The sequence below is a fragment of the Crinia signifera genome, chromosome 8 (genome assembly GCF_055691185.1).
Source record: "Crinia signifera chromosome 8, ASM5569118v1, whole genome shotgun sequence".
In the NCBI taxonomy this organism is placed as follows: Eukaryota; Metazoa; Chordata; class Amphibia; order Anura; family Myobatrachidae; genus Crinia; species Crinia signifera.
This window is the reverse complement of record NC_139224.1, coordinates 106487106-107063821: the sequence shown is the minus strand read 5'-3', so window position 1 is coordinate 107063821 and position 576716 is coordinate 106487106. Positions and strand designations below refer to the sequence as shown.

Below are 576716 nucleotides of genomic sequence, written 5' to 3'. Positions count from 1 at the left end.
TGAATCCGCCAATGCTTACATTCACAATCTACCACTCTTAGGAACGTTTTGAGACCTGTGCTGGTACTACTGGGATCAAAGATACTCGTTTTTTTTAAAGGGTCTTTGTAAAGTATTGGGAGTGGCCCCACTTTTCACAGTAGAGTGTGTAAATCGATTATCAAAGTGCTCCCTAAGCCTCAGCTTTCTCCCCATTTTGTAATGGTCAATTGACCATTGAAATGAATTATACTTATTTGTGGGGATAAAATGTAAACCTTTAGACAATAGGGAGCATTCTGCATTGGTTAACTGGTGGGAGGTGGGTGGGTGATTGAATATTAGTTCCGATAAGTTATTCTTCCCCTGGGACGTCCTCCTGCCTGGTTTCCTCCCGCACCGCGGGTGCGGTCTTTTGCGCGTCGTCCTAGGTATCCCTTGGAACCTGGACCCTTTCCCTGATCTAAAAAAAAATGCCCATCTGAGGGTTAAGGGATCCACTAGATGGTGGTAACCCTTCACTATTATCAGTTTCAGATGAATTAGATGTCAATTTATCCAAATCCCTGTTATAGTTCTAGTACCTGTTATAATGGCCTCTTCTGTAGCCAAGATTTTTTTGGGGCCCACTATCTCCTAGGAAGGGAAAAAAAGTGTGCTCTGCGCTCAGATATAGCAGCTTTTTTTTTGTAAAGGATTGAAATTTGGTTCACTGGAAGGGAAAAAGCGCTTATGTGTCTTGATTATGTAGCATAAATAACAATAACAGTAAATGTGCTTAGCCGCTAAAAGAAAGAAAAAGGTTAGTGGTAAAATGTTTACAGCCCATATCGGATTTTTTGGGGAGAAGTTTGAGGGTCCCGGCTGTGGATGAATATGTAGTACTAGTTGTGAAGATCCCCGGCAGCTCTAACTGTCCCTAAGCTTACCTAGGTCTTCTGGCTTTCCATTCTTCCTCCACGCCGTCTGTGTTCCAGACCTCCGCGAAAATGCCACGATTACCAGAAGTTCGGGTATGATGACTTCCGGAATCGGTGGTGTGCGGACTTGTGCGTTCTCCAGCCCCAACGCGTTTCGAGAGGCTCGCTTTCTTTGTCAAGGATGCCTGATGCTGGTGTGTTCTTAGCTTTTATACGTTGTTTGCTTCTTTCTTTATTTCAAAACTTTGTTTAAAAAACGGAAATGGACAATCTTTTTGGCGGCAAGCACATGTGTAGGGTGTTACTATAGAAAAGATGCAGGTTTTCAGTAATAAGTATATGTTTTTGTAAAGGTGAATATCTGAATATTGCAAAAAGGCAGCTAGCTCGAAGTCAATATTTAATCCTTTCGGTTGCAGAGTATTTAGTTCGTATATCCATTTGGTTTCTTTTTGTTTTAGGATTCTGACATGCTCCCCTCCTCTCCAGTTTATATTGATTTGTTCTATTGCATTTATTTTGAGTTCTTCAGGGTTCTTTCCATGTTTCTCAGAGAAATGTTTTGACAGGCTGTGTGTTGATAGTCCTTTCTTTATATTGTAAATGTGTTCAGCTGTACGTTTCTTTAATTCTCTTTTCGTTTGACCTACGTACTGTAGTCCACATGGACATTCCAGCAGATAAATGATGATCTTCTAGTTGCAGCTTATATGTTGTTTTTGTTTGTATTCCTTTGATGTTTGATTTGTAGTGAAGGAGGTCATTGGTTTTGTGGAATTTTTTGTGTAGTTATGCAGCTTATACAATTTAGGCATGGAAAGTGGATATGTTTTCTTGTCTCGATTCATTGATGGGAATGAAGCTCTTTGACAGTTCTTGTTTTATGTTTGTAAATGATTCTTGGTTTTTCTGGAATGAGTGATTTGAGTTTGTTATGCAATTGAATGACACGCTAGTGTTTGTTTATTATTTTTTCAATTGCTTTATGGTTAGAATTGTATTCGGTGATGAAGGATATGGGTGTTTCAGAGTTTTCTTTGTCTCTCTGTTTGTACTGTATCAAATCGGTTCTGTTCAGGGTTTTTTCTATTTCTTTTTTTAGTAGGTGATCTGGGTATCCCTTTCTTTTGAATTTGTTGATCATCAGGGTGCTCTGTTCCACAAAAGTTGAGTTTTCTGAGCAGTTTCTTCGGATTCGGCGTAGTTGGCCTCCTGGAATGTTTCTTCGCCAGTTGTTGTGATGGTTACTGTCATAAGGGAGGATGTTATTGCCATCTACTTCTTTTGTGAAGGTTTTTGTTGTCAGTTGATCATCACAGATGTATATTTCTAGGTCGAGGAAGACTACTTTTTGTTTGTCCATGGTGGTGGTGAATTCTAGGCCCGCTTCATTGTGGTTCATGTGTAGAATGAATTCTTCAAGCTGATTTTGTGGCCCCTTCCAAATGAAGAAGAGATCGTCTATGTAGCGGCCTACTATCTCCTGTTAACCACTTATAAACCAGATGTTTTTGGTAATCACCCTCAACTGTCTCCAATTTTTTTCTCTTGAAGGCTATCAAATCAGTACGATATTTATCAATCTGGGTCTGGATACGCTCCAACCAATTTTCTGTTTTGTCAGCCTTCAGAATGCTAATTGATTCATTCTCACACTCTTTGATTTCAGCCGTTATTTTTTTCAATTCCTGGTCAACTTCCTCAACCACCAATGCAATTAAATCCAATGAGCATTTATTCAACACTCCACACCATCGGACACAAAAAGCCGGGTTACGGCGGCCGATGGTGGGAGTGTTGTGAATGCAATATCCTCTAGGGATTATTTTCTTACGGTAATATTCTGATAAGAATTGACCATGCAACATAAAATCTATTTCCCTCCTTTTCAAACGATGTAATTTGTGAAATCAATCGGCTGCTGATAGAGAAGGCAACTGAGCAAAATCTAATTCAGAAAATAGTACTTTATCAATTTCATCGTCTGTTAGGCTGATCTGAACATTCTCAGCATCACTTAGTTCAATTTCATCAAAGGTCATAAAGCCTGTTGCCATCACCACAGCCCGATGTTTCACATACACAACAAAATTAATAAGATGTTGCGTATACGCAAATAGTTATATACACAGAAAAACCACAAAAAATCAAACTAACGGGTACAACCAGGACTCAAACAGTGCAGCATTAACAATACAAGACCATTTAAAATAATCTAAAATCACACAACAAAATTTAAGTGTGTAAATAGGTATTTTAGCTGTTAATTATCCATTCAGATTTTTTTCAGGCAATCAGCATATTGTTTCTTGAATCCACAATATATGGTATAAATATTTTATATATAAAGATTCTTACATGTATCCAATGGGTGCACATTCAGATGTTTTGACACAAGGATGTCCAATCTTCAATATATATATATGGGTAGAATATGGCACTCACAATCCACTGTGTAACAACTGCTGGGGTGCAGATCCCAGGTTACAAGTCCAAGATATTCCATCCAGGGCCAGACCAATAACATATGTAGATTTAAGGGAGCACTCACCAGGATTTCTTTCAGCGTGCGTTCCAGCTCAGTGGAACGCATAGTGAGCGCTGTCTAAGCGCTTCTGCTTTCATCATACAGTACTACCCACTTCCGGGTTCGGTGTGTGTGTTCCAAACCAGTGGAACGCATCGCCATTCTCACCCTGTCACTGACACATGCACATTGATACACTGGGAACGCACAGTACTATTTCAAAATATTCTTAGTTATCAATCCAATAGTTTAGAAAATGTTACTTGAGGTGATTCAATTGAGTATTGACTAGAGGGATTTACGTTAAATAATTTCATATGTATTTTTTTAGGGGGGGGGGGGGGGTTTCTAAGGTAAATATGTTACATCCAAACAACAATGGAAATTCTTTAAACCAATCATATTGTATTATCCCTCAGAGTGAAAAAGGATTGGGCATGATTAACTTTGCAAGTTAATGCTTTTCAGTTTTAATCAATTTTGCAGAAGTGAAGGAAGAATCGATGTATGTAATTTCATGGGTCTACAGTACTGTACTAAAACTTTCTATAATGACACATAGTTTCTTGATTGGAAATGCTGCATATGTATTAAGGCTATTTTCTTGAACGTTTTGGGAAAAATGTGCCTTATACTAAGTTATTTTTCAGGAAATGTGTGAAAACATCTGATATCTTAATAAATCTATATAATAAGTTGAATAGTGTGTGTGTGTGTGTGTGCTTGTATGTCGCATTGCAGACACACCATGGCACTCAGAGCCACCAAATTCAGCAACAAGGTACCTCTGGACCCGGTGGTGTGCACCTCAGAGCCGTTTTGGGAAATTTCACTTAGAAATTTAAAAAACAACAAGGTTTAATTTGCCTAGATCAGGGGTCCTCAAACTATTTTGCTCCGGGACCCCATCAGACAATAAAAATAATTACAGGACCCCAGCAACTTACTGCAGAAGATCATCATATCATATGTGTAGTCAGCAGACAGCACATACATGGCAGCACTGTAGAGGCACACAATGATGGGAGGATTCTATAATAACAGAAAATTCAACAGATTTTTCAGACTCCTTGAATTACTAACTGAGATTAGAAAACTCATCAACCTGATGGTCAGCAACATGAAGTCGTGACCCCATGCTGAGAAGGTTGGGACCCACTTTGAGGTCAGGACCCACAGTTTGAGAACTGCTGGCCTAGATTGATGATCTGGAAAAAAGATTGACGATCTAGGAAAAAGATGGCGGAGGAACAACTCTACACCTGATTACATTGCTGTCACTGGGTAGAATGACACATTCTAACATTATGGTGAAGGAAATAATTGAGGATATACATATACCACACATCACACACACATGTACACATTGTACACACACAGTGCACCACATACGCACACATAGCAACCAACACACACATATACTGTATACGTAGCACACCTCACACACTTACACATTGGACAGATACAGACAACAGTACACACACACACATAACACACAACATGCAATACAACACAAACCCACATACACTACAACATACACCCAAAAACAGTACAACCAACACACAGAACACACACACTTAAACATTGCGCAGATATTGAATCACACAGAACACAAACACTTAAACATTGCTAGGATACACACAGCACCATAGGTGCCGATTTATGTTTTTGCTGGAGGGTGCTCAAGCCAAAAATATAGGGGAGTGGCTTCATGGGAAAGGGGCGTGGCCACAAAATAGTACTGATTTATATTACACAGCACAGTTGTCTCCAATATTCAAATTATGGCAACAGTGCCAAATACATAAATGCCCACACAGTGCCAAATACATAAATGCTCCCACAGTGCAGGTACAGAAATGCCCATGCATTACCTGTGCCAGCGACGAGGGAGGGGGAGTGCAGTGGGACACGGGCGAGTGGGCCGATGCTGAGCGGGTTGGTGCTCATCATTTTCAGTGGTGCTCGGGCCCTCAAACACCCACAGAATCGGCACCTATGCACAGCACACTCAGGGCCGGGGCAAGGCTCCGGAGCGCCCCAGGCGAGTCGGGGTGGGGGAGCCCCAGTGCTGGAGTACCTGTTGCACCATCTGGGGAGCGGGCAGGGGGGTCAAGGCTGGCGTCTGACAGGAGCCAGCCCTGCAGTGGTGTCCTTGCCGAGCGGTTACCTCCTGCGGCGCTGAGTATAAAGCTGGCGGCGGTAGGGGGTTCCTTCAGTGAATAAGAAATCACTAGCGCTATGCTGCGGCGCGGGAAGCGCTTCTGTTTTGAAAACACTGGCCGCACGGCGCACGCTGATTGGCTGAATCTCAACACACTACACACATATATACATAACGCACCTCACACACTCACACATTGGACAGATACACACGACACACACGACACACACCACTCACAGTAGAACACACACCCACATTCACTACAAAACAAACCCAAAAACAGTACAACACACAGAACACACACACTTAAACATCAGAGGCGTAGGGAGGGCGGAGCCACCGGAGCTCATGCTCCGGGCGCAGATTGGTGGAATGGCGCCACGGCCCGCCCCCCCCCCCCCTCCGCAAATGATCCCTTACAAGTATAACTTACTACACTAATGGCGGGCAGTGTGTGCCGGCAGCTGCCCTACCCGGCGCCTAGCTGCTGGTCCTACTCAGCGTACCTACAGCCTGATGTCTGTTGCTGGACGCTGCTTGAGATCAGACAGGGCTGCAGGTCCGAGCACAGCATACAGACACAGGCATGACGCTGGTGGTGCAGGCTGCTTGTGTTCTCCGGGGCTGCAGACAGAGGATCAGAGGCTCACAGTCCCGGGGAAGCAGCTCGTGTCTGACACTTCTCACCTGCCAGCTCCGACAGCCAGCGTCTCCCTCCCGTAATGTAAAGTATTAACTTTAACCTTTGACTTGTGCACACACATCAGCTGACCCCCGGTATGCCGCTGATGAGTGCACACAGATGGGAGGGAGGAGGGGGAGTGAGGGGAGGAAGCTACAAATCTCTGTCCCTTAATTAAATTAAGCATTCCCCCAAATACAGAAGTAAGAGACACAGGATAGTGTGGTGGTGTTATCATCACTAGGCTGCCTAGACATTACAGTGTCTTATATAGCGCAGTAGATTGCGTTACAGTGTCTTATATTGTGCAGCAGATTCTGTTACAGTGTCTTATATAGCGCAGCAGATTCCGTTACAGCGTCTTATATAGCGCAGCAGATTCCGTTACAGCGTCTTATATAGCGCAGCAGATTCCGTTTCAGTGTCTTATATAGCGCAGCAGATTCCGTTACAGCGTCTTATATAGCGCAGCAGATTCCGTTACAGTGTCTTATATAGCTCAGCAGATTCCGTTACAGTGTCTTATATAGCGCAGCAGATTGCGTTACAGTGTCTTATATAGAGCAGCAGATTCCGTTACAGTGTCTTATATAGCGCAGCAGATTCCGTTACAGCGTCTTATATAGCGCAGCAGATTCCGTTACAGTGTCTTATATAGCGCAGCAGATTCCGTTACAGCGTCTTATATAGCGCCGCAGATTCCGTTACAGTGTCTTATATAGAGCAGCAGATTCCGTTATAGTGTCTTATATAGCGCAGCAGATTCCGTTACAGTGTCTTATATAGCTCAGCAGATTCCGTTACAGTGTCTTATATAGCGCAGCAGATTGCGTTACAGTGTCTTATATAGAGCAGCAGATTCCGTTACAGTGTCTTATATAGCGCAGCAGATTCCGTTACAGCGTCTTATATAGCGCAGCAGATTCCGTTATAGTGTCTTATATAGCGCAGCAGATTCCGTTACAGCGTCTTATATAGCGCCGCAGATTCCGTTACAGTGTCTTATATAGAGCAGCAGATTCCGTTATAGTGTCTTATATAGCGCAGCAGATTCTGTTACAGCGTCTTATATAGCGCAGCAGATTCCGTTACAGTGTCTTATATAGAGCAGCAGATTCCGTTATAGTGTCTTATATAGCGCAGCAGATTCCGTTACAGCGTCTTATATAGCGCAGCAGATTCCGTTACAGCGTCTTATATAGCGCAGCAGATTCCATTACAGCGTCTTATATATTTCAAATGTAACATGTCAACACATGTAAGCTACGCCCCCAATTCATTACCGGGAGGAGTGGGGGGGGGGGGGGGGGGGCACGAAATATGCCCTTGCTCCGGGCACCATGGCACCTAGCTACACCGCTGTTAAACATTGCACAGATACACACAGCACACTGCACACACATATATACGTAGCACACCTTACACATTGGACATATACACACAACAGACACACATAACATACCACTAACAGTATAACACACACTCAGATTCACTACACACACCCAAAAACAGTAAAACACACACAAAACACACACACTTAATCATTGCACAGATACACAAAGACGCAACACACATACTGTATATATGTAGAGCACCTCACACACTTACGCATCAGACAGATACACACAACACAACACACACACCCACATTACACACTACAACACACACTAAAACAGTACAACACATAGAAACACACTGAACACGTAAAAAATAATTACATCATAGCATACCCTCCAACTGTACCGAACTTAAAGTTTTTTTACAGTCTGTATCGGCAAATAAAAACTGTACCAAATGTACCAACTTTTCTTTTTTTTCCCATATCCATCTCTCCAGTCCTCCGGCCTGTCACTGTGCTCCCCGGCCAGCGGCACTAAGAAATATTTGTCCGGGCCAAAGCACCCATTGATAAATACAAAGTGGGTACACTGCATTCACCGTGTTAGTCAGTTGGATGTTAGGCTCTGCTCTGCCTTAAGGGTGTCCCAGACCCTTTTGGATCATATATAATGTTTGGTCAATGGGCAGGAGATGCCTGTATTTTTTTGAATGTTATGAGTGTCAAGGTGCCCATACACGCTACAATTATTGTATACAATATTGTATACAATATTGCATCTTGGTTTTGCGATGAGATGAGATCTAGTACAAAAAATACATGCAGCACATACTTTTTGTGCTAGATCTCATCTCATCGCAAAACCGGGAATGCGATGAGAGGCGATATTGTATACAATAATTTTAACATGTATGGGCACCCTTAGAAGTAGAATAATAAGACTGAGATGAAGATTTGTCACGTTAATGTGTACAATTTAATCAATAAATCTCGAAAAAAATATAGGTGTACATAGAAATACAATCAAGAAATGAAAGTAGTATTAAAAAATAACTTCTGATTTAAATTGATAATTGTTTGGATGTGGGTGGGTTTCGAAACAAATCTATAGGTAGGGGCTTTGTATATTGCGGGCTTAATTGGTGTTTTGTACACCTATAGGGGGTCCCAAATTGATGGAAATGTTTCACTACAGTGTCACCGTAGGGGGATTTCAAATTGGAGTTCAGGTGGTCTTTTAGGGTTCCCTTTACAATCCAATAGGTCTCTTTTCCTGGAGCCTATGGTCTCCCTCAGTAATTGACTATCACTGAAATAGACTGTAGGCTCCAGGAGAAGAGACCTATGGCATTGTAAAGGGGTCCCTAAAAGACCACTTGTACCCCAATTGGGAATCCCCCTACAGTGACACTCTGATGGTGACACTATAGTGAAAATTTCCCAACAATTGGGGACCCCATGTAGGTGTACCAAACACCAATTAAGCCCACAGAATCCACCCCCTCCTATAGATTTGTTTCGCAACTCAAAAATGATCAATTTTAACTTATTTTTTTAGTCCTACTTTCAGTTCTTGATTGTATTTCTATGTACACCTTTTTTTTACGATTTATTGAGTAAATTGTATACTTTAACGTGGCAAATATTCATCTCAGCCTTATATTTCAACTTACACTCATAACATTCAAACAAATACAGACAGCGCTCATGCCCATCGACCAAACATTATCAATGCACCCGTTGATGCTTGCGATGGCTGGATCGGTGTATTGGCCCCGCTGGTGTAGTGAAGAATTTGGCCCATTATACCTGTTCCCAGTGGTGCATTGCGGTCCGGGTAGCATGCGTCGAGTTATGCTGTCACATGACCTACTCCTGCACTCAGGGGCTGCCCCACTGTTTGGTAGAGATGCCCGGTGCATGCGCTTTACAGATATCCAGATATCCAGATGTCAGAGACTACTGAAGCAACTCTGTGGTGGGAGCGGTGAGGGGAGTGACAGTGGCAGGGAGCGGTGAATGTTTTATTAATTATGGCGCGGTTAGTAACACCCATCATGTTCTCCATGCACTCAGCGCCTGTAATTATAATTACATACCCTAGAAACTTTACCATTCAAAGTATAGAAATGGAGGTGTTGCCATGCCCCCTTTCCCTTGGCCACACCCCTTTCTGATTTTGTACCGATTTCTGACCCTGTTGGAGGGTATGTCATAGGTGCTAAATATCAGGAGAGAATGTGGAATTCATCAACACACACAAGCTATGAAGTCAGGAGTGGTGTGTTTCAAACAACCCCCATACATTAGGCCGACTTGTCCTAGGGACAAGTCGGACCCAATTTACCTGCGAGACGCCCGGCAGCTCCCCGGGAGGCTCACATACAATTTGGCACTTGATGTGCCATTTTTTACATGGGATAAATCGCATGCGATTAATCCCATGTAAAAAAAAAACCCGGGGAGCTGCAGGGCGGTGAGGAGTAGTGGGGGCGGGCAGCGGCGGCGGGTGCGGTGAGCGCTGCTGACCTGGCCGGGCAGTGTACTTACACATAGCAGCAGCAGGGACGGAACGCGTAGTGGCGGCTATTAGATTTTTAAAATATTTGTCAAATGACCGGTCGCTCTCTGATTGGCCGGAGAGCTCTCAGCCAATCAGAGAGCGGCCGGTCATTTGACAAGTATTTTAAAAATATAATAGCCGCCACTGCGCTGGCCGTCCCCGCTGCTGCTATGTATGAATGGGCAGCCTGTGATTGGCTGAGCGCTCTCTCAGCCAATTGCTGACTGGCTGAGAGAGCGCTCAGCCAATCACAGGCCGCCCATTCATTGTATGGGCTTTTTTTTTTAATTCCGTACTGACAGCTCCCTTCGGCTCCCCCTGCCCGGCTCTATGCCGCCTGTGTCCCCCGCAGCGTCCCCAGCCCCCCCTGCTCCCTCTACCGCCGCGCCGCCCCACTAGGTCCCAAGTCGGGTGGTCGGACGTGCAGCAGGTCCGACCACCCGACGCAGATCCGATGCGCACGGGACCGCGCATCGGATCTGAGGGGACATCAAAACTAGCCGATTTTGGTACGATTTCGGCCAGATCCGACTGATCTGGCTGAAATCTAACCAAAATCGGCTAGTGTATGGGGGCCTTGACATTATGGTGGAGGCTTTAACAAATTACAATCTTAGGTCTTTGGCACAGTATAAGATAACATTTTACAGCAATTTTGGAAATAAAAAACGTTAAAAAAAGTTTTTTCCCGGGCAACGCCGGGTGGGTCAGCTAGTAATTAATAATAAACATAGTGATCATGTTATAATGGCTAGTGAGAACAGTGTTATGTTTAGCTAAAATGAGAGTAGATGAGAGTATAGGTACATATACTCTCAGCTACTCTAATTTTAGTTAAATGTAACACTCTCCTTACTACTTACTTACCAATAACCATTTTAACATGATGACTACATATTTTTAATTAATAATTACCCATTCTACATCCTACGTCAGTTAATTTTTCTGTTATTGTCTAAATTTTGCACTGTCAAATAATTTAGTACCATTGCAATAATTTGTTTAACAATATAATAGTTTTAAAATAATGTAAGAAATCATTATGTTAATTCAATAATAATCAACTTTGACATAGATGATTTTCCTGGTCTCATGCTGATGCCATTTTCAACTTTTTTACTTATCACAGTAATGTACACTTTTGTAGAATTACTCTGAGATAAGATACCATATACTGACAAGATATTTGGCTAGCCCTCCCAAAAGTACAATATTATACTAAATATACAGGTAATTTACCTATTGTAGATGAAAATATTATTATTGTTTCCAATTTTTTTCTACAATATTTTAAATTTATTATTTGAAGCTTAATCATATAATTAAAAGGAAGGCATCTGATGATTTGTATTTGCTATTCTATAGACACGGCGAAGAAGAAAGTTAATTAGATTTCATAGATGTATTAAAGGGGTACTAGAATGACTCATCTTCTTTATCTTCAGACTCATTGGAAATAAGAGAGTTTGATTTTACCATTGTGCGTGGCTTTTTTGTGTGATGTTCTTCATTGTTTGCCTCCCTTTTTGTTCCATGTCCTTCACTTTTTCTGGCATAAGCATCTTTTGTTTTCTCTTGTTTTTATGTGCGATCTTGTTTCATTCTCTATCATTTGGAATTTCCCAGTAATTGGCTGTCTTTTGGACTTCAATGGAGGGTTTTCAGTTTGACAAATTTCTAAAGCTTTTGGAAGACTTGGTAAAATATTCATTGTTATACATTCTTCATTATATTGTTAAGAAACTGTGACCATGAAACTTGGGGAATTCTCAATTTTCCAAACATTTTGTCTGCTTTCTACTAACAAACAGATCTAAAACACACAATGTATACTGTACACCTAGATACCATAATTTTGTAGCTTTAGATTGCCTATGTGTACGTAACAAAATGGACAGCTAAGAAAGGGGAGTGGCCTCCATTAGCATAATGTAACTATTGTCGCTGATCACAAGCTAGTTTGGATGTAAAAGCTGGGTACACCACTGTTCAATACTTTAGAGATGGTTATGATGGCCACCAGGTGGTACTAGGTGGTGTTATTACACTTGCACAGTGGTCTTCTGGTCTCCTGCTAACTAAACCTTCACCATAACAGTCACCTTTCCTCTGTGGATTAGGTCCACCAATTACTGTGATGCCGCCTGGTCTTGCCACGCGTGTGCAAGGTAAGTCCGGAACTGGAGTCAGACAGGGATGCAGGAGGAAGAACCAGACACACCAGACAAACAAGAAACAAGGATACACTACAATGTGCTTCTGGCCACGGACCACTGCAACAGATGGTACACATTGGTGACACTGTACTGTATATATTGATAAGTAAAGACTAGTGAACTGCCATGGCTAGTCGCTAAAGTATCTAAGTGTAATACTGAGGGACAACACACTGGCAGACAAACAGACTGGCCATGCAATCCGCAAAAGTGGAAGAGATGCTCAGAATGACACAGAAGGATATACAGCGGAACCAGACTGTGGGGCAGTATTGGATACAAACATGACACGGGACTAATCCCAGGATACAAACAGAAGCTCCAGTGATAATATAAAATAACAGAAAACAGAGGTTGCTGGTATGGAAGTATGTATGTATATATATATATATATATATATATATATATATATATATATATATATATATCTCAAACCTTAGATATGGAAAATACTGTCACTATGACAGCTCTTATAGATTAGAGAATCAAATTCCCATGTAAAAAATAGTTCTGTACTACAGAATTATTTAAAGGTAAAACCTTTTATAAAAATACTTGACAATAAAATCCACAATCCTTACAAAGAAGGATAATAGGAATTTGAGAATGTATGCTCTTATGATTAAACCTGCATAAATAATGCAGTCCTTCCTGCTGGATGTGGTGAAGTAGCTCTTTTAACTCCTAATTTTCAAGCTTCTACCTGGAATTGAGATAAAATGTTGATAGATAAAGAGCAATTCTAAAAAGTATAATAAATGGCAAGTTCGACCTTTTATTTCCCAATTTATTACAGAGATAATTCCATTAAGAAAGTACATTCCATTTTGCATCCTGAACGCCGATTCGCTATGCAATAAGTGCCAAATGGGAATTAATTAAGTAGCGATTTAGACATAAATCACATTAAGCAGTTGGCAAACTTCATTTTTAAATAAATTGGACTAGTGTTGTAGGCACAAAAGGATGTATAAATACCGGCTCATGGAAGGATCAAATGGGAATTTGCATAATCTTTTATGTACTGTAAGATTTTGCTAACATGGATGCTCCACCATAGGATATTATGATTTTATTACATTATAGGTTTTTATGCTGGTTATTTTTTGTAACTAATATTTGGATAATATGAATTGTATCTGTATTTGCTATATAGATAATATGATCTATTGTAAAATCAGTGTCCTTTGTAAAACTTTAAGATTATTGTCCATTTCAAAATCACCTTTACTTTATGATTTAGGTACTTGTGAGTTATCTGGGCGCCCGATTTTTTGATTGTATGCCTTAAGTTAAGGCATACAATCAGATGCGATGCGATGCGATATCGCATCGCATCGCATCGCATGCGACCATCGGATGCGATGACCCGATTTTTCCATAGGAATCAATGTTAAAATGATTCCTATGGAAAAAGGGGTCCTTTTCATACCCCTACTATCCAAGTGGGCATGGAGTTGGATATAAACCTGTGGCGAGCGTAGCGAGCCACCGAGCCCGAAGCGTGGCGAGCATAGCGAGCCCCGCGAGGGGACGGTATTCTGTGTCCCCTCGCGGGGCTCGCTACGCTCGCCACGCTTCGGGCTCGGTGGCTCGCTACGCTCGCCACAGGTTTATATCCAACTCCATGCCCACTTGGATAGTAGGGGTATGAAAAGAACCCCTTTTTCCCATTGAATTCCATGTTAAAATGGACTCAGTCCATTTTAACATTGATTCCTATGGAAAAATCGGGTTATCGCATCGCATCGCATCGCATCCGATGGTCGCATGCGATGCGATGCGATGTGCCCGATCCGACCCGATTTCGAAATCGGGCGCCCAGATAACTCACAAGTACCATGATTTATCATATATATTATTTCTAGAAGGTGATTTTTGGCGACAATCCCTTTTTCTCCCTTTATACTTAACCAAAATTGATAAGTGAGGTACCATTTGAAAGATTGTTCTATGCTTCTGATGAATTGTTTATTTAAAATTTCACATTGTACTGTTTGTTTAGAAATTGAAGTTAAACATTTACTTATGGACCTACAGTTCTTTCCCTGGATGCAACGACTAATGGTGTGTACACACGGTAGATATGCCGTGCTATGTGAGTCCCGATACGATCAGATCGTATCGGGACTCACATAGCACGGCATGCATGCAGTGGCACAATTTTGACTATATAGTGCAAATCTGCACTATATAGTCAATGCAGCCTACCTTGGCATACCTAGGTTGAACTAGATGGATGCAAGTCTTTTTTCAGCCTTACCTACTATGTAATTATCTGTCTTGCAATACAGGAACGTGTATTGGGCTCGCAAGCAGATCGTAAGGGTTAAAAACCCTTGCAATCTGCTTGCGATCTGAATGCCGACATGATGTTGACTATATCGTCAACATCGGAAGGCATATCTTACCGTGTGTACACACTATAAGATGTTCAGTTTTGCTTGGCTACCCAAATGGCTACAAATGAACCTGTTCTTCTTTCATGCTACTACAAACCACCAACCTCGCTATAAAATGAATCATACTTTCTTTGCATGCAACATTTTTGCATGGGCCACCTAGTAGTAATGAATAGGTCACCACTTTGAGACATGCTACCAGGGCTGCCATCAGGAATTTTGGGGCCCAGGACTAATTTCTAATCTGGACCCCAGGCCCCCCCTCCTCGCTTGACTTACCGTAAACAGGCTCCTGCTCCCCATCTCCTCTTTCGCTGAGCTGCAGCCCGGAGGTCCCAGAGTGCAGCCTTCTTCAACTCTGGATGCCGGAGGCTGGGTTGAATAAGCCTGCGCTCCGAGACCTGCTTTGTTCAGCACACTGAGCGCAGCGCAGTGGAGGTAGATGGGGGGGAGTTTGCAGTGGGCAAAATGAGCTGCACAGGCCCTTTCAGAGTCTGGAGCCTGGGACAGTTGTACCCACAGCACCCACCTATTGGCGGCCCTGCATGCTACTGTATCTTAATAAGTATGTTTAGCACAATTTTTATGAGGATAAAGGACACCTTTATATGGAGGATAGTTAAGTTATGCCTCTGAAGTACCAAGTGTATATGATTGTACAACCGTGTATCTAATTTATTTAATTTTATATTGGAATTAGGTAAAATGTTGGATTTAAATCCTAATTATCTTAATTGGTACTGTAAGTATAAATGAGAGAGGTCTGTTATTCATCTATGTCCACCTGTTCTTTTACTTATTTTGTGTACAATGTATTTACATTTTTGTAGATTTTACTCTGTACAAACTTGCTGACATTACACAGACTTTTGGTTCACCTATCGTATGTATTCATGTAAATTCAAACTAAATTAGTATATTAGGATATTATAAAAAACAATGAGTTGTTATTTTATCACTAAGATGAAACCTCTGATGAAGTCCTGAGGACGAAATGCGTAACAGAAAGGTTACAGGTGCTACTTCAACACATCCAATTCCAATTATGGTTCTTTGCCGGATTGTGAACTCGCATATTTCATTGTCAAATATTTTTACAAAAGGTTTTAAATAGAATAGTATTTTTAAATAGAAATTTGAGTCATTGGGGGAAATTTACCAAGATGGGGGTTGACATTTAATAGGATGCGTTTTTTTCGACTTTTTTATAAAAAAAAAGGCAGAATTTGCACATTTTTCGAATATTGCACTTTTAATAGGATGCTAATTGTGGTAAAAATCACACTTTTTTTGCCATGAAAATATCTCATTCTGACCTGTCAATTTTTCTCAATCTCAATTCGCATCCAGATGTTTTCCCATTATAAAATATACAACTCGCAAATTTAATAGGATGTGATTAATGTGTGTTCCCTTTAGTGGCCCAAGAGTAATTCGAGGTCTATTTCTACCCACTCCCTGTGTATATAAAAAGACCCTGGATTACTCTTGGGCCTCAAGACAGGGAACCCACTCACTGCACATTTTCTTTATTAAAAAACTATTGTTTGGAATGGTCTCCAATCTTAATCGGACATGTGCTACTTGAGACAAAATAAACCTCCCGAAGAGCTACTAAAATTTATTTGAAGAAAAAAAAATATCTGCCTAATAACCAAAAAATTCCCCTTACAAATTATGCCACACACTGCTATGCCAATAATACTATGACACGCACCATAATGCCCCTGCACAATAACATGCACACTAATGTCCCTGACACATTATGCCACACATCGCAATGCCGCTGACATATAATGCATACCTCCCAACTTTTGCCGGCGGACAAAGAGAAATGCCTGAAATTTTTGGGGCACCGTTTTTGCTGCTGTTGAACCATGACCATAGAAACATAGAAACATAGAATTTGACGGCAGATAAGAACCACTTGGCCCATCTAGTCTGCCCCTTTTTTAAACATGTTACCTCAAACCATATTTGATCCTTATTTTTTTGTAAGGATATCAATATGCCTATCCCAAGCATGTTTAAATTGTACTACTGTATTTGCCTCTACCACCTCTGATGGGAGGCTATTCCACTTATCTACTACTCTTTCTGTGAAGTAATTCTTCCTCAAATTTCCCCTGAATCTTCCTCCCTCTAGTTTCAGTGCATGTCCTCGTGTTCTGCTGCTCCTCTTCCTGTGAAGAATGTCTCCCACCTGCACCTTGTTAAAACCCTTGATATATTTGAAAGTTTCTATCATGTCCCCCCTTTCCCTTCTCTGCTCTAAAGTATACATATTAAGATCTTTTAGTCTTTCCTGGTACGTTTTGTGATGTAGGCCATGCACCATTTTAGTTGCCCTTCTTTGTACAGTCTCTAATGTATTTATATCCTTCTGGAGATATGGCCTCCAGAACTGAACACAATACTCTAGATGAGGTCGTACCAATGACCTATACAGTGGCATTATTACTTCTTTCTTTCTACTGCTGATACCTCTCCCTATGCAACCAAGCATCTGACTTGCCTTCTTCATTGCTTTGTTACATTGCCTACCTGCCTTTAAGTCCCCTGAAATAGTGACACCTAGATCCCTCTCTTCCTCAGTAGTTTCCATTATAGTGCCATTTATACTATATTTAGTCTTTGGATTTTTGCAACCCAAGTGCATGATTTTGCATTTTTTGGCATTAAACTGTAGTTGCCATGCTCTTGACCATTCCTCTAATCTACCTAGATCATCAATCATTTGTTTTACCCCTCCTGGTGTGTCTACCCTGTTGCATACCTTTGTGTCATCTGCAAAAAGGCACATTTTTCCCTCAATTCCATTTGCAATATCACCAATAAAGATATTAAAAAGCACTGGTCCAAGTACAGATCCCTGGGGTACTCCACTTGTAACCTTTCCCTCCTTTGACTGTACTCCGTTTACTACAACTCTCTGTTTTCTGTCCTGCAACCATGCTCTTATCCATTCAACTAACTTAGAATCCAATCCCAAGCTTTCAAGTTTATTTAACAGTCTGCGATGTGGGACAGTGTCAAAAGCCTTACTAAAGTCTAGATAAGCTACATCTACAGCCCCACCTTGATCTATTACTTTAGTCATCCAGTCAAAAAAGTCAATAAGATTTGTTTGACATGATCTTACCCCAGTAAACCCATGCTGTTTTGGATCCTGTAAATTGCTGGTTTTGAGATATTCTACAACTCTTTCTTTTAAGAGTGTTTCCATCAATTTCCCTACTACTGATGTAAGGCTCACTGGTCGATAGTTGCTTACCAGCGCTGTGTGAGCTTATGTACCAACAAGTGAAACCTAAATTGCTCCTCAACAGAGGCCAGAACCTGAATAGACGCGGTGGAACCTGGAATGCTGCCAATGTAGTAGCTCTAACACTTGGAAAAGGCCCCACTGCAGCCACTTCCACACTAGGATTGTTTGGCCCAATGTTATTCTGGTCTCCCAAAAGAGGTCTGGTGCAGACATGGGAAGAAATGGGTGTATGTTGCTCCTGCACAGTATGCATGGAAAGATAGTATATGTATATATGTATATAACTAGTGGTATGCAGAGATGTACACAACCTTTGTGTATTGTGAAAAGGGTCACATACACAGGGATTCAAATGAAGACTTTGATCTTTATTTTATAAAATAGGTAACAGCATACCAGATTAATTCCATAGGCAAGCGTAGTTACAGGCAGCAGCGTACAGGTAATCCAGCATAGAACAGACTCTTGCTAATTCTCCAGTCATCCCTACCATACCCCACACCCTGGCCTATCGCTTGGGCAGCTAATCTACCATCAATCAGCATTTACCCTTTGCCCTGGAAACCCTTATATCAGGAGATCACAGGTGCTGCTGATTATCCAACCTTGCTTCTGCTACTGCTCCAAAACCAGGTCTGGATCCTCCACATTACTCTGTGGAGATATGCTTCTCTGCCATAACTGTCTCAGCCCACAATGCATGCATGACCCAGCAGCCCAGCAGCCAGCAGCCCAGCTCATCAAGTGCTGACTGCCCTTTGAGGTGATAAATAACTCAATCTGCTCCAGGACAGTTTGGCAGGAACAGTCCAGAATCGCTGAGTTTCTCCGTTGATAAAATATGAATAAATTGTGGTGAAAAGCAGTTTTATTGTAGGAAGTGTTGTACTGTGTTTCCCTTTCCCATTAATATATTTGTAGCGTTGTAACAGCACATTCCTCTTCATCTCTCCGTGCATATTTCTATGTAGAACACTTATCTGTGTCATCTATTTTCCTGTGCTGAGAGACTGTCCTGTTTTTATTATTATGGTTTGCAGCAGATTTCCATTGTTTATTTTATTATTTCTGCATAGCAGTCTATTTGTATGATTTTGCATACACACAGTATTCAGCTAAGTGCTTATGCAGTATTGAAGCCAGGGGCTGTAAAGAAGGGCCTTCTTCAACTCTGGGCCCCATAGCAAGGGCCGGCGCCACCACTAGGCAGCTTTAGGCATTTGCCTAGGGCGCCGGCCACTGGAGGGCGGTAGTTAGCAGCAGAAGCAGCCGGCGCCGAGGAGAGCAGGAAGAAAGCAGCTGGGACTGGAACAGGTGAGTGAACCACACCCCCGCCCCTGGATAGTGCCCGCACTCCACTGACCCCCCCTAGAGCCTGCCCGGAGCTGCGGCTATCGCCGCATTTCGAAACCCCCCCCCCCCCTGGACGCTGCTCCCTCACTTTCTCTCCTCCCCACCCCACGGGAAGTGATGCTTCCCCCACCTGGGAAGTGATGCTCCCCCCCCCCCGGTGGAGCGGGACGCTGCTCCCTCACTTTCTCTCCCCCCCCCCATGGAGCGAAGTGGCGGCGGCCGTATCAACACCCCCTCCCCCTGCCTAGGGCGCTCCAGTGCCCCGCACTGGCCCTGCCCATAGCAGCTGCACCCCTTGCACCTATGGTAGCTACGCCCTTGATTGAAGCTCTCAGTGTAGTCATTTGACATATGTACTCCTACCCTTATTATAGCAAGAGGACCCTTTAAGGGGTTGGCAGTGGCGAGTTTGCCCTGCCCTTTGCGAGTAGGGACCTGTCTGAGACGTGCCACCATTTCCCTGCCATTTTATCTGGACTTGCACTTTGTTCCTATCAATTGGGACAACTACTATTCCAAGCACAAACACACTTTAGAGAGGATCCCCACACCACTGAAGTCCTCACGGACTGGGACACCTCCAGAGAACCCTATGGAGATTACAAATTGGAGTACCATTTCCTAAAAAGCACAGCCGCACTTTAGAGAGGATCCCCAAAAGCCACTTTAGTCCTCCAATAAGGACCGAGACACCTCAAGCAGCAAATTGGGATTATACCAATTGGACTCCACACTTCATATTTCTCCAATCGTGCCGGGACTTTGAGTGACCAGAGCAGGTTATATTTTATATTCTCATTGGCAGGTCCACAGGTTATACCATTTGTTTTATATCAATATTGCTATACGATGTTTCATTATATTTTATTATTAATAAATATGTTTTGTATAATATTTTGACTATATCATTAAACGAGCGCTGCATACCCCCCTCTTGTTTTGCATTTCTTGACTAAACCCTTCTGCAGCTGCTCATATTGAGTTAAACAGCCCTGACCAGCGCTCTACACAGTTTACTGTATTTTTGTGAGTTTGCAGTGAATCTGACTGGTGGTTTAAATAAAGCAATAATTTAAAAGGCAAGACCAACTTGATTTTGCTATTAAAATGATTGAAACCATCTAGCAGATTCTCCAGAAAAATGCCAAATACTGCAAGTCGCTGGCTGTTACATACAGTATGTCCCTCAATGTAAAGAGAAAGGGTATAAACTTTTGAATCCACGATTATTAGTAAAACAACCTGTGAGTATATCAATCTGACACTACCAGCAAGGCTACGGATGGACATGGACCATTGGATGATTTTCTCCTGATAATTTTATCATCAGTGAAGGATATCCGAATCCTATCACTTTTCAGCTGTGTGCATTCACAGCCGCAGGGCCCCTTCATTACTTGGAGTTCTGAACCACTGATGTTTAGCCAGTGATGGTTCCTACAGTGTATAAAGAGCAGTGATGGTTAATAAACTCTACTCCCGCTGTCCCAATTTGATAGTTCTTTAACTATTTGAAAGTTCTGTCCCTCCCAGTGGCATAACTAGAATTTTGAGTACCCCCCCTGCCCGAAAAATATTATTTCACTCCCCTCCCCCCTAATACTGTACATTTATTATCAGTTTTATTGCCAGTAGGTTTTTTGCTTGTTACAAGTGGGTTACATGCTCATTGCCAGGGAGTTACATACACACATTGTTACTGGGTTAAATGCGCCTTGCCAGGAATTTACATGCTCACTGCCAGGTGCAATATATAATATATATCCACTGGCCCCTCCTACAGCTTTGTCCAGATTGCATCTGCAGCCATGGTGGTCTAGCACACTAGAGCTGATGCAAAGCCTTGCCCCCATGATGCTCTATGGAGTTCTTGTCAAACAGTTTTTAATTAAGCCTGCTGCTCGTGACATGGTTGCAATTTAGAGTCACTTGATCTGTGATGATTACCAAATCACACAAGCATAGCTTTCTCTATCCCAGATGCCTGATGATAATGCTGTTGCTGTTCAGTTTCTTATCCATACAGATGAAGAACAGATAATGCAATTGAATAAAGGCCCCCATACACTAGTCCGACTTGTACTAAGGACAAATCGGACCCAATTTCCCTTAGCTCCCCTTGCAGCCCCCCGAGAGAGCTCACACGATTTGGCACCTTGATGTGTCATTTTTACACGCAATATATCAGACTGAACCCGCTGCAGGTTCAATCTATCGGATCGTACCAATCAGTGGCACATCGTGGGTGTTTTTTATCCAATTCCATATGTGTGTGCCAGCGGTTTAGCAATGCTGACACACACCTATGTGCAGGTACAGGTGGAGTGGGCAGTGGTGGGTGCAGGGGCGTAACTAGAACTCTCTGGGCCCCATAGCAACATTTTAAGAGGGGCCCCCTTGTACAGGGTGACAGACACATGGTTAGTGGGCTACAGGGGGGGTCAGGCACAGGGATAGAGGGTACAGTAGGACAAACATATGTGGGTAGTGTGGGGATAACAGGTATCACAAAAACATTCACACAGGGTTAGGAGGGTACACACAGTGTAATACATGGGAGGAGGATGTTTGGCAGGTATAAGGTGTCATAATGCACACACACAGGTAGTGGGCTACAGGGGGTGCACATACAGGGATAGGGGGTACAGAGGGTCACACACACTGTGGATTAGGGGGTAGGGGTGAAAATGTTTTCCACAGGGATAGGACTACAGGGGGTCTGACACTGGGAGAGCAAAGAAGTGGGGCGACAAGGTTTCACACACACACACACACACACACACACACATATATAGGGGTTGTTGGCTCACATACCAGAGATTAGGGTGGTAGGGGGAAGAAGTTGTAACATGCATGGGGATAGGGGGTACAGCAGCGATGATTGAGGTTTGAGAGGGTCACACAAACACACGGGTTGTGGGGACACACCAGAGTTTAGGGTGGTAGGGTGGACAAGGTGTCACACACATGGGGGCATACACCAGAGATGTGATATACACATGGGGTCACGCACACTGGGGGGGTAGGTGGATATAGCGCTCACAGGCACTTACCAATCTGTTGATTAATGAGCTGCAGGGTGTTAGTAAGGTCAGCGGAGCCAGGCATATGGTGAAGGGGAAATCCTGAATTGGAATCCAGCATGAGCTGCTACAAAACAGAGCTCAGGCCCCATAGCAACTGCACCCCCTGCACCTTCGGTAGTTATGCCACTGGGTGGGTTCCAGGCTGCGCTGAGTGCTTGGGGCTGGGGGTGACCATGCAGCGGCAGATTCCGGGCAGTGTTGGGAAGTGCTGAGCAGCAGGTGCCGGGCAGGAATCGTCAGCATCATTTAAAAAGAAAATTCAAAATAAAGGCTGGCTGTTGATTGGCTGAGAGTTCTGCCCAGAACACTCTGCTGCACGGTCATGGTCGCTGCATGGTCACCCTCACCCCTGGGCGCTCAGCACAGCCCGACACTTGCCCCATCGTCCATACTTGCAAATAGGTGTGTGCCAGTGGTGCTTCTGCAAACCCTCCTGAACCTGCCCTGCAATAACCTTAAACAAGAGGTTGCGCAGTGGAGACTGATTTCCATTTTGTGCAAGGTTCTCCAACCGCTTGAACTTGCCACACTTGAAGTCAGTTCAGACACTGCCAGCTTGAGTCAGGTCATTCCACTGACTAGGCTGTTGCAGAAGCAGCTGGAGAAAGTGAAGGAGGAGCTAAAGCATCGCAATTCCACAAAACATGTACGTCTTGTGGATGAAGCCCTTCATTCGCTTTGCCAGGATACAAGGGTGGTCAGTCTATTAAAGTCAGAGCACTACATCTTGGCCACCGTGCTCGATCCTTAGTTTAAACCTATGTTGTGTCTCTTTTTCCAGCAGACACAAGTCTACAGTGGTGCTAAAACCTGCTGGTCTGGAGATTGCCATCTGAAGCAGAACAGGAAATGGCAACAGCTCCTCCTTCATGTTCTCCCACAACTGTGGCTGTGAGGAAACAAAATGTGAAGATGACGTTCATCAAAATGAATGATCAGTTCTTCAATGAAGACCAGCAATTGCATGCAGAGACTACAGAGGGACCTGTAATGGTAGATTCCAGTGGGGACGAATTCATAATATATGAGAATTGATAATCTGTGAGGATAAGGATGTACGTACTAAAGGGGGTGAGGAATCGGAGGATGAGGACGACATCTTGCCTCTGTAGAGCCAGTTTGCACACGGAGAGATTAATTGCTTCTTTTTTTTGTGGGAGCACAAACAAACCAATCATTTCAGCCACAGTCATGAGGCAGACCCTTGTGTGGCTCTGAAACAATGCCATTTGTTGGCAGAAAGTAAAACTACATATCTTTCTCTCATTCACAAACATTAGCTACCTTACTAACTAGCATTCAAAGCATTTGCTTCAATCAGGCTTACTGGTTTATATATATATATATATATATATATATATATATATATATACACATAAATATATATGTAATAATTCAGGGCATACTGTATGTGTTACGGTTGCCGCCTGGGCGCTAGATGTAACTACCGGAGGCTGGAAGCTGGAGATCAGGCGTGAGCCAGTAGCCGGGACCACTGGTTGGGACGGCCACAGCGAAACCTACACTGACTCTATTGTGCCCCCCGGGTAGATGTCAAACCCCTGCAGGAACTAGGCTTCACCTTTGGCCGCCCTGTTCGAAGGAGAGAGTTAGGCCCGATCCAGCCCCGATGCAGCCAGGTCTTAGGGACGGACAAAGGGTGAGTGATCGTCAGGGGGTTACTCAAGAGGATGATCTGACTAACGGCCCTAACTAAGTAAGAGCCCCTATCTGCCGCCACCTGGCCAATGACGGGAGTGTTACTCAGTCGCAGGCACAAGAGACAGACTCGGGGAATCTCCAAACAACGGGTATAATACAGCACAGCGAATCCCCAAAGCAACCAAATACAGAATGGGGAGCCCTGCCTAACAAGGAACTGGAATGACGGGCAGAGGGTAACAGAGAAATGTACACTGGAAACCACCAGAGAAATAGGCAGGCTAAGCCCACGGTGGGACGAAGTCCTGAACTCCCAACTTAAACTACGGGCTGAGCAGTCCCGAAAACGAAAGAAATCGGCAAGCCGCCACGTAAAAAGCGAGATAACACCAGGCTCCACTGGAGCACTTACGTGACCCACGGAAAGGAGGTAACAGTGGATCAGGGCCAGGCACGGAAGCAGAGCCGCAGACGTAATGGGACCCAGAAGGAGACGAAGGAACTGGGAGCTGAGCTGCAGATGATATATCCTGAGATCCAAACAGGAGACCGGAACAAGGGACCAGCTGAGAGCTGACAGAGAGTTCCCTGCACAGGAAGTAGGAAATAAACACTGATAACAGGAAGCTATCACTGGCAGGATTCCACAGGTCAGCATGCCTTATCAAGACCTCAGGTGATTGATAACACCTGGTGGATATCCAGGCAGCTCCCAAGCAAGTGCTAAACTAGCTAATTACCTCACAGCCTTGTGAAGTAATTAGCTCACAGAATATTGAGCTGATGTGGCACAGACCTGCCACTGGAGGACACCAGTGAGTCAAATGCCAAACATAAACTGAACAGAAAACCAAAGCAGACTGAACCATAAATCCTGATTCCCAACAATATGGCGGTGGTTCCAAAACTTTCTGGCATGGCACTTTAGAGTATCTGCCTTTTTTTCATGGCACCCCTAGAATGAAAGTTTTTTTATTGATAAATTTGGAAATAATATATTTAATTAAGTACAGTAACTTGTGACTATCTGAAACACTCAGTTTCAACATTTGATTTTTAATGGTATACCCACCCTGATGGTTAATTATTATGTCAAATGCCCCCCCATTGTTAACGTAACGCCATGGTCAACATCAACCCGAAGTGTGGCGAGCACAGCGAGCCTGCAAGGGGTGACGGTGCATGCCCTCCGACCTTTTTATACCCCCACTATCCACGTCGGCGTGGAGTTGAGTTTATATAGTGTGGCGAGCGCAGCCACCGAGCCCGAAGCGTGGCGAGCGCAGCAAGCCCCACGAGGGGACACGTAATACGTGTGAAGTAATGCTATATAAAAACTATATAAAATCCACTCCACGCCGATGTGGATAGTGGGGGTATGAAAAGGTCGGAGGACGCGTGCCGCCGCCACTCGCGGGCGCGCTGTGCACGCCACGCTTTGGGTTGGCGTTGATCATGGCGTTAACAATGGGGGGGCATTTCACATAGTAATTACCCATCAGGGTGGGTATACAATTAAAAATTGGGTCTGTGGGGGCATTTAACATTGTAATCAGGCATGAGGGTGGCTGTACAATTAAAAATCGCATGTGATTTGGTCGCATGCGATGTGATCGACCCGATTTTTTCAACCCGATTTCATACAATTGAAATCGGTGGCGCCGTGCTAGGAAACAAGTACCAAAATCATTTATAAAACAGTGTGGGGTTCCCCCCATGGCTATAACCAGCCCCAGGCTCAAAGAACCGGTCCGGGTTTTAGAAATTGAGGGTCCAAAAAGAATGGGATTCCTCCTTATTTCTTAAACAAGCACCAGGCTCAAGGGCCAGTCCTGGTTTCCAAATACCCCAATGAAGAGGTCCCCCCCCCTCAGGATACCCCCTACCTGGGTAGAAGCCCGGAACTGTCCCCTGGTGCCCCAGGGGGGGTGATACTAAAGTGTAAAAAATGTATAAAATACTATTGTGTTCTATGTTAGAACGGGTGCCGGACGGCTCCCCGACAGTCGGGATTCCAACAGTCATTCCTCCAACGTCGGAATCCCGACTGCTCCCTCGTGGGAGTCCACGACCCCCATAGAGGGAGAATAAAATAGGTGGCGAGCACAGCTCGCCACCGTGCCCGCAGCGTGGCGAGCACAGCGAGCCCGCAAGGGGCTTCATTGCGCTCCCCACGCTGTGCAGTCGGGATTCCGACGTCTGACTAATGACTGTCGGAATCCCGACTGTTGGGCTACTATACCACACCCGTTAGAACTACAAGTCCCTACATGCGGGGCATTAAAGGTACTTGTAGTTCTACCACAGAACAAATAGTTAAATAAAACACAGACACATAGAAAAATAAAAGTTTAATTCATACTACAATAAATCAGTCTATAGTTACCTATGGTTTCCAACTATGGCCCGAACTCTTGTCCAGTAGAAATCCAAGTGTGGATACCTTACTGAGGTGGGGGGCGAAGAGTGTGTCCTCTTCATTCCATAGTAGCATCCACGACAGGAAAAACAACAAACCAAGACATCCATAGCCATTACAGGACAGAAACCGAGAATGTTTTGTTCACATTCTCGGCTCTTCCCCGAACCAGGGGTTAGTCCCACCACCAGCCAATCAGGAGCGGCCTCCGGAAAAACTCTTATAGCTTATAAAATATCCTGATTCTAATAGTGGTGTTTTTTGCATAAAGTGGACATTTATGTGTCTTTCTCCAACAGAAGAATGACAATAAGATATTACAAAATAGAGAGGCGCAGGCTCGTATCTCTGATATCCAAGCACACCCGAATTCACATGAACCGAGTGAATTAGTGGATCCTATATAAGACCCTGTGGCTGTGATTCGGGTACCATTTCTAACTGTCCATGTTGCTGGGCTGGCTGTTCTGTCTTCTTTGTACTGTGTCCATACACTCCAGTCAGTAGCTGCTAAAGATTGTGATGTATCCACTGTCGATCTACTCCAGTCAGTGGCTGCTGGGCTGTACTTTCTCCACTGTGCTGTGTCCAGGGCAGGTTTAAGGCTTTCTTGGCAACCTAGGCAAAACTTCAATCCACTGCCCCCCCCCCACTCCCACCTCCAACCCCATACTGCCACCCATATCCACTTTCCAGACCCTCATGTAAAAGTGTGAAGGTAACATCTTAGAAGTTCCACCTGCATTAAGTACAACAAGGATGCACTTCCCTTTGTGATAGGCAGACTACGTGCCCCCCCCCCAAAAAAAAAACAACCCAGCACCCTAAGCAGTTCCCTATAGCGCCCTGATGGTGGAGCAGCACTGACTGTATCCAATACATATCCATTGTAGTTAGTGGTTGTAGCTGTGTTGTGCTGTGTCCAGGGGCGCCGACAGTTCTGCCGGGCCCCGTTACAATGAAGCTGACGTGGCTGATGGGAGGGTCACGGCTGATGGTAGGGATGTGGCCACGCCCTGTAAAGAAATACTTTGTTTGTGCGGGGTAAGCCGGCTGATGGCAGGGTGTGAGAGGACAGGTTGCCGCTGCATCTGCCAAGTGAATTGGTGGCTTCTATAGATGACCCTGGGTGAAATGTAATCGGATGAGAGATTCAGAAAGTGAGAGATTTGGTAAGAAATATCCAGTTTTTTTAAAGCGGCAATCACTTACACTGCAAAACCAGTTTGATTTTGCAGTGTAAATGATTGCCGCTTAAAAAAAAATGGAGATTTCTTACCAAATCTCTCACTTTCTGAATATCTCATCCTATTACATTTCACCCTCAGTGTCTGTGATTTGGATACCATTTCTAACTGTCCATGTTATTTTGCTGACTTCTGAGCTGTTCCCTCCTTTGGACTGTGTCCATACACTCCAGTCAGTGGATGCTGCTGTGTTGTGCTGTGTCCACTGTCCATCCATCGCAGTTAGTAGCTGCTGGGCTGTTTCCATCGTGCTGTGTCCACTGTCCATCTACACCCGTCAGTGGCTGCTGTTCAGTGCTGTTTCCATTGTACTGTGTCCAAACACTCCAGTCATTGGCTGCTACTGTGTTGTGTCCACTGTCCATTCACTCCTGTCAGTGGCTGCTGGGCTGTACTGTCTCCATTGTGCTGTGTCCAATGCATATCCACCCCAGTTTGTGGTTGCTGCTGTTTTGTGCTGTGTCCACAGTCCATTTACTCTAGTTAGTGTCTGTTGTTGTGCTGTGTCTATTCACTCCAAATGTAAGTGGTGTGAATCCACAGTGTCATTTGTGAAAATGTTTTTTAAAAAGTTAATAAAAGTAAAGAAAAAAAATTGTATACATTTTTGTGTGTGCTGTACCCCACTGCATGTTTTCTCATACTTATGTGCAGTAATACCCATATTGTGGACTATCATTATACAGGGATTGCAAATACACGCTATAGCATGTACTGTATTTTACTCTGAATTTAGTTTTGGGGACTCACTTTTAGAAAATTAGTGCGTCCCCAGGGATGCGTTCTGCTGTAGCCTAGCTGGGGACCAGTATAAACGTGGCAGCTGAAGTAGATCCTTTGAGTCGCACTCTGCTAAAGCAGGTTAGCCAGAGAGCAGTTGACTTTGGCAGCTGGCGCCAATGAGCAGTGAAGCTCGGTGGCCGCCGCCCGGGGACCAGGAGCGGCCAGAGTGGGTGACAAAGGACATTGCAGGCTAGTCAGAGAGCAGTACAGCTCAACTGTCAGTGCTGGGAAGACGAGAGCAGTAGAGCCTGGTGGCTGGTGCGGAGGAGCAGTAAATTTGGCGGCTGACGCGGTGGAGAAGTAAATCTTGGCGTCTGGCCACCCATCGCATCTCTTTTTCTCCCCCCATCCCATCTTTTTCCTCTCTTTTTCTCTCTCATGCGCTCTCCCCCACTCCTGTCTCTGCCATCCTGTCTCTCCCCTGCTGTATTTTTACTTGCTCCCCCTACCTCTTTCCTCTGCTCTCTTCCGCCGCTCCCTCTCTTTTGTCTCTCTACCCTTTCTCATTCCCCCTCTTTATCTCTCTCTCTGCCCATAGTCTTTATCCTCTCTCTTCTCTCCACCTTTTCCCCTATGCTTTCCCTTTCTCTCTCTCTCGTTCCGCCCTCTCCCTGACAGTATCACCCTCTCAGTCTCACTCTCACTCACGCCATCTTTCTCCATGAACATCCATCTCTCCCTCTTTCTTACTCCCCTCTCATGTCACTCTCTTTATCTCTCACTCCAATCTTTCTGCCACTCTAAAGAGGCATTGTAGTGACAGTAGTGGTGGTGGTGGTGGTGAGGGGGATAGCTAAAAGGTGTAATATGTGAAGGGACTCAGAAACAGCGAAGTATGACCCGAACTTTATAAAGTGAGGGGTCCCAGGGACACACACATTTTTTCACTGAGCGTGATCACTGTTATATTGTTCTATTGTTTGGACTGCTTCTGTGTTCAAGTTATTGCCAGTTGGTGACTTGTGAGCTAATAACCCGGGCATAGTTGCCTACCCTCCTGCATTCTGCAGGAGACTCCCTGAAATAGCAGCACTCTCCCTCTCTCCCTCATTAGTTTAGCAATCTCCCTCATTTCACCTAGCCCACATTACACTGTTACATTTTTTAGGGAAAAAAGGAATGAGAGATAGATACATTTACAGTGAATCATCAGCACAGTGAATCATCAGCACCATTTCCTAGCACTTTACTAAGTAACTGCTTTGGGGCTCATCTACATTTGGATAGAAGTCAATTTAAAAGATTCCTCTCAGATGTAGCAGTTCACAATCTCTTTTCACAATCTCTCCATATATGGCACTAGACACGCCCTTTGGCTGGAGCATGACACGCCCCCTCATTGGGGTGCTGTGCAAAATTGTACTACCAACTGTAATCTCCCTGAAACTAGTCGGCAAGTATGCAACCCGGATCTACCAACCTGGCAATTTGACCCAATTATAAGAAGGGTTAAAGACGGGTTTAATGTTAAAGCATCTGACCTGGCTTTCTGATGTGAAAGGGGTATAAAATGAAACAAGCAATACACAAAACAAATTTTGTATGCCCTATACACAAAACTCTTTATTATCTGATACTGTACTTACTTTCTCTCCGTTTCCCTCCCTCTATCCTTTTAATAAATAATCACATTGCTTGTGCATTGCAACAAGAGCTCTTTGAAAAATAATGGATGATTAGAAATAAATCACATGAATGTTATGGATCAGAAAGTAGCATGTGACATGTAACTTCCCTTACAATACTTTCACCATTTCCTGTCTTTTTTTTTTTTTTTTAAAGTTCTTGGCTTCTTTATACTTTTATTTTATATAATGTTACCATAACTCCCAACTGTCCCGATTTTCACAGGACTTTCCTTTTTGGGACGTTCCCATGTCCTGCCTGGGGCCGGCATTGTACCGTAGTGGGCGGGAAGGGGGCAGATATGAGCTAAGCAGCAGTGAATAGATGCTCTTGTGAGCATGCGCACGCCCAGCCTTCCCATGGGTGCATCCACCGCTTTTGTAGGCATTCCCATAAAAAGCTTGGTGGACCCCTGCGTCCGCCCCATTTCTGCCACCTTCCTGCCCATCCCATTGCAAACTCCCTGGCGAGTATGAAACTCGCCAAAGGCGTTCACCCAGGGGGTTTGCATATGCGCATATTCAGGCATGTGTATGCACAGACCCACACCATCGGACAAGATAGTGAATTTTTACCTGAGCGATCAGGTCTGAATCGCCACCTTTGTTTTATATGTTTGCCATTCAGCAAACTGGCAAGTCACAAGCCTATGCTTTTATAGTATTTGTAGATTCTTTACAGCATAACCAACGTTTTATTACAGGTCAAGAGGCCACAGAACAGTGGTTCTTATTTGTCTAGGGTTCGTAGGAGTATAAATACCCAGCAATGACCTGAGATATGTAGGGAGTTTTTTAAACAGTGACGTCTTAAACTTGCTAAAGGCAGCACATGATTATTCACACAGGAGACTTCTCTATTTAGACCAGGTTGATTTCCCAATTTCAGCACCTATCTCTGGGTTCCTTATTTTTTAGAGAACACAAGAGCTTTAAATATTCAAAAACAGCCTCACTTTCACTGATTAGTGATAACATTGTTGTTATCCTTAATTAAACTATTAGTTACTTTAACAGCGGCTGGCTGGCAACTTCGTTTCTGGGTGGCAAGTCCAGAGCACTGGCCCATAAGTAATGGCCAATCATTAAATTGGGTAAAGACAAAATGCCAGGAACGCTACTGCTGCATAGAACGCATATCTGCAGATACCGTAAGCCTGCTGATATGTGAACAATGAAAAGCCACTAAAGTGCACTTATTTTATTTATTTTTTTAGCAACATCTGTATGATTCCAATCCCCATGCAATGGTATGGTGATGGCAAATCAGAAGATCAGAGAGACTGTGGAGAAAGCTGTCTGCTTTCATACATGCCAATGTTCAGTGCTAGTGTGAAATAGTGCTGGATATAGCACATCTGATACTGTATCTGACACCTTGCACATACCCCCCAAAGGCCTTGTGTGTATGTACAGAGATTTACGTGAATCGATATCTTACACAAATCTCTGATGTTTTGTGATCTGTTTCTGCAACAGTGTTTGCAGTGCTCCAATAGCCAAAGCATGATGGTGAAGCTGTTGGCATATAGGGGCAACGATGGAGAGAATTTTAGCAAATGGGGCCATGTCAGCCCCCATTTCTGGGTGTGCCAAAACCAGTGCTGTACTGGCCCCAGCAGCAGATTTTATGGGACATCCAGAGAAAACTGATGGCCCATACACACTGGGCGACTTTGAGCTGAAAGTCGCTCAAAACAGCAGCTCCTCCCCCTCCCTTCCTATACCTATCCTGACCCCTCGCCTCTGCTCCCCCACCCTTCCAAGGACCCCCCTCGCTTCTGCAATCCCAAAAACCTTATCCAAATAAATACACAACCCATCCCCCTCTTTCCTGTGCCCTATGGAACGCCAGATCCATCTGCAACAAACTCCCTGCCATCCATGACCTATTCATCTCTAGCGCATTCCACGTCCTTGCTATCACTGAGACCTGGCTCTCCACCTCTAATTCTGTCTCTCAAGGTGGCGGCGTGGGCTTTCACCTCTCAGCCTCCTGCTGCTACTGTGCCATACACCCTGAACCCTCTCTCCTCTTCTCCTCCTTTGAGTCTCACTCCTTCTGTCTGTACTACCCCTACCACCAGTCGCTGCAATCTACCTCCCCCCTGGCCCTATCTCCCAATTTCTTGACAACTTTGCCGCCTGGCTTCCACACTTCCTCTCCTCTGACCTACCTTCTGTCATTCTTGGTGACTTTAATATCCCCTTGGATAACCCCGCTGATCCTGGCACCTCCAAACTTCCCTCTCTCTCTTGGCCTATTTCAGTGGACTACCTCTCCCACCCACATCCAAGGACACTCCCTCGATCTTGTCTTCTCACGCTTTTGTTACGTTACCGACTACACTATCTCGGCTTTTCCTCTTTCTGACCATCACCTCATCTCCTTCTCCATCACTGCTACCCCCTCTCCCACCACCCCCCCTCCCAAGCGCATTGTCTCACGGCATAACGTCAACACACTTGATATTGCTGCCTTCTCTGACACGCTGTGTCCTCTTCTCGCCCCAATCGCCGCCATGCCCTGCCCGAACCTCGACGACTCCCTCTATAACGACACCCTATCTTCAGCATTTGACTCTGTTGCCCTCCCTCCTTTATCCCCCTTCGATGCTCCAACCCCCAACCGTGGCACTCGCCTATCACCCAATTCCTTAAAAAGTGTTCTCGCACTGCTGAGAAATCACGCTCCCTCGCAGATTATCTCCATTTCAAATTCATTCTTTCCTTCTTCAGCTCTGCCCTTGCTCTGGCCAAGGAATCCTACTTTAAATCCCTCATCCTTTCCCAATCATCCAACCCCCGCAGGCTCTTCGCCACCTTCAACACCTTGCTCTCCCCCCCTCCTCCAGCTCTTCCGTCCTCCATCGTAGCTGCTGATTTTGCTACCTACTTTTCAACCAAAATCTCCTCTCTCAGGACTGTCATCACTGCTGCCCTGACCTCACCCTCTCCCGTCTTCCCTCCAAGATCTCAATTCCCCTCCTTCCCACCCCTGTCCTTATTTTACCCCACCACTGCCACTGAAGTCTATTCTATCCTTCAATACGCTTTTCCCTCCACCTGCTCACTCGATCCTATCCCCTCCAATATTATCCATCGTCTCAGACCGTTGGTCTGCTCTCACCTGGCTCACCTCTTTAATCTTTCCCTATCCTCTGGGATCTTCCCCTCCTCCTTCAAACACGCTCTTGTCTCCCCAATTCTCAAAAAAAAACAAATCTAGACCCCAACTCTCCGTCCAACTACAGGCCCATCTCCCTCCTCCCTTTTGCCTCCAAGCTCCTGGAACATCTGGCCTATAATCATCTCCTAAGCCACCTAACCGCTAACTCCATTCTAGACCCCCTCCAATCCGGGTTCTGCCCTTTACATTCCACTGAAACTGCCCTGACCAAAGTCACTAACGATCTACTATCGGCTAAATCCAAAGGCCTCTTCTCTATCCTCATCCAGCTTGATCTGTTGGCTGCCTTTGACACTGTTGACCACCCTCTCCTGCTCAAAACCCTCTGCTTCTTTGGCATCACTTGCACGGTCTTCTCCAGGTTCACCTCATAACTCTCCAATCGCTCCTTTTCCGTCTCCACTCCAAGCTCCTCCTCTCCTACTACCCCTCAGCCAGTCGGTGTTCCCCAAGGGTCAGTCCTTGGCCCTCTCCTCTTCTCCCTCTACACCACCTCTCTGGGCACCCTCATCAGCTCCTACGGCTTCCATTACCACCTTTATGCTGATGATACCCTAATCTATCTCTCCTCCCCCGATCTATCCCCATCACTCCTGTCCAAGGTCTCCGAATGACTCACGGCCATCTCAGCCTGGATGACCCAACGCTTCCTGAAATTTAACATGGGTAAAACTGTAGTTCTAATCTTCCATCCCCCGAATTTCCCTCTTCTCCCACTATCTCCATCAGCATTGGTGCCTCAACGTGCTGCCTCGGTGTCATCATTGACTCCTCCCTCTCTTTCACCCTCCACATTCGTGCTCTCTCACAGTCCTGCCGCTTTCACCTCTGCAACATCTCACGCATCAGACCATTCCTCTCCACTGACGCAACCAAAATTCTCATTCACTCTCTTATCATCTCCCGCCTTGACTATTGCAACATCCTTCTCTCCGGGCTACCTTTCGCCTGCCTCGCCCCTCTCCAATCTATTCTTAATACCGCTGCTAGGCTCATCTTCTTCTCTCGCCGCTCTACCTCCGCCTCCACTCTCTCTCTATCTCTTCACTGGCTCCCCATTCCTTTCCAAGTTCTCTTTAAACTCCTCACCTCCACCTACAAGGCTCTTTCCTCCTCCATCCCTCCTTACCACTCTTCACTGATCTCTATCCACACTCCCTCCCGTCTTCTTCACTCTGCCACCGACCGCCGCTTGACCTCTCACCTTATAACCTCCTCCCACTCCCGTGTCCAAGACTTCTCTCGCGCTGCCCCCCTGCACTGGAACAACCTCCCGCTACCCATCAGGCTTTCTGATTACCTTACCACCTTCAAGCGCTCCCTCAAAACCCACTTCTTCCGACTATCCTATCACTCCTCCTCCTAACCTCTTTCGCTCCTCCTATCCTGCCTACACTACTTAACCTATTGTTTTTCGTTCGTCCACCCACCTCCTTTTAGTCTGTTAACTCTTATGAGTAGGGTCCTCCTTACTCATGTACTCACCCTACCTCTTTACCTCACCAGTTGCCCTGTTCTTCCTTTCCTCTACCTCATCTTCAATCTCCGCAACAATTTCGACACCTACTTCAGAATTGATGCTGATTTTAGTCATACCAGCTATACCCCTGTTTATGCTGTATTTTATTATCACACTCTGTACATTAACTTGTAATTTGTTTTTATGTTTGCTATGTACGGCGCTCCGGACACTTTATGGCGCCTTATAAATAAACAAACTACTACTACTAAAGCCGCCCAGTGTGTATGGCCCGCTGCTGCAACATCGCCGGGAAAGCCGTTCATCTGCTGGTTATACCAGCAGATGAGTGGCTTTCAGGCCGACTTTGCATAGCGCTCCGCTATGCAACGCCGTCCTCCCCCCTCTGTAGGCGCCGGGCCGGGGGAAAGCCGCTCAGTGTGTATGCACTGAGCGGCTCTCCCCGCAGCAATGAATGCGATCATCGCTGCCCATACACACTGGGCATAGTCGCCCAGTGTGTATGGACCTTAAGGGTTACTCAGACATCTGGGGTGACATTTAATAGGATGCGATTTTTAGTAAGGTTCTGAAAATGCACCATATCGCATGTTTTAAAATTGTGTAGGTTTTTTTTTTGGAAGAAATTGACAATTTAATGCAATGCAAACTGAGGCATGAAAAATGTGATGTGGTGCGATAAAGTGCGAATTTCAGTCATGAAAATGTACCAATTTTAGTCATTAAAATTGCAAATGAATACACATATGCGATTTGTTAGACATGGTAATGTGAGTTTAAAAAAAAAATGGCGGGGCTTGATTGTCGGCCACGAACTACAGCTTCACGGCACAGCAGAGCCCGCAATCACCGAGCTCCCAACTCCATTGATCCCTCCCCTGCCCAAACCCCAGCACATTGAAAGCTGGGTAAAGTAGTAGTCCCTGGTATTCAAGACATTGGTCCATGACCTTTCCTTTCTCGGGCACCTGGGGAAACCTCCGGTGTTTACAGTACTAGCCACATTACTCTACATCTACATTGCTTCAAGGGAAATGTGAACTTTGTTCATGACAAATTACACAAAGTACTCAAGTCCTGGACACCCTTTCTGTCTGGGCCCAGGACTTGGGTCCCAGCAGTTCTCCCCGAGGGCTGCCCTGTTTTCAAAGTCAGGTACTCTTCTCTGTGAACTGGCAAAGGTTGCTTGGGTGGGTAACAGGAGGGTGGCAGAGCCACATCTTCTAGGGCCAATCCGCACCTCTCAAGGAGGTAGAGAGAAGTTTTAGTCAAGTTTACATTTTGGGTAATATCTTTTATTTATGACGATACTTCAAAGTGCAGGTTTTCATTATCTACTCATACTTATAATTCATTACTTAATTTATTCACAGTAGTAGTAATCATCATCATAATAATAATAATAATAATAATAACATGTTTTTTTTTGCACCATATTATGTTGTATTAGTTGCTATGTTCATGTAGGAAAAAAAAAAGTTATATATGATAAAGAAGAAAGTCCCACGGTGCAGAAACATTCCTGTTTCCTTGCCAGCAGGTGGCAGTAGTATGACTCGTTCTTGTATCATATAAGGAAAGCATGTGGTTTCCCAGCCTGGGAATCCCGCTGCTCCAGAGTCCTGTATATAACACTGCAGGAGCGCCTGCTGGAGGGGTCACATCACTGGTAACGCTGATCGTGTAGCACAGGAGACAGCAGGATAAGCGAGAGTTCTGTCTCATCCGCAGCATTTATCATCCTCAGAGAACACTTGGAACGCACAGATTTCCATACAGATCCTGAGATTTTAATAAACTAATCAAGTCACAGATTTATATAAAGATACCGTGATTTTAATAAACTAAGGACCTAACATTTTAGAACCGTCACAGAAACTTGGATACAAAGAGCTCATAGAGAGAACATAAGTTACTGCTGGACTCCACCATGTCTCGGCTGAGATTGCTCCCCATCACCCCACTGATCTCCCTCCTGCAGATCATCCTTACGCCTGGTAAGACATTTCATGGCTGGCAAATTGTCTTCTCTTCATAATTGACTAAACATGTTTATTAAGAATTAATGGATAATTGATTAAATATGGAGCCAAGAAAGTGTATATACTGCTTTGTATTATTTTGGTTCATTGATGCTTATTCCTCTTATTGTTTATTGGTAGACCCATAGTATGATTATATGTATTCTGAATATTGGCAATTGTAATCTAGAAGCTTCTGCTACAACTGAAATCAGAATTAAAACTGAGGGGGAGGCGAATCAACACTTGGAGAGAGATAAAGTAGAGAGTGAGAGAGAGAGTAAGTATCAACTAATCAGCAGTGTCTGACACAGCCAGTAAAGCGACATGAGTTGACTGGTTGGTATTTTATCTCTCTCCAATCGTTGAGAAATCTCCATCTGTCTCACAGGGTTCTTTGCTGATCTGATCTGTAATAGTGAATGGTATATTTTGTGTATTATTACTGTATCTGCTATTATATAAGCACCTTGAGTCCTGTTGGCCATATAAATTAAACTTACTTCCTATATGTCCTTTCCGCAGCCTCTGCCTCGGACATCACTCTTTCCCTTCCTTATACCGCCATCAGTGCTCAGATTGGTGAAGAGCTTCATATCACGTGCGAAGCCAGCACATGTGAGAACCCTGCCTTCATCTGGGCTAGTGTTATGGACTATACATTAAGTGGCACAGTCAGCACTGTAGGACAGAAGTCCATCCTCACCATGAAGGTCAGCAGTGAGAGCGATGGATCCTATCGTTGTACTGTGTCCTGCAATAAGCCACCAGCAGAGAAAAGGTTCAAAATCTCCGTGTACTGTAAGTGTTTCATGTACGTAACAAGTAAAGGAAAATATTTAAAAGATTTTTTTGGGAACTAATGGCAGCTGCTGCTGAACCTCTTGCACAATTTCACTGTCAGTTGAAGGGGATGGTTCCGGTTAGGCTGCAGAAGGCATGGGTTAGGATTAGAGTCTGGATTAGGGTTAGAATACATCACAATATTGTTCATCGTTTTGGATTTATTGTTGCTGTTGGCATTGGGATACCGTACACAATCTCTACTTGTATCTCGCGTATTTGTCAGGGATGTGCATGTGTCATAAGTATATGCTTTATATTATTCTGATCATTTTTACCCAATCATTTTTTTTTATTGGTTTTGCAGCTACTGAGAGCAGTGCCTCTGATTGTCAATGTAAAAGGTCCAGAAACAGGGGGGCGGGGCCAAGCAGCAGACTGTAAAAGCCTATTAAAAAAGCTGTATAAGAGTCACCTATAGAAGTGCCTCAGTGACAAGGATGTGCTTTCTTCCCAATTGAAACCAAGATCCTCTCACCTTGGGGAAGGGGATAGTGCTGATCTGCAGGATCAGCTGCATGGTCCTCTGCAGATCCGCTGCCGCCGCCCAGGTCCCAGCTCTCCTCAGTCACACCAGCACAAGCCCGGTCTGGAAATCCCCCGGCCCCGCAGCCTAGGCTTGCAGCTCCCTGGCAGTGCCTTACCAATTACTGTCCTCCTCGCACACCACTGCTATATGTAGTTGCTGAATCATAGTGGGAGAAAGGACCATTCATGCCCAGGGGAAGGAGTAAGGGCGGGATGTATTAAAATACATCGCCGCCCCCCCCGCCACGATGCCGCCGCATATGTACTAACATATGCGGCTGGCATCGCGATGCGGTGACGGAGGCCCCCCGCGATACCTGGAATGTGGTGCGCGGGGGGTCTCCGTCACCTCCCAGCCGGCTCCTGCATCCCTCACGCCGGGGACAGCTAAGCAAGCTGTCCCCGGCGCCTCCTCCTCCCCCCTGCAGCCGGAAGGACTGCAGCCGGCGTCACTAGGGGGAGGAAGGTGTTACCTTCCGGGTCCAGGAGGACCTGGACCAGGTAACAGAGGGAGGGGGAGAGGGGGGTCGGCGGGTATTACTGCGGAGGCGTCGGGCGTCGAAAAGAAGCCCATAGGCTTCTATAGGGTATCGCCACCCAAAGGTGGCGATACCCTACACTGCGGTGACGTGGCGGTCGGGTAATAGTACATAGGAAAATGCGGTAAAACGGGGGTTTTACCGCATTTTCCCTTTAGTACATCTCGCCCTAAGGCCGGTGGCCCAGCACTGTCACTATCCACGCCTATTGCCTTTGTTAAACAAGAGCATGGCAAGCGAAGCTCCTCCCCCTGTCACATGGTGGTCCTTTCTCCAAAAAGAGATACACGACCTCTCTGCACTTTGCCTATGGGAGAAAGGCCCTTCACATCCCCCATTCCATCGCTCCGGCCATAAGCGTAGATGTGATGAAAAAGCACATGGATCCACATAGCTGCATTTGCGTGTGATCATTCCCAGCGCACGTACAGTACAATTCCTCAAGATAATGCTGTTATTATACTACCTTATAAGTAATTAGTGCTAATCATCTAACTTGCTTACTGTACAAAGTGCATCTAGACCTTATTATCCTGTAACTATAACATACGTATTCTATCTATCTATCTATCTATCTATCTATCTATCTATCTATCTATCTATCTATCCTAAAGAAATAATATACAGAAAAGCAATATAAGTACATATGTACAGGCCATGTTATAGAGTACTACATTACTATATGCCATGGACTTTTTTCTTTTGCAAAATGCTTATGGTTCTTCAACAATGTATTATTCATATGTAACACATTTCTATATTATTTTACAGCTTTTCCCAATGATCCCATTCTCCAGCTCTCATCTGCTGTGGTGGGAGAACACTCCCGAATCACCTGTACACTCACCGACATCTATCGCTCTGAGATGATGACTGCTAAGATAATACTGGATACGGAAGTATTGGAAGAGTATAATGGTGCAGAGATGTATGAATATGATCACAAGATAAAAAATATCAGCTTTTTCCATGACTTTATACTGGAGGAGAGTTATGAGGCAAAGACCATTGAATGTATGGCTGAAATGGAATTCCAGGAGGATGAGGAGGATGATAAACTTGATCCTATAACAAGGCACACATCAATACCCCTTTACTTACAGTGTGAGTAATAGTGAATCTTTCTTTTCATGGTAACTCATTAGGTGCTCTAGAAAGACATGTCTGCCTCATTTAAAAAATACTTTTTCACCCCTAAAGAGCCATGACAGTAAAATGATTTGTGAACCTGACATGCTATCGCACTCCTGGCTTGGCAGAAGCAGTGTCCCAGTGTTCTCTTATACCTGGCGAAAAGCAGCAGAGAATCAACCCATTCCCGCTAGTGGGATCTGTCTCTGGCACTCAGCTTATTCACTGGGTATCTTCAATGCCGCTGGTGATGGGGTTTGTATGGCGAGGATGGCTTATTTTGGCAAGGATCGCCGTCTAGCCCCGCCGGCTGTTAGCTGTATTCAGTGTTCCAGGGAATGGCGAGGTTTGTCACAAATGCAGCAAGCCCACTGCATATAATGGTGAGCCTCGCCGTTTTGACGTCGGCACTCGCCATTTCCACCTTGCTGAAAAGAACCAGCGAGGTGGAAACAGCGAGTGAAGGGGGGTCCGTTGAATACTGACCGCGAGCTATAACAATGAGCTATCGGCACTGCTCACCATCATAGCTCGCCTAAACGGCATTGAGTATACCCCATACAGTCAAATTGGTTCTAAGCACATCTGCCAAACTGTCAGGTACCACTTACTACAGAAGCACCAAACTTCTGTTGTGGCAGTGTACTGCGGATGGGTGAAAGACAGAACAATGGAAATTCTAGTAGACTGACTGACATGTTAATGATATACACTCCAATGGTTTTATGTCATATACAGTAGGGACTCTATTTCCACTATAAAACTATAAATAGGAAAAAAAATAAAATTTGTTGGGAGTCTACTGATGTCTCATATTTTCTCATAGGTCTATCTGTTCCTTCTCTAGTTGCGTACATGACCATTACCAGTGTTATATGTATGCCTTATAATTAAAATATAATAAGAAAATTATGTAGCCAATTTAATGAACTTAACCAGGGGTCCGGGGGAGAGTTAATTAAATTGACCCCTTAATGTTACTATCTCACCCTAGACTCATGATGTGTGTAGAACTGCATACACAAATTAACGACTCCACAACGAGATTTGGGCCACAAGGGGGAAAGTCTGGCAGAAATTGCTGGCGTTTCTGCACCATTGCTGTTGCTCTGCTTGTATGTAATTGAATTGTCCGCTAGGTACTGTATATGTAACTGTGTAACATTTTATTATAACAAATACAACAAAAATCCTATAAAAATCTGTACATCAAAGAATTTAGAAATCTTAGCTTAGAAAATTAAATCTCATTCCATCTCCTAAATTCTTTCTCCTCATTTTCAGACCCTCCTATAAAACCCCAAATCAGAGCTGATCCTTCCACAACTGTGAGAGCTGGTGAGGCTGTACATCTGGTGTGCAGCACAGACAGCGCACCCCAAGCTCACCTCCAGTGGTTGAAGCTTGTAGATGGCAGGAAGCTGGAGATGCCAACTGATGACCAAGGGATGCTGACTCTTTCCAGCACAGAACCACAAGACAGTGGCGTTTATATCTGTTGTGCAAAAAATAATGCAGGAGAAACCTCTTCACAGATAGAGATCATTGTGCAAGGTGAGGTGTCCTTTTAATAAATATATTCATGTAATGCCTTCTGTTTGCTCTGCATTGTAGGATCATGTAAAGTCTTCCTTTTTCATCTTATCTATACTAAAAGGGACATGTAAATGTGATTCTTAATACTCATCCGTTATCAATGCTCCCATCTACCTTTATGAGCATGTAGAAAGTCAAGGCACAGAACAAGTGGCGTCACTAGGAGAGTAAAGACAGCTCCCGATGTCTCCTGTAGAGAGGTTCCCCTGCACAGAACAATATAAATGCAGCACCACTTTATCTCTCTCCAAGCTGTGATAAATCTATACCATTTATTCGATCACACTTAGGTCTTCTGGAAATTCCCAGGATTACCATCCAGCCAGGAACCACAGTGACGGCCGGACAGGCTGTCACAATTTCATGCTTTGCGGATGGCAACACAAACACAAATGTTACATTATGGAAGGTGTCGGAGGACCAGGATATTCTTCTTCTTGACAAAGAAAGGGAATTCTTCATCAAACAAGCAGCTCCTGCTGACACTGCGGAATACAGGTGCACAGCTGAAAATCAGTATGGACTGGCTGAGACATCGGAATCACTCACAGTGACATGTAAGTGTTCTCCTATACACAGGGGTGATGTGATCAGTGAGGTACAGGAATCTGGCAGCTCACATTCTTTCTGGGTGAGATCTGGCAAACCTTGCAGAGGGATACATTAGAGAGAGATACAGTACCAATCAGCCTCTAACTGACATTATGCAGGCTGTGCTTTAACCAAAAAAATCACATGTAAAGTCAATTGGTTATACCTTTATCTCTCTTTCCAAGGTTTGATACATATCCCCTACATATCCCCTACTGTAGCAATAGTAATACATAGTATGGCATAATGCATCCTTTTATAAGTGTTTATAACTATGAAGAAAAATAATTTAACGCCCTACATTTATGTAGTTAAAGCATTTGAACCACTAAAACCTGATCACTTTTCTGAAAAAGATTATCTTTAATGCAAGGCCTGCTGCAAGAGTAATGTCATGTGACCACCGCCCGTCCAATCCCATGCCACATGTTATGACCGGGTATTTTCAACAGTTTCCAAGTTGTGTCACAACTGATGGGGTTACTTACAGTGTAGACTGTATGTAACCTACGTAGGGGAGCTGCTGGTCTCTAAAAGAGGAGGCTACCTCTACATATGGCAGGGCCGCCATCAGGGGGGTGCTGAGGGTACAACTGTCCAGGCCCCGCCACTCTGGAAGAGAAGGGAGGGCCTGGGCTATTCTGTTGCACCCTCTCCTTGGCCGATGGTCCCCCATGGCCCGCTTCCTGACAGCTTCCATTTACAGTGGCAGGCCACGGGTCGTCCGCTGTTGCCACCCGCCAGCCTTCTGTCTATTTTATGTATGATATAATTTCGTCTGCAGAGAGGGAGTCTCTCCTCTGTTGATGACAATAAACTTGACTTGACTTGACTTGACATGCAGCCTGCAGAGGAGCCCCCTTCCGGAAAGCAGGGAACTGCGTCACTGGCTACAAGAAGATAAAGGTGATTTTTAAACAGCACGGGGGTTAGGGGGAGTTCGGGGGGCCCGGGGCCCTGCCTATCTTGACAGTCCCGGCCCTGTAATTTCTGATGGCAGCCCTGACAAATGGCAATATGGAAAGGTGGGTAAGAGACCTGCACTAGGTCTCTTACCCACCTTTCTATACAGTGATGATTGTTGGGTGAAGAGGGTGACATAACTTTATTTTGATTGGCATCCAGTATTTTCTCCTAACACCACACTAATAAAAGTGTTTGTTGGCGACACTTAAATTTCATTTTGTGAGTTTCTGTTTTGTTTTATTTTATATATATATATATATATATATATATATATATCTGCAACAGTTTACATAACAATTTATATGACTGTTTTTAGTGTGAGTAAGAGGCATGAAAATGATTCAGCAGGAAACAAAGCAGAAAGCAGTACACACACACACCAGAAAAATATTGAATTAAAGTGAAATTAAGAATACAAATAAATAAAAGGGGACAGAAACTAAAATGCTCTTTACAAAACAAGGTCCAAAATATGGCCAATATTGCACAACATTTTAATTAACCATAATTACCATAGTAATATACTTTTATTTATATACTTTTATTTTCAACTGTTCATTGAATATGTATTTACCGTAGCTCTTTTCTCTAATGACTGTTCAAAACATCTGTGAAGCTAAAGGCTCTTTGTCTGTGCAGATCCTCCCATGGAAACTATCCTTTCATCTTCTGCTGTGGATGTGAATGAGGGGGATACAGTCACTCTGTCCTGTGCTTCTAAGGGAGATCCCAAACCCAGCATCTCCCTGTATAGACGTTTATTGTCGGGTGAAAATCTTCTCCTTTCTGAAGGTCCAGTCATAATAGTAACACTATTGACCAGTGGGATTTACCAGTGCCAAGCCCTTAATGTACTGGGGAGACAAGAGGACACACTGGAACTCAGAGTACGTGGTGAGTATCTATTCTTCAACGTGTGGTTAAAGTGGACATTTTTAAGGAAATATCAAGGGGGCTCAGGCTTGGGCCTGCCTAAGTGATGACAAAGTAACCTGGGCCTAATGCTCAGGGTCACCTTCCGGGGAATGGGTCCTTTGCCTGCCTTTCATGCATCATAGGCCTGACTGCACCCAAGTGCCTAGTGCCCAATATTCTGATGGTCTGAGGAGGGTTACCTAAGCTGCCCAGCATGGTGCTGGAAGAGGCTGCAGTGGGCTTCTATGTTTAGCTCATTCCCTTTCCACCAATGCAGCACTCTTTTGGTTCTCACCTTCGGCAAATGTCCTGCCCTGGCAAGCAGCATCTCCTCTTCTTTCTTCCTTAAGGGCTTCTTGCATAGTGGGTTATTCTGTCTCCTTTATTTGAGAGTTCATCTTTCCTCCTCTGCAGTTGGACGCTCTTCTTTTGCACCTATGCATTATTTTGAACTTGGTACTGGCTGCAACAGTGGACCAACAGCCAAGCAGGGGGTGGCTGGTGGCATTTTGAATTTGGTGCTGGCTGCCAGCCAATTACAGCTAGTTGACTGACAATCAATTATGCTGCACCTAATTGGCTGCCAATCTGCATGTTTTGATTGGCTTGTAGCCAATGCCAAATTCACAATACTGCATGGCTGCCCCCGATGGTGAACAGTGATTGACTGGCTCCTGACTTGTGCCAACTTCAATAGTCTTCTGATTAATGGCCAGCAGTCCACAAGCTGCTACTCATTGTGAATGGTGCCAAATTTAAACAGAGGCTACAGTCACTCCTTGCCCAGCGCTGGGAGCAGACACATTGTCACTGTCATAGATGTGGACATATGCCTCATGCCTTCACATTTCCTGTGCTGAGCATCGGAACTTGGTCCATTTCATACTATCTTTAGCGCTGTCTACAACTGCATCTAGATCTAGAACTAAAGTGTTGTTACACAAGAGGCTTAACCTGTTTTTTTTCTAGCAAGAGTATTAAATAATGGTTTCCTGATAAGTCCGCAGGCAAAATTATCTGATATACTGAAAAGCTTTTTCCTGGTTTTCTTCCCTGCTGAGTGAAAACAGCTTGTGGAACCAAACTTTTTAGGCATCAAAGTCATTGTTTGATCTAACTTCCCGCCAGAATAACGAATAGGAAAAATATTGTATATCAGTTGGCGACAATAACTAGTGCCTATAAGTACAGTAAATGTGAAAGATTTTTGTTTCTTTTTGTTTTTAATTTTGTTTTAAATATAATTCAATTGGCAGTGCCACCCAAGAACACACATATAACCATCACACCATCTTCAGTGGTGAGAGAGGGAGACTCCGTACAGATAACCTGCACCTCAGAGGCTTCTCCTGCCCCCAGCCTGGTGCTGCACAGCAGGACAGAAAATGGCCTTGCTGAGGTAAAGTCAGAGAGTGGGCAGTACAACATATCACATGCTGGAGCTGGTGACATGGGGACATACATCTGCGAATCCAAAAATGTGGTTGGACAGCAGATTGCAGAGACCTCTCTGACTGTACAAGGTAAGGACACCATAAGAAATACTAGACTAGATCAGTTTATTATACAGTATTACTTATCTGGAGTTATCTCACTGTGGGCGAGATATACTAAGCTTGAAAAGTGATAAAACTGAGAGTGAAAACGCACCAGCCAATCAGCTCCTACCTGTCATTTTTCAAACACAGCTTGTGACATCGCAGATAGGATCTGATTGGCTAAAAAAGAGGGGTATGCAGCGCTCATTTAATGATAACACAAATATATTGTACAATACACATTTATTGATAATAAAATATATAAAATAGAGGGAAAAATATTCGTTTAAAAAACACTTAATGTTAATTGTGAGAAAATAAAAACCAATGATTGGACCTGCCAAGAAAGGGGTAATGGATATAACCTGCTCTGGTCTCTCAGATTAGTCCCAGCATGATTGGAGAGAGATGAGATGTAGGAGTCCAATTGAATTAATCCTTAAGCGCTGCTGGAGGTGTCCCGGTCCTGGGTAGGAATTGTGCAAATTGGTAGGGATCCTCTCTAAAGTGCGGCTGTGCTTGTTTAAGGTGGTACACTCCAATCTACGATCTCCAAAATGTGGCAGAGGTATCTCAGTCTGTGAGGACTGGATGAATGTGTGGATCCTCTCTAAAGTGCATGCGTGCTTGGGAAGGAAGTAAGTCCCAATTAGGGGATGGATGAGAAGTGAGTCCAGATGATTTAGCAGGATAATAAATTAGGCAGATCTCAGTCAGGTCCCTGGATTAGAAACACCAACGCGTTTCACTGTACTAGGACAGCTTTATCAAGGTGACTACCATGCATTCAAGTCCAGGTATAAATACCCTCCCCAATTAATGTTGGTTCACCTCATTGGTGGAGGAGGGAATCCCTTAGATAAGCAATATACAATAAAAAAATAAGATAAAAGACTCGGAGACAGACTCTAGCATATACAGTTCATGACACAATCAAATTTCATTTAGATAAATAGTTGTGGAAGACAGTATTATTAGCAGTTAAAAGAACATAAACATGACCCCCATAACCTGACATAGGGATCACTTCCGGGTTAGAATAATTAAAAAAAATTAAAAAAACGTGAATACTTAGTATATATTAATATATAGGTACACAGAAGGTAGTAATGAGCCAAAACAAAATAAAGAATAATCAAAACAATCTAATGATAGTGCAACTCAATATTTAATGAAAAGATAATTAGAGCGAGCGCCCAGTCCGGAAATGTGACTGTGGAACGCATATTGTAGACTGGACCAATCGGATTGTGTCACTTCCGTCCGGTGACCCGCAAAATGCGGAAGTGTCTTATACATAGTAAATACATGATCACCCATTCAGACGACTTCGTGCAATGTGAAAACGCCCGTGGAAACTTGTTATAGGCGTCACTACCCCTCCCGCTGGAACGCGGGTCGGGGCTGAGTCTGATCGCCCATAAAATCCACGGCGTTTGTCCCGTAAGTGTCAGAGGACTGGCGGATGTGATGTCATGAGGCCTCAGTGTGGGACAAAATATCTGGTCTGTGGTTCACACACTGGGTCCGTCGGTATCATCACTCCCCCAGTGATATACCCTAAGATCTAAGTTCCCAGTCACTTAGGGTCCATATGTATATTAAGCTTATTGCTGAACAGTATCTAGTAGATGCTTGGAGAAATATAAAATAGAGTTAGTTATCAGAATTCATTATAGCAATGATATTTAATGAAGTGAGATGAATAAAAAAATATATGAAAGTAAAGATAAAAATAGACTAAATGGAATAAATATAAGAATAAATATATGGAAATGTAGATGAATATAAAAAATGTAGATGAATTTAAAAATAGAAAAATAATAATAATGATAAAAAATAATAATAATTATAATTATAAAAATAAAAATAATAGTAAAAATAAAAATAAATATAAAAAAATAAATAAAAATAAATATAAAAATAAAAATAATAAGAATAATAAGAATAAATAAAAATAAAAATAAATAAAAATAAAAATAATAAAAATAAAGTATATAAAAAAAAATATTAATATATATATTTTTTTTTTATTTATTTATTTTTAAATTAAAAAATTAAAAAAAGAGTGTATATGACTGACTTGGATTGAAAGAAAAGAGAGGAGAGGAAGAGGAAACTATTCCTCCAGAGGCAAGGGGTGGAGCTAGTCAAAAATCACAGTACTGCATTCAATTCAAGAGATTCATTGAGACCCCTGGGGAAGAGGCAGTCAAATTTAAAGATCCAATAGATCTCTTGTCGACATAACAGTCTGAACCTGTCGCCTCCCCGTTTGGTGACCCCAATATGTTCTAAGCCTACTACTGTTAGGTCCCTAGGGTTACTAGAGTGACATTCGTTATGATGGCGTGATACACTGTGAAGGGGATTTTTCTTGATGATATTCCTTCTGTGTTCAAGGAATCGAACACGTAGGGGCCTGGTGGTTCTCCCCACGTATTTGAGACCACAGCCGCAGACCAATAGGTAAATAACATAGTTAGTGTCACAATTAATAAAGCCTTTTATTGGTTTAGGTATACCTTCTATTTGGATTTCCAAGGTTCTATTTTTAATATAACCACAAGTAATACAAGAACCCTGGCCACATCTGAAACACCCTTGAGTTTTCTGGGGGAGCCAGGTCAGAGTGGTACTAGAAGTATTCTCATGTGTTGCTTCCCTAAGGGTACTTGGAGCTAGTAAGGTTTTGAGTGATTTGTTCTTCTTAAAGATAAATGATGGTCTGGGGGGCAAGATGTTACTCAGAATAGGGTCTTGTCTTAGGATGTTAAAATTCTTTTGGACAATTTTTCTGATCTCATTAGATTGGTTATTATAAGTTGAGATGAAAGGTAATTTATCAGAGACTTCTTTTTTGTCATTTTTCTTTCTCGTTTTACATCTGAGGAGGTCTTCCCTATTTGCGGATCGTGCATGCTGTACTGCCTCAGTCACTAATTTCTCAGGGTAACCACGTTCTTGGAATGCCACAGACAGTTCTGTGGCTTGTTCATTAAAGGTGGATAAGTCAGAGCAGTTACGTCGGATTCGTAGCATCTGACCTTTGGGTATATTTTTGACCCATGCAGGGTGATGGGCACTGTCGAATCTCAAGTAAGAATTTGTGTTAACCTCTTTGCGGAACGTACTAGTGTGGATCTGATTATCTTGTATAGATAGGCTAATATCCAGAAAATCTATATGTGTTTTATGATAGGTGTGAGTAAATTTTAAATTAAACGTATTGGTGTTAAGGTGAGAGACAAAGGAAAGTGCAGAAGTGAGGTCCCCATTCCAAATAATAAAAAGATCATCGATGTAACAGCCATAGAGGACCAGGTTCGCGTCCCAGGATCTGATTGGCTTGTGGTTTATCATTCTCCATTTTATCACTTTTCAAACTTAGTACATCTGGCCCTGTCTCTTTTAGTGCTCATTTTCTGCCTGATTAACTTTCAATTAACACAAAATTAAGAAAATAATATAATCACAAGTATTTGGTTAAAATGGCAAAATAATGTAATTATAGATTTATGAGCTGTTCTACACCTGTAGTAAGGCTGAAGTGTACATATCTGGAGTATATAATGCAAAGTCTATCCTTGGCAACAGTGTTAAAGTTTTTATATTATTTTCTCATTACATAGTTCCACCCAAGAACACATATATATCCATCGCACCATCTCCAGTGGTGAGAGAGGGAGACTCCGTACAGATAACCTGCACCTCAGAGGCTTCTCCTGCCCCCAGCCTGGTGCTGTACAGCAGGACAGAAAATGGCCTTGCTGAAGTAAAGTCAGAGAGCGGGCAGTACAACATATCGCATGCTGGAGCTGGTGACATGGGGACATACATCTGTGAATCCAAAAATGTGGTTGGACAGCAGATAGCCGAGACCTCTCTGACTGTACAAGGTAAGGACACCATAAGAAACACTAGACATAGATCAGCTGGAGCTTTCTTACTATCTGTTTAGGGGCTTATTTAACATCTCTTATGGACCCATTAAACATGTGGAAATGTTAATTTCTGCATGTTTAAGTAACAAGCCCATTTATTATTAGGAATCAGTGGGGCTACCTAGTATTCAGCAAACTCAAAAGAATTAACGTTTTCGTAGTTTGCATGTGGAAACCAATACAATCTTTAGATGACATTGATTCCCAAAGGCCCATTTCTTCCTACTGGAAGGAGGTCTGGGCATGTGAAGAGGGTTCTGTGTGGATTCTTGCGGTACCTCTGCACTGTGTCCTGCGGCTGTGTGCATGTGTGACATAAGGTTATGCATGCACACTCCTGTAGCAGGCCATATTCTCTTTTCAGAGCGGCTGTCACCCCACCAGAGCAATATTTAATTGTTCCTGTACTGAGTATCCACCACCGCAATCTACACCTGTAGGAATTCTCTACTCTACATGCCTGGAGAATATGTAATGCAGAGCTTATCTTGGGCACCAGTGTTAACAACATTTTTATATTATTTTCTCATTACATACTGTAGTTCCACCCAAGAACACATATATATCCATCGCACCATCTCCAGTGGTGAGAGAGGGAGACTCCGTACAGATAACCTGCACCTCAGAGGCTTCTCCTGCCCCCAGCCTGGTGCTGTACAGCAGGACAGAAAATGGCCTTGCTGAGTTGAAATCAGAGAGTGGGCAGTACAACATATCACATGCTGGAGCTGGTGACATGGGGACATACATCTGTGAATCCAAAAATGTGGTTGGACAGCAGATTGCAGAGACCTCTCTGACTGTGCAAGGTAAGGACATCATAAGAAATGCCAGACGTAGATCAGTTTATTATACAGTATTACTCATCTGGAGTTATCTCACTGTGGGCGAGATGTACTAAGCTTGAAAAGTGATAAAATTGAGAGTGAAAACGCACCAGCCAATCAGCTCCTACCTGTCATTTTTTAAACACAGCTTGTGACATCGCAGATAGGATTTGATTGGCTGGTGGGTTATCATTCTCCATTTTATCACTTTTCAAACTTAGTACATCTGGCCCTGTCTCTTTTAGTGCTCATTTTCTGCCTGATTATCTTTTAATTAACACAAAATTAAGAAAATAATATAATCACAAGTATTTGGTTAAAATGGCAAAATAATGTAATTATAGATTTATGAGCTGTTCTACACCTGTAGTAAGGCTGAAGTGTACATATCTGGAGTATATAATGCAAAGTCTATCCTTGGCAACAGTGTTAAAGTTTTTATATTCTTTTCTCATTACATAGTTCCACCCAAGAACACATATATATCCATCACACCATCTCCAGTGGTGAGAGAGGGAGACTCCGTACAGATAACCTGCACCTCAGAGGCTTCTCCTGCCCCCAGCCTGGTGCTGCACAGCAGGACAGAAAATGGCCTTGCTGAGGTAAAGTCAGAGAGCGGGCAGTACAACATATCGCATGCTGGAGCTGGTGACATGGGGACATACATCTGTGAATCCAAAAATGTGGTTGGACAGCAGATAGCCGAGACCTCTCTGACTGTACAAGGTAAGGACACCATAAGAAACACTAGACATAGATCAGCTGGAGCTTTCTTACTATCTGTTTAGGGGCTTATTTAACATCTCTTATGGACCCATTAAACATGTGGAAATGTTAATTTCTGCATGTTTAAGTAACAAGCCCATTTATTATTAGGCATCAGTGGGGCTACCTAGTATTCAGCAAACTCAAAAGAATTAAAGTTTTCATAGTTTGCATGTGGAAACCAACTGGGGCGGATCCAGGATAAAATGACAGGGGGGGCACCATGATAAAAGAGGGTTTAGGTGGAGGAGGGCCGGTGTTAGTGGTGCCAGTGTACATGCTAAGAGAGTGGCAGAGAGAGGGTGGCAATGGGATTAAAAATAGGCCCTGGCATTTAAAGTACGCAGGCCCACCATGGCAACAAAAGTGAAGGATGTAGTTGTGCGCGCGCCGAAGGCGCGCTCTGGAAAAGGGGGTGTGGCCACTCAACAGGGGGCATGTCCTTGAGTGTAGTGTACAACACCATATACAACTTCTACACATTATGCAACAAAATACTAGACCCCATTATACAGTATTTGCCCCTTACACATGATGCCAAATGGAATGAGCCAAAATTCACATAATGCCACATGGATTGAGCCAAAATTCACATAATGCCACACGGATTGAGCCAAAATTCACATAATGCCACAAGGATTGAGCCAAAATTCACATAATAACACACGGATTGAGCCAAAATTCACATAATAACACACGGATTGAGCCAAAATTCACATAATAACACACGGATTGAGCCAAAATTCACATAATAACACAAGGATTGAGCCAAAATTCATATAATGCCACATGGATTGAGCCAAAATTCACATAATGCCACACGGTTTGAGCCAAAATTCACATAATGCCACACGGTTTGAGCCAGAATTCACATAATGCCACACAGATTAAGACAAAATTCACAATACGCTTCATAAACAGGGACATTGTCCATCAAAGGCGCGCATTAAACATTTACACCAGGCATGTCCAACGTTGGCCCTCCAGATGTTGTGAAACTACACATCCCAGCATGCTTTGCAATAGTTTTAGCATTCTCTAATAGCAAAACTGTGGCAAAGCATGCTGGGATGTGTAGTTTCACAACATCTGGAGGGCCAACGTTGGACATGCCTGATTTACACCATAATGTCCATTGCACGTTAAGTTACACGGCATGATGTCCATTATGTATTATGCCAAACACCATAATGACTATTAAAAATTATGCTACATACAGTAAGTGCTGCTTATCTACATGCTCATTGCCAAGGGTTCCATGCTCATTGCCAGAGGTTCCATGTTTGTTGCCATGTGGGATTACAAGCTCATTGCCAATGGGGAATACATGCTCGTGGTAAATGGGGGACAGCCGCCGCCAGGCAGAAGTGATAGCCACTGACAGTGGCAGAGCCTGGCTGTATTCCGAGCACTGCAGGTCCCAGCTATTTGAAATAATACCCATTTCACTATATATATATATATATATATATATATATATATATATATATATATATCTTCGGAACTAACTGACCCATTTACATGAGACAAGTATCATATTGAAAAACTTTTGAGTGGGCTTTGACTGATTTTGGTCCAGTGAAACTGGAACATTTGGTTCCAGAGTAATCTGCCCTCAAAGAACATGAACAGCCATGAAATTACATTTCAAAAAGAAAAAAAAATTGATTTTCACGCTATATCTCTGGAACCGATTGACTGATATGGACCATCCTGGTATCATATTGAAGGTCCAGCGATTTGGAATTGAATGACATCAACCACAAGCTCCTGTGATGCCAGGGGGGGAACTGGCAGCCATCGGAACTGGGTGGGGGTCTGAATTGACGGGGAGAAAAAATGTTACAGCTTTGCCAGGCGATATCTCCGGTTCCCGGGGGGCTAGAGACACAGGGCTGGGCTCGTTGGAAAGCTCTGGTCCTCATCTACAAATTGAATGACAGGGGGGGCACGTGCCCAGGTGCCCCCCCCCTGAATCCGCCACTGGAAACCAATACAATCTTTAGATGACATTGATTCCCAAAGGCCCATTTCTTCCTACTGGAAGGAGGTCTGGGCATGTGAAGAGGGTTCTGTGTGGATTCTTGCGGTACCTCTGCGATGTGTCCTGCGGCTGTGTGCATGTGTGACATAAGGTTATGCATGCACACTCCTGTAGCAGGCCATATTCTCTTTTCAGAGTGGCTGTCACCCCACCAGAGCAATATTTAATTGTTCCTGTACTGAGTATCCACCACCGCAATCTACACCTGTAGGAATTTTCTACTCTACATGCCTGGAGAATATGTAATGCAGAGCTTATCTTGGGCACCAGTGTTAACAACGTTTTTATATTCTTTTCTCATTACATAGTTCCACCCAAGAACACATATATATCCATCGCACCATCTCCAGTGGTGAGAGAGGGAGACTCCGTACAGATAACGTGCACCTCAGAGGCTTCTCCTGCCCCCAGCCTGGTGCTGTACAGCAGGACAGAAAATGGCCTTGCTGAGGTAAAGTCAGAGAGTGGGCAGTACAACATATCGCATGCTGGAGCTGGTGACATGGGGACATACATCTGTGAATCCAAAAATGTGGTTGGACAGCAGATAGCCGAGACCTCTATGACTGTACAAGGTAAGGACACCATAAGAAATACTAGACATAGATCAATATACTTCTCATCTGGAATTTTCTTACTGTTTCTTCTAAGGATAAATTTGCCAAAGCTCGGACACAGATAATATTGTGAGATGTACTAGCCACTCAGCTTCTACCTCACATTTTACATTCTATGTTTGAAAGATCGGAGAAAGAAGGGGGTTTGAGAGCCGCACAAGGTTCTCCCCGCCGAGTGTGAATTGGGTCAAGGGGGACCCCTTTCACCGCTCTGGTGGGGTTCGGCCTGAGTTGCCTTTGACCAACTTTATAGACGTGATATACTTTACAGAGTAAGTGGTCTTTATGTGTTGGTGGTGCTCCCCTGAGTCCAAAATGTACATACAAAATGAGGGAGAGGGGAAAGTGGACTCTCTTTGTGGGGCACTCTTGTTTTTAATGATGAATTAATTTGTTAAAAATTAACTTTTATTATTATTATTCTAATATAGGGCGGACATACTTTGTCCAACAGAAAACACAGTACAGACAGAGACAAACGACATAAATTTTGCAGTGAGCTTTAAAGTAATACGCTGTGCAAATCACGTTCTGTATCGGAACGAAAGGTTCAACAACTAAGAAAATTGCAGTGAGCTTATAATTGATATGCTATGCAATAGTTGCGTTCTGTTTCAGAACAGAATTCTGGATGTGCCTAGCTGAGCTATTTGCTATGCCCGCTAGGTATCGTCTGAAGGGTATTTGATAGGGAAATTCAAGGGAGTGATTCCCTACTTAGACTGATATCTGCTCACTTAGATAATGGTATTATGTTGATGATTTGTGGTTTTTAGACAGTTTGTCCGTCACAATTGTGAACCCAAATTTCATCACCATAAGTTCTTGTTTGTGATAGCCTTTTTCACGTGATTGAGGTGACAAACACTGTCAGTGGTACTTAGATAGATATTTATGCAGTTTATAGTTCACCGTTCATACAGTATGTATAATCGAACACCAGTGTTAACAGATTATTCTATATATAATTTATAGACCTCTCACCTAATCACCTCCTCCCACTCCCGTGTCCAAGATTTCTCTCGCGCTGCCCCCCTGCACTGGAACAACCTCCCGCCACCCATCAGGCTATCTGATTCCCTTACCTCCTTCAAGCGCTCCCTCAAAACCCACTTTTTTCGACTAGCCTATCCCTCCTCCTAACCTCTTTTGATCCTCCTATCCTGCCTCCGTTCCCCTCCGTTCCTACTTATCCTATTGTATTTCGTTCGTCCACCCACCTATTTTTAGTATGTTAACTCTTATGAGCAGGGCCCTCCTTCCTCACGTACTCACCCTACCTCATTACCTCACCTGTGCTCCTGTCCTGTTCTTCCCTTCCTCTACTTCATCTTCGGTCTCCTTGACTATTTTGACACCTACTTCTGAACTGATGCTGATTTTAGTTCTACCAGCTATACCCCTATTTATACTGTATCTTTCTACACACCCTGTACGTTACCTTGTAATTTGTTTTTTTTGTTTGCTATGTACGGCGCTGCGGACACTTTGTGGCGCCTTATAAATAAACGTACTACTACTACTACTACATTGGGCGAGAGAAATTTCAAGAAAACGGTTATAAATATAATCTGAACTCTCGGTTCAAACTGTTTCGGATTTAGCCGAGACACAAATACATGGTGTATCCAAACAGGTTTGTGAGGTACACAATCTATAAATTGCTGTTAGTATCCTTGATGGGAGAGTCCCAAAAGAATGTCAACATTTACACCGGTCGACTGGAAATGGTCAGCAGACCCCAACAGTTTGTCAGTTAGAATTGCTAACCGCCAGGCATTGGCGTTCTCTCCTGGCCGATAACATCGATTTTATCAAGGATGACAATAAAGATGGGAGAGTCCCACAAGGATGTCGACACTTATGCCGGTCGACTGGAAAAATGGTCACCAGACCAAAAACAATTTGTCAGTTAGAATTGCTGACAACCAGGTATTGGCAGGTCTCTCCTGGCTAGATAACGCAACTCTAGTCAGGACTGATAATAGAGCAATAGATTGTAAACGAAAAGGTTTGTGCAGCAATTTAAATCTCACAGTATTGACCCCTCAGCAAGTCAGATCGGACCCACTGCTTTCTCTGAGTCTTGCAGACGTGCATTGGACTCAGGATGAGAGAGTCTTTCTCTGTGCTGCAGGGCCAGAGGGAGATGTAGAATAGTTGCACTTCTGCTGTTGGGTAAACTGCGGATAAGGTTGCCTTGTTGTCAAACTGACATTGCAATGCAAAAATGCCACGCAGTATTCCCAATGAGAGAGTGTCAGAAAATAGAGGGTATAGATACTCATAGACAGTGTTGGTGTTTAGAAAGGGTAAAGGATATCACAAAGTAGTTCACATGGAAAAAGTGCCACCTTCTGCTTTTAAATAAGTCTTGCTCCAGCAGCGGACTTCAGTAATGAGAGAGGACAGGCACTGGTTCTCAGTGTGATAGAAATAAGTAAAGGAACACCATTCTTACTCATGCTGTTAGGTGTTTTTGGGGAAGGGGGATCTGGGAGAAGGTCCGCGCACAAGTTGCACCCTTTAATCAGAGTATTATGTGAGCAAGTAAGTATTAGTATATGGTCCACAATCTCAAAAGGTTATTTTAGAATAAAGGATAACTCATGTGGAGGTGCTCCCCTGAGAGTTAGGTACCTTCTACCATGTTGTTTGATGCAACAGAGCATGGCAGACTGTGTAAATCAGCAGTTTCAGAGGTGGTGGGATACCTGTTTAACGGAGGAGGGTGCCCTGTGTGTAGTAGTAAGAGAGTGGAGGGTTCGCTAGAGTCCAGTCTCTATCACTCGTTTGCAGGCAGGCTCCATGCAATGTTGCTCCGTATTGTAGGTTCCCCAATGTGTGCAGCTGACTTGTGGCTGAGTTGCCCGGCAGTCTAAGTGACACTGTCCCGCCGGCGCCAACGGGCAGTGTGATGACGCGCGTTTCGCCTTCCTACGGCTTGTTCACATCAAGTGAATTGTCACTTAGTTGTTGAACCTTTCGTTCCGATACAGAACGTGATTTGCACAGCGTATTACTTTAAAGCTCACTGCAAAATTTATGTCGTTTGTCTCTGTCTGTACTGTGTTTTCTGTTGGACAAAGTATGTCCGCCCTATATTAGAATAATAATAATAAAAGTTAATTTTTAACAAATTAATTCATCATTAAAAACAAGAGTGCCCCACAAAGAGAGTCCACTTTCCCCTCTCCCTCATTTTGTATGTTTGAAAGATGACAGATAGGAGGTGATTGGTTCCTACTTAACTTAACTAAGATTTCTTACCTTTTTAACTGAAACTTACACAAACAGTTTTAAATAATCTAATTGTAAGTATTTGGGCGAAATGGTAGCTAAATTCACGCCCAGGAAATTCTTGGAATGCACCCCATTCCTAGATTCCTGGTCCTGGCCCATTCTTTTGTGCACATGGGTGGAGGAGCCGTCCTAGGGCACATATATCTCTGCTGTGGCCCTGATAACCGTTATGCCATCTCTGGTGATGAGACAGACTTTGTATATAATGTGCATCTCAAAGACTTTTCCTGCCCTCAAACTGGTCCTGAAGATAAATACAGAAGTACATGGCCAAATTGTATAATATTACATATGTAAGAATGGAGCATGCAGGAACATACCTTAGTGAATGTACAAATACTGTATATGGAACAAGAAATAGCAGAGAACAAATGCACTGTGCAAAAGGAGAGCTGCATAATCTTCTTATAATATATTGGGTGCTACGTATTTTACCCATATATTCTTTAAATACAGGTTTTACTAATGGAAAGCAGTGTAGCAAAAAATATGTATAAATGTAACATTGCACAGTGAAATACAATAGCTCTTAAATCTACTTTTTGTTATATTAAATAGCCTCACATATTGTCTTCCAGTTCCACATAGAAACACCACAGTGGTTGTGACTCCATCGCAGAACATCACAGAAGGAGATACAGTCATTATCAATTGTGAGACTCACAGCATCCCATCTCCTACCATCATCCTGCAGAAGGTGTGCGCCAATAATAGCGCAGTGCTCTATGCCAGCAATGGCACCTTTACACTGCACAATGTCACCCGCAATGACACCGGAATATACACCATCAGTGTATATAGCAACACCGGAAATGAGACAGAGTTCATCCGTATCGATGTTGAAGGTAAGAAATACATAACATAGTTTATTTGATAGTGTAGTTCCCTTTGCAAGGACTAGGCTAATGCAATCATTCCCTGACTCCTCGTTGACAGTAAGGGATATACAGATGTAGCTGTGCTCATCTATCCCTGATCACCACCGCTCGCTTCTGCCTGATCACCACCGCTCGCTTCCGCTTGTCGTGCATAATTCGCACCCGTGGCTCGGAATCACCATACAGCATTGTTACTGCTCAATGTGTATCTATGAGCTGCAGGGGTGGATTAGACGCACGAGCGTGGCCATAAGATCGTTCAAATCGCCACGGGAGTTGCATGTTGTGATAGGCACGGGATAGATGAGCACAGCTATATCTGTATTTACAGTGCGGGTTTTAGAAGTGGCGATGCTGCTTGTAGCAACTATAGCATAGCTGGAAATAAATTCTCCTAAATATACAATTTATTATTTATAACAGTGGTTCCCAACCTGGGGTACTAGTACCCCTGCAGGTACTCTGCAGACCAGTTGGGGGTACTTGAAAATAATATTGGTAATGGTGGAAGAAGAAGTCTCCCATTGCTATGGAGACGAACCACGTTGCGTCACTTCCAGTTCTGTCTGCAGCATCATCAGCGTCTCCTCATGCTTTTTCCTGGCCAGCAATCCACTGGGAGCTACCCACGCTGCCCTTACACAGTACATCAGCGATCATCTGACCCGCGCTGACACTGGTAGTGGAAGCAGCAACATTAATCCTACAGGCGTTAGCAGGAACCCCGGAAACAGAACACAGCCAGCGGGCAGACACAGAGGGACCGATTCCTGACCACACACTGCTCCTCCGCTACTACTTGTTATAAGGACACACATACCACTCACTTCCAATCCACTCATAAGTACTATGGATACATAAAATTGAGAGGAGTGGTACTTCTAAATGAAAAGCATAATCAAGGGGTACGGGAGAAAAAAAAGTTGGGAACCGCTGACTTATAGACTTCTATTTCTTTAAATTATCACTTTATTTTCTATTGTAAAAGTGCAGATTTCCTATCCTGGGTGTGTGTATTGCCACCTGCACATATTCTCATAACATATACAACTGCTGAAGATGTCCTGCCATTCTCTCTATAGAACCAGCATCTGTTGGGTTGCATAAATGCCATTCCTCTCTCTCTCTCTCTCTCTCTTTCTCTGTTAGTCCCACTCTAACCATCCCCCTCCTTGTCTCCTTTACAGAACGGCGGCAGGACCCAACATTTAACACCACACCAGTGATCATTGGATCCGCTGCTTTTGTGTCAGCTGGCATCATTGGGGCAGCCATTTATCTTCTCAAGCAGACAAAGATGCAAGGATCCTACAGTTTGGTGAAAGCCTTGAAAAGCAAAGTGTGACATTACACGTGTACTGTAGGTTGGAATGTATATCTTCATGCGCTGCTATGGTACTGTGTATATTACATGGGAACACCAGCCTAGCATCAGACAGGCCAGTTCCATCAAGCCAGATGCTATAGGAGTTCTTCTGTGAATGAATCCAAAATGGGCCTGTGCTGCCCACAGCTTTGCCTTTCGGTACAAACAGCGAATCTGGGTGCTAAACCACAGAAATCCAGATTTTCTGCCTGTGAGTGGGACTGAAGCAAAAAAGACAAAAGACAGTTATCAAGGACAAAAATATCTTGACTGAAACTGGATGGAGCTCAGTCTGTGAAACACTGTTTGCACTTAGTTTTCTATGTCATGTATACTGTGTGTGTGTGTGTGTGTGTGAGATTGTCATTATTTTAGTGTCTGAAAGCTGCTCATATTTATATAGTGTTTTGGCCACACTCTTCCTGGTCGTTCTGTCACCATATTTCTGTGCTTGTTTTATATGTGGTAGAGTTGTGTTACGTGTGATACATTTTAATTTGCCCATTCTCCCCCAGCAAAGCTGCAGCTCTTGTGATCTTTTGTTGGGCAATGAAAAGAGTGAACTGAGTAATTGGAAGGATCAAGCCCAAGAGAAAGGGGATTTTGTGAAAGTGAGAGGAACACTACATAATTACACTTGTAGATTTCTGGAGGGAGCTTAAACTGAACTGATGCAGCCATTATACCCAAATGGTGCATACTGTATAGGAATATCCTATGAATCTCAGTGTCCATCTGGCTAGAAGCTATGTGCCTTCGCATATTTCATGAAATAAATCAAGAACATGTCGTTCTAGTAAACAAACAAATTCTGACAAGAACGTCATAGACGTAAGGAACTTGTCAGGGTCACTCACCTGCGCACACTTAGGGCGGGATGTATCAACATACATCCGCGCCCTTCGCACGGCAGCCGCCGCGATGCTACCGCATATGTACTAACATATGCGGCCAGCATCGGGCTGCGGTAACGGAGACCCCCGCGATACCTGTGATGTTGGCTGCGGGGGTCTCCGTCACCTCCCGGCGGCTGCCAGCGTCCCCCTGTGTCTCCTCCTCCCCCCTGAAGCCGGATGTCCTGCCGGCTGTCACACCAGGGGGAGGAGATGATCACAGGAGGACAGGAGGGGGTGGGCGCGCGGACGGCGTACGTCGGGCGGCGAAAGAAGCCCATAGGCTTCTATAGGGTATCGCCACCCTCTGGGTGGCGATACCCTGGCCTGCGAAAACGGGGCGAACCGGTGATGATACATAGGAAAATGCGGTAAAACGGGGGTTTTACCGCATTTTCCCGTTAGTACATCCCGCCGACACTGTACTGTACTTACCCTTCTGCTGCTGCAGAAATCACCTGCAGTACAGTGTAGGCATGGTTTTCCCTGTCATATGCACAGCAGAGAAATCACTGGGAACACCATTTTCCATGGGAATGTTGTTCTTATTGAACTGTATTGTGGGAAACAGGATAAAAGTAACTCAGTAGGAGCCTCGAAGCCTGGCTCCAAAGCTTCTCACATCAGAAAGAAAAATATAGGGATACATAGGGATGACTGGTAGTCAGGATGCCAGTGGTTAGAATACCGATGGCAGCATCCTCATAGAAGGAATCCCAACAGGGGTCAGGTAAGTATACTTTCCCTCCACCTGCCCCTCCTACCGCTAAACCTCCATTGCAGCAGCCTAACCCTCCCACAGCCAGACACTAACCTCCTGGAATGTGTCCAACCCCCACATCCTGCTGCCTACACCTAACTCCCCCACCCACAGTCTAACCCCTCCTTTCATGTGCCTAACCCTCCCTCCATTCCCCTGAGCCAAACCCAACCCCCCCCCCCCCCCCCCCCCGGTGCCTAAACCTAACCCCCCTTCCCCAGCTGCATGCTAGCACTCCATGCAGACTTAACAATGCACATCCTCCTGATAATTTGGCCCGCTGCATTATCCCTTTGTATGGTTACAGCAATTCATTTTGTGACTTATAATAGCATTATACTGTAATTTACAGTAAACGTTACATTATACCATATATTTTTCATCGTTAAGTTACTGTGCTACATCTTACATAGTAAATACTTACTTCATTGTTATTTATATAGCCTGTATACAGTATTCATCCTGTTCTGTAAAAACACAACTCTCTCATTCAGGGGGTATCCAATTAGTTCTGCTTCTTTTTCTGCTAAAATAAAGAGCGGGCTATTAACGTGACTTTACCCTGATGGTCTTTTCCCATTTTATGGCTTTCTTCCTCCTGAAATAAGGACCCATTTTGGGTGATAACACATTGGATTCAAGATAAGTTTGCCTGAAGCATGCAAAGCATAATCCCCGTAAATAAAGGCTATTAAGGCTAATTGGATAGCCCCCGGGGGATCCATCAGCCGCAGTCATTAACCACAGCTAATTGGTTATCCCCCACAGCCATACACTGGATAATAGTGGCAGGCCCGTCCTCTGTGCATGTCAGCTTGCAGTTGTACATCATATGACCTGTACATTTTTTAGACCATCTTTCTATGATCTGTTGTAAGATATTACATATTGTATATATCCTATACTGTGTGGGAGCATTTGCCAGCAGCTGTGCCTTATGTGTAGCCTAGCATCACATTTACTGTTTGCACTGCTATGAATAAAATCACCCTCAATTCTAAATGCCACATTCACATGTCTATAACCGACAGCTATGCCGCTAGACCCAATCAGCCTTTTTAAACCAACAGAAATTAGAATAAATCTGAATAATAATGTTTAATATGCAATTGGTAATCTGCCCTCATAAACACTGACAACAATAAACCAGTAGTACCACAGATTTGCACAGAGATTATACTAGCACTTTTCGAGCAGTTCACTTGGATGCTAAACAGCATGATTTCATTCTATATTACCTGTACCTGTTTTCTGCAGAACACCCTTCACCAGCTAAATACAGTAGCCTAGTGGACACTGCTCTTTATAGACGTCTCCTGTTTCAACATTAAAAATGACTAATATGGTTTTCCTGTAGTCTGGGATTTTATAAGATTTTTTTGTGTGTAAAACCTATGATTAGTTTTTCTGAAAGAAAATATTTGAATTAAACATTTGATGCTTTTTAAAAGTGGTTTGCTGAAACATTTCTTCCTTGGTTTCTTCTGCTTCGATTGTCTTGCAGAATAAAACACTAGTCTGCAAACTTTATTTGTTCAAGGGAAAAGGATGGCCTCCTAGCAACAGCTTGTGGGCTTAAAGTTGCAATCCTCCATCTGTTGTCTGGAAGCAGGGAGCCTCGGAGAGTGATACTTTTAACTTAACTACGTGATGATTTAGCAATGAAGCCGCGCTTGCACAGTCCATGCGGCTCCAGCACAGTGGTCACATGCATGCTCCCCAGTAGCTGGTCACATGCTCGTCTGCCAGCAGATGGTCACATGTATGCCCGCCAGCAGCTGGTCACATGCACAAATTTTAGCTTACAAATAGTAATTCTATACCTGAATAGGAATCAATGTATAAAATAGGATTTTCCCTATAAAAGAAAGACTGAATTGTCAGAAACTAAACTTTTATTAGAACAATAAAACAGACCAGGGGTTCTATAACATGTGTCACAGTTGAAATTGCTTTAATCTAGCAAGAATTATACCTTAAAGCTGGGTACACAAACACAATAGGCAATTATCGATAGACTGTGCATGCGTATGCATCGTGGCGCGCATGCGCAAGGCCATCCTGTGATAACATACTGCTACCATTTTAATCGATGGTCGTATGCAAGTGTCAGAAAAGTGTCAGAAAATGAAGGCGTGCCAAGGCATTTCAAGGGAAGGGCATGTGATGTCCGCTCCATCCCCGATCCGACTGCAAGTCCGGGGCTACTCAAACTGCCAAAATCATTTCATGATGGGCAGCTTGCAAATAGATTTGCAGCTGTTTGCCGATCCAGCTAATTTTGTGCTAAGCAATTCCCAGTCTTGCACATGGTGGGATTTCACTCTGGCTGGGCGGCCACAGTACAGCTCCTTATACACAGATAGCTAGTGACCATCAAGCACCAGGGAGATCATTTATCAATTAACGATCACTGGTGACTGCAAATGCCCGGCTTGCCTTCCCCTAGAAACACCACTGCTTGTGAGCTGGCCATAGGCGGGCTTGCAATACATTGCCCCAAGGCATTCAAGGCCAGAGGTTCCCAATCTTTTTTTAATCACGGCACTCTAGAGTATCAGAATTTTTTCACAGCATCCCTAGACCAAAAATGTAAACATTATATAAAAATATATAACATTAATTAGATTGTGTTTATATACGATTATTAGGTTCAGTTACGTGGTAACATGCAGGATTTACTTCTGTTTGTACACATTTTATGAATGGCAGCCACCAGCACTGGTTTTTGCATTTTTTTGCATGGCATTGGCAAATAATTAACCATAAATAATTTAAAATGGCCCTGGCCCACCAACCCGGGCACCCCTGCAAGTGTCCTGAGGCACCCCAGGGAGCCATGGCACACAGTTTGGGAACCACTGCTCTGGGCATTTGCGAGAGGGCGGCCTGCTAATTTTGCAGCTTTGCGTGTGGACCAGAATAAGGTCCATTGTCCCTTTTTCTGGTTCACTCGCAAAGGCAAATTCCTTCTCAAATGGACAAACCATGTGCACTGCAGGTGGGGCAGATGTAACGTGTAGCGAGAATTAGATTTGGGTAGAGTGTTTACATTAAAGTGAGATCTATATTGCAGTGTAAAAATAAAGCAGCCAGTATTTTCCCTGCACAGAAACAAAATAACTCACCCAAATCTAATTCCCTCTGCACATGTTACATCTGCCCCACCTGCAGTGCACATGGTATTGTCCATTTGGAGAATTTGCCTTTGCGAGTGAACCCGAATAAGGGCCATAATGTGGTCATCACAGGGAGAGATTGTGTTTGTGATTATCTCCATGGGTGATATTCGGATTTGACCCCATTTTGGATGTACAGTAAAACACAACCAACTTCTCAGCCGCAAACTGTGTTTATGTTGTATGTTTTACATTTAAGTAAACTACAAGGAAAAGATACCTTGATAAATGTGGTCAAATGCTATTTACCATGAGTACGGGTACGCCACCCAGATGTTTTTATAAAGATACCTTGATGTGCTTATCTAAACATTTATTTGTGTGAGTTTGGTACGCCACCATCCTCCATTGTTTTTGATCCATCATTTTGCCTTGTGACATTACTACACATTGCCATTTTATTTATTTATTTTTCTATGGGAGAAATATCAAAAAAGAAAAGATTAAGAAAATAACATAGAAGTAGAAAGGATACACAGAGAGGAGCAATATGGGACTAAAGGGAAGTATCACTCCTATATATTCATGTTCTCATATGTCTAAAAAAGGGGGAGCGCAAAGTTTTTTGCACCACCTGTTTGGGGTTTTTGGGATATACCCTAATGCGCAGAACAGGCAGACCCCTCTTTGAAGCGCTACGTTGCTCTTTAACAAAAAAAACTTGTTTTAAGGGAGTTTTATTGATGCCAGCTCCAGCCTGGATATGCCTTTTTACATTGCACAGCAGAGTATGTCAGTTGTGGCCCTTGTAAAAATCATTACATGTGGGCCTGTTACGATTGGTTGTGGACATATTCACTCAGGCGCGAACGGATTTGCAGCTGTACACATGCATTTGTGCAAATTCGCGGCCATGAGTTCCGGTATGAATCGGGCTCTGAGTTCAGAATCCCTTACACACCCCCTTTAATTTATTTATTACCAGTTTCTTATATAGCACACACATATTCCGCAGCACTTTACAGAGAATTCTTTCAACATTCACATCAGTCCCTGCCCCAGTGGAGCTTACAATCTATATTCCCTACCACATGTACACGCACTCACATTCATTCTAGGGTTCATTTTGTTAGGAGCCAAATAACCTACCAGTATATTTTTGGATTGTGGGAGGAAACCGGAGTACCCGGAGGAAACCCACGCAAGTACAGTAGGTGGAGAATATACAAACTCACACAGTTAGGGCCATGGTGGGAATCTAACCCATGACCCCAGTGCTGTGAGGCAGTAATGCTAACCATTACACCATCCGTACTGCCTTTAATGATTAATTAGGCACTTTGAAGTTTTCAATTAATTTTATTTAGTCAATAATGAGATGTCAGTTTTTGGGGTTGAAAATGCAAATAACTGGATGCCACCTTAGCTGCCACCCTAGCCTGTCAGTATGTGTCACTTTAATATATATATATATATATATATATATATATAGCAGGGTGGGGGGAGCGGCGGCACTCGGTAAATAAAAGACTCCAGAACTCTGGTTATGGTCACCAACGTTTCTGAGCCGGTGCGGCTCCTTTATCAAGGTGCAGAAGACAAATACATGTGATACATGAAAAGTTTAAATACCTTTCCAACTCCCGCGCTGTCCACGCCAGCCGCCGGACCTGCAGGCTCTGTCTGATGACGTCACTGCTGCTCTAGCAGCCGGGTAGAGGCGGGGGAGGAGGGCGGGCATACACGTGACTGTAAACAAATTTATGAATGAAAAGTGCGTAAGTTCTTATGCTGTAAAACATTATGCATTAGAATACAAAAACATAAAAAAACATATGTCACTTTTAAGTACTTTGTGAAAGAACCATAATAAGAGCATATTGCTATGCATATAAAACCGTGCAATAACATTAAAACCACTCTAAAAACCATGTGCAAAAAAGTGACTATGTGCTAGATAGACAGTGTCAGCAGAAGTTCACTATCTAGCACATAGTTACTTTTTTGCACATGGTTTTTAGAGTGGTTTTAATGTTATTGCACGGTTATAGGGCTTTCCATTGCTGGGATCCACAAAGGAGTCTCCTGAACATATGTGTTGGCAATTTAAGCATCCATGACATCTGGTAGCACCCGGTTTCGCCGTTAGCCACGACTGGATTTTGTTAGGACCAATGTCCGATTTTGCCAAGATGTCTCTAGATTTGTTGCTCCTCTTGTAGCAAAAGAGGGGAGAGTTTTTACACATTGTCACTCTGCACTATATGCCAGTGTTTTAAGATCGTTTTTCGTATATGTTTCGAGGCAATGGAGTAGGTGGATGAAAAGATGAGTCACCATCCATTGTTCTATCCTTTTTTATGAGTGAGTCTTCCCTGGACAGATTCTCACAGTGCTTTATCGCCTCTTCGATCTCTCTGGGATTATAGCCTCTTGTAACAAAGCGTTGTCCCATCTCAACGCCCTGTTGGGAGCAGCGGTGTTTGTTATTGTTTTCTTCTCTCATAGTAGGTTGCTATGGTTACGCTTCCGGAGCCCTGCGTCTGTTGACGCATATGGGACGTTTGCCGGAAGTAGGAATCTGCAACTTTGGGCGGAATTCGCGGCACTTCCGGTTTCCGGTTCTTGCCGTTCTCGCTTCTGCCCGCACTTTCCGGCCAATCAGCGCCTCCCCCCTTTGGCTTTAATATCCGCACAGATCAGCTTGGTCTCTTGCACCTGACTAAGGTGCTGTTTTAGCACCGAAACAGCTGTCGTGCGATGACCGTTGGTGGAGGAGGCCTGGTTTCTGTTCTACATGTCTTACAATGACTGCTAAGTGTATTATCCTTACACTGGACTCCTCTTTATGAATTTTGTCACTCTGCACTTTAAAAATGAAAAAAATGTTTTGATATTTTTTCAAAATCTGAAGTTGCTGGCTATCAGTTTTGTCTTGCTATATATATATATATATATATATATATATATATATATATATATATATATATATATATATATATATATATATAGATACAGAAGTACCAACACACTCACCATTCCTAAGAATGAGGTGCAAACAGCACCCACTTCCCAGGATGGGGTGTATTGGTCTGTGACCACACACTCTAGTAAATACAAACACAGCACTCACTACAACAAACTAACTCACTATCTCCCTTGGCGATGGGCTGCAAGCTTAAATGCATTGATCAATTCATGAACTAAAACCCCATTATTTAATTGATTATTTGAATGTTAAGGTGAGTTAGTTTGTTGTAGTGAGTGCTGGGCGCCCTGTGTTTGTATATATATATATATATATATATATATATATATATATATATATCTATATATATATATATATATATATATATATATATATATAGATAGATAGATAGATATAAATAAAGAATAGTGTTTCTACAGTGCATTGCTTGGCAGTGACATGTTATTATTACTCCCAGCAGGTGGCTGTAGTGTGACTCATTAAGAGGAACGGTTTCTTCTTTTCTTTTTTTTTAAACTGTGGTTTTCCCCAATAGAATTCATCTGTATTGGCGATATGGGGCTATATAAACCAGCTGCAGTGACGTCTGCACACACATAACGGATAACGCCGACTGTGAATCAGAAGGGCATCGCTCCCTCTCCTCCGCGGAATTTATTATCCCTAGAGGAACCTGGAACGCACACATTTCCAACATTCTCCTGGGAACGGAATGTATCAGTGAGGACCTGACAATCCAGCAGTGATCGCAGAGTTTCGGATACAGACAGTTGGAGACTCTTGTACTGTAGAGGAAAGCGGGACGTACAGTATCGCAGGATCCCCACCATGTGTCCTGGCAGCTTATGCTCCATCACTGCGCTGATACTCTGCTGCTTACAGACCTCCTTTGCTCATAGTAAGTGGGCGCATAAATATATTTATATTATTATTTATTTATGCATCAGAAGGGTAAAGCGTTTTATTACTATTGCAACAAAAATGCATATTGAGAATGAATAGATTTATCAGTAATTATATATTTATATATTGTACATACTAAGTTATACTTAATAATGAAATATGTAGCTATCACTGTGCCTCATTCTAGTCATTTGACACATTGATGCTTTGGGTAATAAATTACTGTTTTTTACTAGAACAATAACACAAACCTATTATATGTACTCTGAATAGTCTGCTTCTATTCAGAGTACATATAATAGGTTATTATCAGAATTAAACTAAAGGCATTCAGCTGGTCATATCAGAGTAGTTGGTACAATGTCTGCCACACTGTCCCAGTGAAGTGCTTGCTGTACTGTACTGTACTGTACTGTACATCCATGTAACATGTGTCCTTTCCGCAGCCTCTGCCTCAGACATCACTCTTTCCCTTCCTCATACCACCATTCATGCTCAGATTGGTGAAGAGCTTCATATCACCTGCACAGCCTTGAAATGTGAGAACCCTGCCTTCATCTGGGCTAGTCTGATGGACCATACATTAAGTGGCACAGTCAGCACTGCGGTGCAGACCTCGACCCTCACCATGAAGGTCAGCAGTGAGAGCAATGGACCCTATCGTTGTACTGTGTCCTGCAAAAATCCACCAGCAGAGAGGAGCTTCAAAATTGTTGTCTACTGTAAGTATATTATTTATTGGATTAAGTGAACTATTCTTAGGTTTATATTTTGTAACCATTCGTTCTGTTGTAGAACCTCTTGGCAAATTTTGTTTTCAATCGGAAATCTGTCTGTCAATGTCATACATGATACAGAGAAGTAAGGAAGAGAGGGAAATACAGTAGACATAGGGGAGAAGAAAATACGCAGGGTTGGTAGTTGTATAACATAAGGTGGGGGAGAAAAAAGTCATGAAAAAAATGGGAAGTTAATCCATTAAGCAACCGCTGACTTTACTAACGTGCCGCGTTTATCTGCCACATTGTAAGGTTATCTGCGCCCACTGTTGAAATGTTTTAAATAAACCGCCTGTAACGGCATTGGTTGTGGTTAATACACCCAGTACATTGTGTAACTTCTCTTTTATGTGAAATCAAGAATTAGATGGAGACATATAAATCGGAGAGAGATAAAGAGGAGAGAGATAAAAGTGCCAACCAATCAGCTCCTAATTGCCATTTTAGTATCTGTGTTTGAAACATGACAGGAGCTGATTGGTTACTTTATAGTTCTCTACTTTATCTCTACCCTGCATAGTCTTTGTAATATTATTGAGTGACGCTTGGTTTACAGTAATTTGGGTGTCTAGACCATGTTGGCTTGTATAGATTTTATTGAGTAGCAATGGCATCAATTTTTTTTCAATTATTTTAATTGGATCTGTGAATAGAGTTTTACTTATGGGTATTTACATTAATGTCATCTGCTTTATGCAATAAATATCACCTATATACTGAATTATCTACAATGGTGCAAGTCTACATTTTTTGTTAGTGGTACCAATAGTACGGGCCAAAAAAGGGCATGGTCACATTGCGTGAAGTGTGTGGTCAAATGTAGCACTGGGAGTGGCTATATGACAAAATAGGCATGGCCACACCATGGCCACACCATATTGCCCCTTACACATTATGCCACACACCACAATGCCCTTTACACATTATGCCATACACCGAAACGTCTATTACATATTATGCCACACACTGTAATGCCCATTATACATTGACACACACCATAATGCCCATTACATATAATGCCCCCCACCAGTGCCCCTATACATAACGGCCCTAGTGCCACTTATGCATAATGCCCCAGTAGACTCACCGCTCCGGCTCACGCAGGCCTACCTCTGCAGCTGTTGGCCGTCCATGATGCAACGGCTAGCAGAGTGGCTAGCAGGCCGCAAGCTCTGGTGCCGCATTTATACAAAGGCCACCAGAGCTGCAGTAGTTCATGTGCAGAGACTGCAGGGATACCCCAGCATATGAAAAAGTACATATACTGAACCACCTGGGTGGAAAAGTATATTTCAGGAGCTTCTGGGTGAGTTGTTAAAGCTTAGCTGCTCACACCATGGGGAGGTCAGCCCCCAGAAAACAAGGTTACAAATACACAGAAAAGGGGGTGGTGGAGCGCGGGATAATAAAATTAAACAGGTTATGACCGTTAGGGTAATACAATTAGTTTATTTTATATGATAAAAAGATATAATATTAATTAAAAAGCAATTGCACATATAATAACAACAATATCATGGGTGTACAGCCTGATTGGGTCTCATACAATATGGAAACAGATATAGTACAATTTCTCACTTGTTCCTATGGTAACTCTCACGGGTGGGTATTTTGCAATCTCCCAGATGGTATTGGGGAATACTGGAATGGCGGGTGTCCATAAACCTGACCGGATAACCGGGACCTGATCCTGATGTAATAGGAATACTTGGTCTCAGTCCTTGATAGGCAGTCCGGTGAATAGCAGGTGGTGGTGTCCCTGAAACTGGACATCTTCAGGGACACCACCACCTGCTATTCACCGGACTGCTTATCAAGGACTGAGACCAAGTATTCCTATTACATCAGGATCAGGTCCCGGTTATCCGGTCAGGTTTATGGACACCCGCCATTCCAGTATTCCCCAATACCATCTGGGAGATTGCAAAATACCCACCCGTGAGAGTTACCATAGGAACAAGTGAGAAATTGTACTATATCTGTTTCCATATTGTATGAGACCCAATCAGGCTGTACACCCATGATATTGTTGTTATTATATGTGCAATTGCTTTTTAATTAATATTATATCTTTTTATCATATAAAATAAACTAATTGTATTACCCTAATGGTCATAACCTGTTTAATTGTATTATCCAGCGCTCCACCACCCCCTTTTCTGTGTATTTATACCCCAGCATATATATTATCTATAAATATAGGAGATTTATGAACATGAATTTGGTTTCTTTTATAGTCTTTGGCTATTTTAAAGAAGCAGTGGCATTTGCTAGATGCCAATTCTTGGTAGGTGGAGCTGAAATTTTAAAGCGCCACTGGCTTTCGGTGCAAAACCTGAAGAGCGTCACACTGAATGCAAGTGCCACTTTAAATTGTTATCACCATCACTAAATATAGTCCTTACTTTTATAGCATAACAATCCATATACATCATACTGCTATTCTAACCTTTACAAGGATACTTATAAAGTATGAATGTTTCGTTCACATGGGATGCGGTCAGGATACTGGCGGCTGAGATCCCAACTGTCAGAATGCTGACAGCAGCTACCCTAACCCCAGTATTTATAGTCAGAATCTCAACAGATCCTGATGGTAAGTACTGGGGTTTTAGTACTGGGGTTAGGGTTAAGCACTAGGGGAGGGTTAGGCTGAGGTGGGCGGCTAAAGTTAGGCTGTGGGCGGGACAATTATGTTGCAGGAGGGGAAGCTTAGGGGAAGCTTATGGGAAGCTTAGGGTAAGGCTGTGGTAGGGGTGTGGTAGGGGTGGGTTAAGAATAGCGTTAAATACTCACCAGGAACTATACGATTTCTGAACTTCAGGATGCCACTGTCAGCGTTCTGACAGTCTCATTCTCAACCACCGGGATTACCATCCCATCCCATTCACATTAATGTACTGGGAATTTGTGGCTGTGTTAGTACTTCATACCCTCCAACATGACCCATTCCATTAGGTACAAAATGCTCTGTTTCTGGACTTCCCTGCCAGTGGCAGTTACAGATGTGAGCCTGCAGCACAGTCCAATATTCAAAAAGGGGAGCCACACCAGCTGCCATACCAAACATCACTGAGAGCTGATGTGACCCCCCCTCTTTGAATATTGGACTGTGCTGTAGGCTCACATCTGTAACTGTCACTGGCAGGGAAGTCCAGGAACAGAGCATTTTGTACCTAATGGGATGGGTCATGTTGGAGTGAAAAGAAAACAATAAAATGCATCGGTACTGCTTTCCTTAAAATACTTAAAATACTTGAAATAGAAAATAATTATAGAAACAGAGAATTCATAGAATCATATCTGCTGTTTTGCTAAGAACTGAAATACTGCACGTTTCCATAGCAAAACCTTTACATTTACACGGTTCATTGGCAATGCACTAATCATATGTGACATGAATGTTCTGCTTCAGCTTTTCCAAGTGAGCCCATTCTGCAGCTCTCATCTGCTGTGGTGGGAGAACAGTCCCGGATCACCTGTACACTCACCAACATCTATCGCTCTGAGATGATGACTGCTAAGATAATGCTGGATACGGAAATACTGGCCGAATATAATGGCGCAGAGATGGATGAATATGACCACAAGATCAAAAACATCAGCTTTTTCCATGACTTTATACTGGAGGAGCGTTATGAGGCAAAGACCATTGAGTGTGTGGCTGAAATGGCATTTGATGGTAATGACATTATCCCGATAATAAGGAACACCTCGATGGACCTCAAGCTAATGTGTGAGTAATAGACCAACTCAGTAGTTGCAATAGCGTGTGCACAAGTCCACAAAGGTTTAATGCACTCACCTCTTACCCCGGAGTAAAATGAAAGACGAGACTCACATTCAGTTTCCAAAAATACTTTATTCCAAAAGCATGGCACACATACCGACTGGTGTTATACGGCTGTTGGGCATTCACTGTCACGCCAGTCTGTATGTGTGCCATGCTTTTGAAATCAAGCCTTTTTGGAAACTGAATGTGAGTGCCGGCCTTTCACTTTAAGATTAGGTGAGAGGTGAGTGTTGTGAGGCATAATTCTGACTTAATTGCAGGACAAGTTTGTTCTCAAAATGGGCAAATCCATGTGCACTGCAGGTGGGGCTGATGTAATGTAAGGAGAAAGTTAGATTTAGGTGAGTTATTTTGTTTCTGTGCAGGTTAAATACTGGCAGCATTATTTTTACACTGCAATTTGGATTTCAGTTTGAACCCACCCCACCTAAATCTAACTCACTATGTACATGTTACATCAGCTACCTGCAGTGCACATGGTTCATCCATTTTGAGAACAAATTTGTCCTGGGGTCACATCTGAATTAGGCCCTTTATACAGATGTTGACAATGGGGCTGGTAAGTAGTACATATTGCCATACTATGTGCAACTGGGAAGTTACAAATAAATGACGGGTTTTCATGCTTCACCATAGATGCAATGGCAGCAGCGAGTTAGAGGGCCATACCCTCTAATTACTCCATGATGAGCCTTTTAGTACATTCTAGAGAAGTGGTGATAACTCATTTACAGCCGAGGCCTGCGGTTATGTGGGACAAAAGCTCACCTTTACAACAAGCACATAGTATTTATTGTTGATCTTTTTCCAAGGGAGTTTGGCCAAGCCCGATATGGCCATATCCAGGGACATTCCTTTCTGAATATATGCAAACATTTCTCTGCTGCTCAAAATCAACCACATTGGCATTGTGCAAATTGATATTTTCACTCCTGGTCCTTTGGGTAAAAATGACTTTATAGCCTCTGGATCTAGATCAATTTCCCAGTGCTCAGTGGCACACATAGGTGGTCGGGGGAAGGGGGGGGGGGATTCTGAGTACCCAGAAACCCCCCAGGAGTCTAAGGGTCCTAGGCTAAAAACTGAGGTTCCCCTCTTTCCATTGGTACAAGAATTTAAAAAATCGAGAACCTGAGATATTTGACTTCAAAGCAGTGGACCCCATCCAAGCCTGCTAATTGCTCTTCCCAGTCAGATATTTCAGGTTCTGTCTGACTTTGACTTTCTGAGGGTAAAAGTCCCCAAAAGCTGGGACTCTTCCCCTTTGATGAACACTAGTAGCTTGTCTCTACTGTTCCCAGAACCAGAGATATCAGCCTTCCAGCAGCTGGTTACTGCTCCTGCTCCACACACCTGGTATGTAGTTTTATATACTCGTTGGCAGATTACTCTGCCTCCTGAAATCTGATCCCCTAGTCCCCAATACCATTTGGTAGGTGGGATTCTCTAGTTTTTAATTCCATTAAAATCTAAGAAATCTATTACCGGGAACTGGAGATATCTGCAGTCAAGCAAGCTGTCCTCTCACCAGAAAATTATGAATAATAAGCCCACTCCACTATACACCCCTCCTCTGCGTATTAAACTTCCTCTACCACCCTGGAAGTTATGTATCAGGGCCCCTTATTTCAGCCCAATGCCCCTTTCTCCCATCCCATCTCCCACCATCTGTGCAGTAAAGGGGTAATTAGTGGAAATTACTGATCCAGGTCCTACATGCTGAGCGGATGATATAATACCCCCTTCCACCCGCAGGACATCAAAGCTTCCCCCACCCCTACCGCTGGAGGATCGGTAGGGGCCACAATACATTGCTATGCCCAGGGGTCTACACTGCTCTTGACGCCCCTGTATGTATATATATATATACAGTATATATATATATATTTTTTTTTTTATTATTAATATTATTTATATACATTTGGTCTATCTATAATACTTTAACTGACCTGGCATATACTGGGTCACCTAAGCGTCCATCTCCATGCTTTGCTCCGCCCCTCTGGAAACCCCCTTCTGAAAATCCTGCGTTTGCCCCTGGTGCTGTAACTGTTGTGCCCTACTGCTGAGCCATATCCCACACCAATGATGTAGCCCTCTATATCATATCATGAGGAGCCTCTCTTGGCAATGTCATAACCAGCTGATAAAGGGAATTTGTGCACAGTACTATTCTGTAGAAGCACCTTCCAGCTCACATGGACATGCTGCAGATGAGTGGAAGGCAGAATAAATAATTTTCGGCAGGTTGTGAATTTGTTTAAAATATCTTGTAATTTTCAGACCCTCCAGCAAAACCCCAGATCAGACCTCATCCATCCACAACTGTGAGAGCTGGTGAGGAAATATCTCTGGCCTGCAGCTGTGACAGTGCTTCGCAAGCTCACCTCCAGTGGTTGAAGCTTGTAGATGGCAGGAAGCTGGAGATGCCAACTGATGACCAAGGGATGCTGACTCTTTCCAACGCAGAACCACAAGACAGTGGCGTTTATATCTGTTGTGCAATAAACAATGTAGGAGAAACCTCTTCACGGGTGGAGATTACTGTACAAGGTGAGATGTCCCTCTACAACTGTGTTTCAAAGGAGTTATTTTTCTAGAGCACTGTTTCACTTGAACACAGATGGCTTAATAAGTACCTCAGGCATATTGATTTAACCATTTGTTATCAAGCATAGATATCCTTAAAACCTGCACTGTCATTGGGGTGGAGTATCGGGTTTGGGAAACAGTGCTCTAGAAAATATATTTATGCATCCACTCCTAGTGTTATCACTTCTTTCTTTTATTCTTCATTCTTCATCCTAATACTTGATATAATGTCAGTTTAAATATTTTAAGTTTTAATCATATAATATAAAATGTATTGGCCTAATAGGGACAGTATACTGTAGGTCATTGTGTTGACATTCACAGTGTAGGCATGGACATAGGGGGTTATTTAGGTTGATTCGCAAGGCTGCGAATTCGCAGCCTCGCGAGTCCACCAAACCCCGCCCGGCGAACGCACGCCCCCCCGCCGCCCCAGCAAAGTGCGGCTTCGCCCGCACAGCAGCGAATGGATGTTTTGCATAAACATCCATTCGCTTTGCTGGGGTGTCCGCCCACATCATTCGATGGTCGGTGACCATCGAATGATGTTTAGCGTGCACGCATATATAAGTGACTTTCGAGTTACTTACATTTGCGTGCATGCTGGCACCCGGCTACCCGGCCCACACACCCGCGTCACTGCCTCATTACCATGAGAACACCCAGCGTTCTCATGGAAACGCCCATGGAACGCTGGGCGTTCCCATATGGTAATGGGGGCAGCCCGGGGCTCCCCGCCCATCTCCACCCCCCCTCGCTGCCATGGGTGCGTGCACCCGGCGACCCGAAAGGTCGCCGTGGGTGCACGCACCATGCGCAGACGCACAACATCGGTACAGCGTGCGAATGCGTGCAGTACCAATGAAATCTGAATAAGGCCCATAATATGGTCATTATATTGATATGGTTAACATATAAAGTCATAATCAGGACAGTAAATTTTACAGAGGGTTAGGGTCTAGGACATACTGTATATTTATGTTTAATATATGTAGGGTCACCTATAAGTACAGCAGCTCGCCTCAGTGTGCAGATACAAAACCACCAGTTCACTTATATTACTTTTACACCAGAACTGCCGGGCTGCACCCGGGTTTTTGGACTTGGCTCCAACCCAGATGCGACCTGGCAGTTGTTCCCTTTTACACTGGTATCCCCCAGCATTATGCCGGGTGGGCGACGCCAGCAAAGTTGGACCCTGAGCCGACGCTTGGAGATTACATCATCTCCAAGCACCAGGAACCCACCCGGGACCCCGTGACGCTGACCGACATGCTGGGGGCAAGCCCAGCACCCGGGAAAGCTGCTAAGCTGCCCCCAACCTCCATGCACCCGCAGCTTCGTTCTGTGAGGTGAATGGATGCCGCACACAGGCATCCATTCACCTCCTCCCAGCATCTGCTGCTGTCTGCATAGTACCGCAGACGCAGCCCCTGTACGCAGCCCCTGCCCAACCTCCGGACTGACTGCAGGATGCTGCTGTCTGGAGGTATGGGTTCCCCTCTTGGTGGAAATGGGTCCCCGGGTCATTTACACGGCCCCTGACTCCTGGGATGCCCTGTGTCCGGCCCTGAGCATTTGCAGGAACAAGACACAGGTTATTTTGTTTTACCCCATTTACACCAAGCCCCGGCCCGGAATGGAGCGTCAATAACCCGGGTCAAGGCTCTGGTGTAAAAGGGAAAAGGTCAGGCTGTGGACTGGGCCCTAACACTAGGAAAAGCTGTGTTAGCATGCACAATGTTGAAATAAGGAGTACATTTACTAAAGCTTCTGAAAGTGATGATGTTACCCATAGCAACCAATCAGAAGATTGTTTTTGTTTTGTATATCGATAATTTACAGCAAACTGATTTGATCATACTTAGGTCTTCCAGAAATCCCTAGGATTACCATCCAGCCAGGAAGCACAGTGACGGCAGGACAGGCTGTCTCAATCGCATGCTTTGCAGAGGGTGACTCAAACACAAATGTTACATTGTGGAAGGTGTCAGAAGAACGGGATATTCTTCTCCTTGGAGCTGAGGGGGAATTCTTCATCAAAGAAGCAGCTCCTGCTGACACTGCGGAATACAGGTGCACAGCTGAAAATCAGCATGGACTGGCTGAGACACTGGAATCACTCACAGTGGCATGTAAGTGTTCTCTTACATACAGGGGTGATGTGATCAGTGAGAACTGGCAGCAAACCCTTACAGCAGGCATTCCCAACCACGGTCCTCAAGACACACCAACAGTGCACGTTTAAGTGATATCCATGCTTTAGCACAGATGGTGTAATCAGAATCCCTCAGATACTAATTAAGTCACCTGTGCTCAAGCCTGGATATCTACAAAACCTGCACTGTTGGTGTGCCTTGAGGACCGTGGTTGGGAATGCCTGCCTTACAGTATACATCTATGAGTTAAAAGGTTAAACATTTTGTTTCTAGTAATACACAATAAAGGGCATATTGTTTTCTTATATTCAGCTATAAAATTGGGAATAACTATGAAACCTGCACCTTAAATCCTAAAAGTTGTTATTGAAGTTAAACCTCAGCATGACAAAAAAAATATATTATTGCTGAACACCAGGGGTTCTCAAACTGTGCACCTAGTACTCTGGTATGCCTTCGGACACCAGCAGCGGTGCCTTCAGTTGGAGGTCCATGACCAACTCAAATTAATGGGGTGCCGGACAGGGTCCCGACAGTAGGGATCCCGACAGGCATTTACCCGACGTCGGGATCCCTACTGTCAAAACTCCGACAGCCGGGTTCCCGACGGTCACCGGCTATTTTCCCTCGTGGAGGTCCACGACCCCCATAGAGGGAGAATAGAATAGGTCGCTCGCATAGCGTGGCGAGCGCAGCGAGCCCGCAAGGGGCTTAGTTGCTCTCACTATGCTGTCTGGGTCCGGCCAGTTGGGATCCCGACGTCGGGCTAATGACTGTCGGGATCCCAACTATCGGACCCCTGTACCACATCCAAATTAATGTAATAGGCAATACTAGTGCTAGGGGCTTTTAATCATAAAATATGTGGACAACCAGAAGCAAATCCTGTCCCTCACCTCATAAGGATGACTTAATTTAATATATGTTTCGGGATTTCTCAATAAGAAATGCAGTGTCTCAACAAAGTTTGTGAACCACTGCTGTACATAGTGAAGTGACTGAATACACCTCGGGGTGGCATCTTCCATACAATCACAGGCCACCCTCTTCAGCCTGGCATTCCCCAGTTCCCAACAGTGTTAAATACCCTATACGCTGTACATCTTTTAATTTACTGTCTCTCTGTAGTGTCCTTCTCTTTTGTTATTTATGAAATGATAATATTCATAAACAGTTCTCTATTAAACTCTCTTCCAGATTTTTACATTTTTACCAAATGGTTTAATTTAACCAGTTACCAGTTGAATGTCCTAAGCATGTACCATAACACATTTCTCAATTGCATGTACAAAAAAATCCATGCAGCTAAAGGCTCTTTATCTGTGCAGATCCTCCCATGGAAACTGTCCTTTCATCTTCTGCTGTGGATGTGAATGAGGGGGATACAGTCACTCTGTCCTGTGCTTCTAAGGGAGACCCCAAACCCAGCATCTCCCTGTATAGACGTTTATTGTCGGGTGAGAGTCTTCTCCTTTCTGAAGGTCCAGTGGTAACAGTAACACATCATGTGACCAGTGGGATTTACCAGTGCCAAGCCCGTAATGTACTGGGGAGACAAGAGGACACACTGGAACTCAGAGTACGTGGTGAGTGTTCTAGGCCACAGTAATTTTGGAAAACAATGGGGGAAATTGTTTTCCCCCACTAAACAGTTCCACGCTCCACACATTAAACACACATAGAAGGAGATGCACTAAAGGGAAAATGCATTAAAAACCCTGTTACCCATGCACTAAAACCAGATCGCTGGGTTTTCGCAAAATATAGAGTAATGTCAGAAAAAGCTGGCATTATACTATAGAAGCCTCTGAGGTGCAGTGTTTGAGGGATCCATGACATCATTTCTCCAGAGAGCTACATATGCCCTGTAGACTTTAGTACAGTGCCAGAGTCTACTTACACATATGCTGCCGGCTAGAGAGGAGGGGGTCCAAAGAGAGACTGCACGCTGGCTCCCTCCTCTGTTAAAAGGCCCTTGATTGGACAGCAAATTACAGAAATTACTCCGTTCAAGATAACAGATTTACCAAAACACAAGCATAGACTAGTCATATTGGGGAAAATTTACTAAAGGAAATTTGTAAAAAAATAGGTGTATTTGTATCCAGAAATACACTCATTTTTGACATTTACTATCCCGAAAATACGGCAATTCGTATTCGTATTGATGTGCTATCAATACGAATACGAATTGCCGTATTTTCGGGATAGTAAATGTCAAAAATAAGTGTATTTCTGGATACAAATACACCTATTTTTTTTACAAATTTCCTTTAGTAAATTTCCCCCTTTATGTATTGGTGGCATATAGGGGCGTTGTAACTTCTTACTGACTTTTAGTGCTTATCTATTCTTTTTATCTGTGACTTACATTCGGGTAACAGTGTTTGTTATCAAGTTTTTCCTACTGTTATTTTTCTTTGAGCAGTTCCACCCAAGAACACACATATATCCATCACACCATCTCCAGTGGTGAGAGAGGGAGACTCCGTACAGTTAACCTGCACCTCAGAGGCTTCTCCTGCCCCCAGCCTGGTGCTGAAGATAGAAACAGAACATGGCCTTGAAGAGCTGGAATCCAGGGATGGTTTATACAATATTACATATGCAGGGATGGAGCACGTTGGAAAATATCTCTGTGAATCCACAAATCTGTGGGGACAGCAAGTGGCAGAGACAACATTGACTGTACAGAGTGAGTTTCTTATCCATAATTATTATTTATATACATTTGGTCTATCTATAATACTTTAACTGACCTGGCATATACTGGGTCACCTAAGCGTCCATCTCCATGCTTTGCTCCGCCCCTCTGGAAACCACCTTCTGAAAGTCCTGCGTTTGCCCCTGGTGCTGTAACTGTTGTGCCCTACTGCTGAGCCATATCCCACACCAATGATGTAGCCGTCTATATCATATCATGAGGAGCCTCTCTTGGCAATGGCATAACCAGCTGATAAAGGGAATTTGTGCACAGTACTATTCTATAGAAGCACCTTCCAGCTCACATGGACATGCTGCACATGAGTGGAAGGCAGAATAAATAATTGTCGGCAGGTTGTGGATTTGTTTAAAATATCTTGTCATTTTCAGACCCTCCAGCAAAACCCCAGATCAGACCTCATCCATCCACAACTGTGAGAGCTGGTGAGGAAATATCTCTGGCCTGCAGCTGTGACAGTGCTTCGCAAGCTCACCTCCAGTGGTTGAAGCTTGTAGATGGCAGGAAGCTGGAGATGCCAACTGATGACCAAGGGATGCTGACTCTTTCCAACGCAGAACCACAAGACAGTGGCGTTTATATCTGTTGTGCAATAAACAATGTAGGAGAAACCTCTTCACGGGTGGAGATTACTGTACAAGGTGAGATGTCCCTCTACAACAGTGTTTCACAAAGGAGTTATTTTTCTAGAGCACTGTTTCACTTGAACACAGATGGCTTAATAAGTACCTCAGGCATTTTGATTTAACCATTTGTTATCAAGCATAGATATCCTTAAAACCTGCACTGTCATTGGGGTGGAGTATCGGGTTTGGGAAACAGTGCTCTAGAAAATATATTTATGGATCCACTACTAGTGTAATCACTTCTTTCTTTTATTCTTCATTCTTCATCCTAATACTTGATATAATGTCAGTTTAAATATTTTAAGTTTTAATCATATAATATAAAATGTATTGGCCTAATAGGGACAGTATACTGTAGGTCATTGTGTTGACATTCACAGTGTAGGCATGGACATAATGTGGACATGGTCATTATATTGATATGGTTAACATATAAAGTCATATTTAGGACAGTACATATAACAGAGGGTTAGGGTCTAGGACATACTGTAGATTTATGTTTAATATATGTAGGGTCACCTATAAGTACAGCAGCTCGCCTCAGTGTGCAGATACAAAACCACCAGTTCACTTATATTACTTTTACACCAGAACTGCTGGGCTGCACCCAGGTTTTTGGACTTGGCTCCAACCCAGATGCGACCTGGCAGTTGTTCCCTTTTACACTGGCATCCCCCAGCATTATGCCAGGTGGGCGACCCCAGCGAAGGTGGACCCTGAGCCGGCGCTTGGAGATTACATCATCTACAAGCACCAGGAACCCATCCGGGACCCCGTGACGCCAACCGACATGCTGGGGGCAAGCCCAGCAACCGGGAAAGCTGCCCCCAACCTCCATGCACCCGCAGCTTCGTTCTGTGAGGTGAATGGATGCCGCACACAGGCATCAATTCACTTCCTCCCAGCATCCACTGCTGTCTGCATAGTACCGCAGACAGCAGCAGAGGCTGTACGCAGCCCCTGCCCAACCTCCGGACTGACCGCAGGATGCTGCTGTCTGGAGGTATGGGTTCCCCTCTCGGTGGAAATGGGTCCCCGGGTCGGATGACCCGGGTTACCCATTTACACGACCCCTGACTATGGGGATGCCCTGTGTCTGACCCTGAGCATTTGCAGGAACAAGACACAGGTTATTTTGTTTTACCCCATTTACACCAAGCCCCGGCCCGGAATTGAGCATCAATAACCCGGGTCGAGGCCCGGGTCTGGTGTAAAAGGGAAAAGGACAGGCTGTGGACTGGGCCCTAACACTAGGAAAAGCTGTGTTAGCATGCAAAATGTTGAAATAAGGGGTACATTTACTAAAGCTTCTAAAAATAATGATGTTACCCATAGCAACCAATCAGAAGATTTTTTTTTGTTTTGTATAACAATAATTTACAGCAAACTGATTTGATCATACTTAGGTCTCCCAGATATCCCTAGGATTACCATCCAGCCAGGAAGCACAGTGACGGCAGGACAGGCTGTCTCAATCGCATGCTTTGCAGAGGGTGACTCAAACACAAATGTTACATTGTGGAAGGTGTCAGAAGAACGGGATATTCTTCTCCTTGGAGCTGAGGGGGAATTCTTCATCAAAGAAGCAGCTCCTGCTGACACTGCGGAATACAGGTGCACAGCTGAAAATCAGCATGGACTGGCTGAGACATCGGAATCACTCACAGTGGCATGTAAGTGTTCTCTTACATACAGGGGTGATGTGATCAGTGAGAACTGGCAGCAAACCCTTACAGCAGGCATTCCCAACCACGGTCCTCAAGACACACCAACAGTGCAGGTTTTAGTGATATCCATGCTTTAGCACATATGGATTAATCAGAATCCCTCAGATACTAATTAAGTCACCTGTGTTTAAGCCTGGATATCTACAAAACCTGCACTGTTGGTGTGCCTTGAGGACCGTGGTTGGGAATGCCTGCCTTACAGTATACATCTATGAGTTAAAAGGTTAAACATTTTGTTTCTAGTAATACACAATAAAGGGCATATTGTTTTCTTATATTCAGCTATAAAATTGGGAATAACTATGAAACCTGCACCTTAAATCCTAAAAGTTGTTATTGAAGTTAAACCTCAGCAAGACAAAAAAAAATATTTTATTGCTGAACACCAGGGGTTCTCAAACTGTGCACCTAGTACTCTGGTATGCCTTCGGACACCAGCAGCGGTGCCTTCAGTTGGAGGTCCATGACCAACTCAAATTAATGGGGTGCCGGACAGGGTCCCGACAGTAGGGATCCCGACAGGCATTTACCCGACGTCGGGATCCCTACTGTCAAAACTCCGACAGCCGGGTTCCCGACGGTCACCGGCTATTTTCCCTCGTGGGGGTCCACGACCCACATAGAGGGAGAATAGAATAGGTCGCTCGCATAGCGTGGCGAGCGCAGCGAGCCCGCAAGGGGCTTAGTTGCTCTCACTATGCTGTCTGGGTCCGGCCAGTTGGGATCCCGACGTCGGGCTAATGACTTTCCGGATCCCAACTATCGGACCCCTGTACCACACCCAAATTAATGTAATAGGCAATACTAGTGCTAGGGGCTTTTAATCATAAAATATGTGGACAACCAGAAGCAAATCCTGTCCCTCACCTCATAAGGATGAATTAATTTAATATATGTTTCGGAATTTCTCAATAAGAAATGCAGTGTCTCAACAAAGTTTGTGAACCACTGCTGTACATAGTGAAGTGACTGAATACACCTCGGGGTGGCATCTTCCATACAATCACAGGCCACCCTCTTCAGCCTGGCATTCCCCAGTTCCCAACAGTGTTAAATACCCTATACGCTGTACATCTTTTAATTTACTGTCTCTCTGTAGTGTCCTTCTCTTTTGTTATTTATGAAATGATAATATTCATAAACAGTTCTCTATTAAACTCTCTTCCAGATTTTTACATTTTTACCAAATGGTTTAATTTAACCAGTTACCAGTTGAATGTCCTAAGCATGTACCATAACACATTTCTCAATTGCATGTACAAAAAAATCCATGCAGCTAAAGGCTCTTTGTCTGTGCAGATCCTCCCATGGAAACAGTCCTTTCATCTTCTGCTGTGGATGTGAATGAGGGGGATACAGTCACTCTGTCCTGTGCTTCTAAGGGAGACCCCAAACCCAGCATCTCCCTGTATAGACGTTTATTGTCGGGTGAGAGTCTTCTCCTTTCTGAAGGTCCAGTGGTAACAGTAACACACGTGACCAGTGGGATTTACCAGTGCCAAGCCCGTAATGTACTGGGGAGACAAGAGGACACACTGGAACTCAGAGTACGTGGTGAGTGTTCTAGGCCACAGTAATTTTGGAAAACAATGGGGGAAATTGTTTTCCCCCACTAAACAGTTCCACGCTCCACACATTAAACACACATAGAAGGAGATGCACTAAAGGGAAAATGCATTAAAAACCCTGTTATCTGGGTTTTTAACTGCAATTACCCATGCACTAAAACCAGATCGCTGGGTTTTCGCAAAATATATGTCAGAAAAAGCTGGCATTATACTATAGAAGCCTCTGAGGTGCAGTGTTTGAGGGATCCATGACATCATTTCTCCAGAGAGCTACATATGCCCTGTAGACTTAAGTACAGTGCCAGAGTCTACTTACACATATGCTGCCGGCTAGAGAGGAGGGGGTCCAAAGAGAGACTGCACGCTGGCTCCCTCCTCTGTTAAAAGGCCCTTGATTGGACAGCAAATTACAGAAATTACTCTGTTCAAGATAACAGATTTACCAAAACACAAGCATAGACTAGTCATTTTATGTATTGGTGGCATATGGGGGGGGGGGGGGTTGTACCTTCTTACTGACTTTTAGTGCTTATCTATTCTCTTTATCTGTGACTTACATTCGGGTAACAGTGTTTGTTATCAAGTTTTTCCTACTGTTTTTTGAGCAGTTCCACCCAAGAACACATATATATCCATCACACCATCTCCTGTGGTGAGAGAGGGAGACTCTGCACAGATAACCTGCACCTCAGAGGCTTCTCCTGCCCCCAGCCTGGTGCTGTACAGCAGGACAGAACATGGCCTTGAAGAGCTTGAATCCAGGGATGGTTTATACAATATTACATATGCAGGGATGGAGCACGTTGGAAAATATCTCTGTGAATCCACAAATCTGTGGGGACAGCAAGTGGCAGAGACAACATTGACTGTACAGAGTGAGTTTCTTATCCATAAATGAATTAAATTAATGATAGAATGAAAGCCAAAGAATGTGTCAAATCTATGAATATAGGACCTTATTCAGGTTCACACTCGCCGCCCCCCAGTTGTACGCAGAGTTCATCCGCGAGTGTACGAATGGATGTTTAGCATAAACATCCATTTGCAGCTTGTGTACAGGGAGGAAATCATTTGATGGTTTGCTAAGGTGATTTCTAAGGTGCATGCAAATTTCAGACACTTTCTGGCGTTTAGATCTGCGGCTACCTTGTAAGGGAAGAGGGCGGGCAGCTGAGATCCGGTGATGTCAGCTGCCAGCCTACGGCATCCGCATCATCGCCGAATTACTATGGGAACACCCAACGTTTTCATGGAAACTGTGGGCTTTCCCATGGGCTCAGCCCATCACCACAGCCCCCGCCCCCCGCCCACACTGCCAGCTGTGAACGGGATTGGGAATAAGCAATTCACCGTGCCTGCTTGCACCAAGCTGCTGCACATGCGCATAAATGCTTAACCAAACTGTCACTAAACATCGCTCCCCCCGTGCGAAGGAGCTGGGGAGCCAATGGACCTGAATAAGGTCCATTATGTCATAGGGCAAAATAAAATAGCCCTCAAATAATCAACTGTTGTATAATCCTTAAATATTGTCTTCCAGTTCCACACAGAAACACCACAGTGGTTGTGACTCCGTCGCAGAACATCAAAGAGGGAGATACAGTCATTATCAATTGTGAGACTCACCGCATCCCATCTCCTACCATCATTCTGCAGAAGGTGTGCGCTAATAATAGCGCAGTGCTATATGCCAGCAATGGCACCTTTACACTGCACAATGTCACCCGCAATGACACTGGAACGTACGCCCTGAAGGTAATCAGCAGTGTCGGGAATGAGACAGAGGTTATCAGTCTCTATGTTGCAGGTGAGAAATACATACTAGGTTACTGTCATAATTGTTAATTTTCCAGGGACTAGACAGAGCGCTATTTATATACTTGTATTGCTTCTTGCTTGATCACTTAACAGCAAAACTCACACAGGAAACCATAAGCAATGTTCTAGACTGTTTAGGAAGCAGCTGTATAACGTCTCTCCAACTGCCAACTTAATAAAAAAACTACTTGGCACACCCATAGATGCACAGGTGGGCACAGGTTCGGGACAAGAGCTGTTCAAGGACACCCTCCTGGAAAGCCACTGTCTTTTTTTTCTTCAGAGATATTGCGCCTCTCTTGGGTCTGTGTGTCGAGACTTGCATAGATTCTCATAACTCCTATATATACTGAACGTGACCTGTCATTCTGTCTATAGAACCAGCACTTGTTGTAGCCCATACATGTTATAAATCACACTGCTGCCCCTAGCCTTGCTTCTATAACTATCCTCTGTCCTTCTCTTCTTTACAGAAAGACAACAGAGTTCTGGATTTAAGTTTAACCCCATCTTTTTGATTATTCCATCTATTGCGTTTCTGTCCGCTGGCATCATTGGGATTCTCATTTATCATCACAAGCAAGCAAGGGCGCAAGGATCATACAGCTTGGTAAAGGCATTCAGGAGCAAAGTCTGACATTACACATGTAGGTTTTAATGGACAGCTTCACCTTCTGCTATGGAGCAAGGCATTTCTATTACCATGGACAAGGACTTCCAGCTATAGCACAGGAATGGACAGTTCTAGCAAGCCATTTGCTGTAAGAGTTCTCATGTGAGTGAAGCCAACATGAGCTTGTGCTGCCCTCAGCTTTGCCTTCTGATACCCACAGAGAACCTGGGTGCTAAACCATATGTGACCCCATATTGTCAGGGTCCCAACTAGGGATATTGAATAATACATAAAAATATGTGTATGGTGTATTTTGGAGGTGTATAAATATTGAAAAAAAATAACTGTTTACAGTTTTATAATATCTACCAAACATTGGACAAGATACATGACCTCTGTGTTAGGATTTTGTACACTCTGTTACTGTACATGGTTATGCTGTTAATATGAACTTCTTTCATGGCTTGATTATTAATTATCCCTCATGAGGGAGCAACCTATAACCAGAACTTTTCACAGAAAATGATGTGACATAGTTAGTACTTGTTGGAAAATGCATGTGGAACAAACCCCCCTCCATTATAATGAGGTGGTATTGCCCTTCCAGTATATGCATAGCAGTTGGTAAAAGGACTGTTCTATTCTTCCTGGCAGTTGGGGGAGAGACGTTGGATTGAACTTATTGTACCCCAGGTAAACAGTTAAATAAAGTTGTTGTAGATGAAAACTGAATGTATAAAAAGGGGGAGCAGGAGAGAGTGAGGAAGAAATTCTCCTGAGGAGATTGAGGAGGGCAGAAGTGTGCAGCCCTGGCAGATAGGAGAACTGACCTGTGAGGGAGAAAAGACTACTACCAGAGGCTCCGTGTGATGGCAGCTTCTACAGCTGACCAGATGCTGACAGGTGGCCTAAATCTCTGGCTGGGCAGATAGTGTACATTCCGGTGAGAGGTACCAGAGGTGCTGCACATCATCACTGGAGGTGGCATCTGGGAGGAGATTGGGCGGAGGCCTAAAGAGTGAGATTGGTGAGTGCTGTCCAAACCCCTGCATCACTCATAGCTACACAGGGAAAGATTCCTAAGTGCAGACTGACAGGTGATATATGACACCTCACTGCAGCTGCCTTACAGCACGGGAAAGATGGCTACTACTCTAAGTTAGAGTATCATAAACATTGCACAGGTTTTCAGCAAATCTTTATATCAGCAACCCCTGAATAAAGAACTATTAACCCCTTCAGTGCTCACAGTGAAGTAATAATAAAGGCATCCTGACAGTCAATAGTTTACAAGATCATTACAGCTCCAATGGCACAAAAGTGAGAGAAGGAGAGTGAGAGGGAAAAGGAGTTTAAGTACAATACCGAGACATTGTATTTGGGTATAAAGAGAGCAGCTACTTATACTTCAGCAGCAGAGAAATTGTGAATGACAGACTAAGGTTTAAGCTGTATACAGGGAACATTTGAGAAAGTACAGAAGTCCTATTTGTAAGGAGCACAAGGTGCTAAGATATAGATATAAAGGATACCACTGTGGGCTTTTATACAGAAAGACTACACTACAGATGATCTTGGGGAAAACCTTTCCAGAGACTGCAGATAAATTACATCCGGAATAAAAATGGTGTATTTAATAATAGAGAGCTGCATACAGTAGATCTTTGGGAACGTAACAGTGCAGTGTTACTAGCAGGATACAAAAGTTTCTTCTTAGAGCATTATTAAAGTTTTCACTCCAAACAGCTATGAAACTGACACTTTGCGGGCTGGAAAAGTGTCTGACATTGTTATTACACTAGTATCAGCTGATATTGTTTCATTAACAGAACATAATTCTATCTAGCATCTAAGAGAATATACTCCTTTTTGCATACAGCAGCAACAGTTCATTCAAACCAATATAGTAGAACTATATAACATTGAATACAAGTGTGGATTGTTAATAACACAAATTCCATTCAGGAAAGTACAGCCGGTTAGGAGAGAACGGATCCTTCATAGCGGGAACTCATTTCTTGAATCCTTCAGTAAATATCTTGCAGTCTATTCCTATATTGGATTACAAATACTTCATATAAGTTCAACTCCTATTACTTACAAACTCACCTTACAGGACTCAGGTGGGAACTTTAGTTTGCTCAGGAACTGCAGTATATGGTTAACAAAGGAACCTGGCATAAAATACAACAGCGCTTATAGTAACACCAAGACTAGTGTACACTAACTAAAATACATATTATTGCGCAATAATAGTTTAAGGTTTATTACTATATGTTTTTTTTTATTGTTGATTGAAATTGTTGTTTAAACGGTGAAGATATTAATTCACTTGCATGTGACGTATAATATGTTTATTTGTTTCAGCCGACTAAGGTAGGCTTGTATAATCTTTTTTACTTGAAGAAGGCATTCCAGAAATATTACTGAACACGACTACACGTCTTAAGTTCCAGTCAAATAAAATTGGTTGTGATGATTAATGCCATTATTTCACCTATTTTTGTTGTCTGAAATTACCTATGTAAATAATATTATTGTTATGTAAATTAACTTGTTAACTTTATTGGTTGCTGGATAGTTCAAAGGGTGTTTCCCCAAGCTCGCCCTCATAGAAATATATACATATTGATATAACCTATCTTTATACCATCAAAGCTTGGGGTGGAGGCACATAAACTCGCTTATACATACTCAGTGCTGAAGACAGCGTTACATTTCTGGAGGCACTGCTGAGATCCAGCTGCGACAATGGAAAGCGCCAGCAAACACGATATACAGAGGTGGAGTCAAGATCATGGACTAGATATGGAATGCAGCTTTGGGATTGAGGGTTCTTTTGATGACATGTCTGATGAAGAAATATTGACGGGAGTGGATAAAATATATGGGTTAAAGAGACCCAAGTTAATTGATAAACAGACCGGAGATACGGGGGAAGTGATTACAGTATTGATCACCAATTTAAATAAGTTGGACCGAAACTTGATCCCTGCCCATATTATCATATCGCAACTACCTGAAAGGCGGTGGAAGCTACTATGGCCCGATGTTCCCGTTGAATATCAGCGAGAGATAACTGTAGACCGTGTAGGAAGTGCCACTGGAGATGGATTAAGGAATAAGGAACCTAACTCTGAGACCAATAGTACCAGGGAGCAGGTGCTGGAGCCCCCGGTAGATGCTATGATGGATAGAGTTGTTAGTCAGATGGAAAGATGGCACTATGAGGGTGGATATCGAAGATTACGAATTTTTTCTGGGATATTTCCTATACCTACTGGAGAGGAGGGATATGAGGCTTGGAGAGAGGCTGCTACTCAACATTCGGAGGAATGGAGATGCCCAGAACATGTAAAAAAACAACGTATTGTGGAAAGCCTTCGGGGTCCCGCCATGGGCATCATTCAAGCTACCCGAAGGAGCAACAGTCAAGCAACCCTGAAAGACTATTTTGAAGCACTTGACTATTCTTTTGGCACCCTAGAGGATGTAGGAGACATCCTATCCAGATTGAACCACACATACCAAGAGCCAAACGAAACTCTCACTACATATATTTACAGAATTGATAAAATCCTGTATAAATTACTAGAAAAAGGAGGCATTAAGGAAGAGGAGATCGATGGGAGGAGAATGAAATATGTGTTGAGGGGAGCACTGACCTCTAACCCAGTAGCCCAGAGGCTTCGATGTAGTCTGTCCAAAGTTCCAGTTCCTACCCTCAGTGAATTAATTAAAGAGGTGAAACTCGAGGAAGTACAAATTGAAAATAGAGATAAAAGTCTCAAGAGGGTCAAAGTCGTACTGCCAACCCCGGAAGAACCCCCAATGAATGATAGACTATATAAACTCATGGAAGAACAAAATAAAAAGCTAGATCAACTCATTGCAATACATGCGCAAACCCCTCCTATGACGTCAGGGTTATCTATGAATCGTGGACGAGGGTACCATAGGAGATCTGATAACCAAGGACAGTTCACTTGCTACAGTTGTGGACAGTTAGGCCATCGTAGTTTTGAATGCCCTCAAAGGGGAGGATACAATAGAAGGATGAATCCTACTGAACCCAGGACATCTACTCATTCGGAAAACTTGCAAGGGACGTCGGTGAACCCCGCACGGACTCCCAATTAACTGAGATGGTAGCAATGGGGAGTATTCAATGGACTAAGCTGTGTCAAGGAGGTATTGTTGGAGAAGCCCCCATGGTCCCAGCATTAGTTAATGGACATTATTGTAACGTCTTATTGGATAGTGGGTCACAAGTATCGATCATCTTTGAGAGTTGGTATTATAAACACCTGACTAAAATACCAATAAATCCTATCGATGGCCTAGTGATTTGGGGGCTAAGTAATCAAAAATACCCATATTTGGGGTATGTGACCACTCATATTCAATTCCTGGACAACACCACAGAACCCCAACCTCCAGTACCTTTTTTGGCATTAGTGTGTCCTGACTCTCCATCTGGGCAAGACGTAGTTTCTGTGATTGTGGGCACAAATTCTCACCTATACAAAACCTTGTCTAATTGGTGTCTAAATCAAGATAAAGTGACTTCCCTTTCCTCAGAAAGAGATGCCAACTCCTTTAACTCTACGGCCTATCAAGAAAACATCAGTCAGTCTGAAGATCGCAGAGTTACCTTCCAAGAAAGAATAGTCGAATGCTTTGATGGAAGCGACATCTCTTATCAAGACAGAGAGCAGCTTATCAACAAATTGAAAGCACTGGAGTCGGTTTTCTCATTAAGTGAGTGGGATCTAGGAGCAGTTACGGGAGTAGAGCACCGGATCCGATTGAATGATGATACACCGTTTAGAGAGAGGTCCAGAAGGCTGGCCCCAGCCGATTTTGAAGATGTACGTCTCCATCTAAAATATCTCCTTGAGAACCATGTCATCGCAGAATCACAGAGTCCTTATGCGTCTCCTATTGTAGTGGCTAGGAAAAAGAATGGAGATATACGACTATGCATAGACTACCGGACTCTTAATAATCGCACAATTGAAGACCAGTATACAGTGCCAAAAGTTGAAGAAGCCCTTGATTGCCTTCAAGGGAGCCAATGGTTCTCGGTGCTCGATTTGAGATCTGGATATTATCAAATTCCCATGCATCCTGAAGACTGCGCGAAGACCGCATTTATATGTCCAATTGGGTTTTTTGAGTTCCTCAAGATGCCCCAAGGCATCAAAGGCGCTCCAGCCACTTTCCAACGAACTATGGAGAAAGTTATTGGTGACATGTGCTATAGGGAAGTGCTGGTGTACCTTGATGACGTTATTGTATTTGGAAAAACATTGGAAGAGCACAACTTCCGGCTACTGAAAGTATTAGAGCGACTACAACGAAAGGGATTGAAACTTTCCATCGACAAGTGCCGGCTATGCCAGACCACCGTCAAGTATTTGGGGCATGTAGTCAGCAGAGAAGGCGTCGCCACGGACCCTGATAAAATAGTGGCAGTGCAAGAGTGGCCTAGACCAGTGAAATTGAAGGATCTACGTTCCTTTCTGGGATTTAGTGGATATTACCGGCGTTTTGTTCCACAGTATTCCAAGATTGCCCGTCCCCTCACGGAGCTAACAAAGGGATACCCTCCAGTGGGAAAACAACGAAAGCACCAGGAAAATTATTATAAGCCCCGAGAAGAATTTGGGGAACGCTGGACGGCTTCATGTGAAGAGGCTTTTAACAACTTGAAACATCTTCTGACTCACTCCCCAGTATTAGCCTATGCAAATCCAGAGTTACCATACGAAGTCCACATAGATGCGTCCATGGAGGGTATTGGAGGAGTTCTTTACCAGTGGCAAGACCAGCTCCTACGACCAGTAGCCTATGTTAGTCGAAGTCTGTCGTCTAGTGAGAAGAACTATGCAGTGCATAAACTTGAATTTCTTGCTCTTAAGTGGGCAGTGGTGGAAAAGTTCCATGACTATTTATATGGAGTTACCTTCACAGTGCATACGGACAATAACCCGTTAACGTACATAAACTCCACTGCTAAACTTGATGCTACTGGACATAGGTGGCTTGCTGCTTTATCCAATTACAATTTTAGTCTGAAATACAAACCTGGTATCAATAACGTTGATGCCGATGCGTTATCTCGGTTACCTCAACGAGGCACTATCAGCGAAAATGATGACTGGATAGAATTACCAGCTCCTGCCTTACAAGGATTATGTCATCAAGTGTCCTACATGCAACAGCACTCACCAGAACAGGTTAGTGCACTTGGAGCTTCTGGAAAGGCCCTACCCCTGATGTATTGTTGGATCACCAAGGACGAGATGAGAGACTTACCCAAGTGGTCCAAAGAACAGATGCGTCAATTACAGAATGCTGACACTGAGATAGGGGCAATGTTGAGACTATATCAAAAGCCGAACTTGTCGTCAGGCCCATTTCCAGTGACCTTGAAGTACAAAGTGTTGTGTAGACAAAGGAAAAACTTAGTAGTCAAACAGGGAATACTGTACCGAAGAATTTTAAAACCCACTGGTATGTTTAAAGACCAATTAGTGTTGCCTTCTGAACTGGTATCTATAGTGTTGAAAGCACTTCATGACCAACATGGACACCTGGGTTATGATAAAACTCAACATTTGATTGCTGAAAGGGTATATTGGCCGTTAATGAACAAGGACATTGAAAATTATTGCCAAAATTGCAGAAATTGTATCCTGAGAAAAACCTTGCCCCAACATGCTGCTGGTATGGTCAGTCTACAGAGTTCCGGCCCAATGGATCTAGTATGCATTGACTTCTTATCCTTAGAAAGTCCTACGGGACAAGATAGCAACATACTTGTCATCACTGACCATTTCACTAGATATGCACAAGCCTTTGTAACCACCGACCAGAAATCTCTTACAGTGGCCAATACATTATGGGAGAAGTTTTTTGTGCATTATGGCCTACCTGCTCGCATCCACACTGATAGAGGACCTGATTTTGAGAGCCATCTAATTAAGGAGTTGTGCCAGCTTTGTGGGATAAAGAAATCGAGAACTACACCATATCATCCCCAAGGAGACCCACAACCTGAGCGATTCAATCGAACCCTATTGAATATGCTAGGAACCCTTGACCACACTCAGAAATTTAAATGGAAAAAGTACATCTGTCATTTAGTCCATGCCTACAATTGTACCCGAAATGAAGCTACTGGGTATTCACCCTACTTGTTGATGTTTGGACGAGAGGCCAGACTTCCTATTGACATTAGCCTTGGCACCTCTCCCACCACTGTCAAAGCACCATCCCATTCAAAGTATGTCGCCAATTTGAGAAAAGCACTCAATAACGCGTATAATCTAGCAAAAGACTCCACCCGAAAACAAAATGAAAAGAATAAAGCCCTGTATGACAGAAAAGTAAAGGAACAAGTATTAAAGCCGGGGGATCGAGTCCTTCTCAAGAGACTGGGCAGTCCTCGCAAACAAAAATTGGCCAACAGATGGAGAGAAACTCCTTATAGAGTATTAAAGAAATTGCCTGATATCCCAGTTTATCAAATTGCCCCTGAAAATGCAGATGGACCTATACTCACCTACCATCGTCAACATCTATTACCTATTACCCAGGATATTGTGTTTCCTTCCAGTGTGGATAAAGAGAGTCTTGAATCAGCACCAATTCCTGCTAAAGAAAATAAAATTACCTCTTCTGTTGGTCCGGTAACTGAAGAGGCCAGAGAGGATGAGACTGACACAGAAATGGGATATTTCTACCAAGATGGAAATACAAATCCAGCATCCACGTGGGAATTGAACTTTAACCAAAAAACAGATACAGGAACTCCGCAGGCCATAAACAGAGAGCCAGAATTAATTGAGAACTACGTATTTCCGGATGAGAGTTGGGGGAGTGACATTTCTGTAACTGATTGTCTAAGTGAACTTCCTCTACCAGCCCGAGTACGTAGACCGCCACGAATACTAACATATGACCAATTGGGATGTCCTACTGTTGTTAATAGGGTGGTACACCCGAATATTGTATATTCTTGGCCATATTTTGGGAGTCTGCCAGTAAACATTTGATGTACAGTATTTACAATGTTATGAATCTGTTATATGTCATGACTGTATTCATGTATCGGTAAGTGGAGATCTGATTTGCAAGTTTTAAAAGGAATTGCAAACTTGACCTCCAGGGGGAGTAGTGTGACCCCATATTGTCAGGGTCCCAACTAGGGATATTGAATAATACATAAAAATATGTGTATGGTGTATTTTGGAGGTGTATAAATATTGAAAAAAAATAACTGTTTACAGTTTTATAATATCTACCAAACATTGGACAAGATACATGACCTCTGTGTTAGGATTTTGTACACTCTGTTACTGTACATGGTTATGCTGTTAATATGAACTTCTTTCATGGCTTGATTATTAATTATCCCTCATGAGGGAGCAACCTATAACCAGAACTTTTCACAGAAAATGATGTGAAATAGTTAGTACTTGTTGGAAAATGCATGTGGAACAAACCCCCCTCCATTATAATGAGGTGGTATTGCCCTTCCAGTATATGCATAGCAGTTGGTAAAAGGACTGTTCTATTCTTCCTGGCAGTTGGGGGAGAGACGTTGGATTGAACTTATTGTACCCCAGGTAAACAGTTAAATAAAGTTGTTGTAGATGAAAACTGAATGTATAAAAAGGGGGAGCAGGAGAGAGTGAGGAAGAAATTCTCCTGAGGAGATTGAGGAGGGCAGAAGTGTGCAGCCCTGGCAGATAGGAGAACTGACCTGTGAGGGAGAAAAGACTACTACCAGAGGCTCCGTGTGATGGCAGCTTCTACAGCTGACCAGATGCTGACAGGTGGCCTAAATCTCTGGCTGGGCAGATAGTGTACATTCCGGTGAGAGGTACCAGAGGTGCTGCACATCATCACTGGAGGTGGCATCTGGGAGGAGATTGGGCGGAGGCCTAAAGAGTGAGATTGGTGAGTGCTGTCCAAACCCCTGCATCACTCATAGCTACACAGGGAAAGATTCCTAAGTGCAGACTGACAGGTGATATATGACACCTCACTGCAGCTGCCTTACAGCACGGGAAAGATGGCTACTACTCTAAGTTAGAGTATCATAAACATTGCACAGGTTTTCAGCAAATCTTTATATCAGCAACCCCTGAATAAAGAACTATTAACCCCTTCAGTGCTCACAGTGAAGTAATAATAAAGGCATCCTGACAGTCAATAGTTTACAAGATCATTACAGCTCCAATGGCACAAAAGTGAGAGAAGGAGAGTGAGAGGGAAAAGGAGTTTAAGTACAATACCGAGACATTGTATTTGGGTATAAAGAGAGCAGCTACTTATACTTCAGCAGCAGAGAAATTGTGAATGACAGACTAAGGTTTAAGCTGTATACAGGGAACATTTGAGAAAGTACAGAAGTCCTATTTGTAAGGAGCACAAGGTGCTAAGATATAGATATAAAGGATACCACTGTGGGCTTTTATACAGAAAGACTACACTACAGATGATCTTGGGGAAAACCTTTCCAGAGACTGCAGATAAATTACATCCGGAATAAAAATGGTGTATTTAATAATAGAGAGCTGCATACAGTAGATCTTTGGGAACGTAACAGTGCAGTGTTACTAGCAGGATACAAAAGTTTCTTCTTAGAGCATTATTAAAGTTTTCACTCCAAACAGCTATGAAACTGACACTTTGCGGGCTGGAAAAGTGTCTGACATTGTTATTACACTAGTATCAGCTGATATTGTTTCATTAACAGAACATAATTCTATCTAGCATCTAAGAGAATATACTCCTTTTTGCATACAGCAGCAACAGTTCATTCAAACCAATATAGTAGAACTATATAACATTGAATACAAGTGTGGATTGTTAATAACACAAATTCCATTCAGGAAAGTACAGCCGGTTAGGAGAGAACGGATCCTTCATAGCGGGAACTCATTTCTTGAATCCTTCAGTAAATATCTTGCAGTCTATTCCTATATTGGATTACAAATACTTCATATAAGTTCAACTCCTATTACTTACAAACTCACCTTACAGGACTCAGGTGGGAACTTTAGTTTGCTCAGGAACTGCAGTATATGGTTAACAAAGGAACCTGGCATAAAATACAACAGCGCTTATAGTAACACCAAGACTAGTGTACACTAACTAAAATACATATTATTGCGCAATAATAGTTTAAGGTTTATTACTATATGTTTTTTTTTATTGTTGATTGAAATTGTTGTTTAAACGGTGAAGATATTAATTCACTTGCATGTGACGTATAATATGTTTATTTGTTTCAGCCGACTAAGGTAGGCTTGTATAATCTTTTTTACTTGAAGAAGGCATTCCAGAAATATTACTGAACACGACTACACGTCTTAAGTTCCAGTCAAATAAAATTGGTTGTGATGATTAATGCCATTATTTCACCTATTTTTGTTGTCTGAAATTACCTATGTAAATAATATTATTGTTATGTAAATTAACTTGTTAACTTTATTGGTTGCTGGATAGTTCAAAGGGTGTTTCCCCAAGCTCGCCCTCATAGAAATATATACATATTGATATAACCTATCTTTATACCATCAAAGCTTGGGGTGGAGGCACATAAACTCGCTTATACATACTCAGTGCTGAAGACAGCGTTACACATAGTTATCCAGATATTCTGCCAGTGAATGAGAAAAGACAGTTATCAAAGAGAAAAAAAATATTTCAACAGTAAGGAGCTTAGTGTGTGAAAAACCACTAGATTTTCTGTGTTGTGTATACAGTGTGTGTGACTGGGATTATTGTAGTGTGCCAAAGCTGCTGTTATTTATGTTACTATTCTGTGGGCACAGGGTATCTTATTGTTCTGTCACCTTGTTTGTGTTTGTTTTCTATGCACTATAAATGTGTTATGTGTGGTGCGTTTTAATTTGGCTGTTATCCTCTTTGAAACTCTTTATAATATTTTGTTGGTTATTGAAAACTGTAAAGTATCAGTTCTGTCAGTTCTGCACAAAAAAAAACAACAACAACAAATTGGTCATTTGTACCAACTACATCATCTTAAAGACCTGATTGCAGGACACATTTGTTCTCGAAATGGGCAAAATCATGCTGTACTGCAGGTGGGGCAGATGTAACATGTGCAGAGAGTTAGATTTTGGTGAGTAAATCTGTTTCTGTGCAGAGTAAATACTGGCTGCTTCATTTTTAAACTGCAATTTATATTTCTGTTTGATTACACCCCACCCAAATCTGATACCCCTTTCACATTGCAGCTAATTAACGGGTACAAGCCGGTTTCTTACCGGTTGGACCCGGTAATTAGTGCGATGTGAAAGGGGTTACCGGTTACAGCTAATCAGTAGCAACATGGAAATCCAAACCAGGTTTAAAGCAGAGTTCTTACTGGTTTGTGCCTTGTTGCTGTGCAGTGTGAACGGGTCGAGCAACTCGTTTACCGTTCACACTATGGAGGAGGCAGCACTTGAAGCAGCGCCAGCATTAAGCGCTGCCTCATCCCCCCACCACCCGATGATGCGCCAACGCTCCCCCACATGACATCAGCAAACCGGCAATATTGCCAGTTCGCAGAGGCGATGTGAACAGACCGCCCATGCAGAGTCACACCGAGACGGACCTGTTTAAAAGTCCCGGTACGTGCCTGCATTTGCAGTCTGAATGCGGTATAACTCTCTATGCACACACATGTTACATCTGCCCCACCTGCCTGAATTAGGCCCATATTATAATTATATGTGCCATATGCAGAAGGTATAATGGGCCTAGTTCATGTTTGTATAAAAATACATTTGCAATTGTGAATTTTTAGGCTATGGAATTGCTAATCATCGGCCAGAAAACTAGTCAGACAACTAAAACACAGACAACATCAACAACCCGACACACAAAACACTAGTAAACAGTGAAAGTACCGACAATACTTGCATTAGACACAGCAAGCAGACCGACACTAAAAAGACTGACAGTGCAGACAGAGGCAGGTAACACCAGGGTTCAAGTACATGACACAGTTTAAAGCCCGACTGCATTTGTCAGACATCAATTCGACCTACACAGTAAATCCCGCCAGAGCATTTGCCAGACATCAAGTACACCAACACCCGCCCATAGCAACCAATCAGATGTTGTCTGTCATTTTCTAGAATGTGATAGAGAAATAATAGTCAAAATCTTTTCGAAGCTTTAGTAAATGTACCCTTACATATCTTAAATGGTGCTCAAACCAATCAGCTTCTAACTGGAATTTTTCAAAGAAATGACAGGAGCTGATTTTCTGAAGCACCATTTAAAATTTGTTACAAATGATAACTAGGCTATCACTTATTGTTAAATCAGCTCCTTAATTAATAAATATATTCTCTCCATAAATAGCATCAATACGTAAACAGCTGATTTTTGAGTAGTATGAAGTAATATTGCTTACAGCAACACAAAAGTCAATTATTGAACATTTTTGTAATTATTTTAACTCCTAGGGTGGTACAGGTATAAAGATTGTATAAAGAATAGGATACAAATGATCAGTAATAGGACCTGCAGACGTGTGGAATTCGCTATTTGACAATTTTTGCACTTCTGCGAATGTGTGCACGCGTGAGCGTGGTGAGCAAGCGGGGCGGCCCTTCCCTGTGCCGGGCGGCCCTTCCAAGCCTACCACCGAGAGTTGTAGTTCAGCAATTCCTCACGTAACTACAACTGACCCATAACCCTTGTCCACATCTTTACACAACAGTAGGTTTACACAACAGTAGGGCTAATTGTTTACTATGCATAATACTGTGTATGAAATAAAATACATGAGTAATTCCAATAGATGTATAAACTCCTGAGTTGAATGCCTTAATTTGGTGACTTATAGCTTTATAATTCACAGCAGAAGGTACATTATCCCATACATTATTCATGGCTTAGTTTATTATAGTATGTTGCATACACTTTGTTATCATTCATTATAACAGTGTATATTATATACATTGACAGAGCCACACCTCTTCTGACCATGCGCTAAAATGTCTAGTTGCTGCCTGTATGTTACAGCCATAGCTCAATGCTGTACTGCATACTTGCCTAACCTCCCGGAATGGTCGGGAGTCTCACAAAAATTGGGTCCCCCAGATCTCAACCCACGCCACCCCGCATTGCCCTTCATCAGACAGTTTAATGCAGGTATTCGCAGTAGCTCTGGGAGTGGGTAGAGCTAAAATGTCATGAATCTTGTAATTTCCCCATAATTTTAGCCCCCTTTATGAGGTCAGCATCTGCCCCCCACCCCACCCCCACCCCCTCAGTGTCTCTTCTCTGGGCTTCTTCCGGGAGGATCACTGAATGTAGGTAAGTATGTTGTGCTGTAAATAGTAACACTCATTCAGGTGGACAGTGTATACTGTATAGTAACTAGTGTTAGGTAGTGCTGCCTGTTTACACGGGATTCGTGGCTGACTGGCCACTGGTAAGGCTCCTACAGATAGCATATTGGCCCTCATTCTGGTTTACGCGCTCCCCTGCGCGTTTGCACAGGAAAGCAATGTTTAGAGACTGTGCCAGTGCATAAGCATTTATGCGCATGTGCAGCTTCTTTGTGCGAGCGGGCACGGCAAATTGATTATTCGCCACCCCGTTCACATGCAGCAGTTTCTGTTCCCATGGATATTCGCCAGTGATGCGGGTTCCAGGAGCGGGCAGCTGACGCCACTCTTCCTGTACAAGGGTGCCACAGATATAAGACACCAGAGAGTGTCTTAGATCTGTGAGCACTAGAGAAATCATTTGATTTCTCTAGTGTTGAATGATTGATTTTGTGAATGATTTCTGTCCTGAGCGCAATCTGCAAATGGATGTTTACACAAAACCTTAATTCACATGTGTGCAGGAAGATTCGTGGTGCGTGCGGCGGGCGGACCTTCGTGCAGGGGGCGGGCAGCATTTAGATGACTAGCTTTGCGGGTCAATCAGAATGAGGGCCATTATGTACTATATATTACAGAGCAAGGCAGCCCTCTACTTTATTAAAATGTGTGGAAGAGGGTGGCAACATCCTAGGTGTCCCACAAGCCCATACCTCCCAACATGACCCATTTCAGGAGGGTCACAATGCTCTGTTTCTGGACTTCCCTCTTAATGTATGATTGCTATCACCTGTTTAAACGGGTTCATTGATAAAGAAAGGTGTATCAATACAGGTGATGGTAATCATACATTAAGAGGGAAGACCAGGAATAGAGCATCCTGTCCCTCCTGGAGAGGGTCAGGTTGCGAGGTACGCAACCTTAGTATCCAAGGCAACTAGGTTCACTTAGTGGTAGTATCTGACAGTGGCGGAGTGTGAGCTTTCGCTAGCAGATATGTTCCTTGGTAGAAGCATGCCAACTGTTTGTATTGACTATCATGTCATCTTAGCATATCAAAGGAATAGCATATCATATGATCACAAGTATGAGTAGAGCCTTCGTATGTGCAAAACATGTGTGCTCAGTGCTGTCCACAACCACCTACAATTAGTTAAAGCCAAAGAAATAAAAATCCATTTTAAAGTGTTTGTCTGCGGCCCCTAGAATACAGATAATATGGCATTTACTATACTAGTGCTGTTATCATAGTATCATAGTACAGTTCCCGGATGCTACATTGTGTTTTGCTACAAACTTTCTGGTACAGTTAAAGTCTTCAGAGCCATCTGTGCTACTTGTTAGGAAATAAGCTGGTGTTTGACAGATGCCAGGTACCTGATACAACTATCCTAAAAGGTTTTTATAAGCTACTTTGTTTGATTCACAGAATCATTGCTTTGTAAGAATGAAAATATATCAATTAAATATTGCAATGTTTATTTTATTTATTTTGTTCTTCCTCTGTAAATGTTTTGTGCTTAGATTGCCTGTCAGTGCAATGTCAGTATATTAAGTTGAGTTGACAGCAATCCCTGTTTAGTTTGCTGTGGCTCCGAGCTATTATTGCAGCTGCTCTAATGAAATTGGATTATCTTTTGTAAAATGTGTTCATATGAATGATCCGGAATTCCTGTAAAGGCCCCCATACTCTAGTCCGACTTGTCCAAGGACAAGTCGGACCAATTTCCCTTTGAGCTGCTCCGGCAGCTCTCCGGGAGGCTAAGTTAAGATTTGGCACTTGATGTGCCATTTTTTACATGCAATAAAAATCTCGGGGAGCTGCAGCAGCGGCAAGCATCAGGAGAGCCGGGCTGAGGGAGCGGGCAGAAATCACCGACTGGACAGTCTTTTGAAAGTCACTGGTTAATTTAAATGTGAATGCCCAGTTCACTGGTGGGTGCTTATAGGACGGCGAACTGCATCCCCGCTCGCACCCGGCAAATATCACTCCCCCGATTAGAATCGGGCCCATTTTTTATAGTAACCAGATTGCATTTGCCACGCTTGTAATGGGAAATGTGATCTGACCAAATTTACTAAAGTAAATGTGGGAGAAAAAAATACAGTGAGCACTGTGATAATAACGCTAGCTTCACAGGGCTCAGGTGCAAATTGGGGTATTCTGCACAGCTTTATCTGCCCGTAGGCAGAGAAAGCAGTGCAGGAACGAGGCCAGTATGATTTTTAAAAAAATAGAAAAAAATAAAACAATGCACCCCAGGGTCTGGTGATCGGTGCTCTAGTGAGGGTTGACGGTACTGGGGGCTTCCTGCTGCTCTGTGACCAATGCAGTAAAGTCACACTACAGAGCTTCAGCTCACTTTACTGCTCTGGAGGTCAGAGAAGGAGGAAGCCCTGATGACCGGCAGCACTGCAGGAGTCAAACCCGTGTGGGGAGAATGAATCAGCGGTGATAGGGGTTGCAATGGGGAATACATCTGTGCGATATAGTCAGCTCAGCCATTCAGCAGCCGCTCAGTCTTTTGAATAGGATTTTTTTTCTATTCTCCCGCCGCTCGCCACGGGGACCGAACTCTGCTCTGCGGCTCCGCCTGCCGCTACCTCTCCTGCCACTAGCCCACTACCTTTCCTGCAGCTCCCCCGGACCAGACCCTGCTCTCCGGTCTATGGTCTCCGCTCCCCTGGACCTGCTCTCTGCCAGCTGCACATAAGATTTATTTAATGTGCAGACTGTCGGACCTCCGGATCTGATCAGATGTGCACGGGACCGCACATCGGATCAGATCGGATGTCATACTCTACGCGATATGGGCAATTTCACCCGATTTCTCGGCCCGATGCTCCAGAATCAGGTGAAATTGGGCCCAAATCGTGTAGTGTATGGGGGCCTTTAGTGGCCGGTTTTGGACTTTGGGCATGTAACGTGTGTATATGACAGCAGTGGGTGCAGCTGTTTGCAGAGGCAGAACTCTGGGAGGCAATGGAGTCATCTGCCGCCGGGCTCCTGCTCTCAAGGGGGCACCTCTCCTCCCCGGCTAGATTAAATCCATTAATTGAAAGCCATCAAAATAGTTCTGTGGCTGAGTTCTGACATAAATAAATATATATATATATATATATATATATATATACAGTATGTGTTCTCGCTTTCTCTATATAGATATATATTTCACACACATAAGGCTATGTGTGTGGGGGCATTAATATACATCTTGCCTCCGGGCAACTAGGGCGAATTTACGCCACTGGCTGTTTGCCAGTTGCAGCACAGCACGAAAGAGTGGTGGTCCTACATTCTAGAGATTCTGGAAATTTGTAGCAATTATATCAAGCAAGCAGCAGAGCCAGGGGTGTAATTAGATGTTTGTAGGCACCATAGCAAATGTTTGTAAGGGCCCCCTATTTAGCAACTGCTGGAAATAAATGTATGTAAAATATGTTACTTAGACAGTAAAGATGGGCCCCCTTCAGCTCTGGGCCCCATAGCAGCTGCACCCCTAGCACCTATGCTAGTTAGCCTTTTAGCAGAGGAGATTTCCCCAGAGGTAGCTGTGGAGGAATTACAAAAGAGGAACAGAGGTACAAACAATGGCAGGTATGCAAAGATAAAATACAATATATAGAGGATGATTTTTCATGTAAGAATCGGCCATATATTGTACTTAGTATGTTTGAGTATATAAAAATATAAAACCACAGAAACAGAGAAACAAAATTTGACGACATATCAAAGACGACAGACGAAAGAACCACTCGGCCCATCTAGTCTGCCCTTAAAAAATTATTGTTACGATGCTTGGTAGTTTATTTATTTATTTATTTACCGTTTCTGATACCGCTTTCACACTGCCTAAACATTTTAAAAACCGTTATTTTGAAACGGTATTTAAAACGGGTCTGAGCCTTCACATTGCAGTAGATTATCGTTTTAAAAACCGTTTAAATACCATTCACATCAGTCAACCCGTTTAATCCCCTGAACATTTTTCAAGGCAAAATGCAGGGGACAGCCTATCACAGGTCTGTAATCTGTTGTTTTTACTAAATACCATTTCAGAGCCATTCTCACTGCATAAAAACGGCTCTGAAACATGTAGGACTCTGCTTTTTAAACATTTTTAAATACCGGTTAAAGATCTTTAACCGGTAAATAAACTCTGGCACTTTTCCACTGCAGCCTTAAACGTTTTAAAATGGATAAAAACGTCAATATACCGTTTAACAAGTGCGGTGTGAAAGGGGTATTAAATAGCGCAGCAGATTCCGTTGCGCTTTACAATAGTAGACAGTGATAAAACAAACTGGGTAACAACAGACAGACTTGGAGGTAGGAGGGCCCTGCTGCAAGCTTACAATCTATAGGAAATTATTCTTGTATCATCATGGGTAAGGAATTCTGATTGGGCCAGCACAATATGGTGAATAAATGGAGCTATAACAAATAACTTTGGCAATATGTGCGCTGATAAAAGTTGCTAATGGGAATGAGAGATAAAACGTGAAGTGTAGACAGTGTATGGAAGCTAAACAGTTCTGTTCTAAACATACTGTAGGCTAGGAGTGTGGTGTAGTTACCAGCACTGAAGCAGAATTTGGAATATATATGAGAGATCAGAGGTCAGTTTGAGAATAGGTAGAAGGGAGATCGCCTGGAAAAGAAAAATGGGATTGGACTGCAGTTATTTACTTAGTGGAGCAAGGAGGGCAGACACCAGATGTGGAGTGGTCAGGAAGGATTGTGTATGGTATGTGTTTCTTTTATTGCCCAAGAAGTTTAGAAGTAACATGTGCAAAGGAATGTAAATATCCTTCGCTGGTGAGTGATAGTGTTTCTGTAGCTACATATCTGACATGAGAGGAAGTTGAGCGGAAGGGATGCATCTCATCATATTAGGGTGATATCCCCTGAGAAATGTTAGTAAAAAAACAGATTGGTGCAATGGAAGTACTGTATGTCAGCTATACCTTTCACACAGACTGCTCACAGACACAATTATAGTTATTATCTCCAGTGGCAAGCATTTGTAGAGGGGGGTTTCCAAATATAATCCAAAATCTCTTGCGCAAGCTCCTGCAACCAGCGATTAGAAGGGTGCTGAAAACAGGAGCGCGCACCTGGCGATTTATCGCCGGGGCACACTCCCATCACTGGCAATATGGTCGCCAGCGACCATATTCCCAGCGATATCAGCCCCTATCGCAGCCGTGTGTACACAGCTTCAGGGGGTTATTCTAATTTACTCGCAAAGGCACAATCACTCTCTAATGGACAAAACCATGTGCACTGCAGGTGGGACTGATGTAACATGTGCAGAGGAGTTAGATTTGGGTGGGGGGTGTACTTTAAGCTGATATCTATATTGCAGTTTACAAATAAAGCAGCCAGTATTTACCCTGCACAGAAACAATAAAACACCCAAAACGAACTCTCTCTGCACATGTTACATCAGCCCCACCTGCAGTGCATATGGTTTTGTCCATTAGAGAGTGATTGTGCCTTTCCGAGTAAATTAGAATAACCCGCTAAGTATGGGAGTATGGGGGAGTGGTAACAGCTCTGAAAATTAGACTTTTTATACACTGGATACAGTATGGAATACATTAATAATATATAACAGGAAGTCTATAGTATACGCTGTTTCAAACATTTAAATAACATAAGTGGTCAGGAAAAGGTTAAACATGTCATAATAAATAAATACACAGATATAATAGAACCAGTACTGCACCTTCTAAGCTCACATTCTCCCACCTCATGTTACGGCTCCTGTCTCTTCATTTTGGCAGTTACTCTCTGGTATATTGCAATGTTTGAGGGCTCAGATACACACACACAGCAAACTTGGTAGAAGAAGCTGCTCCCACAGGGCATGTGCAGCAGCTCTGCCCCTTACACTGATGGGGTGGCAGCTCTATTGATCATATTATACACCAGTGCTATTGTTGTCATAATTTAAGGCACTTGACAAGAGGAGGGGGGTTTCTGTGCAACCGGAAACCCACCTTGCATTTGCCTATGATCCCATTGCACATAATACAAAGTCCTAGGGACAACCATGTCCAGTGACCTAAGATGGGGATTAAACATAACCACAAACATCAAAAAGGCCCAACAGCGCCTGTTCTTCCTGAGGCAACTCAGGAAATTCAACATCCCACAGGAGGTGCTGTGCGTATTCTACACCGCCACCGTGGAGTCTGTCTTATGTTCCTCGATCACAATCTGGTACGGTGGCGCAAGCGAGAACGACAAACAAAAACTGCAGAGGGTAGTGAAGACTGCGGAAAGGATCATAGGGACCAACCTCCCCCCGATAAGGGATCTGTTCTCATCCAGGGTAAGGAAACGTGCTGAGAAGATCGCAAACGACAAGCTGCATCCTGGTCACAACCTGTTCGACATCCTACCATCCAGAAGACGGTTCAGGTCCATCCCCGTCAAAACGTCCAGATCTGCAAGAAGCTTCTTTCCGTTAGCCGTCCATCACCTGAACAATCCAATCAAAGCGAATGCAATCCCAATATCAACAGCCAAACAACGTGTCCCTACTTGGCGACCTGACCACCATAGTCGTAGCTAGAAATTAAATTCATGTAATGTCTTTATGTAATATATGTAATGTCTCCCTCCCCCCTTTTCATCCCTGCTTGATGCTGCACTGTAATCCACAAAAAAATCCTAGTGTGCGCAAGCATACATGGCCAATAAAGTTGATTCTATTCTATTCTATGTTAGCCCCATGCAATCAAGTATATTCAGCCATTTCAGTCCTTGAATCAGAGGAGCTTACAATCTATTGTCATTACATGCACCACAAAGAGACACAGAATTCAGCACAGGGTCAAACTGCTAGCAATACAGTATGGCCAGTTTGGCCTTCTGGCACCTCTGGAAAATCCTGTGTCCAGGTAGTCTGCTCAGCTGGCATAATGATAGGGAATGCCATGATGAGGCCATGCTCCCAGTGACTCACACATGTGCCCTATAATGCATGGCCACTCCCTGAGATGCGTGCTCACAAACAAGTATTGCCAAGCTGGTCTCTTGCCTCCTGTCCATCCTTGGCTTGATGCATGCTCAAGGGTAACCTGGTGGGCAACATATTTATATTTGCACATGTATTCTCAAACAGTGCGGAGATAGAGAAGTTATTGATATAACTGTTTATTTACAGTATATTGCACCAATTCTTTTATACAGCACTGAATATACAGTAGCAAAGCATATACATAGTTCCAGTACTTCCTCTCACTCACACCTTCTGCACTTTTCCTGCATTGTTCTCATTATCTGGAATAGAAAAAACAAAAATATCAGCGCTAAAACCAACCACCACACTATGTTCTAATTATCATCCAATTATTGGGTATGGACCCTATACACTGCTGCACACAGATACTAGTATAATATATGTACAGGTTTGCAACAGGTTCCTGCAGCGTTTATATATGGAAATGCATATTTCCAAGGATACAGAAAAACAAAGAAAGAAGTCACATAGAACGCGCTGGAAACATTGTATATAAAAAAGGAAACATATTTATTACACTAATATTCACTGGCCAGTGATATGGTACAAAATTAAAAGTGAAATTGAATTAGATTTACAATATAAAAAAACATGTATTTATAAAGCAGATAATCTGACACAGCATATGATTTTTAAGCATCCCAGCGGGGATAGATGGTGTTTATAACAAGCACTGTTGCTGTTCCCAGCTTTATGGTGTCCCCCTGGGGAGTGGATAAATGATGATAATATGTCCAGTCCACTATACGGAAGACAGAGGCCAGACGCAAAAAAATGAGATTTAAAAAGAAAGGGAGGTACCTCCCTGTACCTGCACTTATGCACTGGATGGCTGTATTCAGCAGTAGTCCAGTTCTGGAAGCCCGGGCTCCTACTTTACAGCAGAGATACTGATCCTTTATGGGCTTAGAGTTTGGCAGGTGACAGAGGGACAGTACTCCAATATTCCGGAGATGAAAAGGATTGCTCAATGTAACAATAAATAGTTTCCAGCGCGTTCTATGTGATTTCTTTCTTCATTATCTGGAATGAATCACCTGATAACACTAATAATAATTACTATGTTATTCTCTCACTGTTAACATATAGCAATGACATACCTCCCAAATTTACATCTGTAGAAAGAGGGACATCTGCGCACGCTAAAGGTGTGCGCCCAAAATATGGGGGCATGGCCTACAAATTGCATCACTCCCACAAGGCCAGGCCCCCATTTTGCTACTGTGGGGGCATGGCCAGCGGCTCTGTAAGCTGCTGGCCAGCCTCTCTGCTTGCGAGAATAGATGCTGTTCGCAAAAACTGGGACAGTTGGGAGGTATGCAATTATACAGTTATATCTCCCCTGTTGTTTTGTCTGTATGGTCCTGAAACATAGCATCCCTGGGTTTACATGGTGAGTCTTGGCTATATTAGCCTGTATCCTCACAGTGAGCCAGATGTGCTAAGCTTGAAAAGTGATAAAGTGGAGAGTGAAAAACCATCAGCCAGTCAGCAAGTTAGGAGCTGAATGGTTTGTGGTTTATCACTCTCCATTTTATGACTTTTCAATGCTTAGGGGCCCATTTATCATTTAATATTTGCATCTAATTAGCCGCAAATATCAATCACCTGAATGTATCAGAAGGGACTGCAGGAGTAATCTCCAATCCCTGCTGTTATCCCTTCTGCACCTCCACTGGCCTCCACTGGCTGCATCCCCCATAGGTTACTATCCCTGTGTGTGCTGGATAATACATCCACGCAACAGGATCGCATATTACAATGCGATTCTGGGCGGTAATATGTAAGAAATGGTGAGGTGGGGGTGGAGCCATAGATTTGCTTATGACTCCTCACAATAAGATGATGATTTCTGTGGACTGTGATGGTTACGCATTTTGGGCGTGGGTGCCCAGACCCTTTCAAAATGCAGTTATGGTGCCAACAAATGTCAAAGCCCCTGCCTTAAAGACTGATTTTGTATTGAAATCCTCTCTGTTGCCACAATGCTGTCTGAAAAGATCCAGATGTGACAGGTACAATCAGAGCACATTACCTACGTCCGGAGCAGGTGTGTCTGTGCAGAATCCATGTCAAGACTAATTAACCTTTGGGGTGGAAAATGGTTTACAGAGCAGACTTGCAACAATGTAAGATCAATAAAACATAAAGTAAAACTGCAAACAGTAAACACCTGACATGAATATGAATAGGGTGCACATACACAATTCTCTATTTATATCTAGTGGCAACAGAAGTCCAAATATTTGTAGCAAAAGGTGTTTGGAGACTTGATAAATAACCGACAATCTGATTGAGGTCATTTTAGTTAGTGAGGGAACGTCTGTCTGGCAGACAGCAAATCAAAGTTATCCCAGATGTTTCATGTAAGGAAAAGAAATAATGGATTTCATCAGGGATTTACAAAACCATTACCCATTAAAAAAAATGGGTACTTCCTCATCTTTGCAGCCAACGGTTATGCTACGCAATTTACGTGGTACTGCTAAGCATCATCGTCCCCTCACTGGCTCGGTGGCTCACTCCACTCCACTTTGCTCGCCACAACTTTACTAAAAGGTAATAGATACTGGCGTGGACACAGGAGGGTGGAGTGGGCCGAGGACGGTGGTGCATACTGTACTAGACAAAAAATGCCTCTAGAGCAAATTTGTAATGGTTCCCTCACTGAAAATCCTTACAATGTGGCTAAGTAGCGGCTAACGTAACAGTGGCCGCAAAGATGAGGAAGTACCAAAAAAAAAGTTATGGTCTCCTTTCCCTATGCCTCCTGTGCTCACTGTACAATGGTAGAAATAGTGAATGAATGGCAAAGGTGTAAAAATATGCATTTGCCTCCCCAAAACATGAACAAACAAGGGTGGAGGGGTTCGGCGGATGGGAGAGAGGAAGGGTGCGGAGGATGAGAAGAGTTGGGCGGATGGGAGAGAGAGAGAGATAGTGTGTGGAGGGAATGAGAAGAGTTGTATGGATGCAGTGAATGGTAGAGAGGATGTGTGGAGGGGGATCAGAAGAGTTGGGTGCATGCAGTGGATGGTAGAGAGGATGTGTGGAGATGAAAATAAGAGTTGTATGGATGCAGTGAATGGCAGAGAGGAAGTGAGGAGAGGATGAGAATAGTTGGGCTAATGGAGGAGATGGGAGAGAGGAAGTGTGTAGGGCATGAGAAGAGTTGGGTGGATGCAGTGGATGGGAGAGAGGAAGTGTGTAGTGGATGAGAAGAGTTGGGTGGATGCAGTGGATGGGAGAGAGGAAGTGTGTAGGGCATGAGAAGAGTTGGGTGGATGCAGTGGATGGAAGAGAGGAAGTGTGTAGTGGATGAGAAGAGTTGGGTGGATGCAGTGGATGGGAGAGAGGAAGTGTGTAGGGCATGAGAAGAGTTGGGTGGATGCAGTGGATGGGAGAGAGGAAGTGTGTAGGGCATGAGAAGAGTTGGGTGGATGCAGTGGATGGGAGAGAGGAAGTGTGTAGTGGATGAGAAGAGTTGGGTGGATGCAGTGGATGGGAGAGAGGAAGTGTGTAGGGCATGAGAAGAGTTGGGTGGATGCAGTGGATGGGAGAGAGGAAGTGTGTAGTGGATGAGAAGAGTTGGATGGATGCAGTGGATGGGAGAGAGAAAGTGTGTAGGGCATGAGAAGAGTTGGGTGGATGCAGTGGATGGGAGAGAGGAAGTGTGTAGTGGATGAGAAGAGTTGGATGGATGCAGTGGATGGGAGAGAGAAAGTGTGTAGGGCATGAGAAGAGTTGGGTGGATGCAGTGGATGGGAGAGAGGAAGTGTGTAGGGCATGAGAAGAGTTGGGTGGATGCAGTGGATGGGAGAGAGGAAGTGTGTAGGGCATGAGAAGAGTTGGGTGGATGCAGTGGATGGGAGAGAGGAAGTGTGTAGGGCATGAGAAGAGTTGGGTGGATGCAGTGGATGGGAGAGAGGAAGTGTGTAGTGGATGAGAAGAGTTGGGTGGATGCAGTGGATGGGAGAGAGGAAGTGTGTAGGGCATGAGAAGAGTTGGGTGGATGCAGTGGATGGGAGAGAGGAAGTGTGTAGTGGATGAGAAGAGTTGGATGGATGCAGTGGATGGGAGAGAGAAAGTGTGTAGGGCATGAGAAGAGTTGGGTGGATGCAGTGGATGGGAGAGAGGAAGTGTGTAGGGCATGAGAAGAGTTGGGTGGATGCAGTGGATGGGAGAGAGGAAGTGTGTAGTGGATGAGAAGAGTTGGGTGGATGCAGTGGATGGGAGAGAGGAAGTGTGTAGGGCATGAGAAGAGTTGGGTGGATGCAGTGGATGGGAGAGAGGAAGTGTGTAGTGGATGAGAAGAATTGGGTGGATGCAGTAGGAGTGGATGAGATGATGATGGATGGGTGAGAAGTAGTTAGGAGTGGATGAGATGATGAACTAGGGTTGATGCGATGGGAGAAGTAGGGTGGAGTGTATTGAAGAGTGGGGAAGGGAAAGGACTGATGAAGGGTGAAGAGGATGAGAAGAGAAAGGAGGGGACATGTGAGAGGGTATGGTGAATGTACAGAATCAGAGGAAATTAAAGAGGCAGTGCCTCATTTCACTAACTTCCTCTAGAGACCCATAATTGTGCCTCCAAGTAGTGACGTCATTAGGGGGGTCAGGTGCTGTGGGCCAAAGTTCCGGCTCCTTCTCAGTGCCAGGAGGTGGGAGCTACACTGCTACATTACACGCTGCACTTGGCTCCTGTCACAGTGTAGGATCTGGCAGGACAGCCCAAAAAAAGATGACAGGGGTCACAGCAGGAGCACAACATCAGAGATGACAGATCACGGGATGTGGGTGCAGGTAAATGTAAGCGTAATAGAGAATTGCCAGCAGGGGGAGGAGGAGTGGGTCGGTAGCCCTGCAGTACATGGGCAAGCAAAAATAAAACTAACCAGAGAACAACGGGGAGAGGATTGGATGTCTCTGCATGCTGTATTTGACACATGCTTGTGAAGTATTCAGATATCATATGAAAATTTGGTTATCACATCCCAGCCACACCTGATGCAAATTGTAATAAATAGGCCCCTTGATGCATTAAAAGCTTTAAACTTTTCTACCAATAATAATTAGTGTCTCATCTATTGTTAAAGCAAGTTTTTCAAATACAAATTATACAAATATTTTCTATTATGCTTTAAAACATAATGGCGCTGGGCTTCTTTGTCTCTTTTTCTTAGACACTTTTGAAAAATGCAAAGCAATGCAAACAATGAATGATATGATTTTGTTGGATTGAGAAGGGAATTGGGAAAGGAGGGAGACATTTTTTAGGGTATGGTATATTTTGTCACCATTAATCGACATGACTGTAATGTCATCATTGGCCATATTGACATTCATCAACTCAACACCGATGACATTAGCATGATTACAATGACAAAACTTCCCTGGTGGTCTAGTGGCGGCTTACCTGGTACAACAGGGCTGGCAGCTACAGCGGTCCTGTGTGATGCCAGGATAACTTCCAGCGGAACCTGCATGGCTTCTAGCTGTATTACCCTCCCCCTAATGTCTTACTGTAACTCTCACCTGCCACAGATTCATCTAACTAGCCTTCAGGGTAGCAATACAGAACCTCAACGTTTCAGATGCTGACATTGTAAACATGGCCCCATGGCACTAATCTAATTACAGTATATACATAAAGGCATAGAAATAATACACGGTTTCCATGTACCAGGGATTGGATACAGTCATTGGGTCTACAGCATGTTGGTCGATAAGAATTGGGTCGACACCATTAGGTCGAAATGGGGGATAGGTCGACATAGTTCTAGGTTGACATGGGTCAAGGTCAACATGGGTTTAGGTCAACAGGTCATTAGCTCGACACAAGCATTAGGTCAACAGTGTCTAGATCGACAGTCAAAAGGTCGACATGGGGTTTTTCACTGTTTTTTTTGAGCCGACATGTGCCGACAGGCGGTATTTCATGCCCTACGAGAGATGCAAGGGGATGCAGTGCACTTCAAGCTGTGTCCATGTCGACTGTGTCGACATCGGGGTAAAAAAAACCCAGTGAAAACACGATGTCGACCTGTTGACATAGACACTGTCGACCTAATGATTGTGTCGACCTATATACATGTCGACTTAAACCCATGTCGACCTAGAACCATGTCGACCTAGAACCATGTCGACCTAATGCTTGTCGACCAAGTTTCTGTAGACCAAATGATTCCAACCCCCAGGGAATTGTAAATTGTAAACGGAATCTGCTGCGCTATATAAGAAACTGTAAATAAATAAATAAATATAGGCAGTTTAATAAAACACACAGAAATGAAGTGTATAGATGGAAACTGTGACCGAATAACCACACGACAAACTAATTTTTGAAAACTTTTTTTATCACGTATTAGACCAGCAATACTGGATATAATAACAATAAAGGATTAATAACAATACGGAAATAACGGCAAACGGAGACAATTTTAATCTTTAATTTTAAAACTACGTTTTCTTACACCAATTTACTTTATTCTTTTTTCTCACCTTTACTAAAAGAAATGTAATACTAAATGTAATACTATACCTACAGTATATCCCCTATACAGGGTAACTGGATATATTTACCACAAGGTTAGACATATTGTTGTAGAGGAACTATAAATGTATCTGGCAAGACAAATTGTTTTTAATAATATTACGATAGCACCTTGGACTATTGGGGTGACTAATATAGGACACCTCCACCCGGCCAGTACAGACCCATCCATTATTATAAAGGTATAAAACATTTTGGTGCAGGTTTTCTCTATTTCTTAGCGACATTGTGAACATGTCAACATTCTGCACATGCTCAATGCGGACTATTCAACGGGATTGACGTCATAACTGTCAACATTGTTATAACGACATCCCATTGTTTTGATTGACCACTGTATATTACATTCATAGAAGCACAGCGAGCGTGTAGAGTTGTGGGCATAAGTTGGCTACGATTACTATACACAGCTACATGTACAGACTGACTGGCTGATTTGATACATTATTAACTCTTGTTAGGAGGTGGGGAATTGGTACCAGACATGCTCTACAAACTGTATGTAAAAAAAAGGTACTTGTTTCCTAGCACGGCCACAATCGCGGGCATCGTGTACCTTAAAGTTAAGGTACACGATGCCCGCGATGGACCCGATTTCCTTTGAAATCAGGTCCATTTTGCCGGCAAAGGCAAAATCGGGGGCATCGCGTCGGTCACGGCCATTAACATGGCCCCTGACGCGACCGACGCGATGCCCGCGATTTTGCCATAGGCTTCAATGTTAAAATATTTTTTAACATTGAAATCGGGAGCATCGCGTCGGTCTTGTGCCAATATAATGGCACAAGATGAGATGGACTTGATTAAGTCCATCTCACATAGGAAACAATGTGAAATGGGCCAATATGACCCATTTCACATTGTATATGGCCCCGTCGTCACCCCACGATTGACGCGAACCGGAAGCGTGGTGAGCGCAGCGAGCCCGCGAGGGGCGGCGGTGCGCGTCCTCCGACCTTTTCATACCCCTACTATCCATGTCGGCGTGGAGTTGAGAATATAAAGTGTGGCGAGCGCAGCGAGCCCCGCAGGGGGACGCGTATACCTGTGAAGTTATACGCTGCGCTCGCCAAACTTCGGGCTCGGTGGCTCGCTACACTTTATATTCTCAACTCCACGCCGACGTGGATAGTAGGGGTATGAAAAGGTCGGAGGACGTGCACCGCCGCCCCTCGCGGGCTTGCTGCGCTCGCCACGCTTCCGGTTCGCGTCAATCGTGGGGTGCCGTTGAGGGTGTAAAATTGGGGGTCTGGGGAATATTTTACATTGAATCCAATGTAAAATAGGGTCCCAGGGACCCTATTCACATTTGATTCAATTAAAAAATCGGGTCGATCGCGTCGGTCGCATCGCATGCGATTTGGATTTTTCCGACACGACCAAATGATGCAAATCGGTGTGGCCGTGCTAGGAAACAAGTACCAAAAAAAAACTAATTTCTTAATAATCTTTATTAAGCATTTGGGTGAAATGGCAAAATACCTGCAACAGCTTTGTGGTAACATCTAATATAGGAAATGAGAGGCTAATGAATATAAAAGAGGCAAATTTTATTTCCAACTGTCCCGATTACAGCAGGTCAGTTCCGCTAATTGGACACTGTCCTGCTGTCCCACCCACGGGCACCGGCGTCCTGCATGTGCGGGGAGGGGGGGGGGGGGGGGGGGCTGGTGTCAATTGGGAGAGGCAGTGATGCACTGGGCATGCCCACAAAAATGATGAAAACGGAAGTTGTAGCTATAGGTCACCAGAGGCCATGCCCATCCCTAGAGTAGATCCGCCCCCTTTTCAGGCCAGCTAAGAAATGTACATTGAGGAGGTACGGGTAAATTAGTGTGGGCTGATTCAGAGGTAGATACAGATAAAGCTGCAACTACAGTATGTTTATTGCCAAAGTGTGACATGAGACATTATGGTAATTATGTAGCCAATAGGCATCCTACCGAGATGCCCACTGGCTGCAGCTCTAATCTGTTGCTCTGTGTACAAAGTGTGGGGTTATTGGCAGTAAAGTCTGTGTAATGGTTAGCATCAGGTGGGACTGACAGGTGGGATTGGATAGTGATCCAATAGGATATGAGATGTAGGCAGTGGGTGTCTTTACACAAAACATGTGGTATTACCATATTTTTGCACAGCCGCAGCATCCAAAGACTAAGCTGCGGTGCCTTTTGGGTGCACCCCTGAATCAGGCCCGATTTGGGCACAAAAATGAATCTGCTCTTCCATCAGAGGAATAGCTGAGAATGATGTGCTCCTTTTCCGTAGTCATTCATACTTCTGTGTTTGATGAAGTTTCACATAAAAATAATACATTTAGATGTTCTTAGGGGGGATGCACTAACATCAGCTGCCCACATCACTGGCATTCACGGGTACCGCATAGTTAATAATCACATATGCACTAACATCCGCCGCCCCCCATTTCGCTGGCATTCACGGGTACCGCATAGTTAATAATAGAGATGTGCACCGGACACTTTTTCGCGTTTTGGGTTTTGGGTTTTGGGTTCTGATTACCTTCAGGTTTTGGGTTCTAATGGGTTTTGCCAAAAACCCCCTAAAGGTTTTGGGTTTTGGGTTTTGGGTTTTGGGTTCTGATTTTTTTGAAAAAAGCATAAAAATGGTTAACATTGCATAATTTAGGTGTTTTTTTGCTCCTATGCTATTATTAACCCCATCAGCTTTCTTCTCCACTCATTTACAGTCTATTCTGAAGACCTCACACCTCACAATATTGTTTTTAGGCCAAAATGTTGCACCGAGGTAGCTGGATGACTATGATAAGCAAGACAAATGGGCGGCACAAACACGTGGCCCATCTAGGAGTGGCACTGCAGTGGCAGATAGAAAAACTAGGCCCCAAAGAGCACATTATTCAAAAGAAAAAAAGAGGTGCAAGATGGAATTGTCCAAGGGCCCTCCCACCCAAACTAGGCCCCAAAGAGCACATCATTCAAAAGACAAAAAAGAGGTGCAAGATGGAATTGTCCTACGGCACTCCCACCCAAACTAGGCCCCAAAGAGCACATTATTCAAAAGACAAAAAAGAGGTGCAAGATGGAAGTGTCCAAGGGCACTCCCACCCAAACTAGGCCCCAAAGAGCACATTATTCAAAAGACAAAAAAGAGGTGCAAGATGGAAGTGTCCAAGGGCACTCCCACCCAAACTAGGCCCCAAAGAGCACATTATTCAAAAGACAAAAAAGAGGTGCAAGATGGAATTGTCCTACGGCACTCCCACCCAAACTAGGCCCCAAAGAGCACATTATTCAAAAGATAAAAAAGAGGTGCAAGATGGAAGTGTCCAAGGGCACTCCCACCCAAACTAGGCCCCAAAGAGCACATTATTCAAAAGACAAAAAAGAGGTGCAAGATGGAATTGTCCTACGGCACTCCCACCCAAACTAGGCCCCAAAGAGCACATTATTCAAAAGACAAAAAAGAGGTGCAAGATGGAATTGTCCTACGGCACTCCCACCCAAACTAGGCCCCAAAGAGCACATTATTCAAAAGACAAAAAAGAGGTGCAAGATGGAAGTGTCCAAGGGCACTCCCACCCAAACTAGGCCCCAAAGAGCACATTATTCAAAAGACAAAAAAGAGGTGCAAGATGGAATTGTCCTACGGCACTCCCACCCAAACTAGGCCCCAAAGAGCACATTATTCAAAAGACAAAAAAGAGATGCAAGATGGAATTGTCCTTGGGCCCTCCCACCCACCCTTATGTTGTATAAACAGGACACGCACACTTTAACAAACCAATCATTTCAGCCACAGGGTCTGCCACACGACTGTGGCTGAAATGATTGGTTCGTTTGGGCCCCCACATCACAAGCTGCCATTTAATATGTCCCTGCACAAACTGGCTCTACAGAGGCAAAAGGTCGTCCTCATCCTCATCCAGCGATTCCTCACCACCATCAGTATCTTGTTCTTCCTCACCCTCACAGAGTATTAATTCGTCCCCGCTGGAATCCACCACCACAGGTTCCTGTGTACTTTGTGGACGCTGGTCTTTCTCGTAGAATTGATAATTCATTTTTATGAACATCATCTTCTCCACATTTTTTGGAAGCAACCTCCTACGCTTATTGCTGACAAGGTTCCCAGCTGCACTAAAAACTCTTTCGGAGTACACACTGGAGGAAGGGCAACTGAGGTAATATAGAGCCAGTTTGTACAGGGGCTTCCAAATTTCCTTTTTTTTCTGCCAGTACTGGTAAGGACTCTCTGACATGCCTACTTGGGTGCTGTCACCCATATAATCCTCCACCATTCTGTCAATGGTGATAGCATCATAGGCAGTGGAAGTAGACATGTCAGAAATTATTGGAAGGTCCTTCAGCCCAGACCAAATGTCCAAACTTGGTCCTTTATCACCACCAGCGGGGGGTTTAGGAAATCGCAGTTGTTTCCTTGCAGAACCAGTTGCTGGAGAAAATGAAGGAGAAGGTGCTGCTGAGTCACTTTCCACTTCAGAAGATGACAGTTTTCTAACCAGCAGTTCTTTGCACTTCTGCAGGCTTGTGTCCGCCGGAAAGAGTGACACCACGTAGGCTTTAAACCGAGGATCGAGCACGGTGGCCAAAATGTACTCCTCTGATTTCAAAATTTGTACCACCCTCGAATCCTGGCAAAGCGTATGAAGGACTTCATCCACAAGTCCCACATGCTTAGAGGACTCGCTCCGTCTCAGCTCCTCCTTCACTTTCTCCAACTGTTTCTGCAAAAGCCTGATGAGGGGAATGACCTGACTCAAGCTGGCAGTGTCTGAACTGACTTCACGTGTGGCAAGTTCGAAGGGTTGGAGAATCTTGCACAACACTGAAATCATTCTCCACTGTGCTTGAGTCAGGTGCATACCCCCTCCTTTGCCTATGTCATAGGTGGATGTATAGGCTTGAATGGCCCTTTGCTGCTCCTCCATCCTCTGAAGCATATAGAGGGTTGAGTTCCACCGCGTTACGACCTCTTGCTTCAGCTGATGGAGGGGCAGGTTCAACAGTGTTTGCTGCCGCTCCAGTCTTTGGCATGCAGCCGCCGAATGACGAAAGTGGCCACAAATTTTTCGGGCCACCGAAAGAGTCCCCTGCACAGCTCTGTTGTCTCTTAGAAAACTCTGGACCACCAAATTTATCGTGTGAGCAAAACAGGGCACATGCTGGAATTTGCCCTGCTTTAATGCCCGCACGATATTGCAGGCATTGTCTGACACCACAAATCCCCAGGAGAGTCTAAGAGGGGTAAGCCATTGCCCAATGATTACCCTCAGTTTCTGTAAGAGGTTATCGGCGGTGTGCCTCTTACGGAAAGCGGTTACACACAACGTAGCCTGCCTAGGAAGGAGCTGGCATTTCCCAGGTCCTACTACTGGTGCTGCTGCTGTTGTTGCTGCTGGACAAGGTGATTCATCTACCCAGTGGGCTGTCACGGTCATGTAATCCCTAGTCTGCCCTTTTCCACTTGTCCACATGTCCGTTGTTAAGTGGACAGTGGGTATGACCGCATTTTTCAGGGCACTGAGAACACTTTTATGCACTTTACTGTACAGCTTCGGTATCGCCTGTCTAGCGAAGTGGAATCTTGACGGTATTTTGTAACGGGGACACACTAAGTCCATCAATCGTCTAAATCCTACTCCAGCAGTTATGGACACCGGAAGCACATCTAATACAATCAGATCTGCTAAGGCCTCAGTTACCCGCTTTGCCATTGGATGACTGCTGTCATACTTCATCTTCATGGCAAAGGACTGTTGGACAGTCAATTGCTTAGTGAAATAAGTGTTCCGACTTCCCCTCCGGGATGATGAATGACTCCCAGCAGCAACAGCAGCAGCGGCAGCAGTAGGAGGCGTAGCAATGCAGGATCCTCCAGAAGAATCCCGGATAGGAGAGGAGTCAGTCAGGCAAGTAACATGGCCTATAGGACTACTCCCAATCCTCATTAAGGAAGAAATTGACGAGGAGGGACTTTGCGGTGTAGTTGGGCACGTGGACACAACAGGACAAAGGGATTTAGTTGTCCCTGGACTGTGTACATTCTTAGCCACAGTTTCTGAACTAAACAGCAACTTATGAACGCTCTTCAAGTGACGTAGAAGGGAGGATGTCCCTAGGTGGGAAACGTCCTTACCCCTGCTTATTTGAGCTTTGCATAAGCTACATATGGCAAAACAATTGTTGGACGGTTTGGGATAAAAATAATTCCAGACCGAAGAGGTGGATTTATTGGTCTTCTGTCCAGGCATGGTGATGCCCTTTGGGATCTCACGGACAACAACTGTCTTGCCCGGTGCCTCATTTAAGCAAACCGCATCAGCATCGTCCTCCTCGTCAATTTCTCCCTCAGCACCAGCTTCATCAATATCCTCCTCCTGGTGTACAACACTGACACCTTCATTATCGACATCTGCAACTGCACTGTCTGTGATCCTTCCAGCACATGCAGAGGGTGTGCTGCGAATGCTGAAAGGAGCATCCTCTTCCCGTACAGTGATGGGAAGGTCAGGCATCGCAACCACCAACACCCTTGGACTCTCCACTGGGATTTGTGATACCATGTCTTCTTTGGAAGGCAGAGTTGTTTGCTGGATTTTTGTTGGTGACACCTTAAATCTCTTAAATTTTAAAGTGGGAGAAGGAGGAGGAGGAGGAGGAGGAGGAGGAGGACTTTGATCATCTTGTGAAGCTGAGCCACTAGTCATGAACATAGGCCATGGCCGTAGCCGTTCCTTGCCACTCCGCGTTGTAAATGGCACACTGGCAACTTTAAGTTTCTCCTCCAATGATTTGCTTTTTCTTTTTAAGGGCCTTTTACTCAACTTTGGCTTTTTGGATTTTACATGCCCTCTACTTTGACACTGGGCATCGGCCTTGGCAGACGACGTCGATGGCATTTCATCGCCTATGTCATGATGACTAGTGGCATCAGCTTCAGAAGCACGACGAAGTGGCTCCTCATCTTTTCCTTTTTTTTTATCCTCCATATTTTGGATATCTAACGGTAGGCAGCGGTGTCAGCAAACTGGATACCGAGATATCAGCTGGTTGTTGTCACTATCCAGTGACAACAGCAGCAAGATACAAAAGTGGATATATATCAGTAACACAACAAGTGGCGTCAGCAAACCAGAGTTATGTACTGCGATATCTAACGGTAGGCAGCGGTGGCAGCAAACTGGATACCGAGATATCAGCTGGTTGTTGTCACTAGCCAGTGACAACAGCAGCAAGATACAATATTTATTTTGTGGATAGTTACACTGGTAGGTAACACAACAAGTGGCGTCAGCAAACCGGAGTTATTTACTGCGATATATGTAACGGCAGCGGTGGCAGCAAACTGGATACCCAGATATCAGCTGGTTGTCACTAGCCAGTGACAACAGCAGCAAGATACAATATTTATTTTGTGGATACACTGGTAGGTAACACAACAAGTGGCGTCAGCAAACCGGAGTTATTTACTGCGATATATGTAACGGCAGCGGTGGCAGCAAACTGGATACCCAGATATCAGCTGGTTGTTGTCACTAGCCAGTGACAACAGCAGCAAGATACAAAAGTGGATACACTGGTAGGTAACACAACAAGTGGCGTCAGCAAACCACAGTTAAAAATTTAATTACTGAGTCTGCGATATCTAACGGCAGCCAGTGGTGTCAGCAACAACAACAACTTAATTATTTTTTTTTATATTTTTATATATTTTTAATTTTTTTTTTAATTTTTTTTATATACTCTGAGAGGTAGGTACAAGGTAGTGGCACTGGCAACAACAGAGGTGACTGCCTGGTAGGTGTTTACAACCATATAACAGGTAGCCAGGCAGCACAAAAACCCTCTCTGGCAGCACAATAAAAATTATTAAACCCCCCTCTGTCTGTAGTATTCTGTAGCAGGCTAGCAGCAGCAGTGACACAATTAGAGATGAGCAGGCTATAGCAATATAGAAAGAAAACCCCCTCTGCGGCAGTACAATAAACCCCCCTCTGTCTGTAGTATTCTGTAGCAGCAGCAGTGACACAAATTACAGATGAGCAGGCTACAGCAATATAGAAAAAAAAATCACTCTCCAGCAGCACAATAAAAATGATTAAACCCCCTCTGTACTTGCAGCTCTTTAGCAGCAAGCAGCACAGTGACACACACAACGCTCCAGCAAACCCCCCTCACGGAGCAATAAATAAAACCCCCCTCTCTGGCAGCACTGCTGCCTGCTCTGCGTCGCCCCACAGAATGAAGATGACGGCGGCGGGTCCCGGCTTTTATGTAATCCGGATCTCGCGAGAATCCGACGTCACCAATGTGACGTCGGGCCTCGATTTCGGCTCCGGGCCTGCGCGGGAGTCCGCGGACGTCCTGGATCCGGATTCGGATTCAGGACGTCCGTGCGGATCCGGATCTCGGAGATCCGGACCCGCTCATCACTAGTTAATAATCGCATATGCACTAACATCAGTCGCCCACCATTTCGCTGGCATTCACGGGTACCGCATAGTTAATAATCGCATATGCACTAACATATGCTATTTTAACGCAAAGGACAGCTCTTCCGATAAGAGCTGTCTGTTTATTTATTTATTAACAGTTTCTTATATAGCGCAGCAGATTTCATTGCACTTTACTATTGTAAACAGAGATAAAGCAAACTGGGTAACAACCGAGGCTGGGAGGAAGAGGGCCCTTTCTCTTTAGTGCATCTCTCCCTTAATTTGCTAAATAAACATCAGTATTATTTATTTATTTATTCGTGTTCCGGAGGGGGATTTACAAAGCAGTCATATATGACTAAACTGTAACCCTCCGATGTCGTATTAATTCGTATTAGCTGGCCGTATATACGGCCGCTAATACGAATTCCTACAGGCAGTCTGCACGGATCAGTCAGATCCGTGCAGGCTGCAAGGTGTAAAAAAAATAGAAATAAAAATAAATAAATGTAAAAAACGGCGTGGGGTCCCCCCCACAGCCATAACCAGCACCAGGCTGAAAGAGCCGGGCCGGTAATTAAAAAATCAGGGAACTCAACAAATAGTGGTTCCCCGATTTTTAACAACCAGCCCCAGGCTCCAGGTCCGGGGCTGGTTCCCAAAATACGGGGCACAAAATGACTAGGGGTCCCCCGTATTTTAAGAACCAGCCCCAGGCCAAACCAGCCAGCAGGGTAATGCCACAGCCGGGGGGAGACTTTTTACACAAGTCCCCCCGGCCAAAGCATTAACCCTCTGACCAGTCAGCCTGGCCAGGGGCCCTGGGGGAGTGGGGACCCCCCCAATAAAGAGGTCCCCCCCTCCAGGACTTACCTGACCAGGCTGAAGCCTGGTGCTGTCCTCGATGCCCCTGGGCGGTGGGCATCGAGCTGATACTGGTGTAAAAAAATAGATGAAAAAACTATTGTTTTAAACTGTGGAACTATGAGTCCCAGCAAGCCTCCCCGCAAGCTGGGACTTGGAGAACCACAAGTCCCAGCCTGCGGGGCATTAAAGGGCCCGCTGGGTCTTGTAGTTCCACAGTAAAAGAAATAGTTAAATAAATACACACTGACACATATGAAAAATAAAAGTTTAATACATACATTACACACACATACTGATACTTACCTATCTTGATCCTGTAGGTAGGTCCCAGGGTCCGGTCCGGTGGCTTGGTTTCGGGGCCTTGGTTCCGGGGCTGGTCCGGGTCCGGGGCTCCTGGTCTGAAGAGTCCGGGGTCCAGGATCCGTAGTAATCCAAAGGGGTGCCTGGGGAAGGAAATCCTACTCACCTGCTCCTCTGGCGACCACCCCGGCATCTTCTGTTGAAGTCGCGCTGCTCCCGGCTGCTGGCACCCGCTCCGCTGGACACTGGAGAGACGCAGAGATCCTTCTTCCTCTGTGTCTCTACTCAGAATGAATTCTGACCAATCAGGAGCCGACTTTCTCGACTCCTGATTGGCCACTAGGCGGCTCCTTATTGGCCAGAATTGATTCTGAGTAGAGACGCAGAGGAAGAAGTATCTCTGCATCTCTCCAGTGTCCAGCGGAGTGGGTGCCAGCAGCCGGGAGCAGCGTGACTTCAACAGAAGATGCCGGGGTGGTCGCCAGAGGAGCAGGTGAGTAGGATTTCCTTCCCTAGGTACCCCTTTGGATTACTACGGATCCTGGACCCCGGACTCTTCAGCCCAGGAGCCCCGGACCAGCCCTGGAACCAAGGCCCCGGAACCAAGCCACCGGACCGGACCCTGGGACCTACCTACGGGATCAAGATAGGTAAGTATCAGTATGTGTATGTATTAAACTTTTATTTTTCATATGTGTCAGTGTGTATTTATTTAACAATTTTTTTTACTGTGGAACTACAAGACCCAGCGGGCCCTTCAATGCCCCGCAGGTTTGGACTTGTGGTTCTCCAAGTCCCAGCTTACGGGGGAGGCTTGCTGGGACTCATAGTTCCACAGTTTAAAACAATAGTTTTTTCATCTATTTTTTTACACCAGTATCAGCTCGATGCCCACCGCCCAGGGGCATCGAGCACAGCACCAGGCTTCAGCCTGGTCAGGTACGTCCTGGAGGGGGGGGACCCCTTTATTGGGGGGGTCCCCACTCCCCCAGGGCCCCTGGCCAGGCTGACTGGTCAGAGGGTTAATGCTTTGGCCGGGGGGACTTGTGTAAAAAGTCTCCCCCCAGCTGTGGCATTACCCTGCTGGCTGGTTTGGCCTGGGGCTGGTTCTTAAAATATGGGGGACCCCTAGTCATTTTGTGCCCCGTATTTTGGGAACCAGCCCAGGACCTGGAGCCTGGGGCTGGTTGTTAAAAATCAGGGAACCCCTATTTGTCGGGTTCCCTGATTTTTAATTACCGGCCCTGGCTCTTTCAGCCTGGTGCTGGTTACAGCCGTTGGGGGGACCCCACGCTGATTTTTTTTTTTATTTATTTATTTTACAATTTTTTTAACACTAAAGCCTGCACGGATCTGACTGATACATGCAGGCTTAAGCCAAATACGACAGGAAAATAAGTTCTACTTTCCTGCTGTATATTCATGGCTGTTTTACATCAATTAGCAGCCGTATTATCAATACGGCTGCTTAGTAAATCAGGAACCACCATTCTTTTGAATGGTGATTCCTGTCGTATTCTATCGATGGTGTAGACATTCGTATTTGTAAATACAAATATGAATGTCCCATCAATATGAATACGAATATTTGTATTTTTGGCATAGTAAATGCCAAAAATACGAATACACCAAAAAAAAAATTGTATTTTCATAGGAAAATACAATTTTTTTTCTACAAATTCATCTTAGTAAATTTCCCCCTATATGTTTGGATTGTCGGAGGAAACCCACGCAAGCATGGGGAGAATATACAAACTCCGCACAACTCTGTACATCGAACCCATGACCTCAGCATATTATTGCATGCACAACATCTACTGGGCAGGGGAGGAGGCTATTCATAAATATTTCTACAACATACTGAGGCTAGCTTTACAAATGATTATTAAATCACATTGCATGTGTGATGTATTTATATGCTTGGTTGCCGGGCAGTGAGTGCTCTTGTGATCTTGTTAGATCTTATCATGGTCCTCTCCCTGTCACGGAGTGAATGAGATGCAGATGTTACACAGAGCAAATTCCAGTCCGCTCTCTACATATCTGGAGGCTTTGTTCAGTGCTGACAGACTGGAGAGTTTCCCAACTGCTGCATCTTTCCATTGTGATCTCCCCGGCTGGCAGGTCGCTGTGACCCAAGTGTAGCTCTAGCTAAAATAAATAATAAGACAAGTTAGGTGCCCAAGTCAAGAGCGTTCCCTTGCCAGGGTCAGGGTCGTTTCTAGACAATTTAGCTCCCAGGGCAAAGAAATAAAAATGCGCCCCCCCCCAAATATATAATATGGTAGCCGAAATAGGGTGTGTGGTTTATTTGTCGAAAGGGGCATGGCTTAACCCCTTCCCGACATTTGACGTATATATACGTCATGGCCGGGATGTACTTCCCGACACATGACGTATATATACGCCATGACTTTAAACTGTCCCCGCGTCCCTGACAGCAGACATGTCCCTGCATGCCCAGGGGGGGCTGCGATGCCGCCCCCCCCGTCGGCGATCGCTGTGATTGGCTGTTCAGTGTGAACAGCCATTCACAGCGTTTTCCTGTGTTACCGGCGAATCAGACGCTCGGTAACACAGGTGTCAATCACCGCCGGGCGTCAGGGGGCATGAGGGGGTCATCGGTGACGACGACACCTCACCCCACCTGCCCCCAAGGCTGTGATTGGTCCGTGGGACCCACGGACCAATCACAGCCAAGGCGCGTGATTTAAACTAACGGTAAATGCACTGCAGACGCCATTCCGGTCTGGAATTGCGTGCAGAGCGGTCACCGTGCCAATCTGTCGTGATACATACCTGATCCTTGCTTGAAACTTACCTGATCACCGCTGATCACCGCTGGTAGCGTGCTGCCAGCAGCTGGATACTTCCTGGATCTTGTGACTTCTGTGTGTGCTGCTGCTGCAGTGTCATAGAGTCACAGATCGTGAGAGATAGGGACAGATAGTGACAGAGAGTGATAGAGAGTGATAGAGAGTGCTATATTTTGTGTCTGCTGCACCCCCTTTTGTGCTGATCACTATATCTGAGGTGATCAGCAACTTTTTGGGGGTGCAGAGGTTTTTTTTTAATATATATATCTGTCAGTTGCAGCAAAGGTTGTGCTGCCTGTGCAACTGACTGCTGTCCCCCCCCTGCTGCCCCCCCTTTTGTGCTGATTGTGCTGATTAATTAACTGATCAGCAACTTTTTGGGGGTCCAGGTTTTTTTTTTTTTATATATATACCTGTCAGTTGCACCAAAGGTTGTGCTGCGTGTGCAACTGACTGCTGCCCCCCCTGCTGCCCCCCCTTTTGTGCTGGTCAGTTTAAATTAATTAATCAGCAACTTTTTGGGGGTCCAGGGTTTTTTTTTTATATATATACCCTGTCAGGTTGTGTGTCTGCTTCCCCTCACTGCTAATCAGTTTTGCATCACTGCATCACTGATCTGCGTTTTTTTTTTTTTTTGGAGGGTTTTGTTTTTACACCCACGTTGCTTGTGTGGGTGTCCTGTGGCCGCTGAGCGCTGATCAGTGACGTACAATCACTGAACAGCATTTTTGGCACAGGGTTGATATCATTTTTTTTTCTGCAGTTTTTTTAAATTGTTTTTTTTTTTGGAGAGTGCTGTGGAAATTTTTTTTAAATTGTTTTTACACCCACGTTGCTTTTGTGGGTGTCCTGTGGCCGCTGATCAGTGACGTACAATCACTGAACAGCATTTTTGGCACAGGTTGATATCATTTTTTGGTACTTGTTTCCTATCTGGGCGCCCGCTAAGTTAATTGCGCACCATGCTATTCTCCGTAGAGAAATCTGATCGCATCGCATCGTACACATACACGATATTGAACGATGCGATGCGATGCGATCCGATTCGATTTCCCATAGGAAACAATGTTAAATGGATCAATTTACCCAAATCAGCATAGGGAAGAATGGTAAATGGGCCAGAAACCCCCAAAAAACCCACAGAGCAGTGGAATGTCCCCCCAAAAGTAGTTGACGCCACCCCGCCATCAACGTGAACCCGAAGTGTGGCGAGCGCAGCGAGCCCGCGAGGGGCGGTGGTACGCGTCCTCCGACCTTTTCATGCCCTACTATCCACTAGGGCGTGGAGCAAGAATAGAATAGTGTGGCGAGCGCAGCGAGCCACCGAGCCCGAAGCGTGGCGAGCGCAGCGAGCCCCGCGAGGGGACGCGGATACCTTCACAGGTAAACGCGTCCCTTCGCGGGCTTCCCAGGTGTCCGCGTCGCCATGGACACCTGGGAAGCCCGCGAGGGGACGCGTATAACTGTGAAGGTATCCGCGTCCGCTCGCCACGCTTCGGGCTCGGTGGCTCGCTGCGCTCGCCACACTATTCTATTCTCACTCCACGCCATAGTGGATAGTAGGGCATGAAAAGGTCGGAGGACGCGTACCGCCGCCCCTCGCGGGCTCGCTGCGCTCGCCACGCTTCGGGTTCACGTTGATGGCGGGGTGGCGTCAACTACTTTTGGGGGGACATTTCAATGTTCAGGGGTGTTTTTGGCCCATTTACTATTGTTCCTATGATAATTTGGCTAAATTTAGCCATTTCACATTGTTTCCTATGGGAAATCGAATCGGATCGCATCGCATCGCATCGTTCAATATCGTGTATGTGTACGATGCGATGCGATCCGATTTCATTACGGTGCCGTACGTAGAAAACCTGGGCGCCCAGATAGGAAACAAGTACCCATTTTTTTTCTGCAGTTTTTTTTTAATTGTTTTTTTTTGTTTTTACACCCACGTTGTTTTTGTGGGTGTCCTGTTGCCTTTGAGCGCTGTTCAGTGACGGACGTTACTGACCAACATCTGTGCTCAATTTTTGGCGCAGGACCTTTTTTTTTTTTTTTTTAACCCCTTCAATTTTTTTTTTTTTTTATTGGGATCAAATTCCTGTATAAAGTATTTTTTTTTCTGCACTACATACACACTACACACTACATACCCCCCGTGTTGAAATAAAGTTTGTACCCCCCCTACACTATACACGTGTTGAAACATTACACTTACAGAAACACAAAAATAAAAATGGCATCCCGAATGTCATCCCAAATGTCATCCCAGTCATCCAGAAGAATGTATTCAGCGGAGGAGGCATATGCCATGCTTGCCTCTGACTCTGACTCTGACACAGCCAGTGATGCAAGCGGGGAATTTGAAGGTTTCGCCTTAAGCTCCTCTTCCTCCTCTGCTGATGAGGGACCCCCTCAAAGACGCCCCCGTAGAGCAGCTGAGACCCCCCCCCAAATGATTAATCCCGTATGGACCCCACCACCAGACAATTTTGAGCCCCAGGTTCCTGAGTTTTTGGCCATCCGAGGAATCCAATTTGATTCCACAGGTCTCAGAGAAATTGACTTTTTCAAATTATTTTTCTCTGATGATTTTATAAATTTAATGGTGGACCAAACTAATTTATATGCCCAGCAGTTTATTGCTCAAAACCCCACGTCATCATTTGCTAGGTGGACCCCTGTAGATGCAGTAGAGATGATGACGTTTTGGGGTCTGGTGTTACATATGGGCTGTTAATGTCGATTAAATATGACCAGCGATACAATAAGTGAAAAAGCGCAGGTTACGTAATGTGTCCGCAACCTGCTTACCCTTTATACCTAACTACGTGCGAACAAAATGTAGCGCAGCGTACCTTTATTGTATATTAAACACCAAGAACCAATACCTTAATAAGAGATTCCTTCGCAGTAATTTGTCTCTAATCTGCGAATATACCTTTATGGACAGTGTCCGTAATATACCTTTATCGCAAAATGCGAATAACAGACACAAACCACAGTATAGAAGTAAGGAGATAAGAACTCCATAAAAAGGTTGTATTTAAGTCCCTAATGGACAACAGGGGGTTACAGGAATAGAAGATGCAGGTATAACAAGTAATACAAGATGCTAACAATGAATACTAAACAGGTTCTGCTAAGGGGAAAGAATACAGATACAAGACACAACCAGCCAACTATACAATAAGAATAAATACCGTTAATGCAACCGTTACCCGTCTCATCAAATATGCGAAGTGCAGTCCGGTCAGAGCTCACTATCGTTCAGGGCTGAACTATAGTCCGGTAGAAAAGTCATGGGAAGGTAGATGTGCCGAAGAGACCCTGGCTGCTCTGGGTCGCCTATCTTATAGGGTCAGAAAGGGGAGGTCAAAGGCCGTTCTCATTGGTCGGAGGTCGTATGTCAGTTCAGCTGTGATTGGGGGGTTAGATGCTGCACCTGGTCTGAATAGGTGCAGGGGAGTGAACTTTAAGAGTCCTTTGTTTGATGGTTTCGGCGTCAGCAGGGATAAGAACTGGTTTCATCTAGTTTCCTTTGTTACCTACTTTCAACAGAAACTGTCTCTGGAATATGGATTATGTCCATAACTATCGGGCAGTGTATATTGCGAAATATTCGCAATGACCGGAATACTTCGCATAATGAACTGAACGGAACGGTACTAAACACGATACAGACAGATGGGTGCAGGGCTAACTAAGCTATGTGTGGCGTTCTAAACCTTTAACTATATTTCATTTCGTGTAAGTGTGTTATTATGAATTTATGTGTGATAGTATGGCTACTCTTCTGGTCCACTTTGTCACACATACTCGGGTATGGAAACTTTATTTGCGCAACTCTGCGAACCAAAATGGCGGCCATACTATCACAAAATGGCGTGTGTGCACCTAGACTTCCACAGTCCACCCTTTAACAGTAAATATAAAACTGTTACAACACAAAACATTTCACACGACAATACAGAAATTCATAATCCTAACAGAGAAATTGGGATACATGAATTAAACATATAAGGGGAGTAAACCATCTGCTCTCGGCCGATCCAGGATCATGGATAAACGATGGGCCGCATTTATCGAACAATCTACTCAGGGTCACGAAGGATAATGTACAGTTTTGGGATCAAAATAAAAACAGGGGTGGTTACAACATATACACGTTTTTCAGATATGGCATCCTTTGGTAGGTATTGTTTGTGACAACAGACCCTTGAACTCTTTGTTGTCTCTCTTTTTGGTATGCTTTTAAGTATGATGGTATTATCACTATCAAACATCCGGTCCTGGGTAATGTGTCAAGTTTATAGATTTTACCTTGACCTAAACTGGGATGGGTAACACACTCTCAGAACTCTGTATCGTCCGTCCAATGCCTGGCAGCAGTGCGGCGGCGGTATCCTTGATTTTGAAGATAACGGATAGTGGGGGGGAGACAAGAATAGGGCCCACAACAATAGAGAAAACTGAGAAAGGAAAAATTTTGTTAGTGATCCTTCCAACCTGTTACCAGTGGGGTGTGCCACAGTCCCTTTTGTAGCTTGTACAGGTTGCTTGACCTTAGCTGCTCTCCAGTCCCCCCGAAATGGTGCCTCTTAGCGATTTCTTTCTTTCGCCCTCGAGTGTAAGGACTTTTTGGTTTTCTGTTCCTTTGGCAGTAGGACGAACGTACCCGAATCTCTCTCTCTGCGACTTTGTTATTGAGGTAGTGCTGGTCAACAAGATCTGGGGTGGTCCTTTCCAAAGGTCTATCAAGCAACCTGTATATGTCAAAGCAGGGGAAACAACAACAACATCTCCTGGTTCATGGTAATGACAGTTCACAACAGGTGTCAACAAAGTCCTTTTGCTGCAGTTTTCCAGGTGTGGATACATCACTTGCATTTGTGGTCTAGGATCTCCTTGTGGGATTACCATAACCTGTGGCTGCCCGCCAAGCAATGTTTCGATGGGGACAAATGAGGTGGAGTTCTGAGAGTGATTCTACTACTACAAAAAGAGATTATGGGGTGTACCATCAGTCCCTAAAGGTTCACACATGACTTAAACCTTTCATATATATAAATATACTTGCATACTCAAGGGTGCTTCTGGGCTGCTATATCTATACACACAAACGTCAACACATATATATATATATATATATATATAAAATAAATAAATAAATAAATAAATGCTTCTAGAGTGGACTGTACGAAGCCAATTTTGTATTACCTGCAGAGGATCCTGCTGGAGGAGGGATGTGGAGATGGCTCTGTGGGAACAACCGTTGCAGTTTCTTTCCCCCCAGACAAGTAAGGCATGATCCTGTCGTCTTACCTGTCTGTGGGCACGCCAGAAATTTCGGACTAATTTTTTCACCTACCTCCCCTGTCAAGACAAGTCAGGCCATGGGCTATCTCTGTCCTGACAGTTTGGCATGTTCTCAGAGTCACTGGTTTTCCTTGTCCATCTTTCTATTCCTGTCCACATCCCTTCGGCTTCCAGACTGCTTCTCCTGCAGGGGACACTAATCTTGTATTTCTATGTGAATATACTTACATTTACAGGGGGGGACACAAACATTATCCGCAGAGCGCATGGCTCACCCAGCTGCCTTGCCAGCATGTTCATTATCAAGTGACACTGAATCCTCATCGAAGATGTGGCCTTTACACTTGATAACAGCCACTCTGTCCGGCAGCTGTGTGACTGTCAGAAATCTTTTAAACTTACAACGCTTGCGCCACTGGAGTGCCAGCTACTGAAACAAAACATCTGAGGCGCCATAGGGCCTAAGATCTTCTGTATTACCCCAACAAACATACTTGGAGTCGGCATGAATATTGGCTGTTTTTCTCTCAGTTCGCAGTACTATTAATGAGACTGCTGTTGCTGAGTGAGACGTCCAATGGGTTCAGCCTCTACTATGCCTTTTCCATCTATTACGGTATAGCCAGTGTACAATTTTCCCTCTCGGTGTTGTGGAAAGAACGAAAAAAAATGAATTACCTCTTCCAATGGGTTGTTACTACCCTTTGGGGGCCTGCTGCAAAAGGTCTGACTCAAACATGTCATGCAATCATATTCGTCTCGGCTCCCACTAAATTCCACCATTCCAGCAACCTCAGCACCAATCCACCCTTTGTGCCTTTGGCGGGCACACCTGGTAAGAGTGTTGCTGGGTTTACAATATTACCCATTTTACATGGTAACATCAATGCAAGTTCCCATTTAGTGAACTTGGCTGATGAATATTTTTCACATGTTTAGGCAGAATTTTAGGAGTGTCCAGACTATATGAGGAGCATAAACAGTTAAAACACACCCCAACACCACATTCTCAGTTTTGTTTACCAGTAGTGCTATGGCAACTACACTGTGTAGACAAGTAGGAAGTGCTCAAATAATAGGGTTTAATTGCACACTGCAGTACGACATTGGTCAGGCTGGCATCACCCGGTTTCTTACGTCACTATATCTGTCGCCCCCTCAGCAGGTCTAATATTCTAAATCACATGGTCCCTTGTGTCAGTCATACCCATGTCAAAGGCTGTAATCAGGCCTGTTTCTCCTTCTTTATTATCCACATCTGTCTGTGAAGACATGGGTATTGTGATTGCATCTATTTGTATGTAAATGCGTTTTACAACCCTTTTCATTCTTTGTAGGAGGGGAATGCTTTGTGCATTACTTGGACTGCTTTTCACAAGATGGTGGCTGTGGTTGCCCTGGGTAACATTAGGAGTAATGCTTAAAGTTATTGGGACTTTGTTCAAGATTTACTGAAAAATATCTATATTGTGACTACTCGCTTTACAGGGTACCGCATATTCACAATGGTATTTCTCTGCTGGGAGTGCGACAGATTCTTCGAACTATTTTTCTATGATTTGTGGGTTTCTGGAACAGAAGAGTAGGGGAAGGAGAAAAAATTGGAAAAAGAGAAAAAAAAGAAAGAGAGAGAAACTCAAAAAGGGTAGAAAATATTAATGACAGTAATGTGTACGTTTATTTTCAACCGAAAATTTTTCTTTTATTTTGATGACACCAGGATTTAGCACTATGGGGGAATTGGCTCTCAACTATTTGGTTCTTACCCTTTTCAACTCCTGTTCTGATTTGTAAGCCCTCCCTTTCTTTCTGTTTCCCAGTGTGGTTGTGACTATGGGCTGTGTCTAGGGGTATTTAGCTAAAAGTTCTCTTTTGGGAACCTTGTTATTTCACTGGGTATTTTTCCAGCTCAACCTCAGATTTCGAATGGTGAGGCTGTACTTTGGGGCGCTATACTTTCTGTTTTTAACAGGGTTTCTATTGAAGCTATGGTTGAACTTGCCATTGATCCTGTGTCCTTCCCATCTTTAGTTCAAAGGGAACTCGGTATTTGTGCTGTAGTTTTTAGCTACCTTAGATGGATTTGACTCTATAACAGTGGAATACAACATTAGCCTCTGAGGACTGTCCAGCATATCTTGCACTTCTTGTGTAAGATTTCTAGGAGTGTCCAGAAATACCCCATCAGGGGTGTAATAGATGACACATCTCATTTTACATAGTAAATCTCTACCCAGGAGGTTAGTCGGGCCGCTGCAGCCAACAGAAAAGAGTGTTTGGTATGCAGAGGCCCGCTTGTAACATCTGCTGGTTTCGTCAGTGGGTAATGCTGTATTTTTCCTGTTACCCCAATTGCTGCTATTAATTTGCTTGACACAACCTAGACCAGGAGGGAATGTTGTTAACGGGTTAGGTACAAAAAAAAACTTTATGTTTAAACTATTCCACTTACCCATATCTGAGGCTCCTCCCTCAGATATTGTCTTATGTTACCTGGATGTGGGGTGTATGTGTGTCCTACTCCCTGTTTGCATATATGTGTCATGCTTAGGGCGGCGTTGGCTACTAGGTGGGGCTATGGCTATGTGTTGAGACCTACCTGTCTTCTCCCATTGTGTCTCTCAGTTACTTACATATGTGTTATGTTTTCTATGGTTATTTACCCTGCAATGTCTGGCTATGTGTCCATTGTTTCCACATTTGAAACATACTATTTGGTTTTGTCTTTCTGTCATAAATCGTTTGTCCAGATCAACAGCAGATTTCTTTAAAGTGTGTATTGACATCTGTCTGCAGTTGGGGTGAATGGTTTCTATGTTGGTTCTCAGATTTTCCCTAAGACCTTGTATCAGCACAGAGACAATCCCTCCCTTAAGATGTATGTTGTCCCTGGGGCTGGGGATACCAGAGTGTTTTGGCAACACCTGTAAAGCACGGTTGAAATATCCGCTGGTGGACTCACCATCTTTCTGTGTGATGGTGAACCCTAGGGTATTTTCAACAGTCGCTGGGAAATATACACCCAATTGTATATTTATTAGGCGTATATTTTCCTGGTTGCCCTGTTCAGTTAAAATCTTATCGCCCTCCACACCACTGTCTCGAATGAACTTCTGGACATTTATGTGTGAAGGGAGGCAAGCTCTCAACATGTATCGCCAATCCTTATTGGTGGGCTCATCTGAATTTCCTCGCTCCCTTACAAATTTCTGACACTTTGCCAGATCTTTGCTGGGATCAGGGAAATTTTTGATGATTGAATGACGTTCCAATCGTGTCCATGTATTGTGCATGTCACTATCCTTTACAGGCATTACCTCATCCCCGTCTCCCTGTCCACAAGGAGGTTCCACTGTGTGCAGAGGGTGGATCTGTGTCCCCCCTGCACCATTGGACAACATCCCAGGAGCAACTATCTCTGTGCTGTGTTGTGTGTACTTACCTGTGTCTCCAATCGTGTTCCTGGCATCAGCCATCTCCTCGACCAGAACAGCAGCAGCAGCTTGGGCTGTCTCAGCCTCTCTCTCCTTTCCGCTAGCTTCGCAAGGGATGGCTGATGTCAGGAATCTCCCTTGTGGATCTGTATCTTGCTTATAGGGGGTAAAAACAGGGTACAAGTTAGCAATGGATACATTATTACTCATGTCTTTCTTATGAGTCATTAACCCCTTCGGCACATATGGGGGTGGGGGAGCTGATTCTATTGTGGCAGCGGTTGTAACGGTTGCATTTTTATTGTGGCTGATTGCGTCAAGTATTGCCAGACCTCTGGTTCCCCATTGTTCCTGTCCTTCCTTCTGCCACAATTTAAGAATATCTATATGCTTCACTCTCTCCTTACGACTGGAGAGTAGGCATATTTCATCTTTTACTGCCGATAAGATTTCCGGATCGAAGCTACCAACACTGGGAAATTCTAACTTGCTGCCTTGTGTCATTTTTCTCCATTTATTTTGGTAAACAACTGCGAGTTCACCGTGCTTCCTGCACATAATAAAAGCCGCCGATCCTTTTGGCCGGCTTGCTTCCTCCCTAACATGCACGTTATCACAGCGTGACCCGTTATTACCCATAATTACAGGAATAAACGTTCACAGCTTAATAGATATCGGTGGGTTATTAATTATCTGAGAGCTCCCCAAACACTCACTTCTACAGCTTCCTAGAACATCCCACAGTCAAGCAGGTGCGAAGGATACGAGGTACGATACTCAATCACCAAGTCTTTCAACTAGCAGCGAACTTCTAGCCAACTTGCTTGGTGCGGCACCATTTTTCCAGGGTATAACAAACTTGTTTTCCTATACCCCCAAAAATTGGATTTCTAAAGTAGCTAATCGGAAACAAGTGCGTTCCGATGTATCTTCTTGTACCCTTCTAGCGGAATCAATTCCACTGAAGGGGCAGTTCCTATGGGCACGTCGTCACGTGAACCCGGTCCTAACTGGACTGTCCTACACTGGACTACACTGCGCTTGAGTCGTGTCGTCACACACCTGTTCGCCTCAGTTATTTTTCACACTGGGCGCTGGTTACACCTTGGTCTTATGCATATATTTGAAATATTTCTGTACAGAAAATCTTCCCAGGCCGGTAGCTTTTCACTAGATACTTATGCAGGTATAAATCCCTTATAATAAACTATAGGAATCTATTAAAATAATGCTTGAGTTGCTTGCTTATGAGAAAATGAACAAAAAGAAAAAAACTTATTTTCTTTTATTAATCACCGCCTCATTCGCAGTATATTACTATACTGTTTAAATAAAGCTAGTGGTTTAATACTGTTCACCTTTTAGTTCCTATGTGTGCTGCGTGTGCAGTACCAATGAACAGCCACGTGTGTAGGTGCGTTGTTCACAGGCCGCCGATGAATCGGCCACCCACGTGTTCTATAGTGTATTTGCAAGGTTACGCTCGGGTCTCGCTATACGCAGTAATTGCGCCTAAATGTGGAATAAATCCCTTAACTCTGTCCGAGAGTTACATATCAAGATGCGAAATAAATCCCGCACTTAATCCGTAAACCACGTACAAAGATGCGAAACTTTCCTGATGTGGGCACGTGCGCGCGCACCTTGCGTAATACACAATAGACGCTTTACGTTACTGCAAAAGGCCCAGGACTTGTCGCCACGTGGCGGAGTCCCTGGTTTTGCAGTAACTAACAATAAAAGTTATAGTTTTGCACAGAGGGGATCCTCTATGTACTATAATAAACACAGACTCCACGTGTGCGAACCTTATCGCACGTGGTACTTATACTGTAATAAACAAGCAACTCAAGACACTATACCCCGTTAAACTACTTGTGGCAGGCAGAAGTACAGTTTACTAAACACTTAATATATGCTTTAAACACGTGGCTTTCACTTATTGTGCTCCGGGTTCAACGCTAGCACTTCCCGAACCCCGCACCGCCGCGGACCCGGCCTATCCAGCAATGGATAATACTTCCACCCTTTTGCTGGTATAGGTCGGTTCGCACGCCTGGTACTGAGTTCTGGAATGTGGAGCGGACGGACGCGCCCCCAATTGTTAATGTCGATTAAATATGACCAGCGATACAATAAGTGAAAAAGCGCAGGTTACGTAATGTGTCCGCAACCTGCTTACCCTTTATACCTAACTACGTGCGAACAAAACGTAGCGCAGCGTAGCGTACCTTTATTGTATATTAAACACCAAGAACCAATACCTTAATAAGAGATTCCTTCGCAGTAATTTGTCTCTAATCTGCGAATATACCTTTATGGACAGTGTCCGTAATATACCTTTATCGCAAAATGCGAATAACAGACACAAACCACAGTATAGAAGTAAGGAGATAAGAACTCCATAAAAAGGTTGTATTTAAGTCCCTAATGGACAACAGGGGGTTACAGGAATAGAAGATGCAGGTATAACAAGTAATACAAGATGCTAACAATGAATACTAAACAGGTTCTGCTAAGGGGAAAGAATACAGATACAAGACACAACCAGCCAACTATACAATAAGTATAAATACCGTTAATGCAACCGTTACCCGTCTCATCAAATATGCGAAGTGCAGTCCGGTCAGAGCTCACTATCGTTCAGGGCTGAACTATAGTCCGGTAGAAAAGTCATGGGAAGGTAGATGTGCCGAAGAGACCCTGGCTGCTCTGGGTCGCCTATCTTATAGGGTCAGAAAGGGTCAAAGGCCGTTCTCATTGGTCGGAGGTCGTATGTCAGTTCAGCTGTGATTGGGGGGTTAGATGCTGCACCTGGTCTGAATAGGTGCAGGGGAGTGAACTTTAAGAGTCCTTTGTTTGATGGTTTCGGCGTCAGCAGGGATAAGAACTGGTTTCATCTAGTTTCCTTTGTTACCTACTTTCAACAGAAACTGTCTCTGGAATATGGATTATGTCCATAACTATCGGGCAGTGTATATTGCGAAATATTCGCAATGACCGGAATACTTCGCATAATGAACTGAACGGAATGGTACTAAACACGATACAGACAGATGGGTGCAGGGCTAACTAAGCTATGTGTGGCGTTCTAAACCTTTAACTATATTTCATTTCGTGTAAGTGTGTTATTATGAATTTATGTGTGATAGTATGTCTACTCTTCTGGTCCACTTTGTCACACATACTCGGGTATGGAAACTTTATTTGCGCAACTCTGCGAACCAAAATGGCGGCCATACTATCACAAAATGGCGTGTGTGCACCTAGACTTCCACAGGGCATAGTAAAAAAGCCAGAAATTAGGCAATATTGGAGTACAGATGTTCTGTACAGCACCCCACTTTACCGTATGGCCATGGCCCGGACTCGTTTTGAGATAATCCTTAAATTTTTACATTACACCGATAATACACTGTGCCCACCCAGAGATGATCCCACCTTTGACCGGCTATTCAAAGTCAGGCCGGTCATTGATCATTTCAGTGCCAAATTTGCAGAGATGTACATCCCTGAAAAATTTATTTGTATTGACGAGTCCCTTATACATTTTAAAGGAAGGGTTAAATTCCGCCAGTACCTTCCCAGTAAGAGGGCAAGGTATGGCATAAAAATTTATAAGCTGTGTGAAAGCACCTCAGGGTACACCCACAGGTTTAGGGTATATGAAGGGAAGGATTCAAGAATTGAACCGCCAGAATGCCCCCCCTCCCTCGTAGGTGTTAGTGGAAAAATTGTCTGGGATTTAGTGCACCCCTTCCTGGATAAAGGTTATCACCTCTATGTGGATAACTTTTACACTAGCATCCCCCTGTTTAAGGCCCTTGGTTCAAGAGGTACAGCAGCTTGCGGTACTGTGCGTAAGAACCAAAGAGGCCTCCCAAAAACGCACATTGCCCAAGTAATGAGAAGGGGTGAAAGCAGGGGAATATGCACCGAAAATATGTTGTTGGTCAAATATAAGGACAAGAGGGATGTCCTTATACTGACAACAATTCATGGAGACAGTACCACCTCCATCCCTGTACGAGGTACCAGTACCCACACCTCAAAACCTAATTGTATCCTAGATTACAATAGGTACATGGGCGGAGTGGATCTTTCAGATCAGGTACTGAAGCCGTACAGTGCCCTGCGGAAAACAAAAATCTGGTACAAGAAGCTGGCCGTGTATATCATCCAGATGGCACTGTATAACGCTGTATTCCGTTCTACCAGCCAGAGGGGGACATTTATGCACTTTCAAGAGGAAGTCATAAAGGGCATAATATTTGGGAACCAGCAGGCAGAGGGCCCCAGTACTTCTAGTACTGGCCCCCGTATTGTACCAGGGCAGCATTTTCCTAACGAAATCCCCTCCACTGCAAGAAAGGGCAGGACACAAAAAAGGTGCAAAGTTTGCTATAAAAAGGGAATAAGAAAGGAAACTATTTTCCAATGTGAAACTTGCCCCGACAAACCCGGCCTATGTATAAAGGAGTGTTTTAAAATATACCACACATCTATGGATTATTAGGTTCATCATTTCACCGTGCTTCGGGGGTCTTGCTAATGCCACATAGCACCCACCATTCATTCCACCAGAATCTGAGCTGCAAAATCCAAAAATCACTCCTTCCCTTCTGAGTCCTGCCATGCACCCAACTGGTATTTTTTGGTCACATATGAGGCATTGCCATACTCGGGAGAAATTGGGGCACAGATTTTGGGGTGCTTTTTCTCCTTCATACCTTCTGAAAATGAAAAATTTTGAGCAAGAACTGCATTTTTGTGTAAAAAAATTTAATTTTTAATTTTCACTGCCCAGTTGTATCAAAATTGGTGAAACCCCTGGGGGTTTGAAATGTACACTATACCCCTAGATGAATTCCCTGAGGGGTGTAGTTTGCAAAATGGGGTCACTTGTGGGGGGGTTCCACTGTATTGGTGCTTTGGGGGGGGTCTTGCTAATGCGACATAGCACCCACCAACATTCCACCAGAATCTGTGCTGCAAAATCCAAATATCACTCCTTCCCTTCTGAGTCCTGCCACTTTTTGGTCACACATGAGGCATTGCCGTACTCGGGAGAAATTGGGGCACAGATTTTGGGGTGCTTTGTCTCCTTCCTTCCTTGGGAAAATGAAAAATTTTGAGCCAGAACTGCATTTTTTGTGTAAAAAATTTAATTTTTCATTTTCACTGCCCAGTTGTACCACAATTGGTGAAACCCCTGGGGGTTTGAAATGTACACTATACCCCTAGATGAATTCCCTGAGGGGTGTAGTTTGCAAAATGGGGTCACTTGTGGGGGGGTTCCACTGTATTGGTGCTTTGGGGGTCTTGCTAATGCGACATAGCACCCACCAACATTCCACCAGAATCTGTGCTGCAAAATCCAAATATCACTCCTTCCCTTCTGAGTCCTGCCACTTTTTGGTCACACATGAGGCATTGCCGTACTCGGGAGAAATTGGGGCACAGATTTTGGGGTGCTTTGTCTCCTTCCTTCCATGGGAAAATGAAAAATTTTGAGCCAGAACTGCATTTTTGTGTAAAAAATTTAATTTTTCATTTTCACTGCCCAGTTGTACCACAATTGGTGAAACCCGTGGGGGTTTGAAATGTACACTAAACCCCTAGATGAATTCCCTGAAGGGTGTAGTTTGCAAAATGGGGTCACTTGTGGGGGGGTTCCACTGTATTGGTGCTTGGGGGGTCTTGGTAATGCGACATAGCACCCACCAAAATTCCACCAGAATCTGAGCTGCAAAATCCAAAAATCACTCCTTCCCTTCTGAGTCCTGCCATGCACCCAAATGGTATTTTTTGGTCACATGTGAGGCATTGCCGTACTCGGGAGAAATTGGGGCACAGATTTTGGGGTGCTTTGTCTCCTTCATTCCTTGTGAAAATGAAAAATTTTGAGCCAGAACTGCATTTTTGTGTAAAATATTTAATTTTTCATTTTCACTGCCCAGTTGTACCACAATTGGTGAAACCCGTGGGGGTTTGAAATGTACACTATACCCCTAGATGAATTCCCTGAGGGGTGTAGTTTGCAAAATGGGGTCACTTGTGGGGGGGTTCCACTGTATTGGTGCTTGGGGGGTCTTGCTAATGCGACATAGCACCCACCAACATTCCACCAGAATCTGAGCTGCAAAATCAAAAAATCACTCCTTCCCTTCTGAGTCCTGCCATGCACCCAAATGGTATTTTTTGGTCACATGTGAGGCATTGCCGTACTCGGGAGAAATTGGGGCACAGATTTTGGGGTGCTTTGTCTCCTTCATTCCTTGTGAAATTGAAAAATTTTGAGCCAGAACTGCATTTTTGTGTAAAAAATTTAATTTTTCATTTTCACTGCCCAGTTGTACCACAATTGGTGAAACCCGTGGGGGTTTGAAATGTACACTATACCCCTAGATGAATTCCCTGAGGGGTGTAGTTTGCAAAATGGGGTCACTTGTGGGGGGGTTCCACTGTATTGGTGCTTGGGGGGTCTTGCTAATGCGACATAGCACCCACCAACATTCCACCAGAATCTGAGCTGCAAAATCCAAAAATCACTCCTTCCCTTCTGAGTCCTGCCATGCACCCAAATGATATTTTTTGGTCACATGTGAGGCATTGCCGTACTCGGGAGAAATTGGGGCACAGATTTTGGGGTGCTTTGTCTCCTTCATTCCTTGTGAAAATGAAAAATTTTGAGCCAGAACTGCATTTTTGTGTAAAAAATGTAATTTTTCATTTGCACAGCCCAGTTGTATCAAAATTGGTGAAACCCCTGGGGGTTTTAAATGTACACTATACCCCTAGATGAATTCCCTGAGGGGTGTAGTTTGCAAAATGGGGTCACTTGTGGGGGGGTTCCACTGTATTGGTGCTTGGGGGGTCTTGCTAATGCGACATAGCACCCACCAACATTCCACCAGAATCTGAGCTGCAAAATCCAAAAATCACTCCTTCCCTTCTGAGTCCAGCCATGCACCCAAATGGTATTTTTTGGTCACATGTGAGGCATTGCCGTACTCGGGAGAAATTGGGGCACAGATTTTGGGGTGCTTTGTCTCCTTCATTCCTTGTGAAAATGAAAAATTTTGAGCCAGAACTGCATTTTTGTGTAAAAAATTAAATTTTTCATTTTCACTGCCCAGTTGTACCACAATTGGTGAAACCCCTGGGGGTTTGAAATGTACACTATACCCCTAGATGAATTCCCTGAGGGGTGTAGTTTGCAAAATGGGGTCACTTGTGGGGGGGTTCCACTGTATTGGTGCTTGGGGGGTCTTGCTAATGCGACATAGCACCCACCAACATTCCACCAGAATCTGAGCTGCAAAATCCAAAAATCACTCCTTTCCTTCTGAGTCCTGCCATGCACCCAAATGGTATTTTTTGGTCACATGTGAGGCATTGCCGTACTCGGGAGAAATTGGGGCACAGATTTTGGGGTGCTTTGTCTCCTTCCTTCCTTGGGAAAATGAAAAATTTTGAGCCAGAACTGCATTTTTTGTGTAAAAAATTTAATTTTTCATTTTCACTGCCCAGTTGTACCACAATTGGTGAAACCCCTGGGGGTTTGAAATGTACACTATACCCCTAGATGAATTCCCTGAGGGGTGTAGTTTGCAAAATGGGGTCACTTGTGGGGGGGTTCCACTGTATTGGTGCTTTGGGGGTCTTGCTAATTCGACATAGCACCCACCAACATTCCACCAGAATCTGTGCTGCAAAATCCAAATATCACTCCTTCCCTTCTGAGTCCTGCCACTTTTTGGTCACACATGAGGCATTGCCGTACTCGGGAGAAATTGGGGCACAGATTTTGGGGTGCTTTGTCTCCTTCCTTCCATGGGAAAATGAAAAATTTTGAGCCAGAACTGCATTTTTGTGTAAAAAATTTAATTTTTCATTTTCACTGCCCAGTTGTACCACAATTGGTGAAACCCGTGGGGGTTTGAAATGTACACTATACCCCTAGATGAATTCCCTGAAGGGTGTAGTTTGCAAAATGGGGTCACTTGTGGGGGGGTTCCACTGTATTGGTGCTTGGGGGGTCTTGGTAATGCGACATAGCACCCACCAAAATTCCACCAGAATCTGAGCTGCAAAATCCAAAAATCACTCCTTCCCTTCTGAGTCCTGCCATGCACCCAAATGGTATTTTTTGGTCACATGTGAGGCATTGCCGTACTCGGGAGAAATTGGGGCACAGATTTTGGGGTGCTTTGTCTCCTTCATTCCTTGTGAAAATGAAAAATTTTGAGCCAGAACTGCATTTTTGTGTAAAAAATTTAATTTTTCATTTTCACTGCCCAGTTGTACCACAATTGGTGAAACCCGTGGGGGTTTGAAATGTACACTATACCCCTAGATGAATTCCCTGAGGGGTGTAGTTTGCAAAATGGGGTCACTTGTGGGGGGGTTCCACTGTATTGGTGCTTGGGGGGTCTTGCTAATGCGACATATCACCCACCAACATTCCACCAGAATCTGAGCTGCAAAATCCAAAAATCACTCCTTCCCTTCTGAGTCCTGCCATGCACCCAAATGATATTTTTTGGTCACATGTGAGGCATTGCCGTACTCGGGAGAAATTGGGGCACAGATTTTGGGGTGCTTTGTCTCCTTCATTCCTTGTGAAAATGAAAAATTTTGAGCCAGAACTGCATTTTTGTGTAAAAAATGTAATTTTTCATTTGCACAGCCCAGTTGTATCAAAATTGGTGAAACCCCTGGGGGTTTTAAATGTACACTATACCCCTAGATGAATTCCCTGAGGGGTGTAGTTTGCAAAATGGGGTCACTTGTGGGGGGGTTCCACTGTATTGGTGCTTGGGGGGTCTTGCTAATGCGACATAGCACCCACCAACATTCCACCAGAATCTGAGCTGCAAAATCCAAAAATCACTCCTTCCCTTCTGAGTCCTGCCATGCACCCAAATGGTATTTTTTGGTCACATGTGAGGCATTGCCATACTCGGGAGAAATTGGGGCACAGATTTTGGGGTGCTTTGTCTCCTTCATTTCTTGTGAAAATGAAAAATTTTGAGCCAGAACTGCATTTTTGTGTAAAAAATTTAATTTTTCATTTGCACAGCCCAGTTGTATCAAAATTGGTGAAACCCCTGGGGGTTTGAAATGTACACTATACCCCTAGATGAATTCCCTGAGGGGTGTAGTTTGCAAAATGGGGTCACTTGTGGGGGGGGGTTCCACTGTATTGGTGCTTGGGGGGTCTTGCTAATGCGACATAGCACCCACCAACATTCCACCAGAATCTGAGCTGCAAAATCCAAAAATCACTCCTTCCCTTCTGAGTCCTGCCATGCACCCAAATGGTATTTTTTGGTCACATGTGAGGCATTGCCGTACTCGGGAGAAATTGGGGCACAGATTTTGGGGTGCTTTGTCTCCTTCATTCCTTGTGAAAATGAAAAATTTTGAGCCAGAACTGCATTTTTGTGTAAAAAATGTAATTTTTCATTTGCACAGCCCAGTTGTATCAAAATTGGTGAAACCCCTGGGGGTTTGAAATGTACACTATACCCCTAGATGAATTCCCTGAGGGGTGTAGTTTGCAAAATGGGGTCACTTGTGGGGGGGTTCCACTGTATTGGTGCTTGGGGGGTCTTGCTAATGCGACATAGCACCCACCAACATTCCACCAGAATCTGAGCTGCAAAATCCAAAAATCACTCCTTCCCTTCTGAGTCCTGCCATGCACCCAAATGGTATTTTTTGGTCACATGTGAGGCATTGCCGTACTCGGGAGAAATTGGGGCACAGATTTTGGGGTGCTTTGTCTCCTTCATTCCTTGTGAAAATGAAAAATTTTGAGCCAGAACTGCATTTTTGTGTCAAAAATTTAATTTTTCATTTTCACTGCCCAGTTGTACCACAATTGGTGAAACCCCTGGGGGTTTGAAATGTACACTATACCCCTAGATGAATTCCCTGAGGGGTGTAGTTTGCAAAATGGGGTCACTTGTGGGGGGGGGGTTCCACTGTATTGGTGCTTGGGGGGTCTTGCTAATGCGACATAGCACCCACCAACATTCCACCAGAATCTGAGCTGCAAAATCCAAAAATCACTCCTTCCCTTCTGAGTCCTGCCATGCACCCAAATGGTATTTTTTGGTCACATGTGAGGCATTGCCGTACTCGGGAGAAATTGGGGCACAGATTTTGGGGTGCTTTGTCTCCTTCATTCCTTGTGAAAATGAAAAATTTTGAGCCAGAACTGCATTTTTGTGTAAAAAATTTAATTTTTCATTTGCACAGCCCAGTTGTATCAAAATTGGTGAAACCCCTGGGGGTTTGAAATGTACACTATACCCCTAGATGAATTCCCTGAGGGGTGTAGTTTGCAAAATGGGGTCACTTGTGGGGGGGTTCCACTGTATTGGTGCTTGGGGGGTCTTGCTAATGCGACATAGCACCCACCAACATTCCACCAGAATCTGAGCTGCAAAATCCAAAAATCACTCCTTCCCTTCTGAGTCCTGCCATGCACCCAAATGGTATTTTTTGGTCACATGTGAGGCATTGCCGAACTCGGGAGAAATTGGGGCACAGATTTTGGGGTGCTTTGTCTCCTTCATTCCTTGTGAAAATGAAAAATTTTGAGCCAGAACTGCATTTTTGTGTCAAAAATTTAATTTTTCATTTTCACTGCCCAGTTGTACCACAATTGGTGAAACCCCTGGGGGTTTGAAATGTACACTATACCCCTAGATGAATTCCCTGAGGGGTGTAGTTTGCAAAATGGGGTCACTTGTGGGGGGGGGGTTCCACTGTATTGGTGCTTGGGGGGTCTTGCTAATGCGACATAGCACCCACCAACATTCCACCAGAATCTGAGCTGCAAAATCCAAAAATCACTCCTTCCCTTCTGAGTCCTGCCATGCACCCAAATGGTATTTTTTGGTCACATGTGAGGCATTGCCGTACTCGGGAGAAATTGGGGCACAGATTTTGGGGTGCTTTGTCTCCTTCATTCCTTGTGAAAATGAAAAATTTTGAGCCAGAACTGCATTTTTGTGTAAAAAATGTAATTTTTCATTTGCACAGCCCAGTTGTATCAAAATTGGTGAAACCCCTGGGGGTTTTAAATGTACACTATACCCCTAGATGAATTCCCTGAGGGGTGTAGTTTGCAAAATGGGGTCACTTGTGGGGGGGTTCCACTGTATTGGTGCTTGGGGGGTCTTGCTAATGCGACATAGCACCCACCAACATTCCACCAGAATCTGAGCTGCAAAATCCAAAAATCACTCCTTCCCTTCTGAGTCCTGCCATGCACCCAAATGGTATTTTTTGGTCACATGTGAGGCATTGCCGTACTCGGGAGAAATTGGGGCACAGATTTTGGGGTGCTTTGTCTCCTTCATTTCTTGTGAAAATGAAAAATTTTGAGCCAGAACTGCATTTTTGTGTAAAAAATTTAATTTTTCATTTGCACAGCCCAGTTGTATCAAAATTGGTGAAACCCCTGGGGGTTTGAAATGTACACTATACCCCTAGATGAATTCCCTGAGGGGTGTAGTTTGCAAAATGGGGTCACTTGTGGGGGGGTTCCACTGTATTGGTGCTTGGGGGGTCTTGCTAATGCGACATAGCACCCACCAACATTCCACCAGAATCTGAGCTGCAAAATCCAAAAATCACTCCTTCCCTTCTGAGTCCTGCCATGCACCCAAATGGTATTTTTTGGTCACATGTGAGGCATTGCCGTACTCGGGAGAAATTGGGGCACAGATTTTGGGGTGCTTTGTCTCCTTCATTCCTTGTGAAAATGAAAAATTTTGAGCCAGAACTGCATTTTTGTGTCAAAAATTTAATTTTTCATTTTCACTGCCCAGTTGTACCACAATTGGTGAAACCCCTGGGGGTTTGAAATGTACACTATACCCCTAGATGAATTCCCTGAGGGGTGTAGTTTGCAAAATGGGGTCACTTGTGGGGGGGGGGGGTTCCACTGTATTGGTGCTTGGGGGGTCTTGCTAATGCGACATAGCACCCACCAACATTCCACCAGAATCTGAGCTGCAAAATCCAAAAATCACTCCTTCCCTTCTGAGTCCTGCCATGCACCCAAATGGTATTTTTTGGTCACATGTGAGGCATTGCCGTACTCGGGAGAAATTGGGGCACAGATTTTGGGGTGCTTTGTCTCCTTCATTCCTTGTGAAAATGAAAAATGTTGAGCCAGAACTGCATTTTTGTGTAAAAAATGTAATTTTTCATTTGCACAGCCCAGTTGTATCAAAATTGGTGAAACCCCTGGGGGTTTGAAATGTACACTATACCCCTAGATGAATTCCCTGAGGGGTGTAGTTTGCAAAATGGGGTCACTTGTGGGGGGGTTCCACTGTATTGGTGCTTGGGGGGTCTTGCTAATGCGACATAGCACCCACCAACATTCCACCAGAATCTGAGCTGCAAAATCCAAAAATCACTCCTTCCCTTCTGAGTCCTGCCATGCACCCAAATGGTATTTTTTGGTCACATGTGAGGCATTGCCGTACTCGGGAGAAATTGGGGCACAGATTTTGGGGTGCTTTGTCTCCTTCATTCCTTGTGAAAATGAAAAATTTTGAGCCAGAACTGCATTTTTGTGTCAAAAATTTAATTTTTCATTTTCACTGCCCAGTTGTACCACAATTGGTGAAACCCCTGGGGGTTTGAAATGTACACTATACCCCTAGATGAATTCCCTGAGGGGTGTAGTTTGCAAAATGGGGTCACTTGTGGGGGGGGGGTTCCACTGTATTGGTGCTTGGGGGGTCTTGCTAATGCGACATAGCACCCACCAACATTCCACCAGAATCTGAGCTGCAAAATCCAAAAATCACTCCTTCCCTTCTGAGTCCTGCCATGCACCCAAATGGTATTTTTTGGTCACATGTGAGGCATTGCCGTACTCGGGAGAAATTGGGGCACAGATTTTGGGGTGCTTTGTCTCCTTCATTCCTTGTGAAAATGAAAAATTTTGAGCCAGAACTGCATTTTTGTGTAAAAAATTTAATTTTTCATTTTCACTGCCCAGTTGTACCACAATTGGTGAAACCCGTGGGGGTTTGAAATGTACACTATACCCCTAGATGAATTCCCTGAGGGGTGTAGTTTGCAAAATGGGGTCACTTGTGGGGGGGTTCCACTGTATTGGTGCTTGGGGGGTCTTGCTAATGCGACATAGCACCCACCAACATTCCACCAGAATCTGAGCTGCAAAATCAAAAAATCACTCCTTCCCTTCTGAGTCCTGCCATGCACCCAAATGGTATTTTTTGGTCACATGTGAGGCATTGCCGTACTCGGGAGAAATTGGGGCACAGATTTTGGGGTGCTTTGTCTCCTTCATTCCTTGTGAAAATGAAAAATTTTGAGCCAGAACTGCATTTTTGTGTAAAAAATTAAATTTTTCATTTTCACTGCCCAGTTGTACCACAATTGGTGAAACCCCTGGGGGTTTGAAATGTACACTATACCCCTAGATGAATTCCCTGAGGGGTGTAGTTTGCAAAATGGGGTCACTTGTGGGGGGGTTCCTAAATTTTAGCATCTTATGGTGCCTAGAAACCTACATGGTGCCTAAAAAATAATCTCATAAAAAGGAGGCTCCAAAATCAAGTAGGTGCTCCTTCTATTATGAAGCCTGTGGTTTGGTCAACGTGCACACTAGGGCCACATATAGGATATTTATGAAAACAAAAGAATTGGGGGAATCAATTTTTAGTCACATTTCTCTAGTAAAATCTACTGTGTTCCTTAGAAAAATGTATTAAAATTGCAAATCTGCAAAAAAAATGAAATTTTGAAATTTCACCTACACTTTGTTTTAATTCCTGTGAAACACCTAAAGGGTTAACAAACTTCCAAAATGCTGTTTTGAATACTGTGAGGGGTGCAGTTTTTGAAATGGCATCATTTATGGGGGTGTCTCACATACAAGTCCCTCAAAGTCACATCAGAACTGAACTGGTCCCTAAAAAAATCAGTGTTTGAAATTTTCTTGAAAATTTGAGAATTTGCTATTCATATTGTAAGCCTCCTAGTGTCCAAAAAAATTAAAAGGAAGTTGAAATAATGATGGAAACATAAAGTAGACATATGGTCTATGTTAGTTATTAACTATTTTGAGTGGTATGATTATTTGTCTCACAAGCAGAAAATTTAACATTTTGCAAATTGCTAAATTTTCCATTTTTTTTTTACGACATTTTGGTATTTTTCACAAAAAAACACAGACTGTATCGACCCAAATTTACCACTAATTTGAAGTACAATGTGTCACGAGAAAACAATCTCAAAATCACTGGGATAAGTAAAAGCAAAAAAAAGTTATCCCCACTTAAGTGATACATGTCAGATTTGAAAAAAAGGGCTCTGTCAGGAAGGCAAAAACTGGCTGTGTCAGGAAGGGGTTAATATAAGGGGCTTGGTCTAGCAGGACAACAATTACCTTACATCTCACTTTTGCGACCTGCATGACCAGACATTGGTTACCGCAGGAATTGTCATTGTCCTCCCGCACTTAAGTTGGCCAGCTGAAGACCACACAGTGACCTAGTACACCTCACAGATCAAGGCCAATGACAGCCTACTTAAATCATTATACACTATTTATCCGTGATTCCAATAACACATTACGCAGCACACTGTGATGACAATTACACCTTATGTCGCACACCATGACGACAATTACACATTATGTCGCACACCGTGATGACAATTACACATTATGTCGCACATCATGATGCCCATTAGACCCCACACTGTGATGCCCGTTACACTCCACACTGTGATGGCAATTACGCAATACTCCCCACACCGTAACGTCCATTACACATTCGGTACTTGTGTAATATCTGGGCGCCCGATTTTTTCATTGTATTGCATCGCATCGCATGCAATATAGTGGCATACAATTCATGCGATGCGATTTTTCATTGTAAAGACCCAATTTTTAATTGGGTGATTTCATACCCCCACTATCCAACTACGCATGGAGTTGATCTTATATAGTGTGGCGAGCGCAGCGAGCCACCGAGCCGGAAGCGTGGCGAGTGCAGCGAGCCCCGCGAGGGGACGCAGAATACATGTAAAGTAATCTGCGTGTGCTCGCCACACTACAGTATATAAAATCAACTCCATGCTTAGTTGGATAGTGGGGGTATGAAATCACCCATGGGTGACTATACAATGAAAAATCGGGTCTTTACAATGAAAAATCGCATCGCATGCCTTAAGTAGTGGCATGCAATGAAAAAAATTGGGCGCCCAGATAATACACAAGTACCACACATTCTGCCCCACGCACCGCTGCCGCCGTTTACTAATATGCCCCCACAGTGCCAGATATGCCCCCACAGTGCCATATATATATGCCCCCACAGTGGCAGATACGCACCCACATTGCCACACATATGCCCCCACAGTGACAGCTATGCACCCACAGTGCCACACATATGCCCCCACAGTGCCAAATATGCCCCCACAGTGCCAAATATGCCCCCACAGTGCCACAGATATGCCCTTACAGTACCACACATATATGCCCCCACAGTGACAAATATTCCCCCAGTGCCACAGATATGCCCCCACAGTGGCAGATTTGCCCTCACAGTGCCACACATATGCCCCCACAGTGACAGCTATGCACCCACAGTGCCAAATTTGCCCCCACAGTGCCACAGATATGCCCCCACAGTGCCATACATATATGCCCCCACAGTGCCAAATATGCCCCCACAGTGCCACAGATATGCCCCCACAGTGCCATACATATATGCCCCCACAGTGCCACACATATATGCCCCCACAGTGCCACACATATGCCCCCACAGTGCCATACATATATGCCCCCACAGTGCCATACATATATGCCCCCACAGTGGCAGATATACCCCCACAGTGCCACACATATATGCCCTCACAGTGCCACAGATATGCCCCTACAGTGCCACACATATGCCCGCACAACTCACTGTCTGTGCCTCAGCCGCTGCTGCGCTGCTGCTGCTGCTGATGATTTCCTGGGGACTCGGAGGGGAGGGGAGCGGAGCGCACATCACGCGCCTCGTCTTCACAGTGTGTGCCTGAGCCGTCAGCCATTCATAGCTCGCGGGCTGGCTCCTGATTGGCTGCCGCCCGCGAGCTCTGATTGGCTGACAGCCAAGTGAGCGAGGGGAAGGAGAGACACGATGCGCTCCCCTCCCCTCCCCTGGGAAATGAAACAACTGTGGCGACGCGGACGGGGAGAGGGGGCAAAGGCGGCGCTGGGGGGAGCTGCCAGGCGCCCCGGCTGTTTAACAGAGGCTGACAGGCCGTGCGGCGCCCCGGGCTGCTGCATGGCTTGTCCGCCTCTAAAAACGGCCCTGGCCAGGGTCTATATGGCACCTGGTGCACTGCAATACGGGAAATTCTTTATTTCTCCCCATTACACAGCCTAATGCATCTATATCAGGGTTGCCGACCCTCCCGAAATTTCCGGGAGTCTCCCGAAAATCGGGGCTCCCTCCCGGCCCCCCAGAAGGGCGGGCAACCCTCCCGGATTCAGGGGGGACCCCCGCTGTCCCCCGGATCGCGGCATTAAAATGCCGCGATCCTCGGGTCTCAGAGGAGGGGGCGGAGCTAAAATGACACAATCGCGTCATTTTAGCCCCGCCCCCTCCACGGAGATCACTGAATTTGCTAGTTTACCAACATGGGGGCGGGGCTTAGTGATGTCACGCTTAAGCCCCGCCCCCTGAGTGGCTACTGAATCTCTCCTCTCCGGGCTTCTCCCGGAGAGGAGAATGAGAAAGTCGGCAACCCTGATCTATATAGAATGTGAAATATATATATAAATATATATATATATATATATAATCACACACACACACATAGAAGTACCAACACACTCGCCTTTCCTAAGAAGGGAGTGCAAACAGCACCCACACTTCCCAAGCTGGGGTGCAGTGGCCTGTGACCACACACTCTAGTAAATACAAACACAGGGGGCCCAGCACTCACTACAACAAACTAACTCACCTTAACATTCAAATAATCAATGAAATAAATAATGGGGTTTTAGTTCATGAATTGATCAATGCATTTAAGCTTGCAGCCCATCGCCAAGGGACCCCATTTCACTGCAAGTCCTACACTAACAACTGGTTTTCTTAGGAAACTGGCAACTGCTTACACATCATAGCTAAAATGAGTTTGTTGTAGTGAGTTCTGGGCCCCCTGTATTTGTATATAGATACATATAGATAGAGAAAGAGATCAGAGTGAGAGATATTGATGCCAGTGGTTTTGTTCTGAAGAGTGATCACCACATCATTTCCATTGGTCCCATTTGGGATAGAAATAATTATTTATTGGTATCGAATCGACATATGATCGAATGCACATCGACTACTACACAAAATAATTCACTACACACGATATTGGATCACCTCCTAATAATTAATAGGAGACATCAACCCTTTGTCCAGAAGCATCTGGCATACACAATTTACCCATTGAAGACTTATACATTGTTTCCCCTGATGAAGTCTTGATTGACGAAACGCGTTGGAATGTATAACACATGTTTCCAGTGACAACTTGAAGATTAATAAACAAGTTCTGGATGAATATACGTTGTTGGCTTCACTTGACATTGGATCTACATATTTATGGACTGTTTCCCATTTTTAATAGGCGCCATACCATAAGTGGGTGTTATTATTGTTGTAATTGTCTCCTAATCCTCTGGGGACATTGTGGTAAAGCAGCCAACCTTAAAAGGTCCTTTAGTTTGTATAGCGCAAGTGGATTATTGGCTTTTGTATATATATATATATATATATATATATATATATATATGGCCGCATCGCAAGGTACAGCTGATATCGCAAGAACTGTCCTTTGCGTTAATGATCGCATATGTTAGAGCATATGTCATTAACAAACGGAGCCCGGCGGAGGGGGATGATAAATGGTAGCGCATCCCGCCCATAATGAGAGAAAGAGAGAGACAGTGGTAGTGAGATAGAAAGAGACAAGCAAGAGAGAGAGAGTGGGAGAGAGGGGGAAGGAGCAAGCAGGAAGACACTACTTGACTATAGCCAAGTGCCAAGGATGGGTGTGGAGGTATAGACAGGAGGGAGGGGGGATGCATGGACAATGGCAATCCCACTCCACCCTCTAAATTGTATTACTATTTATTATTTATTTTTTCTTATTTTTTTTATCTTAAATTACTGCTCCTTCTCTAGGTCTAAGATCTGGTGGTGTACTTAATGGGAGGGAGGAGGGACACAAAGCTGCTTGTTCTGGAGTGGTGGAGGAGGAGGGTGGAGGAGGAGGGGGGAGGTGAGAGCCGGGTAGAGGAGGAGAGAGCCGGGTAGAGGAGGAGAGGGGAGGGAGAAGGGAGAGCAGTGATTTCAAAGGTCTTCAATTTTGTCTCCTCCTGCTCACCGCATCAGGTCTCCCTCTCGTCGGCGCTGCTGTCACTTTAAATGCGCCACTGCCTGCTTGACAGAATGAAAAAAAAATACATCAAAAGGGTGCAGGGTATTGCCTGTAGGAACTTGGGGCCCCCAAGCTGCCAGGCCCCATAGCGTTTTATCGCTCTGCACCCTCCATAGTTATGCCACTTGGTGCAGCAGCTTCAGGACCTGAGCTGTTTCCTGTGCCCGCAGCTCCCCCTGCACCCAGGTGCTGACTGTCCCCAAGGCCAGTCCCATTATAGCCCCAGCCAGGCCGATGCAATAATCGAATTCCTGTGCTGCCAGCCCACAGCCGAGCTTCTGCTATTTATGTTCCGCTGATGTCCACAGCTGCGGCTAGTGGGCACTCCCTGGTATTGCTAGCCTTATGAGCAGGAGCAGCAACAGTGCAGCATGGCTCCGGTGGGGGGTCCAGGCTAAACCAGCCATGCTCCCCATGACAGCACAGCAACGGTGCACCCAATCTTAATGCACCCATACACTTTTGCAACTTCTCTGTAAAAGTCGCATACGATCTACCTTGAACTCCTCGGCAGCTTCCCAGACAGCCGGATCACATATGATATACCTTATGCAGTCCTCTTGCTTATGATGTATCGTATGCGATCCCAGCAAAGGCTGTGGGTTTGGTACATCTTTTTGGCAGCCCTTGAGATCTCAATCTCCGATCCAATGTTCACGAGACCGAGCATAGTATTGGAATCAGAAGTTAAACACATGTGATTTAACAAAGCAGTGGCATTGCACCACAGTGTCACCCGGTGTAAGCTGACACATTACAGGAGCCAGCTGGAGCAGAGGTGAGTGATTTACAGTATGCACAGTATGGCCAGAAAACACAGTGGGCCAGATAGCACAGCAGCAGTGCTGATAACAGCTTCCTTTTTAAATAAATCCATTACTAACTTCTCCCTGCAGTTAGCTGGGGAGAATGGATTGAACATACATAGTGACATGCAGGACAGCCTCCCCGTTCACTGTCAAGTCACAATAAAATACTGCATGATAGGGTATGTAATCCATTCATCTACATGACTGTGGAGGACCATTTATTATGGATCGCATATACAATGCTATCTAGGGAGACTTTACAATTACTTTGCAATTCTACCGGCAGGATGTATGGGTGCCGGACGGGGTCCCGACAGTCGGGATCCCGACTTTCAAAACACAGCCGGGTTCCCGACGGCCACCGGCTATTTTCCCTCCTGGGGGTCCACGACCCCCATAGAGGGAGAATAGAATAGGTGGCTCACATAGCAAGCCACCGTGCCCGCAAGGGGCTTAGTTGCGCTCACCATGCTGTCTGGGTCCGGCCAGTCGGGATCCCGACGTCGGGCTAATGACTGTTGAGATCCCGACTGTCGGACCTCTGTACCACACCCGGATTTATGTCTGTGAAGAGTTCCAACGGAACCTGTCCCTGCGATCTGCTCTGCCAGGTGCTGACCCCTGGCTTACCACTGCAACTCTGCACAGCGGTGTGTGGAAAGTAGCCCATAGGGTGTAATGGGTTACCGCCATTCTGAGATGGTGGTAGTTGCGCTGGACAATATCCAGAATGCTTCACATTCCAGATATTAATAAATCTGACAGTATCCCCCATAGAAAACTATGGGGTATGCGGCTGTGCGTGGGACAGGAGAGATCGCAGCAGGTAGCGGAGATTCCTACTGCTGACCCTTCTACTTACATTAGAAGGGTACTTAAAATTTGTGGCTAACCCCCAAAAATAGTTTTCAGGGCATAATCCACAAATATTGAATGATAAATGGGCCCGTGTAACTGTCTGCATAAGTGCTTCAACATCAGTGGGCGCTGGCGACATGGCCGATATCGGAACGGCCGATATATCGGTCAGTGTGTTCACACCTTTGGCTTTTACTCACTCACTGCTCTACCTGCTGCATTATTGGTTTAGTTAGTAGACTAGTTTTACTATATAATCAAGGACATAACTACAGGTACCGTAGTAATATGTACATCAGCTGTAGAAGCGAGGCTAACTGCCTGCTCCATGTTTCTGGTGATTTTGTATGCCATTGGGTGATACATGTGGCCCTTACAATTCTTGCTATAGGGACTAAATCACTAGTTACCTCCTGCATACCATTGCCATATACTATACTGACTACACTGTAGATAGTATTGTGTTCCCTAATCATTTGTTTTCCTACTACTTTTACATTTACACCAGATGTTGCTCCCTAATTCACCTCACATTAGCGAGATAGAAACATACTTTAGTGTGATGACTGTCACTACATCTCAGACTGTGACTTAGAGTATCACCAGACATAAAGCTGCCTTTGTTTCAGAGTATTTTGTAACCAGGACACACAGGACAGGACGTCTGGAAGGATCAAAGCAAGTTATGTAAAATTCTGAACATATTCATAATTATTAGTCATGTGGAGAATCAGACCTGATTGAGAACCCTGATAGGTGTCAGTGCATGAAGAATCACTTTCAAGAAATAATAATCAGATGGTAACTCAAGTGTTGCCAGTGGAGAATAATTGTTTTTAAAAGAGAAATTGTATGTTGATGTGTTCTACATTAATATAGAGCTGGCCATTGACCAACGATGATTTCAAATCATTAATGGTTTATGTAGAATAGTTTTGTTTGCCATCGATGAGGGAGAACCAGATGTCAAGCTTAAACAAATAGTTTTGTTTTTCTTTTTTCCCCAAGAGGCCCGGATATGGAGAATAGCTCCGCCCCCAACACCTGTGAAGCCCGCTCACAGGTCAATCAGTCAAAGAAAATGAAGTAGCGTCTATTCCCGCAAGCATGGGGGCTGGGGGGGGGGGGGGGGGCTTACAGAGCTGCTAGCCATGCGCCCACAGTGAAAGAAAATGGGGGCGTGGCCTTGTGCAATTACTCTATTTATAGACCATGCCCCCTTGCCATGAGGCCACGCCTCCTAATTTTGGCAGCGCACGAGGATGACCCTCCCTAGCTACAACAAAAGTTGGGAGGTATGTGACAGTACTGCGCAGAAAAGCCCATAGGCTTCTATAGGGTATTGCCAGCTTTGCTGGTGATACCCTATGCAACGGAGTTCCAGCAGACAAGCTTAAAGTGTATTCGTAAATGTGGTGAAAACTTTTTCTTACCCCATTTTCGCTTTAATGCATCCCACCCTCTGTCTGGGTGGTGGCTATATACTCACAGTGATCTCTAACTATGCAGATCAGCTGTCAGGACTGAATCAAGCCCATGGTTCAATGCTGCAGGTGTTTAGCACGTAAATATCACTATTTCTGAAAATTAGGAAATGGTGCTTAGTTGGAATGGGACACATGGCACCGATGTCACTCTTTACAGAAGGAACTACAGTATACTGCATTGGGTGGCAACAGTTTGTATATTCTCCCTGTGATTGCATGGGTTTACTCTGGGCACTCTGGTTTCCTCCCACAATCCATAAATTGTAACAGCTACATAATGTGGGTTAGGTGAAATGAGGAAGATTGCTAGACTAATGAGGAAGAGAGGGAGATTGCAGCTATATCAGGGAGTATACTGCAGAATGGAGGAGGGTGGGCAACTTTGTCTGCTGTGATGCAGAATGTTGCATGAGGTGCTGGACTGCAACTATTTACATTTAATTTACTCCTAACGGAATTAATGGAGTGACCACCAGCTGTGAATAGTCACAGCCTAGCACACCATGCAGCATCCCGCAATGCAGAATATTACATCGCATCAAAGATGAGCATGGCTATATCTGCAGGTGCTAAGGCAGTAAAAGTACTGACAGAATTGTTGTGCAGTTACTACATGGAACCATCACTGATGAAAGTACTGCCTACTAGATAGAAGGGGGCCAGGGGTACTGACCCTCTGAGTCCCCCCTTATGCAGCCCTGAGTGTAGCACTGTGGAGTCTGAGCACCAGAGTGCTCATACTCTACTACGCATGCGCAGATCTCCATAAAAATGAAGCATGAGCCATTTTTCCAATGATATCTGCAGCGCTGCTGCCATGGAACTCTGGAGGGTAAGTATTAAAAAGTGGTGCAGTGTGGGCCCCCTGAGACTTAGGAGTCCATGTCCCTGATAGTCTATGTTCTAATGCACCCAAGACACGCAGTACCCACGGAGCACAAGCCCATGTTATTCCACTGGATGCTGGTCTCCAAAAACCACAATATCAAATTATTTCAATCCATACATAAATCTCTTGAACCAGAAGTGAATGCTGTCGGAAACAACTCTAATTCTGCCACTCCCCTTCAACAAAATCTGCACTGGCTCCCATTTCCCTACAGAATCCTCTTCAAACACCTCACACTCACATACAGGGCCATCTCTATCTCCATTGCTCCATATATCTCTAACCTCATCTCCATTCATACCCCCTCCCGCCCTCTACGGTCGGCTGACGACTGTCGTCTCTCCTCCACCCTGATCACTGCTTCCCATGCTAGAGTACAGGACTTTGCCCGTGCTGCACCCCTTCAGTGGAATGCACTCCCTCGCTCCATTAGACTCTCCCCGACCTTGCAAAGCTTCAAACGGGCACTGAAAACTCATCTATTCATCAAAGCGTACCCTTCCACTGCATAAACCAGCTGGTTCTCCGACCCCTTGCCTGTTTACATCCTGCTATCTAACCACCACCCCCTCACTTGCACCTCTTGTAATCTGTCTGTCTCCCCTTCCTACTAGATTGTAAGCTCCTCCGAGTAGGGCCCTCTTCCCTCCTGTTGTCAAAGCCCACTTCTCTTCACATGTCACTCACAGCTCTCCTTTACTCCAACACTCAGTGACCATCTTCATACTCATCTCCATCATTGGCCTCAAGCCTCTAGTTGTATGTTGATTGAGTCCTCACTACTTACATTTAAGCTGTAATGTGTATTGAACTGTGGCGCTCTTTATTTGTACTCTACTTTTGTTATTTATTCAATGTTATGCCAAGTTTTGTCTCCCTGTATTGTTCCTTTGTACGGCGCTGCGAAACACTTGTGGCGCCTTATAAATAAAATGATAATAATAATAATATTGTGCAAATTCTAATGTTCGCCTTTCCCTTGTGCATACCTCCCAACTCCCTAATTTCATGGGACATTTATGATTTTTTGCCTCTGAGTCAGCCTTCTACATCGCATTCATATTGAAGACATTTAGGGTCAGATATGGCCTTCTTTTTGAGAAATGAAGGAACAAAAGCCAAGCTCTTCACCTAAGGAAGGAGAATGCTCCTTACTCAGACCTATGGCGCAGTGGCGTAAGTTGTCCAAGTTGCCCGGAGGCAAGATTAATATTGGTGCCCCCCCCCCACACACACACATTTTTTTAAAATATATATAGTCTGTTAGGAAATATATATTATATACTGTATGTATATATAGAGAGAGCGAGAGAACACATATATATTTACACATATATATTTCAGAACTCAGCCACAGAAGCTCTTTTGATGGCTTTCATTTAATGATTTTAAACAGGCAGTGGTGGAGAGGTGCCCCCTTGAGAGCAGGAGCCCGGCGGCAGATGACTCCATTGCCTCCCAGAGTTCTGCCTCTGCTATGGCGGCTGACATCTCTGACACTATGGGACGATGGTGTCACAGTTGATTTGATGCAGCATCCTAGGAAGTAGCTTGGATCATTAATGCATACAGAAATCGATTGCACCTCCGTCCACATCTGAATCAGAACCCTGCTTCTTTGTGTGCATTACCTTTTACATCGGGATCAGGCACACTGGGGTAAATCTACTATACCCACATGGTATGTGTGGGTATAACATTTCCTGCTTCGCCTCTTTACCGCACCAACAATGACGGGGATGCATAGTGACCCCACAATCATAAATACCGTGTTCTGATACCACTTCTCCCCCATAATGGAGGTTTATACATTTACCCCTATGTTTGCTCTCATGCTCTTTCATACATAGATCCTAACTCAGCATGGATTGCTAATCAGAAAATTTGAAAATTGAGCGATTATGGAAGAAGTGTGAGTGTTCTGAGTGTATTTTAAAAAAGCAGGTGTGCCCAGGCATTTTTGGGGGAGGGTCTGTAACATCAGCCATGACCTCTTCCAGCTGCCTAAGCCTCAGGTCTACTCATATTTGCACAGATGTCAAAGTTTATTTGATATTTTGGGAATTGCAAATGGATTTGCAAATAGATTGCGGTTAGCGTCTATTTGTAATTCATTCACTAATATGCACGGGGTGTTTTCTCTTTCTGTCTGGGCGGCGGCCTTCTGCTGGCAGTCCACTGCACATTCGCTGATTAGTAATCCATGCTGATTAGGCCTACAGTTCTTTACTTTTTATATGGGTTTTTTTCTGTTTTACGCGGATCTCAAAACGGGATCTCATTGGCTATCTAAAACACTTGACAACCTATAGCCGATCGGAAGAATCCGAAAATGCGATAATTTGGCGAAAAGATCCGAGCAAATGTGAGTAAAACCAAATGCGCTCACCCCTGCCTTTCTGTAGTTCTCGGGAAAGAGGGGGGGACTGGACTGCACACCATATTTTTAAACATAATGAGAGGTGCTACCAAGTTAAGGCTTCTAGTACCATACAGGAAAAAAGAACAATACTGATGCACACTCAAGGTGCTAAGAACACTGATAGTAAAAATAATTTTGATAACTCTTACAATTAACATGGAGTATAATTGAAGTTCTTAGCACACATTTGCGCAAATATGTGGGCCCATCCACCGCGTCCAGGTGAACTTCATTAGATGGGTCCCTAACATTTCTAATACTAACACATTATATAAATGTATCTAGGTCTAACCTTCAAATAGAGCCCATATTAACATGCAGTCAGCAATGTAGGAACCTGTGCTAATTAAAACACCTGAGGGTAGATGGGAGGGGTGCCAGTGCGAGAATGAAGGAGCCTTACCTTCAGTGTACAATATATACACAAATATTTGGGAAAGAGGGGGGGACTGGACTGCACACCATATTTTTAAACATAATGAGAGGTGCTACCAAGTTAAGGCTTCTAGTACCATACAGGAAAAAAGAACAATACTGATGCACACTCAAGGTGCTAAGAACACTATTATTAAAAATAATTTTGATAACTCAATGTACAGTATATACACAAAATACTTTGAGTAGACCTAAATTTTTGATCTTCAATTATTAGAAATGTCTAATTTATAATTGAGGTCATGCACCCCTTTTTAATAGAGTTGAAAAATGGATGTAAGGTTTGAATATAGTTAAATAAGAATTATATATGTAATAGACCGGATTACGCGCCTGGGATCCATGTTTAATTTAAGTCCCTTTTTTATTGGCTCTCAAGTACGTTGACGACTTGAGAACCCATGAGGCTAACCCCCAACCGGACATTAGGTCCGGAATTGGACGAATTTGGCTATTTAGCCACTTTTACCCTTGGGTCCGATATGCGGAACAGACTTAAATTCTGCTCCGACCCTCCCCTCCCTTTCCCTTCTTTTAGAATTTTTTATGTTTTTTGTTTACGTATGCATGTGATTAAAAATTACCAGCAAAAATACTCCATGCCCGGGAGTAAAATCCAAACCATTACTAATTTGTTTATGATGCAGCTGTATAATAACAATATATATCCATGGTACTCAAAATAGTGTCCCTAAATGTAAGAGGACTTAATAACCTGCATAAGAGATCATTGTTATTTTTAAGTCTTAAACAATTGAGAGGTGACATTATATTTTTACAGGAGACTCATTTCTCGGGGACTCACCATCCAGAGCTAAGGAGTAGGCGTTACCCAAATGTTTATCATGCATGTGATCCACAGCGTAAAAAGAAAGGAGTGGCTATTCTGATTGCAGCTCATATAAAATTCGCTCTATCCAATATCATTCGAGATTCAGAGGGGAGATTTATAATTATTCAAGGTTTAATCCAGAATACTCCATATACACTAATCAACATTTATGCACCTAACCAAAACCAATCTCACTTCTTTAAAACTTTAGATGGGCATATATCTTTGCATCGTAAGGGAAATGTAATTCTAGCAGGAGACTTTAATACTATTATAGATGAACACCTAGACAGATCTAATCCATTACCCAAATCGGTTCAGAAAGTCTCTTCAGGGGCCACATCGGCATTAATTAATTTTCTTTCCCACCAACTAATATTTGATACATGGAGAATTAAAGAACCCACTGCAAGAGATTATACGTTCTTTTCGCCATTGCACAGGGTCTACACTAGATTAGACATGATATTTTTCAGCTCTGATTTGACTCAGTCCATTGTTGATGTGTCCATAATGCCACGAACCTGGTCAGACCATGGTCCAGTGAGTGTGATTATACAAAATACAGAGATGAGTAAAGGTCCTGGGCAGTGGCGACTTAATGATCGGATCCTCCTTAATCCGCAAAACAAAATCCTCATATTTGACAAATTACGAGATTATTTCAGTCTCAATGCCACACCAGAGACAAGACCATTGCTGTTATGGGAAGCACATAAAGCGGTGATTAGGGGTCATTTGATAAGTATATCTGCACATGCTAAAAAAATAAGATTAGAGAGAATTCGTACACTATCAGAAGAGCTAAAAATCCTGGATAAAAAACATAAATCGTCTGGTTTGGCAGAGGATTTATCTCGTTTACAGGTGGTGAGGGGAGAACTTAACCTCCTTCTGACTCATCAAGCGGAAAATTCACTAAAATGGCTAAATCAATCTTACTACGAGAAAGGTGATAAAGCAGACCGTCTCCTAGCTTCTAAGCTAAGATCAAAGATATCACATAATAACATTCTCTCTATTAAAACTTCATCAGGCAAACAGATTTATAATCCAAAACACATTACCGAGGAATTTCTGTCATTTTACTCCAATTTATATAATTCTACACAAAAACATTCCACATCGCTATCATCATCGATACAATTTTTAAAGAAATGCAAACTCCCACACCTATCTCAAGAAACTACTAAATCCTTAGGCCTAGCTATCACTGAAGAAGAATTACTACAAGCGATTAAACTCTCAAAATCTAATAAGGCACCAGGCCCAGACGGGTTTACTGCGTCTTATTATAAAGTTTTTGCAGAGGCTCTAGTTCCACACTTAATCACTTTATTTAATAGTATTACGAATGGTGCTCCATTTTCTCCACAAGTTTTAGAGGCACGTATAATTGTCATTCACAAGGAAGGTAAAGACCCAACAAATTGTGCCCATTATAGGCCAATATCTCTACTGAACAACGACTTAAAACTATACTCAAAAATTTTAGCTTCTCGTTTGAATACTATTTTACCGTATCTAGTAGATAAGGATCAGGTAGGGTTTATACCAGGTCGTCAGGCCCGTGATAATACAAGAAAGGTTATAAACCTTATACACATTATTAATTCAAGGAAATGCCCGGCAATAATGCTTTCTCTAGATGCCGAGAAGGCATTCGATAGAATTAGATGGCCTTTTATGATTGAGACACTTCGTCATTTTGGTTTGGAGGGTCCATTTTTGCAGGGTATATTAGCATTATATTCAGCCCCATGTGCAAAAATTATGGTTAATGGTTTAGTGTCAAACTCCTTTCCGATAACAAATGGCACAAGACAGGGGTGTCCATTGTCTCCCCTGATTTTTGCTTTAACTATTGAACCGCTCGCAGCTTACATTCGTCAGTCCAGGTCTGTAAAAGGAATTTTGATTGGCAAAAAGGATTATAAAATTTCGTTATTCGCAGATGACGTATTACTTACCTTATCTTCACCGCAAACTTCGCTCCCTAATTTGTTTCATATTCTTAATTCATATGGTAATTTATCTGGCTACAAGATCAATCATACGAAAACTGAAGCTCTACCTTTACACATGCCTCATAAACATCTAAACTCTCTTAAAAGAAAATATAATTTTGCTTGGAAGACAGATAAAATAAAATATCTTGGCGTCTATATTACTAGGGATTATAATTCATTATATAGTGCTAATTTTCCAAAAATTCTAAATTCTATAAAAAGGGATTTAAACACATGGCAATCATATTATATATCCTGGTTTGGTAGAATAGTCGCTCTCAAAATGAACATTATACCATGCCTTCTCTACTTATTTCAAACACTGCCAATTAGTGTTCCTAATCAGATACTCTTGCAGCTCCATAAATGGTTTGCAAAGTTTGTCTGGAAAGGTAAAAATTCTAGAATTAGTTTTTTGACTTTAGGTAAGGAACCGTCCAGTGGGGGATGCGGATTTCCTGATATTAAATTATATTATTTGGCAACACATATTAGTCAGGCAGTGGTCTGGTTTGCGTCTAGTTTAGGACCATGGTGGGTCGACCTTGAGATGAGTTCCAGTGGAATAGAATCGCTTCCTCTTATATTAACGCTTTCATCAATATGTCGACCTCTTGAGGTTACTAGTAACCCTGTAATTAATTTTACCTGTTCAATTTGGAAACAAGGGATCAGAAAATATAAACTACTGTCTAAACCATCTCCCCTTACTCCACTATGGAATAATAAATCTTTCAAACAGGGACGAACAACAGCGGATATAACAAAATGGATTACTAAAGGAATTGTTTTTGCAGCAGATGTTCTTCAAGAGGGAAAATGTATGAGTTTAGGAGATCTAAGAGAAAAATATTCTTTCCCAGAAAATAATGCTTTCATGTTCCTAAAAATAAAGAATTTTGTAGATACCCTTTGCTTCCCCATCAAAATTCTAAAGTCTCCATTAGAACGTATATGTTTAGATGAACCCCTTAAGAAGGGAATGATCTCGTCAATATATAATCTGTTATTGCATTCATCCGAATCTCCCGCCTCCAAATTTGAACGACAATGGGAGGAAGATTTGGGAGATCCCCCAGATGAAGAGTCTTGGTCACTAATCCGTGAGAGATTATCCAAAAATTCTATCTCTACTCTGGTTAAGGAGAATGCATATGATATTTATTATCGCTGGTACTTGGTTCCAGTTAGACTAAATAGGATGTATAGCTCTGCTTCACCTTTATACTGGAGAGGCTGTGACGAGTTGGGCTCTTTCTTGCACATATGGTGGACTTGTCCTAAAATTAAGTATTTTTGGAACAAAGTAGTAAATCTATTAAGCAAGGTTTTGCTAACTACTGTAATTAGGGATCCATGGTCTTTCCTGCTAGGACATCCAATAAACTACCTAGATCCTCTATCAGAAAAATTAGCAAACCAGATATTAAGTGCAGCAAGATGTCTTATTGCATCACATTGGAAATGCGTAGAACCCCCCTTCATCTCAGATCTTATAAAATAGAATTTGGTTTATTGCTTCAATGGAAAAGATTTCAGCATTTTTACAAAATAGATCCGTAAAATTTTATTCAGATTTGGAACCCTTGGTTTGTTTATGCACAATCACTACATGGTGGGGAAAAACGTGCCAAACTTGATCAATATGTATTCTGAATATTATATATGTCCTCTGTAAATAAGAATAGATGGGATAAGGGAAACACTTAACTGTGTTTTGTTTTGTTTTTCTTCTTTATATGATATGTATATAAATATATATATATAAAACCTTCCGGGCAATTTTTTTTTTTTTGTTTGTCTTGTTTTAATGTCATTTCATAATTTTAAGATTTGTAACTAATTTTGAGTTGAAAATAGAAATTCCAATGTTCTGAAAAATGTCAAATGTTCTATGCAAATTATAAAACTGTAAAGCTGAATATTTCGAACTATGTATATGTATATGTGTCTATTGATACGCTTGAACATTGTAAACTGTATATTAAATGTTAAATTGAATAAAATATATCAGTTAAAAAAAAAATGGGCTCTATTTGAAGGTAAGACCTAGATAAATTTATATAATGTGTTAGTATTAGAAATGTTAGGGACCCATCTAATGAAGTTCACCTGGACGCGGTGGATGGGCCCACATATTTGCGCAAATGTGTGCTAAGAACTTCAATTATACTCCATGTTAATTGTAAGAGTTATCAAAATTATTTTTACTATCAGTGTTCTTAGCACCTTGAGTGTGCATCAGTATTGTTCTTTTTCCTGTATGGTACCAGAAGCCTTAACTTGGTAGCACCTCTCATTATGTTTAAAAATATGGTGTGCAGTCCAGTCCCCCCCTCTTTCCCAAACATTTGTGTATATATTGTACACTGAAGGTAAGGCTCCTTCATTCTGGCACTGGCACCCCTCCCATCTACCCTCAGGTGTTTTAATTAGCACAGGTTCCTACATTGCTGACTGCATGTTAATATGGGCTCTATTTGAAGGTAAGACCTAGATACATTTATATAATGTGTTAGTATTAGAAATGTTAGGGACCCATCTAATGAAGTTCACCTGGACGCGGTGGATGGGCCCACATATTTGCGCAAATGTGTGCTAAGAACTTCAATTATACTCCATGTTAATTGTAAGAGTTATCAAAATTATTTTTACTATCAGTGTTCTTAGCAACTTGAGTGTGCATCAGTATTGTTCTTTTTTCCTGTATAGTACTAGAAGCCTTAACTTGGTAGCACCTCTCATTATGTTTAAAAATATGGTGTGCAGTCCAGTCCCCCCCTCTTTCCCAAATATTTGTGTATATATTGTACACTGAAGGTAATGCTCCTTCATTCTGGCACTGGCACCCCTCCCATCTACCCTCAGGTGTTTTAATTAGCACAGGTTCCTACATTGCTGACTGCATGTTAATATGGGCTCTATTTGAAGGTAAGACCTAGATAAATTTATATAATGTGTTAGAATTAGAAATGTTAGGGACCCATCTAATGAAGTTCACCTGGACGCGGTGGATGGGCCCACATATTTGCGCAAATGTGTGCTAAGAACTTCAATTATACTCCATGTTAATTGTAAGAGTTATCAAAATTATTTTTACTATCAGTGTTCTTAGCACCTTGAGTGTGCATCAGTATTGTTCTTTTTTCCTGTATGGTAATAGAAGCCTTAACTTGGTAGCACCTCTCATTATGTTTAAAATATGGTGTGCAGTCCAGTCCCCCCCTCTTTCCCAAATATTTGTGTATATATTGTACACTGAAGGTAAGGCTCCTTCATTCTGGCACTGGCACCCCTCCCATCTACCCTCAGGTGTTTTAATTAGCACAGGTTTCTACATTGCTGACTGCATGTTAATATGGGCTCTATTTGAAGGTAAGACCTAGATAAATTTATATAATGTGTTAGTATTAGAAATGTTAGGGACCCATCTAATGAAGTTCACCTGGACGCGGTGGATGGGCCCACATATTTGCGCAAATGTGTGCTAAGAACTTCAATTATACTCCATGTTAATTGTAAGAGTTATCAAAATTATTTTTACTATCAGTGTTCTTAGCACCTTGAGTGTGCATCAGTATTGTTCTTTTTTCCTGTATGGTACTAGAAGCCTTAACTTGGTAGCACCTCTCATTATGTTTAAAAATATGGTGTGCAGTCCAGTCCCCCCCCCCTCTTTCCCAAATATTTGTGTATATATTGTACACTGAAGGTAAGGCTCCTTCATTCTGGCACTGGCACCCCTCCCATCTACCCTCAGGTGTTTTAATTAGCACAGGTTCCTACATTGCTGACTGCATGTTAATATGGGCTCTATTTGAAGGTAAGACCTAGATAAATTTATATAATGTGTTAGTATTAGAAATGTTAGGGACCCATCTAATGAATTTCACCTGGACGCGGTGGATGGGCCCACATATTTGCGCAAATGTGTGCTAAGAACTTCAATTATACTCCATGTTAATTGTAAGAGTAATCAAAATTATTTTTACTATCAGTGATCTTAGCACCTTGATTGTGCATCAGTATTGTTTTTTTTTCCTGTATGGTACTAGAAGCCTTAACTTGGTAGCACTTCTCATTATGTTTAAAAATATGGTGTGTAGTCCAGTCCCCCCCTCTTTCCCAAATATTTGTGTATATATTGTACACTGAAGGTAAGGCTCCTTCATTCTGGCACTGGCACCCCTCCCATCTACCCTCAGGTGTTTTAATTAGCACAGGTTCCTACATTGCTGACTGCATGTTAATATGGGCTCTATTTGAAGGTAAGACCTAGATAAATTTATATAATGTGTTAGTATTAGAAATGTTAGGGACCCATCTAATGAAGTTCACCTGGACGCGGTGGATGGGCCCACATATTTGCGCAAATGTGTGCTAAGAACTTCAATTATACTCCATGTTAATTGTAAGAGTTATCAAAATTATTTTTACTATCAGTGTTCTTAGTACCTTGAGTGTGCATCAGTATTGTTATTTTTTCCTGTATGGTACCAGAAGTCTTAACTAGGTAGCACCTCTCAATATGTTTAAAAATATGGTGTGCAGTCTAGTCCCCCCCTCTTTCCCAAATATTTGTGTATATATTGTGCACTGAAGGTAAGGCTCCTTCATTCTGGCACTGGCACCCCTCCCATCTACCCTCAGGTGTTTTAATTAGCACAGGTTTCTACATTGCTGACTGCATGTTAATATGGGCTCTATTTGAAGGTAAGACCTAGATAAATTTATATAATGTGTTAGTATTAGAAATGTTAGGGACCCATCTATGAAGTTCACCTGGACGCGGTGGATGGGCCCACATATTTGCGCAAAAGTGTGCTAAGAACTTCAATTATACTCCATGTTAATTGTAAGAGTTATCAAAATTATTTTTACTATCAGTGTTCTTAGCACCTTGAGTGTGCATCAGTATTGTTCTTTTTTTCTGTAGTTCTCATCTGGGTAGTTGTGTGTAATATACCTGTTATATATGTCTACTATAATATATGCAGCATTATGTGCATTTCACAGGATTCATTTAATAATAGAGAGCACCACAATCAGACGGATAGCATATTGCATTATGTGTGTATGTACATTTTTTTATCTTTCTCACCACGGACCAACACAGGAAATTGTAACTGTTACTGTAGTGTAATAAACAACAGGTTCCATATCCCAATTTCACTGCTGAGATATTTCAGTACACAGCAACTCATGTGCAATGCAAAATCAGCTTTGGTGCCATTGTAGACCTGAATTTCTATCACAGTGCGAAAGGTTTCCAATATGGAGATCAGGGCCGCAACTAGGGGGGTCTAGTGCATGCGCCGACCGCTGGATGTGATACCCATACTAAAGCCCAGTACACATGGGGCGACGGAGCCTCCATGCTAAAAGTGAGGTGCCTAAGCACAGATCATGGCACACATGCGGTGCACCTGTGATGTGTGCTGAGCGATCTGAGCAGGGTTTTGCCTATGCTTTTTGTATAAAAACCCTGCAATCTAAGCTAGATAAACACTTTTATACAGCTCCCACACTGTGGCATTAACCCCCTGGCGAAATCTGCTTAGCAATAAAGGATTTAAAACTTATCAAATCTCCGGGACCAGATGGTTTCAGCGGAGAATATTATAAAATTCCACAAGAAGATCTGCTCCCTGATTTGTCGGCACTCTTCCAGCTCCTCTTAACTGATAATCCTAATTATCCAGACTTTATGATGATGCACATACCATTTTACTCCCTAAACCTAATAAAGATGTAGAGAAAGTTGACTTATATCGCCCTATAACCTTGCTAAACCAAGATTTTAAATTATTAGCCAAAATAATGGCTACTCGCCTCCAAACACTAATGCCATCACTATTGACACATCACCAACTTGGATTCACACAGGATAGACACTCCGTACAGGGAGTGAGATCTGCAATAGCGGCTATAGCCTCCTCTATTTCAACTAAACAAACTCAAAATATCCTCCTAAGCCTAGATGCAGAAAAGGCGTTTGATAAGATTACGTGGGAGCATTTATATGGAGTACTAGAACATAGACAATTTGGAACGCGGTTCATTAATATTATACGCTTTTTCTACACCAATCCATCTACGAGACTTTTAGTCAACAATTTAATTGGAGAGACAGTTAACCTTCACAGAGGCACGCGCCAGGGTTGCCCCATATCCCCCCTTTTATTCAATCTATCCTTAGACCCATTAATACGCATACTTGAAAACCTTACTAGCTTTCAGGGAATTAATATCGGAAGAAAGTCACTTAAGTTTGTAGCCTTTGCGGATGACCTTCTGCTCTTTTTTGCAAACCCTGAGGTCAGCTTACAGGCAGTGTTGTCAAAAATAGAACAATTCGGTACCCTTTCAGGATTCATTATAAATGTTCAAAAATCTACAGCTTTATCCCTTTCCTCCCAAACGTGCCCACCCTGGGCACAATCCCTTAATCTAACCAGGGCAACCACCAGTATTCCTTACCTTGGAATTGAATTGCCCAAAAACTTATCGTTATTATACAAGCTCAATATTTCTAAGATTATAAACAAGGTAATTTTAGACTTGCGGGATTGACATGATTTACAGCTTTCCTTTCTAGGTCGCGCTCACATCATCAAATTGATCTCATTCCCAAAGTTACTATATCCCCTCCAACTCTTACCTGTCTTGCTAACTACAAAACATGAGGCTCAACTTAATTGTGCATTTCGTAGGTTTTTATGGTCAGGCAAAAAAACTAAAATGAGCCTGAAAATCCTCCAGAAAAGCAAGCAGGAAGGAGGTATTCATTTCCCACACTTAACACTTTACAATCAAGCTGCAATTTGCAGATATATTAAAGATTGGGTGACCTCCTCTAACTGCTATGCAAATTCTGAGCTGGAACAACAACGTGTTCCAAATATACATCTTATAGCCCTATTACATATGGATAAAAACGACTTACCTCCCTTAGTACAAGATAAACCGTTGTTAACTTCTACCAGATCAGTCTGGTTTAAAATCCAGAAAACTTGGAATTTGAACCCCCTGAATTCATTATTTCTTCCACTTTGGTTAAATCCTTTGTTTCAAGATGGGAAATCACATTTCCCTGATCATCTATGGTCGCAATTGGGCTTATCTTCAATTAGACATATCACAGATATTAATTCTCACAAACCCCTCACCATTACTCAAATCAACAACAAATATGCCTTTTCTAATTCCCAATTACTAGCTGCACATCAGGCACAACACTACACAAGCGCAGTCCTTAAAACTCTCTCAGGTAATGATCTCTCTAATCCACTAGATGCGATCTTTCTCCTACCTAATCCGACGCCAAAGCTTATTTCCCTTTTCTACGCTGTCATCCCTAAACCATTATTCTCGAAAAACTTCACTACAGGCATACACACATCTTTAAAGATTTTTTTGCACTTAAATCAAACAGATATGCTACATTCATTGTCTTACTCGTTACGCACTATGCCAGCCACCTCTAACAGGGAAATTACATATAAATTATACTACTGAAGATACATTTCTCCCTCTAGAGCCTCCCAGATTGGCATCACTACATCAGCCTCCTGTCTTAAATGCAACCATACCCCTGCCACTTTGGTTCATTGCCTTTGGGAGTGCCCCAAAATACAAAATTTTTGGAACCAAATCACTGACTATATTAACACCACTATTAAAATAACATATCTTGCATCCCCGGAATGAGCGATCCTGGGGGTTGTAAATTCTTTCTCGCACCTTACTCCAGAAGAGAAACAATTCCTCTCCATGGCTACCGGAGTTGCTAGAAAATCAATATTCCAACAGTGGATTTCTCCAATTCCGCCATCCTTACAAATCTTTGAAGACAAACTCTTTTTCATTTTTAAAATGTCGTGGATTGAGACCTCCTTACTAAGACATACACAACACCAACATTTATCGCATATGGGATAACTACATTAGCTCCCAACCCCCAGACACAATACGCCAAATACGAATCTGTCTCCCTCGTCCAAACATTTCTGATACAAACATGTAATGCCCTCCTGAGCACAGTATAGCTCCCTACAAATATTGTCACCAACTATTCCTCTACTCCAATACGCTGATGGTTGGAGCCCTCCAGGGGCTCAGCGCAAGCTCTTCTCCTCTTTCTTCCCTCTTTCTTCCCTCCTTTTTCTTCAACCCTATCATCTAAGCTCCTCGTCCCTTTCCCTAGTGCCTAATACTTCCACCCTTTCTCAGCCACTTCATGTTTAGCCCCGTTCTAGTTTTTGTTTACATTTCTATACTCTGATTTACTAGATCACTTGCCATTAACACATGACACAACTTGTCATGCAGACTCATTATTAAAGTATATATATGCTTACAAATCCCAAATGTTGAGTTCTACCTTTAATAACATAAATTAAAAAATTGTTAACTCTTCTTCGGTTGGAAAGAAGACGCTTATTTTTCTATTATTCCCATGATGTGGTAGTTGATCTATTCATAAATGTGGATACGTACAACGTAGCTGCTCAAATACCCAAGTACTCATTTATCCACTGGGACTCTTTAAAATGCCGATACTACATCCTCGGAAACTGTTTGATAGGTAAAAAAATGCCAATGATATTCTTGTGTTCACTGTTTCTACAAAGCTTATTGCATGCAACGTGTCTTTATAATCCATGTTATATTTCACTATGTAAACGTTATGACACCGAATAAAAATTTACGATTATAAAAAAAAAAAATGCGATTTGTATACTTTACAATGGGAAAACTTCTGAATGAGCGTTACTAAGAATCGCGCTATTTTTGCCGCATTTCACATCTCATTAATTATGCAATTTCAGAAAAAGTGCGAAAATGTCCCCCCAAAAAATCGCATCCCATTAAATGCCACCTAGGGTGTGCAAGGCTCTGGATATAGTCACCCTTCATATACAGTGGATGGTGATTAGTGTCCATTCCAATTGTGTTCCTCTTGTGTATTATGGAAAGGTGGATCCTGTAGTATTAAGGGATACCTTTGGTATTGTCTGGCTTCTTGGGAGGTGGCGTTTCTCTCAGGTTAGATGAGCCTGTAGAATTTTATGTTCCCAGATTAATGGGTCAGGATGGATGTCCTGCACCAATCCAGTTTAGGAGATGCTGGTTCGGTCACTGGTTTCCAGAAAAAAGTTCCTCATGTGGGTGATCCAGGGCGCAGTGGCGGCACGTGTGAGGCACAGGTGCATTTAGCTGTTAGCACAGCTTTATCAGGGTAATCCATGTTTTAATAAATATATTAAATTATATTATTTAACATTCACTGCACACCTTTATTTGTAGTGCAGTAACACCCCCCTCCCCCCCCCCCTTTGCGGCGGAGGGTTGCGATAGAAGCCCATTGGCTTCTATGGGGCATCGCCAGATTTTTCTGGCGATGCCCCCCGCCTCGATAACCCGGCGGGGGATGCTTACAGCATCCCAAAATGTGGGGTTTTTACCGCATTTTTAGCTTAGAGAATCTCCCCCAGAAATTGTTGTTATTACTGTGATGCATTATGTGTATAAGGTGCACTAATGTGTGTGTGTGTGTGTGTGTGTGTGTAACATTTAGAAGAGGCTTTACTGTGTGGTGTAGTCTGAATAAGGAGCAATACAGTGTAGTGTAACGTGAATAAGGAGCAATACGGGGTGGTGTAATGGTGTAGGGGGCACCAACCAAAATCTTGCCTAGGGCATCAAATTAGCTAAGGGCAGATCTGATTAACAGCTATATCATATTCTCAAGTTCACGCTTCAAGGACCTACTTTCTTCACTGAGTATAAATGTAGGAAAAGTATGGGCCCCCTGTGATATTTGTAAGCAAATTTGAATACTGTAATGATTTTTAATATAGAGTACCTAAGGCTTTGGTGGTATTCAGAGTTACACGCATCTACTGTGACCTCTCTGTACCTATCCATACATTTGGATTCATAGATGTTGTTATTATCTGTATATACTTTCACCAGCCATCCTCGGTGTAAAATATGCTTCTGATACCAAACATTCAACTCAGTAATGTCTGCTTAAAATGCCCCCATGACATGCCCTCTTTTAGCCTACACCAGTGGTTCCCACCCTAGAGTATCAGAATGTTTTTCATGGCACCCCTAGGCCAAAAGTTAGATCCCTAGAACTTCAGAAAAAAATATATAATTAAAAAGGTTCCGCTTATATGTCATCCTTAGGTCCAGTTATGTGGTGAGGAACATGATTCACGTCTGTTTATCCACATATTTTATAATTGGAAGCCACAAGCACTGATTTTCCTTATTACATTGACCATATATAAATAGAATTTGTCCTGGACCACCAACCCAGGGTACCCCTGCAAGTGCTCCGAGGCACCCCTGGGTGCCTAGGCGCACAGTTTGGGAACCACTGGCCTACACCATACTTACACCAACATTAACAATTTTCTCTACAGGAGACACACAGAGAGGAGAAAAAGGTGGGTGACAGTGATGGCAGGTCCAGGCTAATTGTATCATCAGTCCCCAATCCCTTAAGGAGAAACCACCTCTATTGGAGCAGACTTGCATAGAGGTGCCGTTAAATGTGATTACCATACAATCTTATTATGCCGTGTCCCCTCAACGGGGACTGCTGATTTACTGTATTTATCCCTCATTCTGCACACTGCACCAGGACATGTGTGGAATGTGGAAGGGTTGCCCACTCTCAGGCGTGAGGGGCACTACCTGAAAAATTGGGTGTCTTCTGCAGGAACTGGGAGGATAGGCAAGTATGGCCTATGCCCTTTCAAGAGAGGGCCCTTACAGTCAGCTGTCTTTTATAGTGCCAGCTTCCTCATGACATGCAATGTGTACTGCTGTCACCACCAAAGGCTATCTCTCCTCGGTGGGGCTATTGTAGTACAAATTGCATAACAGGGGAAGTAGTAACAGTTTTTTCGGTACTTATATGTTAGTTGGGCGCCCACTAAGCTATTTGCTTAGTTTTCCACATCCCCTCGTGTGGCTCGCTTCGGGCTCGGTGGCTCGCTGTGCTCCCCACACTATATTACATCAACTCCATGCAGACTTGGATAGTGGGGGTATGAGCGTACTAACTATAGTGGGCGCCCAACTAACATATAAGTACCGTTTTTTCTTCACTAAAAGTAGAGTGACTCTGCATTGCCTGTCTATGCATATGCTTGACTATGGATAATGCGCAAAGTGAAAAGATGCAAAATATGTCAGTAAACTCTGCTTAAGTCCCCATCAGAGCAATCTATAGTTTTGATATCAGACATTCAAAAGCAAGTGGTTATTATTTATTACCAAAATTTAATTTGAGCAACTTTAATTATTATTTATAATTATTTTTTATTTTATTTTATTTTGTGTTCTCTTTAACCAGTAGTGGGTAAGTTCATAAGAGAGTGTCACCATCATTAAGTGCAAATATTGTCCTGTATGTCTCTGTACACAATTATTTCATCACTGCACACTCTACCAGAAAACACACCCTCCAACTGTACAGTGTCAGCTGGTACAGCACTGGTTTTTTATTATCTGTTCTTGGCTGGTACCGGACCTATGTACAGTGTCTCCAGACTTTTGTGATTACTTTTATTACACTTGTGAGATTTTGTCAGATTTGACCCAATTCAGATGGATTGGGCCAATTTATCTGACAAAATCTGATGTGCCTGTCTGACAAAATCTGAGTGCAAGTGTAAGGGGGCCTTTATTTTTAGCTCAGAGATGTTGGAGGGTGTTTACTTTTTTGACTCTTTTAAAAGTAGTAAACTGAAAAAAATGAAGACACAATTTAATCTCTTGGTTAATCAAGTGTAACGCCAACAAAGGGTTCACCAACCTAAGCACACCCATGGTGCTTGTGGTTACAATCTGACGTCTGTAGTAGTGTTTACAAACATCCCTGCCTGTTGTATGATAGAACATGGTGTGCTATTCTCAGGATGCTAAACAGCAAGTGTACATGGAGAAAGTAAAATATCGCTAGAACATTTGTACTTTATGGTTATTACTGTGAAACTAAAAAATTATATTTACAATATTTGTGTTAACTTAAGAGAACTTAGGAGGTTATTCTGGTTGGTGTGTAAATTTCCGAATTCTTTCGGAGCGGACCGCACGCCACGCTGTGCGGACATTGTAAGAAGAAACGCCCACAGGTCCTCCGCATTCAGACGGACTCGCTCTCTAAGAAGAGGGTGTGTTTACTGACAACATCCAAACCGTGCGTGTGCAGTGGCCACACAAAGATTCTGCACGGTCTCAAGACAAAACTCACGACTATTCTCTGAACTCATAACTCTGTCACATGACACACTTATGCAATTAGGCTACCTCATTAAAAATTGTTTGTAATTGGAATCAATTAAATCCTAATTGATACTTAAACACATTACTACCACTTTACATTAACCCTCACATCATGTGAAGTGCTATTCATTCATTGTTACCCCTTTACCTCGGTTTTATGTATGCATATTATATAATAATTGCACGTCAAATGCAATATTCTACAATGTGCTAATTATTACTAACACATACTAAAGCAAACTTACCAACAGTTATAAACACAGTGTGTGTGTATTTTGTTGTTTGGATAATGTTATTTGCTCTACAATTATAGTACATTTGTGTATTGCAAGGATGTGCACACTACAATAACATACATCTATATACAGTATTTACCTTTTGCAAGTGACAAATATTGTTATTAAATTTACACATATACTGTTTAATGTCCAAAAAAAAACACACAACTTCTAACTGTCAACAACAAATATTCACTAAAAGGGGGATAAAAATATAAACAAAAATTACAGGAGCAGGTCTGTCAAGTCCTGTAGGTCCGCCGACAATAGCTGCAGGTGGTGCCTCATGCGAAGGAGGGCCCCACGGACACCCTCATCTACTTGGCTAGGGTAATCTGTGGGCATGTTAAAGGGGGTACAAAATTACTATGGTTATTCATTAATACATTTAACATAGTCATACATAAATCCACAACATTCAAGTTTACATAAATATATATATATATATATTATATATATTTATATATATATATATATATATATCTATGTAGATATTTATATATGTATATAAAGATATAGATAGATATGACACACACATACATACATACCACATGAAAAGCCTGTTTTTGTCCCTCTACCCTTTACTCTGTAGGAAACCTCACAGTCATAGTGCTCCCTCTGAATCCCAACCCACCCATGACTAAGCTGCTGCTGCTGTTGTCCTTGGACATGAGAAGCATGTAATGAGCTCCACCAATCACAACTCATAAAAAACCTCTCAGTCTCTGTTCTCTGATGCAACGTGGCATGGGACTTAGTAAACTCTCAGGAATGCACAGTGCACTTGTGCAATCACGGATGGCTTGGCTGCTGATGTTCTGCTCCATAAATCATTGTCATATTGCCAGTTAGGTGAAGCTGCAGCACTAACCCACTCCCATGCACAAAATCATTATTAAGTCAAAATCAACCAACAATTATGTTGGCAAAAATACATGCCAACCACAGGGGGTGCCTAGCTAGAGGAGGGCACTGACCACTTGTGACTCCATTATAAGCCACGCCTGTCCATACTCCATTAATGCCATACTTAATCTAGTTTAGAAATATAAATCAACTATAAACTCTATTCACCTATATGAGGCTACAGATTGTATGCTTGCAGCAGGGGCCTGTAACCCTAAAGTGACCAAGTCATCCCTTTAATCCAGGATACAGATTAACTACACAGGTTCTGTGGCAGTTAAAATCGAGCTGAAAGCCATCCCCAGAACCTGTGTCATTAAGATGTGTCCCAGATGAAAAGGATGACTTGGTCACCCTATCTAACCCCTAAGTGTGTCTGTTGTTACCCACTTTGGTTTTTTACTTAATACTATAGTAAAACACAATTGATTCTGCAGTGCTACATAACAAATAGTAGGCCCAAAAATTATTAGTGATGCATTATGTATACCTACCACTTTCTGCCACCTGCACCTCACAGGCCTCCTCCTCCTCTGCCACTTCCTCTGCCACCTCCTCCTCCGCAAACCTCCTCTGCCACCTCCTCCGCAACCTCCTCTGGCACCTCCACCTCTGTAACCTCCTCCACCGCAACCTCCTCTGGCACCTCCACCTCTGCCACCTCCTCCTCCGCAACCTCCTCTGCCACCTCCTCCACCGCAACCTCCTCCCGGCCCTGCTCCTCATCGGCCTCCTCCCGGGCCTGTCTTGCGCGTTCACGTGCTGTTAAAAAAATAAAAATGCAGAGTGTCAATTAAGGCACATCATTCACCAAAAACAATGACATATTATACCCACATTACAGCATGTCAAAGAGGAAGTAACACATATATAGTGAAGGCATTTTCAAATCATTAACAGCCATTTACCCACATTTACATAAATAATCTACTTAAAACATTCAATGGTAAATATGTAATATTTGCATAAAAAACTCACATCTTGAGATCTGCAGCCTTAGGCGCTGCAGAAGCTCAGGCTGCCGTCGCCGCAGATCGGACCACCTGCGCTCCAATTGGGCCACGGACCTCCGCACCTGTGTGCGTGCGAAAATTCGTCAGCGGGCAGCAAGATACGTCCGCTGCTTTTGGGCGTTTGTAATAAAGGGCCCCGCACGCCCTAGCCTGGTCTCCATTACAGAGACCAGGGCCCTCAGCTCTGCTGTGGTGAAAGGCGCAGCACGCTGGGAGGTCGCCATTTTACCAATGGGGCATCACAAACAATCATGTACTGTAATTGGTTGGTAAGAATGTTATTTGGTATTAACTTTATTGTTCATTTTTACATGCACAGTGTGTATGCACTACAACAATCGGCTAAAACATTGCACCGCCAAACGCTTGCTATACCTTGGCATCGCTGAGCTGCCCTTCGCAGTACTTACTGTATGCAACTAATATTGCCACCAATAACCACATCACCAACACATACAAAACAGACAGGGTGAAAGAAGTTGGGGAAAAAATATACTCAGCAAACATGGCAGAAAACACCATGTAAAATAGTGTTCAACAATATACTAAATTAGACAGCCTTAATGGTGTGAACCCAATACACCACAAACATACAAAATAGTGCAATAGCTTTTCCCATTATAAGGCCATGGTGCCATTTAAACACTAACCTTATAACGGCCCACACTATAGATGTGGATTAAAATGTACCTAGCATCAAGGCAGTATTTATAGGGCTATCACATGTGATTTGGATGCAAGCAGTGATTACTATTGCATGAGTTGTGGACTGGATTAACATATGGAATGGGTTAGTGTCATTTGTTGTACATACCAAACAAGTGCACAGTACAAAAGAACATTCACAAATATAATTTATGTCTGGCTAAAGGTGCAGTTGTTCATTGTGATTAAAATCTGGCAATGAGTACAAAATCAGACTTAGAATGGACGCCTGGTTTTGTACATTTGATTTTCCGCTGGTATGGGCGTGGCCTAAGCGCCGCACAAACACCACGGTGTACATCGCCGTATGGTACACTGCCGCACAGAATGCAGGATGGGGCTGATGTACGCCTATTACATCAATGTGTATATATAGGTGTGCATGAAATACAACTTTGTGCTGTAAACATGTCTGGTTCACAATCAGAGGGAGAACAGGAGCATCAGCGCCTCCTAGCTTGGCTGTACTCCGTGCAATGAGCACCTCACCAGAGACCAGCCATTGGGAGGTGAGCAGGCAGCTGGGCCATCTACAGCTGCCCAATCTACAGCTGGGCCATCTTCTGCCTCAGCAGAATCATTGGGAACACAGCAGGTGGCTTCACAAGAGAATAGCCTGGCCAGCACTTCTAGTACAGCGACTGGTAGCCGTGGCCGAAAGAGGCCAACAGAGGAACCAAGCACCAGGAACATGGCATTTGAAGCGCAGGAGCTTGCCATACTGGATACTGCATACCCCATGCACGGGATTGGATAGAGTTGACACAGGAGAGGTTGACACACACAAGGAGATGGAAGATTTGGGAGGACATACCTGTGGAGATTAATGCGGTAGCTCCACAAGTTCGTGAGACGGAGCACGTGAAAAAGAGGCAAGTTCAAGTGTGTTACATTTGAGCAGAACAAGACCAGTGATGTTTTTATTAGATGTTAGATGGATTTGGTAAATGGTCGGTCACGTAGCTAGGAGCAACAGACATGATTGCCATGTCACTTATTCTATATTTATTGTAGGGTGAGTGTGAATGTTTCTTCAAAGTGTTGGTTTTATAGTTTAACATAATGTAAGTTATGTTGCATGAAGCACACGTTGAAATCTGTAGCAGATTTAAATGCATGCTAAATCAAATGTCAGGGGTAACATGTAATAATATTTAAACTTTGTTTGCAGGTGGCATGACTTCAAAACCAACCTCAAGAGGAAAATGACCGCATGTTGGAACCACAGCCACATCTCTGGGGCTGGCCCCATGCCAGGCCGACTGCAGCTCACCCCGCTGGAGGAGTTGGCTCTGCCGTGTATTGCAATTGAGGAGGTCCGGGGGGTGAGCAACATGGACAGTGAGGCCCCAGTGGAAGTTTTTGCTACTGACTTAGAAGGTAATTTGTTTGCATGCCATAAGTAGTTTGTACTAATTTTATAGGAATGTGTTGTAATTGTACGTTTCTCTTTCAGCAGCATCTCCAACGTGCGGGAGTGATACTTTTGAGGAGGCGGAGGAGACAGTGCCACCTGCCACACGTGCCAGCCATGTGCAGCAGCCAACGGCCACACAGGATTTGGACAGGTGGGTGCAGATGCTTGGGCAGATTCGCCAGCAGGGAGACTTAGCATCAGAGCGGCTGCGTAGGACCGAGGAGGTCATGCAGGGTATTGTCAGCACCCAGCAGACAATCGCTGCCACCCAGCAGGCCATGGCTGCCACGAAGCAGTCCATAGCTGGCAGCCTGCAGGTGTTGGCAGAGCAAGCCCTGCGCCAAAATGACCTCCTCCGCCATAATGAGCTTGTGGCGGAGCTACTTAACACCAATAGGGCCCTATTGTCAGTAATTTCTGGTGCATTCCCTACACCAGCACTCCCTGCTGGCAGAAGGGGAATACCATCCCCCCCTTCCACATCATTTGCTCCACCTGCCCCACCATCCCAACGTGGCCGAGGAGCTGCTGCACGTGGCAAGGACCCTACCAGGGCCAAACGGTCCCGAAAGTGAACTTGGCTCCGCATTAATCTCCACCCTTATGTCTTCCCAAAATCTTTCATTTTGATGTGTGTGTCAGCTTCATGTGTGCAACCCAATCCCGTGCACAGGGTACCCACATTTGCCCTCATTTCAAATGTTTTGTTTGGTTCCCCTGTTGCCCTCTTTCTGCTACCATTACTGTCTGCTGTACTTGAAGTGTTGGTGCTATAGTTTTCTTGTGAAGCCACCTGATGTGTTCCTAATGATTCTGCTGAGGCTATGTATGAAAATAATACATTTTTTTACATTCCTGTTATGGTACCTTTATTTTTTGGCATATGCCAAATAACATGCTATTAAAATGTTATGCTTTTCCTAACTGTAATACATTTTTAATTTGTTCCCCAAATGTGTGCTGTTATTGCTGAATGTAAAAGTGACATGTATATTTATATTAGTGATACCAAGTTCTGTCCATTGCTTGCAGTGTAAATGTGTGTAAAAATGCAGCCGTGCTTTCAGCATATATTTGTGTGTTTTGTAATGGTCCATTTAGGCTGCAATGGTTCCAATTGAAGCAATGAAAAGAGTGTAATTAATGAGTAGTGAGTAGAGGAGTGGAGTGGATTGTATTGTGTTCAGCTGACAGTGGTTCAGGTGTGGCCATACTAATTGGGCGATCCGAATGCCTAGCGCATGACCGAGTGGTGTCCGCAAAGTGAAACTTGCTTATGAAGACCGCATATTTCCTGCCTGTTGGTTTGTTTGCAGTCGGTGTTCTTTCCGAATGCACGCCTACCATAATGAGTGCACTCCCTCGTGTACGCCCATGTTTACGCCCAGTTTAGCCCAATTTGAAACTACGCACCTGTGTACTTCCGAATGACGCCCATATTACCCGAGTGAATGCGGTGCACATTTCTGTACGGTATTAGTGAGAACGAGTACGGAGACCGTGCATGGCACATGCGCATAGCGTTGCCTACGCATGCGCAGACGGCTAAAAAACGCCATCCGAAAGAATTCGAAAATTTACGCATCGACCAGAATAAGGCCCTTAATACTTACCCATAGTGGAGTCAACCATTTTGCAAACCAAGATTCAACCCAACAATTATTTTATATTATTTTTATGTTTGCATGAATAGAAAATACTTTTCAACATTCTAGCTGGATTTAATAATGACTCCGTAAGATCCTCATCTACTCATGCTTATTACCACCAATAACCAACCCTTGTTTGCTGGATCTCATATCACTGAATACACCAATGTTGTGTACAGTATATGATTCTGGTTTTGTTATAATAGACATATCAGTTTATAAACAATAAATATATTGAGGTGTACAGCAAAAACTAAAGGTGCCCATACACATTGAGATTTTTCTGTGCTGTGCGTTTTGTACTTCAAAGTGCCGTGCGATTTTGGCAATTGTAGGGGATGCGATGCGATGTACTGTGCTGTGCGGGTGCGATACGATTTTAGCCTCTTTTTTTTTAAAGTTAATAGTCACCTAATGGACATCGCAAAGCACCGCATGTACTAAAAAAGTGATGTGATGCGATGTGATGTAGCACAAAAAGTACTGCCTGCACATACTTTTTGTGCTATAAAATATTGTACCCACGGGGACACACATAGCATCCCCGCAGCTACACTGTGCGATTTTAACCAATGCAATGCGTTTTGAACTTTAAAAGTTCAAAACGCATGCTAAAAGCACAACGTGTATGGTCACCTTAAGTCACGTCTAAGTAAATAAATAAACCAGACCTGTTCGAAAACAAGAAAGTATAAAGGTTGCTGCAGAATTGCCATGAAGTTGACTATGTAAATCAGTAACCAAAATTAAACCATAAAACTGCGCTTATAACGTAGGTGCATGAATGTCTGAAACAATGCTAGACACAACTAAATTTTATTTCATAAACTTTTAATAAAAATATATATGAATTAGTTTCACATTAGTTTCCTCCGACCTTTTAATACCCCCACTATCCACGTCGGCGTGGAGTTGAGAATAGAATAGTGTGGCGAGCGCAGCGAGCCACCGAGCCCAAAGCGTGGTGAGCGCAGCGAGCCCCGCGAGGGGACGCGGATACCTGTGAAGCCCGCGAAGGGATGCGTTTACCTGTGAAGGTATCCGCATCCCCTCGCGGGGCTCGCTGCGCTCGCCACGCTTCGGCCTCGGTGGCTCGCTGCGTTTGCCACACTATTCTATTCTAAACTCCACGCCGACGTGGATAGTGGGGGTATGAAAAGGTCGGAGGACGCGTACCGCCGCCCCTCGCGGGCTCGCTGCGCTCGCCACGCTTCGGGTTCACGTTGATCGTGGGGTGGCGTTAAAAATTGTGGGGGCCATTTAAGACTTCAGGGGGACTATTAGGGCTCTGTGGCCCATTTAACATTGTTTCCTATGTATAAATCGCGGGCATTGAGGCATTTAACACTAAAATCGCGTCCAATCTGACTTTTAACATTGATCCCTATGGGAAAATCGCGGCCATCGCGGGCATCGCATCGCACCCGTTTTTTAGTGCATACGATGGTCGCGATGGGCGCCGTTCTAGGTAAAGAGTACCGAAAAAATATATAAAATGAGACCCAAGGATTTGTGTGCAGTAATATGTATGAGTGTCCAGACTATTAATCAAGCCAGCTCAGAGTATCCGTTTGTAGCAAATGTATAGATACTAGTATCCACTGTAAATGTATATTACTCACAAGTTTCCAATGGTAACTACCAGATGCTGATGACCTCAGTGCTGTAGAGCTGCGTCTCTCACCCGCCGCTCAGAAAACGATCAGCACCCGAGGTCCTGTGTCAGTGGCTTGTGAGCGCTGATTGTGTCTGCTGGTGTACTTTGCAGATGGATGAAGTTAAGCTCAGCGGTGGATATTTCTGTATATGGCTGGCAACGTGCCTCTTCCTTTTTAGGGGTACCGGGATCCACTAACGCGTTTCGCTCAGTTTGGACCTTTTTCAGAGTATTACTCCCTCTGTGCCTGTCCCCTGCCCGCCCCCTGCCTGCCCTGATGATTGGGAACAGCTCAGCAAAGCCATTCACACAGGGGGGCTACATATGCGCATAACAGTGCATGCACAGTTCCAAAAACTTCAGAACGGGGCCGAACTCGCAACATTGCGAGTCAAGCTGAATTGGGCCCATGGTGTGCTATTCTTAGGCTGTAGAACATACAGTCAGATTTTCATGTATATGATAAATAAATTATACAGTTCCAAAATGTAGTTCATGTTCTCATTTTCTTGGAGGAGCTAATCTAACTTTCCCGTGTAGGTTTATTGGATATTCAGGAACTTATTAGACCAAGAATTCTGTTTAGTTCATAACGTTAACCCTTTGATTGCCAACGTTGCTGTAAGAGATGTGTAAAATATCCGCTAAAAATACCGGGGCGTTTGTTATTGCCAGCTAATGATTTTAATTAAATCAATTTAATTAACTGAAGTTTAGTTAAGTAGAGCACCCCTCACATTTTAGCAGATATTTTACACATGTCTCACAGCAACGTTGTCAATCAAAGTGTTAAAACACTGAGCGGGAAATTTGCTAACAGAAATACGCAGAAAAGAGGCATATTCGTATTAAAAAATACGCCTGCCAGCCATGTGCAGCAGCCAACGGCCACACAGGATTTGGACAGGTGGGTGCAGATGCTTGGGCAGATTCGCCAGCAGGGAGACTTAGCATCAGAGCGGCTGCGTAGGACCGAGGAGGTCATGCAGGGTATTGTCAGCACCCAGCAGACAATCGCTGCCACCCAGCAGGCCATGGCTGCCACGAAGCAGTCCATAGCTGGCAGCCTGCAGGTGTTGGCAGAGCAAGCCCTGCGCCAAAATGACCTCCTCCGCCATAATGAGCTTGTGGCGGAGCTACTTAACACCAATAGGGCCCTATTGTCAGTAATTTCTGGTGCATTCCCTACACCAGCACTCCCTGCTGGCAGAAGGGGAATACCATCCCCCCCTTCCACATCATTTGCTCCACCTGCCCCACCATCCCAACGTGGCCGAGGAGCTGCTGCACGTGGCAAGGACCCTACCAGGGCCAAACGGTCCCGAAAGTGAACTTGGCTCCGCATTAATCTCCACCCTTATGTCTTCCCAAAATCTTTCATTTTGATGTGTGTGTCAGCTTCATGTGTGCAACCCAATCCCGTGCACAGGGTACCCACATTTGCCCTCATTTCAAATGTTTTGTTTGGTTCCCCTGTTGCCCTCTTTCTGCTACCATTACTGTCTGCTGTACTTGAAGTGTTGGTGCTATAGTTTTCTTGTGAAGCCACCTGATGTGTTCCTAATGATTCTGCTGAGGCTATGTATGAAAATAATACATTTTTTTACATTCCTGTTATGGTACCTTTATTTTTTGGCATATGCCAAATAACATGCTATTAAAATGTTATGCTTTTCCTAACTGTAATACATTTTTAATTTGTTCCCCAAATGTGTGCTGTTATTGCTGAATGTAAAAGTGACATGTATATTTATATTAGTGATACCAAGTTCTGTCCATTGCTTGCAGTGTAAATGTGTGTAAAAATGCAGCCGTGCTTTCAGCATATATTTGTGTGTTTTGTAATGGTCCATTTAGGCTGCAATGGTTCCAATTGAAGCAGAAATACGCAGAAAAGAGGCATATTCGTATTAAAAAATACGCCTGTTTTTATGCCTTTTCAAAAGAATGGTGATTCCTAGTGGGCAATCAGGAGCCAAATTCTTATTTTTACACCATTGCCATCAGCCCGGTGCCAACATCCCAGAGGCACCAGGGCAGTCCCGCCCTTCATTGGGGGGGTCCCCACTTCCCCAGGGTCCCTGCCCGTGCTGACTGGCCCGGGGGTAAAGCAGCAGACGAGACCCTTGCGCAACGAAAAGGGGCGTGGTCTCATGGAAAGGAGGCATGGCATCAGAAAAAGGAGGCATTACACATTATGGAACACATCGTAATGCCCATTACACATTATATAACACACCATAATGCCCATTTCAGAATATGCCCTTGCAAACATTCTGAGGCACCCCAGGGTGCCTAGGCACACAGTTTGGGAACCACTGATTTAGCCTATGCGCAACCTTGTTACTACATTTGTCAAATGTTTACATGTTGTGTCCATCTACGCAACATGTAAACATAATAGCAAAACTGTGGTGGTGTATGCTGGGACTTGCAATGGGCCATAGGTTGGCCATGCCTGTTCTACAATATAACAAGCTCTTTACCCTTACACTTTGGCTATGGCTGACACACTGCACATCCTCTGTGGCTGACACACTGCACATCCACTGTGGCTGACACACTGCACATCCTCTGTGGCTGACCCACTGCACGTCCTTTGTGGCTGACACACTGCTAATCCACTGTGGCTGACACACTGCATATACTCTGTGGCTGACTCATTGCACATCCTCTGTGGCTGACACACTGCATATACTCTGTGGATGGCAACTATGAGCAGGGATGGGTGAATTATATGCAACTCAGATTGATCTCTACTAGTTGCCTTCTTTGTGGCTGCCATTTCCAGGAGAGGGCAACCAGCTCCGTGAAGTGGGTGGAGGGGGCTTCCAGCATGACGCGAAAGGGGTGGGGTGGAGCTGCAAGGGAAATTCTGTGTTTGAGGGCGTGGCCAGCATGACTACCACCCAGCTGTGCAATGCCGCTTCATTGCCGGATTTCCCTGGGAACGCCCAGCATTTTCATGGGAACACCCATGAAATGCTGGGCATTCCAATGGCTGTGCCTACCACCGCCGCCCCCCCCACCCAAACCCCCCCCCCCTGCCCCCGTGTGTGTTTGCCGTGCCCGCTCACACGCTGCGTCTGCACATGCGAACGCACGGGGGACCGAACAATTTATAATAACCACCTACAGTATGTCTGTATCTCTGTTTATAATATTACATTCACTCCAGGCAGCGGTCACCCAGGGAATTCGGAGCACTAACATACAGCTGAACTGTGATATCACTACACTGCTAGACGGCTTAGGAGAGTACTTATCTATAAATTAAAGCCACACACCAGACCAATGGTTCTCCATTTCGTTAACTAATTATATCATTCTGACAGGGATTGTAATAATATATTGACCATATTGTCTAGAACAGAGGTTCCCGAACTTTTTGGAATCACAGCGCTCTTGAACATCCAATTTTTTTCAAAAGTTTCTTATGGAGAAATTTAGAAAACAATATTAATTAAGTAAAATGTGTGTATGTCAGTAGTCTCATTTTGGCGTGGCCACGGCAGGACGTGAGTGAGGGTGTACGTCCGGGCTCTCCCCGTGCCGTTTGCTGCTAATGCTGCTAATGGAGCTCTAACTCCCCGTGCAACTGACTCCCCCAGAGGCTGAAATAACGCGCTAATCCCGGGGAAGAGGTACCTGTGACTCCCGGGGTATCGAGTGCTGCAGCTGAAAACTCTGTGCGCGCTGGAAGAGATCCCTGGCTTCCGTGTGAGAGGCGGCGCCAGGCAACGCGGCGGGGTCCTTGGCTGGCTGTCCCTGTTTTTTGCCCGTTCAGAAGCGAGAAGGGAGACGCAGCACCGGGTGAGACGGTGCATAGCGTCCCTGCTGCTGGTGTGTGCGCCCGGGCGCGGGTGTGAGTCGCAGAGCCAGGTGCACCCCAGGACAGTCGTCAGGCAACAGAAGGGAGCAGGGTCTGTTAGAGCAGCCAGACCAGCGTGCAGCCTCAAGGTACCTGCTGGACACACAAGCCTCAGGGGGTGAGTAGACATCGATTGAAGTGAAGTGCCTCCCTCCCCCCCAGGAATATTGGCTGGACTTGTTGGGTAAATTAAAGGGTGAATAAGCAGGTGAAGTGGACCATATAAAGGCTCCTAGCGGCTCCAACTCTGCTGGCATGGTTGCTCTGAGTATGAAATACTGACAGTGGGTAGCTATACCCGTCCGAGTCACAGCTCCAAATAAAGCATACTGTATCTAGTCTGGGAGGTGTGTGTAAATGACTGTGCCTGCGGGCTAAAGGCATACATTATAATTGTGTCTCGCCTACCAGCTACTCCTAACTAATTATCTGCTGGATCACAATCTGTGAAGCAAGACTGTATATAATTCTCCTTGGTCCCACGGATTTTTTTTCGTGGGTAGGAACATGGGTAAAACTGGCCAAAATACGGCCGCAGCCCGGCTGGAGAAATTTGCGCGTCCCCAAACGGGAAGTAGCTCACAGGCCAGCACCCCTCACTCGACTCCTACTAAGGACAGTAAAAATCCACAGCCTCCAGAAGTGACTCTTCAACAAGTTTTAGAGGCAATTAACACCTGTGAGTCTTGCTTGCTGGAGCAAATAAATATAGTGCAAGTCGATATTACATTGCTAAGAAGTGACGCGCAAAAAACCCGTGAAAGAGTCACGGAGGCAGAAAATCGTATTTCCGCCATTGAAGATGTTGTGCTTCCTTTACAAACGCATGTTAAATCACTTCAGGGTCAAGTGATAGATATGCGTCAGAAACTCTCAGATATGGAAGGGAGGCTTAGGCGAAACAATGTTCGTTTTATTGGATTCGAGGAGCGTGTTGAGGGGGATACCCCCGAAAAATTCTTGGAGGCTTGGCTAACCCAGTTGTTTGGAAAAAAGTCCTTCTCAGCGCAGTTCTCAATTGAGAGAGCACACCGTATTCCGGGGCGAGCCCCCCCCCCAGGGGGTCCGTCACGAACCCTAATTGCGAAATTTTTACATTTCAAAGATAGGGATGCTGTATTGAGGTTGGCCAGGGACAAGCCAGATATGGCCTATAATGGAAAAAAAATCGCTACTTTCCCTGACTTTCCAATAGACGTACAGAAAGATCGTGCTAAATTCAAGGATGTAAAAGCACGCCTAAGGGAACTGGAACTGAGATACTCAATGCTTTACCCTGCTAAGCTTAGAATTGTGGTGGATGGTACCACAAAGTTTTTTGTCTCCCCAGGGGAAGCCGCCAGTTGGTTGGATGGTGAATATCCTGGAAGAAAACAAGTAGCGTCCAACTAGTCTAGCTAAATAGAAATGCCTTAAATTTTTTTTTTTTTTTTCTCCTCTTCCCCGCGCGCTTCTTCCCTCATGCAGTCATCTTGATGGGAGGTGGTAATGAGGCAGGAGGAGGCGAGGGGGCTAGAGGGAGGAATTTGATACACTGTCGGTGCTATGTGATTGGATTTGCTGTTGATAATATCCCGAAGCAGCCGGTGGGATGGCGGTTATCCTCAGAGAAAACAAACTGTATTATATAAGGGCTGCCAATTACTAGTACTGTTATTATGAATGTGGGATTTAAATGTGTTTTTTTTTTTATTATTATTGTTCTCGCTGCAGGTTTCGAGATATGTGGTGTTAACACGCCAGGGGGTTTTGAGGTGGGCACAGGGGGTAATTTTGCTACGTTAAGAAATTTGTAAATTTGTGTGGATAAGCAGCATGGGCACGGGGGGGGCTGGGGTAGACCTCGTTGGTGGCCATTAGTCTATTGCCCTGAGTGTTGGACCAATTCGGCAGAAACTGTAGGGGTGGGATTGGTCAGGGAGGGGGCTGGGTAATAGGTATGCCTAGGGGTTCAGGTTATACAGGGAGGGGGAGGAGGGGGGGTGTTTGTCGGTTTGTTTGGATGCATGTGTATGTTTTGAATACGTATAAACTAGGATTCCTGGTAACAGAAGAGTTGGTTAGGCTCCTTGCCAAGACGCTGTAGTGATTTGGTCGAAATGTAAAAGGTGTGTTAATATGAGAAGTAGACCTCCATGGTTAGGTTGATGACTTGGAATGTCCGTGGCCTGAACTGCAGGGTCAAAAGAGCTTTGGTTTTAAAACAGTGCAAATCTTTAGATTCTGAGGTAATTTGTCTGCAAGAGACCCACCTGTGTGGGGAAAGATTAGCATCTCTGAAACGCCCATGGATTGGGCATACTTTTCATGCTCCATTCTCATCTACCTCAAGGGGAGTCTCTCTGCTGATTAAGAAATCTCTGGTTTTTGAGATGGAAACAGTAAAGATAGACGTGGCGGGTAGATATATTTTTCTAGAATGTGCAATAGAAAATACTCGTTTTTGTCTACTCACAGTATACATACCCCCCCCCCCCCCCCCCCGTTTTCCTATGATGTTTTAAAAACAGCGGTTGAGTTTGTGGCCTCGTATCCCGAAAATATGGTAATTTGTTTGGGAGACTTCAACAAAGTTCTTAGCCCACGACTAGATAGATGGAGGGGGTCCGATGGGGAGATTGCTATGGAGGGCAGTAGATTTGCAGAATTTATTGAGGAAATTGGGTGGAAAGACCCGTGGCGTTTAAGGCATCCCGACCATCAGCAATTCTCCTGTTACTCATCTTCCCATAGGACCTTTTCTAGAATCGATCTGATCCTGGTCTCTGAAAGACTCCTCAATAAGATTACACAAGTGGAATACAGGGCCCGCGGGATCTCTGATCATTCTCCAATGATCATACAGTTGGATCTAGAGGCGCAGACTGGCTTTCGGTATTGGAAATTGCAGCCGTTCTGGCTTGCCCAAATGGGGGAACAGGAGGAAATAGAGAGTATTATTGAGGAGTTTTTCGAGAGGAATGTGGGCTCAACTCTAAACATGTTTGTGTGGGATGCTTTTAAAGCATATCTACGCGGGGTCTTTATTAAAAGAATTGCTTTTTTGAAGAAAACCAATCGCCAGCGTGCAAATGAGCTAGAGGCCAAGATGACCAATCTAGAAAATAGATATCTATCTAACAAATCAGACCTTGCTAGAGCAGAGTGGCAGGGGGCCCAAAAAGAGTGGGTTGAGCACCTACAGGATACAACTTGCCGTAGGATGGTTATTGGGTCCCATAAATGGTACGCTAATTCAGATCGGGCTGGGAAACTTCTGGCTTATCTTATGAAACAAGAAAGCCCCTCCAATACAATCCCTATGATCAGACGGGAGTCTGGTGAAAAAGTGTCCAAAACTAGTGAGATAGTGGAGGTATTTTCTGCACACTTTGAGGGTGTTTATAAAACTAAAGTGAATCTGGGCAAGAAAGAAATTAGGGAATATCTTGGGGGGATAGATATAAAAAAATTGTCTGACAGCTCACGGGAGATGTTGGAGGACCCTATAAGGTTGGAAGAAGTGCTTTTGGTTATACAGTCCCTTCCAGGGGGAAAAGCTCCTGGTTTGGATGGGCTACCTGGGGAAGTCTATCAGAAATACGCTAAGAAATTGGGACCACGGTTGTTGAGTGTCTTTCAGGACATGGAGGAGGAAGAGTGTTCACCGCCCTCAATGTCCGAGGCCTCAATAATAGTGCTTCCGAAGAGCGGTAAAGACGTGACCCAGGTGGACTCATTCCGCCCTATATCTTTAATTGCAACCGACGCTAAAATATACGCGAAGATCCTGGCAAATAGAGTGAAGAGAGTTATAGATCAAATCATCCATCCTGACCAAACAGGCTTCATGGAGGATAAAGCCACTCTGATTAATATACGTAGGGCCTTTACATACCTTCAAAGTGTAGAGCGGGAGGGATCGAGTGCGGTGCTCGCGTCTTTTGACGCGAACAAAGCATTCGATTCCGTGGAATGGAATTTTCTGTGGGGTGTATTACAGGCCTGTGGTTTCGGAAGCCAGTTTATCAAGCGGGTTTCATTACTATATCAGAATCCGAAGGCCAGGATGACCATTAATGGGTACACCTCTCCCTCTTTCTCTCTCTCCAGAGGTACTCGCCAGGGATGTCCTCTGTCTCCCCTGCTGTTTGCAGTGGTGATGGAGCCCCTGGCGTGTTTATTGAGATCGGCGCTGGGGGGAGAGAGACAGGGACCGGGTAGGAACTTGGTTTCTCTTTACGCTGATGATTTGATGGTGGGACTGGCAGAACCAAGGTTAGACTTGCCCAAGGTGATTAAGCTCATACAGGTCTATGGCGAACACTCTGGGTTGACAATGAATTGGACTAAGTCTAACTTTATTCAATTAGGTTCTAATGATAAACTCTGACGATTTTGGCCAATTGAAAAGGGTAGAAAAATTTCGATATTTGGGAATTTGGTTTTCTAAAATAACAGTGGAGTTCATTTCCGAGAATGTTACCCCATTTATAAAAGATCTTAGGTCTAAATTTCGGTGTTGGAACAGGCTCCCTATTACTCAAATAGGACGGGTAAACCTGGTTAAGATGGCAATTTTACCAAGATTTGTATATATGATTCAACAATCCCCGGTGTATATTAAGGATGAGTACTTTAGGAAAATAAACAGTATGGTCTCATCATTTGTGTGGAGGGACAGGCGGCCTAGAATAAAACTGGACACTCTATGTAGGGATAGGGAGAAGGGGGGTTTAGCTCTCCCAGACTTTAAAGTCTATTACATGGCTGCCCAAATGGTCCATATCTGTCCCTGGGTAAAGCGGGGGGAGGAGACAGTGGAGCTGCGGAATCTCATGGAGAATGCGGATCCAGAGGTTACCCCACTCCAGAGATTGACATTGAGGAGGCTCCCTAGGGATTTGCCCCCAATTATCATCCAAGCTGTCAAGGTCTGGAGATGGGTATGCAAGATAACAAAATACGAATCTCTGGATCCGGATACGCCAATCTTCTCCTTGCTTGCATTAAAGGATATAAAAGAACAACAGGGGGCGAAGATATGGAATGCATATGGACTTAGTTGTATAGGTCAATGGTATCATGAGGGGGTCTTAAAGGCTTACTCCCAATTACAATTGGAGTATAATCTACCAAGGGAAATGTTCTTCAGATACCTGCAAATCAGAAGTGCCCTGGGCCACGGTGGGGAGGGTGAGCTAGGGAACATGATAGAATCCCCCGTTAAGAAATTCATTAAACAACAAGGCCCGCGCAAACGTCTTTCTAAACTATATAGGTATCTCCATGCGTATGTGCATGAGGAAGAGCTGGTGGCCCTACGGTGTAAGTGGCTTCAAGATATACCCGATATAGATGAGCCGGGGTGGGAATTGGCAGTGGCTGGCCCAAAACATGCCACCAACTCCCTGCGGATACAGCAGGTCCAATTCAATATCCTACATAGGAGTTATTTAACTCCTGTAAGGTTAAGAAAAATAGCAGGTTCCCAGTCAGATAGGTGCCCGAAATGTGGTGAAGGAGAGGGTACCTTTTGGCATCTTCTGTGGTCATGCAGAAAGATAAGTTGGTTTTGGGAGGGGTCTGCGATATTATGGCGCAAATTCGTATCGGGCGGTTGCTTCTGAACGAAGGCAATCTAATTTTGGGGCTAGGGGAGGAAGGGGGTACAGGACAAGAAGTTAAGCAGTTGTTTAGGAACCTAGCAGCAGTAGCGAAAGTGATTATTGCCCGTCAATGGATGTCCTCAAAAGGCCCGGAGATAGCAGAATGGGTTAACGTTGTTAACTCGATCTATGAACATGAGAAATATACGTACGCCTCACGTGGCACGATTAAGAAATTCTATGCGGTGTGGGGTTATTGGAACCATTCACGTTATTATAAAATTGTAAAAAACTAAATAGTTGGGTGTCAGTAAGTAAGCACAATTTAGCCATAAGTAGCTACCAGAATTTTCATTATAAAAACACTAATATAGATATAAATAAGTAAAGAAACAAGTAAATAGTTAACACGAACTATGAATATGAGAAATATACGTACGCCTTATCAGGCACGATTAAGAAATTCTATGCGGGGAGGGATTATTGGAACCAATCACGTCATTATAAAAGTGTTAAAATTAAATCGACGGGTGTTACTAAGTAAGCACAATTTAGCCATAAGTAGCCACTAGAATTTTCATTATAAAAACACAAATATAGATATAAATAAGTAAATAAAAAAATAAATTACCCATCACTGTATAGGATCAGGTGGTAGTGTAATATAGTATTGTCTTTTTGAGTTCATTTTTTTTTTATCATCTCCATATATTATAAAATTGATATGTGCACTGTGGAGGATATAGAATAGGGTTCGAGCCCGTGGAAGGGGTTAAAGTAACTCCCTAAGGGAGATGGGTTCTAGACGTGGTCAGCACAAGGGCAGCAGGTAGCGTAAGAGGGCAGGGGCAGGAGTAAGCGGTAGGAAAAGATAAAGTATGGATAAAAAGGGGGGAACCAGAATAACTGTAGGAGAACAGGAAGTCGAGAGCCGTAACAAGGGATAGTATGGTTTATATTAGGACCCTCAGGATAAAGAGGGTGATAATATGCGTATTTTGTATGTGTGGAGGTGCGTATGGATTGGGAGTCTGGGGGTTCGTGTGTCTTTGTCTTTTTTTTTTTTTTTTTTTCATTATATATGTATATGTGAATTGTAAATTCTGATTGTTTTTCGGATGAAAATTTTTTATATGTGATGTTTTGTTATATGGAAATACAAATAAAAACTCAATTAAAAAAAAAAAAAAAAAATGTGTGTATGTCATCATTCAATTATGTGATGTGTTTGATCGAAAACCACAAGCACTTGTTTGCCTCTCACAATAAACATAAATAATTTTATTTGGTCCTAGACTACCAACACAAGGTACCCCAAGGCACCCCAGGGTGCCACAACACACAGTTTAGGAACCACTGGTCTAACACGTAAGCCTGATCTGCATGTAGTGATGTCTTCTGGTCGGCCCTGAAGCAGACCCTGGAACTAAGTCATAAAATGGAGAGTGAAAAACAACCAGCCAATCTCCTACCTGTCATTTTCAAACACATCCTGTGACATGGCAGGTAGGAGCTGATTGGCTGATTGTTTATCACTCCATTTTATCACACTTAGTACATCTGGCCCTCAATAAGAAGACAATCACTAGCAATGCCATGCTGCATAGAATCCCAATTTTTACCCCTGCATTGGCAAGTATGTATGCACTTGGTGATTCAGGGTCCCATCATCATATCTCACAACTTTCAAATAGACGGAGGTGGGATAGATGGATGCGCGACGGGGGTGTTGTGAGCCTCTAGCCATGCCCCCAGCCCCCTGGCTGCAAAAATAGACGCTGTGCGCATGTGCACAGCATTTATTTCCCGCTGCTCGGCAGCCGACAGGGGGACTCCCAACAGCCCACCCTCGCCACGGGACACTGCCGGCCGGAACCAGCAAATTATATGTTCCTTGGGTGTACACCGGAACCGGTGAATGATATGTTCCGGCCGCAGCATAGTGCTTGGGGGATATAATCCAGAACTGTCGAATAAGATGTTTCGACCATGGTGCAGTGCTTGGGACCATGTAAGCCGGAACCGGTGAATGAGATGTTCTGGCCACAGCGCAGTGCTTGGAGGGTGTAAGCTGGAGCCTACAAATGAGATGTCCAATAGCAGCTACACCCACTGCACCCTCTATAGTTACTCCACTGAGTGTGTGCCTTATAACAGGTCATTAAGCATATACAGTTAAACAATGACTGAAAACTGCAAATAAAAATGACAAAGACTCAAAATAAGACACACTTATAAAGATACTATACCAACAAGATTTAGAGGACAATTTGCACAACAAAAATCCTCTCAGAAAACCTGAACTACAACCAGCAAAACTCCAAACAATCTCCACCTACTCACCACACTCTCCTCTCCACGCCTAGCTAAACCCACAAGGAGCTTGGTGTAGGGGGCTTATATATGGCTGGGAGAACACTCCCAAGTTTGTAACTTGCAGCCAATCACTAAGTGGGTTTAGGTTTGAGAAAAAATGCGTAAATATTGGAAATATGTACTTAAAAGTAAGAACACTCATAAAACAGGCTAAAATACGTATGGTAACAGAAATACGAATACGCATGGAAAATACGACACCATACGCCATCAGAAAATATGAATTGCAAAAATATGACAGCTTTGTAAATTTGTAAAAAAGAATATGCAAACATGTAACAAATACACACCCAATGCCAGTCGTAGACAGGCGTACCCAGAATACGAATATGAATGGAACCTAGTCATATTCTTTGTAAATTCCCCCAATGCCTGCAATAGCAGCAACTCATAAGGTGACCATACACTGTGCGATGATCGCACCTGTTATGGGCTGGATTGTATCGTATGCGTTTTGCATGCGATTTGCGTGCGATGTGATGCAAGGGCAGTACAAAAAGTATGTGCAGCACATACTTTTTGTACTGTGCGATGAGATGCCCGCGGGAGCGCACATCGCATTGCACGGTGCAAACGTGGTTTCCCCTGCCTTCGCAAATATAAGTTAGTGGAGACTGACCTATATTTGCTGGCTGCAAGGTGAAGACAGGGCGGTTGGCTGACATCATGTGACGTCATCTGTCCTCGGCACACCGCAATCCCATGGGAATGCCTGGCGTTTTCATGGGGAAGCCCATGAAACGCTGGAAGTTCCCATGTATGTGCACCAACTCCAACCCCCCCTTCCCGCACTCGCCCCCCTCCGCGATGCGAATGGCCCAGCGACATTGTAAATTGCTGAGGCCCTTCACAGTCAGGGTTTTCCTCTGCGCATAAATGCGCAGTCGCAAACCCCAACCATAGGGGCAGGGCCGAATTCGGCTCACTCCAATTGAACCGGAATTGGCCCATAATTTCCATAGTAGCAGTTCCGCTTATACACATAATTCCTGTAGCAGTGGTGCTTATACATAATGCCCACAGCATTATGTCCACTACTATCCGCCCCCTGGCCTGCCCCATCTCTGCAAACTAAATTAAGTAAATTGTGTTTCTATGTCTTCCTTTTAGGTTTAGTTATGTGGTGAGTGACAGGATTCGCTTCTATTTGTTCACATATTCTATGGTTGGAGGACACCCGCACTGGATTTGCCTATTGCATTGACCATAAATCATTTGAATTGGTCTTCTACTACAACTCAGTGCACCCCTGCAAGTGCTCCAAGGCACCCCAGGGTGCCATGGCATACAGTTTGGGAACCACTGCTCTAATGGTTAGGCAAACTAAACATGGACCCCTACCACGGCTTTCCCCCTGGTGGGCCCTCCATGTCCCAGTCCTACACTGCAAAGTAGTCAAATTAATAACAGAATCCATCAAAGGGACACGTGAATGGGCTGTTTACATCTGTCTTGCCATCCCAGTTTCTTTGCTTAGTGACCATGTGGAATTGGTAGATAGACGACTATTGCATGCTTAATCTTATATTTTGAATTTGTAGCATAACAACGGTCACAACAACGAGGGGAGGAGGAACCCCAGCGTAAGCAGATGTCTTGACCTGATATGTTGCTATAAATATATATTTTCAGCACTTTTCCAGCATTCAAAAGTAAATATGCCTGGATTATGAGGAGTGAATATAACACACACAGACAACTAGTGTAATCTAGAAAGGATGATGTGAACTGCTGTGGACAAAACATGCTGCAAGGGGATGGTTATTTATATATATATATATATATATATATATATATATGTATATATATTGGCAGGGCCATTGCAAGGCAACGGAGCGCCCCAGGCGAGTCGGGGTGGGGGCGCCCCGGTGCCGGGGGGGTGGTACCTGTGTAAAAAACTTGCGTCCCTGCTGAGTGCTGGTGCGTGCAGGGGTGTCCGTGCCACCGGGGGAACCTGCGGCGCTGTTATTATGTACAAGCTGGCTGCGGCCGGCGGGGTCCCTACAGTGAATAGAAAATAACTAGCGCTTCCCCCGCCGCCGTGCGCATAGCCCTAGTTATTTTCTATTCACTGTAGGGACCCCGCCGGCCGCGGCCAGCTTATACACAATAACAGCCCCCGCAGGTTCCCCCGGCGGCACGGACACCCCTGCACGCACCAGCACTGCAGGGACGCCAGGGATGCAAGTTTTTTACACAGGTACCACAGTTTGCAAACCCTCCATGCTGGGGGTGAGGGGCGAACTGCCGCCCTCCAGGTGCCGGCGCCCTAGGCAAATGCCTAGAGCTGCCTAGTGGTGGCGCCGGCCCTGTATATTGGAGGAAAAGGGCACTCACCACTTTGGTAAAAAAAATTAAAACGGTATTTATTCCATAAAGGTATATGGAATAAAAACCGTTTTAAAAATTTTACCAAAGTGGTGAGTGCCCTTTTCCTCCAATATATGCTTTGATGTTCAGTCATCTGTAGGAGCACCCCCCATTCAAACCGGATATTTACTAGAGTGCGGACTTTACATAAAAATTATATATATATAAAGGCAATTGTGAGATGGCACCTTTAAAGAATATCATATTTGCAATTAATCCTCAACCTTTTTACAGGGTAAAGTTCCATAATATGAATAGTTCAATAATATGAATATGAATGCAAGAAATCCAAAAGCAGATTTTTTTTATTGAAAAGTCAATTTCAATAAATTGGTTTCAGTGATGGTTTGGTTTTATCAGATCACAATGGTATAAAAATGCTGAAAAACCAACGCATTTCGCCCTTAACAAGGCTTCATCGGGGGTTCACAATTCAAATTAGTGTATCATTAACACAGGTATACTCAATAATACAAGTTCACATGGGAAAAAACTTTGAAAAAACATAAATGGACTAAACCAGATGATGGAAATATCTGATGTAGAAAAAATCACCCCAATGGTTCCTTCGATTCATTGACGGATCCCTTTCCCAGGTGCAAAGAATCGCATTTCTGCAATGCGATCGCAATTACATTGCTCACATAGGGGGTTATTTTGGTTCACTCTTTCTGACAAGTTCCTTCTTAGATGGACAAAACCATGTGCACTGCAGGTGCAGAGAGAAATAGATTTAGGTGGGGTTTTACTTCAAAGTGAGATCTATATTGCAGCACAGAAACAAAATAACTCACCCAAATCTAACTATCTCTGCACAAGTTACATCTGCCCCCCTGCAGTGCACATGGTTTTGTCCATCTAAGAAGGAATATGTCAGAAAGAGTGAACCAAAATAACCCCATTGTGGGGAGGTACTTAACATGCTGGGGGGTTTCCCTGTGCTGCAGTTTTGCTTTTTTATTAAAACTGCAAGTGATGCTAGATCAGGCCCATTCTCTGTGAAGTGCTACAGAAATTGTGTGCATTCAGACCTGACCACTAATTAGAGAATTTGCAAATTAAGCAATTAACGACTGCGCATGTGCACCGTCTGCATCGCACATGGATCATAAACGCAATGTAGCTGGACTTTGACTGACAGGTGATTGGTGGTGGAAACCTGCCGTTTTCTCAGTGTGGGGCAGATTTGTTAAGCTCGGTGATGTGATAAAGTGTCTGGTTTTTATCACCAGCCAGTCAGCTCCTAACTGTGAAGTTACAGGCTTGGTTTGAAAAATAACAGGTAGGAGCTGATTGGCCGGTGATAAAAACCAGACACTTTATCACTTCACCGAGCTTAATAAATATACCCCTGTGTCTGAAAAAATGCCCAGAATTTTTTGAGAAGGGTCTATGACATAAGCAATGACCACTTCAAGCCTGTTTCAGTCATAAATTAGTGGAAGCCTCAGAGTTACTAACATTTTGCACAGTCTGCAAAAACTCTTAGATGGTTTGGGAATTGCGTAAAGATTTGTGAGTGGATTGCGATTAGTGATCCATTCACAATTCTCTCGCAATTTAGCAAGGGACATTTTCGCTTTCTGTCTGGGCAGCGGCTTTGTCTTTGCAGTGAACTGTGAGTTCTCACATTAGCGGCGAAGTCTGTTAAGCCCCTTTATAAATGACTGACAATAAATAATCTCCCCCAGACTATGCCATCTCTTCTTAGCCGCATCTTATGAATGTGCTCACACCAGGGTTGCCTACCCTCCCAGAATGGCCGGGAGGGTCCCCGAAATCGGGTCCCCCCGGAGAGGGGGGCAACTTTCCCGCATTGCTCTCCCACGAACCACCCCTTGGCAGGGGTGGTCCGTCGGTCAAATGACGCAATCACGCCATTATAGCCCCGCCCCCTGCAGTGCAATGCCTGAAATACCGGCATTTCATTTGAGGGGCGGGGCTAAAATAATGTGATCACTCTAGACACGCCCCTAATAGGGCAGCCCATCCGTGACTCCATCCCCAAACTGCCCTTTTTTCCTCCCGGCGATGGCCCTGCCCCCCTGCTTCACTAAGCTGGCTGCCAAAAAGTCTGCAACTATGGCTCAAACTCAGAGTCCCCCTCCCGGACAGGACGGCAACCCTCCCGCATTTTCCTGCATCTCCAGCGGAGGGTTGGGGTCCGCGGGGGGGTTCCGTGGGTCAAATACTGGCATTGGAAGGTCGGGGCGGGGCTAAAATTACGTGATCGATCTAGCCACGCCCCTAAATGGCTCATCACAGCCGTGGCTCTGCCCCTTTTTTCTCCCGGCTTTGGCCCCGCCCCCCCTGCCATACTGAGCTGGCTGCTCTCTCCCGGAGAGAGCAGCCAGAAAGTCGGCAACCATGCTCAAACTGCGCTTCTGCTAAGAGTAATGTAACATTTTCATCATATTCCCATATTTACTTGTGTAAAATAAGTTTTATTTTCACAGTCTGTTACAATAACATAACTTGCATTAGATGTGTGTCTAAAATATAGAGCATGTAGCCTGACTTACACGGTTTCATTATCATATTAGACAAAGCGCATAAGCGTGGGGAAGTTGAGAGTTTCCTCTGGCCATAGTAATACTACTGTATGTGGTAACCCTTTATGTGTAGTGTGACACATTAAAAAGTTGCTTGTCCTATGAGAAATTGGCAGCTGTATCATTCAGGAAGAGTTTACATTGAAAGAGAATGCAGCAGCAGCAGCAGTGTGTCCAATAGATAGCTGTGCACATATACATGACTGGGCTCCCATGTGAGCTGAATGCAGAGTACATAATGAGGAACCATGTATTGTATTTTTCACGTCTACATTTATTTATATGCATATCAGGTCCGCCATCTCCCACTAATCCTTTCTCTGCAGTTCCCTACCCCAGGAATTGTAAGAAAAGGGCTGTTGTTCTACACAGTGCAGATTCATTACAATTTCAGCCCAAAATTGCAAATTGTGGTATCTGAATATTTCTCACTGAAGGGCCAGATGCACTAAGCTTCAAAAGTGATAAAATGGGGAGTGATAAATAATCAACTCCTGCCTGACATTTTTCAAAAACAGGCCCTTATTCAGATCTGATCGCAGTACAAATCTGTTCTCAAAATGGCCAAAACCATGTGCACTGCAGATGGGGCAGAGGTAACATGTGCAGAGAGAGTTAAATTTGGATGGGGTGTGTTGAAACTGAAATTTAAATTGCAGTGTAAAAATAATGCAGCCAGTATTTACCCTGCACAGAAATTTTATAACTCACACAAATCTAACTCTCTCTGCACATGTTACATCTTCCCCACCTGCAGTGCACATGGTTTTGTCCATTTTGAGAACAAATTTGTACTGCGATCAGATCTGAATAAGGGCCACAGCCTGTGACATGGCAGGTAGGAGCTGATTGGCTGGCTGTTTATCACTCTCCATTTTATCACTTTTGAAGCTTAGTGCAACTGGCCCAGAGTCTTAGATCTAAGGTGCTATCACTGTCTCTTATTCATTACATTCCCACTGACACTGCACATGCTTGCATGATCCCCTAAATCTGCCGGGAGGCTCCTGAAAAACAAGTAACCCTCCTGGGCCTGCGGAAGGGTAGGCAAGTAGCTCGACATCCCAGAACACCCAGACCTGGCCACCTACTTTGCAAGATTATTGCTGGATCTTGTCACCCGAGCCATGTCTCCGGCTCTATGATGCCCCCACCACCACCACAGCTGAGGAAGTCGCAAGTATGCCACCTCACTGATTAATGAGATATGTAGCTTTTCTTTTTTTTCCATTAGTATATTTTATTGAATTTTCAACAAACAAAAGTAATAGGATACAGAAAAATAGAGATTGGGAGGGGACACACACACACAAAAAAAAAGAAAACACGGGTGTGGGATGCACACAGTATCAGTACAAGGAGGCAATATACAACAATAAAGAGCTCAATACAGTGTTCAGTCAAAGAATAAGACATTTTGATAAAACATAGGAAATAGGAAGTATACCCCCGACAACCTCAGGTGGCAGGTGGTTCGTTCAGACTGAACTGCAGAGGGGATGACCCAGAGGGTTGGGATACCAAAGCCGCTCCCTCACCATCTGTAACATAGTTATGCCAGGCCATCCATTTCACAATTGGGGAGGATGGTGTGGAGGAATATGGGACGAATTCGGTTTCCATCGTAAAGTGGAATTGGATTTTATGAAAAACTTTTATCACCAGGGGGGGGCAAAGGATTTTTCCATGCTTGGGCTAGTGTGGCCCTTGCCGCTATACACATTTGTCCCAGCAAATATCTACAATGGGGTGGGACTTCCGGAGGGTAGAGGTGCAGTAATGCTATTGTTGGGGCTGGGTTGAGGGCGAGGCCCATGACCTTATTGATCAACTGGAAGACCTCCATCCAGTAATTACGCAATAGGGGGCAGGACCAAAAGACATGATAGAGGTGGCCTACCTCGCCGCATCCCCTCCAGCACTGTTTGGAGCAGGACGGCCAGTAGGTGTGTAGCCTATCAGGTGTGAGATATAATCTGTTAAGCAGTTTAACATGCATCTCTGCGTGGTTCAAGCACTTGGACATTTGAAAGGACGAGCTAAAGATACGTTCCCACTGGGAATCCGATATTGTGATGTCCAGATCTTTCTCCCAGCGAAGTTGAGCATTGGATTTTTTAGATTTGGGCAAGTTGACTATTATGTCATACCAGAAAGAGATTTCCCCACCCGCCCTGGTTGAAGTTAAACGGGATAGGACAGAGTTAGCTACAGCACTAGGGGGATGTGTGGGGCGTGGCAGGCTCTGGAACCAGTGTCTGATCTGAATATAATGAAACATTTCCCTGGATGGGATGGCAAAGCGGTCCTGAAGCTAAGGGAATGTGAGCAAATTAGTTCCGTCTAACATGTCACCTAGTACCCGTATATTACACTGGAGCCATGGGGATAAGTTCAAATTGGGAACCAGTCTGGCAATGGCTGTCAATGACAATGCTGCAATAGGGGGGCTAAAGTCAGGCAGTTTGGCAACCAACTTGTCCCATGTGCGTATAGCAGAGGAGGTAGAGGGGAGTAAGGGTAAGTTTGGTGGCCGTAACTGCTTTGGAGTCCACAGGATATCTGTGAGGGGGTATCTGGAACATTTAGTTTGTTCAATTGAAACCCAGGGAGAAGTGAGGGGAGTTATCCAGTATTTCAATTGCGCCAAGATGCAGGCATCTTGGTATGCAGGCAGGTCAGGAAGATCCAGACCTCCACGGTGTCTGGGTAGGACCATACGGGAGTAAGCTAACTTGGGTGGGTGCGATTTCCACAAATATTTTGTGAGTATAACCCTACATTTGTCCAGGTATATCTTGGGGAAACTAAAAGGGATCGTTCTAAATAAATACATAAGCTTTGGTAGTACAGACATTTTAAAGGCAGCTAAACGACCTAGCCATGAGATCTCATAAGAAATCCAGGACGAGGTCAAATCTTGAAGGGCAGCAATGAGGGGAGGTAAATTCACATCAAAGACCGCTGAAGTAGAGGGAGGGATGTGGACGCCTAAATATATAATAGATTTGGTATTCCAGTTATAGGGGTAGAGGGATCGCAAGGTTGCCACCTCCGTCTCAGGTAGATTTATCGGCAAGGCATCTGACTTATTCGTGTTTAACCTATAATAGGAAACCGCACTGAATCTAGACAAAAGGTCATGTAAGTGTGGGAGAGAGGAGGTGGGGTTGGTGACAAAAAGAAGAACATCGTCCGCAAAGAGACACAGTTTATGAGAGATCTGGCCACACATTAATCCTGGGAACTCGCTGTCTGCTCTAATTTTAGCCGCAAGGGGTTCCATCACTAACACAAAAATCAGGGGTGAGAGAGGGCATCCCTGACGGGTGCCATTGGATATAGGAAATGTGTCCGACAGAAAGCCATTGCTAAACACTCTAGCTGTGGGGGAACCATATAAGGCCATAATGGCTGACATTATAGAACCGCTAAGGCCAAATTTGGACAGGACCGCTTTCATGTACAGCCAATTTAACCTATCAAAGGCCTTCTCCGCATCTAAGGAGAGCAACAGAAAGCCTTCAGTGTCTTGGAGAGAGTCAATCAGGTTAAAGACCCTTCGGGTATTATCCGAGGCCTGTCTGCCGGGCACAAACCCAACCTGGTCTGAGTGTATCAGGGAGGGTAAATAAGCATTCAGTCGGGTTGCTATTAATTTGGCATATAATTTAACGTCTCCGTTGAGTAAAGCAATAGGCCGGTAATTCTGACAATAGGTAGGGTCTTTCCCTGGTTTGGGGATCGTAATTACACGGGCTTCCAACATTTCTGCGGGGAAGCTGCCCACTTGGGCTACTTCATTATAAAGCCTAGACAACATCGGGGAGAGCGAGTCTCGAAACTCCCTATAGAACTCGTTAGTAAAACCGTCTGGTCCAGGGGCCTTATTAGTCGGCAAGGATTTAATGACAATATCAATTTGGGCTGGGGACCAAGGGGCATTTAACTCCTCTAGCTTATCTAGTGGCAGGGAAGGCAAGTCTATAGATGAAAGGAAATCCTGAATAAGTGTAGGAGTGGGCTGGGGGGTGGAGGTATCTGTATTTAAATTATAAAGCTGTGTGTAATATTGAGCAAATTGATTAGCGATATCCAATGGGTTTGCTAATTTAGAACCCGATGGGGAAACAATACATTTTATCCGGTTGCGAGCTTGTTGGGCTCGAAGTTTCCGGGCTAACATCCTTCCAGGTCTATTACCCACTAGGTAGAACTTCTGTCTAAGTCTATTTAGGGCAGTTTGGGTTCTGGCAACCAGAAGTTTTTGCAGTTGACTACGGATTTCGGACACTTCTTTGCGAAGCTCTCTAGTGGGGAACCGTTTATTTTTATCCTCGGCCACTTTGAGTTTAGATTCTAACGTATTTTGGAGCTGTGAGGCTTGTTTTTTAAGCATGGCTCCAGCTTGAATAGCGGAACCTCGGATAACTGCTTTAAAGGCACACCAGTAAATTGGGTTAGAGGTGTCAGAGGGTGAATTTGTAGCCATAAATGTAGAGATACTATCAGTTATAATTTTCTTTGCAGCACTATTTGAGAGCAATTGAGGGGAGAAACGCCAATGTCTAGGGGGTAGGAAAGGCTTTTAAAGTTCCCAGCGCCACACTACAGGGGCGTGGTCCGACCAGGAAATGGGCAAAATATCCACCTCGCCAGCAGATTGTAGCGACCATTTATCGCATACAATAAGATCAATACGGGAATATGAATTGTGAACTGGGGAAAAGAATGTATAGTCCCTACCTGATGGGTTTTGTATACGCCAAATATCATAAAGGTCAAATTCTGTTAAGAGATTACGTAAGGCTAAGGAGGGGGCAGTGCGAGGTCTATTGGTGTCAGGGTTAATTGGGGGGGATTTATCCAGCTTCGGATCAACAACTAAATTAAAGTCCCCTAACAAAACTAATGAGCCCTTTTTCACCTTCTGAATAAGTGTGCACAATTTCCTAAGGAATGGGACTTGGTTTGAATTAGGGGCGTATAAGGAAACAATAGTAGTTGGTTTATCATCCAGAAGGCCTGTGAGGATTAGGTACCGGCCAGATTTATCTGCAGTTTGGGAGTGTAGGACAAAGGATACCTTATTACTAAGGAGAATAGCTACCCCATTCCTTTTGAAAGGGCCATTAGCAAAGTAGCCTGTGGGGTAATGGTGATCTTTCATGGTGGGTGGATGGATAGATGAAAAATGGGTCTCCTGAAGGGCCACTATGTCTGCCTTATGTTTATAAAAAAAGGACAGGGCTAGTCTGCGTTTGTTGGGGGAATTCAAGCCTTTGACATTTAAAGAGATCAATTTAACCATGGGGGCATAGATACTGGACGATAAGTTGAGAGCATCCCGAGGGTTGGGGGGAGACATTACAGAGGGAAGGGGAGAGGACAAAAAGAAAAAGGAAAATAGACATACAAAACACAAATAGGGGTGGGAAGAAAAACCAAAACGACCCAGTATATCGGGCCTGTGTAGCTACTGCAGGGGTAACAGAATGCAGTAGGGTAAACATGGGGGAAAGTGGCATCGGCTGCCCACCCAGGGCCGATCTAACATGGACAGAAATTGCACATGACTGTATAGTGTCATCATAACATAAACGTGTAAGACAAATATAATGGGCTAATATTAAGGGGGAGAAAAACAACATTAGGAACCAACAGAACAACTCACGGCTTCTTGTAAAGGAAATCTAACCGGAGTACAGTAGGGGTTCAACGTGGTAAGGAATGTTCATGGCCAAAAGATACAAATAGGAACACCTGCTGAGAAAGTTCAAGTAGTGGACCAATCGGAGCTTGGCGGAGGTCGTCTTCTGGTCGCGTCCGGGATTTTAACTGAGATGTCCCAATCGGCCAGCAGTTTGGCCCCTGCATCGAGGTCAGAAACAACATAAGAGGAATTGTCGTGAGTGATTATTAATTTAACCGGGAAGCCCCATCTGTATCTTATTTCCTGGGACCGAAGTGCTGAAGTGATAGGGGCTAATTCCCTACGTTTATGAATTGTAAATGCAGAGAAGTCCGGAAACAGCTGGATTCCTCCTAAATTGCCAGATATTTCTGCTTCACGGGCCGCCTGGAGGATACGCTCTTTTGTGGTAAAAAAGTGGACCCTCAGCAGTGTATCGCTGGAAAGTGATGCCGGAAGGGACCTGGGCTTGGGGAGGCGGTGGACTCTGTCAATTAGCAGCTCGTTTTCGGTTGCTGAAGGTAGTAGCTTTCGAAACAGAGACATCACATAACCTAACAGCTCGGCGTTGGAGACCGAATCTGGGATTCCCCTAATCTTGATATTGTTCCTCCTGGAACGGTCCTCAACATCTGCTATCTTGGTTTTGAGGGATTCCAGTTCAGATTGTTGGTGTTCATGGGCCGCAATTAGGTCGTTGTGTGAGGTCAGCAGTTCTTGCATTTTATGCTCTAGATGATCTGTCCGGTCCCCAATAGCTGTAAGTTCAACCTTGACCTCCCGTATGGCAGCTGTGAGATCTTGAGATAGGTCTGACTTGAAGGCCGCTAGTACTTGGCAGAGGGTTTTGACTGTAAGGGGCTCAGAGGAGTCAGGATCTATACCCGATAGTGATAGTGCTGGTTGGGTAATATTGCTCAGTCCAGACCCTCTAGGTGAAGCAGGGGGCTGACCATCTTTCGCAGCGAGGGAGGTGCGGCGTATTCTCTGATTCGGGAAGGACACAGGGGGCGGCAAAGTGACTTTGGTCTTCTTAGTAGGCATATTTGCGTGTGGATAATTGCCAGCACGGAAGTAATGTATATTCTATGGATAGACGGTAGATTTGAGTTACATATGCAGTGTTGGTTCCTCAGTCAGCTATATAGCAACCATAGTGACCCTGGGTGGTAATAAGGAGAGCATCACATCACGATTGGCCAAGCAGACATAGGCCGCATGAACTGGTAGCACTTCAGTGTCATGTCACAGGGACAAATGTGAACGGCAGCAGCAAACAGAGTAATTATTTGTACTCAGACAGTACTTGGTATGGGGGACCCCAAATAAGGGTGCTCGCCTCTGCAAAGGGACGTGGCCAATGCCAGTGAAGGTGGGCAGCCGTATGGGAGCTGCCACCTGCAGGCAGAGGATGCAGGGAGGATGAAAGACAGTGGGCAGCACAGCAGTGACTAGATCAGGCCGGGCCAGCCTCCTGTATCTATTTATATATGGAGCAGAGTACCTGTTGCTGGGGCTTTCCCAGGGAGCCTGGCAGCTGGTAGGAGGCACTGAAGGTGGCTGAGAGGTGCAGGGCTGTAGGAGAGAGGGCTGTGTGCCAGGGGCTGCGGGCTGCAATCTCCGTGGTGTGGAGGAGAAATCCAAGATGGCCGCCGGGATCTGATGTATGTGGCTTCCCCAGGCTTCCACAGTCTCCCCGCAGGTAACAGGGGTTTTTCCTTCGCCCTCGGCGGGCTGCGCCAGCACAGGGGGTCTCAGGAGGGTAGGCAGCAGCGAGTGGGGGGTCTCAGAACGTCCGGCGGGTCCCGATCGCGCATGCGGCAGGCTCTGGAACTCGGCGGCGGCCGCGGGAATCACGCGAGTCCCCGGCTTGGAGGCAGTTGATAGGCCGCAATCCGCAGGACCCTGTAAATAGGGTCCCCGACTCCGCGGCTCCTACCTTGCACTCCGGAGGGTACCAGGGACGTGTTGGCACACCAATGGAGGCTGTCCGGCCGTCGGGGCACTGAGGGAGCTGGATGCTGTAGGAAAAGGCCTAGAGCAGTGAAGAAACGTGGCTGCTCTCCATTAACGCCAAGCCACGCCCCCGATATGTAGCTTTTCTTGAAGGTTACCCAGGGCCGGTGTAAGGCTTTTCAGCACCCCAGGCAAAACTTCAACCTAGTGCACCCCATACTGCCACCAATATCCCTTAAGGCATACCTGCCTAACATTCTGGAATGGCAGGGAGGCTCCCAAACAATTGTGTGGTCCTCCCAGCCCCCCTGGAACGTGGGCAAGTCCCCTGCTCTCCCTGGAAGCCCCCTTTGCCACCCACAACAGAGTGCAGGAAGAGGTAGCAGCAAAGTAGGGAAGTATGCCTCAAGGGAAAGTATGGAGGTGAGGTCTTAGAAGTTCCACAGCAACCACCTGCATTAAGTACAACAAGGATCCTCATAGACATCCTTGAGGTTTTGCTTTGCAGACTTGCTGGCGCCCCCCTAGATTCCGGCGCCCTAGGCAGATGCCTAAAGCTGCCTAATGGTAGAACCGGCCCTGAGGTTACCCCTATAACATTAACCCAGAAACAACAGAAGAGTATATAGTTCTTGATTCTGAATTGCAGTCGATTCTGAATGTGGCCAGATTAAATGACTTTAAGCAAATTGTATAAATTTCATAGAATGTATCAAAAGGTACTTGTGAGTGATTTAACGGGTTTATTTACTAATATGGGAGTTCTCTTGAAGATGAGATGATGCCCATAGCAACCAATCAGAATATACTTATTTAGCACCTTCTAGAACAGTGGTTCTCAACCTCGGTCCTCAGGACCCCCCAACAGTGCACGTTTCCCAGGTCACCCTGCAGGTGCACAGGTGCACTCATGATTCACTGACACATTTTAAGAGATCCACAGGTGGGACTAATTACTTCACTTGTACTTATGTGAGGAGACCTGGAAAACGTGTTCTGTTGGGGGGTCCTGAGGACCGAGCTTATCTGTTCTAAAAGATTATAGATATAATCTGATTGGTTACTATGGCCAACATCCCCTCTTCAATAGAACCCCCATCTTAGTAGATTTGCACCCTTGTGTCTCTATCTATGTAAGTGAACCATACAGAAATGTGGCGCTAAAGTGGACGCATGCTTTCAGAGAAAAACAGGTTTAAAGAAATCTTCTAAGGCTATACATCTGTAACCGCAGAGTGATAGCTGACCTGGCATTCAGTACTTTTAACCACTTTCTGCTGTTTAGAGATAAAACATTTCTTTTTAACCAAGGAAGATATCTCTTTTGGCTGCTTTGATGGTGGGTATTCTTAAGCATGTGCACCTTATGAATACAGTACACCCATGCATGGGCGGATTCGGGGGGGCACCCAGGCACGTGCACCCCATGTAATTTCAAATCGCTGTGCCTTCAGTCTGATACCAGGCTGGTCTATATGGGTCAGTTGGTTCCGGAGCAATTGTGGGTAAATTGATTTTTTTATTTCTGAAATGTAATTTCATGGATTTGAGGGGAGATTACTCTGGAACCAAACCAGCGATTTATGTGAATTTTGGCTGCATCTGCTCTATCCGTGTAGCATTATGTGAATTTTGGCACAATCCGTGTGGCATTATGTGAATTTTGGCAAAATCCGTGTGGCATTATGTGAATTTTGGCTCATTCCATTTGGCATCATGTGTAAGGGGCAAGTATAATGGGCTCTAGTATTTTGTTGCATAATGTGTATAAGTTGTATATGGTGTGGTACACTACACTCAAGGACACACACCCTTTTGAGAGGCCACACACCCTTTTCCGGAGCGTGCCTTCGGCGCACGCACAACTGCATCCTTCACTTTTGTCGCCAAGGTGGGCCTGTCTACTTCAAACACTAGGGCCTATTTTTAACCCCATTCCCACCCTCTCTTTGCTCTCCTCTCTCTCTTGCCGCTCTCTTAGCATGTACACTAGCACCACTAACACCCCCTCTCCCATCCCCTCTCCTATCATGGTGCCCCCCCTGTCATTTTTTTCTGGATCCGCCCCTGCACCCATGGAATGCTTTATCCACATGGCAGTACTTGAACAATTGCTATTGGTACTAGGTATGTGCTTTTGGGTTCTAATTTAGACCTGATTGCAAAGCATATTTTTTCTTGAATGGACTGCAGGTGGGGGCAGATATAACGTGCAGAGAGAGTTAGATTTTTTTGTCGGAACCCAGGAGACATTGATATCATCTTCTTAATTTAGACTGAGCCCCAAATTTGTTAACAAATGTGTTTGTGCCTTATAAGATTATCATGGTCTGAGTGTACTAAACCATAAGTGTTGTGGTGAAAGTGTCGTCTAGGTAAATGATACTTTGTATGGTCTGCTTATGCACATGTGACACTACAGCTATCACGGCCCATGTAGTGGTGTAGGCTGCAGAAGAGAGGCCAAACACAATAACTATATACCGAAATAAGCAGTCTTTAAAAAAAAAAATCTGAGAAGACGCCTGTAATTAAGGTAAACTGATATAGAATGGAAAGCTACTTTTAGGTCTTTCTTTATACAGAAACAGTCCTGTGTGAGAAGGTACAAGATGTCTTGGATACCTTCCATGTGAAACATTTTTGGATACGGGTATCAGTGGCAAACGCAGGATTTTTAGAGGGGGGTTTCCAAATGTAATCCAAAGTCTCCCACTCTACAGCACATTGGAGTAAATATGGGAGTCTGGGGGAGTGGTAACAGCCCTGAAAATTAAACTTTTTATACACTGGATACAGTATAGAATACATTATTAATATTTAACAGTACAGAAGGTTTATAGTATAGGCTGTTTCAAACATTTAAATAAGATAAGTGGTCATGCCTAAATAAATAAATACACAGATATAATAGAACCAGTACTGCACCTTCTAAGCTCAAATTCTCCCACCTCATGTTAATGCTCCTGTCTCTTCATCCTGGCAGGTACTCTCTTGTCTATTGCGATGTTTGAGGGCTCAGATCCACACACAGCAAACTTGGCAGAAGAAGCTGCTCCCACAGGGTATGTGCAGCAGCTCTGTTCTGTCCATTGCACTGATGGGGTGGCAGCTCTATTAATCATATTATATACTAGTTCCATTGTTGTCAGATTTAAGGCACTTGCCAAGCGTAGGGGGGTTTCTGTGCAACCAGAACCCACCGCCACCCCTGCATTTGCCTATCGGTATCCCTTCACAGCCTTGACATTTAAGGTTCAAACACACCAGGAGTTTTTGGCCAGTGTTTTTGGATAACGATGATGGGGAAAATCACTGAGCTGAAAAACGCTCTGTGCATACACACTGAGTTTTTTTTTTTTGCTCGTTTTAGCAATTTTCCAAATAATTTGCCAAATAATTGAGGGGAGGTACTTGGTGCACAAACCTGATGTTGGTATAAATTCAATAGGACTCTGTCACAGTCGGCAGAGGATAGCAGTGTCTGGGTGACTGTTAGTTCAGACTGTAGCTCCCTAAATCCACACCATGGACTGCACTGTTCCAGTTGTACTGCCTTCCTACTCTAGTCATCTAGACCTGCGTTTATTTGTACTATGGCCATTATACAGATCTGATCGCAGTACACATTTGTTCTCAAAATGGGCAAAACCATGCTGCACTGCAGGTGGGGCAGATGTAATATGTATAGAGAGAGTTGTTCTCAATGGCAGTTAATGGGGCGGGGAAGCCCCATTAACTGCCATATTTTCTATAGAGGATAGAGGTCTAGCACTAAGTTGAGATTTAACTGATGAATAAAAGTGTCTAATTTGTAAGTATTGGTAGAAAAAATGTGTGTGTAATTTAATATTTGTTAGGAAGATCTGCGAAAGTCGGAAAGGAGGAATCTTGTGTGATATCATTAAGCAGAGAGATTCCACTGTCCCGCCAACTACCAAAGTTAGTGGCAGAGCACCCAGAAAGCATGAATTATCAAAGAGCGGAATTACAGGGCTCGGTGCAGGGCTAGGTTATTCTGCCGATTGGCCATATGCCACACATCCTTTGATGTGAGATACTATCGGATGACTGGCAACAATTCTAGGATGAGCTGACCTAGGTAACCATAACAAGGAGGATACAGATGACCACTTGAGAGCCTGAGATTCTATAGTGACCCAAGTTGACGCATTTTAAAGACACACTGAGGCACAGGCCATGATTGAAACAAGTAATGTATTCTGGGCAACAGGTTCATTTTGATAGCATTGATGCGACCTATCCAAGATATGTAGTAACCTCCCCAGTCTCCAAGATCTTTCTGGAATTGAGCTAGCAGTCTGGGATAGTTAATATTATAGAGTTGCCCATAGGTTTTAGTGATAGAAACCCCAAAATAGGAAAGGTGTTGTCTGTTCCAGCATAGATTAAAAGATTGCCCCAGAGCAGGGGTTCTCAATCTTTTTTGAGTCACGGCACCCTAGAATACAAGAGCTTTTTTTCGCGGCCCTAGGCCAAAATGTAGAAAAAATTATATAATGAAATTCATTTAAAATGAATTGTGTTTATATGTGATCCTTAGGTTCAGTTATATGGTAAAGGGATCTGTTTGTACACAAATTGTATGATGGTAGTCACCAGAACTGGTTTTGTCCATAAATAATTGACCATAAATAATGTGACTTGGTCTTGGTTCACCAACCTGAGGCACCCCTGCAATTGTCTTGAGGCATCCCAGGGAGCCTAGGCGCACAGTTTGGGAACCACTGCCCCAGAGAATCTTTTATATTTAGCTGGATGTAAAAAATCAAGGACCTCAGTTTTTTGTGTATCAATTTTATAACCTGAAACACATCAAAACTCCAATTTCTCTAAATAAATGGGGAAGAGCATGAGCTGGATCAGATATAGTGAAGAGGACATCATCTGCATGGAAAGCTATCTTATGTTCCATAGATCCTATTTTAATGCCTTTTATGTTGGGATTCACTCAAATACAAGCGGTTCAATGGATAGAGCGAAGATAAAAGGGGATAAAAGGCAACCGTGTCAGGTTAGGATAGAATAGAATCAACTTTATTGGCCATGTATGCTTGCGCACACTAGGAATTTTTTGTGGATTTACAGTGCAGCATCAAGCAGGGATGAAGGGGGGGGGGGGGGGGGAGAAGGCATTACATACATTACATTAAGACATTACATGTGGGGAACACATGCCCACCGAGTTGCACAGCGCCTAGGCAGCCATCAGCAGCTCCACTGGTCACTGCTACAGCCAGGTAGGTAACATTAAGCAGAGACATTACAGTTATCACACAGGGAACACATACCCACCGAGCTGAACAGTGCCTAGACAGCCATCAGCGGCGCCATCTTGATCATGCTGCTCAGAGGCAGCAGTAACAATATTTGTATTTATGTAGCACTTTTCATCCAAAGCTGGCACACCCTGCCAGTTTGTTGCTGGCGGGGTGTGCAACCAGCGAATGTACAGCATACAGGCTTTGCATACAGTGGGGGTAGAGGTATATGATGATGATCATGGTAAAGAAACAGTAAAACAAAGAGTAATACATAGCTTTCCTCAGAGGCTGAGATAGATGGTATCTTGGGAAAAGCAAAAATAAAACATGGCAGTGTTTCGGTTTATGTCCAAATCCAGTCCAAACTCCAGTTCTAACTCATTGCTTGCTTTAGATGACTTGCTTCAGATGATGCCAGGCAAGCCTTGGCCAGGCTTCTCCAATGTCCCATTTTAAAGGAAAGTTTGGGTCAGCTGGTACAGGGGGAGGGGTTGGTGTTTGCACACATTGCTCAGCTTATCTGATTAAAGGTGGGGGATGTTGTAGGCTCCCAGTAACAAAACACATTCCCATTGCAGACTGTTCTTTTAAATGAAAAGCATCAGGTTTTGGAAAATGGCATTCATGTACCTGTACAGAGGAGATGCGAGATGGTTTTAAAACTTCATTCCAGTTCTAACTCATTGCTTGCTTTAGATGACTTGCTTCAGATGATGCCAGGCAAGCTTGGGTTCGATATTAAAATGATAGGAGAAGCAACCCCATTGGCCAACATAGTTTCTCTGGGTTTATCATTTAAAGCAGAGATGCCCTTAAAATATCGTCAACTCATACCTACCGATTGCAGGGTATAAAACATAAAAGGCCACAGGATTCTGTAGAATGCCTTTTCAGCATCTAGCCATATGACCATCGTTGGGAGTTTCTGCTTGTGGATTGCATGAATGTAGATCATTGTGCATCGTGTGTCAAATGCTTGGCGGCCAGCTATAAAACCAACTTGGTCTGGATGGACCAAGAGAAGGAGTAGAGGACTCAGTCTATTTGCCAGGAGTTTGTCATATACTTTAATGTCCACATTTAACAGTGAAATGGGTCTATAATTAGTTACTGTTTCTGTGTCTTTTCCCGGTTTTGGGATTATGACTAAATTGGCCAAGTAAGTTAAAGGTCAAAAGCTACGTCGTTTTAAGAGACTGTTAAAGAATATTTTAAAAAAAGGACCGAGGCAATTTTTTTTATAATATTGGGGGGTTAACCCATCGGGGCATGGAGTGGAAGAAAAGTCCCTTAATGGCTGCCAAAATCTCTTCTTCCGAAATATCTGAATTCAATTCCAGGAGCTGTTGTTCATTAAGTGTGGGGAGCATGCCATTAGTGAAAAAGTCTGAAAGAAAAGGTGTTACAAGGTAAGGATTGTTGAGAAGGGGGATTATAGAAATTATAGAATTTCTTGTAATAAATTTGGAATTCTGTCACTATTTGTTGAGGGTCATAGGTAATTTCCCCAGAGTCATGTCTCTTGACTTTAGCTATCATTCCAGACATATGTTTTTGTCTGAGTTTGTGTGCCAAGACTGAGTCTGCCTTGTCTGCTTTATCGTAATATTTCTGCTGGAGTTTTTTAATGAAGATTAGCAGATTTACGAGACAAGATAGTATTGAGTCTGGCTCTGAGGGAACTTGTCCGACCCCATAGTGTAGATGTGGGTTGTTGTTTATGTTGATCAAGGATTATAGAAATTTCACTTTCCTCTACCTCCCCATGGCAGCCAAACACATGGGTTTCCTCCCTTATAGGTAGACATCTGGAAAGGAAAAGAAAAGAGGTCCGCCCCCCAAGGCTCTGTGTCTTTTTTTTCCTTTCCAGGTGGACAGGAGGCTTACCCTGTGAAAAGGCTGCTGGTCTTCCCCACTGCCTAGTGCAGCAGGGGTTTAGACTCATGGTGAGGTAGAGGCGTCCCGCTACCTAGAGTAGTTGGGAGCCTGTCTGCTGAGGCGTCCCGCTGCCTAGTGCAGTTAGGGGCGCCCTGTAAAGTTACATTCTGGTACTGACCGCGCTGAATGACGTCCTTGGAAGCCGGGCGGCCGGTATACAGGGCGTCCCCCCCCTGGGAGCCAGGCGGCTGGCGTACGAGGCGTCCCCCCCTGGAAGCCGGGCGGCTGGCTGCGGTGTCCGTCAGCCGCGTGTGTGTTCCTGTAGTGCCGGGGCGCGCGCGCGAGCCGACGCTGGGATTATACGCGGACGGACGCTGCGGCGTCTGACGTCAGCGGGGGGGAGGATGCTGGAGAGGGCTGCGGCGGTGACTGCGGGCGGCGTCTGGTGTCATAAGAAGGTGCCAGGACGGCTCAGCCCGGGGGACTCGTGGTACATACTGTGGATGTGTACAAACTGTGGATGTGTACAAACGCTGCACTACAGAATAAAGAATAGATTCGGCAGACTGGTAAGGTCCCAACGCAGCTGTGCTGCAGGGATTCTCTCTCCTATTTTACTTTGGCTGATTAAGAACTGACTCTTGCAGTACTGATAGAATGGAGGAGGAGAGAAGGCAGCCATCTAAGTCAGGGTAAGCCTAGGAATGAGGATGTATTTTTTCAGTTTTTCTCTGGTTGTTGGTTTAAAAAAAAAAAAAGAAGTTGTTTTCTATTAGCTACTGATAGTGCATTACTGTATGTTTAGGTCTGAGACTGGCAAGGAGAAGGCTGAGGCCAAGGCAAGACACAAGAAGCGGCCCGCCAAATGCGTCCTTTGTGATAAAGACCTGTCAGATAAATGCACAGGGTCTGTGTGTGATAAATGCAAAAGGCCACCTATGTTGGGGCCGGATCAAATGAAGGACCTGGTGTCTATGTTAAGAACTTCCCTGGCCGATACCTTTGTCACAAAGGATGACCTAGCGAAGATGTCCCTTAAAAAGCCCAGGGAGGTGTTGTCAGAAGATTCGGATGGTTCAGGAGAGGGCCCTGCAGTAGGGGCTGACGACGACGTAGAGGAAGGAGAAGTCGTCCAGGAGAAGCCAGATCTAGGCTTTAATCCAGACCTGCTGGAAAACTTGCTGGGCTTGATTAATAAGTCACTTAACATAGAAGACCCTCCGGAGGAGGGCAAGTTGCAGGATTTATTATTCAAGGACAAGAAAAAAAGGCCCAAAACCTTTCCCTTTTATGAAGCACTGAATGAGGTAGTAGAAGAGGAATGGGCCAATCCTGACAAAAAAGTAGCAGCCCCGGTCAGGGTGGCAAAGATGTACCCCTTTGAGGATAAGCTTATTAAGCATTGGGAGGTTGCGCCCAAGGTGGACTCCGCAATTGCGAGAATATCTAGAAAAACTACTCTCCCGTTGGAAGACGCCAACATCTTTAAGGATAGTATGGAGAGAAAGATGGAGATTACCCTGAGGAAACAACATGTGACATCAGGGGCGGCGATTAAGGCTTCCTCGGCAATCGCAGTGACCTCTAGGGTTCTGAGATCATGGTGTCAGGATCTCGAATCCGATTTACTGGATGGTATCAAAAGGGCTGAATTGCTTAAAGTGGTGCAGAACATGCAGGTGGCTATTGAATTTGTCTGCGACGCATCTTTAGATGCAGTGAGGTTATCAGCAAGAGCTAACGCAAGTACAGCGGTAGCAAGGAGGGCCCTGTGGCTGAAGCCCTGGGCGGCTGATGCCCAATCCAAGAATAAATTGGTTTCTTTGCCTTTTCATGGAGAATATCTCTTTGGTGCCAAACTCGATGATATTATCTCCAAACTCTCTGGCGGGAAATCAGTATGGCTCCCGCAGGACAAAACAACAAGGAAACCCTTCAATCGGTTCCAGCGTTTTCAAACCCCTGACCTCAAAGAGGCCAGAACCTATAGGCCAGGTAGAGGGTATAGAAGGCCTTGGTTCGGGAACAGAGGTTCCTTTCGAGGTCAGCGAGGTAAAGAGGGCAGATTTGGATTTCGTAACCTGTCCCAATGATGCCAGGCACAGGGTCGGAGGCAGGCTATTGAAATACCAGCAAGCTTGGCTCCGATCTACGCAGGACAGGTGGGTCCAGGAGATAGTTTCCAGCGGATACCGAATAGAGTTTGTCAAACCGCCGGGAAACTGGCAAGTAGTTTCTCCAATGCCAAAGTGCCCGCAAGAAAGAAAAGCCTTACTAGACAGCTTAAAGACAATGATGGCTCAAGGAGTAGTGGTGAGGGCCCCGGAGGATCAAGAAGGCCGGGGGTGGCAATCCCGGTTCTTCGTAGTGAAAAAAGCCTCGGGTCTTCAGGACCATTCTGGACCTGAGGAGGCTGAACTCATTCGTACATGCAAAAAAATTCAAAATGGAGTCGATCCGGTCCATCCTACCGGACATAAGACAAGGCTCGTTCCTCACCACCATAGACTTAAAGGACGCTTACCTGCATATACCCATATATGCAGATCACCAGAAGTTCCTAAGATTTCGTCTCGGGGGAGTCACATATCAGTTTACAGCGCTCCCATTCGGACTCTCCACGTCCCCAAGAACTTTCACGAAGGTACTAATAGTTCTTATTGCCAATCTCAGGCAAGAAGGGATAGCGATCTGGGCATACCTAGACGACCTTCTGATAATGGCCAGTACGGAAGAGCTAGCCCTGAGACATACACAGAGAGTGATACAGTACCTAGAAAGGCACGGCTGGATCATAAACGTGGAGAAAAGTCAATTGAGACCGACAAGGTCAGTAAAATACCTAGGGGTCATGATAGACACCGGGTTAATGAGAATAACCTTGACGGAGGAGAGAATAGAGAAATTAAGAAAGGAGGTCAGAAGTCTTCTGGCAAGACAAGCAGTGAAGTCGGCAAACTGCATGAGGATTCTAGGCCTTATGGCGGCGGCTCAGGACACGGTCAGTTGGTCAAGGTTCCATACAAGGTCCCTGCAAAACTGCTTCCTGTCCCAATGGGACAGGGACGGGAGAAACCAGAATCAAAGAATCGTCCTATCGAGGGGCGCATTGGCAGACCTCAGATGGTTGGCCAGACACAAGCAAATTCCGTCGAGGAAGGTCTTTCTTAGAGGAAAATCAGGTGGTTCTCACAACCGATGCCAGCCGTACAGGCTGGGGAGCGGTCTACGCAGGAGAAGCAGCTCAGGGAGTATGGAAAGGTGCAACCAAGAGGTTACACTCCAACCTAAAGAAAATGAGGGCAGTCACCTTGGCCTGCTTACATTTTCAACATCGGCTATATCAAAAAAATGTGCTAGTCAGGTCAGACAACCAAGTTGTCGTGGCTTATGTCAACAAACAGGGAGGCACAAGAAGCAGAAGCCTCATGAAAGAAGTAGCAGAACTACTGCAATGGGCCGAGAGGTGGACAAAGAGTCTGAAGGCAGTGTTTATAGCTGGAGAGAGGAATCAACAAGCAGACTCTCTAAGCAGGGTGCTGCTAAGGCCAGGGGAATGGGAGCTGTCTCAGGAGGTCTTTGACAGGATAGTCTACAGATGGGGACTACCGTCAGTGGATCTGATGGCTACCAGCAGGAACGCAAAGGTGCCAAAGTTTATGTCGAGGCATTGGGAGCCACGGGCGTGGCAAGTAGACGCTCTATCAGCATCGTGGGGGAGAGGTCTACTGTACGCCTTTCCACCATTCCCTGTGATTCCTCGGATTCTCAGCAAACTACAGAGAGAACAGGCCACCGTGATAATGATCCTACCGTTCTGGCCGAGGAGGTCCTGGTTCCCCAGGGTAACAAGGATGGCGGTGGAAGCCCCATGGTTTCTGCCTCAGGAACAGGACCTGCTGAGGCAAGGAAAGTTTGGCGTGGCTACTGAGACCAGAACCTTGAGAGGTGAGGGGTTCTCAGCTAGAGTAGTAAATACACTGCTTAAGGCCAGAAAAAAACTCAACATCGAAGACCTACTATAGGATCTGGAAGGCCTATGTGAGGTTTTGTAGAGGTAAAAATAGAAACCATACGGACATTTCTACTATTTTAGAATTTCTTCAAGGGGGGTTGGACAAGGGACTATCTGTAAGCTCGCTAAAGGTACAGATCTCAGCAATTAGTGCTATGCTGGATTCCAAGATAGCGGAAAACCGTTATATACAGAGATTTGTGCAGGCCATAAAGAAGATAAGACCTGTCTTTCACAATCCTATTGCACCCTGGGATCTCAATATGGTACTGAATGTCCTGACAGATGAGCCTTTTGAACCGTTGGACAAGGTACCCATGAAATTCCTGACGGCGAAAGTGGCTTTCCTGGTGGCCATCACATCGGCCAGGAGGGTGTCAGAACTTCAAGCACTCTGGGCCGAGGAGCTGTTCCTAAATTTCTTCGAGGGGAAAGGTAGTTTTGAGGACCAACCCTCATTTTCTGCCTAAGGTGGTGTCCCAATTCCACATGAATCAAGAAATCGTTCTACCCTCTTTTTGTAATAAACCAGCTAATGCCAAAGAAGCCAAGCTTCATAAACTAGATGTCTGCAGGGCCTTGAAAATTTACCTTCAAAGAGTGGAACCTATGAGGAAAACCAAGAGGCTATTTTTGATATCAGAGGGTAGGAACAAAGGACTGGGAGCCTCCAAAGCCACCATTGCGAGGTGGATCAAGAACTGTATTTCGGAGGCATATAAAGTAATAGGGGTGGAACTTCCGAAAGGATTAAAAGCGCATTCCACCAGAGCTGTGGCTTCATCTTGGGCCCAAAAAGAGGCGGTCTCACTAGACGAATTATGTAAGACAGCTTGTTGGGCTTCGGCTCATACGTTTACCAAACATTATAGGGTAGATGTAGGATCTTCTAGTGATAAGAAGGTGGGGAGAAGGATCCTAAGCGCAGTAATTAAAAAAAAAAAAAGAGAGGAGGCAGAAGCTCAGCAAGAAAACTGAGTGGAAGGCCTGGATACGGAGTGAAGTTAACTATGTGGAGTATCCTTTTTCTGTTTTTTCCTTTTTTTTCTCTTCTCTGCTTATTGATTAGTGTATCACTGCTTTGTTGTAGATTCTAATTTAATTGGATATTTTGTTGCCCACCCAGTGATTAAACTGCTAGGGTATTACCCATGTGTTTGGCTGCCATGGGCAGGTAGAGGAAAGTACGGATTCTTACCGGTTAATACGCTTTCCTCTACTCCTCCATGGCAGCGTATTTCCCGCCACTTGTGGGACAGTATATATTGACATTCAGTTACTGTATGATATTTTTTAGTTTATTGCTGCTATGAGGTAATAGTATGTAAGCTTGATAATTGAAAGACCCAGAGCCTTGGGGGGCGGACCTTATATAGGGGCAGTGTCTTTTCTTTTCCTTTCCAGATGTCTACCTATAAGGGAGGAAACCCATGTGTTTGGCTGCCATGGAGGAGTAGAGGAAAGCGTATTAACCGGTAAGAATCCATACTTTCTCATTGAGAGATTTCTCTTTTGGGCTGTTTCCGACGGAACAATGCTATGCTAATAAGCTTCCCCTAATTGTAGCTTTATGAGCTTCCCAAATGTTCCCCTTGGTAGTCTCATCAGACATGTTAAATGTAAAATATTCTGAGATAGCTGATTTAATGTCTCGAAGGATCTAATAGCATATTGCCATCCAGACGCCACGATCCATTTTTGCGTTGAACCGAGAATTGAGAAATATATATATGCCAGCATGATCCGTCCAGGAGACTGGGGTGATACCCGCCACGGAAACCTGAGGGGCCATAGAGCGAGAGATGAAGATCATGTCGATTCGAGAATATATTTGGTGGAGTCCAGAAAAATTAGTATAATCTCTAGCGGTCGAGTTTTTAAGACGCCAAGAATCTAGAACTGATCATTTATCCAGAGCCATTCGAAGATTATGTGATGTATGCAATACTTTGGAGTGTTTTAAGCGGTGAGTAGATGTTTTGTCAATATTGGGGTCTAGCACAAAGTTGAAATCTCTGCCTATTTTCAGGTGATCTTGGAGAGATTTATCAATGTGTTAAAACAATTTAGTGAAGAATGCACTTTGTCCAGTGTTTGGTAGGTATAGGTTAAATAAGGTAATAATCTCTGACCCAATGGAGCCCACTAGCATAGGCGTGCGCACGGGGGGTACCAGGGGTGCACATGCACCTCCTAATTACCCCCTCACGATTGCACGCAAAATGCATTAAACTAATGTAATTTCCCGCAGACAGGGCTCCATACAGACACACACCAGGCGCCAGCCAGGCTTAAAGAGCGCATAAAGCTCCAGCAAAAGGCAAACTGTGAAGTCACAGTGGTGATGCTCCCAGGCCCATACCCCTGCCCTGTGGAACTTCACCCTATCCAGTGGCTCCTACTCTCCTCCTGATGCCTCACCTCTCTCCCATCAGCCCCCTCCGACGATTGCCGCAGAGCCGGGGGATCATTTACACGGTTGTGGCCTACCTTGTTAATGGAGCCGGGGCCTCAATTTCTCCGCCTGGCTGGCCACTGAGCTCAGTAGCTGCATTACATCGCTCCCGTGGCCGCGGAGGTCCCCACCTGCTGTGCCATCACTATGGGGAAGCCTGCGGCCGCCTGCACCCGCTGCCTGCTCCTGCGCTCCACTCCTGCAGGGGTGAGCCCATGCAAAGGTCCCTCCTCCTGACAGATGACGGCTATCTTGGTGCTCCCTCCCTATCTATTTCATTCCTGCACTTTAGCAGCCATTGGAAAGTCCCCTGCTTTAAAGCGCCAACCTCCAGAGTCCCCAGCTAGTCATCCACGCACTGGCAGTGCCAGTCGAGAGCACACAGCAAGCAGCAGTAGTGAACACAGTGCTGGTGCTGCGTTGCTGGTGGCTGTCACCGCGAACCTGTAATCCTCCATAGAAACGAGCATGAAACCTCCTTGGCAGAGCATGTTATCCCCTGTATCAACAAGCATGTAATCCCCTGTGGCAATTAGCATGAAACCCTCTTGGCATTGAACACTAAGCCCCTGGCATCAAGCATGAAGCCCCTGGCAATGAGAAAGAATCTCCTAGCAATGAGCATGTGGATAAGTGGTACTTATATGGCATAATATGTATCTGGCATCACCGGTGTATGGCGTCATGTGTAATGGGCATTACGGTGTGTGGCGACATGTGTAATGGGCATTACGGTGTGGGGCCACACGTGTAATGGGCAATACAGTGCCAATATTTGCAGCGTGCACTGTCCCTATTTCTGGGGTATGGTAGGAACGATTAATTTTGAAGATCATACACATAAATAAGTCACCTATTTTGTTTGCATTGATGCCAAGTAGGCGGTGATAGACACGCCCAGTAGAAGGTGATAGACACGCCCCCACAAACTCTTATCCAGACACTCACTCTTTGACCACCCAGAGGGCCTTACACCATCCATTGGACCAAGCGAGTATTTCCCAGATCCCAGGTTTCCAACCAGGCACCTAACAGCACTTTGGAGGAAAGCCACCTCTTTAATTCTGCCTCTCTGGGATTGTGGACCCCACCACTTGCTTCAGATATTCCAGCTTCTTGGAGGAACGCCACCCCCAATTAAATTGGTGGAAGCATCTAACAGGACGCCACTACACCATTTACTACTCGGACCAACTCTTTTGGGCCCAAAAACAGGGACACTGCACTCATTGAGGTGATGTTATCCAACAACTTTTTATTATTCTGGATACAACTTTTTTTTTCGCAAAATCCTTACACTCAGTTCTGAGCTTTTTATTGATCATTATTGTGTAACTTTTTTATTCTGTATTAATAAATGCACACCTTCACTTTTTATTAAATTTGCTGTATTACAGTTTTCTATGCTGTCATTGACCTAGCGCAACCACCACCTTGTTTTTAACAAAACAAAATTAACCTTATTTGAGAATAAGACTGCTACTCCTCTTGCACGGAGCTGAAGCGAAATAGGTTTGTTGAAAACGCCTACCTTTTAATTGCGTGTAATCCTCAGATAGATGTGTCTCCCACAGTAATATTATACCTGCTTTTTTACGTCTGCAAGCTCCCAAGACCAGAGTGTGGAGCCTAGAGTAGTTGAGGCCGTTGACATTTATTGAGAATATTTTTAATCACATGGTAAAACCGTTAAGGGAAATTATAAGAGATCTAAAAAGAGATCGAGTGTAGGGTAGACTAACCAGCTGGGCTAAGAAGGGGCAGATAAGAAAAGAGAGATGGAAAGCGAAAGAGTAGTAAGGTTGTCGAGTTGAGAAAAGAAATGTGTCCAAAAAAGGCCAAAACCCTGAGAAGAATAGACCCTTTAAAGAGGGACTAAACATGATATACATACAAAAGATACACACATCAGAAGGGATTGGAAGAGGTTATTGGGGGGGAGGGGGGGCAAGTGGCGTAGGTGGGTTATCTATCAACGGAGTTTGGGACTATTCAAAAGCCCTTGAATAACTATATTATAAAGCGAGACTATCACGCCTCGACTCCACTACTGAAGGGTAGGCTTGCCTGATCCCCTAAATCTGTCAGGAGGCTCCTGAAAATCAAGTGACCCTCCTGGGCCCCTGGAAGGGTAGACAAGTAGATTGACATCCCAGAAACCCCAGACCCACCCGGACACCTACTTTGCAAGATTATTGCTGGATCTTGTCATCCTAACCATTTCCCCAGCTCCATGATGCCCTTCTTGCCCTCACCTCCACCCCCCCCCCCCCCCACCACAACTGAGGAAGCCACCTCCCTGATTAATGAGATATGTAGCTTTTCTTGAAGGTTACCCCAATAAAATTAACCCAGAAACAACAGAAGAGTATCTACTTATTTAGCACCTTCTAGAACAGTGGTTCTCAACCTCGGTCCTCAGGACCCCCCAACAGTGCATGTTTCCCAGGTCACCCTGCAGGTGCACAGGTGCACTCATGATTCATCGACACATTTTAAGAGATCCACAGGTGGGACTAATTAATTCGCTTGTGATTCTGTGTGGAGATTGTTAAAGTTGAGTTGCACACATGCCATTTTAGGATAGTATGGCCGCCATTTTGGTTTGCAGAGTTGCGCAAATAAAGTATACATACCCGAGTCTGTGTGACAAAGTGGACCAGAAGCGCAGCCATACTATTACACATAAATTCATAATACCATACTTACACCAAATAAAATATAGTTAATTAAAGGTTTAGAGCACTACACATAGTTTAATCAGCATTACACACTTCTGTCTGTATAATGTTTGGTACCGTTACGTTCCGTTTCTTATGCGCAGTACTCCGGTCGTTGCGAAGTTTTCGCAACTCATATGGTCCGATAATTACGGACAAAATCCATATTTCAAGGACTATTTCTCTTATACTGTGTGAGACAAAGGAATACAGTTAAAAACCGGTTATTGTGGCTGTTTACGACCCCCGACGACGATGCCAACACACAAAGGACACTGAAGTACACCCCCCCTGCACCAATCCTTATTGGGTGCAGTATTTTGCTACTTGATATTTGAACCTGTGACCAATGGAAATGGCCTTTGACCACCCTTTGTTTGTAAACTATAAAGATAGCTATCCCTGAGCTGGCTGGGGCTCTCTCTCTTTTTGGCACTGCATCTCTCCCCTCATCCTGACCGGGCTAAGTTCAATTTGAACATAGCGAGCTCCGACCGGACTGCGCTGCAATATTTCTACAAGTCAATGACGGTAAAATTTGTATTCCTGTTCTGTGTAATGTGGCTGGTTATAGTTGTATCTGTTTCTGTTCCTCTGTTAGTGTTTTAAAGTATACTTATTATTGTTAGATAATTGTATCACGTGTTATCCTGTATTTTCTTCTTTCTGTAATCCCCTTTTGTCCGCTAGGGACTAAATACACTATTTTGGAGAATCTATCTCCTCACTTGTTATATCGTGGTCTCGTCTATTATTCGCATCTGGCGACAACGTATATTACGGACATTGTCCTACAAAGGTATTCGCAGATTAGAGACTAAGTACTGCGAAGGGATTTCCAATTACTGTTATTGATTCAGCATGTACAATACACGGAAAAGGTACGCTACGCTGCGCTACGTTTTGTTCGCACGTAGCTAGGAATAAAGGGTACGCAAGTTACGGAATAAGTACGTAAACTGCACATTTCACTTATTGTTCTTTGGCTATATAAATATCGGTATTGATAAGACCTGGAAAACGTGTTCTGTTGGGGGGTCCTGAGGCCGGAGGTTATCTGTTCTATTAGATTATAGATATAATCTGATTGGTTACTATGGGCAACATCCCCTCTTCAATAGAACCCCATCTTAGTAGATTTGCACCCTTGTGTCTCTATCTATGTAAGTGAACAATACAGAAATGTGGCGCTAAAGTGGACGCATGCTTTCTCAGAAAAACAGGTTTAAAGAAAACTTCTAAGGCTATACATCTGTAACCGCAGAGTGATAGCTGACCTGGCATTCAGTACATTTAACCACTTTCTGCTGTTTAGAGATAAAACATTTCTTTTTAACCAAGGAAGATATCTCTTTTGGCTGCTTTGATGGGTATTCTTAAGCATGTGCACCTTATGAATACAGTACACCATGGTATGCTTTATCCACATGGCAGAGCTTGAACAATTGCTATTGGTACTAGGCATGTGCTTTTTGGGGCCTAATTCAGATCTGATCGCAAAGCATATTTTTTTCTTGAATGGACAAAACCATGTTGCACTGCAGGTGGGGCAGATATAACGTGCAGAGAGAGTTAGATTTTCTCTCGGAACCCAGGAGACATATATCATCTTCTTAATAACCCATTGCCAAGGAGCAGAGGGAAATCCGCATTTCTGGGTTATTTCTTGTATGCATTTATTTTTGTCTTGCCATTTTTCTATTGGAACTGCTAGGGAGAAAGAAAGGGTATACAGGTTAAACCCAAGAAACGTTATGGTTTTGGTTGGGGTTTAATCTGACTTCTATTTAGACTGAGACCCAAATTCGTTAACAGAGGTTATGTGCCTCATAAGATTATCAGGGTCTGAGTGTACTAAACCATAAGTGTTGTGGTGAAAGTGTAGTCTAGGTAACTGATACTTTGTATGGTCTGCTTATGCACTTGCGGCACTACAGCTATCAAGGCCCATGTAATGGTGTAGGGTGCAGAAGAGAGGCCAAACACAATAACTATATACCGAAAAAGGCAGTCTTTCCCAATTAAATCTTAGAAGATGCCTGTGATTAAGGTAAACTGATATAGAATGGAAAGCTACTTTTAGGTCTTTCTTTATACATAAACAGTCCTGTGTGAGAAGGTACAAGATGTCTTGGATACCTTTCATGTGAATCTTTTTTGGCTACGGGTATCAGTTTACAGCCTTGACATTTAAGACTGGTCTAAAGGTTCAAACACACCGGGAGTTTTTCACCAGTGTGTTTGGATAAAAATGATGGGGAAAATCGCTGGTCTGAAAAACATTTAGTGCATACACACTGGGTCCGATTCTGGTTCACTCGCAAAAGCAAATTCTCTCTCTAATGGAAAAAATCATGTGCACTGCAGGTGGGGCTGATGTAACATGTGCAGAGAGTTAGATTTGAGTGGGGTTTGTACTTCAAACTGATATCTATATTGCAGTGTAAGAAGCAGACAGTATTTACTTTGCACAGAAACAAAATAACACCCAATTCTAATTCTCTCTGCACATGTTACATTTGCCCCACCTACAGGGCACATGGTTTTGTCCATTAGAGAGAGAATTAGCTTTTGCAAGTGAACCAGAATCAGGCCCACTAAGTGTTTTGCGCTCGTTTTAGCAATTTTCCCAGGGGTGGATGGCTTTCCATAGACGGACGCTATGGAAAGCCATCCACTCCGCCGCTCATCTGCTGATAATACCAGCAGAGAAGCGGCTGGGCCAGCGATGATGCAGGAGCACGCATCATCACTCACTGCTCATCGCTGCTCCGTACACACTGGGCGGCTCTCAAGCTGAAAGAAGTTTAAAAGAGTAAACCGAGTTGCTTTCAACTCAAAGTCGCCCAGTATAAATCGGCGTTTACAGAGCTGTCTTGATTGGCTATGGGGAATCCAGCCTATAACAGTTGGGTCTCCTAGTTCTATTTTCCCTGATGTAGGGCTGTTTTCAGAACCACATATAATAGAGGGGGCAGTTCCTTGTACACGGACCATGAAATGCTTGGTGAGGAAAACAAATGAAAACATGGGTTAACCCAGACTGGCTCATTTTCAGCAACCGCCTGTACGTGGTAATTGTTTGTACCTCTGAGTAAGTTTCTTTGAGTGTATTGTGGGGATGAGGAGGAGTGGGTTAGCTTACCATAGTTTCGGCCTCTTTGGATCTATGCCCCCCTCTCTGGAGTCTTTTTGTGCTCTGGAAGTCTCGGGTTGGACCTGTGACTCTAGAAGTCTGACCCCTTAAGGAAAGGGTCTATTAAAATGCTTGTTACCTTTTTATGTGGTCTGACTTTCGACCTTCTCAATAAACTTCGGGACAAAGAGGTCGGCATCAGGCAGGATAGGGAATTCAAGAGGTTTTGGCGCTAGGTCAGCTATTCCTACTCTACATAGTCATCTAGACCTGCGTGTATTTGTACCATAATTAATAGTCTGACCTATTATAAGTGTTGCTCTGCTAATAGCCTTTAGGAGAGCTATTTTGGATGCTACTATGTCATGTCTTTATTGAATGTAATGTAACTGTGTTAATTTAATTCTAAAATATTATCATATATACTATAGGGGGTACTAAATCTTACAGAATGATAAAGTGGAGAGTGATAAACTACCCAGAAATCAGTCTTTTTTTTTTGTAACATTATGGTTAGGCGCTAGTTGGCTGGTACTTTATCTCTGTCAACATTACCACTCTAAAAGGCTTAGTACATCTCCCTACGAGAGGCTTATCATAAAATGCCTTTAAACTGGGACACTAATGAATTACACAGGTTATGTGGATAGATGACATCAAATACAATATGCCTTTCAGCTGGTTTTAATCAGCCACAGAACTTGTTATGTTAGGCCTGGGTGGCCTAAGCCTAACATATCAAGTTCTGTGGCTGATTAGAACCAGCTGAAATGCATATTGTATTTGAAGTCATCCAAGTTGGGTCACACATTGTGTTTTTGCAGAATCTGTTGTGTCTGTCCAGTGCCACAGTCACTAAGTATCAGGGTTGGCGGCACAGCCGCACTGTGTATACACATATATTTAAATGTATGTGTTCTACTTGTAATCCGGTCGTCCTGTCATTCTGTTGAACAGCAGCATGTAGTGTTTGCGTCCAGTGGGTGCTGTATCGCAGCATATGCGTAGATGACCCCATGAAATGTCATGTGAACACTCCTTCCTGCCAAACGTTGAACGGGTCCCACTATAATGCAGAGTGTGTCCCAAGCCTTACAGGCTTTGTTTTCTTTACCTGAACCACAACAACAAAGATTTTCCAATTGTGCCATTTAAAAAAAGCAATATAAATGATCTGCTATTTCATTATTGTATAATTTTTAATCAACAGGTACCATACTGATACCACAAATAAGCAGAGACCCTCCATGCGTTACTTTGTTAGCAGTTTCAGGATGATTGTGTTAGAATTTCCCCTTTTGTCAAAAAGTATTCTTAAACTTTTCAAATTGTCACTATACCGTAGTACCACTTCCCTAACCACGGTCTGTGTGGCCTACAGGAGTACAGGGGAAGTCCCACCGCCTCCTCTAGGGATAGGTTCTAGATTACACTCAAATTATTCATTGTTACTCTACGAAAGCGTCAGGTGTCTGGTGGTGCAGGAACACAGATAAACATAGTCATATGTGTTTCTATAATGGGTGCTGTGTGTGTGGGGCATACCCTGCCACCATATATTATACTTACCCCTCCAGTTTCTTGGAGCACTGCATACACAAATTACTTGTAAAATGGTTGCTACGGCCATTTCCTGGTGATTTGTGCATGTGCACTGAGAATGCCCCCGAAACAAGGGGCCTTATTCTAGTTCACTTTTTCTGACAAAATCCTTCTTAGATGGGCAAAACCATGTGCACTGCAGGGGGGAAGATGTAAAATGTGCAGAGAGAACTAGATTTAGGTGAGTTGTTTTGTTTCTGTGCAGGGTAAATACTGGCTGCTTTATTTTTACACTGCAATATAGATCTCACTTTGAAGTAAAACCCCACCCAAATCTAATTCTCTCTGCACAAGTTACATCTGCCCCCTGCATTGCACATGGCTTTGTCCATCTAAGAAGGATTTTGTCAGAAAGAGTGAACTAGAATAAGGCTCAATGTGTGGGCACCATGTTCCTGGACTGAAGGAAAGTCAGATAAAGCGCACCCACTTGGGATATCCAGTCCACAATTTAGTCGACGTGCTCAGTGATGATTTACAGAAGAATATACCTCAAAAAGAAAACAAAAAAATCGCACATCTCATAGTGCAGTGCTTCTCTGCCCATCTCTGCTTCAGAGACATAGGCAGGGAGCGGGCAGCGAGTGAGGGAGATGTGCAGCGGCGGGACACGGCTGCAGGGCTTCCGACAGAATGGGTGCACGGCGATAGAATCTAATGAGAGCCGCTCCATCTGTATAGTGTGTGCAGCAAGCATGCTGCAAATGGAGCGCTGTTTGATACTGTATGTGTAAAATCAAGAAGAAAAAAAATACACACTGGGTGACTTTGAGCTGGAAGCAGCTCAGTTTACTTGTCTGAGCTGCTTTCAGCCAGTGTGTACAGGGCAGCGGTGAGTGGTGAACACTGATGTGCGCTCCCGCATGATTGTTGGCCCAGCATTCATCTGCTGGTATTACCAGCAGAGTAGCTGAGGAGTGGATGCTTTCCATAGCGTCCTTCTTATAACCCGGGTTGAATTGCTGGGTCAACCTGGGATATAAGCTTTGGTGCTTTGACAGCGTACCTCAACCCGGGTCCACATGTCACCAACCCGCAATAACCCAAGTCTGAGGTGCGGTGTTAAAAGGGTTTATATCTTTGCCCAAACCTACCAAGCTGCTTCATTCCACAGCGTAGTATAAATATATATATCGCTTTTAGCTATTAATTTGGTATATAGGGGGTAATTCATATCTGATCGCTGAGCCCTGCGATCTGATAATCCCGCCCTGTACAAGCCTGTAAATCAATGTGCACAACTTGCGTAAATTACGCCGTTCAGCAGCAAATCTGTATGAAAGCCACTCACAATTGAATTATATGCAGGCTTGCCTACACTCCCGGAATGGCCGGGAGCCCCCCGAAAATCGGGTCCTTCTCCCGCCCCCCCGGGAAGGTGGGCAAGTCTCCCACTTTCTAGTGATAGACCCCGCTCCCCCCTTGCCCGCTGGTTTAATTACCATAAATCGCGGGTCCGCGGTGAGAGGGCGGGGCTTAAATGACGTGATCGCGGCATTTCCTGGCATTTAAGCCCTGCCCCCTCTCCGTGGCCAGTGAATCACTGCGTTTTCCGGGGGCGGGCCAAGTGATGTCAGCCTTGCCCCGCCCCCCTGACGTGTTGCCTCTCCGGGCTTCTCCCGGAGAGGTGAAATCAAAAGTAGGCAAGTATGATGATATGTCCTGTGTGCGGTCTGTGCGTAGCCCAGGACTTACTCAGTGGCTGCAATAGAAACAGGCAGATCTGGGCCGGAGCTGAGGTCACATGACTTCCCTTCAAACACCTGGTGCAAGCCTACCTTTTACTGACACTCAAAAAACAGCTGGTTACAACCCCCAAACGGCATATTTCTGTCAATCAACTTGCATACGGCCAGCGATTAAAAAATTAGCTGGATTTCATTGCAGGATGGCCTCGCGCATGCATACTACAAGCCGTTCGCATGCACAGATATTTGATTATCGTCTGGCCTGCGAATTCGCATCAGGTCTGTATAACCCCACAGAACTGGAACTAATAGTAGATTTGGCAGCTGTTCAGTATTAAGAAAAGGAGCACATCAAATATGGAATCATAAAAAAAAGTCCCTAGTAAATAAGGGTTAATAAGGGATTAATGGTATGCAAGGGTTACTGAGGTAAGAGGAATATATGCTAATGCGTATTTAATAACAAAGAACACACTAATACATATGCACGAATATTTAAAGAGGAAGCATCTCTTTTGTGCTGTGGAATTTCCTGAAGGCTGTTGGACTATAACATTTCTCCTTGCACAGATCAGGGGGGGTTTGCCTAGAAGTGCTGGAAGAGATAATGTTTCCGGACACCTTGTTTTATGCATAGTAATGCAGCTAGCGATAGTGGTGTGGGTTAACGGCAAAAAAACGTTCATCTGACTGGATAAAATAATTTTGTATAATAGGAGAAGCCCAATTAGACCAGAGCAATTTAAAAAACCACCAAACATTGCTGGCCTACATAGATAACATACAGTGGTTTCCCAATATTGCCATCTAGTGGCAGATACCTAGTATGTCAGCAGTGCTTATACTGTATTTATACTGCAGTTTGTGCTCTGGAAAATGAAGAAGGTAAAACAGAGCAGTGATGTATTTTGCCACTCAAGTCAGGCAGAAACATTTGTACTTTCAGCAAAATTTACGTAGAAAATTTACGTAGAAAAAAAACTAATTTATGTGTAACACATCAGTTCCATATAATTTAAGTGAAGTTTTGTAGCATTCAGAAATATAAAGTCAAGTACAGTATTTCTACACTGCTCCTTAAGAAAAATAAATATCCACATTATAAGAAAGCCTCAAATATACAGTAAGTTCTAAATAGTGAGTCATGCATCCAATATCCTTTAAATGAAGATGTATTACAACCACTTTAAGGTATTAAAGTCATAGTTTTGGGGACTATTTTGCAAACCCAGAGGCCAAAATCATTTGTCCAAAGTACCGGAAATATGTTCTAACAGTGAATAGGTGACAACAGTGATAATGATGTGTATACTGTGCATATGCCAAAACTTGCATTTGTATTTAAAGAAAATATGGTACTTGTTTCCTAGCACGGCGCCCACGATATTCAGTCGTAAGGCATTGTATTCAATTTAAAATTGTATACCATTGTATATAGCATACAATGGCATGCAATGCAATGCGATGCGGTTTTAAATTGTATATACAATTTTTAATTGTATAAGCACCTTAATAGGTGCTTACAATGTTAAATGCACCCCCACGCCACTGCCACTATCAACGCCAACCTGAAGCATGGCGAGCGCAGCGAGCCCGCAAGGGGCGGCGGTACGGGTCCTCCGACCTTTTTATACCCCCACTATCCATGTCGGCGTGGAGTTGATTTTATATAGTGTGGCGAGCGCAGCAACCCACCAAGCCCAAAGTGTGGCGAGCGGACGCGCATTACTTCACATGTATTCCGCGTCCGCTTGCCACGCTTCGGGCTCGGTGGCTTGCTGCGCTCGCCACACTATATAAAATAAAACTCCACGCCGACATGGATAGTGGGGGTATGAAAAGGTCGGAGGAAGCGTACCGCCGCCCCTCGCGGGCTCGCTGTGCTCGCCACGCTTCGGGTTTGCGTTTATAGTACGGGTGGCGTAGGGGTGCTTTTAACATTGTAAGCACGGTGCTTATACAATTATTTATCTTGTAGGGGGCACATTTAACATTGAAATACATACAATAGCATACAATTCGATGGTATACAATTTAAAATTGTATAACATCGGCTAACATCGTATTGCATCGCATACCATCGTATGCCTTATGGTATGCGATGCGATGGGCGCCGTGCTAGGAAACAAGTACCGAAAATATTTATATTGCGGTTGTGAAGAGTTGGATCAAAGATTTGGGTATAGCAAGAGTAACCTCTTCAAGCAGAAGCCACTTTAGAGTTGGACTTGTGTGCTCTCCTCCAATTCTCTCGCAAGCAACACCGGAGTACATTTAGGGCCTGATTCTGGTTGGTTTGCAAAAGCAAACTCCTTATTTAATGGACAAAACCATGTGCACTGCAGGTGGGGCAGATGTAACATGTGCAGAGAGAGTTACATTGGTGTGGGGTGTGTTCAAACTGAAATCTAAATTGCAGTGTAAAAGTAAAGCAGCCAGTATTTACCCTGCACAGAAACAAAATATCTCACCCAAATGTAACTCTCTCTGCACGTTACATCTGCCCCACCTGCAGTGCATATGGTTTTGTCCATTTGAGAAGGAATTTGCATTTGCAAACCAACCAGACTCACCCCCTTATGCGGGGTACACACCAGGACGACCCGCTCATGATGCACATCGTGAGCGGGTCGTCAGTGTCTCGTCCAACCCGCTCACGATGACGCGGAGGGGCACGACCCGCTCACGATGTGCACCGTGAGCGGGTCCGATCCGATGGCGACCCGCACCTGGCTGTATGGTCGTCATTGAGATCCTACCTGCAGCAGGTAGGATCTCAATAACGACCGACCGACCCGCGGGACCGCGCATCGGATCGGTATCGGTCCACACCAGGTCAGAAAAGGGCCCAATCAGCACACAATCTACATCCAATTGATCGGAATTGGATCTAGATTGTGCGGATCGGGCCCTAGTCGTCCTGGTGTGTACCCAGCATTATCTATAGCCCACGGTGCCTGTGTGTTTTTTTATACTGTGGATGTGGAAAGCCACACCATTGTCGCCACTGATTTGTGCAGCATCAAACATGGGGCTATGGAGAGAAGAGCATAATACATGGGTGTGAGATGTGTGCTCTCCTGCATTGTGCACCCAATATAACTATGCCACTTCATGCATTACTCTACTGGTCTCAAGGTATTGTACCTACATTTTTTATCTCCCTCACAATTCAGTCTCCCCTAAACACCCTCCCCCAATTATGTCTTTCTCTCACTTATATCGGACCTCCCTCCTAGTCTGTCTCCCTCTCTCTCTGTACCACTGCCCATTGGTCACTCTACCTAATGTTTCCCCACTACCACCTCTCCGCTAATATCTCTTGTCTGTCCCCATTCCTAGGTCCCAGCTGTTGCACTAAATATTGCAGGTTTTCTCCTTTCTGTTTCCGCTGCTCACTATCCTGCCTCTCACTCTCCCCTTCCCTTCTAATCTCCATGTTTGCCTCCACCTCTCTATCTCTCACCCTTTCCTTGTGTATCAGCCAGGGCCAGTGCTAGGGTGTTCAGCGCCTCCCTGCAAACTCTAAATTTGCACCCTCATTATGCATAATGCCCACAGTAAAGCCGCTTACGCATAATGCCCAGCGTAGTCCTGCTTATGTATAATGCCCAGGGTAGTGACAATTATGTATAATGCTCAAAGTAGCACCCATAAGCCAGAATGCCAACCATACTGTTGCTTACAGATAATGCCGTGTTGTACCCACACAATGTCCCCTTCATCTCTATAATATGCCACTTCCCCTAGTTACCTGATTCTTGATAAATATATCTGTCCCAAATTGAAACACTGGGATAGAACAGCGTCTGTGAGTGATTATTCATACTCTTAATTCTGTGAGTACCTCATGTAGAGGGAAGGCTGCAGTGTCTATTATAGTGGCCCACCGTTCTAGCTCTGGGTAATTGCCCCTTTATTAAGAGTGGCACGTACCTTTGTTAGCTGCACTGTCACACTGACAGTCCCAGCCAGCGTGGCCTCCCTGACTGGGTGTGTGTTCCAGCTCCCGCAGTGAGTCCTGCACCGCGCCTCTCCGAGACAACCTCCTGCTCAATCCAAAACCTCTCACTGGCTCTTCAACCTTCATGCCTGTGTGCGCGGCGACATCATCACCTGAATAGCCGGACAGGAAAAAGGGAATCGCAGGTCCCCCCCCCCGGCAATGTCCGCCGTACAGGAGTCGGGCTAGCAAACATCACTACGCAGCGCGGGACACAGTGTTGCGGCACTGCTGTGGGCTTGGGAAGCTTCTGCCCAGCTGCCTGTCCTGTGCGCTAACTCTGCTCCCGGAGCCGCTGTCGGTCATATATTTTGACAGGCGCAGGATGCGGCAGCCCACAACCACAGTGTTGGACAGAGGGGAGGAAGCGCCTCTATGGGCCGGCGCCTACCTGCTTTGCAGGCTGTGCTGAGCGGGTAGTGCCGGCCCTGGTATAAGCCTGATTCTGGCTTGATCGGACATGGCTGAATTCAGCCTCGTTTCCAATCATTTTGAATAATCATTTGTGAATAAGCGCATGTGCAGCCCCCTGTGCAAACGTCTTCAGCGAGTTGACAGGGGGAACACCCAGGATTCTATTGGTGTCCCCATAAAAATGCTGGGTGTTCCCCTGGGAACACAGGCGTGGCATTTCCTGCTCGGGGCTGGCAGCGGATGTCACAAAGTCAGCACCCACCCCGTATTGGGCGATTTGCCGCAGAATTAAAAGAGAGTTTATACTGACTCATTTTTGAAGAGGAGAGAAATCAATTTGATTGGCGACCTTCTAATGATTTCTCTCCCCTTTGGCTGCATATACGGCTATTGAGGCGGGAAATGGGAGTCACCTATTTACTGGTAGTATAAATAGAGGTCCATTGGGGTTGAGAATTATAAGCTTTTGAGGAAGGGTCTTATGACCCTAAAATGCGTTTGGACCACTTCGATCCCTGAAAGCTGCAGAGTGGATAGTGGAAAGTTTCCGGGACTGAATAGTTCCGCTGCGTATTCTAACAAAGATGGCTTCTGAGAGAGAGTGGTATCCAAGTGACTTTACATTATAGTGATATGTAATTTTAATGATTTTTATATGAGTGCATTCTGTTAGTAAATTGTCTGTCTATATGTGAAACGGCATTGCACTATATACTTGTGTTTGGAGTTATCCCCTAGTAAACCATCTGAGGAAGAAGATTGCAACCTGGCTACATAAGATTATTTATTACTACATGTGAGTGCAACAGATGAAATTAAAGGAAAGGTGCTTTTCATTTACTGTGTTGCACTATGGTCGGTTTTTTCTTTTTGAGTCTTTTGTAGAGAAAAAGAACACAAAATAAATTCTGGGACGACTCATTAAAGGAAAGTATTGTCCCATTGGGGATAGAGGTGGTTGGATTTCGTTTGCCATCGCCAATGTAGTACACAATTATACCTGGAAACAAACCTCCACTGCTTTCTCGGCTCCCAATGCTCCAGTGCACGTGAGTGTGGGGCCTCTCTCTCTTGTTATAGTGGTCAGTGGGAGATAATCTTATAATGATTTAGTGGTTCAGACATTCTAAAAAAGTTCTGGAGCATGAAATTAGATTTGGAATATTGACATAATGATATGTTCTGTCTCCACCACTTTTAGCTTTGTTTTATTTGGCACAGTAAAAAGAGCAAGATTACTTGAAGCTTGCACAGAAAGATAAAAACACGCCTCTAACAGATGCATTTTCATTGGACTGTGCAATCGAGCAAAATGTCTGAAGGAGAGGTGCCCTTAAAGTCCTAAAAATATAGAGCTTGAACTATAGGACATCTATAGGTCTACTCTCAAAGTCAAAAATGCCTTTTTGTTCATGTTTATACAAATGTATGGATGAAGCTTCTTAACACCTTCGCTGCTGAGGGTTTTCTCACCAATGTGCTAACGCCAAGAGCAAAAAAATCTGCACTTGAAATGAAAATGCATTTCTAAGAATAAAATTACAGTCTTGATTTCAACTCTTTATGTGTAGGAGAAATGTGCATGCCCAACAAGGTCAACCGTTTTTGTAAAGTCTATATCCTAGTGTGAGAAAGGACTCCTGATGTCACAATTATATGTCACATGGCACAACAGGAGGAGAAGCAAGTTCCGAACTTGGGAGCCAAAACGTACACTTGTCGACTCGCTTCACTCACCAGCTGGTCACTTCGCTCGTCACCTGGTTACTAAAGGCAATAAATGTCAGTACGGACGGTGTAATGCTTAGCATTACTGACTCACAGCACTGAGGTAATGGGTTCGATTCCCACCATGGCCCTAACTGTGCAGAGTTTGTATATTCTCCCTGTGCTTTTGTGGGATTCCTCGTTATTCCGGTTTCCTCTTACAATCCAAAAATATACCAATAATTTAATTGGCTTCCAACAAATATACCCTATAATGAGAGTGTGTGTGTGTGTGTGCGTGTATATGTGGTAGGGAATATAAATTGTAAGCTCCACTGGGGCAGGGACTGATGTAAATGTTCAAATATTTTCTTTCCTTTAATGCGCTGCAAAATGTGTTCTGTGTGCTATATAAAGAAATGGTAATAATAAATAGACGGTGTTGTGGATAGTGATAGTGCAAGTCCATTGACATTGCTCCTCCCCCTGGAGTCATGTGACATGTGGTTTGTCATCATAGGTCCTTTCTCATACTAGGATTTAGCAACTTCCTTACCATTTTATAAACTAGATAACCTATCACGTTAAAGTAGCGACCATTCTTTTTATTTTACACAATATTTGGAAGATAAGGGCTTCACATCCCCCATTTTGTGAAAAAAAAGAAGTCTGTTGTGTACCGTTTCAGTTATTGATTACCAGACAGACATAGCTGCCTCAGGGGGAGAGCTGTGTCAGGGTCAGAGCTATCTCAGGGGGAGAGCTGCAATCAGGGAAAGCTGTGTCATGTATGGCATCAGGGGGAGAGCTGCATCAGGGGTGAGATCTGCATCAGGGGGGGAGAGCTGTGTTGGGTATGGCATTGGGGAGAGCTGCATCAGGGAAAAGCTGCGTCAGGAGCATGTCATTAAGGGTAGCATTTTTATATAATTTCCCTGTTCTAGCACACTTGACTCAAATATGCAGTACTTGCCCGTTACCTTCAATAAAAGAAAGCCTTCAGCTATTCCGGCAATATGCAAATGGCTGCACTCAGGTAATGTAAATAAATTATAGATTCAATGCAGTGTCTTTATCATCAATGTTTTGGCGCTAAAAAGTGCTTATACAAACAAAATGAAATAGAACATATAGACCAAATTGAACCGCATGTACGTGGCATTAATTCTCCATTCCAGGTTTTCAGAGTTCTGGGTCCAGGTATTATATTTTAGGTGGGTGTCCAGAATCCCAGTAGTGGTTTCCAGCCCTGTTAGCCCTAAGGAGTTCACCACAAACAGTAGTAGTTTACCATATACATATTCATGTGTTCCAGTGCCACAGCTCCAGTGTTTCCTGGTCACTTGTACTTACTTTAGGTGTAAAAATGATCTTTATTATAACTCAAGGGCCTGGAGATTGAACTACAGAAAATCCAAACCGTGACACAAAAGAATCCATTCTAAATGTTGATTTGAGTTAAAAAAAAAAAAAAAAAAAAAGATAATTTGAATACATAAAAAGATCATACTTCATAACAATAAGTTAAAAAATATATAATTCACTTATGTGGTTAATATGTACTTCTAGTTATAAACAAAATACCTTTACATCTCTTATATGAAAATATGGCCAGAATTCACTACTTAATCCTTTGAGTGCTAACATCTGTGAGAGATGCGTAAAATATCAACTAAAAATGCCAGCGTCGCTCAGATTTGTTATATAAAATCAAATAAAAAAAATGTATTAAAAAAAGATATATCCTATAAAAGATAAACATAACAGGTCTTTATGATGAATAAAAAAAGTTTTCACATTTTCACATCAATTTTGACAAAGTCACTTGGCACTTAAAGTGTTAATATCTATACCTTAGATTTGTGGTTGGCATAGTTTGGAAAACCAAACTGTGAGATCATCATACTTGAATATACAAGAGGCATCTTTCCATAGATCTCAGTCAGCTTGTTTAGACAATACGACCTCTGCAGTAGGTGCTCTGCCCGATGCCACATCCCTGTGTACCCACTTCCAGCATCCTTCTCTAAATTCCTCATATCTACAGGTTTTACCAGCACACCAGATGCTCTTCCTGTATAATTTGCCACTAAGAAGTTCATTGTGATATCATCACAATTCTGTGTCTTGTCTATCATGTTATGAATTGAAGCAGGTAGTTCCTGAAAGAGCCGCAGGTATTGTTGGTGAAAAAATGCAGCCCCAATGAGTATCATTGAGTACTGGTCGCCATTCCCAGTGTCAGGAGCCTGTAATTCAAAGCTGCCATAACTGAATATTCCCGAGGGTGACACCACATGTTTCCTGGGTACAAAACCCACAATTTGACTTGGAAATTGCTGTGAACAAATAACGGGAGGGGGGGGGGGGGGGGGGGGAGAGAGAGTGAGAAATTATTTGCACTTGTTTCTTACAGAAATGTTCAATAATTTAATCAGACAAACAGGACTTGAAATAGTGTCTGACATGCGTACAAACTATTCTCATTTGTTATATAGCTTTTTATTAATAAAATGGAGTTACACCAACATAACCTCCACTAGTGAAAAGCCTGTCCAATCTCCGACCAAATCCAGGAAGCTTAATCATATAATTTTAGCTTCACTTTCTGCTAAGGAATAATTTGGTCCGTTGAGTGGCCTATAGTGGTCACTGGTGGTACTTCACCACAAAAAGGCAAGGAGAATTTAGCCTTTTGTATATAACTAGTAAGCCTGCTCGAAGCAAAAGCTTTGAAAGCTAGTCTGCTACCTTCTGTGTTTGTGCATGTGTGAGAAAGAGATGTAGTTTCTCTCTCTGCCAACAGATTGCAGAGTTTCCGAGACTCATAGACACTAGAATATATATATATATATATATATATATATATATATATATATATATATATATATATATATATATATATATATATATCACTTGGCTCTCTGCCTGGTCAATGAGGCTACAAACACCCAGATGCTGAAACTGGTGGTGTAGCAAATATGTACAACCATTGAGTGTATGGCATTGCTATGCGCAATTAGATGAGAATACACTAACAAGTTAAAATCTCCTTTGTTTTTGTTAATTGATTGCCTCCATAAATTAATTAAGATTAATATGATGTGTTAACAAGTTAAAAACCATCCAGATCACATCTAACTAATGCCCCGTACACACGGAACGATTTGAAGGACAATGTGGGCATTCCCAATCGATGGGAACGACCAATCGTTCTGTGCATCGTTATCAATATGTAGTGTTCATTCTAGAACCCCCCAACTTTGAAAACCCATGAAGTTCCTCTTCCCTGCCTGGGGTGTCGCTGTTTGCTGTAGTTCTTCTAGCACAGTGTGGTCTGTATATCAGCACTGATATGCAAACCAGACCTGTGCTAAAAACACCACAGCAGACAGCGACACCCCAGGCAGGGAAGAGGAACTGCATGGGTTTTCAAAGTTGGCGGGTGCTAGAATGAACACTAGTTGTGTGTACCCGTCGATCGTTAACAATGGCCTATGATCTTTCCTGCATGCGGGAAGATCATAGACCAATCTTTTTTGAAGTGTATCAAATCGTTCCAAGTGTGCACATCATGAATTATTTCAGACACTCGTGAACAATGTTGGAATGCTTCCAGCATCATTCCGTGTCTATGCACCTTTACACAGTACTATACAAACTATAATCCCACATACAAGCCGAAAGGGGTCATTTTTCAACAGCACTTTCCAGTATGCCCCACAATAATCCAATCCATTTCATTTATAATATTAATCAAGAATTGTGCTCATTTTCTTTTGCCACAGACTACAGTATTGTACACTGACCAATATCAACGGCAACCTGCTCAGTATCACTGGCAACATGCTCATTATCAATAACAACGTGCTCAGTATCAATGACAATATACTCAAGCAGTCACTATGCATTATGGTTTGAATAAAATTTGTACATCCTCCTATTTGCTTTCTCCTAAAGAACACGGAGATGTTACTAGACTCCAGGGAAGTTACATGTGTAAATGCTGGCACACTTGCAGAATATTTCCTATGCAGAATTAATGATCCATGCTGAAGAATTACGGCTTCAGCAGAATTACCTGCCAGATGGAGAAGGCAAAGGAGATGTCATATGCGCTAACGAGGGTGTCATCATCCATCATTAGAACAGCTGTAATGAACCAGATATGTCATGCCTTTAATTCAGTTGGGCTGGTTATTAGTAAGACAAGAAAAATTTAGAAATTCTAAATATAAACACCGTAATGTTGATGATCAACATGTAAAGCAATCAAAATGTCAACAGGGACATAGGGCCAAACGTATAAAGCATCAAAAAGTGATCAAGTGGTGAGTGATAAACAACCAGCCAATCAGCTACTACCTGTCATTTTCCAAACCCAGCCTGTAACATGGCAGGATGGAGCTGATTGGTTGGCTGTTTATCACTCTCCATTTTATCACTTTTCAAAAATGGTTACATTTGGCCCTATGTGTAGACATGGACATAATATAGATAATTAATATATTTAAAAGTTTGAATATCAACAGGGTCAAAATGTCGAGTAATAACATGTACACACAGTCAAAATATCGACCTCTAGGATATAGATAAAGCGTACGGTCAGCACAAATAAGTTGTCAGGGTCACAAATGTTGACAGTCATAATAAAATAACACAGCCACTGCTAATGGCCAGCCAGTGGGTACAATACTGCTGGAAACTGGTGGCTCAGACAACTGTGAGAGCCACCAGGGATGCCATAGCAGTGGGCCGGTGTAAGGCTTCTCAGCACCCTACGAAAAACCTCAAATTACTGCTCCGCCCTCCCAACCCCTCACTGTCACCAATACCCACTTCCCAGCCCCTCAAGTGAAAATGTAGAGGTCGCTTTTTAGAAGTGCCACAGCCACCACCTTCATTAAGTATAACAAATACAGTAAGTATTCCACAAAGATATCCTTAGTTTTGTGATGGGCAGACTCAGTTGTGCATCCTAAATATGAAAATAGATCCCTTCCAGAGGAACAGCACAATTGCGTGCAGAAAATATATATGGTTGATATAATTATACTATGATATCATTCTAAAGAAATGCTGAATTTGAAAGAAGTGTTTATTGCCCAATAAATATCTGATCTCCCCCTCCCTCCCTTCAGCATCTTTAAAGCTGTCTTAAATTCAGTGTAAGTATTGAAGAAAAAAAAAATGTACGACCATTACCACAGTATTGAAATGACAGTTCAATCTGTACTGTATAGTGCAGGGATTGTATATCTACAATGTGCAGTATATGTGACATGTATTGGAGAGGTCTCTCCTGCCATATATTTGACTGTGTTTCATACTGACATTAGTAATGGTTTGTGACAAGGGTGCCACTAATGCTGGTGACACCCGATCTGCTGGACTTAATACCTTCGGTGTGCGTCATTAAGATACGCGGTGTGGCTATGCGGATGATGGGTACAACTTTGCAGACAAGGGTGCGTTTCATCACTCTGGGGGTCCAGCAGATGCGGGCGGCCCACAGAGACTGTCAGATCTGTAGTGCCGGCTCTTACACAATGACAGGAACTGGGTGCTGCGCGTAATGTCACAGTGCGGCACCCAGCTCCGCGGGTTACACCCGGGTGTGTACCGATTCCGAACCCCCATTGTGATGCCACTGGTCTGTGGTTTTCTCCAATAAAAATGACACAGCTTCCCGAGGAGTAGGATTGGGGAATACACAGTATTAAACATAATACTCACCCTGGGTTTCTATCTCTGGAAAGTTCTGCAGCCGGTTCCTCATTAGATTACCACTCTGTTTCTTGAAATAGACAGGCACAGGATGGGGCCCCAGGCTCTCCCATAACTCCTGCGGAGTGTCCTGTCCCACATTATTCCACACTACAATCACGCTGTGAAGCTGTGTCATGGCCTGGTAATGGTTCAACATTTTGAGCAACAAGTCAGTCCTGTTATAGGTTTGCATTATGAGAGTGAAGGAGCTTAGGGCAGGGGAAATGGGGAGAGACATTCCACGTCGGACACCCAATATAGGACTGTCATGTGCAGTAGGGAGCAGAGCAGCCATGGCACCCAGGAGGAAGAGGAGAAGAAGAAGGAAAGCACAGGACGCACGGAGCATCTTCATCCGGAACAACTTTCCAAAAAATCTGCTTACAATAAGACACTAGGGTTAGATTAAGAAAACAGCAGCTCTAGTCAGGTGCACATTGCTTTATTTTGTGGGTGAAGAAAATCTATAAATTCCATAATGCATGAAATGTCTTACTGTAGTTTTAGGGATATGGTTGTTCTCATAGGGTGAGTCAATCCTCAGCAGAGTGCACTGGACATTGCACAATGGGGCTGATTCAGGATCACTTGTAGCAATCCTAATTTGGCCCCAGCCCCGATGGACAGAGTTTGCCCATGCACATTTGTGTGGATTTGCAAACGCCAGCACCGAACGGCATCTGCAAGTTACACATTCGCCATGCCAATCGTTGCTGGGGAGGGAGGGTGCAGGGGTCGGAAACTGTCTGGATCAGGGGAGCGCCCAACGTGTTATGTCCATCCTCATGAAAATGCTGTATGTTCCCCTGGGAATGAAGCCAGGGGTCGCCCCCTCGTCGGTGGACACCGAGTGATCTTTTTTTTTTCCGAAGGGGAGAGAAATCATTCTATGGTCAGTGATTTCTCTCCCCTTTGGCTGCATGTGAGGGGATGTGTTCGCATCCATCCCCTTGCATGGTACCGAGGGGATTTGGCAGGGGGGGGGGGCATTCGGCCAGGTGACGTTTCAGGGCTCACTAAGCAGCGTACAACCACTGCATAGCGAGCCTTGTTGAATCAGGCCCTATGTCACTTTGCTGTTTGTTACAGCAGGAAACTTGGCTCATTTTACTGCAAACATCCATGTGATGTCAGGAAAAATAAGTGAAGGTACAATTCCTTAAAGTCCTTTCATGATCATTCCGAAGGTGATCCACGCGTGTTGGGATCATTTGGTCTACAGCATGTTGGTTGACAAGCATTAGGTCGACATGGTTCTAGGTCGACATTAAATCAACAGGTCATTAGGTTTGACACAAGCATTAGGTTGACTGTGTCTAGGTCAACAGTCAAAAGGTCGACATGGGTTTTTTTCCACAGTTTTTTTACCCGAATGTCGACATGGACACAGTTTAAAGTGCACCGCATCCCCTCGCCATGCTTCTGGCACACTATTTTGTTCTCCCACCACGCCCTAGTGGATGGTATGGCATGAAATACCGCCTGTCTGCACATGTCGGCTCAAAATACAGTGAGAAACCCCATGTTGACCTAATGACCTGTCGACCTAGACCCATGTCGACCATCATGCTGTAGAGCAAATGACCGTATCCCATCCACGGCACATCGCTGAGAGTTAAATCACCCCTTAGTGCTATTCTTCCTTGGCCCTAATTGATATAAAGATGGTAACATAAGGCAGTCGTATATAAATCATTTATAAAATTAGAGTATCCTTAAAAGGTGTAGCAATAGGCCCGGTATGCATATTACTGCACCTTTTAAGGATACTCTCGTTTTATAAATTATTTACACTGAAGGCGCAGTTGTCTACCATTGCTGTATACTTGAACTGGCACCTTGAGATTTCTGCTGCCACGTGTATTATCTAGGAGAGTTTTTTTTACATTATATCACTTTATGAAGCACCATATTACGACACATTAATCAGTACATAGATACCATACCTCATATCCGTGAGACCGTTCCTCTTCCAGCAGAAGATCACAATGAGATATCACTAGAATAGAAGATGTATAGCTCTTAGAATCTAGGTTTAGCACTGCCTTCATTCTGCAGCATGGCTTTCACTTATGTCCTGTGGATGTTGCATATTTTGTGTGTAAATGCTAGACGATAAGCACAAAAATGTCATTATCACTGGTTGTGATCATGCTTATTGTTTCGAATATCGTCTAGTGTGTACGCAACTTGAACTTTTGATGTTTATTTATGAATACCCAAGTATTTTGTTTGTTTTAATTTCAACAATTTGCAGCAACGGTTTCTACTTGTAGTTTGTTACAGAATGTTGTCCTAAAACTTGTTCCAACAAAAGTTATTAACAAAACTAAAACAGAAATAGCAAATAAGATTGCCAGCAGTGGCTCCCTAGCTGTACATTTTAGATGCAATATAAAAGTTTAATATGAACATTAAATATAATGTGAAAATGTAAACCAATATTTTTATTGAACCTTGCAGATAACAGAGGTTTTTTTGCGATGTTATTTTGAACAAATAAAATCCATCTTCCTGATTATATTGTGAAATTATACATTCACTTATAGCTCACAGGTGTCCATATTGCTACAGGTATTTCTTTCTATGCAGATGTTTAGGCAATTACTAAGATTTGGTGTAAATTTAGTTGGGAGACCTTTTAAAGCCGCTGCATCTTTGATGATTTTAGAACCTGGAACTAATTGTGTCGCTTAGTAAATGTCGCCTAGGGCTACAGGGGGAGTTTTAGTAGAAAGAAGTGTGGCAAGTTCATATTCTTTCCCATAACGGTATCCAACTTAGTTTTCAAAAGTAAACAGATTTATGGTGTGAATACAAGAAGTATATAAAATAACAAAATATGATATGAGCTTTCAATCAAATGTTTAATGAAACTATTAAACTCTGCAGAGGCGATTATTCACATGTAATTAACACAACTAATTCACTCTAACTTCTACAGTAAATAATATTTAAAAAAAATACAAAACAAGCAGTCTCCAATATGAGATTAATCTCTTGAGTTTGAGGGGGTTATTCAGACCTGATCGCAAAGCTCATTTTTAAACAAATGAACAAAATCATGCTGTGCTGCAGGTGGCGCAGATGTAACATATGCAAAGAGAGTTAGATTTAGTTGGATTATATTGTCTCTTTGCAGGGTAAATACTGCTCTGCCTAATTATTACACTGCAATTAGATTTCAGATGTGCAGAGAGAGTTAGATTTGGGTGGGGTGTTCAAACCCCACCCAAATCTAACTCTCTCTGCACATCTGCCCCACCTGCAGCGCAGCATGGGTTTTTGCAAAGTTTTTAGCACATTGACATCAAGTCTGAACAACCCACTGAGTCCAATTTTTGTGCAGACATTAACAGACCATTAGCAAGAACGTTAACAGAGGACCATGGTAAAATTATTTTAGAAATACCTGTACATGCATTTCTGCATTTTGATTATAAAAAAAAAAAAAAAGGAGTGCCCTATTACCAGGTAGCCCTGGAGGGTGCGTTGTCAGGTAAATACACCTCTAATGTCATTCCTGACTGACCATCCTATATAAACAATTTGCAGGGTAGCAGTGGATTCTTAGTGAAAATCAAAACCACAGTGCCCCCTTGTGTTTTATTTTAGACATCATCGTTACAGTTCTACCTTGAACTGCCTGAAACTTGTTAACGTTACAGTTATGGAGCATGCTGTTGTTGACGAGATGCATGTACAGATGATAGAGGGAGTCGCATAGTTAACGGCATAGTGCGTACACACTAAACAATATGCACAAAAATATCATTAGCGATATCATTAGCATGCATATTGTTTAGTAAAAAAAAAAACAGAATATGAGTAGCGCTAATATTCAATGATGCACTTAGGATCAATTAATCAAGAAATGTTGATTAATTTATACATCTAATAAAATAATTTAAAAGACTATAGTATATAAAACAATATGAAGTGTAATGGCGCAATGAGGAACGGATAATGAGTGCTCCAATAAACATATAAATGTCCTGCTTGTTCCTATGAACGCTCAGTCCTCTCTAGGGACTTAGGTTTGGTATGCAACCCCACATGGGTATCCACTGAAAAGAAACGTATACGTCATCAGTGTAGATAGCCCGATAGAAAAGCCGCCACCGCTGGAGGAATATGTTGTATAGTAAAACTGCCTAATGTGTACCCAAGCTTACACGCTGTGGAATACACTCCCCAACTGATAGCGTCATCGATTTCCCTTAAACTTCTGGGTGAACAGTATAGTGCATACACACTGAATATCGTTAACAATGTCAATCAGTAAAGTTATCGAGTCCCCAATCTATACATGCAGTCATTATCGATACAGTCAAATTTAGCTGGCGAAGGGGGGTGATAATTGCCCGTGGGAGCACTAGTTCATTGTTTGCAGCGTACACACTGGGTGATAGTTTAAACAATAACATGCAGAAGTAAATCTGCAGGGGGGTGGGGGGGGGGGGGGGGCAGTTGTTTGTTTCTGAAGTCTGTTTATTATTTATATTTTTTCCCCAGTACATTATTTATCACAGCTATTTTCTTGTCGTATCAGCGCTTCTGAAAAGAAACTTTTTCTCCATTGATCAGTGAAGTCTCGCAGATAAAATACTACACATTCAGATGCATACATGAAAAAGAGGTGGAAATTAATGTCTACAGCAGGGGTTCCCAAACTATTTAGCTCTGGGACCACATCAGACAATAAAAATGATTACAGGACCCCAGCAAGTTACCGCAGAATGGCTGCCACACAGGTATGGTCTAAAGTCCGCACATGCACGGCAGCATTGTGGAGGCAGCAGAGGCTGGACAGAAGAGACAGGGGTGGTGGAGGAGCTACCTGATGACTCCTCAGATCTCATAGTCAGTGATGCCAGGAATCTGACAATTCAACTGATTTATCAGACGCCTTTGATCAATGGCTGAGAGATCAGAGAATTCATCTGCCTGACAGAAAGCAACATGGAATTTGTGACACCATGCTAAGATGGTCCAGATCCACTTTTGGGGTCTGCTTAGCAGAGCAGCAGGGAATAAATGCTGTGAGCATGCGCTCAGCATCTATTCACGGCAGACAGAGGGACTAGGGCTGGCATGTCCAAACTGTGGCCCTCCAGTTGTTGTGAAACTACAAGTCCCATCAAGCCTTGACACAGTTTTGTAATTAGGGAATGTTAAAACTATGGCAAGGCATGCTGGGATGTGTAGTTTCAAAACAGCTGGAGGGCCACAGTTTTGACATGCCTGGACTAGGGGTATGCTAGCAGCTTACAGAGCCCCAATAGTGACAAAAACTGGAGGGTTGTTTTGTGGGAGCAGCACTCCTGCTCAGTCCCACCCCCTTTAAGTGAGGTCAAATCATACTTGCCTGCCCTCCCAGAAATTGGGTTCCCCTCCCAGGCCCCCGGGAAAGTGGGCAAGTCTCTCGCATGCCTGCCAAAGCTCCGCACCCACCCCTGAGAAATGCCAGAATTTGCGGGACTGCAGGAGGGGGATGAGCTAACATGACGCGAATTGCACCATTTCGCTTCATTTTAGCCCCGGCCCCTCTTAGCGGACCCGAAGTTTGTGTGGATTGGGGGCGGGGCTTTAAGAGTCAGCCTTGTCCCCACCCCCCCCAACGTGCAGATTTGGTTTGCCCTCTCCAGGCTTCTCCTGGACAGGCAACCTTAAAGGTAGGCAAATGTAATGATTAGCATTACTGCCTCACAGCGCTGAGGTCATGGGTTCGATGTTAATAAATAATAATAATAAGTATGGTTCAAATCCTATTTCCAGCAGCACTGACCAGAAGTCCTGACCTTGGAGGCCAAAATGTTGGGAGGTATGTATATACGGTACATGTTGGTTTTTGACTCCACAGAATATCTACGTTCAGTCAGAAAATATAGGTGTATGTCTCATGGGTAGATTTATTAACCTCGGTGAAGCAGGGCCGTCTTAACATTAGGAAGGGCCCCTGGGCAACCTAGTTCACTGGACCCCCCCCCCCAAATTAGTTTGCCCAGGAGCCCACAGTCACCTCCCCAACCCTCGCCTTTCTGGCTCCGTGCGGCAGCCAGTCAGCTTCCGGCGGCCGGGGATCCGATCATCTTCGATGGGGGATCCGGGCAGCGGGATCAGGGCAGCGGCGGTAGCTAGGAGCCTGCCCTGAAGTGGCAAAGCGCTATTAACTGGCGGGGCGGGAAGCGCTGTTGCATTTGAAAAGACTGGCCAGACGCTGATTGGCTGAATTCAGCCAATCAGCGTTCGGCCAGTCTTTTCAAATGCAGCAGCGCTTCCCGCCCCACCGGCAAATAGCGCTAATGGGAAAGATGGTGGCCGGGTGGCGGGGATCCGACCATCCTCGCTGGGGAAGGGGATCAGGGCGGCGGTAGCTAGGAGCCCGAAGCGGCGAAGCACTATTTGTCGGTGGGGGCGGGAAGCGTTGTTGAATTTGAAAAGACTGGCCGGATGCTGATTGGCTGAATTCAGCCAATCAGCATTCAGCCAGTCATTTTAAATGCAGCAGCGCTTCTCGCCCCCCCTGCCGGCAAATAGCGCTTCGCCGCTTCGGGCTCCTAGCTACCGCCGCCGATGCCCTGATCCCCCTGCCGGATCACCCAGTGAGGGTGATCAGAACCCCGGCACACGGACCCCCGAAATTAAATTCACTGCTAGCTAGGAGGTGAAGCGCTATTTGCCGGCGGGGTGGGAAGCGCTGTTGCCTTTTCAAAGACTGGCCGGATGCTGATTTTCTGAATTCAGCCAATCAGCGTCCGGCCAGTCTATTCAAATGCAACAGCGCTTCCCGCCCGCCGGCAAATAGAGCTTCGCCGAATCAGGCTTCTAGCTACCGCCACCGCCCTGATCCCCCTGCCCGGATCCCCCAGCGAGGGTGAGCGGATTCCCGGACCGCGGCCACCATCTTTCCCATTGGGCTGGGCCGGGGGCCCCTAGGTCCTAGGGCCCCCGGGCAACTGCCCATCGTGCCCAATGGGAAAGACGGCACTGCGGTGAAGTGATAATGTGGCTGTTACTTTATCACCAGCCAATCAGCTCCTAACTGTGCAGTTACAAGCTTGGTTTGAAAAATGATAGTTTAGAGCTGATTGGCCGGTGCTGAAAACCAGACACTTTATCACTTCACCAAGCTTAATAAATCTACCCCTGAATCTGTAATACATGTGTAAAGCAGGATATGCATACAAAATGCTTGTCAAACCAACTTCAGGGCCGAAACTAGGGTTTCTGGTGCCCGGGGCAAGACATTTATTTAGTGCCCCCCCCCCCCCAATAAATATATATATATATATATATATATATATATATATATATATATATATATATATATATATGCTTACAGACAGCAGAAGGGTGATATTAAACCAAGAAACAAGTCAATATATCATATATTACTATAAATAGGGATAGTGCGCGCCGAAGGCGCGCGTTAAAAATTTAGGGCATTTTTTTTGGGGGGGGGGGGGGGGGAGGAGAAGTGGTGTGGTCACATAGTAGTATCAATTCACATTATAGCACACACCGTAATGCCCAGTACACACCGTTATGCCCAGTACACATACCAGCACACACACTGTAATGCCCTGAGCACATTACACCACAAACCGTAATGCCCAGTACACATTATAGCACACACCGTTATGCCCCCCAGTACACATTATAAGCAATGGTTAATTGCTGCTGCCACTGGATAGAACACTGTCCCTGAATGATACACAATATGCCACACTGCAATGTCCAATATGTCACAAACATACCTCCCAACACGAGGCAGCGGAGAGGGTTCACCTACTACCGTGGTACTCCTGCGAGGCTACATCTCCCATTTTTTCCGCTATGAGGGCATTGTCAGCTCTCTAAGAGCTGTAGCCACATGGGGTGCGGCCATGGAAAATGGAGGTGTGATACACATATGCCCCCAATAGTGCAGTGCCAGATACACATGACCCCAAAAGTGCAGTCCATGATGCCCATTATACCTATGCCGCACACTGTGATGCCCATTATAAATATGATCCGCACCGTGATGCTCCATTATACATATGCTCCACACCTGGATGCTCATTATACATATGCCACACATGATGTCCATTATACATATGCCCCACAACGTGATGCCCATTATACATATGACGCACACTGTGATGCCCATTATACATATGACACACACCGTGATGCTCCATTAAACTTATGCCACACACATGATGCCCATTATACATATGCCCCACAGCGTAATGCTCCATTAAACATATGTCACACACATGATGCCCATTATACATATGCTCCACAGCGTAATGCTCCATTAAACATATGTCACACACATGATGCCCATTATACATATGCCCCACAACGTGATGCCCATTATACATATGATGCACACTGTGATGCCCATTATACATATGACACACACCGTGATGCTCCATTAAACTTATGCCACACATGATGCCCATTATACATATGCCCCACAGCGTGATGCTCCATTAAACATATGTCACACACATGATGCCCATTATACATATGCCCCACAGCGTGATGCTCCATTAAACATATGTCACACACATGATGCCCATTATACATATGCCCCACACCTTGATGCTCCTTATTAATGAGCATCAAGGTGTGGGGCATATGTATAATGGGCATCATGTGTGTGGCATATGTTTAATGACTCATTAAACTTTAATGAGTCATTAAACATATGCCACACACATGATGCCCATTATACTTCAGTAGGTACTATGCAGGCTGGAGTCAGACACAGTTTTAAAATTAAACATTGATTATCAGATGCAGGGAGAAGATTTGGAGGAGCAGTGGCGTTGACGGCATGTCATGAGGGAAGGAGGGAGGAATAAAGCGCGATTTCTAGCGCTGGCGATAGTAGGAAGGCAAGTGCTGTTGTGCACTGTTCCTCACTTGGCGGCAGGAGGTCACAGATAGTGACCTCCTGCCGCTCCGCTGTCGGGAAGCGCTTCATTGCTTGGCGGCAGGAGGTCACAGATAGTGACCTCCTGCCGCTCCGCCGTCGGGAAGCGCTTCATCGATTGGCGGCAGGAGGTCATTATTTGACCTCCTGCTACAATACCGTACGTCAGCCCAGCAGCGGGACACGGGCTACATCAGTCCCCAGAACCCCGCAGGCTGTCTCCTGGACCTGACAGCGCGCCCCACCTCCAGCGCCCGGTGTGCGTGACCCCCTAGCCCCCTCCCTAGTTACGGCCCTGCCAACTTGTATGTTATCTGGCAACTTGTAACCTAGCACATATTATGGCCATATCAGTGATCTTCCACTGGGAAGAAACATTTCTCCATTCCTTCCCATGCTAAGGACAGATGAAATGCCTGCTGCAGAAGGTCATACACTGCCAATTCGGGCGACTTTCAACTTACAAAACATGGATTTGGACAGATGTGTCTGAACAATCAATATTTTTGGATCGATCGCGTACATACACTATACAATTATCTTGGCAATCTGCCGCTATTGGTTCGATTGGCCGGATAATTGTAGTCTGTATGCCCAGCTTAAGTGATGTACATTAAAGAAGAGAGGTAAATAGTCCTTGACCATATAAATTGTGAACGGTCAGTAAACATTAGTACAGCAGAGAAAGGGTTACATTCTGGAACACTCGTTATTATGTGCTGCACCACGTCTAGGTCCAGTCTGGACAAAGCTGAAATTTCACATTGTCACTAAAAAGGTTTTAAGCTGCCCATACACGCTGCTAAGCATGCTGTCCCGATGTGTGCTTTGAGGTGCGCGCTCCCACGCACCTCATCGCACAGTACAAAAAGTATGTGCTTGCACATACTTTTTGTACATAAGTTTCATCACATTGCATGCACAACAGATGCACATGCAATGCAATGCAATGTGATCCGTGCTAGTACAGCACGGAAAGCACGCCCTCATAGCAGCGTGTATGGGCTGCTTTATTCTCAAAATCTCAAATAAAACATGTATTTTATATATTGCTCAGCAGTATATTGCCCCCGTGTGTACACAGCTTAACAGAAAAAGTTGCTTCTTTGTACCCTGTAATACTGTGTATATCAACTCTCACATGCATGCATATAGAGACTATTATTGCTCAATATTACCTTACCCTGTTTCCAAGTTTTTCTGGCGCATGTGGTCAATATGCATATCCAAAATATTCCTTTGTGGTGGAACACAACCTAAAGACTCAAAAACCTGTGAGCTTAGCTACTGCACTGATTTCCTGTAGCAGCAGCTTTCCCAGAATGCCTTGCTTTGCTGTGTGCTCCTGCATGCTAGGGCTGTGCTCGGATTACAGTCGTCTCAGTAGGTCGCCTGTTACTCTGGTGTAAAACAGGCATTCAGTGTAGTTGCAATTAGTAATATATTTTATTTATAAGGCACTACAAGTGGTACATATGGCACACATCACAGGGACCAGGAACATAGCATTACAGTATTTAAAAATAAAACAGAGAACAGTTCACAATTTGCAGAACAATTCTCAGTGCACAATACAGCTGAGATGTAGGAAAGAAAAGTTGTCTGCATACTACAAGGGTCAGGTTGTCATGAATGATTACATGTGAGAAGAGCTGCAGTATTAAATGGTAGCTGAGTAGGAGAGAGCTGTAATAGAGGGGGTAATTCTGATTTACTCAGAAAGGCACATTCACTCTCTAATGGACAAAACCATATGCACTGCAGGTGGGGCTGATGTAACATGTGCAGAGAGTTAGATTTAAGTGGGGTTTGTACTTCAAACTGATATCTATATTGCAGAGTAAAAATAAAGCACCCATTATTTACCCTGCACAGAAACAATAAAACACTCAAATCTAACTCTCTCTGCACATGTTACATCAGCCCCACCTGCAGTGCATATGGTTTTGTCCATTATAGAGTGAATCAGAATAACCCCCAGAGTGCAAAGGTGTGGATCACTAGGTCGACAGTGTTTAGGTCAACAGTCAGAAGGTTGAGATATGAAAAGGCCGACAGGTGCATTAGGTTGACATAGCCAAAATGTTGACACAAGAAAATGAAAATATGGGAAAATGTCGACATGAGGTTTCCCATTTTTGGGGTGTTTATGTCAACAGACACTGTATTAGGGTACCACGTCACCTCGCTTGGCTCACCATGCATCAGGCAAGATGCCTCGCTACACTCACGGCACGCTATTATACCCAATGGGCAGGTAATGTATGAATACAGTACTACAGCTCACACTTCTGCATCAGTGATGAGTGTACCATTCCATGCTGCATCACAGTCTGAGTGGTACAAGGTTGGAACTGCCCTGTCCATACCTCCCAATCTTCCCATTTTTCGCAGGACTGTCCTGTTTTTTTGGGATGGTCCTGCCCCCACCTGTGGCCGGCAGTGTCGAGTGTGGGGGGGGGGGGGGGGGGCAGTTGGGAGTCTCCCCCAATCTGACAGAATAAATGCTGTGTGGGGACGCGGTCCTCATTTGCATATGCCGTGCCTAATTGGTCCATCTTCTCAACATGGAAAAGTTGTGAGGTATGTCTGTCCTCTATTGTAGGACTCCTGTGCTTCAGCCAATTAACTATGCAGCAGCAGCGGGCAAACCACAAAGTTTGTTGGAAGAGCAGCAGTCACGTTTGGATCCCACTCTGTGAATCACACAGAATGGGCACTCGGAGTCCGGAGGCAGGAAACTCCATTGCCTCTGGAATTTACACCCCTGTCAGGAGCAGATTCATCAAAAAAAAATAGGTGCAATCAGTGGTGTAGCTAGGTGCCACGGCGCCCGGAGCAAGGGCATGTTTCGCGCCCCCCCCCCCCCAATTTGTAGTAGGTGAGGCTCCTGCGCAGTGAAAAGTGGACACAGACCAACATTATACCACACACCGTAAGGCCCATTGCACATTTTAGTGAACTTTGTAATTCCAATTACACATAAGCCCACACATGATGCCCATTGCATACTATACAACACTCCGCAATGCCCATGACATGCTATATAACACTCCGCAATGCCCATGACATAGTATATAACACTCCGCAATGCCCATTACATACTATATAACACTCCGCAATGCCCATGACATACTATATAACACTCTGCAATGCCCATGACATACTATATAACACTCCGCAATGCCCACGACATACTATATAACACTCCGCAATGCCCACGACATACTATATAACACTCCGCAATGCCCACTATATAACACTCCACAATGCCCACGACATACTATATAACACTACGCAATGCCCATGACATATTAGATAACACTCCGCAATGCCCATGACATACTATATAACACTCCGCAATGCCCACGACATACTATATAACACTCCGCAATGCCCATGACATACTATATAACACTCCGCAATGCCCATGACATACTATATAACACTCCGCAATGCCCATGACATACTATATAACACTCCGCAATGCCCATTACATACTATATAACACACCGTAATGCCCATGACATACTATATAACACTCCGCAATGCCCACGACATACTATATAACACACCGCAATGCCCATAACATACTATATAACACTCCGCAATGCCCATGACATACTATATAACACACCGCAATGCCCATGACATACTATATAACACTCCGCAATGCCCATGACATACTATATAATACTCCGCAATGCCCATGACATACTATATAACACACCATAATGCCCATTACACATTTGACACAAAAATGACACTTACCTACATGCTCAATGCCAAGGGGCCTCATGCTCGATGCCATGGGGCTTCATGCTCGATGCCAAGGGGGACTGAATTTGCTCATTGCCAAGGGGGACAGAACTGTGCAGCGGGCCACTCCCCGCCGCTATTTTCAATTCAATGCACTGCCAGTAGTGTGCAGCAGGGAGGGAGGGAGCGGTAATGTGCAGCAGGGAGGGAGGGTGGGAGCGGTAGTGTGCAGCAGGGTGGGTGGGTGCAGCAGGGTGGGGGCAGTAGGGTGCAGCAGGGTGGGGGGGTGATGGCAGTAGGGTGTGGGAGGGTGGTGCAGCAGGGTGGGAGGGTGGTGCAGCAGGGTGGGAGGGTGGGTGCAGTAGTGTGCAGCAGGGTGGGCTGCAGTAGTGTGCAGCAGGGTGGGTGGGTGCAGTAGGGTGGGTGGGTGCGTGGGTGCAGTATTGCAGTAGGGTGGGTGCAGTAGGGAGGGTGGGTGCAGTTGCAGTAGGGAGGGTGGGTCACTGCAGGAGGGTGGGTGACTGCAGTAGGGTGGTAGGGTGGGTGACTGCAGTTTGACTGCAGGAGGGTGGGTGGCTGGGTGACTGCAGGAGGGTGGGTGGCTGGGTGACTGCAGGAGGGTGGGTGACTGCAGGAGGGTGGGATTGACTGCAGGTGGGTGGGTGACTGCGGGTGGGTGGGTGACTGCAGGTGGGTTTGACTGCAGGAGGGTGGGTGACTGCAGGAGGGTGGGTTTGACTGCAGGTGGGTGACTGTGGGTGGGTGACTGCGGGTGGGTGACTGCAGGTGGGTGGGTGACTGCAGGAGGGTGGGTGACTGCAGGAGGGAGGGAGGGTGGGTGGGTGGATGACGGCAGGAGGGTGGGTGCAGTTGCAGTTGCAGTAGGGAGGGAGGGAGTACACCTACATAGCCAGCCGCTCACCTCCCCCCTGCCAGTGTGCGTCCTGTCCTGTCCCCCGCTCTCCGCTCTCCGCTGTGTCCGGGAGACGGAGAGAGACGTGCACTGCTGCTATGTAAAATTCATATCTTCCACGCTGGACCGCTAGCCAATAGGCGCTCGCGGTCCAGCAGCCACCAGTTGATTGGCTGCTGGACCACAAGCGCCCATTGGCTAGCGGTCCAGCGTGAGAAGTGAATATTACATATCAGCAGTGGACGTCTCTCTCCGTCTCCCGGACCCGGACACAGCGGGCATGGGAGCGAGCGAGCTGGCGGTACCGGTGCCAGCACAGCTCCGGCGCCATGCTATCTTCCGGCGCCTGGAGCGTGTGCTCCACCGGCTCCGCCATCGCTACGCCTCTGGGTGCAATGTTCTATCGCAAGTGTTCAAATATTGGTTTGTCTCTGAAAATATCTGTATTAATAAAACTATGAAGTGCATTCCAATGGAACCAAGGTTTCATCAGACATTTGATTTGATTATTTTCAAGCAATTGAATTCAAAGCAGGTTACTCAGCATGGACTGCTAATTAGAGAATTTGCAAATCGAGCGATTATCGAACGATTGTGCTTGTATACCGTTTGTACTGCACGTGCATAAGGGGAAAGAGCGACTGAAAATGTGAACAGATTGTAATCGCAATGTAGCCACAATTTGACTGACAGGAAGCTGGCGTTTGGGTGCAATATGAGAGGATTTCTGGGGTTTTAAGGATGGGCCTGGACCAGTTTTGTCGTTTGAGCTGCTTTCAGTTTGAAAGTTGCCCAGTGTGTACGGGCCAATGATGAGCAGTGAGTGGTGATGTGCACTCCCACATCATTGCCGGCAGCCACTGCTCATCTGCTGTTAATACCAGCAGATGAGCAACGAGGTGGAAGGCTTTCCATAGCGTCCTGCTATGGAAAATCGCTCAGAAGGAAAATTGTTCATTTACAGTATGCTGGGCAAAATCGCTCAATGTGTATGGACCTTTACTTGCACAGACATCAAAGACTCTTCTATTTTCTGGGAATTGTGAATGGATTTGTGAATGGATAGCGGTTAGTGATGCATTCACAAATATTCTTTCAGTCTGGGCAGTGGCTTTCTGCTCGCTATCCACTGTGAATTCTCTGATTAGCGATCCATACTGAATTAGGCCCATACTTACCTACTCCTGCTATTGGGTAACCCCCCCCATACATGGTACTCCCTCCACATATTACGAAAGTGGGCAGGATAGGCAGATAATACTGGCAGTTGAGGGTCCATGCGGATGGGGTTGGATTAAAATGATGTGAATCACTGTCATTTCAGCTCTATCCACTCAACTCTGCGATTCACAGGAATTACCATCATGGGAGCAGGGCCTAATGAAGTGGAACCTGGCTCTGCCCCCAGAAGACTCCTGCTGCTTCACCTCTCCGGCTCCTCAGAGAGAGGTGTTTTAAAAGGTAGTCAATTATGATTCAATTAGCTGCAAAGTGTATCACATGGCTAAAGTTCTGCCGAGAGCTATTCAAATAACTGCATTACCACAGAGGGTGCAAGTAATGCTGATTTTGCCTTGCACCCTAAAACTGTGGGGTTTATTCTAGTTCATTCTTTCTGACAAAATCCTTCTTAGATGGACAAAACCATGTGCACTGCAGGGGGGCAGATGTAACATGTGCAGAGAGAATTAGATTTGGGTGAGTTATTTTGTTTCTGTGCAGGGAAAATACTGACTGCATGATTTTACACTTCAATATAGATCTCACTTTGAAGAAAAACCCCACCCAAATCTAATTCTCTCTGCACAAGTTACATCTGCCCCACCCGCAGTGCACATGGTTTTGTCCATCTAAGAAGGATTTTGTCAGAAAGAATGGACTAGAATAACCCCCTATGTGTTAACACACACAAAAAATGGCTAACAGTTGAATAGCTACACAATAAAATACTATTTTCCTTTATATTTTGATACCTATTTTGTATTATTTTCGGGACTATGTAAAAAACGGACCCGGACAATACCCCGGGCCGCCAGTCTGGGGGGTGTCCCATTCAGGGGGGTGTCTTGTCCGGAAAAGAATGTCTGTGATAGCTTTCAACACAGACATGGGGACTGGAGTGCAGAGTTTAATGTCTGGTCCGGGGTCTTGTCCAGGTCCGGTTTATACCCATCATATTCTCTAGTTATAAAAAATAAATAAATTTTCACTGTATTCCCTGAAAAGAAAATGGGGGTGTCTCAAAGCCTGCAAAATACAGTTATGGTATTTTAGATCTACAATGTCTAGGTCTACAGTCATAAGGTCGACCACTATAGGTCAACAGTGTCAAAAGGTCGACATCCAAAAGGTCGACGTGAGTTTTTCATGTTTTTTTGTTGTCTACATAGGTCGATATGAACACCGTCTAAGTGTACCAGGTCCCCTCTTATTCGTGTTCGGCACACTATTATATTCTACCTCTACACCGTAGTGGACAGTATGGCATGAAATACCACCTGTCGGCACATGTCGGCTACAATAAAAAACCTCATGTCAGCATTTACTGTCAACCTAGAGTCAATCTATCATGATACCCAAACTACTCAATGACGACGGTGGTGACTTCCTCATTCAATGGGAATTTATTCTCACTGAGCCAGATTTTCAAATGTGGAATCATCAAGATCTGTCTCGGGGCCATATCCAGAGAATAGGGAATTTTGCTATTGTAATGGTCGACTTGTGGGACAGCACGTTATCTTGGTGGAGGAGCACTTTTTTTGAACACCAATCTTGTCCATTTATTTTTCAGCTCTTCTTTTAAATGGTTCAATAATAGTGCATTGTGCTCTCCTGTTACCGTCTTACCTTTTGAAAGTATTCAATTAGGATTATTCCTTGGGAATCCCAAAAATCAGTGGCCATCACCTTTTCAGCCATGAAAACATCTTCACCTTCTTCAGCACACTTTTACCAGGCATTTTAAACTGTTTTGACTGCTTCTTCCGGTCAGGAGCGTAGTGCTGGATCCAAGTTTCATCCACAGTCACAAATCGACACAAATCCTATGGATTGTCCTTAAACATTGTAAAACACAGCGTTAACCGTCCTTTTATAAATAGGGGTAAGATGGGACGTATGTTGGATTGCCATCACCTGTTTAAGGGGCCTGATCCAGACATGGGCCCTTATTCAGATCGGTGCGGATATTCCCGCATTCTTACGGAGCGGTCCGCACGCCACGGTGTTTTGCCGCATGCGGCCATCGTCCGTAGAAACGCCCACGTGTCCTCCGTATTCGGACAGACTCACTCTTTAAGAACAGGGCGTGTTTACGGACGACATACAAACCATGCGTGTGCGGGAGAAACACTCCGATTCTGCACGGTATTACAGAGTATTACAGAGTATGCTCGGAAATACCGCATCCGACCGGGAGCCAAGCGGTGCTACCGCCCGTAAGCGGAGTATTTACGCCAAACAACCCACTATGAAGTATCTTCTGCAATACATCACATGACCCACTTATTCAATTACCTATCCTCATAAAAAACAGCTTATTTGGAATTGGAATCAATTAGATGCCAATATATCCTTACAAGCATGCCTAACACATGCATTGCACACATTAACCCTTACAGCAATGTAAGTGCAATGGTTTGTATTACACCCTGTGTAAAAGATTATAAACAATCTACACATATACTGTTTCAAGTGCAAATAAAACCAACAACTGTGAACTTGCATAAAGAATTTATTAAAAAATAGCATTAACATTGAAAAAAAAAAATATAAAATAATAAATTAAAGCAGCAGATCGCGGATGTCCTGCAGGTCTGCTAGAAGGAGCCGCAAGTGGTGCTCCGCTCGCAGGACGGCCCCACGCACCCCCTCATCTGCTGGTGTGGTGTCATCTGTGGGCATGTCAAAGGGGCAAAAATTAGTCATGTTATTCATGCATACATTTCACATACTGCGACATAAATGGCACAAATGCTAGGTGACATGTGTATATATATATATATATATATATATATATCTATGTAGAGAGATAGAGACACACATAGATAAATAGATATGACACATACATATATACATACATGCAAACTTATTTACTACATACTGTCTTTTTTGGCCTCTACCCTTTACTCTGCAGAAGACATAACAGTCATAGTGTTTCTTCTCAGTCACAACCCACCCATGACTAACCAATGACAAGCATGTCATGGCCTCCGTCAATAAGAACTTGTCACAATCTGCTCAGTCTAAGTTCAGTGATGGTTCGTGGCATGGGAGTTATGCAAATGTCAGGAATGCACAGTACACATCCTCAAAATCTTAATTCTGTCTAAACCAACCTACAATTCTGTGAGGTCAAAAAAACAATCTGAACTACAGGGGGTGTTTAGGTAGAGGAGGCTCCTGGGACACTGGCAACTTGTGACTCCATTCCAAGGTAGGCCGGCCCCTACTCCATTTATAGCATACATCCTAGAGTTTATAAATAACATTCAGCAACCATATAGATTCCACTATTTGATGGGTCATAATCTACGCTTCCAGCAGGTGATTTTAATCCACAAATGATCCACTCATCCCTTTACTCCTGGATCCTGTTTAACTACAACGGTTATGTGGCAGTCAAAATGGACCTCCAACCCATCCCACAAACCTGTGTAATTGAGAGGTGTCCTGGATGAAAGGGATGCCTTGGACACCCCATCTAACCCGTACCTGTATCTGTAGCTACCCACTTTGGGGTCTATATGAATAGGATGGGCCCAAAATTTATTATCACCAGTGCTACATAAGAAATACCAGTACAACTACTTCATGAATGATGCATTATGTTAACATACCGATCTGCTGGTACTCCGGGGCCTGGCACGCCTCCTCCCCCTCGTCATCAGAATTCTCCGGGGCAACCGTGGCCTCCTCAGCCCCCTCCTCCGCCAGCTCCTCTGCCACAAGAACCTCCTCCTCCAACTCCTCCTCCACCTCCTCCTCCACCTCCTCCTCCACCTCCTCCTCCTCCTCCTCCTCCTCCACCACCACCACCACCTCCTCCTCCACCTCCTCCTCCGCCACCAACACCTCCTCCTCCGCCACCAACTCCGCTTCCACATCCTCCTCCACCACCTCCTCACGCACCTCCTCCTCCTCCTCCACCACCTCCTCCACCATTTGCTCCTCCTCCACTTCCTCCTCCTCCACCCTTGCCGCCACCTCCTCCTCCGGGTCTTGGGCCTCCTCCTGGCCCAGGGCTGCCTCCGCGTCTTCACGGGCCTGTCGGGCTCGGGCTCGTGCTGTGTGGTAGAAAAAAACATCATGGTCAATGTCGGGTCATTGGGGCACATGTATTAATCCATAACAAGACATACATGGAAGGGTGATAATGATGGCAAACGATGCAGGAAAGTAGCTCCTTACTGTTAATGGATTCCAAATTGTGACATTTAAATTATTATGTGATTGTTAGTAATTTGTTCACACATTACAACCCAGGCATTTATCAATGTGTAACACATATTAGATCTGGCACATTGTATGCATCAGAATCCTCAATGCTATGGCATTACATATAAAAGCCACATGACTGCATGTTAACCAGGAAGAAGCACACATAACAGTCTATGGACTTTTAAACCCATGGACACCCACTTATCATGAGACACATTTTATTGTTTCTAGATGCTATGTTGTAAGTGCGAAATTTCATAGCTAAAATACTCACACTCAGCAATTTCGCCCCTGATTTGATGGAGCAGCTGGGGCTGGCGCCTGCGGAGGTCCGACCACCGCCTCTCCAGCTGGCCGAGGGACCTACGCACCCGAGTGCGGGCGTAAATACGGCGCCCTGCCGCAGCATACGCCCTCCGCTTATGGCGGTTTGTGATGAAGGGCCCCGCACGGCCCAGCCTTGTCTCCATGACGGAGACAAGAACCCTCAGCTCCGCATGTGTGAAGGGTTCTGCCCTTCGTGTCTCCGCCATGTTGACAATGGCATCTATCAACCAATCAGGTGGTGGCATTGGTTGATCACAGTTATTTGTGTTAATAACTTTATTGTTCATCTTTACATGAACAGCGTCTCTGCGCCAACACAAATGGTGACAAATTCGCATGCCTTCAAAACAGTAGTGTTGATGTATGGCAATGAACAAATCTGATATATATAAAACACAGTGTGTATGCACTTAGCAAATCCAATGACGCCTCGCTCCGCCAAGCAATGCGTGCTATAGCTTAGCAACGCATAGCTGTAGTTAGCATTACTTACTCTATGCATCTATGTGTATGCGTACATTTATGTGTAAAAGACACATACACACACTTGCAGGTATCCTGAGACCAGCATTATACACCAGCCCTGCCTGCCTGCCTGCCTGCCTGGCTGCCTGCTCCTTGAAATGTTGAAACATGTGAATAAATTCAAATATCATATATATATATATATATATATATATATATATAGATATATATATATATATATATCTGCAAACAAATCAGACATCAACACATGAAAAAATCCCCAACACATTACAGAATAAATCAATGTACTCACCAGTCATCAGGGATAGTATCAACTACAATAATGAAGATATAACAAACACATAAGATCCCTTGAACAAGGTATAATAATTAGCACCTATATTTAACTTCCCCCAAAACTAAGCACATATGATAAATATCTACTATTTCTTTGCCATTAGGAGGGCAGGCTGGCGAATTTTCGTGTTGTAACACTGACAACTAACACACTGTACTTATTTGAAGGGGTGATTTTTACAATAATTGGTGTGTTCTGTCAACTCGATAACATGTACCTGAAGTATCTTTGCGCCACAGAGTCCCGCAGCTGGTATCCCCTCCGGCATTCAGGGGCGCGGGATGGGCGCATGGGCGGATCTTGCGGCTCAGATGGTACCTCCCACTCATCAAAGGGTATCTCATGCCGCACAGCAATGTTGTGGAAAAATATACACAGGCCCACGATCCTCGACACCATTTCAGGCGCATATTGTAAGTCACCACCAGTGCGGTGGAGCACTCTAAATCGACCTTTTAAAAGGCCAATTGAGCGCTCCACCACTTGCCTGGTGGCAACATGCGCCCGATTGAATGCCTCCTGTGGGCCCGGTGCTGGGTAGCTGTACGGCGTAAGTAGCCAGGGCGTACATGGGTAACCGGAGTCACCCAGAACCCACGCATCACGGCCTTCCAGCTCTTGTAGTCTTTGCCATATCCCGGTTTGTCGGATGACATGAGAGTCATGGGCACTTCCGGGAAACTTCGAGTTGAAGGCGAGAATCTCCATGGATGGGCCACATACCACCATCACGTTCAGTGAGTGGAACAATTTGCGGTTCCTATATATCTTCTCACTTCGAGATGGAGGCACAAATGGTACATGGGTGCCATCCACAGCCCCTATCACATTAGGGAAGCCAGCAATTTGATGGAAGGCCTGCTGGCTTCTGCGCAGGGTCTCGGTGGCAAATGTCATGGCCATGAAGTGCCCCTTGCGCCTGAACATGGCCGACGTCACACGCCTCAGGATTCGGCAGAAGGCCGGCTGAGATATTCCAGCAAGTACTGCCACTACTTGTTGGAATGATCCTGAGGCGCAGAAATGCAACACCGCCAGCAGCTGTGTGTGAGGCGGAATTGCTGTCGTGATCCCGTGTAGAGGTTCCAGATCGCTCTGAATTAAGGTGAGCAGATCCAGAATGACATGTGGCGGTAACCGGTACCTAGTAAGTACCTCATCATCGGGCATAGCAAACAGAGTCACCCGTGTGCGATAGATTCTAGCACGTCCTGGCCTCCTTGGGCGACGAGTGGGGAGAGCCGCAAGTGCCCTTAGCCTCCTCTCCATGTAGCGCATCATTGCTTCAGCAACCTATAAAGAAATGAACATAAATACTGATGCACCTATGCACATAATGGCCATATCCCACTACAAATAGATTTGTAGCCTTCAATACGTACAATAGATGGCCGCCCCGTGAAATCCCGCAGATCCATTTGACTCTCTAATGATGACACAATAATATGAACTCAATACACACCGTCAAAAACACACAGATAAAGGTGTCAGCATTTTTTGCCGACATCATGTACTATGAGACATTTCATCTATTGCTGGGACATGTTGTCCTGCAATAGATGAACCCACACAGGTTTAAGACCTGTGAGTGAAATAGTGAACATGTGACATGTTGCAATAATGATACACGCACTTTGCTGGCCCAACAATCTGTAGTCAGTGAGGCAATGGTGCATACATTCATACACTTACATTGTTCATGGATATCATATCTACAAGGAGCATGGAAGAGCTTACCTTAGACCCTGACAAGTCCAGATCTGGAGACAAATGATTCTAGCAGCAAGTCACTATTTATAGGGCTCTCACATGTGTGGTCTATAACAGTAGAGATGAGTATTGCATGACTTGTGGCCTGGATTATCTAAGGGATTGGGCTACTTTTAGCTTGCAATTAAACGCCACAATACCACAGTAGTCATGAATCAAATGTCATGTCATGCTAGAAAATAGCATGTGTATTGTGCAATAGTCACAGGTGTATCAGAAGATTCTATGCAATGTTAGCATTGGTGACCAGTATTTCATGTCGAACTTTCGCCAGGTTTTACACAATGGAATTTCAGCCACCGTATGTGGCGCGAAAAAACAGCGACGTACGCTCACGCACGGAACGCAGCTGCCGCTGATGTCCGCCAAACAGGATACACAAACAGTATATAAAGGTGTATTAGAAGGTGACAATGTTGTTGCAAACATGTCTGGATCCCAACCAGAGCTGGACCCAGAGCTGCAGCAACTTTTTCACCAGCTGGACTCCAGCACCACCTATGTGCCACTGCACATGCAGGCAGTGGGTAATGAGGAGGCTGCTGGCCCTTCGACAGCAGGGCAAGCTGCACCTGACCATTCTACAGCAGGGCAACCTACACCTGGCCCTTCTGCAGCAGGCCAACCTGCAGCTGGCTCATATGCACCATCAGCAGAATTGGTTGGAACACAACAGGGGACTTCACAAGGTAGTACCATGGCCAGCACTTCAAGTGCAGCGACTGGTGCCAGGGGGCGTGGCCAGGGACGTGGCAAGGGGCGAGCCAGTGCAACAGCGGAACCACCCAAAAAAAATAAGGCATATGAAGCACAGGAGCTGGCCATCCTGGTTCCCCGAGCACGTGATTGGATAGAGTGTCCATCCGAGAAGCTGACACACACACGCAGATGGAAGATTTGGGAACAGATAACGGCAGAGATTAATGAAGTAGCGCCACAAGTTCGTGAGACGGACCATGTGAAGAAGAGGCAAGTTGTTTTGTGATACATGTGGCCAGTAATAGCCAAGTAATGATTGAATTGATGCTTAGATGCATTTTGCAAATGGCCCGTGAGGTTGTTACGATACACATACATTATTGCCATGTTATTTCGTTGAGAGTTATAGTAGGGTGATTGTGAATGTGTATTGTAACGGTTGATATCATAGTTGCATGTAATATTATATATGGGACATTAATCACATGTTGTAATATGTAGCACAGAGCAATGGCTGCAACAGCTAACATTGGGAGTGACATGTATTAATATGTCAACTTACATTGCAGGTGGCAGGACTTCAAAACCAACCTGAAGAGGAAGATGACCAAGCGGTGGGAACACAGCCAGACATCTGGGGCCGGGCCCATGCCATCAGGGCTAGAGCTCACCCCCCTGGAGGTGATGGCCGAGAGCTGTATATCAGTTGAGGAGATCAGGGGGGTGAGCACGATGGATAGCGAGGCCCCAGCTGAAGTGTTTGCGTCTTTTCTGGAAGGTAAATATTGGTCATGCCATAAACTTGTGCAAGTAATTATCGTAGAATGTCTCCTAATTGTGTATATCTTTTCCCACAGACACCCCACCGCTTGGTGACGACTCTGCTCAGGAGGTGGAGGAGTCCGTGCCACCTGGCCCCAGAGGTAGGCCTGTGCAGCAGCAGGCATCGGCCCAAGCCGATTTGGCCGCCTTGGCCCAGATGCTTGGGGACATCAACCAGCAGGGAGACTTGGCATCAGAACGGGTGCGTAGGACCGAGGAGATCCTGGCGAGCTTGGTCAGCACCCAGCAGTCCATGGCTGCGAGCATGCAGGCCATGGCTGAGTCACATCAGGCCATGGCTGCAAGTGCTCAGGTGCTGGCCGAGCAAGCCACCCGCCAAAATGATCTCCTCCTCCACCATAATGAGCTTATGGTGGAGCTGGTTACCAGCAACAGGGTCCTAATGTCATCCGTTTCTGGTGCATTACCACCCGCAACACTCCCTGCTGGCAGGAGGGGTAGACCAGCCAACCCCTCCACATCATCTGCTCCACATGCCCCAGCATCTGGCCGTCCCCGAAGAGCTGCTGCACAGGCCAAGGAGCCTACCAAGGCCAAACGTGGTCGGAAATGAACTTGTGGCTGCATTAATCTCCACCGTTATGTGTTCCCAAATCTTCCATTGTGCTGTGTGTGTCAGCTTCTTGTGTCCAATCACGTGCTGAGGGTAACCAGATGAGCCCTTGCTTCATATGTCCTTTGTGGTTCCCCTGTTGCCCTCTTTTGCCTGCCATTACTGTCAGCTGTACTTGAAGTGATGGCCATGGTACTATCTTGTGAAGTCCCCGGTTGTGTTCCAAATGATTCTGCTGATGGTGCATATGAGCCAGCTGCAGGTTGGCCTGCTGCAGAAGGGCCAGGTGTAGGGTGCCCTGCTGTTGAATGGTCAGGTGCAGCTTGCCCTGCTGTCGAAGGGCCAGCAGCCTCCTCATTTCCCACTGGCTGCATGTGCAGTGGCACATAGGAGGTGCTGGAGTCCATCTGTGTGCAATTATATTTGTTTTGTATTATTATTAATTTTGCTGCATTCCTGCCATCTTGTTTATTGTTTGGATGTATTATTTTATGGTCATTGCATCACAGTGGCATTGACTGTGACATGAATATAAATAAATGTGTTTACTTTACCCAAAATGTGTGGTTTCATGAGTACATGTCGAATACACATGTGTATTGATAGTATTAAGATTCAGTCATGTCCATTGTTAGCAGTTTTTAAGTGTGGGACAAGTACAGCATATGTGGGGGATTACTAAGGTTTCCTTGAAGCAGCAATGGTTTCAATTAAAGCACTGACAAGCGGCCTATTAGTGAGTAATGAGTAAAGGCGTAGATTCTATTGGGTTCAGGTGTTAATGGTTGTAGTCATTAGGCGTACGTTCGCCTACCGCATGAACGAGTGGTGTCCGCAAAGCAATAGTACACTTGTGGACACCGCACATTTCTGCCCTTTTTGATCGCGTGCATTCGGAGTGGTTTCCGAATGTACGCCCCCCAACATAAGTGTACTCCCCCGTGTCCGCCCATGTTTCCGCCCCGTTTTGCCCACTTTGAAACTACGCCCATGTGTCATTCCGCATGACGCCCATAATACGCCCCTATTTCCCGACTGATAGCGGTGAACAGTTTTGGACGGGATTTGGCCGAACTGGTACCGAGTCAAGGCGTGGCACATGCGCGTTGCGTTCTCCACGCATGCGCAGACGCCGTAAAGACGCGATCCGAAAGTATGCGGTAAAGTCCGCGTCAATCAGAATAAGGGCCATGGCCTCTAGGCTGCGTATATTTGCAGCCTAGCAAGCAGGTAAACGCCTCAGCCAGCCTTATAACCTCACTACCATGTGTGCTGATGCGTACGCTTACATATCTGCTCACATGCCATGGTCACTCACCATCTAATTTTTCCAGCCTTCAGTCTGAAAAGTAAGTCTATACTTACTTTTCAGATGGCCGCTTTCTGCAGAATTTGGGGAGGGCACTGACGTCATGTGACACCAAACACGTACCCTGGGGATGCATGGGTTTAGTAGGGTTATGCCCAGCATTTCTTTGGGTGTTTTTGTGGGTAAATAAAATGCTAAAATGCTGGGTGTCCACCTGCGTCCACCCCCATACCCTCCAACATGACCCATTCCATTAGGTACAAAATGCTCTGTTTATGGGCTTCCTTACCAGTGGCAGTTGCAGAAGTGAGGCTGCAGCACAGTCCAATATTCAAAAAGGTCAGCCACACCTAATGCCACTCCAAACATCACTGTCCTGGACTCACTGGAAGTTGATGTGCAGAGGCATAGGGAGGGCGGAGCCAGTGGAGCACACGCTACGGGCGCCGAAGGGGCGCAGGGCACTGCCCCCCCTCCGCAAATGAGCAGGGAGTCAGGGACTTGCTTAGTCTCAGGCTCTCAGCCCAGCCGCTGAATAATGGACTCCGCCGCTAGCCATCCGGGTGTGGTATTGGCCGATGTCGAATACTTTTGCCATCGATGGGGGAGATCCAGATGGTTTCCCTCCATCGATGGAACAGCAAAACAATGTTTTTCCTTTTTTTTTTCAACGTGCCAGGACACGGAGCATAGCTGCGCCCCCCGACACCTGCGAAGCCCCGTCCCCGTGTTTTGATTGTCCCACAGGCCAATCAATCAAACACAATGGATAACCATCGATATGTAAAAATATTGATGGTCATCCATTGCTTAGTTTAGCACTATCGATGGCCAGTTGCAGAATTGCCATTGATGGCAACTATCGATGGCAATGGCAACGATGGCCATCCCTATTCCAAGCTCTGTATATGCCACTGTCAGGGAAGTCCAGGAACAGAGCATTTTGTACCTAATGGAATGGGTCATGTTGGAGGGTATGCACACCCTGCCTGCCCATCACGTTGCAAACACCGTGGCGAGTGTATAACTCGCCAAAGGCGATCACTCTGGGGCAGGTATTAAATGCGGCCGGTGAGGGGGTTAAACAGCGAGAATTGCAGAAAACCAGCTATCCTCGCTGTTTAACCCCCTTGCCAGCCGCTCGCCCTATTCAACGTTTTGGGGAAATCCTCGCCGTCGCAGGACGGCGAGAATTCCCCAAAACAGCGAGACCCGCGGCTAATGCATACCCTCCAACTGTACCAATTTAGCCGGTACAGTACCGTTTTTTAACAGTCTGTACTGGCTAAATAAAAGTGTACCGAATGTACCGTTTTTTTTGCAATTGAGGGCCCTTCTCGGAGGTACACAGGCAATCCTGGAGACGGCGCCGGAAAGGGTCTGGCTGCAGAGCGAGGCTTGCATCCAATCACAGCGCAGCACTTCGGGCCACTCCTCTCAATGCCAGAGACAGAAGGGAGACTAGCAGTAACCACAGCCCACTGCTCAGCCTCCACTACTGAGTGACAGCTCTGATGGCCAATCATCGCTCCACCCAACCCCCTGCCACTCAGCACCGAACCAAGACGACAGAAACCTGTGACCCCATACCCTCCAACATGACCCATTCCATTAGGTACACAATTCTCTGTTCCTGGACTTCCCTGCCAGTGGCAGTTAAAGAGGTTGGACTCCAGCACAGTCCAAAATTCAAAGAGGGAAGGTCACATCGACTGCCAGTGAGTCCAGGACAGTGATGTTTGGAGTGGCATTAGGTGTGGCTCCCCTTTTTGAATATTGGACTGTGCTGCAGCCCCACAGCTGCAACTGCCACTGGTAAGTAGGCCAGAAACAGAGCAATTTGTACCTAATGGAATGGGTCATGTTGGAGGGTATGTGACCCTATGGCGGCAGCGGTGACCTCCACTGCTCATGTGGTAGCCGCCACGTTAGGGGTAGATATATACCCTTGTTGTAGATATGTATATGTTATGAATGTACAGTTAATGTCATACTACAAGTCTCATAGAGAATACTTTATGTTTTGTGTAATAATTAAACCCTATAGGGGACATTAAATGTATGTCTATGGGCATGCCTCCACAGAAGGCAAGAGACTGTTCTTTTAATGGTTTTACACTGTGCTCCCCGCCAGAGAGACATTAGACAGGGAGCAAGGAACTGCTGGCAGAAAACCCCTATGTCGATAAAGTTATTCAGCCCGTGCACATGACGGGCACCGTGAGCCACGAGAGCCTGGGTAAAAAACTGACAGCCGTTAACGGCTGTTGAGCAGTTCCCCAGAGATTGTAAAAGCAAGCAGAGCTACGCAGCTGGAGAGGAAGCAGAGAGCGGTGCTGAGACACGGAGCACACTCACCAGGGGCTCCAGAGACGACGGCAGAGCTTCTTCCCTTCAGCGGTGACAGGCAGCAGAGATCCGGCGGCTTCTCCCCTGCAAACCCAGACGTGGTGTTCCTGGGCGGGCCGCAGCGTCATAGGAAGGCGGTGTCTGCGTCATTCCGGGCGGTGACTAGGCGGTGGAGGCGGCACCGGAGGGAGTGTCCAGTCGATCCTGCAGCAGATAAGGAACAATAAAGGGGCGCGGTGAGTGACTATCCAGCCCAAAAGGGCCGTCCACTATGCCCTCAGCCCTGCCTCCCGCATCATACACTCAGCTGTTCTAGCAAGTCCCAGGGACTTGTATCACACGCATCAATCAGACTGCTTTGCTCAGTAAGAGCTGTATAAAACTGCATACAGAGCTGTAAGAGCTGCATAAAGTACAGAGACGACGCTACATCATCTCCCAGTGTAGTCTGCACCCCCGAGTCTGGCTATAAGGTTATCTCAGCACATTAGGAGTAGTCATAGACTTCAGGACGTACGCTCCTTGGCAGCAATCCTTACTGAAGCTGTCGATGTTACAGAGAGAGAGGGACCTTATAACTAATCCAGGCTTGCTTCAGAAATAGCTAATAGACTATCATACTTGGGAGGTTTAGACTACAACTGCCAGTTAAACTAAGATTTTTCTAGGACATTGTATTTGGAGACTGATTTACTAGCAGCGGTGCTTCATCGTAATAAGAAGCCTATCCCAGCAATAGCAGGGACAGTTCACATAGCAAGGGGCTCAGGATAACAACAAAACCAATTTTGCAGTATAATCTCAGCACAGAGGAGCAATAATTTGGAAGTGCCAGACAGCTGGGGACTATTGTAATTTATAGACCATTCTTCGGTTTAACGCCCATTAGCCTATTCTTCCCTTTAATGCATAGACTACATCAGGACCCCGCCAAGCAACACTTACCTACTTCTTCCCAAATTTTGGATTACAAATATTCTGTTCAGGGAATAGACATTGCGACGTGGGACCTGAAAGCCTGCAACAAAGGAATAGACAGTTATTAAAAAGCGCTTGTATAACAGTTGACTATAGTCATAAAAAGAGTTAACTCTAGGTTATTATAAGAAGGAAGGATTATTGCGCAATAATAACCCATTTGTGTAATTAAAGGCCTTATAGGAAACAAAGGGTACTGTGGAAATGTTTAACATTTTAATGTAATTGATATTTAGGAAATGTTTTACCAGCAATTATTTTGCCTGTCTATCAAAGTAATAACAATCTAGTGTAACGGTTTAGACAGCGATCTCTAGAGGTCAGTGTAGTATTTATTCGCATTATTTGGCATTGTAACGTGTCACCATAGTTTGTAAAGTGAAGTGTTAAATCTTTATTTATTCTGCTGTCAAACAGTTGTTAGATAGTAACAGCTCACTAATGTTATGTGAGTAAATGTTTGTATTGACATGTTGATATTTCATGCCCAATAATAACCTTGATTTGAAACAGGCTTTCATCGAAAGCAGAGTTCCAGTTTAATAAAAGCAACCTTATTGTTTTATTTGTGTGTTTTATTGTAATGAACTGTCCATAAGTGTATAACTGAAAACCTGTAAAAACAAAGCAATACTTATCTGTAAAGTAGAAGATACTTACCTGTGAGGATCACAGAATTGGCGTCGCACGAACAGGATTCGTACAAGAAAAACAGCAAAATGTCCAGCGGAGATTCAGCTGAAGGAACCCCGCAACCAGCCATGGCCACCCCTAACCCAATTACCTTGCCATATCATTTTGGAGCGCCATGGATTCCATGCTATTCTGGCGAAGAAACAGGAAAGGATGGCGTTTCATTGAAAGCATTTAAAAAGAAACTGAACTCTATATTTATACTTCATCCATTAAGTCCACAGCAACAAGTGGAAATAGTTATACGGCAGCTGAAAGGACCAGCGCTAAGGGAAGTTTGGTCCTGGCCAGCAAGAGAAAAGCAGACGGCAGATCAGATTTTTCAGAGACTAGCAACAACCTTCCATATTGCCACTCTATCAGAGTTAAAGTCACGGTTTTATGCAAGAAAGCAAAGGTTGGATGAGACTTTGAGAGATTTCGCCCTGAGTCTTCAGGAAATGCTGAAGGATATACAAGAATTCGATGCAGAAGATGCCCAGATTCCAGACGAAAATGAGGCTCTTATCAACAGATTAATCGAAGGAGTACACCAAGACAGTGTCCGGACCCAATTGAAACTCTTGCGTCTGCAAAAAGACGAAGCCTCATTCCTAGATTTCAAAGATGCGGCCATTAAACTAATTGGGGTTAAGCGTAACACTGGAGCTGGATTCCCGGAACTCCCAGGGTATCAGGAACATTCATTTTCAAGTCCAGATGAACTTTTGGGGGCAGCAAAGGAGGTTAAGACACAACAAGTGAATGCTCAGAATGCACAGTCGGCTGCTGGAGATCTAAACTACATCCTAAAAGGACAGATAGAGGATCTAGTTACAGGAATGGCTGACATGAAGAAAGAGATTCAGAGGTTAGCAAACAGTCGACCCAACGAAAGACCAAATTCTGATTGGCATACTAGTGACCGTTCTTCACGAGGCGGGTGGTGGGGCCCTAGTCAAGGAAGAGGCCGAAGGCCAACGGATCAATTCGACGCTCAAGGTCGTCCCATCTGCAGGAGATGTGGCCGCGGTGTTCATATTGAGCGAATGTGTCGTCAGGAGAGACCTTTAAACGTGAATGCCCCGGGGACAGAGACCGATCCCCGGGGAGATTACCCTCAATAGGTCCGTTCCCAGAAGAGTGGTGCTCTCGATATACGGGGCGATGCCCTGTAATACCTGTATATATCGATGATGTCCAAGTCCTCGCCACTCTAGATACTGGGTCACAAGTCACCACCATAGACTATAAACTTTTTTGCCAGCTCTGGGATAGAAAGGAGACACTCCCACCGCCCCCCACATGGCTTAGACTCCTAGCCAGTAATGGCCTGGCCATCCCCTGTGAAGGATATTGTGAGGTCAATGTAAAAATAGGACAGACACTGTTAACTCGGCAAGGGTGTCTTATCACGCATACTGAAGATTCGTCTATCCCTGCAATAATCATCGGGATGAACATCCTGCAAAGTTGCCCCAATGAACTGATTAACGCCTTACAGTCAGAATTACCCCACGTGCCTTCCTGTCACCAAAAAGCCTTATGTCAAGTGATAAAAGTGTTGCGTAGCCAAGAACAGTTTGTGAAAGAAACTGGAGAAATCGGAAGAGTTAAGTTCACGGATCAGAGAGCCTTTGTGGTTAAACCAAATACGGAAGTTATCCTATGGTGCAAAGCCCGGTGTGGCCCAATGGGAAGATCCTATCAGGCATTGGTGGAACCGAGCAGAACACAATCCCGACTCGACCTAGTCATTGCTCGAACCCTTGTCACTGTAAGCAATGGAAGGATACCTGTCAGAGTGCTCAATCCGCATGACTATCCCATCCGAGTAGCACATCACCAGACATTGGCGAAATTGAGCTGGATAGCTTTCCAAGATGTCCATGACGTAGTGAGCTTCAATCAATCCTCCACCGCTACAGCTGAAAGTACAGAAGATAAGCCCTGGTGGAAAGAGATACACATCGGGGAGGAAAACACCCCGGAGGAACTCATAGAAGGCGTTCTGAGAGTGGTGCAGGAAAACGCCCAAACGTTCAGTAAATACCCCTCCGACTTCGGAAAAGTTGAGACCATAAGACATTTCATTCCAACTGGGAACGCACCACCCATAAAAGAAAGATACAGAACGCTGGCTCCTGCCTTATATCAGCCGGTGAAAAAGATGTTAGAGGACATGAAGGCGAGTGGGGTGATTCATGAAGGCTATAGCCCATGGGCGGCACCCATTGTCATCGTGAAAAAGAAAGACGGAAGTTTGAGATTCTGCGTCGACTATAGAAAACTGAATCAGGTTACTCATAAGGACGCTTATCCTTTGCCCAGAATTGAGGAATCCCTGACCGCCCTAAAGTCTGCATCGTACTTCTCCACCCTAGATCTCACCAGTGGCTACTGGCAGATCCAGGTAGCCACTGGGGATCGTGAGAAAACCGCCTTCACCACCCCCATGGGACTTTACGAGTTTGATAGGATGCCCTTTGGGCTTTGTAATGCTCCGGGAACATTTCAACGACTAATGGAGCACTGCCTGGGGCATCGAAATTTTGAAATCGTCTTACTATACCTCGATGATGTGATAGTGTACTCCAGCACGTACCATGATCACCTCCAACATCTACATGAGGTGTTTCAAAGACTGGCAGAATTCGGCTTGAAGGTCAAGCCCTCCAAGTGTTTCCTTCTTCAGAGCAGTGTCAAATATCTGGGGCATGTTGTAAGCGCCCAAGGAATTGTCCCTGATCCAGATAAGATTTCAGCTATCCGAGACTGGCCCGTGCCAAAGACCATTAAAGACGTTCGCAGCTTTCTGGGGTTTATAGGCTACTATCGTAGATTCATAAAGAACTTTTCCCGTGTGGCTGCCCCATTACACAAATTACTACGAGGGATCAATAGACAACAGCAGAACAAACAGACTCCCATTAATTGGACTGAGACCCAGCAGGAAGCTTTCGATACCCTTAAGGAGTTAATGACCACTACGCCCATCCTCGCCTACCCTGATTATAGTCAGCCCTTTCATCTATATACTGACGCCAGCTTTCAAGGGCTTGGGGCCGTGATGTCTCAAAAGCAACATGATCAAGAGCGTATCATTGCCTTTGCTAGTCGAAACCTAAAAAAAAGTGAAAGGAATGATAGTAATTACAGTGCCTTTAAACTTGAACTGTTAGCCCTCGTTTGGGCAGTCACGGAAAAGTTCAGAAATTATTTGCTTGCAACCCCGTTTGTCGCATTCACGGATAACAACCCGTTAGCTCACTTAGCAACGGCTCAGTTGGGAGCCCTTGAACAGCGGTGGTATTCCCGGTTAGCCAACTTCCAATTTGTCATCAGATATCGATCTGGGAAAAGCAATGGCAACGCCGATGCTCTCTCTCGTGACTCTCAAGAGCAGTTTATTCAAGAAGATGCGGACAAGTGGGAAGAGATAGAAATGCCAGCTTTCCAAGACATCTTCCTTGGTAAAACCACCGTTTCTAAGGAGAAGAAACAGCTAGCCACTCAAGCTGAAACCGATACTTCGAGCCCTGAAAACAGAGATTATTGGGAGCAGATTCAGGGGGAAAGTCCACTGTTGACCAAATTGAAGACATTGATAACCGCTAAGAAAAGGTGGAAGTATGAATGCGAACCAGAAGCGGATCCTGAGCTCATCCGATTATACAAATAGAGGAGCAAATTCCGTTTCCAAGGGAACCTACTGGTGCGTGCGATCATCAACCCCAAAACACACGCTTTAATCCGTCAGATAGTGATACCCAGATGTCAGAAGGACAGAGTGCTCCAAGCTTATCACAATGACTCCGGGCATTATGGAGCTGAGAAGTTAGAATCCACTGTGTGGCAACGTTTCTTTTGGGTAGAGATGCGGAAAGATATGGAAGAATGGTGCAAGAATTAAACGAGATGTATACTTAAAAAGAAACCGGCAACGTCACAAAGAGCTCCACTACATCCTATTGTTAGTCATCATCCCTAGGAGCTGGTTCTCATAGACCATGTGAAATTAGAACCGAGTCGCCAAGGTTACCAATACGCCATCACGATCATAGATCACTTCTCCAAATTTGCTGTCATCATGCCTGTGAAGGATCTTACGGCCCGAACCACTGCTGAAATAATTTGGAGAGCCTTTGTAAAACAGTACGGTTATCCCGAAAGAATCCTCACAGACCAAGGGGCTGCATTCGAATCAACCTTGTTCCAAGAACTGTGCAAATGGTATGGCTGTAAAAAGACACACACTACGGCCTATTATCCCCAGTGTAACGGTGCCTGCGAAAGACTCAATCAGTCTCTAATTAACATTCTAAGAGCCCTACCCAAGTCAGAAAGGCAAGATTGGCCTGAATTGCTACCTGAGATTTCTTTTGTCTACAATAACACGGAGCATGGAGCTACCGGATTCACTCCATACTATCTGTTGTTCGGGAGGAATGGCAGGTTGCCTGCAGATCTAAAGTTGGAAGTGCCCCAGGAAATGTCCTCAGTGGAGAATCCAAAAACAGAATGGGTACAAACTCATCAAAAAAGAATCCGTGATGCCTACAAACTTGTTGACCAAAGAAGGGATAAATTACATCAACAACAGACTGAGTATTATAATGAAACCGCACTGGCAGAGCCCTTGGCAGTGGGAGATGTTGTCTGGAAGAAAAAGAACCAACGACAGAGCAAACTGGATTCGTTTTGGGAGGAACAGCTGTTCATCATCAAAGAAATACCAAACCCTGGAATGGACATTTACCAAATCTCAAAATTGGGCGAAGAAAACTCAGTAGTAATACACCGAAACCAACTCAAGAAATGTCATGATTCAGTGTCAATTCCTAAGCTTCCTGTCTCGGAGCCTACAGATACGGACAGCAGCGGCTCATTCCCTGAAATGTTAAAGCTATTCTGGCCAGGGTTAGCCAATGGCATGCCTTACTGCTTTATGAATGTTTCTGAAAATCCAAATGTTGTTAACCTTGGTAATGAAATTCCTGTATTCCCTGAAAGTAATGTTTCTGTCAATCCACATGATGAAGTGGCCCAGGATACCTCAGAGTTAAGACGTTCGAACAGAAGTACACAAGGCGTCTTACCTCTCAGGTATAGAGAGTAGAAAGAGAAAGTTTTTAATGTGTTACTGACATGGTCAAATGTAATGCAGTATTGTTTATTTTTTCCTTTTGAATCTTATTCTAAGTAGGAAAGATTCCATTTATTTTTAAAATTTGTTGCATGGGGACATGCAAGGTTCTACGGGGAAGTGTGTGGTAGCCACCACGTTAGGGGTAGATATATACCCTTGTTGTAGATATGTATATGTTATGAATGTACAGTTAATGTCATACTACAAGTCTCATAGAGAATACTTTATGTTTTGTGTAATAATTAAACCCTATAGGGGACATTAAATGTATGTCTATGGGCATGCCTCCACAGAAGGCAAGAGACTGTTCTTTTAATGGTTTTACACTGTGCTCCCCGCCAGAGAGACATTAGACAGGGAGCAACGAACTGCTGGCAGAAAACCCCTATGTCGATAAAGTTATTCAGCCCGTGCACATGACGGGCACCGTGAGCCACGAGAGCCTGGGTAAAAAACTGACAGCCGTTAACGGCTGTTGAGCAGTTCCCCAGAGATTGTAAAAGCAAGCAGAGCTACGCAGCTGGAGAGGAAGCAGAGAGCGGTGCTGAGACACGGAGCACACTCACCAGGGGCTCCAGAGACGACGGCAGAGCTTCTTCCCTTCAGCGGTGACAGGCAGCAGAGATCCGGCGGCTTCTCCCCTGCAAACCCATACGTGGTGTTCCTGGGCGGGCCGCAGCGTCATAGGAAGACGGTGTCTGCGTCATTCCGGGCGGTGACTAGGCGGTGGAGGCGGAACCGGAGGGAGTGTCCAGTCGATCCTGCAGCAGATAAGGAACAATAAAGGGGCGCGGTGAGTGACTATCCAGCCCAAAAGGGCCGCCCACTATGCCCTCAGCCCTGCCTCCCGCATCATACACTCAGCTGTTCTAGCAAGTCCCAGGGACTTGTATCACACGCATCAATCAGACTGCTTTGCTCAGTAAGAGCTGTATAAAACTGCATACAGAGCTGTAAGAGCTGCATAAAGTACAGAGACGACGCTACATCATCTCCCAGTGTAGTCTGCACCCCCGAGTCTGGCTATAAGGTTATCTCAGCACATTAGGAGTAGTCATAGACTTCAGGACGTACGCTCCTTGGCAGCAATCCTTACTGAAGCTGTCGATGTTACAGAGAGAGAGGGACCTTATAACTAATCCAGGCTTGCTTCAGAAATAGCTAATAGACTATCATACTTGGGAGGTTTAGACTACAACTGCCAGTTAAACTAAGATTTTTCTAGGACATTGTATTTGGAGACTGATTTACTAGCAGCGGTGCTTCATCGTAATAAGAAGGCTATCCCAGCAATAGCAGGGACAGTTCACATAGCAAGGGGCTCAGGATAACAACAAAACCAATTTTGCAGTATAATCTCAGCACAGAGGAGCAATAATTTGGAAGTGCCAGACAGCTGGGGACTGTTGTAATTTATAGACCATTCTTCGGTTTAACGCCCATTAGCCTATTCTTCCCTTTAATGCATAGACTACATCAGGACCCCGCCAAGCGACACTTACCTACTTCTTCCCAAATTTTGGATTACAAATATTCTGTTCAGGGAATAGACATTGCGACGTGGGACCTGAAAGCCTGCAACAAAGGAATAGACAGTTATTAAAAAGCGCTTGTATAACAGTTGACTATAGTCATAAAAAGAGTTAACTCTAGGTTATTATAAGAAGGAAGGATTATTGCGCAATAATAACCCATTTGTGTAATTAAAGGCCTTATAGGAAACAAAGGGTACTGTGGAAATGTTTAACATTTTAATGTAATTGATATTTAGGAAATGTTTTACCAGCAATTATTTTGCCTGTCTATCAAAGTAATAACAATCTAGTGTAACGGTTTAGACAGCGATCTCTAGAGGTCAGTGTAGTATTTATTCACATTATTTGGCATTGTAACGTGTCACCATAGTTTGTAAGTGAAGTGTTGAATCTTTATTTATTCTGCTGCCAACCAGTTGTTAGATAGTAACAGCTCACTAATATTATGTGAGTAAATGTTTGTATGGACATGTTGATATTTCATGCCCAATAATAACCTTGATTTGAAACAGGCTTTCATCGAAAGCAGAGTTCCAGTTTAATAAAAGCAACCTTATTGTTTTATTTGTGTGTTTTATTGTAATGAACTGTCCATAAGTGTATAGCTGAATAACCTGTAAAAACAAAGCAATACTTACCTGTAAAGTAGAAGATACTTACCTGTGAGGATCACACTCATCTGGGTTTCAGTGGCAGCTGGAGCGAGCGGGTGAGCAGCTGGTCCGGAATGCATTTAACAGCTCTCTGGTCAGTGTTTTCCTAGTCGCTCACCGAGAGTTATATGCAGAGACGCACTGCCGGTAACCAGGGCATAAAGTGGTCATGCAGAGGTGGGGGAACTCATTTCTCTATGCCACCTAATTACACTCCCTCACCTCGCCCCATTAGGCAGAGACAGAGCCAGTGGTAGGGTATTTGGCATCCCCCTGCAAACTAGAATGCTTTTCTGTGAGAATTACTGTGCAGGGCCATTGTGGAGGTTAAAATGTTCCACCTCCCCATTAGATGTGGTGGAACTCAGTTCCACCCCGTTCCCCCTCACTTTAACCCCTGCCGGTAACATAGACTTTAACAAAAGTGCGCAGATAACCCTTCAGATGACTGACAGCACCAATAGCCAATCAGCCGCCACCACATCCATATCTCTCATTTTCTCCTGACTGACAACGGCGCCATTATTTTAGGTGTAGTATTATTATTCCTGTCACTGGAAGAAACGCCATTTTAACCATGGCCACTCCCTTTTGCCAGTGACCACGCCCCTTCCGAATGTGAACTGATTTCTGGTCATCAGATGTTGGAGGGTATGCTAACATACCTCCCAACTTCCGAAGCCCTGGAAGCGGGGCGATGCTCCTGCGCGCCGGAGGCGCGTCAAAATTTTCGGGGGCGTGGCCTATACTCGCGGCTCTTCCGCGAGGCCACGCCCCCATTTTGACGCTATGGGGGCATGACCCAGAGGCTCTGTGAGCCTCTAGCCATGCCCCCAGTCTCCTGGCTGCGGGAATAGACGCTGTGCGCATACGCACAGCGTTTATTCCCCGCTGCTTAGCAGCTGACAGGGGGGACTCCCAACAGCCCCCCCTCACCGCGGGACACTGACGCCCGCGGGTGGGACATCGGGACAGGCCCTGACAATCAGGACTGTCCCGATAAAATCGGGACTGTTGGGAGGTATGTGCTAATGCAGAAAACTCGCTGTATTTAGCCACGAGTCTCGCTGCTTCTGGAGCCGCATACGCCAATTCCCCCTCGCTCAAAAAACGGAGCGAGGGGGAATTGGCGTATGAGGGGGTGCGTTGAATACTGACAGGGTGAGTGGTGACAGCGAGCAGGAAGCCTTGCTCGCTGTCACCGCTCGCCCACAGCATTGAATACCTGCCCGGGTGTTTGCACATGCGCATATTCCCGCATGCCTAAACCTACACCATCAGCCAGGAGAGAGACTTCAGACCTGACCCAACGGGTCTGAATCACCCCCCAGGTTAAGTTATAAGAAAAGTATTTCAACAGAGGTGATGGCAATAACTATTAAGAGGGAAGTCCAGTAAAAGAGCATTTTGTCTCTCCTGAAGAGGGTCAGTACTACTAGGGGATATGTTATAATCCTCGACATTAACTCATACGCGACGTCATCTCCAATCAATGTCTCATAGTCGCCATTGTTGATCTTGGCAAATGCCATCTCCCTAAGTCCCCGCCCCCAATGTAAGGCTCCGTCAGCGCTGCTGTATAGGGTGTCCGGGCTGCGGAAGTCAGAACAGCGCTCGGTAATGTGATTGGCTGCCAAGTGCCTGTGTGTCAGCCGGCTACAACTCCCCCCGGAAATAGGAAGCGGCCCGGAGCCGGAGCTCAGCACGGTGGTACGGGGGAGAGGCTGTCAGGCTGCTGGGCACATAAACACTACACAGTCCCTGTCTTGGTTGCGGCAGCTCCTGGGATACGTAAGAGGTGTCTGGGTGTCTGTTCACCGGGTGTCGCGCTGCTCGGGTGTTCCCAGCACCGGGTGTCAGGATGTTGCCGCTGTCTATAAAGGACGATGAGTATAAACCTCCGAAATTCAACCTGTTGCGGAAAGTGTCCGGCTGGGTGAGGTGAGTGCGCCCTGTACACGTGGCACTGCGTATGTGCGGATCATCACCTGTATATACCTGTACCCTCCACACATCCCTATACCTGTATCCTCCACACATCCCTTCACCTGCTGTATCCTCCACACATCCCTTCACCTGCTGTATCCTCCACACAACCCTTCACCTGCTGTATCCTCCACACATCCCTTCACCTGCTGTATCCTCCACACATCCCTTCACCTGCTGTATCCTCCACACAACCCTTCACCTGCTGTATCCTCCACACAACCCTTCACCTGCTGTATCCTCCACACAACCCTTCACCTGCTGTATCCTCCACACAACCCTTCACCTGCTGTATCCTCCACACAACCCTTCACCTGCTGTATCCTCCACACAACCCTTCACCTGCTGTATCCTCCACACAACCCTTCACCTGCTGTATCCTCCACACAACCCTTCACCTGCTGTATCCTCCACACAACCCTTCACACACTCTCCACTGTATGTCACATATTGTGCCTGTCGGCTCCATGCACAAACATCTCTACATCTATGTTGGTACAGATCACTGAGGAGTTGGCACCTCTTGTTGCTGCTATTACAGCCTCCACTCCTCTAGGAGGACTTTCGGTTGGATTTTTGTAAGATAGCTGCATGGATTTGCATACATTTATGTAAAAAAACAATTAGTCTGGCACTGTTTTGGACACAAAGCCCTGGCTTGGAGTTGGTATTCTAATTTATCCCAAAAGTGATGGTGTTGAGGTGATGGCTCTGTGCAGACCAGTCTTTCACACCAAACTCTTAAAACTATCTTTTTGATTGACTTCGATTTGTTCATAGGGCACTGTCTCGATGCTAGAACAGGAGTAGCTTTTTACTATATGTTTTCACAAAGGTTGGAAGCTACAATTCACCATACTATCATTGCATGCTGGAATATTAACGTTATTCTATACATACCAAATCTTTCCGTATACTAACTAAGGCTTGTGGGACTGATTACATGTCACGTGCAAATGTGTTTTGAGTGCCACAAACCATTTAGTGACGGCCATGAGGATGTTAAAGATGATTAATGTCCCTGAAGGCCTTGCACATGAAAAACAAATAAAAATGTGTAAAAAATTGAGAATTATTTTAATTGACTCAGAATCCGATTATTTGCAGGAATGTAAGCATTAACAAATATGCTTAGGCCAAATTTTGCATAAAGATCTTAACATGACAAAAAGAAAAGAAAGTTGAAAGTAAATTTGGTACTGCTTTCCTAGCACGGCGCCCGTCTCATTGATTGTATGCCTTAAGTTTAAGGTACTTAAGGCATACAATCAACGCGATGGACCCAATTTTTTTTTTTATCTTATGCATCCATAAGATCCATGAGATAAAAAATCGTGAGCCCCCAATAACCACCCCCAATAACCATTGTTAACGCCACCAGCACTATCAACGCCAACCCGAAGCGTGGCGAGCGGCGGCGGTACGCGTCCTCCGACCTTTTCATACCCCCACTATCCACGTCGATGTGGAGTTGATTTTATATAGTCTGGCGAGCGCAGCGAAGGGACGCGGACTACTTTACATGTATTCCGCATCCCCTCGCGGGGCTTGCTGCGCTCGCCACACTATATGAAATCAACTCCACGCCGACATGGATAGTGGGGGTATGAAAAGGTCGGAGGACGTGTACTGCCGCCCCAATAGTGGGGTGGCGTTAACAATGGGGGGCCATTTCACCCATTGATTCCAATGTAAAAATCTCATCGATTGCATCATCTCATGCCGCACAAACACATAAGATGCATGAGATGCTTGAGATATCAGCCCCACACATACAATCTAGATCGTGGGTGCCGTGCTAGAAAAGCAGTACCGTAAATTTTGTAAAAACAAATTTCAAGCGGGTTTATTTTATGAAATTATTGCCCTTGGTGATATATGGGTCCCTAAGTAGAATCCTGAGACAGAACACCAGGGCATTTACTGGAAAACACATTAATCACTAAATATTAGGAATGCATGTCAAAAGCAATACAACTCAAAGCCATGTTAATTGTTTTATTTAATACTAAGGGCATTATTTTATCAGACTGGGTACCGGAAGGTGCAACGGTAAATCAACATTAATACAAAAATGTTCTAGAAACTTTGTTGAAAAGAATCAGAAGACAGAGGCCTAAGTTGCAGGAAAAAAAATGGTTTCATCCTTCATGAGGACAAAGCACCAGCCCACAAAGCTTTTTAGCTGCGAAACAGATTGCAGTAGAACACCCTCCATATACAAAGACCTAAGAACTGTATGGCTTGTTTATTTTCCTTTTTAAAGTCAAATCTGTACTCAAGGGAACCAGTTATGCATCTGTTACTGAGGTAAAGAACAACACAACACAGCAGAGCTGTTGACAGCGGACAGTAACAAATCTACAGTGAGACTTTGATCAATAGAAAATAAGAATGCAGCTCTCTGTGTGTGTAGAATGGGAGGACATAGAAGGGGAACAAAGTTAAATGTACTTATATAATATAATATAATTATAGCATCAGTCTGGCTATTGTATGTCTGCCATGGTGTAGGTCAGTGGTGTACAGGTACATCCTTTATGTCCATCTCTCTTCCATGCACAAAGGTACTTCAGACATGGTTAAGCCAGCTGCTTTCTTTTCCCCACACACACACTTGTCATGTTACAGGATGGAAGTGTATGCTCTACCTACACCACACACGTAGGAACATCAGTCATGGTGCCACATACACACACCTGTATGTCTGTCAATGTGACTCTACTATATTAGAGGTATGAAAGTTATATTGTTCTATCTTAAAGTGCCTTGAATACACAGGAGTAGCTGTATTCTACAGAGAGGATTGAAATGTTTTATATACATTTTTTTCTAAGCCCTATAAATCTAGAAACCTACATGACTGGCCCATGAAAAAGGGTGAGACATTCCTTCAAGACCACAGTGACAGGAAATGATCCTGTAGTTATAGTAACTCATCCTGTGCATGTTAGCTACGCCACAGTGTTACACATAGACATGATGGTGTTTGCTATTATTATGGCTTAGTCATCACATATGGCACGGCAGCCACACGATGGTGGGTGGTTTTTTTTTTTTAAGGTGTCACTTTGTGTCATCATTCGCCACTTCATCAGCATGTGACTTTTTCTCTTTCTTCCTCAGGTCAATCTTCTCCGATTCTACATCCAGGAATCTATTCTGCTTCCTCTGTTTGAATCTGTCCTTTGCATTTGTAGAACTTTTTTATGGGATATGGAGCAACAGGTAATGGTATATATGCTATCAACCATATCTTGTAAATATATATAGATGTGGGCTAGTTTATTCCCCAGCCATTTCATGCAATATACAGTAGGGATCTAGTGGGCATCTCGATGGTGAAGAGGCCAGTACCAGAATCCCTACACCTCTGAATCTTGATGCTAGAATTCCTACTGTCAACATTCCAAATGGAAGTATGCTAGGGAGGGTTAGTTAGGCGGCAGAAGGGAAGGGTTTCCATACTTTCCTAAACATGTCGGAATTTGGTCTGTTGGGATGCTGCTTTTGGTTTACTTACCTCTGGCATGTTTATTGTCTGGATCCTTTACCCCGCCTGTGTATTTCATATATGGCCATTATTCACTAAGATTCGAACACTGTTCTTGCAATGTGCAGATAGTTTGCATTCTCTTTTACTTTTGGTTAAGGTATTAACACTTATGCCTTGGTGCAGAAGTGCATTGCATGAACAGATGTACAGTGTGCCTGTGTGTTGGTATGTCAGTAGATGCAGTCAGGAGATTTCTGCTATTGTTTGGCAGTGGAAAATGAACAAATAGGTCCCAGTAGAGATGGAACAGAACTCCTGTGGTCCAGTGTGGAAATTGGCTGGATTGTCTCCATCTTGGCCACAGATCCATAACGATAAATGCTTAATATGGGGTGTAACAGATACTTTACTATTGATCTGTACAAAACCTTGGGCTAAATAATTGGTTTCTTAGCAGTCCCCAATTATCTGTGCATATTTGCACCGTACTTTGCTTACATTACGACCCAGTTTTGTCCCATCATCTGCAAATGGAGACACAACTTGAGTTGCCTTCACATCGTCAATTACGTGCATTCATCTCTCAATCATTGTCGGGGTAAAATCGTGCAAGATCTGTCTGCAAAACCGATGTTTTAAAGTCTCATCAGCCCGATTCTGTGTTATTTGTCCTGTTACATTACAGGACAAAAACTGTATTGTGCTTACTACCTGTCTAACATGCTGGCATTTACATTTTTATCTGTGACCTTGATAAAAAGATAATTATACACATTATTTGTGTGACGTATCTAATTTACAGCAGGCGTTTCCAGGCACCGGCTTATGTTCTTTTATTCTATAGGCTGGTTTGGAAACCTACACCTCTGTACACCTTTGTTTTCCTCTGCATGTTAGGCTCCCAAAGCTTATAACAAATAACAATCGCTTATATCTAACCAATGTATTCCACGTTTTATATTCAGTCTAGACAGGAAAAATTTTAAATGCAAGCATCTAAGACTGGAACAAGCATATTTATTAAGTACTAGGTGTAATACATAACCAAGGTACAGGAGTTCATAACAATCACATCTACAAAGTGACCAAATGGACATGCTGTATTGGCTGAGCTTGCCATGACAATTCACTGGCCAGACAGCCAACAAGGATTTAAGAGGAGGGAGAGACATGGGGCGATTTTCAGTGCATTTTCTAAACGATGTGACTTAATTTAACTAGGTCACATAGAAAATGGCACTACATCGTTCTGTGTAGGGGCCATAGCGATGACGACACATGTCGCTATTTCCTGCCGATTAATATGCAGCATGCTGGATAAATCTAGTTAGATCACTGGTCTCGGACAATTTTCTCACCAGAGAACACTGGCCCTGATTGATTGCTCAGCACAGGAACATCGCCGAGCAATCTGGCATCGCTCGGCAAAATTTCCCTATGCATAGGACTCAATAAATTGATGCATATGTTCAGTGTGTGTCCACAACTAGACTAGTCGGCCACTGTGACTGAGGTCTTCTTTGCTCAGCTGTACCATTAAAGATTTATCTCCTGGAGAGGAGACAGACATTAACTCCCAAAGACAGACTTCTAGGGGCAGATTTATTAAGCTCGGTGAAGTGATAATGTGGCTGGTACTTTATCACCGGCCAATCAGCTTCTAACTGTGAAGTTAGGGCCCATACACACACAAAGATGTGTCAGTAACGACCCATCGTTAACTACCATCTTTCATTTTCACCCTTGAAGTGAAAATTAACGACCTCAGCATTGCAGGTGCACGACGGATGACAAACGACCACAAACGATGCAGGACCTTTTCTATTGAAAAAACCAACAATGTTAACGACCATAGCCAAATTGACCTGCATGCATTGACGATGGCTATGGTCTTTAACGACCCACGGGTACGCGCATCGTTGGTAGTCGTCCGTCATTCACAGCATAAACAGTAGACGATGTTAAAAGATTCACCTCCTAAACGACCCTGAACAAAGTCGTTCTGGGTTGTTTAGGAGGTGATTTATAATGGGGTCGTTCATCATCATTAAGAAGACATCGTAGTGTGTGTATGGGCCTTTAGACTTGGTTTGAAAAATTACAGGTAGGAGCTGATTGGCCGGTGATAGACCAGACACTTTATCACTTCACCAAGCTTAATAAATCTATCCCTAAATTACAATACATTAAAGATCAGATAGTGCCCATGTTCTTGTAAATTAAAAATAAAATCTCATATTTTTTAGGTTGTATATACTTTTTTTGCATTGGCCTCCGGTTCAGAAGTTTAGAGACTGTTGTAAAAGTACCCAGGTTCTCCCTCTCCCCCCTCCATTATAGTGTGCTCTGTATGATCACACAGCATATCTGTGGTGTCGTCATAAGAACTCTGGAAAGCACAAAGGTAATGTATTCTCTAGATTAGACAGATGATTAATCTGTGTAGTGCTGATCTGAGCCTTATAGGCTGTGCATAAAGGCACATTGTAGTAAAAAATAATAATAATGATGTGTGTGTCGGTAATAGAACAAAGCAGTGGTACTCCGTGGATTTTAGCAATGGTGTTTTAATCAAGTGACCAACGTTTCGGGGGATGGATACCCCTTTATGAAGGTGTACAGACCTTGATAAAGGGGTATCCATCCCCCGTAATGCGGAGTGCCACTGCTTTGTTCTGTTACCGACCTGTATCTGCATACCGGGAGGCACCAGTGTGTGGATGAACTGGGAAGTGGAGTGACAGGCTGAATCGCTTAGACGTGTGCGTAATTGGTGCTGGACAGTTTCCCGACAGTCATTTCCCCGACGTGGGCACCCCGACAGTCAAAACCATGAAACTTGGGGTCCCGACGGCCACCGGCTATTTTCCCTCATGGGGGTACATGGCCCCCATAGAGGGAGAATATAATAGGTGATGAGCCATCGTGCCTGCAGCGTGGCGAGTGCTCGAGCCCGCAAGTGGCTTCGTTGCGTTTGCCCCGCTGTCTAAGTTTGGCCAGTTGGGATCCCGACGTTGGGCTAATGACTGTCGGGACCATATACCACACCCGTGCGTAATAAAGGAGCGTAGCCTTGAGGGCAGATGTGACCTCTCAACACACTACAGGAGGGAATGTAAATATATTGACCAGACCCCTGTCTGGATTCCTCCTTTGGGATGCCAGCATTGCTATTCTCCACACTGACACTGCCGATCATCCATATACAGTATATATCCCTTCTAAGTGAGTGATCCTCTGAAATGTGCCTTGCGTACTTTTTGGAGACTTTTTAAACTTGTATGATTCTTATTTGAATGTGAAGCTTGACTGCTGCTGCTTGTTAGAGTAGCCAAGGCCCACGCTGCAGCTGTTGTGTCTCAGCTGGCTGTGATAAGGGCACAGTACTTCCATACTCTTGATATGGATTGACAGTGCCATTTCGGGGGTTAGTGTGTCTTTAGCGTGAAGTGGTTGTTGAAACGCAGCTTACTTGAACAGTCTATTTCCCGTTATTGTGTATAGGCTGCGACGGTGGGCGTCTATTAATTTGTGGGTGGTGGCTTCACTTGCTGATATCAGCAGTTGTATTTGAAAGAAAACCGCACTTGCAGCAAATTAACATTCATCTCTGAATCAGGCCCAGTGTTCACAAAATGTTGGTACACAAGTCTGTACACAGAAAAAGCATTCCTACAAAGATGTGTTCTTAACCTTTTCATAATATAGCTTGAGTCTAGTAATTCTTTAGATAGTATGAGATATTGACTTGTTTCTTATGTGTCCTTCTCAGTTTAGGTTTAATCTCCGATTCTTTCCATATGTTCTTTGACTGTACTGCATTACTAGCTGGCCTGGCAGCCTCCGTAATTTCCCGGTGGAAAACTAATGAAGCTTTCTCATACGGGTAAGGGTTTTTTCTATAATCATATATAAATTAATATGTAGTCGGTATGTAATATTTTTTTTTTTTTTTTTTATATAGAACACTTGGGGGTATCCATTTAGTAGGATCATTGTAGGGTGATTGTCACGTTATCCAATTATAGACTTTTTTTTTTCAGGAAAAAAAAATCGCCAATAACACATGGAAATAAAGATAAATTCCCAGACCCCTGTGTTATCGCAGAAAAATGGCTCCCGATAAGGGCTAATTGTATAACCTTGTTAGCCACTGTTATTAAGTCGATATCCCCCATAAGGTGCGTACACACGGCAGCGATATATTGCTCAGTATCCCGTTTGCATCAGCGACCAGAGATGGTCGCTGATGAAAAAGAAACTGCCGGGGGAGCCTGGCAGTGGAAATCAGCTGGTCGCAGGAGCATGTTCCTGCGACCAGTGATCACTACGGGGAAAAAACGGGAGCGCACATCCGGCGATATATCGCCGGTGCACACTCCCATCGCAGGCAATATGGTCACTCAGCGACCATATTGGCTGCGATATTAGCAATAATCAACCCCGTGTGTACGCACCTATACTCTGCACCCAAGAGGCTGCAATTTCTGCCAGTGGAGAAATAGAAAACTGCCATGGGGTTAGTTTCACCCTTCAGGGCAAGCACGTCCAAACTATGGCCCTCCAGCTGTTGTGAAACTAAAAGTCCCACGATGCCTTGTCACATTGCTGTTAAGGAATGCTCAAACTATTGCAAGGTATGCTGGGATGTGTAGTTTCACAACAGCTGGAAGGCCATAGTTTGGACCTGCTTGCCCTAGATGGTAATCTGCAGGCCAATCCACAGATTTTTGCCCAAACCTGGAATCTATGGAATAATGTGCAATATTCCCTTAATATTCCCAGGTTATTTGCTTAATAATTGTCTTCAGGGGTTAAAGCCAGAGCTTTAGGCTGGGTACACATTAATAGATCTATCTGCAGATCAATACAGTGCATCTGGAAAGTGTTTATTTTTGTTGCATATTTGTTATGTTACAGCCTTATTCCAAAATGGTATAAATTATTTTTTTTCCTCAGAATTTTACACACATTGGGGCAGATGTTTTAAGCCCGGAGAAGAGATAAAGCACCAGCCAATCAACTCCCAACTGTCATTTTCAAACCATTGATTGGCTGATGGTTTATCTCCATTCACTTGATCTCCAGTTTATCTCTTCTCCAGGCTTTAAACATGTGCCCCATTACCCCTTAATGACAATGTGAAGAAATGTGTATTTTTGTTTTGCAAATGTATTAAAAACAAAACAAAAAAGTAAGCAATCGCATGTACATAAGTATTCACAGCCTTTGCCATGAAGCTCAAACTTGATCTGAGGTGCATCCTGTTTTCACTGATCACTCTTAAGATGTTACTACAGTCAAATAGGAGTCCATCTGTGGTAATTTCAGGTGATCGGTCTGAGCCTTGACAGTGTATGTCAGAGCACAAACCAAGCATGAAGTGAAAGGAATTGTCTGTAGACCTCCAAGATAGGATTGTCTCGAGGCACAAATCTGGGGAAGGGTACAAAAAAAATCTGCTTTTTTGAAGGTCCAGATGAGCACAGTGGCCTCCATCATCCGTAAATGGAAGAAGTTCAGAACCACGAGGGCTCTTCCTAGAGCTGGCTGGCTGTTTAAACTGTGCGATGGGGAAGAACGGCTCTAGTCATTGAGGTGACCAAGAGCATGATGGTCATTCTGTTAGTTACAGCATTCCTCTGTGGAGAGAGGTGAATCTTCCAGAAGGACAACCATCTCTGCGGCAATCCCCCAATCAGGCCTGTATGGTAGAGTGGCCAGACGGAATCCACTCCTAGTAAAAAGCACATGGCAGCCTGCCTGGAGTTTGCCAAAATGTACCTGAAGGACTCTCAGACAATGAGAAACAAATTTCTCTGGTCTGATGAGACAGATAAAATGCTATGATTTGAATGATGGGCACCGTGTTTGGAGGAAACCAGGTACCGCTCATCGCCAATACCATCCCTACCGTGAAGCATAATGGTGGCTGCATCATGCTGTGGGGATGTTTTTAAATGGCAGGAAATGGGAAGACTAGTCAGGATAGAGAGAGAGCTATATGCAGCTACAGAGACCTCCTGTATGAAAACCTGCTCCAGAGTGCTCTTGACCTCAGACTGGGGCGATTACGACCCTAAGCATACAGCCAAGATATCAAAGGAGTGGCTTCAGGACAACTCTGAATGTCCTTGAGTGGCCCAGCCAGAGCCCAGACTTTTTAATCCGATTTGAAAATATCTAGAGCATTCTGAAAATGGCTGTGCACTGATGCTTCCCATCCAACCTGATGGAGCTTGAGAGGTGCTGCAAAGAGGAATGGACGAAACTGCCCAAAGATAGATGTGCCAAGCTTGTGTCATCCTATTCAAAAAGACTTGAGGCGTATTGAGAAAAGGCTGTGAATACTTCTGTAAATGTGATTTCTTAGAAATTTGAGGGGAAAAAATAATTTATTCCATTTTTGATTAAGGCTCTGACCTAACAAAATGTGAGGAAAGTGAAGCGCTGTGAATACTTTACGGATGCACTGTAGCTGCAGGAGTGATGATTTGAAGCAGAAGGCAGACATATGCTACGGCATATGCCAGGTACTTTTACTAGTATGAATGTACAGCTATTTATATAGCACATACGTATTCTGCAGAGCTGTACAGAGAAATTTGGTAGTTCATATCAGTCTTACAATATCTGGGGCAGATGTTATAGTGTGTGCAGTAGCTTTCAGTGTTTTTGCCAGGATACAATGTTCTGATAGATGTAACCAAAAGAACCACTTGCTGGAATTATGTAGTTGCCCTGTGATGCTATGGCTAGTCCTCCTTAATACGGCAGTAACTGGGCAGGTTCAGGAGGTATGTGGCTTTCTCTGTTCTACCACACTTACAGTGTTTGCACAATTACTTCAGGATCCTAGAAATGGAAACCGGATCTTTCTTTATGATTAAGTTACAACTTTGAGTATCAGTGTTTGACTAAAATACATAATGTTTACTTTTCTCTGATGTGTACATAAAAAGTATATTTTATTTATTTTGTTAATGTTATATCTGCTTTTGTTCTTTCTCCCAGTTATGTTCGTGCAGAGGTCCTGGCAGGTTTTGTGAATGGTCTCTTCTTAATCTTTACAGCCTTTTTCATCTTCTCTGAAGGAATAGAGGTATGTATTGTGTAGGCTCACTCATTTACTCACATGTTCCCTTAGCTTGTTACAATGAATCCTCTGGATATCCATAAGCACTGGACAGGTGGATGCATTCAGCTATTTGTTGCAGGCAGTTGTAGCATTTTGATGACCTTATTACATTCTTTTTTTTATTTTTATAATTGAGGCATTTTTTGAACAGTTTGTTTTTCATCAATATATTTTACTTTTTAAAATACTGCTGCGTGATTTAAAACCCTTGCATGAATAAGAGGCAATGGGGCAGATGTATTAAGCCTTAACAAGAGATAAATGCAAGGGTGATAAAGAGAGATATTCTCCCCCCACATACATTCTAGGGCAGGCAGTGAGACTTCCATCTCCCTGCCTGCCGCTGTCCCCCGGCTCCCTGCGGCATACGTCGCAGTGGTTAAGAATCGCCGTCAGGGGCAGCCAGCCCCTGCGGCATTGAATAGTGTGACAGCGAGGGCTGGCAGCAAAGGCTCCAGCCCTCTGGAACACGGCGACAGTGCAGCGAATCCTAAACAGGATTTGCTGCACATGCCGATAAATGTCATTGAATACTGCCCATAGACAATGAGATGCAGGGTTGCACTTCCCTTCAATGCACTGAGCCATATATAAGTGTTCTTTTCTTTTTGTCTTCAGCGAGCCTTGGACACTCCTGAGGTCCATCATGAGCGCTTACTTCCAGTGTCTGTTCTAGGATTCTTTGTAAACCTTATTGGAATATTTGTGTTCCAGCATGGAGGAGGTCATGGACACTCACATGATGGAGGTATGACAAAATTATAAATTAAAACTCAGGATTAATGAAAACCGCCTTATGAGCTTCCTAAATCGCTTGCATGATGTGCTACCCTCTACATTGACATATGTTCTCCATGTATTCTTGTGCTTTTTCAAATTTTAAAGTAGGTGAGTGGAATGGGAACAACGTATAAAGCAGGACAGGTCAACCTGTGGCTCTCCAGATGTTGTGAAACTACAAATCCCAGCATGCCTTGCAAAAGTTTTAACACTCCCTTGAGCAAAACTGTTGCAAGGCCTGATGGGATTTGTAGTTTCACAAGATCTTGAGAGCCACAGGTTGGCCAGGCCTGGTATAAAGGGCCAATGGGAAGAATACAGTGTAGATGCTGTGATTGGTTAGAAACGTTTAATATTAGGTATAAGAACAGCAGGACTTTCTGCAGTCTATATTCCTCTACCTTTCCTGAATTCTCATTCACTTTTTTATGTGTTTTTATAGAATATTCTAATATGTCTGTCCATTGTTTCTTTTTTTTCCAGGCCATGGGCACAGCCATTCTTTGTTTAATGGTTCCTTGAACCACGGGCACAGCCCTAGTGGCGGGCACGGACACAGTCATGGAAAAAGTCAGGGTCACAGTCATGGTGGGGACCATGGGCATAGCCATGGAGGGGATCATGGACATTCCCACGGAGATGATCACAGCCATAAACATAGCCATGGGTTTGGCTCCTCTTGCCCTGGTACGTGAATGTATTATTTATCATTGCTTGTACAACTGAAAGACGCCACCAGCTGATTTAGTGCTACATTATTATTATTATTATTAATCCATCTGCTAAAATCAGTCTGTGCACAAATACAGGTAAGTGCTGAACCATGAGGCAACAAGTGTGTATGAAACGGGAGGGAAGAAAAGCCACCTCCTTGCTAGTTATTACAGACTGCCTATATAATGCTGCATCTGCATTGCCAAAATAATGTGTATTTCAAATAGCTTAGAACTTTTGTGGGTGTTTTGAATATTTATAATGCAATCTGCTTCAGCCATTTGATACATAGTCTTAAGGTGCAGCCCTCCAAGTCTACATGTGCTGCCTTCCATTCCTTCCTGCTTTAATGGCATATTTGTGTATTATCACTTTCAATGCTTGTTTTAAAGGCTTCTTGGCATTTTATTACAGATTTGTGTATTTCGTTTATTAAATGTGTTTTTCACTTATTGAAATTAGTAATGTGCAGCCCTTTTGAAGTTTAGTGGTCTTCCCAATGTGGCCACCATAATGTCTGGTAATCTGTCACTAAACTGTCCCCAGAAGGACCACAGAGGATGTATTGTCCATATAAACTTGATCAATTGCACAGATTTCATCATTTTAGCTCTGTACACCATGCCACTGATAAGCAGGTGTCTCCTGCGCCCCCTCGGCACACAGTTTGGGAACCACTGGTCTATATATTAAAGTTAGGGTTCCTAAACTTTTTGCCCCAGTTGGAAGTGAATATCCTCAAATTAAATCCGATAGTCTGCACTTTAAAATCATGTTAAACTGACTTGTATATGTTTTTTTTTTTTTTTTTTTTTTTGTTAAATGTTACTATAACAGGAATTGTCAGTGTACAAAAAAACACTTCTCTCTCTGTATGTGAACCAGGACCCCTGATAACACCTGGGGATTTGCACATCAAACAACTCAAGCATATACTGTTTTATATACAAGTATTTGTACTAGTGGTTTTCTCTACACTGTGATATTTAGCATTATCAGTTAAAGGCACAGTGCCATTAATATTGCTTAAACAGATTTACTGGGCACAGGGCCGGATTCAGAGATACATGCAGTTTTGTTCACTGTGCAGTTGCAAAAATATGCTAGTATCAGATGCCGTGTTCTGTACAGAGACGCACACTGGCAGCATATTACATCTGCCACTGATGTACGAAAGTGGAAACATCGGACGCACATAAACCCGCCATCGGAATTATCAATAAGTCTAGGCAATGTCAGACAGAGCGTCTTTCCTAGGACAGTGACTGACTTTGGCACACACTGAAAATAGTCCTGACAACCCTGTCTTCCCCCCCCCCCCCCCCCCAGACACTCGCCGTTTATCCCTCTCCTCCATTGCTGGATTCCTGTCACTCACAAAATAGCAATGGTAATTCTGTGCTGGTTTGGTTCTTGTGGAAAAAATCAGCCACCTGCGTCTCTGAATCCGGCCCAAACTAAATTTGCCTACAAAAAAAAAGCAAGCAAGATTTAATTATTCTCTTATTACAGATGAGCCTCCTGAGGAACATAGAGGGCCCAGCAAGCAGATTTTAGAGGGTATGTATTGGCTATTTATGTAAAGTATGTCTCTTCATATTGCATCCTATATAATAAAAGGCTAACGCTGCTCCTCGCCTTTATGGGGGAATGAAAGTGCTGTGCATGCTGGCAGCCACTAGATGGTGCCGATGGAGCAATTCTAGTGTTTCTCCACATGCATTGGCTCCATGAGTTGGTGCATTGTAAATTTGAGGGGGGAGATTGCCTATGACAAGTTGGGGAGAGTGGACACAGCACCCCAAAAAACGGTGTATGTGAAAGGCCCCCATCTCTCTCTGCACACACTGTCCTGTTAGGACGGTCCGGACATGTCGGTGGATATTTCCAGCTGTAACCCGGCAGCCGGGCCTTGTCAGTGCAGTGTGAAAGGACACACTAGCTTCCATATGTACACCCGACAAAAAATTTTTTTGCTAACCCGTCAAAACCGGTGTGTGTTAAATGGCCATAGCAGAATTAGTAGATAGATGTTCCTATAACTGATCTTCCGCTACTTGTAAAACCTCATCCATTGAGTGACTCTGGCATTTTTTTTTAGCAGATATTTTGATGATTTCGCCGTAACTTTAGCACTCAAAGGGTTAAGGTCTGTTTTTTCAGGTACATGGTTCATTAGTATTAAAGTGGCCATACATCAGAAAGCCATTGCACCCAATCATACACCCAATCATACAATCTCAATGGATTGTAAAATGGATTGTGTGCACACAATCATACAATGCCGGCCGGATCGTACTGCACGTCAGATCAGTTGAGATTGGGAGCAGATTGCATGTGTTTTTAAGCACATGCAATCTGTCATTAGATGGCTCATACAACCGGGGTCATTTGCATTCCCTCCCTGACTAGCAGAGAAGAGAGATGCAGCTTCCGGGCAGCCCGCAGCAGTGAAGACGCTGGGAAACGCTGGTTTCCAAGTGGAAGATGAGCAGGCGGCTGACGAGCGGTTTATGTCCTTTTGCTCATTTCTGTCACCACTATGAAAACAGTTTTCAGAGGATTGCTTCATTAGGACTATTTAATAATGGCATAACACCGCAGATGTGAGCAACCTGCAAATTAAAAAAAAAAAAAATGGATTGTTGGAGAAGGTGCAATATATAAATAAAACTTACTCCTATACTTTTGATCCTAGTAGGCCAGCCCCCTATTTAAATGAAACTTCAAACATGCAGAGGATGGATTGTATGACAGATTGTGAGTACATTGTGTGTCAAAAAACCACCAAGGACTGCAGAGGAAGGGAAATTGGACACAATTATGATTGTAATCTTCCTGATGTATGGCCATCTTAAGTGTAATTCCACTGAGTTAGATCCTTTACCTGCAAGAATCCAGCAGAGGGCAGCACAAGCATGCAGTCCCCAGTTTGAACTTTACGAACGTCACCATGAAGGCATTTGTATGTTCTCTTCTATGAAAATAGCATGTATGTGATTTAACCACACAGCCAGTGAAACCATGACCTAACTATAGCAATGAGCGGGACCATGCATGGCCATCGTTTGGGGGCATACGCACGTAGCAATCTGTAATTACTTTCTAAGCAATCTAGTCCGATCACTTTGAAAAGAGCACAATATCGCCCCGTGTGTATGCCACTTTAGATAAATGTGAACATTGATCCTTGTGAATTCCTGAGCTATAAATTCAGCAAATCTATGGAAGTGAAGCTAGCCATAGAACATTTACGGTTGATAGGGCTACAGTGTCTATGTACACAGTCAAAAGGTCCCTATTGCCTAAAGATCGACACATGAAAAGGTTGACATGAGTTTTTACTCAGGTTTTTTTTAAAACTTTTTTGTACTTTATCATTTTCTATTGGAGTCGACATGTGCTGTGTGCAGCAGTAGTAGTGTAGCAAAGCGCCATGCCCGAAAGCATGTCAAAATAAACACAGAAATGTTTTAACACGTGTTCACCTTTTTTATGTGACTTTTTTTGTCAATGTTGACTTTTGGCATATTGAAATGTTGTTAATGCTTGCGCGTTGTTTGTTGACATTTTGGTGTCAACCTAGACCAGAGATGGGGAACTTTTTGTCCCTCCAGCTGTTGTTGAACTACACAACCTAGCATGCCCTGCTACAGTTTTGCTATATGGCCATGCTAAAACTGTTGCAGGGCATACTGGAGAGCCTCCAACAGTTAACGTTTTCCAGATTTGCTCAGAGGGCTCTGATGTACTAAGCCTTGAAAAGCTATAACATGGAGCATGGTTTATTAATCTGCTCCTAACTGACATTTTTCAAACACCAGCCTGTGATATGGCAGTTAGGAACTGATTGGCTGGCATGTTATCATTCTCCATTTTATTACTTTTCAAGTGTGGTACATGTGACCCTCAGGGACAGATTTATTAAGGTTGGTGAAGTGATAAATCAGCTCGTAACTGTGAAGTTACATGCTTGGTTTGAAAAATGACAGGTAGGAGCTGATTGGCTGGTGATAAAAACCAGCCACTTTATCACTTCACCAAGCTTAATAAATCTACCCCTCAATCACAAGTGAATTAAAATGTTTCAGTGAGTAATGAATGCACCTATGCACCAACTAGGTGGTCTGGAAAATGTGAACTGTTAGTGGCTTTCGAGGACTGGAGTCTGCTACTCCAGCTATAGACTTTTCTATCCACATCAAACAGGGATTCCTAAGCTTCTTCAGGCTGCTGTCCCCTTGTATTCCAGTGCCTCTCACTCATTGATAGCATTACTTAAAGCAAATTACTGAAACTTTTTACTAAAGGGTTTATTTAATTTGTAACAAATCTCTATCAAGTATGATAATTGACTTTTTTTTATTTATTTTAATACTTGATTTAGAAGACAACAATCAGTAATGACTGACATATGAGCAGTTACCTCCCTCACTGACAGATTGCAGACATAATGTATTTATTTATGAACAGTTTCTTATATAGAGCACACATATTCAGTAGCACTTTACAGAGAATATTTGCATCAATCCCTGCCCCAGTGGAGCTTACAATCTATATTCTTTACCACATGTACATGCTGAAATATTCTAGGGTTAATTTTGTTAGAAGCCAAATAACCTACCAGTATATTTTTGGATTGTGGGAGGAAACCGGAGTACCCGGAGGAAACACACACAAACCAGGGGATAATATACAAACACTGCACAGTTAGGGCCATGGTGGGTATGGAACCCATGACCTCAGTGCTCTGAGGCAGTAATGCTAACCATTAAACCATCCGTACTGGCCAAATATACATATTTGGATTTCTCCTGGATATACAGACACAACTGCTATTCCGAACATCTGTCCTAGGATACCTGCTGAGACTTGAAGTTCCACAAGAGCTGAAAGTATCAACAATACGATTAACAGCTGAGTGAGACTATCCCTATACACTCCCTGGCACCAACTACTATTAGCCCTCCCTCATATTCCTCAGACCCTACTTCATTCTCAGTCACTTCTCTGCTCTGCTACAGTGATGGCACACCTCTGCGCATGTAGGGGAAAAAATCATCTGTACTTCTTTTTAGAGGTCCCCAAAACTATCAAGCAGGCAACCTGCTAAATAGGGAATTATTTATTTACCAAATGGTTAACACCTATGCATATACTCATGTTTATCCTCTTTCGTTTTCACTGCTGCCCTCACCACACATATATATAAAAGGACCCAAACACTCTGCAGATTTGTAAAAGAGAGGATACAACTCTGTGCACTTCTGTGTTGCGTCCAATTCCTTTAACTTGTAGTGCAGAATAGGGGATTGTACAAATGATTAGTGTGTGGTGAAAATGTATTTGTGGTAGTACGCAATCCCGAAACTATAAATTCTAATTGTGTAGAGTAAATGGAGACTGGGTATAAGCGCTTCCGTCTGACTCCATTTGTAATCCATCTTTATGTAGCATACCTGCTGGAAGCTTATGTAGCTTCTGTCTGCTACAGACAAGTAGATGGGATCTCTTATCTTGGTACTTGTGTCGTTTCACAGCGGCACTGCCTGCGGATCGCATCGTATGCAAATCACATTCCATTTGCATGCGATCTAGCACACCCCCACTATCCATGTCCGCCTGAAGCGTGGCGAGTGGACACTGTAAGTGTCCTCCCGACCTGTTCATACCCCCACTATCCACGTCGCGTGTGGTGAGTGCAGCGGAATACACATCAAGTAACACATGTAAGACACGTCAAGTAATCCGCATCCCCTCCTGCGCTCACCACGCTTTATAAAATCAATTACACGCCGACGTGGATAGTGGGGGTATGAACTGGTCGGGAAGACGCGTACTGCATCCCCTCTCTGCGCTCGCCACACTTCAGGCTGACGTGGATAGTGGGGATGCACTAAAACGCATCATATGAAAATTGCATGTGATTTGCATACGATGTGATCCACGGGCAGTGCCACCGTGAAACTACACAAGTACCCTTCTCTCCTAGTTTCTCAAACTCTGTCCTTCGGGCCCCAGACAGTTCATGTTTTTTCCTTGTCTCTACACAGAAAGACAAGTGAAATAATTAGCCCCACCTGTAAATGTTTTAAAATGTGTCAGTAAACATGTATAGGTGTTAACCATTTGGGAAATAAAGTAAATGCACCTGCTAGGTCACCTGGAAATTAAGATCGGTGAGGGGACCGAGTTTGAGAAGCAGTCTCATCTGATGCCAGAAAGAACAGTTAATAATTGCATCTAACTGTCATACATATAAACCTGATCATACAGTATTTGGATCTCTTACAGTTATTTTTTGTTGGATTGATTTTCTTTTTTTGAGTATTGAAACAAGAGTATTATGGGGGTTATTTTATATAACCTGGTGCTCCAAATTTTGAAAGTATTCATATCTTAATTCCCTCCCTTGTGTTTTTTTTTTTTTTTTTGGTACTAATATGTTAGTTGGGCGCCCACTATAGTTAGTACGCTCATACCCCCACTAACCATGTCGGCATGGAGTTGATTTTATATAGTGTGGCGAGCCACCGAGCCTGAAGCGTGGCGAGCGGATGCGGAAAACTAGCTTAGTGGGCACCCAACTAACATATAAGTACCTTAGACCATTCCTTCAGGCCAAAAGTTTCTGATCAGATTATTTGTGTTTACCTATCCTCCTTACGTTCAGTTAGGTGCTAGTGGACAGGGTTTTACTTTTATCTACATTTTATTATTGGAAGCCGCCAGAGCTGGTTTTGCCTATTACATTAACTACCAACCTGTGGCACCCCTGGAAGTGCTCTGTTCCATCCCAGGATGCCAAGGCCTCCAATTTGGGGACCCATGTGGTAGGCTAACATTTTTTAAATCGCAACGCAACATCCCCCTGGTTTTATGGATTCCAGAAGTTCTACAGTCTCATTTTTCCTAATATTATGTAATGTTCTTTCATCTCACTCAGACTAGAAATGCTAATACATTGTTCTTTTTTAGGGGTGTTTTTGCACATTGTTGCTGATGCTCTCGGAAGTGTTGGGGTGATCATTTCTACAATCCTGATGCAGCAATACGGTTGGATGATTGCAGATCCTATTTGTTCTATGCTCATTGCTTTGCTTATCTTTGTCAGGTGAGTAGAAGTAGATTGATTTCTAAACAGGCTTTTATTTGAAGGTACCTAAATTCAAATACAAGCTGGGCATCCGCTATTCTACCCTTTTCAGAATATTTGGGGGGGGGGGGGGGGGGTTGTCTATAGACGTAAATAGCAATTTATGTTGAATAAATTGGAAGTTATATCTACATCTACTAGATGGATTATAGGCCTAGAGAACCGGCTTTCAGTTTGGCACACAAGGACTTGACATGTTCTAGTATGCTGTTATAGATTCTGTTCTTGTTTTTGCTTTGCTCCTAGAAAGGTAATCCCTTACTAGAGAGAACGAACAGACAAGACCGCTCTAGGTCTCTGTTGTATCTATGCCTATGAGACAGATATTTCCTCTGATCATAAGGATAACTTCACTACTGAGGTACAGTAGACCTCCTATTCCAGAGGGTTGGCAATTGTAGTTAAATCCATACTCTTAAAGACAGGGGCACCTGACTTAAGAGGTCTGCTAAGAACTCTTAGGTGTCAGAAAAAAGCAGCAGCTGCGTTTCCTTCCTCTTCTCAGCTAGGGGACCTCCTTGCAGATATGTGGGCTCACCCCAACAGTCATGTCTAAGTGCATTTCCACTTGTTCTCCACTCCCAGGTTTGGATAGGGCTAAATGGGAGTCCCCTCCTCCGTTGGATGCACACATTGCCAGGTTAGTTAAGTCTGCTACCCCGCCTATTCCAAACATGGTCTCCCTTAAAGATCTTTGAAAAGCTGGAAAACTTCTTTAAGGCAATTTATTGTAATGAGGGTGTAATGGGTAATTATCGGACGCTGGACAGATTCCCTAAAAGATGTTCTCTGATTGAACTTCTCAGGGAAGCAGGCACTTATCTTTAATAAGCTGTCATTACCCAAGTCTCCTGCCTTCTAAGGTGGCTTCTGATTTTGTGACAATGAAAGCCTTCTGGCTTTTTAGTGCTTATGTAGCATCTAAGAAGGCCCACATAGCTCTTCCCTTCTCGGGCAAAGTTCTGTGTGGGCCAGAGCTAGACAAAATTGTGGTTAAAGTAGCGGCATCCTAAACAGCTCTTTCCTTCTGCAGCAGTACCCAGGTCCCGAACTTCTAATTTTTGCTCCTTTTGTCCTGCAGTCAAGGATGGCTTCTTAGCCAAATCTCGGCATTTCCGCTCTGTCCAGAGGCAGGTAGGCCTGTTAAACCCAGCGTCCAGCACGTATGCTGACAGACAAGCCTGCTGTATGAACCCCCAGCATAGGAGGCGGTATTCTACATCAGATGCCTGGGTCAAAGGTGTAGTTACTCAGGGCTGCTCCGTAACCTTCCAACCCAATTGTTTTCCCTCATGACTTCTTCTAGTGGATCCAGGAAAAGCAGAACCTCTGTAGGGAGTCTATATGCTCCCTTGTAGCTTCCTGGAATTGTCCTAGTCCCCTATCTCTCAGAGGTATGTATTTCTATGCTATTCTCTTTTCTAGTTTAGAAGATGCATGAATCATTCCACCCTATCCTTAACCTGAAGTCGCGCAGTAGGGACATCAGAGTTTTAAGGTTCTGTATGAATTATCTTCACTCCATAATTCTGATTCTGGAAACGGGAGACTTATTGGCCTCCTTACATATCCAGGATGACTAATTGCATATTGTTCTGCAAAGTCACCAGTTCTTCAGGTTTGCGGTAAGGGAGCACCACAATTTCTGTTTATAGACATTTGGTCTTTCTTTGACTCTTGTTTTCACGGAAGTCATGCATCTCCAATGCAAGGGGATCTGAACTATGCCTTATCTGGATAACTTATTTGCACCTTATTTGCAAGACCATCTCTGTCTCATGCTGGACCTTCTCCAGTTTCACAGGATGGATCATTAATTGGTGGAAATCCACTTTGATGCCATCTGAGGAGATGCTGCATCTGTTAGCCTTAGTAGGTTACAGAGTTCAGCAGGTATTCTTTCCCATAGCTAAGCAAGAATGAATGGCATAAAAAACTGTATATACATGGGCAGACTAGATGGGCAATGTGGTTCTTATCTGCCATAAAATTGATGGTCCTTTCAGGAAAATATATGCGCCGGTTGGGGTCAAAATCAATTCGTTTACTCTTGCATTCAAGCCCAGTTTCCTGATTCAGGTGGACAACTCAACCATGTTGCCTTCATAATCATGAAGGCGTCAGTTGATATGCCATGAGGGAGATGAGTCACATTCTATGGTGGGCAGAGAGCTCTTTCCTGGTATTGTTGGTGGTCTTCATTCCCTGAGTCCAAAACTGGGAGACAGTCTTCCTAAATCACTAGGATGTTCACCCAGGCAAGTGGGTCCTACGTCCAGAGGTCTTTCAGCTCCGGTTTCCGTATTTGGGCCAACCAAACATCCGTCTCAAAATAGCCAAAGCTGCTGAGATACTGCTCACGCACCTAAATTCTGGGAGCACTTTTGGCTCATTTAGAGATTGCCTCTTGCCACCTTAACCCTCATAGCTCCGGATTGGCTGTGAAGGACTTTGTACAATAATCTTCGGTGTCTATACATCTGGATTATATGGTGTCTCCCTCTTGTCCCGGATTTGACTTGTCTTGCCATTTTAGACATCCATCCTAGATGTCAAAAGGCTCTCCACTTTTGTTTTTCCTAGCCTGCTTACACCAGCTAGTCGTCATCGGCTAGGATTTACCATAATCTGGAAGGCATACTTTTTAGTGATGTTGGGCTTGAGAGTTCAATACCCCCGATCCTTTAGTCTGTCGGGATGCCGGACAGGGTCCCGACAGTTGGGATCCTGACTATTAAAACACCGACAGACGGGTTCCGGATGGCGACCGGCTATTCTCCCTCGTGGGGGTCAATATAGGTGTCGAGCGTAGCGAGCCAGCGTGCCGGCAGAGTGGCGAGTACAGTGAGCCCTCAAGGGCTTTGTTGCGCTCGCCATGCTGTCTGAGTCCGGCCAGTCTGGATCCTGATGTCAGGCTAATGAATGTCGGAACCCTATACCACACCCATCTGTCTCGGGTCCTATTCTTACAGACTGATCTAGATCTGGGCCTCAGTCTTTTCTCTCATAATGTATAGTTTTCCACTCTTGCTGTCTTTTTCCAGCATCAGGTTGCATAGTTGACAGGCAATCAGACAATTTTCTACAGGGCATCCTCCATGAACAGCCACCATTTAGTCCCCCAGTAGCTCCATGGAACCTGTCTTTTGTGATTCAGGCCATTTGGTCTCCCCCTTTTGAGCCCATGAACACAGTGGACCATCAGTGGTTTACTTAAAGGATGATGTTCCTCCTCTCAACTGTTATTGAGCCACATTGTGTTGGACTTGAGTGCCTTGTCTTGACCTGGTTTAATATAAAAAAGGAACCAGGTACCAGATTCTTCTCAGAGCAGGCCTCCTTAAACATAATCAGGGCTGCCTGTATTTATTTGGACAAGATGCATAACTTCCATGAATCTGGTTTTCTCTTTGTCCTGTATGACTTTAACGGATGGTGTGGGCAGGCTTCTAAGCAGACTGATGGCTCCGCTTGACTAATTACTACACCTAATTTGAGGAGGACTTGCCCGTCCCTTTTTTGTGTGGGCTCATTCTATCTGGTCAGTGGGCACTTATTTGGCACCTGGTTTGGTGCCTCTGCAGAGCAGCTTTTAGAAGCTGCCCTGTGGTGCTCTATCCATAATTTCAGCAAATGCTTTTAGTTTGTTTCCCTGTGTCCCCATGTATGTAATAGAAACGGGGATTTTTGTTATTACCTGTTAAATAATTTTTATCTAAGCCTGTAGGGAATACGGGCCTCCCATGCTGGTGCACCCGGCTTGCAAGGATTTTGTACTGCTACCGGTTTTCCTTCCCCACACTGTTTGTGGTCCAGTCTTCTCCTTCCTCTTGCTCCTTGCCTTGGTCTATTAAGGAGAGATCCCCGGTTTGCGGGGAAAGATAATAGTTTTGTACCAAGCCTCCAGCTAGGGCATGGATCATGTCAATAGGTTGACCACTATTGGTTGACGCATGAGAAAGGTCAACAAGGTTTTTCATGTTCTTTTTGAGTGTCTGTTGACAGGTCATGGGCACCTTATCAGTGTGCCTTATACCTTCACATGGCGTGCTGCACTGTACATGCTTAATTCAAGGTTACAGTCTAAAGGTGCCCATACACTAGTAAGATTTATCTTCAGATCTGGCTGGTTGGAACGAAAACATGGTTATGGATGAGTGACAGTTTGTCAGTTTTCCAGCATTTCCAAGCAAATGGTCAACTGTCATTTACTCTCACCCATAACCAGGTTTTTGTTCCAACCAGACAGATCTGCAGATAAATTTGCATGTGTATGGCCACCTTAACTCTTGGACGGAAAAGTCTGAAAGTCTGTTTAAAAAAAACTAAAAAAAAACTTGTGTGAACCTAATGACCTCATCCCTCCAGCTCACCATTATACCCAGCATGATTCCATGTCCCCAATGGACTTGAATACCCCATTTACACCACACTTATAACCCGGGTCGAAGTGCAGTGTGGAAATACCCCAGTGAATAGCCCGGGTTATAAGAAGGCCTGAGTCGCTCTGTGTTCAGTGTGAAAGGGTCGGACTCTGGATCAAACTCCCAGGTCTGACCCGCCATTTCAATGTGAAAGAAACGAATTTTACAGGAAGTAAAAAAAAACTACCCGTACGATGTTGAGTAGGTTCTATTTATTACTGTTCAAAAAAGAAAAAGAGTTAAGTTAAGCTTGATGAGGCCTCGGTGTGCCACATAATGACTATATACCTGGTGTTTCAAAAGTCGCTGTACATCCTTTTATTTTGAAAACTGTAGGAAATGGGAAAACTGACTTTGATTCAAGATGGAGCCCATGTTTGGTACATACCCTAAAAGATAGCTCACCCCACCCATACCTTACTGGATTATTCACTTTTTTTTCCCATTTCCTCCAGTATTTTTGAAACAAAAGGGAGGGTGTACTGCGACTTTTAAATCACCCTGTAGTATTTTCTTGATCAGGGTTAGAAAGTATTCAGGGTTAGAAAGTATTCATCAGAACAGCTGTGTGCAGAGCAAGAAAAAGGAAACTGAAGAAAATGAAGAAGTGGCACCCGACCTTAATATAGGGTTATCTTCATCTACTAACTATAGCTTTTCCTCCGAAGTAAACCTCTCTGCTGCAACGTCCTGCTCATTATTATTTGACATTTTATGGACCTTAATGGGTTTTAATTTCTATTTATTTTTTTGTTCTTGCTTTTTTATTTTAGTAGACTCTCCTGGATCTGCCGTGTAAACCTGTGTTTAGCTGTTTCTCTGTGTGTATGGTCTGCGGTAATTCTGTGGTTACTACACTTATAGTAGCAAAACCACTTTTGGCTTTACCTCAGATCTTTTGTTTCGTGTTTGATGTGAAAGTTCTGCTGCGGTCTACATTAGACTACACCCATAAAATGTATTTTGTTTTATATGTAATTTTGTCACCATCCAAGCTGTAAATGCTCACACCCTCACACTGTAGTATTGTACTTGCAGTGGCCAGTGACACTTTTAAATTAGGTTTGGTAACTGACAGTAAATTAAAGCTCTAGATGCCAGCACTTTCCAAATGCCAGAACTGGAGACGAGCCTGTGTTTAAGGTCACAATGTCTTTACATGTGTATGGGTGAGACTTACAAGCCTTTATATAAGGAAACCATTCTGTAGAGGAAGAGAGGTAGCAGACATGAAGTAAAACAGGTGTAGAGGAAATCTGAGGGATACTGTGAGGCTAATATAGTGAAGGGATTTAGAAATGCTTGCCAGAGACCTAAAGTTTTCCTAAATCCAGAACACAAGCTAAACTCGATGGTTTTACAGCTAAAGGAAACGTGAATGTTTTTCCTTGACCACTTAATGACAGAATACCGTAAGCTTTGCCATTCATGTGCTACTATGGTATCTCATAATGAAGCCTTTCTTTCTTTCTTCCAGTGTTATCCCTTTGCTCAAGCAGTCGATCGGTATTTTGATGCAGAGGACTCCACCTTCTCTGGATAACTTGCTTCCTCAGTGTTACCAGAGGGTACGTAATCATATTGGAAGAATTCAAACACTTTTTTTGTGGACTTGCTATATACATATATATATTTTACTGACCTGCTCCATGGTGGTTTCCTTTTGGTTCTGGTATGATACACATGATGTTTGGATTTCTACAGGTGCAGCAATTGCAGGGTGTCTACCACCTTCATGACCCGCACTTCTGGACACTCTGTACGGATGTTTACATTGGGACCCTGAAGCTGGTGATAGGACCTGAGGCAGATGCTCGCTGGATTCTGAGTCAAACACATAATATATTTACACAGGTATGGTATTCCAGGCATCTGCCTTTTTCCACATCCTGACCTATAGCACACAGCAGAGACCTAGCAAAAGGGCCTTTTGAGGAAGTATCGTAATACATGTGTATATATGAAGCAACTCTCATCTGAACGGTTCCCGGCGCACCAAATCGGGAAAGAGCTGCGTGTGTGTGGGAGATGCTCGTGCATGCCATTTACTGCAATGGACACGCAAGCGTGTGAGACGGGGACGAGTGGCTCCGTCTTTACAATGCACAATTTTGTGGCCCATATTTTGCATACTTTCAGGATGCAGGAAGTTTATTAACTGTAAATGAGACCACATAAGAACTGCAGGCCAGAATTGGCTCCTATCACAAACCGAACTTCTGTCTACACCCAATATGTATAACCTTTAGCAAAAAGCGATCTGGCCTCAGTACAACAGAATAATCAGCTATATAGGTTACTAAAAAACAAATTAGTCAACACAATTTTTTTTCTTCAAATTCAAGACCGATCTTTCAGGTTGTAATTTATTCAGGGATCCGCCCCTCTCTTCCACAGAGGTGGCCAGTACTTTATTGTTGCTGCTGAGAGTATTTAATAAACACAGATTTGTGTCTTCAGTCTTAAAGTGTAGAGAAGGGACTTCTGCCCCTCTCTGAGATTAGCAAATAGTAGAATGTGAGTGAGCGAGACTTCCCCCTCATACCCCTTTTACACTGCATTAAATATCCCGGTTTATTGCCTGTGAACAGGATATTGTGCAGTGTAAAAGCACCATATCAGAATCTGATTTATTGGTATACTAGGAATTAGTTTTCGGTTTGCTGTTGAAATTATCTGGGTTGAGCGACCCAGCATTTCAATGTGCATAGTTGAACACTGGTTCAACCAGGCTCTCATGATGCAGTGTATAGGGTTAGCTGGGTCAATGCAACCTGGGACCTGTTCACATCAATGGAACAGGTGCTTGTAGATCTCCTCTCCTAGCACTGGCTCAGGCCCTGTCTCTGGTGACATCCCCAACCCAGTAATAAGCCAAATAGAGCCACCAGTCTGCAAGGGGCTCAAGCTGGGTTGGAGCCAGTTAGTGCGATCTGGCAAAGCCGGTTCAGCCCGTTCGCCTGCTCATTGATCATAAGTTTGGCACCACTGCTCTATATCCTTGCCAAAGGTTTTCATGCCTGCTATAGCATTGTAGGTGTGAGAGAGCCTATTCACTAACTTCCATCTCCAGATGAGAACCATAACGTAGGCTGAGGACCACTACTGGCAATATGTTGATTGAAGCATGTCCATTTTTATTTTGGTTGTGGCTTATTTCTTATCACACTAAGGGGTCTGTTTACTAAGCCTGTGGATGGAGATAAAATACCAGCCAATCAGCTCTATCATTTTTTCAAACACAACCTATGACATGGCAGTTGTAGGCTGATTGGCTGCACTTTCTGTCATTCAAGGGCTTGGTAATTAGACCCCTCAGATTTAAATGTCTTTCAATAACTAAATATTTTTTGTTTTTCCTTCTTCCATGCTGCATTTCTTAGGCTGGCGTACGGCAGCTGTATGTACAGATAGACACTGCAGCCATGTAAACCTTCACCTGACCTCACATCTTGGACCAAAGCGCAGAAATGAACACTAGGACCCGAGATTCTTCTCTTATATAAAGCCACTGCAGTGATGCACCCGTTGGGACCACGTACATCCAACATGATCATTACTGTGCACGGACTGGCTCTCCACCTTGTGCTACATTACCATCAATTACAAATCTCCTTTTTATACAGTATATGGACTAAATATAGGATGCTGACTCCTTGTAGCATCTTGTTATGTGATCGTCCAGGATACCAGAACCCTCCTTTGGTTGCAATGTTGAGCTGTACTCTGTGCCAGTCCTGCCATCTAGTGTATAAGCACCTTAGGAATATTGACTCTGAAGATAAACATGTACAGTAAACCAAACTCATCCAGCATATCGAAAAAGTGTTTACTTTAACTGGACATTGACGGCAACATCAGTGTTTATTTTAGATGCAATAACTTGGTACAAAAAGGTTTTATTCTGCCCTTACTTATGCTAGAGAAGGCTGCCGTGCATTGCTCTTTCCCCATATACTTAAACGCTTTGCATAGCCTTGCAGCCCTCTGTCATTAAAGACCTAAACCCACTTCCTCCTTTCTGCAAAGGTACAAGGGCATGCATTTTATTTTTCTGGATTCTTGTACATCTGTGAACAGTGTTAAAATGTGCTTAATTAGCAACACTGCCAATGAGGAGAGTGAACGTTATGCCATTTACAGCCCCATCTGGAACTGGATAGTAATGTTAACCCAAGTGCCTTCCTGTACCATTTGGATGGGTGATTGGTAACACTCACAGCACAAGGAACGTAGCCTCCTGCGCCCTTATCTTGGACCTGCTCTGCTTTTAACATACCTATCATCGCCCAGTTTGAGGGCCTTCCTCCAAGGATTAGGATTTATTGCTGCATTTTGTACATGATTTAATGACTCCGCAGGAATCTTCATGTGTAGTAAATGGCATCCTCCTTTCTCCTACGCAATGTGGCTCTTGAACATGCCTTTTTTTTTTTTGTGATCTATTTTTAATCCCCTGATATTGAAGTTTCTCCCATAGTGTACAGGACTGTAGCAGTGTGCAAAGCGTGGGATGCCTTTATTCTCCTTTTACTTCAGACCGGCTGTCCTCTGCAAGGAGGATGTATCTTACAGTTCAGTAAAAGGGCTACTGAAAATGTACCAGGAACATTAAATTATAGGTGCAAATTGATTCTCTGAGCCTTCGCCGCCTTCTTTTTAACTGTTCTTAATTGAAGGATTTTAAAGCTTTATGAATGAATATTTAGTGATGACAAATGGGTGGCTAAGTAAAGACATTAGAGTCGATGTAAGGTGGAGCAACGGATTTGTGGGCTGAAACCATTTTCAGGCCATCTTTGTTGTTAACATGTGACATTTCTGATCATGCTAATTTCCACTGTTTCCCAAAATTTGTCCTTCTGTGCCTCCTAGTAGTTCAGGTTTTAAGGCAATCCATGTATAAACAAGGTGACTAATAATTGCATCAGTCATTTTGATGTAACTATCTGTGCTCAAGCATGGCTATTAAGATTTCAACCTTTGTTTTAGTATGCGGCACACTGTAGAAGATGATAAAATGTCAGGGCATACCATGCTTTTTGAAGAAAAGATGTTTTTTTTTTTTGTTTTTTTTTACCAGTGCCCTGAGTTCACATTATGTCACTTTTTTATAATGTTCCCCTTAACGTTATGCCACATTGTAGTTCCCTTCAGATCATATTGTACACTGATCCGCCAGGTCAATCCGGCTGTCTTCTAATACAGTAGTCACGGCACTGTCTTTAAAACCTGGACTGTTAGGGGTCACTGGAACTGACTTTGTGAAACGTGGCACTACATGTTCATGATTCGGAACAGCCAACAAAGTGTTTGTAACTTCTGTATAGGAATCAGGCCCACATCATGCACAATGTGAAAAGAAAATCCTTCTATCAAACTGTGCCATTTGTCGTGTTTTTCCAATGTTAATTCACGAACTGTAAACATACCATGTGTTAACATGATCAATTTTAAAAAGATACCTGGCTAACATCTCATAAGTTGATAGATGTGTAGCAACGAAATCAGTCAATATTGTGGGTACAGGGGAATCCACACAAGTTCTATCTTGCTTATCTTGGGTCAAATGTTGTAGCCTTTGAGTTGCAGCAAATGCAGAGATTTGAGTTACAAGGTTTAAAGTGGCAAGTCCAAACCGACCTGGTCGTTACATTTAGCCCCTTGTGTCTATATCATCTTTGACTTGGTTGCTACTTATGTGGCCACACAAACTCAATCAGTCCAATACAGAGACCTACTCTTAACCATTGGGTATGGAGCAGGATAGATTGTATCTTTTTGACTTCATAATGAAATAAAAAGGTCTAGAACTGTTTTACATCCCAATGCCTAAGCTTTTTATTCACTTGTATGTCATGCAATACATTTTTAGAAGGCCACTGTGTATTAGCGCAATATAAACACAGGGGCTAGCAGCTGCCGTCATGAATTTTATTCCCATTCAGGGCACTATCATTAAGTGTATTTCCTCCAATTGCCAAGCAGAACGGTCTCATTCACCAGTTATACAATGGTAGTGGCAGAGGCTTGTGAGTGGAGACCAATCGGAAGCTGCAATCTGATTCTGGGGCACCTGCGCATGCACAGAACCTGTTCTGGATTTGTAGAGAACAAGTCCTTGCATTGTTGCAGCATGTCACCGTTTGGGGGTGAAGAGGCCAAATATGCCACATAAGTAAATGGGCAGTGAATACTGTGCTATCCACTGGTCTTGGGATTCGCTGCTCCTGAGGGTGAAAGGGATCCATCCGGGTTTGTAGCAATAGTGCTGTCTCTACCGCTCACGGTAAGGGGTCAATTTACAAAGGCTTCTAAAAATTAAGGTGATGTTCCCCATGGTAACCAATCGGATGCGGTGTATCATTTCCCTGCAGCATCCTATAACATGATGGACATAATCTGATTGGTTGCTATATGCAACATCACCTATTTTTATTTTGAGAAACTTTAGTAAATTTACCTATTAAGTCTTAAGGCCCCCATCCACTAGTGTGATATGGGCACTTTTTCATGTGATTCCGACGCATTGTTGTGATGGAATGCATAATGTCATATCGCAGGTCCTTTTCCTGCGAGTGCGAGGAGCATTACCGTGTACCTCGCAATCACAGATCTTAGTGGCTGCCGCAATGATTGATCAGATCCCGCATGCCATAAATGGGATCACATACAGTAAGCCATATGCAAAGTTACTGCATACGGGGCTGTCTCAGTAATAATAATCTGCATAAATTTGTTCTGCAGGAGCCCCTGTGCCTCATTTTGAGGGTCCCCATACACTAGGGCAATATAACATACAATCCTTCAATTTTGACTGCATCGGTGCGATATCATATTCTCCTGACCTTTTGGCCAAGGGGTGCGGATTAGCTGGTTACCAGTTGTTAGACTGGTTAGTCATTAGATCGACGGCATGCATTTATGTTGACATGTGTCTAGGTCGACAGGGTCATTAGGTTAGGTCGACAGTCACATGGCTCGCCACGCTTCGGGCTCCGTGCCTTGCAATGCTGGGCACACTATTTTATTCTCCCACCACGCCCTAGTGGATGGTATGGCATGAAATACCAGCTGTCGGCACATCGTCTCAAAAAAAAAAAAAAAAAAAAGACAAATCCCATGTCAAACTTTTGACTGTTGACCTAATGACCCTGTCGACCTTTCTGCATGTCAACCTAGACACAGGTTGACCTAAATGCATGTCGACCTTATGACTGTCTAACAACTTGCTGGTGACCGAATGACGGTATCCGTGGCCAACATTGCTTTGTGACCATATTGTACCGCCTATCAACCTGACTGGACCAGTGTGCAATAGGTAGCACCTATTCCTGTGTAGCAATGCCTATTTTCCTCTAGATTGTAAGCTTGCGAGCAAGGCCTTCCTACCTCTGTCAGTTACTGTCAAGTGCAATGGATTATGGTGCACCATATTAGAAGTTATTAATAAATTATTATAGCGTATGCACCTGTAAGTATCCATGTGTCCATCTGCACCTGGACTTGTATCAGGCCTCCTAAGTAATAATGCTTCAGCAGCAAACCCAGCAATACAGTGTATAGGTTTAGCAGAAGCTGTGAAAGACACGTCAGACAAACCCAATATGGTAGTAATATAGCATTAAATGGTTCCTGGAGCCAATCCTACTTTGTTGCTAAGGTTTATCTACATTTCATATCAACCAGGAGTTTGAATTATACCTTCCTTTTACTCAAAACTGGTGGATTAAATGGAGAGGAAAGCTTGGCAAGAGCAATCATTATATTTACCCAGGAAGAATGGTCTTGGACTCACAAATACTTGTTCTAGATTTATAAAAGGACCAAAAAAAAAAAAAAATACCTTCGCTAGTCATCATATATATTATCCTGCACTAACTCACAGCTTAGTAGACATGTCCGACTCACAGCCATTTAAATACATGTTTGATTATTCAGCATACAGTATCATTTACTTGTTTTAGGAATGTAGATCCATGATCACACTGAGGGTAGTAAGTTACGTAGGTCAGTTGGTGGTGTTTGCTGCCTTAAAAGGAAATGAGAGCCCAAAACCTCTTCCACCAATTGAAGGTTCAGAAACAATTCTTCAAAACCAGCATTTATTGGATAATCGTCACAGGTCAGTAGTTCAGTTTCATGATAGTGATTAGATGCTGGATCACTGAGAGACGCACGGTTGCTTTAGGACACGGGAAGAGGAGGTGCTGCATTATTTATGGTCTGGAGTATCTGTCTACTTCCATCACTGCATAGCCTGAAGTTGAATTCTATCAAACTCACTGAAGTTATGTGGGAGGAATCGGTACATCTGTCAGAATGAACTTAGGTCTACAGTCATTAGGTCGACCGGCTGGAAGGTTGACCTGATTTAAGGTCGACATGGGCCAAGGTCGACATGACTTAAGGTCGAATTTGCATAAAGGTCGACATGAGGAAGGTCGACTGGTCATAAGGTCGACATGGGTTTTTCACTTTTTTTATCCGAATGTCGACACCGTCGACATGGACACAGTTGGCAATCAGAATCGGACCCTCGCATCGCTCGCAATGCATCAGGCACGGTGGCTCGCTTCGCTCGCCACAGCTTTAATAACCTCCTCCACGCCCTAGTGGATGGTAGGGCATGAAATACCGCCTGTCGGCTCAAAAAACAGTGAAAAACCCCATGTCGACCTTATGACCAGTCGACCTTCCTCGTGTCGACCTTTATGCAAATTCGACCTTAAGTCATGTCGACCTTGGCCCATGTCGACCTTCCTGCCAGTCGACCTAGTGGGGTCGACCTAATGACTGTAGACCTAAGTTCATTCTAATAGATGACCGCTTCCCATGTGGGAAGGCCCCACCAGAACCCAATTACATTCATCAGTGTAGACAGTAAAACTGCATACAACTCTTCAGTGCCCATACTGATATATGCTTGCTTGGGGTATGTGCAGTATGAAAGTACACTGGTACTCTTATCACAAAGCTCATTACAGACAGCTCTGTATCAACCCTAGAGTGTTAATGGAATATCAGAAGATTAACAGCGTAGGAAACTTGCACAGTACAGTTACCTTTGACAACCAGTCAGCTAGTTGCTTTCCAAAGTGTCTATTAAAGGGATAGGGTAATTTGGTCCACAGCATGATGGTCGACACCATTAGGTTGATATTGGGATAGGTCAACAAATCATTAGGTCGACACAAGCATTAGGTTGACAGCTAAAAGTTTGACAGGGTTTTACACTGTTTTTTAAGCCATGTGCTGACAGGCGGTATTTCATGCCCTACCATCCACTAGGGCATGGTGGGAGAATAAAATAGTGTGCCGAGTGCAGCGAGGCACCGTGCCCGAAGCATGGTGAGCGATGAGAGGGGATGCGGTGCACTTCAAACTGTGTCCATGTCGACTGTCGATCATTCGGGTAAAAAAAAAAGGAAAAAAACCCCAAGTCGACCTTTTGACTGTTGACCTAGACACTGTTGACTTAATGCGTCTGTCGACCTAAATACATGTCGACATTGCCCCATGTCCACCTTTCCCCATGTCAACCTAATTGTGTCGACCGAATGCTTGTCAACCAACATGCTGTAGACAAAACAAGCTCAACCCCTATTAAATTAGCAGAAATTCTTACCTTTTGCTTGTATCAACCTTTTTTTCAAGTTGACCTTGTATATTACATACAGGAGTGATCTACAAAAGAGCGCAAATAATCAGACATGCAGCTATCAGACCTCAATTAGTGTTTGTCAAACCACTAAGAAATAAATATGTGCAAATAAGGGTTTTGTGACTATCTGAAAGGGATAATATGCAGTAGATGACACCTTTGTCTTAAATATCCAAGGAGAGTCTGAAATGACATCAAAAGTGATGCACCCTTTACCCAATGAAGGGTATCAACAGGGGTGAAACACAAGGAAACATCATAGTGTAGTATTTATGGTAAAACTCACAATAAATTGACGGTATAGGGATCCACCTCATCCGAACAGCAGGAAGCCAGACCAGTTGGCAGGGAAATCTAAAGCAGGTAAGTGTACCAACCCTATACCGGTATTGTGTATCCCCCTCTTTCCTCTGATGCCGTCAAAGAGGACCGGATCCAGAAAAAATCATCTTGTTCCAGTTTTGCCAGTGGAAATGTGATACATGCGATTTTAAAACATCAATTTATTGTGAGTTTTCTGTGTATATTAAAATGTCCTTTTTACCATAAATACTACACTTTGATGTTTCCTTGTGTTTTACCCCTGTTGTGACACCCTTCATTGGGTAAGGGGTGCCTCACTTTTTATGTCATTTCACTCTCCTTGCATATTCAGCATATGGAGATATGACGTAACATTTGAGTTATGTCTATTTTGCATTTGTTCACCTAAAGGTGTCATTTACTGCATGTTGTCACTTTCAGATAGCGCTAAATCAGTCACAAAACCCTTATTTGGCACATGTTGACCTTGTGCATGGCGACCTTTTGGGGTTGACCTTGTGCATGGCGACCTTTTGGGGTTGACCTTGTGCATGGTGACCTTTTGGGGTTGACCTTGTGCATGGCGACCTTTTTACCTAATGAACCAACCCCCTCAAAAAGCATCTACATTTATTTCACAATTTCAAAGTCACTAAGGGGCCATTTTATCACCGTCCGCATCCTCAAATGCTAATGTGATTGGATAATATCTGCCCAATTCGCAATGCGATAATTGACTACATCCCATGGATGTATCAATCATCGCTTGCAGGGACAGTTCTTGAAATACAGCTCTGTCTGCAGCATTATTGGGGTATTTTTTAATTAAAACAAATACCACTATCATGTGCTGCACATGCTCCGCCACCATACAGTGTATCGAAGCTCCTACAGCGCTGCCGAGCATCAGGGCTCCCTGCTTCCGAGACCTCCAGTGCTGTAAAGTGAGCTGCTGCTGCTGCAGAGAAAGCAATGCAGTGGTGGGGGATTCGCAGTGCCTTTTTATTCTTTATTTTATGTCTTAGCAAATGCAACCAGATTACATTTCCCATTATAAGTATGACTACTAGAAAAAAATGCAAATTAAAGGGATTGGAGCAGTTGTTTTTTTATGAATACTGCTCTAAAAGCCCTTTAATGCATTCAAGTGATACTAAATTAATGCAATGAGGATGTGAAAACTCTTTTTCACTTTATTTTATTAAAAATAAATTGGTCCCTTTTATCTTCTAGGGCAGTGGTTCCCAAACTGTGTGCCGCGGCTCCCTGGGGTGCCGCGAAGCATGTCCCTAACACATAGTCTGACAGCCGCATGTCTTCCCCTGCAGTGTGAGTAGGCTGGGCAGTGAGCGGAGACAGCAGGCATGGGGGGGGGGCAAGATGTGCTCAGTGTTAGCAAACAGTCTCAGGGGCGGCGTAACCTGTGGGAGGAGTCAGCCAGTGGGAGGAGTTGGTGCAAGCGTGCAGGAGTTCTGTGCTGATGCCATATACAGCAGGCAAGGGTCCTGATGGCTAATTGTGGTCCTGCCCTCTGTGACAGTAGCTGGTGAGTAATATTTGAGGTGCTGCATAAATCTATAGAAGGGGTGTGTATGATATACTTAATATGGCAACTTAAATATTGGGGCCCTGTACACTATTATTTCTGTGGCCCCCCACCCCTCAATTCTGTAAGTACCCTACCTCCCCTCTAGGGGGTATATTCAATGAGGGCAGCCAGCCCCTGACATCATCACCGTATTCAACGCCGTCCCCCTCACTCGCAGTTTTCACCTCACTAGTTCTGTTCAGCAAGGTGGAAATAGCGAGTGCTGCCATCAAAATGGCGGGGCTCGTCACAAAATGTAGCGGACTTGCAGCATTTGCGGCGAACCTTGACGTTAATGGCGGTGAGGTTTTTGCCGGAACATTGAATACGGCGAGGGGGGTTGGATGGCGAGGATGGCTTTTCCTCACCACAAAAAAAGCCATCCTCTCTGTACAAACCCCCCTCACCGCCGCCAGCGTGTCTCGGCATTAAATACACCACTTCCTCTCTGTCCTCTACAGACGCTGCAAGCGGAGAGCAAAAAGGAAAGAAGGGGAGAGACAGGCAGTGTTGCACCACCTCACCCATCCTACATGTAGCTCCCAGACTTCAACCTGAGCGCAGAAGAGATGGGCAAGCTGACAGCCAGGGCACATGTGCAGTATAGGTGGCGGACGGTGGGCACACAAGACAGTACAGGTGGGCAGTGGGGCACAGATGGCACACATACATCACTGCCGCCACGGGGGCAGCTTGCCTCTGGGGCCCCTCTGAATCATTGGGGCCCCGTGACTGGTATCCCTTTAGACCTCCTTGTTGCCTGGCTATAAGACGTAAAATGAATTGATAATTATCACTATATATCACATTGAATTTTTCCTGGTCTAAATACTAATCTTATTATTTTATTATTTTGACCCAACTACTTAAAAAAAAAAGGAACAGTTTGGTTATTATTTTGGCTTAAGGGTGCCTTGAAAAAATCTTGGAGACCTAAATGGTGTCTTGAACCGAAAAAGTTTGGGAACCACTGATATAACTAGTAAGCCCACTCTAAGCAAATGTTTTGAAAGATATTCTGTGTTTGTGCATGTGTGTGTGAGAGAGAGAGAGGGGGGGGGGGTGTAGGTTCACTTGCCGACAACAGATGGCAGTGTTTCAGAGACACACAAACGGACAATAGACATATATATATATATATATATACACATGCGGGTGGGTGCGGCACTCTGAAAAAAGACCAGTAACACGGAGTGCTTTACAACGTTTCAGTAATAAACTGTTTTCAGTTTATTACTTTATATATATATATATATATATATATATATATAGATGACAAGTGAACAAGTTTGGAAATGATGACTCATGGTGATAGGCAGACTTTTAGATAGGTGGGACTTTTAGCAGAGCAAGTGCACTGGGCTTCTACAGAAGAACTTCAAAGCGACGAGCGGTTGTTTTGGAGAAGTAGAAAACGTTGTGTAATATGTTTATTAAATGTAAAAAGCTTATGTGACATAAAACTGCAATAATAACAATATCTCATGCTGGGTCAGGTCATCTGTTTACAGCAGGGGTTCCCAATCTATTTTGAATCACGGCACCCTAGAGTATCAAAATTTTTCCATGGCACCCCTAGGTGAAAAAAAATTATATAAAATGAAGTAGATTTTGTTTATATGTGATTCTTGGGTTCATGGACAGGATATGCTTCTGTTTGTACACATATTTTATGACTGAAAGCCACTAGCACTGGTTTTGTCCATAAATAATTGCTCATAAATAATTTGAATTGGTCCTGGACCACCAACCAATGTTCCCTCTAATTTTACGAAGGCTGTGTGCGGCAAAAGATTTTGGCTGTGCAACTTTGGAAGGAAATTTAAATTTTTGTGCGTCACTTATATATAACTGGAAAATTACGTCCAGCATTTGTGTTAACTTTACTTCAAAATGATATTAAACATTTAAACATTCAAAACACAGCACACAATGTAGTTAATGGGTGAAACACACAGTAATTGAGTCCACAACTGCAAAAAGGGACCACTGCTGCTGTCTGTGCGCACGCTCGTCGAGTTGTGTGCGTGCGCACAGCTTAGAGGGAACACTGCCACCAACCCATGGCACCCCTGCAAGTATTCCGAGGCACCCCAGGGAGCCATGGCACACAGTTTGGGAATCACTGGTTTACAGTGTAAAGTATATTGCACCGTATAAAGGATTTCCAAATGTTTGACTATATAGCGATTGTTGCCAGTAGAGGGTGGCCAATCCTGGGATCGGGATAGGCGGGATCCTGGTATTTGGCCTAAAAAACACTGGAGTTTCCAATCCCATGATTTTGGGATTAGACTGCACATATGCAGTCTAATGCCAGGCAGTGTCTCTTTCATTCCCCTAATAGGCAGCGATTTTCACAAATGGAGGATGTTGCCACCCCAAATGACATCAGTACTGAACATTAGTACTTTGCACATCAGGGCCCACATCCAACCAGACCTGAAAGAGGTCCTATTGCCTGCCCTAAACAAAGTGCAGTTGATGTAATTCAGTACTTCATACATATGCACGCCCGCACATAGTAGATTTGGTAATAAAATCTGCTGCTACTGGGCATGTGCAGCAGCTCCATTCTGACCATTATACTGCAAGTAGTGGCCACTGACAAGACTGTGTGGAAGTGGAGTTTCTAGGCAACTGGACACCCCCCCCCCCCCCCCCCCCATTTTACCAACATATATTTGAGATATTGGTAAAATCTGATAAACATTTGTCTAGTCATCTTTGCATGGAACAGGCAGCTTGGCGATCTTACCTCCTGCTTATGCACACGGGCCCCTGAGTCACAGAAGGGCCCACATCGCACCTATATCTTAATAATTACCCCTCCAGAGTCTGGTGATTAATGCACGGAATTACTGAAAAAAATCAGCGCATGCGCGGTAGAGTCTGAGAGCTATAACTCTATGTGCCGTGCGGCAGGACACAGCGGCTGGCGAGAGGTGGGGGCCTGCATGGAGAAGGCTGCATGTAGGGCTCCTCCTCTCTTACAGCGTACCTGCTTATGCTCCAGCACAGTTCTCTGGGATTCATATAGAAACAACAATATTGTATTTTCTAGGGTAGTCCCTAGAATACAGACATTCAGAATGTTCATTTAAGTATGTATGTGCACACAATGAACACAATGGGGTCAATATGCCGGTGGTCAAAATACCGACGCTGGAATTCTGACCGCCACAATGCCAGCACCTTGTCCCTTTATGGGTGTCCACAACACCCATAGATGGAGAATAAAATAGTGTGTAGTGCGTAGCGAGGCACCGGGCCCGCTGGGTGGCGTGTGCAGCAAGCCCGCAAGGGGGCCCCCCTTGTCGGCATTGCGGCGGTCGGGATACCGGCGTCAGTATTTCGACCGGACCCTTGAGAGGTATGGTTAAGGTAAACTAATAAGATAGTCCGTTTAGTAGAGTGCACTTTTATTTTCTAAATTGAAATGATATATCACCATAAAAATGTAGTGATATGTATACTGATACAAGTTATATTTTATATGCTTCTTCTGCAAGACAAATGTAATCTCTACTTAAAGGGCTATATAAAATTATTATTACCATTTTAAAATACATGTCTCACTAGGGTGTGGTATATTAGGTAGACAATATCTAGGTCAACCTGCACAAGGTCAACATGCACAAGCTCGACGCTGGAAAAAGGTCCAAACAAACAAAAAGTTGATATGGAAAAAATAGGCATGAGTTTTTCATCTTTCTTGGTGCCAATGTTGACACTGAAGCATGTGGACCGCCAGTACAGCTTCACTCACTATGGTTCGGGTGCTTGGCACACTTTACTTTTCCAATCGTAGTCTACGTGGATGGTCAAGTATGAAAAAGGTAAAAAAAATTCCCCATGTTGACCATAGCCAAGACCTATTGACTGTCAACCAAGACATTGTTTATCAAGCATCCGGATACACTGCATGTTCAATGTATTAGATAAGATATATTACACACATCTTCCACAAAGTCATATATGTCCATGGTAGGTTGTGCCCCTGTCCTACCTAGTTCTTCCAATATACAGATTGCAGTGCAAATATGGGGAGAGTGTACTCACTGGGTTTGTGAATATTTCAGGGGTGGGCAGGCGGACATACATAACTAAGCTTATATATGGGGGGAAATGTAATAGGATAAGAGATTTAGAAAGTGAGAGATTTGGTAAGAAATCTCCATTGTTTTTAAAGCGGCAATCATTTACAATGCAAAACTAGTTTGATTTAGAAGTGTAAATGATTGCCGCTTTAAAAAACAGGAGATTTCTTACCAAATCTCTCACTGTCTGAATCTCTTATCCAATTAAATCTCACCCATGGTGTTTAATACTGTGCTGATGAAAAACAAATATTAGTGTCATTACTTCCTAATGAACAAATGGTGTGGGTCGCAGTAGATGCATATAAAAGGAAAATGCATAGGTCAAGTCAGCAATTGCAAGGTCATAGCGTCTCTCAGCAATGGAATAACCTGTATCATATAAATCATATAGAAAGAAATGTTAGGTTAGAGACAAGGCTGCTCACGCAAGATCTCTGCAACCAAAAAATGTATTTGCAATCTTTGAACCTAGTAGATATGCAACATACTGTATGCCGCAAAACAGAACTCCAAAAATAAATATAGTGGATGGTGCTGGTGACAAAACACACACCGCAGCCCCGAACATGTGTGCAGTAAATTGTGGTTTAATAATGCCAAGATCTAGGGGGAATGTAATAGGTTACAAGCTTGTAAAAGTGGTCGGGGGGTTCCCTCTGATTTGCACCAGATGTAATAGTATGCTCATCAATGCACTATTGACAGAAAGGTGTCATCACAAGGCACCGTAACAATCTAACAATGTTAAAGGCCCCTGTCCCCAGAGTTATTCCTATGATGTGCAGATACTATGTCACACACCATTGGTTAACAGGATGTTGGCTTTGCCTTTTTAAAATAAATTGGCAAGCAAACATGTTTATTCATCAAGATGACCTGTAATATGATTACCTTGGCCAAGATGAAACTTTCTGACAATTTGGCCAACATCAGATACCCCTACTTTTTACCAAGCCCATCTATACCGGTATCGTTGGCTATTTAATACTTTTACCAACTGTATTACAGGAAGGTTTTAATGAATAATTTAGATGATAAAATATTCATAAGAAAGCGTAGAGATAAAGCCAAAACAAAAACAATTCAAATCACACTGCGTGAGGATGTCACAAGTCACAGCAACCACATCACTAACCACAGCTGTGGACGGGCAGATGTATTTCAGGAACAGCTCATACATAGTGCATTCCACAGAGATATTGCAATAGCAGCACTGGAGGCACAGGTGTCTATGTATTATGATAAACACGGAGGGAAAAGTTGTAGATTTCCACTTTTGGTACTTGTTTCCTAGTACGGCGCCCACGATTTTCAATTGTATGGCATCTTATGCACTGTATCGCATGCCATATAGCCGCATGCAATGCGATTTTGGCCCCCCTATACGATTTTTAATTGTATAAGCACCCTAATGGGTGCTTACAATGTTAAATGCACCCACACTATGAACGCCAACCCGAAGTGTGGCGAGCGCACGGAGACCACGAGGGGCGGCGGTACGCGTCCTCCGACCTTTTCATACCCCCACTATCCACGTCGGCGTGGAGTTGATTTTATATAGTGTGGCGAGCGCAGTGGTACACGATTTTAAATTGTATAACATCGGGTGCCATCGCGCAACATCGCATACCATTGTAAGGCTTATGGTATGAGATGCGGTGGGCGCCGTGCTAGGAAACAAGTACCCCACTTTTAACTTTGTATGTAAGTTTACCAAGAGGCAGCTACAAAAGCCTCCGATAGTAGGAGATGGACACAGTTATGGGGTGAAAATCAAGGTCTGCAATTAGTCGCAGTAGTAGAAAACCAAAAATAGCATTTGGTTACTGGGTTATGGTATTTTAGATCTACAACAGCGGTGGCCAAATCTGTCCTCAAGATCTACCAACGGTGCATGTTTTCCAGGCAACCTGTGGATCTATAGTAGGAATGAATGCAGCAGGTTTGAAAATGTGACAGTTAGTAGTGACTACAGCTGTGCACCAGCAAGGTGATCTGGAAAACATGGACCGTTGGTAGATCTCGAGGACCGGTTTGGCCAGCCTTGATCTACAATGTCTAGGTCTAAAGTCAAACGGTAAGGTCGACATGAGTTTTTCCATTTTTTTTTATGTCTATGTTGACATAGACGTGAGTGGACACGTCTAAGTGTACCACGTCCCCATGCATGGCTCGCCATGCTTCGGGCATGGTGCCTTTCTGCGCTCAGCATACTATTATATACTCCCTCCATGCCGTAGTGGATGGTAGGGCATGTCGGATTAATTTTTTTTTTTTAAACCTCATGTCGACCTTTACCAATTCGACCTTTTGACCCGGTCGACCTTTTGACTGTTGACCCATAGTGGTCGACCTAGAGTCAATATTTCATTGTGCACACAGTGTAAATAGTCTGCTGTTCCTCTAGCTGGCAGCAAGTATTGCTCAGGCCTGTTACTTTTGGAAAGTGCTTATTTGCAACTGCAGACAATACCAATAACTACAAGATTGCAACCTCAAACAAAAACCTTGAAGAAGTATAATGTAATTTTAATACAATTTCCCTTAAAGTCTTTATTTAAAAATACAAATAAACCATTAAAAAAAAAAAAAAAAAAGAAACAGCCAAAATCTATTTATTTGAAAATGCTTTATTTATTATTTTAGGCATTCACTTCAAAATAAGAACAAGCTTTCATGGAAAATCCCTGTGGTTTCCAATAAATATGTATCAAGAGGGAAGTGAGGTTTGAACCAGATGAAACAGATCTATATTAAAGTGCCTGAGCATATATAATGGATGCAACAACTTATTTTAAAACGGTAACTAGAACCATTGACAGCATCCTTACCATTATACACAGTGCCTTGTCCAATGCTTGGAAAGCTGGTCCACAAAAGGAATAAATGTTCAGGCCCACCATCTTACATTAGTATACAGCTATACCATTAAGTGAGAGGGACACAGAAGCACAATGGAACACATACAAAGCACTGGTTTCTGTCAGACAGGGTAGTGGCTGCTGCTGCTTAAGTGGTGATGCTCTGATTGTTCTCAGACCACGTCTAAGATGACAGATATGTTGAGCTGTCCTCTACATTTATCTGATCAAAACTAGAGGGCTCCACCGCAAACAGTCTAAGCATATCCAGTTCCAGGGGATGCATGCAGCCGCTTATCACCAATGAATGAAGAGGACCACCAAACTCGACTGAACTGAGTTGCTGCAGAGTGCCCGCGGCTATATACTGGTCAGATGCCCCCACTCGAGCCAGTCCCACACAGATGGTGTTTTCGGTGAGAGCTGGGGATATACAGGAATTCAGGTTTAATACGCACAGCATGTAACAAAAATACAGTGTATCACAAAGAAAATATCATTTATTCATAACTAAGGGGGTTATTCTGATTCACTCGGAAAGGCACAATCACTCTCTAATGGACAAAACCATGTGCACTGCAGGTGGGGCTGATGTAACATGTGCAGAGAGAGTTAGATTTGGGTGGGGATTTACTTCAAACTGATATCTATATTGCAGTGTAAAAATAAAGCAGCTAGTATTTACCCTGCACAGAAACAATAAAGCACCCAAATCTAACTCTCTCTGCACATTTTACATCAGCCCCACCTGCAATGCACATGGTTTTGTCCATTAGAGAGTGATTGTGCCTTTCCGAGTGAATCAGAATAACCCCCTAAATCACAGTGCATTATATTATAGTGGAACCCAAGATTATAAGGCATTTCCTGTATGCACTAACAGTCCTTTGTGCAGATTATTCTAGTTATTAAACTTAAACTCTATTTAACTGCACATCAAACTGAGGGCTCCTTCATATACTGTAAATATACATATACTACCCTACATCTGAATTCCGCTTTTCCCTGTGTGTAGCCAAATTAACCTAGTAGCATTGCTTATGTGCGCTAACTTTATTTTTTGGGGGGTGATTAACAATAGAAGCTGAAAGCACAGGTGTAACGAATGCCACATGCCTGATCTATCGTCCATATCACATAAAGCTGGCCATACACCTAAAGATGTATTGCCCAATCTGGCTGGTTGGAACAAAAATCTGGTAACATTGGTAACAAATCTGGGAAGCAAATTTGGCTGGTTGGAACAAAAATCTGGTAACATTGGTAACAAATCTGGGAAGCAAATGACAATTTATAATTTTCTCCGAAATGCTGGATAAGTGACAAAAATGGTAATTCAGACAAATTGGTTAAGTAAAATGGATTTAACCAATTTGTCCAATTGAACATTTTTGTATGTTTTTCAGTGTTTGGGAGCAAATGATCAATTGTCATTTGCACCCAACTATTACCAGATTTTCATTCCAAACAGCCAGATTGGATAATAAATCTTTAGGTGTATGGTCCAGTGGTGTAACAATAGCTCTGCAGACTCCGCGGTGGCTTGGAGGTGCTAGGCAAGTTTGGGCGCTGCGGAGTCTGTGGAAGCTATTGCTGCTCAATTAATGGGACCACCACCACCACCACTGCTGACGAATCTGTAGCCGCGGCCCGCCGGGATGGTCTGCAGTCCCAGTGCTCATTTCCATTATAAATAACCCAGATGGAGGAGAGAAGATTGCGATCTCCTCTTGCTTCACAAATAAGTGTCTGCTGTAATGCGGCATCCATTTTGCAAGTGACATTTTAACAGGGTGGAGCGACGGGACCGTAGACAGGAGGATCTGCTGGTCCGGGCGGGCAGACAGTGGTGCACACATTTTAGTTACGTCACAAGTACGGTCAATATAACATCCACGCCGCTATGACCCGCATCACTAAAAATATAGTGGTACACATTAGGTGATATACATGACAATATTGTTAACTATCATTATTATCGTGCATATTGTTTGTTTTATTGTCTAATCTGTGTACACACCATTAAAAGTAGTTGTGTAAATACTACCAAAGTTTTGTGAATGTATGCCCCACATTCCAAGTCACTGGCTAGTAACCAGCCACATCTAGCCTCCACCACCATGCAGGTATGACATGTGGTGTACCTGCCTGCAACTCATTGAAAATACATTAGCCAGCAGCCCAGCGCTCCAAGACGTGGGTGTGACTTTTGCGGCAAACGGGCACCAGCGGCTGCATCCCAGTTAAAATGAGCGTGGATCTATACCGCAGGCTTTGGAAATACTTAAATTGTCCAGCATCTCCTTTTGAAATTCACGTAGGAGCAAGATAGGCATGGCGGATATTGGTGTACCTTACTGCCATTCTAATCTTTTTCATGCATGCAACATGCTGCCAGGGGGACTTGCTCAGTAGTTATGCAAGTCCAGTTACATACTCTTCTCTGATCTCCATTATAAAGAGATATGGGGGCCGATTCAGGATCCCTCACAGTGATCCGAATTCAGCCCCGATGATCGGGGGTCTGCATATGTGCAAACCCCAACAGTGAATGGCCATGGCAAGTTACACACTCGCCGGGCTGTTTGCAGTGGGGAGGGAAGGCTGGGGGTGGTGACGGCGCTGAACCATGGGAACGGCCAGCATTTTTATGGGCGTTCCCATGAAAACGCTGGGCATTCCCAAGGGTACGTAGGCGGGCCGATGCTCCCCGGGGTGGGCGGCTGATGTCACAGGACGTCAACTGCCTGCCGCATCTTCGTCTCGGCGCTCGCCAATAAAATTCAGTTGAGACTGACTTTTATTTGCGAAGGCAGGACAAATCGCAGCTTACCAGGCCAACCTGAATGAGGGCCATAATACCTAGAGTGGGATCTTCAGCTGGGTGTGGTATAGGGTTCCGACAGTCGGGATCCCGACAGTCATTAGCCCGATGTCGGGATCCCGACTACCCGGACTCAGACAGCATATTGAGCGCAACAAAGCCCCTTGCGGGCTCGCTACGCTCGCCACCTATTCTATTCTCCCACGAGGGAAAATAGTGGGTGGCCGTCGGGCACCTGTCTGTCGGCGTTTTGACAGTCGGGATCCCGACGTCGGGTAAATGACTATCGGGATCCCGACGTCGGGTAAATGACTGTCGGGATCCCGACGTCGGGTAAATGACTGTCGGGATCACGACTGTCGGGTCCGCGTCCGCCACCCAGCTTTGGGTGAAATTAGCGTTTAAAGTAGTTTCAACATTGATACCTTGCTCAAATTTCAAGCAGAGTAATCGTACAGATACAAACCTTTCCTGGACATCGCAACCATGCAACAGGATGTGTTACGAAGACACATCCCCTCGCATGTGCCCGCAGCAGGAGAAATCATTTGATGGTCGCCAACCATCAAAAGATTTCGCCTGCCTTCTCAAATATAAGTCAGTGGAAACTATTTGCGGGCGCCCCGGGATGAAGACAGGGCAGGATGCTGATGTCATGTGACATCATGAAAACACTGGTTGTTTCCATGTACCTGCGCCACCACTGCCTCTGTCCGCCCCTTTCCCTCCCTCCCCGCTGCAACACTGTCAATCGCCGTCTGTAGTCAGGCCGTCTGTAGTCAGGGTTTGCACATGAATAGGGGCTGAATTCGGTTCACTCCATGTGAACCGGAATCTGAGAATCTGCCCGGATTATACCATCTGTATCTACAAAAGGTCCTAATGAGGTATATTCACTAGCGGAGCTCTTAATGTATACCAAGACTTTTTATTGTTATTTTATTGCTATTTATGCATGCATTCTCTTTTTTTTTGTTATTTGTATTTTATTATTAAAACAATTAATGTGTATTCTAGCCTTACTCTATTGTTTTTTATATATCTCAGTGAAGCATCAGCGCTGCTCTACACATATTTTTCTGTATTCCAAATATTTATTGGTGGACTAACACCCCCCACCTGAACAGCTGCTAATTGAATGCACCTAGGTCTTTTTTCTTGTTTAAGTAGCAAAGAGCATCTTACCACAGAAGGGGTCTTCTCGGCTACTCCTAGTGAGCAAAGAACTTGTAAATCATTATACTCTTTAATCATTTATATGTAATAAATGATGAATTTGTATTTTTTTTACACACTTATAGGATTGAGGCCCAACAATCTCTGTGGTTATGAGTAAGCCAGTCACCAGAGCATCATACAAGGTACAGTACAGAAAACGATGCACATTTTCCTCACTGCCCAGCGTGTATGGACAGCGATGATCGTATTCATCGCTAGGGGGAAGCCTCTCAGTGCATACACACTGAGCGGCTTCCCCTCTGCCCGGCACTGACAGCGGGGGGAGGGTGGCTTTGCATAGTGCAGATCTATGCAAAGCCGTCATCACAGCTGCTCATCTGCTGGTAATGCCGGCAATGATGTGGGAGCGTGCAGCAGCGCTCATCGCCGGGGCATACAATGTTTTCAGCGACTTTCAGCTCAAAGTCGCCCAGTGTGTATGGGACTTTAAAGAAAAAATAAAACTAGTAGTAGTGGTGGAGGAAGTTCATCCTCTGTTAAGACTCTGGGTGTGTCCCTGAACTACTGCAGGATGTGGTATTTGACAAAGGATGTTAAGGTAACGCTTAATATTACAGCAAAAAGGAAGAGGCCCTAAGGGTAGTCTGTGATATCACAAAGTAATACATGTGTAGAATATCACAAAGTAATACATGTGTAGAACAGTATATTGCAATGTAGGGCGAGTAGCAATCCATAAGCAAGGCTGCTTCACCTTCTAACTGCTTTACCTCTATGACTGGAGGTACATGGCAATTCAAGTATTAAATCCATATTCATGTTTTAACCAAAAATAGTCAGGGCCTGATTAAAGGTTCCAGGTGCCCTAGGCTAATACACTTGTGCTCACCTTGCAATGCTGCTAAACACACGTGTACTGGTGCTCAGGGACTGCATGTAACAAAGGTTATACAACTGGCATGTAGGTCATACTTGCCGACTTTGGCATACTCCTTTCCGGGAGAAGCCCAGAGAGGAGTGAAAGGGGGCGGGTAGAGGCTTAGTTTTGGGGGTGGGGCACGGGTGATGTCATCAAGCCCCACCCCCATGACGGGCTGAAGCCTCAATTTGCGGGTCCGTGGGTGGGGGGAGGGGCTAAAAATGACGCGAAATGCGTCATTTAGCCCCGCCCCCTCCCCGCGGAACCGCGAAAGTCAAAGTTTTTAGACCGCGGGGAGAGGGGGAGCCGGGGCTGTAGGGAAATGCGGGAGACTTGCCCCCCTTCCCGGGGGACCCGATTTGCAGGACCCTCCCGGCCATTCCGGGAGGGTAGGCAAGTATGATGTAGGATCTAATGCTTGTGGCGTGGGAAGGAGGCTTTGGCTTTAGGCTGCCCAGCTGGTGCTGTAGCACAATGTACATAAAGTAACGGTTTCACCAGTAAATTACATTGGCACAGACTAAAAGAACAAACAAATCTCTCAAACCAATCATATGCACTAATTGATACAAAGCAGAGCACTGTAAACTTGTTGTAAAAAGACACAATGACAATTTTCTGCTTTGTATCACTTAGTGTTTTTGGTGGTTAACAGTAGAGCGTGAGGTGACACCCCGATCTTAAATCTCCAAAAACACACAACATAAGCTGCTTTGTGCACATTTCTGTGGATTTACTTCTTTGATTTCTGTGCATATTGGTATTATACACAAACTACACATCAGGACATGTGACAGCTAACAAGCATGGAATACAATTAGGCCTTATTTTATTCCTTGGCTGTCACCTCCAATTGTTATATTACAATTGCATGCATGAGGGGACTGGTTACGGTTTCCTGTATGACTACTTAAACCTGACATCCTGCATAGGAGTATGTAGTGAGCTCACAGATGCTACCTAAAGGCCCCCATACAAGTCGGAACCAGTTTGCCCAGCAGCTTCCCGGAATGGCTGCTTACGATTTGGCACTTGATGTGCCAAAATTATCCATGCAATAAATCGCATGCGATTTATTGCATGTATATCCCTGGGGAGCTGGCAGTGGGCAGGCAGTGGGGTCCATGGGCTGGGCAGCAGGGTCCCTCTGCGGTGCTGGTCAGCAGGTCCAGCGGACGGGAACTGAGTGAATAGTGCTATTCGCCAGGCGGCGGCACGGGAAGTGCTGCTGAATTTGAAAACACTGGCCAGACACTGATTGGCTGAGATTCAAAAAATCTGCGTCTGGCCAGTGTTTTCAAATTCAGCAGCGCTTCCCACGCCGCCGCCCAGTGCTATTCACTCAGTTCCCATCCACCGGACCTGCTGACCAGCGCCGCATGGAGTCTGAACCCTGTTGCCGGCCCACGCCACTTCCCAGCCGCCACTGCCTGTCCCCGCCACCCAACCAGCTGGCCAGACCCCACAGCCCTCCCCCGGCTGCACGCGGCGGAGGTCCCAGGATGGGTGGTCCGACGGCCAGCAGGTCCGACCAACAGCTCAGGTCCGATGCTCACGGGACTGCACATCGCACCTGAGGGGACATCAAACCGAGCCGATTTGGGCTGATTTCACGGCCTGATTGGTCGCAATCGGCCCAAATCGGCTCTATGTATGGGCAGCTTTAGAATGAATGCATATGGAAGTACAAGGTTTGGGCAGACAGCACTCATATTTCCTGGTTCCTTCTAGCTCTCACTGATGTATATCATGCCATCTATACTGTGATGTTTATAGTAGCTTCAAGTCGCCAAGACACCTAAACATAATGTATATGATGTGATACAGTCTCTCACATGACACAGCTTATGCTCACCCAGCTCCTCCCCCAGCTCCCTCCTGTTCTGCACAATCTGCAGAAGCTGCTCAGCTGCTTGGTTCACACTCATATAGCGAGGTGGTTCAAAGACTTTCTTTCCTCTGTAATCACAGAAAGATACAAGAAATGCACATCATCAAATCTTGTCTATACAGTACGTGCATTGCCATAACTACAGTATAACTACCCTATTCACATATACATAAATGATCCTCTTGTCTATATAGCAAATTAACATTGTTGTGCTTATTTAGGAACAGCATTTCCTTAGATTCCATGATTATCCACATGCTTGGTGACAGTGCATTATGATGTAAGCATTATGCAACTGAATCAGTATCAATCACTATTGAATTAAAGTGGTTGAGGGGTCTGGCCCTCCTACCTCCATGTTGGTTTGTATCTACCCAGTTTGTTTAATCACTGTTTCCAACTGTAAAGTGCAACGGAATATGCTGCTCTATATAAGAAACTGTAAATAAATAAAAATATACATGAAATTCCAACCCACCCTCTGCAATTAACAGGTTGTGTGGGAGCTCACTAGAATTAATAGTCTTTATGGATTTCACTGCATCTACAGTAGGGTGGCCAATCCCGGGATCGGGATCGGCGGGATCCCGGGATTTGGCCCTAAAAAGTCCGGGATTTCAATCCCGGTATTGGAGTATCCAATCCCGGGATTTCGGTATTAGACTGCGCATGCGCAGTCTAATACCGGGCAGCGTCTGAGCACTCGCTCAGACACTGCCCAGTGCCCGGCTGTTCCAGACCCTTGCGTGCGGCCTGCGCAGCGTGACGGTCACGCTGCGCAGGCCACGCACGCTGCCCACACTACTGTTAGTGACGCTCCTCCTGGCCGCCCACCCCCACCTCTCCTCCTGCGCCGGCCAGCCCGCCCCTTCACCGACGCCGGTCCTGCGCCTTCCTCCCGCTGCAGTGCACTGCTGATGAGGAGGTGCACGAGCCCGACGGCACCGTGCACCTCAGAACCCACTCCACTCCCGGCCGCCCGCTCATGTAAGTAAATCTGCGGGTCGGCTGGTGTGGGGGTGGGTATCGGGTACACGCCAGCAAACTAAGGATGCCAATCCCGGGATCCCGGGAATCCCGGGATTGAGCATTTTTCAATCCCGGATCCCGGGATTGAAAAAATGCCCCGGGATTGGCATCCCTAATCTACAGATGGCCCTGAACAAGCCGTGCACTAATGGCTTGTGTAATGGTGCTATGCTCTGTCCCTACAGATGTTAATGTAGTTACTGTATGATCACAAGATAGTGACACTGTCCCAGCAGGAACCAGATGGTGTTTTGATTTTAACTGGGAAAGTCTGCACGGTCATAAGTGGTTTTCAATCATTTTAAGCTGTAAACAAGAGTTATCTGCTATCCTATAGGAGTTAAGAAACAAAGGTATTGCAGGGCTTACATGTGATTTACAACAGCAATTAAAAACAGTCTGATGGTTGCAGGGATGCAATACACAACTGTATCCTAGGAGGTAGACTATACCTGTCAATTGTGCTGTCCCCAAACAGTCCAGCAGGGGTCACTAAAATATAAGGTGGCCAGACGATAATGTTTATGTAAGGTACTCCATTTATTTTTACATAAACAAAATGTGTCCAATGTTAGAATGTTAACTCTTATACTAGGACAACTTCTGCTACTCAAATAAGTACACTTACTTCATAAGGTTCTCTATGGACTGCTCCTTCACCTTTATATCTGCAGGAAAAGGGGAAAATCTGTTACCAAACACTTTCATGTACACTGCAGAAACAGCAGATCGGCCTTCTGGGCCTGCTCCCAATCCATGGTTTACACAAAGCATATAGAACATAAGAAAGTGGCACAAATGTCTGGCTGACCTGAGGATATAGGGGTACAATTGTCACCAATACAGTAGTAAAGACTTTTTGTAGGCTAATCCTTGACATGAGAATGAAGTCTATCCATCCACTCAGGTACTTAAACATCACTTTGAAGTGCTGCATTCTTATAAAAAATGTGTTCATATTAACCATATTTAGGGGGGTATTCAATTACCGGCAAGCATCTACCAATAGGGGAGATGGCCACCGGGCCCTATTCAATGCGGTCTTCCTCGACAGCACTGAACAGGGAAGCTCGGCAGAATGAGCCCGACTTCACAAGCGGTCGGGCTCGTTCTGCCTAGAACGGGCGGGAAGTGACGAGCTTTCAGCTGCAGCTTGCCTCTTCCCAGCCGCAGCTCGCAGCCACACCCTTCTCGCCCCGCTGCAGGCGGGACATTAAATCCCAACTGCAAATTCTCAGTCGAGCTGACCGAAAGCGGGACAGGGTCACGGCTTAAGCTCGACAGCCGTAACCCCAGATGGAATACCCCCTGCGCCCGAGAGGTGTCATAAAATCGACGTACGTTCAACTGTAAATGAGCCTCAAACCTAAATCAAAAGTTAAATCATGTCTGTAAGGAACGAATGTGGCGATTGGCTGTGCTGCGAACCAAGTATTTACTATTAGCAAACCATACACCATTGTCACAGTAAAGATCAATCTGTCACAGAAAGACTGAGCACAGATGGCCAGTAAGTCTGCCCTTAGCCCTTGAACCCACTAATATGAAGTTCTTTACTGCAGGCGCTATATGCAATGATGACCACTTATGTAGCCATGAGTAAGCTGGAGAGACAGTTTCTTGTAGAACTCATCCTCTTTTTTTTTTAATCCCCAGTAAGAGGGAATTAATGATGCTGTCATTTTCTAACTTTACTTACTGTACCTACTTATATTTTGGAAGTTACCTTTTGTAATCTTATGATGTTTGTCCATTTTCATGTATGTGTCCTTTAAATTTAACAAATGTCCCATTTTGTTCCCGTTTTTGTTAATACATTACTTGTATTCTCTTACAATTAATGCACTAAAGATTCATTGGTGCATTCCAAGAAAATACTTATAATGGATTAATAGATAATTGCTGATGCACATTTATTGTGTTATTCTTTATATTATGCAAACTATTTGGAACATTAGGGTACATTTTGTTAAGTGGGATTTGCATTTTTGTTTAAAAAAATTTTTTTTTTAAGGAATTGAACACAATCATCATCGATTGATGAATTCATACTTTATTTTTTATAACCGCAAATATTTCACTTGATAGGGCCCCACAAGTTTTTTGTCCAGGGCCCCCACAGACCTTAATCTGGCCCTGGGAAAGTTGTTATTACTTTGTAGTTTTATCTTTTTAGCTGCATTGGTTACCGGCTACTAGAGATTTGTCCAACCTTACTAACAAGTGCAACAACCAAATAAAATGATTATGTACTATATATTGGTCACCTAATAGGCAGAGAGTGTGCATCCCACTCAGTCTGTTCCGTCTGATCTTGTCATAGAAACTCTCAGGCTTCCACGTGTCTGTCCAGAAGACAATCGAAACAGTCTCCCCAAAGCTATACAGCTGCAATATAAAGTAAAAGTCAGAGACCACTTGGAAATATTTGTATATGTTTATGTTTCCTAGCTTAGGAACATGCACATGTTCACGGTTCAACCAACTTCATAACCTTACCTTTGGTGATGTCAATGTTGTGACACAATAATGCTCACCAGAATAGGTGACATTACTTCCTATGAAGATAAACCAGTCTGCATATACTTGTATTCAATAGGAACGCAGGATGACTGTAGGAAATTAGTGCATTGTGTATATTTAATTGGTAGTAGTAGAGAGAGTAGTAGAGAGAAATTTGTTTTAAACCGATATAAGGTTGGCCAAAACACACATTCTATGGAGGGTATTCAATCCCGGGTTCCGGCTGTGAGAACGTTCCGACAGTGGGAACCCTGCCCCGTTGTCGGTCCACTTGCCAGTTTATCGTCAGGCGGAATTCAATGTTCAGCCTGTTGAGCGGCGAAAAAGGGGGGCGTGGATTGTTGAGATCCGGCCATGACTTTGACAATCCACGTCTGTTTTCGACAAAATGAACCCATTCTGTCAAACTGCCTCTTCAATGCTGTCGGAAAAAAACCAGCATTGAATAAGCGTCCACCAGCATTTCCCCTGTCAGACATAGCGGCAGGGGTTGAATACCCCCCATGTCTGCATACTATACCAAGGCCAAAGTAAATTGAAGCGACATGTCAATAAAGCACTCCAAAAGATACATTGTGAAATTTCATTATAATTCAAGAGTTCCAGTTTATGCAAAGAGCCTACACATGCACATCCATGGTCACCCGCTTTCTATGCTAGACGTGTTGGGCAATGCATAAGCTGATGTCATCTGTGCCATCCCTGCTCAGATAGGTGGTGCTTGATCACGTATTTCGTGTCCTCCACCAACCTCCGTCTCCACTGATGACTGAGACACTGACTGGTGATTTTAGTCTTTTTTTAATCAATAAATGTTATTTTTGAATCAAGAGTGCATTCACTCCCATGGGACCATGCGATTCCACTTGGAGATACACCCCAGCACTACAGTAATATTATACAAGTGAAGACATACATATAATATAACGGTACTCTTTACTTAGTTGGGCGCCAGCGATTGAAATCGCGGGCGTCGGGGGTAAAAATCGCGGTGATCGCGGTCATCGCGGGCATCGCGGGTAAATCGGGATGGCCGCGATGCCCGCGATCACCGCGATTTTCCCATAGGGAACAATGTTAAAACGGCTGATTGACCGCGATTTTACTGTTAAATGCCTCAATGGACCCGATTTGGGGCCAAATAGGCCAAATTAACCCTTAAATGTCCCCCCAAATTTTTAACGCCACCCCACGATCCACGCCAACCCGAAGCGTGGCGAGCGCAGCGACCTTTTCATGCCCTACTATCCACTAGGGCGTGGTGTGAGAATATAATAGTGTGGCGAGCGCAGCGAGCCACCGAGCCCGAAGCGTGGCGAGCGCAGCGAGCCCCGCGAGGGGACGCGGATACCTTCACAGTTATGCGCGTCCCCTCGCGGGCTTCACAGGTGTCCGTGGCGAGGCGGACACCTGTGAAGCCCGCGAGGGGACGCGTCTACCTGTGAAGGTATCCGCGTCCGCTCGCCACGCTTCGGGCTCGGTGGCTCGCTGCGCTCGCCACACTATTATATTCTCACACCACGCCCTAGTGGATAGTAGGGCATGAAAAGGTCGGAGGACGCGTACCGCCGCCGCTCGCCACGCTTCGGGTTGGCGTGGATCGTGGGGTGGCGTTAAAAATTTGGGGGGACATTTAAGGGTTAATGGGCTCTGTGGCCTATTTAACATTGATTCCTATGGCCAAATCGGGTGGATTGAGCCATTTAATAGTAAAATCGGGTCCATCGTGCGTTTTAACATTGATTCCTATGGCCAAATCGGGTGGATTGAGCCATTTAATAGTAAAATCGGGTCCATCGTGCGTTTTAACATTGATTCCTATGGTAAATCGTGAGCATCGCGTCGCGGGCATCGCGGGTACATTTATAGCCGGCGGCGACGCGACCGACACGATTTCCATGTTTAACATTGGTTTCAATGGGAAATCGCGGGCATCGCGTCGGTCGCGTCGCGGCCATACATAAATGTACCCGCGATGCCCGCGACGGGCGCCCATCTAGGTAAAGAGTACCAATATAACTTAAATATATTTGCAAAAGAGCTTGCGTAGATGTATTACAGGTATATGTTGGGTTTCCAAAACAACTGATGATTGGGGCAGTTGGTTGATTGAGTTCAAACTGCAACTATAATTAATGCAAAATCAGCTTGGTTTAGCATTAATTACTATTGCCCTTTGAAATCTATGGGTCAGGGCTGCTGAATACTGGTGGCTTTGTACATATGACAGATATTAAATCGTCATATACATATACCTCTGTGTAAGCTCTAGGACGCCAATAACCTGACAACTGCAAAAGGATTGTGGTTGTTCTAGATGAAGGCCTCGATAATGTAAACTAGGACCATCAACCCATATGGTGTGTCAGAGGACTCTTACAGTGGCTATTTAATGGTGATGACCAGGATAATAAAAGGAACAGGAGCAGCTCTCAGATTTACACCCTAGCATGCAAATTCCACTCAAGAAAAGCGATTCTTGACTGTAAAGACTTTAGCTGCTGCAATACTATCCATCATTCTAAAAGAAATGAAACAGTGAAGTCATTGACAGCTTTGCTTTCCAAGAAAACCAACAGAAGCTGCAGGCGTCACCAAGCTGACCTCTGTGCTGGACATATGCTCATCTTGACCCTAGTGTGACAGCTTATATCACTTCACTGCAGGCAAAACTGAAGTATATCCCTTTTTGCAAGTGTACATTTAGGACTGTATGAAACTTTAGTCAGTAAAAACAGTTTAAAAACATTGTTACGGAGAAAGAACTAGCCAATGATTGATTAGCTATTACAATAAGTGCTGACCTACGCACAATCTAGAAGCAACACTTGTTTTATGGAACTCTATTAGGTACTTGTGTAGTTTCACGGCGGCAGTTACGTAGTCAGCGTAGCGTTCCTGTCAGAATGAGCGTAGTGTTCCCGTGGCCAGCGTAGTTAAAAATAGCGTAGTGTTTCCGCAAGAGTCCCTGTCAGAATCAGCATAGCGTAGTGTTCCCGTGGCTGCTTAACGTAGCCAGCGTCCCTGTCTGAGCCATAGTACTGTTCCCGTGGCCAGTGTAGTCAGTCAGCAGTACGCAGTACATTGTATTAGTTATGGCTGCCGACAAATTAAACATTTTTAACCTGCCGCAGACGGAGGAGGAGTCAGGGAATTTCTTACAGCTTCACCACTTTCTCCCTGAGACCAAGACGTGTCCTAATGGCCATCCAATGCGACTCAATGTGAAGAATCGGATGTGGCGCTGCCACATAAGAAGCTGCGGCAAAAAGGTTAGCGTCCGGGCTGCACAGTGGTTTCGTGGATGCCATCTCACGTTCATGATGCTCATACGCTTCGTGTTTTGCTGGGCGGAGGAGCTAACCAGCATCACATTTTGTGAGCGTCATCTCTCCATTTAAAAAAAGAAAAAACACTGTGCAGTATAACAACCTTATGCGGGAGGCCTGCACCGTGGACCTAATGTCACAGCCACAATGGGATTGGCGGTCCAGGGAAAATAGTTGAGGTGGACTACAGCCACTTTGTACAGAGTAAAAGTCATGTGGGACGCATGCTGCCTCTACAGTGGCTGTTCGGAGGCATTTCCAGAGACACCGGTGAGTGCTTCGTGACACCTGTGGAAAGACGTGCCGCCAGCACCCTGATGGCCGCCATCAACAAATATATCGAACCGGGGACGACTATATACTCGGATTGCTGGCATGCATATAACACCAAGCAGCTGGAGCAGGCAGGGTACCACCATGCACGTTGATCCGGACACTGGGGTTCATACCCAAAACATTGAACGCCTTTGGAGATCGTGTAAGTGGCGTAACAAACATCAAAGGGGCACTGCGCGCCCGAATCTGGACTCCTACCTACAGGAATTCATTTGGCGAAAGACTGTTGGTGCAGAAAACGCTTTCTAGCGTATGCTCCCACAGACTGACAAAGCAGACGACACAGATGTAGACACGACTGCATCCACTTTTGCTGCAGTTTCTGTCAATGCAGAATCAGAAGAATAACCGTTTCATTTTTTTCTTTCTTCTTGATAATTTTGACATTATTGTACTTTGTTAAGTTGTTTTTTTATTAACTAAAATCCAGTTACCAGTTAACACATACATACAGATAACACCAGTTAACACATGTCGTCATTACGGTTTTAGATGTATGATATGGCAGGGGTTTGTGTTCCTGAAACACCCCCACTATCCACGTCAGCCTGAAGTGTGGCGAGCGCAGCGAGCCCCGCGTTACGCGTCCTCCCGACCTTTTCATACCCCCACTATCCGCGTAGGCGTAGAGGTAATTTTATAAAGAACAAGAGCGCAATATAGTTACAACAAATATATGACAAAACCAAAAGTGCAAGTTACAAAAATGTGTGAGATGCAAACGTTTGCATCTCACGCATTTTTTTAACTTGCTATTGGCTATTGGTTTTGTCATATATCTGACGGGGGAGCCAGGAAGGAATGCCAGCACCCGGGAGGAGGCGTGCAGGACAGAACGGAGGTGATTTAGGTGAGTGTTTCTATGTTTGGCAGTTGTTCTTATGCCTTGAAGATGGAATAAACCCCCGAAACATTGCACAGTACCTGGTGTACCTTGCCTTTGTGTTTAGTCCAGAGCGTGCCACGATCACATCCCTCTATATATAATATATATATATATATATATATATATATATATATACACACACACACACACACACACACACACCCTGATGAAGTCCACCATTGGATGAAACACGTTCGAGGTGGCCTGACTCGCTGAAGCTGACTGAAGACTTTCACCATGTCACCTCCAGCTACACTGTGACACAGCCTTGATAGAAAGACCGAGCGCCTCCGATTCCACCACCAGGTGAAGTTACATCTTCTTGACCCAAGTTCGGAGAACTGCAGTTCGCTGGCCGCAGATGCTGGGAGACGTATTGCAGCTGACGCTGGTCATAAGTTAGCTGATAAGACATTTAAAGATAACCCCCATATATGTGAGCATATGCTTTTGTTTTACCTTATAAATATTCACTTTTATTTACTGGTGCGCCTTTCTGTGTATTCTTTTTTTCAATTAGTGATTATCTCAGGATCGTGGTTGATCTGGACACAGATTTTAAAGTGTAATGGTTAGCATTACTGCCTCACTGAGGATATGGATTTGATACCCACCATGGCCCTAACTGTGCAGAGTTTGTATATTCTCCCCGTGTTTGCATGGGTTTATTCTGGTTTCCTCCTACAATCCCCAAAATATACTGGTAGGTCAATTGGCTTACAACCAAAATTAACCCTAGAATGTCTGTATGCATGTACATGTGATAGGGAATATAGATTGTAAGCTCCACTGGGGCAGGGACTGATGTTAATGTTCACATATACTCTGTAAAGTGCTGCGGAATATGTGTGCGATATATAAGAAACTGTTAATAATAATAATAATAATAAATAATTATGTATATTTACGGTCTCCTCACTTTTTACAGTGTACCATGACCCCTCTACACACAGTGCAGCGCGCTAATAATAACAGCCAGACAAACATACAGACAGCTGCTTCCTGCCTTTAGCACAGGAGGGGGAAGATGTAAGAGAGATGTAGGGTACAGAGTGAATAGGAACAACATATCTTACAGGTGAGAGATTAGGGAAGATTGCAGAGAGAAATGGAAGGAACAAGTATGGCATAGTATGGCAAGTCTGAATGCACACCAACGCCAAAATGCCAAGTGGAGAAATACAGAAGTAAGGCAGTGGGACTGGACTGACCCATGAACACAGGATTAAGGCTGCATTAGCCAAAACGGGCTTGTCGACTGCCATTCCTAGTTGTCTTTTTGGATGGGTGAATAGGAGTGTCCCACCATGTTTTTCCTAGCTTGTTTGCAAATCAGTCCATTAACAAATTGATATTGGACAAATAAATTTGAAGATCATTTTCTCCTTAAGGTGTGCTGCCTGTCATATATCAGTCTTGGATACATGGGTTTTATACAAATTTACTCAGGATTCTGCACCCGCACAAGACACACACACACACACTATATAAAAGCCAACTTTGTGACTAATTCTTTTTCTGTGGAATCCTGCATCCCATGTCCTTAATAATCTCCCTGTCATACTTTATGTACTGACATTTTGGTTGTTAGCTCAAGCTACAGGTGGCTCTGAATAAGGGAAGTTTAGTTATCGCCACCCTGTATTACAGTAACTTATTATCTAAAGCTTGCATTCATATCTATTTAACCATACAAAAATTACTACTCATACAAGTATATTATCTAAAGCCTACATTTATATCTACTGTATTTAGCTCTACAAGAACTATCTAATAATGGTACAGGTACTTGTGTAGTATCACGGCTCCCACGATGGGCATCGTACAGGGAAAAATCGCTCACATGCGATGTGATGTAATTTTTCACTGAAATCATGGACCTGTTGACATCATGTAAAATGCACCCCAAATGTCATTTTTCACACTGTACCACCCCCACTATCAACGCCAACCCGAAGCGTGGCGAGCGCAGCGAGCCTGTGAGGGGCGGCGGTACGTGTCCTACGACCTTTTTATACCCCCACTATCCACGTCGGCGTGGAGTTGAGGATAGAAAGTGTGGCGAGCCCCGCGAGGGGACACGGATACCTGTGAAGCCCGCGAGGGGACACGGATACCTGTGAAGGTATCCGCGTCCCCTCGCCACGCTTCGGGCTCGGTGGCACGCTGCGCTCGCCACACTTTCTATTCTCAACTCCACGCTGACGTGGATAGTGGGGGTATGAAAAGGTCGTAGGACACGTACCGACGCCCCTCGCGGGCTCTCTGCGCTCGCCACGCTTCGGGTTGGCGTTGATAGTGGGGGTGGTACAGTGTGAAAAATGACATTTGGGGTGCATTTCACGTTTGCTACTAATTTAAATGCATTTAGATGCATTTGTGATCAAAATCGCATGCCATCGCATCTCATGCGATGCGATGGCATGCGATTTTTATCAAAAATGCATATAACTACATATGACATACGATGGGAGCCGTGAAGGTATACAAGTATCATGGTACATTTTGATGCATTACTATTTAACCATTTCAAGTCTTACTACTTCCCTGGCAAATATCTCTTCGAAAGATATATGTTCTCCAGCGACTATAATAACTGTGACGTAACTACACTACTTCCTGCAATAACTCTTACTGACACTGCTGTATGCAATACTGCATCAAACTCCTGCAATGTTATGCATATACTGTACCAAAACATATAATACCTACTAATAATATAATATACAGCCCAGAAATCTGATGCAACCCTAAGCATGTATCCCTTCATCCATGTCTTATTAACACACTGATACAGACACACAGGGGCATACTGTACATAATTTCTGCCAAGCAATCTCACACACGCTGATGTATGGGATGCGGATGGGATGCTGGCAGTCAAAATACTGACAATTGGCATCCCAACTACTGCCAGGGAAGCGGTACTGCAATCCCAACTTCTTAGGTTTAGGCACTGGGGGTGGGCTTTGATTTATACTGTGTGGAGGGGGGTGTTAGGCACTAGTGGGTAAGGTTAGGCTGTGGAGGAGGGGGGTTGGGGTTAGGCTACAGGGAGGAAGGGTTAGGCACTAGTGGGTAGGGTTAGGTTGTGGAGGAGAGGGGTTGGGGTTAGGCTTCAGGGAGGAAGGGTTAGGCACTAGTGGGTAGGGCTAGGCTGTGGAGGAGGGGGGGTTGGAGTTAGGCACTGTGGGGATGGAGGGTTGGGGGGGGGGGATTGCTATTCCCTCCAACAGGATGCTCACATCTGTATTCTGACCTACTAGAGTGTTAGGCAAGCCCCCTACATGAGGAGAATGGGGACCTAACAAGTTTATGACCCCAAAATACACCAGGGAGCATGGCATTGTGAACATGAGGCTACGCCCCCTTTTCCCCACGCAGTCCATACCGCATGACAACATTCCTAGAACGCCACTGAATGTAGGGCTTAGTACTGAATTTGACATCATATTACTGGTTTTATAATACAAACTCCCTTCTGAGACTGAATTAGTAATGTTTTATATCATACTAGTTCAACTTTATGTTATATATTTTGAATATATGATTTCTAAGTTATCTTTGTGTAATAAAAAGCTTTCACCCTATGTATTTGGACTAAGGTTTATGAGAACCAAGAGAAAGGATGGATGGATGGATGGATGAATGAATGTCTTGTTAACACATAATAAATTATAGCGGGGCTGGATAACAGCTTTGTGTTTATCTAGCAATTGACACATGTAGACTACTCTATGTGGAGGTCAAAGAGTATATCTGATAGAATCTGGCCAAACAAAGATGCAGTGGGGGTAGTTCCTAAAGGCTCCTAGTTGGTATGCATCTTCTATACAAACTGGGCCTTCCTGTCTATGGTTGAATAGTGACACATTGTGATCATTTTATTAGGAGTCGCTTCAGCATATCCTAGACTTCACAGGTTCCACAAGTATTACCGTTGAATTCATGTTGATGGCCAGCATCCATTAGATTTTGGAGACACCCAAGTGCTATTCCTGGCAACCGTCCATCTGTCATAGAGACTGCACTTTTTATTAGCGCAAATTCCCCTACTCCTTTTTACTTAAGTTGTGGACACAAGGCACAATTTGGACTATTGAGTGGACTATGTAGTCAAAATTGATAGCAAGCTAGCGCAAATCGCAACGTGTTTTTCCACACTTGACAGCGATTCGATCCCCCCTCTCCCTGCCAGCCGTTGCAAGCATTGGCCGCCGGACGATTGCATCATGTGTACTTACAGCAACCTTGGCACTCAAAGGGTTAACCTTATGCTGTCCTCTTCCTTACAGAACAGTTCCAATGTACTTTTCTTAGGTCTCTGATGGCAAGGGTCTGGAAGTTAAAATCTCTTCTATCAACAGGAAACACCTTTTCATTCTGAGGGACACTTGCATGCAAGCTTATATCATGTCGCCTACTGTGCTGCTCTTGTCCATTAACTAGAGTTTTTTTCAGATGCTCTTTGGTATCCTGCCGCTTTGCTTCCTTCTCTGCTTATTTTAGAAAAACTAATTTATGGCTATTTATTTGGTGCTTCCCTTGTCCTTACACTCACTAAGAATTACTATGTTTACAATGGAGTTAAAATGGTAAAAGGATTTAGTAACCTTGAGGGCCACTAATAAAGGGAGCAGTCTGTCCTCTAACATCTTTCAATCGAAAGACAGCTGGCCTGGGCATGCTAGCACGGCTTAATCAACACCTGACGCATGGCATCAGAAATAATAAAAGTAACCAGATCGTAGGTGGATCAGAGCTGGGTTCATTGTTTTAACTAGACAGGGGCAGGATAAACAGAGTAGATCACTTTACAAATGCCTACCAATCATGGCACCAAAGATCTGCTTTCTAGCCAGCCTAGGAATATGAAAAAGTAACACCTTTCCATAGTTCCATGTTACAAACTCTAGAACAGTGGTTCTCAACCTCGGTCCTCAAGTACCCTCATCAGTTCATGTTTTTCAGGTCTCCACGCAGAATCACAGGTGATATAATTAGCCCCACCTGTGATCTTTTAAAATGTGTAAGTGAATAATGAGTGCACCTGTGTACCTGCGGAGTGACCTGGAAAATGTGCACTGTTGGGGGTACTTGACGACCGAGGTTGAGAACCACTGCTCTAGAAGACCCTAGGATCATGTATCAATAGCCCCTGTACATGTCACCTTGGGCTCTGTACAATGGATTTACAGCACAACATTTGCTCTCCACCAAAATAAAGTGATTTGCTTGGGTCTTACTCAATGCTGGATTGACTGCTTTTAGTAGATGGGAACAAAACAAATGAGGATGGCTTCTAAAGGTGCCCACAGACGCATCAATTATCGAATGCATTTTGTACTTTTTAAGCACAAATTGCATCTTATGTACAATTATTGGATGGTGTTTATGTTCCCGGGAGCCCGATATTGTATGTCTAAAAAAGTACGTGCTGCACATACTTTTTAGACTACATCTGAAATTTAACATTACAAACATGGGTTCATCACATGCATCCAAGTGCACATCTCATAGCAAGCTGGAAGAAAAATTGTATAGAACCATTGTACAGTCAAAAACGCATAGCACAGTACAAATGTAGCGTCTGTGGGCACCTTAACTCTACTATTATCAACCTGTCTTCATAAGAAAATGATAATGGTCTTTTTGTAGCTAACCTTATGCAGTGGTGCCCACAAGAAGGGATAACTATACATTTGTTACAGAGTTAAACTTTACAGAACCCTCATTCATTTTACATACAACCCAAGGTGGTTACCACGATTTTGGTATGATGCATACTGGTTTTAAATCATATGCATTTTTTCATTACTTCACGCTTTTACATTTTGTTTTTCTTGCTTCTCTTTTTCGCAGTCATGTTAGGGTAATCTGCGGGCAGGGCACTGGCATGCGCAGAGCCCAAAAGGAGGTGCGGCTGCTTGGGAAGAGAGCGTCAACTCATAACAAACCCCTTCTCATTACTTTTGGGGGTGTGCCCAGCACTTGTGGACATGCCAAGCTGCCCCCAAGCTCTCCCCTCACCGTGAATAGATGCCATGTGCAGCCTGATGATGGGACAGAAGAGGGCCGGGTCTTTCAGGGGGGTACCAGAATAAGGGCAGAGCACATTCTGTCATTTTAAAACCAGGCAGGGCGCAGCACCCTGCTCAAACAGCCTAGTGGGAACGCTAATATTGGTGATTTTGAAAATGCTCTCAGAACTTTTCCCCTACATGTGATGAAGGCGGAGGAAAAGGGCATTGGTAGACTATGATAAAACAAAATATCTAGTAAAACCCCCCCCCATTTTTATGTTTAACCCTTTGAGTGCCAACGTTGCTGTGAGATGTGAGATCCTAAAAATATCCGCTAAAAATGCCAGCGCCGCTCACAGCTACTGTTATTTTATTACAAATGAATACAAATACAGCCAAGTCAATTCATTGAAGTTTAACCCCTTCCCGACAATTGACGTACATTTACGTCATGGTCGGGAAGTACTTCCCGACACATGGCGTAAATGTACGTCATGGCTTGTAACTGTCACCGCGTCTATAGACGCGGTGACAGTTTCAACATGTCTGCTGTCCCTGACAGCAGACATGTCCGTGCATGCCCAGGGGGGGCTGCGATGCCGCCCCCCGTCGGCGATCGCTGTGATTGGCTGTTCAGTGTGAACAGCCAATTACAGCGTTTTCTGTGTCACCGGCGAATAACGTTCGCCGGTGACACGCGATCAGAGGTGATTGGTGCTGTAAAGTACAGCACCAATCACCGCGGGGTGTAAGGGTGACACTGGTGTCACCCCACCTCACCCCGCCCGCCCCCAAAGGCCGTGATTGGTTCGTCGGACCGACAGACCAATCACAGCCAAGGAGGGGGATTTAAACTAACGGTGACTGCACTGCAGACGCCATTCCGGTCTGGAATTGCGTGCAGTGCGGTCACCGTGCCTAGCTGCCGCGATATACTGACCAGAACCTTGCCAAATACTTACCTGATCCTTGCAAATACCTTGCCTGATCACTGCTTCATCACTGCTTGTAGTGTGCTGGATGCTTCCTGGATCCTGTTACTTGTGACTTCCTGTGTTGTGAACTTGTGCTGCTGCAGTGTAATAGCGTTAGATAGAGAGAGATAGAGAGAGATAGTGTCAGAGAGTGCTATATTTTGTGCTGCTGCAGTGTGATATAGTTATAGAGAGATAGAGAGAGATAGAGAGAGATAGAGAGATATAGAGAGAGATAGAGAGAGACAGAGAGAGAGAGATAGAGAGAGATAGAGAGGCCTAGTGACAGAGAGTGCTATATTTTGTGCTGCTGCAGTGTGATAGTTATAGATAGAGAGATAGAGAGAGATAGAGAGAGAGATAGAGATAGTGACAGATTGTGCTATATATTTTTTATATAACTGACTGCTGCCCCCCCTTTTGTGCTGATCAGTATAAATTAACTGATCAGCAACTTTTTGGGGGCGCAGGTTTTTTTTTATATATATATATACCTGTCACTGCTGCTGCTGCAGTGTCATAGAGTGTTAGATAGTGAGAGATAGAGAGAGATAGTGACAGAGAGTGATAGAGAGTGCTAAATTTTGTGTCTGCTGCCCCCGCCTTTTGTGCTGATCACTATATCTGAGGTGATCAGCAACTTTTTGGGGGTGCAGAGGTTTTTTTTTTTTATATATACCTGCCAGTTGCACTGTCAGTTGCACCAAAGGTTGTGCACCTGCTGCCCCTCACTGGTAATCAGTGTCGCATCACTGATCACCTTTTTTTTTTTTGTGTGTGCTGTGGGGTCTTTTTTTAATTTTTTTTTTACACACACTGTGATTTTGTGGGTGTCCTGTGGCCGCTGTGCGCTGATCAGTGACGTACATCACTGATCATCTTTTTCGGCACAGGGTTGATCTATTTTTTTTTGGATCAAATTCCTGTTGCCTTTGAGCGCTGTTCAGTGACGGACGTTACTGACCAACATCTGTGCTCAATTTTTGGCGCAGGACCTTTTTTTTTTTTTTTTTTTTTTAACCCCTTCAATTTTTTTTTTAACCCCTTCAATTTTTTTTTTTTTTAACCCCTTCAATTTTTTTTTTTTGTATAAAGTATTTTTTTTTTCTGCACTACATACACACTACACACTACATACCCCCCGGGTTGAAATAAAGTTTGTACCCCCCCCCTACACTATACACGTGTTGAAAACATTTCACTACCAGTAACACAAAAATAAAAATGGCATCCCAAATGTCATCCCAAATGTCATCCCAGTCATCCAGAAGAATGTATTCAGCGGAGGAGGCATATGCCATGCTTGCTTCTGACTCTGACACAGCCAGTGATGCAAGCGGGGAATTTGAAGGATTCGCCTTAAGCTCCTCTTCCTCCTCTGGTGATGAGGGACCCCCTCAAAGACGCCCCCGTAGAGCAGCTGAGACCCCCCCCCCAATAATTGATCTCGTATGGACCCCACCACCAGACAATTTTGAGCCCCAGGTTCCTGAGTTTTTGGCCATGCCAGGAATCCAATTTGATTCCACAGGTCTCAGAGAAATTGACTTTTTCAAATTATTTTTCTCTGATGATTTTATAAATTTAATGGTGGACCAAACTAATTTATATGCCCAGCAGTTTATTGCTCAAAACCCCACGTCATCATTTGCTAGGTGGACCCCTGTAGATGCAGTAGAGATGATGACGTTTTGGGGTCTGGTGTTTCATATGGGCATAGTAAAAAAGCCAGAAATTAGGCAATATTGGAGTACAGATGTTCTGTACAGCACCCCATTTTACCGTATGGCCATGCCCCGGGCTCGATTTGAGACGATCCTTAAATTTTTGCATTACAACGATAATGCACAGTGCCCACCCAGAGATGATCCCACCTTTGACCGGCTATTCAAAGTCAGGCCGGTCATTGATCATTTCAGTGCCAAATTTGAAGACATGTACAGTACATCCCAGATAAATTCATTTGCATAGACGAGTCCCTTATACATTTTAAAGGAAGGGTTAAATTCCGCCAGTACCTTCCCAGTAAGAGGGCAAGGTATGGCATAAAAATGTATAAGCTGTGTGAAAGCACCTCAGGGTACACTCACAGGTTTAGGGTATATGAAGGGAAGGATTCAAGAATTGAACCGCCAGAATGCCCCCCCTCCCTCGTAGGTGTTAGTGGAAAAATTGTCTGGGATTTAGTGCACCCCTTCCTGGATAAAGGTTATCACCTCTATGTGGATAACTTTTACACCAGCATCCCCCTGTTTAAGGCCCTTGGTTCAAGAGGTACAGCAGCTTGCGGTACTGTGCGCAAGAACCAAAGAGGCCTCCCAAAAACGCACATTGCCCAAGTAATGAGAAGGGGTGAAAGCAGGGGAATATGCACCGAAAATATGTTGTTGGTCAAATATAAGGACAAGAGGGATGTCCTTATACTGACAACAATTCACGGAGACAGTACCACCTCCGTCCCTGTACGAGGTACCAGTACCCACACCTCAAAACCTAATTGTATCCTGGATTACAATAGGTACATGGGCGGAGTGGATCTTTCAGATCAGGTACTGAAGCCGTACAGTGCCCTGCGGAAAACAAAAATCTGGTACAAGAAGCTGGCCGTGTATATCATCCAGATGGCACTGTATAACGCTTACGTGCTATTCCAATCTACCGGCCAGAGGGGGACATTTATGCACTTTCAAGAGGAAGTCATAAAGGGCCTAATATTTGGGAACCAGCAGGCAGAGGGCCCCAGTACTTCTAGTACTGGCCCCCGTATTGTACCAGGGCAGCATTTTCCTGATGAAATCCCCTCCACTGGAAAAAAGGGCAGGACACAAAAAAGGTGCAAAGTTTGCTATAAAAAGGGAATAAGAAAGCAAACTATTTTCCAGTGTGACACTTGCCCCGACAAACCCGGCCTATGTATAAAGGAGTGTTTTAAAATATACCACACATCTATGGATTATTAGGTTCATAATTTCACCGTGCTTCGGGGGTCTTGCTAATGCCACATAGCACCCACCATTCATTCCACCAGAATCTGAGCCGCAAAATCCAAAAATCACTCCTTCCCTTCTGAGTCCTGCCATGCACCCAACTGGTATTTTTTGGTCACATGTGAGGCATTGCCGTACTCGGGAGAAATTGGGGCACAGATTTTGGGGTGCTTTTTCTCCTTCATACCTTCTGAAAATGAAAAATTTTGAGCCAGAACTGCATTTTTGTGTAAAAAAATGTAATTTTTCATTTTCACTGCCCACTTGTATCAAAATTGGTGAAACCCCTGGGGGTTTGAAATGTACACTATACCCCTAGATGAATTCCCTGAGGGGTGTAGTTTGCAAAATGGGGTCACTTGTGGGGGGGTTCCACTGTATTGGTGCTTTGGGGGTCTTGCTAATGCGACATAGCACCCACCATCATTCCACCAGAATTTGTGCTGCAAAATCCAAATATCACTCCTTCCCTTCTGAGTCCTGCCACTTTTTGGTCACACATGAGGCATTGCCGTACTCGGGAGAAATTGGGGCACAGATTTTGGGGTGCTTTGTCTCCTTCATTCCTTCTGAAAATGAAAAATTTTGAACCAGAACTGCATTTTTGTGTAAAAAAATGTAATTTTTCATTTTCACTGCCCACTTGTATCAAAATTGGTGAAACCCCTGGGGGTTTGAAATGTACACTATACCCCTAGATGAATTCCCTGAGGGGTGTAGTTTGCAAAATGGGGTCACTTGTGGGGGGGTTCCACTGTATTGGTGCTTGGGGGGTCTTGCTAATGCGACATAGCACCCACCAAAATTCCACCAGAATCTGAGCCGCAAAATCCAAAAATCACTCCTTCCCTTCTGAGTCCTGCCATGCACCCAACTGGTATTTTTTGGTCACATGTGAGGCATTGCCGTACTCGGGAGAAATTGGGGCACAGATTTTGGGGTGCTTTTTCTCCTTCATACCTTCTGAAAATGAAAAATTTTGAGCCAGAACTGCATTTTTGTGTAAAAAAATGTAATTTTTCATTTTCACTGCCCACTTGTATCAAAATTGGTGAAACCCCTGGGGGTTTGAAATGTACACTATACCCCTAGATAAATTCCCTGAGGGGTGTACTTTGCAAAATGGGGTGACTTGTGGGGGGGTTCCACTGTATTGGTGCAACATAGCACCCACCATTCATTCCACCAAAATCTGTGCTGCAAAATCCAAAAATCACTCCTTCCCTTCTGAGTCCTGCCATGCACCCAACTGGTATTTTTTGGTCACATGTGAGGCATTGCCGTACTCGGGAGAAATTGGGGCACAGATTTTGGGGTGCTTTTTCTCCTTCACACCTTCTGAAAATGAAAAATTTTGAGCCAGAACTGCATTTTTGTGTAAAAAAATGTAATTTTTCATTTTCACTGCCCAGTTGTATCAAAATTGGTGAAACCCCTGGGGGTTTGAAATGTACACTATACCCCTAGATCAATTCCCTGAGGGGTGTAGTTTGCAAAATGGGGTCACTTGTGGGGGGGTTCCACTGTATTGGTGCTTGGGGGGTCTTGCTAATGCGACATAGCACCCACCAAAATTCCACCAGAATCTGAGCTGCAAAATCCAAAAATCACTCCTTCCCTTCTGAGTCCTGCCATGCACCCAAATGGTATTTTTTGGTCACATGTGAGGCATTGCCGTACTCGGGAGAAATTGGGGCACAGATTTTGGGGTGCTTTGTCTCCTTCATACCTTCTGAAAATGAAAAATTTTGAGCCAGAACTGCATTTTTGTGTAAAAAAATGTAATTTTTCATTTTCACTGCCCAGTTGTATCAAAATTGGTGAAACCCCTGGGGGTTTGAAATGTACACTATACCCCTAGATGAATTCCCTGAGGGGTGTAGTTTGCAAAATGGGGTCACTTGTGGGGGGGTTCCTAAATTTTAGCATCTTATGGTGCCTAGAAACCTACATGGTGCCTAAAAAATAATCTCATAAAAAGGAGGCTCCAAAATCAAGTAGGTGCTCCTTCTATTATGAAGCCTGTGGTTTGGTCAACGTGCACACTAGGGCCACATATAGGATATTTATGAAAACAAAAGAATTGGGGGAATCAATTTTTAGTCACATTTCTCTAGTAAAATGTACTGTGTTCCTTAGAAAAATGTATTAAAATTGAAAATCTGCAAAAAAAATGAAATTTTGAAATTTCACCTAAACTTTGTTTTAATTCCTGTGAAACACCTAAAGGGTTAACAAACTTCCAAAATGCTGTTTTGAATACTGTGAGGGGTGCAGTTTTTGAAATGGTATCATTTATGGGGGTGTCTCACATACAAGTCCCTCAAAGTCACATCAGAACTGAACTGGTCCCTAAAAAAATCAGTGTTTGAAATTTTCTTGAAAATTTGAGAATTTGCTATTCATATTGTAAGCCTCCTAGTGTCCAAAAAAATTAAAAGGAAGTTGAAATAATGATGGAAACATAAAGTAGACATATGGTCTATGTTAGTTATTAACTATTTTGAGTGGTATGATTATTTGTCTCACAAGCAGAAAATTTAACATTTTGCAAATTGCTAAATTTTCCATTTTTTTACGACATTTTGGTATTTTTCACAAAAAAACACAGACTGTATCGACCCAAATTTACCACTAATTTGAAGTACAATGTGTCACGAAAAAACAATCTCAAAATCACTGGGATAAGTAAAAGCAAAAAAAAGTTATCCCCACTTAAGTGAGACATGTCAGATTTGAAAAAAAGGGCTCTGTCAGGAACGCAAAAACTGGCTCTGTCAGGAAGGGGTTAATTAAGTATCCCCAAAAATAACCAGTCGCTGTGAGCGAAACTGGCATTTTTAGCGGATATTTTGAGGATCTCTCACAGTAATGTTGGCACTCAAACAGTTCTTTATTATTTGATCTGTTTTATTACAGTACGGCCATCTTGTTTACTGGCATATAATCCACACAGTGCAGAAATAACCTTAACTACAGTATGCTAATCTGTTAACCTATACAACTAGTCATCCAAGAGTCTACAACCCTGATGACATTCCAGTAACGTAACATGTAAGATTACCTTCTATAAAGCATTCTGTATTCTCCTGCCTGAATGGAAAAGCACCTGTGTAACTAGTGACGTCCCTCCAATTTGGACCAGAGACGCCATAGATGACCGTGGAGCAGCATTAGTTGACCAGCAGTTTTGAGTCTTCTGTTATTTACCCATAGCAAGAGTTTTATTAAATAATTATCTATACAGAAAGATGCTACAGAAAGATGCTACACATGTGCGGCTTCTGGCCTTTTATTTTTACCTTAGGAACTGCATGGAGAATTTGGTCATACCCACTTGTTTACTAATACTAGATGGAACTGGTGCAGAAGAACATTACAGCACCATGTATTAGATCAGCAGTGTTATGCAGACTATATAAACCCATGTGAGACTTGGATAAAAATTGAAGTTATTGAAGTATGCATGCTTACCTGCAAGCCACAGCAGCCAATAGCACTCAGAATAGAGGCATTGTGAATGACGCGGTGAGGAATCCCTGATTTGGCAGCCCGCAGCACCAGGTCACTGTGTGTTGTAGCTCTGCAGAGAAATTGATTAAACTGTAGCAAACACGTAACGCAAATACGCATACTGTACATCATATTAAGCAGGTCACAAAATCATGCTATAAAGTTGTATAAAAAGTACCAAAAACAGGACTCCAGCAAAAATATATACACTAGCAATACAGTACCTAGAAAGAGTATTAGTAGTCTTTCTTTTTTTAAACATACTGTAGATTCCAAATTTGTGGATCTGTTCCATAAAATCTATTTCCACTTATTGCATATTATAACAAATAAAAATAGGTACTTGTTTCCTAGCAGGGCGCCCAGGTTTCGACGTACACTCAGTCGTTAATTTATTCACTGCACCCTGAGTGAAATCGCATCGCATGGCCCTTTTTTGTGGTGTGAGATGAGATCTCAGTAGTTCATATGGTAAAACACCTAAAACAGCACCACTCTCCATGTCACCCCGAAGCGTGGCGAGCCCCACGAGAGGCGGCGGAACGCATCCTCCGACCTTTTCATACCCCCACTATCCACATCGGTGTGGAGTTGATTTTATATAGCGTGGCGAGCCACCGAGCCCGAAGCGTGGCGAGCCCCGAGAGGGGACGCGGAATACATGTAAAGTAATGTGCGTACGCTCGCTACGCTTCGGGCTCGGTGGCTAGCTGTGCTCGCCACACTATATAAAATCAACTCCACGCCGACGTGGCTAGTGGGGGTATGAAAAGGTCAGAGGATGCGTTCCGCTGCGCTTGCCGCGCTTCGGGGTGACGTGGAGAGTGGTGCTGTTTTAGGTGTTTTACAATATGAACTACTGAGATCTGATCTGATCTCATCTCATCTGATCTCATCTGCGATGCGATTTCACTCAGGGTGCAGTGAATAAATTAACTACTGAGATCGCATCGCACACATCGCAAGGCACAAAAAGCCATGCAATGCGATTTTACTATGCAGAATAGCCCACTAAGCAAATAGCTTAGTGGGCACCCTACTAGGAAACAAGTACCTAAAAATAATTATGAAACCTTTATAAAAAAATAACTATAATTATGTTTATAAAATACTCTCTCGAACAGCACTCCACACAAAGCTGATAACATAACTTTTAATGATCATTATTGAATCAATGACTAGGTGGTACTGTATATAATGTATCGCACACAAGTGTGTACCCGCAAGCTGTTTTTGATGTTCTACACGTCAGATAGGATGAGCCCAATGACAAAGCAAAGTATTTTACATGTAGTATGTAATAATGTATTGCTGTATATTGTCTTACAAAATTTCATACAGTGTGGATGGCAGCCACACTGTCCTACTCTGAATTGGGTTAAAAGTTTGGTCTTTTACAACTGAATTCCTATTCCCTTCTTCCTATCCCTCTGTCTTTCCTTACATCCTCTCCGCACTCTTTCTATATGTGTAAGGTTTTATGTGATTCACTTCCCTTTCCTTTTTTAATACTATGCTATATAATTTGTATTCTATATACTGTATTACATCATTTAAAATGTAATACTAGATATGCTTTTAATACATGTTGGGTACTCTTTACCTAGCACGGCGCCCATCGCGGCCATCACAGGCATTGAATGCACTAAAAAAATCGGGTGCGACGCGACCGACGCGATGCCCGCGATTTCCCATAGGGAACAATGTTAAATGCCTCAATTGACCCGATTTTTCCATAGGAAACAATGTTAAATGGCCCACAGAGGCCAAATAGGCACCCTAAAGTGTGAATTGGCCCCCACAATTGTTAACGCCACCCCACGATCAACGTGAACCCGAAGCGTGGCGAGCGCAGCGCGCCCGCGAGGGGCGGCGGTACGCGTCCTACGACCTTTTCATACCCCCGCTATCCACGTCGGCGTGGAGTTGAGAATAGAATAGTGTGGCGAGCGCAGCGAGCCACCGAGCCCGAAGCGTGGCGAGCGCAGCGAGCCCCGCGAGGGGACGCGGAACCTGTGAAGCCCGCGTTTACCTGTGAAGGTATCCGCGTCCGCTCGCAACGCTTCGGGCTCGGTGGCTCGCCACGCTTCGGGCTCGGTGGCTCGCTGCGCTCGCCACACTATTCTATTCTCAACTCCACGCCAACGTGGATAGTGGGGGTATGAAAAGGTCGTAGGACGCGTAACCGCCGCCCCTCGCGGGCTCGCAGCGCTCGCCACGCTTCGGGTTCACGTTGATCGTGGGGTGGCGTTAACAATTGTGGGGGCCATTTCACACTTCAGGGTGGCTATTTGGCCTCTGTGGGCCATTTAACATTGTTTCCTATTGAAAAATTGGGTCAATGGAGGCATTGAACAGTAAAATCAGGTCAATTGAGAAATTTAACATTGTTCCCTAATGGGAAATCGCGGGCATCGCTCCGGTCGCGTCACACCCGATTTTTAGTGCATTCAATGCCCGCGATTTTTTATACCTGCGATGCCCACGATCAAAATCGTGGGCGCCGTGCTAGGTAAAGAGTACCACATGTTGTATGTTGCCATGTTATGAGATATTATGCATTTGTTATTGTGTTTTGTGTAAAGGTGGGCATACATCAAGCCGATTTGGACCGATTTCGGCCGATTGCGATCAATCGGCCCGATAAATCGGACTAAATCGGTTCTTTGTGACATGGGGTCGGGTCCGATGCGCGGTCCCGTGCGTATCGACCAGGCCCCAGGGGTCGGACCGGCGGGACAAACGATGTGAGATCAGTCGGGGCAGTGAGGACGGAGCAGTGGGGGCTGACGGCTGGGGAGGAAGCAGCGGGGCAGCAGCGCGTTACCAGATCAGTGCTGGGGCGGGCGGCGGTGACCATCAGTCTCACTCTCCACTGTCCGTGTCCAGCGCTGTAGCAGGCAGCAGCCGCGGCTATTAGATCTTTAAAATATGTCAAATGACTCTCCCGGCTTTTGATTGGCCGAGATAGAGCACTCTCAGCCAATCAGTGGCCTCCCTCCGCGGCCGCTGATTGGCTGAGAGTGCTCTATCTCAGCCAATCATTAGCCGGGCAGACATTTGACATATTTAAAGATCTAATAGCCGCGGCTGCTGCCCGCTACAGCGCTGGAGTCTGGACACGGACAGTGGAGAGTGAGACTGATGGTCACCGCCGCCCCTCCCAGCACTGACCTGGTAACGCGCTGCTGCCCCACTGCTTCCTCCCCAGCCGCCCGCCCCCACTGCTTCTCACCGCCCTGCAGCTCCCTGATATTTTTTTTACATGTGATAAATCGCATGCGATTTATCACATGTAAAAATGGCACATCAAAGTCCTCATCGTATGTGAGCCTCCCGGGGAGCTGCCGGGCGGCTCGGAGGAGAATAGGGTCCGACTTGTCCTTAGGACAAGTCGGCTCTATGTATGGGGGCCTTAAACACTTTTTTCAATAAAAACAAACAAAAACAATAGGCACTGGTAATGCAGTATCTTTGTAAATATTCCATTTGATTAAACATAAAATAAAATCCCATACTTGGGTATGGTACTCCTACCAGAGTGCAATGTTAGATACAGAGATTAAAAAAGGGAAGGTTGTAGCAACCACAGTAAATATGTAGACGTAAAGCAAAAAAATAAAAAAAATAAAAAGTTTTTTTTGTTTCATCCAGAGTAAATACTGGGATTTTTTGCAGTTACAAATGCTGGGAAGCTTTATTTTCACACTGCAATTTAGATTTCAGTTTGGACACTCCTCTCTAAAATCTAACTCCTTTCTGCACATACTGTACTACATCTGCCCAACTGCAGTGCAACATTTGCCAAGGTGAACAATTACTTGCTTTTTTTTTTGCTTTACTTCCAAGCAGTATATTTATGGTTATCTGTTGCACAGAGAGGGAGGAGCCCAAATGAGCTGCTGTCACACACGGACTCTGATGAGCCAGCCCTGCTTCTCAAGAAACCAAGGCACAGATCATACGCAGCGGTGTAACTTCAAGGTGTCATCATGGGCAAAGAGGCTGTGACAATAGGCTGATATATATATATATATATATATATATATATATATATATATATATATATATATATACACATATACACACACATACACACACACACACACACACATAATAACACTGACATTGTTTAGATGTTGACAAAATCTGAGTGTAATAATTTGCAGTAGTTGAGACAATGGGTGGTTATTCTAATAACCCTCGGAACGGGGCTAATTTGTCCCCATTCCGATGTTTGTGGGACTGCGCATGGTCTATTTTGCGCATGTGCAGGTCCCCTTTACGAACGGCTTCGGTGACGTTCAGCTCAAATGACAAAACTAAGCTGCTTTCAGCTCAAATCGTCCACAGTGTATGGGCCTTAAAGCTTTGGTTAGAAAATAAAGGCAGAGTTAATTCATGTTGGCATACATACTCATGTATGCTTTCTAGAAGCCATTATACTGAAGTTGGCACATCATTTGTCGAGAACAATTTGCAGATAGTACTGTGATATTTATAAAGTTGTAGATGTTTTGAATAAATCTTAGTTATACAAAAAGGTATGAATTAGGCAGTATCTACTACAATAAGGGGATCTCTGCTACATTCATATCTCCAGTGATGTGCGGTGAGGTTAGGGTCAGGTGAGGCAGGCGCTATTTCTGTGGCAGAAAGGAAAGTAACATTGGGGGATGGGGGAGAGTGACAGTGGGGGATGGGAGGGGATTTATACTGGGGAGAGTGATAGTGGGGGATGGATACCGGGGAGAGTGACAGTGGTGGGTGGGAGGAGTGACATTTCGGAAAGTGACAGCACGGAATGGGGGAGAGTGGCAGTGGGGGGATGGGGGAGAGTGATAGCCGGGAGAAGAAACAGTGGGGAGGGGGGAGAGTGACAGTAGGAAGAGTGACAGCTGGGGATGGGGGAGAATGACAGTGGGGGATAGAGAGTGGCAGTGGGGGGGTCATAGGGCTGAAGCATTACTTTTGAAACAGTACTTTTGAAGGCTACCTGGGCTCCAGCAGCATTTGTGGAGGGAGGTCAGCCGTGCCACCCGATGGAGGGGATACAGCCGGCCCAGGCTGCAGTGGCAGGAGGAGGGAGGGAAGCCAAGCCTCCTGGCGGGGTCCAGCGATACAGCCACCGCAGCATGAGCATGAAGAGAGCTGGCTGCGGTGGCTGGAGGAGAGAGGCCCAGTGTTATAAGAGCCGCGGCTGCAGGAGGAGGAGGGAGGTGAACCAGGTCACCCCTACATACCCGCTCCTCCTGCTCTCGGCGACACTGCAGGCAACACAGCTCCTCCTGGAGTTCCCTGGCCGTCCTCTGCTCCCAGCACTGCGGGCATTGGTGAGCGTCCAGGCTCTGCTGCTTCTGCCCCAGCAGCAACTCACTCTCCTGGGCTAGCTTGGACTGCCATTAGTGGGTCCAGCAGCCTCTGTCCCTGTCCCGTGTGACATAGTGTTCATTCTAGCACCCGCTATCTTTGAAAACCCATGTAGTTCCTCTTCCCTGCATGGGGTGTCACTGTCTGCTGTAGTGCTTATAGCACAGTGTGGTTTGTATATCAGCACTGATATGCAAACCAGACCTGTGCTAGAAACATTACAGCAGACAGCGACACCCCAGGCAGGGAAGAGGAACTGCATGGGTCTTTAAGGATGGCGGGTGCTAGAATGAACACTATGACAGTGGATCAGTCTGTCAGTGTGTGACAGATTGATCCGCTGTCCTATCAGAATCAGAATCAACTTTATTGGCCAGGTGTGCTTGCGCACACTCGGAATTTGTTGTGGATATACAGTGCAGCATCAAGCAGGGATGAAGGGGGAGGCATTACATAGGTTACATTGACACATTTCATGCTGGCAACACATGCTCGCCGAGTAGCATAGCTGTATAAGCAGGGACAGTACAGTATCACACAGAGAACATATACCCGCCAAGCTGCACAGCGCCTAGGCAGCCATCAGCGGCGCCACTGGTCGCTGCAGCAGCCAGGTAGGTGACAATATAAGCAGGGACAGTACAGTATCACACAGAGAACATATACCCACCAAGCTGCACAGCACCTAGGCAGCCATCAGCGGCACCACTGGTCGCTGCAGCAGCCAGGTAGGTGACAATATAAGCAGGGACAGTACACTATCACAGAGAGAACATATACCCGCCAAGCTGCACAGCGCCTAGGCAGCCATCAGGTCGCTGCAGCAGCCGGGTGGTAACAGCATGAGCAAAGATACCGCAGTTATAGCAGAGACAGTACAGTTATCACACAGGGGAAACACAGCACGGCTGAGTGCACAGATCCTAGGCAGCCATTTGCGGCGCCAGCTTCCTGTAGGAGAACCAGCGTGGAGAGCCAACATGGGGGGGGGGGGGGAGAAAGAGTCACTGAGGCCTGAGGGAGTCAGTGGGGCCTAGGGCTGGAGTTGGGCCCTCCCTGGCCTGGTCATACCTCCTCCCTGGTGGGGTGGGGGGGGGGCGACGCCAGAGACATAAAAAGCTCCTGCAACTTCTGGTGCCTGCGGCCTGGTCACTTTTTATTGGTGGGTCAGCCGGGCGCCGATGAGGGGGGTTGCACTCGTCTCAGAGGTCATGCCGCCAGGTCCTCCCTCCTGAGCCTCCGGTGTCATCCCGGGGGCCGAGCTCTGTGCCGCGGGTGTCTTCGTCGGCGGCCAGGTCCAGTGCCGCATTCCCTTCCGGCTCCTCCAGGTACCCCCCTGCACGGAGGTGGTCCTCATGCCGGGCCATGGCGGTGCGCTCGTCCCGGCCGGGTGGGTGGTCACCGTGCCGTCAGAAGCCGGTAGCTGCCGCCAGGTCCTCCCTTCCATCTCCCCCTCCGTCCTCCCCCGTCTGCATCTCCACGGGGTGCCGTTTCTCTGGGGGCCGGTGATGTAAGCTCCGGTGGATGGGAGCTTGCATGTGTGCGACCATCCCCGGCCCCGACCGGAAGATCACAGCTGTCTCAGTGACAGGGGCGTGCTTTGATGTGGGTTGAAGGCACGTCCCTGTCACTGATGCAGATGTGTAGGTGCCGCTTCCCTGTTGATTTTTAATGGGCTTTTCAGCCTCTTCTGGTGCCCACAACTGTCAGTGGGAGGCACAGCTCCCGCTGCCTCTCACACCAGAAATTATATTAAAAAAAATATGAAGAAGATATTTATAACACAGTATATGTGTTATAAATATCATCTTTGTATTCATTTATTTTTTGTGATTTATGACAGGTGAGGCTCTGCCTCCCCTGACTGCACGTCCCTGCATATCTCTAGATGATCTGGAACTTGCATGTACTGTACAGTGAAATGGAATTCTGCTAGCTGTGCAGTTCTCATAAAAGAGCAATGGACTCATGCTAGGTCAGTGGGAGTACAAAATAGTTCCCTGTGTTTCTTATTTAGTATTTGGCTAAAACTTAACCTGTGATATAGACTTCTGAAGGCTGGAGGACTGTAGTGCTCCTTTTCCAGAATAGCACAAAATATTAAAATACTGCATAGGTGAATTGCAGGAAGCAATGTGTTTTTCTTTTTTTTACCTCAGATTTGCTCTATAATAAGCTATACTTCTGTACTGTAACGCATTATAACATTTCATTTAAATTTGTAACAAACTGTCGCACATTTTGGGCCTGACTCACATGCAATGTTCATGTAGAGGATTTTCTTGCTACTGTGCATACACTAAGATCCATAAAAACATGTTCGGTGCTTGCTTGACATTGTGTGTAAGCAGAGAGCTGCACATTATCAGAAACGTATTGGCAATGTGGTGGGTGTTCCTAAAGGCCCCCTTACGATTGTGAGATTTTGTCAGATTTGACCCAATTCAGATGGATTGGGCCAAATTATCTGACAAAATCTGATGTGCCAGTCTGACAAATTATCTGACAAAATCTGATGTGCCTGTCTGACAAAATCTGATGTGCCTGATGCGGTAGGACCCAATGCATGTTCCCGTGCGCATTGGGTCTAACCAATAGATTAATCCTTCTTCACATAGGATAAATCTCAAGTCAATCAGGTCCAACTTGTTCCTCAGATAAGTTGGACATGTGTAAGGGGGTCTTAAGAGGTGGCTATTTAGAAAACAGAAAAATGATCTGTGTTATAGGCATGTAATGGGAGTGTGGTGGATGTGTGGCTGAACTGGTCGCATACACAGGCGAATATTTGCCCACTTAAAAAGACCATACTCAGGGCCAGATGTATCAAGCTTCAAAAGGTTATAAAATGGAGAGCGATAAACAACCGTCTCCTAACTTCTGGGATTAAACCAGGCATGTCCAACCTGCGGCCCTCCAGCTGTTCCCAGCATGCCTTGCAATAGTTTTAGCATTCCCTAATAGCAATACTATGGCAAGGCATGCTGGGATGTGTAGTTTCACAACAACTGGAGGGCCGCAGGTTGAACATGCCTGGTTTAAACAATGACAGGTAGGAGCTGATTGTCTGGTTGTTTATCACTCTCCATGTTATCTCTTTTTGAAGCTTGATACATCTGATCCCCAGACAGAAAATCTGCACCTGTTATAGGGTTGGTAAGTTTGCATGGAGCGACTGATGGTGTAGTCTAAAGAGGCATCAAGTGATATTACAGCAAGTATAGACAATGTGAGCGTCCTAAGCCTTGTACTTCCAAACAGGAGAAGGGCTGATAATGGCATTAGTATAAAGTCACAGATGCAAATAATGACACAGCAGCGGGCAACTCAAAACAAGGCCATTTGTCACAGTTTTTACACTTTTACATTGTAATATGTTAACACTATATATTTATGTATTAGGGTGTGAGTTGTATGCAGCAGATTGATTACAGCGACCTCAGCTGTAGATATAAAGCGGCACCAATTTGAAAAGCACAACCAGGTAGTGCTGCCTTTTAAATTAGTGTCACTTTAAACAACAGTCGATATCACCAAAATATCTCCGCGCCACACAACTCGCACCCTACGACAATAATGACTACATAGTTACATAGTAGGTAAGGCTGAAAAAAGACTTGCGTCCATCTAGTTCAACCTGGTATAGATATCCATTGCTGATTTGGTAGGTTCTGGTATTTTACAGACAAATTATATTTCTTATTTGTACCCATGGATGTTTTTCTCCAGTAAATGTTTGTCCAACTTTGCCTTGAACGCATTTAATGAGCCAGCCATTACCACCTCTCTGGGAAGAGAGTTCCAGAGTTTGACTGTTCTGACCGTAAAGAAATTCTTTCTACTAGCTGAATGAAATCTTTTTTCTTCTAATCTATACTCATGCCCTCGCGTCCTAGATTCCTTTCTAGTAGAAAATAGGGTGTGTGACAGTTCCTTATATTGGCCCTTGATATACTTGTACATGTTGAGCATGTCCCCCCTTAAACGTCTCTTTTCTAATGTAAATAGTCCCAAATTGCTTAATCTCTCCCCGTAGCTTAAATTCTCCATTCCCCTAATATATTCATATTCTGCTTAACACTCACAACTCCATTTTTTATAAGTTATAGGCAGGGAAGGGCTGCAATCACAATCGACCGGACACTCATTATGTATGCATGTGGTTCACATGTGCACTGAAAATACAGAAAAATACCCCTGAACCAGTGTTCCCTCTAAGCTGTGCGCACACACCTCGACGAGCGTGCGCACAGACATTACAACAGAGCGCACAAAGCAGCAGTGGTCCCTTTTTGCAGTTGTGGACTCAATTAATGTGTGTTTTACCCATTATCTACATTGTGTGCTGTGTTTTGAATGTTTAAATGTTTAATATAATTTTGAAGTAAAGTTAAAATAAATGCTGAATGTCATTTTCCAGTTATATATAAGTGACGCACAAAAATTTTAATTTCCCTCTAAAGTTGCACAGCCAAAATCTTTAGTCGCACACGGCGTTCATAAAATTAGAGGGAACATTGCCCTGAACGGAGATGCGACTGTAAGCTTTTCCATTCAGATTATGAATTGACACCTACAAAACATTAGGTCTTCTGTACCCAGATATTAAGTGTTGTTAATGTTAAATGCACATTCATAGGGGGGTATGCAATGTGCCACCGTTATTTCCGACGTGGGAAATAGCGGCGGCTCCCTATTCAATGCTGTCATTAACGACAGCATTGATGTGGGATCACGGCAGAACGGGCCCGACTTCAGAAGCTGTCGGCCCCGTTCTGCCAATACCGGCCGTGGATTGTCGTTATCCGGGCAGTAGATCGACAATCCACGGCCGTTTTCACGGCCACGCCCACTTTGGGCCCATCGGCAGGCGGGACATTGAATCCCGCCTGTCGTTATGCAGTCGATCTGCCCGCAAACAGGCCTAGATCACAGCTGTCGGTGGGGATCGACAGCCGTGATCCCAGATTGCGTACCCCCCTTAAAGTCAATTATATGCATTTTGATGGAGATAGTCTAAGGTAAAATTACTTTGCATCCATTTCAACATTGCCTGCAGCATTCATGAGCTCTTTATACTGTGCTGATCAGATAGGAATGGGGAGAGAAAGAGGACTCTGTTTTTGGGGCACTCTTATGATATGATAGTTTGTAAAATAAAACTTAGCTTTTAATTCATAATTTTAAAATATATATAGAGGGCTTCGATTCTTGGACAAGGTAGCCTTATAAGTTCAAAATCTATCACCAGTCTTGCAGTGAGCTCTTATAATATATGCTATGCGCTGGAGATTTTGATAAGAAATTCAGATTGGTTCCACATTGGAGCCAATTTGAATTGGTGATGTGCGCCTAGTGAGCCTTGCGGCCGATTATAGCTAGGGCACGTTAGAGGCGATATTTTTGGGGTTTAGAGGGTTAAATTCCCTATTATTATGTAGACTGCTAGTTGGTTGCAGTACAGTATTTTTGCACAATAAAATTGTGCTTGAGTAATCACTTATGCATGTAGTGTAGACTTATATTGTCTCTGTCGACTTAAGGCATGCACTGCTTAATTATGCGCTGTTTATTGTTTGGCTGAAAGTTGACACACAGTATTTATGTTGGCACCGCCATAATTTGTCTAAGACTAATTTCAGCTTAAATCACCCTTCAGCTTAAATCACTGCCCTAAATTGGGCTTAACACAATTAAACTGACTGCTGAGCACATATACCGAAAAAGTACTCTGCTTAAGACACTGCCCTAAATTGGGCTTTGCACAATTCAAATGGCTGCTGAGTACATAAACAGAAAAAGTGCTCTGAGATCCGAGCTTCAGCTCTTATAATATATGCTATGCGCTGGAGATTTTGATAAGAAATTCAGATTGGTTCCACATTGGAGCCAATTTGAATTGGTGATGTGCGCCTAGTGAGCCTTGCGGCCGATTATAGCTAGGGCACGTTAGAGGCGATATTTTTGGGGTTTAGAGGGTTAAATTCCCTATTATTATGGAGACTGCTAGTTGGTTGCAGTACAGTATTTTTGCACAATAAAATTGTGCTTGAGTAATCACTTATGCATGTAGTGTAGACTTATATTGTCTCTGTCGACTTAAGGCATGCACTGCTTAATTATGCGCTGTTTATTGTTTGGCTGAAAGTTGACACACAGTATTTATGTTGGCACCGCCATAATTTGTCTAAGACTAATTTCAGCTTAAATCACCCTTCAGCTTAAATCACTGCCCTAAATTGGGCTTAACACAATTAAACTGACTGCTGAGCACATATACCGAAAAAGTACTCTGCTTAAGACACTGCCCTAAATTGGGCTTTTTTTTAGCAGAGTACTTTTTCGGTATATGTGCTCAGCAGTCAGTTTAATTGTGTTAAGCCCAATTTAGGGCAGTGATTTAAGCTGAAGGGTGATTTAAGCTGAAATTAGTCTTAGACAAATTATGGCGGTGCCAACATAAATACTGTGTGTCAACTTTCAGCCAAACAATAAACAGCGCATAATTAAGCAGTGCATGCCTTAAGTCGACAGAGACAATATAAGTCTACACTACATGCATAAGTGATTACTCAAGCACAATTTTATTGTGCAAAAATACTGTACTGCAACCAACTAGCAGTCTCCATAATAATAGGGAATTTAACCCTCTAAACCCCAAAAATATCGCCTCTAACGTGCCCTAGCTATAATCGGCCGCAAGGCTCACTAGGCGCACATCACCAATTCAAATTGGCTCCAATGTGGAACCAATCTGAATTTCTTATCAAAATCTCCAGCGCATAGCATATATTATAAGAGCTGAAGCTCGGATCTCAGAGCACTTTTTCTGTTTATGTACTCAGCAGCCATTTGAATTGTGCAAAGCCCAATTTAGGGCAGTGTCTTAAGCAGAGTACTTTTTCGGTATATGTGCTCAGCAGTCAGTTTAATTGTGTTAAGCCCAATTTAGGGCAGTGATTTAAGCTGAAGGGTGATTTAAGCTGAAATTAGTCTTAGACAAATTATGGCGGTGCCAACATAAATACTGTGTGTCAACTTTCAGCCAAACAATAAACAGCGCATAATTAAGCAGTGCATGCCTTAAGTCGACAGAGACAATATAAGTCTACACTACATGCATAAGTGATTACTCAAGCACAATTTTATTGTGCAAAAATACTGTACTGCAACCAACTAGCAGTCTCCATAATAATAGGGAATTTAACCCTCTAAACCCCAAAAATATCGCCTCTAACGTGCCCTAGCTATAATCGGCCGCAAGGCTCACTAGGCGCACATCACCAATTCAAATTGGCTCCAATGTGGAACCAATCTGAATTTCTTATCAAAATCTCCAGCGCATAGCATATATTATAAGAGCTCACTGCAAGACTGGTGATAGATTTTGAACTTATAAGGCTACCTTGTCCAAGAATCAAAGCCCTCTATATATATTTTAAAATTATGAATTAAAAGCTAAGTTTTATTTTACAAACTATCATATCATAAGAGTGCCCCAAAAACAGAGTCCTCTTTCTCTCCCCATTCCTATCTAATCGTTTACTCGGACTCTAGGGAGCACCACCAACCGTTTAGTGTCTGCCCAATTGGTATATAGACATAGATCATAGTTGGTACTAGGCGACTCAAGCCGAACCCCAGCGCGGGAGGCAGGGATCTCCCTTGATCCCCCCATCCCGAGTGGGTATAACTTAGTGCGGAATCCAAACAAAACCACATCCCCTACTGTGCTGATCACCAACACATAGCTATTTAGAAGCTTGCTTATAATTTTTAGTTTAACACTTACCCAAAAGGATCACCAACCACCAAGAAGGCTACATCAGTAACAGCAGCATCTTGTAGGATTTCATCCGCTTCTTGCTCTACAGTCTCCCGATCAGCAAGGATCAACTCCCGGCCATAGAATTCCTCCTGTGCAATTTAAACAGATGGATTTTACTTGGTCTGATCCTTTAGAGTAGCATTCCGTGTGCATTCTCATTCTCTAAACCCTTGTAGGGGTCTACAGAAACGAAGAGCAAGAGGTGGCCCTCCTTAAGGATTACAGTTTGGTCTCATTCTACTTTCACAGAGAGGAGAAAGGGAGTTAATGGCTCCTACTTGATACTGTTACATGTGATATCCACAGTTCATCCAGTTGCGACCTTTACTGAGCTAGTACCGGAAGTGTCATACCCCTTTTACACCGCCGCAAAAACCCAGGTTTTTCCCTTGTGGACACGGGTCAGCGGGGGTATAAAAGGGGTCAACCCATGTCCATTTACATGGGACTTCTACCCAGGTCCTGATCAGGGTGGAACACAGACAGGACCTGGGTAGTGGGCAGTGTAAACGGGAATGCCGGGTCATCTGGGGATGCCAAACCTCCGGACTGCAGAATCCTGCATTCAGTATTGGGGTTGGGCGGGGGAGCACACAGCCTCTGCTGCTGTCTGCTGTACAGCAGCAGAGGCAGGGAGGTGGTCAAAGGATGCCTGTGTGCGGCATCCATTCGCCTCGTGGAATGGGGGAGGGGCAGCTTACCTTTGTGATCGGCGGTCCCGGCGCTTGGAGATGATGTCATCTCCAAGTGCCTCCCCTGTTTACATTGCGGGTCGGCACCGCAGTGTAAACTGTACAAATCCCGGATCTGACCTAGCTTGGAACGGTGTTCCAAATACCAGGTCGGATCCAGTATTTTTTGTGTAAAAGGGGTATAACTATCCCACAGTTGTGTGAACCAAGAGACATATATTGCATATATGACAGGGAACGATCTCTGACCACATATGGTATAACACATATTAGATGAGCAGCAGTAAGCTAATACACTGTGAGAGCAATGTTGCCATTTCATGTGTGTATCCTTCTGGAAGATCATCAAAGGCAATGTGTGGGGTTCTTGTACAATGTCACACTAGGGCACAGAGGAACCACTGCGATAATTTATTGGTAAGGGCCCATGTTTACAGGTGTGGTTAGTCTTCAGGAGGGGGTGTGGCCAGCTGTCACAGAGGCTTAGCTAGCAATAGAGAGGACATGGTCTGGCACCCTTGCTAAATATATATAGATAGATAGATAGATAGATAGATAGAAAAAAAAAAGTAAACCATGCGCCCAAAACAGTTCACTGATTAGTCCGGTTTTAAACGAACCCTTATATGCCAACAAAAGGTTAACATGCAATAAAAGTCCTGAAATCAGACCCGCAGCTGCTTTTCTCAATTAATGAGCCTCTGGAATCGCTGGCTTGATATATTATATTGCGTGGTACCCAGGCCACAGTGTCACTTTATTTGGTATTAACAGAAAGGCACTGGGGAGAATACACCTAGTCCTGTACAGTATACGGTAAAATATGTATAATGCAAATGCACAGTGTAGAACCTGTTTCTAGAGGAGGAGTTGGGCCCCGCTGGGGACTTCCCCTGCACCCCTGTGGGCCAATCCTACCCTGCTCTTGTAAGGCTCCTGCAAATTGCCATGTAGCGAAGTCTAAAGGTGGCCATACACACGCAGATTTATCTGCAGATCTGTCTGGTTGGAACAAACACATGGTTATGGTTGAGCGCAAATGACAGTTGACCATTTGCTTGGAAATGCTGGAAAACTGAAAAACTGTCATTCATCCATAACCATGTTTTTGTTCCAACCAGCCAGATCTGAAGAGAAATCTTACTAGTGTATGGGCACCTTAACAGGGATGTGAAGTCAATATGCTATCTCGCTTCAGCCCTCCAGCAGCTATCCTCAATTAATAATACAAGTATTTATAGTAATGAGACCAAAAACACAGTACTGACATCCATTTGATTGATTTCATAAAGAAACAAATGGCAGATTATGCATTTGTGTATTTCTCACAATAGTCACACATTATAAACACAGCACTGCGAGACATACACACATTAAAGCCTGAATCATACCAAAGCATCTTTGCCCACGGTGAGTATAGACGTGTATGCCTCCAGGTAGACCCGGGAACAGCTTCTGATCACCTCCAGGCCCCTCACTGTCACATCCTTAGCATCCCCAAGACCTAACCCTATGAGGTAGAGCATGGTCCTTACACAGCAATACCTGATTTAGCAGAGGAGAATTTAATATACAGAGATGCTAAATGTCAGTATCCATTTGATGATGCAAATCCCCCCTGTCTCCACGCTGACAGCTATAGGACTACGAATACAACGGAAAACGGCTGCAGCAAACAGAATCCAGGCACTTCCGTATCAGGATCGCCATGTTAGCTAGTGGCAGCCGTATTCCTAGCGCTGCATCCACCGCCAACTTTACAACTGTCACTGGGTTCTTAAGAGGCAGAAGGCGGAGCGGCCATCTTTCATGAGGGCAGGCCGGGTTATGCATTTACAGTTTTTACACGAGAGATCTGTGCACTTTGGTTACCTCTGTGTCAGGAGGAAAGTGATGCATTAGGTAACAGATGGAGGAATAGTGTCAACACCAGGTTTTCTCTTACAGTTATTAGTAAGAGAAAATACTTTGTTTTCTAACGTGATATACTTTTTTGTGTTGTACAGTTAACTTGAAGGAAGAACATGGATATGTCCAAATGTCCCACTGTAGCTTTATCAAGCGGCCACCAAATACCTATTCTGGGGCTGGGTAAGTCCACTTTGTCATGTTTTCGATTTTCTATGTTAAGAATGACATCTAAAGTAAGGGGGTGTCTTGTCCAGGGGAATGCCTGTGATAGCTGTCACCAGGGACATGGGGAAGGGGAGATTACAGCCTCCAGTGTGGTCTGGACCGTTCCATTCCGGTTTCTGCTACATGTCCGGACCACACGGGGAGGCTGTAATCTCCCCTTCCCTATGTAAGCCCTGCAATGGGCTTCTTTGCGCTAGCCCCCCCCGTCAGCACTGGCAGTCGAGATTCCGACATCGGGATACTGACCTGTCGGAATACCCCGTCAGACCGCTATACCACACCCCCCTACCTATACTACATTATTGGCGCTGAAGCCTGGGAGCTGCAGCCGCTGCTGCTCATTGCGAATGATAAATGGTGCAGCAAAACTGCAAATCAACTGATCTATTATTATTATTATTATTAACAGTTCATTATAGAGTGCCAATTTATTCTGTTGTGCTTTAAAGTTGGGAACAAACAGTAATGGTGCCCATACACATATGCGATCAGATCCAATCCAATCGCATCTTGTGGTGCCCAAGTGGGGTTTTTTCAACACCCGATGTCACATGCCATCTGCAATGCCACATCAGAGGGCTGGCGGCGACGGAGCACTGGCGGCGACAGGGCTCACTGGCAGCAGGAGAATTTGAAAAAAAAAAACAATTTAAAACACTGGGCTGAGAGAGTTTTCAGCCGATCAGAGGCCTCACATTCAGCCGGGCACTGATTGGCTGAGAGCTCTCTCAGCCAATTAGAGGGACGCCCAGTGTTTTAAATAGTTCTTTCGGTACTTTTGTAGTTTCACGGCAGCACTTCCCAGCGGATCGCATGCAAATTGTATGCAATATTTACATCCGATTTGCATCCGATTCGATCTGCGATGCGATTTAGCACACCCCCACAAAGTGTGGCGAGCCCCGCGAGGGGATGCGGAATACACGCCAGTAATCTGTGTCCCCTCACCACGCGTTGGGCTCGTTTTCCGCGTCCGCTCGCCACGCTTAGGGCTCGGTGGCTTGCTGTTCTCGCCATGCTTTGGGCTCGGTGGCACACTTGCTCGCCACACTTTATACAGTCAAGTCCACGCCGACGTGGATAGTGGGGGTATGAACAGGTCGCGAGGACGCATACCGTGTCCCCTCGCGGGGCTCGCTGTGCTCGCCATGCTTCGGGCTGATGTGGATAGTGATGGTGTGCTAAATCACATTGCGGATCGAATTGTACGCAAATCGTATGCAAATTTTGTGTGCGATTTTTACGATTTTACGATCCGCAGAAAAGTGCCGCCGTAAACTACACAAGTACCGTTCCTTCAATTTCTGCCACCGCCAGCCCTCCACCCACGCCACGCTCTGGAGCCCACTCCCTGAACCCGCCACCAGCGCTCCGTCCCCCGCTTCCCGACCCAAACGGCAGCGCTCTGGCCCCTGATCCCCGAACCCGCTGCCAGCACTCCGGCCCTGATTCCCTGAATCGCCGCCAGTGCTCCGGCCATCGTTCCCATTACAAGCGGTCTCATGTGGTTAAAAACCACATGCGATTGCTCATACAATTCGATAAATATTATGTGCAGCAAATAATATTTTTCGATGCGACCTGGGGGCCCGCACGTCGTGGGACCCATTCGATGTGCATACAACCCTTCGATTTATCACACAGATGCGATCGAAATCGAGGATTGTGTGCAATATCGCCCTAGTGTATGGGCAGCATAATAACAGACAGACGCTGAGGTGAGGGATATGACGGAGTGAATATACACATTGACTGAGAATAGACAGATAATAAAAACAACTGTCAAACTCATCAAGGATTCGATACAAAAGTATTCAGGGAATATTTGAGGCAATTTATCAGGTATTTGTAAACACAATATCCCGCATGTGCTGCAGTACTAATAGAGAGATCATCTTTCCCTTTAAATCAGCACAATTCCTAGAGAGAAAAAAGCAGTAACAGACAAAGGGGCCCATTTACCATATGATCACATTTACAATGTGTTCTGGGCAGGATCTACTGCCATTGTATTGCAATATGCGATCCTATCGCTGGGATGTACGGTATGTTTCTGCAGATGCAGGGGTCCCTGTGAAACCTATGGGTGATGCAGCTGTGAGCGGGGAAAGAGGTATCGCAGCAGGGATTGAAGATACCTGCTGCGGTCCCTCATCTAACATTAAGGATATACCTAATATTTGCGGCTAGTCCCAAAAACTGGTGTTTTCGGGGAATTAGCCGCAAATATTTAATAGTAAATGGGCCCCCAAAGAAACATAATAAAACTTAAGAATAACTAAAAATGCAATCCAATCTTTTCTCTAAAGCTGGGTGCACACTATTCTCAATTTTCTCCTTCCTACTGTACTTCATGACAGCCTTAACAGGTGAACTTTTGGTCTGTAGCCATCCTTAGGGCTGACGCTATTTCTATGTTTACATTAAACTTCAGTGTTTTGAGATATGCGCTTGATATGCTGCTAGTGTTTGGGGGCAACAACAGCAGCATTCCATTGAATTGGGTGTGTCCACCCCATTTTCTGGGCATACCAAAGCCATTGGCTGTGTCTTAGGATGCAGCTCCACTGGATATTTGCAAGTGTTTAAATATGGATTTTATTGTGGACTTTTGGGTTATGATGGTTTGATCACATTAGTGATGACCGTTGTAAAAAGGGGATTTTGTTACCAATAGAATCGCCCAAGAGCAGTTTCTGTGTAGTGGAGGGGACAGAAGGAAAATAGGAGTGTGAGCATACTTGCCTTCCTTCAAGAGAAGAAGAAAGAAAATAGGACTGCCTCTTTACCGGCGCACTAAGGTCGTTGTTCAGTAAGTGCCCATACACGTTACAATTATTGTATACAATATCGCATCTCGGTTTCGCGATGATATGAGAACTAGTACAAAAAGTATGTGCTGCACATACAATGTTGTATACAATAATTGTAACGTGTATGGGCACCTTAAGATGCTCAAAAGCAAAATCTTTCTAGACTGGGCAAAAGTATTCTGCACTGCAGGTGGGGCTAATGTAGTACGAGTGTGCAGCGAGAGTTATATTTGGGTGACTCATATCTGTGCAGTATAAATTCTGTCTGCTTTACAAGAGCCTTGTATTGTATTGTATTACATTAATAAATGTGTTTTTTATTCATTCATTTGTGGTCTCTGCGTAGTTAAGCGCCACTTGGTTCTTGGTTCTATGCTTTATTTTTACATTGCAATTTAGATTTCAGTTTCAACACACCCCACCCAAATCTAACTCACTCTGCACACGTTACATCTCCCCAGATTGCAGTGAACATGTTTTTGCTCATTACAGGCAGATTTTGCACACATGCAGGGTTATTTAATTAGATCCGATTTTTTGCCTATACAAAAAAATCTGTACTTTTCTCCATTCTTTAGGGTGGACCAATTGTTTGCCTAGGCGAAAAATGTTTGAAGTGGCGAGAAACAGGGGCGGATTGGCCCACCGGGATACCGGGCTTTTTCCCGGTGGGTCGGCCCATTTCAGCCATGCAGCGGCCGCTCGCCCCCCCTGGCTGGGCCGAGGACCGCCCGACCGCCTTCTCCACGGTTAGCAGCCGCGGCCACAGCACTTTTCCTTATTGCATCAAGCCCCTGCATTCCAGACATTCGTGCATGTTTTGGTTCTGGTTATCATCTGCTTCACAAACCAGTTTCCTGACCTGTGGAATTACTGTTTCTGGCAAGGTTGATAAAGTTGCTGCGTTAAGTATTTGCTAAGCAGTAGTTGAAATTTAGACTCTGAAGCACTTCCCAGTAATCTTCTAAAAACATTACATGTGTTTATGGACGGCTTTCTGAACTTGCCATTATTGTTTGGTTTCTGTTTTCTAAGTATTTCCTTTCCTGGACCTGTTATTATTTCCTTCACCTGATTAATCTACCTGGCCTCTAGCCATTGGTATACATATGCCTTGTATATGTTTTATGTCAGTATACCTTCATTGTGTTCCTATTTGGATGTAGTAAAGATTCCTGTTTAACTATACCTCAAAACGTTTGTAAATGCCAAGCAGGACCAACCTGAAATTAGGGGGTGTGTCCTCTCGGTTAGGGGCATGGTCTCAACATTAGGGGGCGTGGCCTATGATCATTGCACTTTCCGTGAGGACAGTCCCCCATTTTACCACTGTGAGGGGCATGACTAGCGCTCTGTGGGCTGCTGGCATGCCCCCTGTCCCTATGAATTTGTGGATAGACACTGTGCATATCAACATGTTTTGGTCACAGAGACTTTTGTCAACAGCTCGACAAATGTCTCTGTGACCAAAACATGTTGATGTGAGGGGTGTGAGTAGCTAATGCTGCTTTCACACTGCAAAACTTCTGTTACCCGGTTTTTGAAACGTTTCTTAAAACGGGTCAGAGCAAGTTAAACCCCTTTCACATCACATGTTGTAAACTGTATATTACTGGTTAATTACCGTTTTTGTACCTTTCACATTTAACCTGTTTTCACCCATTCCTTGGTACCTGGCCAGCGCTGGGATCCGTGCAGCGTAGTCTACCCCCCTCTCCTGGTAGCTGGCCAGCGCAGGGATCCAGGCAGTGGGGTCTCCCCCCCTCCCCTCCCCTGGTATTTGTCAGCGCAGGGAACCGGGCAGTGGGGTCATACCCCCCCTGGTATTTGCCGGCGCGGGGATCCGGGCAGCAGGATCCATGCATTGCTGGGGAGACTGCGGAGTCCGTTCGGTGAATGGGCAGTGTGCGGTGGTGTCCCTGCGGCGGATGGGAGCTAATAGCGCTGCCCACATCCCGTTCAGACTGCAAAAATAATGGATCTGAATCGTGTAGGATTCTTCTTTTTTACCGTTTTCAATTACTGGTTTTCTTGAACCGGTAATTTAAAACTGGTGCTTTCACACTGCAGCGGTAATCTTTTTGAAGCGGTTTAAAATAGGCAAAATACCAGGTTATAGCTGCGGTGTGAAAGGGGTATTACATACTTTAGATGTAAGCTTCGCTTTTTTTTTGGCTTTATTTATGCTTTTATTTTTATGCCTGTGGATTTTTTTGCTGTTTTTGTCTGGACTGCTGCTTTTGTATTTTTATTGAGAACAAAATACTCCTTTTTATTTTTCAAATTGTTCGGCATCTATAATTATCTGGATTCCGGAAAAACAGAGATAACTTAATGAGCTTACCAACATTTTGAAAGAAGTGAGTGATCGTTACGCAGTTCTTTATTGCATATATTTGGGGCAATACAGATGGTGTAATGGTTATCATTAGTGCCTCACAGCATTGAGGTCATGGGTTCCATTCCCACCATGGCTCTAACTGTGCAGAGTTTGTATATTCTCCCCGTTGTTGTGTGGGTTTCCTCCGGGTACTCCGGCTTCTTCCCACAATCCAAAAATATACTGATATTGGCTCCCAATAAATTAACCCTTCTGTGTGTGCATGTACGTGTGGTAGGGAACATAGATTGTAAGCTCCACTGGGGCAGGGGAGCTTGGGACTCTGTAAAGCGCTGTGGAATATGTATGCACTATATAAGAAAATAAAAATAATAATAAAATAAATAAATAGATACCTTTATGGGATATTACACCATCCTTAACATTTGAGTTTAGGTACGTTGACTATAAAAAGATACCTTTATAAGCCTGTCCCCCTCGCCAGTCTATGTTAGTTGGGTATGCTTCTTGAGAAAATCCTCGTCTAATTTTAAAACATCTTACACTACTTTAGAAATTATTACACATTGGTTGTGTTTTCTTCCATATAGTAATTGATATACAATTTAGGACCACCGTCAACTGATCATTTACACAAGTTTTGGAATAAAACCACGAGGATTGAGACAACTTTATCTACTTTATTATAAGGATCGTAGTATGTTTGATATGTTTAGGGACTCTGGGTTAATACTCCATCTCTTTTCCAATCCATTGTATTTCTTGGGGTGTTGGTAGCACCAAGTTGGAGGTGGTGTGTTGCCCTAAGCTGCAAGTCTGTGCCTGTTTCAGGTTCCAAAATACTGCTTTTGTAGATCAAGGTAGTGATCATATCCATAAATTAGAGGAGTAGCTCATTGTGAAAGGCTAAATTATGAAGATCGGGGTTAACGTTTAGTATAGTATCACTACCATAGCGATACTGAAAATAAAGATCATTGCCCATTTTGGTAGGTTCTTTTCCTCTTCTAGGCCTAGCCTGTTTACCTGGGCAAAGCCATGTGAACTGCAGGTGGGGCAGATGTAACATGAACAGAGAGAGTTAGATTTGTGTGAGTGATTTTGTTTCTGTGCAGGGTAAATACTGTCTGAATTATTATTTTTTTTTAAATTAAGTAATTTTTATTAAGATTTTTAGATGAACATGTAGCGTTGGGACATGACAGTAGCAATAACATGCACACCAAGGATAGCTATACAAAATCATTCGGTATTAAAATATACCTCTGCAGGTGAATTGTTTGAATGAACAACAGGCAGGACTGGGAATATTTCACCTCACTCAACAATAAGGATATAGTTGTAGCAATTGCCCGAAGGCGCCATTCGGGCAAATAAGTCTAAGTGATAAAGAGTGCAGCAATACATCCAGAATTACCATTTCTAGTGCATTTAACTAAATCGGAGCTAGGCAAATATATGTCGTTATATTTCCAGGAGATAGACAAAGAAAGAAAATACCGTCAGTCCCATTACTAACCCCCCAATAAAAAAAATAAAAAAAAACAAAGCAAAAAAAAAAACCAGCAGAAATTATTATCGTTATTGAGCTAAACCCCTCTATACTATCAAAGCAAAATCCCCCCCAAAAGCCCAAAAGAAACCACCCTGTAACACCCCACCCCTGTATGACCTAACCCCAACCTAGGTATACCTGGATCCCATCAACTTCCCCCCCCTCCCCAACTAACTATATTAACTATCTAATCCTATCGCCACCCCCCTCCCCTGTATAAAGGAGATATAACTAATAGTTAGCATGGGCAGAAGTATCAGGATATTTAAGTTAGGTTAGGACCAGCCTTCCCCAATCAAGCATATAAGCAAATTGGTTTATTCTTTTCAGCATACAGCATAATATGACAGGATATATAAAGAAAAAACAGGTAGCGCAACATGTTGGAAAACTGGACAAAAGTCCATTCTATAGCTCAGAATATTAATATGAACACACATAATAAGAATTAACATTGGTGAGGTATGTATAAGCAGAGACAGCGTCCGAGTGTAGACCGATCACTAATCTGGCCACTTTTCAGTCTCGTTGTGAAGCAAAATGAGGCTTCTATAAGTAGGTCTAGTCTCATATTGACAACTGAAATAGTATCTGGAGCACGTATGACACAAGTCCAGGAGGAGAACGTAATCTCCATTAACATAGCAGAGGACTGGGGGTGGACTGCGTTAACACTGATATGTACAGGGTTAATATACCAATTAGATAGAAACTTGTAGAAGTTGACATAGTGGTATGGATCCAAAGTGGTACTCAAAGCCGGATCAGGATAAGCCACAGGATCAGTAGACATGTACTCATCTCTCACATCTGCCATATCACATCTTCTGAAGGTAAATAGAGAGGATGGGTCACCTTTCCAGGCATCACAGTAATACATTATTCGATATTGGAGCAGGAGAGATCAGAAGAACTGTGAGTGTTGAGATAACTCCCATAGTGGCCATATCTTGACATTCCAGGGGACATAGAGAGAATAGGGCACCTCCCTGTATCTCATCCAGTTTCCTGCATAATCTATCAGAAGAGGCATAGATCTCTTGTATAATTTGTGTTAAGGAGGATTCCATACTTGACTAAGCACATAGATGGCTCAGAAAATGTCTCACAGAAAAAGGTCTAGAGGTGTGATCTCAGGTAGCAGAACACTATTGTCAGAAGAGAATGGTGATGGCTAGCATGCCACCAGGGGTATACAGGATATAATTAGCCCAGGGAGCCCAAAAGCAAATTACTGTCAGCAGTAATACAAGCAGGAGTAATGGCGCCAGCACACCAAGTGCGCCGTATCAGGCACCACTCACTGCGCAGGGCCACCAAACAGCTTCACCTGAAGTTATTGCAGAATCGACAGGGAGCTTCAGGTCACACCAACCAGCAGCTACAGGATCTGAAGCGCCCCTCCGCGAACGCCACAGTCCAGCGAACAGGTGAGCGGGGCAAGTCAGCGCCAGTTCCCTCCGTGCAGGCTGCGGCAGTGCGTGTCAGCTGAGAGCGCTTCCCACTCTCCCTGCTACACAATCCGGAGTGGTCACCAGCGTGCACAACCCCGGCTCAACAGTCACCCAAGAGCAGGGCGCCACACAGCAGGTCGCCGTATACAGGACGAATGAGTTCAACACTGGGAGCTCCGGCTTCCGGGTCCCGTGGTATCAGTAGGCCACAGCTGCCGTCACCGTCAAAACGATGGATAAAAGCTGTCGTGTGTCACCAACAGGGGCATTCAGCAATGGGTAACAATGTCCCACAGACAACACAGGTAGGAAATCTACCAAAAGTATACAAACAGGATTTTATACAGGATAAATGACGGGAGCGCAGGGAAGCTGCTGCCTTCTCCTAACTCGGCCAAGCCACGCCCCGTCTGAATTATTTTTACACTGCAATTTAGATTTCAGTTTCATCACACCCCACCCAAATTTAACTCTCTCTGCACATGTTACATCTGCCCCACCTGCAGTGCACATGGTTTTTCCCATTTTGAGAACAAATTTGTACTGCAATCAGATCTGAATAAGGGCCAAAATCCCTATGGTGAGGATGCTGGCAGCAGCACCCCAACGGTCACGATTCACAGAAATCCCAGTAAGTATTAACCCTACCATGTACCCACCTCTCCAACAGCCTAACCCTGACTGTCCCCTGTCCCTCATTCTCCCCCACAGCCTAATCATAACCATCTCCCTAGTTCCTAACACCAAAATTTACCATCTGGATTCTAACTGCTGGGATTTTGCTGTCGGTATTCTAGATGTCAAGATCCTGACCTTATCCCATTGCTGCCTCTAATGCTTAAAGCCCTTTACAGTTATTGTCTCAATATTTAACTAAGATGGAATAAAAAAAACCTTAAAGTATAAAAGGAATTTGTAGACACAATGGGGGAAATTTAATAGGATGAGGGATTCAGAAAGTGAGAGATTTAGCAAGAATTCTCCAGTTTTTTTTAAATCGGCAATCATTTACACTGCAAAATCAAACTGGTTTTGCAATGTAAATGATTGCCGCTTTAAAAAAACCTGGAGAATTCTTGCTAAATCTCTCACTTTCTGAATCCCTCATCCTATTAAATTTCCCCCAATGTTTTTAAGATTGACAGGCCACTCCATAACTTCACATGCAAAGAATTAAGTTTTGGTATTTGCATATAGATTTTCTAGTGTAGGTGGCATACCTGGGAATGCATTTTCTGGTGTGAAAGGGGTATTAATTAAAATAACCGGGACCTGCAGTGCTCTGAATACAGCCAGGCTCTGACACTGTCAGTGACTATCACTTCTGCCTGGCGGCGGCTGTCCCCCATTTACAGCGAGCATGTATTCCCCCTTGGCAATGACCAAGTAATCCCACATGGCAACGAGCATGGAACCTCTGGCAATGAGCATGGAACCCTTGGCAATGAGCATATAGATAAGCATCACTTATGTAGCATAATTTTTAATAGGCATTATGGTGTTTGGCATTATACATAATGGACATAATGGCGTGTAACTTAACGTGTAATGGACATTATGGTGTAAATGTTTAATGTGCGCCTTTGGTGGACAATGTCCCTGTTTATGAAGCGTATTGTGAATTTTGGCTTAATCTGTGTGGCATTATGTGAATTCTGGCTCAATCCGTGTGGCATTATGTGAATTCTGGCTCAATCCGTGTGGCATTATGTGAATTTTGGCTCAATCCATGTGGCATTATGTGAATTTTGTCTTAATCCGTGTGGCATTATATGAATTTTGACTCAATCCGTGTGGAATTATGTGAATTTTGTCTAAATCCGTATGGCATTTTATGAATTTGGCTCAATCCGTGTGGCATTATGTGAATTTTGGCTCAATCCATGTTATTATGTGAATTTTGACACAATCAATGTGGCATTATGTTAATTTTGGCTCATTCCATTTGGCATCATGTGTAAGGGGCAAGTATAACGGGGTCTAGTATTTTGTTGCATAATGTGTAGAAGTTGTATATGGTGTTGTACACTACACTCAAGGACACCCTGTTGAGTGGCCACACCCCCTTTTCTGGAGCGCGCCTTTGGCGCGCGCAGAACTACATCCTTCACTTTTGTCGGCATGGTAGGCCTGCGTACTTTAAATGCCAGGGCCTATTTTAATCCCATTCCCACCCGCTCTCTGCCGCTCTCTTAGCATGTACACTGGCACCTCTAACATCGCCCCTACCCAAACCCTCTTTTATCATGGTGCCCGCCCTGTCATTTTATCCTGGATCCGCCCCTGCAAGAGGGGGCTCCTTCTATGTGCTTCATTGCAGAAAAAGATTTAGAAACTGCACATTTTTTGTTTGACTTCTTTATCAAATAGTAAAAAGGCAAGGTGCATACACAATGGGTATTTTTGTCCAGTGTGTATGCACATCTATGATGGTGAAAATCACAGGGCTGAAAATCACTCTGTGCATACGCAATGAGCGATTTTCCAAGCAAATTTCACAGGGATGGACGGCCTTCCTTGCAGCTCAAAACACCAAAAGTGAGCTGCTTTCAACTCCAGTGTGTATGGGCCTTACAGGTGAAATGCCAGACATCATACGTGTTTGCATCCCTGCTGAAGACTGTATTGGTCCTCAGATGGTAACTTCCTTTCACCTTTGTTTCCTCTTTTCAAACTTTTCAAACTAATTTTAGTCTCTGTACCTTATTTTTGTTTTTCACCCACCACACCCTCCTGCTTTCACTTTCATCACCTTAACACTACTCATTAGGCAACACAGCACAGCATACCTTAAGCCAGTAGTTCCTAAATTGTTGAGTGCCAACATTGCTGTGAGTGATCCTTAAAATATCTGTTAAAAATGGCAGCATCGCTCATAGTGACTGTTCTTTTTGGGTGCAATATTTAACTAAACTTCAATTAATTGACTTGGCTGTACAGGTTGGGTATCGTTTATCCGAAATGCTTGATGCTTGGGACCATGAGCATTTCGGATAAGGGATTATTACAGATTTCACTATATATATATATATATACTTGCCTACTTTTGAAAACTAGTTTCAGGGAGATTATAGTTGGTAATAGAATTTTACAAGGAGCCCCATTGTGTTGGCATGTCACGCTCCACCCATAGGGCGTGTCTAGTTCCATATATGGAGAGATTGTGAAAAAGAGATGTGCCACCTAGAAACGTGGGTGTGCACTGCTACATCTGAGAGGAATATTTTAAAATGACTTATATCTAAATGTAGATGAGCCTTAAAGCAGTTAGTAAGAGCTACTATGCTTGGTAAAGTGCTGGGAAATGCTGCTAATGATTCAATATAACTGTATCTATCGCTCATTCCTTTTTTACCCAAAAAAATGTAAAAGTGTAATGTGGGCTAGGGGGAATGAGGGAGATTGCTAGACTAATGAGGGAGAGAGGGAGATACCTGCTGTTTCAGGGAGTCTCCTGCCGAATGCAGGATGGTAGGCAACTATATGCGGCACTCCAGACCATAGAAATAGTGCAATAAATATCTTTATTCGGCAACGTTTCAATACGGATGGATGCCAGGTTGCTCATCAGAAGTTGCTGATTGTAAGGCTGTACCTTATCCTGATGATGGTCTATCACAGAGCGAAACGTTACGTCACGTCGATGTTGGTATGTCAGTTTCCCTGATGCAAATAAAACTTCTTTGAGATTTTTCAAAAATGGGTGAGCCATTTTCATCTCCCCTATACTTTGATGTTTGATCATCAGTAGGAGCACCCTCCTTACCAGTGGATATGGAATAGAGTGCAGATTTCTTGGAAAATGTGTGTGTGTGTGTGTGTGTGTGGTTTGGCATACATTGGTATGACCACCAGGAAGTTCAGGGAACGTATGGCCAACCACAGGAACTCTATTCGTGCAGCCTTGGAAACTGGCAAAACAGACTTACCTATCCCTAGACATTTTCTTTCTGCAGGACATCAGGTTGCTAGCCTACGATGTCGACTGATTGACTGGGTCCCCCCTCCCCCACGGGGAGGTGATCGTGGACTATTACTAAAAAAGAAGGAGAGCCGATGGATATTCGAACTTGGGACATTGGCCCCGAGGGGCCTCAATGAAAATAACCCCCTTAACATCTTTCTGAAATAAGCATTTCCTGTATTGTCACATTTCATGGTTCTCACCACACCTTTGTCCCTTTTTGTCTTCCTTTTTGTCTTCCTTTTTGGTGTTCTGTTCTCTTTTGCTCTGCTCTGTGTCCTCCTCAACAGAGGGCGTTCATATACCCCTTGTTGGGGTCCACCTATAGCTTAATATCACCCTTCCTTATGTATAGTCGGCACTACTTTTCCACCGGTGTGTTAATGTTAAAATTGCACAGTGGTGTTGCATTGACCTTATACACTACATTAGTTGCCATTTATTCTCTTTATTCTGCTTATATGGTCTTTGGTTTATTTAGTTCTTTTTTCCCCAAATAGAACGGAATATACTTCAATTTGATCCTAATGAGGCATTGACCTCTGCAATTGACCCCGTCACCTGATGACCCGCTCATCTGCGCTAGGTGTTGAAATGCACACCTATTAGGTTGCATCCCCACACGACGTCCTTATTTTTACCAGCACTGTTGGTAACCCCACCAGCGTCCATCAGCGCCATGCCCAGGAACATACAACACCGTCTGTTGCGTTCCTATCAGGCATATTCACTTCATTCTCTGTCATTCTGCCTTGGAACGCATACTTCCGGGTTATGCGTACCAAGGGACAGGCACGTCATCCCCGCTAGACTATCCACTTTGTCCTTTGCGCCGGGTGCTGAACGGAGCATTCAGCAACTCTCAGCCCCATCGGGGACACGCCTCTGGCGTCACAGGCTCAAGCCCATCCTACACCACAGGCTGGAACGCATACACTACGATGCGCTCCAACCAGCGGAAGCGCTACTTCCGCCTTCCGGCATTATGCGCTTCACCAGCCCTAACTCTCTTCCTGGTAACGTCACACAGGAAGTGACGTCACCGGAACATCTAGCGGGACCCAGCGCAGCCAATTTCCGTTCTGGGGCTATTTAAACCAAACCAGCGCTCTACAGTGTTTACCAACGCTGCTCCATGCTGGTTTGCATGCAGCCCCTTGATGGCTTTTCTGCACCTTATACCTCACCTGAAACGTAAGTTTATTCATGCATTTGTATATTATGTTACATCACTGTTGAGTACTTAAACATATGTGAGCTTCTGTTTGTTGTTTACATTGTGTTTTGTGCTCTATTAGGCTCCTTGATAAAGGTCCATTATTGACGGACCGAAACGTCGGAGTTTGGTGATGTGTCTTACCACTTTGTCTTGCTGGCTCTTTTGAGTAATAAACTTTATTTATTTTTACCAAAAATTCGAGTGATTTTTGGGTAAAGTGGCGAGTGCCTGTGTCTCTACCTTGGAGAAACCACTTTCTATATATATATATATATATATATATATATATATATATATATATATAGAGGACAATAAACCGGCACTCACTTTCTCCACTTATGTATCCTGCTGGGGTGCCTCCTTAGGATTGATACAACAACCCAATGCAATATTCTGGAACAAAGTAGCACTCCTCAGACTTCTTAGCAGGTAAAACTTAGTCCTTTATTTAAGGTGCCCTTAAATAAAGGACTAAGTTTTACCTGCTACGAAGTCTGAGGAGTGCTACTTTGTTCCAGAATATTATATATATATATATATATATATATATATATATATATATATATATAAATAATGTATACAGTTAATAGTGCAAATAGCAAATTGCAAATAGCAACGTTTCAATGCCAGCGTGGCATTGTCATCAGGCATAACACACAAATGAATCAAACATACCTTAAATAGAAAATATAACTCAGTGCCCCCTGGACGCCATTCGTGGAGACTCCACACATCACAGACATCAATACCTCTATTTAAGGTACCATATTTGCCGGCGTATAAGACGACTTGGCTTATAAGACGACCCCCAACATTTCCACTCAAAATATAGAGTTTGTTATATACTCGCCATATAAGACTACTCCCTCTTCCGCACACCTTCCACACTCCATGTCACTAGCAGCTGTCTGGTCCGCCCTTGAATCCATATTATGGATACCTGTAGTACCAGTATTAACCCCTTGAGTGGTGTGTTTTGCTGGGGCAGGACAAACTTATCAGGGCAGGTTTGTCCTGTCCCAGCAAAACCCACCACATAAAGTTGTAAGCCCCCCTCACCTGCAGCTTCCCTGCAGTGCTGCCGCTGTCCCCCCTGCCTAAGCCGTCTGCCCCCCCTTCTTATGCATACCTCGAAACTCCAAATCTCTTATAAGAGACATGTCAGTACTGCCGCTGTCCCCCCTGCCTATGCCCCAAGGGTTACACTTTTATACATGTCATACACTCTCCTCAGCCCCCCCTTCTTATGCATACCTTGATACTTCAAATCTCTTTTAAGCGACATGTCAGTGTTGCCGCTGTCCTCCCTGTCTAACCACCTGTCACATTCTGCAGTGAAGTATCAAAGTATGCATAAGAAGGGGGGAGGGGGGCCGAGGAGAGTGTATGACATGTATAAAAGTGTAACCCTTGGGACAGCTATATGTATGTCTATGAAGCGCATCTGGCGTATAAGACAACCCCCCACTTGGAGGCATGTTTATCAGGGGGAAAAAGTCGTCTTATACGCCGGCAAATACGGTATGTTTGATTCATTTGTGTTTTATGCCTGAAGACAATGCCATGCTGGCATTGAAATGTTGCTATTTGCACTATTAAAAGTTAGTTTGGAGCCTGGATTGCTGCACCTCTGTATACATTGGTTATTTTCTCTTTGTGCGGGCACCCGGCGCATCATCACCTGCTGTGGTCGTGCTGGTCGTCATCTTGTGTATGGGATATCTATATATATATGTATATATATTCATATATATATATATATATATATATATATATATATATATATATAAATAGGCAAACAGATAGAGACTAGCACTCGAGGGTCTTGAAAAAATTCTGTATTAAAGTATGAACAAACCAACCTTACATACTCACCTGGTCTCCTGGGGGTCCCCCGATGTCCACTGTGTCCCCTGCTGCTGATGACGTCTCTGATGGCTGCCCTGATAAGGGATACTAAACTTGTATTTATTTATACTAAAATAACAGTAGCCGTGAGCAACACTTATATTGCTTATAGCAACGTTGGCACTCAATGATTCATCACATCACCCTTGAGTAATATAATTTTATTCATGGAACCACTATGCCTTAAGTTTCCTATTAAGAATTTAGCAAAAATGTGAAATTAAGTAAATTGTATTTATATGTCATCATTATATTCAATTATGTGGTGAGGGATAATATTAGCTCCTGTTTGTCCACATATTTTATTATTGCCGGCCACTAGCACTGGTTTTGTCTGTTACATGGACCATACATCATTTGAATTGGGCCTGGACCACCAATCTAAGGCACCCCTACAAATGTCCCCAGGGTGCCAGGGCACACAGTTTGTGAACCACGACCTTAAGCTGTCACATTGCAGATTCAGTATCTAACTGTCCCATTTTTGTAAGCCTGTTATTTTTGGCTGATAGACAGGACCTGAATCTTAAGCTGGGTGCACATCTATACAATCCCTATTTCTGGCAACCGTTCGGCCGACCCTACTCCCGTCGGACCATCCACAAACAACAGCCGACACGCCTGTACAATTTTACTTGCGACGTCTGATGTACTCCCGTCCAAACAGTCGCAAGAAAAAGATTGTACCACCGTACACACTGTCTCGATTTGGGCTATTGACACATCACATGTGACCAAAATTATCATAATGGGCTTGGTTAGGGCATAATTAAAAAAAAAATCGGCGTGCAGTCCCCCCCACAGCCGTAACCAGCACCAGGCTGAAAGAGCCGGGGCTGGTATTAAAAAATCAGGAAACCCGACAAATAGGGCTTCGCTGATTTTTTAAAACCAGCCCCAGGCTCCAGGTCCGGGGCTGGTTCCCAAAATACGGAGGACAAAATGACCAGGGGTCCCCCGTATTTTAAGAACCAGCACCAGGCCAAACCAGCCAGCAGGGTAATGCCACAGCCGGGGGACACTTATTATATAAGGTCCCGCGGCCAAAGCATTCAGCCCTCTGACCGGTCAGCCTGGCCAGGGGTCCTGGGGAAGTGGGGACCCCCCCCCCTCCCCAATAAAGGGGTCCCCCCCCTCCAGGACTTACCTACTTACATATGAGGCCGTTCTGTCGGATGAAAATTAAACAGCAAAGAACCGTCGACCGACCGAGTATGGACGGTCAACAGTTTTTTGCTGTTTATCGCTCGTACGGGACAGCATACACACATATACAATTGAACAGCTGTCCGACCCAGAACGAAAGAACGGCCCGACAATTGTATATATGTGTACTCAGCTTTAGTCTTTGGATGGATAATGGGACTTTTAACAAACTGTACATGTTTTGTAGCCTGCATATGTAACTTAATGCCACCATACACTAGTCCAACTTGTCTTAAGAGCAAGTTGGACCCTATTTCCTTTCAACTTCCCTGCAGCTGCCTGGTAGGGCTCACATACCCCCAGGGGGAGGCACAGCAACGGGCCCTGGAGGAATACTGGAGAGATGATTGCCCCCTGGGATGGAGTTAAGAGGCCGAGACCAGTTGGAAATGGCGGAGTGGTCACGGCCCCCAGAGACTATGGCGAGGTGATGGCCCCAGGATTACTGCACGGTGGGGTGACAGCCCACAGGCAGGTCACAACTCCGGATACAATGGAAGACTGGCAATATCTTGCAGCCCAGAACCCATAAGTGCAAAAACTGCTGCCTGGGCCGGTCCTAGCCTTTTGAGGCCGGCGAGGACGAGGGGCAGTCAGGGCCGCGCCTGCATCATCTACCACTCGTCATCAGGAGCCAAAGCCTTCCAAAAGCTGATGGCATGACGGACCACTTGGGGGATTCCCAGGTGGGCGCACAGCTTCTAGCCTTTTCGGAAGCATGGCGGGATTCGTGGGTTCTGCAGGTTGTATCATTGGGATATTGGCTGGAATGTGCATTCCCTCCTCTAAGCAAGTTTTTCACCACAGGTGTTAGAGGCCATGTGGGATGCTCTGTGGTTTTCGATCCAAAAGCTTCAGCAGTCAGGGGTCATTGTCCCAGTACCACTGGATCAAAAGGGTCAGGGTTTTTACTCAAACCTTTTACTGGTACCCAAGCCAAATGGCTCTTTTTGGCCTATCCTCAATTTAAAAGGTTTGAATCATTTCAGTGCTGTATATCACAGATTCAAAATGGAATACCTTCAGTCAGTGGTGGCTGGTTTGGAGCCAGGAGAGTTCCTGATGTCATTAGATATCAGGGATGCTTATCTCCATGTGCCAATCTGGGAACCGCACCAATGTTTTCTCCGGAACGCTATTTGAGACCTCCATTATTAGTTTCGGCCGCTTCCTTTCAGGTTGTCCTCAGCGCCACGAGTATTCACCAAAAAAATGGCATGCATGGGAGCAGCCCTCAGGGTGTTCCCATAGTTCCATACCTGGACAAACTTTTTCTCAAAGCATCCTCCAGGGAGAAGTTAACTTCATATTAGTTCCAGACATACCAGTTCCTCATCCAACATGGGTGGACTGTAAATTTTCAGAAGTCGTAACTGCAGCCCTCGCAGAGACTCCTTTTCTTGGGGTTGCTGCTCAACACAGTTCAGCAACGTATTTTCCTTCCTATGAACAAGATCTTGTCTCTCCAGGCTTTGGTCAGACAGCTTCTGAGTATGCCACGGGTGTCAGTTCACCTGTGCATCAGACTCCTGGGGAAGATGGTGGCCTCCTTCGAGGCCCTTCAGTATGGGAGATTCCGATACAGACCTTTCCAATGGGATCTACTTTCCCAGTGGTTAGGATATCACCTTTTTATGCACAAAATTATAACGTCAAAGCCGAACACAAGGTTGACTCCACACTGGTGGCTCCATACTGATCATCTCCTACAGGGTCGCCGATTCAGACTTTCACTTTTCAGACTGGACTTTAGTTACGACTGATGCCAGCCCTCTGGGCTTGGGGGCGTTGACACTAGGTCATACTTTTCAGCGTCGATGGTCCAGGGAGGAATCCCGGCTTCACATCAATGTGTTGGAGTTGAGAGCGATACGCTTGACTTTGGTACACACATCGTCTCTTCTTCAATGGAAGGTTATACAAATTCAATCAGACAATGCCATGGTGGTGGTTTGTCTGAACAGTCAAGGGGGCACTAAGAGTCGTGGGGCAATGAAGGAGGTCTGTCCTATCCTCCTGTGGGCAGAGCACAATGCCCTCAGTCTATCGGCAGTTTTTGTTCCAGGATTGGAGAATTGGGAGGCAGACTATTTAAGCCACCAGGATCTTCGCTCGGAGGAGTGGACTCATTATCCGGAGGTTTTCAACCAACTGACTCAGGTGGGGCATTCCACAGATAGATCTTATGGCGTCTCGGCGAAACAACAAGCTTCCCCTCTATATGGCTCATTCTCAGGACCCAGCGGCAGTGGCCGTAGTGGCCTTTTCCATTCCATGGCAGTACAATCTGGTGTACATATTCTGTCCATTTCCTCTACCTCGACAACTCAAATGAATCAAGAGGGGGTCTGCATCCGTAATCTTCGTAGCTCCAGACTGGCCGCAGAGATCGTGGTATACATCATTGGCTTGCTGGATTTGTTTAACAATTCAAGAGGCTTATCGTCATTCTTCACAGAGCCTTCCTGTGGTTGTGTCAGCCCATTTCACTCATTCGGTGGGGGCTACTTGGGCAGCTGCTAAAGGTGTCTCTCTGTCTCAGGTGTGCCGGGTGGCTACCGGTCATGAGTTAATACTTTTGTTAAGTTATACAGGTTTGACAATTTTGCTAGGTCCACGTCCAGATTTGGCCGGGCAGTGTTACAGGACACTCAGCGCTCTCGCATCCGTGGGGGTAGCTTTGGAACATCCCTAATGTAGTTGACTGCAGTGTCCCCTGCTGGATGTAGGAGAAAAGAGTAATTTGGTACTCACTGTTAACTCCGTTTCTCCAAATTCACAGGGGACACTGTACGTCCTCCCAGCACTTCTCTTTTTATTTGCCAAACCTGCACGCTGTATGCATGTTGGATGAGAGTATTTTTTCTTTCAGTTTCTTCTATTGCTTCTCCTCCTTGGAGATACTATTTCGGAAGCAGTATGAAATCCCGGCGGTCGGGATCCCGGCGTTCAAAATCCCAACGCCGGAATCCCGACCGCCGAAATCCCGACAAGGGGGGGACGTGGATCGCCCCCCCTTGCGGGCTCGCTGCGCTCGCCTTGCAGCGGGCCCGGTGCCTCGCTGCGCTCGGCACACTAATTTATTCTCCCTCCAGGGGTGTCGTGGACACCCCAGGAGGGAGAAAGTGTCGGGATTTCGGCGGTCGGGATTCCGGCGTCGGGATTCTGAACGCCGGGATCCCGACCGCCGGGATCCCGACCGCCGGGATTTTAACTGCATCCCACTATTTCTTGTTTCGGTACAATTGGTTTTTGCTTGCATACATTACCATATTTTTTTCCTGGCACTTAACTAGTTGGTAGGTTGGAATAATAATCTTTGGATGTGTGGCCATTTTTAACCATTTTTAATCATGGCAGTTACACAGGAAGTACATCAGTTCTACTATATGCTCACAAAGAGATGTCCGTTAAGCGCAATCTGGAAAAGTAAATGAATGTAATAAATAAATATTGTGTAGCCCTAATGTAGGGTACACACCAGGACGAATTGGCCCAAAACTACCCAACTTAGTTACAGTCTCTACTGGTTGTATGTAATTTGGGCATGTTTTGGGCCATTTCTAATCCGATCCTGATCCGATGCGCGGCCCCGTGAGTCGTTAGATCATTTCTCAGATCCTACCTGCAGCAGATAGGATCTGTAAACGACCATTCTAGTGGGTCGTGAGCTCCACAGATCGTGAGCGGATCGCACGATCGTCTTATGACCCGCTCACGATATGCATCGTTCTGGTGTGTATCCAGCAGTACTTGTGTCCGTACTTAACAGGTCATTTAGTGCTGTGTGCACTCTCTGGGCCGGATTCAAATGTTTCATTGCGCCCAATCTCTTGTCTAAAGTGGCGGGAGATCAAGGTAGATCTTCAAATGGCTGGTTTAATCACTCATATTGCACCATTTAGGTCTGGTTTAGGCATGCATAGTGGCTTAGACGGACCAAACGAATAGGCGCGGTGCGAAAAGTCCCATTTGCATGCTCCAACTAGTGTCTTTTCAGGCATTGCAGCTTGCCTGCCTGGGGTGGGGTGAAAGCTGAAATGAGGGATGTATTATTTAATTAAAAACACCCACAGCAGTATAATAGCTGTGATGGAGTGACCAAATGTTGACACTATTATACCCACATGTTAAGCCCTCATAAAAAATTTAACAAAATGGGCTATTTAGGGGTATTCATGCTATTACTGCTACTACCCCTGCCCCTTCTACCTCAATAAAATTACATGGCCACCACAGTTATCCCTTATGTTAATAACATTTTAAAACTAGAAAAAAAAATGTTAGGGTTGTTTATATACTAATGTGTATAAATATTTTGAATGAACGTCAGACAAAACATATACAGTTCATCCTGAATGCTAATATTTTACAGTGTGTTACATTGTACTTTAGTGTTTGTGGAGTAACTGTTTCTGGAGTAGGAATATGATATAAGGGGTAGGGGGCTGGAGAGAGAGGAAGGGGCCTTTGAAGTTGGTATGGGACACTCTTTGTGAGTAGATATCACCCTTTCACACCCTGGCTGGCATATTATAGTTCTTAAAATGCGTTCAGTGACCCTGGAATTGATTTGTGTCAGAAGCTCCCCCAGCACTTTGGTTGCCCTGGGATTCAGTGGAAGAAAGCCGCCTCTTTTCACCCGTTTCCGAGGCAACCCCAGGGAACCGAGCATCTGAGAACAATTTGGCTGAGGTGAGAAATGGTATGAAAATTGGTGGGAATAGATGCAAGAAAGGCGCTCTCTTACATTCCTTATGGGAAGCTGTAAAATGCAGAGTTAATGGCTTGCTGCAGGATGACTGCGCTGTGGTAGCTTTCTGATTTTGGTTCTGTGACAGATATCTAGGGGATCACACTGATCAGGTGATTAACAGTTTCTGCTCTCTAAATAAACACATTTGTTTCTGGGATGAAAAGATCTAGGAAACACTTATGAAGATAAACTTGTATAACAGCACATAAGACGACATTTTCTTTGTATGTAAGCGCTTGCAGGGCCTAATTCAGCTTCAGTTGTAGTACATCTGTCGGTGCTAAACTGTGGGGAGGTACCCAGCAGGCCACCCGGATCTTCCCAGTGATGTACCCGCTTTGCTACACAGCAGCGGCTGCCCTCTGGCTGCGCAGTCTGGCAAAGTTTTGGGTCACAGCAGCCGCCACTACCCTCCTCCCTGAGCGGTCCAGATACGTATGCGTTGTCCAGAAAAATTCCCACAAAATTTTCAATAGCCGCCTCCGTATGCATCGTTGCTGCCCCTGTTGCTGCTTAAACTGCGGCCACGGCGCATGCACAGATCTCTGGAAATCGTTGAGAACAGTGGGGCATACTGAACTAACCCCATAGTTAACAATAATAAATATAATCAGTGAGGCTGCTTTGAATTGAATCCCCCCCTCCCCCTGCATTTTGCAAACTATGCTACCTGTATTCAGTGATTTCATACAGGCTTCATAAAGTGTATCCAGAATATTTGGTCATTTTTTATTTATCTTTTGTACAGAGCTAGATGTAAACAAATTTACTATTTAGGACCCTCTGGGGGCAATTCAGTTGTTTTCCCCTGCAATTACTACTAGGGGGAGGGGGGGGGGGGGGGCATAACAGATCTAATATCAGGATTACAGTGTACTGAGCACTTGTTTTATCAAGTAAAGGATGTTTCCTACTGAATTCGGGAAGGGAAGAGGGATGTGTTTATGTATCCACTTTTAAATATTGTATATTTTATATTTGTATCTTGTTTGATTTAAAAGGATCCATTCAACTTGATTACTAATTATCTGCACTTTATGGCCAATTACTGTAATGTGGGTTGGGCCCATCCCACTTTTGCGGCTAACTCAGCATAGATGGCAAAATGTGTTTACTGGTTATCAGACGCATTTTATGTTTAAGCATCGACGCAGATTGCGGATCAGACCCACAATGTGTAGCTCTTCGATACAAACATACTTGTTTCGCCATACAATTTTTTTTTTAATTGGACCTTTAAAAATAAATATGTAATTGCTATTACAAAACACCTTCTTCATATACGTCCATCTCCTTAGAAGAACCTGCACCTGTTACTAGGACACCTTCATATATTTGCAAGAGATGTATGGTACTAGCACAATGGGACAGAGCTGCCATCCCTAGAGTAGGGTTTTAGCATTTTGTCCTGACAAGCTGACATTGAAATGTTTCCTGCCCTGAGTGTTCTGCCAGAGTCATTAGCGCACAAGAAAGGACTGTGCCCATTGGCAGCGTCTCTGAATGCTTCTCATTCATTTCTCTCTGGGTATTATATGTCCAGTCTCTGAGAAGCAGCAGCAGCTCTTGAATCTTACCAAGCTGAGCCCAGTTCTCGATGCTGAGAACCTGTCTCTGAGAATAAAAGTAGTTCAATTACATAATTCACTTGTGTACTGCCAGAGTAAATGCCACATTTGTTTAGTGCGTTTCATATGTTTACTGTTGTGTGCACTTCCTAGCTGGTTCTGTTTACATAGATGCAGATAGTGTCTTTGAAGCATATCCAACCAAGGGGTCAATTTAATTAGCCTAGAGGTAGGAAAGTTTTTGCTGCTAATTGAATTAGGAGGACGAGTTATCATCATTGCGAATATGGGTATGATTACAGAAGTACTGTTAATTAAGTGCAGTATATAGCCTAACTTACCAAAGCCAGCTAATTAAATCAAACGTACACATTTACTGTACTGTACACCATAGACCAACTGAATGAAACGCAAAGGCCTATTTCATTTTGTATCATAATTGTGTCTAACCTTTAGGGATGTCTCATCATGGAGGATATTCCCACAATGCACTGCTCTATGCTTTGAGAGACTGTGGTATCCGACACATTGACACAGCCAAACGGTATGGCAATGAGGAACTGGTTGGAAAGGCAATATCTGACAGTGGAGTGAGAAGGGAAGAGTTATGGATCACCACCAAGCTATGGCCAGGGGACTACGGATATGAAAAAGCCACGCAAGCTTGTCTAGATTCATGTAAACGGCTCGGATTGGAGTATCTAGGTACGGAAAATAATGTGGTTGCTTTTGATGTCATATAGTAAATCATAAATGTCTTTGTTTACTAAGCAATTTTACATGTTTGTAGATGTTAAGCCAAACAGACTAATTATTATATTGTGTTTTCAAGCACAGTACAGTAATTAGTCTGTTTGTCTTAACATCTGCAAGCATGTAAAATTGCTTAGCATATTTGTCAGCTGTAAAAATGAGCTCATTATATACCACTTATAGACGTTAAAGAACCATTAAACCTAACACACGTTATCTTTTATAGAAGAGCTGCTAATAGCATTCATAATTGTATATGCAAAAGTTGCTTTACCTTGGCAGTATATTGGCTTATATTTTCTGTTATCAGTTATTTGAAGCTAAGCAAACTACCTACAGTATACCCCTCAGTAACATTTTCACGTAGGAAATATATAAGCACCTCCTCGAGCCCTTGCATATTAAGATCAGAGGAAAAGCATTGGGAAGTTTCTTTATAGTTTTCCCACAACTAAATGACATGTGTAAACTATTCATTTTGGCACTTGGGTTAATCCAGTGGTCAGGGAAAAGGGGTAAATTACCCCGAATAGGGGTAATGGACATTGGCACTGCCGAGACACAGCTGGGCATGCATATGAATTTTATATGCATGCAGGGCTGTGTCTCAGCAGCGCGACCGTCCATCACCCCCAGGAATTTCATCTCCTTGCATACTGTCGTCCGTCCGCCCGCATTCGGAGCCATCCGACTCAATCAGAACAAGGGCCTATATCATCTCGAAATACTGACACTAATAATTGCCTGGACGTCACATTATCAATGGCTATACCACACACAGCCTGGCAGCCATTGATGATGATGCTTACCATGTATGGCTGTGTGTGGTACAAATGTTGTACCACACACAGCCATACTGTACATGGTAATCATCATCATCAATGGCTTCCAGGCTGTGTACCGTACTAGCAAGATATATCATCAATTTCTGGGGATACAGTGTGTATTACAATTATATGATTTACTTTATTTCAAATCAAGGGGTAAAGTCGGCTTATCTAAATATATTTTGGGGTAAAAGGTAAAAAAGTTCCCTGACCCCTGGGTTAAACTAATGATTTCTACAGCCAAACCTATCCTATGCCTCCCAACCAACATGAAAGGGCCTGACTAATAGTCAGTCAATTTCCATCTGCTCCATTATAGGAAGTGGGGGAGTATCCCCGACATGGACACAGTATTCGTGTATGGTGGCGGTTTTAAAAAAAATCATGAAATATTCTTGTGGACCTTTTTCCATGTCGAACCTTTTTCTCATATCAACCCTTTGACCATGTCGACCTTTTCATGTGTCGACCTTCTGACTGTTGATCAATAGGGGTCAACCTTTTGACTGTCGATCTAATGACCGCATATTAATATATTCATCCTCTACTGTATATTTCCCCCGCTGATTTAAGCCTGTATATACATGTGTTGTATTTTCTTGTATTACTGTAGTGATTTGGTGTTAGAAATAGCACTGTCTTATTGTATTAGAATAGAAGTGCTGGTGAAAGTCCGGTCCAGGTTTTTTATATGTTACAGGTTTTATGCTAATCAGAGCAGGTATATATACCTGCTCTGTCTCCTTCTCCTCCATACCTTGAAAAAGGGCTACAAGTTAAGCCCGAAACGCGTTGGTAGGAGGACCAATATCCAGGATCCAGTGTCTATTTTTTCAACATCCCGCAGACACCCACTCTCTTCCCTAACCCGGGTGAGGCAGAGGTGGCAAGGACGCTGTTTCCTTTGGACCCCAGTAGTGCTTGGCTTTTTTAGCTTTTATTTTAAAGTTTTTATCGGTTTTTATTGTACTGTCAATCCGTTGTGACCCAATAAAAGTGCCTTTTTTCATTCACCTTAATCGTTGATGATTGGGACATCCACTGCTGTGAAAGAAACCTTTTAAGGACCATAGGGCACTGATATAAGGTGAGCTCTGATCCAATTGGAATAAGAGGCTGGATACCGTATTAAAGATACCTTTATATGCCCATAGGGCACGGCAGAGAGGTCAGTTGCAGGGGGTGATATCCCCTTTGGTTTTTATCATCCAATATATACTGACCATTTCTGCCTTGTCTTTGGTGTTTTTTGAATTGGTGGAGAAACGTCTACTGATTGGCGTCTGGGAAAGGCAGACCATCATTTACATGCAAGTGTATTCACCACTTTGTACAAATCCTCTACTGTATGTTTCTTTCCATATTTCCATCAATATGTATTATTTATGTGAACTCAGTTTAGATGGTAGTCTCCTTCCAATCACATATTCTCCATGTACCATGGGCTTTTTCTGCACTGCTGTTCTGAGAGGTGTCCAAGTGGATCCCTCCCTGCCCCCGTGGCACATGCCTCACTAGAGGCGTGGGAAGATAGGACTCCAGGTCCTTAACTTGGAAGTCCTAGGACCGCAGAGGATAGCTCTAGTGGGATGTTCTCCATGCGCACAGTGATAATAAACACTGATATGCATGGGGTGAGGGTCAGGGTGCATCACATGAAAAATGTGATATTTGATGCATCCCACCCACTGTATGGTTGAATCCATACTCATCTCACAGTGACTAACAAGATAATGTAGTGTTGGTAGAGGAGTTACATTGAAGTATTATTTATGATTAGCAAAATATTTAATTAGAAAAAAAAGATTGCTTTTTTTCATAAAACTCCCTGCAATGAGTGACACGCGTTAGTGAAGGTACCCCCTGACCTGCTGCTTTACATGCAACCCTGGCACTAGAGACTCTTGCATATAGGAACACACCACCTGGGTCAATGAAGGCTCAGTTGGCTGAAGCCTCGATAATACAGCGTATACTCTCCTACAGTTGATAGCCAGCCCCCATGGCTAATCAGGATTTACAACAGTCGTGCACAGTAGAGAATATGTAACTTGCACAGACTGCTCATTCACCTGTTGGATGTTCTCCAATTAATCAGTATTTGAATGAAAAATAGAGACAGCATTTGGATTTGTCTGGAGGAGCTGTTAAATCCAACCTGGGGCAGATGTATAGAAGAGCAGGTCTCCTTTATTACATTCAGAAATATAGTAGGTGTGGAATTAATTGCAGGCTAATATATGCATTTTAATTTCTGGATAATTTAAGTCTTTGAAATAATAGACTGTAGATTATCATATGATCTATCTCCTTGGGGAATTTTCTATATAGTCATTTTGATGTATGCTGCAATATTTTAAATAAGATTATTTGTTCAATCCATTAATGTTCTATAATTAGCAAGTGGTTACCATCCTGTGAAACAGTTCTTCCTCTGACCCAGCACCACTCTACCAGCAAAGCACCCATCACCCAGCAGTACAGATCCTCACCCATAGCAGTCTTCATTTTGTTGACCTATGACAGCATGAGCATTTGTGCCCCCCTACTCCCCATATTCAAATCAAGCGAAAAAGGGATGTGCTCTTCCTGGGAAGGGGTGTGGTCACACAATAGTACCCCCAATTCAAATGGACAGATGAAAAACATTGTCCTGGATTTTTGTGGGCCCCTTAATTTCGAAATTACCCCCATTCCTCATTGCCACTGAGACATAAAAAAACAACAACTCATTTGTCCCCACATGAATAAATCATATTGGCCCCCACAATATGTTGGCCAACACTGAAGGCTCAGTCCCTCAGCTTTGCACAGCCCAACTCCAGTCCCAGTCTTTAATGTAGCTGCAGAGTTAGTCACTTGATCATTCTGAGTGGGTGGGAACAGCATGCGACAACGTGACCAATGTCGAGGCCTTGTCAGTAAAGTCACGTGCGAGTAGTGTTTTGCCCAAATAGAAATGAGAAGCAATGGTTGCGCGCATGTTATACATCCCACATATTTTGGTTATGTCCTCCTCCATCACCTATGTATGGATCCTTGTCCAAAGGTGCTGTTTTATTTACGGCTTACATGTATGTGATCTCCCACATCTTAGCTTGATTCCCATTGGCTGTTTTGCATTGACAGGTGCTCCTTTATAGCAGCCGCTGGCCAAGCTCTTGCCAATACAGTGGCTTAGGGGAGTGGGAGCTAGAGCAGTAACTGCTTGCTGTTGGGTGTTTGCTTCCAGGGTCCATCAGCAGAGGGGGCATGGCCAACATACTTCACAAGGCAATCACGCTGGGCTTTGTCAGGGTTGTAAGTTTGTTTTCCCTTGTTCCCCAATCCATGTCTGATTGGGTAGAGGGGATCGGCAGGCCCTGCAGACAGCCCATGCCCCATAACAGCTGCAGCCCTTCTACCCACGGTAGTTACGCCACAGAGCTCGGCCCTAGGCATGTTCCTTGCTTTGCAGTGGGTCACAGCCATTTTGTCTTCACATTCTCGCAGATTTTTCTTTATTTGTAATAAGAATCCCTTTTCACTCTTCCTAAGCAATCCATCATTTCAGTAATCCACTGTGGGTGGCCTTGCAGGGGTGGGGCACGACAAATTACTTCATTGTAGAACCACAGCAAATGCTTAGATTTATGCCATGGTGCAGCGGGTACACAGCCACAATGATGCAATTTGCCAAAAATTGCGTTCTCAAACTTCCAGATCACTCACTTTACTGGGGAAGCCAGTGGGATCCTGGGAGGATGATCTATTCTCCTTTGAATGCAGAATAACTCCCTGAAATGTTTGAGTCACCCATATATTTTGGGAGAGGAGGCAAATAAAACTATTAAATACAAAGAAAATCTTCAAACACACAAAAGTGCCACTTTTTTTTTTGCCCATAATTATTTTTAGATGCGAGTTTCTTTAGCAAAACTAATTTTATTTACAATGAAGTGGTGCTATAGCAGTTTGCAAGTAATCTTTTCATATGACGTTTCCTTCTCCTACTCTCCCAGAATTTCTGCACAGTCTCTGGATCACCCACTTCCTAGCGAAATGGGCGTGATGGGTTGTAATGACATGTGTATATATAGGGAGTAAGGTACATGTTTCCTAGCACGGCACCCATCGCATCGTATATCATAAGCTTTACAATGGTATGCGATGCGTTTCGATGGTACCTGATGTTTTACAATTTAAAATCGTATACCATTGTATATGGCATACAATGGCATACAATGCGATGGGATACGATTTTAAAGTATAAGCACCCTAATGGGTGTTTTCAATGTTAAATGGCCCCCCTATAAGATTATTAATTGTATAGTCACCGTAATGGGTGCTTACAATGTTAAAAGCACCCCCACGGCACCCCCACTATCAGCGGCAATCCGAAGCGTGGCAAGCGCAGCGAGCCCGCGAGGGGCAGCGGTACGCGTCATCCAACCTTTTCATACCCCCACCATCCACGTCGGTGTGGAGTTGATTGTAGATAGTGTGGCGAGCGTAGCGAGCCACGGACCCCGAAGCGTGGCGAGCGGCCGCGGAATACATGTAAAGTAATACGCGTCCCCTCGCGGGGCTCGCCACGCTTCGGGCTCAGTGGCTCGCTGCGCTCGCCACACTATATAAAATCAACTCCACGCCGACGTGGATACTAGGGGTATGAAAGGGTCGGAGGACGCGTACTGCCGCCCCTCAAAGGGCTCGCTGCGCTCGCCATGCTTCGGGTTGGCGGTTATAGTGGGGGTGGCGTGGTGGTGCATTCGTGAAAATACCCATTAGGGTGCTTATACAATTTAAAATCGCATCACATGCAGCTATATGGCATGCGATGCGATACAATGCATAAGATTGAAAATCGTGGACGCCGTGCTAGGAAACAAGAACCGGGAGTAATTATGAAGCATTTTGCCCAACTTACTATTCAGTATTATTTTTCCCTCAGGAAACTCTCACGGAGGGGAGAATAAATAGTAAGGAAAGGATTTGGTACTTTTGCTCTCACGCACATTACACCTCTACACATCCAGTTTTAGGAGGCATCTTCTGGGGACAGTAAGTAGACATTAGGGTGTAAAGATCCTGATCCAGTAATTATGACCCGTGAAGCAGAGGTTAACAGAAGACTTACATTTTCTGTTAGAAACATTTCCTTTGCACCTTGCTTTAAATACAACACCCTAAACACGTTTAGGATTATCCATAACAAAAAGCTTAAAGCCAATAAAAATAAACTTCCAAGAAAGAATTCTACAAAGCCGTCTGGGTAATTATAATGTTTGTCTGCATGTCTTAAAATAGCCATTACATTATGTAATTATGTGTGGCCCTTTCATCATGGCTCTCTTGAGAGGAAATCAGGGTTTTTCTACTGAAAACTGGCTTTCTACTGAAAACTGGCTTTCTACTGAAAACTGGCTTTCTAGACCAGATAAATATGAAAGCACTCAACAGTTAAGTGACTTTCTAAATAAAATACATGTGTTTTTTCTTTGCAAATGGTTGGATATGCTGAAGTCTGCAACTCTGACTAGTCTATAATGCAGACACACGAGTGCTACAGGGTGCTGGAGAGTTTATTGGCAAATGTTCATCATTTAATCATAGTAACATCTCACTGGTAGCTGTGCTGTAAGTACTGTGTTTTATAACATTGATGAGATTCCATCTGCAAATCCCAATCAGAATACTTGATGTCTCACATGTAGTACTACAGGGACACTATAATATGGGTATATTTAAACAGTACTATCCATTTTTTTAATTCAAATATATTTGTAATTGGGCTATTGTAATGACATTTTCACCAAATATCAGCAACCACCCATTCAATCCCCAAATGCAAAGAAATTAAACCATAGATGTCCATAAATTAAGTTATGTGTAATAAAGTGAAATTACAAAGGGAAAAAGTATTGAACACATGAAAGGGCGGGGCAAAAAAGGCATGGAAAGCCAAGACACCAGCTGAAATCTATCAGTAATTAGAAAGCAGTCCTAAAGCAGCCCATACACGCTGCTATGAGTGCTGAGCCGATGTGTGCTTTGAGGTGCGCGCTCCCGCGGCACCTCATCGCACAGTACAAAAAGTATGTGCTTGCACATACTTTCTGTACTTAGGTTTCATCACATTGCATCGCATTGCATGCACAACGGATGCACAGGCAATGCAATGTGATCCGTGCTAGTACAGCACGGAAAGCACGCTCACAAAGCAGCGTGTATGGGCAGCTTAACCCTTGTCAGTGCAAATTAATATAAGTGATGACCTATTGAAAGGTGTCTCATTACAAAGGTGCAGGGGTGGATTTACCTTTTCTTCTGGGGGGGGGGGGGGTTGGTCAGTCTATCGGATGCAGGTTCAATCTATCGGATCGGACCCATCAGCGGCACATCGCGGGTGCTTTTTAGAGTCATAGGGTTGACATGGTCAAAAGGTCCACATTCAAAAGGTCGACATGAGTTTTTATTTTTGCCGTCTATATTGACATAGGTCGGTATGGACACCATCGAAGTGTACCGCGTCCCCTCGCATGGCTCACTATGCTCGCCATGCTTCAGGCACACTATTATATTCTCCCACCATGCCGTACTGGATGGTAGGATATGATATACCGCCTGTTGACACATGTCAAAAAAAAAGTTGACCTTTTTCATGTAGACCTTTTCTATGTTGACCTTTTGACCATGTCAACATTCTGAATGCTGACCTTTTGACCATGTCGATCAATATTGGTCGACCTTTTGACTGTCGACTTAGACACTGTAGATCTAATGACTGCATACCCATTCTTATTGAGGCCAAATGGGAAATTTACTAAGATGTGTATTCTACTTCACACGTGATGTTGCTATGGGCAACCAATCAGATCCTGTCTACTATCTTCTAGAGGGTGCTAAATAAATAAGAAGTAGATTCTGATTGGTTGCCCATAGCAACATCACGTGTGAAGTAGAATACACATCTTAGTAAATTTACCCCAATGTGTTTTATTTTTTTCAGTGGCGCAACCAATGGTGGGGTATAAATACACACAGAGCGTGATTGGAGCGTTTGTAGACACTAAGGGGTAAATTTACTAAGATGGGAGTATCTATTCCAGATGTGATGTTCATATACTACTTCTCATTTATTTAGCACCTTCTAGAACAGCGGTTCTCAAACTATGGGTCCTGACCCCAAAGTGGGTCCCAACCTTCTCAGCATGGGGTCGCGAGTCTGAAAAATCTGTTGAATTGTCTTCTATTGTGGGGTTTGTATGGTTCTGCGCTAACCTAATTCAGCTGCTCTTATAATGGTGTTTAATAGTGGTCAGGAATAAAGAGCGCTATTGATATTGTATATATGTCATAAATTGTCTATTATGTCAGACTCCTCACATCATGTTGTGCCTCCACAATGCTGCCATGTATGTGCTGCCTGCTGACCACACATGTGATGTGATGACCTTCTACAGTTACTTTCTGGGGTCCTGTAATTATTTTTATTGTCTGATGGGGTCCCAGAGCAACATAATTTGAGGACCCCTGTTCTAGAAAATCTGGTTGCTATGAAGAGATCCATGAAGAGAGATCCCCTCCCTTATTAGACCCCATCCCTCTCAGCAAACCCCACTCCCATTAGTGCTGCTACCATAATTTTATTGGGCCACTTTTCCATCTCAAACCGCCCCTGCTGTCTGATACAGGATACAAAGTTAAACACAGCTGCATTGTAGAAAAAATCAACTCAATCTACCTCATTACGCCTCGGTTTCTGATGTTAACTATTAATAACAGCTGTAAAGTTTAATGTGAACAGAATTTCTCATAGTAAAATTGTTCTCATACCATGACTATGCCATTCTCCCAAATCTGTAGTAAGTCAGTAATGTAATAAAATGATTATGGACATGTGCCTGGGGCACTGCACCCTCTGTTATGCTTTGGATATTGTGCTTATGTCATTTCAAAAGAAAAATAGGATTTAAAGACTTATCAAAGTCAATCTCCAGCTACAAAGTACCGGCTCATTATCAACAAAAACCTATCATCCCAGTCCTCTGCGATTATACAACATGTAATTAGTATTTTGTTGTAGATAATTATTTTAGAAAAAGAGTCCACTAAAATCCCCGGCAGGCAGCATTTGACACTTTGAAGTGACATGGTAAAAGAAAGATTAGCGAAGACCGCAGGGTGTAAGTTTATAGGACTGTCACACCTAAATTGTATCATATTGTGCAGTACGATTCATCACACACATCTCTATTATCCATACTGTGTAGTATTTTAAATAAAAATATATCTTACAGAGGTTTCCTAACACACTGTGGCTTCAGTTATGCCAAACAGGGCCCAGGCATCTTGGCCGGACCAAGCATCTTTTTTCCTTAAAAATCAGCTTTCTAGTCACACAAATATAACTGAAAGCAGCAAAACTACAGTAGTTTACTTATGCCCCTTTCAGACCGCACATATTAACCAGTATATTGCCGTTTTTTTACCGTTTCAAAATGGTAATATGTGCAGTCTGAAGGGTCCAGAGTGAATTTACCGTTTTAAAATAACTCCACTGCATAAACTAGTCCTGCATAAACTAGCTGGTTCTCCGACCCCTTGCCTGTTTACATCCTACTATCTAGGCACTACCCACTTGCTTGCACCTCTTGTAATCTGTCTGTCTCCCCTTCCTACTAGATTGTAAGCTCCTCTGAGCAGGGCCCTCTTCCCTCCTGTTGTCAAAGCCCTCTTCTCTTCACATTTCGCTCACAGCTCTCCTATACTCAAACACTCATCTCCATCAATGGCCACAAGCCTCTAGTAGTACATTAATTGAGTCCTCACTACTTATATTTAAGCTGTAATGTGGATTGAACTGTGGCACTCTTTATTTGTACTCTATTTTTGTTATTTATTCAATGTAATGCCAAGTTTCGTCTCCCTGTACTGTTCCTTTGTACGGCGCTGCGAAACACTTTTGGCGCCTTATAAATAAAATGATAATAATATATATATTTTAGGGGCAATAAGGCGGCACTCATGGATTTCTTGGTGAAAAATGTGCAACATTTATTGCAAGCAACTGTGCTCTAACATGTTTTTGGCTACATGCCTGTCCTCAGGGACCAGTGATACAATGTGCAAAACAAATATAGTAAAAGAAAACCCACCCTATCACATTGCACCACTCACTTAAGGATACTCACTTGCGGTCTCCCATCACAGGCATCCTCTCCCAGTAACCACTGATGCGTTGCGTCATCAGTGACGCAGTCAGGTGCGCCCTTCCGGATTCTCACCGGGCGACACATTCTGACGTCATCACGTTCTGCCGCGTGCTGCGGCTGGTTCCTGGAGGCCAAGCCTTGTTCTGGATACCGCTGGAACCGGTTGCCATGCTGCAATAAACAATCTGTGGAAACATGATAAGAGACTTGTTGTAAGTCATTTAAAAGGCCACAATTAGCCATATACAATTATGTGACATACAAACACATACTTTAAAAGTGAAAGTAAGGTTAAAAAGTATATGACTAAAGCTGGGTACACATCTATACAATCCCTGTTTTCTTACGGGCGTTCGATCGTACACACCTATACAATTTTACTTGCGACGTCCGATCTTATCCTATCCAAACAGTCAGCAGGCTGACTACATCTAGACGCGGACCCCTGCTATTTGCAGTATGTCTGTCCCTAGTCACTCTGCTGGCTGACTACATCTAGACGCGCACCCCAGCTAGTTTCCGTGTGTCTGTCCCTAGTCACCCTGCCGGCTGACTACATCTAGACATGCACCCCTGCTATTTGCCATATGTCTGTCCCTAGTCACCCTGCCGGCTGACTACATCTAGACGTGCACCCCTGCTATTTGCCATATGTCTGTCCCTAGTCACCCTGCCGGCTGACTACATCTAGACGTGCACCCCTGCTATTTGCCGTATGTCTGTCCCTAGTCACCCTGCCGGCTGGCTACATACTGTGCTGTAGGAGAGATCATGCAGCTAGTCAACGCCCACATGGCCGTTCCAGCTTTGGGAGTATAATCACAAAAATGGGCAGCATATCGATTGAATGTGCGTACACACTGCACTTTTGTTCCGATAAGGGCCCGTCCAGTCGGATGAATATTAAACAGCATTGAACCTTCGACCGACCGAGTATGGACGGACAAGACCGTTTTTGCCAGTTTATCGATCGTACAGATGGAGTGGGGACAGCGTACACACCTATGCAATTTCACATACAATATTCATAGATATTATTACAGTAAAGATATTATTACAATGAAAGATATTAGTGGCTGATTTTAACCTGGGGACCTAAAATGTTTTTACAATATTTATATTTTCAGAGAAAATGGTACAAACCATGCTGCTCATTAAAGCCCTTAGGTGAGATTGTATCTAGCAGTAAAATCCACCTTGCTTCTGCCTGTAGAAGTGATCACATCCTACCCCTATTTCCACCCATAATAGGCATTGGTACATGATCGAATTGGAATCTGATACTAGCAATACTGTGGCCCCTCTGTACACAAATGGCGAGCCACAGGTTGATCGCTATTGCTTGTAATTAATGCCTATATAATGGCCGAGCGGTGGTTGGCCATACGCTCTTCAAATTTACATTCTAGTAGTGATAGCATTACTAAACAGGTTAAAATTTTGTGGCCTATAATTTCCACAGATAAGGACCTTAAAAACAACAAAATAATGCCTGCATATAAAAGAGGGCGAAATTTGGCCGATCTGAGAAAGAAATTGAGGTGAATTTCTGGTTTATAAAATTACAGGTCAACCTGACTGCTTCATTTGTAATTTTAATTGCGGTATTTGCAGTTGTATAAAGTGGTGACACTGTCTTGGCCTTCTGGTATAATTAAGGATAACTACTGCCTTGCCTAAGTTTCATGTTGTTGGCGGATATTTTAACCTCCTGACAAAACTAGTAACATCGCTGAACTATTCTGGAAGGGGAAAATGAATATCTTCGTATCCTACCAGACTTTAGTTTTCAGATTTTATGTTTCATTTTTGTTTCATATACACATTAGCACACCGAGCCTGGCAGACATTTGATAAAATCATTTTATATTAATAAAGTTTGTGCACACTGAACTATCAGAAAGCAGAGGTGTCACCATCTTGTAAGAGTATTCAATCCATGTCGAATTTTCCAACGATCCAAGTTTTTTAGTTGAAAGCATGGCTGTTTTCAGCTATTTTCCACAGAAGCAGGTACAGGCTTGTCCTAAGGACAAGTTGCACCTGATTGTCCCGGCAGCTCCCCGGAGGTCATGCATGAATAGGCACTTTATGTGCCAAGTTTTGCATGTGATAAATCGAATGCGATTTATCACATGCAACTCCCGGAAAACTGCAGGCGGAGGGAGCAGGGGGGGGGGGGAAATGCTGGCGAGGGGACCAGGGAGCGGGGGACTTCAGCGGGCAGGGGATGCAGGCAATCAGAAAACCGAGCAGAGGGAGCGTGGGGGGGGGGTGAGGGGACCAGGGAGTTAATGATTTGGCTGAGACCTTTGAGAGCAAAAGAGACGTCTCAGGCAATCAGTGGCATCCCATTCATTTGTATGTACTTTTTTTTGTGTGCGCCTACTGCCCAGCTTACCCTGCCTGGCTCCTTGCTCCCCTCACCGGCGTCTTCCTCCCTCCCCTACTCCCTCCACCCGGCTCTCTGGTTGCCGGCATCCCCAAATCGCTGCCGTCTCCCGCCCTTCTCTGGACTGCACATAAATCTTATGTGCATCCGGTCCAACCTCCTGACTCCGATTCGTTGTGCACGGGACCATGCATCGGGTCAGACGGGATGTCTACATGTACGATTTAGGCCGATTTCACAGCCCGATTCATCCAAATCGGGTGAAATCGTGCCCAAATTGCATCTTCTATGGTGGCCTTTAGACTTTAAACAAAGTTGAACCTGCATTGGCGGAAGAGCCGGACGAAAACAGCTGCATTGAATAGTTACCTTCAGATTTTGCGGGTAGACGTTGAAAACCCCTCATTCGTCGTTTGAACCAGGATATGATGATGTGAAGAATATGAATGTTTGCATGGCAGGGACGTGCTCTGTATGCGAACCTCTCAACTCTTACATTAGGAAGTTGGGGGAAATTTATTCATGCTATTTGTCTCTTTTTATCTCATTTGTCTTGGATTTTGTGTCCACTCAAGTATGAAAGTGTGTGCTAATCCCATGACTAAATCACACCTGCAAAGTGTATTGTGTGCTGCTTCAGATGTGCCGTGATCTGTGGTATATCTCTTTAAAAGTACATTCTGGGAACCTTTTCAAGACAAGATTTTACTTAAAAATGAAGCAGGTTTTTTTTCACAAAGGCGCTCCCGTCCTGGGTATCCAACAACCTTTAAGAGTGCGTCAGCAGAAACAATGAAACCACTCCAAGCTGACCCCGCCAACTGCTCCTGCACTTCCCAAGCTTCTTCAAGAACTTGTGAGGAATTTGTCCTTTGTGGAATTTAAATGACCTTCATGAAAGAGGCTAGAGGGGGATGGGGTTTTGTTAGGGCGCTGCTTGATTCTGGCAAATGATCAGACTCTGCCATTAAAGTTGTGTAAAGTGCATGTATATGCGTGAGTGTTTAAACATAGACTTAAAAAGAAGGACGTCTTTTGTATTTTCTGTAATAACCTGTTGCATAAAGATCTATATTGTAAAATTGTATTTTTAATAATAAATGTAGAAGAAACCACAGTTTGTGTCTCTGTAGTTTACATCCCATCAATAACTGTTTACAGTGCTGTAAACGATATGTAGCTGTTGAGTTGATACTGATGTATATAATTTAGGTTTGGATAGATAAATCTATCTATCTATCTATCTATCTATGTGCCCTTCCTACCTCACTTAGCAGTGCAATTGACATTGTTGGACAGACTAATTCACTGACAAATCCTCATGAATGACGTTACAAACTACGGACCTAACAGCTGTGCAGGGCTCTTATAGTCACTGCGGACCTACACAAACATTGACTTGAAATCAGCATTAGCTGGATTGCTTTATTTGTTTGACTCTAGTGACAAGCCATTAGTTTTACATTTAAAAGCAGAAAATGCAGAGAAGAGACATTGGCCCTTATTCAGATCTGATCGCAAATTTGTTCTCAAAATGGGCAAAACCATGTGCACTGCAGGTGGGGCAAATGTAACATGTGCAGTTAGAGTTAGATTTTGGAAAGTTATTTTGTTTCTGTGCAGGGTAAATACTGGATGCATTATATTTACACTGCAGTTTAGATTTCAGTTTCAACACACCCCACCCAAATGTAACTCTCTCTGCACATGTTACCTCTGCCCATTTTGAGAACAAATTTGTACTGCGATTAGATTTCTGAATAAGGGCCATTGTTTCTATGATCCTGTCCATTCTATAAATAGTTTGTATGCTTGAGAGCAGGGCCCTCTTACCTCTTTGTTATTACTTTTAAAAGCCATTTTTTTTGCTGGTACAGGCCTAAAAAAACCTTACAAAGTAAATACACAGAAACGTTATGAACAAAACAAGCATAAGGTAACTTACATAACAAACATTGTAGAACATGGACAATCTTTATAAACATTGTTCCAGCAGCATTCGTAGTACCCAATAAAGCAGAGGTCAGGGAACTTTGTTACCTTTTAACCCAAAATATATTTAGATACGCCGACGTTACTCCCTTGATTTGTATCATACACAGTCATTATAGAATTTGACATTCAGATAAGAACCCTTTTGCCCATCTAGTCTGCCCCTTTTATACATATGCCACACACCGTGATGCCCATTATACATATGTTGCACACTGTGATGCTCATTATACATCAGCTGCACTGTGATGCCCATTATATATATGCCACACATCGTGATGCCCATTATAGATATGTCGCATGCGGTAATTTACCCCTGTTACTCGACCACTGCAGTAAAGTGTCAGAACAGCAGAACCTACAGAAGGGGAGGAGATGATGGGTTAAGTGTGAGAAGGACAAGCACATGAGGGAAGAGGGCCCTGCTCATGAGAGCTCGCAGTCTATGGGGGGTATTCAATGCCGCAGCGAGCGGCCGACAAGGAGGTTAAATCGCGAGGATTGCAGAAAAGCAGCGATCCTCGCTGTTTAACCCCCGCATGGCCGTTCGCTCTATTCAACGTTCAGGGGAAATCCTTGCCGTCACAGGACGGCGAGAATTCCCCAAAACAGCGAGACCCGCGGCTGCTGCAGAAAACTCGCAGTTTTTAGCCGCGGGTCTCGCTGCTTCTGGAGCCGCATCCGCCAATTCTCCCTCGCTCAAAAAACGGAGCGAGGGGAAATTGGCGTATGAGGGGGCTGTGTTGAATGCTGTCAGGGTGAGTGGTGACAGCGAGCAGGAAGCCCTGCTCGCTGTCACCACTCGCAAACAGCATTGAATACCTGCCTTTATTTTTATGATGCTCTTTTTCTAATTAAGCACCAGTCATTCATAGATTGATTTAACAGCGTCTTGCTATGGATATATTTTTTTAACCATATTCTTAACATTGTTATCAAATGAAAATTTTAACATTTTACAGTTTGGAATTTAGGTCATTTAGAAATCATCTATGCATATTCCACAATATTCTTTGCACTGTTTATTGAATTTAAAGCATTTTGTTTTAAAAAATTTTGGGAAATTCCAAAGGAATTTGAAATGAAAGACTACTCAGATGTAGACAAATGTTAGAGCGTATAGGAATAATTGATGGGTTGTTCTCTGTCTTTCCAGATCTGTATTTGATGCACTGGCCCGATGCCAATATTCCGGGTAAAAGTCCCCGGGAGGGACGAGCAGAGACATGGAAGGCTCTAGAGGATTTGTATTACAGAGGTAACAGCTATGATCCTTTTAGGTTAATTTGCCAATAAGTAATGTAAAGTAGTCACGGTATTGGCCAAAACTGGTCTTTAGCATGATAAATGCTTACACCTCATAGCGTAACTTAGTTGACCTGGTGTTATTGTAATTCTTGTCCTGTGGTCAACTACTTAAAACAGTGCATTACCCCACACAGTGCATGTTTTGCAGGTCTCCTCACAGAATCACAAGTGAAATAATTAACTCCACCTGCGGACCTTATAAAATGTGTCTGTAAGTAATTAGTACACCTGTGCACCTGCTGGGTTACCAGCAAAACATGCACTGTGTGGGGTAATGAGAACCGAGTTCCCTGACCGCTGACTTAGAATAATTAATTGTATTGCTTAATGGATATGTTATTGTCCCAATTAAAATACAATAACCTTACATATGATAACATATGACATTCTATTAAATTGTCTAGATAAGTGCAATAAACAGAAAGTAAGGATTGTGACTGGTTTTCCTTTCATTACTTTCTGAAAAGCATTAGTCCGTATTCACGGTAGTGAGGACCTCATGTGATATGGGAGACATGGCCAAATTATTGGGGTGTGGCCATGCCAGTCTGAAAAAAAATGAAACCTGCTATGTGTGAAGAGGGCTGGCATTCGCTGCCAGCCCACCCTGTCACCCTATTTAATGCAGCAGGGGCTCGCTGCCCCTGCTGGTGAATTTTAACCTCGCCGCAGGGAGCCGGGGGATGGACGCAGGCAGGGAGATGTAAGCCTCCCTGCCTGCCCCAGAATTTGTTGAGGAGAGCTCGTGGGCCACAGGCAGCAGAGGCTGCCCCCCCTCCCCCCCCCCCCCCCCCGGGAGGGGCAGGAGTAGGGAGCCGCTCCTCTGGTCCCACACGTGACAAGCCGGGACCAGAGTGAAGTGAATATATGAATATCTAATGAGCGGCTCCCAGCCCCCTGCTGGTGAAAGTGTAAAAAAAATTGCAGGATTCCCTGTAAACTTTCAGTGAATATTTACATTTTAATGGTATACTAATTTTATGGGTGATTTCCCAAAGTTTATAATAAATATGCCCTAAAAACATACAGAAATTGTAAAATGTGTGTGACTTTTATGTAAAAGTGGAAGAAACAGATCCACTCATAGCTCACACCATAGCTGAGACTGTGCACGGGGGTGTGGTATAGGGTTCCGACAGTCGGGATCCCGACATTCAAAAGCCCGACGTTGGGATCCCGACTGCCCGGACTCAGACAGTATGGTGAGCACATCAAAGCCCCTTGTGGGCACGGTGGCGAGCACGAACGGTAATGAGAATTTACAGGGTACATTTATGAAGTGGGTTGATGTCAGGGGGTGCAGCAAGGGAAGGAGGTGGGAGGTCAAAGAAGAGCCGAGGTATAAGATGTGAGAAATGCATGAAGTGGGATTTGAGAAGGGTGCAGGGTTAGTCCCAGTAGAGGGGCCAGCCCACAATAGCCACACACTTTATGCAGAGCCGGCCCTAGCCTAAATGACGCCCTAGGCAAGATTTTGGCTGGTGCCCCCTAGCACCGCTTCTAGTTCCGCCTCTGACCCTGCTCCCCTTTCCCAGCACCATCAACCCTCATCATAGCAGTCATCATTTTGGTGTTCCTACCCGCAATATTTTAAATAGAAACTGTGCACACATTCGGTGCGCAGCCCAAACAGGAGTGTGTTCTTGCTGGGAAGGGGCATGGCCACACAATAGTACCCCCAATTCAAATTATGCCACACAGAAGTGCCACTTTATTCACATTATATCATGCGATGGTGTCCCTTATTCACGTTACATCACACAGTAGTACCACTTTACCTTATGTACATTACTCCTCACATTATTCACATTATACCCTTGGAAAAAAATCGTGAGAAAATATTGTGTTTTAAGCACCTCCATGGCCACACTGCAACCCAGCACAAAGCAGTGTGTGCTGGGCAGAGGAGAAGATCTGCAGCTGCTGATGTCACTTAAGGGGAGGGGGCCCGGGGCCCCCACTGGGCCCTTCCATCAGACTTTGGCCTGGGAAATTTGTACCCCCTACCCCTTTCTCTCGGCACCCCTGATAATACCACACAGTAATGCCCCTTACACATGACACACATTATTAATGTCCTTATAACCATAATGCCCCTTACACATTATGCCAACCCTTATTAATGCCCTTCATACACATAATGACACACATAATGCCCCTTACACATATGTTGCACATTATTAATGCCCTTATAAACATGACACACATAATGCCTGTTACACATATGTCGCACATTATTAATGCCATTATACACATGACACACATAATGCCTGTTACACATGTCGCACATTATTAATGCATTTATACATGACACACATAATGCCCCTTATAAATATGCTGAACACTATTGCACAACCAACCCACCCACCCACAGACAGCACTCGCACATCCGCTAACACTGTGACCTCTGCCTCTGCTTGGATACAGATGTTTCCTCATACATCTTGCCTCAATAGTCCATGCAGCTCCTGGCCAGTTCTGCTAACGTTGGGTGCCTTTTTTGCTGAAAATTCGTCTTATTTGCATTGTTATCACCAGTACACAAAAGGAGCTTCCGATGACCGTGACTGTACCTGCATACGGAATGCTATGTTACAGTGATTTCCATGAATACACTATTTCATATGCAGATACAGCCTCACTCACACACAGAATATAGGCATGCTGCATATCATTTTAATCAGCAGATGCTGATGGTGTCCCTAGGCATTCCGAATGCCCTAGGCAATTGCCTAGTTTGCCTATGCCTAAGGCCGGCTCTGACTTTATGGGTTGCAGCTGGATTCAGGGCAGAGGAGAGCTGAAAAGGGCATTAGTGCCGTCCTGACACTGCCCTATTAACTGTAGCTGGTGACCACACCTCACCCCATGATCCAGTATTTTGACTGTTGCCTCTAAAATATTTCAGCATTCCAGAGCCTATGGGCAATGGAATATTTAGGGGTCTGCCCCCCAATTACTGCCCCTTTATTTTGTATCCAGTCTGGATGCCTTGAGACAGCCAAATTAGTCTAAACCTCACCCCACTTCTCTCACCTCTACCAGAATTTGCTACCCATTATATCACCCCCATCAGTTGCAAAATAAAATGTAAGCCGTATCAGCTGGCTTCATGAGACTGGTGTGATGCCCCCCCCAGCTAGTACCACCCCTCGGCATGTGCATCATGTGCCTACTCTGAAATCCACCACTTTCAGTGTGAGAAAGCTTGTTGGATATGGAGGCATGTATAAGAAAAGCTTATGTTTGGGAAAGGCTGGCGAGTATGAGAGTATCGGTTGGTTAGGATTATGCTATGTTGGGTAAAAGCCTTTCCTCTACATGATCCCTTACAACCCCTGCCCGCCATTGCTTGGCATGACAACTGTCCACTGTCACACGTAGCCGCGACGGAGCGCGGCGGGTACAGTACTCACCCGTCCGCGCCCGCCGCCGGCTAGCGTGTGCAGGCTCCGGTCTGCGGTGTGCGGGTAGCGGCAGCTCTGGGTAGGGATGGCAGCAGTAGTGGTGCCGGGAGGCCGGCGTCGCCATCTTGGTTGAGGGCAGGAGACAGATTGGCCCAGAGTGGAGGTTCCCTCCTCATCCTGTGCTGACAGCCAATGGCAGCCATCCCCTGGGGATATAGGGGATCTGCCTAGGCTGTTCAGTGTCAGTGCAATGAGTCTTTGGAGTCATTCACAACTCCTAGCTGATTCCCGGATCCTGGCTCTTTCTCTCCTGACTCTGGTGCCTTGCTCCCTGCATCTTGCTACAAGGAAGTTTTCTCCTGACACCAATGCTGCAAGTCCTACCTAGTGCTTGTTCCTGCTTGTGTCCCAGAATTACCCTGCACAGCTTCCCGCTGTCCTCCTTCATACAACTCATTCATTCCATCATCTTTCAGTCATCCGGATCCATTTCTTCTGTCATCAAATCAACCTCCTTCCGGATCCTCATCTATGTACTCTGGCTCACCAAGTATACGTTTCCAGATTTCCCTGCCCGTTATTAGTATTGTGCTGGACTCTATTTAATTTATTCCAACTGTCACTTAAAGAAGTATTTGAGTGAAGTTTATCATTTATGAAATCCGTTATTAAACCTGCACGTTTCAATCCTACTCCTCCTGGTCCGTCTCCGGTTCCTGTGCACCACACGACTCCATCCAGCCCTTTAGCCGTGACAGTTTGCACTGACCCGATGGAATCGGGTGAAGCGCAGGCCTCCATGACGGATGTTCTTCAAGGCATCATGGCTCGATTGGAACAAGTAGAGACTACCCAGCGTCAAGTGGCTCAATTTCTCCAGACCTTGTCATCACCTCAGGCGGCTCCCTCAGTTTCAGCAGCACCAACCTCCGGAGCTTCGGCCCCTGCTGCTCCCCCTGGGCCAGCTGCTCCTCACCAGCTACACCTGTCAACCCCCAGTAAATATGACGGGTCCCCGAGGGGGTGTCGAGGATTCCTGAATCAATGTGACGTCCATTTTACCCTCCAGCCTTCCAATTTCCCCTCTCCCAAGACTCGGGTGGCTTACATTGTATCCCTACTGGCGGGTCCAGCCCTGGAGTGGGTGTCCCCCCTTTGGGAGCGTGCGGATCCCATCCTCAATAACTATGAAGAATTTGTGGCCTCCTTCCATCGCATCTTCGACGAGCCTGGCAGAGTGTCCTCCGCAGCCACGGAGATCCTAAGGATTCGTCAGGGCAGTCGCCCAGTGGGACAATATGTCGTACAATTTCAAACCCTGGCTTCCGAACTCAGATGGAACGAAGAGGCTCTCGTTTCTGCCTTCTGGAACGGCCTAGCCGGGCGCATCAAGGACGAGTTAGCAACTCGCGATTCTCCTTCCACCCTGGCTGAACTCATTTCATTATGTAACAAGGTCGATCTGCGACTCCAAGAACGCCAACTTGAGAGGAATCGCTCTGATCGCCTTCGCCCTCGATTTCCTTCCAATGTCGCCCCAGCCTCCAAACCAACCCCGCCTCCTGCGGTGTCAACAGATGAGCCCATGCAAATCAACCGCTCCCGTCTCTCTCTCGAAGAGAAGTCCCGAAGACGGCGAGAGAATCTATGCATGTACTGTGGCTCCTCAGCTCACTTATTGGCTTCCTGCCCGCTGCGGCCGGGAAACGACCGCTCCTAATCTCCCCGAGGGAGGTCAGATTAGGAGTCTTGCTTCCATCTCCCTCTTCTTCTGATTCCACCATTCCGGTTACCCTTGTGTGTCCCCAAGGGAGAAAAAGAGTTCAGGCCCTATTGGACTCTGGAGCAGCGGGAAACTTCCTTTCTTCTTCTTTTGTTACCCAACATGCCCTGCCTGTGCAACCCCTGGATCACTCGCTGGTCCTCACTGCAGTGGATGGGAGTCGAATTCGTAGTGGACAAATCACCCATCAGACCACCCCGGTGACACTGCTCATAGGAGCTCTACATCAAGAGACCCTCGAATTCTTCATTCTTCCACAGTCCTCACACCAAATGGTCCTGGGCCTTCCCTGGCTCTCCAAACATAACCCACACATCGATTGGACCAATATGGAGGTCAAGGCCTGGGGAACAGATTGCCAGTCTACTTGCATTCCTCAGATCCTTCCGGTCTACCAGACCCATCCACAACGTGAGGGTAACTGTCATTCATCCTCTTCAGCTCCACCCTTGTCGATACCCGCACCATATCGTTCATTTACAGATGTATTCAGTAAAGGTGGTGCCGACACCCTGCCTCCTCACCGTCCTTGGGACTGCCCGATAGAGCTGGTGGCCGGGAAATTCCCTCCTCGTGGCCGCATCTATCCCCTGTCGCTACCTGAGACTGAGGCCATGTCCTCGTACATTCAAGAGAACTTAAACAAAGGTTTCATTCGACCATCTACTTCTCCGGCCGGGGCCGGGTTTTTCTTTGTGAAAAAGAAAGATGGCGGTCTTCGGCCATGTATCGACTATAGGGGCCTGAACGACATCACCATTAAAAACCGCTATCCCTTACCCCTTATCGCAGAACTATTCGACAAGATCAGAGGGGCAGCAATCTTTACTAAATTGGACCTGCGAGGGGCCTACAATTTGATCCGGATCCGTCCAGGTGACGAGTGGAAGACGGCTTTTAACACGCGCGACGGCCACTATGAATACCTGGTGATGCCCTTCGGCCTTTGTAACGCCCCCGCTGTCTTCCAACAGTTTGTAAATGATATCTTTCGGGACTTGCTGTACCACTCCATCGTAGTCTATCTAGACGATATACTCATCTTCTCTCCCAATCTCCAACTTCACAGACAGACAGTGTCCGAAGTCCTACAACGTCTTCGCCAAAATCAACTGTTCTGCAAGTTGGAAAAGTGCGTTTTTGAGGTCACGTCCATTCCATTCTTGGGTCACATTCTCTCCGCCACTGGGATAGAAATGGACCCAGAGAAGGTGAGAGCCATCCAAGACTGGGCGGCCCAACAACACTCAAAGGAATTCAGAGATTCCTAGGGTTCTCAAACTATTACCGGCGATTTATCCGGAACTTCTCTACTATCGCTGCTCCCCTCACTGCTCTCACTTGCAAGGGAGCTGATCCAAGCCGATGGTCGCCAGAAGCATCCTCTGCCTTCCAGCAGTTAAAGAGAGCATTCATGACGGCACCAATCCTCCTCCAACCAGACCTCGACAGGCCCTTCATTCTCGAGGTGGACGCATCCTCGGAAGGGATCGGGGCTATCTTGTCACAAAAAGGTGAGGATCAAGAATTACACCCTTGTGCCTTCCTCTCCAAAAAATTCCTCCCAGCAGAGAAGAATTACCCCATCGGGGAACAGGAGTTGCTTGCAGTCAAAACTGCGTTAGAGGAGTGGCGATACCTTCTGGAGGGGGCACGACATAAGATCACCGTGTATTCAGACCACAAAAATCTGTCCTTTCTTAAACAGGCTCAGTGCCTTACTGCCCGCCAAGCCCGTTGGGCCATGTTTTTTGAACGCTTTGATTTCCAAATTAAATTCCGACCTGGAACCACGAATACTAAGGCAGACGCTCTATCCCGCTCCTTTGAGACGACCTCTGACCTAGAGACACCTCCTCGTCCAATCCTCGATCCGCTGGTCTTCGCCCAAGTAACCGTACAGCCATCTCCTCCTCCAGGTAAAACGTTCGTTCCCCCCGAACTTCGCAAGAAAATATTGTCATGGGCACATTCTTCCCGCTTCGCAGGGCACGCAGGAGCACAAAAGACCTTGATGTTCCTGTCACGTTCTTATTGGTGGCCAACCATCCGCCACGACGTAACCAACTTCGTTGCCTCTTGTGTAAGATGTGCTCAGCATAAAGTGCCCAGAACAACTCCCGCTGGTCCTCTCTGCCCTCTAACCATTCCCACAGAACCATGGACCCATCTGTCAATGGACTTCATTTGCGAACTACCTCCCTCAAAAGGTCATACCGCAATCTGGGTAGTGGTCGACCGATTCTCGAAAATGGTCCATTTTTTCCCACTAAAAGGTCTCCCCTCTGCTCCAGTACTGGCTCAGCTATTCATCTCAACCATTTTTAAACTTCACGGACTGCCCAAAGAGATTGTATCCGACCGCGGAGTACAGTTCGTTGCAAAGTTCTGGAGAGCTCTCTGTGCCGCGGTACAGGTCAAACTCAAGTTTTCCACTGCCTTTCATCCCCAGACCAACGGCCAGACAGAACGGGTGAATCAAGACTTGGAGGCCTTTATCCGACTGTTTGTCTCGTCTTCCCAAGATGACTGGGTGGATCTTCTCCCGTGGGCAGAATATATGCATAACAACTCCTATCACTCTTCCTCCGGAACCACCCCCTTCTTTACAGTATTCGGCAAACATCCACGATCTCCGGATTTCTCAGAATTATCCTCTTCCGAAGTTCCTGCAGCAACCACTTCACTACAACGCTTTGCTAAAATCTGGTCGGATGTCCACACCGCTCTTCTTAAATCTTCCACCCGATACAAGAGGATGGCAGACAGGAAAAGAAGGGCAGCGCCCAGATTGAAAGTCGGAGACCGGGTATGGCTGTCTACCCGCCATATACGCCTCCGTCTGCCCTCTATGAAGCTGGCTCCCCGGTTCATTGGGCCATACCCTATCATCCAAGTCATTAATCCTGTCGCTTATAGACTTCAACTTCCTCCTTCCCTAAGGATTTCGAATTCCTTCCATGTGTCCCTCCTCAAGCCTTTAAGGTTGAACTCTTATCAAAAGAAGATTCCCAAACCGCCCAAGATTAACTCCGAAAGTGGGGCTGAATTCGAGGTAAGACGCATTATAGACTCTCGTTGCCGCAATTCTCGTACCCAGTATCTGGTGGAATGGGTTGGGTTTGGTCCCGAAGAGAACTCTTGGGTGGATTCCATTGATTTGCACGCCCCAAAACTGGTAAAGCAATTTCTCCAGAGAAATCCGCACAAGGCCCATAGGCGCCCTGGGGTCACCCTGAAAAGGGGGGGTACTGTCACACGTAGCCGCGACGGAGCGCGGCGGGTACAGTACTCACCCGTCCGCGCCCGCCGCCGGCTAGCGTGTGCAGGCTCCGGTCTGCGGTGTGCGGGTAGCGGCAGCTCTGGGTAGGGATGGCAGCAGTAGTGGTGCCGGGAGGCCGGCGTCGCCATCTTGGTTGAGGGCAGGAGACAGATTGGCCCAGAGTGGAGGTTCCCTCCTCATCCTGTGCTGACAGCCAATGGCAGCCATCCCCTGGGGATATAGGGGATCTGCCTAGGCTGTTCAGTGTCAGTGCAATGAGTCTTTGGAGTCATTCACAACTCCTAGCTGATTCCCGGATCCTGGCTCTTTCTCTCCTGACTCTGGTGCCTTGCTCCCTGCATCTTGCTACAAGGAAGTTTTCTCCTGACACCAATGCTGCAAGTCCTACCTAGTGCTTGTTCCTGCTTGTGTCCCAGAATTACCCTGCACAGCTTCCCGCTGTCCTCCTTCATACAACTCATTCATTCCATCATCTTTCAGTCATCCGGATCCATTTCTTCTGTCATCAAATCAACCTCCTTCCGGATCCTCATCTATGTACTCTGGCTCACCAAGTATACGTTTCCAGATTTCCCTGCCCGTTATTAGTATTGTGCTGGACTCTATTTAATTTATTCCAACTGTCACTTAAAGAAGTATTTGAGTGAAGTTTATCATTTATGAAATCCGTTATTAAACCTGCACGTTTCAATCCTACTCCTCCTGGTCCGTCTCCGGTTCCTGTGCACCACACGACTCCATCCAGCCCTTTAGCCGTGACATCCACAAGCTCTTCCCTCACATGCCATGCTGCCCACAAACTTAATTTACAATGGCTCCTAGAATCATGTGGAGTATCTTACCTATTTTCTTTGTCTGAACCTGATGTTATTCACCAATGCTGGATCTGTTATATACTGTACACTTACTGGATTTTTAATATACCACAACCTGATCTCATGAACTTGAAGTGAAGGCTTTTGACATTTCTCTGTATCAAGAGCACACTTTCCTCCAGAGTTTTCACCCATTCTTAGTCTACAACTTTGGATTTCAGGTAGTAGACCTCTCTACCTATACTGTGTACTTGCTTCTTATTGCCTATGCACTCACAGAATCATAGAATTGGATGGCAGATAAGAACCACTTGCCCCAACTAGTCTGCCCATGAATAGATGTGTCCTTGCCTATGCATTGCTGTGCCAGAGTGTGCAAGAGCTATGCCATAGAATTTAATGGGACCCGGCATGCCATGATGTGTTCACTTTGTTATCCCACTACATCACACTGCTAAAAGCAACAAGTCTGTAGTGGAACACATCTGTATGTGCAGACATTTACATACTAGGGTTCATTTTTGTTAGGAGCCAATTTCCTACTAGTATAGTATGGTAGGAAACCGAAGTACATGGACGTGGGTACAGGAAAAACAAACAAACTCCACACAGTTAGGGCCATGGTGGGAATGGAACTCATAAGGTAGCTCCATTTGTCTCCCCCTTAGCAGCCTAGGCTTCCGATGACTGCCCCAAGATATCTCCCCCAGTGACCTCATCCTCATCTGTCTGGCCAAACTCTGATCCTAGTACCACGCATTATACTCTAGGTCCTGCTGTTGATTTGCCCTCTCTTCTTCTCCCTCTCCTCCCTCACAACGCCCCTTAACCCAGGACTGGTTGGCACCTCTTATGAGCTCTACTCTATCTGGGATTTAAAAAAAAAATACTTTTTACCCCTTACACCTTGCTGCACTGTTCATCTATTTTATGTTTATTAAATATTCTTATTATTCTCATTGTCTTCCCCTTCAATCCCAATTATCACTTGTATCTTTAGATTGTAAACTCCATCTACTACAGTCCTACCTCTAGCCATGCTCTTTGCCAGGAGAGTACGTGCTTATTGCCAAAGGTTTCTATGCTCTTTGCCAGTGGTTTTATGCTCATTGCCAGGGGTTACATGCTCATTGCCAAGGGTTTTTTATGCTCGTTGCCCTGGGTAGCCAGAGTGACCATTTTGCCGGACCGTTTTAGCAGATACCATGCAGACAACTAGACCGCATGGAATGTGCCTTGACCCCACGGCACCGGCTCCTCCACTGCCGCTGGGGCTGCAGTACCCTGGCTCTGCAACTGTTTTCCTTTGTAATGTAACAGCAATGGCTGAAGGAGGGGAGTCAGACTTTACGGGCCCATACATTATGGTGACTTCTCCCCCTGGAGAAGTCACACGCAATACCCTCTTGAACCGCCAGGGACCTTCCCGGGTGGCAGGATCATATGCGATTCTAGCCAAGCCTACCCGAACGCAGCCTAGGGAACTGGTCTGAATTAGGCCCATAGTCTCCACACTTTCGCCCCTAGGAAAGAGTCAAAGGACAGGCCTCCTTTAGATAACTGTCCAGGCCTCCATTAGATACCCGATGTCCAGCTCCCTAGCAGTCAGAGACTGTTGGGCCTCCGCCTGGGGGATTCCAGAGTGGGAGGCTGACTTCTATCTTTTGATCTAAGATGGTTAGAGACCACATTGGATGCATGTGTGAGGGTGTAGGTTCCCAGGGATAAATTCAGATTTTCTGTTAGTTATCCTTTTTGTGTACTGGGGACATGCACAGTTCTCAGTGAAAGCAGAGGCTCTTTGGCAATCAGTGCACTCCCTGCTAACCTCCAACGTCCGGTTCCCCCAGGATCCGCAAGGTTGTCGTTTTTACACCACCCTCTTTCTGGTTGACAAAGCATGCTGGGGGTTTTTGCTCCGCTCCCTCGTCCTCTCTATACCCAGTGTATAGCTTCCTATGCCATTTGAGCCATATATGCAGGAATGTTGACTACTTCTAATTTTCTTTACTCATGTTTTGCTATTCTGCTAAATTTTCTTTAAAATAGTCACAATTTTCATACACTACTTATTTTGTATAGACGAACAGGAATATTTTGAGAGTACTTGCAAATTTGCAATGGTATAAAGCCCATTCTGTGGTCACATTGTGCATTTTGGTTTGTAGAATGTCCGATAGCAAGATGTGCCACACGGTAGAAGGGTCTGGGGGGGGGGGGGGGGAATTTCTGGCAAAGACTCTGTACAACTGTGATTAAACCAGTTGCACAAATAATGCTGTTACAGATAAGGGGCCAATTCAGGATTGCCCGTTGCGATCCAAATTAGAGTTTGCGCATTTCTGCGCATGTGCAAACCCTGGCAACGAATGGCTTCGGCGAGTTTCTTGCCGGGCCGTTCGATGCAAGGAGGAAGGGGTGGGTGGGGGCGGACACCGGGACAGAGCAGGGGAACGCCCAACAGATGGGCCAATGGCTGCTCGGGGCGGGCGGCTAACGTCACATGACGTCAGCGCCCGCCTCATCCTTGGCAATCTGCTAAGGAAATAAAAGTCAGTTTAGACTGACTGAAGGAATTAGAAATCATACAATGGCCTATGACCATCGAATGATTTCTCCTGCTAGCGGCCAAATAGAAGGGGATGTGTTAGCGTGCACATCCCCTCGCATGGCAGCAAAGGGATTCAGGTACCGGGGTGAGGCAGCCATTCGGCAGGGTGCCGTTAAGGTTCTCGCTAAGCAGCAAACAGCTGCTGCTTAGCTAGCCAACCTGAATTAGGTCCCAAATCTGAGAACTGTTAGATGTAAGATACTGCAGAACCGAGTTTAAGCTTAGATTAGGACTAACGCTTGCACTTGGCTAACTCTTGGGTAGGCTTTCACATTCTCACAAGACAAGTTCTGATGCGCTTCACAGGATTTGACCTCAGGGCTTAGCGCTCTTGTAACCTGCAGCTATGCCAGTGGAGCCACAGTTCTGTATAGCTTTTTGTGCCTTTTATACTCTCAGTACCTGATTAACTGTATTGCTGCCTAAACTCTTTAATCTAACGGTACCTAACTTTTTCTGGTTTCATTTCCTGCATTTCTGACCTTTGCCACTGTTTTGACTTTCACTCCACTATTTTCTCCCTGGCTTCTTTTTTTTTAAAAGAATAATGTAGACTGACTTTTATTCTGGCCGCAGAGTGCCGAATTTGGGGCGGGCACTGACTTCAGGCGCCCACCTCTAGCAGGCATTGCTGTACCTGCGTTATAAGGGGAATGCCAAGCATTTTTATGGGGACACCCTTAAAACTCTGGGATTTCCCTTTGCTCTCAGGCAACCTTACATATGTGTGAGCCTTTGCCATTATTCCATTGCCATATGTGTGAGCCTTTGCCATTATTCGATGGTCAGCAGGCTGCAAATGGATGTTACTTTGTAACATCCATTCAGATGCCCTGCGTGCGAATTTGCCTTGCGAATGGGTGGCGGCCAAGGTGGGGTTTGGTGAACTCGCAAGGCTGCGAATTCACAGCCTTGCGAATCAACCAGAATAACCCTCTAAATATATATATACCATGACGTTTTGTTTGGTAGTATGGTGGGTATGGGTTGGGATCATTGGGTCGACCTAATGATGGTTGACAGTCATTAGGTCGACATACTGCAAGGTCGACAGGTGTCTAGGTCAACATGGCACAAGGTCGACAGGTGTCTAGGTCAATATGGCTTAGGTCGACAGTCAAAAGGTTGACATGGAGTTTTTCACAGTTTTTTTTACCCGAATGTCGACACAGTCGACATGTACACTGTTTTAAGTGCAGCGCGTCCCCTCGCATGGCTCGCTGCACTCACCATGCTTTACTCTACCACCACATCCTAGTGAATGGTAGGGCATGAAATACCGCCTGTCGGCACATGTTGGCTCAAAAAACAGTGAAAAACCCCATGTTGACCTTTCGACCTAAACCATGTACACCTAATGCATGTTGATCTATACACCTGTCAACCTTGTCTCATGTTGACCTAGACACCTGTCGACCTTAAACCAATGTCGACCTAGACACCTGTTGACCTTGCAGTATGTCAACCCAACAGTGTCGACCTAATGACTGTCGACCACCAGTAGGTCGACCAACCAACCGTATCCTGTGTGTATATACATTTTTGTAAAATGATAGGCAATGACTATATTGTGAATACTGTATACTCACAATATAGTCATTGCCTATCATTTTACAAAAATACAATGTATGTATTTTTCCCCATCTGGTCATATATACTTTTCTCTGGCCTTTAGAAAGAATACATAGGGAATGAGAGTGATAGGGAGCAACAGTAGTTGGAGAGTAGGACTAGCTTTCTGTCGCTATCAGTTATTGTACGCTAATAACAGTATAACAGGAGGAGGGCTGTGCTGGGGAGATAAGCAGCTGTATACAAATAGTACCGTTTGACCAAGACTGTCCCACCGTTGGTAGATTGTGGTAAATTGTCACTATCTTCAGCTGCAAGGAATAATGGAGACAGCACTATCTCAGTATGGGCCTAATTCAGACCCCGCTAGCATGCGACGGGATGCATCCACTCACATGCGGCCAAATGGGAAAAAAATCATTCAATGGTCTCTGATTTTCGGTAATAAAGTCAGTCTAGCACAGGGGTTCTCAATCTCAGTCCTCAGGACCACCCAGCAGTTCACTGACTGACACATTTAAAAAGATCCACAGATGGAGCTAATTACTTCACCTGTGATTCTGTGAGGAGACCTGGAAAACGTGAACTGTTGGTGGTTCCTGAGGACCGAGGTTAAGAACCACTGATCTAGACTGACTTTTATTCCGAACGCAGAGCACCGAATTTGGGGCGGGTGCTGACTTCAGGCGCCCACCTCTAGCAGGCATCGCCATGCCTGTATTTTCAGGGGAATGCCAAGCATTTTTATGGGGACGTTTATAAAACGCTGGAATTTCCCCTGCTACTGTCCCCGACTCTCCCTTCCCAGAGCCGTTCGCTCCAGGGGTCTGCTCATGTGCAAACCCCGAACATTCGGGACTGGGCTGAAATAGGACCCAACAGATGGGTCTGAATCGGCCCCTATGGACAGTTACACCATCGCCATTTTGCTTTATAGACTGTGAAAGTTTATGAGAATACCTATAAATATCTCCGTAACAATGTATACAGTATAATATGAATTGATATAAGTGAAGAAGCAAACACTGACACCTGCGCAGACATGGGGAACTGTGTAACAAATATAGGATTCAGAAGTGAGAAGCAATTGTGAAATAATAGGAACCGAGACCTTGTTCAGAGACCTACAGTACATTTCACTCTCTTGCTCACTTAGGGCCTTATTCTAGTTCACTCTTTCTGACAAAATCCTTCTTAGACGGACAAAACCATATGCACTGCAGGGGGGCAGATGGTAACCCCTGTACACACGCTTAGATTTTTCCTTGTTTTCGATTCGGTTTTGCTTATAGAAGCAAAATCGAATCCACATCGAATGGTTTTTAGGACACTTTCGATCTGCATTCGATTCGATGCGTGCTCCTGTTTTCTCAAAAATCTAATAGAAAAATCTACTGTGCAGCCAAGGAAATCTCGAATTCGATCCAGTAAATCAAATGAGTACATTGTGCCTACATTGTAAAATCGAAATCGAATCGAATGCAAAAGTACAGATCTAATGCCAAATCAAATGGGATGATCTAATGCCAGATCTAATAGAAAATCAAATCTAACATAAAATCTAAAGCAAATCTAAGCGTGTGTACAGGGCTTTACTTGTGCGGAGAGAATTTGATTTGGGCGGGGTTTTACTTCAAAGTGAGATCTATATTGCAGTGTAAAAATAAAGCAGCTAGTATTTACCCTGCACAGAAACAAAATAACTCACCAAAATCTAATTATCTCTGCACATTTTACATCTGCCCCCCTGCAGTGCACATGGTTTTGTCCATCTAAGAAGGATTTTGTCAGAAAGAGTGAACTAGAATAAGGCCCTTACTGTGCTGTACCAATAAACAAAAACACCTTACATAATGTCTTCCATAAAGTGCACCGTAGCCTCATTTATTGGAACAGGGGATCCAATGCAGCCCCAACCATATTCTCCTTAATTTATGAGTAGCATGGACATGCGCTGATGGACTTCTCATTGGTTCCCTGTAAATAAATCTGACCGCCTTCGGTCCTCATTGAATTTGACTAAACCAAATGAATCACTAAAACAAATCTAGGTACACACTAAGGGACCGATTCAGACTGAGCCCGTGTCCGATGGTGGGGGTTTGCGCATGTGTAAGTATGCGAACATACGCAGCCTAGTAAACAGGCCTAAATCAGACCCTAAATTCACATAAACACACCTGGATCTTGCAGGTTGGTGACTGCAGTGAACTTGTAAAACATTTTTAATAAATAAAGACACTGATGCACGCACCAATTTTTTTATGATTTTACAGAACAAACACTTTCTCGCATTATACTCATTTACCCTTTATTACATTAAGCCATTACAAGCTTCCTTCTCAATCCATGCAGCATTCATGTCCTGGCTTAAATAAAACGAAAAAAATATCCCCATTAAACTATGTACTACTTGTGTCCTAAGGGACTATAATGTGCACCAGCCATTCTCATTCATATTAATGGATGCACTCTGCACTACCAGCCTAAGCTTTTAGCACATGTACTAGTTAAACGTTTGGGAATGGAACGGACACATTTTTTTTATTTTAGATTTTTATTTTAAAATGAAAAAATAAAATAAAAAATAACTGTATTGTATGGGTCCAAAGGATCATATCTCTTTTATATTTGGCTACATCTGTCAATCAATGTGTGAGTGTGTCTATAACGCTGGGTGGAGCCTCCCGCACCCTCCCGCAATTCACGGACCCCCGCGCCCACCCCCCCCTCCCGCAATTTGCAGACCCACCCTGACCTCCTTCCGGCAATTCCACCCCGCAGCGGACCCCCCCGCGACCCCGCTCCCGCATTTCACGTACCCCCGTGAGAATGGGGGATCCTGTACCGCCACAAGCAGGTGCCGCCCCTAGGTGGGAAATCCGGCCCTGGCTGCCGCACTGCAGGTTCCCCCACTGCCAGAAGTGTCCCCACGGTCCTCTGCTCCAGCGCCACAACTTTTATCAATGTCTTGACCACATACCACTATTATACAGCCTCCTGCTCTCATGCACCCCCTTACTTCCTCCCAGTGGGAGGAGACGCTCCCTCTACTGTCCCTCACCCTCCTTCAGTTCTAGGGATGTCCATCTACCATCAATGATTTCAAATCATCGATGGTTTATGGCTGATGTTGAATACTTTTGCCATCGATGTGGGAGGACCAGATGGTTTTCCTACATCGATGGCAAAGGAGAACCGATCAAGTTTCAATTTTTTTTATGGTGTCGGGACACGGAGCATAGCTCCGCCCCCCCCCCACACCCGACAGTCCCACCACGAGTTCTGATTGTCCCACGCCTATTTAGTCAGATATATTGGATGACCATTGATAGCTACAACAATCGATGGTTATCCAAGTAATATTTTACTACTATCGATGGCAGGGTGCAAAATCGCCATCAATGCCAACCATCGATGGCGTCTGCACCAATGCCCATCCCTACTCTGCAACAGGCAAAAACCTTTACTACCCCTCATGCCCACACACCTCTATCACTGCCCTGCCTCCTGTTCTCCTGCCCCGTAACTTCCACCTTTGGGGACCCGCTCAACCTGTGTTGCCCACATTCCCCTATCATGCTTTACCACCCAGCCTCCTGCTGTCATGCACCTTAACTCCCACCCACTAGGAGGAGACACTGACTCAGGGGCACCGTCCTGTACTCCTGTGCTGCCACGCTGGACCCTCACCCACTGGCAGAAGCTGCACAGTGTCCCCCACCCTCCTCTTTAGTCCCCCATATGCCCACACACCCCTATCACTACCCAGCTTCCTGCTCTCCTGAACCATAACTTCCACCACTGGGGAGTCGCTGACGCTGTGTTGCCCACATACCCCTATCGTGCCTCATAGCCCAGCCTCCTGCTCTCATGCACCCTAATTCCCACCCAGTAGGAGGATACACTGACTCAGGGCCACCGTCCTGTACTCCTGTGCTGCCACGCTGGACCCTCACCCACTGGCAGAAGCTGCACAGTATCCCCCACCCTCCTCTTTAGTCCCCCTTATGCCCACACACCCCTATCACTACCCAGCTTCCTGCTCTCCTGAACCGTAACTTCCACCACTGGGGAGCTGCTGAATCAAAAACACCCTACTATACTATTGCACACACACACACCTAAACAACACGCACAGACACACACACACACACACACACCCACAAATGTCACTGTACCCTCCACACTATCAATGTACATCTTACTCTGTAACCGCTTTTTCATTAAACAAAACAATACACACCCCCTTCCAAATCATATGCTCTCTATTTAACACATTTCACCTATAACTCAAGTTGCAATACAGGGCATCTTTCATACAATTCTAACCATATTCCTCACATATTTCTCACAATACAAACGTTCACAAATTAAGGGGGCGCAGCCCCTTAAGACGGTGTGAAGAGTGCCCATAGGGCGCAATGAATCACCTAGTAGCGCTATAAATGTTCATGGAGAGTTGGTACTTGTTTCCTCGCATGGCGCCCATTGCATGGTAAACCATAAGACTAAAAATGGTATGCGATGCGATGCGATTTGACGCGATGTTGTACAATAAAAAAATTGTATGGCATACAATGCGATTTTTTATTGTACAACCACCCTGGGTCCTTACAATGTTAAATGCCCCCCCCCCCCCCCCCCACTATCAACGCCAACCCGAAGTGTGGCGAGCCTGCGAGGGGAGGCGGTACGCATCCTCCGACCTTTTCATACCCCCACTATCCACGTTGGCGTGGAGTTGAATTTAGATAGTGTGGCGAGCGCAGCGAGCCACTGAGCCCAAAGCGAGCCCCGCGAGGGGACGCGAAATACGCGAAATACATGTAAAGTAATACGTGTCCCCACGCGGGGCTCACTGCGCTCGCCACGCTTCGGGCACTATATAAAATCAACTCCACGCCAACGTGGATAGTGGGGGTATGAAATGGTCGGAGGAGGCGTACCACTGCCCCTCGCGGGCTCTCTGCACTCGCCACGCTTCGGGTTCGCGTTGATAGTGGGGGTGCATTTAACATTGTAAGCACCCATTAGGGTGCTTATACAATAAAAAATCGCATCGCATCACATGCATTGTATGCGGCTATATGGCATGCGATGGCATAAGATGCCATAAGATGGAAATCTTGGGCGCCGTGCTAGGAAACAAGTACCTTTTAAATTCTAATAAAGCTTCACTTTGTAAGGGCAAAACAGATTTTATACACACTATACAATATGTGGCAGCACCGATATCATTAACAATATCGTTATCATGATATTGTTAATGATATTGTTATCATGCTCCTGCTACATCACCATGAGGCACTATCAGTGCTGCTTCCAAGGAAACAATAGTGATAGCAACTCCAACCGCACCTGAATGACCCTCAGGGATCCAACAAGATGTGTGAATCTAGATCGTACACCTGTTATTGTGTTCCCTAATTATTACCCCAGCTCAATTAAACTACTTCAGTCACTCCTGGTACTGGGTGTAAATTGTGTGCAACGTTATGGTGTAAGATGCTAAGCTGGAAATATCTACTCTGTGCTCTGGTTGGTTATTGGTCAGACATAGGTACCAGTGGGTCAGTGGGTACCAGTGGGTCCCTCAAATACTTGGTTGTTTAATACAGAGAGTATTCCATAGAGTTAATATCAATACAGTTGCCAGTCAGCGCATATAGATAAAGTGGGCGCTAGGCCATCTCACAATAAACAAACAAATAACAGGATACAAAGTTTATTTGAAATATGTACTGCAGCCTCTCCTCCATCCCAAAATATAATGGTTACATCATGGCATGGTAGGTTGGTTATATCCTGTGGACAGTTGCTGTTAGTGACACTGGCATTTTTAGCGGATATATTGCTCACAGCAACATTGGCTCTGCTTGGTTCTTTCTTTTTACACTACAGATACTGTCTCTCATATGACCCCCTTCTTTAGCGGTACTGCCCTTCATGTGCAGCTAATCTCCAGCATTGTGGGTCTTATATTTACCCTGAGGCTCCTCTGCTTGAGACCTCTTGTTGCCTAAGGCTTCTCACAGGGCACCACTAGAGGCATTCCTCTGAATTGGGATGGCCATTGGTGGGCTGTAAATCGATGGTCACAATCAAAAGTACCATTGGTGATCACCATAAACCATCTATGGTGAAACATTGATGCTTTGCTCTACTCCATGGGTCTTCAACCTCTGGCCCTCCAGATGTTGTGGAACTACATGTCCCAGCAAACCCTGACAGTTTTGGCATGCTCTTATAGGAAAAAATGAAGCAATGCATGTTGGAACATGTAGTTTCACAACATCTGGAGGGCCACAGGTTGAAGACCCACGCTACTCAATGGCCATGCTTTGCACTCTTGATGGCCACCGCTGGCAGGTGCTATATAAGGTATATAAGGTATATAAGATAACATTACAGGTCATTATGATGAATACCAATGTTTGCTTGCCAATTTTTACACCTATTTTGACAAATTCACTTGGCACTCACAGGGTTAAGAACAGCAATTAACAAGGAGCCAAGGAGCCAATCTAATTTTTTGTCAACAGTAAACAGCAATTAGTTTATTTATCCAGTACAATGGTTTTTTTTCTTCACCAGGAATCTGTCGCTCAATTGGTGTCAGCAACTTTCTCATCCCTCACTTGGAGCAGCTGAAGGAAGACTGCAGTGTGGTTCCTCATCTCAACCAGGTAAAAGGGTTTTCTCTTTTCTCTGCACCTTCAATAAACCTGGTTAAAGATGATAAGTTAGAGAGTTTTGATAAAAATGCCTCTTATACCCCTTTCACATCGCACCTCGGACCCGGGTTTTTGGTGGGATTTTGACGTATAACCCAGGTCGACCAACCGGGCAATTCGACCTGGGTAATAAGAAGGGTTAAACCCCCTGTATAATGGACGACCCAGGTTTAGTGTGAAAGCAATGAATCCGGGTTGGATCCAGGATGGAGGCCGGTCGGATGCACAGTCGCGATCTCTGAGACCACCCAGCTTTGTAATGTGAAAAGGGTATTATGGAGTTTCAATAAAATGATGTTTTGAACAAGTGCCTAGTTTTGAGAGTAATTGTGTTAAGTCATATGGTAAGTATGTTATCATTCTAATTCAAGAATGTGACGCACAGCCAGTTGAAATGCAGATCACCGTGGGCCTTATTCACATTTGGGAATAAGTGAGAAGGAGCAAGCACTTTTACTACATCTTTGTAAAACCTTGCTGAACTGCAGGTCGTGTCAACACTTCAGACTAAATTGCAGTGTAACAATAAAGCTTTCCGGCGTTTATAGGCTACATGCAAAACCAGCAAGTATTTATCCAACATGTAAAAATGGATGTATTTGCAAATCTGAATCATGTCCTGTGTTCTTCACAGAAACACTCCGTTCATCTTAGTGCACTAAGGGGTTAATGTTTTGCAAATATTTTTACAAAAAAATCATGTTAACAAGGGTGTTTGTCACTGTCTCACATCCTGTGATAACTGATGCATCTGTGAGCTGTATTTAATGATCGCATCGCGAGTTGGGCCGATGCATCTAAGGATGCGGATGGTGATAAATCGGCTCCTAAGAGAACAAAACTAAACCATTGCAAAATTTATATTCCTGCTCTAATTGGGTATGGGTCATTGGGTCGGCAAACTTTAGGTTGACATGCATTGGGTTGACCACTGAAGGTCGACATGGATGGAAGGTTGACACAAGCATTAGGTCAACACTGGCTAGGTCGACAGTCAAAGGGTCAACATGGGGTTTTCTCTCTTTTTTGTCCCGAATGTCGACATAGTTGACATGGACACTGTCTAAGTGTACCGCGTCCCCTCGCATGTCCCGCTGGGCTCGGCACACTCCTCTATTCTCCCTCCACGCCCTAGTTGATGGTAGGACATGTCGGCTCAAAAAAAAAAGTAAAAACACATGTCGACATTTTGAATGTCGACCTAGCCAGTGTCGACCTACGGCTTGGGTTAACGTTCTGTCCATGTTGACCTTAAGCAGGTCGACATATTTCAGGTGTTGACCTAAGCCATGCCGACCTTCAGTTTTTGACCCAATACATGTTGACCTTTGCTATGTCAACCTAATGACCGTATACCTGCTAAGTAACCCCACAATTATAATCACGTTACATTCTCCTCTCCATGGGGGTTATTCTAGTTCATTCTTTCTGACAAAATCCTTCTTAGATGGACAAAACCATGTGCACTGCAGGTGGGGCAGATGTAACTTGTGCAGAGAGAATTAGATTTGGGTGGGGTTTTTCTTCAAAGTGAGATCTATATTGCAGTGTAAAATCATGCAGTCAGTATTTTCCCTGCACAGAAACAAAATAACTCACCCAAATCTAATTATCTCTGCACATGTTACATCTGCCCCCCTGCAGTGCACATGGTTTTGTCCATCTAAGAAGGATTTTGTCAGAAAGAATGAACTAGAATAAACCCCCATATGTCTGGTGCACAGTAGCTGTATGGGGGTCTGAACCCCTACAGTAAAGTTATCGCATTAGCAATCATGTTACTTTTGGATTCAGTATTGAATCCCGGCGGTCGGGATCCCGGCGTTCAGAATCCCGACGCCGGAATCCCGACAGCCGAAATGCCGACAAGGGGGGGACGTGGATCGCCCCCCCTTGCGGGCTCGCTGCGCTCGCCACGCAGCGGGCCCGGTGCCTCGCTACGCTCGGCACGCTATTTTATTCTCCCTCCAGGGGTGTCGTGGACACCCCAGGAGGGAGAAAGTGTCGGCATTTCGGCGGTCGGGATTCCGGCGTCGGGATTCTGAACGCCGGGATCCTGACCGCCGGGATCTTAACTGCATCCCGTTACTTTTACACATCACCAGGAATTGTTCCTACGGGAGCCTACGTGTATCTCTGCATGGAGTTTTTGGTAAGTGGCACAAGAAATTATAATTAGCAGAACAAGTTCATGAATATTGAATATTGATCAGTATCCCCACATAGCTATTACACAATGCATTATTAGGAGAGAGTATTGCAGAGAAACTGCAAAGTTAAAATAAGGACAACATGCATTGATGCTATCTCCTCATGATGGTTCCTTCAAAGAAAGTTCTATTATATTTTCTTGTTGGGATAGAATGGAGCGTGCTTATGTGCGGCTATTGCTGTGATATAGAGGTCTATTTGGGAAAAAAAGACTGAATGTGAAAAATAATTATAATTTCATTTGTCCTAAGATTGCCAGTCAAATTGTATATTTAAGAAAATATGGGCTCCTGGACACTACAAGCTAAGGGGGTTATTCTAGTCCATTCTTTCTGACAAAATCCTTCTTATGCAGCCCACACACGCGCCGATGCCGGCGGTGCGATGCTGTACGATGGGGTGCGCGCTCCCGCGGCATCTCATCGTACAGTACAAAAAGTATGTGCTGCACATACTTTTTGTACTAGTTTTTTCTAGCATAGCATCGCATCGCATGCACATCGTATGCACAAGGCATACGATGCAATGCTATGTGTGCTAGTTAAGCCCACAACGCACGCTGGAATCGGTGCGTGTGTGGGCTGCATAAGATGGACAAAACCATGTGCACTGCGGGTTGGGCAGATGTAACTTGTGCAGAGAGAATTAGATTTGGGTGGGTTTTTCTTCAAAGTGAGATCTATATTGAAGTGTAAAATCATGCAGTCAGTATTTTCCCTGCACAGAAACAAAATAACTCACCCAAATCTAATTCTCTCTGCACATGTTACATCTGCCCCCCTGCAGTGCACATGGTTTTGTCCATCTAAGAAGGATTTTGTCAGAAAGAATGAACTAGAATAAACACCAAAATGGGCCTGTCCCAGCGAATAGAGAAAGTCAAATAGAAGTTGAGAGAAATGCGTCTTTCTCTAATATGACAGTCAGCACCGATTTCTTCTAGACTCGGGCGCATCAGACAGCTCTCTGACAGGACTGAAGGGAGAGGAGTCGGGACAGGTGCAATACGGGTTAAAGCAGAAAGGAGAAGTTGGTCTTCTCTGCGCTCTCATGCAGGGACAGATTAAGGCTTGGAACAAAATCTGGACTTCCAACCTCACTATATAATTGGTTTCATGTTGAACTATTTAAGTTGCATTAAAGGAATTTCAACACAGGTGATTGCAATCATAAAGCGAGAGGGAAGTAGTACAGTATAGAGCACTTCCATCGGTCACTTCAACACAGCAACATTTTTAACAATACTAATGAACTACTAATATTTATGTTACTTTGTCTGTTGTTTTATGTTTTCTATGTGTGTTTTACAAACATCACTGGCCAATGATTTATATTTGAATAATAAATTCAGCATATGATAAATTTGTTCCCAGCGCAGTTTTTATGTTTTGTATTTTGTTGTTGTCTAAGGACTGAGCATTAAGCATATCCTTTTAAGGGGACTACCACATGTATATATAATAAACTAATTGGTTTATTATGGGACTGGTTTTAGCACTAGAATATTGTATATTACATTTAAATCACTGGGGTATGTTTTGATTAATCAACAGAATGGCACTGAAAAACCACTAAAATTGATATAGATCATAAAACAGCCTCTCGATTCAATAATTTTTTCTGTGGATCAGTGAACCATCTGTCTTAGTGTGATGTGTACCCCAGTTGCTGCACATCGCACTTAGTAAAGGGATAGAACACCTGTGCAACCTACCTGATTAAGTTACAAACATAAACATCTTCTGGATTGGCCTTTGTGTAATTTTTAAACACACCACTTTTCTTCTCTTCTTAAAACACATTAAATGTTTATGTCTTTGTATGTGATTTTACCTCTATTTTTTCACTGTTGATCTAGTTCCTGCATTGAAAAACAGGAAATTTTTAGAAATAACCTAATAAAAGTTATATCTTAAAAAAGAAAATTGTCAGTGCGTTCCCCTCCAAGCAGTCCCTTTCTTCTTCCCTTGTAAAAACGTATGTTAGATTAAACTAGCTTAATAATGCCTCGGTACTGTTTATAGCTCTACTTAATTGAAAGACAATTGGTTTACAAAGTTTTTGTGAAGTGAAACAAAGACAACTTAAACAACCTTAATATACACATATAAAAATAAAATGAACTTTATTATCTTCTTGTCATATGCAAGAATAACAGCAGCCTCTGTACTTCTCTAGTCACTGGGACAGGAATCAGGACAGCTAGTGATGTCAATGTGCTATGGCCGGGGAGGTGCTATGTAGATCAGCACCAGAAAAATAATGCCTTTATACAGATAACATTTTGAAAAAAAAACAACGTTTTTCAGCGTTACAAAATAGAGCACATTGGTCCGTATTCAATGTGGCCGGCGAGGGGGTTAAACGGCGGGGTTCGCAGAAAACCAGCGATCCCCGCCGTTTAATCCCCTCACTGGACGCTCACCCTATTCTATGTTCCGGGGAAAACCTCGCTGTCACGGGACAGCGGGGATTCCCCCAAACAGCGAGGCTCACGGCTAATGCAGGGAGCATGCTGCATTTAGCCGCAAGTCTCGCTGCTTCTGCAGCCGCATGAGCCGATTCCCACTCACTCCGAAAACAGAGCGAGGGGGGAATCGGTGTATACGGGGGGGGGGGGGGGGGGGGTCAGTTGACCGGGCAGCGGTGACAGCTCAACCAGAACATTGAATACACCTAATTAAATGGAGTTTTCCTATCTAAGGAAGAAATTTGATGGTTTTAAATTGTTTTAGCGCACCTGTATCCTCTGTCTGAATTACACATTTTCCCTGAATCTGTCTTTTTCTATATATCACACACACAAAAAGTGTCGTATTGTTTTTTTGCTGTAATGCATCTTGGTTCCACACATATTATAGGAAATGCTGTAATTTCTAGTTGAATGTTATTTGTGTAAATTGACAAATCTGGTTTCACAAATGCGTGCTCCACCTGTAGCATGTCACTATTATAATAGGGAATTGTTACACTTTATGTATCATTGAAACAGAAAATGTAACTTCTTGACATTGTGTTTATGTAATATGAACGAATGCTGATTCTTTTGGGGACTTTTTATAATTACTGTCATGGCATGTGACAGCTTTCCTGTTTTATACTTCTGTGGGAGTTTTTGGATTGTACAGTACTGGCCTTTTCCTAGGCTCTTCCTAATGACGCCAGTTACACTCAGGCTCCTCCCCACTTAGGAGAGTGTCCATTCTCCACGATCCACACCCAGCTTATTGTTTTTACACCATTGTAGTTTGCAGAGACAACATGTACTAAAGATATGAAGCAGGAAATGACCAGATTTCCGTATTACTGGGAAAGAAACTCAATGTTGGCTACTCCTGGCTCCTTTCCGCATGTTGTTATTATTTCTGTAAATTCCACTGTAATTACTCAATAGTGAGATCACTGGAATACAATGAAGTACTACTGAATGTGTATACCCTACTGTGCAAATATCTGCATTTGGGATCTAAGATATAGATAGATCATTGCCAGCTGTGGCGTATGAGGATCTACATGCCACAAAACACAAAAGGATATACTGCAGTACAGTATATGCATCATACATTTATGCAACACTAATAATTGGACCATATAATAACATAGCATCTAGAACAGGCAGAGTAATATTTCATATTTGCTCAACACAAAGAGCAAAAGTTGTAGAAACAAATCTTAAAATGACATGACTATGTGACTGATTAAGACTCAGAGATTCATGTAGAAGACCTGATACAGTATTTATGTCAATCCCTTCTGTTTAGTGATCTGCTTAAGGACACATTGAATGTGTGCAGATCTGGTCCTGCAATATCATTTGCAGTACCCTAATAGCTGCAGCATTATGGACCTGCTGCTGGCATTTGGAGTGGTGACTGGGAGTGTTCTAGTAAAACTGGTTATTTTTTCCTTCTAATTCTAGCCCTATACAGGCCACACGTGAGACGTGTGTTTCATCTATGTCATTCTCACCTGTGGACAATGATTATGAATGATCCATATTGGAATTAGGATAATCTAGAATGTTAAAAATCCCTGACTCAATGATCCCACTCGTATTTTGTTTGGAATTAGTGAATCAAGGATTTTCAACATTTTGATTTGTCTGATCCCTTGACCCAGACATAGGGAGAGCCGGGAATTGCCCCAATACTTCCTTAGTGTTAGGGTCCTTTCGTTTATTTGACTGGCTTTGACAAAGCATACTATGAGGGTTATTCCATTTGATTCCCCCAGATGCTGCCGCCGAATGCCGTATGTTTTTTTTCTATAGCACTTATCAATGGTATCTTTGTTCTCTGGATCTTGGGTAGAGATCTTATCCCAATAATAACTTTGGCTTTCTCATTGCATAATGAAGATACAATCTTATACCACATTTACACCAAAACTGCCAGGTTTTTGGATTCGTCCCCAACCCGGATGCGAGCCGGTAGTTGTCCCCTTTTACACTGGTGTCCCCCGGCATTATGCCATCATCTTCAAGTGCCGGGAAACCCACCAGCTGGGACCCCCGAGACGCCAACCGACACACTGGGAGGAAGCCCAGCACTTCGTTCTGTGAGGTGAATGGCAGCCGCACACAGGAATCAATTCACCTATCCCTGCCTCTGCTGCTGTCTGCATAGTACAGCAGACTGCAGCAGAGGCTGTACGCGGCCCCTACCGAACCTCCAGACTGACCACAGGACACTTTGGTCTGGAGGTATGGCCTCCCCTATTGGTGGAAATGGGTCCCCGGTTCGGATCCAGGTTACCCATTTACACGGCCCCTGACTCAGGGTATGCCCCGTGTTCGACCCTGATCATTTGCAGGAACAGGACCCGAGTTATTTATTTATATTTTTTTACTCCAAGCTCCATTTTACTCCATTTACACCAAGCCCCAGCCTGGAGTGGAGCGACAATAACCCGGGTCGAGGCTTTGGTGTAAAAGGGGTATTAGAATATTTTCTTATTTCTAAACCGATCTTTAAAGAAAGTAATAAAATATGCATAAAATATATATTAGGTTTGTCTGATAACCATTCCTGAGCGCAATGTTGAGTTCAGTGTATGGAACAGCACATTAACATTGATGTATCTGAGCAGCACAGATATCACTGACAAGTTTTATCCTATTATTACCAGAAGAAACATAGGGTGCCGAAAATGTATTATTCTGAAGAAACATCGGGTGCAAAAAATGGATTTTTGCAATTTTTCCAGATGTTTAGCCGTTTTTTCTTTTTTTAAATTTGGTTGGCAGAAAAATATTTAGCCCGAAAACAGTTTCCATGAAATCTGTGTTTTCCCTTGAAACAGCCCTGTTTTCATCCTCACTACGCTCGGCACAGTATAATAATCAAACTCTATGTCCACTTGGATAGTAAAGTATGAACCAAGTCGACCTGCACCAAAAAAAACCCGAAAAACTAATGTTGACCATGTGACCACAGACCACACTCCCGTTGATCTAACGATTGCACCTAACTTCCGTTATTGATGATCTAGATGCGGTCAACTATCTTTAGGCATCTAACTAGGTGCGTTCGACTAAGCGTGGTGGACCATAACATGGTCGGTCTAGACATTGTAGATCCGTTGACCATATACTGCCCTTACTACAGTGTAGCACATATAAAAATACACTTTTTTACATGTGCAACTAGAATTTCTAAACACAACAGTTGTGACTACCAAGGGCAGTATTAGTGTATAAACGTAACTAATACAAGTGTTTGGTATGCTGTGCGGAGTCTGGCCAATATTCTGGTGACCGATTGTATGAGACTAGAAAGATTTTCACCCGGGCAGTTCTGATAAACAATCTTGCACAGGGAGAAAGTTATTATTGTGGCTTATGGTGTGGAAGAATATGAGGCAGCAACGGTGAATAATGTCATAAGATCATGTAAACAATGTCACAGTGTATACTATATGTGTAATGATAGTATTCCTATTGTTGTTATCACAGGGGAACACATTGTGCCTCTGTGAATGTATTTTTCCTATTTTGTATTGTGAGCTTCCTCGCTGTGGGAACTCTCTCTATTTTCCCACTCCTTTCTCTTTCTCCCTCTTTCAGATTACCCCCCCTAAATCCCTCAATACAGTCCGTTTCTTTTCTCGCTTGTCACTTGTCACCCTCTTCTCTCTGTATCTGACTGTTCAAGCCCCTCTCGCTGTTGTGCTCACATTTTTGGCTGGATGTTGGGACAAACTGTGCTTTAGTTTTGTTTTTGAGGCTCCAGGGTGGATAGATGGGAATTTTCAATGCTGGAATGAAGTGGCTTCCACAAAGGACAAAGCATGTCAGGAGATCTTGTGAATAGGGAGAAGTGACCTGCTTGTCCCGTAACCTCCTTTCTGCTAGTGATGTGCAATGAATTACTAATATGGTTTTGTGTGTCCTGCTGAGGCTCTAGGCTCTCAGGAAGTCACTATTGCATTTGTGCATTTAATACATATGTTTCACAGTTTGTTTTCAAAGATGAAACAGATAGGAGTAGTAAAGACACATATTGTATTAGGGACTGCTCACAAACTGCTGCAAAGAAACTCCAGAAGGTACAGCATATACAGACATACCACAGAGCATGCACTGGTTCTACTGGTAAAACACTGGTCCGTCCTCTGCAAATATGCCCCATACACACTAGGCGACTCTGGCTGTGGCCGATATAGTACATAATATTGGCCACTGTTGGCCGATATGTAGTGTACACACTGACCGATATCAGTAAACGATATTGTTCAGTGACGTCACCAGGACCCACTGAACATGCAGGTCGTTGGCTATACAGCCAAATTGATCTGCATGTTCTGCTGATGGCAGAGGTCATTATCGATGCGCGGGAGCGTGCATCATTAACGGTATTGAGTGTACACACAAAAGGACATAGTAAAAAATATCACTCAGAAAGCCCTTTCCAAGCAATATCTTTTACCAGAGCCTGTCTGTTGAATCGCATCTGAGCAAGCAGGCTTGGCTGGGATCGCATGTGATATATCGCATGGAATCCCTTCCGGGCGGCTCACGGGGGAATTGTGGGTAACTTCTGCACTATGAGAAGTTGCCCTAGTGTATGGGGTCCTTAAAGTCTTTGCTTCCAAACATAACTTTTAGTAATGATCCCTGTGTTATTTTTTTCTGCAGGTAGAATACCATCCCTTTCAGAGACCACAGAAGCTGATAGATTATTGTAGGAGAAATAATATTGTATTTGGAGGGTACTGTCCTCTGGCAAAGGGACAAGCTCTGACACATCCAGTCATCTTGAGGCTTGCAAAGGATTATGGGAAGACACCAGCACAGATCTGTATACGTTGGAGCATCCAGGTGAGTGGCTTGATATTCTGATATGTCTGATTTGATGCGTCTGATTTGATGCAACTACAGGCAAGATGAAAGCTAAATAACCTACATGACCTAAATATCCGCTTCAGCAAGCATGTCATGCGCTAGCATTGCTTTATTTGTCCTGCAACACATCAACATGTATTTTTTCATTATACACTGTGGGAAATGCATAAAGCTGTTACTTTTAGACATGAACCCAACCTTAACAGACATACGCATGCAGGCTTACTGAGTGACAGGCTTGTGCTCACTTTTAAGCTGAGAGTGCAGGAAACCTGTACATTATTGTCCTTCTTTTAAATAGACTCCACAACATTTTAAGCATATTTACCATATTTGTGGGATATTGCATAAAAATAAGTATCTGCAATATTATGGATATCAGGATGTAATGAGGGACCTCACCAGGGGGGGGGCAAGGAAGTTTACAATTCACATAGGGGAGGTGCAGCAACTGCCACCAACTGTCATTTCAAATTGACTAACGGGCATTGGGTGTGGCTGTCCATTTGAATTTTGGACTGTGTTGCAGCCCAACCTCTGGAACCACCACTGGACCTCAGTAAAAATCTACACTATCTGCCACGGTCCCTTCATTTTCGGACTCAAAAACAGCCTTAATTTTTTCTGTGCTGCCTTCTAAGCTGTCAAATTTACCAAGCTCTGGTATTGGCTACTCTTTCTCTGATTCTTTCACATAGGGATTCTCTGGATTACACTCCATCTATAACCACTGATGCATGCACAGGCCAATGGCTGCACATGCGCAGTATGCATACTGAACCAGGAGTGATAACGTCCTTGTCCCAGCAAGAGAATTATATTAAATTTGCTTAAAAAATTTTATTTTAACATTACAAATCTAGTTGTTATTTTCATCCCATCTACATTTAAAATGAAGCATATGATAAATAGGCCCATATGAGCTATATGTTAATTTAATATCATGCTTCTGAGTCTTAAAACGTCTTTCTTACCGCTACGTTGTTTGTCTGGTAGCGCTGTGGTTGCATGCCTTTTCTGGTTGTCACAGGTTGTCAGTGCTGCAAACTGCTCCCATTCAGTTGGGGAATCGGCCTGCGCAATGTCCATTCATCGCTCTCAGCAGAGGCGTAACTAGAGCACCGCAGCGGCCGCGGGGGGGGCGCTGTGCATGTGTGGGCGCCGGGGGGCTGTGGTGCTATAGTTAGCCCCCTCCCGTCCGCCCATGTGCCGCCCGCCAATCCGCCGCCCGCAGCCTTACCTGTCTTGCTGGTCCCGTCCCGGCTCCCTTGCTTGCTTCATTCTTCTGCTAGTGAGACGGACCACAATAAAATGTCCGCCCCATATAGCAGACAGTCTGCTGTATGGGGGCGGACATTTTGTGTTTGTCCGTCTCACTAGCAGAAGAATGAAGCCAGCAAGGGAGCCGGGACGGGACCAGCAAGACAGGTAAGGCTGCGGGCGGGGGGTGCGGCGGGGGGCGCCCCCCATTAACGGCGGGGGGGCGCCCAATTCATAGTTACGCCACTGGCTCTCAGTCTTCACATTCTGGTTCCAGTCTGGCTCCACCTTCAGTCCGGTTCCAGTCTGGCTCCAACTCCACTCTGGCTCTATCTCCATTCCAGTCCCAGTCTGGCTCCAGCTCCAACTTCATTGCGGTTCCAGCCCGGCTCCATTCCGGTTCCAGTTTGGATCCAACATCATTGCGGTTCCAATCTGGATTCCAACTTCATTTTTGGTTCCAGCCTGGCTCCAACTCTATTCTGGTTCCAGCCTGGCTCCAACTCTATTCCGGTTTTAGCCTGGCTTCAGCTCCATTCCGGTTGCATTCCGGCTCTAGCTTCATTCTGGTTGCAGTCCAGCTCCATTCCGGTTGTAGTCCGGCTCCAGTTCCATTCCGGTTCGACTCTAGCTCCAACTTCATTCAAGTTCCAGTCTGGCTCAAACTTCATGTATGTTTCAGTCTTAACCCTTTGAGTGCCAACATCTCTGTATGATATGTGCAAAATATTCCAGCATTGTTCACATTTGTTATACAAATTAAAATTAAAATTCTCGGCTCCTGATTGGCCAGAAATCATTCTGTCCAGAGACGCCGAGGAAGAAACATCTCTGCGCCGGTGAAGTCCTGTAAGCCGGGTAACAGATGGGAGCAGCGCTTCAGCCGGAGAGGATGCCGAGGTCGTCGCCGGGGACCAGGTGAGTAGGATTTCCTTCCTTAGGTACCCCTGGGGACTACCTCGGATCCCGGACCCCGGATTCTTCAGGACAGGAGCCCCGGAACCCCAGGACCAGCCCCGGAACCAGGACCAAGGCCCCGGAACCGGACTCTTCTGCCCTGGAGCCCCGGAGCCCGGACCCAGGATCCAGGGACCGACCTACGGGCTCAAGGTAGGTAAGTATCAGTGTGTGTGTGTTCTGTGTGTATAAAACTTTTATTTTTCAGGGTGTCAGTGTGTTTTCTTTAACTATTTTTTGTACTGCAGAACTTCAAGTGCCAGCGGGCCCTTTAATGCCCCGCATGCTGGGACTTGTGATTCTCCAAGTCCCAGCATGCGGGGTAGGCTTGCTGGGACTCATAGTTCGCCAGTAGAAAACAATAGTTTTACTTCTTTTTTTTACACAATTCATCAGCCCGATGCCCACCGCCCAGGGGCATCGGGGACAGCCCCGGACTTTCAGCATGGGCTGGTAAGTCCTGGAGGGGGGGACCCCTTCATTGGGGGGTTCCCCACTTCCCCAGGACCCCTGCCCATGCTGACCAGCCCAGGGGGTTAATGCTTTGGCCGCGGGACCTTATATAATAAGTGTCCCCCGGCTGTGGCATTACCCTGCTGGCTGGTTGGGTCCGGTGCTGGTTCTTAAAATACGGGGGACCCCTAGTCATTTTGTCCCCCGTATTTTGGGAACCAGCGCCGGACCTTGAGCCTGGTGCTGGTTTCATGAAATCAAGGGGACCCCGATTTGTCGGGGACCCTGATTTTATGTCACCAGTATCGGCTCAATGAGCCCTGGGCTGGTTATGCTCGGGCGGGGGACCCCGCATGCGTTTTTTTTACTTTGCGCTTTCCTGCAAACGTGCGATTTTCAGACATGAAAATCGCACATTTTCAGGACTAAAGACAGCGCACCAATTCGCCGCAAATCGCACCACTTCGCACTTTTCAGGCTCCAATGCTCATCACATTAAATATGTGTATTTTGACTGAAAAGTGCGATTTGAAAAAGTGCGATTTGCGGCGATGTGGTGCGCTCAAAAAACATGCGCATTTATCTCAATCCATAGAATGTCACCTTGTAGGTCTTATGATAAATACAATTGTTTGCTTGGCAATTTTCACACCTATTTTGATAAATTCAATTGGCACTCAAAGGGTTAAGAAACTCCATTCTGGTTCCCGTCCAGCTCAAACTCCATTCCGCTTCCACTCTGGCTTCAACTCCATTCTGGTTCCAGTCTGGCTTCAACTCCATTCTGGTTCTAGTCTGGCTCCAACTCCATTCCGGGTCCAGTCTGGCTCCAACTCCACTCAAGTTCCAGTCTGGCTCCATCTCCTTTCCGTTTCCAGTCTGGCTCCAGCTCCAACTTCATTACGGTTCCAGTCCAGCTCTATTTCGGTTCAAGTCTGGATCCAACTTCATAGCAGTTCAAGTCTGGATCCAACTTCATTGCGGTTCCAGCCTGGCTCCAACTCTATTCTGATTCTAGCCTGGCTTCAGCTCCATTCTGGTTGTAGTCTGACTCCAGTTCAGTTCTGGTTCAAATCTAACTCCAACTTCACTCAAGTTCCAGTCCAGCTCAAACTCAGTATATGTTTTATTCTGAATCCTACTCTGTTGCTCTTTCAATCTAGATCCAACTCTGCCAGTGCTCTCACATCAACACCCCATGCCAACCCATACCAGATCAGGCCCTCGGGAGGGACATTTAATCAAATATAATACTGTGTAATATATGCTATAATAGTATGATTAGCATCACACTTAAATGGCACTGTGATTATGTATTTCTGCTCTCCACAGAATGGCATTATCACCATCCCAAAGTCTACAAAAGAGCACAGAATCCATGAGAACTGCCAGGTGAGAGACAGTCACTGTATCTGTAAATAGCAGGAACCATAGCAGGAAATTTGGTGAGGTTAAGACACGCAGGAGGGATTTAGTAAAGGTCAATTTTATTTGATTTAAAATGGGTTAAAACCCATTTTAATCTAGTTTGGCTTCTGGGTCTTAAACACACATTTTTTAACAGGATTTTTTTTTTTAGATTGATATTTAAATATTAATATGAATCATTTGGCCTTGGATTTACAATCATTTACAATCATTTGGCCTTGGATCTTCCATTTTTAATCAATCAAAAAATAACTTTTTAGTAAATTCCCTCCTTACTGTGTGAGATGGGTTTTTTTCTTATGTTGTGCATACCTGCATCATTAGGCTGTCTTGAATTATCCTTTCATTTTTAAACAGATCATTAGCCTTAATGGTAATGGAGTATAACAAGTACATTACAGATGAAGGTATACATTTACAAGGGGAGTGTAAGCTTTAGAGGGTGAAGTAATATGTCTCCAGATTCCTTGTATCCCATGGTTAAAAAAGAGAATCACTGAAATTCTATGTGAATGGGGGAGATGTATGAAATAGTTGTAAAGGTTTAAAAAAATAAAGCGATTTATAAAATAGCATTAACGTGTTCGGGCATGCCTCCTATCAATCACATTACATTGCAGGATAACCATGACATAGCTAGGAAGACATTGCATACTCCTGTACATGTGGTCATTTATCACAAGGGAACAGTTCCAGTCACAGCTCCCTAATCGCAACATGAAAAATACACAGATTCTGTCATCTCTAATGACTCTGAGGCCTAAAACAACAAAAGAGAAAATTACACTTTACTGTGGCCCACTGTACTGTATGTCTTAGCGTCCCTGGTTATATTGTCAGTCTTTGTGTTATGTTTGCTGTGAGTAATGTATGAATGAACTAAACTGGTATGTAAAATTATAAATATTGTGTTGTATATATATATATAAAAAACATTAAAAAATGAATCGTAAGTTTACCATATAATATATGTAATGCACAGGTAACCAACGCATAGTTTTTAAGTATTCAGATCTTTGATAACACTAGCCAACAAAAAACAACTTTTTATTTGCTTCTTTTCCAAAAATAGTCTTTTTTTTTTACTAAATTTGGGTCAGGAAAACCGAATATGACCTTAGAATTTGTTTATTAGCTCTAGTTTTTTTAGATACACTACTTGTGATACATGTACTTCTGTAGTAAAAAACAATATTATATTAATATGATATCTGTACACAACAGAAGTAGTAATTGTTTGAATTCAATCTATGTACAGGTAAATTAGCAGAAAATAAGATAACCTTATCTATTTCGTATGACAACCTATTTATGAGTGCGCCTTCGTTTTGCTTGTGGTTTGTACTCTTGTCCTGGAGCATCTCTTGTCACCGTCCAACAGTAGTCTGCAAGCAAGGACAGGTCCCATTTACCCCGATATCTTCGTTCCACAGATGAAATATCTTGGTGGAATCTCTCACCATGCTCATCACTTACTGCACCACAATTCGGAGGAAAGAAGTCCAGATGAGAATCGAGAAAAGGAATTTTGAGTGACATATATGAGTAACATATATATTGAGTAACAAAATATGGCTGACAATAACTCAGGATACCTGTACTAAGGATTGCCAACCTACAATTTATTTAAATAAAAAAAATCCCTAGTATTTTTCGAAAATTGCTCAAATTCTCTAGCATTTAATGATATATGGTTATATCTCAGAACATAGAGCTAACTCAGCATTTTAAATGCCATATTCGTATTTCCCATGCTCGAATAAACTAGAAATTACTATTTTTGTTTCAGAAGCATTTTCACTGTTGGCTAGTTCAATGTAACTGCAACACTGTTATTATTATAAGAGTATTACAAAAAAAAAATTATTTGGTGCTATTGCTTGAATAACATATCCTTTGTGTTCTGTGGTGGTTCTAAATAATATCTGTGTTTTATTGATCAATTCAATAGCTCTCCCACACAGTGGTGGAACATTTGGGTAGTGGGCCCTGGTGCAAAAATATAATTTGGGCCACATCATCCACCCCACCCAAGTTCACCCAAGTTAGATGCAACATGGCAGTGGGTGGCAGGGGGAGGCAGAGTGTGACGAGGGACAAAATAGTGGGTGACAGGGGCAACAATGGGCCCTTTGGTCCTCAGGGGTCCTGGTGCACCGCAATTGCTGCACAGATGGTAGATGCACCTCTTCTTCCACACAATGTCAGCACTACAAGACGGGAAAGAAACCCAGAATATACATAGCAGTTGGGCTAATAGCCACCTCCTAATCACACCGGAGTTGCCTTGTAGTTTGGCTGCAGGCAGAGATGTGGTAATGTCATTTTTTTATGGTAATGGTCACTGATAAAAGCATTGCGTTTCCCCTGCATGGACTCATATTGAGCACAGTGTGGACACAGTCCATTTAGCTGGATTTTTTACAGGCATACTGTGCTCACATATACTGTGCTCACATGTGGTACGAAATGTCTTATAGCAGAAGCTTATATTGCTCTTCTAGTACAGCACCACACACCACTGCCTGTAACCTAACTAGAGAATGCAATAGCCCAGTTACTTATGTGTATATATATCATATATATATATATATATATATATATATATATATATATATATATATCTAGAGAAAATATAGAACAGAGGGGCGCTCCATGGTGCATGTAAACGATATATTTATTATGGAGGAACAAACACTCCTTAAAAAGGATAAAAGCAATTGCTCGTACCAATAAAAGAACAGTGTGGGCTGGTTACCACATGATAAAACAAACAATACCACGGCAAATCTGCTCCAACCGCATCTCCACTGGCATCAGGTCGACAGGGACTCGCAGACGCTGGGTTGCGCCGACAGGACTCGGAAACCGGAGGCCGGGGACACAGGCAGAAGACAGCGCCGGGACACAGTCAGCACGGGTATCACTGACCAAGCCCTAACATGTTTCGTCAGAGACTTCGTCAGAGGGCGTGGTTCAGTGACTACCCGAGGATAATTTATCCCAACTATCCACCAATCAGAATCTCTGAAATGCCGGTGATGTCATGTACTAATGACAGGTGGGGTGAAAGCCTTACAGGTGATTTGAGTTTCACCACAGACACACTTTGTGCAAAAGAATATTAAAGCCACAGATCTAATGCGGATTTATAGGTGCCTTGAATAGTTAAATATATTATTATCAAGGTGGAACACCTTATATATATATATATATATATATATACCAAAAATGTTTATGGCATTTCAAAGTTTCCAATGTTGGGAACAATAAAAAGAAATTTATGAATATAAAATTTCATTAAATACACAATATATCAATTTTACATGTGCAAATATGCAAATAATTTTACAATCATGAAAAACAATATATTTTCTTTATACAAATATATCATTAAAAATTTCATAAAAATTTCATGAAAAATCACATAAAAATACATAAAAATATACAAATACATATAGAAAAAAACTTATACATATAGAAAAAAACCCATGCATTACAAAACAGTAGAATATTGATGAAGCAGGATTTTTTAGAAAATTGCTGAAAAACATAAAAAGACATCACTGGTTAATATACGGGGTGATTTCATAACCTTCATTTAATCCCAAAGGAACCAATGTATTTAACTTCAGAATCCAGTGGGTTTCACGGCGCAATAATAATTTTTCTCTATCCCCTCCTCGTTTGGGGGGCAAAACCTGTTCAATTATTCTGAAAACCGCTCCACTGGGGTCACTATTATGGAAAGTTTTAAAGTGCCTTGGAACACTATGGTTTGTTAGACCATTTTTTATATTTCTCATGTGTTCCAAAGCCCTTATTTTAAAAACTCGTTTCGTTTTTCCAACATAGTGAAGGTCACATTTACAGGACAAAACATAAACTACAAATGTTGAATTGCAGTTTGTAAACTGTTGTGGTTTAATAGCTGATAATTTTGGATTAGTTAAGTCTGCTCCTCTCGCTATATTTTTACAGACTTTACAGCTATTACACTGATAACATCCTTTTAAATCCAAAAAAGTTGTAGTAGTGGGATTCTGACATGTATTACTTAGCTGGCTCTTGGCGATCATATTCTTTAAAGTCCTCGCTTTTTTGTACACTATCTTGGGTCGTGATGGTAATGACTCTCCAAGAATAGGATCCAGCTTAAGAATATGCCAGTTATTATCCAATATACGCTTAATCTCTTTCTCTTTATCATTAAATTGCGTGACAAAGGAACAATGGTCCTCTATGTGACCAGTTTTATTATTCACACTTTTATATTGTAAGAGATTATTGCGTTCTAATCCACGTGCTCTATCTCTAGCTCTATTAATGGTGTTAATAGGGTACCCCCTTTCACTGAATCTCTCAGTGTATATATCTGCTTGGGTATCATATGTTACAATATTAGAGCAATTTCTGCGAAGTCGAATAAACTGTGAGAAAGGAATATTTTGTTTCCAAGAGTCCAAATGGCAACTCTGGAATTCCAGATAACTATTACAATCGACTTGTTTGAAATATGTGGAAGTCTCAATGGACTTAACATCAGGGTAATTTTCCACACTCAACATTAAATCCAAAAATTCAATCTTAGTTTTGTGAAAATTATAAGTAAATGAAAGATTATAACTATTTTGATTCAAAACATCGACAAATGATTTAAATGATGATTCATCACCCCTCCACACTATCATAATATCATCGATGTATCTTTTGAATAAAATTACATTGCTCAGCAATTCAGGGGTTAAAACATTATGTTCCCAGTCCCCCATATACAGGTTAGCCAGACTTGGGGCACAGATCGTTCCCATCGCCGTGCCCCAAGTCTGGAGGTACCAGCACCCCAAAAACTCGAAATAGTTATATTCGAGAACAAATTTCAGACAATCACATATAAACTTAATTTTCACTGGTGACAACTTGCTTTTAGACAGAAGAACTCTCTCTATTGATTCAATACCCTTTTGGTGTGGGATTTTCGTGTATAATGATGAAACATCGATGGTCCCGAAACTCAGACCATCGTCCCATTCTATGTCTTTAAGGATCTGCAACATATGGGTAGAATCTTTTACATATGTTGGCAATGCAGGGACATATTGTTTAATGTATGCATCCACAAATTCAGATAAACGTGAGGTGAGTGATCCGATACCAGCCACTATCGGACGCCCCGGGGGGCGTGTCCGATTCTTGTGGAGTTTTGGCAGGTAATAGAATGTCGCTAGGTTGGGGGTAACATTGTGAAGATATTTAAATTCATCCAATGAAATACATTTATCAACCAATCCCTTTTTCAGCAATATTTCTAAGTCACCTATAAACGCTTTTGTGGGATCATGGGCTAACTTTTTATAGGATACCTCATCTGATAACAAGTTATTAGCCTCCTGTATATACATTTCTCTATCTAGGATAGCAATACCTCCCCCTTTGTCTGCATTTTTAATAACAATCGATGTATCATTCATCAATTCAGTTAGAGCTTTCCTTTCGCGAAAGGATAGATTAGAGGGATTTTTTCGATTGAGATCTATTTTATCAAGGTCTCTTTTTACCAGCTCCGTAAACATATCTAGGTGTGGGCCCCTAGATTCAACTGGGTAAAAAGTAGACTTCAGTTTAAGACCTGAAGATTCATCTGCTGTTATTGACGATGAAGGTAGAGAAACCTCGCCATCTTTTTTTAAAAAATGGCGTTTCAGTGTTAGTTTTCTAACAAATAGATTTAGGTCTATTTGTAGGTCTACTTTATTAGGCAGAGCCGAGGGAGCAAAAGACAGCCCTTTTAGTAACAACGATTTTTCTGAGGGATTGAGTAATTTTTTAGACAGGTTATAAATGCCATGGGACTCCAAGTCCTCAATCACAGGTTCTTGGATGTCTACTATAATACTCTGATTTTTGACTCCCTTCCTGATTGTTCCTGACCCTCGATTTCCCCTAGTCGTCTTTTTCCCCGGACAGGTGTTCTGGGGGGTGGGGGGTTTTGTATAGGGTTTTTTGGGCGTGCGCCCTGATCTAAAAAATGATCAGTATGTTGATTTTTCTGCTCATTTGAAGAGCGTAAGCGCTCAAATCTGTTATTATGAACAAAACCTCTCGGCTCGTCATAGACTGGTTTCTGCCAGTGTAATTTAGGGTCTCCCATCTGGTAGTTCTTTTTATATCTAGGACGTACTACAGTCCAATTATCTCTATTATCAAACCTCTCATTGTTATATGATGAATGATTTCTAGATTGATAATTATTCCTCTGCTTAAATTGGGGGGTTTTTTTCTGCATATTTTTAGTTCTATTTTTATTTTTATTTTTATGACCCGGAGTGTGTGTTAAAATTTCACTCTTGGATCCATCTATAACATCAGATTTTGATTTTACGTCTGACCAGGACCTAATTTTACCCTGTTCATAATCAAGCTTGTCTCGGATAAATTTTTTCTGCTTGGTTTCTATAATTTTAACCTCTATAATTGAGACTTTTTTTTCTATCTCAATTTTAGCGGGCAGTATTTTATCTTTATCCATAATAAGTTCTAACTCAGTTGCTGTAGTCTGTAATAAAACTTCAGTTTCAGTAAGCGTTTTTCTTTTTTCTGCTACCAACAATTTCATGAGTTCAAAAGAGCAGTTATCCAATATCTGACACCACTCATTGGAAAATTGTTCACTTAAAGAGCCTATTGTGGGATTCTTTAATAAGCGTAACCCACGTGGGATCCTCTTGCAATCAATGTAGTTGCTTAGGCTTTTTATGTCCCACCACAATTTGGCCTCTTTTATGTGCAATTTCTCCAAACTATTTAACAGATCTACCTTTTTAGGCTGATCTCCAACAGACATGAAAACATTGTTATCTTCATTAAAAATTCTGCTACATTCTTGTGATCTTTTGTTACTTAAATCACCGTTTCTCCACATTATAGCACAGATACGTAGAAGCAGAATATAAGCGACTATACACACTGCACAATAAGACCCACAAACACACAGATAATATAGAAAAAACCGTAGTGCAGGTGGCGCTGATGATTTTCAAGTCTCTAATGAGTCCAGCAATGTTAGCCCTTTAAACAAAGAGGCACAGAAGTTTCACCAAAGTCCAATGATATAGACTGCAGCTCCCTCAATTGGAAAATGACCAAGCATCCAGGGTCAGGACGTATGAATCTAGAGAAAATATAGAACAGAGGGGCGCTCCATGGTGCATGTAAACGATATATTTATTATGGAGGAACAAACACTCCTTAAAAAGGATAAAAGCAATTGCTCGTACCAATAAAAGAACAGTGTGGGCTGGTTACCACATGATAAAACAAACAATACCACGGCAAATCTGCTCCAACCGCATCTCCACTGGCATCAGGTCGACAGGGACTCGCAGACGCTGGGTTGCGCCGACAGGACTCGGAAACCGGAGGCCGGGGACACAGGCAGAAGACAGCGCCGGGACACAGTCAGCACGGGTATCACTGACCAAGCCCTAACATGTTTCGTCAGAGACTTCGTCAGAGGGCGTGGTTCAGTGACTACCCGAGGATAATTTATCCCAACTATCCACCAATCAGAATCTCTGAAATGCCGGTGATGTCATGTACTAATGACAGGTGGGGTGAAAGCCTTACAGGTGATTTGAGTTTCACCACAGACACACTTTGTGCAAAAGAATATTAAAGCCACAGATCTAATGCGGATTTATAGGTGCCTTGAATAGTTAAATATATTATTATCAAGGTGGAACACCTTATATATATATATATATATATATATACCAAAAATGTTTATGGCATTTCAAAGTTTCCAATGTTGGGAACAATAAAAAGAAATTTATGAATATAAAATTTCATTAAATACACAATATATCAATTTTACATGTGCAAATATGCAAATAATTTTACAATCATGAAAAACAATATATTTTCTTTATACAAATATATCATTAAAAATTTCATAAAAATTTCATGAAAAATCACATAAAAATACATAAAAATATACAAATACATATAGAAAAAAACTTATACATATAGAAAAAAACCCATGCATTACAAAACAGTAGAATATTGATGAAGCAGGATTTTTTAGAAAATTGCTGAAAAACATAAAAAGACATCACTGGTTAATATACGGGGTGATTTCATAACCTTCATTTAATCCCAAAGGAACCAATGTATTTAACTTCAGAATCCAGTGGGTTTCACGGCGCAATAATAATTTTTCTCTATCCCCTCCTCGTTTGGGGGGCAAAACCTGTTCAATTATTCTGAAAACCGCTCCACTGGGGTCACTATTATGGAAATTTCTGAAGTTAAATACATTGGTTCCTTTGGGATTAAATGAAGGTTATGAAATCACCCCGTATATTAACCAGTGATGTCTTTTTATGTTTTTCAGCAATTTTCTAAAAAATCCTGCTTCATCAATATTCTACTGTTTTGTAATGCATGGGTTTTTTTCTATATGTATAAGTTTTTTTCTATATGTATTTGTATATTTTTATGTATTTTTATGTGATTTTTCATGAAATTTTTATGAAATTTTTAATGATATATTTGTATAAAGAAAATATATTGTTTTTCATGATTGTAAAATTATTTGCATATTTGCACATGTAAAATTGATATATTGTGTATTTAATGAAATTTTATATTCATAAATTTCTTTTTATTGTTCCCAACATTGGAAACTTTGAAATGCCATAAACATTTTTGGTATATATATATATATATATATATATAAGGTGTTCCACCTTGATAATAATATATTTAACTATTCAAGGCACCTATAAATCCGCATTAGATCTGTGGCTTTAATATTCTTTTGCACAAAGTGTGTCTGTGGTGAAACTCAAATCACCTGTAAGGCTTTCACCCCACCTGTCATTAGTACATGACATCACCGGCATTTCAGAGATTCTGATTGGTGGATAGTTGGGATAAATTATCCTCGGGTAGTCACTGAACCACGCCCTCTGACGAAGTCTCTGACGAAACATGTTAGGGCTTGGTCAGTGATACCCGTGCTGACTGTGTCCCGGCGCTGTCTTCTGCCTGTGTCCCCGGCCTCCGGTTTCCGAGTCCTGTCGGCGCAACCCAGCGTCTGCGAGTCCCTGTCGACCTGATGCCAGTGGAGATGCGGTTGGAGCAGATTTGCCGTGGTATTGTTTGTTTTATCATGTGGTAACCAGCCCACACTGTTCTTTTATTGGTACGAGCAATTGCTTTTATCCTTTTTAAGGAGTGTTTGTTCCTCCATAATAAATATATCGTTTACATGCACCATGGAGCGCCCCTCTGTTCTATATTTTCTCTAGATTCATACGTCCTGACCCTGGATGCTTGGTCATTTTCCAATTGAGGGAGCTGCAGTCTATATCATTGGACTTTGGTGAAACTTCTGTGCCTCTTTGTTTAAAGGGCTAACATTGCTGGACTCATTAGAGACTTGAAAATCATCAGCGCCACCTGCACTACGGTTTTTTCTATATTATCTGTGTGTTTGTGGGTCTTATTGTGCAGTGTGTATAGTCGCTTATATTCTGCTTCTACGTATCTGTGCTATAATGTGGAGAAACGGTGATTTAAGTAACAAAAGATCACAAGAATGTAGCAGAATTTTTAATGAAGATAACAATGTTTTCATGTCTGTTGGAGATCAGCCTAAAAAGGTAGATCTGTTAAATAGTTTGGAGAAATTGCACATAAAAGAGGCCAAATTGTGGTGGGACATAAAAAGCCTAAGCAACTACATTGATTGCAAGAGGATCCCACGTGGGTTACGCTTATTAAAGAATCCCACAATAGGCTCTTTAAGTGAACAATTTTCCAATGAGTGGTGTCAGATATTGGATAACTGCTCTTTTGAACTCATGAAATTGTTGGTAGCAGAAAAAAGAAAAACGCTTACTGAAACTGAAGTTTTATTACAGACTACAGCAACTGAGTTAGAACTTATTATGGATAAAGATAAAATACTGCCCGCTAAAATTGAGATAGAAAAAAAAGTCTCAATTATAGAGGTTAAAATTATAGAAACCAAGCAGAAAAAATTTATCCGAGACAAGCTTGATTATGAACAGGGTAAAATTAGGTCCTGGTCAGACGTAAAATCAAAATCTGATGTTATAGATGGATCCAAGAGTGAAATTTTAACACACACTCCGGGTCATAAAAATAAAAATAAAAATAGAACTAAAAATATGCAGAAAAAAACCCCCCAATTTAAGCAGAGGAATAATTATCAATCTAGAAATCATTCATCATATAACAATGAGAGGTTTGATAATAGAGATAATTGGACTGTAGTACGTCCTAGATATAAAAAGAACTACCAGATGGGAGACCCTAAATTACACTGGCAGAAACCAGTCTATGACGAGCCGAGAGGTTTTGTTCATAATAACAGATTTGAGCGCTTACGCTCTTCAAATGAGCAGAAAAATCAACATACTGATCATTTTTTAGATCAGGGCGCACGCCCAAAAAACCCTATACAAAACCCCCCACCCCCCAGAACACCTGTCCGGGGAAAAAGACGACTAGGGGAAATCGAGGGTCAGGAACAATCAGGAAGGGAGTCAAAAATCAGAGTATTATAGTAGACATCCAAGAACCTGTGATTGAGGACTTGGAGTCCCATGGCATTTATAACCTGTCTAAAAAATTACTCAATCCCTCAGAAAAATCGTTGTTACTAAAAGGGCTGTCTTTTGCTCCCTCGGCTCTGCCTAATAAAGTAGACCTACAAATAGACCTAAATCTATTTGTTAGAAAACTAACACTGAAACGCCATTTTTTAAAAAAAGATGGCGAGGTTTCTCTACCTTCATCGTCAATAACAGCAGATGAATCTTCAGGTCTTAAACTGAAGTCTACTTTTTACCCAGTTGAATCTAGGGGCCCACACCTAGATATGTTTACGGAGCTGGTAAAAAGAGACCTTGATAAAATAGATCTCAATCGAAAAAATCCCTCTAATCTATCCTTTCGCGAAAGGAAAGCTCTAACTGAATTGATGAATGATACATCGATTGTTATTAAAAATGCAGACAAAGGGGGAGGTATTGCTATCCTAGATAGAGAAATGTATATACAGGAGGCTAATAACTTGTTATCAGATGAGGTATCCTATAAAAAGTTAGCCCATGATCCCACAAAAGCGTTTATAGGTGACTTAGAAATATTGCTGAAAAAGGGATTGGTTGATAAATGTATTTCATTGGATGAATTTAAATATCTTCACAATGTTACCCCCAACCTAGCGACATTCTATTACCTGCCAAAACTCCACAAGAATCGGACACGCCCCCCGGGGCGTCCGATAGTGGCTGGTATCGGATCACTCACCTCACGTTTATCTGAATTTGTGGATGCATACATTAAACAATATGTCCCTGCATTGCCAACATATGTAAAAGATTCTACCCATATGTTGCAGATCCTTAAAGACATAGAATGGGACGATGGTCTGAGTTTCGGGACCATCGATGTTTCATCATTATACACGAAAATCCCACACCAAAAGGGTATTGAATCAATAGAGAGAGTTCTTCTGTCTAAAAGCAAGTTGTCACCAGTGAAAATTAAGTTTATATGTGATTGTCTGAAATTTGTTCTCGAATATAACTATTTCGAGTTTTTGGGGTGCTGGTACCTCCAGACTTGGGGCACGGCGATGGGAACGATCTGTGCCCCAAGTCTGGCTAACCTGTATATGGGGGACTGGGAACATAATGTTTTAACCCCTGAATTGCTGAGCAATGTAATTTTATTCAAAAGATACATCGATGATATTATGATAGTGTGGAGGGGTGATGAATCATCATTTAAATCATTTGTCGATGTTTTGAATCAAAATAGTTATAATCTTTCATTTACTTATAATTTTCACAAAACTAAGATTGAATTTTTGGATTTAATGTTGAGTGTGGAAAATTACCCTGATGTTAAGTCCATTGAGACTTCCACATATTTCAAACAAGTCGATTGTAATAGTTATCTGGAATTCCAGAGTTGCCATTTGGACTCTTGGAAACAAAATATTCCTTTCTCACAGTTTATTCGACTTCGCAGAAATTGCTCTAATATTGTAACATATGATACCCAAGCAGATATATACACTGAGAGATTCAGTGAAAGGGGGTACCCTATTAACACCATTAATAGAGCTAGAGATAGAGCACGTGGATTAGAACGCAATAATCTCTTACAATATAAAAGTGTGAATAATAAAACTGGTCACATAGAGGACCATTGTTCCTTTGTCACGCAATTTAATGATAAAGAGAAAGAGATTAAGCGTATATTGGATAATAACTGGCATATTCTTAAGCTGGATCCTATTCTTGGAGAGTCATTACCATCACGACCCAAGATAGTGTACAAAAAAGCGAGGACTTTAAAGAATATGATCGCCAAGAGCCAGCTAAGTAATACATGTCAGAATCCCACTACTACAACTTTTTTGGATTTAAAAGGATGTTATCAGTGTAATAGCTGTAAAGTCTGTAAAAATATAGCGAGAGGAGCAGACTTAACTAATCCAAAATTATCAGCTATTAAACCACAACAGTTTACAAACTGCAATTCAACATTTGTAGTTTATGTTTTGTCCTGTAAATGTGACCTTCACTATGTTGGAAAAACGAAACGAGTTTTTAAAATAAGGGCTTTGGAACACATGAGAAATATAAAAAATGGTCTAACAAACCATAGTGTTCCAAGGCACTTTAAAACTTTCCATAATAGTGACCCCAGTGGAGCGGTTTTCAGAATAATTGAACAGGTTTTGCCCCCCAAACGAGGAGGGGATAGAGAAAAATTATTATTGCGCCGTGAAACCCACTGGATTCTGAAGTTAAATACATTGGTTCCTTTGGGATTAAATGAAGGTTATGAAATCACCCCGTATATTAACCAGTGATGTCTTTTTATGTTTTTCAGCAATTTTCTAAAAAATCCTGCTTCATCAATATTCTACTGTTTTGTAATGCATGGGTTTTTTTCTATATGTATAAGTTTTTTTCTATATGTATTTGTATATTTTTATGTATTTTTATGTGATTTTTCATGAAATTTTTATGAAATTTTTAATGATATATTTGTATAAAGAAAATATATTGTTTTTCATGATTGTAAAATTATTTGCATATTTGCACATGTAAAATTGATATATTGTGTATTTAATGAAATTTTATATTCATAAATTTCTTTTTATTGTTCCCAACATTGGAAACTTTGAAATGCCATAAACATTTTTGGTATATATATATATATATATATATATAAGGTGTTCCACCTTGATAATAATATATTTAACTATTCAAGGCACCTATAAATCCGCATTAGATCTGTGGCTTTAATATTCTTTTGCACAAAGTGTGTCTGTGGTGAAACTCAAATCACCTGTAAGGCTTTCACCCCACCTGTCATTAGTACATGACATCACCGGCATTTCAGAGATTCTGATTGGTGGATAGTTGGGATAAATTATCCTCGGGTAGTCACTGAACCACGCCCTCTGACGAAGTCTCTGACGAAACATGTTAGGGCTTGGTCAGTGATACCCGTGCTGACTGTGTCCCGGCGCTGTCTTCTGCCTGTGTCCCCGGCCTCCGGTTTCCGAGTCCTGTCGGCGCAACCCAGCGTCTGCGAGTCCCTGTCGACCTGATGCCAGTGGAGATGCGGTTGGAGCAGATTTGCCGTGGTATTGTTTGTTTTATCATGTGGTAACCAGCCCACACTGTTCTTTTATTGGTACGAGCAATTGCTTTTATCCTTTTTAAGGAGTGTTTGTTCCTCCATAATAAATATATCGTTTACATGCACCATGGAGCGCCCCTCTGTTCTATATTTTCTCTAGATTCATACGTCCTGACCCTGGATGCTTGGTCATTTTCCAATTGAGGGAGCTGCAGTCTATATCATTGGACTTTGGTGAAACTTCTGTGCCTCTTTGTTTAAAGGGCTAACATTGCTGGACTCATTAGAGACTTGAAAATCATCAGCGCCACCTGCACTACGGTTTTTTCTATATATATATATATATATATATAAACACAGGGGGCCCAGCACTCACTACTACAAACTAACTCACCTTAACATTCAAATAATCAATAAATAAATAATGGGGTTTTAGTTCATGAATTGATCAATGCATTTAAGCTTGCAGCCCATCGCCAAGGGACCCCATTTCACTGCAAGTCCTACACTAACTGGTTTTCTTGGGAACCTGGCACCTGCTTACACATCATAGCTAAAATGAACATGTGTTTTTTCTCTGGGTTAATGCTCAACTGCCAAGTAACATGGCTTTTATAAGGTGAGACCATCCCAAACACAGCACCTGAATTAGTAGTAAAGGGGCAGCTGTCACAGGTTTCAGGCAAATGAGCTTATCAAGGGTGCATGAGAAAGCTATGATCACAGTAACAGAGGTTAATTAAAAATCAACCCAAATATATAGATACAGAAGTACCAACACACTCGCCATTCCTAGGAATGGGGTGCAAACAGCACCCACATCCCAGGGTGAGGTGCGGTGGCCTGTGACCACACACTAGTAAATTCAAACACAGTGGGCCCAGCACTCACTAATCATAACTTTCTCATGCACCCTTGATAAGCTCATTTGCCTGAAACCTGTGACAGCTGCCCCTTTAATACTAATTCAGGTGCTGTGTTTGGGATTGTCTCACCTTATAAAAGCCATTAGTTACTTGGCAGTTGAGCATTAACCCAGAGAAAAAACACATGTTCATTTTAGCTATGATGTGTAAGCAGGTGCCAGGTTCCCAAGAAAACCAGTTAGTGTAGGACTTGCAGTGAAATGGGGTCCCTTGGCGATGAACTGCAAGCTTAAATGCACAGTATAAGTTTGATCGGATGTCTAAGTTTAGCAGTTAATTGAATGACTGCACGATAGTAAGCACTTCCGGGTCACATATGGCCAGGGGCGGATTGGGGACCAAAAGTGGCCCTGGAAAATTTCTGGAAGTGGCCTCATGTGGGCAGCATCAAATCAAAATGGGCGGGGCCAGCATAACAGTAGGCGGGGTTACTACATCAGTATACCTGCGAACTTGAAGCTGAAAGATGCACGGGTTTCTACCTATTCACATGCGTTGCACAGAACCAAACAATTTGACCGCAGACACTGCAGGAAACAGGGCTGATTACTGTGAATACATACACTTAAACATATGTATATGAAGTTTTCAGCCCATGTATAATTCTGAACAATGGGAGGAGGGAGAGCACCTCTCAGGGAGGGGGAACATGTTCCTGAGCTCACCTCCTAAAGCCTTAAGGGGTGTACACATGGGGCAATTTCAGACCCTTTTCTAAGGTATCTGACTGGATCACATTCACTTGCCACAACTTTACTAAAGGTAATAGATGGTGGCGTGGACACAGGATGGTAGAGGCGTGGACCCAGGGTGGTGGCGTGGTACACTGAGTGGCGCTGCTTTATATATATCAAATTCCTTTGCCCCTAAAGGTGGTGAAAAAACCTACTATATATACAGTATATACTTATTTATTTTAAGTACAGTTGGAGCCATTTTCATTCAACCCAACTATGCGGCATGTCTGCCCGTCTTGACACACTATTAGCTGAGACACGCATACTTGACACTTGCGCACCACATTTGCGGCAATGGGACATGCAAGCATGTGAGATGCTAGCGTGTCCCCATCTTGGCGTGTTGCTGGGCTGAATGAAAACGGCACCATCTGTAGATACAAATGCTGCCTCATACAAATTATTCATCAAATTATTGGGACTCAGAGCCTGAAAAGCAGCAAAGTAGCAGCAGTATTTGTGGTTGCTCAGTGTTGTGACTAGACATAATTAGTCCCCTCCATTACCGCGATTCTTGGGCCTGTGGGGAGGAGGAGCCATATAAATTACAATTGTATTATGTCGGTTTTGCTATCACCTCACAGGCCATCGAATCGTGGTGAAATGCTGTGTGGAGAGGGGGCAGCACGGCGCTACGATTCTGGGATGGAATGCATTAGAAAAAACATTTTTGGTCAGGGCCGATGCTAGGGTGTTCGGTGCCCTCCTGCAAACTTTACATTTGCACCCTCTCATACTTTACAAAGGGACCACGCACACAAAAAAAGATGTGTGGTCTCACAAGGAAGGGACGTGGCCACACAAAAGTACACTCATTTAAAATTACGCCACACAGTACACCATCTTATTCACATTATATAGCACCAGTGCCATAATTAGACATTTTGTTGCCCTGTGCCAGAAAGTGAATTTGTGACTGCCCCACTACCACAGCGAGAACTGGGAGAAGGGGCGTGGCAATGTGACAGTACCAATAACACCGTAATGCCCATTACACTTTATGGCACACATGGTACTGCCACACAGTACTGCCTATTTCACATTATGCCACACATTGTGATGCGCTTACACATTATGCCACACACCGTAATTCCCCTTATACAATATGCTGCACACTTTAATGCCCATATGACATTATGCTATGTGTAATGCCCCAAGTACTCCTGCTTATACACATAATGCCACCAGTAGTGTCCCTTACACAATGGCCAGAGAAGTGCCCAATGCAGTATGTCCTGTCCAGCCCTGAGCCCAGCAGAGGCACTGAATTGGCTCAAAAGCTGGTACCATATTTGAAAATCAATCAGAGCTCTCAGTCCAACAGCCAATCAATAACTGCAGCTGCTGGACCACATGATGTACCCACAGTGCAAAAGGGGAAGGCACCACTGGCACACACCTAGTTATTGTATTGCCCTGCACAGCACCTAGTGCCCCTTATTCACATTACGCTTCACATTAGTGCCCATTACACAAAATGTCCACAGTAGTAGTGTTGCTTATACATAATGCCCACTGTTGTCCTCAGTAGTATCGCTGACTATACGTGACGCCCACACCAGTTGCTGAAAGGCTTAGCGCTGGTTATACAGAACACCCACACCAGTTGCCGACAGTAGTAGCCCTGATTATGCTTAATGCCCACACCAGTTGCCGACAGTAGTAGCCCTGATTATGCTTAATGCCCACACCAGTTGACGACAGTAGTAGCTCTGATTTTAGCTAATGCCCACACCAGATGCAGACAGTAGTAGCGCTTGTTATACCTAATGCCCACACCAGATGCTGACAGTAGTAGCGCTTCTTATACCAATGCCCACACCAGATGCCGACAGTAGTAGTGCTTCTTATACCAATGCCCACACCAGATGCCGACAGTAGTAGTGCTTCTTATACCAATGCCCACACCAGATGCCGACAGTAGTAGTGCTTCTTATACCAATGCCCACACCAGATGCAGACAGTAGTAGCGCTGTCTATACATAATGCCCACACCAGATGCCGACAGTAGTAGTGCTTCTTATACCAATGCCCACACCAGATGCAGACAGTAGTAGCGCTGTCTATACATAATGCCCACACCAGATGCCGACAGTAGTAGTGCTTCTTATACCAATGCCCACACCAGATGCAGACAGTAGTAGCGCTGTCTATACATAATGCCCACACCAGATGCCGACAGTAGTAGCGCTTCTTAAACCTAATGCCCACACCAGATGCCGACAGTAGTAGCGCTGACTATACATAATGTCCACACCAGCTGCCGACAGTAGTAGCGCTGTCTATATGTAACACCCACACCAGCTGCCGACAGTACTACGCTGCTTTTACAGATGGAGCCAGCCTCATTGTTGCTGCTGGCGTGCCAGATTCTCCGATCTGGCGGGTGGCCCGCCAGCATACATGGACACACAACGTCTTGGACGCTAGCATGTCCATGGGCCGGGTATGGGACGGGCAAGCATCAGAGACGCACACATGGCAGAATCCCCAGTGCACCGCGATGATTGGTGTGCGGGGGACAGGTACAATGAGGATGGCTCCATCTGGACATAGTTTGGTGACAGTATTACTCCCTCTCGCACACTTTTTTTTGTTTACCTTAAAATCTGTGGCAGCTCAGCCTCTCCTTTCATCAGCCCTGCTGTGCTCCGATGTAGCTCCGCCCCCTCATCCCGTTTGGCTCCGCCCATCCGTCCGTGTAGCTCCGCCCCCTGTTCAGTGTCTGCTGGCCTGACACTGATGTAGGTAAAGGGGGGTTTGGACATGGGAGCTTGGAAGGAGCTTCAGGAAGCTGGCGCTACTGCCTGTAGTCAGTGTGACAGGCAGCAGCAGCCACTGAAGACAGCAGCAGCAGCAACAGGGAAGGGGGGGGGGGGGCGGCTCCTCTCTGCTCCTGCGCTTCTGACTCTGAGTCCACTGGGCTCTTTGATCCTCCTGCGGCACCCCCCCCCCCCCCCCACCAGGGAGGCGGGGCTAGCGCCGCTCGGAGAGAGCCAGACTCAGGCTCGCAGAGAGAACAGTGGGTGGGAGGAGTCACCAGCAGTGCCAGACCAGTGACAGTCGGAGGGCCTGGCACATGGTGACTATACTACTGGGCTGAGCCGGCTGACACTAGTAGCTCAGCCTCAGCGGCAGAGACTGAGGTGAGCTCAGCTGTATGCTATGCTGTCACTGTGTGCTCACTGCTGCCCCTGCTGCCTGAAATTTTAAATTCGGCCTCAGTAGCATCGGCCTCCCGGGAAAGTTCCCGGTAATTATAATGGCCAATCCGCCCCTGCATATGGCATAAATAGTGAGGCTCTAGCCCAAGCATGTCATCTTGAAAAAGGTCCCAGAGGCGGACCGAAACGTCGATGCCCATCACTGTTTGCCATGCTGCCTGATTAAAGAACCCCTGTTTGATTGCAAGACTGGTGAGTGACTCCATCTATTTACACTATATATATATATATATATATATATATATATATATATATATATATATATATATATGGGGAAACAGAGAGGCGGCACTCGGAGACGGTGGTAAATAGCAAAAGCCCCCTAAGGTGGTTTAATGTGACATACAGCAACGTTTCGGGGCTGCGCCCCTTTCTCAAGCAAAGTCAAACAACATATATATATACACATGCACCTGGCTTCATATATTTTCCTGTGCTGCAATTGGGTGGGAGATCCATGAGCTGACACTGACTGATAAGCTGTGTTCTAGTCAATACGAATAATATGCAGTACATACAAGATACTTTTTAAAATCTAATATGACACATCAATAACATTATCTTAAGTGCGCTGTTGTATTTATCTTTGCTTTTCTAAAAATGACAGAGTTGCAAGAACATCAATAAGATTATAATATATCAGTTTTAATCTACACTGATTGCCTGTGCCATATTATGCTGTGTACACACGGTCCGATTTCCTTTCCGATGTTGACGATATAGTCAACATCGGATCGGCATCGGATGCAGATCGCAAGGGTTTTAACCCTTGCGATCACGATCCGATCCCGATGCGCGTTCATGTATCGGAAGCCAGAAAGTCTTGGCTACCTTGTCTATATAGTGCAGATCTGCACTATATAGTCAAGATAGGATGCAAATCGGATGTGCCTTAAGATCCTATCCACGATCCTATCTGATCAGATCGTGGATAGGATCTTAAGGCACATCTAACGTGTGTACACACATTTAAAGTTACAACTGCATTGTGGTTTATATGTTCATATTTATTTATTTTTATTTACATACAACATTGTACCTATCATATTACATGCCTATTTTATTTTCCCTTATTACGTTACAACTCTCAATATTTGTCTTATACCACTATCATATTAAATGCAGTACACTGGCAATATATCTATGACACTGTTTTCACATAGGACCTTGTTGGCCCCAGAATTTTCAATCAGACATTTTTAGTGTATGATTCAGTATGATAACCCTTATAGACAGCTTTAACCCTTTGAGCGTCATCATCTCTGTGAGAGGATACGGTCATTGGGTCACCAGCAAGTTGTTAGACAGTCAGTAGGTCAACACCATTAGGTCGACATGTGTCTAGGTCGACATAGTTAGGTCCACAGGGTCATTTGGTCGACAGGGTCATTAGGTCGACAGTCAAAAGGTTGATATGTAATTTTTCACTGTTTTTGTGAGCCGACACGTGCCGACAGGCTGTATTTCATGCCCTACCATTCACTAGGGCATGGTGGGAGAATAAAATAGTGTGCCGAACGTAGCGAGGCACCGAACCCGAAGCATGGCGAGCGGGACGATGTGCACTTTAACCTGTGTCCATGTCGACAGTGTCGACATTCGGGTAAAAAATAAGCGAAAAACCGCATGTGGACCTTTTGACTTGACCTAATGACCCTGTCGACCTAATGACCCTGTCGACCTTATGACCCTGTTGATGTAACTCACGTTGACCTAGACAAATGTTGACCTAAATGCATGTCAACCTAATGGTGTCGACCTAATGACTGTCTAACAACTTGCTGGTGACCAACTAATCCCCACCCTCTGTGAGAGATGTTCAAAATATTCACTTAAAATGCCAGCATTGCTCACATTTGTTATATACATTCAAATAAAAAATGTTGTGTAAAAAAAATAAAAAAGATTATACTTCCTGTATAAGGTAAACATTACAGGTCATTATGATGAATAAAAATGTTTGCTTGGCAATTTTCACACCTGACAAATTCACTTGGCACTCAAAGGGTTCATGTAAAAGATACCTCTGTATAGGGGGGTATTAAATCTTTCCTATTATTTCCAATTTTCAGAAATAAGGGGATATCCGTAATCAATCCCAGCCATTTTCACCAGGGAAACGGCTGGAATTCGCAGCTGAAGAGTCAGCTTTTTAAAAAGCTGAATCTACATTTGTGGAAACGGACGCTAAATTTTCAAATTAGGTTCCATTTCCACAGAATGAGACGTGGATTTGCGGATCCTAGTCTTTTCCGATTTTTGGATTAATTCCAATAATCAGAAAAAAAAGGAAAAAGATTAAATAGATTGAAATCAAATTCCATCTTCTGTATTCTTTCCATTAATACCCCCCTTTATGGGGAACTCTGCATAACGGCAGTGAAATATCTCCTTAATGGCTGTGCAGAGACACTTCTTAACCAGAAACTGAGATTATTGGTGAAATTTAATAGAGGAGGAAGGGGGGAATTTAATAGGATGAGAGATTCAGAAAGTGAGAGATTTAGTAAGAAATCTCCAGTGGCAATCATTTACACTGCAAAAACCAATTTGATTTTGCAGTGTAAATGATGATTTCTTACCAAATCTCTCACTTTCTGAATCTCTCATCCTATTAAATTCCCCCCTTTATTCGCTTGTTCCCCATAGAAGTGGGTAGAAATGTTAGTCCCCTTAACACCAAATTTATGATCCAGGTTATTGCTGAGGAAACTCCGGTATAGGTTTGGTGGGAATGTATCAGATAAAAATTCCCCAGGTTGCATTACCTGGGAATCTGACCCAGGTATCCATAAAAGCACAGAGAAAGCTGGCACACATTAACGAGTGGGTTTTTGGGTGCCGCAACCCTGTTAACACATACATTCATTATCTTTTCACAGATGTTACGGGTTAATGACGTTAACATGTTAATGTGACAGGCACGAAAAACGGTTTTGAATTGAATATATTCAGGCTTTAACGCCCAAGGCTATTAAATTGTAGCCCACACCTTCCAGACCCCCCCCCTCCCCGAAATTAACTGGGATAACAGAAAGTGGTTCTTCTTTACTTTCAAGTTAATGTTGCTGGTTTTTCACATCCACAGAGAGATACTACAGGTCGGGTCTCCCTTATCCGCGTATTCCAAAAACCGAAATATTCAGAAAACCGTGGTTTTTCAGAATATTTCATTTTTGATTTTTTTTCCCTTTTTTCATACTTCCCTTGTCCCCCAATGTCCACGGTGGCATCCTCTTCAGCGGCATCTCCGGTCCCAGGGGTGCATTGCGCGAGTGTACAGGCGCAACAGAAATGTCACCAGCATACCCGTGCACTCGCGCAATGCACCCCTGGGACTGGAGTTGCCACTGAAGGTGATCCTGAAGGCCGCGGTGGACACCGTGGACGTCAGGGGACCACCATCGGGGCACCACCAGGGGACCAGGTAAGTATGAAGAAAAAATATATTCAAAAATCCAAAAATATCCCTGTGGTCCCGAGCATTTCAGATAAGGGATACTCAGCTTGTATTGATATTTCCATTATTATTTGTTGTAGGTCTGAGTTTTACTAATTGCTTTGGAGAGCCCCAGTAATTTAATCTTGTCTGCTAAAACAAATAATGTTGAGCTACTAAAATGTATCTGTATACTTATATCTGACTGTGTGCATTCCACTTTGCCATATACTGTAACTCATGTGTCTGTCTTCCTCACACACTAACCAGCCTGCATCTCCTCAGGTGTTGGGTTTCTCACTAGCTGACGGGGACATTTTCACCTTAAACTCGTTGCATGATGGGCGACACGTGTCCTGGGATCCTTCCAATATATTGTAGCTGTCAAAGGTTTGAACATCTAAATGCACATACTCTTTAGTCTCTGTTACCACTCATTTTCTCATGCCTAATTAGTACAGGGTGATAGACACTGTATCTCACCCTTGCATTTCCTATACTGTGTGATTATTGAGATGTTTTCACGTTACAATGTAACGAGTAGTGGGTTATATTTTATGCAGAATAACAATTATTGCGCACATCACTAAATTTGTGTTTATGGGCCTGATTCTGGTTCACTTGCAAAAGCAAATTCTCTCTTGAATGGACAAAACCATGTGCACTGCAGAGGGGGGGGGGCAGATGTAACACGTGTAGAGAGAGTTAAGCTGTTTACACACAGGGCGATTTTAAGCACGTATCGCTGGCAATTGCCAATGATTTGTATGTGCTGCGGGCAATAAATCGCCTGGTGCACGCTCCCGTGTTCAGCTCCTAATGGTCGCTGGTCACAGGTGCATGCTCTTGCGATCAGCTGTTTCCCCCTGCAGAGAGCCTCCTTTTTATCATCTCTGGTCGCTGATGAAAACGGGACACTGAGCGATATATTGCACCGTGTGTACACAGCTTTAGACTTGGGTGGGGTTTTTACTTCAAACGGATATCTATATAGCAGTGTAAAAGTAAAGCAGCCACTACAAAATAACTCACTCAAATCTAACTCTTTCTGCATGTTACATCTGCCCCCTGCAGTTGATGTCCAATTGAGAAAGAATTTGATTTTGCAAGTGAACCAGAATCAGGCCCTATATGCAGTGACCTGTTTGCATACCCTGCGAAATACCATTACTGTACGGTTTCTAATTACATAATTGTGGCCAGGTGAATTTTTTACGAGACTGTGCCAAAAAGATAAAATAATAAAAAGCATAAGTCCAACAATAAAAAATTCTTGTGAACCTTTCTGTTTCCATTTTACCTAGTGACTCAGGTTCGGATTCAGAGATAAACGCAAAGCCGTTGTTCGATTATAGGCCGATTGCGCAATGCACAAGCATCATGGTATCTTTGCAGTGATGTTTGCAGTGCGGTTTTAACCACACATTGATTGACATGAAAGTGAAAGTGACTGTTTTATGGAATTAACAGGGAGTGGTTAGAAATACACAGACTGTGGCTGTTTTTGGGATGTGTAACTGCCAACAGCTGTGAGCTCTTACATACAGAAACATGGTCCCTGTATTGCTACTGCCATGTCCAGTCTGTGTACACACAGAGCTACCCTTATGCCCAATGCTCCTTGTTCTTGGCTATAAGCTGCGAATGTGCAATTATGAATGAGTTGAGATCGATCCAATGGGCGTCTCTTTTCATTTTTGGGTTCCAGCTTCTCTTTCTGATATCAGCAGTTGAGAAGCCGACCCCCCCCCCCCCCAATAAAAATAAAATCTAGCTGCAATAGCGTCCATCTCTGAATCAGGCCCTCAGCCAGCAGAAACGGCATGTTTTGGATATAAGAACGAGCTTTCACTGTTTCATCAATGTGCTACAGTAAGTTGCATTTGTCTGCCCCTTATACAGTAGGTGAAGGTTTCTCGTTAAGGTGCCCATACACGCTCCGATCCGGGCGTGCGTTCTGGGCTAAAATAGCATCCATCACATCGCATTGCATGCATTGTGCCTGCCTTGTGCATGCAATGTGATTCAATGTGATGAAAAGCAAGTAAAAAAAGTATGTGCAGCACATTCTTTTTGTACTGTGCGATGAGGTGCCGCGGGAGCGCGCACCTCAAAGCACACATTGCACCGCTGGGATCGGAGTGTGTATGGGCTCCTTAAGTCATAGATAAAATGGATAATCATAACGTTATCATTTATATAAAGATGCTTTGTTCTTCTAGTGATCTATTTTGCTCTCTGTTTCTATACTTACTGTCTCTCGCTCTATCTCTAGCTTTCTCTCTTTATCTCTCTCTATATATAGAAATTAGTTTCCAAGGATTTAGCTTATTTAACACATTTTAGTTTCTTCAACAATATACACATTAAGGGGTTTATTTACTAAGATGCGAGTTCTATTGAAGATGGGATGTTGCTCATGGCAACTATTTAGAATTTACTTTTTTATTTATTTAGCACCTTCTAGATTTAGAAGATAATAGATATTTTCAATAGAACTCCCATCTTAAGTAAGTAAGTAAATAAATAAATCCCAAGGGTCATTTTGAAGCGTATTTCACAACTACTTAACAGCCATTGTATTCGTTACTGTGAAATCTGTTTGCAGTTTAGCAGTTGCACTAGAAAATACACAGGGTGGAGAAAGTAAACACATCACACCAAAGACCATTCTAATATAACTTTCTAACTATCCCTAATTGGCACTTTTTTTAAGTATTCTTCTAAAATACTGCTAATTTTATCTCCACTTACAGAATACTGTATTACAAGGGGTAGTGGACTTCAGGGCTGTCTTTATTGCTTTGTGTACTGTAGTTGACGCCTTTCTTGTTTTAAAAGGTGCAAAATACATCCCATTAAAATTATATATGTACAATATGCCAGTTCCAGCACCTTAGAATGAGTTTGTGGGGAGGTAAATGCTGTATGCTACTCTTAAAGGAAGGTAACACCCCGTATATCAGAATGTTCTCTTATCAGTGTGGGCTTGGTAAGCTTTTACAAATCACCAATAATTAATAGATTCATTTAAAGATAAAATATATTGTACACACATTTTTAACAGGAATGATCCTTTTAAATCTTTTAATTAATTTCCTCTGAAATCCATATTGAAAAACAAAATGGAGTGTCAGGAGTACATGATTTGCATAGGTGAATCTAGGGGGTGGTCCGGGGGTCCACAGGACCACCCATTAGCCCATTTTGTAGCTGAGGGATGGGGCTTTCCAACGAGCCCAGCCCCGTGTCTCTAGCCTCCTGGGAACCGGAGATACTGCCAGGCAAAGCTGGAACGTTTTCCCTATAGGATAACATGGGACCTGCTAATTCCGACCCGCACCCAGTTCAACAGCTTCCAGTTCCCCCTTCTGCATCACTGAAGCTCAAGGTTGATGTCAGTCAAACCCAAATCGCCGGGCCTTCAATCTGATACCAGGCTGGATCCATATGGGTTAATTGGTTCCAGGGATATTGAGGTTAAACCGTTTTTTTTTTTTCTTAAATGTAATTTCATGACTGTTTATGTTCTTTGAGGGCAGATTTCTCTGGAACCAAACAGCCCAGTTTCACAAGACCAAAAATCATTCGAAGCCAACTCAAAAGTTCTTCAATATGATACTGGTCTCATGTAAATGGGTCAGTTGGTTCCGAAGATATAGCTTGTTGGTTAAAGGGGTGTAGGGAGAGGGGAGTGTTTGTCTCTCCCCCTCACACCAGGAAATGCATGATCCTAGTACCACATTCCCGGGTAAATCCCTGCATTTTCTGTTGTGAAAGGGGTATTATTTCAAACAGCCGTGACCTGCAGTGCTCTGAATACAGACGGGCAGCCCCCTGCTCTCTGCCCAGCTGTCAATGACTGTCACCCCTGCAGCTTCCGCTCCAATTCTTCTCCCCGCTTTCACCTTAGCCCGCCCCCCTTTAATCATGTGGTGCCGGCGCCCGGCGTGCTCCCCCGACGTCACGCACAACAACAGCGCGCACAATATTTCAAATGTCCACTCGGCTAGAGGGGACACCAGGAGGGGAGTGGGAGCGTGCTCTGCGCTGCGCTCTGCTCCTCTCCCCATAGAAGCAGCTGCACCGCTCTCCAACTCTCCCTGCAGCAGCAGCGAAGGCTCATATAAAAATTTACAGTAAGTGGCACTTTTGGGGGCATTGCTTAAGGGACGCTACAAGTGGCAGTATGTGGGGGCATTACGCATAATGTGTGGCTTAATGTGTAAGGGGCATTACGGAGTGCAGCATCTTGTGTAAGCGGCTTTATGTGTGCAGCATCATGTGTAATGGGTACTATAGTGCACGGCATCATGTGTAATGGGTTCTATGGTGTGTGGCATCATGTGTAATGGGTACTATGTTAGGCGGCTTAATGTGTAATGGGTACTATGGTGTGCGGCATCATGTGTAATGGGTACTATGGTGTGCGGCATCATGTGTAATGGGTACTATGGTGCCATCAAGCAAGAAGCCCCTAGCAATGAGCACGTAGGTAAGCAGCACTTATGTGGCAAATATGTAATGCGCATTACGGTTTGTTATATAGTATGTAATGGGCATCATGATGTGTGGCACAATGTGTAATGAGCATTGTGGTGTGTGGCCTAATGTGTAATTGGCATTACGGTGTGTGGCATTATGTGTAATGGGTATTACGGAGTTTGCTAAAATGTGTAATGGGCATTACCGTGTATGGTCTAAAGTGTAATACCACACCCCTTTTTGTGATGCCACACCTCCTTTCCATGGGGCCACGCCCCCTTTTTGACGCGCGGCTACGCCGCGCAAAGGTCCCCCTACTGTTGTGTCTAGTTCTGGGACCACATTCCCATAATTCTAGATTCGCCTATGATGATTTGGGAGTTAATGTAGAGGCAGATATGGGGCGCCCATTGTGGAATGCAGTCACTGTGATGGTATAGTGGTATTAGTGCACAGTATTTGGTGTGAAAATGTGGGTGCAGTGATCACATTCACTGGCACAGTGAAAGTGGGACATAACACACCACCCACTTAGGTCCAATTTCTGTTGCCTTTCTCCCCATGTTAGGGTCCAGGTTGTACATGGTTTCGGTATGCAGTGTCAGTGGCAATGTCCCAGGTACTTGTGCATTGTACTTTTGTCACATTAAATATCTGAATAAGATACAAATTGGTACAAAACTATGTGGCAAGAAGCATGGTTCGGCTTAGTGGCATTATCTGTGGTGTGTTAGTTCCATTATCTGTGGACAATTTTGTATATAAAAAGTATCATTTGCAGGATTATTATTACATATTTTATTTCCTTTCTTCAAGTTTCTTAGATATCATTGATGATATGATAATTGATTTCTAATGACTTCTTCCAAATACAGCATGATGCATGTTTTATGACTGTGTTCAGTACATTGGATGTGAGAATGTAAAAAAAAAAAACATGTTGACCTTTTGACTGTCGACCATAGACCTGTCGACCTAATGACCTGTCGACCTAGACCCATGTCGACATTGACCCTTGTCGAGCTATCCCCATGTCGACCTAAAGGCCCATACACACTTGTAGACTTTCATTTCAAAAGACTTTGCCAAAATCTTTGATAGATTTATCTTTCCCCAAAGTAGTGCGTACACACTGAGTTATTTTCCCCAAAGAGCAAGAGATTTTCAGGAGACGAAAGACTTTGCTGAAAATCTTTCATAAGGCCCATACACACTTAGGCCCATACACACTAGAAGATTTTCATTTCAAAAGACTTTGCCAAAATCTCTGAAAGATATATCTTTTACCAAAATAGTGCGTACACACTGAGCTAGTTTCCCCAAAGAGCAAGAGATTTTCAGGAGGCGAAAGTCTTTGCTGAACATCTTTCATATAAAAGGTGATTTACATAATGGGCGGGGTTTGAATTACAAGGATGGGAGCAGCGGCCATTTTTTTCAGTGCATTCCTGTTATTGGTGCATGATTTAGAACTGATTGCTGGGCTGCATATATTCGGAGCCCAGGGTTCAGGTAAACTACACCTGCTCCACCCTGACCGGGCAAAATGCCACCCATGTGCATGGCAAAATTTAATTTGCAGCTGTGCACGTAGGGAGAAATCCATTTAAAATATACATTGGGGGTGCAGTGGCGGCGGTAAAATATACATTGCTGGCCTGCAAAAAATGTAAGGCACGGCTTTGTGGGACAGGGGACTATGCACTCTATAATGCCCTTTACACATATACCACATACCGTAATGCCCATTACACATTATGACACACACCGTAATGCCCATTACGCATATGCCACACACCATAATGCCCATTACATATAATGCCACATAAGTGTCGTTTACCTACATGCTCATTGCTACGGTTTTCATGCACGGTGCCAGGGGTAACATGCTATGTGCACTGCATCCTTACGCTCACCTTGCCCCGCTGTCTGTCCCTGCCTGCATCAGTAAAGGAGACCGCCGGGCAGAGCGGTGGGGAAATCCGACTGTCTCAGAGCAGGTCCATCTGTCCGCGACTCGCAGCCAATCAGGCGACGGTGGCTCGCGAGTTGCAAGCAGGCGTGTCACTCCAAATAGCCGCACAGCGGATGGTTGGACCTGCTCTGAGACAGCCGGGTTTACCACCACTCTGCCGGCTGTCTCCTTTAACGATGCAGGCAGGGACAGACAGTGGGGCAAAGTGAGCGGACGTTCCGCCTCCAAAATGGACTGACAGAACGCAGTTCTGCCTAGTTCTGGCTCAATTTAACTCATAGTGGGCAGTAATATATACATTGCTGGCATGTGCCAGCAATGTATATATTACTGGCTTACGATTGTCATTGGTGCCCAGTGGTGCCAGTAATATATAGATTGCTGGCATGTGCCAGCAATCTATATATTACTGGCTTACAATTGTCATTGGTGCCCAGTGGTGCCAGTAATATATAGATTGCTGGCATGTGCCAGCAATCTATATATTACTGGCTTATAAATGTCATTGGTGCCTAACATATACATTGCTGGCACATGCCAGCAATGTATATATTATTGGCTTAAAAGAGAAAACATTGGTGGCCAGTGCTGCTCCGTGTGGAGCAGGATGCAGGGGGGTGGGGGGTGCATCAGCTGCATGCACCTGTGGGCGGCCGGGACCGGGCGGCAGAGCATCGACAGACCCGTGTGGACATAGCACGGGTGAACAGTGGAGTGGAGCGCGGCGGGGCGGACCAGCGCAGCAGCAGGCAGGGTGAGACAGGCGGGGGAGCAGGGCTCTTCACCAGCCAGCCGCCGCAGCAGCCAGCCGGACGAGTGAGCGGGGCAGCGAGGACAAGTCCAGGAGGGTGAGTATGACAGGCGAGGGGGCGGGGGGAGGGCGGCGGGGCGTACCGCCGGGCTGAAAGTGGTTAATCACTTTCAGCCCTGCAGCGTACACACACAGCGATGATGGATGGAAAACCATCCATCATCGCTGGATCTGCTGGTAAAACCAGCAGATGAAAGACCTTCCTAGCGGTGATGCGGGAGCGCGCATCATCGCTAGTTGGGGGTCGCTGTCCCATACACACTAATCGATTTTCAGCTGAAAATCGGTCAAAACGCCTGTTTTGACCGATTTTTAGGTGAAAATTGTCAAGTGTGTATGGGCCTTTAACGATTTTCAGCTGAAAATCGGTCAAAACAGCCGTTTTTAGCGATTTTCAGATGAAAATCGCCCAGTGTGTATGCCCCAGAGATTGGCGACTAGCGATGATGCGCACTCCCGCATCATCGCTAGTAAAGTGGTTCATCTGCTGGTTTTACCAGCAGATGTGGCGATGATGGATGGTTTTTCATCCATCATCGCCATGTGTGTATGCTGCCCCGGGCTGAAAGATTAACCACTTTCAGCCCGGCGGCCCGCCCCGCTGCCTCCCCTCGCCAGTGTCATATACTCACCCCCTGCTGTTGTCCGACTCCACACCGCGCCGCTCATCATCTCCGACTGCCTGCTGCTGCTGCATAGCCCTGCTCCCCCGCTGATCACCCGGCTCTCCCATCCCGATTCCCCCACAACACAAAGCGCTGCTGGCCCCGCCCCCTGCTTTGCTCAAAACGGAGCACACTGCTGGCCACCAATGTTAAGTCAGTAAAATATACATTGCTGACACAGGTCAGCAATGTATATATTGCTGGCACCACTGTGCACCAATGATGATTAATTAGCCAGTAATATATACATTGCTGACACAGGTCAGCAATGTATATATTGCTGGCACCACTGGGCACCGATGATTATTTATTAGCCAGTGATATATACATTGCTGGCACAGGTCAGCAATGTATATATTGCTGGCACCACTGGGCACCAATGATTATTTATTAGCCAGTGATATATACATTGCTGGCACAGGTCAGCAATGTATATATTGCTGGCACCACTGGGCACCAATGATTATTTATTAGCCAGTGATATATACATTGCTGGCACAGGTCAGCAATGTATATATTGCTGGCACCACTGGGCACCAATGATTATTTATTAGCCAGTGATATATACATTGCTGGCACAGGTCAGCAATGTATATATTGCTGGCACCACTGGGCACCAATGATGATTAATTAGCCAGTAATATATACATTGCTGGCACAGGCCAGCAATGTATACAGATGTAGCGCCGCTCATCCTTGACCGGCGCCTGCCAGATCCCTTTCACTGGCGAGCGCTGGCGATAGGGACTGGGACGTGCGTGCGTCACACACGCACGTGCGTCCCAGTATCGCGTCGGCTGGGCAGCGTCTCCCTGCCCGTCTCCGCTTCAGGGAGATGCTGCCCAGTTCGGGGAGGGGGTGGGGGTGTCAGGGTGGCGAGTGGGACCTGCGGGGGAGGCAGTGGGGACCCCCGCCAAGCTTCGTTGCCACAGGGCGCATCTCATGCGTGCACGCCCCTGGCGGTAGCCGGCCGCTGGTGGGGGCTGGCGATAGAATCGCCATCCCCTGTAAAGATGTGGCTGGCTACATCTGTATATTCAGGGCCGTCTTAATGCAAGGGCTTGATGGGCAGTTGCCCTAGGGCCCCATAATTCTAGGGGCCCAAGTTCCAGTGGCGGACTGTGTCAGGTGGCAGGATGGCATGTGCCCCCCGAGCCAGTACACTATCCGTCACCTTCACCGGGCCATCCTCACGCTGCCGTCACCCACAATCCGTCACTATCACCCACTGCCCATCACCCTCATGCTGCTGTCACCCACTATCCATCACTATCACCCACTGCCCGTCACCCTCACGCTGCTGTCACCCACTATCCATCACTATCTCCCACTGCCCGTCACCCTCACGCTGCTGTCAACCACTGCCCATCACCCTCATCCACCACCCTTATGCTGCTGTCACCCACTATCCATCACTATCACCCACTGCCCATCACCTAATGGTGTGTGGTATAATGTGTAATGGGCATTATGGTGTGTTTAGTCCCCTGTCCCACAAAACCATGCCTTAAACTTTTCGCAGGCCAGCAATGAATATGTTACCACCGCCACTGCCCACCCCCCAATGTATATTTTGTTATGGCGTATACATTGCTGGCAAAAGTGAACGAATTTCTCCCTACGTGCACGGCTACAAATGAAATGTTTGCCCTGCACACGGGCAGGATTTTGACAGTCAGGGCGGTGTGGAGTTTTACTGATTGCTGTGCTTCGAATATACGCAGCCCAGCAATCAGTTCTGAATCAGGCACCAAGAACAGGAATGCACTGATTAAAATGGCCCCTGCTCCCACCCTTGGAATTCAAACCCCGCCCATTATGTAAATAGCCTTGTATATGAAAGATTTTCAGCAAAGTCTTTCGCCTCCTGAAAATCTCTTGTTCTTTGAGAAAAATAGTTCAGTGTGTACGCACTACTTTGGTGAAAGATTTATCTATCAAAGATTTTGGCAAAGTCTTTTGAAATGAAAGTCTACTAGTGTGTATGGGCCTATATAAAAGGCGATTTACATAATGGGCTGCGTTTGTATTCCAAGGGTGGGAGCAGCGGCCATTTTATTCAGTGCATTTCTGTTCTTGGTGCCTGATTCAGAACTGATTGCTGGGCTGCGTATATGCGGAGCCCAGCAATCAGGTAAACTCCACCCCATGCCGCCCTGACCGGGAAAAATCCCACCCATGTGCACTGCAAACGTTTCATTTGCAGCTGTGCACGTAGGGAGAAATCCATTCACTTGCGACAGCAATGTATATGTTACGCCATAACAAAATATACATTCGGGGGGGGGGATAACATATACATTGCTGGCCTGCAAAAAAATTTAAGGCATGGCTTTGTGGGTCAGGGGACTATGCACACCGTAATGCCCATTACACATATGCAACACACCGTAATGCCCATTATATATAATGCCACATAATTGCCGTTTACCTACAGTGCTCATTGCTAGGGTTTTTTATGCACTGTGCCAGGGGTAACATGCTATGTGCACTGCACTGTGCGGTTCTGCCTCCTTATGCTCACCGTGCCCTGCTGTCTGTCCCTGCCTGCATCACTGAAGTAGACCGCCGGGCAGAACGGTGGGGAAATCCGACTGTCTTAGAGCAGGTCCATCTGTCCGAGACTCGCAGCCAATCAGGCAACGGTGGCTCGCAAATTCCAAGCCGGCGTGCCATTTGAAATAGAGCAGGCCCAACCATCTGCTTTGCGGCTGAGACAGCCGGGTTTACCACTGCTCTGCCGGCTGTCTCCTTTAACGATGCAGGCAGGGACAGACAGCAGGGCAAGGTGAGCGGAGGTTCCGCCTCCAGAATGAACTGACGGAACGCAGTTATGCCCCGTGCCGGCTCAATTTAACCCATGGTAGGCAGTAATGCCAGTAATATATACATTGCTGGCCTGTTCCAGCAACGTATATATTACTGGCTAATAAATCATCACTGGTGAGCAGTGGTGCCAGTAATATATACATAGCTGGCATATGCCAGCTATGTATATATTACTGGATAAAAACGAATTCATTGGTGGCAGTGGTGCCAGTAATATATACACTGCTGGCATGTGCTAATATATTACTGGCTAATAACTACTGTAACTCATTGGTGGCAATGGTGGCAGTAATATATACATTGCTGGCATGTGGCAGTAATGTATATATTACTGGATAAAAGCAAATTCATTGGTGGCAATGGTGGCAGTAATATATACATAGCTGGCATATGCCAGCTATGTATATATTACTGGATAAAAACGAATTCATTGGTGGCAGTGTGTGGAGCACGGCGGCAGGGGGCAGGGCGTATGACAGGCTGTGCTGTGGGCAGGGACCAGTTTGTATGAAGCAGAGTGGCGCAGCGGTGTGACTACGCGCGTGGAGCAGGGGGAGGGAGCGGCAGAGTCACCGAGGTGGTGAGTATGCTCCAGCGCCGGGGAGAAGGGGGAGGGAGCAGGGGGAGGGAGGAGGCGGTCAGTCGGGATGAAAGTCTCTGATTCTTCAGCCCGGCTGCCGTACACACCTGGCGATGATGGCTCAAATATGAGCCATCATCGCCAGACATGCTGGTAAAACCAGCAGATAGCCCACTTTGCTGGCGATGATGCGGGAGCGCGCATCATCGCTAGTCGGGCATCGGCAGCCCATACACACTTGCAGACTTTAAGCTGAAACTCGCTCAAAACGGCTGTTTTGAGCGAGTTTCAGCTTAAAGTCGGCAAGTGTGTATGGGCCTTAACTGTGTCGACCCAATGCTTGTCGACCATCATGCTGTAGACCGTACCCCCGGCTGCAAAGGGGGACACACTTCCACCTCACAATTGTGAAGCACAACAGAATATTCTGCGCTATAAAATAAATTGTAAATTAATAATAATAATAATAATAAATAGCAGCCCTGTGACCATTCTAAAGGCCCAGGTGATCAGTTTCCACCCTCACCCTAGATATATGACACATGCACTAAACATAGCAATGCCATAGTCCCTAAAATCTGTGCAAGCGCCGGTGCCATTTGTTGGGCGTTAGGAAGCCCACCCAAAAATTGCCTATGGGCACCCTCAATTGCTCAAATACCACTGTCTGATTTATAGATGGCAATCCTTACAACTCAAACTAGAACAGCAGACACAGAACTGTACAAAGGCTTTTCTGCATGTACACAAAAGTCACAATATTATCTTGAGATCTAAGGGATTCTCTTAACATGAAAAATGTGAATGGACGCAAGGTTATGGCCCTACATAGGAAATGGTCTTGGTCTATTTAGTCTTGGTTCAAAGCTCCATTCATTGGAAGTACAGTTTGATAGCAAATTTACATCTCAAAAAACTGACTGATGTCTTTATCCGCGTCAATGTATCGTTACAGCTGTGCTGTGTTCCTTGAGAAAGTATGAGTTCAGCATTTACGTGAATAATGGGGGATAGAGTTATTCATTAATATGTAAATTTTCCAGTAACATCATATAGGATTCTGGAAGCATCAGACCTTTGTTGATAAGGCCACTGATGCGCAGGGATGCCAACTGTTCCTAGGCGAGTTCCATCCTGCGTTTCATTTGCCACATGATAAATGATGTAGTTGTTAACTCTTCAGTTACCCCAGATACTTTATTTATATATATAGATAGATAGATAGATAGCAAAAGAACAGACAGCGGCACTCGTAGGTTTTTTCAAACTTGTATTCACAACGTGACCATAAACCAACGTTTCGGGGACTAGCCCCTTTGTCAAAGTGTAGGTAAAAACCTACACCTTGACAAAGGGGCTAGTCCCCGAAACGTTGGTTTATGGTCACATTGTGAATACAAGTTTGAAATAACTTCCCGACCACCTAGATGCCTCACTGAAGCATTTTTCTAACACAGAATATTAGAGTTAGTTATAATGCGTAATATGCACTAAAAACCTCAGTATTTGCCTTATACCCTTAACCCCGTTCAGATTGTTGGCAAGGCAACAAGAGCGCTACCGCTGCACCATCATACAACAAGAAAAAACTGACACATTGCAGAACATGGACAAGATTTACAAAAATGTCTGCACCAGCAGTCATAGTACCCAAATTATCAATGGGGCATCAAACCCAATGGTTTGGTGCTGCAACTGGCATCACATCAAGGGTGTGGGCCTCACTGCCCCCATAGCCTCACACAGACTGCTCCTATAGCCTCAAGCACATACACGTGATCCCCATGGCCACATACACATACATGATGTGTCTGTGTTTCTTAACGTTGTATTTACCTACTTTGTAGACTTAGCTTCAGGAGATCCAGGAGGACATAATAAAACAATTATGCAGTGGGTGGCTGGGCCATGAATGTATTTACCAGGGAACTGTGTCATAACGTTCCCGCTGCACACACTTCACAGGTGAATTGAGTAGGATCTGAGGGAGCCACCTGGAGAGTTTGTGAGAGTGGGCAAGTTAATTACACCTCTTAAATTAGTCTAAAATCTCCTAAACTGGGAAAGTCCTGGTGTAATAGACGCATTGTTGTCTACTCTCCCAGAATGTCTGTCATAAGCCTGTATTCTGATAAGCTCTCCTGGATTGAAGGCAGAGTACACCAACTTCCCGCATTAGCCCATTCCTTATTGAAGTGAAAGAAGTAGGAGTAATCGGGAAGAGGTGTTGGGGGGGGGGGGGGGGGGCGGGATCGCTGCAACAAAGCCACCCAACTATGACTGACTTCAGGATCTCCCAGAGTGCTTCAGAAAAACAATATAAATTATGAAATGATTATTTGAATATTAAAACCCTTGTACCTCAGCAACTGGTCTCAAAATGACTTGAACATTCAATTTCTTCTCCAGAAAATAGGTCACCATCTTAAGACATTTCCTATGGGCAAATATTGACATTACTTACCTTCAATTGCAAACTATTGGAAAACAGACCTATCCTGTTACAACTGAACTAGTGCACACACCCCTCCCCCATTCCAAACCACATATTGCAATAAAAAACACCACCCTCTACTGCAAGCACATTTTTTGATTAATATGCCTACATTTTGAAAACCATCTATTGTAGATAAATACCTTGCCATGTTGAAAACTACATATTGCAGAGTTACCCTTCATAATTGTTAGCCATCTTTTACACTAGAATCCTCCAATAACCAGTCATGCGCTACATAGTTTATAAATTACCCACTAAATTGCTGGCCACCGGTTGCAAAGACATCTACCAACTGTCAGTCATCTGTTGCACAGAAATCTTCCCCAACTAGCCATCTGTTGAACAGAACTCGGCAACTTCGACAAGTGTTGCACAGAAGCCCCATACACTACCAAGGCTAATGGAGAGAATAAAATATATACGTGCATTCACATGTTTAAGAAAAATATTACCATCAGATTTATTTTATGAGTGGAAGTATAAGGATTACTGTAACGGTAATCTTCTAATTGCTTAGGTAAGTCAGTGTGGGAGGGGTACCATTATTAATTTAGGTGAAAAACATCTTCATTTTCTCTGTCAGCATACAGTATTTATGTCAGTCTTCTTCATTCATGGGGTTTCAAACTTTACATTTTCAAAATACCAGGCAGGGGGCATTAGAATGGGTGTGGTCAAAATGGCAGCGGAGTTACAAACATGGTCTATTTTAGGACTCTCTGTAATCTGCAGACTGTGTCGAGACTTCCCCAGTCTGACAATTTGCTCAAATATGTTTCAAGATATCCAGGAGCGAGTAAGGGATGGTATTCTCCTGGCACATTGTTACTGGGCTATACAAGCAGGATTCTCCCAGACAACTCACAAAAAATCTATTGTTAATAGTCTGAATAGAGCAGAGATTTAGTGACCTAATCCTGGGAATATCAGTAGAAGCAAACAGTATGGAATGAGTTCCCTGCACATAATGTTATGTGTTGATATCGCTTGCTTTTCTTTGATAAGACTGTGCCAAGGATAACTGGGATATAAGTAGATTGTAGGTTTACATAGGTTTAGGGTATATTGTTGCTTCATAGAAATCATTGAATACATACAGGGGCGCATGTAGATTTAGGTGGGTATTCAATTTAAATGCTGATTATTTTTTCGACTAGTCGAAAAATAGGACGTGTTTGAAAAACATGTGGCTCGCCGATCCACGTGTTTTTTTTAAATTGCATCCACTTTTGACAGGTTTTTTTTTTAGTCATTTTTCACCAATACAGTTTCGATTGCGTCTGTAAAAAAAAAATACTAAAAACCGTCCGAAAACTTCTGCAATTGAATACTAAAGTCCTTTTTTTTTCCGTCTCGTCGAAAAAAAACAGACTTATATAAATTCCCCCTTAGATGTAAATTTATTATGAACCATGTTTACCCATGTTTAAAAATGCTGGTGATGGATCATACAGTAGTAATTCCTCTTTTACACCAAAACGCTGGGTTGCACCCGTGTTTTTGGACTCGGTTGACCCTTTTTACACAGCGTCCCCACCGAGTGGGAGACGTCAGCAGGGGCAGGTCCTGGACTGGCACTTGGAGATGACATCAACCATAAGTGCCGGGGAATCCGCCAGCCAGGACCCCAGAGATGGCATCCGACATGCTGGGGGCAATCCCAGCACCCAGGAAAGCTGCTGGTCTGCCCCTAGCCTCCGTGCGCCCCCCAGTCTCCATCCGAGAGGTGAATAGATGCCGCACACAGGCATCCATTCATCTCCTCCCCAGCTCCACTGCTGTCTGCATAATACAGCATCAGGTCTTTGTGCATTAAGACCATGCAACTTCACTATCTTCTGTATTCACACTTAGGGGGAGATGTACTAAGCATGGAGAGTGATAACATGGAGTGATATAAATTACCAATCAGCTCCTTTCTGTCTGTTTTGAAACACTGAGGTCTCTTTACTAAGCCTCAGAGACTCAAAGCACCAGCCAATTCACTCCTAACTGCCATGTTACAGGCTGTTTCAAAAAGGGCATTTAGGAGCTAGTTGGTTGATCTCTCACTCCAAGGGTAAGATGCTTGCAATGCTTGATGAAAGTTGTTTATGTTCAGTTACACCGTATGCATGAAGACATTGGCAAAGGGCAGCTCTTGCAGTAAGAGCCATCCTTTGCGATGATGGAACGTCTGGGTTTCGGCTCCCGCAGTCCTATCTGCGCATGTTTGGGGTGATTTGCGCACTTCCGGGGATTCTGTGAGGGATCCATGTGGATCCCACAGCAGAAAACTGTGAAAGAAGCCCATAGGTTTCTATGGGCAACGCTGATTTGAAAATCGCATTGCCCACCACATCCAAGCCCCGCATTGTACCGCAAATCGGGCTTGGTGTATATGAAGGCTGCATCCAAACCTCTGAAAACTGCATTTTCAGAGGTTTGCCCATGATATAACCTTAACTGCATCTCACCCCAAGGCTTATTAAACAGACACCACAGTCTATAACGTGGAAGTTAGGAGATCATTGACTGGTACGTTATCTCTCTCCACTTTATTACACTCCAAGGCATAGTACAGTACATCGTCTTCTTAATCAATAGGCCGATATTCAATTATCAGTGAAAAATCATGGGGTGTATATTTTAAATGTTTCGCTGTTTGTTTTTTTCCGGACTATCGAGTTTGGACCGCTGAAATTAGATTTGTGCACGAAAGCACGCGGTTCAGTGAAACTTGTATCTCAAAAAAGCCCAGTATTTGTCATGCGCCAGCTTATAGGGGCTGATAGAATAGCCCTGCGGTTATGCAATTACCCCCAATCATTGATCAGATGTAACTGAATATCAGTCTTAATCTTGCAGTACTGCTGCAGGGTTTTTTTTGTAGAGAAGGGAAATTCTCCTTGCTAATTGTCCAATAAAGCATCATGTTTTCATTCTTTTCTACATGATAAATTCATGAACTTTAACATTTACTGTGTTGAGGAAGGCATGCCGTTTCTTGGACATACAGTAGCTTGAGAGTTATTTGTGATCTCTTGGAACATCATGCAGCTTTTGATCTGTCAGTGATTTGCCTAAGAGCTCTATTCCTGGGAAAATTGGGTACTGTATTTAGTGTTCTCTAATTGTAAATCATCTGTCTCATTGTAACATGATGGACTTCACATCGAATGAGAATTGCCTTATGTCTTTCTTCAGAACAAATCGACACATGTACTGCTATTCTATAAAGGTGGCTGCTCTTCCTGATGATCAAATAATGAAGTGCATTTACTTAGCACCTGTCTTAAATTACCTTCTTTATTGATATGGAAACTGCTTTTATTGGCTTTGTCATAAATGGCAACTTAATGTTAGATTATTTATTGTTTAATGAATAATATTGGAAATTCATTAATCCGATGTTGGTAATATGCAATTGATAATTCTATATTTATATGTAAAAACATACAAAGACTAGATATATAACTTACTTACAGTTAGTGGGGGAAATTTACTAAGAATAGGAATGCGAGTTTTCGTATATTCGTATTGTTAATACGAATACATAGGGCTGTTATAGCCATATGCAATTTCTAATTTCCAAAGCAGTCAAACACGACTGCCTTGTATTTTCCGATGGAATTTTCATTTGTATTAGCGGCCAATTCGTATAGGCAGCCTGCATGGATCAGTCAGTGCACTTTTGCCACTGGATAAATAGTTTATTTGAAATAACTGCAATGTTTTATGTTTAATTTAATTTACTCATTTATAGTGATATTCAATTACCCAACAAGAAATGCAAAACTTTATATACGTTCTCCAACATTATTTTGAAGCATCCAAATAGTTTACATTCTGTGACTCTCTCATGTGTATCTGTAATTCAAAGAAACGCATGCTAATCTTGCGTAAAGATTTATATATCTATATGGCATTACACTCACTCCTCTTCATTCTTCACTACACTCCAGTCCCTCGTCTCATTTCATTATTAATTGCTGCTTGTTGTTTTCCACGTTCTCCCCCCTCTTTGGCTTCCCTTGTTCCTTCTCTGATTGTCATCCTAGACTTTCTTTTTAGTTTATTTAATCAACAGAAATGATCAATGTTTCCGTTGTACTGAATATCTCAAAATCTACTGTTATTTTTCTTTTTACTATTTTAGACTTTTAAGCATAACTAGCTTGTGTTCTTCTTATTGCTGAGGTACAAATGAGTCTGCTCAAAGTTGAGGGGCCATTTTCATACTCTAAGTAGCTTGTATCAGCAGTGGTGTAAGTTATATATATATATATACAAGTGCACCCTAAAGAAGCTCACCAATAGTAACTTTTACGTTATAAAATATATATGACAATGGTAAGGTTTAATTCAATTGTTTTAAAACATTCAGACTATGCTATTGCATCAATGGTGTTGAATTTTTCATATAAGCTTTTTCAGATTGTTTAACATACAACAATCTTGTTCAAGATGTGAGACATGCAGAAAGTGTAATCCTACGCGTTTTGTCTGTTAAGACTTCATCAGGGGAAATGTCAACTTAAGTTGAAAAGGGCATCCATATAAGGCTTCATAATGATCTCACAATAATTGTTTCCATCAATAAAAAATTCCCCTTATGGGGATCGAGTTCAAAATAATATCAATCTAAGGTTGGTAGGTTGGTACAATCAGCCGTGAAAAAAACAGGATGAATTTTATCACCAAGTTTACAGGTTACTGGGGAGGCGGTCTTAAAAAATGTAAAATATGCATAAGAAAAATTCCACTAATAGGACTTCCACAATGTATCACCGACCTCAGAACATGGGAGGGAGGCAGTAGCTGGCAGAGGGTGACTATGGAGAGCCAGTGGGTGTTTAATTATTGAGTTTTCCCCTGTCCCCCTCCACAAGGGAAGTCTACTCTGGGAGTCTACACTGTGTACTACCATTTCCTTCCCATCTACAGACATGTCCATATTGACTATATGGTGTCAACCTTTTGATTGTTGACCTATTGACCTGATACCTTAAATGAGCAGGATTTGTCATCTTGTCCAAAGAGTGGTGTGTGAGGCCATGCCCCATCCTCCAAGGCCACATCCCAGTTTGTAGCGACTCACGGGTCACAATTTCAGTTAGCCATTTGTTGGGATGTGCATTTTATTGACAGCACAGGGCGTACACAGTATCCAGGACCAGTTTTCATGTGCAGGGCAGTCAGATCTGATCTGGTCTCCTGCACAACATTTTTCGGTAACAATGAGCAATTTTAATGATACAAATTTATCAGACTCATCTTGAAAAAGAAGGCAAGTACAAATGTGTCTTCATACACCTCACATCTGTGCACCATGCAGCGTGAGACACCCCAGTTACCTTGGATCCGGCACACTGAGAGGCGCTGTTTGGCTCAAATGAAGCCTCAGTGTATGAGGACATATCTGCATTACATGTAACCATTTTCATATAAGTATATCTAAAAGCATTGTGCCAAAACATATACTATTGTAATCCCATGGAGTCATGAGCCAGAACAACTGAATGTTTCTCTGTGATAGAATGTTAAACAACACTATTTTGTATATAATGCACAAGTAAAACACTAGCTGCTTGGGGTGGAGAACACACAGTACAGTATCTGTTTGCTTTTTCTTGTAAAACATCTGATGTCATGCTTATCCCACAATAATAATTCTGGTATGCTGTGAGAGTCTGAGCTATTGGTAAAGCAATACCAGGAATTATATCTTACCCCCACGTTTTTCTGTTTCCCGTCTCATTCTCAGCGTATGGAAATACCCTTATTAGCCATGCCAAGCTGCCACTGGCACTCTTTATTGTTATCATTCCATTGCTGTAATTAACCTTTCTGTTAACGTAGATGGTAGTTCAGTAAATCACATAGCCTAATGGTATAATATTTATTAGAAAACTATAATAAATATTTTTCCTATTTAAAATTCTACTGTAGTGATCTGGGGTTTAGCTTAAGGGGCCCATATACCAACAGTGTATTGGAGCAGTCCCCTGATCCCCTTATGGTCATGCTGGGGACCAGGAATATTAAACATGTACAGCAATCCTGGCAATGATTGCGAAATTGGTGCTTCTGGTCGCCGGAGCGGTGGTCCTGGGCGACCGCCCCACTGTTGTGTGGGCACCATTACTTATGGTACTTATGGCCAGCTTTATTTTTACACTGCAGTTGAGATTTCAGTTTGGACACAGCCATCTCAAATATAAATCTCTCTGAGTGTTTAAATCTGCACCACCGGCTGTGCAAAGTTGCTTGCATGGTCTTTGCTTTGCCTCCAATTCAGTGTCTGTGTGAGACCAGCCTTACTTTTCCAGAGATTACCCACAACAAACCAATGCCCAGCCGCCTATGCTCTCATCATTGCAAAAGCAGCTCTCCCAGATAGATAGGATCACCTACAATAACACAGCTGTGGGACAGATTTCTTTTCTCTCATGAAAAAAACCACAACAATATTAAAATTTGTATGGTTATGGACTCTCCTATCCAGAAACCCATTATCCAGAAAGTTCTGGTAGCTGAAAAGTAAATTATTGTTACAGTCTTTCTTTCGTCCTACAGCACATTGGGACATTTCTATATTGGTATTGGTGCATTGCTAAAGCCAAATGGTTGTGTGGTCACATCAAAGTGGTCAACATTTTTACCCAAAAATCCCAATTCTGATGGTACACACGGTAGAGGTTACATGCCACTGCTGCGTTACGTATGGTAGTAGAATACATCCCAGCCTCCAAACACCCCCCTCCACAAAAGACATTTACTATATTCTGATATCCTTATATGCCCGAGAGAGACTTTAGGACAGGCCCATCAATTATAAGGGAGTTTCAAATGTGGTAAGTCAGGCTACACAATGTGCGGCTTTACTCAAAAGTCCACACATTTTAGGCAGAGTAATTTGGTTTTGTATTTAGCATCTGCAGTTTTATTAATTGCTCCTCAACATATGTGGTGTACCTCATCACATGTGCAGGTGGGGCACAGTATGTCGGTAGGAAGACTCGAACCTTAAACATGAGATTTTAGAACACAGAAGGAACATCATCAAGGGTATTGTGAGTCACAGTCTATCACACGACATGTCAAGAACAAACATGATGGAAATGTTAAGATACAGGGGATTGAACTAATTAAACCCACCATAAAGGGGGGGGGGGGCATAAGCTCACCCATTATGTCTCTTAGCTCTCCACTGGGTTATCTTTGGTGATATAACTTGGACCTATGATATATTGATGGTCTAGATAATAATATTTTTTATTTCTAACGTACCTCTGAATAACTGACTTTGCTGATGAATTTCATTGCTCCTTATTAGGGAATTAATATAAGGTCGGATGTCTGGAAGATACACTAAAGCCCCATACACATGGGGGAGATATATTGCTCAGTTTCCCCTTTTCATCAGCGACCAGAGATGGTCGCTGATGATAAAGAAACTGCAGGGGGGAGCCCGGCAGTGGTAATCAGCTGGTTGCAGGAGCATGTTCCTGCAACCAGCGATCACTACGGGGGAAAAACGGGAGCTCACACCCGGCAATATATCGCCGGTGCACACTCCCATCGTGGGCAATATGGTCGCTTAGCGACCATATATACTGCAATATTGTACAAAATCGCCCCCGTGTGTACGCACCTCTAGGAATAAATCGAATAATTATTTTGTAGGTATATACACTGTAGATTAAAATATACTGTAGAGAGCTTTCTTTGCTATATAATTGATTGCTAATTGGTAAAACTCCTCTTTACAAATCTTTATACTGTATCTTGCCTTACATAGGATTTACATGGTGACCTTATCCTTTTCTATACCTCCAGCCATTTCCTGCCCCCCCCCCCCCCCCCCCCCTCTCACCTTGTTTGGGTGTTTCATACCTATCTATGGGCCTTATTCTAGTTCATTCTTTCTGACAAAATCCTTCTTAGATGGACAAAACCATGTGCACTGCAGGTGGGGCAGATGTTACTTGTGCAGAGAGAATTAGATTTGGGTGGGGTTTTACTTCAAAGTGAGATCTATATTGCAGTGTAAAAATAAAGCACTCAGTATTTTCCCTGCACAGAAACAAAATAACTCACCCAAATCTAATTCTCTCTGCACATGTTACATCTGCACCACCTTCAGTGCACATGGTTTTGTCCATCTAAGAAGGATTTTGTTAGAAAGAATGAACTAGTTTGCCATATGTTACATATGTGCAAACTGAACCCACAATTGCGAGGTAAAAGATAAAATATGTTTCTGTGGTTATTTTTCTATATATAATAAAAGGCAAGAAAAAGGGGAAATTAGATTTTACAAGTATAACAGGAAAAAAACATTAAAACAATAATAGAAAAATATAAATACCTTCTGTACATAAAAAATAAAAAGTACTAGAAAACATATGATATGTTTATTTATTTACTAGCTGACCCGCCCGGCGTTGCCCGGGAAAACCTTGGGGTTTCTTTATTTCCAAAATTGCTGAAAAATGTCATCTTACAGTATGCTGTGCCAAAGACCTAAGATTGTAATTTGTTATAGATTCCACCATAATGTTAGAATGTGTTTGCATTGATACTCAATGATGGCAATGAAATCAGGTGTGGTGTTGTTGTTTGAAACACAACGCTCCTGAGTTGAAAACTTGTATGTGTTGATGAATTCCACATCCACTCCTGAGATTTAGCACCCACATCCACATCCACTCCTGACATTTAGCACCTACCTTCTGAGGGTCAGAAATCGGTACAAAATCAGAAAGGGACATGTCCACACCTCAATTTCTATACTTTCAATGGTACAGTTTCTAGGGTGTGTAATTACAGGCGCTGAGTGCGTGGGGTCCGGGGTGGGCATTACTTACCGCGCCATAATTAATTAAAAATTCACTGCTCCCTGCCACTCCCCTCACTGAACCTGCCTGCAGCAGTCTCTGAGGTCTGGGGATCTGTAAAGCACATGCACCAAGCATCTCTACCAAACAGTGGGGCAGCCCCTGAGTGTGGGAGCAGGTCCGCGGGCCTGGCCAAATGATGTCATGACGCGATGCACACTATCCGCACCACTGTAATGCACCAATGGGAATGGGTGCAATGGGCCAAATTCTTTCCTACACCCACCGGGCCAATCCACTGATCCAGCCATCACAATCATCAATGGATGCATTGATAAGGTTTGGAGTTTAAGAAGTTGAAGAATAAGACTGAGAAAAAGAATTGCCATGTTACAAAGTGTACAATTTACTCAATAAATCGTGAAAAAATGTAAGTGTACATAGAAGTACAATCAAGAAATGAAAGTAGGATTAAAAAATAAGTTCTGATTTAAACTGATAATTGTTTGGATGGGTTGGGTTGTGAAACAAATCTATAGGTGAGGGTATGGATATTGTGGGCATAATTGGTGTTTGTTACACCTACAGGGGGCCCTCAATTGATGGGATTTTCACTACAGTGTCACGGTCACAGTGTCACCATAGGGGGATTCCCAACTGGGGTCCAGGTGGTCTTTTGGGACCCTTTACAATCCTGTAGGTCTTTTCTCCTTGAGCTTACAGTCTCCCTTAATGATAGTCAATCACTGAGGGAGACTGTAGGCTCCAGGAGAAAAGACCAAAGGGATTGTAAAGGGGTCCCTAAAAGACCACCTGAACCCCAATTGGAAATCCCCCTACGGTGACACTGTAGTGAGAATTTCTCATCAACTGGGGACCCCCTGTAGGTGTACCAAACACCAATTATGCCCACAATATCCATACCTCCACCTATAGATTTGTTTCGCAACCCACCGCCATCCAAATAATTATCAGTTTGAATCAGAATTAATTTTTTAATCCTACTTTCATTTCTTGATTGTACTGTACTTCTATGTACACATATTTTTTTCACGATTTATTGAGTAAATTGTACACTATAACGTGACAAATATTCATCTCAGTCTTATTCTTCAACTTCTTACACTCATAACATTCAAACAAATGCATGCAGCGCTCATGCCCATCGACCAAACATTATCTATGAACCAAAAGAGTTTGAGAAACCCTTAAGGCAGAGCTGTGCCTGATATCCAACTGACTAACAGGGTGAGTGCAGTGTACCCACTTTGTATTGATCAATGGGTGCATTGGCCAGGACAAAGATTTCTCAGTGCAACTGGCCGGGGAGCGCAGTGACAGGCTGGAGGACTGGAGAGACGGATATGGGGAACAAAGTAGAAACGGTACATTAGGTACAGTTTTTATTTGCCGGTACAGACGGTTAAATAAACAGCAAATTATTTTTTATGTGTTCTGTGTGCTTGTGTGTGTTGTACTGTTTTTGTGTGTGTGTTGTAGTGTATGTGGTTGTGTGTGTTGTATTGTATGTATCTGTCCAATGCGTAAGTGTGTGAGGTGTGCTACGTGTATACAGTATGTGTTTGTTGTGTCTTTGTGTATCTGTGCAATGTTTAAGTGTGTGTTTTGTGTGTGTCGTACTGTTTTTTGGGTGTGTGTGGTGAATGTGGGTGTGTGTTGTGCTGTTAGAGGTATGTTATGTGTGTGTGTTGTGTGTATCTGCCCTATGTGTAAGTGCGTAAGGTGTGCTATGTATAAATCTGTGTGTGTGTAGTGTGCTGTGTGTATCTGTGCAATGTTTAAGTGTGTGTTTTGTGTATTGTACTGTTTTTGGGTGTGTGTTGTAGTGAATGTGGGTGTGTGTTGTACTGTGAGTGTTGTGTGTATCTGCCGAATGTGTAAGTTTGTGATGTGTGCTACGTATATACAGTATGTGTGTGTAGTGTGCTTTGTGTATCCTGGCAATGTTTAAGTGTGTGTGTTTGTGTTGTACTGTTTTTGGGTGTGTGTTGTAGTGTGTATGGATTTGTATTGTACTGCATGTGGTGTGTTGTGTGTGTGTGTGTATCTGTCCAATGTGTAAGTGTGTGAGGTGCTCTACGTATAAATGTGTGTGTTGTGTGCTATGTGTGCATATGTGGTGTACTGTGTGTGTGTGTGTGCGTGTACAATGTGTATGTGTGTGTGTTGTGTGGTCTATGTATATCCTCAATTATTTCCTAATTGTTAAAAGCCTTCACCATAATGTTAGAATGTGTCATTCATACTCAATGACAGCAATGAAATCAGGTGTGGAGTTGTTCCTTTGTAAACGGTTTCCCAGATCATCGATCTTTTCCCCAGAACATCAATGAAGGTAAATTACAACTTGGTGTTTTTTAAATTTGTAAGTGAAATTTCCCAAAAACGGCTTCGAGGTGCACACCACCGGGTCCAGATGTATCTTGTTGCTGAATTTGGTGTCTCTGAGTGCCACGGTGTGTCCGCAATGCGCCGGACACGCACACACACACACACGCACACAGATTCTTCAACTTATTATATAGATATAAACCTCTTTATGAAATGTCTGGTGAAAGGAGTCTCCCCTCAGATCTGCATGTTTGCTGATACTGAGAATTAGCCCACTAAACCAAGGGTGATAACAGTGTACCGTACTGTACCTATAATTTGAAGGTAACTTTCCTATTTTCTGCTCTCTCCTCGATTGAATTAAGATACAAATGTGGAACTTTTAGAATATAGATACTTCATATTGTACCATGCATCCCACTGCCAGTCTCGCTCCACATTACATCCCGCCCTAGATGTCTAAACAAATCATAATTAGCAAGGGGACAAATACTTATGTTACAGTGTTAACACTATGTAAAACTGAGTCTGACTATGAAATGTGGCAGACATCGTCCTCATTTATGTTAATACTACAATTTATATTTGGGATTTTATTATTTATTTTATAACACAGGGATCATGAGTCAATAACTGTGTACACACGGTGCAATTTTGGCTATCGATTTTAACTATAAAGTCAAAATTGCATAGCAAGTTAGTCAAAATTGCACAGTGTTCAGCCGCATGCGATCCCGATATGATTCCGATGCACGGCCTTGCGGTGTCAGTATCACATGCTAAATACACTTTGTCGCCAGTATAATGAATTTGGCCTCGGAACAAATAGCAAGATAGTGTAAATTCTGAAGTAAATCTTAAGTGGAGTGGATGCTCATAATTGGCCATTAGCCTGAATCTCACTGTGTGTACACAGTGTTTCACCTGAAAGTTTTGCAAACTCTAATAGACATGTGTAAATTATACCCAAGTTTTACTACAGGTCAGTTATTCACATGACTAAACACCTAATTATTCTTCCGAAGAAAATAAGGGTATCCTTTACATGTCAGTAAAATCAATACCTAAAAAAAATAAAGCGTAAATGTTAGAAGTAGCTCCAAAAGTTTGTACATGTTGGTACAAGGAACAAAAGAGTATTCAGAGAGATTAAATCACCAATCTAAGGCAGTAATCACAGTTAGGGATGCCAATTCCCGGGATTGGCATCCCTAGTTAGCAGGCTTGCCCCCCAACCCCACAATGGATGACCCACATTTTACTTACGTTGGCAGGCAGGCAGCCGGGAGTGAAGCAAACAGCAGTAGGTGTGGGGGTGCACGGTGCCTCCGGGCGTGTGGTACTCGTACCGACAGATGGCAGCAGAGTTGTTGGGCACAGGATGGCAGCAGCAGCAGAGTGGTCGGGCACAGGATGGCAGCAGCAGAGTGGGTGGTGTGGCCAGCGCAACATTACCTCTTACTGTCACGCTGCGCAGGCTGTACGCCAGGGTCGGGAACAGCCGGGCAGCGTCTGAGCGGCTGTTCAGACACTGCCCGGTATTAGACCGCACATGCGCAGTCTCATCCCGAAGTCCCGGGATTAGAGATTGAAATCCCAGACTTTTTGGGGCCAAATCCCAGGATCCCGCTGATCCTGGGATTGGCCACCCTAATCACAGTGCACTAAGTACAACATGGCATCATGATATTGTATTAGCTACAAATACTGTAGGAGTAATTACTGACATGTACCAGTAGCTCTGACAGTAAGCAAACTGCAAAATCTTATATTGATCCAGTCTATCAGTGGACACTCATGTCAAGCATACTTTTTCTTTTCTATTTATTCAGGCCATATATGGGGGTGATTGAGAGATGTGCGCATCTAGCATCACTGTTGTGTCTTCGGATGCGATACTAAAAAAAAGCTAATGCCACACGTGGCGTCTTGAAACGCAGCATCAGATCACCGTTGCAACCATTGGTTGTGATGGTTGCAGCCTTTGGCCATCTAAGCTTACTTAGAATGACTGGAAAAAGAAAAGGAAGTAGACTGCGCTGGTATCCAATAATCAGCTAAATTAATACTTAGACATTTCAAGTACCTCTAAAATATATAAACTTCACAATATCATAGGTCAGATATTGGCCATTGAAAAAACCTTAAAAATAAGGGAGGGGGAGGGGAAAGAAAATGTCAAGTTTCTGACTGAACTGATGGATATTGTAAGTCCATACGGTACCGTATTTTTGGCGGAACAAATGGATATTTGGATCTCTGTATATGCAGATCTGGTGTCCTTGTTCTTGGATATCCTCACTTGATATTTGCGAGACAGGGACGTGAGCAATAGAACCCCGCTGGCAGTTCCGTGTTGGGGATCCAAGTTCCTCCTGTGTGTATTTGCCAGGAATGAATTAGGGGTTGCCTCTGTGTGATGGTGCGGCCCAGGATGGTGTCCACAATGGTGCAGTTCTTCAGAGGATTGGAGTAGGAACACTCTGCTGTATTTCAGGACTTGTAAATTCAGTCAGTAAGTAAAAAACCAACAACGCGTCTCACTCCACTAGGGAGCGTCTGCCACTATATATATGAATGCATTTATTATACATTGGGCACAGAGCTGCCATCAGACATTGTAGGGCCTGGGACTGACAAAATAGGCAGGGCATCCCAGCATGCCTTGTGAGGCCTCTGGTTTCTTCAGCATTGGCCACACTACTCCTCTACATTGCTTCAAGGGAAATGTGAACTTCAAATTAAATTCAACTTAATAGACTCCAGTCTTGGGCCCATTTACTGTCTGGGCCCCGGGACTGGAGTCCCGGCATTCTCCCCCCTGTTGACTGAAACTAACAACTATGGTTGGAAAAACCAAACCAATCGGGCGCAATGAGTGACCTCACCTTTTATAGAAAAAATGGAGGAGAAACACGGGTGATATTTAAAGAGGGGAATTGCACACAACTTATTAGATTCTTAAATGGTATTGATACCAATATCAATGAATATAGAAGCGTAGTTGGCTGCTCCCAATTACAAATTGGATGGTTTGTAGGGGGACAAGTATAATAGAATCAGATATATGTGATCACTCACATATATCTAGAGAGCGCCACACCAATGGATGTAATCAATATAGATTTATTACTTTTAAAATTATTATAAATCTCTCAATAAAATGTACAATTTAATAAGCACTCACAAAAAAATATAAAAACACAATGGAATAACAATAGATTTGCATACACTCCTGATAAAGTCAATTTAAGGACTGTGTTTAAACAGTAGTATGTCCTTTGATTATTCCTTGATAGGGACTTAGAGCTTTTTAGACAATGATAGTTTCATTAAGGGTGATAGAACAGACCTCAATTTCTTTTTCTATAGCCGATGGAATGAATTGATGGCAATCTCTATTCTGTGTGATTAACAGACAGCTCAAGCTCCCCTGTCACCGGTCGCCGCCTGTTGACGATCCGCTGATGTGATGTTTGTATAGGGGGCGAGCCGTCCGTCTCCAGCAAGCTGTACAGATTAGCTGTATGCCGGGAATCACAATTAGTGACACGGTGCGGGACTCACCCAGGTTGGTGGAATTACCAGTCGGACGCCGGCTGTTGGTATATGCTGGAAACACTGGGGAGATCACCGCAGGAAGGCAGAAGGAAAAGCGGCTTGAAGATTGTGGAGGCAGGTGGTTGCATCTATCACTCAGTAGTAGTAGCTGTAGTGAGTGAGTGATCACATATATCTGATTCTATTATACTTGTCCCCCTGTTGACTGCCCTGTTTGGCACTGCAAGTCAGTCATGTGGGTCTATGGTATGTTACACTCCTATGTAACAGACCCACCCTCATTCCACCTTACAAAGTGATGGAAGCATATAAGATGATTCCTAAAGTTTACACATTTATTTTATTTAACTAAGTAAAGACTTTTCTATATAGCATAATTATTTTCTAAAGTAAAACACCTTAAAGATGTTTTTATATAATAAATGCTTACCAACTTAGCATTGACATATAGCTGGGGCCTTGTTAAATACATCAAATAATGGGGTTGAAACTGAGGGACCACCCCAAAGTTTTATAATAGTAGGGAAGTTATTTTAACTGATTGATGTTAAAGTGGATATCTTATTTTAAGGTTCTTCTATGTAATTAATCTAACTCTATGGACTTCAATAAAGGTGTGGTGCTTGGACATTAAATGTGTGGGTAATCCCAGAACTAGTTATGATGGAAAAAATGACCATACAAGAGGAACGTTATCTCAAACAAACTCATCGCTGAAAACAATGTTTCAGGAAAGCCCAGAAAATAAACAAAGAATGGAAGGGAGGGGAAATGGAGAGTGACGAGAGCACTGCTTCCTGTCTGGTAGTCATACAATGCACTGACCAGTGCGCACACTGTTGGAAGGAGGCCAGCCGTAGAGAATAGTGTGACCTATGCAAACATACAATATGAAATGTCAGAGGACTCTACAATCACATACACTGCTAATATTAATAATCATCATAAAATACTATATGAACACTGTAGTCAACCGTCAGCTAAATCATCTTCTGGACTCCTGAATAAGAGGTGTATTCCAATGTATGTATGTATTATATAATCTATTAGTGTGTCCATCTACTGCAAACGCAGTGAGAACTGAAGTGAGGCCCTGTCTCCATTCACTCCCCTCATAGCTCTCACTTTCTGCCTAGCCCCAGCATAAAGCCTATCTTCTCTATCCCGACATGGTAAGGGTGTACAGCAGCACCCTTCAATTTAGAGTGCTTACATTTTTGGCATCTCTCAGAATGTATGATGACATGATTTGTAGTCAGTTTCATCATCATGGCCTTGCCCACTTCAGTGATGAAGTGGAAGAGATTTGGGAGGCTGTACTACTCTACCAGGAGTGTGGGAGATCATTCCCTGGAGAGTAGACAAGCATGCTTTGCAGGTATGCCCTCCCTCATCTGGTCTTAGTTATCTCAGTAAACGTACTATAGTTAAAAAGGGCCTGACAAATATAATAATATTTCGGTACTAAAGGTGCGTATATACGGATAGATTTGGCCAACGATCTGGGCGTTCCCGATCGATTGATACGACCAATCGTTCAAATCGTTCGGTGTGTATGAACGATATATCGAACGATGCGCGTACCCGACGGTCGTTGGTAGAGGTCGCTGATCTTTCCTGCATGCAGAAAGATCAGCGACCAATCGTTAACGATGTGTACCAATTGTTTCATGTGTATGCACGATGAACGATTTGATAAGGCTAATTGACTGGCTCCCTCTCCCTCCACCATCGTTAAAGATCAATCTTTCATGTGTAATCGTTTGCTCAATCGTTCATCATTTGTCACCAAATCGTTTGTGCAGGAGGTTCAGAGGAAATCGTTAACGAGATTAAATCGTTGGACAAATCTATCCATGTGTACGCACCTTAAAGGCCCCCATACATTAGGCCGACTTGTCCTTAGGACAAGTCGGACCCAATTCTCCTGTGAGCCGCCCGGCAGCTCCCCGGGAGGCTCACATAAAATTTGGCACTTGATGAGCCAGATTTTACATGTGATAAATCGCATGCGATTTATCACATGTAAAACAAATGGGGAGCTGCAGGGCGGTGAGGAGCAGTGGGGCGGGCAGCGGCAGTAGTGGGGGCGGGCGGCGGCAGTAGTGGGGGCGGGGGGCGGCAGCTCACAAATAAGTTCCCGGCGGGTGATGCTGACCTGGCCGGCATGCTGTGGTCTCAAATACAGTAGTAGCGCTGCCGCTGCGGGACGCACAGCGGCGGCTATTAGATTTTGGGAACTTATTTGTGAGCTGCCGCCCGCCCCCACTACTATTTGTGATCACAGCCGGCCAGGTCAGTGTGTCTGCCCGCCGTGCTCCCCCGCCGTCTGCATGCATATGCCTGACAGGTGGGCAGGCATATGCATAGCATACAGGGAGGTCGGATGATCTTATGTGCTGACCGTCCGACCTCCCTGATCCGGTCCGATGCGCACGGGACCGCGCATCGGATCATACATCACACACCTGCGATTTTGGGGCGATTTCATCTGGTTATCGGCCCAAAGTGCCGAAATCGGATGAAATCGTCCCAAAATCGTATAGTGTATGGGGGCCTTAAGACTGTATACCAGATATCAGCTTTTAGCACTCTAGTGTAGCCAGAGAGATGAATGTAAATATATCTGTGCTTGTGGAGTGTAATAAGGTATTCTAACGCTGTAGTACACCTATCAAATTATAAAAATGTATACTTAAACTAACAGCCACTTGGCGTTTGGTAGGCTTGGCATCTTCCATAGGAAAAGCTAGACCAGCCATCCTATGTAAGGCAATTATATTAAATCCATGCTGACAGGGATATATGTGCTCCTGCTCTAAAGGGGCTTGGTTTGGCTGTTTGCCATTTAAAATGTGAACAAGCAGAAGGGGTACAGTAGTAATAGTGGTAGTAGTAGTATAGTTATGTCAAACCCAAAATGCCAGAATACTAGGACAGCACTGTTCATTGTGCATTATGACTGTGGCTTTCAAGTATAAACATGATAGTAGCATCATGTTTAATCTTGTAAAGCCGACATGGTCACAGTGCTGTACAGGGCAGTATTAGCATGTTGGACTCCAATTTGACATACCGCTATCCCCTTTTAATGTTCCGTCATTTTAACTGTTGATAACCGAACTACAACCTCTCTAAATAGCAGCTAACTACACCCTCTCTAAAGAGCAGCTAACTACACCCTCTCTAAAGAGCAGCTAACTACACCCTCTCTAAAGAGCAGCTAACTACACCCTCTCTAAAGAGCAGCTAACTACACCATCTCTAAAGAGCTTACTACAATGTACATGGGAGAAGTAGATGGATACATTGTTTTCTGGAATAGTACTGAATTTGTAAGCGTATCCATGGGAATACTATATGAAACCTGTTTTTCATTATTTTTGTCTGTTATTTTTCCGGTACTTGTGTAGTTGCATGCGAATCGATGTGCGATGCGATTTATTACCTGTTATTACCTGTTCATATCCCCACTATCCACTAAGGCATGGAGTTGATTTTATATAGTGTAGCGAGCCACCGAGCCCGAAGCGTGGCGAGCGGACACGGATTACTTGACATGTATTCACTTTACATTTACATAGCTGCCGAGTTCTCAGGATTCGTATTTTCTGATGTTGAAGTCATTCATATTTGGCTGTAGCGTTCACTTGTAGCCAAATACGGATGACAGTGAAACAGCGCATGGATCAGTCAGATCTGAGCTATGCTTCTGTGTGTAAAAAAATTCTAAAATTAAATAAATAAATAAAAAAAATGTTATATGGGTTCTTTTGAAATAGCTTTTTATTTTCAGTCCATTGACTGATATTTGGTTACAAGTGAACGCTACAGCCAAATATGAATGACTTCATCATCAGAAAATACGAATGATGAGAACTCGGTAGCGATGTAAATTTGACAAGTTCTTAGGCTGAAAATACGGCCGATCGCAGCCAACTCCGTTCGCAAATATCCGTGTCTATATAGACCATGGGTCTTCAAATTGTAGCCCTCCAGATGTTATGAAACTACAAATCCCAGCATGCCTTGCCACAGTTTTAACACTCCCTTTTGCAAAACTGTGGCAAGGCATGCTGGGATTTGTAGTTTCACAACATCTGGAGGGCCACAGTTTGAAGACCCATGATATAGACAGTCAATAGGTCTACCCCAAAAGGTCTGCATTAAAAGGTCCACATGCATTAGGTCAACAGGGTCAAAAGGTTGACTTGAAAAAGGTAGACACATGGCAAGGTCGACATGAATTTTTCATGATTTTTTTTTGCAATCTGGCTTGTTCTTACTTCACCATCCAAGTCGACACAGAGGGAGAACATAATAGTATGCCGAGCATAGCGAGGCACCGAGCCTAAAGCATGGCAAGTAATGCAAGGTATGTGTTACACTAATTGGGGGTCCATGCCGACATCGACACCAAAAAATTTGAAAAACTCATGTTGACCATTTTTCACATGGACCCGTTGACCCTGTCGACCTTTCCCATGTCGACCTTTTGACCCTGTTGACATTTTGGGGTTGAACTATTGACTGTCTCTCTATGTAATAATCCACACCCATATATTTTCCCTATGCAGAGTTGTGCACATCTATACTCTGCATCCAGACTGTCCCCATCCATGTGCTCGGATTCATAGCCAGGTTTATTATTGGTGCAAACTACATTACAGTAGTATTCAAACATGTGGAATAATGCATTTTCACAACTCTGCCTAACCTGCTATCCCATAGGCATGCACTGCTACTTTCCATCACCCATTTATCCCCCAGTTACTCCTATTCTTCCAGAATGGATGAATAGGGATGGGACATAGGTGCACCACCAATAGTTGCAGTAAGAAGACGCAAACAATGGAGGTTATTCTGATTGACTCACTCGGATACAACTTCGCTCGGAGTGCGTTTCTTAGCCTACTGCGTATGTGTACCATTCGCTATGTGCATGTGCAGGTTCACTCATCCGTGCATGGACATGACCCAGCGAACAGAAATACTCTGCCGAGCACGCTTGGACACAGTAGGCGTAATGTGGGTGTATGGTTGGCGCTGCATCAAAACTGGGCGGAAACTGGGGCGTATACATGGGTGGTGACAACAAGTGCTGGACGTAGGCCTCGCTCAAGTCACCGAGCGCTTGGGCCGGTACACATGAGAAAGACTCACACAAAAAAAAAGCAAGTCTCACGCCTCGTAGCCCAGCCGCATCAGCGTGCCCGCATTCGCTCGGACAATCAACACGCACAATAGCTAAATTACTTTAAGCTGCACGCAATACACACCCATGCAGCATAGAGGTTTCCCTCATTTATCAATTAACTAACTACATGGCAGCAACACGGGAAGCTCACTTTTGCACTTTAACCATTTAAACACAAGAAATACACATGTAATAAGAGTTAATTTGTATTGCAATTGGGGAAGGCAATTAGTTAATTGAATTCAGTAAAAAACATACACTTTGAGTAATGATTTGAGCATTACTTCCGTGCGGATTCGTGCTGTGGCGTGTTAAACTACAGCAGAGCCTGGAAGTCGAAGCGGACAGGCTAAGATCCGTATGCACACGGTAGAGTATGTGCATTAGCACGCCACTCCCCTTTGTGTGTTGATCCGAACAAACTGCTTCGGTGGCCTTATAGGCGTGCCTTCGCTCCCCGTGTGCGGTCCGTTCACTCGGCTGAATGTGTATCCGAAGGAATCAACCAGAATAAGGGCCAATATCTCTGCAGTTCCAACAAAGTCGCTTTTGCTACTGTATCCACCTCTGATTCCAATCCTCAGTGACACAGACAGTTGTATGCACGGTATGTTGATTACTGGTAATACAGAGAGCTATTATCTGGAAGCACAATGAAAAATAAGAACAAAAGAAGATAATGTTTAGCAATAACAACATTTACAGATGTACAATATACTATTGTGACATTAATTCCAGTGATTAAACAACACAACTTTGTATGAGTGTTGATGCCATTAGGGCATAATAGATGATTACTCGATGTAAACTAATTGATACATGGGTAAATCTATATCTGTCACCAAAGTAGTGCGTACACACTGAGCTTTTTTCCCAAAGCAGGTTATTTACATAATAAAGCGGGGTTTGATTTCCAAGGGTGGGAGCAGGGGCCATTTTATTCAGTGCATTACTGTACTTTGGGGCCTGATTCAGAACTGATTGCTGGACTGCATATACTCGCAGCCCAGCGATCAGGTAAATGCCCCCTGCCCATGTGCACAGCTGTGACTTTATTTGCAGCCATGCACGTAGGGATATATCCAATCACCTGCGCCAGCCACAAAAAATATATTGGTGGCCAGTGGCATAGGTAATGTATAGAATGCTGGCCTGTGCCAGCAATGTATAAGTTACCACCATAAATATACATTGGTGGGCAGTGGTGCCAGGGATAGATACATTGCAGGCCTGTGCCAGCAATGTATATATTACTGGCTAACACTGTATAAAACATAGGTGGGCAGCGGTGCCAGTAATATATACAATGCTGGTCTGTGCCAGCAATGTATATATTACTGGCTACTGTAAAATCATTGGTGGGCAGTAGACTCACTATTGATCCTGCTGCTGCGCTGGGCTGCATGTGTATGTGCAGCAAGGCAGGAAGGGAGCAGGGCTGGTCCGTCGGACACCGTCAATATGCAGGGTGCGGGACCGTCGTGCGCCGTCTTGATGCCGTGTAGCAGGGGGAGTGAGCAGGTGGGTCGTTGGGCGAAGGTGGCTCATCATTCAGCCATCATTGCTCGCACACTGAGCGATGATGGTTGAAAAATGAACCATCACTGCCAAACATGCTGGTACAACCAGCCGCCTTGCTAGTGATGATGCAGGAGCGGGTGTTTTCAGTGATTTTGCGCTGATAATCACCCAGTGTGTATGGGCCTCAACATGATTGGCTGGGTTTTAACTATAGGGGTGGGAGCAGGGGCATTTCTGTTCTTGGGGCCTGATTCAGAACTGATTGCTGGGCTATGTATATTCAGAGCCCAGCGATCAGGTAAATGCTGCCCTGCCCATGGAAATCCCGCCCATGTGCACAGCTACCATTTCATTTGCAGCCGTGCATGTAGGGAGAAAACCATACACCTGCGCCAGCAATGTATACGCTGGGGCATACACACTGGGCAACTTTCAGCTGAAAATTGCCTAGTGTGTATGGGCCTTAAGGGCTAGTTTTGTTCCCCTGGAATATGAATCATATAGTACTGTAACTATTAGATCTCTTAATTGAATGATTGATACTATTTTAAATGAATTTTTGCCCCACACAGTAAGTAATATTTAACCATAATGTTATTTAATCGACACAAGAGATAAACTGGGACTGTGTCTGATCTACTATGCTGGGGAGTGAGACTGCCATTGTTACACTTGCTGGGTTGCACATGAAGCCATCAGAGACAATACTCCCTGTTTATAATTGTTTATAATTCTGTATATGTTTCGTAAAGTAAGTAATTCTGGGCAGATATGCTTTTTCTCTCCTCCTATAAAGTCAAGACCCACTTCTTTATCAATGCTATACAGCTCTCATACCAACCCTCTGCACCTTGGTCATATTTCCCAACTTTGAAATAATTTAAAGCAGGACATTGCGTGCACTGACGGTGCGCCTGAAATTGTGGGGGCGTGGCCTAGCAACAAGGGAGCATGACCTATGCTTGCAGCACCCCCTGTGAGGCCACGACCCGTTTCCAGCCCCACTGGCTGCAAGAATAGATGCTGTGCACATTTGCACAGCGTCTATTCACGGGTTACGGGGGGGACTCCCAACTAACCCGCCCCCCCGCCGTGTGACACTGCCAGTCATGGGCAGGATGTGGGAACATCACCCCCAAAAAAACAGGGAAAAGCGGGACAGTTGGGAGGTATATCTTGCTATTCCTATATGCCATCTGTCTCACTCCTGCCTGTCTGCCCCTCACCTTTACAAGACCTGCTCTCACAAAGCAAGCAGGACCCTCTTCCCTTGTGTGCTTCTCCTTCCCTTACTTTATTATCATTTACTCCACACTCCCTACGATGGCACCTAACCCTTGTACTGTGAATAGAGTGATATGATCGCTGACGCAACACTGTTTATAAAGGTCAAGCATTGTTTTGCCCTGTAAGTAACAGTTTTCTTGTTGAACTCAAGTACTTTGGGGGTTATTCTAGTTCATTCTTTCTGACAAAATCCTTCTTATATGGACAAAACCATGTGCACTGCGGGTGGGGCAGATGTTACTTGTGCAGAGAGAATTAGATTTGGGTGGGGTTTTTCTTCAAAGTGCGATCTATATTGCAGTGTAAAATAAAGCAGTCAGTATTTTCCCTGCACAGAAACAAAATAACTCACCCAAATCTAATTATATCTGCCCCCCTGCAGTGCACATGGTTTTGTCCATTTAAGAAGGATTTTGTCAGAAAGAATGAACTAGAATAAACCCCTTTGTGAGGCGCTATGGAACCCATATAGCACCAAGTATAATATTAATAATTCAGCTTAATTCCAGATGTTTTCCCTAGGAAGAGGTATAAGAATGTAAACTGTTTTGAAAATAAGTAATCATTATTTTATTATATTATATATGCAAATATTTAAAAACACACCAATAATATAACAAGGAAACATGGATTAAAAAATTAAATATTAAATACTAGATAATACAAATCAAAATAGTGTCAGAGGACAAACAGAAGTTTTGAGATCAAGGCGTCAAGGCGTCTCTGTGTCACTGGGGGTCCCTAATATTGGGTATGGGTCTGGGGTGTGGGCCCCCAACATGCCGGCACAGGCTGACTACTCCAGGGCAGCACACAAATGAAGGTTAGTAAGGGTTAATAAGAAGCACATAAGTGCTATGAAGGTGTGATTGTGTGCTGCCCTGGAGTAGTCAGCCTGTGCCGGCATGTTGGGGGCCCACACCCCAGACCGATACCCAGTATTAGGGACCCCCAGTGACACAGATTCCTTGACGTACGGCCTGGGGGCTTAGCCCTATATCTGCAGATATATGCAACCAAGATCTCTGTATTATCTGATTATTATATGTATATCTCTCACTCAGGGCCTTATTTTGGTTCACTCTTTCTGACAAAATACTTCTTAGATGGACAAAACCATGTGCACTGCAGGGGGGGGGCAGATGTAACATGTGCAGAGAGAATTAGATTTGGGTGAGTAATTTTGTGTCTGTGCAGGGAAAATACTGGCTGATTTATTTTTACACTGCAATATAGATCTCACTTTGAAGTAAAACCCCACCCAAATCTAACTCTCTCTGCACATTTTGCATATGCTCCCCTGCAGTGCACATGGTTTTGTCCATCTAAGAAGGATTTTGTCAGAAAGAGTGAACCAAAATAAGGCCCTTAGTGTGCAATTGGGATACAAAATATTTTTTCCTAACCAGAATTACCCCTCCCTTTTGGCACCTGAGTGACATCACCTCTGATTGAGCAGCTTGCCAACAAATGTGTTGTGGAATCACAAAGTATATCTGAAAAATGTCTCCTGGATAGTCTTCATCTTAACCCTGTGTTAGTAAGTTTTTATAACTGTAACTGTTTATGCCGCTACATATGCTAATACCTGGCACTGTGTCTGTACAGGTGTTTGACTTCCATCTGCAGCAGACTGACCTGGACCGAATATCTTCATTGCACAGTAACAAGAAGTTGATCTGTCTGACCTACCCTTTGTGGAAAGGATGAATCCAGGATCCAAACACAACTTTCCAAACACTGGAGACCTCATTATGGGATCCACATAATAGCTGCTATCACACGGATCCCTTGTGCATTCAAATGTAATGCTTGGCAGGACTGCAAGTGTGTTAATGTTAATAACGATTACAGTGAATGTGGACAACATCTCTCATGCTGTTTCTTGGTATGCAATTGTATTGTTTTAAGATGTTACACTCTGTCTTTACTCACAGTCGTTTAACCTCCGTTGCTATATACTTGACCAATACAGTCTGTGCTTCAAGGTCATTGTGACCTTGTTTCCCAGCCCACAGGTCAAGTCCATTTCATCTCTACTAAAAAAAAAAACAGCCATTTTCTTTTGGGAAAAAATAAACTGTGAATTATTTTTGTGGTATTGATTTGTGCATTCAAATAGGCCTTCATTGGGGATGTTATCACGTTATTAGTGCCTTTTACATTTTCTAGAACACTGTGGTGGTTTTTTCCACCATATGCTTCCAATGTATCTAACTGCATAATAGACTGACTTGACATTTGTGTATTTGCTGCTGTATGTGTCAAAAGTAAATTAAATTTTGATGTTTATGATTGTTCCACCTTTTGTAATTATTCACCATGGTGCATAATTGTTTAAATCGAATGGAAGTATTATGGCATCCAGTAATAAGGGTCAGTGTAACAGCTAATATAATCCGATTACACTATACGAGATGCCATGTACCTTAATAAGCCTCATTGTGGGCGTTATGAGACTGGAAGTGTACTCATTTCTCCAGGGAAAACAGGTCTGCGGATAACAGCTAGTAGGGGGCTGCAGGTATACAGCATTTATAACAATTAGGGATGGCCATCGACCATTAATGATTCAAAATCATCGATGGTTCATGGCCGATGTTGAATACTTTTGCCATCGATGGGGGAGAACCAGATGGTTTCCCTCCATCGATGGAATAGCAAAACAATGTTTTTTGTTTTTTTTTTCAAAGTGCTGGGACAAGGAGCATAGCTCCGCCCCCGACACCCGTGAAGCCCCGGCTCCTGTGTTTTGATTGGCCCACAGGCCAATCAATCAAAAACAATGGATGACCATTGATATGTAAAAATATTGATGGTCATCCATTTTATAGTTAAGCACTATCAATGGCCAGTTGTAGAATTGCCATCGATGACAACCATCGATGGCAATGGCAAAGATGGCCATCCCTAATAACCATACAGGAGGACAATGGAACTACTGAGGGCAGACTACAGAACAGGCAGGGAGGACCACTCCACTCCCATATTGTTCTGTACTGTCTCTACATACACTGTATTTACTTATTTACATCTTCATTCTGCAATGCAATGACAATTAAATGAAGGGATTATAAGAAATCTGCTTCATCAAGTAAGCATTCAAACTGCATGCCCAGCAAATCACCAGTAAAATTGCCTGATTCTGAGTTGGGAGTAAAGAAAAAAATAACAAGTAACTTACTCTGCATCTGGACAAGCCATACTGCAAGGGGCACAAATGCAATATTCTTTTTGCCTGCTGGTTATATAATGGCTGCTTTTGCATGTAGCCCATAAATGCTGGACAGCTTTATTTTTACTGGTAGTTTAGATTAGAATATGGACACGCCCTCTCAAATATAAATCTCTGCACATGTTCAATCTGCCACAGCTGCAGTGCAGCGTGGCTTTGCCAGGGTGCACATGTACTCACTCTTTTTTACTTTACTCATCCCAGGATCAGGCCCAAAGTGCACTAGGGATGCTGGGCAGTGACTTTACCTGCACAGGAATTCACAAATAAAGCACAATGGAATTTGGCGTAAGGAAGAGCCGCAGCATCACAGCACTTCATATACAGATTCACACTGATTCACACACAGATGTACAAATGTCAAACATCAAATCTAGAAACATAGTAGAATTACATGCTATTGTCTTTATTATAAGGGAATTCTGATAACTTAACTGTTGAATAATTTCTATAGATGTTGTAATTTTTGTTTCCTCGCACACAAACTACTGGATACATTTAGATGGTCGTGACTACTGTATAGCTGATACCACTTTTACACCAGAATACCGGGTAGGACCCGGGAAATCGAACACGGGACATTGCCAGGGCATGCCCTGCCTCAGACCCCATTTACACTGCAATTCAATCCGGGTTATTCCCGGGTAAGGCCCTTTCACACTGAAAATGGATCAGCCCTGTCTTTCCTTGCTGGTGTCATTAAAAATGGACCTTTGGGCTGTTTGAGATGAGGTCACAAGAAAGGGAAAAGGGAGGGGGTGGGTTCTGCTCCCAGCATTGCAGCAAAGATGGCAGACGGAGTAGCTGTGTTGCAGTTGCAGACATGATGGTGCAGATCAGGTTTGGGGTCAGCCAAAGTGGAACACACTGCGTGACAGCCAGTGTGTTCTGCAGCAGATGAGGCTGTAAACACAGTGTGGAGTGTGCTTGCATCACAGAGCGTGGTAACGCTGCTGCTGCGCTGCTACATGCGCCCTGTGCGGGTCACCAGCAGATGACATACAGTAATCTGCCAGAGCTGCAGAAGCACCAATCAGCTCTTCGCGCCCCTCTACCCTCCAAATAACCCGGATAATGACCATTTACACCACCCTGAGCCCCGGATAAGCCCCGTGTCCGACCCTGAACATTTGCCGGGTCAGATTCCCGGGGAACAGTACCCGTGTTATTTTTTTTCAGCCCATTTACACCATGCCCTGCCCCGGACTGGAGAGGCAATATCCCGGGTCCAACCTTTGGTGTAAAAGGGGTATAAGTGACCTAGAAAGACACTGATGTTTGTATTGTTTTGATGTGACATCAAGGAGAGGAGCAATAAAGGAAAAACCAGACGATTAACACTCAGCGTGTTCAGTGTGCAGAAGCTTAAAGTCCTATAAGACTAGATAAATATACATATTTGGAGAGAAATATACTTCTAGGGACTGTTTATTATCTATGGAGACAGGAAAAACTTTTGGAAGACATCCACACTAACAAAGCCACAGGTAAATGCTAGTTTATGATTTAAATATGAATACCCTGGAAACAGCCAGTGTTGTGAGGTATATTTCACAGGTTTTTGGTCAACATCAGATACTACGTACTGTAGTCCCTAATCTAACAAGAGGCATGGGAAAAGAAGAAGACTTTTATTTTTTCCCTGGGGGTACTTTGATTGTGAAGATTGTGTATCCCAGTAGCACATCTGCCAAAAGAAAACAGTAGTGTTTGATTTTCCCTTTGGTTCAGATGAGATGTACAGATTCACAATAATGGAGACGCATGACAAAGTTTGCACAGTTTTTTCATTTTATTTGTACTTTTTCATACTTTAACATCCACGAGGACTACAATTAGGATTGGTACCAGTCTTGGAGCATGGCTAGCGGAAAGAACCATATGAGGGTCTGCGCTACACTAATCAGGGGTACATGTCGACAGACTAATGTCGGCATTTTGCTTGTGTCGACCTTTTGACCATGTCGACCTATTGCATATCAACCTTTTGTTTTTTGTTGACCTCGTGCATGTTGACCTTTTCACTATGTCTATCTATTGACTGTCTGCCTGGACACTGTAGACCTTTAATCCACGCCCAACTTCCCCACACTGGAACGCTTCTCCACTACTTTCACTGATTCATGAAAAGACCTGTAGGTACCTCACCTTCAGATTGCATCGTACTTTGGTAATGGAGCGAATACAGGTTTGCCAGTTATGCTGTATAAGGAAAATGCACTCTCTCTCTTTGCCCCCTCTGAGGTATAAAATCAGAGTCACTTTAAGTCTTTAATTATATTCACCTGTAGACATTAATAAAACATCTGTGTAATATGTGTCAGTGGTCTATGCACAGGCGCCGTTGTGCGCATGTGCAGACATAGGGTGCGTTGGGGGAGGAGGGGGTGCTGGGCAGCCCTATTACCATATGGAAATGCCCAGCATTTCCTGGACATTCCCATGAGAACGCTGGGCGTTCTCATGGCAATGAGGCCGTGATGTGAGTGTGGGGGCAGGCAGCTGACATCAAAAGATGTCAGCTGCCTGTCCATATCCATCCAAGCGTAGACGCATATGGAAGTGACTTCAAAGTCCTTTTTATATGTATGTACCTTCCACATCTTTCGATGGTCGATGGGTGTTCCCCACAGCATGCGTGTTTATGCTAAATATCCATTCGCAGCCTGTGTGGGTGAACACGCGCTTCAAGGGGGGTGGGCGCCGGACATTCGCCGGGTGGGGTTTGGTGGGCGAATTTGATTTCAGCCTTGCGAATCAACCAGAATAACCCCCTATGTTCCCTACCACATGTACACATAGACACATTCATTCTATGGTTTATTTTGTTGGGGGCTAATTAACCTAGCAGTATATATTTGGTTTGTGGGAGAAAATACAAACTCCACACAGGTACGGCCATAATGGTAATCAAACTCATGACCTCAGTGCTGTGAGGCCGTAATGCTAACATTTCATTTTCGATTTCAAATCAATGAAAATCTATGTTGTGTTTAATAGGCTAAAATACATATTTACTAACAGATGATGTTTTGTATTCATATTTCAATTTTAGCAAATACGTGTTGTAGCCCTGGAAATATAATATTGATTTAGTTTGAAAATCAATAGTAACTGTACCCCTAGGTATATTTACCATTGTGCCAGCAGTGTGGGCAAGCATAAAGAAGAGGGTGTGGAATACACCAGATCCATATAACTAGTATAATATATTTTATAATGTCATATACTGTCCCTTACAATATTCATTTTTAATTTAACAATGTTCAAGTGGGTTAAACATTTTTCTGTGAATTTATGAACTTGGGTTTTCATTGTATGAGTGCAAGCCGGTAATTATCAGATGCATGGATGGGGTTAGATCCATTGCATACTGTGAAATGTGAGAACCTGTATTGGGACTTTCTGAACGGTAAAAGAAAAAGGCCTGTTGTCTTGGGTGGCAGTAGTGTAATTGCTCATTGAGTATTTATATCTGTCCCTGTTTACAGTATAACACTGCTTGGTGAAGCAGATAACTGGTGTGTGGGGTGAGCAAGGAATCCGGAGAGTTTTATTGTTTTACATATGGCAAACAGATGTGATTACATATCATGCAGCGTTGTCTGCCTCTGTGTGGGGAGCTTATGCTTTGTAGAAATAATTCTATATTACATATCCTGTCCTATTCCCACGGGGCAGCACTGGGAAATGAAAAGAAGTCACTCTGCAATGGAAATTACAGACTTTCTTTTTTGATAAGTTCTTCAACACCGAGGGCCATTTTCAATTCTCGACGATGGTCCCCGCTCCCTTACCGTGGCCGTATTCAATTGTTTCTTCTGGCGCACGCGCTAACATCATTTCAGATCGCGACTGAAGCCGAAGGGTGCGAATTTGATAATTTTTTGAGGGTCTCAGTCCTGGAATTGTGAATTAAAGTCTACACAAATGTGTGTTCTTGTTTAAGTTACACATTTTGGTATTTCCCATGTGAAATCACTAGGATATACCTGTTCAATATAAATATCAATTAATAATCAGATTTCACTGATGAATGTAGTGGGGGGGTTTAAACACATTTTGACATATAGAATTGTGGATTAGATGTGATCGTAATCACTAATGAAAATAATATTTTGTCTTTGCTGCAAATTAAATTTATCCGCTTGTGCCTCTCACAAATGTTAGAAAATGTGAACTCTACTGTAAATAAACGTTTTGGTTGGCAAAATAGGAGTTAAAATTCTTCTCCATGTGGGATATCTAGAAAAATAATCTACAAACGTTAACAGTGAATTCTGTTTCCTACGAGTAGGGTTGGCTGACACTGTAGACATAATAACTAGTAAAGCTATTTAAAAGCATGTGTTTTTAATGATGCAGATGTTAAAGGGTTTTTTCCACCTTAGAGAAATTTAATATGGCTTCTAGATACCTAGATAAAAGTGTGGTTTAATGTGTTGCTTTATTTTTGCTTCCCTTATTTACTTTTTTGTTCATTTGTATAAGACGTGAGATAGCAAATACAGGCCAATAAATAAGACAAATCCTTTTAAATCCTTTTACAGTTAAAAACTCTAGAGTACAGTCAAATACCCTGCAACATTGTCAGCAGAGGATCATATAAAACTTCTGAATATCCGGTTTACTATTTACATTTTTTCTAAAGCAGTGTAGATTTTATTTGACACTTTTCTTATTAAATAAAGTCTGCCTATATCTATGTGTAGATTGTGATGCTGTTCAAAAGACAGGTTACAGTTTTCATGATTATTTGCTCACATGTGTTATATGATGCAGAGCTCGGAAGTAGATGGATAAATATCCTACTCTGTTCCATAACTCATGACCGTAGGTTGTTTTTTTTTTACCAACAATATATTTTATTGAATTTTTTCAACAAAAAAAAAAAGGAATAGGATACAGAAAAATAGAGATGGGGGAGGGGGGGGGGGGGGGGGCATGGGATGCACACAACAGTAATAATATAAGGATGCAATCTTTAACTGTACAGAGCATAACATAATGGTCAACATGAAAATAAGACAATATACTAAACGTAGGAGATATGACGTTAGGGAAATGGGGGAGTATAGCCTGACTGTATCAAGAAGTAGGTGCTTCGTTCAGACTAAACTGCAAGGGAGACATTCCGGAGGGTTGAGGTAACAGAGCCGCTCCTTCACCTTCTGTAATATAGTTATGCCATGCCATCCATTTCACAATTGGGGAAGAGGGTATGGAGGAGTATGGAATAAATTCAGTTTCCATTGTAAAGTGGAATTGGATTTTATGGAAAACTTTTATCACCAGCGGAGGTAAGGGTTTTTTCCATGCTTGGGCTAATGTGGCCCTTGCCGCGATACACATTTGTCCCAGCAAATATCTGCAATGAGGTGGGACTTCCGGGGGGTAGAGGTGCAATAATGCTATTGTTGGGGTTGGGTTGAGGGCTAGGCCCATGACCTTATTGATCAGCTTAAAAACATCTTTCCAGTAATTACGCAATAAGGGGCAGGCCCAAAAAACATGATAGAGGTGTCCCACCTCACCGCAGCCTCTCCAGCATAGTTTGGAGCAGGACGGCCAGAAGGTATGTAACCTATCAGGCATGAGGTACAATCTGTTAAGCAGTTTGACATGCATCTCTGCATGATTCAGGCATTTAGACATCTGGAAGGATGAACTATAAATACGTTCCCATTGGGGATCTGTCAGAGTAATGTCAAGATCTTTCTCCCAGCGAAGCTGAGCATTCGATTTTTTAGATATGGGCAAGTTAACAATTACTTCATACCAAAAAGAGATCTCCCCGCGCGCCCTAGTCGTTGCTAAATGAGCCAGGACCGAGCTAGCTACAGCACCGGGGGGGCGAGCGGGGCGAGGTAGGCTCTGAAACCAGTGTCGAATCTGAATATAATGAAACAGTTCGCCTGATGGGATGGCAAAACGGTCTTGAAGCTGCGGGAAAGTGAGCAAGTTATTTCCGTCTAAGATGTCACCCAATACACGTATGTTACACTGGAGCCATGGTAATATGTTCAAGTTGGGAACCAGTTTGGCAATGGCTGTCAAAGACATTGCCGCAATAGGGGGGCTAAAATCAGGCAATTTGGAGGCTAGCTTGTCCCATATACGTATGGCAGAGGAGGTAGAAGGGAGTAACCGTAAATTTAATGGTCGTAAATGTCTAGGTGTCCAAAGGGTATCTGCAAGGGGGAATGTAGAACATTTAGTTTGTTCAATTGTGACCCAGGGGGAAGAATGGGGGGTTATCCAGTATTTCAATTGAGATAGGATGCAAGCATCCTGGTATGCACACAAATCCGGAAGGGCCAGGCCTCCACGGTGTCTAGGTAAGACCATACGGGAGTATGCTAATTTAGGTGGGTGGGATTTCCACAGATATTTAGTGAGTATAACTCTGCATTTGTCCAAGTATTTCTTGGGGAAACTGAAGGGGATTGTTCTAAATAAGTACATGAGCTTTGGTAGTAATGTCATTTTAAAGGCAGCTAAGCGACCTAACCATGAGATTTCATAAGAAAGCCATGACAAGGTCAGAGCTTGAAGGGTAACAATGAGGGGAGGCAGATTCACATCGAAGACCGCTAGAGTGGATGGAGGGATGTGGACACCTAAATATATAATAGATTTGGTATTCCAGTTATAAGGATAGTGGGAACACAATGTTGCCACTACTGCCTCAGGTAAGTTTACCGGCATGGCATCAGACTTCGTTGTGTTTAACCTATAATAGGAAACCGCACTAAACATGGATAAAAGGTCATGTAGGTGTGGAAGAGTGGAAATGGGGTTGGTGACAAACAGAAGGACATCGTCCGCAAAGAGGCACAGTTTATGGGAGGTCTGGCCACATAGTAATCCTGGAAATTCGCTGTCTGATCTAATCTTGGCCGCAAGGGGTTCCATTACCAGTACAAAAATCAAGGGTGAAAGGGGGCAGCCCTGGCGGGTGCCGTTGGATATAGGGAATGAGTCCGACACAAAGCCATTGCTAAATACTCGAGCTGTGGGGGAACCATATAAGGCCATAATGGCTGACAGTATAGGGCCACTAAAGCCAAATTTGGACAGGACTGCCTCCATATATATCCAATTAACCTGTCGAAGGCTTTCTCTGCATCTAAGGAGAGCAACAAGAAGCCATCCGTGTCCTGGAGTGAGTCGATCAAGTTAAAGACCCTGCGAGTATTGTCTGAGGCTTGTCTGCCGGGCACAAACCCTACTTGGTCTGAGTGTATCAGGGAGGGTAAATATGCGTTGATTCGAGTTGCAATTAATTTGGCGTATATTTTGATGTCTCCATTGAGTAGGGCGATCGGGCGGTAATTCTGACAGGAGGAAGGGTCTTTCCCTGGCTTGGGAATCGTGATTACACGGGCTTCCAGCATCTCTGTGGGGAAGCTACCCCCCTGGGCTACTTCATTAAAAAGCCTAGATAGCATCGGGGAGAGCGGGTCGTGGAACTCTCTGTAGAACTCGTTAATAAAGCCGTCTGGACCTGGGGCTTTATTATTCGGGAGAGATTTAATGGCGATATCAATTTGGGCTGGGGACCAGGGGGCATTCAACTCCTCTAAAATATCCGATGGCAAGGTGGGCAAGTCTATGGATGAGAGGAAATCTTGAATAAGTGCGGGCGTAGGCTGGGGGGTCAATGCATCTGTGTTTAGATTGTACAGCTGGGTGTAATATTGAGCAAATTGATTAGCAATATCTAAGGGGTTTGCTAATTTAGAGCCCGATGGGGAAACAATACACTTGATCCGGTTGCGGGCCTGCTGGGCTGGAAGTTTCCGGGCCAGCATCCTACCGGGTCTATTCCCAACTAAGTAGAATTTCTGTCTGAGTCTATTCAGGGCGGTTTGGGTTCTAGCAACCAGGAGCTTTTGTAGTTGGCTACGGAGATCGGACACTTCTTTGCGGAGTTCCCTAGTAGGGAGCCGTTTGTTTTTATCCTCAGCCACTTTGAGTTTAGATTCCAATGTATTTTGAAGCTGTACAACTTGTTTTTTAAGCATGGCTCCCGCTTGAATGGCGGAACCTCGAATAACAGCTTTAAAGGCACACCAGTACGTTGGTGAGGAGGTGTCAGCAGGGGAATTTGTAGCTATGAATGAGGAGATGCTATCAGTAATAATTTTCTTTGCCGCAATATTTGACAGCAAATGAGGGGAGAAACGCCAGTGTCTAGGGGGTAGAAAAGGCTTAGAAAGCTCCCAGCGCCACACTACAGGGGCGTGGTCCGACCAGGAGATGGGCAAAATCTCTACCTCACCTGCAGATTGTAACGACCATTTATCACATACAATAAGATCAATACGGGAATATGAATTGTGGACTGGGGAGAAGAAAGTATAGTCCCTACCGGATGGATTTTGGATGCGCCATATATCATAAAGGTCAAATTCCGCTAAGAGGTTACGTAAGGCTAAGGAGGGTGCAGTACGGGGTGTATTGGTGTTAGAGTTAGGTGGAGATTTATCCAACTTCGGATCAACAACTAAATTAAAATCTCCCAGCAAAACTAATGATCCTATTCTCACCCTCTGAATAAGTAAGCATAATTTCCTAAGGAATGGGACCTGGTTGGAGTTAGGGGCATATAGGGAAACAATGGTTGTGGGTTTCTCATCCAGAAGCCCAGTAATGATTATGTATCGGCCCGATTTGTCGGCAATTTGGGAGTGTAAAACAAAGGGAACCGTATTCCTAAGGAGAATAGCTACACCATTTCTTTTGAAAGGGCCATTTACAAAGTAGCCTGTGGGATAGTGGGGGTCTTTCATAGTGGGCGGAAGGAGAGATGAAAAATGGGTTTCCTGTAGGGCCACTATGTCTGCTTTATGTTTGTAAAAAAAGGATAGTGCTAGCCTACGTTTGTTCGGGGAATTCAGGCCTTTGACATTTAAAGAGATCAATTTGACCATGAGAGCATGACTAATGGTCGATAGGTTAAGGGCATCCCAGGGGGGGGGGGGGGGGGGGCAAAGGAAAAAAGGGAGAAGGAGAAAAAAAACACAGAAAAAACACATAAAGCCCAGGTAAGGGCGGGAAAGAAAACCAAAATGACCCAGTATATCGGGCCTGTGTGACTACTGCAGGGATAACAGAATGCAGTAGGATAAACATGGGGGAAAGTGGCATCGGCTACCCACCCAGGGCCGGCCTAGCATAGAACAAAATATTACACATGGCTATATAGTGTCATCATAACATAAACAAGAATAACAAAATATTGAACTGACTTAAAGGGAGAAAAGCAACATTAGGAACCAACAATACAACTCACGGCTTCTTGTAGAGGAAGTCGTACCGGAGAGCAGTATAAGTCCAACTTAGGGCAAAGTGTTCATAGCCCTCCCAAAAAATATGTAAAAAAAAAAATAAGAGCACATGCCGGAGAAGTTCAGGTAGTGGACCAGTCGGAGCTTGGTGGAGGTCGTCTTCTGGTTGCATCCGGGATTTTAACTGAGATGTCCCAGTCGGCCAGCAATTTGGCTCCGGCTTCGAGGTCGGAAATAACATAAGAGGAGTTGTCATAGGTGATTATTAATTTAACCGGGAAGCCCCATCGGTATCTTATTTCCTGGGACCGAAGTGCAGAGGTGATGGGGGCTAACATCCGACGCTTCTGGATGGTAAATGCAGAGAAGTCCGGAAACAGCTGGATACCTCCCAAACCATCAGATAATTCCGCTTCCCGGGCTGCCCGAAGGATACGCTCTTTTGTGGTGAAGAAGTGAAGGGAGTAGGGTGTCGCTGGATAGGGAGGCAGGGAGGGACCTAGGCTTGGGAAGGCGGTGAACTCTGTCAATAAGCAGCTCATTGTCGCTCGCTGAGGGTAGTAACTTACGAAACATAGACATCACGTAGCCCAGTAGTTTAGCGTTGGTGACCGAATCTGGGATTCCCCTGATTTTGATATTGTTCCTCCTGGAACGATCCTCAACATCTGCTACTGTATCTTAGTTTTAAGGGATTCCATTTCGGCTTGTTGGTGTTCGTGAGCCACAATTAGGTCATTGTGTGAGGACATCAGTTCTTGTATCTTATGCTCTAGGTGATCCGTCCGGTCGCCAATAGCAGTAAGCTCGGCCTTGACCTCTCTTATGGAAGCTGTGAGATCTTGAGATAGGTCTGACTTGAAAGCCGCTAATACTTGGCAGAGGGTTTTAACTGTAAGGGGCTCAGAGGAGTTAGGATCTATACCCGATAACGACAGTGGTGGTTGGGTAGGTTTGCCCTGTCCGGACCCTGTTGGCGAAGCAGAGGGGTGTCCGTCTTTCGCAGCAAGGGAAGCACGGCCTGTTCTCTGGATCGGGAAGGACACCGGAGGTGGTAGGGAGCCTTTGGTCTTCTTTGTAGGCATATTAGCGTATGGGCAGTCGCCGGCAAGTAAGTAATGAGAATTATGTGGTTAGGCGGTAGATGGCAGGACTATCCTGTAGTGTCGGATCCGTAATCAGCTATATAGTAGCCGTAGTGGCCCTGGGTGGTAATGGGGAGAGCCTCACATCTCGATTGACCAAAAAGGCACAGTAGGTTGGTAGGACCTTAGTGCCATGTTGTAGGGACCGATGTGGACAACAGCAGCAGCCTCACTGATATGATTGGGCTCTCACAGTATACGGCACCTGGGGGCACAAGGAGGGGGCGTGGGCCTCCAGGGGGTATTCTAGGCACTTCCAGTGCAGATGGGCAGCTGTGGGTGGACTAGTACCCGTAGGCAAGGGGTGTAGGGGAGGTGAGGGCAGGTGAGGGGTCTCACAGTAGTGGTAGGATCAGGCAGGGCCAGCCCTCCAAATCAGACCACAGCTGGATGGGGTACCTGTTGCTGGGCTCCAGGAACCCTCCCAGGGAACTTTGCAGGTGGTACCAGGGGGCTCAGGAGGTATACCAGGTGCGTAGGGTGAGAGATGGATGTCCTGGGTGCCTTTGGCTGCAGCCTCTGTGCGTGGAGGAATAATCCAAGATGGCCGCCGGGTGCTGAATGTCGCTGCTGGGACAGGCTGTATGTGCCTCCCAGCAGCAGTTACAGGCTCCCCACCGTCTGGGGACGTCAGCGCCGATGTGGGGGGGCTCAGGGGGACCAGCCACAGCCAGTGAGTGGTCTCCTAGCGTCCGGCGGGGCCCGGGCGCGATTTCGGGCACCTCTGGAAGTCTGCGGCGGCCGCGGGATAAACTCCAGTCCCCGGCTTTGCTGCAGGAGGTAGGCCGCAATCCGGAGGACCCGAAAAACAGGGTCTCCAGCTCCGCGATTTTCACCCAGTGCTCCGGAGACAAGCAGGGGAGCAGGGACCCTGAGTTGGAAGTTGCCTGGCTGTATGGGCACCTCGGGGCCCGCTTTTAGCAGGAAGAAGGTCTGGAGCTGAGGTAAAACGTGACCTCTCCCCATGAAAGCCAAGCCACGCATCATTGCTGGTCCCGCTGCTCATCTGTTGGTATCCGCACCCCCGCAGCCTCTAGCAACTCCAGGTAGGGTCAGCACAGGGATCAGGCAGTGGATCCCTGTGCTGGAGGGAGGTGTGTCCTACTAAGGACAGAACCCCGTCTTACTGCTGCTCCTCCACTGCTGGGATCAAGCATGATGTCCCAGCAGCAGGATACAGAGGGTGCCACTCTACACGTTTCATATTTCTGACAGTGAAAAAATTATCCAATTGCTTTCTGCTTGTATTCAGTGCAGACAGGTGGAAGTGGTACATGCTTGCCTACTCTCCCGAAGGTTGCAGTAGACACGTTTCTTTGGGGGATCCCCCACAGCCCGTGACAATTGGAGTTGTAGATGGCACTTCTGCATCCTACCAGCTTCCTTTTAGCTACACCCCTCCTGACAGCAGACTTGCAAATCACTGTTTTGTTATGAAGGACCAGGGCTGAATTACCAGAGAGCTCCCACCCCTCTATTATGGCCAGCAGTGATTTGATGTTGGAAGGCTGGTTTATTGGATGCTGTGCTTCTTCTGATGTCTATCCCCAGCTCTGTATATCCTGCCAATGCATTAAAAGCATTTGAACAAAATTATGTGATTACTTTAAACTAGAGATGGCCATCGACCATCGATGATTTAAAATCATCGATTGTTTATGGCCGATGTCAAATACTTTTGCCATCAATGTGGGAGAACCAGATGGTTTTCCTACATCGATGGCAAAGGAGAACCGATGTTTCCTTTTTTTTCCCCCCAAAGTGCCGTGACATGGAGCTTAGCACCGCCCCCAGACACCCGGAAGTCCCGCCCCCGAGTTCTGATTGGCCCAGTAGCCATTCAGTCAAGTATAATAGGTGACCATCGATAGCTAAAACTATCGATGGTTATCCATCAAATAGTTTGCCACTATCGATGGCTGGGTGCAGAATCGCCATTGATGGCAAACATCGATGACATCTTCACCGATGGCTATCCCTACTTTAAAGTCTTTATGGTCACCCAGCGACCATATCCCCAGCGATTTCTGCTAGAATCGCATTGTGTGTACAGGGCTTTAAACTCTCAAATATAAAATAGTGGATGTAGTGAAAAACAAATACTGTAATTTCTGCATATTAATCCTAATGCAAACACATAAAAGAATGAAACATGCTAGCTATTAAACTGGCAATAACATCAGGACAGTCTTGAGGGCATTGTTGGACCTGAGCAAAGCATTGCACTGGGGCCCCTATTTAAGTAAAAAAATAATCACAACTTCCTGCGACGTCTCTCCACCTGCTATCAGCCACCCAGCAATTAGCAGCTTACAGCCAGTAACTGTTTGGCTGCAGGCCAGTAGAGAATGTTCCGCAGCAGCTCTGATTTTGTGTAATACCCCTTCCTCCAAATGCCGGATCGGATCCGGGATTTACTCCATTTACACTGCGGTGCCCACCCGCAGTGTAGACGGAGGCAGTGCTTGGAGATTACATCATCTCCAAGCGCCGGGACCACGGTGATCCCCACCGGATACACCGATCTCCGTGCACCCCCCCAGCCGTCGTCCGGGAGGTGAATGGATGCCGCACACAGGCATCCATTCACCTCCTCCGCTGCCACCGCTGTCTGCAGAATATAGCAGACAGCAGCACAGGCTGTGTGTGCCCCCCCCCCCCCCCGTCCAACCTGCGGATGCTGCGGTCCGCAGGTTGTACGTCCCCCATTGATGTAAATGGGAGCCGGGTCATCCGACCCAGCATACCCATTTACACCGCCCTCTACCCAGGTCCTAGCCGTGTTCTACCCAAGTCAGGACCTGGGTAGAAGTCCTGTGTAAAGGGACACGGTGCAACACATTAACACCGCATCTGACCCGGGTCTGACCTGCCGAAGACCCGGGGTTTTGAGGTGGTGTAAAAGGGGAATAATTCACAACCAAAGCCTAGCCTGGAGTCTCCAGCTCCTGATAAAGGCGTGTGAACACACCGAAACGCGTTGAGCAGCAGCACCAGTATTCCAGCTTATTCTTGGAGAGACATCCCATCCTACACCTTTCTCCAATCTTTGGAGCCATTACACCAGATCTCATCCGGACCAGTTTTTCGCCATCACTTTGGACTCCATTGTTGACTCCACTCTGCAGGACTCAAGTTGGGTATAGTTATACCACAAAACTGCACCACTTCAAACTCAAGTGTTATTATTGGCATCCATAACTGGGTAATCACCGGGACCTTGCATAAGCCCTTATATAATCAAGGACATCTACATTCTCTGGTAACTATACATTCCAAGGTGTTCTTAGGATAACACAGCTAAAAAAGTATGTGCTGCACGTACTTTTTGTACTAGATCTCATCTCATTGCATTGCAAAACCTATACAATGCGATGAGATGCGATATTGTATACTATAATTGTACCGTGTATACCTGGGGTAACCAACCCTACCAACAGTGCATGTTTTGCAGGTCTCCACACAGAATCACAAGTGAGCTAATTAGCTCCATCTGTGGATCTTTTAAAATATGTCAGTGATTAATGAGTGCAGCTGTGCAGCAGCTAGGTTGTCTGGAAAATGTGAACTGTTGGTAGCTCTCGAGGGCTAGAGTTGGCTACCACTGGTGTATAGGCACCTTAACAGGGACTGTAATGATATTGTATTCAAACACATATACTTTAATATGGGGTTGGTCCCCTTTTGTAGCTACTGTAAAAGAGCTTTCACTGCTGTTGTCTGTGAACTTCTGGACAGATTCCTAAGAAAGGTATCTGCCTGTGGTGGACCTACAAAGTTCTCTGTGCACGGCAGTCCTAAGGGCATTGTGGGCCCTTGGCAAAGCAATGCACTGGGGCCCCTACTTAATAAAAAATGAATCACAACTTCCTGCGGTGTCCACCTACTATCTGCCACCCAGCAATTAGCAGCTTACAGCCAGTAACTAGAGAATGTTCTCCAGCAGATCTGACTTTGTGTAAGGCCCCCATACATTAGATTGTCCCGGCAGCTCCCAGGGAGGGGTCACACGCGATTAGGCACTTCATGTGCCAAGTTTTGCATGTGATAAATCGCATGCGATTTATCACATGCGACTCCTGGGGAGCTGGAGGCGGAGGGCGCAGGGGGGGGGGGGGGGGGGGGGGGGCGGTGGATGCTGACGAGTGGACCAGGGAGCCAGGCAGGGGAAGCCGTGCAGTAGGCACACCAAAAAAATAAAAGCCCAAAGGAATGGGAAGCCACTGATTGGCTGAGATCTCTCTCAGCCAATCAGCGATTGGCTGAGAGAGGTCTCAGCCAATCAGTGCTGTCCATTTATTTTGGCTTCCCTGACCGGCTCCCTGGTCCCCTCGCCAGCTCATCGGCATCACCCGCACCCCCCTGCTCCAATGCCCGACTCCCTGGTCCCCTCGCCTGCTACCCTCTGCTCCCTCCGCCCAGCTCCCTGGTCTCCTCGCTGGCATCCGCCTTCCCCCCCTACTCTGGGCTGCACATAAGATTTAGCAAATCTTATGTGCAGCCCATCCGACCTCCTGACTCCGATCCGATGTGCATGGGACTGCGCATCAGGTCGGACAGGATGTGTACATGTGCGATTTGTGGTAATTTTACGGCACGATTCATCCAAATCTTGGCCTTACTTTACAACAAAAGCAGCCGGGGAGCAATCTCAACTAGCCTCACAAGAAACTCCGGAGGCACCAGCAAACCCATGCTTGAAGGTCCGTAGAATTGTGGGGCCCTAGGGCAGCTGCCCAGTAAGCCCATGCGTTAAGATGGCCCTGATTATAAGACAACATTAGAAAGATAAGGCCAACACTATATGTATGTATGTAATGTATGTATGTATGTATGTATTTAATGTATATAAGCTGCATGCATGCAGTTTCTCACGTTGTGGTTACTGTCAGAGTGAGCACCTGGCTGTGGCTATGGGCAGGTAGCGCGGAGGATCTCTGGCATCCGAGTGCTGACTCATTCTAAGAGGCGGGTCCCGCACATCTCCCAGACCTAGAGCACACGATGCAGTGCATGCCTGCTGCCAGTCAGTACCCCGGCTCTGTAGCAGCTACTACTGTCAGTGCAGCGCACATCGCACGCGGGATGCCAGTCTGCAGAGCGCACAGCTGGGAGGAGCGACGGGCCAGCGGCACCACTGCTAGCACTAGTAGCACTGCACCATCGCACTGCACGGGGGGACAGCAGCCGGCGCCGAGCTCAGTGGACGCGAGCACCCAGTAAGGCAGGATCCGTGCGCGGAGCTGCGGTGTCTGACAAGCACGCTTCCCTGGGAATAAAGGATTTGCAGTGATGACTCTGAGGATGGTTACTCTGTGGCCAGAGAGCTGCTGCTGCTGGTGAGCGCATCGTGGTTTAGGACCAGGGGAGACTGCGGTCTGACCACAGCCAGGCTCCGATCTGTCCCCAAGGTAAGGAAGCACAGCCTCGTACTAGTGCGGGCATCTCCTCACATCCACAGAAGTTGGGGAAAGTTCTGCAGATGTAGTTTTGTATACATGGCAATGAGCAGTAATACCGATACATCGCCATCATGCTACAGCAGATGCATTTATTTTAGTGTCTTAACAATCGTTTTTAAACAAAAGTGTTCGATACTGTACTTTATAAGTAGAAATCGTACAAACATCGGCACATCAGCCCATCGTATAACACAAGTGAATATGTGCAAAGATCCTGAAGTAGTTCTAGAGTGAGAGAACGTTACAGGCTTGTGCTGTGTGCAATGTTGGGGAAGGTTGCACTTGTATTCCTAGCACGTACAGTGCACAGCACACTGGCTGCAGTGATACCAGCAGGGCGATACTTACTGTAGGTGATTAGTGTAATCTGTTTGCAGTGCTACATTGGAATCTCAGACATCACACTCGCACACAGCGAGAGCAGCCTATTGCATGTTACCCTGACTCAGAGGATGAAGCTGATGCTACAAACACCTGCTAATGAAGACACCTATGCAAACATCACCTGCACCCCCTGTGCCTGCTGCAGGTACAGCTACAGGATCTGCACTTGGATCAATGTCCTCTTTCAGTTCCAATGGAGATTTGATCCTAGATTTTACAGTGAGCATGGATGTAGGATTATTAGTTGAACTGGAACACCGGCTGAAAACTTTAACACATTTTTGCAGACAAGGGGCTAGCCGCTAGGTCAACATTCATTTCATTTTGAAGTTTGCCATGTACTTAAAAATCATGTCACCCTGCTATTCTTACTGCTCTTTCCATACAAGAATCACTAGTGTGATTGATGATAAAGTAGATTTAGCTCTGACAATCCCAACTGGCTATTTAGTATGTACAGTATGGGTACATTCTGCATAGTGATCTCGGATAAATCAGGACCTGCGTACACGATAACTGGACAGTCCATCATAAAGCCATTATGCAGCTTACAGTATTTGTGTGTGTCTTTGTTTGAGCAGCAGGTAGACTGAAAGATGCCTCATTGGAAGCTGGTGATAGGTTCCTTTATTTATTATCATACATTAAGAAATGGCATTAAATGACTGTCTCACTCTGATTATTGCTCAGTTCTGCTTAAGATTACTTATTTCCCTGTACTGTTAAGATGGCATCAAGTTTATTTAGCCTAGCAGTTTAGAATGGCACATGCCCATATTGTTTTGGGTTCTGTGCAATTATCAAATCTCCTAAACTTGCTTGAGTTGCACCAATGACATATCTGTTGTAAGATAGATCATTTTCTACATTCAGGGCTGTATTCAGCAACATTGCCAATATAGTAGTGAACGTTTTTGGACAACAGTGACACAGAATTTTTTTAGTCTCAGTTTTCCCATTGTTTAGGAGAAAATCTCTCCGGGACAGCGGTTGTGTTAATCTCTGTCCCTGCATTCAGTCTCTTTAGTTGCTTGAAAAGAACAGCTGCTCTATGAATGCCAATTCCTGTACTATAATCAATATATATGTCTAGTGTCCATGAGTCTCCGAAACACTGGCATCTGCTGGCAGTGAGTGAAACTACATCTCTTTCTCACACATGCACAAACACAGAAGCTAGCAGACTAGCTTTCAAAGCTTTTGCTTCAAGTGGGCTTACACACACACACACACAATGTATACACACACTAAACAGGGAAAATAAGTCTAATTAATGAGTACCCGCATAATTTAATAGAAATTGACTAGCTGAATAGAGACATTTGGGGCTAATTCAGTATGGATCGTTAATGTGTGAATTCACAGTGGACTGTGAGGAGAAAGCCACCACACAGACAGAAAGAGAAAATTCCCCTTGCTAGATTGCTTTGTGAGAGAATTGCAAATAGATTGCTATCATTCACAAATCCATACGCAGTTCTCCAACTATCGAAAAGTTTTTGCCGTCTGAACTTGCGAGTAGATCTGAGGCTTCCACAAATATGTGACTGAGGCAGGGTGCAAGTGGCCATCACTGATGTCACAGATCCTCCTCAAAATGGTCTGGGAGCAACAGCGTTTTTCCAAACTCGCCCAGAAACGCCTGACTCCTGTCAGTCAAAATGCGGTTCAAGTTGCGTTTACAATCTATATGTATTTTCATGTTATGCATGAGCAGTCTTTCGATAATCGCAAATTTGCAAATTCTCTGTTTAGAGATCCATGCTGAATTAGCCTCTTAATCCTTAACAATAGATTCACCGCGACAATCTCTAATCTATATCAGGAGACCAGTGATGCTGAAAGGAACAAGATGCATGTAACCTAGAATGTGCAGCAAGCATGAACCATTAACCCTTTGGGTGGTACGCCCAGAAATTTTCCAGGCATACCACTATGCAGTAGGTGTGTGCCAGTGGTGCCTCCAGCTGTGCACCACCTCTAGGACCCCCCCGTCGCTCCCCTGCTTCTGTCACCCCCCCCCCCCATCATCTCTATGTGTACGATCGCCGGAACTCCCCTGCCACTTCCCCAGCCACCATTCACTTCACAGCAGTGACGAAGGCAGCAGGCTCAGGGATGTTCGGGGCGGCTCGGGGGCACTCAGGAGTTCCGGCGCCCGAGTCCTTCCGAGCCGCGAACATCCCCGAGCCTGCCGTCTGTGGTCATTGCTGTGACTGGCGACTGAGGCAGCGGCGGCAGTGGAGCTCCAGCGTACAAACGCCGGAGTGGAGGTGAGGGGGGGCCCTACGTTCTGTGGTGGGTTTTGCTGGTGCAGGACAAACCTGCCCTTGTAGGTTTGTCCTGAGGTTTGTCCTTCCCCAGCAAAACCCACCACTCAAGGGGTTGAACTTGCAAAAGTCTGCTGTGCTGTGTGTTGTTTGCTTTATATAAAATATATTCATAGGTGCAACTATATATATGTATATATATATATATTCATAGTTTTTAGTTTTATTTCAGTTCCCAATCCAAGTATAAATAAAAAGATATACAGTAGCATGATACCCACAAACATAGAGCTAAATATCACATCTTACCATCCAGTGCCAAAGTTATTGCCATGGCTACAGTGTTCTTTAAACTAGTTCTTAAGAGCACAGTGCAGTTTTGAAATCATCGGGTGTTGAGATATTGTCTTCACTTTCTGTTTTTTAATTTTCCCGTAACTGCGGACATGGAATGCAGCATGGATACAGAACACATTGTACTTGTATTGGTTCTCATTCATGCAAGCTTAATTTCCTTCCAGCTCACAGCTTGCTATTAGCCAAGTTTTACCGCTTCACTTGCGCAAAAAGAAAACCTTACCCCATAGTCAGAAAGCTTCCTCTGTAACAAAGAAAGATATCACACAAATAGTTTAGAGCTTGACGGAGCAGAATTCCCTTCTCTGTTCTTCAGAACCGCACGTTTATAGCATACTCTCAGTCTGCAGCTTGCCTTCTTCTGTCTTACTGCCCACAACTTAACATGAGACCAGAATCAAGCAGTAACTGTATGTTGTTTTTCATCCAAACAGATTACAGGTGAAGCGACCCTTGTCCTTGCTCAGCGCCCACCAGAACGCCCCCTCTGGCGCGTGCCGGCGGAAAGAGAGTCTATTAAACTGGGACGCTCGGTGGCTGGGCCTGGGACCCTGCCCGTCTCCGCTTCAGGGAAATGGGCAGGGTATGGGGAAGCGACGGAATGGGGTGGCGAGGTTGCGGGGATCCGGGGGGAGCTCAGTCGCCACGAGGCATGCAAGCATCTTGTGCGCGCGCTCCCCCTGGTGGAAGCTGACGGCTGGCGGAAAGTTTCTCTAATCTTCAGTATCACATAGTATAGCCATCCGTTTTGTGTGCTGGACTATATTAACACCATTTATTCACTTAAACCAAGGTACATCATTCAGTGGTATCAATAATGCTGAGTACAGATCAGCTAAACATCCAGGAATACTGATTATGCCAAAGCAAGGACTGATTTAGTCCCCATGGGCAAGGACTGATTTAGTCCCCATGAGCAAGTGAGGAGCTCACTTTGGTATTATCCTAAACAGTCACTGATCTTGAACTGTAACCCGCTGTGTTCTTGTTTTGCCTACTTGTTTATGTACTCTGTAATTTGGCGCTGTGGATACCTTGTTGCGCCATATAAATAAAGGATAATAATAATAATGGTGTCTGAGCCTTGCTCCACACACCCTACTATTTCTAATATGTTATAGACAAAGCTATTGTGGACCACTTTATTTGCCAGGTGCTATATAAGTAAATGTTAACAATGAGTTGGTTGGAAAAAACCAAATGAATGAATCATTAGTATGTTTATAATATGTTTTTCTGAAATGTGCCATGCTACAGAAAAGTGTCAAGTAACTTGTTTTCCCACACGTTTTATTTCTTATTGCACAGAATTGCATATTATATAGATGACGTGTGAACAAAATAAGAACGATCTATCTAACATGTTATATTATGTTGTTTTAAGGAACGCTTCAACTTGACTTTGGTGTCGGGATCTTCATTGCAAAATCGCATCTGCCATCTTCTGTTGGTTTGAGGAACTGCAGCAGCTATGACTCCCTCTGAACTGCTTCATAAGAACAGCCTTTATTATAATCCTGATGTTATTGTAAGTCATTACAACCACACAGGGAAATATAAGAACAGCTCTACCAATGACTTGAAGCCATCCTCCATTATCTTCATCATTATCTGCTGTTTAATTGTGCTGGAGAATATTCTGGTGCTTCTCACTATCTGGAGAACCAAGAAGTTCCATCGGCCCATGTACTACTTTATTGGGAATTTGGCACTTTCAGACTTATTGGCTGGAGCTGCTTACACAGCTAACATTCTCCTTTCTGGATCCAATACCTACAGGTTAACACCAGTACAATGGTTTGTACGGGAAGGGAGTATGTTCGTGGCCCTATCTGCCTCCGTCTTTAGCCTTTTGGCAATTGCTATTGAACGTTATATAACCATGCTGAAAATGAAGTTACACAATGGCAGCAAGAGTTCCAGGTCTTTCCTTCTGATAAGTGGCTGTTGGGGTCTGTCCTTGTGCCTTGGTGGTCTCCCAATTATGGGCTGGAACTGCTTGACAGACATGAAGTATTGCTCCACAGTCCTTCCCTTGTACCATAAACATTACATCCTTTTCTGTACCACCATTTTCAGTATTTTATTGATAGCCATTGTTATTCTCTATGCCAGGATTTATTTCTTAGTAAGAACAAGAAGTAGAAGCCTGACCTTTAGAAAAAACTGTGCCAGAACCAGTAAGAGCTCGGAGAAGTCAATGGCACTTCTTAAAACGGTCATCATTGTCTTAAGTGCCTTCATCTTATGTTGGTCACCTCTGTTCATTTTTCTTTTGATGGACTTTGGATGTAAAGTTGGGAGCTGCCAGGTTCTGTTCAAAGCTGAGTACTTCTTGGCTCTTGCGGTTCTCAACTCAGCCACTAATCCTATCATCTACACCCTGACCAACAGGGAGATGAGGCGTGCCTTCCTAAAGATGGCACATTGCCACTGCTCACTTCTAAACCCAGAGACAAAAGTTAAAAGGCCCATCATCACAGGGATGGAATTTAGCCGGAGCAAGTCTGACAACACTTCTCACCAACAGAAAGAAGAGGGGGAATACCCAGTGACTCTTATGTCTTCTGGAAATTTGACTTCCTCTTCCTAATGCATAGTTTGCAACCTGGAACTGAATATACCGCAGGAAATGTATACAATTATAATGGGAAATGTCTCCTTACCATCTGGATAATGCAAAGGACAAGCTGAATTCAGTAAGATAGAGTAAGGTCTGGAGATACCAAGCACTTGACTAGAAAAGACAATAAGGCGCACCAAGTTGCATAGAGGAGATGCTGACTTGTAGATGTCTGGTCTTGTACGGAAGAATGTGAAACTACATCTAGCAGCACTTACTCATTGTGTAAAGGACTCTTAATATAGATCAACATTTTCTATAGAAGATACATAGTGGTCACTGTAAGAGTGCGCCACCCAACAGCTCATGCTTAAATATGAACTGAAAAATGTAAAATGATCTCTCTGTAACAAAGCCTGTGTTAATAGTCCATATCATAATTGAACTAAATATATAGCCAGCATCACTACATACACATGCTAATCCCAGAGGAATGACACTTTTGGAAGAGATCAGTTCTTATGCACTTTGTGGTCTCTAAGGGGGGTATTGAATCTCCAGCCGCGATTTCCAATAGCTGTCTGCCCCGACAGCATTAAACAGGGATCTCGGCAGAACGGGCCAAACTTTACAAGCAGTCGGACCCGCTCTCCCGAGAACGGCTGGGAATTGTAGAGCCGGCTGATAACGGGACCGGGTCACGGCTGTTGGGCCAGCCCGACAGTCATGACACTGGTTTGAATATAAGCCTCACACCGATTGTAGCCTAATTTACTATACTGAATATACATTTCTTGTATGTCTTTAACCTACACCCACATATTTATTTGTGTCTTCAGAATTTATAATAATTTGGACTACAGCTATAGAAAAATAGTGAATTCTGGTGCATAAAATAGAGAGGTTCTGGATTGTGGAAAAGAGAATTCAACAATGGTTGGAACTGACAAGTTTCTAATAAATTAAAAATGTACAGATTAAATGAATGCTTAATGATATAGGCATAATATAGAATTGTGTAAATACTGTTTAACTTTGGCAAGTTATCTATCCTATCAGTGTTAGAACTGAAAAATATGTATTTTTTTTTTAGTGGCGTAAATGTGTAGAGCTGCCTTATGATAACAGAACTCTGAAGAGCAACAAGCTCAGTTCCCTCTCCAGATGAAAAGCTACTTAAAATTAAAGTGTACCTGTTATTTGCCAGCAGTAGGGGGCAGCCATTTGTCATTTGCCAGCAGTAAGGGCAGCCATTTTGTGAGCTATTCTCAGTAGAAAACAAGGACATTACATGAAATTAGAGATGTGCGTAGTCCCTGTGTTTTGTATTTGGTAAAACCACCCTCAGTTGTTTGGTTTGGATTTGGTTTTTGGTTCGGTTACAAATTGATAAACAAATTGATAATCAGTGATAGAAACAGTAAAAAGTCATGTCGTTTTTGCAATCCAAAACCCAAATTTGGGTTTTAAATCCAAATTCCTATCCGAGAAAAGATTCAGACTGGGACTGGGACCTGGATTGGATCTCCTTGGCAGATCCAGACCAGGTTTAGGTTCGGTTCTGCTCCAAAAAATTTAAGTGGATTCAGATTTCTGGAGAACCGAAATGCACATATTTACATGATGTTTGAGGCACTCATGCCTAAGGGATGTCTCTAGTTGCTAGCGATCTGATTGGATTAATATTGGTTTACAAAATGCCTTTCTCAACTGTGTATAGATGACATGAACAGGTTCTGCAGGATGGTTTTATCGACATATAATGTAATGCTATTGCAAGTATTTACAGTCACCCTAAAAACGAGGAAGGGGAAATATGTATTCATGATGGTTTCCTTAGAAAAATACAAACAAATTAACTATCTTTGCCATGTACTTCATATAAATATTAAATACAGAATTAAGGTGAAACTGATGCAACCATAACTTTTACATGTACTTGTACTTATTTGCTTGCAGTGCCACCCTGACCCGTGCTGACAGAGCATGTGCCAGTGAGTCTGTGGCGTGATATGAGTCCTTCCTGATTGTGAAGAGGCATGTACTGCGTATATAAAATGGTGGGTGGGGCCTGTTTGCTACCACAGTGAGTGCACAGCTGCAGTACACAATGGGCACTGCTGTGAGATGGAACTGTCTTTGACTGTAATAGCTAAGACAAAGTAGTATTAATTTTCCCATTTGGGAAACCTTTTTTTCTCGATTTTACAAAGCTGTGTTGTTCTAAACGCAAACTGTTGACAGATGGTAAATATGAGCCATTTGCAATACTTTTTTATTTTGTACCATTTTAGTATTTTTTTACCAGTGCAATTAAATAGTCTTTTTGTTTGTCTGTTTTTACATAGTATTTAAAAATGCCTGACTATTCTCATTGAATTTGCACATAGAAATACTGTATTTTAAACCTGTAATAAAACTGATAATTTTGTAATGAAAACTGTGTGCTCTACTATATTGGGAAAAAGATGTCATTGAGGAAGCCATTTGTCATTTCCAAATATGGCTGGAATAAGGGATCCGGGACCTTGTGACGTTTCAGGAAATGCCATCTGCAAAGAATGAGCAGACAGGAAATCCCATGAGAGGAGAGACCATATTGGTGAATTTGCTTCTCAGGCAGCTGTTGAAGTGTTGCCTACAGATAATTTATGGTTCCTACTATTAAATGCCTGGAATAAGACTTAGAATAATGCTGGGCTGTGTCATTTTCCAACTTGCCCCTGACAGTATTACAGGCCAGCAGCCACAAGAAGAAAATAATGTTACAGAGCATAAGCACACTCAAGACACTAATGCTGCTTTCAGACCGCATAACTGGCTTTGACCCTGTATTTGGAAACGTTTCCAAAAACGGGTCTGCCAGATAAAACCCCTTTCACACCGCAGCACTTAAACGGTATATTACCGTTTAAGTGCTGATTTTTTGACACTGGCAGACCCGTTTTTGGAAACTTTCCAAATACAGGGTCAAAGCCAGTGCAGCCTTCAGCCCTCCCCTCCGTGCAGCTCCCCCCCCCCCCTCGCGTGTCGACCGAGAGCATGTCGACGCCCCCCGCGCATGTCGACGCCCCCGCGCGTGTCGACGCCCCCCGCGCGTGTCGACGCCCCCCCACCCCACCCCGCGTGTCGGCGCCCCCCCCCCCCCCCCCCCCCGTGTCGACTTACCCCGTGCCGGTACCTCCGTTGTGGACTGCAGCTCAGTATGCTCGGAAAGCACTTATGAAAAAAGTGTCTTCCAGAAAATGGCTGCCCCATAGGAAACCCTGTTTAAAAAAACTGTCTTCCGTATGGGGGGCAGCCATTTTCTGAAAGACACTTTTTTCATAAGTGCTTTCCGAGCATACTGAGCTGCAGTGCCGGGAACCACAACGGAGATACCGGCACGGGGTAAGTCGACACGGGGGGGCGCCGACACGCGCGGGGGGGGTCGACACGCGCGGGGGCCGTCGACACGCGCGCGGGGTGGGTGTCGACACGTGCGGGGGTGGCTCCAGTGCTGTGAATACTTAATGAGCGCTCATTAAGTATTCACTGTGCTGAATTTAGGACCCAGCTCATTGGCTGGGTCCTAAATACCGTTTCTGAGCCGATTTTTGCGCTAAAATACCGGTTCAGAAACGGGTAGGACCCTGCATTTTAACCTGTTAGAAAAAACGGCATTTTCTAACCGGTTAAGTGGGACTGGACCTTTCAGACCGCACACATTACCGTTTTAAAACGGTAAAAAAACGGCAATTTACCGTTTTAAAAGTGCGGTCTGAAAGGGGCATAATCTAGGTGACCACAATATATATATAAATAACTTGCTTTTATATGTACCCCCATATTAAAGTTAACCATGTCTCTGATTGTTAGTCTGTGCAGAACTTAACTCAGAATCCCTGCTGAGGAACACGGTGCCCTCACACTTATATCTTGTAAGGATGACAGTGGTAATTGACAGATTGTCTGCAGAGCAGAGTATGGTGGTTGACAGCTGGACTGGAGAACTGCAGTATGAAAATGAAAAGCGGTGTTTGTGCCCATAGAACAAATCACTTTTTAACTATGATTTCTATATTTGCATCCTAGAATCATCGGTGGTGGGGAAGGAGCGCTTGGAGCGGACCCTGCCTCCTCCCTTTAGTGTGAAAGGGACCCGGGTTGTTGGACCCGGGTGACCTGTTCACACTGCCCAGCAAATGAAAAAAGGTGGAGAAAAGAAACTCTTTTTCTTTTCTCCACCTTTTTTTTTATTTAATACTAAACTCTATGGGAGCACCACCAAACTTGTTATACAGCGTATAACATTATTGTAGCATGGATAGGGTTTCCATAGCAACCTTGGTATATCCTTTCTTCTCTAAAATTTCTGGTTAACTTTATTGACTTTGACAGCCTGTGCACAGTGACAATCCCCCTTTCTTGCACACTGCCCAGCAACCCAGATCAAAAGTATTTCACTCCGCACCGGGACCAGGATTATTTGTGTGGTGTGAAAGGGGTATATGTGAGGCAAAATAGCAATAATTGCTTTGCGGCTATTTCCGCTGTTCTGCGCATGTGAGCACACCATGGCACCAGTGCACAACCCCTTAATCTGCAGTCACATTCTGGAAAATGTGTCTGCAGCCTAAGTGCCGAAGGATAGTGTTGACACGGCGCTGGGTGTGCGGTGACACAGCGTTGGAGGGGGCCCAGTTCAGACAACGTGTGTCCAGACTGTTTGAGGGGAGGGCCGATGTGACAGGAAAAATGGTGGCCTTGTACTGTATTAGGCGGCTCGCCCCATGCTAGTGGATGGAGATGTAGTTTTGCGATTTTTCCCAAAACTACAACTTATGCTAAAATAGGCCATGTATCATGGAATTCACTGGCCATACAAGTGAAAATTGTGTATATTTAGGTGTAGATGTTTAGGCTAATAATGGGTAAACCTTTGACTAGGAACATGTATAAACCAATAAAACAAGGATATGTACATGCTTGCACATCACAAAGCCATACAATAGGTATATTCAATGTAGAGTGAAAGTTTTGCGGCCTCTTGTAAATGGCTAGAGACTTGTTCTCTGTATATTTCATAAGTAGGGAAATTGGACATTGTGTCCTTACTTTTACTGTATACAGTACATTATATGGACTAATATTTAAGATTGTGAAGTCTAATGAATTATGGTAAATTACTTACTCAATGTATTCAGCAAGGCACATTAGCCAAATTATATTATACTCATTTGATATCTACTAATTATAAGCTTTATAAGTTCATATACATTCTCCATACTTAATAAATGGGTGTCGGATGACCTCGCAACAGTCGGGATTCTGATTCCGAAATCGGAATTCCGACTGTTAAATGCCTGATTTACAGGGGCCATTCTCCACAACCCTTATAGAGGGAGAATAGAACCTGTGGCAAGCCACCGAGTGCAAGCCATCACTCCAAACTGCCCCCCCCCCCCCCACACGCGGAAACGTCCCCCCAAAAAATGGGACGTTCCCACAGAAGGCGGGACAGTTTGGGAGGTAGGCAACATAGGCAGTAACATATACACAACACAGGAAGTTGGAGTCCTGCTCAAACTGGCTGTATTGTGTGTTGTAATGGAGATGTTGTCCTCTCCCTTTACTGAGTTACCAGCATCAAAGCAATGGTGCCGCCCCTATACATGCACTTGTCATCACTTTTAGCTCTCACCGCTATTAGCACGCATTTGGACAGGTCCTATACTTGGCACAATGGATCCGTCTTAAAATCAGCTTAGTTTCTGAATATGGTCACCTTTCAAATGTTGTAAATTCCATCTACAGTACTATGGGCCCAAATCAGATTTGAACGCAGGGCTTGGGGACAGTAACCCTGCATTTCTCGGGATCAAGCGTTCCCCTGCCATTGGGAGGGAGGGGAGAAGGAGGTCGCTGACGTCATGCATGAGTGGCCTCCTACCTACGGTCATTGCAGCGCTGAGTGAGTCCCGGATTACTCTTCGCTGTGAACAGAGGGGAAAACCATTTGATGGTGCACATGGGCAGGATTTTACTTGTGTGGGCAGACGATTACCTGATTGCGTTTTCCTGGAACTGTGATCAGGGACCATATGCACTAAGCTTCAAATGTTATAAAAGGGAGAGTGATAAACAGCCAGCCAATCAGCTCCTACCTGCCATGTCACAGACTGTTTGAGAAATCTCAGGCTGATTGACTGGCTGTTTATCACTCTCCATATTATCACTTTTAAAGCATAGTGCATTTGGCCACAGATCTGAATCGGGCAAATACACATGTACAAATACCCCACTACCATTCCGTGACTCCTACGTAGCCACAAGAGGATGAACCTCAGTTTTGCGCAACTCTTATCAGCTCACAGACCCATTAAGATCCATTTGTCTGACTCAGAAACTTGTTCAGGGTGAAACATTTGAGCAGGTGCTGCTTCATGTCCTCTGTGATTATTTTAAAAATTGGGTACTTATGTAGTATCTGGGCGTCCGATTTTGTGATTGGATGCCTTACCTTAAGGCATACAATGCGATGCAATGCGATTCGATGCGATTTTGCATAGGATTCAATGTTAAGAAGGTCCTGTTCATTTCCCCACTATCCAAGTGGGCATAGAGTTGATTTTATATAGCGTGGCGAGCGCAGCGAGCCACCGAGCCTGAAGCGTGGCGAGCGGACGCATATTTCTTAAAAAGTATTCTGTGTCCCCTCGCGGGGCTCGCTACGCTCGCCTTGCTTTGGGCTCGGTGGCTCGCTACAGGTTTATATCCAACTCCATGCCCACTTGGATAGTGGGGAAAGGAAAAGGACCCCTTTTTCCCATTGAATTCTATGTTAAAATGGACTCAGACCATTTTAACATTGAATCCTATGGAAAAATCTTGACCATCGCATCGCATACGATTTGGTCGCATGCGATGCGATGCGATCCGATCCGATTTCTAAATCGGACGCCCACATACTACACAAGTACCAAAAATTGTTATGCTAATTTGGTAATCTGATGGTGTCCCCTGTGCCAACCACACAAACATAATTTATTACTATTTAACACTTTACACTAAAAGAACATTAATACATTATATGAAAGATTTGTTTGTTTATTTATGTATCTATATAATAAGTTGAAGAGTGTGTGTGTGTGTGTGTGTGTGTGTCCGTCGCATTGCGGACACACCGTGGCACTCAGAGACACCAAATTCAGCAACAAGATACCTCTGGACCAGGTGGTGTGCACCTCGAAGCCGTTTTTGGGAAATTTCACTTAGAAATTTAAAAAAAAAACAAGTTTTAATTTTCCTTCATTGATGTTCTGGGGAAAAGATCAACGATCTGGGAAACCGTTGACGAATGAACAACTCCACACCTGATTTCATTGCTGTCAATGGGCGGTATTCAATGAGCCAGAATCGTTGGTCACAGTGATCCAGATTTAACATTCGCCTGCCAATCGCCGGTTTTTAGCTGTGAATCGCCATGCATGGGGATTCGTGGGGAGTCGCCAAGTCACCCTATTCAACGTGGCTGAGAATCGCCGGCCCTAACGGCGATTCTCAGCCATACCGGCGTTTCCCTATACAGCCGCATTAATGTAGTCAGTTGTTTAAAAAAATGCAGAGAAATGCAAGAAAAAAGCAAATTACCCTGGACAAACGCTTCCCATACAGCATACGGCAAACGCTGGGTATTCTGCTCAAAGGGCAAACGAAGGAGTGAGGTGGGGAGGAGAATCATGGGTAAGTGAGGTGCACCATGGGTAAGAACAGTGCTTTGTGGGAGAAAAAAAAAATACCTGAAAAAATTAAATATATATTTGTATAGCACTTCTACGACCATGACATCACACAAGGGCAGCAAATAATAATACATTAGACTTGCATAGTTAAATAGAACACTTAAAACCAATTATTTGACAAGTTCCTATAAAAGTTCACCAGAAAAAGATGACGAGGGACACTCGGTGAGGAACGGCGATATGAAAGAAGAAAAAGGAATCGCCAACTTCTCATTGAATACACTTTTGGCGATTCCCCTCAACTACCGTCGATTCCCCATGTAAAATCCTATAGACAAAAAACGGCGATTTGTAGAGAATAACATTTGGCGATTGCTGCTTCATTCACCGGTCGTCATCGGCGATTTCAGCTCATTGAATAGGGTGATTCGCATTTGGGGCTCCAAAAATCACCGTCAGACACGATAAAAACACAGAATCGCCATAAAACTTGGCGATTCCGGCTCATTGAATACCGCCCATTGAGTATGAATGACACATTCTAACATTATGGTGAAGGCTTTAAACAATTAGGAAATAATTAAGGATATACATAGACCACACATAACACACACACACACGTACACATTATTTTGATGAGCTTTCTTCATTCCGGTAATTATGGCTGCGTTTTATTAATAAACCATATTTGTGTTTTTTTATTTATTTTTTAAATAATATAGTAAGTGATGGAGATTGAGGTAGTTGAAGGTAGGTGAGTAGCTATGCCCTACCTGATGCTAGCCACACTCACATCACAGGCCATATTTCGCGCCCCCCCGGTAATGAATTGGGGGCGTGGCTAACATGTGTTGGCATGTTACATTTCAAATATATGACGCTGTGGCAGAATCTGCTGCGCTATATAAGACACTGTAACGGAATCTACTGCACTATATAAGACGCTGTAACGGAATCTGCTGCGCTATATAAGACACTGTAACGGAATCTGCTGCGCTATATAAGACGCTGTAACGGAATCTGCTGCGCTATATAAGACGCTGTAACGGAATCTGCTGCTATATAAGACACTGTAACGGAATCTGCTGCGCTATATAAGACGCTGTAACGGAATCTGCTGCGCTATATAAGACGCTGTAACGGAATCTGCTGCGCTATATAAGACGCTGTAACGGAATCTGCTGCGCTATATAAGACGCTGTAATGGAATCAGCTGCGCTATATAAGTCGCTGTAATGGAATCTGCTGCGCTATATAAGAAACTAATGCTGTGTACACACGGGGGAGATAGGTGCTATAATCGCTGGGAATATGGTCGCAGGCGACCATATTGCCAGTGATTGGGAGTGTGCCCCGGCGATAAATCTCCGGGTGCGCGCTCTTGTTTTCTGCCCCATTGTAATCGCTGGTCGCAGGAGCTTGCTCCTGCGACCAGCTAATTACCTCTGGTCGCTTGTTGAAAAAGAGACACTGAGCAATATATTGCTCAGCAATATATTGCAAGCAATATATTGCTAGCAATATATCTCCCCCCGTGTGTACGCACCTTAACGGAATCTGCTGCGCTATATAAGACACTGTAACAGAATCTGCTGCGCTATATAAGACACTGTAACGGAATCTGCTGTGCTATATAAGACACATATAAGAGAGATTCACCCCCCCACAAATCCCTCAAACCCCATGATTATTCCCATAATTATTTATCTTTAGTAAAAAACTAAAATCCACCTTGAGAAGAGCAGGGTGGCAGCAGAAACCAAAGAGATCCCTCCCCGGACCCCACCAAACCCCCAGACCCCATGATTATTCCCTCAATTCTTTGGGCAGTATTTAATGAGAATAATTCTCCGTGCATGGCGAGAGATTTTTTTCTCTCGCCATGCACTCGCCCTGTTCCGGAGGGCTCGCTGCCACTCCTGCTCCCACTATTCAATGTGGTTTAAGACTCGCCGCCACTCGCGGCGAGTCTTAACCCCAGCCGCGGACGAGCGTCAGCGGCAGGGAGCCGGGGGACGGTGGCAGCCAGGGAGATTAAAGTCTCCCTGGCTGCCCCAGAACATATGTGGAGGGGAGGAGGGCTCCCCGGGACCCAGGCAGCACAAGCTGCCCCCCCCTATAGCCAGCGGGGGACCCAGTATTCACTGCACCCGATCGTGCATATGTAATGATCGGATGCAGTGAATATATGAATATCTAATGAGCGGCTCGAGAGCTCCGGCCCCCTGCTGGCTACTCTGTGTAAAAAAAAAAATAATAATAATTTTTTTTTCATTAAATATATATTCATGTGCTATAAGCACATGAATAAAAATAACATGCCCCTTCACAGAAAAAAAAAATCCTGATTTTTTGACACCAAAATTTAAAAAAAAAAAACTTTTAGTTTAAAAGTTCACATTCCAGTTCTCCATGAAAAGATGGAGAATTGCTACACGGAGAGACACGGCGAAAATCACTTAAAAAGACGGCGAAAATATCACATTGAATAGGGTGGTTCACTTTTGGAGAGCAAAATGCTCCTTCCAACGCGAAAATAGCACAAACTCGCCATAAAACAAGGCAAATTTTTCTCATTGAATACTGGCCATTATCTTTATTAAAAAAACAAACCAATAAATCTACCTTAAGGAGCACAGCACATACATTCTGTGTAGAGGCAGGGGACTGGGAGGAGTCTTCCTTATTTCTGCTGCCCTACCTATGCCTCTGCTAATGAGGTACCTGGTTCAAAAATGCAGGTCAGTTTAGTGCCATAAGAATCTGTAGTAAGAATAAAGGGTTAACAAACTGCATTTTGTTAAAAACTTATCTGTATGTGTGTCATTATTCAGTGATGTTTGCAGCTGATGAAGGAAGTTTTGATAAGAAATAATGGAATAGGTCATTACGCAGGCTCTAACCTTGGAAGAGCTCCACACAGGATCTGGGAGTCACTTGCTGGAAATGAGAAGTCACTGTTTTCAAACTTGTATTGCAATACAAAAGAGCATCCATGTATTAGTATAATAGAACAGAATGGTTTAATACGTAGTTTCTAGTTCAGCTGCTTAAATCCAGACTCAGCAATGTTGCATGCCTGCAGGGTTTTTTTTATGTGTGTAAGCTGCGCACGTGAACTTGTTGCCATGGAAACAGGCCTTACTGTTATTAGACCTGTAGTGCCCCAGTACAGGTCACTTGCAGGGACCCACCTGTCACAGTTTTTAGGGAACTTTGCACTACAGCTGTGTGCAAGCTAGAGAGGCACGAGCTTACATACTGTACATACTTTACCATCCCAGTGGACATGGAGGGGGAATATATTAGTGTGCTGAGCGCAGCCAGGGCCGGCGCCACCACTAGGCAGCTCTAGGCATTTGCCTAGGGCGCCGGCACCTGGAGGGCGGCAGGGCAGTTCGCCCCTCACCCCCAGCACTGTGGTTCCTGTGTAAAAAAAACTTCCGTCCCCGGCGTCCCTGCTGAGTGCTGGTGTAGGGGTGTCCGTGCCGCCGGGGGAGCTTGCGGCGCTGTTATTGTGTATAAGCTTGTCGCGCCCGGCGGGGTCCCTACAGTGAATAGAAAATAACGCGCTATGCGCGCAGTGTTATTTTCTATTCACTGTAGGGACCCCGCCGGCCGCGACAAGCTTATACACAATAACAGCGCCGCAAGCTCCCCCGGTGGCACGGACACCCCTACACCAGCACTCAGCAGGGACGCCGGGGACGGAAGTTTTTTTTACACAGGTACCAACCTTCCCTCCTCCCCCCCGGCATCGTGGCGCCCCCACCCCGACTCGCCTGGGGCGCTCCGGTGCCTTGCACCGGCCCTGAGCGCAGCGAGGCACTGTGCCCGAAGCACTGGGTTCATATCAACCTATGTCAACATACAGACCCCCAAAAATATGAAAAACATACACAAAAAACATTTTGACCTGTTTATATTTTATATGTAGGTATTTTGACCTTGTCGGTATTTTGGCTGTCGGTCAATTGCTGTCGGTATTTTGACTGTCGGGATTTTGATTGTAGGTAAATCATACCGAACCCGAATGGACAGATATGTGAAGTTACCATCCTTTGTTTTACAGCAAACGAATATTTCATTTTGGAGTAGAGGGCCGGATAATTTGACTGGGACTCTGTTGTAGTAAAAATAAAGGCTGCTTAGGGCAGCGGGATTCTTAACAATATTGTAGGCTCTGGGGACCTTATACAGACAGTTTGCACCTCTCCTGCGGTCCCACGCAGTCTCTACGCCCACATGCTTTCATAGAGAGAATGACTGTCAGTACTTTGATTGGTGAATAGCTCCAGCCATCCACCAATCAGCATGCGGACAGCATCTTACTCTGGCTGCAGGCTGGAAGGTAGGTAGAGAATGTAGCCTGGCTTTGAAGGAACCAGTAGGTGCCCCCGGCCCAGCCTGCTCCTGTTTGAAGGCCCCTAGAATTGTGGCGCCCCGGGCAACCGCTCAGTATGAATATACTTTAACCCCTTCCCGACATTGGACGTACATTTACGTCATGGTCGGGAAGTACTTCCCGACACATGGCATAAATGTACGTCATGGGTTTAAACTGTCACCGCGTCTATAGACGCGGTGACAGTTTGGAGATGTCTGCTGTCCCTGACAGCAGACATCCCCCCTTGCCGCCCAGGGGGGGCAGGGGTGCCCCCCCCGGTCGGCGATCACTGCGATTGGCTGTTCAAATGTGAACAGCCAATCACAGCTATTTCTGTGTTACCGGCGGCTAAGCCGCTCGGTAACACAGAAATCGGTGGTGATCGGTGCTGTTAAGTACAGCACCGATCACCACTTCCCTCCCTCCCACCCGGCAGCCCTGCTCGCACTCACCCCGGCAGCTCCCTCTCAGCTCCCCCGGCAGCAGCAGCAGCGCACGCAGCGCTCCCCCCCTCCCCCCCCCGCCAGCAGCAGCAGCAGCATCATAAGCTGCTTGTATAGATAATAAACTGAATTTTATATATATATATATGTGTATATATATATATATGTGTATATATATATATATGTGTATATATATATATATATACACACATATATATATATATATATGTGTATATATATATATATGTGTATATATATATATATATATATATACACACACACACACACACACACACACACACACACACACACACACATATATATATATATATATATATATATATATATATATATATATATATATATATATATATATATATAGAAAGATATTCCCGACATATGACGTATATATACGTCATGGTCGGGAGGTACTTCCCGACCGAAGACGTATATATACGTCATGGTTTTAAACTGTCACCGCGTCTATAGACGCGGTGACAGTTTGGAGATGTCTGCTGTCCCTGACAGCAGACATCCCCCCTCGCGGCGATCGCTGCGATTGGCTGTTCAAATGTGAACAGCCAATTGCAGCGTTTTCTGTGTTACCGGCGGCTAAGCCGCTCGGTAACACAGTGATCGGTGGTGATCGGTGCTGTTAAGGACAGCACCGATCACCACCGATCGCCAGCCCCCCCCCTCCCACCCGGCAGCCCCCCCTCCCTCCCACCCACCCGGCTGCCGCAGCGCCAGCACCCCTCCCACCCCCCCACCAGCCGCAGCGCCAGCCCCTCTCCCACCCCCCCACCAGCCGCAGCGCCAGCCCCTCTCCCACCCCCCCACCAGCCGCAGCGCCAGCCCCCCTCCCAAAGCTGGTGAGCAAAATGGGGTCACATGTGGGGGGGTTCCACTGTATTGGTGCTTCGGGGGTCTTGCTAATGCGACATAGCACCCACCATTCATTCCACCACCAAATATCACTCCTTCCCTTCTGAGTCCTGCCATGCACCCAACTGGTATTTTTTGGTCACATGTGAGGCATTGCCGTACTCGGGAGAAATTGGGGCACAGATTTTGGGGTGCTTTGTCTCCTTCATTCCTTGTGAAAATGAAAAATTTTGAGCCAGAACTGCATTTTTGTGTAAAAAATTACATTTTTTTACACAAAAATGCAGTTCTGGCTCAAAATTTTTCATTTTCACAAGGAATGAAGGAGACAAAGCACTCCAAAATCTGTGCCCCAATTTCTCCCGAGTACGGCAATGCCTCACATGTGACCAAAAAATACCAGTTGGGTGCATGGCAGGACTCAGAAGGGAAGGAGTGATATTTGGATTTTGCAGCACAGATTCTAGTTGAATGACCCCTGAAGCACCCATACAGTGGAACCCCCCCACAAGTGACCCCATTTTGAAAACTACACCCTTCAGGGAATTCATCTAGGGGTATCGTGTACATTTCAAACCCCCAGGGGTTTCACCAATTTTGATACAACTGAGCTGTGAAAATGAAAAAATATTTTTTTTCATTTTCACAGCCCAGTTGTATCAAAATTGGTGAAACCCCTGGGCAATTGAAATGTACACTATACCCCTAGATGAATTCCCTGAAGGGTGTAGTTTTCAAAATGGGGTCACTTGTGGGGGAGGTTCCTAACTTTTAGCATCTTATGGTGCCTAGAAACCTACATGGTGCCTAAAAAATAATCTCATAAAAAGGAGGCTCCAAAATCAAGTAGGTGCTCCTTCTATTATGAAGCCTGTGGTTTGGTCACCGTGCACACTAGGGCCACATATAGGATATTTATGAAAACAAAAGAATTGGGGGAATCAATTTTTAGTCACATTTCTCTAGTAAAATCTACTGTGTTCCTTAGAAAAATGTATTAAAATTGAAAATCTGCAAAAAAAAAGAAATTTTGAAATTTCACCTACACTTTGTTTTAATTCCTGTGAAACACCTAAAGGGTTAACAAACTTCCAAAATGCTGTTTTGAATACTTTGAGGGGTGCAGTTTTTGAAATGGCATCATTTATGGGGGTGTCTCACATACAAGTCCCTCAAAGTCACATCAGAACTGAACTGGTCCCTAAAAAAATCAGTGTTTGAAATTTTCTTGAAAATTTGAGAATTTGCTATTCATATTGTAAGCCTCCTAGTGTCCAAAAAAATTAAAAGGAAGTTGAAATAATGATGGCAACATAAAGTAGACATATGGTCTATGTTAGTTATTAACTATTTTGAGTGGTATGATTATTTGTCTCACAAGCAGAAAATTTAACATTTTGCAAATTGCTAAATTTTCCATTTTTTTACGACATTTTGGTATTTTTCACAAAAAAACACAGACTGTATCGACCCAAATTTACCACTAATTTGAAGTACAATGTGTCACGAAAAAACAATCTCAAAATCACTGGGATAAGTAAAAGCAAAAAAAAGTTATCCCCACTTAAGTGATACATGTCAGATTTGAAAAAAAGGGCTCTGTCAGGAACGCAAAAACTGGCTCTGTCAGGAAGGGGTTAAGATAGGGCTGCTGCCTAAAAATGCATTTCCTTCACATGTAACAGTATAACCATTGGGTTGCATACACCTCTGGATTATTTTAGACTGTGCAGTGGCTGGAACTATTAGCGGTTTTATTAAGCTACAGATTAGCTGAGGCAGAGCAACTATTGGTAGTATATACTGTATATGGTACTTGTGTATTATCTGGGCTCCCATGTTAAATGCACCCCATTTTTTCATACCCCTACTATCCAACTACACATGGAGTTGATTTTATATAGTGTGGCGAGCGCAGCGAGCCACCGTGCCCGAAGCGTGGCGAGCGGACACGGTCTCATAAGAAAAACGGGAGCCCAGATATTACATAAGTACCCTGTATATTTTCATTGTAATGTCTCAGTATAAATCATTATTATAATAAATTATTATTTTTACTGCTGCCTTTGAGCAGCATGATCAGTATGGCGCCACAAATGGCTGCATTGGAACTGTGCCACTCAGCCATATGTACCCCTGTGTCTCCCCTGTCCTAAAACTGTACTGTCCCTGCTTAACTGTTCCCTACCTGGCTGTTGCAATGACCAGTGGCGCTGCTGATGGCTGCCTGGGTGCTGTGCAGAGCAGCGAATATATGTTCCCTGCATCTACAATCCCCAGGGCACATCGAGCATACCCCTGTATATGTTATGTATATCTGTACTGTCACTGTTTAACTGTTAGCTAAACGGCTGTTGCACAGCAATCCAAATCCAATTCCTAGTATACGCAAGTATACCTGGCCAATAAAGCGGATTCTGATTCTGATTCTGAAATCATTTTTGTATAGTAATCATTTCATGTTAACAATGTGAACAATTTGCTGTATTTGTGCTAGTTTGTATAGGAATATAATTACTCTTGTCTATATCATCATCATCATCATCATCATATTATGAAGCATTTTCATGAGAATATACAATGTTCCACATTCAGGGAATACCCTCCTTTATCACAAGAAATGAAATATCACTGGATTTGTACAGTAATAGGAGACCCCTCTGAAGTTGTGGGAAAATGGTATCAGCAAAATGGAAAAAGGCCACAACCCCTTACTTCCTATAGGAAATGCCAAATATTCCTGTAAGACAAAGGTCTGGAAGTGGAGAGGATGTTAAAGAGCAGATTGAGATCCTCAGGAAGAAATGACTTCATCCCATCCCACCCAGACATGCCATGATGTGTGAAGACCATCTCTATGACTCAGTAATTGCCTTGTGACTTCCTTACCATACACTTTTCAGATACTACGCAACACCATTACGTCCTTGGACATTAGCTTTCCTAATAAGCACCTTTAGTGAATCCCAGTGACCTAATGGGATTTAATGTAGCATTAGATATGTGCACTCTTACAGGCCACTAGAAAGTGGTATACTGGAGGGTGACCTGCTCTTTGAAAATACAGGCATCCCAAGTATGCTTTTACCACTGGACCCAAAAGTTCCCCAACCTCCTGCACCACTTATAGTTGTACCCTTGGGCAGTGTTCCCTCTAAGCTGTGTGCACGTGCGCGCGCACACAACTTGACGAGTGTGCGCACAGACATTACAACAGAGCGCACAAAGCAGAAGTGGTCCGTTTTTGCAGTTGTAGACTCAATTAATGTGTGTTTCACCCATTAACTACATTGTGTGCTGTGTTTTGAATGTTCAAATGTTTAATATCATTTTGAAGTAAAGTTAACACAAATGCTGAATGTCATTTTCCAGTTATATATAAGTGACGCACAAAAATTTAAATTTCCTTCCAGAGTTGCACAGCCAAAATCTTTTGCCGCACACAGCCTTCGTAAAATTAGAGGGAACATTGCCCTTGGGCTCAACATTTTTATTGAGACATTTTTTTTGTGGCTGCACGTAGTATTACAGCTGAGATCACTTCAAGAAATATTCTGAGCAATGTAAATACTTCATACATAGGGCTACTACCACCATTCCCGGATTACTATGGACAGTCCTGTAATAACGATCGGAGTCCAGAACGGTGGCATTCCCAAACTATAGAATATCTGGGAATTTCTAGACATTGTATAGTCCTGAAACTCCACCCCTTCAGGCTCCAGTCTTAATTACTGGACTGTCCGGAGTAATCCTGGGCTTGTGGTACTCCATTTCATACACAATAAATTACATTAAAAGAGACCATTTAGATCTGGAATAAAGTATAAAGAGAGCCAGTAGCTGCCTATACCCGGACATTGTGTAGTCCGGAAATGCCACCCCTCCGCACTCCGCACTTTAAATTGTATATTAATGAGACTATTTAGATTTGCAATAAAGTATAAAGGGAGCATTTATATCTGTACACTCTTAAGCCCCATACACACTACACCACTAGGGGCACCACCAATATGATTAACTATATCAATGGTGCCGCTGGTCAAATAACATTGAATGTACACACTGATCGATATCTGAAAACGATATTATTCAGTGACAACACTGGCACACATTGAACATGTCGGTCGTTGACTATATAGCCACAATTGACCTGCATGTTCAGAATGGTGTCTTTAACGATAATAAATTCTGTTGTAATCCTAAATGCCCTATGCTGATACTGCCATTTACTGTACATCGTGTACTCCTCCTCAACTTTCTCTTTTCTCTGTAATTTCCCACTGCATGTTACACTTCCCACTGTAATACCCCTTTTATACCAAAAACGCTGGGTTTTTGATTCCCGCTTCAAGCCGGGTGCTCCCATTTACACCACCGCCGCATCCCCCCCCCGCCGCTTGGAGATGTCATCTCCAAGCGCTGATCGTAATCAGCCCAGCACTAAGGTAATCTGCTGGGCTGCCCCCAGTGCCTGTGCACCCCCCAGCCCTTGTCCGGGAGGTGAATGGATGCCGCACACAGGCATCCAATCACCTCCTCCGCTGCTGCTGCTGTCTGCAGGGTATAGCAGACAGCAGCGCAGGCTGTCTGTGCTCCCCGTCAGGACCTGGGTAGAAGTCCCGTGTAAAAGGACACGGCGTGTCCCATTTACACCGCCGCTGACCTGGGTCTGACCCGTCGAAGACCCGGGGAGTAAAAGGGGTATTACCTATGCAGTGCACCCTAGATGGCTGTCTTGTCTGGTATTCTCAAGGGCAGGATGAGCAATATGCTGACGTTTTTTTCGTGGTGGGTATCATGTTAGTTCACTGTTCATTGTTTGTTATATCTCCATGTATTGCTTATATCAGTCTGACAAGTGGTAGGTGGACAGGTAGGGAGGAGAACACTGAGTCAGACTAAAGAGCCTGAGCTCCCTGCTAGTGTGGCCAATCCCGGAATCAGGATCGGTGGGATCCTGGGACTTGGCCCCAAAATGTCTGGAATTTCGGGATCAGACTGCACTTATGCAGTCTGAAACAAAATAAACAGGAGTGGCTGTGGGCTAGGTGTACCCTCGGTGTAAATATACCTTTTACTATTTAAAGCTGCAGTGAGAGATGTAGTACTGTGCTGAAATATTAAAGAATTTTAATATTCCCCATAAACCAAAAATTAATATACACACATATACAGATAAGAATAAAACCAATCCCCAGTTGGAGATATCAATATTCAGCAGGTGTAATCCTAATGGCTTTACCCAACATAAAAAGCTAGCTGGGATCATTCTATATAAATGAACATGACAATTCAAATAGACAGTTCAGATATAGACTGAGCATCCAAACAGATAAAATTAAGCAGCTGTATTGCGGTAGCTATAGACAGTCCGGTTAGTAGCTTACAAGTTTATGGCAATTGCCAAGATAAAAAGCAGATAAGCAGCTGTTAGATGTTATTCCAGCAAGTTATGTCTGTTTATGAATTATAGCAAGCAAGCAGCATATAAATGGATTATAATTACCAATTTTGGTGGAGTCTGTGAACAAATCCACAGTAAGCAGTGTTGTAAATTTGATACAGGTGGCCACCTGTTGAAAGGAGATACTTGTTTAGGCTCCTGGTTCCCGGCTTTTCTCATGGTTAGTACTCCAGATAAGCCATTTCTGGATCCACCCACTCCAAGATATTCTCCACAAGATAAGACAAATGGTACCAAGGACCAACGCGTTTCTCCGCCTGTATTAGCTCGGCGGCTTCCTGAGGGACAGAGGAAGCCACCGAGCTAATACAGACCGCTTCCTCAGTCCCTGAGGAAGCTGTCGAGCTTCCAAATGCCGGGCAGAATCTGAGCACTAGGCGTTCTCATTCTAATGCGCTGGGCGTTCTCATGCTAATGAGGCCGTGATGGACATGCGGGGGCGTGCAGCTGACATTACCCAATGAGCAACCTTAAATGTGCGTGCACCTTCCACATCTTTCAATGATCAGCGACTATCGTAAGATGTGGGCGGGTCCCAGTGGCATGCAAATGGAAAAATATTTTTTTTTTAGCTAAAGGTTTTGTGCATGGGAGTGGGGTAGTGCTGCAGCTTCACCTATCTGCCAATGGGACAATGATTAATGGTGCTGAGCATCAGGGGCCAAGGCACACTGACTGTACAAGTGTGCAGTGCTTTACTGGGAGTTGACTAAGTCACATGAGACTTTGCACAAGAGGTCAGAGGCTGAGAGGCTTGTGCTGAACTCTGCTTGGTGGAGCTCATCATATGCTTTTCAGGCCCATGGAGGACAGCAGCAGTAGTGGACTCGTCATGGGAGGGTTTTTAATCAGAGGCAGAGCTGAGCTTGTCAGAGCTCCTACAAAGTAAGGTACAGAGGGACAATCACAGGGTTGACAAGTGGGAAGGGGCCCCCCATCTAATGTGCCCCAGGCCCCTTGAAGGCTTAATCTGGCCCTGACTGCATGCAGTATCAATCTAGTCAGGTGATGGGGACACGCCAGACCATGCATCACCGCTGCCGGGGGGCCATACACACAGAGAAATCCGTGCTTTATTTCTAAGCGATCTAGTCAGACCGCTTAGAAATGGGGTTGTAATCGCCCCGTGTATATGGCCCATTACACACCGATAAGGCAGAGAGAAATTGGGGTTGATGTATAAAGCAGTGATAAGGCTGGAGAGCCAGAGGAGAAGTTGCCCATGGCAACCAATCAGCTGCTCTTTATAATTTTATATTATGCAAATGATAGATGTTACTTCAGTGCTTATTGGTTGCCATGAGCCACCTCTCCTCTGACTCACTTCTCCTCCCTTATCACTGCTTCATACATCTACCCTTAGGGCTATTTCACATGCTCCGGCTCCTGCCGGGCGGCGAATCCCCGCACGACCAAATGCCGTGCCGCACACTTTAGTGAATAATGGACACAGCAGTGAATTGTACCCATTTATACAGGACGGCCACAGATCCCACCACTGGAAGGGGCGGCTGCCGGGCTGTGGCCATCCCCAAAATTCTAAATTTCCTTGTGCAGCACGGCTTCTCGGTCGTGCAGATTTTTGCCGTCCGACAGGAGCCGGAGCGTGTGAAATAGCCCTTACATTGCAGTGAAATATGACTAGGAAACCCTTACTTCCTTTCTTCAAGAGTCATTTATTTCCAAAAAATTTTTCACAAGAGACTAATTTACAAAACATTTCATTATAGAACATCTGAGTTCCTCAGTATTGGGAAAATCTTTTGTAACCTGTCATAATACAGTATGTGAATAATTACAAAATGGCAAGTTTCATAATTATTTATGTCAATCTTTAGTTAAATGACAGATGTGAAAAGCTTCTGTGCACTACCATTTGTGGGATATAGCAATGCATATCAACAAATGTTTACGTTTTTGGATCCCACAATGCAGACACTGAAGCTGCTCAATCAGCTTGCTTTGCATACTAGCCAGAGCGATGTCATTTCTAGAGTGAGTATTGTTGGGAGAAGTGCTGCCAAGTCAGGCAAGGCCAGGAAGGACATCATAATTATAGAGAGACTAGGATAAGGCTTCCAGTCCCAAAGAGACTGCTGCCAATCTTAAAGAGAAAGCTCCACATTTTACAGATTTTCTGTAGCTGCCAACCTTGCAGAGTGGACAGCTAGTTATGCCAAACTAGCTACCAATCTAAAGGGGCATACACATGGAATGGAATGTGTGTATGCCCTGCAGCAATACCGATGCCAGTGCCTTCTTTCCCATGGGGCACGATGGGCAGTTGCCCGGGGGCCCTAGGACCTAGGGGCCCCTGGCCCAGCCCAATGGGAAAGATGGTGGCCGGGGTCCGGGAATCCGCTCACCCTCGCTGGGGGATATGGGCAGGGGGATCAGGGCGGTGGCGGTAGCTAGAAGCCTGATTCGGCGAAGCTCTATTTGCCGGCGGGGCGGGAAGCGCTGTTGCATTTGAATAGACTGGCCGGACGCTGATTGGCTGAATTCAGAAAATCAGCATCCGGCCAGTCTTTGAAAAGGCAACAACGCTTCCCACCCCGCCGGCAAATAGAGCTTCACCTCCTAGCTAGCAGTGAATTTAATTTCGGAGGTCCGTGTCCTGGGGTTCTGATCACCCTCACTGGGTGATCCGGCAGGGGGATCAGGGCATCGGTGGCGGTAGCTAGGAGCCCGAAGCGGCGAAGCGCTATTTGCCGGCAGGGGGGGCGAGAAGCGCTGCTGCATTTAAAATGACTGGCTGAATGCTGATTGGCTGAATTCAGCCAATCAGCATCCGGCCAGTCTTTTCAAATTCAACAGCGCTTCCCGCCCCCGCCGACAAATAGTGCTTTGCCGCTTCGGGCTCCTAGCTACCGCCACTGCCGCCCTGATCCCCTTCCCCAGCGAGGATGGTCGGATCCCCGCCACCCGGCCACCATCTTTCCCATTAGCGCTATTTGCCGGTGGGGCGGGAAGCGCTGCTGCATTTTAAAAGACTGGCCGAACGCTGATTGGCTGAATTCAGCCAATCAGCGTCTGGCCAGTCTTTTCAAATGCAACAACGCTTCCCGCCAGTTAATAGCGCTTTGCCACTTCAGGGCAGGCTCCTAGCTACCGCCGCTGCCCTGATCCCGCTGCCCGGATCCCCCAGCGAAGATGATCGGATCCCCGGCCGCCGGAAGCTGACTGGCTGCCGCACGGAGCCAGAGAGGTGAGGGTTGGGGAGGTGACTGTGGGCTCCTGGGCAAACTAATTTTGGGGGGGGGGTCCAGTGAACTAGGTTGCCCAGGGGCCCTTCCTAATGTTAAGACGGCCCTGACCGATGCCGGTCCCACGCATCTTTATCGCTGGCTGGGTAAGCCAGTTCTTGCACTGGCTTTCTCCAGATCATGGGCTTTGCCTATCATAGAAATAGACAAAGCTGTGTGCTGAGCGTTCATGCTGCAGCACGTCCCTCAGCCCAAAAAGCTGGTTCCTCCCGTGTGTATGGGGCTTAACAGGCAGAGGTGCCTTCAGCACATATTTGCAAGGGATTGTGGCCACCATCATCTCCCCCGTTCCCCAACTCCGCTGTCTGGGTGTCACACTCGACTCCTCCCTCTCCTTTACTACCCACATCCAAGCCCTGGCCAATTCTTGCCGGTTCCAGTTACGCAACATTGCTCGAATCAGGCCTTTTCTCTCACAGAGTGCAACTAAGCTTTTCATCCACTCACTGGTCATCTCACGGCTCGACTACTGCAATGTTCTCCTCACCGGCCTCGCTCGATACCAACTGGCTCCTCTCCAATCTGTCCTCAACTCTACAGCCAGGCTTATCTTCCTCTCCCGCCGCTCTAATTCTGCCACTCCCCTTCAAAAAATCTGCACTGGCTCCCATTCCCCTACAGAATCTTCTTCAAACACCTCACACTCACATACAGGGCCATCTCTAATTCCATTGCTCCATATATCTCTAACCTCATCTCTATTCATACACCCTCCCACCCTCTACGGTCGGCCGAAGACTGTCGTCTCTCCTCCACCCTGATCACTGCTTCCCACGCTAGAGTACAGGACTTTGACAGTGCTGCATCCCTTCAGTGGAACGCACTCCCTCGCTCCATTAGACTTTCCCCGACCTTGCAAAGCTTGAAACGGGCACTGAAAACTCACCTATTCATCAAAATGTACCCTACCACTGCATAAACTAACTGGTTCTCTGACCCCTTGTCTGTGTACATCTTGCTATCTAGCCACCACCCACTTGCTTGCACCTCCTGTAAGCCCTTCCTACTAGATTGTAAGCTCCTCCGAGCAGGGTACTCTTCCCTCCTGTTGTCAAAGCCCTCTTCTCTTCACATTTCACTCACAGCTCTCCTATACTCAAACACTCAGTGACCATCTTTGTCCGTATACTCATCTCCATCATTGTCCTCAAGCCTCTAGTTGTATGTTGATTGAGTCCTCACTACTTATATTTAAGCTGTAATGTGTATTGTACTGTGGCGCTATTTACCTGTACTCTATTTTTGTTATTTATTCTATGTTATGCCAAGTTTTGTCTCCCTGTATTGTTCCTTTGTACGGTGCTGCGAAACACTTGTGGTGCCTTATAAATAAAATAATAATAATAATCTCCCTGTGTGGTATTTTGGGGGTGTGAATGCACCATCTATCACCCCTGCTATTTTGGTGTCATATACCATGGTAGTAGGGCATGAAATACCGCCTGTCCACATGTCGAAAAACCCCATATCGACCTTTTCAAAGTTGACCTTCCCCATGTTGACCTAATGCTTATGTAGACCTAATGACCCCGTCAACCTAACCCCAAGTCAACCTTCAGTCATGTCGTCCTTCATGCATGTCAGAGTTCGGTGGTCGACCTAATGTTTGTCGATCTTCCCCTTGTCGACCTAGTGACCATATCCTGGGTAGATCAACAGTCAACATGCTGACATGAGTTTTTCACGTGTGTACGGGGCTTAAGTGTCAATGTATACCGAAAACATATTATCATGCCTCTTTCCCTTTCTTCAAATGTGATAAAATGGATGATAAACAGCCGGCCAATCAGCTCCTACCTGCTATGTCACAGACTGTGTTTGAACAATGGCCCTTATTCTAGTTGTATCGGACGGATGCGTATTTCGGTCAGTGTTCAAATGCGGTAAGACGGACCACGAGTGGATGTTTCATGTGAACATCTCCTCCATCTGTGGGAACCTCGCCCATCCTCCGATGGTCGCCGACCATCAAATGATGGACCTAGCGGTCAGGCAGCACCGAGTGCTCCAGACCACTCAGACATTTTTCCCTATGAAAGCAGGGATATGGGCAGGCAGCTGACATCCCACTATGTCAGTTGTCCGCCCCCCACACGTCATGGCAGCATTACCATACGTACGCCCAGCGTTTTCATGAGGACACCCATGAAACGGGGGCATACGCATATGGTAATGTGCCCAAACAGCCCTTCACACCCCTCTCCACCCCCTGCTCGGATGGCTCCGTAGGATTGGTTTCTGCACGGAACTTAAGCCGTGTTCATACGTGTGAGGCGTTCGCACATGCGCAGATACACCTCTGCACATGTGCAAATACCAAATCTCGGACATCCGACCACACACGGAGCCGTCCAACGCAATCAGAATAAGGGCCAATGTCAGGCAGGAGCTGATTGGTTGGTTGTTTATCACTCTCCATTTTATCACTTTTGAAGCTTAGTGCATCTGGCCCAGAGAGTGATGAGGTGATTACAGCCTGGGGTGTATTGGTCATTGACCTCACAGTGAAGATTCCTTGAAGGCCGGTGCACCTCTAAGCCCACTTATCAACCAGTAATTTATTTGTGTGTATGATCTGGCCCTGCCCAGAGTAGTGGCCCTATCCCCCTCCTATCTCCCACACACACAAATTTTACCAGTCCACAGAGCAGAGTACCAGATGCTGAAAATATTTATCTATCCCATCTATAAACATTATGGCATTTATTAAAGGGACAGGATTGGGTGCTATATGGGGAGTAACAATGACTGTGGTGTGTCTGGGCTCCACTGGGGGAGGAGAGGGGATAGTTGTGATATTCAGGGGCTATGGTAATAAGTTGTTAAGGCGCCTAGAGAATTATGCTGCTTTATCCTATACCTTTATCTAACACTTAAGCCTAGAAATAACTCACACTGACACCTTAACTATAAATAAGACTCGGACACCAACTGCGTAAGTTTAAAGGTCATCTAGAATATTTATTGAAAGATGGTATGACCCTAATTGTTTTAGGGATGGCAAGAAGAAGCACTTGAGACCAGCACCCTCAAAACGCGGATGCCCCTCATGGCGGCGACCAGGTCGCCCCACTTGCTGGCATCACTCAACAATTGTGTGTACAGCCCGCTCCGCAGCGGCATGCCACGCCCCTCCTAGGGCCAGATGCGGGCACTTCCAGGAAGTGTCCAGCGCCCCACCGCGTTGAGTCGGGACTCGCCTACCTTTTTTTTTTTTTTTTTTTTTTTTTTTTTTTAAATATATATTTATTGAAATTTTTGCAGTAAGGACTTCATTACATACATTTGATAATGAATAAAAGGGAAGAGTATACATCGATTTCTCCAACATAACAACAATTTGTTTTACACCAATATTAACATTTCCAACACAGAAGGGGGGTGGGGGAGGAAGGTTTACCCATAAGAATGGGATGTGGGTTATCGTAGTCGTGTGTCATATTGGTGTTTTCGTTTAAATAAGTTTTGTCGGTGGTTGAGTATTTGAGAACCTTCATGGTCTTAAGATTCTGAAGTGAGACGAATCACCTCTATGTTAATTTATTTTAGTTTGCTGTCAGAGGAGGGAGGGTCGATGAGTTTGTGGAAGTCTTTAGGGGAGGGTGGAGGAAGTAGGGAAGGGAAAAGGGATAGGACTAACTATGTACAGTGTTGGGATAGATGGGAAAGAAAAGAAGGGGGGGGGGAGGGGGGGTGGAGTTTGCATACATCTCTTATTCACTCTAAAATGCTGTCTTCTAGTGGGCTGGTGTTTATAGATTGATATTTGTATGGTTGGTTGGTCTCTATTTTTCTCTGTAAGGAAGAGGAGAGAAGAGGGGGGGGGGGGGGGTAGGAGAACTTTAGGATGGAGGTGAAATTGGTTGTCTTGGAGGTTGCCCGTTTGCATAGTTTCTTACATGTCCTGTCTGGTTATGTCTCTTGGTCACATCTCATATACATACATTAGAGGTGTATTAAGCAATATTTACTGAGCAATCAACAATATACAGGTTTTCAGGTTACATTTCGCGTAGTGCAATTTCATCAAAGATCAAGAGCCGCGAGTATGCGTGCTTGAAATTCTAGGGGTTTCGATCGTATAAATGGTTCCCATTTTCTCATAAAACTTGTGGATAAAGTTTTTGTTGCACATAATGAGTTGTACCTTTCACATGACATATACTTCAATAGGAGGCTTTCTAGGTCCATTAAATTGGGGGTATGTTTGTCTATCCAGGATGTCAGAATCACCTTTTTTGCTGCGGTGAATAAAACAGTTAAAAAGGGGATCAGATGGGATTGTGTCCCGTCTAATTGCCACATCGTGAAGTCTAGGAACAACATGGGTATTGGATGTAGTGATATGTTTATTTTGAATGTGGAATTCACATAACATCTTATTTTGTTCCAATACTTTTTTATGTTTCCGCAGGTCCAAAAGTTGTGATAATAACATGCCGAATGGTACCCACATTTGAGGCATCGGCCTGACTCATCTGGGTCGAAGTAGCTGCGTTGTTTCTGCGACATATACGCTCTGTGAATGAATCTAAAATGAACCTCCTGTAATGCTGAAGCTTGGAGTGTGCGCATTGAAGATTCATATTTGTCATATATGTTGTCTGTGTCTAATAAAGGAACGTCTTGTAACCATGAAAGTCTTGATTTGTCCCATATATTCTGAGTGTCTTGGAGTAGCAATACTTCATATATAATCTTATGTTTAAAGGTACCTTTCATTATTCTGTCTACCCAGATGTTTATTACTGTATGTGAGTGTGATATAATTCGGGACGGGGATAGAGATTGGACATAGTGGTGTAACTGCATAATCGGGAATAGGCTGCTGTGTGGCAATTCAAATTTTTCTCTGAGAGCTGAGAAAGGGATTAGTTTACCTCCAGGGTCGAATACTTGTGAGATCATTTTCAGGCCTTTGGCCTGGATGCGGTTGAATGTGGGGTTGTTCACCGCTGGGGGGAACATGGGGTTGCCACAAATAGGTATCCATTCAGTGTGTGTATTGGTAGTCCCTATTTTTTTGCATATCTGCTTCCATGTTAGGTAGATATCTTTAAAGAGAGGGTTATTCATTATGTTTTTAGGTATATGTTTGGGGTCGGAGTGTAATAGGGCTTTTGGGGAGTAGGGGAAGAACATTGCGCTGTCAAGGGCATATATTGAGAAGGTGTCAGTTTCCGCGAGCCAACCTACTGCAAATCTTGCTAATAGGGAGCTGGAATATTTTGCCAGGTCTGGTAGTCCTAATCCGCCTCCTTTTTTTGGGAGTTGTAGTTTAGGTAGGGATATTCTCGCTTTTTTGTGGTTCCATATGAATTTGGCACATGCTTGGTTTATTATTTTTACTTCCTGAGGTTTTATTTTTATTGGGAGCATTTGCAATGCATACATTAGTTTAGGCATTAACACGGTTTTTACCACTTCCACTCTGCCCAGGAGTGAAAGTGGGAGGTTTTTCCAATCTTGTAGTTTTTTGAGGAGTTTCTCGACTATTGGGGGGAAATTGACTTTGTTTAAGTTTAGTAGCTTATTGGGAATTTGTACTCCAAGGTATTTAATTTGATTTGAGTTTAGTTTTATAGAATTAAGATTTAGGTTATCTCCTGAGGAGAAGTTTGGGGTGGGTCCCTGTATAGTTAGGAGTTCAGATTTATCGGTGTTCACTTTATATCCTGCAAATTCTCCGAAGGAGTGCAGGATCTGGAATACAATCGGCACGGCATACTGCGGATATGAGAGAAATAGCAACATGTCGTCCGCGAATAATGAGACCCGCAGGTCGACATGTCTCAGCATGATACCCTGGAATTTGGGGGAATCTCTAAGGGTGATCGCCAGAGGTTCAAGAGCTAGCACAAACAGCAGAGGGGACAGGGGACACCCCTGCCTCGTGCCTCTTAGTATGGGGAATGGGTCAGACAGCATGCCGTTACAGATGATATTAGATGAGGATTCCTTGTATAGTGTCATTAATAATTGAATAAATTGTTCAGGGAAGGCAAAGCTCCTCAGTGTGTGGTAGAGATGGTCCCAGTGCACCATGTCGAACGCCTTCTCGGCATCCAATGATAGGATGGCCTTCGGGCAATCCGACACAGCGCACTGGGCTCCCGCCATCGCCGCTAGGACTCTTCTGATGTTGATAGAGGAGTTGCGGTTTTTAACAAACCCAGTTTGGTCGCTGTGTATGAGGGAGGGGAGCATTTCCTTTAGGCGTTCTGCCATAATCTTGGTTAAAATCTTATAATCTAAATTCAATAGCGAAATGGGTCTGTAGGAACTGGGTGAGGCGGGATCTCTACCAGGTTTGGGTATTACTCGTATGTTTGCTGAGTTAAAGTATGTGGGTATAGTTTTGGAGTGTAGTATTGTGTTAAACACTTTTGTTAAAACTGGGGTGATTTTTGTAATTAATAATTTGTAATAATCTGATGAAAAGCCGTCTGGCCCCGGTGCTTTTCCTGTTTTTAGTCCAGAGATTGTTCTGGATACTTCTTCTAGTGTAATATCCTTTATTAAGGCTTCTGAATTTTCTGGAGATAACTGGGGGGTCGTCAAGCCCTCCCAAAATTGTTTCTCGGAGTCTGGGTTGGAAAGTGGCTGTGAATAAAGATTTGTGTAATAATCGCAGAGTGTCTGCGCTATTTGAGAGTTTGATGTGGCTAGTGTGCCTTTGGGGGTTTTAAGGGGGTGTATCGTTGCGGGAGTCCTTTGGCCTTGTAACAGGGAGGATAATAACTTACTCGATTTGTTCCCAAAACGATGAAATCGGGATGCTTTTGTGAATGAGTAAATGGATTCTGATTTCTCAATTTGTTGTTCGAAGAGAGCTTTGGATTCTAGGTATTTTTGTTTGTTGGTTAATGTGGGGGTGGCGTTGTAGAGCTGGAAGGAGTCTGTTAGGGTTGCTTGTGCTTTTATATAATCTGCTTTTATAGTTCGTTTGAATGAGGACATTCGGGATATTATTTCCCCTCTGATTGTGGCCTTTGAGGCCTGCCAAAACAGCAGGGGATCGGATTGCAGGGTGGGGGCATTGTCTATGGCATAGTTGTCCCAGGCCTTCAGCACAGCATTTCTTATTTGTGTGGAAGTAGCCAGTGCTTGTGGACATCTCCACATTGTCGATGAGTTTAGTGGTGAATTTAGACATAACTTAATGTGTACTACACCATGATCTGAGATGACAATTGGGGCCATGTCTGCATGTTCGATCCGTGGTAACATAAAATGTGATAGTAATATGTAGTCTATACGAGACATATGTCCCGTAGCTGCCGAAAGGCATGAGTAACTTTTTTCAGTGGGGTGAAGTGCTCTCCAGGTATCTAAAAGTTGTAATGATTTACACAGTGCTGGGACTCCAAATTTTGGGAGCTTCCTGGGTTGTTTTGGGGGGCATTGTTTGTCTAGCTGGGTTAAGGATACTAGATTCAAATCTCCACATAATATAATAGAGTCGTTTGGATATGGTGATAGAAGTGATACAAGTTTTCTCAGGAAGGATTCTGAATATTGGTTGGGAGCATATACATTTAAACAAATCAGAGTTTGTTGCCCTGTTTTTAGGTGGCACATCACATAACGGCCATTTGGATCTGCGACAGTTTTAATTACATTCACGTCTAGGTGATTTTTGGCTAGTATCACAACTCCTCTTGCTTTTGAATTATAGGATGCTGAGGCTACCAGTTTCCATTTTAAAATGTTTAGTTTTACTACCTCTGAGGGGATTAGGTGGGACTCCTGCAGAAATACCAGATCTAAATTCAGTTTATTTAGGTAGATTAATATCTTCTTCCTTTTTATGGGGGAGTTAATACCCCCCACATTCCAACTCCCTATGTGTAGAGCCATCTGGGATCATGTTTTTCATTTCTTATGCTGACTGAAGTATGCAAATTGGGGGGGGAGGAAAAATTACAGGGGGGGGGGATAAAACATAACAAAACTAGAATATAACATCTTTGTGAGACTTCCTTGTCTCGCTCCGGGGAGACTGGTTATCTCTCTCGTGTGTTATCTTTTCCTAATACTCCTAAGCCCTAACGGCTCCTTATCAGATTTCTTAAACTAAACACTGTAATCAAAACATATATGTAAACATTTTCAACAGTTTGACAGTTCCATACGACCTGTAACTTGGATATCGTGGTGGTTGAATTGCCTTAATAAGGTTATAGACTGTTATTAGCTTAGTCCTTTATAGTTATTAATCTGTCCGTGGTATTGGGTATGTCCTTCTCTTGTCGGGTGATGGAATTTCTGTTTTTACCAATTCTTCATGATGAAGCTCAGATTTTTTCATAGGTTTTTGCATGTTTCTGGTTGGGACTGTTGTGAGAAGGTCTGGTCCTGTAAAGGAATTTATCGTCGGTGGTTTTCTAGTCAGGGAGCTGGACATTCTTCTGGGTCTGTGAAGGCTGTTCAGTCGCAGTCAGACGCTCCTCCTTGATCCTCAGGTGAGGGGGTTTCTTCATTAATGTAACATTCTGCATCTGCTGCATTCATAAAGTCCTTGAATGATGTGCCATTATAAATCCTCAATTTCGCTGGATATAATAGAGCGAATTTGCGCTCCATTTTGATAAGCCTTGAGCATATTGGAGAGAACTCCTTTCTTTGCTTTGTCAGTTCGGCAGAATAATCCTGGAAGATCAGTATAGAGTGATCCTTCCACTTGATATTTCTGTGCTTTCTGGATGCCACCCAGAAAAGTTCTTTGTGCAAATAATTGAGTGTTTTAAAAATCACTGTTCTTGGTCTGGATTCGTTTTGTGGGCGCTGGGGGCCAAGTCTGTGTGCCCGTTCAATCACCATGTCGGTGCATCTATCTTGAATTTCCAGTAAATCTGGTAGGGTGTTTTTAATGAAGTGAAACAGTTCTGGACCTTTTATGGTCTCTGGAATTCCCACCAGACGGAGATTATTCCGTCTGGATCTGTTCTCCAGATCTTGGATTTTATTGTGCAGGGCCATGATTTCTCTGGAATGCTGGGACACTGCTGGTTTGATCTCTGCCATATCCTGGAAGCATTCTCCCAGTCTGCATTCAGTATCTAACACCCTCTTTTGCATTTGGGATAGTTGGAGGTTTATCTTTTCTGTCTGCTCCAGAAATAAGGGTAGTATAGCAGCTCTAATAGCCCCCACCATCTCCCCATAAGTGACCGGCGCGTGTAGATCCGGTATTACCTTGTCTTGTGGAAGTGGTGCTGGGATTTGGGGTTCTCCCTCGGTGGGCTTTGCTGGGGAGGCAGCTTGTGAATTAGCTGGGGATCCCCTTGTACCTTGTGCTGGCGGTGTTGTTTGGAGCTGCTGGCGCGAGTGCTCCGTGATCGGCGCCATCTTGGATGTGGCAGACATCGTCGTTCTCTGGCGCTGTGTGCGGGGCTTGGCTCCTGGCATGTCCGCCAGGAATTTCTCCATGCGCTGTTCAGCGGGTGCTGGGGGGCGTCTGGTGCTGTCGGGTGTTCGTGTTTTGGAGGCTCCGGGAGCCGTTAGAAGGTGCTTTAGAAGCCGATGGGCAGCGGAGCTGAGGCGCACGCTGCCTCACATCAAGCCACCGGAACCGGAAGTCCTCGCCTACCTTCTTGGCAGAGGGGCGGGCCATACCCCACGGAGACCACCTGACACCACACCTGAGTGCTGGTCGAGAGCGCTCAACTGCCACTGCCTTGGCACGCCTACCCCGCCGGGTCAACGTGTGCCACAAGGCCCGCCACCTTAAAAACAACTACCTACGCCCTAACTACGCTAAACACAAAAGAATATCCTGCAGGAAAATAGCCATACCGGGGTCCGATAGATGAACCCCGTCCGGCCTATACAGCCTCGGGTTGTCTTTTACAATGGTGGGATGCCTGACTGCTTTACCACCCTTTGCCACTATGTATCTGGATACGGCGTGGTTCACTTTCTTTCTGGCCTTCTCAACAGCCTCTATGCTCCGACACCCCCGCCATGTGAAACGGGGAACTATGTCGGACCAAACCAGCAGTACACCTGGCCAACGCTCCTGTATCCTCGCCATGTCTTTCTCAATTTGTATGGTCAACGCAATGCCGGTCCGCTTGACCAAGTCATTGCCTCCCAGGTGTATGACTAGCACATCAGGTCTGCCTAATCTCCGGGCTTTGGAGACCAGCAGGTCCCACAGGCCATCCCACTGAAAACCCCTAATGCCTAGCCACTGCACCTCCCGGGCCTGAGACAGCTCCGGGGCCGTGGCTGCCAAAGGGTGCCTAGCAGCCCAATATATATAGGAGTGCCCCACTAACCAGACCCTGCCCAGAGTCATTAAGGGAGGGGGAGGGGCTGAAAAAGAAAAAACCTAAGGTTAGCATATACCTTATACTGTAAGCACACAACTGAAATGCATTGACTATAGACCCGAGTGAAGGGGAAAAATCTTAAAAAACCTCTGGTGGACTGATGGGGGGAGGCCAATTGTAATTAAGTCCCCTGCAGAGGAAAAAGTAAAAAAATTCCCTTCACACCGTCGATTCCGGAACGCTAACCGTTCCAAAACCGATTGTAAACAATATGTTTTCGGGTCAGCGCAACAGGCGCTATTTATAACTTATCTAACCTTACATATTTCTTATAGGCGGATGACTTCCACCTCCCCACCGCTTGAACTGAGGAGGGTGGAAGCCCCGCTGCGGCTGCGCAAGTTGCCGCCCCGATTCGGAACTAATGCGTTCCATACTCTTTCTCGGGGAGACCCAAGGCCGCGACACACCTCCGAAACACAGCCGCAAACTGGAATCGGGTAAGTGGCCCCACCTCCTTGTGTGCCAGGAACTGGGCCGCTTTGCCCGGTCCGCCCGAGACATACTCCTCAGCCAAAGATACAGGACATATCGCCTTATTGCAGTGCGCTCTCAATGTTATCCAGACGCCCTTACCCGCTTGGTCTGTCTTTGACTTCCCTATCTTGCAAAGTATCTTCCCCCCGCAGAAAACCACATTTTCTTTAAGGAGCCCCGACAGCGCGTGTTTATTAGCGGCCACTAACTCGCTTACCCTAAAGGCTCCAAAAAATGCGAAGGAAAAAGCTACTTTGAAGAGCGCCGCCTCATATCCATTCTCGGCTACCTTATTTAAACACTGTATAAGGTCCCCCAGCATGCTTTCGTCAATTGGGCGACGGGAGTCTGGAACCCCCGGCTGCGCCCTAGCCCACCCTTTTAAAGCTTTAGCCAGTACAAAAGACCTAGTAGGATCGGGTTCACCTAGCAACTTGGAATGGAAGGCTATCCCTGCCAAAGCCGCCACCATAGCCGACTTTGACCTACCGTTTTTATAATGCTCCCAGACGAAGGCTAGTAATCGGTCCTCGACCGACTTACCACAGGCCTCTGGTGAAACCCGAAAGGCTGACCAATCCCTCCAAGCCGCCCCGTAAGCTCTACGTGTGGACGGGGCCAAAGATAGCAGGGCCAGGGACTTCATGCCGACTCTATGACCTGCCATACAAAAGGGGGACAGCTGAGCCCTGAGATCGCAGCCTCTGGTGCCAGCTCGCGAAATCTCTCGAACTGGAACCTCGAGAGGGCATCTGCTATGCTGTTGTCGACTCCCGGGACGTGTCGGGCCCTAAAGTGGATATTGTGCTGCAGACAATGCAAAACTAGGTGTCTCAGAAGGCGCAATGCCTCTGGTGATGTGGCCCGCTGGTTATTAATCGCATGGACAACGCCTAGGTTGTCGCACCAGAACACTATGTTCCTGTCTACCAAGTGGCTGGCCCACAACTTGACTGCCAAAATGATGGGAAAAAGTTCCAGCAGTAATAGATTGACCGTGAAACCACGGTCAATCCATGACTGTGGCCATGGCGCGCAGCACCATTCTCCTTGCAAGTAGGCCCCGAATCCTGTAGAGCCTGCCGCGTCCGTGTAGAGCTGTAGCTCCACACTGGAGGCTGGGTCCGCCGGCCACAGCAGCTCCCTGTTGAAATGCTCCAGGAAATTGGCCCAGACCGCTAGGTCTCCCTTTATCTCTTGCCCTAGCCTAACTGTATGGTGGGGGTCTCTCACCCCCGCTGTGGCCCTCTCCAGTTTCCTGCAGAAAACCCTACCCATCGGAATGATGCGGCAAGCGAAATTGAAAGATCCCAGCAGGGACTGAATCAGCCGCAGCCGGACCCTCCCCTTCCGCCGGCACTCCTCAATAAGCGCCTGCAGCTTCGCTACCTTATCCTCCGGCAGTCTGCAACATCCACCCTTGGAGTCTATTTCAATGCCCAAATATGATAACACCCTGGTGGGAGCCTCCGTCTTGTCAGCTGCTATGGGGACCCCTAGGGCCGTCAGCATGTCCTTGGCCCCCTCCAGTATGCGCCGACATGTGTCGTCTTCTCCTGGTCCCACAAAGAGAAAATCATCTAAATAATGAGCCACCCCTCTGCAGCTTGTACCCTCCTGTATGCACCAATGCAGGAAGGTGCTGAATCTCTTGAAGTAGGAACAGGAGACTGAGCACCCCATCGGCAGGCATTTGTCTATAAATATGCCTCCCTCCAGCCTAAAACCCATAAAGCGGAAGGAATTGGGGTGCAAAGGGAGCAGCCGGAAAGCGGACTCTATGTCCAGTTTCGCCATGAGTGCCCCTTGACCAAAACCCTTCACCATTTCCAGTACTTCATCAAAGAGCTGGTATTGCACGCTACACTGGGATTCCGGAATGGCGTCGTTGATGGATCTACCGGGAGGGTGAGACAAGTGCTGTATTAACCTATACTTCCCCGGCGTCTTCTTAGGGACCACGCCCAAAGGGGAGAAGCACATGCGGGGCAAGGGTTCGGCAGCAAAAGGGCCTGCCATCCTTCCCAGTTCTATCTCTGCATACACTTTCTGTCTCACTACCCCCGGAAAATCCCTTGCCGATTTGAGGTTCTTATGGGATATCACCAAGACTGACTCAGGGATGGGTAATTGAAAACCGAACTTAAAACCACTATATAAGAACTGTGCCGCCTCCCTATCAGGGTAAGAGGCTAGGCGGCGAGCCAACTCGTCCAGGACTATGGGGGAGGGTGCCTTACTTGTTGCTAGGCCCTGCGTCACCCTGTTCCTGGGTTCTCCCAGACTTACAGGATTTTCCAGAGTGCCCTGCCCCGCACCAGCGGCATTCATGCCTGTAGCGGCACTTTGCGCCTCTCTCGCATTTGCCGTCATTAAAGGCAAAGCATCTACCCTTGCCCGAAGACTTCGCCCCAGGTTTCCCCCCGAGAAAGGGCTTCCTGCCAGATTGTTCCGTGGATGGCTGGCCTTTTCCTATCACCTTGAGCCATATCTCCACGTGTTTGCTACCCATAGGCATGCTTGTGGACCCCTCATGAGCCCGGCAGAACTTCTCATCATAGTCCCGCCAGGCCCCGTTCCGGTAGCTAATGAATGTTTCGTTTACCAGAAACAGGTAGCGAAGAACATTCAAATGTTCATCTGGCCTGGTGCTAAGGTAGCACGAGGAGAAGATGAGAAATCCCCTGAGCCAATTGTGGAAGCTCTTGAAGGCGAGCTCCCCGTTGGCTGAGGATTTCTTGGCCTTATCGAACTCCTTTTTCATGTCGGCCGTTAAAGTAAAGAAGTCCACAAACTTCCCCTTCCTAATCCTCTCTTTCACTCCCCTACGGAGACCCCGGGAAATGGCCGTGTTCGAGCAATGAACCTTATCCCCGGCCGTGTCTGTAACGGGGGGGGGGGGCGCGTCTTTCTGCTTGCGCTTTGTGCCCCTGACCCTTTTTGCCACTGCTCGCGCAACCAATTTTGCAAGCTTGCGCGGGCGCCCTGACTGCCCCTCGTCCCCGCTGCTAGCGGTGGAGTGGTAAGATGAGGATTCACACAAAGAATTATCAGTGTTCTCACCCTCAGTGGATTCGGCCCCCTCCTCGGGCTCTGCCGCAGCCTCTTGCGCCACAGGTTGTTCGGAAGGCCTGGGCCTTGACGACCCGCCAGATTGTTCAGCGTCCCCTGAGGCGCCCAAAGAATCCCTGCCGCTGGTGGTCGCCGTGGCGGTCGGGGTAGATGACCTTGGAACCGACCCGGAGCCTTGCAAGATCCCTTGTATGGCACTCTGCGTAGACCTCATGGCCCTCGTGGCCCCGTCCGAACCTGCTGATGTTTCTGGAGACAAAGGCAAGGCATTACCCATGGAGTCTGAAGTGGTGGAAAACCCTGCATCACCCCTGGATGCCCGCCCCCTTTCGGTACTCCCCGTGGGCGAGTAATGCGGCCGTGGAGGGGCAAAATTTGGTTGCTGCCCATATGGGTGGGGTTGACCCCCGCTCTGATAAGGATGCTGCAACCCTGACGCCCAGTTAGCAGTGGGCTGCTGCTGGAATAATGGCCACGCAGGACCGTAAGGCACCTGTGGTGTCCCACTGCTTTGGTGGAAGTATGGGAAACTGGGAGATTGGCCCCAGGTAGGCTGGTGTGCCATATGGTGCTGCGCTGGTGGGTACCCCGGGTGGCCTGCTGCTACTGTTGCAGGGAAAGGCCAGGCCCCTTGTTGGTGGTGAGTAGCGGGGGGCTGCTGAAATTGCTGGAACCCTGGATGAAATGAAGCAGGGCCAAACCCTTGGTGCCCTTGCTGCAAGGGTGCTGAAGGGGCGAACATACCCTGTGGCACCTGGGCTTGCCCAGAGCCCTGGTGCCACGCTGCTTGCTGCCTTGGAAACATTTGCCCTGTGGCAGGCCCCGTGCCTTCCCCGCTGCTGCGGGCTAACGCTGGTTGCCCCCCAGAAAAGGATCCTGCATGCGGGGCGAAACTGCCCGGCAGCAGGGGATCTGCAGCGTGAGCCAGGGAGGCCTGCAGTGTGACTATGGGTGGCCCCCTGAGGAGTGTAGGCAGCCTTGCTGGGCCTCCTGTAATGACCTGCATGGGGCTGGCACTGGGTGCGGGTGGGGTTGATGCGCCCCTGCTGCCTGCGTAAGGCAGCGCATAGACGGGGATACCTAGAGCTGGAGGAGGTGTACTCATACCCCCTGCTCCTCCTCGCGGTGAATCAGAGCCGCGTGAACCCCCACCCTGGTACCAGGTGAGCCCGCTGTGTGCGCTTCAGGGGCCGCCAGCGCCTCAGCCGAGGTGCCTGGCATAGCCCCGGGTGTTGGCGTGTTGCTGACACTACCAGCTGCGCTAGAGGCGGCCTGGCGATCAAATCGGGCAGCCGCCGGGGAGTGCGTGATCCCCGCGACGGATGCTCCGCTGCTGCTGGGACTGACTGCTGACAGGGGAACAATTCCACGCTGCAGCGCCGGGGAGAGTGGACGCCGTGTACTGGGCCGCAGCTGGTGTTTTACCACCCCCACGCCCTGCTACTGTGATCAGGGGGCAGGCGGCGTCCGCCAGCCAACGGGGGGGGGGGAGCGCTGCGCTTAGGACGCCCTGACATCTTTAAGGTACTGTAACTAGCTGATGGACCAAATAAGTATAATACTTAGCTAAGTGCGCTTGTTCAAACAGGATTGTCCCAGCTGAAATCCAGACTCAAAGAGGAAGTCCTTCCTGTCTGCTTTCCTATAAGTACCCCTCTCTAAGCTGACGCCCCCCAGCTACCCGATAGGGCAGATCTAACTGCCACTCCTATTTGCCTCCGGCCTTATCTTAATGTTTACAACTTTATTTAACTCTGCAAATTCACAGGCTCTTAATTACACTCGGGCCTATGCGGCCCTTGTTACATCTTGTCTGCATTATGGAGGATTGGGGTCTGTGGGAGGAGGGAATATTATTTAAATGTGGAGTTTTGTGGTTTGTCACAACAGCTTAAAGGTCACCAGACTGCCAAACATATTGAAACCAGCAGCTTTCACACAGGTGTATTTATGTAGCGTAGTGACTTTTAGTTCCCAATCCTCCCATGCGCTCTGGTCAACAGCCAAATCCTAGTCCTGGGAAGTCTTGGAGCCACGGAAGAAGGCAGAGAAGAACAGCAGGCAGGGGATGATAGGCTAGCTGCAGCTGGGGTCACCCTGGTAGCAGCTGTACAGTGCAGGTGGCTAGGGTTACCACCTGTCTGGGATTACTCCGGCTAGTCCGGTAATTAAGCCCGGTGTCCGGAGTCCGGACGGGTGGTGTTCCCGGACTATACATTGTCTGGGAACCGTGCCACAACTTGGTGTCTGTGTGAGAAGCTGCAGCGCTTGCCTTGCTTGCACAAATCCTATCTTGCGGCCCGGGTAAGGAGAGCCGCTGCCACCCTAACACTGCTGGTCCTGATTGGCTGCCCTGACCGCGAGCCAATAGGAGCTTGCGGTCCGGGCAACCAATCAGGACCAGCAGTGGTGGTGTGGCAGCGGCTCCCCTTCCTAGTTCCCTGGACCGCAGGTGGTGCAAGATTTGAAATGCCTGGACTCAGGTCTGCCCGGCATGACAAAGTTCATTTAAAAAAAATATTGTGCAACCCCTGTGCGCAGGTGGTGGGGGATACATGGCAGGGCGACAGGCAGGTGCAGGACAGACATGGATGCACTAAACTTCTTAAAATAAACCAGGAAGCACAGAAACAATTTAATATATTATAGGGGGGTGAAAATAACTAAAATTATAATGGGGGCACAAACCCTAACCCTGCCAGCTTACTCACCATACACCCCCCCTCCCCTGCAGCCCAACTGTAACTATACATGCCTCACCCTTAAGTAACCTTAATTATACACACCCCAGTAGCCTAACTATACATCCCCAATAGACTAACCTATCTATACACCCCCTCCACAGCCCAACCATTCACCACCCCCCAGCAGCATAACCCTAACCATACACACACACACCCTGCAGCCTGTAACCCTAACCATACACACACCCTGCAGCCTGTAACCCTAACCATACCCTGCAGCCTATAACCCTAACCATACACACACCCTGCAGCCTGTAACCCTAACCATACACACACCCTGCAGCCTGTAACCCTAACCATACCCTGCAGCCTGGAGCCCTAACCATACACACACACACACCCCGCAGCCTGTAACCCTAACCATACACACACCCCGCAGCCTGTAACCCTAACCATACACACACACCCCACAGCCTATAACACTAACCACACGCACACACCCTGCAGCCTATAACCCTAACCATAAACACACACACCCTGCAGCCTATAACCCTAACCATACACACACCCTGCAGCCTATAACCCTAACCATACACCCCCCTGCAGCCTATAACCCTAACCACACACACACACACACACACACACACACACACACACACACACACACACACACACCCTGCAGCCTATAACCCTAACCATACACACACACACCCCACAGCCTATAACCCTAACCATACACACACCCTGCAGCCTATAACACTAACCACACACACACACTCCACAGCCTATAAACCTAACCATACACACACACACCCTGCAGCCTATAACCCTAACCATACACACACACACACCCCACAGCCTATAACCCTAACCATACACACATACCCTGCAGCCTATAACCCAAACCATACACACACACCCCACAGCCTATAACCCTAACCACACACCCCACAGCCTATAACCCTAACCATACACACACACCCCACAGCCTATAACCCAAACCATACACACACACCCCACAGCCTATAACCCTAACCATACACACACACACCCCACAGCCTATAACCCTAACCATACACACACACCCCACAGCCTATAACCCTAACCACATGCACACACCCTGCAGCCTATAACCCTAACCATACACCCCTCCGCAGCCTATAACCCTAACCATACACACACCCTGCAGCCTATAACCCTAACCATACACACACCCTGCAGCCTATAACACTAACCATACACACACACTGCAGACTATAACCCTAACCATACACACACCCTGCAGCCTATAACCCTAACCATACACCCCCCCTCAGCCTATAACCCTAACCACACACACGCACACACACACACACACACACACTGCAGCCTAAAACCCTAACCATACACACAAAAAGAAAACAAGCAAAGCAAATTTTTGCACCAGGGCCAACTACTCGCTAGTTCCAGCTCTGCCAGGACTGACAGGCAGGTCCCGCGCCGCGGCCATCTCTCCTGGACAGTGAAGTGACCCCAGCCCGGTGCCCCTCAATGCAGGGTCACAAGCTCTCACCTGCCTGCCCTGCTCCAGTAACAGAACAGAGGGAGGACTGCGGGAGCATGCATGCAGCACCTGGTGAGGAGAGAGGGTCTGAAATGTGGCTTTTAACTGGGTGGGGGTGTGGAGGTTTGGGTTCTCTGCAGGCTGTGTCATGTTGTGGAATTTCTGCAAGCTTTGCCCCTCTGTCACGCAGTATATATGTGAACCTATCTCTCTCTCTTACTGTCCCTTCATCTGTCACCCTGTGTATGCCCCCATCACACTTTGTATGCAGCTCTGTCACCCCATGTGTGTGTGTGGGTATCGCGGTGTGTCGCATAATGTGCAATCGGCATTACAGTGTGTGTGTTGTAATGGGCATCATGTGAGGCATAACATGTAATGGGCATCACGATGTGTGGCAGTGGCGGAACTCCCGGAGTCAATGGAGTCATCTGCCGCCGGGCGCCAGCCTTAAAGGGGGCATGGCCAGAGATTCCACAGCCCCTGTGAGGAAAAGTGCCCCACTCAATAGGTATGATGGTGGGTTGAACTGAAGTCGGAGACGCGGCCGTCAGGCAGTGTTACACTGAGCTAGCCCCGGCGCTAGAATAAGAATTTCAGGGGGTGTGGGGGGGGGGTGTGGGGGGGCGGCTACAGCGGCGGGGAGTGTGTGACAGCCGAGTGCCTATACCTGCTGAGGGGAGAGGGATGGACAGATGGTTAGTAGCGCTGCGGAGGACCCGCTCATTCATTATGCACTTCTCCGGTCCCCATCCCCCGCAGCGCTACTAACCATCCGTCCATCCCTCTCCCCTCAGCAGGTATCGGCACTCGGCTGTCACACACTCCCCGCCGCTGTAGCCGCCCCCTGCAGTTCTTATTCTAGCGCCGGGGCTAGCTCAGTGTAACACTGCCCCACGTCCGCGTCTCCGTCTTCAGTGCGTGGCGGCAGCGGGAGCAGGGGAACGCTGCAGGAAGAGGGTGCCCAGAAGCAGCCCAGCGTCTGTGGGTGTTCAGCCCCTGAAGGCCGTGCTAGATCTGCAGCGCCGGCAGCTGTCTATCACCGCCTAAGCGGACTGCAGCCTGGCTCCATGATGGGACGGCGTGCAGGCCATGAGGCCTTGAAGGCAGCAGAGGCACGGGAGGTCATGCAAATTCTGGCACCGCGGCTCTAGCGGTGTCACTAAGGTCAGGGGGCTGCTGGTGGCCGGGAGCTATACATGCATGTTACCTAACGCCTCTCTCACCCCCCTTGTTCTCTGCCTCACCACCCTCTCTATATGCCTGACCCCTCATCCCTCTCTCTCTACCTTAACCCCCTCTCTTTCTCTCTCTGTCTCTGCCTGACTCCCCTCTCTCTACCTTACACCCCTCTGTCTGCCTGAACCCTCTCTGCCTGACACCCCTCTCTCTGCCTGAACCCCCTCTCTCTGCCTGACCCCCTTCATTCTTTGCCTCACCCCCTCTCTATATATATCACCCTCTGTCACCCCTCTTTATTTAACCATTTCTCTCCTCCCATGCTCTCACCCACCAATCTCTCTATCCATGATGCTGTATCTCACCACCCTCTTCTCTTTCCCTCTCAAACTCAGGCACCCTCTCTCGCTTTACCCTTTCATTTCCTCACTTTCCCTGACTCCCCTCCCTCCCTGACATTCTCTCTCTCACTCTGACACTTGTTTCAATCTTTCTCCATGATTCCCTATCTATCATTCTCCTCCTCTCTCTCCATTGCTCTCCCTCTCTATATGGGGGGGGGGGGCACCAGGTTATATCTTGCCTCCGGGCTATATGGATGAACTTACGCCACTGATGTGTGGCGTAATGTGCAATGGGCATTACAGTGTTTGAGATAACATATAATGGGCATTATGGTGTGGCATGTGGTATAATATGTATGTAATGGTTGTGTGACGTGTAATAGGCATTGCGGTGTAAAATTTTTTGCCATGCGCCGCCGTCGTGCACTGTCCCTGTTGTCCCTTATTTAGAAAAATAAATTGTCAAGCCCTGGCATAAAGTGTAAAGGACATTATGGCAAGTGGTACAATATGTAATGGGCATGTGACGTGTAATAGGCATTACGGTGTAAATTTTTGTTGCGCGCCTCCGGTGTGCACTGTCCGTATTGACACTTTTTAAGAAAATGTTTGTTGAGTCCTGGCATAATGTGTAATGGGCATCCTGGTGTATGGCATGATGTGTAATGGGCATCACAGTGTATGTCATAATGTGTAATGGGCATCACAGTGTATCGCGTAACATGTAATGGGCATCTGGGTTGCCTGCGTAACTTGTAATGGGTATCACATGTGTGGCATAACATGTAATGGTAATTACAGTGTGTGATGTAACGTGTAAGTGGCATCACGGTGTGCAAAATTAAAAATAGAATTGAAGAAAAAGGTTAAAAAAAGCCATAAGGTGGATCAAGGGGCGGGTTAATGGGTGGGCTGGAGGTGTGTCAAGGGGTGGGGCATTGTCTGGGAATCTCACAACACAAAGGTGGTAACCCTACAGGTGGCAGGGAAAGGAAGGCCATGGGGCAGCAGTGTCAGCAGTTCCTCCTCTGAGGCCCAGCAGCCAGTAATCCCAATATACAAAGTAAATACAATCAGTGCCATTTCTAGACTATTTGGCACCCAGTGCAAACAGGTAGAAATGTGGGTCTTGTGTCTGGGTCTAATGCTGGGTACACACCAGGACGACTAGGGCCCGATCCCCACAATCTCGATCCAATTCCGATCAATTGGATGTAGATTGTGTGCTGATTGGGCCCTTTTCTGACCTGCTGGGGACCGATACCGATCCGATGCGCGGTCCCGCGGGTCGGTCTGTCGTTATTGAGATCCTACCTGCTGCAGGTAGGATCTCAATGACGACCATACAGCCGGGTGCGGGTCGCCATCGGATCGGACCCGCTCACGGTGCACATCGTGAGCGGGTCGTGCCCCCCCGCGTCACCGTGAGCGGGTCGGACGAGACACTGACGACCCGCTCACGATGTGCATCGTGAGCGGGTCGTCCTGGTGTGTACCCCGCATAAGATGTCACCCTGTCACGATTGTGTCCTTAGCTCCGCCCTTACGCATTTTAAGATAACTTCGTCAGTGGGTGTATGCATGCAGTGTGACTCATGTAGTGTTGTGTACATTACTGATGACTGTTACCTCAGAGGTAAGACCAGAGCATAGGACAGGAGCTGTCATAGTGGGGCCTAGATCAGCTTATGTGTGCCGTAGTTTCCCTCTCTGCTTCTGTGGTCTGTGTGGGCCGCTGGGAAGGGAAGTTGAGGGCTGCAGTGTGTGATCTACTTTTGTTGGCGCAGAGGACCGGGGGGGGGGGGGGGGGGAATCCTGGTGATTGGCGCAGAGTTCAGCGCTCTCCTCCTTACTCTTTTCTGCTTCCCACAGCCAGCCTTGTACATGCTGTGGGGGGCCCTGAAACCCAAAAACTGCACTGGCCCAGGGGAGCACATGGATGACCTGTGTAATCCACTGTGTGAGCCATGCAATTGCATGGTGGCAGATGTGGCGCCCCAGGCAACTGCACAGCTTGTCCCCCTCTAGAAACGGCACTGCATACGATATTGAGCCCATTGTTCCTGTCTTGGCACCCCCCAAATCATGTACCTGGGTTGCTGCCTCTCCCAAATCCCCTAGTTGCAGCCCTGTTTTTATAGACTAATGTATATAAGCTACTATAGAACAGCAACATACAGTATGGCATAGTAGTATTTAACTATACTATTATTATTAAATAAGCTTCTAGCTCCATCTAGTGTCTTCTTTTCGGATCACGATTGCAGACAGAGGGATAATTCAAAGATAATACAGTTGCAAGTGTGATTATCTTACAATTATTATTTGCAGAAGATGAAGGAAGTATCCCTGAATGTATGCTCACAAAAGCAGCCACCATAGGTGTCTGGGGGCTGCACTTATGCAGTTTGGCCTCAATATCAAAGGCTAACACCATACATGGCTACTCTCCTCTAGCACATGCTCAGTAGGACACACTGCTCCTGATGGATTGCACTGCGGGGATGAGTTCCGAGGATGATCTGTAGTTTTTTATTGCCAAAAATAGCAGCAATGAGAAATTATAATTACCTGGTCATGGACCTTATAGTAAATAAGCCTCACAGGGCCGGCACCACCACTAGGCAGCCTCAGGCATTTGCCTGTGGGTGCTGGAGCAAGTCAGCGGCGGTAGCAGGACTCCCCCTGTGTAGCAGGTTGCTCCCCTGCAACCCCCCCCCCCCACCCCCCATGGAGCGTGTGAGCTGAGATGCCTTGCACTGGCCCTGCAAGAGGACTTTTAATGGGGGTACAAAAATGGAGAATAATCTGCGTGTGGAAGTGTTTTTTTTTTTTTATGAGGATTACCGCTATTGTAATGCAAAAATCAAGCAATTTAAAAAAAATGGATTACTATTATTCTTTTTCTACTTTTTTACTCAGGGTGTAGCATTGTATTCTATTTTTGAACTTATTTAAAAAGTTTGTAACCAAAATTGGAGCCAATAGGCAGAGGCGGATTTAGACCTCATGGGGCCCTAGGCAAGATACCGGTTTGGGCCCCTCCTTCCCCAAACATTCCATAGCACTATATGTTTGCTGATGATTGATGGGGACATCGATAAAGTACCTTCACGCATGCACAGACTACCGATAACAGCTCAGCTGCGTGAACATCAGCATTGCGTACTAATCTGAATCAGGCTCTAGGTGTTTTAGAAGTAGATTTAATACCTGTGTCATATTTACAGTAATCTGTCTGAATGCCAACATACAGTGGATGATACCATTTTGTGTATCCAAATAATTGTTATCCTAACAAAGAATATCAAAGGGACCTCAGGAGTGAGGGCAGGTCCATGTGATGTCATAATGTCACCTGATAGTCACACAGCACTCCTCTGGGAATATTTTGGACGGCCAAAATATCTTTATGGAGCCCCTTAGGACCTCCTGGGCCGTAGGCAGCCACCTAGGTTGCCTTGTGGAAAATCCGCCTCTGCCAAGAGGGCTAGTCCAGGCTTCCAGTCCACTGTGCTTGTATGAACTGACAGAACCAGGGTTCACAAACGTACAGTATGCAGGTAATGCTCAGGGCCGTTGGATGGCACCCCGTTGTTCTGCCCAACATTTAATTATAATGATTTTGCTGGCAGCCATTTTTCCCACTGCACCCACAAACAAAAAACATCAATCTGCGGCCGCCCTTCCCTTATCAGCAGAAGAGTCAATCCCACCAGTGGCGCTCTGAAGCCGGTGGAAGTAACAGGGAAGAGTGCCTCCCTGCAGTCCTGGTGACAGGGTGGTACAAAGGTTACACCCATCCCGGGCCCAAGGTTCAGTGGGGTCCTCAGGTTCACGCAGGCACATACAGTACATAACTTGTCAGTTTTACAATAGCTACGGTGGCACCCACCTAGATTGGCAAATATAGGGAAAAAAAGAGAACTACAATATAATCAAGCCTGTCGCCTATGCAACCCCACCCTCCTTATACCATCATCTGTTATGGTCTGTGCTGTGCAGCGTAATATGAATGATGCTCTATTGGTGAGGTGAAACAGTTTGCAGTAGGATGCCAAAAACTCTACCACTGGCCCTGTCTCTGCCTAATGGGGGTAGAGTAGGTGGGGTAATTAGGTGGTATAGAGAAATTAGTTCCCCCACCTCTGCATTACCACTTTAAGCCCTAGCCAAGACTCATGGTCACCTAAGTGGAGCAAGAACAGCCGCCAGGCAGCAACTTTGTCCGCTCTCTGCAGAGTGCCGAGACCGTTGCAGCTACTATAAAACAAGCTGAGCTTGAAGAAATGACTCCAGCAAGGTCGACCTCAATGGATGCATGTCTTTTTTTCTTCTGCCTTAACTCCTATGTAACTATGTATGGTGTGGTAATTGACAATGAAATCCTTCTATATACATATATACATCTGTCTGTCTACCTATCAACTTTAGTACAGTATATCTATCTGTATCTATCTACGGATCATAACACACGTGTGCGAGCCCAAATACTGACAAAAATTTGCGTATAATCTATTCAATCCCCACGCAATTTAATGGACAGGAAGTGACTTCTGGCCAGATATATCAAGCTTCACAAAGTGATAAAGTGATTGATAAACAACCAGTTTCTGGGCCAGATTCTCTAAACTTCAAAAGTGATAAAAAGGAGAGTGATAAACAGCCAGCCAATCAGCTCCTACCTGCCTACCTGTGTTTGAAAAATATCAGGCAGGAGCTGATTGGCTGGCTGTTTATCACTCTCCATTTTATCACTTTTGAAGTTTAGAGAATCTAGTCCTCTACCTGTTATTTTTCAAACCCAGCCTTTAACATGACAGGTAGCAGCTGATTGGCTGGCTGTTTATCACTCTCCATTTTATCCCTTTGTGAAGCTTGATACATCTGGCCCTAGTTGTTTTCAGGGAGGGTCTGTGAGGTCAGCTCCAGCATCGATAAGCCTATCTCAGTCGCACAGTTGTGGAAGGGTCATCTTAATGGCGATTTTTCCTCACAGCCTCAGGAACTGTGTGAAGAAATATCCACGTGAGGAGGTGAGAGTGAGGCCGCTGCAGCGTGTTGCACTTACTCTGAGAAATGAGCTTCGCTCCTCTCCAGCTTCCTGGGAGCCGGCGGCAGAGTGAGGGGCAGCAAGCTACACCCGTCTGTTCAACTGTTGAGGCCTCTCCTGCTTAAGCAGCTCCTGCCCGATTGTCTGTACATCAGCTCCCGTCGCTCCCTGCAGACCCTGACGGCACTGGCTACACCATGCCACTGCGGGGTCAGCCCATTGTTACGCCACTACCCAATCACATCTACCTCAGTGACAGGGCGTGCTTTTATATATGCAGAAAACATGTCCCTGTCACTGAAGCATTTCTATAGCCTGGTGCCTGGCCCCACTCCTTGTTTCTGGTAGTTTATCATTGCCAGCGAGTACTGGCAACCAAAATGAAAATAATAATAATAATAATAATAATATGGGGTAAAAATACAAAGTATTTACTTATGACACATAATATGTGTTATGAGTCTTTTGTTTGTATTATGTTATTATTCATTATTGACAGGGGAGGCACTGCATCCTCTGATTGCACCTACCCCTTTAGAATGTGAACTCTAATGAGCAGGGCCTCTTCCCTCATGTGCTTTTCCTCTCTTAACCTTTTTTTTGCAATTCAAACTGTCTAGTTTAAATTAATTGTTATTTTTTTTACATTCAAAAAATGGTCTACATTGAATGTTGAATGATGTTAATGTTCTTATTTTAAAATGGCTCACCATTGGATCTGCTACTAGCGCTAGGGCTGTTGAGCTGGACTAGACGTTGGACTTGAAAGGGTTAAATTATCTTCAAAGGTTCCAAATATTGTGGTTTTCTGCCATGCTGATACTTATTGTCTTATACCACTTTCACATCGCCGACACGTTTTAAAAACCGGTATTTTAAAACGGTAATTAAAACGGGTCAGAGCCTTACATTGCCGCAGATTACCGTTTTAAATACCGGTTTATACCCCTTTCACATCGCACTTTTAAAACGGTAAATTGCCGTTTTTTTTTCCCTTTTTAAAACGTTTAAGCCTGCACTGTGAATGCATAGCATTGTACACATTCACATTGCAGAAAAAACGGCAAGGAACCGTGTAGGACTCTGCTTTTTACACGGTTCGAAATGCCAGTTAACTTTAAACGGTAAATCGACTGTGGTGCATTCACAGTGCAGGCTTAAACGTTTTAAAAAGGGAAAAAAACGGCAATATACCGTTTTAAAAGTGCGATGTGAAAGGGGTATTATAGTGCTGTCTGCTAATGCACCTATGTTTATGTCCTTTATTGTCTTCAGTTGTAAATCACGGTTTATGGCTTTGCTTATTCATTGATTTATGATAATAATAGTAGTAATAATAATAATAAATCTGCTGACCGAACACCTTGAAGCCTTTGACCCTTAAGATAATCTGAATGTATCATTATAAAATAGGGAATCCTTTTCCATACTTTTTTCGGTACTTGTTTCCTAGCACGGCGCCTCCGATTTTGATTGTATTACATCTTATACAATCGCATGCAATATAGCGGCCTGCAAGGGGCGGCGCTACGCATCCTCCGACCTTTTCATACCCCCACTATCCACATCGGCGTGGAGTTGATTTTAGATAGTTTGGCGAGCCCCGCGAGGGGACACGGATTACTTTACATGTATTCCGCATCCCCTCGCCATGCTTCACGCTCGTATTCCGCGTGCGCTCGCCACACTACCTAATATCTACTACACGCCAATGTGGATAGTGGGGGTATGAAAAGGACGGAGGACGCGTACCTCCACGCTTCGGGTTGGCGTTGATAGTGGGGGTGGCATTGACAATGGGGGTGCATTTAACATTGTAAGTACCCATCAGGGTGCTTGTACAATTAAAAATAGCATTGCATCACATGCCATTTGCTGCCATGCAATGCTATGCAATATTTCATTGTAGAAGCACTCCTGTTAATTTAACATGAATATCGCATCGCACGCATCGCATACCACTAAGTATGGGCGCCGTGCTAGGAAACAAGTACCCTCTTTTCTTCACATTATGGGCCTGATTCTAGTTGCATGCTGCTGCCAGCGCATTAGTGTCTTTTGCCTAGTCTTGTCTACACTGCTATCAGCCCTGTGTATAAGCATGCATCTTAATGTACAAGGCTTAGGAACCTAATTTGAGTAACTTTAGATGCTTTAGACACCACCATGGAATCTTGCACCAGCCATATATTACAGTAGCTGCAGATTCTTAGGCCTTCAGTGTGAGTGTTTAAGTGTTTGTGTGCAACCCATACTTGCCTACCCTCCCGGAATGGCCGGTCGGATCCCGCAAATTGGGTCCCCCTCCCGGTCCCCCGGGAAGGGGGGCAAGTCTCCCGCATTTCCCTACAGCCCCGGCTCCCCCTTTCCCCGCGGTCTAAAAACTATGACTTTCGCGGGTCCGCGGGGAGGGGGCGGGGCTAAATGACGCAATTCGCGGCATTTCGCGTAATTTTTAGCCCCTCCCCCCACCCACGGACCCGTAAATTGAGGCTTCAGCCCGTCATGGGGGCGGAGCTTGATGACATCACCCGTGCCCCGCCCCCAAAACAAAGCCTCTACCCGCCCCCTTTCACTCCTCTCCGGGCTTCTCCCGGAAAGGAGTATGCCAAAGTCGGCAAGTATGGTGCAACCACTTCAGCTACACCCCTGCTGGGGCGATTCAAGGCACAAGCTGACATGACCATTTACCGTAGCATCATAAACGGAGGTTGCAGCTCACCGTAGCATCATAGACGGAGGTTGCAGCTCTGTGCCCCCTATTGTCTGGTGTGAATCTCTGGCCGGAATCTTGAAGACACTTGTACATCATTGTATCACTGGGTGCTCAATGCCTATGTTCCGTGTTTGCTCTGCTGGAGTAATCAGCAGGCTTAGACACACGAAAGGGCCAGGTTACCGGGACAACAAGCAGCTCATGGCAGCATGATACCAGTATATATCTATAGTATCATGCTGTTTATGTTCTTTTAAAAACACACACACACACACAAAACACACACACACACACACACACACACACACAGCACATGGGGCAGCACTTAAATGTACCAGTAACTGCAAAATATTAACACTGTATATTTCATCTTCAATAGAATGTAAATGGATAGGACATGCACATACTGCCCCTGTAAGCTGTCCTACTTAGTAATAGAATTTCTAGAATAGAATTCCTTACAATAGTAAATATGAATACATAAAAAGCAGTTTTTTATTATTCTATTACATTTCTATCATCAAATGAGGGCTAATCAATAAAAAGAATACAATTAGGCGGGGAGCATTTTCTTCATGCCTAGGGGCGCCCTCCCCCTAAATCCGCCCCTGTACAGTATATCTAGGTTTTTTCTTTTTTTTTTTATCACCAGACTTTACAATAGTTCATAAAAACAAAAGACATTGATTTACAATTGAAACATTTAAATACTTTTCATACAAGGATAAGTAATTGTATCTACTTTAAGTACTGTGGAACATGTGTGCGCTATATAAGAAACTGTTAATAGAATAAATAACTACTCTATACATTTGTTATTATTATGTTCTCTGTTGTGTCCCCAGTAAAATTTATTATGGTGAATAATTATATAAAATAATTTAAAAAAGGCAAACATATGTGAATTTACTGCAGAGTGGCAGATGGTTCGTATCATTGACTCACAAAATGGGTTTGATTCTGACCAGAGCCTTATCAGAGTGTGGTTTGTGTGGGTTTCCTTCACATTCTTCTGTTTCCTCAGACAACACATAGACATACTAGTAGGCCAAATGGTTTATAGTCACTGTAAAGTATAATACAATAGGTCAGAACTGGATTATAAAAGTGGTTTTTAATAAGTATACAGTATTAGTAAGTAACTGCAGCCAACATCTCAATTGTTAATTCCATTTTTTTCCACTAGAGGGTGACAGAGCACAATATTACATAGACAGTATTCTGCATTACAACCTTGTCCTGCAAGCATACAAAGCAGACTGCATTATGCATATCTTTGAGCACAGAAGAGACAGCTAATGGCAGTGGTACACACACACACACACACACACACACACACACACACACACCACACACACTGGTGATTGACAGCTAAACTGGATGGGCGAATGTAAGTGTAAGTGACATCACACTGGATGGATTGGCAGTGTGTATGGAGACCGCGCTGCTGATCTGACGAGAGATATATCTGCAGAACAATTGATCCGCAGATATATCTTCTAGTGTGTACCCAGGCTTAAAGGTTTTTTACCTAAACATTTTTTTTAAAACACTATAAGAAACAATGGAGGCAAATAAACATCCAAAATGCAAAAATATTGGTCCGGACTATTTAAGTGTAAAAAAATGTCAGACTACTTCCTTTAAAAGTCCAGCAGTCTCCCAATGTCCACCTTCCTATGGTCTTTTTGCACATTCATTTATTATGACTTCTACACATTTTTTTCAAATTTTTTTTTTTTGTATGTACAGTATCTCGGAGAACACCAAATCTATTCAAAGAGTAATCACCAACAAGATAAACCTTCTGAATTTCTTCACTTCCAGGACCACAAGGAACATACTGTAGGACCTTATGCAGATCTGTTCGTTGGCCCATTTGCGTTCGCACGGAGCCGAAGTTTGTGCTTTGCGCACGCAAATTTCTGCGCATGTGCTGGGTGCATGCACTAATGGCGAACAAACTGTTTGCAGTGTGCATGCACCCATCTTTGTGGGTGGGGTGTGTGTGTGTGTGTGTGTGGGGGCCTCCAGGCTGGACCATTAGCATGTGGGAACGCCCAGAGTTTCATGGGTGTTACCATGAGAATGCTAGGCATACTCATGCTAGTGCGGCTGTGATGGACATGCGGGTAGCGGGCAGCTGACCACCAGATGTCAGCTGCCTGCCCACTTCCCACCGAGCATACACGCATATTTATTTATTTACAGTTTCTTATATAGCGCAGCAGATTCCGTTGCGCTTTACAATAGTAGACAATGATAAAACAAACTGGGTAACAGACAGACTTGGGGGTTAGAGGGCCCTGCTGCAAGCTTACAGTCTATAGGGAGCTCAGAGCAACCTTACATACAGTATGCATGCACCTTACACATCTTTTCAAAAAGATGTGCGAGGGTCCCTGTGGCATGTGAATGGATGTTTATGTAAAACATCCATTCAAAGCCAGTGCAAACGTATGCACTTGCAAATGGTGGCCCGGCGTACCACCATTCGCAAGGCTGGATCTGGTTCACTCGCAAGGATGCGAATTAACCAGAATATCCCCCATATTGTATAAACTTTAAAATTACTTTTTTTTTTCACATTTTTGAGTGCCTATGATTGTTTTCATTGTTCGATTTGTTTTCGTTTATGTGTCAGGGTCAGCGGTATTACTGTAGTTTTAGAACATTAGAGGCATACACAGGCAGCATGTTAGCGCAACATTGGAATATACTATCTCTGGTTTTAAATCTATCAATGCTGCCTGCAGTCAGCAGCCAAAATATAGAGCTATGTATTGCTGGATGGAGTGGGGCCCCAAACCAATATCCTGCCTATGGCCCCATGAGGCCTAAATCTGCCTCTGCCCAGATGTCCAATGTTCTTGCAGATGATCTGATGCTGAATCTTTGGAGGCAGCAGCAGAAGGTGCCTCTTGCATTGTTAGCATATTATTGCATAGCCGCTGCATACAAAATTGCTGATTCTGAGCTGAGCAAGGCAAAAGAAGCAAGTACAGTAACTTCTATGTAGAACAAACCATGCTGCAATGCAAGGGGTACAAATACATGTATTTGTTTGCATGTGGGGTAAATACAGACTGCTTTTGCATGTAGCACACACATTCAGCATAAATAGCTTTATTTTTGCACTGCAGTTTGGACACATACAGATGGAGCCGGGCTCCCTCTTGCTGGCGAATCGCCAGACTATCTCCGCTGGCGATCCGCCAGCAGCCCGGCGCTCCATCTGACTGAGACGCGCGTGCGTCTCACGCGCGTCTCAGTTTCCGTGCAGCGGGGCGACGGGAACCCTGTCCGTCTCCGTTTCACGGAGACGGACAGGGTTAGGGGAGGCGGTGGGGTGGAGCGGGGAGGCGGTGGGGACCCCGGGTGCCCGCCTGCAAGCCAGTGGGGACCCGGGGGAAGCGCCGGCGGTAGGGGACGCATGCGCATCTCGTGCGCGCGTCCCCTTTCACAGAGCAGATGGCGGCTGGCAGGGGATGGCGGCTGGCGATTCTGCCACCATCCCCTGCAAAGACAACACCGGCTCCATCTGTACTTCTAGAATCTCAATTCTGCCAGGCAAAGGAAACTGGCCAATGACATGTAGCAAGTGATGATTATTA

The 576716-nt window shown here is 44.4% G+C and overlaps 7 protein-coding genes across 14 annotated transcripts; 5 read left to right on the top strand and 2 right to left on the bottom strand.

Moving 5' to 3' along the window:
* Positions 1-36525: 36525 nt before the first annotated feature.
* VCAM1 (vascular cell adhesion molecule 1) lies at positions 36526-88864 on the top strand. Its single transcript, XM_083158204.1, has 27 exons — positions 36526-36902; positions 37452-37727; positions 39608-39940; positions 41252-41521; positions 41854-42120; positions 43760-44014; positions 45292-45558; positions 49206-49472; positions 50060-50326; positions 50807-51073; positions 53465-53731; positions 57655-57921; positions 59142-59293; positions 59836-59931; positions 67814-67979; positions 68431-68706; positions 72179-72499; positions 74840-75109; positions 77017-77283; positions 78636-78893; positions 79736-80002; positions 80401-80670; positions 82062-82328; positions 83682-83936; positions 84559-84825; positions 85491-85757; positions 86242-88864. The coding sequence occupies exons 1-27, from the start codon at positions 36836-36838 to the stop codon at positions 86403-86405; spliced, it is 6633 nt and encodes a 2210-aa protein (XP_083014330.1). The 5' UTR covers positions 36526-36835; the 3' UTR covers positions 86406-88864.
* Positions 88865-89132: 268 nt separating this feature from the next.
* LOC146027262 (paraneoplastic antigen Ma2-like) lies at positions 89133-90521 on the top strand. The gene has a single exon (XM_083158203.1). It carries the CDS (start codon positions 89133-89135, stop codon positions 90519-90521), a length of 1389 nt encoding a protein of 462 aa, XP_083014329.1.
* A 146517-nt stretch (positions 90522-237038) lies between these two features.
* EXTL2 (exostosin like glycosyltransferase 2) lies at positions 237039-278847 on the bottom strand. 4 transcript variants are annotated; one of them, XM_083156933.1, is made up of 9 exons: positions 277761-278847; positions 276825-277019; positions 270405-270477; positions 269469-269663; positions 258195-258403; positions 243690-243742; positions 241711-242120; positions 240056-240126; positions 237039-238313 (listed from the first exon to the last, which is right to left on the bottom strand). In XM_083156933.1, exons 6-9 carry the CDS (start codon positions 243692-243694, stop codon positions 237822-237824), a joined length of 978 nt encoding a protein of 325 aa, XP_083013059.1. In that variant the 5' UTR covers positions 243695-243742; positions 258195-258403; positions 269469-269663; positions 270405-270477; positions 276825-277019; positions 277761-278847; the 3' UTR covers positions 237039-237821. The 4 variants fall into 4 exon arrangements, 3 of the variants coding, with proteins under 3 accessions (XP_083013059.1, XP_083013058.1, XP_083013060.1); XR_014454433.1 differs by lacking the exons at positions 258195-258403; positions 269469-269663; positions 270405-270477; positions 276825-277019; positions 277761-278847 and adding an exon at positions 251856-252005 and having other exon boundaries at positions 237039-237232; positions 237328-238313; XM_083156932.1 differs by lacking the exons at positions 258195-258403; positions 269469-269663; positions 270405-270477; positions 276825-277019; positions 277761-278847 and adding an exon at positions 251856-252005.
* Positions 278848-279969: 1122 nt separating this feature from the next.
* On the top strand, positions 279970-309969 carry SLC30A7 (solute carrier family 30 member 7). 2 transcript variants are annotated; one of them, XM_083156931.1, is made up of 11 exons: positions 279970-280387; positions 283559-283660; positions 287706-287814; positions 290943-291030; positions 291685-291814; positions 292330-292533; positions 294073-294120; positions 299539-299674; positions 305618-305708; positions 305845-305994; positions 307524-309969. In XM_083156931.1, the coding sequence occupies exons 2-11, from the start codon at positions 283642-283644 to the stop codon at positions 307569-307571; spliced, it is 1023 nt and encodes a 340-aa protein (XP_083013057.1). In that variant the 5' UTR covers positions 279970-280387; positions 283559-283641; the 3' UTR covers positions 307572-309969. The 2 variants fall into 2 exon arrangements, with proteins under 2 accessions (XP_083013057.1, XP_083013056.1); XM_083156930.1 differs by having other exon boundaries at positions 279972-280387; positions 287701-287814.
* A 12443-nt stretch (positions 309970-322412) lies between these two features.
* Positions 322413-366719, bottom strand: DPH5 (diphthamide biosynthesis 5). Its single transcript, XM_083156927.1, has 7 exons — positions 366354-366719; positions 364235-364359; positions 351034-351142; positions 332769-332889; positions 331130-331169; positions 329437-329540; positions 322413-323082 (listed from the first exon to the last, which is right to left on the bottom strand). Exons 1-7 carry the CDS (start codon positions 366486-366488, stop codon positions 322844-322846), a joined length of 873 nt encoding a protein of 290 aa, XP_083013053.1. The 5' UTR covers positions 366489-366719; the 3' UTR covers positions 322413-322843.
* On the top strand, positions 366659-501108 carry LOC146026336 (glyoxal reductase-like). 2 transcript variants are annotated; one of them, XM_083156929.1, is made up of 9 exons: positions 366662-366864; positions 366969-367053; positions 390339-390587; positions 406200-406301; positions 426420-426511; positions 435906-436088; positions 440115-440174; positions 462520-462624; positions 500425-501108. In XM_083156929.1, the coding sequence occupies exons 2-8, from the start codon at positions 366987-366989 to the stop codon at positions 462613-462615; spliced, it is 849 nt and encodes a 282-aa protein (XP_083013055.1). In that variant the 5' UTR covers positions 366662-366864; positions 366969-366986; the 3' UTR covers positions 462616-462624; positions 500425-501108. The 2 variants fall into 2 exon arrangements, with proteins under 2 accessions (XP_083013054.1, XP_083013055.1); XM_083156928.1 differs by lacking the exon at positions 462520-462624 and having other exon boundaries at positions 366659-366864.
* A 16361-nt stretch (positions 501109-517469) lies between these two features.
* Positions 517470-525436, top strand: S1PR1 (sphingosine-1-phosphate receptor 1). 3 transcript variants are annotated; one of them, XM_083156924.1, is made up of 2 exons: positions 517470-517900; positions 522347-525436. In XM_083156924.1, the coding sequence occupies exon 2, from the start codon at positions 522434-522436 to the stop codon at positions 523553-523555; it is 1122 nt and encodes a 373-aa protein (XP_083013050.1). In that variant the 5' UTR covers positions 517470-517900; positions 522347-522433; the 3' UTR covers positions 523556-525436. The 3 variants fall into 3 exon arrangements, with proteins under 3 accessions (XP_083013050.1, XP_083013052.1, XP_083013051.1); XM_083156926.1 differs by lacking the exon at positions 517470-517900 and adding an exon at positions 518332-518480; XM_083156925.1 differs by lacking the exon at positions 517470-517900 and adding an exon at positions 520435-520608.
* Positions 525437-576716: the final 51280 nt, after the last annotated feature.

Bases quoted from the DNA above. Each gene is read 5' to 3' on its own strand.
- EXTL2 (XM_083156933.1), bottom strand. The intron at 240,127-241,710 runs GTGAGTATTATG...GGTTCATTACAG, and splicing joins TCCAGAGATAGAAACCCAGG to CTGTTCTAATGATGGATGAT. The intron at 238,314-240,055 runs GTAATTCTGCTG...ATTTGTTCACAG, and splicing joins TTGCCTTCTCCATCTGGCAG to CAATTTCCAAGTCAAATTGT.
- LOC146026336 (XM_083156928.1), top strand. From the start codon at position 366,987: ATGGATATGTCCAAATGTCCCACTGTAGCTTTATCAAGCGGCCACCAA. The intron at 426,512-435,905 runs GTAAAAGGGTTT...TTTTTTCTGCAG, and splicing joins TGGTTCCTCATCTCAACCAG to GTAGAATACCATCCCTTTCA. The intron at 436,089-440,114 runs GTGAGTGGCTTG...TGCTCTCCACAG, and splicing joins GTATACGTTGGAGCATCCAG to AATGGCATTATCACCATCCC.
- S1PR1 (XM_083156924.1), top strand. From the start codon at position 522,434: ATGACTCCCTCTGAACTGCTTCATAAGAACAGCCTTTATTATAATCCT.
- DPH5 (XM_083156927.1), bottom strand. From the start codon at position 366,488: ATGCTCTACCTCATAGGGTTAGGTCTTGGGGATGCTAAGGATGTGACA. The intron at 351,143-364,234 runs GTAAGTGTTAAA...ATTTCTCTGCAG, and splicing joins GTGGTTGGTGATCCTTTTGG to AGCTACAACACACAGTGACC. The intron at 323,083-329,436 runs GTGAGCATAAGC...GTATATCCCCAG, and splicing joins GGAGCTGGGGGAGGAGCTGG to CTCTCACCGAAAACACCATC.
- SLC30A7 (XM_083156930.1), top strand. From the start codon at position 280,308: ATGTTGCCGCTGTCTATAAAGGACGATGAGTATAAACCTCCGAAATTC. The intron at 294,121-299,538 runs GTATGTATTGGC...GTTCTTTTTTAG, and splicing joins CAGCAAGCAGATTTTAGAGG to GGGTGTTTTTGCACATTGTT. The intron at 305,995-307,523 runs GTATGGTATTCC...TGCATTTCTTAG, and splicing joins CACATAATATATTTACACAG to GCTGGCGTACGGCAGCTGTA.
- VCAM1 (XM_083158204.1), top strand. From the start codon at position 36,836: ATGTCTCGGCTGAGATTGCTCCCCATCACCCCACTGATCTCCCTCCTG. The intron at 53,732-57,654 runs GTAAGGACACCA...ATTGTCTTCCAG, and splicing joins GACCTCTATGACTGTACAAG to TTCCACATAGAAACACCACA. The intron at 75,110-77,016 runs GTGAGATGTCCC...GATCATACTTAG, and splicing joins GGTGGAGATTACTGTACAAG to GTCTTCCAGAAATCCCTAGG.
- LOC146027262 (XM_083158203.1), top strand. From the start codon at position 89,133: ATGGAAAGCGCCAGCAAACACGATATACAGAGGTGGAGTCAAGATCAT.